This window comes from Rana temporaria, chromosome 8, assembly GCF_905171775.1.
Source record: "Rana temporaria chromosome 8, aRanTem1.1, whole genome shotgun sequence".
Classification (NCBI taxonomy): domain Eukaryota; kingdom Metazoa; phylum Chordata; class Amphibia; order Anura; family Ranidae; genus Rana; species Rana temporaria.
Genome location: NC_053496.1, coordinates 20,843,171 through 21,419,886, shown reverse-complemented (window position 1 = coordinate 21,419,886; position 576,716 = coordinate 20,843,171). Strand labels below are relative to the sequence as shown.

Genomic DNA, 576,716 nt, shown 5'->3' with positions numbered 1-576,716 from the left:
CGTTTTCATCGGACATGTTCGATGGTCTGTACGAGGCCTTAGAAGCAAGAGAATACATTTCCAATGCTTAGATGTGATGGCTGCACTATATTTATTTTTTAACCACTTCCCGCCCGGCCTATAGCCGATTTACGTCCGGGAAGTGGTCTGGGAAGGATTTCATGCTGCGCGCCCGTGGGGGCGCGCAGCGCGGCGATCGGTGATGTGGGGTGTCAGTCTGACACCCTGCATCTCCGATCTCGGTAAAGAGCCTCCGGCGGAGACTCTTTACCAAGTGATCAGCCGTGTCCAATCACAGCTGATCACGATGTAAACAGGAAGAGCCGTTGATGGCTCTTCCTCACTCACGTCTGACAGACGCGAGTAGAGGAGAGACGATCGGCGGCTCTCCTGACAGTGGGGGTTCGCGCTGATTGTTTATCAGCGCAGCCCCCCCTCGGATCGCCACACTGGACCACCAGGAAAGCCCACCCTGGACCACCAGGGTGGGCCAAAAAAAAAAAAAGCATGCACAAAAAAAAAAAAAAGATGCCAATCAGTGCCCACAAATGGGCACTGACTGGCAACATTGGTAGATCAGTGCTGCCCCACAATGTCCATCAGTGCCACCCCAAGTGTCCATCAGTGCCACCCCACAGTGTCCATCAGTGCCACCCCACAGTGCCCATCCATGCCCAGTGCCCACCTATCAGTGCCCATCTGTGCCACCCATAAATATCCATCAGTTCCACCCATAAGTGCCGCCCATGAGTGCCCATCAGTGCCGTCTATGTGTGCCCATCAGTGCCGCCTATGTGTGCCCATCAGTGTCGCCTATGTGTGCCCATCAGTGCCACCTATGTGTGCCCATCAGTGCCGCCTATGTGTGCCCATCAGTGCCGCATACCAGCGCCGCCAATCAGTGCCGCCTCATCTGTGCCCGTCAGTACTACCTCATCCATGTCCATCAGTGCCATCTCATCGGTGCCCATCAGTGCGCCATATCAGTGCCCGTAATTGAAAGAGAAAACGTACTTATTTACAAAAAAATTTACAGAAAAAAATAAAAACTTATTTTTTTTTCAAAATTTTTAGTCTTTTTTTAGTTGTTGCGCAAAAAAAAAAAAAATCGCAGAGGTGATCAAATACCACCAAAAGAAAGCTCTATTTGTGGGGAAAAAAGGACGCCAATTTTGTTTGGGAGCCACGTCACACGACCGCGCAATTGTCATTCAAAGTGCGACAGTGCTGAAAGCTCAAAATTGGCATGGGCGGGGAGGTGCGTAAGTGCCTGGTATGGAAGTGGTTAAGCTGCTTTCTTTTATTTTCACTGATGATTGTCTAGCCGGTAAGTCTGTTGTTCTTTAACAGAACAAGCTCTCTTTCAGTTAGAGGATTGAGACAAGTCATTTACCACTCACAGGGATGTTAACATGATACGATTTTACTTATTTATATAAAACCCCTATTCCAAAAGGAGAAAAAAAATCTTGCTATAAATGCTTATAAAGTGTAAACTGGAGTTTGGCTTCAATTTGTTAGTGTATCTAAATTTTCTAATACATCTAACACTCCCCTTCCTCTAGAGTCTAGACCGAAAATGCTGCTGTCCAAAGAGGCTGCTGTGCTCTTTCATCCAGAATACAGGAGGTGCATTACTGGCCAGATCACCAGGTGAACACAGAGGGAAAAAAAATAAAACAAATGCAGTCACCACATCTATTGATTGGTAAGCTGCAATACATTAAAGTTTTGTTTTTGGGTTTAATACTGCTTTAACCTTCTAAGACTTGAACCACTTCCCGCCCGGCCTATAGCAGAATGACGGCCTGGGCGGTGGTTCAGTTATCCTGACTGGGCGTCATATGACGTCCAGCAGGAAAACACCCGCCGCGCATCCGTGGGGGGGCGCGCATCGCGGCAATCGGTGGTGTGGTGTTTCAGTCTGACACGCCGCTATACTATACGATCTCAGTCAAGAGCCTCTGAAGAAGGCTCTTTACCAAGTTATCAGCCATGTCCAATCACGGCTGATCACGATGTAAACAGGAAGTGCCACTGATCAGCTTGTCCTCACCTGCGTCTGACAGATGTGAGTAGAGGAGAGCCGTTCAGCTGCTCTCCTGACAGGGGGGGTCTGTGCTGATTGTTTATCAGCGCAGCCCCCCCCCCCTTGGATGCCTGCCCAGGATCACCAGGATGTTGCCAGGACCACCAGGGATCGCCACCACACTGGACCACCAGGTATGCACCCTAGAACACCAGGGAAATGTCAATTAGTGCCCATCTCCAATGCATGTCAGTGCCATCAGTGATGCCTATCAGTGCCATTTACCAGTTTCCATCAGTGCCATGTATCAGTGCCCATCAGTGCCGCCTATCAGTGTCCATCAGTGCCCAGCAGTGCCGCCTATCAGTGCCACTCATAACGACCCACCAGTGCAGCCTATCATTGTCGCATATCAGTGCCCATCGGTGCCACCCATGAGTGCCCATCAGTGCCACCTATCAATACCCATCAGTGCTGCATATCATTGCCACCCATCAGTGCCGTCTACCAGTGCCTATCGTCAGTGCTCATCAGTGCCACCTCATCGGTGTCACCTTATCAGTGCCCATCAGTGCTGCCTTATCAGTGCCCACCAGCAAAGGAGAAAACGTACTTATTTACAAAGTTTTTACAACAGAAACAAAAGAAAAACATATTTTTTTCAAAATGTTCAGTCTTTTTATTTTTTGTTTAGCAAAAAATAAAAATGATAGAAGTGATTAAATACCACCAAAAGAAATCTCTATTTGTGGGAACAAAGTGATAAAAATTCTGTTTGTGTACAGTGTAGCATGACCGCGCAATTGTCATTTAAACAGCGACAGCGCTGAAAGCTGAAAATTGACCTGGGCAGGAAGGGGGTGTAAGTGCCTGGTATTGAAGAGGTTAATGAATGACATTGTTGCCCATTATTAAAAAATGAATGAAATGAGTACAGAGGTGTGTTTTTTTCCCGGTAGCGTTATCTGCCACACATTTTCCTCCTTCATTGGTATAAATATATTTGTCTTTAACAAGCTTATTTACACATTGTCCCAATGTACTATGACAGGCTGGGAATACATTCAACTCTTATATTTACACATTGTCACATTATACTAAACCAGACTAGAAATACGATCGTCTCATACAAGCTTATTTGCACTTTGTCACAATATACGAGAACGAGCAAAACAAGAAAATATACTTTGTAAAGGGGATTATGCTTCCTTGAGTGCAAGAAAACATACTAACAGTTTGCAGGACTTTAAATATCCCTCCAATAGTAACTCTTAAGACAACACTCAAAATTAAAAACAATCACACATTTTATTACAAAATTTAAATAAAACCTGGCAACCAAGGCTTAAACACATACAATAGCAATAAACACATGTTCGTATTAGAGGCCAAAGTTACACTTTCTCAAGTACAGATATCCTAAATACTCAAATCGAAGACCAAAGTCTACGTGTTTCGTGGCATCCCCCACTTCTTCAGGACTCTTCCAATCTCATAGGCATATCACAAGATCTTGATTTTATTATTTCTCCAATCACAAGCAGGGGCGGGGACTGTGCTCCTCCAGGCATTCCCAGCCAGGACAAGTACTGTCAGTGCGTAAAGCAGTGATGTGGCAGCCTTTTTTGGCGGCATTAGTTTGGCTTGGGGGGTGGCTGTGTCAGTTTCATTCCGGGACACTGTATAGTCCTGGAATGAAGGTGCCCGGGACAGACCTGCAAAATGCGGGACTGTCCCGGGCAGTGGCGGCTGGTGCTCAAATTTTTTGGGGGGACGCCAACAAATGAAAAAAAAAAAACAATTGCAGCCTCGCTGTGCCCATCAAATGCAGCCACTGGGCCCATCAAACGCAGCCACTGTGCCATCAATTGTCACTACTGTGCCATGCCATCAAACGCAGCCACTATGCCCATCAATTGTCGCCACTGTGCCCTTTAATTGTCGCTACTGTGCCCTGTAATTGTCGCCACTGTGTCCTGTAATTGTCGCCACTGTGCCCTTTAATTGTCGCCACTGTGCCCTGTAATTGTCACCACTGTGCCAATTGTTGCCACTGTACCCTGTAATTATCGCCACTGTGCCAATTGTCACCACTGTGCCCTTTAATTGTTGCCACTGTGCCCTTTAATTGTCGCCACTGTGCCCTTTAATTGTCGCCACTGTGCCCTGCAATTGTCGCCACTGTGCCCTGTAATTGTCGCCACTGTGCCAATTGTCACCACTGTGCCCTGAATTGTCGCCAATGTGCCAATTGTCACCACTGTGCCCTTTTTATTGTCGCCACTGTGCCCTGTAATTGCCGCCCTGTAAAATGCTGCCCCCCCGCCCGGCACTTACCTTTCTGGGGTCGGCCATCCTCCTTTCACGGTCCCTCAATGTCTTCTCCCACCCTCGATGACGCTTCAGCCAATCAGGTTATCGGTAACCAGAACCGGTGAACCTGATTGGCTGAGACGCCTGTCAGTCTTATCCAAGGAACGCACCCCTGTGCGTCCCCTGAATAAGTATTAGGAAGCCTATTACACCCTGAGGGCTGTAATCGGAAAGTTGCTGCCGCTGGCTCTGATAGGCACTTCCACAGCCAACCAGCTGCCCTTATTCAGATGGCCGGCGCTCACCAGGGGGCCGGCCATCTGAATAGTCGGCGGCAGCAACAATACACTGATTCATGCAATGCATTAATCTATGTATTGTATTCAGTGGCGGTGCGGGAGCGAGAGGGGGCGGCGCTCCGGCGCCCTCTATGGACGCACCGCCACTGGTCCTGGGCAATCCGGGACGTGGTCACCCTACATAACTGGCATCCAGCTGATTGATGAATCAGATATTTGGGTAGTGGCAGAATGTTATGTGGTGTTTCTCTATATACTGTGTCACCTGCGGCGGGCCAGACGTTGGATGGGTTTGCTTCTTTCGTTTTTTTGTCTTTGCAGCGGTAATACAGGTAAATAGAAAATTCCCCAAGCTCCATTATCAGCCATGAATAAATCTTCTGACTTGACAAACAGTTCAGCAAATGTCAACAGATTGTGATGGTACAGCAGCAGCATAGAAAGCACCAATGGAAAACAAACTGTAAGTAACGGTAACCTCAGGACATCTCTTTATTAGACGTTTACACATCAAATTGCTTAATTACACTGCTATAAAATGTGTCTGGATTGTTTGTATCACACAAACAGCTGGGGAAGTATGGTTCTAGTATTGCAGGAGAAAACATTACATTCCGACAGTACTCTGCAAATACTGCCTTACATATGTCTCCTAGTGTAATGTGCCTGCAGATAACATTAGGATAATTGACTCCTATTATGTACAACATTCAGGGCCATATTTAACGTTCAATTAAATGGGCCGTAAGGTTTCTTAGAGCTCCATAATGTCTCTTGGCTTAGCAGTACTTTGCAGATATGGTTGTCAACCTTTTGCTAGGCCATTACGAGGCTCTGGAAAGGCAGCAGGAAGGAAGATGGTAATGACAACTATTGAATTTACAGGGAAAATGCTATTTTAAATCAAAGAGAAGGACTCGTGAGCGTTCCTAACTGTCCTCATTGCAGGTGATCTGAAGCTTGGCAGTTTTCAAATACAGTGTGTTTGATTTAAAGGGTAACTCTTTCGTGGAGAAAAAAAAATAGCGAATAAAGAAAAAATAATATGGCGCATATCAGTGGTGGTGCATCCATAAGGGGCGCATGGGTGTCTCCCCCTCTCTCCTGGCACCGCTCTATCACCATAGATAGATTTGTGCATTACATGAATCTATATATGGTCACCGCTGACACCCCATATTCAGGTGTCGGCTCCTTTTTGGGCGCCAGGCACCTGAATTACCACGGGTGGGTTGTTTTTTGGAAGCACCTGTGTCAGAGAACCAACCGTGGAAGATTTGGCAGACCTGTCTTGCACGGACCTACAAGGACAGTGCGCATGCGCGCGCATACGAGCACAATGCCTGCGCATACGAGCACAATGTCCGCGCATACGAGCACAATGCCGGCGGGACTACTGGCGTCAGTGCCCTATTTAAAGCTTGTTGCAGTAGTCACCAACTGCTGCATGATCTTCAGCCCTTGGTGTGATCCTGAATCCTTGTTCCTGTTCTCCTTGTATTCCTGTTGACGACCCGGCTTGCCTGACCAGACTTCTCCGTGTATGACCCCTGGCTTGTCTCTCGGCTTATCCTTGTCCTGTTCCTGTCTGCTGGATCTAGTGTATGACCTTGGCTTGCCTTCTGACCTGTTCCAGTCACTTCCTGCTTCCTGTGTATGACTACCGGCTCGGCTCCTGACTCCGCCCCTGGGTTTCCTGCCAGTCCGCCTCATCTACTACTTCCATGGTACCCCTGCCTGACTGTGTGTCCTGGTCTACAGCTGATCTCCAACATCTACTGAGCAAGTCGCAGCTGGCAACTCCTGCATCTCTGGGCATAGCTCCCCCTGTGTCACCTCCAGGGGGCGTTCTGCACTTAGTCGCAAGGGAAGCCCTCTCAGCACTTCAGCCTCTGGTAAGGTACGTGACAACCTGGTTACATACTGTAACGGAACGTCCCACACTCCGCTTGAGTGCTTCCGTCATATACCGATTCCTATCAATCTGGATATAGATATCAGATATTCCAGCTGCTCACAAGCACACAACGAGACGAGACTTGTTTGCCTGCTGAACATGGAGTGTTTAATAGAACCTATAATACAACCTTATATACAGTTTGAATGAATGAAAAACTTATATAGCGCGGCACATGCGAACTGAATCGCCTCTGGGGAGGAGGTAAGCGGAACATAAATTAACATGAGCTAATTAACTAATCATTTACCCAGACTAGGCGACTCATAGATATGACCTTTCAGGGTAGACGTCACGTCTCCTCGCTCACCTGCTATACAATACACATTATCATAAGTGTAAACACAGGACATCTGCACACAGTAGCAGGGCCAATTAGCACAGAGAACAGACAGGTGGCTGGTGAAAACATCATTCTTTGGGGGATGATTTTCTGCAAAGGGGACAGGACGACTGCTCCGTATTGAGGGGTGGATGGATTGGGCCATGTACTGCAAGATCTTGGTCAACGACCTCCTTCCCTCAGTAAGAGCATTGAAGATGGGTGTGGCTGGGTCTTCCAGCATGACAACGACCCTAAACACACAGTCAGGGAAAAGGAGTGGCTCCTTAAGAAGCATCTCAAGGTCCTGGAGTGGCCTAGCCAGTCTCCAGACCTGAACCCAATCAAAAATCTTTGGAGGGAGCTGAAAGTCTGTATTGCCCAGCAAAAGCCCTGAAACCTGAAGGATCTTGAGAAGCTCTGTATGGAGGAGTGGGCCAAAATCCCTGCTGCAGTATGTGCAAACCTGGTCAAGAACTACAGGAAACGTATGATCTCTGTAATTGCAAAAAAAGGCTTGTGCATCATATGTGTGTGCAGGGGGTGTGCCTGGGCACACCCTAATCACCATGTGCAGCGCAGATTCCACCTGTTGATATTTCACCAAAGCTTCTAATAATGAATATATATATATATATATATATAAAATTGTAAAAAAAAATACAAAAATAAAATAATAATAATAATAAAAAACTACTGACATCATCCACTATCCTACTACATTTTACATCACAATTGTAGAGTAAAACGTATGAAGCTTGAATCAATTTTGTTTTTAGTGCCCACATATAATGACATTAATTTCGTGTCCATAGGAGGCCCCTGACCACCCCACTTTCAGTAAGAACCATAGGCGTGTGCAGGGGGTATGCTGGATGTGCCTGGGCACACAGTAATCACCCTGTGCAGCGCAGATTCCCCCTGCTGATATTTCACCAAAGCTTCTAAGAATTAAAAAAAAATATATAAAAAAAATATAAATAAAATTGTAAAAAAAAAATACAAAAATAAAATAATAATAATAATAAAAAAACTACTGAGATCATCCACTATCCTACTACATTTTAAAATGTTTACATTTAGAGTGTGTGTGTGTGTGTATATATATATATATATATATATATATATATAAATATTGTGACAGGAAGTCAGGTAAATCTGTGGGTGTTGTCACAGACGAAACATACATTTCTGCCTTCTTTAGACAATACACCAATCATTATTGGGCGTCGGCTGCAGAAATAGCCAGGAAGGCTAAGGGCCGTTGGAAGACTCCAGCTGTTCAGAATGAGGCAATTAAAGGCCTCTATAAGAAGTCCAAAGGATTACCACTATTTGGCTGCAACATCCTGAGTCTGTGTGAGTAGGAGAGCAGTGCCAGAAAGCCTTGTGTGAAGGTGAGAAGAGGATTGATTTTTCTGTGTGATAAAAATCAAAAGACTATTGTTTTGTGCTGTATGACCAGCACTCTCTACCCAGCAGTAGGCTGTGTTAGACTTCATAGATAGGTTCCTGTGTGGAAGGTAGACGCCCAGAGTGGCTAGGATTTATTTTATGCTGTTTGGATGCTTGCAATTGTTTTCCAGCAAGATGGAAAAATAAACCAGAAACTTTGTTTTCAACCGTCTTCGACTGCCAGTCTGTAGAAATTCAGTGTGTGGTGAACCCATCCAAGGGGTCACACACCCCGCTACCGAGCTAGCCCCTCACAATATATATAAATATATATATATATATATATATATATATATATATATACTGTATGTGTGCACGCATGTGTGTTTGCATTTAGGGGTGCACACCCTAATGCAATAGGCTGCACACACCTATGTTGTGCACCAAATATTAAGTTCTGCTTTTCTGATGTATCAAATACTTATGTCATGCAATACAATGCAAATAAATAAATTAAAAATCATACAATGTGATTTTCTGGATTTTTGTTTTAGATTCTGTCTCTCAAAGTTGAAGAGTACCTACGATACAAATTACAGACCTCTACATGCTTTGTAAGTAGGAAAACTTGCAAAATTGGCGGTGTATCAAATACTTGTTCTCCCCAATGTAATTTTTATGTTTTAGGGGAAAAAACACCCTCGTTATCATTCTGTGTGCATTGATTCCATGTAGCGGCTTCAAATCAGATAGAGGAGTCGCTTGAAGCCATCCTGTAATGATATAGATCAAAGCATGCATCAGTGTAATAGAATGAACCAGCCAATCTACATAGGCATAATGCTTGGTGTAAGAAGTCTCCAATAATAAGATTGATGTATACTGTATGATATAAGAAATAAGTCAGGAAAATTTAAAAAATTTTAATAAGATGGAGAAAGACAGTTGTACTTTTTTTCCAATACTCCTTTGAATTTGTCATGTATCTTTTGACCAATCGAATGTACCCATTGGGCATATCCATGGCTACACAGACAATGAATACACTGAAATAGAAATTAATATAGCTCATGCTGTTCCGACCATATCTAGACCTCATCATTTGTTGCTGTGCCGCTATTATGATAAAATGATGTACCTAGGAGAGAAAACATCAGTGTTACTAGCATTAAAATCACAAACTCTCTGATGCATGGCAGAAATTATAGATTGCATGATTGGATATGTATTATATAAAGGGAACAATCATAGGGCTATTATGTGTCATATGTGACAATCCCTTTCTTTTTTTAAACTACAGTATTATATTGCCAGGCTTGGGATATTACAAGTACCGTATTTATCGCGGTATAACGCGCTCCCGCGTATACCGCGCACCCTTAAAGTTGCCCCGAATCCTGTGGAAAAAAAGTTTTTTTTGTACTTACAGTTTTGGTGTCTTGCGCGGCGTCCATCGGCGGCCTCGTCGGGTCCGGCGTCCGTCTGTGGCTTCGGGTGTCCTCTTCGTCGGGTCCGGCGTCCTTCTGCGGCTTCGGGTGTCCTTTTCGTCGGGTCCAGGGTCCGTCTGCGGCTTCGGGTGTCCTCTTCGTCGGGTCCGGCGTCCTTCTGCGGCGTCCTCGCGTCCTCCCCGCTCGTTTCCCGCGCCGAGTTTGAATACTGCGCCGACATATACCGAGCGCAGTACACTTGTGTATCGTCGGGCAGGCTCGGCAACTCTCGCGCTGACGTCCTGTACGCTCAGGACGTCAGCGCGAGAGGCGCCGAGACTGCCCGAAGATACACGAGTGTACTGCGCTCGGTATATGCCGGCGCAGTATTCAAACTCGTGGCGGGAAAGCGGGTATCGGCGTGAACCGCGCACCCGCGATTTTGCCCTGATTTTCAGGGCAAAATAGTGCGCGGTATACGCCGATAAATACGGTATTTATATTCAAAAGGTGCACTCAGCCCTTGAAGCCTCGTACACACACACGGTTTACTCGGCAAGAACCAATCACGAAAACTGCTGGCAGAGCTTTCTTGCCGATTACACCGAGCGTGTGTACGAGGCTTTCAGGTTTCTCGTCAAGAAAACTGCCCAGAATCACAACGAGAAAAATAGAGAACCTGCTCTCTATTTTCTCGTCGTGATTCTCCACAGTGTTTTCCTGCCGAGAAACCCGTGCGTCTGTATACTTACCTGTCGCCGTGGAAACCAGCGCATGCTCGAAATGACTTTGATGCATGCGCGGGAGCTTCCTTGGCTTAGGTAGGGTGCAGCAAGATGGCGGCGACATCATCGAATGTGACGAGCGCCTGCATGACGTACGCGATGACGTCACCGTGTTTTTGCCATTCAAAAGAACCGCGTTCTGTACACTTGGGTGGCAAGAGATTCTTGCCAAGAATCTCGTCAGGAAAAACAACGAGATTCTGGCCCGTGTGTACGGGGCTTCAGAGCGTAACTCCACTTTTGTGGGCGAAAAAAATAGCAAATAATAATAAAGCATATACAATTGCTACACAAGTCAAATTATAATTGAATGTTATTAACCACTTGCCAACCGGCTAACGCCGAAAATCATCAGCAGAATGGCACGACTCCGCAAAGCGACGTACATGTACGTCGCTTTGAACTTGCCTCCGTGCGGGTACGCACACGCCCGCCGTGTGCTCTGTGAGCGTGCCCGCGGGTCCCACGGACTCAATGTCTGCTGGGTGCCCGCGATCGTCTCACAGAGACGCAGAATGGGGAGATGCCTAAAGCCTCGTACACACGATCAGTCCATCCGATGAGAACAGTCTGAAGGACCGTTGTCTTAGGTTAACCGATGAAGCTGACTGATGGTCCGTCGCACCCACACACCATCGGTTAAATAACCGATCGTGTCAGAACGCGGTGACGTAAAACACAACGACGTGCTGAAAAAAACGAAGTTCAACGCTTCCAAGCATGCGTCGACTTGATTCTGAGCATGCGTGGATTTTTAACCGATGGTTGTGCCTACTAACGATCGGTTTTGACCTATCGGTTAGGAATCCATAGGTTAAATAAATATAAAGCAAGTTGGCTTTTTTTTAACTTATGGTTAAATAACCTATGGGGCCCACACACGTTCGGTTTTGACTGATGAAAACGGTCCATCAGACCGTTGTCCTCTGGTTAACCTATCGTGTGTACGGGGCCTTAGTAAACAAGGCATCTTCCTGTTCTGTCAAGTGACAGGACACTAATGTTCTGCTCCCTGTGATCGAAAGACAGTGATCTCTGTCATGTCACTTGAAGCCCACCCCCCCCCACAGTTAGAATCACTCCCTAGGAAACGCTTAACCCCTTCATCGCCCCCCTAGTAGTTAACCCTTTCCCTGCCAGTGTCATTTACACAGTTACCAGTGCATTTTTGTAGCAATGATCGCTGTATAAATGACAATGGTCCCAAAATAGCGTCAAAAGTGTCCGATGTGTCCGCCATAATGTCGCAGTCACAATAAAAATCGCAGATCGCCGCCATTACTAATAAAACAAATAATAAAAAATGCTATAATTCAATCCCCTATTTTGGAGACGCTATAACTTTTGCGCAAACCGATCAATAAACACTTATTGCGATTTTTTTTACCAAAAATATGTAGAAGAATACGTATTGGCCTAAACTGAGGAAAAAATATTTTTTTATATATATATATATATATATTTGGGGGGGGGGGGATTTATTATAGTAAAGGAAAAAATATTGCTTTTTTTTCAAAATTGTCGCTTCTTTTTTTGTTTATACAAAAAGGTGTGAGTTGGAAATTGAGCATTAAAGTGCCACATCCAATAGAAAATAGAGAAAGACAAAATCCCCTTGTAGTGGACTTTTAAAGCACAGATTTCTTAAAGCGTAGATAGAGTAATATGGGTTTATTAAATATTTTTCTTATAAAAAAAGAATTTATAAAACATGGCAATGCTAACATCAAGCATGTTCAAACATGTTTACAATATTATCAACTTCACCATAATACTTTAAATGTTTGTTTGCTTAAATAAATTCTTGAACCAACGCGTTTCAGAATATATCTTTCCTTTTTCCGGGTGTAGTTAAGCAAGAAATGTGTGTATTATATGTTGAGTTGATATAGCATTTTCGAATGCTATAGTACAAAAGATAAAAACCGCAGAGGTGATCAAATACCACCAAAAGAAAGCTCTATTTGTGGGGAAAAAAAGGACGTCAATTTTGTTTGGGAGCGCACGTCGCCCGACCGCGCAATTGTTTAAGCGACGCTGTGCCGAATAGCAAAAAGTGCTCTGGTCTTTGGGCAGCCAATTGATTGGGGCTGAAGTGGTTATATAGGGCCAGATTCACAGAGGAAATACGCCGGAGTATCTACTGATACTCCGGCGTATTTTCAAATTTGCCGCGTCGTATCTTTATTTGTAATTCACAAAAAAGATACGACGGCTTTTGGCTAAGATCCGACAGACTAAGATCGTACGCCTTCGGATCCTAGGTGTAATTTTCCGGCGGCCGCTGGGTGGAGTTTGCGTCGTTTTCCAGCGTCGGGTATGCAAATTAGCTGATTACGGCGATCCACGAAGATACGCGCGTTCGTCGCAATCTCTTACGTCGTCGCTAGTCGGTTTTTCCCGTCGCAAACTTAGGCCTGCTTTTTCATGGCTTATATTTAGAAGTATGGCCGTCGTTCCCGCGTCAAAATTAAATTTTTTTTTTTTTTGCGTAAGACGTCCGGGAATACGAAACAACGTAATTCAGCAACAGATAATCCTCGGAAAAGTTTATTTGAAGTCCGATCGTGTGTACGAGGCTTTACACTGTCCAATGTGACTCAGCACAAAAGAGATAAGCTGATTGGCTAAGATATTAAGTAATCACTCACTAACTACACTGCCCAGTTTTCGAAAGAACGATACAAGTACACAAATTTACGAACAGACAAAGAAACGGATTCACAAAACACACAAATGAAAATACGAACAAAAGAATGAAAATACGAACAGACAAAGGATTTAAAATACGGAATGCAAATCGTTCGTTATAGATGTCATTTTCGTTCTTTTGCTTTTTCGGTGTTTCGTACTTTAGTAAGATTGTCCAATCATACGTTCGTATTTTCGCTTGTTCGTTATTTTGCTTATTCGTAATTCCGTAATTTTCGTATTTTGGGTCTTTCAGCTTTTCGGATGTTCGAATTGATACGAATGTACGAAAACTAACAAATTTGTACGAAAATCCATTCGTTACGAACGGGAACGCACATGTCTAGGGTCTAGCACAACACTCCACACCAGGGAGAAAGCCTTGCATTACTGTGTGGAGTTACAGACAGAAGAACAGGAAGTGAGGATTTCTCAGAAGAAATAAGGACATTTAAAAGCAAAATGGAAGGATGAGGTAAGTGAAGGAGGACTGCACTAAGGTAAAGGAAGCTATTTAGGGGGAAAGAATTGTGGGCCAAATCCTCAAAAGGTATACGCAGGCGTAACTGCTGTTCCGCCTGCGTATCCCTGTGCCTATCTTTGGAACTGATCCTCAGAAGCAGTTTTCCAAAGATAGGCAGAAGATCCGACATCTGTAAGACACTAAGGCCCCATACACACGAGAGGATTTATCCGCAGATACGGTCCAGCGGACCGTTTCCGCGGATAAATCCTCTCGTGGATTTCGGCGGATTTTCATGCGATGGTGTGTACACACCATCGCATTGAAATCCGCGCCAAAATCCTCTTGCGATGACGTGTCGCGCCGTCGCCGCGATTATGACGCGGCGACGTGCGCGACGCTGTCATATAAGGAATTCCACGCATGCGTCAAATCATTACGACGCATGCGGGGGATCCCTTCGGACGGATGGATTCGGTGAGTCTGTACAGACCAGCGGATCCATCCATTCCAGCAGATGGATTTGTTGTGCATGTCAGCGAATATCCGATCTGCTGGAATCCATCCCAGAGGAGATATATCCGCGGATAAAGATCCGCTGGCGTGTACACACCATAGGATCTATCCGCAGAAACCCATTTGCTGGGATTTATCTGCGGATGGATTCTATGGTGTGTATGGGGCCTTACACTGTCGGATCTTAGGATGCAGTACCGCATCCGCCGCTGGGGGCATTTTGCATTGAAATGCCGCTTTGCGTATGCAAATGAGGACTTACGGAGATCCACAAAGCTTTTCAGCTTTGTTTTTTCTGCGTAAGTTTACGTTTGCATACGTAAAATTAGTTCTGCTTTTACAAGGTGTAAACTGTTTACACCTTGTAAAAACAGACCTTTTTTTCGATCGCCGCAATTTTTTTTAAATTTTATTTTTCGGCGCGTAACTTTTTTTTTACCCGACGCAACTTTATTGTCCCGTCGCAATCCACAAAGCCCGGCGTAACGTAATTTCGCGCGCTGCCCGTCGGGAAAATGACGTCACGAGCATGCGCAGTACGGCCGGCGCGGGAGCGCGCCTCATTTAAATTGTCATCGCCCCCTGCAGAAGAGGACCGCCTTGCGCCGGAGACATTTAAGTTACACGCCCGAAAATTTCTAGGTAAGTGCTTTGTGGATCGGGCACTTAGGTAGAAATTTTCCGCCAGTGTAACTTAAATGGTAAAAGTTAAGTTACGCCGCCTGGCTGAGGATTTGGCCCTGTACCTTTACAACCCCTTTAAAAAAAGGAAATTGATTAAAAACTGTTATAATTTCCTTTTGTTACGGGTTTTATATTCCCCGTTGTAGGCAGGTTCATCAGTCACTTTGCAGAGCTTCTGGCGCTAAACAGAATTTCCAACCCTCAGCCCTGCCAGTCAGAAAACGAGACCTAATTAAAACCTGCTTCCAACACATTAATAAAAAATGAGGCTTCAGTTGCATATATTTGCAAAAATATTTGAAAGCCGCACAACATTTACAAGGTGCCTTTCCTTTCCAGGGCTTCACGACAGACTACAACCTGTTGCATAACTGTGTGTCCCCTTCTCGGGAAACCCTGAGGATGACCTCATCAGTCTACTGCTGCTCCTTCATTTGTCTAAGCAGGCAGGAGGGGGGTTTTTACAAGGCAGCTGCAGAAAGAATCTGTAATCTGGTTCTTGTGTCAGGTCACAATTCCAGGATCACAAGACTTGCTGAAGACAATTACAAATGATCTGCGCTTTAAATACAGTTCCTTTAACCACTTGCCGACTGCCTCCTGTACATATACGTCGGCAGAATGGCTCGCTGTGCAAAGCAATGTACCTGTGCCTGCGGGTCCCGCGGACTCGATGTCTGACCGGGTGGTCACGATCGTCTCACAGAGAGGCAGAACAGGGAGATGCCAGTGTAAAAAAGGCATTTCCCTGTTCTGCCTTGTGACTGGACACTAATCTACTGCTCCCTGTCATCAGGAGCAGTGATCACTGTTGTGTCACTTGTAGCCGCCCAGCCCCTCCACAGTTAGAATCACTCCCTAGGATACACTTAACCCCCTTGCTAGCTCCCTTCCCTGCCAGTGTCATTTACACAGTAATCAGTGCTTTTTTATAGCACTCATCGCTGTATAAATGACAATGGTCCCAAAATAGTGTCAAAAGTGTCCAAAGAGTCCACCGCAATATAGCAGGCATGATAAAAATCGCAGATCGCCGACTTTACTAGTAAAAAAAAAAAAAAATCCACAGACATCTCCCCCACTGTAATCCACAGACATCTCCCCTCTGTAATATACACAGACATCTCCCCACTGTAATCCACAGTCACCTCCCCACTGTAATATCCACGATCACCCCCACTGTAATATCCACAGACATCTCCCCACTGTAATCCACAGTCATCTCCCCACTGTAATATCCACAGACATCTCCCCCACTGTAATATCCATAGACATCTCCCCCACTGTAATATCCACAGACATCTCCCCCCCCCACTGTAATATCCACAGACATCTCCTCCACTGTAATATCTACAGACATCTCCCCACTGTAATATCTACAGACATCTCCCCACTGTAATATCCACAGACATCTCCCACTGTAATCCACAGTCATCTCCCCACTGTAATCCACAGTCATCTCCCCACTGTAATATCCACAGACATCACCCCCACTGTAATATCCACAAACATCACCCCCACTGTAATATCCACAGACATCTCCCCCACTGTAATATCCACAGACATCTCCCCACTGTAATATCCACAGACATCTCCCCCACTGTAATATCCACAGACATCACCCCCACTGTAATATCCACAGACATCTCCCCCACTGTACTATCCACAGACATCTCCCCCACTGTACTATCCACAGACATCTACCCACTGTAATATCCACAGACATCTCCCCACTGTAATATCCACAGACATCTCCCCCACTGTAATATCCACAGAAATCTCCCCCACTGTAATATCCACAGACATCTCCCCACTGTAATATCCACAGACATCTCCCCCCACTGTAATATCCACAGACATCTCCCCCCACTGTAATATCCACAGACATCTCCCCACTGTAGTCCACAGACATCTCCCCCACTGTAATATCCACAGACATCTCCCCACTGTAATCCACAGACATCTCCCCACTGTAATATCCACAGACATCACCCCACTGTAATATCCACAGACATCTCCCCCCACTGTAATATCCACAGACATCACCCCACTGTAATATCCACAGACATCTCCCCCCACTGTAATATCCACAGACATCACCCCACTGTAATATCCACAGACATCTCCCCACTGTAATCCACAGACATCTCCCCTTCTGTAATATCCACAGACATCACCCCACTGTAATATCCACAGACATCTCCCCCACTGTAATATCCACAGACATCTCCCCCACTGTAATATCCACAGACATCTCCCCCACTGTAATATCCACAGACATCTCCCCCACTGTAATATCCACAGACATCTCCCCACTGTAATCCACAGTCATCTCCCCACTGTAATATCCACGATCACCCCTACTGTAATCCACAGACATCTCCCCACTGAAATCCACAGACATCTCCTCACTGTAATATGGTCCACATCTCCCCCACTGTATAGGAAGATTAGTGCTTGCTTAGTCTTACCAGAGAAGCCGGCTGGAACACAAGCAGTTGAGGCCGGGTGATGACGTCAGCGCGCCGTTTTAGGCTCACCTAGGACGCCGCCGGGTGGACCAGGATGGACTCTGCTCCGGGAGCTAGGCCGAAGGCGCGGCCTTTCCTATGGGCGAGGCAGCAGCGGAGCTCCGGGGATCACGTGGTGTGCCGATCCGCATATGGTGACCCGTTCGGATCACGGATCATTTACGATCCGTTGCACCACTAGTACCGATCAAAAGAATTTTGATCGATCAAAAAAATTAACAATTATTCGAGGAATTAATCTTTAATTTCCACAGCCCTACTAAAAAGTCATCATGTTGCTATATTGAAGTTGTAAACATCAAGCCATTATATCTTGGAGCCTGGCAGCCTGCATTAGTCTACTTTGGTATGATTCAGAGTCAAGGAGTGATTTCATATACTAAATTAGCAATTCTTTGTTTAGCACCATTTTTAAATGCCAAAGATTTTAGTTTCTAAAAAAAGCGAAGCTCTGAAAAGATTGAAGAACAACACACTTGAATAACACATAAGTCCTCATCAAGTGTAACATTAAAATTACATACAGATTAGGCACTGGCCATCCCAAAAGGGTTCAGATTATCTTGAGCTAATTAGCACATTGTGAACATTCAGAAATAATTACCCTTGATAGCCTGATATATCAATTTGCGATAACTGCTGATGAATGAACAATAATTTTCAATGGGATCGTTTACATTTAATTAAAGAAAATAATTGATTGGCTATGACAGCACAACAAGTCTTATCGCATCTGCTTAGATATTGAAGAACATTTATCCTTGGAAATATAGATAATTAAGTGTTGTCATCTCATATTATCAGCTGTAAGTACTTATTTCCACTTATGTGTGTGTAATGCCGCGTACACACGATAGGTCTGATGGACCGTTTTCATCAGACAAATCGATCGTGTGTGGGCCCCATCTGTTTTTCATCCATCCATCCAAAAATTAGGAACTTGTTTTAAAATTATCTGATGGTTAAAAAAAAACGATAGAAAAAAAACGATCGTCTGTGGGCACGTCCATCGGTTAAAAATTCACGCATGCTCAGAATCAAGTCGACGCATGCTCGGAAGCATTGAACTTCATTTTTCTCAGCACGTCCTTGTGTTTTTTTTTGTCACCGCGTTCTGACGCGGTCGGTTTTTTAACCAATGGTGTATAGGCACGACTGATGAAAGTCAGCTTCATCGGATATCCGATGAAAAAATCCAAAAGACCGTTTTCATCGGATGAACCGATCGCGTGTACAGGGCATAAGTGTGTGTGTTTGTATTGTTTACTTATGCAGCTTGTGCCCCTATGGGGTAGCAGATCTCAATGGCTGTATGGGGTTTCTCCTTATCTCCTTTGCCAGCGAATGCCTATAAATGAGAAAATTAGTCAAGGGATTGCAAATGGCACTAAACTAACTTAAAGCGGAGGTTCACCCTAAAACATCTATATACTGTACCATTAAATCCAGCATACTTCCGACATGTACAGTATGCTTTTTTATAGTTTTTTCTTTTCTCACTCCCGCGGGCAATAGGCGTTCCTATGAAGAGGCGTAGATGATTGACGTGCGGATAAGGCGCGTCACGCGTTCCGAAAATAGCCGAACTGGGACTCAGCTATATACGGCGCTATGCGGTGCCTGCGCACAGACTAGGAGCCGTGTAGAGCTGACTGCGCAGGCGCCGTATATAGCCGAGTCAGTCAGCTCTACACAGCTCCTAGTCTGTGCGCAGGCGCCGTATAGCGCCGTATAGAGCTGAGTCCCAGTCCGGCTATTTTCGGAACGCGTGACGCGCCTTATCCGCACGTCAATTATCTACGCCTCTTCATAGGAACGCCTATTCCCCGGCGGGAGTGAGAAAAGAAAAATAACTATAAAACGGTATGTACAGCGAAAAAAATAAATAAATACCAGCATACTGTAGCTGTCGGAAGTATGCTGCATGTAATGGTATATAGATGTTTTTTAGGGTGAACCTCCACTTTTAACAATAATAATAAAAAAAAAATAAAAAAATCCCATTAACTGTGAATTATATGGCTGCAGTACCTTACTGGTTAACCATAATAAATAGTATATATCATAAATAATATAATAATAATAATAATAAGAATACTATCATTTTTATAAATAATGAATTTGATATCACTAAACATTAACTACTTGCCGACCTGCCGCCGGCATTCTACGGTGGCAGGTTGGCTCTCCTGCGAGAGAGCCCGTAGCTCTACGTTGGCTCTCTCGCAGGCAACTAGGGGCGCGCGCCCCGCTCGCCCCCGACTCCCGAGCGCGTGCCCGATCACCGCCGGGCACACGCGATCGCTTGTTACAGAGCGGGGACTGGGAGCTGTGTGTGTAAACACACAGCTCCCGGTCCTGTCAGGGGGGAAAATGCTAATCCTCTGTTCATACATTGTATGAACAGAAGATCGGTCATTTCTCCTAGTGAGGCCACCCCCCCCCCCCACAGTAAGAACACACCCAGGGACATACTTAACCCCTTCCACGCCCCTAGTGTTAACCCCTTCACTGCCAGTGGCATTTTTATAGTAATCCAATGCATTTTTATAGCACTGATCGCTATAAAAATGCCAATGGTCCCAAAAATGTGTCAAAAGTGTCCGAAGTGTCCGCCATAATGTCGCAGTACCGAAAAAAATCGCTGATCGCCGCCATTACTAGTAAAAAAAAAATATTAATAAAAATGCCATAAAAATACCCCCTATTTTGTAAACGCTATAACTTTTGTGCAAACCAATCAATAAACGCTTATTGCGTTTTTTTTTTTACGAAAAATATGTAGAAGAATACGCATCGGCCTAAACTGAGGAAAAAAATAGTGTTTTTTATATATTTTTGGGGGATATTTATTACAGCAAAAAGTAAAAAATATAATTTTTTTTCAAAATTGTCGCTCTATTTTTGTTTATAGCGCAAAAACTAAAAACCGCAGAGGTGATCAAATACCACCAAAAGAAAGCTCCATTTGTGGGAAAAAAAGGACGCCAATTTTGTTTGGGAGCCACGTCGCACAACCGCGCAATTGTCAGTTAAAGCGACGCAGTGCCGAATCGCAAAAAGTACTCTGGTCTTTGACCAGCAATATGGTCCGGGGGTTAAGTGGTTAAAGAGGTTGTATATCCTCTTGTCATACTTGCACCTACAGGTAAGCCTACATTAAGGCTTACCTGTAGGTGCTTGCAATATCTCCTTAACCTACATGCATAGGTGTGCGGAGCCCATTGCATTAGGGTGTGCACTCCAAACCTCAAACACATATTCGCGTGTATGTGTATATATATATACTGACGGTGTCATTAGAGCAGTGGACGGTGTCAGTAGGGTAGTGGATGGTGTCAGTACTTTTTATTTTTATTATTTTGTATTCTTTTTTACAATTTTTTTTTTTTTTAACATTTTCCAAAAATAGGGGGAATTTTTCGCAGATGGGGTGATTAGGGTGTGCCCAGACAACGGTGCAGGTGCACTGAGCGCAGATGCTCTGATGGAAAGTGCTGGAAATGTGCGTCCCTGGCTCTGTGACTGCCGATCACGGGTACCAGGCGGACATTGTGGCTGCCAGGCACGCGCAATGGCATCTGAGTGACACGTCGGGCACTCGCGCCCCAGCGGCAGGAGGCCAGAGGCCGTATATTGACGGCCTCCTGGCATTGTAGAGCCACCTTGTGGCCGTTAATTGTCGATGGTCGGATAGGAAGTCGTTAAATTCAGAGGGAAAAAAAAACGTTTGCTTTGCATTTTATATAATGTTATCAAGATATTGTTTGAATTCCTTCTGAGACAACAAACAAAATGAGTAACATTATAGAATCAGATACAGGTCAGGTATTTTCCCTTTAGCAAAAAAAAAATGCTATTAACATAAGCAATATCAGCTACGCACATTTATGTAAATGACTAAGAATTTTAAATGACTTCTTATATTTATGTAATCATTTTTCAGTGATGTAAATATAATGATTTTGTCTATTTGAAACATCACTAAAAAAAAAAACAACATGATGAATAATGCATACTATTATTTGCATCAGATATAATTTGATTTTGACGACACCTCACTTTAAACAAGTTCCCATATTGGATTTCGCCATGCCGTATACCACCCCAGTGATGAGTGCATAACGTATTCACGGCCTACATTCATTGCATCAACACAAATCCTTCAGATTTCCCCAAGTCGTTCCTTGTGATTGATATAGAAAGAAAGAGTGATCCAATGTATTATTAATGGATTTATATCAACCAATAAGAATTATTTTATCGCTCACGGTATATACATTCAGAAGTCTTAGCGAGTCCTTATGGAAATATTAAAGTGGGTTATTGTAGTAATAATAAAAATACACATTTTGTAACCACTTCAATACCAGGCACTTATACACCTTCCTGCCCAAGCCAATATTCAGCTTTCAGCGCTGTCGCAATTGGAATGACAATTGTGCGGTCATACAACACTGTACCCAAACACATTTTTTATGATTTTCTTTCCACAAATAGAGGTTTCTTTTGGTGGTATTTGATCATCTCTGTGATTTTTATTTTTTGTGCAATAAATAAAAAAGGACCGAAAATTTTGAAAAAAGAATAAGGACCAGATTCTCGTAAATCGGCGTATTTTTGTGCGGGCGTAACGTATCCTATTTACGTTATGCCTCCACAACTTAGGCCCCATACACACGAGAGAATTTATCCGCGGATACGGTCCAGCGGACCGTTTCCACGGATAAATCCTCTCAAAGATTTCCGCAGATTTCTATGCGATGGAGTGTACTCACCATCGCATTGAAATCCGCGCGGAAATCCTCTGGCGATGACGTGTCGCGCCGCGATTATGACGCGGCGACGGGCACGACTCTGTCATATAAGGAATTCCACGCATGCGTTGAATCATTGCGACGCATGCGGGGGATCCCTTCGGACGGATGGATTCGGTGAGTCTATACAGACCAGCGGATCCATCCGTGGGATCCGATTCCAGCGGATAGATATTCTGTGCATGTCGACAAATATCTATCTGCTGGAATTCGGAAATATCCGCGGATAAATATCCGCCGGAGTGTACACACCATAGAATCTATCCGCTGAAACCCATTCGATGGGATTTATCTGCGGATAGATTCTATGGTGTGTATGGGGCCTTAGACTTAGTGCTGTATTCTCAAAGCACTTGCTCCGTAAGTTGCGGCGGCGTAGTGTAAATAGGCCGGCGTAAGCCCGCCTAATTCAAATTTGGAACAGGGGGGCGTGTTTTATGTAAATTACTTGTGACCCGACGTGATTGACGTTTTTCACGAACCGTGGAATATCCCAGTGTGCATTGCTCCAAAGTATGCCATAAGGACGTATTGGTTTCGACGTGAACGTAAATTACGTCCAGCCCCATTCACGGACGACTTACGCAAACAACGTAAAATATTCAACATTCGACGCGGGAACGACGTCCATACTTAACATTGGTACGCCGCATGTACGCCACCATATAGCAGGGGTAACTTTACACCGGGAAAAGCCTAACGTAAACGGCCGGGCGTACATTCGTGAATTCGCGTATCTAGCTGATTTACATATTTCTAGGCGTAAATCAGCGCACATGCCCCTAGCGGGCAGCGTAAATATGCAGTTAAGATCCAACGGCGTAACAGACTTACGCCGGTCGGATCTAATAGAAATCTATGCGTAAATGATTCTAAGAATCAAGCGCATAGATACGACTGCCCAGACTCAGAGATACGACGGCGTATCTGGAGATACGCCGTCGTATCTCCTTTGTGAATCTGGGCCTAAGTCTTTCTTTGTTTCTGTTAAACTTTTTTGTAAATAAGTACCTTTTCTTCTTCAATGACGGGCACTGATAAGGCAGCACTGATGGGCACTGATGATGGGCACTGATAGGCGGCATGGATGGGCACTGGTATGTGGCACTGATGGGCACCAATGAGGTTGCACTGATGAGGTGGCACTGATGGGCACTGATGATGGGCACTGATAGGCAGCACATATGTGCACTGATAGGTGGCACTGGTATGCGATGATCAATGGCCATATTGAAACAACCAGAGTACATATTAACCCTGTAATGCTCTGCGTTGTAATATTACAACATTAAATTTTAACTCTACTAAAAGTAACCAGTATTTTTTTTTTCACCTAAAGACCAAATTTACATAATTAGTAGATCCTACTGTTCAGCCTAGCATTGATATTGGATGGTAAAATGTGTAAATAGGACTGTTTACCTGGACATGAAGTCAGTCAACCTGTGAACTTGCCTTGAAGCACACAACTAGACTTGATAAAGGAAGATTAACTCTTTCATGACTAAGCCTACTGTATTTCTGACATTTGTTGCTTGCAAGTTAAAATCTGTATTTTTTGCTAGAAAATTACTTAGAACCTTTATTATTGTAATGTGTTAGCTGCTAACTTAAAATCAAGAGTCTACGTTTAGCTAGCACATATTAGCGCACACAATGTTGAGTGTTATTGTGAGTACAGTGACACAACACTAAGCATAAAGGGGGGGCTAAAATTAAAAGTGGAACTTCTGCTTATCTTCAGGTGACCAGATTTGTTTTATGAAATCCGGGGACATTTTTTTTTTACTAGTAATGGCGGCAATAAGCCGCCCGCCTCACAGCCTGTCAAGTCTTACTCTCCGGGCCCCAGCTACTACTGGGTGGGGAGCGGAGGAAGGTCACTCCACTGGGGAAGGCAAGGAGATAAGCAGGCAGGCAGCTGGCTGGGACTTGAGCCAAGGTAGAAGAACATGCGAGCGGAGCTGAATGAACATGCACCCAAAACTGAAGAAATATTCCCTCCGCTCCGACCAGCACATGATCATCAGAAAGGGGCACAGAAAATGGAAAAAAAATACACCCCCTAAGTTAGTAGGAGCGGTGGAGTGGGGGGGTGTAATTCAGATTTTTTTTTTTTATTCTGCACTGACTGTCTTTGAAATTGCCCCAGCTCCTGTTCAAATCCGGAGAAAAAACCGGAGACAGACTTGATCTGGGGACAGTGTCCTTAATCCGGGGATTGTCCCCGGAAACCAGGGATGTCTGGTCACCCTAGCTTATCTGCTCCCCACCCCCTCTGGTGCCACATTTGCAGAGGCGGCTCTAGGCTTTGTGAGGCCTTAGGCAAAACTTGGTATGGGGCCCCACTCAAGCCAATGATGGGAAAAATAATTCAAGGACAAGAGCCTTTTCCCCACAACCCTGGCCGGTGGCTGTGGGGGTCTACGGACATGGGGCTTATTGGAATCTGGGAGCCCCCTTTAACAAGGCAGTTCCCAGATCCTGCTCTTTAATAACTGACTGCCTGGGGCCACATGGTGATGTCACCTGGTGAACCTGCCCACTTGTGACATCATTGACTGAGGGCATGCCGAGTCATTGACGTCACAAGGGGTGGCGTCACCTATATTCACTGGTTGTTAAGGACATTGGTGGCCCCGCTCCTGAGTCAGGGCTCTTAACACTGCCTGAGCACAGCAGCGTTAAGGTCCTCTGTCCCTCAAAACTGGGGCAATGTATTGGGTAGGTTAGGCGGCCCCAAGGCCCCTGTGAGTGAGCGACCGCCTAATTTGCCTAATTAAAGAGCCGCCTCTGCACATTTGGCACCTTTCAGGGGGGAGGGGGTAACTAGTACCTGTTTTTTACAGGTCCCCTTCCCCACTTCCGGGAGACTGTGCTGCGGTGCCGTCCCTCGGATGTTCGTCCCCTCCTTCTTCCTCCGCCAGTTAGAAAGCACAGTGTGCTTCACGCATGCACAGTAGGGAATCGGCTGTGAAGCCAAAATGCTACACTTCCGGTTTCCCTTACGATGAATGGCGGCGGAGGCCCCCGACAGTGGTTTCGAAAATCCCCTGGGGTGCCAACATCGCGGGCTCCCTGGACAGATAAGTGTCTATATATATTAAAAGTCAGCAGCTACAGTATTTGTAGCTGCTGACCTTTACCATATTTTTTTCCCCCCAGGTGGAACTCCGCTTTAACTACTAGCCGACCTGCCACCGTCGTTTTACAACGGCAGGTTGACTCCCTGCGCGAGATCCCGTAGCTCTACGCCGGCTCTCTCGCAGGATACTCGCCCCCGAGTCCCGTGCGTGTGCCCGGTGGGCGCGATCGCCGCCGGGCACCCGCGATTGCTCATTACAGAGCGGGGACCGGGAGCTGTGTTTGTAAACACACAGCTCCCGGTCCTGTCAGGGGGGGAAATGCTGATCCTCTGTTCATACAACGTATGAACAGAAGATCAGTGATTTCCCCTAGTGAGGCCACCCCCCACAGTAAGAATACACCCAGGGAATATACTTAACCCCTTCCCTGCCCCCTAGTGTTAACCCCTTCACTGCCAGTGGCATTTTCATAGTAATCCAATGCATTTTTATAGCACTGATCGCTATAAAAATGCCAATGGTGCCAAAAATGTGTCAAAAGTGTCCGAAGTGTCCGCCATAATGTCGCAGGACCGGAAAGAAATCGCTGATCGCCGCCATTACTAGTAAAAAAAAAATATTAATAAAAATGCCATAAAAATACCCCCTATTTTGTAAACGCTATAACTTTTGCGCAAACCAATCAATAAACGCTTATTGCAATTTTTTTAATGAAAAATATGTAGAAGAATACGTATCGGCCTAAACTGAGGAAAAAAAATGTTTTTTGATATATTTTTGGGGGATATTTATTACAGCAAAAAGTAAAAAATATAATTTTTTTTCAAAATTGTCGCTCTATTTTTGTTTATAGCGCAAAAAATAAAAACCGCAGAGGTGATCAAATACCACCAAAAGAAAGCTCTATTTGTGGTAAAAAAAAGGACGCCAATTTTGTTTGGGAGCCACGTCGCACGACCGCGCAATTGTCAGTTAAAGCGACGCAGTCCCGAATCGCAAAGAGTGCTCTGGTCTTTGGGCAGCAATATGGTTCGGGGGTTAAGTGGTTAAATAGAAAAAAATGGATATACCATTGCTATACTATTCTTTAAATTTTAATTGAATTTTTTTTTTGTTTTATCATGGTTATAAGGCAATTACAAAGAAAGAAATGTAAGGTTTATACACATTATAACTCTCAGCATCCTCCAGTCTTCTCTTCATTTCACCATCAGTGCTGAGATGTGACAGATGTCATGTACACTCAGGCTCGGAGAAGCTGCTGAAAGGGATTTGAGACTTGTTGGCTTAATTCAAGCTTTTGTCTCTCCTTCCAGTGTTTTCTTTGTAGTTTCCTTTCCTTTTCCAGATCCTCAGAACACTACAGCCAGTCACACCTCACTCTCCCTCAGTAGAAGTTTTCTCTTTCTTTTCTGCCCTAGTGAAATAATCTCATAAAGTAAGTTAGGAATTCAAACATGTGAAGTATGCTCTTTGATTTTTATTGTAGAAGAGACAGAAAAATACCTTTAAATTCACTGGCTTGGATTTTTTTTGGACATGGTGGCTTCTTCTTAAAGCGGAAGTGAACTCCCCTAAGCAAAAATTTACCAGGAGGTAGTTTTTAAGCATTTAGATTTTTTTGTGTTTTCTGTACACTGCCTAATTACAAAGCATAACCTTACCGCACAATGCAACGGACATCAACATGCATGTGGTAACTTACCACCCAAGTCTAAATTGGGCAAAATTCTTCCCCAGGTACTAATACTTGGTGATAAAGACATTGGGCCAGATCCACAACCAGCGGACGCAACTTAAATATTCGGATTTTAGTTACACCGCCGCAAAATTTCTACCTAAGTGCCCGAACCACAAAGCACTTACCTAGAAATTTGCAGCTGTGTAACTTAAATCTGTCCGGCGCAAGGCGTGCCCAATCTAATGGGGCAAGTCCCATTTAAATTAGGCGTGCTCCCGCGCCGGACGTACTGTGCATGCTCCCGACGCAATTTTCCCGACGTGCTTTGCGCGAAGTTACGTTGCGCCGAGTTTTGAGAATCGCGACGGGTGTAAAAGAAAAAAAAGAGTTGCGGCGGGAAAAAAAAAAAAAAATCAAAAAATTTGACAGCGACGCGGGAAAGAAGGGTATACTTTTACATGGTGTACTAAGTTTACACTTTGTAAAAGCAGCCCTAATTTTGCGACGGCAAACTAACAAACACTTACGGAAAAAAAACGAAGGGAAAAAGCTTTGTGGATCTCCGTAAGTGCTAATTTGCATACCCGACGCGGAATTTGGACGAGAAATGCCCCCAGCGGCGGCCGAGGTATTGCATCCTCAGATCCGACAGTGTAAAACTATTACACCTGCCGGATCTTAGGAATATCTATGCGTAACTGATTCTATGAATCAGTCGCATAGATAGAAACAGGGATACGACGGCGTATCAGTAGATATGCCTGCGTATCCCTTTTGTGGATCTGACCCCAAGCTCCAAACTGCAGCCTGTGGCCCTTTGCTTGCCTTTTGTAACAAAAGTTTAAATTGAAGGGCCACACCACTACTATGACGTGCCGATAGAACTTTATTCTGATAAAAGCCAAGAGGAAAATCCAAAACCCAAAAATATTCAACACATTTTTGGGGGTCCAAGAGTGCCCTCTTCATAAGGGGTTTGGTTGACAACAGAGTAAATATACTAGATGTGAACTGGACCTTTAATAGTATTTTTCCAGTTTGATTATAAGTATAAACCTTGCCAGCGGGCTGGTTTGGCAGCCTACCCAACTGCTGAAAAGGCCTGTGCTTGTATGGAAAAAATATAATTAATGGTCCAGCCCACTTCTAGTCTATTCGCATTGTTGCCAGTCAAACCCTGATGAAGGGAGTATTCTTGGACCCCCAGAATGCAATTTATTACCTTCAACACCTATAATTTAAATTAGCAATACCAGTGATAGAACCTTAGGGATCCAGAGCTATTTTTCCACTTTCATCAACATTAATTAAATAATTAATATTTTGACAACATTTTCATTATTCGTAGATGTATCTGAATACCCAAGTTACAATATAAACTAATTTTACAGAATGATCCTCATAACGTAACAAAATTTGTCTAAATTTTGGAAATTCGGACTGAAATTCTAATTGAATTTTACATTGAGCTCCGGTCTAATTTTCACTACACATATTGCTGAAATCAAAGACTGTGTGTGTTATTAGAGTACCATTTCGAAATAATGCTATTTTTGTTAAAGTGATTTTAAAGGATTGTTTAAAAAAACAAACAAAAAAAAATGTCTTACTTACCTCCGCAGCTTGTTTTGCACAGAGTGGCCCTGATTCTCCTCTTCTGGGGTCCCTCGGCGGCTCTCGCGGCTCCTTCCCACATCAGATAACCCCCCTAAGAGAAGCGCTCTCTCTCGGGGGTTACCTTGCGGGTGCGTTTCCGAGTCCAGCATTTGCATCCACAGACACGAATGCCGGACTCGGCCCCTGCGCTTGCGTCATTGAATTTTATTGACAGCAGTGGGAGCCAATAGCTGTGCTGCTATAATCTATCCAATCAAGAGCCGGGACCCCGCAGAGAGAAGGATGGCGTGTCCCTGCCGAGGAGATGAAGGGGCTCAGGTAAGTAAAACGGGGGGGGGGGGACGGTAACTTCCAGATGTTTTTTCGCCTTAATGCATAGGATGCATTAAGGTGTAAAAGCACGAGCCTTTACAACCCCTTTAAGCCAAAGGTGATTTAAATAGTCATTGTAATCATTTGATGAATATTTTTCTTTTGTTTGTTCACTTTGCTGCATTTAAATTAAAATCAATATAACATTTTCGACAGATTTGAAAAATGTATCGATTTAAATTTTTTGAATCAAAATAAATTCCGCATATGAATTCCAAAAAATAATTTAACTAATTAACCAAATTTAACTGAACAAAATCACTAAATTACCAAATCAAGGCAAAACAAAACTATTTTTTTCATCATGCACGTGTCTGTAGCTTTTTTCTTCCCACTGATACCAACAATAAAACACAATCCCACCCAATGACACCAACGAGGGACACTATTCCTTCCACTGACACTAACAATGGAGCATTATTCCTTCCACCATTACCAATAGTGGGGCATTATTCCTCATTCTGAAGTTACAAACAATGAGGCACTTTTCCTCCCTCTCATACCAATGATAGAGCACTAGTCCTCCCTCTGATACCAACAAAGGACACTAGTCCTCCCAACATTACCAATGGTGGGACATTATTCCTCCTCCTACTTTCCTCTTTCATTTCATGAAAGTAACCACTGAAACCAATGTTTTTGTTGTAGTTGTCTGTAGACATGTGCACACTGAAATATTTTGTTTTGGAATTTCGTTTTCGTTCCAAAAATACATTTATTTAGTTACTCCCGAAAATGTATTTATTTTGTTTCATTAAAAAATGCATTCGTCTGAAAATCCGAATTAAGGTCAAATCTGTCATTGAAGGCTTACTGTGTCTGTCGAATGTTCTAAGAAGATTTGACGAAGCAGCTAAACTGTACGACGCCGCAATCGTACATTTCCAGTCGAATGTTCCGCCTACAAGCTATAGTAGAATTCTAATGTTGTATGACAAGTAATAATTATATTTATTAATTATTATTACTAGGTAACCAACATTAGAATTCTTCTATAGCCTATGGGCGGAGCATTTGACCATAAATGTCCGCTCACGGCGATCGTTTGTTTTTAGCTGCTTCGTCCAATCTTCATGTCTCTATAATGTCAAATCTTTTCTCTCTGTGTCGAATCTTTTCTCTCTATGTCGAATAATCTTGGACTAATAGAGTTAGGTTAGGCACATTCAACCACAGGTTCAGTAGACACAGATCGCTATTGTCACTGTCATGTCGAATCTTCTATCTATATCGAACTGTTGTCGCAACAAAACGAAAATAAAGCATTATTTATGTTGGATCTTTCGGATTTTGGATTCTGCGCATTCATTTTCGTTTGTTAAAAAAAAATTCGGAGAAAAATGCATTCAGACTTAAACGAATATACCTGTCTAGTTTTCTGTAGATGGAGCATTCCTTTTCCACTGACCACCAATGTAAGGGGCACGCTTTCAACAAATGACCAATGTAAGTGGGTCATTTTCCCACTGACCAGTTATGTGGGCATTGTCCTATACAATGTAATGATCTTTTTCCCCTCTGAGGCCGCGTACACACGATGAGAACCGTTTTCATCGGTTCACCACTGAAGCAGACTGATGGTCTGATGTGCGTACACACCATCATTCCAAAAACCGATTGGGTCAGAACGCGGTGACGTAAAACACACGACGTGCTGAAAAAAACGAAGTTCAATGCTTCCAAGCATGCGTCGACTTGATTCTGAGCATGCGTGGGTTTTGAACCGATGCTTTTGTGTACTAACCATCAGTTTGGACCTATCGGTCAGCGGTCCAGCGGTTCGATTTTAAAGCAAGTTCTCTAATTTTTGTCCGAAGGACAAAAGACCGATGGGGTGTACACACGGACGTTTGGACCTATGAAACTGAACTTCGGTCCGTTTTCATCGGTTTGGACCGATGGTGTGTACGCGGCCTTACCGTCAATATAAGGGGCATTCTTTTCAATTACCTATATTGTAAAGGGGTATTCTTCCCACTGATCACCAGTATAAAGATCAATCTACCCATTGAACCCCCCAATGTAAAGGAGACTTGTTTCCGTTTACCACCAATGTAAGGGAGTCCTTCTTCCACTGACTTCTAGCAGAGTTTAGAAAGTTTAAAACCTCTTATAAAGGTTTAGAACAGAAAATGAAGGATAATCTCCCAATATTCACAGCATGTAAAACCTTCCATGAAGAGAAAACCAGCTTTCTTCATGCACATTTTATATAAGATATCACTATTAGCTATCCACTCGGTAATGGTGGAGCAAGGGTCTGGTGTTGGAAGAATTGTCTTCAGAATTTAAAACCTGACAGGGGTTCTAACTCTACTAAAGCTCTATCAAAAACTACATATGAAGAAAAGAAGTGTGATTTAGAGTTGGCCTTTAATCATGTGCAATTTCATCTGGAAATAGATTTGATGGAACTGATGATCAGACAAGTAAAAGTAGAAAGTTATGTAGCGAAAGAGATTTTTCTACAAGGTGAAATGTTTTCTCTTTAGGCTGAAATGATATTTGGAAATGTACAATGTTTCTTTGTGAGAAATAAATTGCAGTGGTCAAAGACAAGTAGTATATTTCTGCTGTCAGAGTACAAGCATCCAAGTACCTATACAATTATAGTTCTGACATGCTTTATAACATGATGGTATCAGTGGTGGTAGCACTCGACCATTACCTCGCTTAATGTTGATGTCCTGCAGAGTTTGGATGTAGTCTGCAACCCTGAGTCTGACACAACCTCATCCATGTCACAGAGGTTAATGCAATAGAGATGGAAAAAAGGGCTTTTCATCAGATGTGTCAAATAGAAAGGTCTAAGAGTGTAATGAAATGCATCTAGCATCTTTAAGAATAGCAGGTCATTTTTATTATCAGTGCAATCTATAAAGTATGTAGCACTACCCCCGAAGGAGCCGCTGGTTTGATTTTTGGGCCTACTTTCTGACCTATCCACCCTTCTAATAGGCTCGAACCCTCCCTTGGCACACCATATGAATGCAAATGTATTGTAAGTCCCCTTCTTAGCTGGAACTACAATAACACCTGTGAAGTATACAGTAATATGCGATTGTATTGTTGCCTTCTGCTGGATGCAGTCTTCAGGAGCAAACACACCTCACACAAATAGTATAGTAAACCAAGGGTAACTTTACTTGGCATCAAAAGAGATAAAGGAATAAACAGCAGATTATACACACATAAACATATATATATAGCTGACTCCGCAGGCGTCCCTGCGAGGGTCAACAGAACAAACTAAAATGTTGATATTACTAAATCTAAAAGTAAATGTGGATAGTCTATGCTCGTGAGCTCCCCTAGTGGGCAGTTCTGTAAAACACAAATGCATGCAACCTTGGCAAGGCCTGGCTCAAATAGCTTCAGAATGTTTCCTCTGTGGTGGAGTCTATAAAGAAAACGTTGGTGCACTTAACTTATTTGTAATCCAAGGGGATTTAAACTCAGTCAAAGGGGTATGATAAACACAGGTGGCTGTAGACCGAACCCTTGGTCAGCATCAGTCAATTTCACTAGTGTGACTTTCGGATGTTATGCCTCTGAGCTAGATCAGTGAGCAATACGTGACTCCGGCATATGGAGTACTATTAGTCATAAGGCTGAGGTAATGTGGAATCTTGGGCAAGTGCCCTCTCACCCGAGCAGGCCCAGTCCACCTGAGTCTCTCACGAAAGACGCGCCGATCAGCCACTGCTCCGCAACACACAGTCTCCGGTATCCGGCTCTCCACTGTTACGATCGTCAGCTGGTGAGTTTCTCCGTTCTCTTGGAAGCACGAACTGGAGGCACTTGGTATTGTCTTTCTCCGGATGGCGGGTCTCCAGATGGATCCCTGCTCAGGCTTCAGGCCTAACTGCTTAGCTGTAGTTCTCTCCCCTGTCCTGCAAAGGGAAGAGCGCCGATCCCAAGAGAGCGAGTTTAGCTCCTCCCTGCCTTTAAGTAACCTCCCCCATAAAGCTGTGCGGGGGTGCAATGTTCTCTGGGAAGCCAATGCATTGTGGGTATCGTAGTCTATTTCTACTAATGTCAATGGAGTCTGTTTCTCCTAATCCTTCAAATCCCTCAATGCATTGCTTTAGGAAAAAGTAAACACATATGTACAACTTGACTGAAACTCCCGGGGGATTTAGGTATGCATAACTATCAATAGTCCCTGATAGTATGACCCCGCTACAAGTAATTCTAAGAAGCTTTGGCAAGGAGACAGGTGAGTAGTTGAGCACCATACACATGGTTTGCACTCATGGCCATCTTTTAGTCAGAACAAAAGGGGCAGCTGCCCTGGGCCCTGTCATTGTTGTGGGACCCAAATCAGCTGCCTCATACTTGCCAACTATTCCAGTTTAAATTCCCTTGTCCCTTGAAGTTTTAGTGCCGTGCTTTGTCCTGATATCTCAGTGTGAAGTGTTTCTACTAATGCTGCCCAGCTCTGCCCTATTGTTGTGTACAGATGACTCACCTGCAGACCCTGTGTTTACATGTAAATAACTGTCATTCATATGTAAATAGCATCAGCATTCATATGTAAATAGCCAAGGCCGGCAGCATTCATATGTAAATACATGTAAATGTAAATATCATGCCCCTCTGCAGTGAAGAGATGATGTGCTGTAACCTCTAGCAACCGAGCAGTATTACTGTACAGTAATCTCTAGCAACCAATCAACAAGAAGAAATCATGTGCTGTAACCTCTAACAACTAATCAGTGAGCCGTAATGTGTGCTGTAACCTCTAGCAACCAATCAGTAAGTGGTAATAATATGCTGTAACCTCTGGCAACCAATCGCAATCACTGCCTGATCTGATACAGTACACTGATTTTAAGTCTAGCTGATACTTATTGCATGTCTCAGAGCAGGTGGAGAGCAAAATTACATGTGAGGGCCACAAGAATTTTTTTGCCAAGGGTCCAATCAGGGCTCAAGTCCTGCGGGAACGCGTGGGAACGGAGTTCCTGCACTTTTTTCACAGCAGGAACTCAGTTCCCTTTGCAGGACTAGAGCAGCCGAGAGCAGCCTAGAGCAGCCGAGCCGCGTCCTTCACTAAGCGGCGATACCCAGCTCGAGTCACTGTCAGGGGCAGGCAAACCTTAGTAACTTGCTTCTTTATAAATCCTGGATAACTCGCGGCAGACCTCTACAATGTCTCCTGGGAACAATGACAAAAGCTCCCAGGAGACATTGCGGCATCGAGGAAGTGACGGAATACCCGCACACTACCCAATGAATCCATATACAGGAAGCGGCCAGTAAAATAAAGGATTATTTTCCCTGCTTCTTCAGGTGGTGAGCTGAAAAGGTAGAACATAATAGTTCAAGGTACAAAATACATAAACAAAATTGAAAATGTTATATTTTGAATTGTTATGTTCTACTAGTGCAGGGATCCTCAAACTACGGTCCTCCAGCTGTTGCGGAACTATACATCCCATGAGGCATTGTAAAACTCTGACATTCACAGACATAACTAGGCATGAATTGAAATGAACAACTGGAGGGCCATAGTTTGAAAACCCATGTACTAGTGTATGGTGAGGTAAAAGCTGGCCATATGCTGTTCAAATTTTAGCCCCTCCATCAGGAACCAGCCCTGGCTGGCCCCGCCTACTGCCTCAGTAACAACATCCTTTAAAGGGGTGGTTCCCCCGAAATTCATTTTTTTTTAAAAAATCCTTTCTCCCGCTGATTGAGTGTACAATAATGTACTCACCTGTCCCGATACTCTATGCGCCGTCACTCTGGAATCATCAAAAAGTAAACTTTGTGACATAGGGCGATGGACGTTTCCATCTTTACTCCTGGCAGTCTGAAGCCCTGGCAGTCTGAAGTCTGTGTCTTCCAGGATGCGACGAATGCTGTACAGCATTCACCGCTCTATCCCGCGCATGCGCAGTGTTGACGGCGGCCGCGCCGTCAACACTGCACAGTTACTATGACAACGGCGCAGCGTCCTGTAAAGGACTCGCCCCCTTCCAAGTACACAGAAGAGCGATCTTTTCTATGAGCTGCTCAGAAGGCACCGAGCAGCTGATAGAAAAGGTAAGTCAATGCCTGCATTCTTCTACTTGGTAGCATCCGATGTAGCACCTTCTCTGATGGTATCCAGGTAAGTAATGGCGATGTAGACACGTTGCCAGTAGTTAAAATGGCGCTATTGTAGCCGCCCTAGTCACAAGACTGGCTGCAATGGTCATGTGACATGAGGAAATAGCGCGAGATAGCAGAACATACTGCAGAGATTTCTCTGCAAGAAATCGTGACGCTGGGTGACGCCGCTTTCCCAGGAAGCATAGCGGCTATCCTGGAAGAAAATATACACGCCCACCGCCACTGAGACAGACACGGAAGTGCAGGCTTCTCAGAGCCGAAAGAAAGGTAATGAAACCTTTAAAAAAATTGTCGATGGCAAAGTGTTTTTAGAAGAAATGTGCACATGTGTTTAAGTTTAGGTTGCTAGATAGGTGGAACCACCCCTTTAAGTGAAAAATTGAAGGAGCCAGGTGTTGGCTGAACAGCCCGATGACGGGGCCGTTTGTCAAAAACACATTAGCTATACCGGAGATTCATCCATCTACGCTGTGCAGTCTGGATGGATAGAGGAATCTTTACGTTTTTCTTTTCTGTTCAGCCTAAAGGCGGAATGGAGAAAATCTGTATTTACTGACAACTAGAAGGGAAATCAGACAGTAACATAGCCTACTAAAAAGTGTGCTGGCTACTCAAGAAGAATGCAGTGAATGTTTGGTGTAATAAAAAAAGTTATTGTTTTTGGAGTTTTGTATTTAGTTTTTGACAGAGTCAGAACTTCCGTTGAGTTTTTATTGCCATTTGCATCCCAATTGGAGAGTGACAAGGGCAAGTAATGAGGGGGAATGGGTGCCATGGGCACAGGAAGACACAGAGAACACTAAAACTGACAGAACATCTAATCCCCGTCTACTCTAGTAAATATCTTTAACCACTAGCTGACGGCCGTACGACTTTGTACGGCCTCAGCGCGGCTCCCAATCTCTAACAGGCCGTCTTTTTACGGCCGCCCCTTTGCACGTTCCCCGCGCGCGCTCCCGGGGAACTGCTGTGCTGGCCGTGTCCCGTGAACGGCCAATCGGAGCGGCCGTTTCCTAGGCGATCTGTGCGGCCAATGAGAGATGATCTCATATGTTTACATATGAGATCATCTCTCATTCCCGGCTCTCGCAGACAGCGGTGCTGTCAGGGGAGAGAGGAGACGGATCTGTGTCTCTTGTACATAGAGACACAGATCGGTCACCCCCCCCAGTCACCCCCCTTCCCCCACAGTTAGAACACTAATTAGGCTACACATTTAACCCCTTCCTCACCCCCTAGTGTTAACCCCTTCCCTGTCAGTCACATTTATACAGTAATTAGTGCATATTTATAGCACTGATTGCAGTATAAATGTGAATGGCGCCAAAAATGTGTCAAAAGTGTCCGATGTGTCCGCCATAACGTCGCAGTCCCAATAAAAATCGCAGATCGCCGCCATTACTAGTAAAAAAAATAAAAAAATAATAATAATTCTGTCCCTTATTTTGTAGGCGCTCTAACTTTTGCGCAAACCAGTCGCTTATTGCGATTTTTTTTTTTTACTAAAAATATGTAGAATACGTATCGGCCTAGATTGAGGATAAAAAAAAAAAAAACGTAAAAAAAAAATTGAGCTATTTATTATAGCAACAAGTAAAAAAATGTTTTTTTTTTCAAAATTGTCGCTCTATTTTTGTTTATAGCGCAAAAAATAAAAACCGCAGAGGTGATCAAATACCACCAAAAGAAAGCTCTATTTGTGGGGAAAAAAAGACGTTAATTTTGTTTGGGAGCCACGTCGCACGACCGTGCAATTGTCAGTTAAAGCGACGCAGTGCCGAATCGCAAAAAGTCCTCTGGTCAGGAAGGGGTTTAAGTGCCCAGTAAGGAAGTGGATAAAAAGACCCAGTTTTGAGTTAAAAGCAAGGTCATATTTTCCTTGGATTTACACTAGTCAGCTGCTGATAAAGGAATGTATGTTCCCCAAGCATGTGAAACATCAAAATGCAGATGAGTACTTGTGCACAGAATTTGGATGAAATACAGAGTCTGCATCCGATTTTTGGAAGGGGATCTGAGCCCTGCAGTTATTGAACTAAGCAGCTGCTGTTTACCTGCATTGGAATGATTTGTGGTTTTATGGGATTTCGGTGTTTAAAATACTCAGATTTTTTTTTTGATAATACCAGGTATTGTTAAGAAAAAAATAAATAAAAATTATCTGTGTTTTAAATAAATATGAATTATTTGTAAAAACACTCAATTGTGAAACTTACATAAGTATACCACACAGAAAATCCAAGATACAACGGGCCAGATTCAGGTACCGCTGCGCACTTCTTAAGGAGGCGCAAAGTCCCGTTTTTGCCCTGCGCCCCCGCAAATTATCTGCGCTACGCTTCATTCACGAAGCAGTAGCCACGTAATTTGCGTGGGCGCTCCTCAAAAATGCCCGGCGTAAGGGCGCGTAATTTAAATGATCCCGTAGGGAGCGTGGATCATTTAAATTAGGCGCGTTCCCGCGCCGAACGTAGTACGCATGCTCCGTCGGGAAACCTTCCCGACGTGCATTGCGGCAAATGACGTCGCAAGGACGTCATTTGCTTCAAAGTGAACGTAAATGGCATCCAGCGCCATTCACGATTCACTTACGCAAACGACGTTAAATTTAAACTTCGCGACGCGGGAACGACGGGTATACGTAGCATTGGCTGCCCCTGCTAATAGCAGGAGCAGCCTTACGCGAAACCCGACAAACGGAAACAGCGTAGGGTAGTGAATCAGCGTTAGTATGCAATTTGCATACTATACGCTGACCACTACGGGAACGCCCCCTAGCGGCCATCGTAAGAATGCAGCCTACGATATGACTGGCATAAGAGCCTTATGCTAGTCATATCTTAGGCTGCAGTCGGCGTAACGAGGTTCCTGAATCAGGAGCATTCGAAACGCCGGCGCAAGTAAGCAATTGCACTGCCTAACTATGGTTACGCAGACGCAATTGCTACCTGAATCTGGGCCAACATGTGCAGTTCACATCATTCTAATTTGAAAACGATTCAAATTCGAATTTTGTCCAAAATTTTGTTTTGTTATTTCGTATATGTTTAAAGCGGTTGTATACCCGCTGACAGTTTTTTTTTTCGTTACACCTGTAAAGCCTCCTACACACGATCAGTCCATCCGATGAGAAGGGTCTGACGGACCGTTGTTATCGGTTGACCGATGAAGCTGACTGATGGTCCGTCGCGCTCACACACCATCGGTTAAATAACCGATCGTGTCAGAACGCGGTGACGTAAAACACAACGACGTGCTGAAAAAAACAAAGTTCAATGCTTCCAAGCATGCGTCAACTTGATTCTGAGCATGCGTGGATTTTTAACCGATGGTCGTGCCTACTAACGATCGGTTTTGACCTATCGGTTAGGAATCCATAGGTTAAATTTAAAGAAAGTTGGCTTTTTTTTAACCGATGTTTAAAAAACCTATGGGGCCCACACACGATCGGTTTTGACTGATGAAAATGGTCCATCAGACCGTTGTCCTCTGTTTAACCTATCGTGTGTACGAGGCCTTAGAAACAGGGGGCCAGATTCACAGAAAAAGTACGCCGGAGTATCTGCTGATACTCCGGGGGAAATTTCAAATTTGCCGCGTCGTATCTTTATTTTGAATTCTCAAACAAAGATACAACGGCATTTGGCTAAGATCCGACAGGCGTACGGCTTTGTACGCCTTCGGATCTTAGGATGCAATACTTCGACACCCGCTGGGTGGAGTTTGCGTCGTTTTCCGCGTCGGGTATGCTAATTACCTGTTTACGGCGATCCACAAAGGTACGCGCGGTCGTCGCATTCTCATACGTCGTCGCTAGTCGGCTTTTCCCATCGTAAAGTTGCGAGTGCTATTTCAATAGCTTATATTTAGACCAGCCATGTTAAAGTATAGCCGTCGTTCCCGTGTTGAATTTTTTTTTTTAATTTTTTTTTTGCGTAAGTCGTCCGGGAATAGGAAAGGACGTAACGCACGTCGCCGTTCAAAAAAATACGTCGGTGCGACGTCATTTCGCGCAAAGCTCGGCGGGAAATTTCAAAACGGAGCATGCGCAGTACATTCGGCGCGGAACGCGCCTAATTTAAATGATACACGCCATATTTGAATTAGGCGGGCTTGCGCCGGACGGCTTTACGTTACACCGCCGCAAGTTTACAGGCAAGTGCTTTGTGAATCAAGCACTTGGGCTGAAAACTTGCGGTGGTGTAACCTAAATGTAATACGTTACGCCGCCGCAGATGTACGTGAATCTGGCCCAGAGTTTTTTTTTTTCTTCTATAGAGTTTTTAGTTGTTTTTCTAGGATTGCTCATTATTTACCCCGTACAAACTTTGTATTACAGGAAAATAAATGCAAGCACTCCAGCTTTTATTTGGAAAGGAAGATGTGCTTTCTTATCATCCCATGTGCCTTGACTGAGGCTCGTAGGAAGCAATCAACTGTTTTCCGGTGACATACATGCTGGTGGAGCAGTCTCCGCACAAATTGCTTTTGTGGAACAACATGCAAAAGCCTTGATCTATTTCAGATATATTGAAATGCATGGGCTCCGCCACTTATCATTACACCCCAAGCACTCTTTCTGGACAATTTTCCAATGTAAGTTCATTGCTGTTTTCCACTTTTAAGGAGATAACCGGGTGCATCGTGGGAAAATGTCAGCTGCCTTTATTTGTCAGATAAGAGATTCCTTTGGACAGGTTACCTGTTTGATAGACAGAAGCAATATATTCTGGAACAGGCCTCCTTATGGCTCTAGGTCTTCATAACGCCATTACAGTAAAGTAAACCACTTCAAATGCCTAGAAATAAAACAGTCCTTAAAGTTCAACCCAGCAGGCGGAATGAAATCAAATTAAAGCGGTTGTAAACCTGCATATAATTTTTATTTATTTTTTTACACCTGCAAGGAAAAAGCCATAATGAGCTAATATGCACCGCATATTAGCTCATTATGAAATACTTACCTCGGAACAAGGTAGGTAACTTACCTGGTCCACTCTGAGCCTCAGCGTGTCTTCCGGATATCGCCGCTCCAGCGCTGTGATTGGCTGGAGCGGCAATGACACGCGCGGGAGATTTCCTTTCCGGCATGGGTCGACGGGGCCGGCCCTTCAGCCGAGGATCCCCCCTGCGCATGCGCCGCTGCAATCAGCGGCGCATTGCAAGGGGAATATCTCCTAAACCGTACAGGTTTAGGAGATATTCTTTATACCTACAGGTAAGCCTTATTATAGGCTTACCTGTAGGCAAAAGTGAAAAAAGTGGGTTTACAACCCCTTTAAGGAGCCTGCGGTATTAACTATGCAATGTTAGTACAGCTATCACTCCACTAAGCTATTGTATTCTGATAGGCGGACTCCCCCCCCCCCCTCACCAGAACACACAGATCCCCATGACTAAGCTCTGGAGGGCGGAGTAAAAAGGTGTTGAGGCGTGGCCTGGTCTGATAATAAAAATCACAGAGGTTATCAAATACCACCAAAAGAAATGTCTATTTGTGGGGAAAAAAAGGACATCAATTTTGTTTGGGTACAACGTCGCATGACCGCACAATTGTCAGTTAAAGCGATGCAGTGCCGTATCGCAAAAAATGGCCTGGTCATTAAGGGGGTAAATCCTTCCGGGGCTGAAGTGGTTAACTGACAATTGCGCAGTCATGCGATGCTGTACCCAAATATAATTCATGTCCTTTTTTCCCCACAAATAGAGCTTTCTTTTGGTGGTATTTGATCACCTCTGCGGTTTTAACTTTTTGCTCTATAAAAAAAAAAAGGAAAATATCTAATTTGTTCATCAATTTAGGCCAATATATATTCTGCTATATGTTTTTGGTAAAAAAAAAAAAATCCCAGTAAGCGTATATTGATTGGTTAGCGCAAAAGTTATAGCGTCTACAAACTATGGGTTAGATTTATGCATTTTTATTTTTTTTACTAGTAATTGCCGGAATAGGAGAGTTACTAGCCAGCAACATCTGTGTGACCATTTATCATGTAACAGAAGTTCTAATCCAGGGGTACCCAACCTTTTGAAGAGCGAGGGCCACCTAAGCGACTTGGTAACTGGTCGCGGGCCACAATGAGCAGAGCGAGTGGATGGCAGCCCACTCTACTCTATAGAGCCCACTCTACTTTTTTTTGCGGATCGGATTGGAGGTAGGCGTTTGCAAACGGACACAAGTCCATTTACATCTGCTACTCCTTAGAGGTGAATGGAGGGTCCAATTGGGTCGCTTTGACTGTGTCGAAGAGGCCTTTGGCTCAGTGCAGGTAACACGCAGGTGCACTGCTCTGCACCTGCAGATCAGTTTGAAAGCAGCTCAGTAATCACTGCAGAACAGATATGCCCAATTGCCCATATATACACACACTGGCCCGGATTCACAAAGCACTTACGCCGACGTATCTCGAGATACACCGCGTAAGTGTAAATATGCGCCGTCGTATCTATGCGCCGTGCCCATAAACTGAGATACGCCTGAAATAGGCTTCATCCGACCGACGTAACTTTCCTACGCCGGCGTATCGTGGGCGCATATTTACGCTGGCCGCAAGTGGCGCTCCCATTGATTTCCTATTCAAATATGGAAATGAGGGAGATACGTCGATTCACGAACGTACTTGCGCCAGGCGCATTATAGACGCGGTTTGCGTAAGTCATACGTCCGGCGTAAAGTTATTCCCCATATATGAGGCGCAACTCATGCAAAGGTATGGACCAGGGAACACAGCCGTCGTATTTTACGTCGTTTACGTAGTACATGAATAGGGCTGGGCGTAGGTTCCGTTCACGTCGTAGGCAGTGATCCGTCGTTTCTTAGGGAGTAGTTCCGATGTTATTCTGAGCATGCGCACTGGGATACGTCCACGGGGCGCCGTTCGTTTTAAGTACTTGTATGGCACTCGGCCCATCATTTGCATGGGGTCATGCCTCATTAGCATGGCTCACGCCCACTTCCACCTACGACGGCTTACGCCGAGGGAACCCAACGCAGTTTGGGAGGCAAGTGCTTTGTGAATTCGGTGCTTGCCTCTCTGCGCTACGTCGGCGTAGCGTATATTAGATACGCTACGCCGGCATAAATATGCACCAATGTATGTGAATCCCGACCACTGTGATTTTAGTAATAAACTGATCTTTAATAGTATTCTATTCTATTCCATGCGAGAGCAGGAGGTCACGGGCCACATCAGAGGGCTCCGCGGGCCACTGATTGGGCACCCCTGTTCTAATCCTTTCCAGTTCTATCCAAGGCTAGAAAATGTTTTAAAATGGATATTGCATTACAATGAAAGGACTGCCTATTGAGCAGTTCCCTACCCCCTCAAATAAAAAAATGCACGCTTCATTTAAAAAAAAGGTAGAAAAGGGCAACATTTTGCTTTTTTTTATTCCTTGCCAGTTCATCTAGGTGAGGGTGAGTAGCAGCTTCTCATACGAGGATTCCAAAATCCAAATAAGAGGCTCCTGTTTAGTGTTGGAGTATCTTCTTGAGAGATTTGGGATCCTCAACTATTCCTGAGTCCTTTACCTTACTGCAGTCCTGGTTTCATGTCCTCATTGTTCTTCTTTGATGTTGCTGTAATTCCTCTCTGTTTTGGACACTTCCTGGTTGTCTGTTTCCTGATCACCACAGTACTGGGAGATTTCTCACGGTGGTGACTAATCAAGGAGGTGTGATTACTGTGTGTCTGCACCAATCCAGTTTCATTTTACAATCCATCACTGCCCTCTATTGGCTCTTTGTCTCTGTACATCAGAGAACCAGGAAACAACAGCAAAAACGAAACTAAACTGCAGGTACATTACATGATTGTTTTTTATCTATTTTTAATCATTTTTAAAGGGAATCAGTTAACTATTATGTCTCTATACCCTGTAAACAGTCATTTCAGCAAAAAAAAAAAAATTTCCTTTAGTGACCCTTTAAGCTACTGTGAGGCCCCATACACACCATAGAATCTATCCGCAGATAAATCCCATCAAATGGGTTTCTGCGGATAGATCCTATGGTGTGTACACTCCGTCGGATATCTATCCGCAGATAAATCTCCCCTGGAATGGATTTCCAGCAGATAAATATTTGTCGACATGCACAGAATATCTATCTGCTGGAATCCATTCCAACGGATGGATCCGCTCGTCTGTACAGACTTACCGGATCCATCCGTCCAAAGGGATTCCCCGCACGCGCCGTAATGAATAGACGCATGCGTGGAATTCCTTATATGACAGCGTCGCGCCCGTCGCCGCGTCATAATAGCGGCGACGGCGCGACACGTCATCGCCAGAGGATTTCAGCGCGGATTTCAATGCGATGGTGTGTACACGCCATCGCATTGAAATCCTCTGAAATCTTAGAGAGGATTTATCCGCGGATACGGTCCGCTGAACCGTATCTGCGGATAAATTCTATCGTGTGTATGGGGCCTTAGTCAGGACTCCCTGGCAAAGTGGTGACACGGACATGCATTTTATTCTAGGCATGGAGCGGGTTGCATCATAAGTTGACCTACATTGTTTTTTCTATATCTTCTTGGCACCTCCAATGCCCAAATTTGATTTAGTTGGAATATCTAAAGAACCAATATAATAAAATGACTCCCTTTTGATCCCGTACAGACTAAAAGCTGATTTTTTTTTCAGGTTCCAGTTTGCACATCGAGCATTTCTTTGTTCACTTTAATTACAACAGTATAATTTAACAGTTGAATATGAAATATTCCGGCTGCTGAAGAACACCGAGCCAGCATGTAACTCGCTTACTCAATAAGAAACATGACTTTTAATGTCAGTTACCTCATGTGAAAACTTTTCATTTCCCAGCTATGGTAAGAAAAAAAAAAAGTATCATCTCAAAGGACATTACAATTCAGGAGTGACATCTTTGTGATCATAGTTGAAGGGAGGAAAGGCAAAATGTTTTTTTTTTTACTCCCTGCCAGTTCACCTAGGTGAGGGTGACTAGGACCTTCTCATACGAGCAACGCTGTATCCTGGCCTAGGCCAACAAGGCCCAAGCCTAGGGCAGCACTTTGCAGGGGGGCAGCACACAAAGAGTCCCCACCGGCTTAGGGGCAAGAGGAAAATTAGTCTAGCGCCCCCATAAAGCGGCCGCACTGCTTCCGGTATGTGGACTGATGGAATTCCACAACTGTGGGTTGCTGCTTCTAATTCCTCACTGTTCTATGTTTTCTGCTGCACCATTGGCATGGTTATATCTTCTTAGTCCTCTCCATAAAATTATCAGATATTTGTGCTTAAAGTAGAACTGTAGGCAACACTTTTTTTTTTCATTTTGGATAGAGTAAGGGAGGGTTATAGCCCCTGTCAGTTTATATTTTACCATCCCTGTCCCATTGCAGAGATTTCCCTTCACTTCCTGCCCCATAGCCAAACAGGAAGTGAGAGGAAATCCATTGCCACCCTTCCCCAGGCACTCAGAACACTCGAAAATTTCAGGCCTTTCTTAAAGACCACCTCTGGAGGGAGTCTATTCCACATGTTTACAGCTCTTATTATGAAGAAAGCTTTCTGTATTTGGAGGTGATTTTTTTTTCCTCTAGATGTAAAGAGTGCCCCCTTGTCCTCAGTGTTGACCGTAAAGTAAATAACTCAACACCAAGTTCACTATATGGACCCCTTATATATTTGTACATGTTGATCATATCCCCCCTAATTCTTCTCTTCTCAAGAGGGAAAAAATTCAGTTCCTCTAATCTTTCCTCATAGCTGAGCTCCTCCATGCCTCTTATCAGTTTGGTTGCCCTTCTCTGCACTTTCTCCAGTTCCCCGATATCCTTTTTGAGAACTGGAGCCCAAAACTGAACTGCATATTCCAGATGAGGTCTTACTAATGATTTGTACAGGGGGGCAAAATTATATCTCTGTCTCTGGAGTCCATACCTCTCTTAATACAAGAAAGGACTTTACTCGCTTTGGAAACCGCAGCTTGGCATTGCATGTTATTATTGAGCTTATGATCTACCAAAACCCCAAGATCCTTCTCCACTATGGATCCCACCAGTTGTACTCCCCCTAGTATGTATGATGCATATTTCTTTCTTAGCCCCCAAGTGCAGAACTTTACATTTATCAACATTAAACCTCATCTGCCACTTAGTCGCCCAATTAGACAGAGCATTGAGGTCGGCTTGTAAATTGTAGACATCCTGTAAGGACGTTATTCCACTGCATAGCTTGGTGTCATCTGCAAAGACAGAAATGTTATCCCAGACCCGATATCATTTATAAAGATATTAAAAAAAGTAAGGGTCCCAACACTGAACCTTGGGGTACACCACTGATAACCTTTGACCATTCAGAGTAAGAATCATTAACCACGACTCTCTGAATTCTGTCTTTTAGCCAGTTTTCTATCCATTTACAAACTGATATTTCCAATCCTGTAGACCTTACCTTACACATGAGCCGTGTGTGCGGAACTGTATCGAACGCTTTTGCAAATTCAAGTATACCACGTCCACAGCCACGCCTCTATCCAGGGTTTTACTTACCTCTTCATAAAAAGAAATCAGGTTTGTCTGACAACTTCTGTCTTTCATGAACCCATGCTGTCTGCTGCAAAATGATCAACTATTCCTGGATCCTAAGGTGAAGCTACTGTAAGTCAGGACTCCCTGGCCTTTGCAAAGTAGCGAGACGAACATGCATTTTATTCTAGGCATGAAGGGGGCTGCATGATAAGTTAAACTACTTTGTTTTTTCTATATCTTCTTGGCACCTGCAACGCTCAAATTTGATTTTCTGTATTTTCCGGCGTATAGGACCACCTTTTACACCTCAAAAAAACTGGCAAAAAGCGGGGGTCGTCTTATATGTCGGGTATAAAAAGGCAAAATTCTATAAGATGTCAGCCTGCCGGATGCCCGTTGGATGTGTGGTAATACTGTATGTAGCTTCAGCTACATACAGTATATACCCCTGAGCCAATCCCTGTGAGCGATGTTGTCACGTACCTGGAATGACGAGGTCGGCCTCCCTTGTATCTCCAACCCAAGCCCCACTGAAGGTGGAACAGATGGTGGCTAAGGTGAGGAGGAACATGAGTGCCTGTAGGTGTTGCGTGCAGAACTTGTTAGGTGGAGTTGCAGGCTTGGAGGTGCAGGCAGAGCATCCGGTAAGGAGCTGGGCCCAGGAAGGCTGATAGGATGGATAGCCAGCACAGGCACTCGGAGATAGCGTTGAGCCAAGCAGGAAACAGGAGCAGGGTCACAAGGATAGCCAAGTTCGGTAACAGGCGGGCAGCGAGGTAACAAGGCATAGGCAGGAGCAAGGTCAGATGGGAATCCAGGATCAGGAACCAGTAATCAGTGTAATCGGAGTCCAAAAGCAGGGTCAATGAAAGCCAAGGTTCAGCAACAGGAATCAAGGCAGGTTTCTCAGAGTTCAGATTATCAGGACACAGCTGAAGACCAGTGAGCACTTGTCAGAAGTCAGGACATCCTTTAAATAGGACGTCTGGCACCAATTGTGACTAGGGGCGCGCTTCTGCGCGTGTACGCCGAGCGATGCACACGTGCATGCACATTGGCGCGTATAAGAATCTGCCATTGCCCGCGCATGTGCGCGCCGGGTGCATTCTAACAGTCCTCTTACAGATGTATTCTATTAATGAATACAGAGCCTGCTCGGATTGGAGTAACCTCCTCTGCCAATCTGAGCAGGCTACATACTGTACAGTAGCCTGCTCGGATTAACTTTGAGAGGCGCGTGCTAATGATGTTACAGCCTCTGCCAATCCAAGCAGGCTATGTATTCATTAATAGAATACATTGCTTGCTGTGATTGGCTCAGTGCGGTATGGCTCCAGCTCCAGCAAGAAGAAAGTAATATGAAACCTCAGAAGGGGGGGTCGGCTTATACGGTGAGTATACGCAAAAGCTGTAAAAAAAAAAAAAAAAAATGAAGGGGTCGCCTCATATGCCCGGTCGCCTTATACACCGGAAAATACGGTAGTTGGAATTTCTAAAGAAGCAATATAACTACCGTATTTATTTGGGTATTGTGCGCTCCGGCGTATAGCGCGCACCCCTAAAGTGGACCCGCATTCCTGTAAAAAAAACATTTTAGCACTTACAGTTTTGGTGTCTTGCGCGGCGTCCATCGGCAGCCTCGTCGGGTCTGGTGTCCGTCTGCGGCTTCGGTGGTGTCCTCCTCGTCGGGTCCAGCGTCCTTCTGCGGTGTCCTCCCCGCTCGATCCCCGCTTCCCGCTCTGAGTTTGATACACTGCGCCGGCATATACCGAGCGCAGTACACTCGGGTTTAGTCGGGCAGCCTCAGCTCCTCTCGCGGTCACGTCCTGTGCGTCCTGTACGTCCAGGACGTGACCGCGAGAGGAGCTGAGCCTGCCCGACTATACCCGAGTGTACTGCGCTCGGCATATGCCGGCGCAGTGGTTCAAACTCGGCGCGGGAAGCGGGTATCGGCGTATATCGCGCACCCACGATTTTGCCCTGATTTTCAGGGCAAAAAAGTGCGCGGTATACGCCGATAAATACGGTAAATGACTCCCTTTTGATCCTGTACAGACTAAAAGCTGATTTTTTTTTCAGGTTCCAGTCTGCTCCCCGAACATTTCTTTGTTCACTTTAATTACAACAGGATAATTTAACAGTTGAATATGAAATATTCCGGCTGCTGAAGAACACCGAGCCAGCATATGACAGCATATGACTTGCTTACTTAATAAGAAACAAGACTTTGAATGTCAGTTACCTCATGTGCAAACTTTTCATTTCCCAGCTATGGTAAGAAAAAAAAATAAAAAGTATCATCTCAAAGGACATTAAAATTCAGGAGTGCCATCTTCGCGATCATAGTTGAAGGGAGAAAATAAGATGAGAAGCTGAGATTTAAAGCTTTTTTTTTGGAGGCCTGGTGTCAAAATTTTTGGAGCATGTGTAAATGGTATCATAGTTAATCATGGAAGGGTGTAATGCCGCTAATGCAGATCTAATCTCCCGTTGTTATCATCAATCATAAAACAAAATGGGAGTTGAAGCACCATAGGGAGGATTTTGTAATAGCAGTGTGAAAGCTGTGCTAGTAAATTCATGTTTCAAAGCATCAATTTGAGAACTGTGACAGGAAAATTTCTTTCCATTCTCTTCCCTTAGTAAAGTTTTTAAGATAATTTATTTAAATGTTAAATGCAATTCTAAAATGTATACAGCTCAATGGGTTTAACCGCTTCAGCCCCAGGAGATTTTATCCGCTTCCTGACCGGAGCACTTTTTACAATTTGGCACTGCGTCGCTTTAACTGACAATTGTGCGGTCGTGCGACGTTATACCCAAACAAAATTTGCATCCCTTTTTCCCACAAATAGAGCTTTTTTTGGTGGTATTTGATCACCTCTGCGGGTTTTTATAAACAAAAAACAGCGACAATTTTGAAAAAAAAACACAATGGCCCAGATTCACAGAGAGCAAGGCGCACATTACGCCGCCGTAGAGTAACCAATGTACGCTACGCCAACGCAGCGCAGAGAGGCAAGCATTGCATTCAGCAAGCTATTGCTCCCAAAGCTGCTTCAGCGTGGCATAGGTTTTGAGGGCGCAGGCCGGCGTAGCTGGAAGTGGGCGTGACCAGAGCTTTTTTTTTAAAGAAAATAGGTGCAGGAACTCAACCACGACCCCGTTCAGATTTCACAAACAGTAGAAGGGCATTAAAGGGTCATTAAATACAAGGATTGCATTACATACAGATTGCAGGGTTCAGGGGGGTTACACACAGAGTGCAGAGCTGTCACTTGTAAACACAGAAACCAGACTTCTGTGTTTACAAGTGATTGTGGTGAGCAGGCACCAAAGGGTCTGAGCCAAAGGTGGTGGAACTGAGTTCCCCCAAGTTCCCCCTGAAAAAACTCCCTGGGCGTGACCCATGCAAATGAGGCGTGACACCATGCAAATGATGGGCCGAGCGCCAGACAGATGCGTAGGACGAACTGCACATGCGCTGTGGCATGGACGCATACCCCTGTGCCTGCTCACAACCACGTTGGAACAATTGCCTAAACTACGCCGGATCACTGCGTACGGCGTGAACGTAACCTACGCCCAGCCAGACACATGTCCAATGTAAAATACGCCGTCTTGTGTTCCCTGGTGCAGACCTGTGCATGTCTGCTGCTGGGTTGCACCTCCTTTATGGGGAATAACTTTGCGCCGAACGTACAACTTACACGCACCACTCTTAGCCTGCGTCGGGCGCACGCAGGTTTGTGAATCGCCGTATTTCCCTCATTTGCATGTTTGAATGGCTAATCAATGGGAGCGGCAACATGCACCCAGCCTAAATGTGCGCCCACTCTACGCCGGCTTAAGCAAGATACGTCGGCGGGGTGTAGCCTGGTTTTAGGTGCATATCTGTTTGTGGGTCGGGTGCACAGATACGACGGCACACATTTGCACTTACGTCGGCGTAACTTGTTATACGTCGGCGTAAGTTCTTTGTGAATCTGGGCCAATATCTTTTTCTTTTTGCTATAATAAATATCCCAAGTTTTTTTTCAAAAAACAATTTTTTTCCCCAGTTTAGGCCGTTATGTATTCTTGGTAAAAAAAATTGGTTTGCCCAAAAGTTATAGCAACTACAAAATAGGGGATAGAATTATGACATTTTTATTATTATTATTTTTTTTTTTTTTACTAGTAATGGCGGCAATCTGCGATTTTTATCATGACTCTGACATTATGGCGGACACATCGGACACTTTTGACACATTTTTGGGACCATTGGCAATTTTACAGCGATCAGTGCTATAAAAAAAATTAAATGATTACTGTAAAGATGTCACTGGCAGGGAAGGGGTTAACACTAGGGGGCGATCAAGGGGTTACTTGTGTTCCCTCTCTATGTTCTAACTGAAGGGGGAGTGGGACTTACTAGGGGAAATGACAGATCGCTGTTCATACTTTGTATGAACACACAAAAGCTCATTTCTCCTTTAAAAGAACCCGGATCTGTGTTTTTACGCACACAGATGCCGATTCTCGCTGTTTCACGAGCGATCGTGGGTGTCCAGCGGTCATCACGCCCCCTGGGGCGTAGCAATAGGGAAACAGTCCTGCTCCCGTGCGTAACACTTCTCTGCGCCACTCCTGCCTGAGTAGGAATAGCATACCTGGACAGGCCTCTCTCACTGACCTGGCAGCCGGAGTATCACTTGAACCTTTTTGAGGAAAATTCTCTGCCACAGACCCTCCTTGGATGGACTTCAGGGAGACGCCTCTGCCGCAGGCCCTCTCTGATTTGTATTAAGGGGGCAATCCTCCTCGGATAAATTACGCCTGGATCTCCTTCTTAACGTCGCCCAGGTACCAACTGACAGGTGATCAATCCTTCAGTGTCTGGCTACCTTGATCCCCGGTGGTGTTTCGAAATCCTTTTGGATCGCCAGCCTCTCAATGTCGCTCCTCAGACGGACTCCCCACCGAACAGCTCTAGCGCTTGGGATCTTCAAAAGTGGGAACCCAGTCAATCACTGGGTCCCCGCCGCTGCTTAAATGTTCCGGACCAACGTGGTCCCGGAACCAGGAACACCGCGTAGCACGCACGCCCCTGTCAGGTAGGCCATAATGCTGGGGCGCCATGATGTGGCCACCCTGAAGGTGGGTGCCACACTGGACGAAGAAGACCCATAACCAATGGTGTCTGCCCCATAAATACCCTCCCCAGCATGCACAGCAAGGCTCAACCCTCCTGATTGGCTGCTGGAGAAGAGCCAGAACCAATGGCGTCTGCCCCATAAATACCTTGACTCCACTGCTGCCACCTACTGCACTGGGGTGGTAATTCCCACCCCAGCACAACAGAATGAGCCCACAGCACAGCCAATCTGAGACAGAGACCCTGTTTGAAACATAACAAATTGGATCAGAGTTTAACTACACTCTGATCTCCTTCTAAATTTAAATAGCACCGTTACTTCAAAGTAACCAGGCGCTACATGTATATAGGGACCTAAATTATGATTGGTTGATATTGCTAAGTGTACTTTGCACATAGCAGTTGCACTCTGCACTGTCCTTACATAGGCCTGAACTTTTATTATGCAAGCAGTTTATTTTCCCATTGGATGGTCTCTATGGACTTTGTTAACCACTTAAGGACCCCTTCACGCCTATATACGTTGGCAGAATGGCACGGCTGGGCACATCAACGTACCTGTATGTTGCCCTTTAAGCCCAGCCGTGGGGTCGCGTGCGCCGCTGGCACGTGCACGCGACCCGGTTCGGAGCTCTGTGACCGCTCCCGCGGGACTCGCGGACCTGATCGCCGCTGGAGTCCCGCAATCAGTCCCCGGAGCTGAAGAACGGGGAGAGCTGCGGCCTCATGTACATGATCTCCAGACGCTGTAACATGCGGTCTAGTCGGGGACCGTCCAGTGTAACAAAGCCCTGCCTTCTCCTGGTCCTCGTCCATGATAGGCGGAACACTGAACACTGACTCACTGCTGGGAAACAGAATCAGTGTTCCGTCATGGATGAGGACGAGGAGAGGGGGTGGGGCTTTGCTACACTGGATGGCCGCCGACTAGACTGCATGTCACAGCGCTGGGAGATCAGGTACAAGAGGCAGGGAGATGGGCACAGTGAGGCATACAAATGGGCACAGTGAGGCATGCAAATGGGCACAGTGAAGCTTCAAATGGGCACAGCGAGGCTGGAAATGGGCACAGTGAGGCTTGCAAATGGGCACAGTGAGGCATGCAAATAGGCACAGTGAGGCTGCAGATGGGCACAGTGAGGCAGCAAATGGGAACAGTGTGGCTGCAAATAGGCACAGTGAGGCATGCAAATGGGCCCAATGAAACTTCAAATGGGCACAGTAAGGCCTCATACACATGATAGGTTAACCTGAGGACAACGGTCTGATGGACCGTTTTTATCGGTCAAAACCGATCGTGTGTGGGCCCCATAGGTTATTTAACCATAGGTTAAAAAAAAGCCAACTTGCTTTAAAATTAACCTATGGATTCCTAACCGATAGGTCAAAACCGATCGTTAGTAGGCACGACTATCGGTTAAAAATCCATGCATGCTCAGAATCAAGTCGACGCATGCTTGGAAGCATTGAACTTCGTTTTCTTCTGCACGTCGTTGTGTTTTACGTCACCGCGTTCTGACACGATCGGTTATTTAACTGATGGTGTGTAGGCGTGACGGACCATCAGTCAGCTTCATCGGTTAACCTAAGACAACGGTCCTTCAGACCGTTCTCATCGGATGGACTGATCGCGTGTACGAGGCTTAAGGATGAACATGGACACAGTGAGGCTGCAAATGGACACCACAGTGAGGCTGCAGATGGGGCCGTGAGGCACAGCGAGGCTGCAAATGGGCACAGTGAGGCTGCAGATGGCCATTGTTCACCCTCTTTTCCACTTACAGTAGCTGCTGCATTTCTCACCCTAGGCTTACAGTATACTCGAGTCAATACGTTTTCCTATTTTTGGTAAAATTAGGTGCCTCGGCTTATATTCGGGTCGGCTTATACTCGAGTATATACGGTAATCTAAAAGTTCAGTATGGCTTTAAAGATCGCTTACCTGAATGCAAGCTCTTGTGTCACTACAAACTTTGAATAACACAAACAAACCCGGAAAAATGTATTCTGGCCTCAGGTCCTTCGCAGCACCTTCCTTTTCACCCCTGTGTCCACATCCCCTTTCCTTCTCATGAAAGGATACTTACTATGCATATCTCCCCCATTCATTTTACATCAGGCTAGAGAAATGTTTTATTTCGTCTAATTCCAAGACACGGCAGCATTGGCAGCAACACGACACGTTGTTTTCTATTCTCCTAGCGTGCGGCAGAATAAAGACATTTCCCCAGTTCTGATATATAATTGATTCTACCGAAGGCTGTGGAGCAAAGCAATAAAAAACAAAGAATTTTAGCCAAAACACAATGAAATTCATGGACAGATAAAGGATGGCGAATATCTCCTTTTACAATCCCCCTAAGAGAGGTAAGAGGTTATCACTACACCGTATTATTCACAGCGTCTTTCTTTTTTTGACGGATGGCGCAGTGATGTAGACGACTTTGTGTGATGTTTCTGAAGCCATATCTGACAATCCGGGCAGAGAGGCTTCCGTCTGCCGCTTTAATCAAGTTTCTTAAAAATCTGACATTTCAAACTAGTTTTCGCAAAAGGAAGGAATGCAGGGGGACGGAGGGTTAATAAAACATTGTTTTTACTTTTCAGGTGTTTCATTTCGAGGTGTATTGCATAAAGTATTATGGGCCAGATTCACAAACTGGTTACGACGGCGTATCTGCTGATACGCCGTCGTATCCCTGTTTCTAACTATGCGGCTGATTCATAGAATCAGTTACGCATAGCTAGTCCTAAGATCCGACAGGTGTAATGGACTTATACTGTCGGATCTTAGGATGCAGTACCGCGGCCGCCGCTGGGGGCATTTCTCGTCGAAATCCCGCGTCGGGTATGCAAATTAGCACTTAGGGCCCTTTCACACTGGTGCGTTTTTGCCGCGTTGTTCGCGGTAAAAATAGCTTTGTTAAAACGCTCCCCATTCCCCTCTCCATTGAAATGAATTAAAAATGCGGTAAAAACGTGGTAAAATCACGGTAAAACACGGTAAAATCGCGGTGTTTTACCGAGATTTTACCGCGATTTTAACGCTCAGTTTTTACCACGTTTTTACCGCATTTTTACCGCGTTTTTAAAGCGGTTTTTAATTCATTTCAATGGAGGGGGCATGGGGAGCGTTTTATGGGCGTTTTAATAGCGCTATTTTTACCGCAAAAACGCGAGAAAAATGCACCAGTGTGAAAGATACGGAGATCCACAAAGGTTTTTCCCTTCGTTAAGTCGCCGTAAGTGTTAGTTTGCCGTCGCAAAGATAGGGCTACTTTTACAAAGTGTAAAGTCAGTACACCATGTAAAAGTATACCTGTCTTTCCCGCGTCGCTGTCAATTTTTTTTTTAAATTTTTTTTTTTCCCGCCGCATCTCTGTTTTACCCGTCGCGATTCACAAAACCCTGGCGCAACGTAACTTCGCGCAAAGCACGTCGGGAAAATAGCGTCGGGAGCATGCGCAGTACGTCCGGCGCCTAATTTAAATGGGACTCGCCCCATTTGAATTGGCCCGCCTTGCGCCGGACTGATTTAGGATACACCGCCGCAAATTTCCAGGTAAGTGCTTTGTGGATCGGGCACTAACTTGTGTAATTTGCGGCGGTGTAACTTAAATCCCAAAAGTTACGTTGCGCACGGTGGTTGTGAATCTGGCCCTTTGTTTGCTGTGAACTCCACGGTGTGATCTGCTGTAAATCAAGAACAAATATTTGGCTGAATAGTCATAATGAACAATTGATAAAGTATATGAATGACAAACTATTTTTATTAATATTATTAATATTATTATTATTAATAATAATCTGGATAATAATAATCATCATCATCTATTTTATTTTAAAAACCATCACATAGTTCTGGGGACATGTATTGCAGGTAACAAGGTTAAGAATGTTTATCACTTTCTGTATAACAGTATAATAACCATAAGCAGTGAAAATGTATGTAATTGGAACAATGTGTTAATGCAAAGGTTGCTCATTCGTAGATTTTCACCCCCCAGAACATATTGTTTTCGTGAAGTTTTTCGCAGTCAAATAAAAGATGCTGTTTTGCATAGCACAGAGTTGGATTTCTGGGGCGTGTTGTTCTGCATAAAACTGAATCTAAACAGCCATCTGTTCTTTAACACAAATAGTGAGCAAACACTTTGGCGCGACTGGTAGAAATGATGTGCTCAGAATATAAATCTGCCCATACTATAGGAAGATAAGTCAGTGCTGGATGTTGTGTTTTGAAATGGCAGACAATTTAAATTGTAATAAATGTAAAGGGCAAAAGGCAGTGATAATCATTAAATGTCATATGACTCAGCAGTAGGACGTGAACAAGACCTGGGTGGACAGCATCATAATATTGTACACCTACACGGGTATATTAGCTTCTCCTACAGTCAATATGGTGCAATAATAAAATCATTTAAGCTGAATTCCAAGAGAATACAAAAGATATAAACTGTTGCTGTTATGTACTTACTAGTAAATCTCCACATATTTTTTCTTCTTTAACCACTTCAATACCAGGCACTTTTGCCCCTTCCCGCCCAGGCCAATTTTCAGCTTTCATTGCTGTCGCACTTTGAATGACAATTGCGCGGTCGTGCTACACTGTACCCAAACAAAATTTTTATAATTTTCTTCCCACAAATATTGCTTTCTTTTGGTGGTATTTGATCACCTCTGCAATTTTTATTTTTTGCTAAACAAACTTTGAAAACAATAGGGCAGATCCACAGAAGAATTACGCCAGCGTATCTATTGATACGCCGCGTAATTTCAAAGTTCCCGCGTTGTATCTTTGTTTTGTATCTACAAAACAAGATACAACTGCATCTGGGATCGATCCGACAGGCGTACGTCTTAGTACGCCGTCGGATCATAGGTGCATTTTTCCGCCGGCCGCTAGGTGGCGTTTCCGTCGAATTCCGCATTGAGTATGCAAATTAGCTAGATACGGCGATCCACGAACGTACGTCCGGCCGGCGCATTTTTTTACGTCGTTTGCGTTCGGCTTTTTCCGGCGTATAGTTACCCCTGCTATATTGAGGCGTATTCAATGTTAAGTATGGCCGTCGTTCCCGCATCGAATTTTGAATTTTTTACGTAATTTGCGTATGTCGTTCGCGAATAGGGATTTGTGTAGAATGACGTCATCGTCGTAAACATTGGCTTGTTTCGGTTTATTTTCGAGCATGCGCACTGGGATACCCCCACGGACGGCGCATGCGCCGTTCAGAAAAACGTCATTTACATCGGGTCACAACGTATTTACATAAAACACGCCCCCATCACATCCATTTGAATTGCGCGCCCTTACGCCGCCAAATTTACACTACGCCGCCTTAACTTACAGCGCAAATTCTTTGAGGATTAAAAAAAAAATGTAAGTTACGGCGGCGTAGTGTATCAGAGATACGCTACGCCTGCCTAAAGATAGGCAGATCTTTGTGGATCTGGCCCAATATGTTTTCTTAGTTTCTGTCATAAAATTTTGTTTTCCCCTTCAGTGATGGACACTGATGGGGCGGCACTGATGGGCACTGATGAGTTGGCACTTATATGTAAAAATGATGAGCACTGATAGGCGGCACTGATATGCAGCACTGATGGGCACCAATAGGCGGCAATGATATGCAGCACTGATGGGCACTAATATGTAGAATTGATGAGCACTGATAGGCGGCACTGATATGCAGCACAGATGGGCACCAATAGGTGATAGGTGGCACTGATAGGTGGCACTGATGGGCACTGACAAGCGGCACTGATGGGGACTGACAGGCGGCACTGATGGGGACTGGCAGGCAGCTGTGATGGGCACTGACAGGCGGCACTGATTGGCACTGATATGCAGTACTGATTGGTACTGATGGGTGGCACTGATGGGCAGCACTGATAATAGGTACTGATAAATTACTGACACATGATACTGCTGGGCACTGATTGGCACTGTCGTGGGCACTGATTGACACCGTGTTGGGCACTGGCAGTCTTTTATTATGGGGACACTGCTGGGCACTGATTGGCAGGTGATTTGCACATCTGAGGGGGCTGTGCTGATAATCAATGTGCTGATTATCAGCACAGACCCCTCTCTGACTGGGAGAGCCAATGATCAGCTCTGCTTGTCAACGTGAACCGAGGAATGCCGTTTACCGGCACTTTCTGGTTCACACAATGATCAGGCAGAGGCTCCTTATCACGATCGGAGATGCAGCATGTCTGACTGACTTCGTCGAATCTTTATCATTCGTGTCGAATGGTCTACCCCAACACTGTCTCTATAATGTCGAATCTTTTCTCTCTAAAATGTCAAATCTTTTCTCTCTATAATGTCGAATCTTTTCTCTCTATGTAGAATAATCTTAGGCTAATAGAGTTAAGGTTAGGCACATTTGACCTCAGGTTCGATAGACACAGATTGCTATTGTCAGCGTCATGTCTAATCTCCTATTTATATCGAACTGTTGTAGCAACGAAAACGAAAATAAAGCATTTTTTTTATGTCGGATCTTTCGGATTTCGGATTCTGCATGTTCGTTTTCATAGGCAAAAATGCATTTGGATGAAAACGAATGCACATGTCAAATTAAAAGATGTAGTAAAATATTTACAAAAATGTGGGGGGGGGGGGGTGTACTCACAGGGTGCAAGAACACAATACAAAGGGCCAGATTCACATACAAATAGATCGGCGCAGCGTATCAGGTATGCTACGCCGCCGTACCTTACCTGGCGTAATTTCGAATCCTTAAAGATTTTGCGCCGTAAGTTATGGCGGCGTAGTGTATCTCTGGCGGCGGAATTCAAATCGGCGATTAGGGGGCGTGTTTTATTTAAATGAAGTGCGTCCCCGCGCCGAATGAACTGCGCATGCTCCATTTCAAAATTTCCCGCCGTGCATTGCGCTAAATGTCGCAACAACGTCATTTTTTTTAACTTAGACGTGAATTACGTCCATCCCGATTCACGGACGACTTACGCAAAAAAAAAATCCAAATTTCGACGCGGGAACAGCGGCCATACTTAACATGGCAAGTCTAACTATACGCCGCAAAATACCAGCTTTAACTATACGCCAAAAAAAGCCGACTAGAGACGTCGTAACAAAATGCGCCGGCCACTCGTACGTTTGTGGATCGTCGGAAATAGCTAATTTGCATACCCGACGCGGAAAACCATGTGAACGCCACCCAGCGGACGCCGAAGTATTGCATCTTAGATCCGAAGGCGTACGAGGACGTACACCTGTCGGATCTAACCCAGATGCCGTCGTATCTTGGTTTGAGGATCCAAACTAAAGATACAACGCGGGTAATTTGAAAGTACGCCGGCGTATCAGTAGATACGCCGGCGTACTCTGTCTGTGGATCTGCCCCAAAAAATGTAAAAAAGAATAAAATATGTATTTTAATAATAAAATAATCAGAACATCATATCATCATATATACCTGAACGGTAGATGGAAAAGGTGCAGTCGATTCCAATTCTCTACATGTTTCACCATACAAGGGCTTTTTCAGGAGACATGTAATCAAGAAATGCATATAAGATCACTAAGAATTAAAAATAGTATATTTTAGTAAGACAATCAATTAACAGAGAAAACAATATAATTACAAAGGAACAATGCATGTATGCCAAAACAGTTTGTCATCTTTCTCAAATGTGTATGGGCCTATTTTCCAACTCCAAGTCTCAATTTACCTGAGTACTAATGAATTTCTTAAAATACAATATAGACTGGGCTCCAAAATCAGAGGGTAATTGGATAAGGACAAATGGTGAAATCATAGAGGAAGGCATAATGATGCCCATAAATGGCCTACCTAGAATGGAGGTTATGGTGTCGGTATTGTCAGCAAGTTGTGATGTAATCCTAATTGCTGGAAAAAAATTGTGCGTTCAGGGATTCACAAACTGAGCTTTAGCCCAAACTGGACACACTGTCCAAGTAAACCGTCAGAATCCTATGTGGAATACAGATAAAAATAGAAACTGGTTCAATGAACATATCACTACTTCTGACTTGGGGTAGGTTGTACCAAAAATCCAAGCTTCCTTACCTACGGTATTAGATAATATTCTACTAACACTAATATTCCTCCCTCTTTCAAATGAAGCTACAAAAAACTCCATGTGGCAGATCCACAGACATCTGCGCCGGGCGCAGCGTATCTCAGATACGCTACGCCGCTGTAACTTATCTTTTTTAATTTTAATCCTCAACGAATCCACGCCATAAGTTACGGCGGCGTATTGTATCTCTTGCGGCGTAAGGGCGCGGAATTCAAATGGATCTAATGGGGGCGTGTTTTATGTTAATACATCGTGACCCAACGTAAACAACGTTTTTTTGCAACTGCGCATGCGCCGTCCCTGGGGGTATCCCAGTGCGCACGCTCAAAATTAAACCGGAACCCGCCAATGCTTACGACGGTGACGTCATTCTACACAAATTCCTATTCGTGAACTACTTACGCAAACAACGTAAAAAATTCAAAATTGTACGCGGGAAGGACGGCCATACTTAACATTGAGTACGCCTCAGTATAGCAGCTTTAACTATACGCCGGAAAAAGCCGAACGCAAACGACGGAAAAAAATGTGCCGGCCGGACGTACGTTCGTGGATCGCCGTAAGTAGCTAATTTGCATACTCGACGCGGATTTCGACGGAAACGCCACCTAGCGGCCGCCAAAATGTTGCAGCTTAGATCCGACGGCGTAGGAAGACGTACGCCTGTTGGATCTAGCCGAGATGCCGTCGTATCTTGTTTTGAGGATTCAAAACAAAGATATGACGCAGGAATTTTGAAATTACGCCGGCGTATCAATAGATACGCCGGCGTAATTTCTTTGTGGATCTGCCCCCATGAGTTTTCGTCAATTTATGCCCCCTCCTCCACCTTTACCAGCAGCCCAAAATAGGCTAGTGCGCATGTGCAGGCTGCGCTGGGACTGATTTTATTTGCAGCGCAACGTAAAAAACGTCACGCGCCACGTGATGAAGCCGCAGCGTCATGACGGAAAATATTAAGTAATTAGTTAAAGCGGAGTTCCAAAAATGGAACTTCCACTTTTTGGATTCCCCCCCTCCCTCCCGTGTCACAATTGGCACCTTTCAGGGGGAGGGGGGAGCAGATACCTGTGTAATACAGGTGTTTTTCTCCCACTTCCGGGCATAGATACCCGAGCCACCCGCGGGTATCTACGCCACTTCAGGCGCCTTTTCCGCCCCCCCTTGCTGTCTTTCATCAGACGAATCGATCATGTGTGGGCCCCATCAGTTTTTTTCCCATCGGTGAAAAAACGTAGATCTTGTTTTAAAATGATCTGATGGTTAAAAAACCGATAGAAAAAGCCGATCGTCTGTGGGGAAATCCATCAGTTAAAAATCAACGCATGCTCAGAATCAAGTTGTCGCATGCTCGGAAGCATTGAACTTAATTTTTCTCAGCACGTTGTTGTGTTTTACGTCACAGCGTTCTGACACAATCGTTTTTTAACTGATGGTGTGTAGGCAAGACTGATGAAAGTCAGCTTCATCGGATATCTGATGAAAAAATCCATCAGACCGTTTTCATCGGATGAACCGATCGTGTGTACAGGGCATAAGGCTTCGCTTGAACCTGATTCCCTTACCAAAGATGGTGGCGGCAGCACCCGAGAGCCGAGGGATAGATCGGCTTCGGGTGCCGACATCGTGGGCGCCCTGGACAGGTATGTGTCCTTATTTTAAAAGTCAGCAGCTGCAGTATTTGTAGCTACTAACTTTAAAAAACAAAAATCGGCGGAGCTCCGCTTTAAGTAATTATATTGGTTTCTCTGTTTATTGATTGTCTGTCTAAAATATAGTATTTTTAATTCTTAGTGATCATATATGTATTTCTTGATTAAATGTCTCCTGAAGAAGCCATCGTATGGCGAAACATGTAGAGGATTGGAATCTACTGCACCCTTTCCATCTACCGTATGGATATATAGGATATATATGATGACAATTTTCTGATAATTTTAATGTTAAAATAACATTTTGATATTTTTTTACATTTGTTTGTATTGTGTTCTTGCACCCCAAAAATCCCAAATCTTCTTGCTTGAAATGGAAAGAGATTTGTATCAAATATGACATAGAAGGTATACAAAGTTAAACAAAGTTAACCCCCATCAAATCATTCCCTGCATCTATTACCTTTTGTACCCCCCCCCCCCCCCCGCCCTCCCTTTTGAATGTAAGCTCTTCGAGCAGAGCCCTCCTGTCCCTACGTATTGAACTGTATTGTAATTGTGCTGCCCTATACATTGTAAACTGTTTGCACTATATAAATTGTGTATAATAATAATAATGTGTTACTTGTAAAGCCACTAACGTAGTCTATTTGTTAGAATGTGATTATGGGTTGCAATACGTTGCATGAAATGGCATGAAAATATATGTGAAAATAGAGGAACACATAAGATCAATATAAAAAGGTTTCAAAGTAGCCATTAACCACAACTGAATGATATTTAAAGTAATTTCAAAGCACAGTGCATCATAACAATTGCCTTTTTCAAAATAAGGCAGGGCAGCTGCTGGCGAGAAGGAGAGGAAGGAAGCTGGCAGCACTGCAGAGGTAGGAGGGCACACAGTGGAGCCTAAGCAGCAGGGGAAAACATATGGTGTGCCGGGAGGGTGATCATGGTGGTGGTGGGGTCAATAAATGGAACTGATCCCCCTGTTTGGCTCTCTGCAGCAGCCAAAAGCCAATGGGAGGAAGGGGAGAAAAAGTCAGCTTTCAGCTGCAGCAGACAGAGCCATACAAGGGATTGGTTCAGTGACCCCCCTGCTGCACCGATTACCCTTCCTGCCCACATCTGATTCACCCTGCTGCCCGGGGCTGACCTGGATCGGGTCTCATAAAGGAGGACCGGTGGTACACCCCTATCCATGGCCCTGCATTTGGTAATGGTGTCATCACATTTTTCTTTCAATGGGCTTTGAGCATCATGATTGATGATGGATGTACAACGTGGGACTTTTTTTTGTCAAATAAATAAAGTAATTATCAAACTCTGGGGTTGAGTTACTAACCGGAGAGTGCAAAATCAAGTGCAGCTCTGCATATAAACCAATGAGCTGGTTTGCTACGGTGCACAGCTACACACCTTATTGTGCACTCGCCAGTTTTAGTAAATCAACCTGTGTTTGTGTGTGTACTTACACTTTACAATTTTTTTGTGGATGAGTAGGGCTATGTACTCATTCAAAATGAGTAGGGCTATGTACTCATTCAAAATGAGTAGGGCTATGTACTCATTCAAAATGGGGGGGGGGCGCTGTATCTGGTTGGCCCTTATTGTTAAAGGGGCCTTTCAGTTTCCAGATATCCCCCTGTCTGCTGACCCCCACAATCACTGGGCCAGGGTTGTGGGGAAGAGGCCTTAGGGTGTAACCACACTTTATACCCTAGTTCAGCCCTCAAAATTTCCACTCGCCTGCTAGCATTTGGCGAGTGGATTTAAGCTGGGGGGGGAGTGATAACAGTTCTGCATGACCAACAGTCCAATCTGTGCCTACACTTAGAGCCACGCTGCGATTGGCGGCCGAAGAGGAAAGGTGCGTGCCCAGGAAAAGTAGTCGGGTGAGCCACACACATGCAGAGCAGTACACAGGTGCTCTCCTTATAATTCTCGTTAAGCCATGGGACCTGATAGTATGACCTCTCTGAGCCTGGCTTCCCAACCTGACCAATGTAGCTGGAGAGCAGAGAGCAGGAAGGAACAAGTGAGCTGGAGGACTGCGATTATCACCACTCTGGGTGTCCCAGGTAGGCAGTGCAGCACAGCGCTCACCAAGAGTTGCCCTGACAAGAGAGCGGCAGTATGCTGTGCGGTGTCAGTGTGCGCTGTGTTGAGGTGTCAATGGCTATGCAGGTGTGTGAATCTCGGTGCTGGATTGTACTCCCTCCCGCTGTGCTGCAGCCCCTCTCCTCACTGCCCGACAATGAAAGGGGGAAGTGGGGACATGCAAGTGTGGAGCCGCACACAGGGGCTCCTGATTATGACAGTGGGTAGAATAGGAGAGGGAGAGAGAGAGGAGGATGGATGGAGGTTGCAGAGGAGACAGCAAGAGAATGGGGGAAAAGACCTGGTTCTAGAGAGAAGGCAGAGGAGGAGGAGGGAGTCTTGTACATAAGAAGAGGGAGAGCAATATTTGCAGAAGTAAAAAAGTATCCCTCTGGTTTGCCCCAGTGCCATATCCCTCTGGTTTGTCCCAGTGCCATGTCCCTCTGGTTTGCCCCAGTGCCATGTCCCTCTGGTTTGCCCCAGTGCCATGTCCCTCTGGTTTGCCCCAGTGCCATGTCCCTCTGGTTTGCCCCAGTGCCATGTCCCTCTGGTTTGCCCCAGTGCCCTGTCCCTCTGGTCTGTCTCGGTGCCCTGTCCCATTTTGTTAAAGTTGTTGTTGGTAATATTTAATTGTGTAACTTGATTCGGCATAAAACATTTAACAGTGTCATTCCAAGAGATAATCTACAAGAGCGTTTTTAGGGGCGGAATTAGGGGCGGGGCAGTGTATGGGTTAGGTGAGGCAACTGGTGGCGAGTAACACTTGAGGCCTGGCTAGAAGCTCAGGGCTTGAAATTTTGAGCCCTGCCCTAGTTGACACTTTTCTTGTAAAAAAGGAGCCAATGGATGTACAAGTATTTGTCATACTGCCCATGCAAGTATAGGCAGCTGTAAATTCAAATAAATAAAACAATAACCCCAGATAAACAGCATTTTATAATCAGTATGTTCAATCCCAGTATTCAATTCCCAGACCTGCATAACTTTTTGTAAGATAAGATTTAGTGTAAGATAATTACTGCATGGGGATATTTGCTAACAAGATCCAATTGCACTGTTAACAGAAGAGTAATTGCTCTGAAACTAGGTATTAAAAATCCGGTTTCAACTAATCCAGAAGAGGTCAATACACATAATATTATGAAAGTTTGAAAAACGACACTCAAACTACAAGAGCTCAACAGAGATTAAGATTTTTTTCATTATACATAATGTAAGATTAATCAGATTCTAACCATGGGGAAAATAAGAGATGATCGATTGAAATCCTTTTATTAAATATGTCAGCTCAAGAGGGAAATTAATATTTTTTTTTTTTGCTTCTGCATTTGTACCGTTAAAATTGTAAAACCACAACAAGTGAATCCCTTATAATCAGGGTAATGTATGAGTGTTGACAGAAAGTGGATATGTTGGCCTCGTCTACCAATTCAATTCTAACATCTAATTTTTTAGAGCAGTATAGAAAATGAAAGTCAACTTGTGCGTACAATTGTTTGTTGACCTGTATATTGAATTTATTTGAATCAATTTTCTTTACATCATTTCCAACTGTTTTTTACAACATAGGATGTATTGTGACATTTCATAGTACTCACCATTTGTATATTAGTGCAGCCCGGCCAAAGGTAGGGGAGGGCAAATAAAGGTAGGGATGAACCATTTTTTACACAGGGCCCATGGTTACTGTCAGTGGCGTCGCTAGGGGATGGTTTCTGGGGCTATAGCTCCAAGTCTCTTACCGGGTGCCGCGGCAGTCTCGATTCCTGCTTGCCACTGACTGACATTTCCCGGCATTCAGCGGAGAGTGGAACTTTCCTGGATTGCAGTCCTGATCTGGGCTGGCTGCTGCCATACCTCCCAGCTCACTGTCTCCTCAGTGGTTGGTTGCTTTCAACCAATCAACCACAGTTTGTCTAACTCCGATCTCTCCCAGTGTGGAACCTTCTCATTTAAACCTGGCTGCTGCCAGGGTCCCGCCTCACCCTTCACACGTTGTGAATTTAAAGAAGGTAAGAAACTTTAGGAGGCTAAAGCATTATATTTAATGCTAGAGGAGGAGCATCTCTAGATAGAAATAGACTAGAAAAAAATAGTCCGTGATAGCCGGAACAGTGAACACTGATTTACTGCTGGTAAACTGAATCAGTGTTCCGTCTATCATGGACGAGGACGAGGAGGGGCTTTTTTACACTGGACGGCCACCAACTGCAGTCAAGACTGCACGACACAGTGGACACAGTGCAAGATCAGGTACATGCATGCAGATGGGCACAGTGAGGCTGCATATGGGCACAGTGAGGCTGCATATGGGCACAGTGAAGCTGAAGATCGGCACAGTGAGGCTGAAGATGGGCATTGTTGACCCTCTTTTCCACTAAGACACCATGTACACGGGACGTTTTTACAACTGCTCCTAAATGATTAAACTTGACAGATAGTAACCCACATTTAAAACGTCCGTGTTGCCGAATCACAAAAAGGAATAGACTTTAAATATCACTTTAACTATACCTGTCCATACACAAGTAGCATCTTCACTTTAATCAAAATATTAAAACAGAAGAAACTATGAATGATATTATGAGATGAACAATGTTTGAAATGTTTGGTGTGATGCACGTAATTCCCCTTTACATACATGTCCTTCTCAGAGAGATGAATAAGGAATATAATGAGGTGCCCTTGATGTTAATATCTTGATATTCTCTTGTTGCCTATTTTTCTCCTTGTTATATTTCAATGAGAGGCAACCTATTTTGATGATACCCAGTCCACAGAGAACATCCCAGTATTGACATTTTCATACAGATTTATTAGATGGGAAGTCTACAGTGGAAGGAATTCTTTATTACTTGACACTGTTATGACATCCCGTCATAGATGTACCACAAATGAGTAAACCGGGAAATACCACCAAGTATAAAGTAAACACCAATCTATTATTTTTTCTATTACATGCATAGCTGGGGTCATCGAACCTCATTTACACGGACGACCTTCATGAAAACACAGCTGAGCAGGTAGGCAGAGTTTTTACTTCTCTGCATGCTTGTCATTACTAATGAACTGGATCCTCAAGGCACTCTAGAAGGAGCTCTGGTTGTCATAGTACGAGAGGGGTGAAAGACACTGGAAGAGACAGTGATGGCAAGGAAAAAATGCCTGTGTGTAAGCCAATGGTGCTAGGGCAGTGGTTGAAGTTAATATCCTATAGGTGGGTGTCTAGGCAAGAGCCGCTGTGCCAACCAGTGCAGTAGAGGAAGTTTTACTTCTACAGATACTTCTGCTGCTTTGTGCAGGATCACACATATATACAGTTGTGCTCATAAGTTTGCATACCCTGGCAGAATTTATTTTTTTTGGCTTTTTTTCAGAGAATAGGAATAATGACACAAAAACGTTTCTTTCACTCATACTTAGTGTTTGGCTGACGCCATTTATTATCAATCAACAGTTTTTACTCTTTTTAAATCATAAGGGCAACACAAACTACCCAAATGACCCTGATCAAAAGTGTACATACCCTGGTGATTTCGGCCTGATAACATGCACACAAGTTGATACAAAGGGGTTTTAATGGCTATTAAATGTAACCATCCTCATCTGTGATCTGTTTGCTTGTAATTATTGTGTGTGTATAAAAGGTCAATGAGTTTCTGGACTCCTGACAGACCCTTGCATCTTTCATCCAGTGCTGCACTGACATTTCTGGATTCTGAGTCATTGAGAAAGCAAAAGAATTGTCAAAGAATCTGCGGGAAAAGGTAGTTGAACTGTATAAAACAGGAAAGGGATATAAAAAGATATCCAAGGAATTCAGAATGCCAATCAGCAGTGTTCAAACTCTAAACAAGAAGTGGAAAACGAGGGATTCTGTTGAACCCAAACCACGGTCAGGTAGACCAACTAAAATTTCAGCCACAACTGCCAGGAAAATTGTTCAGGATGCAAAGAAATCCCAGAAATAACTTCATGTGAAACACAGGACTTGTACATTCATTGGCTCGTTTTTTACATGAAAATATGTGGTGTGGCTGTTTCAAGATGCACAATAAGAAAGCACTTTAAGAAAGATGGGCTGCATGGTCGAGTCACCAGAAGAAAGCCATTACTACACAAATGCCACAAAGTATTCCGCTTACAATACGCCAAACAGCACAGAGACAAGCCTCAAACCTTCTGGCACAAAGTCGATTGGAGTGATGGGACCAACATTGAGCTTTTTGCCGTCAACCGTAAAGGCTACATTTGGAGACGAGTCAAGCTCTAGGTTACCTGAGTTGAGGCTGAAATTTTGATGTGTCGAAAAGTTTTAGGAGAACTCTGACTGTGATAAACCTATTGCTTATTATTGTAAGCTGCAGTAATGGCTGCCAACATTGCCATAGTATACTATAGACTGTTTGAGGCAGCCAGTGGTAGCTGTAAACTGTCTGGTGGTGAGGTGACTGGCAGAATGTTTGTCTAAGGTAACCGGCCAAAGACTTGTCTGAGGTGACCAGCAGATATTATAGACCTTTCAAAATGCCTGGTAGTTCCACCTGAAGGAGCTGAAGACTCTCTATTCAGAGAGGTAGGCCACACTGAAGAACAGAATGTCCCCGCGAAGCTACAGGTTGGCCCGTCCTCTCCCTCCTCTTGTATCACTCTCCACTGGAAACCTTCTAGAGTCACTCTTTTCTTATTCTTTCCTCTGCCCATCCCCCGGCCGTAAAACCCTATGAGAGCTGTAGTTTCCTTTTGGGGGTTCAGCAGTGTGTCCATCAATCCCAGAACTGTACCTCTCATCCTCCTCACCCACCTCCCTTCTTCAGTGTCCCTCCCCACAATCTAATACCAGCCAATAAGGTTAGGTGACGTAAACAGTTCACAGAGGTTGAGCTAGTCTGAGACTTATTTTCCCACAAACATTTCTAGAAAGTTCAACTAGTGCCTAGCTATATATACATATAAATACTATCGACAGATAAATAGAGATATACACATATATAATGAAGGTTTTACATCTTTATTTACGGCATGGATATAGATAATTAATATACAGTATAATACAAATTCCCAGTACAACTGCAGACTATTATGACTAGACTAGGACAGGGATTCAGGTTCTCTGTCAACCACAAAAAGCCTGACTTTGGCCTCTAGTGCCCTGCATTTCTCCTTTCCTTGAGTGTGGATCCTATGAATGTGTATTTAACCACTTGGCGATCGCCTACCACACTTTTACTGCAGCAGGACGACTCTATTGTGCGAAAACAACGTACCTGTACGTAATTTAGTGTAACAGACACTGACGGGCGCGTGTGCGCACCATCGGAGGCGCAATCGTATGCTGATTGGCCACAGGGGATGCCAACCAGCATCCGCCAGTCACCTGCGTTCGTTCCTCAGAGAGGCTAAAACAAGGCAGATTGCTATTCTGACAGGGAAGAAGATGGAGATCTTGTGTTCCTGCTAAACAAAAGTTTCAGTTAGGTGTCCAATTTGTTTGCCTTAATATCGCAGTCCCGCTGGAAAAAGCTGATCGCCGTCATTACTAGTAAAACTAGAAAAATGCCATAAAAATATCCCATAGTTTGTAGACGTGATAACAATTGTGCAAACCGATCATTATACACTTATTGGGATTTTTTTACCAAAAATATGTAGCAGGATACATATTGACCTAAATTGATGAAGAAATTTGATTTTTGAATCTTTTTGATTGGGTATGTTTTATATCAGAAAGTAAAAAATATTTTAATTTTTTTTCAAAATTGTCGCTATTTTTTTGTTTGTAGCACAAAAAATAAAAACTGCAGAGGTGATCAAATACCACCAAAAGAAAGCTCTATTTGTGGGAAAAAAAGGACGCCAATTTTGTTTTGGTACAGCATAGCACATCCGCTCAATTGTAAGTTAAAGTAACACAGTGCCGTATTTCGCAAAAAATGGACTGATCATTTAGGTGTTAAAACCTTCCGGGGCTAAAGTGGTTAATGAAACCATAGGCTGTGTGCTCACTCAAAAATGCTCTCAGCTGGACTTTGGCTAGTGTGTATAGGTGGAGAGCAGGGAAGAGGACAGAAGGAAAAGTGGTAATTTTGCAGGCAGTTGGCAAGAGGATGGTGGGGAGGGGAACTCTGCACTTATAGTTCAACTAGCACCTATATATATATATATATATATATATATAAAACAAAGTATCAAAATCATAGAACAAACAAGTCCAATTGATAAACAGCGCTAAATATGTTGGATGAAGTCCAATTCCTCATAACAAGTCCAAAGAGAGAGGTAAGAGTTCTAGGGTAATAAGTGATCCTAGGACAGATAATGTAGTGCACCCTACATCAATTCCCAGTCTTCACCTCGAACGTGGGTCACACTCCCCCTCCGGGGTTCAAACTCACCACAAGATAGATAAGAAAGAGCCTTGAATAGCAATTCCTCTTACTCAGACCTTCATCATCTCTCCAAGGACAGCAGGGGTTAATTTCAATCAAGGCACATAAAAAAAAAAAAGGTACTGAAATAGTGTAATCCTGTTTTAATAGATGCCCCCCTAAAAAATACAATCCCGCTTCAAATGCACGTACAATGTAAACAGTTGTCATGAACATAAAAAGAAACAAAAGGGTTCACCGCTATCCTCCGGACACAGGGGCCGCATTTGTGCTAAACAGCACTGTGAAGATCGGACCTTTCCTGGTTGCAGTCTGGTCAGCGGTGGAACGCAATTCTCTTCCTGGTTACACCGTTATAGCCACGCCCTGACGCCTTTCGTCACTTCCGACTTCAACAGAGGGCATGACTACACGGCGCAATCACTTTCTATTTATACTCCCTCCACCATGGCTATTGGATGTGACAGTCCTGCCTTCCTAGTCCCGATTGGTGCAACCTGGGATGGAAGTGATACTGGACATCAGCCGTGTTAAGTCACTGGGAGATTAAGACACTGTGATATATAAACAAACTGCACTACAATACATCAAAAATGTATGTAAAAACATATGCCCGCACAGTGTGACCGATAGTTATAGATAAACCATGTCTGGCAGGCATATATATTATTTTAATAATAGGTTAAAACATGTAAAGGAAACGCCTTGTATTTAAAACGTTACACGAACGCGGTGACGTCATCGACTACGATGTAGAGAATGAAAAAGAGGGGGGGGAGAAAGGGGGAGAGAGAGGGGAAGGAAGAACAAAGAAAGAAAAGTAAATGGGGGAGGAAAGCAAGAGGAAAAAAAAAAGCAAAAGGGGGAGGGGGGAAAAAAGAAAAGAGAGGGGGGGCGGGGGGGAAAAATAAAGAGTGTGAGCAGAAGAAAAAGTGGGATCACGAACAGTGAGGGGAAGCACACCAGGAAAGGCATGGTGAGAGAATGGTGGGTGAAACAAGTGTGAATGTGATGAAGAGGTGATTGAAGCGAAATTAACACCTTAAAACCATGCAGATCCGTGACTTTGGTGAACCTATAAGTGGGAATATAGTATTACCTATGTGCCCGAACGGGCATAACAAGATAGGGAGAGTGGGGGTCCCAGGACACAAAGGTCCCGTTGAATGGGATTGCTCAAGTGGTATGGGTGATTGAACCTGAGTGACAGATGCATCCAGGTATGAAAAACATCATTGAATAAAATGCTTTCCATATTTTAATTTTGTGTTTGTACTGGAATATAAATGATCTAATGGTATGCAAAATGTTATATTCCGAGTGAACCCAAAACTCATTTAGATTATTACAGTTTTAGCTGTGCAAATGAATCTATGCACCTACATCACAAAATGTATTCTTGACGATGCCTCTTTATTTGCCAAGAAAATAATATATAGCGCATTCCTGAGCTTTCCTAAACCTCTTTGGAAGAGATAAATGGCTATGTAGCTGTTGGTGGAGCAAGAAGGGTGCATTTTCTTTCAGTTATTGCTTTTTTCCTGTTTTTTTTTTTTTGTAATACACACACACTTGTATTGCAGGAATAGTTTTCTCTGCTTTGCTGATGAGCTTTTTCTTTTTTTTTTATTTGGAAAGAAAATCTACTGTAACAGAAAGAACTTTTCATATAGACATTAGGAAGAGTGTCAAATGACCCAGTATATACATGCATATACAGTGCATTGAAAAAGTATTCATACCCCTTGAAATTTTCCACAATTTGTCATGTTACAACCAATACGCTACGCCGCCGTAACTTCGGGTGCATAATCTTTCTGAATACCATACTCGCCTCTCAGGCCCCATACACACGAGAGGATTTATCCGCAGATACGGTCCAGCGGACCGTATCCGCGGATAAATCCTCTCAAAGATTTCAGAGGATTTCTATGCGATGGCGTGTACACACCATCGCATTGAAATCCGCGCTGAAATCCTCTGCCGATGACGTGTCGCGCCGTCGCCGCTATTATGACGCGGCGACGGGCGCGACGCTGTCATATAAGGAATTCCACGCATGCGTCAAATCATTACGACGCGTGCGGGGAATCCCTTTGGACGGATGGATCCGGTAAGTCTGTACAGACGAGCGGATCCATCCGTTGGAATGGATTCCAGCAGATGGATTTGTTGAGCATGTCAGCAAATATCCATCTGCTGGAAATCCATCCCAGGGGAGATTTATCTGCGGATAAATATCCCACGGAGTGTACACACCATAGAATCTATCCGCTGAAACCCGTTTGCACGGATTTATCTGCGGATAGATTCTATGGTGTGTATGGGGCCTCACAGACGGGATACAATGCTGTCTTCCTTCTTCTCACTATACACTAGATTCCCTTCTCGCAACACATAATCTATCATTCACTTCCAACCATAACATGCACTGCATAAAATAATATCGGTCTGAGAGCCAGCAGAGAAAAATGGATGTCCATTTGAAAAATAGAGGACAGTATAGATCTGAGCATGGTGACAATACATGCAGGCTGATAACAGATCGTGCTGGAAAACCCATTTAAAAGTTGTCATTTTATTATATGAAATTTATTTAATACAAGATCTAGCTGTGCAGACTTTAAACATTTGGAACAAAACATGACATATTCAAAATTAAATCATAAAATACTATAATTTAAACAATTATTCTGCTTTGTGTTTATTTTAATGCAAACATCTTTGTTTTCTTATTTTCAAAAATTATTTATTCACACATGCTTTAAACAAAAGGAGTATGCAAAAAAACATGGAGCAGTTTTAAAATCAAAGGGCCAGATTCAGGTAGAATAGCGGCGGCGTAACGTATCGCATTTACGTTACACCTCCGCAAGTTTTACGGGCAAGTGCTTGATTCACAAAGCACTTGCCTGTAAAGTTGCGACGGCGTATCGTAAATCCCTCCAGCGCAAGCCCGCCTAACTCAAATGGGCGTGGATCATTTAAATTAGGCGCGTTCCCGCGCCGAACGTACTGCGCATGCTCCGTTTTGAAATTTCCCGCCGTGCTTTGCGCGAACGTCATTTTTTGAACGTCGACGTGAGTTACGTCCTTTCCTATTCACGGACGACTTACGCAAAAAAAAAAAAATTTGATGCGGGAACGACGGCCATACTTTAACATGGCAAGTCTAAAGATAGGCCAAGAAATAGCAGCTTTAACTATACGCCGGGAAAAGCCGACTAGCGACGACGTAAGAGAATGCGACGGCCGCACGTACCTTCGTGAATCGCCGTAAAAAGCTAATTAGCATACCCGACGCGGAAAACGACGCAAACTCCACCCAGCGGGCGCCAAAGTATTACACCTACGATCCGAAGGCGTACGAAGCCGTACGCCTGTCGGGTCGATGCCAAAAGCCGTCGTATCTTGGTTTGAGGATTCAAACTAAAGATACGACGCGGCAAATTTGAAAATACGCCGGAGTATCAGTAGATACTCCGGCGTATTTCTTCTGTGAATCTGGCCCAAATAACCTGTTGAATAATGATGTGTACAGTATAAATCAAAATGACCATAAACAAATAATCTAGTGAAATATATATATATGTATTTTAATTAAAGATATAAAAATATAATATATTTTAAGGAAAATCCCAACTTCTTGAAATTGAGTAGCAAGAGGCATGTCTCAAAAAAAGGAAAAAAGGAGCGGTCAGAAAGCGGTAAAAAAACATGCCATAGTTTAATAAGTGAGGCTTAATAAGGAACTTCAGTCCCTGTAATGGTGGCCCCACACCCCTTATCAGCGCCACAGTCTTTTAAAATCTGGTGCACGTGCAGATGTGTTGAGCAGTTTTAATTTCATCAACGAAAATATTTTAGTCGACAAAATTAACACTATTTTAGTGGGCTAATGTTACCTGTTTATTATATTTAAAGGGGCTGTAAAGGTAAACAAACAAAATTCCCTAAATAGCTTCCTTTACCTTAGTGCAGTCCTCCTTCACTTACCTCATCCTTCCATTTTGCTTTTAAATGTCCTTATTTCTTCTGAGAAATACTCACTTCCTGTTCTTCTGTCTGTAACTCCACACAGTAATGCAAGGCTTTCTCCCTGGTGTGGAGAAAGCCTCTTGAGGGGATAGGGGGCGAGCAGGAGGGTCAGGACGCTATCTACTTTGCAGATAGAGAAAGGAGCTGTGTGTTAGTGGGTGTCCTGACACTCCTGCTTGCCCCCCCCCCCCCTCAAAAGGCTTTCTCTACACCAGGGAGAAAGTGTTGCATTACTGTGTGGAGTTACAGACAGAAGAACAGGAAGTGAGGATTTCTCAGAAGAAATAAGGACATTTAAAAGCAAAATGGAAGGATGAGGCAAGTGAAGGAGGACTGCACTGAGGTAAAGGAAGCTATTTAGGGAATTTTTTTTTACCTTTACAACCCCTTTAAGTTTTAATATCTCAAAAATATGACGTGGGTTAAATGAGAGTTCTTTTTGACCAAGAGTGAACGTTTTAATACAATAACATTTATTAGGGAATAATTAAAAGTATCTATCTAATACAAAGAAATATATCTATAGTCTACAACAAGGGAGAAAATATTAGTTTAAAATAATAGAATTACATGAAGGAATACAGAGTATATTCCTTAAAACATTAATCTACAAACATATTCAGTTACAAGTAGACATGTGCATTCGTTTTCGTCCAAATGCATTTTCGTCCGAATTTCAGGTATTTTCATTATCGTTTTAACAAACGATAACGAAAGCACAGAAAACGAAAACCAAAAGATCCGACATAAACAAATGCTTTATTTTCGTTTTCGTTGCGGTTGAATGTGCCTAACCTTAACTTTATTAGTCCAATATTATTCTACATAGAGAGAAAAGATTCAACATAGAGAGAAAAGATTCAACATTATAGAGACATGAAGAAGATTCGACATAGAGAGAAACGATTCGACATAGAGAGACATGAAGATTCGACATAGAGAGACATGAAGATTCGACATAGAGAGACATGAAGATTCGACATAGAGAGACATGAAGATTCGACATAGAGAGACATGAAGATTTGACATAGAGAGACATGAAGATTCGACGAAGTAGCTAAAAACATACGATCGCAGTAAGCGGACATTTATGGTGAAATGCTCGGCCCATAGGCTATAGAAGAATTCTAATGTTGGTTGACTAGTAATAATAATTAATAAATATAATTATTATTAGTCATACAACATTAGAATTCTTCTATACTGTAGTTTGTAGGCGGAACATTCGATGCGGCATTGTACAGTTTCGTTGCTCCGTTTAATCTTTTTTTTTTCTTAGAACATTCGACAGACACCATAAGCCTTCAATGACAGATTCGACCTTAATTATTTTGGATTTTCGGACTAATGCATTTTTTTTTACGAAAAACAAAATAAATACAATTTCGGAGGTAGCTAAATAAATTTATTTTTCGGACGAGAACGAATTTACGAAACAAAATATTTCAGTGTGCACATGTCTAGTTACAAGTAAAGGCAGACCTTTCCCATATTTACCCTATGTTTTCATTCTGATGACTGCTTTCCCATAAAGTGAAAGATTTCCCTCCCATCCAGTCCATGTATATCATTACAGGCTGTAGCCTCATTGGTTGACATAGCATGGCTCTTGATTGGAGGGCTTACCTATTACTGGTTACTGACTGGCTAGATCTCCAATTCCTATACTTTGCATAAGTCAGCCCCCTTTAATGCAAATCCTTGTGACTATTCTGGGCTTCTGGGATTTAATTGAATTTTCCCAGGAAGTTAAGTATTGATTACGGGTTGGCCTCCCTTCATTGCATATCCCAGCATGGTATCCTTTGAAGTGAGTGTGTGTACAACATTGAGGTTTGGATCTTCATTGTTTGTATACACAAGCCTAGGCACCGTCTTGTCTGATTACCTAAACTTCTTCGACCCACTGTTACATAGATACCAAGCTAAATTAAATGTATTCATAATTATTATATTTTACAGCTATTAATGTAGATTTCACATAAACTCATAAGGCAATACTATAATACAACTAAAATTAAAACAATTAAGATGACTAAATACGACTAAAACTAAAATGCCATTTTAGTCAAAAGACAATAACTAAAACGAAATCGAAATAATTAAAAAATTAACACCCCATAAGAATAAATAGGGGTATCTACTAGGTGGTAATCAGGAGTGAGGTGGCACTAATGATGCAATCACGTGAACACAATAAATACAACAATGATATTTTGCACAATTATCAATTTCTAATGCAAAAATAAAGTGCAATGTGCTCAATATATGTTGTGGATAAAATTATAAGATAATCCAGTCCAATTAGTAGGTAGTGTCTTTAGACTTGCTTGAACATCAATAAAGATATCCGGAGACTTTCAGTTTAAATCCACCTCTCCTCCATAGAAGCCATCAAAAATAAGGAAAAAAAGGGTACTATAGTGTAAAATTGTTTATTAAGTTTAAAACCAAATAAGAAAATGCCTGCTTACATTCTTAAGTGCCTTCTCCCCGCACTGGGCATAATCCGCATAACCCACTAAACAGGAATCATCACTGCCCAGCTTGCATCGTAGGTCGGTGTGCGTTCCAATGTCGTGGCTTGAATAAAACCAGAAGTTTGGGACCCGGATGAGACGTGACCAGAATGCACCTCAACGTACGTTTCATCTTACAACGTCATCAGGAAGCTCCTGATGACGTTGTAAGACGAAACATAAACACGCTTCCTGATGACGTTGTAAGATAAAACGTAAGACTTCCTGATTACCACTTTGCAAGTTAGCACGTGTTGGAAGGCAACATGAATTAATATAATTTCTGGATTTTCTACATATCTGTTTCCATTCCCAATGGTCAGCCAGGCTTGCAGTTTCCTGGAGGGCAGGATGCCCCCCCCCCAGGTTGGAATGTAGCCAGCTAAGCCTCTAAATTTACATGATACTATCGGCTACAATCTCTCAGCGAGATTCCTTTGATTAGCCCCTCCGCAAACAAGCTTCAAAGGGAGGTGTAACTTTCAACATAAGTAATGGCAATGATCAAAGGCCAGCAAGCTACTGGAGATGATATGGGCATTACTGCCCCCAGAGGCCAAGTATGGCAGGATAGTCAGTAATATAATCTTTTGAGGAGGATTGTCCTGTGAACACTATGATTGGTCCAGAAGCAAAGGGGGTTGGCAATGGGGGGGGGGGGAGTTTGAATGAGTTACGATTGAGGTTCTTTAAATAGGACTCTTTGAAACAGAGAGCACTATTTTTCCATCTTGAGCTCAGCCAACACGGATTCTACCTAGAGGAGGTGATAAGTATATTTATTATTGTTATAGGCTACATAGATATCTGCTGTTTAGTTTGTCATATTCCTATTTTCTTGGGAAATAAATGTAACATTGTTTACTAAGCAAATGTGTCTGTCTTCATAACTAACATTATATCATTAGGCCTAGAATACTCTGATAGACTAGCTAATTATAGGGATTATACAATTGATACATATACGCAATAGCTATATAGGTTACAATAGAGTGTATTGTATTGTAAGTTTTTACTTCAGCACGTCTACACTCTAAGGGGAGCAGCTTCACTAGTATATTTTATTTATCAATGCACTTTGTTATTGGCACAAGGGTCTTTTGATATTTTGCATCTACTAAGGTGCTGAAAGAAAAAAAAATAGGAAAGAGGCTTTTTCTCTTAATATTTGATGTTGGCAATATATTCAGGTAATATGTGCAATGGCATTACAGCCATTAGAGGTTACAGTTTTTTTTTTGTTTTGTTTTTTAAAGTTGCACTTTTATTTGTCAAAAAGCAATATTTATGTTTGTTTGAAACTTGGTTTATTTTTTAAAGACCTTATATATCACAACGAATAAATCTGTGTCTGTAGTGCATGTTCAAACCTTAATACCATAAATAATAACATGTTATTCAATTTTTACTCCAGGAGTATAGAATGAGTTTGGAAATTCTAGAGAAATGCTTAACCACTAGAGTACCGGGCCATCGTCAAATGACGGCTCCACGGTTACTCTGAAAATTCAACAGGACGTCATTTGGCGTCCTGTATTCTTGCGGCCACTGGGGGGCGCGCGAGCGCGCCGGCGGCCGCGCGCGCGCGCCCGGCGCGTCCCCGAGATGCCGATGCGCGTGCCTGGCGGTCGCGATGTCCGCCAGGGACTCGCGATCGGCGGCTACAGGGACAAGACGTGGAGCTCTGTGTGTAAACACAGAGCTCCACGTCCTGTCAGGGGAGAGAGGAGACCGATCTGTGTCCCTTGTACATAGGGACACAGCATCGGTCACCTCCCCCAGTCACCCCCCTTTCCCCACAGTTAGAACACAATTTAGGGATACATATTAACCCCTCCCTCACCCCCTAGTGTTAACCCCTTCAATGCCAGTCACATTTATACAGTAATTAGTGCATATTTATCGCATTAATCGCTGTATAAATGTGAATGGCGCCAAAAACGTGTCAAAAGTGTCCGATGTGTTCGCCGCAATGACACGGTGACAGTAAAAAAATCGCAAATCGCCGCCAATACTAGTAAAAAAATTAATAAAATAAAAATGCCATAAATCTATCAGCTATTTTGTAAACGCTATAACTTTTGCGCAAACCAATCAATATATGATCATTGCGATTTTTTTTTACCAAAAATATGTAGAAGAATACATATCGGCCTAAACTGAGGAAAAAAAACGTTTTTTTTTTTTTAAATTGTGATATTTATTAAATAAAAAAGTAAAAAATAGTGTTTTTTTTTTAAATTGTCACTCTTCTTTTGTTTATAGCGCAAAAAATAAAAACCGCAGAGGTGATCAAATACCACCAAAAGAAAGCTCTATTTGTGGGAACAAAATGATAAAAAAATTGTTTGGGTACAGTGTAGCACGACCGCGCAATTGTCATTCAAAGTGCGACAGTGCTGAAAGCTGAAAATTGGCTTGGGCAGGAAGGGGCGTAAGTGCCCAGTATGGAAGTGGTTAAACAATGCCTTACAATTTACCTAAACCTATTCGATTTGAGTTGACTAAAATACTGGAGATTTTAGTTGACTAAAACGTACTGGAGATTTTAGTCAACTAAAATACGACTAAAACGATTCAGATGACTAAAATAGGACTAAAACTGAAATGGCATTTTGTCAAAACACTATGGGGCAGATCCTCAAAGATCTGCACCAGCGCAGAGTATCTGAGATACGCTACGCCGCCGTAACTTACCTGGCTTTGGTTTGAATCCAGAAAGAATTTGCGTCGTAAGTTACGGCGGCGTAGTGTATTTCTCGCGGCGTAAGGGCACGGAATTCGAATGCGGCGAGTAGGGGGAGTGTTTCATTTAAATGAAGCGCGTCCTCGCGCCGAACGAACTGTGCATGCCCCGTCCGTCAAAACTCCCAGGGTGCATTGCTCCAAATGACGTCGCAAGGACGTCATTGTTTTCGTCGTGAACGTAAATGGTGTCCAGTCCCATTCACGGACGACTTACGCAAACGACGTAAAATTTTCAAAATTAGATGCGGGAACGACGGCCATACTTAACATTGAGTACGCCACCAGATAGCAGCTTTAACTATACGCCGGAAAAAGGCGAATGGAAACGACGTAAAAGAATGCGACGGCCGCTCATACGTTCGTGGATCGTCGGAAAAAGCTAATTTGCATACTCGACGCGGATTACGACGTGAACGCCACCCAGCGGCCGCCGGAAAATTGCATCTTAGATCCGACGGCGTGCTAAGACGTACGCCTGTCGGATCTAACACAGATGCCGTCGTATCTTGTTTGGTGGATACCAAAACAAAGATACGACGCGCAAAATTTGAAATTACGCGGCGTATCAAGAGATATGCCGGCGTAATTTCTTTGAGGATCTGCCCCTATGACTAAAACTAAATCGAAATTTGACGTCAAAATTAACACTCGTGCAGAGAGGCCTTTCTTGCAACTCACTTTACTGCTGTTGCGTTACATAAGACCGCCCCCATGTTCTAAGAGATAGTTAGAGAATACTGCACAATGTACTAACACTGTGAAGGACAGCTGCCGTGTTTCAAATGGTCGTTATAAACACGGGACTGCTCATACTCCAAGAGGTAGAGAAAAAATTATACTTAGGAGCAAACCAATGTCCATCCATTGTAGAGACTTCAAAATGTAGATTTTATATGACATCTTTTGGTTGAACCAGATCAGGGGTCTCCAAACTGCAGCTCATGGGCTGGATGTGGCCCTTTGGGTACTATTCTTCCCACTGATGAATGAATTGTATAGCGCTACACATGCAAACTGAATCGTCTCAAGGCGCTTTTTGCAGCCAGTGTCTTCCTGGCTGGTGCGGTCCTTAACCCCGTAGGATCTCGACACGCTTGGGACACACAGTCGTACACACATATATACTGGGCCAATTTGGACAGTATCCAATTAACCTACCATCATGTCTTTGGAGTGTGGGAGGAAACCGGAGTACCCCGGAGGAAACCCACGCAGACACAGGGAGAACATGCAAACTCCAGGCAGGTGGTGTCGTGGTCGGGATTTGAACCAGCGTCTCTTTTGCTGCTAGGTGAAATTGATAACCACTACACCACTAGTGTTGAGCAGAATATGCCATATTCGATTTCGCGATATATCTCGAATATATATTCGAATATTCGAGATATATTCGCTAAATTCGAATATTCGTGATATTTTATCGAAATTAATTGAATGCGATTTTTCGCTATTGCGAATGCGAAAATAATTGCGATTTTTTTAATAACTGCGGTAGGAGCGCTCTGATTGGCTCAGAATATTCGTGATATTTTATCGAAATATCGCAACATGCGAATGCGATATTTATTGCGCAATTTCGAGATATGCTGGAGGAGCGCTCTGATTGGCTCAGAATATTCGTGATATTTTATCGAAATATCGCAACATGCGAATGCGATATTTATTGCGCAATTTCGAGATATGCTGGAGGAGCGCTCTGATTGGCTCAGAATATTCGTGATATTTTATCGAAATATCGCAACATGCGAATGCGATATTTATTGCGCAATTTCGAGATATGCTGGAGGAGCGCTCTGATTGGCTCAGAATATTCGTGATATTTTATCGAAATATAGCAACATGCGAATGCGATATTTATTGCGCAATTTCGAGATATGCTGGAGGAGCGCTCTGATTGGCTCAGAATATTCCTGATATTTTATCGAAATATCGCAACATGCGAATGCGAAATTTATTGCAGATATTTCGAAAACTGCTGTAGCAGCACTCTGAAATCGAATATGTATGATATTTTAACCAAAATACATATTGCGATTGCGATTTTTCGATCGCGCATGCGCAATTGCGCGAACAACACGCGACCATTTCCTGGAGCCTTGCCAGTTTCCAACTTATGATCGCAGCGCAATCACACAGCAACATGGTTGGAAGCAATTTCACTAAGTCTGAGGAAAAGTTGCTGATTTGTGTAAGTATTTTGACCACTGTTATTTCATCATCTTCAACTGCATTTTAGTCTAGTTTAAAAGTTAGTATATATGATCAGATATTAGTATTTCACAAAAAATGTGTCTCCTGCTTTTACAAAACTACAAGTCCCAGCATGCCTGGACAGCTGCAGACACCCTGGTTGGCAAATGTGTATTTAGGCACTTTTCCTTGTTATTTAGCATAATGAATTTAACATTTTATTGGACATAGGACGTATGCGAACGTCCTGACTTCAGTGTCCTCAAGGCCCAAGGACGTTCGAATACATATTGCCCTTTAGATGTTGCAGAACTACAACTTCCAGCATGCCTGGGAATGCTGGCACTTCTAGTATTGTAAGTTCTGCAGGCCCACATTTTTCAGGCCTTTATGCACGGGTCTCTAAACTGTGGCACCCTAGATGCAGCAAAAGTAAAATTCTTAGCATGCACTGACAGACCGTGGCTGATGGGAGTAGTAGTTTTGCAACAGCTGGAGGTGGACTGGTCTTGAAACCCAGAGTTAGGTACCAAACCCGTAGTGTTTTGCAACCATTCTGCCTCCAGCTGGTTATTTTCTGTTGAAAAGCCTGTGGCGTGCAAAACACAACCCAAAAACTCCACCCGGTGCAAGGAAAAATTTGCACACACCTAAAGAGTGACATCACAAAAAACTGCGACGGTTGCATACGTCAGTGGTCCTCCGAAAAGGTCCCGTCTCTGACCCCCCGGGGCGTTAGGCTCCTAGGCTCCTGACAGGGAAAAGAGTTACTGTGGTCCATACAGCCGAAGCCATATGGACCCATCTCGGTCCAAGCAGCGCAATCAACACGCGAACAACACGCGACCATTTCCTGGAGCCTTGCCAGTTTCCAACTTATGATCGCAGCGCAATCACACAGCAACATGGTTGGAAGCAATTTCACTAAGTCTGAGGAAAAGTTGCTGATTTGTGTAAGTATTTTGACCACTGTTATTTCATCATCTTCAACTGCATTTAAGTCTAGTTTAAAAGTTAGTATATATGATCAGATATTAGTATTTAACCAAAAATGTGTCTCCTGCTTTTACAAAACTACAAGTCCCAGCATGCCTGGACAGCTGCAGACACCCTGGTTGGCAAATGTGTATTTAGGCACTTTTCCTTGTTATTTAGCATAATGAATTTAACATTTTATTGGACATAGGACGTATGCGAACGTCCTGACTTCAGTGTCCTCAAGGCCCAAGGACGTTCGAATACATATTGCCCTTTAGATGTTGCAGAACTACAACTTCCAGCATGCCTGGGAATGCTGGCACTTCTAGTATTGTAAGTTCTGCAGGCCCACATTTTTCAGGCCTTTATGCACGGGTCTCTAAACTGTGGCACCCTAGATGCAGCAAAAGTAAAATTCTTAGCATGCACTGACAGACCGTGGCTGATGGGAGTAGTAGTTTTGCAACAGCTGGAGGTGGACTGGTCTTGAAACCCAGAGTTAAGTAACAAACACGTAGTGTTTTGCAACCATTCTGCCTCCAGCTGTTTTTTTCCTGTTGAAAAGCCTGTGGCGTGCAAAACACAACCCAAAAACTCCACCCGGATGCAGTGAAAAATGTGCACACACCTAAAGAGTGACATCACAAAAAACTGCGACGGGTACATACGTCAGTGGTCCTCCGAAAAAGGTCCCGTCTCTGACCCCCCGGGGCGTTAGGCTCCTGACAGGGAAAAGAGTTAGCAACGCATATCTCCCCTATACGTGTATCCTGTGTTGTTAATAATATATTCATAATTATGCAAATGATAATGGCTGCTATATTTATGCAAAAAAGGTGGCGACCGAAATGGCAGGATATAAAATCTTTCATGTTACCCCTGTCATTGATTAATAAGGCGAGAATGCTTCCAATTGTTGAATAGCATACATTTACGTCATATATCCATAAGGCTGTCAACAGAAGTATTACAATATACTTTGTTCTTCATCTTGCAGAAGTTCCTGGAAACAGGATACGATGAGCTGCGGAGGCAGCCAGAGAAAAGGGCTGTGGTCAGCGCCCTAATCGCTGACTTTGGCGGCCAACATGACCACAAGGCCATTGTTAAGAAGTGGTCTGACCTGAAGAGGCGCCAAATGGTTCATGTCAGACGTCTTCGGGCTAAATATCATCCAGGTAAGTTATTGTTGACAGTTATGTTTTTTTTTAAAAAAGTGTATTTTGTGCGTGAACTCGAAAGAGAGAGGAGCCGGCCTGCAGGAGTTGGGAGGCCTCCCCCAGAGGCAATCTGCCACCTTTCTCCATGCCCCGGTTGGCAATGGCGGGTGTGAGGGGGTCCTCCCAACCCAACCTCGCATAGCACACCCACCAGGGGCGGGGCTGAGACCACCAAACTCAATTCACAGGTAGCCGAGAGCGGGATCCGAACCCCTAGCTGCAGAGGTGAATCAGTTGTCAGTGCAGTGGCAATCGCGTGGAGCCACCGCAGCTCCTTTGGTGACAGTTATGTAAGGTCATATGTAATTCATGTAAGGTCAGATGTTGTTAACCAAGATGCCATGTTGTGCTAACATATATCACCACCGGCCAAGGTATTCATAGTACTGTTGAAAAAAGACATGGGGCAGCAGACAGGAACACAGAAGTTATGTGGGAACATAATTTTCCCATTGCTTTGCATGGGACTTTAAAGAAAAACCCCGACCATGGCAAGTGGGGGTGGGTAAGGTTTAAACCACCTATCCTATGTTTGTGGCTGACATATAAGTAACCTGTGTGCCAAGTTTCATATAAATATCTTTAGCCGTTTGTACGTGATGCTGGAACATACATACATACATACATACATACATACATACATTTATGCACACACACACGTTGAGTTTTATATATATAGATTACCACTAAATTCCTGTGTTAGGAGTGGGGTTGTTATAGTAATCCCGTGTGCTCCATCAGGCCCTTTTTTTAACATGAGATGGTCTGAACAAAACAAAGGAGACAAAAACAGCTCATTTTAACATGGTTGCATCCCAGCTCACGCTCAGTCCCCTGTAGTGCCCACAAGACCCTTTAATATAACATTGTCCCATTGGTTAACTGTCTATATAAATCAATTTGTATTCATATACAATACAGCAGAGTACACAGAATTTGCATACGTCATTAGAAAACATTTTTATAATATATGAACATTGTGTTATTATAGGAGCTCCAATGCCAGTTATCCGCGCCAAGCGCAGAAGGCGCCAGGCCGATGAGGAGGAGGAGGAGGATGCGGCAGAGGAGGATGCGGCAGAGGAGGAGATGGATGAAGAGGAGCAGCCAGGGCCCTCCCACTCCCCAACCCCAGCTCCTGCTGAGGAGCAAGCTGAGGAGATTCCCCCCCCCACCACCCCAACTTCTCAAGCAGAAGAGCAGGAGGAAGAGAGCGGTCCTGTGAGCCTCGCTCAGGAAGGTAAATATGTGCACAATGATTAATAACATTTCAACAACAAAATGTAGATATAAAAATGGACAACATATAAAGCGCACCTGTCAGATTGTAGAACCATAATATGGTATTGATGCTAGAAGTATACAGGTAGTGCATAATTATTAGGCAAGTTGTATTTTTTGAGGATTCATTTTATTATTGAACAACAACCATGTTCTCAATGAACCCCAAAAACTCATTAATATCAAAGCTGAATTTTTTTGGAAGTAGTTTTTAGTTTGTTTTTAGTGTTAGTTATTTTCGGGGGATATCTGTGTGTGCAGGTGACTACTATTACTGTGCAGAATTATTAGGCAACTTAACCAAAAAATAAATAGATACCCATTTCAATGATTTATTTTTAACAGTGAAACCAATATAACATCTCAACATTCACAAATACACATTTCTGACATTTAAAAACAAAACAAAAACAAATCAGTGACCAATATAGCCACCTTTCTTTGCAAGGACACTCAAAAGCCTGACATCCATGGATTCTGTCAGTGTTTTGATCTGTTCACCATCAACATTGCGTGCAGCAGCAACCACAGCCTCCCAGACACTGTTCAGAGAGGTGTACTGTTTTCCCTCCTTGTAAATCCCACATTTGATGATGGACCACAGGTTCTCAATGGGGTTCAGATCAGGTGAACAAGGAGGCCATGTCATTACTTTTTTTTATTTAATACCCTTTCTTGCCAGCCACGCTGTGGAGTACTTTGACACGTGTGATGGAGCATTGTCCTGCATGAAAATCATGTTTTTCTTGAAGGATGGTGACTTCTTCCTGTACCACTGCTTAAAGAAGGTCTCTTCCATAATCTGGCAGTAGGACTGGGAGTTGTGCTTGACTCCATCCTCAATCCGAAAAGGCCCCACAAGCTCATCTTTGATGATACCAGCCCAAACCAGTACTCCACCACCACCTTGCTGGCGTCTGAGTCGGACTGGAGCTCCCTGCCCTTTACCAATCCAGCCACGGGCTCTTCCATCTGGCCCATCAAGACTCACTCTCATTTCAGTAGTCCATAAAACCTTAGAAAAATCTTTCTTGAGATATTTATTGGCACAGTCTTGACGTTGCAGCTTGTGTGTCTTGTTCAGTGGTCGTCGTCTTTCAGCCTTTCTTACCTTGGCCATGTCTCTGGGTATTGCACACCTTGTGCTTTTGGGCACCCCAGTGATGTTGCAGCTCTGAAATATGGCCAATCTGGTGGCAAGTGGCATCTTGGCAGCTGCACGCTTAACCTTTCTCAGTTCATGGGCAGTTATTTTGCGCCTTTGTTTTTCCACACGTTTCTTTTGTTTGATGATCACGCTTCAGAAGCTTTGCAATTTTAAGAGTGCTGCATCCCTCTGCTAGATATCTCTCTATTTTGGACTTTTCAGAGTCTGTCAAGTCCTTCTTTTGGCCCATTTTGCCAAAGGAAAGGAAATTGACTAATAATTATGCACACCTGATATAGAGTGTTGATGTCATTAGACCACACACCTTCTCATTACAGAGATGTACATTACCTAATATGCCTAATCGGTAGTAGGCTTTCGAGCCTATACAGCTTGGAGTAAGACAACATGCATAAAGAGGATGATGTGGTCCAAATACTCATTTGCCTAATAATTCTGCACTCCCGGGATGTGTTAGACACATAACAAGTGTATACACATGATAATGATTGATTAATAAGCAAAAAAAATATTTTATTTATTTGGTAACGTTCTTTGAAATCCAAATGTTTTTTTATTATATCCTAACAGTAGCAAGAAAGATGATGCAGCAGCACGCGCTGCTAAAGAAGACACATCTGAGGATTAAGGGAAATCATCAACAAATTCGCTACCTGGTCCAGCAAAATACGCAGCTAGACCAGCAGCAATTAGAATATCTTGCTGAGCTGGAAAGGCTTCAGAAGCTCATGCTCAGCTATGTCTGAATTAATTTTTTGATTAAAAAATGTTATTTTTTGGAAATGTTTCATTTCTATTTGAGATCGATTGTTAGGTTTTTCAACACATCTAACTTCACATCGAACAAATCAACATCAACACATCTAACTTCATAATAAGCAAAAACATTTTATACTATCATTTTATTTAACACAAACCTAGGACAAACTAAAGCACACGGACACAGACACGACGAACACAAAATAAACTGTTGAAAAATGAACATAACAAAAGCAACAATATATATATATATATATATACAGAGAGAGAGAGAGAGCAAGAAAGAGAGAGAGAGTGCAGATTTGCTCTTGCAGACAGCCTAATGGTTGCAGTATAAAGGCCGCAAACCAGGGTTTAACATAAGGTTAATTGTTTTAGTTACACTTGCTGTTACGATCCGGTCTGGTAGCTTGAAGCGGAGGCTGTTGGTGAATCCGCTGTGCCAGAGAGGTCATGAAGCTTTACTCAGCATGGAGGCAGCAGCAGTAGTATTAAAATATAATGTAACTAGACAATGCATTTCCTGAGGAAAATGCGAGTGGGAATGCTGAATAGCTTAATTGCTGAGCCCCTTGCCAAAGACATTCACCATAACCACTACACTATCTTTAGGACACACAGCTTCTTTCTCTATCTGCAAAGTATAGAGTATGCTGACTTCCTGGTCGCCCCTCCCCCCTCAAGAGGTTTCCCCTCCCCCCCAGGTCAGTGAGGAGGAATATTGCACTGAGGTCAGGAAAGTTATTTATGGAAAGAAATAACATTACAAACGCTTTTAATTCACAGATCAAATACATGATTTAAGCCTCCAAACAAAGCTTAATAAATCCTCAACCGTACATGCGATCGATACAACGACTACACCGTTTGAAATACACGGCCCTTGTGAACGCATTGATATGAAATTTATGTTGATAAACTTAAAAATGTGGCCATGTCTGCGATTTAGAAAAGAGCGTCTTTGTGAGTTTTGCAGCAACATTTTTTAGATAATTTAACATGAGAGTCTATGAGACATAATTTCTGGCTGTTGCTCCAATAACTAAAACTAAAATACGTATCGCAGAATTGATCACATTGCCAGAAACCAGACAAGCATAGCTACGTTTTGATATAAAAATTGTGTATGAAAAGTAGATCTTGTGGGCGTGAGACCATTTTGTTTCCCCTTTTTGTAAAGATATTTTTAATTACAAAGATCTCCAATGTTAAGGTCACATGACAGACTCTAAATCCCCTCCATAGGATTACATTATAACCTATCGCATTTTTGTGAAAAATTCGCAAAACGTAAATTGCGTTTTCAACAAAAAATTGTAAACGATGACGATCTGAAAAGTCATAGCCGGATAGCTAAATATTTTGTGACCGCTTTACAGTTTTTTCAGTGTCTGTAAGTGAAAGTATGAAGTAGCTGAAACTTTTGGCAGGGCATGTGAATTCAAAGGGGAAAAGGATGTTCTCATTGACTTCAATGTTAAAAAAAGGGTCTAAAAGCTTAAAATTTATAAAAGTGTAAAAAGTAGAAAAAACTTGAAGAAGTCCCATCATTAGCTGAAAGAGACGAACATTTTTACAGTTGAATGGTCTCAATAGCTGAAAGTATGCCGAAGTTACGCAGAACCAAAAAACGTAAGGAATAATAAGATTACTAAATTTACGTATATCAATACTGGAAATGTTTATTAAAGCATTCACACTAATTAAGATTAATACATTTACGGGTATCCATACTGGGAATGCTTATTAAAGCATTCCCACTAAGTATCACACAGGCATGATTTACAAGCAGTAGTGGTAATAGTAATACATAGCATAAAAACACTTGGGGAATACTTTACAGCATCAGTAGTGGTCATAGTAGTCAATAGTGTACCAAAAAATTGGGACACAGGTGTCTTGACTGAGCTGTAATAGTAGTAGTAGACATTGACAATACAGTGTCAAATCACTCGGGCAAGAGGTGCCATGATGAACAGCAGTCTTAATAAGAGTATATAGGGTGTGAAATAACTGCTGACATAGGTGTATTGACTGGGCAGCAGCAGCAGAAGCAGCAGTAGTATTAACAGTAGTAGTTGATACAGAGTCATATCACATGGGCAGGAGGTGCCATGATGAACAGCAGTAGGAATAGGAGTATATAGAGTGTCAAATAACTGCTGACATAGGTGTCTTGACTGGGCAGCAGCAGCAGAAGCAGCAGTAGTATTAACAGTAGTAGTTGATACAGAGTCATATCACATGGCCAGGAGGTGCCATGATGAACAGCAGTAGGAATAGGAGTATATAGAGTGTCAAATAACTGCTGACATAGGTGTATTACTGGGCAGCAGCAGCAGAAGCAGCAGTAGTATTAACAGTAGTAGTTGATACAGAGTCATATCACATGGGCAGGAGGTGCCATGATGAACAGCAGTAGGAATAGGAGTATATAGAGTGTCAAATAACTGCTGACATAGGTGTATTGACTGGGCAGCAGCAGCAGAAGCAGCAGTAGTATTAACAGTAGTAGTTGATACAGAGTCATATCACATGGGCAGGAGGTGCCATGATGAACAGCAGTAGGAATAGGAGTATATAGAGTGTCAAATAACTGCTGACATAGGTGTATTGACTGGGCAGCAGCAGCAGAAGCAGCAGTAGTATTAACAGTAGTAGTTGATACAGAGTCATATCACATGGGCAGGAGGTGCCATGATGAACAGCAGTAGGAATAGGAGTATATAGAGTGTCAAATAACTGCTGACATAGGTGTCTTGACTGGGCAGCAGCAGCAGCAGAAGCAGCAGTAGTATTAACAGTAGTAGTTGATACAGAGTCATATCACATGGGCAGGAGGTGCCATGATGAACAGCAGTAGGAATAGGAGTATATAGAGTGTCAAATAACTGCTGACATAGGTGTATTGACTGGGCAGCAGCAGCAGAAGCAGCAGTAGTATTAACAGTAGTAGTTGATACAGAGTCATATCACATGGGCAGGAGGTGCCATGATGAACAGCAGTAGGAATAGGAGTATATAGAGTGTCAAATAACTGCTGACATAGGTGTCTTGACTGGGCAGCAGCAGCAGCAGAAGCAGCAGTAGTATTAACAGTAGTAGTTGATACAGAGTCATATCACATGGGCAGGAGGTGCCATGATGAACAGCAGTAGGAATAGGAGTATATAGAGTGTCAAATAACTGCTGACATAGGTGTCTTGACTGGGCAGCAGCAGCAGCAGAAGCAGCAGTAGTATTAACAGTAGTAGTTGATACAGAGTCATATCACATGGGCAGGAGGTGCCATCATGAACAGCAGTAGGAATAGGAGTATATAGAGTGTCAAATAACTGCTGACATAGGTGTATTGACTGGGCAGCAGCAGCAGAAGCAGCAGTAGTATTAACAGTAGTAGTTGATACAGAGTCATATCACATGGGCAGGAGGTGCCATGATGAACAGCAGTAGGAATAGGAGTATATAGAGTGTCAAATAACTGCTGACATAGGTGTCTTGACTGGGCAGCAGCAGCAGCAGAAGCAGCAGTAGTATTAACAGTAGTAGTTGATACAGAGTCATATCACATGGGCAGGAGGTGCCATGATGAACAGCAGTAGGAATAGGAGTATATAGAGTGTCAAATAACTGCTGACATAGGTGTCTTGACTGGGCAGCAGCAGCAGCAGAAGCAGCAGTAGTATTAACAGTAGTAGTTGATACAGAGTCATATCACATGGGCAGGAGGTGCCATCATGAACAGCAGTAGGAATAGGAGTATATAGAGTGTCAAATAACTGCTGACATAGGTGTATTGACTGGGCAGCAGCAGCAGAAGCAGCACTAGTATTAACAGTAGTAGTTGATACAGAGTCATATCACATGGGCAGGAGGTGCCATGATGAACAGCAGTAGGAATAAGAGTATATAGAGTGTTAAACAACTGCTGACATAGGTGTATTGACTGGGCGGCAGCAGCAGCTGAAGCAGCAGTAGTAGTATTAACAGTAGTAGTTGATACAGAGTCATATCACATGGGCAGGAGTTGCCATGATGTACAGCAGTCTTAATAAGAGTATATAGAGTGTGAAATAACTGCTGACATAGGTGTATTGACTGGGCGGCAGCAGCAGCAGAAGCAGCAGTAGTAGTATTAACAGTAGTAGTTGATACAGAGTCATATCACATGGGCAGGAGTTGCCATGATGTACAGCAGTCTTAATAAGAGTATATAGGGTGTGAAATAACTGCTAACATAATTGTCTTGACTGATCCAAAGGAGTCATGGGAGAAAATCATGTGGTCAGATGAGACTATAATATAATTTTTTGATCATAATTTCACTAACCGTGTTCGGAGGAAGAATAATGATGAGTACCATGCCAAGAACGCCATCCCTAATGTGAAGCATGGGGGTGGTAGCATCATGCTTTGGTGGTGTTTTTCTGCACATGGGACAGGGTGACTGCACTGTATTAAGGAGAGGATGACCGGGGCCATGTATTGCAAGATTTTGGGCAACAACCTCCTTCCCTGAGTTAGAGCTTTGAAGATGGGTCGAGGCTGGGTCTTCCAACATGAGAATGACCCAAAGCACACAGCCAGGATAACCAAGGATTGGCTCTGTAAGGAGCATATCAAGGTTCTGGCGTGGCCTAGCCAGTCTCCAGACCTAAACCCAATAGAGAATCTTTGGAGGGAGCTCAAACTCCGTGTTTCTCAGCGATAGCCCAGAAACATGACTGATGTAGAGAAGATCTGTGTGGAGGAGTGGGCCAAAATCCCTCCTCCAGTGTGTGCAAAGCTGGTGTAAAACTACAAGAAATGTTTGACCGCTGTAATTGCAAAGAAAGCCTACTGTACCAAATATTAACATTGATTTTCTCTGATGTTGAAATAGTTATATTCAGCACTGTAAATACATCAGGTCCGGGGCTTCATCAGGGAATGCATGGCAAGGGACCCTTCAGCGCCCTGAACCGACGACGGGTGCCAGAAAGTCACCGCCGATCCAGGACTCATTCATCTTTATGAATGTGAGTCTGTCCACGGAGTCTGTGGACAGACGGGTCCTCTTGTCCGTGACCACCCCACCTGCCGCGCTGAATGTCCGCTCAGATAGTACGCTGGAGGGGGGGCAAGACAATAACTCCAGCGCATACTGAGCGAGCTCGCGGCAGGTGTCCAATCTGGCAACCCAGTACTCCATGGGGTCGTCGGTGCTCATACTGTCAGAAGCACCGACGGACGCCATGTAGTCTGCCACCATGTGGGCCAGCCGCTGGTGGTGACTGCTGCTGCTGCTGCTGGTGGTGGTACTGGGTCGCTCGGTTTGGAAGAACATCCTCATCTCTTCCATTAGGTCCCCTGCTCGGCTGCAGCTGGGTGCAGCCACCTGCTGGGTGAGATGAGGGGGGACAACTGGAGGCCGGGGAGTTGCCTGCTCCAACCGTCTGACAATGGCTGCCTGCAGTTCCTCCATCCGGTGCTGCCTCCGGCTGGCTGGGATGAACTGCTCCAGTTTCCCCTTGCACCTGGGATCCAAAAGGGTGGCCATCCAGAAATCATCCCTCGTCTTGATGGTCTTAACCCGGGGGTCCCTCCTGAGGCATCTCAGCATGTGGGCAGCCATGGGGAAGAGCACAGCCCGCTGTGACTCCTCAATGCTGGCCAGGTGAATGAGGTGCGACTCTTCTTCCCTGAGGCGCTGCTGGTCAAACTCAGACATGCCCAACCCCCGGACTATCGGTGCCCCCAACACCGGCTCTCCCTCCTGACCAGGCCCTGACTCCGGGACGACACCAGCAACCACCTCCTCCTCCTCTTCATCATCATCCTCCTCCTCCTCCTCCTCCTCCTGGTCCTGGCCCTGGTCTCGGTGGAGCATTGCTGACTCCTCCTGCTCCACCAAGGCACTCTCCCCAGCCTCGAGCAGGCGATCTAGTGTCCTCTCCAGCATGAACAGTATTGGCAGCACGCTATTGAGGCCAATTTGCTCACTGCTGACCATCTTGGTCGCCTGCTCGAAGGAGGACAACACTTGGCAGACCTGGTTTATCTGCCCCCACTGCGCACAGGCGATGAAAGGGAGTTGTGGTGAAGCCCTCTCAGTGCCTAGTTCCATCAGGTACTCCCTCACCGCCCTTTGCTGCTCCCACAACCTCTTCAGCATGTGGAGGGTGGAGTTCCACCGCGTCACACTGTCCACAATCAGCCTGTGAAGGGGCAGATTGTACTTCCGCTGCAATTTGGACAGGGACGCGGTAGCGGTTGGGGAGCGCCTGAAGTGGCTGGCAATCCTACGCGCCTTTGCCACAATGTCACTCAACCCTGGATAAGTGCGCAGGAACTTCTGCACCACCAGGTTGAGGACATGTGCCAGACAGGGCACGTGCGTCAGACTGCCAGCATGGAGGGCGGCGAGTAGGTTGCTGCCGTTATCGCAGACAACCATACCTGGCTGGAGCCTTCGGGGTGTCAGCCACTTCTGGACCTGAGCTTGAAGTGCTTTCAGCACTTCTTCTGCAGTGTGTCTCCGGTCCCCTAAACTAACAAGCTGGAGCACGGCCTGACAGCGCACGTGCCCCACACTTGAGTAGCTACGGGGGCGCTTGCTGGGAGGCTCAGCAGCTGCGGAGACAGTGGCTTGAGGGAGACCAGCAGTTCTCCCCTGGACACCCCGGGGCGGCACCACAAGATCGGTTGCCGACGATCCCTCACCGACGCCTCGGAGGGAAACCCAATGGGCCGTGAAGCTGATGTAGCGTCCCTGCCCATGCCTGCTGGTCCAGCCATCCATTGTCAGATGAACCCTGTCGCTGACAGCGTGATCCAGCGACAGGGTTACATTCTGCACAATGTGCTGGTGTAGGGCAGGGACACCAGTCCTGGCAAAGAAATGGCGGCTGGGGACACGCCATTGGGGTTGGGCCTGCTCCAACATCTGCCTGAAGGGGTTGCTGTCAACTATGTTGAAGGGCAGCAGATGTTGGGCAATAACCCTTGCCAGGAGCCCATTGAGGGAACGCACACGTCGGTCTCCAGGGGGGAAGGGAGTGGTGCGGTCAAAGGCGTCTGAAATCGACGCCTGGCGCCGGACGGCAGTGCGGGACACAGACGTGGAGGGTGCTGTGGAAGTAGAGGTCTGGCTGCCGGTACCAGTACCTCTACTAGAGGGAGCGGGGGGGCATGACCTGCTGGAAACAGATGAAGATGTGGCAGGGGCTGCTGTACCCTGCTCACTTGTGGTGGTGGCGCTGCTACCACCACCACGCTTCATCTCGTCATACAACGCCCAGTGGTTTATCCTCAGGTGCTGGTTCAGGGCTGTGGTACCCACCCGAGCCAAACACTTCCCTCTCTTCACCCTCACTTTACAAATCCGGCAGATGGCCACGGTAGGGTTGTCTGCCACCAGGGTAAAGAAATTCCAGACAGGTGACTTCAGCACCGCCCTCCTGTCAGATGGGGTGACGCTTACTTGCACCTGCTGGGATTCGGTGCGCACAGGTGGAGCTGCCTGCTGCTGCTGCTGCTGCTCCTCCTCCTGACACCTCCTGCTGCCATCACCAGTGGAGACCCTGACGATGGTCTCCCTGGTGGTGACCTGGCGCACCGTTTCACCAGGGTGCCTACCTTCCCCGTCGTCACTGACATAGTGAGCCGACGCGTCAGATGGCAACCATGATGGGTCACCCTCTTCGCCCCCAGAGATGTCAGACCAAGGGCTGAGATGTGTTGGTCTGAGGGAACCACGTGACATGGAGCCTCTAGCCTGGCTCCGCTGTCCCCTCACCCACGCCTGGGTCTGACTAGGTGCTGCTGTTTCCTGCACCAAAACAGCAGCACCAGTTTGAAGGGATGTCTCTGGGATACTGCCAGCAGGTATCCCATCCTCCTCATCCATCCCTTCAAAAAGGTCCTGACCATCAGGACAGAGCTGGAGGTCTGCCTGATGCATGGCCTCCCCCAAGAGATCCCTCTCACTGTCGCTGTCGAACAGTAAGATGCTGGACTCTTGGGGGCTGGGGGGGGGGTAGTACAGGCAACGGTGTAATGGTGGTACTACTGTGAGTCGGGACCGACGACTCAGTGGCACTGCTGTGCCCCATGTAGTCCACCACTACTTGAGCCTGAGATGGCAATATCGGGCGGCTGCCCGATGGGAAGAACTCCCGGATCAGGCGTACTCCCCTTGCACCCGATCCTCTACCACTAGTAGGGGCACGAGAGGTACCCCGTGCTGGCAGCGATCCAGCACTGGGAGTAACTCCCCTACCCCTGCTGCCACGGCCACGGATGCCGCTCATAATTGCTGATATGTGTGTGGGGGGGTTAAACTTTATTGGGGGGGGAAAATGTGAACAAAATGTGTTTTTGTGTATTTTTTACAAGACAGGCACGCAGACAAAGACGTACACAGACAGCTACTAAACTATAAGAAAAGTAGTACACCAGACAAGGACTACAAAATTAAAGAAAAAAAAAAAAAGCACTAAACAAACACTAACTTTTTTTTTTTTTTTTTTAAACACAAAACACAGACACTAAACACACACTAAGCTAAGCTAGATGAAATAAATGTACACTAACAGTGTGTACACTTACTACACAAAATTTAACTAAACTGAACACAAAACTTAGCTTTTATAAAAGCTCTTTAGGGAAAACTAAACAAAATTTGAACTGAGATGCCTATCAAATATCACTGAACAGCGAACCTGCAAGATCTAACAGTAACACAAGATGAACAAAACTTAGCTTTTAGAAAAGCTCTTTTATAAAGCTCAGCAAAATGTGTTCTGAAATCTCTTGCAAATATAACTGAACAGGGAGGATTGCAGGATCAAACAGTAACACAAATGAAAAAAACAGCACAAAACAGCACAAAACGTAGCTTTGAAAAAAGCTCTTGGGTCTATTGCTTTGAAAAAAGCAGTTGATATACTGGAAAAGATCCACTGGAATCACTAAATAGCAATGCTGGTGATGATCTAAATCAATCAAGAACAAAGACACAGGAAACCAGGAAACCAGGAACACAGAAACAGCCTCCACACTCTATAGCAAGCTTCTGAATCTGCAATGAAATGGTGCTGGGAGTGAGCTTATATAATGTCCATGCAGGCAGGTTCCTATTGGTTGCTAACCTGTGACGAGTGTGGAAGGAGAACTCTGATTGGCTCTGATGCAAAAGGGCGGAGCAAATAATCGCGCAATATTCCTATTGCCGAATATTCGCATTGCGAATATTCGGCAATATAAAATGATCGCTTCAGCTACTCGGCCCAATGGCTCTAATCATACCAGCAATGCTTTCAGACGTCTATGGAGATCACTAGGATGTGATCTGTTTTAAAAATGAAACTGTAAAAATCGCTCTGATGCGGAAGATCGGGGCGAGGAAAATAATCGCGCGATATTGCGTTTGCCGAATAATCGCATTGCGATCTTTCTGGAAAATTCAATGAACGCTTCAGCTACTCGGCCCAGGGTCTCTAATGATACCAGCAATGCTTTTAGACGTCGATGGAGATATCTAGGATGTGATCTGATTAAAAAAAAAAAATTGTAAAAAATCGAATATTCGGAATTGCGAATATTCACCGCGAATTTCGAAATATAGCGCGATTTCTCGAATATGCTATATTCGAGTCGAATATTCGCAATGCGAATATTCGTGAGCAACACTATACACCACTTGGATTTGGCAAAAGCGTTCGATACAGTTCCCCACACACAGCTCATGTGTAAGGTAAGGTCTACAGGCTTGGAAATATCAGTTTGTAAATGGATAGAAAACTGTATAAAAGACGGAATTCAGAGAGTCGTGGTTAATGATTCTTACTCTGAATGGTCAAAGGTTATCAGTGGTGTACCCCAAGGTTCAGTGTTGGGACCCTTACTTTTTTATATCTTTATAAATGATATTGGGTCTGGGATCAAAAGTAACATTTCTGTCTTTGCAGATGACACCAAGCTATGCAGTGGAATTACGTCCTCACAGGATGTCTCCAATTTACAAGCCGACCTCAATGCTCTGTCTAATTGGGTGACTATGTGGCAGATGAGGTTTAATGTTGATAAATGTAAAGTTATGCACTTGGGGGCTAAGAATATGCATGCATCATACATAATAGGGGGAGTACAACTGGGGGGATCTGTAGTGGAGAAGGATCTGATTTTTTTTTAGTTGATCATAAGCTCAATAATGGCATGCAATGCCAAGCTGCGGTTTCCAAAGCGAGCAAAGTCCTTTCTTGTATTAAGAGAGGTATGGACTCCAGAGACAGAGATATCATTTTGCCCCCCCTGTACAAATCATTAGTAAGACCTCATCTGAAATATGCAGTTCAGTTTTGGGCTCCAGTTCTCAAAAAGGATATCGGAGAACTGGAGAAAGTGCAGAGAAGGGCAACCAAACTGTTAAGAGGCATGGAGGAGCTCAGCTATGAGTAAAGATTAGAGGAACTGAATCTATTCCCTTTTGAGAAGAGGAGAATAAGGGGGGATATGATCAACATGTATAAATATATAAGAGGTCCATACAGTGAACTTGGTGTTGAGTTATTCACTTTACGGTCATCACAGAGGACAAGGGGGCACTCTTTACATCTAGAGGAAAAGAGATTTCATCTCCAAATACGGAAAGTTTTCTTCACAGTAAGAGCTGTGAAAATGTGGAACAGACTCCCTCCAGAGGTGGTTCTGGCCAGCTCAGTAGATTGCTTTAAGAAAGGCCTGGATACTTTCCTAAATGTACAGAATATAACTGAGTACTAAGATTTGTAGGTAAAGTTGATCCAGGGAAAATTCTGTTGCCTCTCGTGGGATCAGTAAGGATTTTGTTTCCTCGGTTGTAACAAATTGGATCATGCTCTGCTGAGGTTTTTCGCCTTCTTCTGGATCAACTGTAGAATTGGGTATATAGGATTGTATGATATTTTTTATTTTATTTATTTTTATGGTTGAACTAGATGGACTTGTGTCTTTTTTCAACATGACAAACTATGGGCCAGATTCACAGAAGAGATACGACGGCGTTTCTCTGAAACGCCATCGTATCTCTCAGAGTATCTATGCGACTGATTCATAGAATCATTTACGCATAGATAGCCCTTAGATCCGACAGGTGTAATTGTCTTACACCGTCGGATCTTAGGATGCAGTACCTCGGCCGCCGCTGGGTGGAGTTCGCGTCGTATTCCAGCGTCGGGTATGCAAATTAGCAGTTACGGCGATCCACAAAGGTTTTTCCCGTCGTTACGTCGGCGCAAGTCTTAGTTTCCCGTCGCAAAGTTAAGCAATGTTTTTCATTGCTTAACTTTACACAAGCCATGTTAAAGTATGGCCGTCGTTCCCGCGTCGATTTTGATTTTTTTTTTCCCGGGGTAAGTACGTTACGGACGTCGCGATTCACAAACACGTCGCGCCGCCGTAATTTCGTGCAAAGCACGTCGGGAAAATTGCGAACGGAGCATGCGCAGAACGTCCGGCGCGGGAGCGCGCCTAATTTAAATGGTACACGCCCCATTTGAATTGGGGGGGCTTGCGCCGGACGTGTTTACGATACACCGCCGCAAGTTTACAGGTAAGTGCTTTGTGGATCGGGCACTAACACTGAAAACTTGCGGCGGTGTAACGTAAACGGGCTACGTTACACGGCCGCAATTGTACCTGAATCTGGCCCTATGTAACTATATATATATAACTATGACTCTCTATCACAGGCTTGCCACTTTCTTTTACCACAGAAAGAAGAAGCCAGCTTGAGGTCCAAATTGGTCTTTATGCTTTTTTTTTGCATTATCTGAATAGAATAGAAATGTCACGGAACCATGAACCAGACGTACAACAAGAGATAAGTGAAAATAAGAAGGCTTTATTGAAAATCAAGCTGTAAAGCAAAAGTCCAAACGGATGGTTAAACAGAGTCTTGCGAAGCCAGAGGTCAGGAACCAGAAGGGTAGTCGGACGAAGCCAGGATCAGGAACCAGCAGGGAAGTCAGACGAAGCCAGGATCGGAACCAGAAGCAGCAGCAGTCTTAGAAGCATGTGAACACAGGAGGACCAAGCAAGGAACTGAAGCCACAGACCTCCTAATATATGAGCCAGGCATCCAGCTCCTCCCAGTGGGAAGGAGCCGCAGGGTGGGAGGCTACAAGAGTCCCAGAAACCAAGATGGCCGCCAGCACATGTCAAACGAAGGAGACAGGAGAGAGGTAAGACCATGACAGTACCTCCCCCTCAAGGGCCCCTCCTCCGCGGTGCAAAAAACGGTTTCTGAGGGAAACGTGCGTGGAAGGCTCGGAGCAAGGCAGGAGCATGGACATCTGCGGAGGGAACCCAGGAACGCTCCTCTGGACCGTAACCACGCCAGTGGACCAAAAACTGCACCCGACCGCGGACCAGGCGTGAGTCCAGGATATTGCTCACCTCATACTCCTCATGATTGCCCACTTGGACCGGACGAGGCCGAGGAACCGAGGAAGTGAAGCGATTGCACACCAGTGGCTTCAACAGGGAGACATGAAACACGTTGGAGATCCGCATGCCAGGAGGAAGCGCAAGGGCATAGGCTACCGGGTTTACCCTGCGAAGCACTCGGAAGGGACCAACAAAGCGAGGAGCCAGCTTGGGAGTGGGCACTCGAAGGTTGAGGTTGCGAGTGGACAACCATACACGGTCTCCGACCTGGTAGGAAGGAGCAGGCGCTCGTCTGCGATCAGCCTGGAGTTTCTGGCGCTGCGCAGAGACCTCAAGGGACTTCTGGATCTGTACCCAAGAGGCGCGTAGGACGGAAAGGTGATCCTCCACAGCCGGAATATCCTGGGGAGAGAATGCCTCCGGTAACACGGCAGGTTGGAACCCATAATTGGCCATGAAGGGAGACGTCCCAGAGGAAGCGTTCACCGCCGTGTTCCTGGCAAACTCAGCCCAAGGCAGGAGGTCAACCCAATTGTCCTGGTGATCGGAGACATAGCAACGAAGGAATTGCTCCAAGGCCTGATTGGATCGTTCTGCGGCCCCATTGGACTGAGGGTGGTAGGCCGAGGAGAAGGAGAGATGAATCCCCAACTGGGAGCAAAAGGCGCGCCAGAACCTGGACACAAACTGACTCCCCCGATCCGACACTATCTCCTTGGGCAAACCGTGCAACCGGAAGACCTCCCAGGCAAAAATCGTGGCCAATTCTTGTGCAGAGGGTAACTTCTTGAGAGGAACACAGTGGCACATTTTGGAAAACCGATCCACAATCATGAGAATGACCGTATGGCCTCGGGATGCAGGGAGGTCCACAATGAAATCCATCCCCAGGTGTGACCATGGGTGCTCCCCGGTGGCTATGGGTTGCAGCAGGCCCAACGGAAGGTGCCGAGGGGACTTACTCTGGGCACAAACGGAGCATGCCGCTACATATGCGGCTATGTCGGAGCGTAGGGAAGGCCACCAGAACAGACGTGAAACAGCCCAGGACAGCTGATTCTTACCAGGATGCCCCGCGGTCTTGGAGTTATGGTAGGTTCGCAACAACCGAGTGCGCAACTCCTCAGGCACAAAACATCTGCCGTTGGGTCTCCCAGAGGGAGCACCAGATTGAGCCGCCAAAATCTGCTCACCAAGGGGAGAGGTCAGACTGGTGCGAATGGCGGCCAGGATCTGATTCGGAGGTATGACCGAAGTCGGTATAGATTCCTCCCTGGACAGCTCGGAGTACTGCCGTGATAAGGCATCCGCCCTGATGTTCTTGGAACCGGGTAGGTAGGAGACCACGTAATTAAAACGTGACAAGAACAGAGCCCATCTGGCCTGACGTGGTGTCAATCTCTTGGCCTCAGAAAGGTAGGTCAGATTCTTGTGGTCCGTCAGGATGAGAACCGGAACCACGGAGCCCTCGAGCAAGTGCCTCCACTCTTTGAGAGCCTGCACTATGGCCAATAACTCCCTGTCACCAATCTGATAGTTGCACTCCGCGGGTGACAGTTTCCGGGAGTAAAACCCACAAGGAAGCAGCGGACCCTCTGGTGTTCTACGCTGAGACAGAAGGGCGCCTACTCCCGTCTCAGATGCGTCCACCTCGAGGACAAAGGGCAACCCAGGGTTGGGATGAGACAGAATCGGGGCCGACACAAAGGCGGATTTTAGGGCCTCAAAAGCCCGGATGGCCTCGAGCGGCCAGACCTGGGAATTACTGCCCTTCCTGGTCAGATCCGTGAGAGGCTTGGCCAGCATGGAGAAGTCCCTGATGAACTTCCGATAATAATTGGCGAAGCCCAAAAAGCGCTGCAAGGAACGAAGACCACTGGGCTGAGGCCACTGTAAGACAGCCGAAACCTTCTCAGGGTCCATGGAGAACCCCTCAGCGGAAATGATGTAACCTAAGAAGGTTACCTGGGATCGGTGAAATTCGCATTTCTCAAGCTTACCGAACAGCTTGTTCTCTCGTAACCGTTGCAACACTCGCTTGACATCCAGAATGTGGGCCTCCATGGATTCAGAGTATACCAAGATGTCATCCAAATAGACCACCACACACTGCTGCAACAGGTCACGGAAAACATCGTTGATGAATTCCTGAAAGACTGCGGGCGCATTGCACAACCCAAAAGGCATAACCAAGGATTCATAATGACCGGTCCTGGTGTTAAACGCGGTCTTCCACTCATCGCCCGCCTTGATCCTTACCAGGTTATATGCCGCCCTCAAGTCGAGTTTGGTAAAGACCGTGGCCCCCTTAAGGCGATCGAACAGCTCGGAAATCAAGGGTATCGGGTAAGCGTTCTTGATCGTGATGCGATTAAGGCCCCTGTAATCGATGCAAGGCCTCAACTCACCGCCCTTCTTTTTCACAAAGAAAAATCCAGCCCCTGCCGGGGACGAGGATTTGCGAATGTGACCACGGGACAGCGCCTCCATCACGTACTCCTCCATAGCCTCATTCTCCGCAACCGACAGTGGATAGACCCTGCCGCGAGGAGGAACGGCACCAGGTTGTAACTCTATGGCACAATCGTATGGGCGGTGCGGAGGTAGGGCAACTGCGCGCACCTTATCGAATACATCCCGGTACTCCTCGTATTCAGGAGGCAACAGAGAGTCCGAGGAAGTACACAGCAACTTGACAGGCCCATGGATGCAACTAGCCCCACACTGTGGTGACCATGAGAGGATCTCGGCCGATCTCCAGTCAAAAGTCGGATTATGCTTCTGGAGCCAGGGGTACCCCAAGACCACCGAGTAGTGTGGAGACGAAATAACCTGGAAGCAGACCGACTCTCTGTGAACAGCACCAATGGCTATCCCCACTGGAAGGGTCTCATGGGTCACGTGTGGCGGCTGGAGGGGTCTGCCGTCTATCGCCTCTAGAGCCAGCGGGGAACCTCGAGCCTGCAGAGGAATGGAATTGGCGGCAGCGAACTCACTATCAATGAAAAAACCACCAGCACCAGAGTCCACCAACGCCTGGGTCGTCACCGAGCCCCCGACCCAGGAGAGGACAACAGTGATCAGTGGTTTATCAACACGGGAAACCGGGGACGAGGAGACTCCACCCAAGATCTGCCCCCGACAGGATCTCAGGTGCGAGCGTTTCCCGGACGGTTCGGACATGCCAACCGAAAATGCCCACCGAGACCACAGTACGTGCATCGGCCCTCGCGTCTCCGGAGTACCCTCTCCCCCTCGGACAGGCAAGCAAACCCCAGCTGCATGGGTTCACCCCCAGACAAGTCAACCCCAGGAGGCGTGGGAGGAGAGGGAGGCACGGGTGGGACAGCAAACGTAGGCGCCAAACTGTTAGGAGGCCTCCGCAGGCTCTCCTTAAAGGAAGGTCTCTCCCTGAGTCTGGTGTCAATCAAAATCAGGAAAGAAATAAGAGCCTCGAGCTCCACTGGTAGGTCCTTAGCTGCAACCTCATCCTTCAAGGCATCCGAGAGACCATGAGAGAAAGCAGCGACCAGAGCCTCATTATTCCAGCCCACCTCTGCTGCCAGGGTACGAAACTCAATGGCGTATTCGGCTACGGATCGTGAACCCTGTCTGACGGACATAAGGAGCTTCGCAGCAGAGGCGGCGCGAGCCGGCACATCGAATACCTTCCGAAGAGAAGCAACAAAACCGGAAAACTCGGCAACCACCGGATTGTTGTTCTCCCATAAAGGGCTGGCCCAGGCCAAGGCCTTGTCCGAGAGCAGCGAGATCAAGAAGCCCACCTTTGATCTCTCAGTGGGAAAGGCATGTGGCAGCAACTCGAAATAAATGCCCACTTGGTTAAGGAAACCTCGGCACTGAGTTGGCTCTCCCCCAAATCGCTGTGGAAGGGGGGCAGAACCGGTCATACCCCGAAACACCGCAGGCGCAACAACAGGTGTCGGGGTAGACTCTGGCGCAACAACCGGAGCGGCAGTAGGAGCGGGCCCAGGAGCGACAACCGACCCATCGGCAACGGGAGCGAAATGAGCCGTGCGTTCAAGCAGGGTTTGCAACGCCACGGCGAACTGACCCAACAAGTAATCCTGCTGATCAAGTCTGGCAACCAGCGTGGGTAGCGAGGATGGCCCTGTACCGTCAAAATTCATGGCTTGGTCCTAATGTCACGGAACCATGAACCAGACGTACAACAAGAGATAAGTGAAAATAAGAAGGCTTTATTGAAAATCAAGCTGTAAAGCAAAAGTCCAAACGGATGGTTAAACAGAGTCTTGCGAAGCCAGAGGTCAGGAACCAGAAGGGTAGTCGGACGAAGCCAGGATCAGGAACCAGCAGGGAAGTCAGACGAAGCCAGGATCGGAACCAGAAGCAGCAGCAGTCTTAGAAGCATGTGAACACAGGAGGACCAAGCAAGGAACTGAAGCCACAGACCTCCTAATATATGAGCCAGGCATCCAGCTCCTCCCAGTGGGAAGGAGGAGCCGCAGGGTGGGAGGCTACAAGAGTCCCAGAAACCAAGATGGCCGCCAGCACATGTCAAACGAAGGAGACAGGAGAGAGGTAAGACCATGACAAGAATACAGGATGTATGTTTCGTTATTTATCTTTTGCTGCTTTCTCTGTAGCTAAACAGATTTTTTTTTTTATATAAAACCTATCACAAACCCCTGTTATCACCTGTCTGCCCCCAAACATCCCAGGGTGGTAGGTAACCTTCGCCTTGAAGAAACATTACATGTTAGCAGTTCAAGTTGAAAGCATTAGGTTGTTATCACAGTAACCAGCAAAGAATAAATAGCCATTCATGCCTCAAAATGTAAGTCCGTTGTGTGATGAAAAGAATTGTTTGAGCCTGACCTAAGTAACCCGGTCTGCTATTCCAGCTCCCGCCATATAGGATTATGATAGTCTAGCATTAGTCTTTTTACGCAGTAGGACAGCGGCACGTGATCAGCATGAAGAGCTCCAGGCAGATCGGCAACAAATAGACGGAGCCACAGATAGGAAGCTTCCAAGATTTATTTTGTATTTGAACAACAAAGCATTTACTGTGAGCATATGGAAGCCTACCCCATGTTCCCTGATATACCAAGTCTAAAGCCACATCACATAGGCACATGCCCGCCCGGCTCTGAAGATCAATCCTCTTTTAATTATCCATCTGTCGCCTGTTCAATAAGTAATTAACATGATGATTGTCTTTACTAGTCTTCAGGTTTGTCTATTTTGTCCTTTATTGAAAGTCCAACACTGACAGATGAACTGATTCGAAGCAGGGCAGCTCAACAATCCAACCACGAAAAAATATTCATTTAATTTCGGTCCTCAATGGCTTATTATGGAAGACTTCGGAGAGTACATTGATCCATTCATATCAGTCCCAGAGATGCTCGCAGTCAGATGTCCCTAGTACAGTCAATCGAGTGTGAACACGCTGTGACGCTGGCAATACTATGCTTGTAACAGATGGCAAGGATTCTGTTTGTGGGTGTTTTCTAGATGCATTGCAGCTAGGGTTGCCACCTTTTCTTCAAGTCAAACCCGAATGCTTCAGCATCGCACAGCAATTTTATTTTCATAGTATGCATAGATGTTGCTATTAACCACTTGAGACCCGCGCTATTGACAAAAGACGTCAACACTGCGGCTCTCAGGTGCCAAGTGGACGTCTTTGGACGTCATTTGAAATGCATTACCTGCGCGCGCCACTGGGGGGCGCGCGGCGGGTAACCACTGTGCCGCTGCATCGCTGGGGAGCCGATGCATGTACCTGGCGGCTGCGATGTCCGCCGGGTACAAGCGATCGCCGGTAACAGCAGGGACGTGGAGCTCTGTGTTTACACCCCATTATTACACACAGAGCTCCACGTGCTGTCAGAGGAGAGGAGACCGATCTGTGTCTCTTGTACATAGAGACACAGCATCGGTCACCTCCCCCAGTCAGTCCCCTCCCCCCACACAGAACACACCCAGGCTACACATTTAACCCCTTCCTCACCCCCTAGTGTTAACCCCTTCACTGCCAGTCACATTTATACAGTAATTAGTGCACTTTTATAGCACTGATCGCTGTATAAATGTGAATGGTCCCAAATTTGTGTTGAAAGTGTCCGATACGTCCGCCGCAATATCGCAGTCCCAATAAAAATCGCAGATCGCCGCCATTACTAGTAAAAAAAAAAATATTGAAAAAAATCATAATTCTGTTCCCCATTTTGTAGGCGCTATAACTTTTGCGCAAACCAGTTGCTTATTGCAATTTTTTTTTTATTTTTTTTTACAAAAACACGTCCAAAAATACGTATCGGCCTTAACTGAGAAAAAAATTTTTTTTTTTTTTTAAAAAATTGGGATATTTATTATAGCAACAAGTAAAAAAAATATATTTTTTTTTAAAATTGTCGCTCTTTTTTTGTTTATAGCGCAAAAAATTAAAACCGCAGAGGTGATCAAATACCACCAAAATAAAGCTCTATTTGTGGGGAAAAAAGGACGTAAATTTTGTTTGGGAGCCACGTCGCACGACCGCGCAAATGTCAGTTAAAGCGACGCAGTGCCGGAAGCTGAAATTTCGCCTGGGAACGAAGGGGGTTTATGTGCCCAGTAAGCAAGTGGTTAAATAAAATTTCTCATCATATGAAGTTAATCACAAGAGTTCCCCTTTTACATCAGAGTCCACAGAGTTCCCCTTTTAACATCTTAGTCCGCAGAGTTCCCCTTTTACATCTGAAACCGCAGAGTTCCCCTTTTAAATCTGAATCTGCAGAGTTCCCCTTTTACATCTGAATCTGCAGAGTTCCCCTTTTAAATCTGAATCTGCAGAGTTCCCCTTTTACATCTGAAACCGTAGAGTTCCCCTTTTACATCTGAATCTGCAGAGTTCCCCTTTTACATCTGAATCTGCAGAGTTCCCCTTTTAAAACTGAATCTGCAGAGTTCCCCTTTTACATCTGAAACCGTAGAGTTCCCCTTTTACATCTGAATCTGCAGAGTTCCCCTTTTACATCTGAATCTGCAGAGTTCCACTTTTACATCTGAATCTGCAGAGTTCCCCTTTTACATCTGAATCTGCAGAGTTCCCCTTTTACATCTGAATTCATAGAGTTCCTATTTTACATCTGAATCCATAGAGTTCTCCTTTTACATCTGAACCCGTAGAGTTCCCCTTTTATATCTGAATCCACAGAGTTCCCCTTTTACATCTGAATCCGTAGAGTTCCCCTTTTATATCTGAATCCACAGAGTTCCCCTTTTACATCTGAATCCATAGAGTTCCCCTTTTACATCTGAATCCGTAGAGTTCCCCTTTTATATCTGAATCCACAGAGTTCCCCTTTTACATCTGAATCCGTAGAGTTCCACTTTTATATCTGAATCCACAGAGTTCCCCTTTTACATCTGAATCCATAGAGTTCCCCTTTTACATCTGAATCCGTAGAGTTCCCCTTTTACATCTGAATCCACAGAGTTCCCCTTTTACATCTGAATCCACAGAGTTCCCCTTTTACATCTGAATCTGCAGATTTCCCCTTTTTACATCTGAATCCATAGAGTTCCCCTTTTACATCTGAATCTGCAGAGTTCCCCTTTTACATCTGAATCTGCAGAGTTCCCCTTTTACATCTGAATCCATAGAGTTCCCCTTTTACATCTGAATCTGTAGAGTTCCCCTTTTACATCTGAATCTGCAGAGTTCCCCTTTTACATCTGAATCCATAGATTTCCCCTTTTACATCTGAATCCGCAGAGTTCCCCTTTTACATCTGAATCCACAGAGTTCCCCTTTTACATCTGAATCCGTAGAGTTCCCCTTTTACATCTGAATCCACAGAGTTCCCCTTTTACATCTGAATCCGTAGAGTTCCCCTTTTACATCTGAATCTGCAGAGTTCCCCTTTTACATCTGAATCTGCAGAGTTCGCTTTTACATCTGAATCTGCAGATTTCGCTTTTACATCTGAATCTGCAGATTTCGCTTTTACATCTGAATCCGTAGAGTTCCCCTTTTACATCTGAATCCATAGAGTTCCCCTTTTACATCTGAATTCGCAGAGTTCCCCTTTTACATCTGAACTCGCAGAGTTCCCTTTCACCCTTTCAATCTGTGATGTAAGGGAGAACTCTGAGGACTCGAACATAAGTGATGCTCTGGTGTACGGAGAGGTCTCTGATGTAAGGAGGAACACTGTAGCATAGACATAGCATAGCTCCCCTGGCATAGCTCCCAACAGTCCCTAATTTCGAGGGACTGTCCCTGATTTGGAGCAATGTCCCTCTGTCCCTCTTTCCTCCTCATTTGTCCCTCATTTTGGTCTGATCTATATGGATGTACTTTTTATCTATCAAAAAATGTTTCCAAGTGCTAAAGCTTTCATCTGATTTCTAAATCACTGCATTTGTAAATTCCAAAAGCCAATATAAAGGAATAGTAACAGTAAAAAAGCACTTGTGGGTTCAATCAATCTTGTTTTTTTTGTACAATTCTCCTTTAAGGGGGCGTGTCCTATGCCTGCATACTTTTGCTGATAGGTGTCCCTCATTCCCATCTCAAAATGTTGGGAGGCGTGGCCTCTGGTGTAAAGGGGAGCTCTGATATAATGAGTGCTCTGAGAACCCTGATTTACTTTAGCTTACTCACTTATGCCATGTACACACGATCGGTTCATCCAATGAAAACGGTCTGATGGATTTTTTCATCTGATATCCGATGAAGCTGACTTTCATCAGTCGCGCCTACACACCATCAGTTAAAAAAATTATCGCGTCAGAACGCGGTGACGTAAAACACAACGACGTGCTGAGAAAAATGAAGTTCAATGCTTCCAAGCATGCGTCGACTTGATTCTGAGCATGCGTGGATTTTTAACCGATGGACGCGCCTACAGACGATCGTTTTTTCTATCGGTTAGTTAACCAACAGATTATTTTAAAACAAGTTCCTAGTTTTTTCACCGATGGATAACAAACCGATGGGGCCCACACACGATCGCTTCGTCTGATGAAAACGGTCCATCAGACCGTTTTCATCAGACGAACCGATCGTGTGTATGCGGCATTAGTGGCAGGAGAGAGAAGGGGGGGGGGAAGTCTTAGTCCGGTCTGAATAATGCGTTCGAGTCCCAGATAGTCTGAAATCAGAACGCATGACTGTCCCGGTGAATCCTGAACAGGTGGCAACCCTAATTGCATAGCTTCCAACTGTCCCTGATTTCGAGGGACTGTCCCTGATTTCGAGGGACTGTCCCTGATTTGGAGCAATGTCCCTCTGTCCCTCATTCCTCCTCATTTGTCCCTCATTTTGGACTGATCTATATAAAGTTGTATATAAAATGCACTTTTTATCTATCAAAAAGTGTTTTCCAGCACAAAACCTTTCATCTAATTTCTAAATTGCTACATTTGCAAATTCCAAAAGCCAATATAAAGGAATAGTAGTGGTAAAAAAAAGCACTTGTGGGTTTAACCAATCTTGTTTTGGGAACGACGGCAATACTTAACATTGGTACGCCGCACTTACGCCACTAAATAGCAGGGGTAACTTTACGCCGGGAAAAGCCTAACGTAAATTGCGCAACTGTACTGCGTCGGCCGGGCGTACGTTTGTGAATTTGTGTATCTAGCTGATTTACATATTTTGACACGTAAATCAGCGTACACGCCCCTAGCGGCCAGCGTAAATATGCAGTTACGATCCGACGGCATAAGAGACTTACGCCTGTCGGATCTAAGGGAAATCTATGCGTAACTGATTCTAAGCATCAGGCGCATAGATACGACGGCGCAACTCAGAGATACGACGGCGTATCTGGAGATACGCCGTCATATCTCTTTTGAGAATCTGGCCCTAAAAGTGTAAGAAAACCCTCCATACACCCAGTGAAGGGAACAACCTCAGATGATACACAGAGATTAAAGCGGTGGTTCACCCTAAAAAAGACTTTCCCCTATTACACTGCCCCCCCACATTAGAATACGATTATGCCTATAATTTTTTTTTTGCTGCTGTACATACCTGGGTACAGCTATTCACCCGTGTCCTCCGGGTTGCGAGTCCCGCGGGAGTGGGCGTTCCTAACATGGCGGTGATTGACGTTTTGACAAAAAAACTAGCTCCCCCCGTCGCGTAAGCCACGTCACGATTGGCGAAAGGAGCCGAACGGCGAGTCGGCGCTATACTGCGCCTGCGCATCGCCGTTCGGCTCCTTTCGCCAATCGTGACGCGGCTTACGCGACGGGGGGGAGCTCGTTTTTTTGTCAAAACATCAATCACCGCCATGTTAGGAACGTCCACTCCCGCGGGACTCGCAACCCGGAGGACACGGGTGAATAGCTGTACCCAGGTATGTACAGCAGCAAAAAAAAAATTATAGGCATAATCGTATTCTAATGTGGGGGGGGCAGTGTAATAGGGGAAAGTCGTTTTTAGGGTGAACCACCGCTTTAACCAAATCTCCCTACATAGGTTTTACATGTATATCTGCTGTCTTCACATTTATATACTGTTTAGAAAGTTCAAATGGTGTTAGGAGATTTGTGTGATGTCTGGGCATACAGCCAAGATAACTAACATTGATGATTGGAGGAAAGGCACACACCCCCTCTCATCATAGGCAGAGACTCTCAAGCCCCATGCCCCATAAATTCTCTAACACGTTAGACAAAAGCAGCCTGAAATATCTGTCAGGGGAGGTTTCTAAAATAGATTAGCAGGGAGCTGGCCCTGTTATAAAACACCTCTGAAGCCCCATACACACTATCAGTTTTCCTGCAGGTTTTCTCTTCAGGTTTACCAAAACCATCTAATATGATCTAATACCTCAAGAGTTTCAATTTGTATGCAATCAGGCAGGCCCTTGCACTACATGGTTTTGGTAAACCTGAAGAGAAAACCTGCAGGAAAACTGATAGGCCCCGTACACACGACAGAGGAACTCGACGTGCTTGGCACGTCGAGTTCCTCGTCGAGTTTTGGGATGAAGCCGCCGAGGAGCTCGGCGGGCCGGCTTCTCCCATAGAAGAACGAGGACAACGAGAAAATAGAGAACATGTTCTCTATTTTCTCGTCGAGTTCCTCGGCGGCTCCATCGAGCCAAAACTGTACAGACGACAGAGATTCTCGGCAGAATCCGGGTTTTGACCGAGTTTCTCGGTGAATTCTGCCGAGAAACTCTGTCGTGTGTACGAGGCCATAGTGTGTATGGGGCTTCAGAGGTGTTTTATAACAGGGCCAGCTCCCTGCTAATCTATTTTAGAAACCTCCCCTGACAGATATTTCAGGCTGCTTTTGTCTAACGTGTTAGAGAATTTATCAGACGTTATCAAGCTGATAAAAGAGGAATGGGTCAAGAGAGAGCTATGGGACTTAGCTCATTGAAGAGAGATAACAAAATACTGCAGATATATGTGCCAAGCTCAAATTTCATGAATCAGGTTTACATCCACTTTAAGCAAGTGGCAGGGCTCTGCCTCCCTGCCCCATCACCATTCTGACCGGCTGCAGAGAGGCCGCGGCCCGGTGGTTGGGGACCCCTGCTCTAGAGAATAAAATGGTGGTACCTCCAATTATTTATGTTGCACGATATTAGCTCCACAGTTTAGAAAAGGCAAACTTTCACTGGAAGATACACTAAAGTTAAATTTTAGGGAATACAAATGCAATATATTTCCCAAGTTTTTATGTAAATAATTAAAGATGAGATTGCGCTGAGTAAATGGATACCCTACATGTAAAACCATAAAATTGGGTACACCCGTGAAGTGGCACCAATCCTCATTTTTTTTGTATAGGTGGCATTTTTAACAATCCCTACGCTTCATCAGTTTAGAGCTACCCTGGAGCTCTGGTGGTTGAAATATTACTCTCAGGCCTCGTACACACGACCGAGTTTCTTGGCAAAAACCAGCAAGAAGCTTGCTGGGAGATATTTTTTTGCAGAGGAAACCGGTCGTGTGTACACTTTTCGACGAGGAAACCGTCGAGGATCTCGTCAAGCCAAAAAGAGAGCATGTCTTCTTTTTCCTCGACGGGAATGGAGAAATTTGGCTCGCCGAGTTCCTCGACAGCCTAACAAGGAACTCGACGAGCAAAACGATGTGTTTCGCCCGTCGAGTTCCTCGGTCGTGTGTACGAGGCTTCACTCAGGCGTGCACAGTGATAAGTAACCTGTGTGGGGCAATCAAGGTTTTCATGCATAGGCATCCCTGACAATCCTTTTATATTCATATAGGGTGGGGGTGGGCCAAACATTTTTTTTAGGGGGGGGGTGATGTTAAATGCTTGGGTGTAACTTATATTTTTTACAATATTTGTAAATAAGGGGCCGGATTCAGATACATTGGTGTATCTGTCCGGCCCGCGTAACGTATCTCCGATACGTTACGCCGCTCTAACTTTGGGCGCGAGTTCTTTATTCACAAACAACTTGTGCCCTTAGTTATAGTGGCGTAGCGTATGTGTTGCGGCGTAAGGCCGCGTAGTTCAAATGGGGATGTAGGGGGCGTGTTTTATTTAAATTTCCCTTGACCACGCGTTTTTTACGTTTTACTAGAACGGCGCATGCGCCGTCCGTAAAATCTCCCAGTGTGCATTGCTCTAAATGACGTCGCAAGGACGTCATTGCTTTCGTCGTGAACGTAAATTACGTCCATCCTTATTCGCGAACGACTTACGCAAACAACGTAAACATTTCAAAACTCGGCGCGGGAACGAAGGCCATACTTAACATTAGCTACCCCTCATATAGCAGGGGTAACTATACGCCGGAAAAAGCCGAACGCAAACGACGTAAAAAAAGAGCGCCGGCGGTCGTTCGTTTCTAAATCGGCGTAACTCCTCATTTGCATATTCGTCGCGTAATAATACGGAAGCGCCACCTAGCGGCCGGCCTGGAATTGCAGCCTAAGATCCGACGGTGTAAGACACTTACACCTGTCGGATCTTAGGGATATCTATGCGTAACCTGATTCTATGAATCAGGCGCATAGATACGACGGTCGGAACTCAGAGATACGGCGGCGTATCTCTTTCTGAATCCGGCCCATGGTCTTTGTTTTTAATGCTTTGAAAAATGCTGACCTGGAACATGGATCAAAACCAAGAAAGTCAGAATGAAGTCCAAACTTTTATTCTGCATATTTTTTCTAAGTCCAATGCCGCGTACACACTACCGTTTTTTTTGTAAATTTTTTATTTATTTTTTATTTCATTAAAAACGATCGTATGTGGGCTCCAGAGCATTTTTCACGACGTAAAAAATGGGCATTAAAAATTTAGAACAACACGTTTTTAACGTTGTCGTTTTTAACGTCATAAAAAAATTGTCCTGTGTGGGCTTTAACGACGTGAAAAAAAAGCGCATGCTCAGAAGCAAGTTATGAGACGGGAGCGCTCGTTCTGGTAAAACTAGCGTTCGTAATGGAGTAAGCACATTCATCACGCTGTAACAGACTGAAAAGCGTGAATCGTCTTTTACTAACACGAAATCAGCAAAAGCAGCCCCAAGGGTGGCGCCATCCGAAAGAAACTTCCCCTTTATAGTGCCGTCGTACGTTTTGTACGTCACCGCGCTTTGCTAGAGCATTTTTTTTCACAAACGTGTGTAGGCAAGGCCGTTTTAACAATAATCGGGTGGAAAAAACTTAGTTTTTTCTAGACCATTAACCACTTCCGGACCGCCGCATGTACATTTACGTTGGCAGAATGGCACGGATAGGCCCATCAACGTACCTGTACGTGCCTGCCTAGACGTGGGTCGGGGGTCTGATCGGGACCCCCGTACATGCGGCGGTTCCCGTGGCTTCAGGAGCGATCCGGGACGACGGCGCGGCTATTCGTTTCTAGCCGCCCCCTCGCGATCGCTCCCCGGAGCTGAAGAACGGGGAGAGCCGTATGTAAACACGGCTTCCCTGTGCTTCACTGTGGCGGCTGCATCGATCGTGTCATCCCTTTTATAGGGAGACTCGATCGATGACATCAGACCTACAGCCACACCCCCCTACAGTTGTAAAAACACACACTAGGTGAACCCTAACTCCTACAGCGCCCCCTGTGGTTAACTCCAAAACTGCAACTGTAATTTTCACAATAAACAATGCAATTTAAATGCATTATTTGCTGTGAAAATGACAATGGTCCCAAAAATGTGTCAAAATTGTCCGAAGTGTCCGCCATAATGTCGCAGTCACGAAAAAAATTGCTGATCGCCGCCATTAGTAGTAAAAAAAAAAAAATAATAAAACTATCCCCTATTTTGTAAACGCTATACATTTTGCACAAACCAATCGATAAACGCTTATTGCGATTTTTTTTACCAAAAATAGGTAGAAGAATACGTATCGGCCTAAACTGAGGAAAAAAAATGTTATATATGTTTTTGGGGGATATTTATTATAGCAAAAAGTAAAAAATATTGATTTTTTTTCAAAATTGTCGCTCTATTTTTGTTTATAGCGCAAAAAATAAAAACCGCAGAGGTGATCAAATAGAACCAAAAGAAAGCTCTATTTGTGGGGAAAAAAGAACGCCAATTTTGTTTGGGAGCCACGTCGCACGACCGCGCAATTGTCTGTTAAAGCGACGCAGTGCCGAATTGTAAAAACCCCTTGGGTCATTTAGCAGCATATTGGTCCGGTCCTTAAGTGGTTAAAAATGGTCGTGTGTACGCGGCATAAGAATAGACTAAGGCCACTGGATGAACATGACATGACAGGTAACGTATACAATTTTTTTTAGAATAACAGGACGTTTCCTTTAAGCTACTGTCCAATGAATATTTACATAAACATTCTTTTTATTGTGCTGGGATTTTCCTGCCAGCAAGCACAATACATTATAATCTCTGCAGGTCAAAGTTGTAAAAAGCAAAGTAAACAATTTCGACAATTCATTTTCTCATTGCACCTATACAGTGCGTTTTGTCAAGCACTGATGGATTGCAAGGTTATGAACAAAGAGTATGGTTAATTGATGAAACGCTGCTGCTGATCCAGCCAACCTCAGGAACTCGTCTTGCATCGAGGAATGAAGATGGTGAAAACATGGAAACATGTTCAGTACTTGAAAAGGATTTTAAATTGATATTTATGTGCCTATTTTTTGTCCATTTGTTTTTTTTTTACACAATGCAAATCTATAAAATCCTCTAAAATCAAATTGTGTAGAACATTTTAATAAATCAGTTCCTTCTTTTCAGCTATAGTTATTGTCTTGATGTGGAAAAAAAAATTGAGGTGGAAAAAAGTCATTAATGGTTTTGACTGGCAAGCGTTCTTAACCACTTCAATACCGGGCACTTTCACCCACTTCCTACCTGAAAGGAATTACTGTATTTATCGGGGTATTCCGCGCCCCGGTGTATAACACGCACCCCAAGTTCTGCAAGATAAAATAGAAAAAAAAAAGAAAACTTACATTTTTGCCCTGCGTCCATGGGCGTCCTTCTCCGGCGTCCGTCTGCGGCCTCGTGGGTGCCCGTCTGCGGCTTCCTTGCGCGGGGTCCGTCTGCAGCTTTGGAGGTGTCCGTCTCGCGCGCCTCCATCCAGGTGAGCGTCTCCGGAGTTCGTTTTTCGATTTTGGCGTGAGCCGAGAGGAGCCGGACCAGTTTCAGCAGACATGTTCGGTCGTGTGTACGGGGCCTTAGTGAACGTAACGAATACGAATTTATCCAAAGTTACAAATTATCCAAAATAACGAATGCCGCATCTAAACAGATGGAATGGAACAAATTAACCACTTCATTACTGGGCACTTAAACCCCCTTCCTGCCCAGACCACTTTTCAGCTTTCAGCGCTGACGCATTTTGAATGACAATTGCGCAGTACCCAAATAAAATTTTTATCATTTTTTTCCCACAAATAGAGCTTTCTTTTGGTGGTATTTGATCACCTCTGCGGTTTTTATTTTTTGCGTTTTTTACAAAAAAAGACAGAAAATTTTGAAAAAAAACACAATTTTTTACTTTTTGTTATAATAATATCCCAATTAAAAAAAAAAAAAAACAATTTTTACCTTAGTTTAGGCCGATACGTATTCTTCTACATATTTTTTGTAAAAAAAATCGCAATAAGCATATATTAAATGGTTTGCGCAAAAGTTATAGCGCCTACAAAATAGGGGATAGATTTATGATTTATTTTTATTTTTTACTAGTAATGGCAGCAAACTGCGTTTTTTTTGTCAGGCCTGCGATATTGCGGCGGACATATCGGACACTTTTGACACTATTTTAGGGACCATTCGCATTTACACAGCGAACAGTGCCAAAAAATGCATCGATTACTGTATAATGTGACTGGCAGTGAAGGGGTTAACTCTAGGGGGCGAGGAAGGGGTTAAATGTGTAAACTGGGAGTGATTCCAACTGTGTGTGGAGGGGACTGACTGGGGGAGGTGACCGATGCTGTGTCCCTATGTACAAGGGACACAGATCGCTCTCCTCTCTCCCTGACAGGACGTGGAGCTCTGTGTTTACACACAGAGCTCCACGTTCCTGCTGTCACCGCCGATCGAGGGAATTTGGCGGACATCGCGGCCGCCAGGCACGCGCATCGTCTTCTCAGCGATGCGCCGCTGTGGACGTCTCAAGTGGTTAATAATAGATGATAATAAAACGTTTTTATTATTATTTATTATTATTAATTTGTTACATTTCATTTGTTTAGATACGGCATTCGTTATTTCAGTTAATTCGTAACTTTGCATAAATGTGTATTCGTTACGTTCACTAACAGAAAATTTGAAATGAAATTCCCATACCTATAAATTAATAGTTAGTAATAGTTAAGTTATTATTAGTTATTATTTCAGATTTTTCAAGTTTTCTAATTTTCTAATTTCTAATTTACGAATTTTTGAATTCACGGATTTTTGAATATTCAAATTTAAAAAAATGAAAAATGTGTTAAAAGGGTTTTCGTTAATTCGCATATTTCCAAATTAACAAAACGAATAGACATGTGCACTACAAAAAAAATCGTATTTTCTTGTTCCGTTTCGTCTCGTTCCGTAGATTCGTAAAGATTCGTAATTTCGTAAGACTCAAGTTTTCCTATTCGAACCCGTTCGTATTTCGTAAGACGCAAGTTTTCCTATTCGGACCCGTTTGTATTTTCGTAACAGTATTATTTTGGTTTATACTGAATGATTCGTAATTCTGTCTAATTTATTTTCGTCGATTCGAAATTCGTAATTTTGTTAGATAATAATTTTCGTTTAATGAATTCGTACTTTTGTACTTTCGTAAATACATAGCAACACGCGGCTAATCTGTATTAAGATAGACTTTATTTTAAGCCCTGTGTACACACGGTCTGACTTTTTGCCAACAAACGTCAAAATGAGCGTTTTCCAAAAAATCCTGGTAAGAGTATTGGTGGTGCTGCACCTAGACAAGCGATGACTGCCCCAAATGCAGAGTGCCGACAAGTTTCGCACTGACGCCAGCCTGAGTGAAGGGACACGTTACCCGTGGTGGACACGCACTGGATGCCTGGACCTGCCCTTGACAGAGCACTTCTGACGCCCCTTCCTAGTGCCATCTCTACAATACGATTAATTCAATGGGGGCAGTCATCTCTTGTCTAGGTGCAGCACCACCAATACTCTTACCAGGATACAATAACTATATTTAAGATCTTATCCTGGACCCCACTGGTGTTCCTAACATCCCATTACCCGCACTTGCTACAGCCAGTTGGATTTGGCGTCCACTGGTCAAAGCGCGGCGCTGTCTTGGTCCACCTCGCTGGGACTTATCGGTTAACTCTTAGGCAATATTTTGCCCTGGCTCAGTCTCTTAAACGGAATTGACCACCATATTCAAAAAATAATGAATTGCAAGCCCTGACGAAGCACAACAGTGCGAAACTAGTCGGCAGTCTGCATTTAATAATTCTCTCTTTTTCATTCCTTGTAATGTATTGTGGTCATATCATGTAATTTGTTTTATATGGATATATTTTTATATGATAATTAAATCTTTTTGATACTTTTCTAAAACCATTGTGTTTTGTGTGCTTACCTTAAATACCACGAACAGCACCTCACTTAATAAAATCCCTATATTTGGAGGAGAATTCCTCTCTTCCTTATATTTGTTTTTGTTTTAATGCAGAAGAAGAGACATGCCTTATTTTTTTGTGGCAATAAAGGTGTCCTGTTCATATGTTTGATCACAGGGGTTGATTTACTAAAGGCAAATATACTGTGCACTGCAAGTGCACTTGCTCCAGAACTTAGTAAATGGGGTAAAGCTTCAATTTTCAAGGAATACCCAAGCAGCAAGAAAAATAAAAAAAAACAGCAATTTTACTTGCACATGATTGGATGAAAGAAATTATCAGAGCCTCCCCTCAGATCTAAAGTAGCAGCATTTGCAGTGCACAGTATATTTGCCTTTAGTAAATAAACCTCTAGGTGTACTGGTGATTAGTGTTGGGTGAACGGTCTGGCCAAAACATGAGTTCAGGCCAAACATTGACCGTTCACCCTTTTCGGGGGAACCCCCAAATTAGCTGGTTGTTAAGGAGCAGGGTCAGGAAGCCAGACACAAAATCCTTAACAACTACTGAGCCATCAGCTGTCAATGGGCTTCCCTGCTGACAGCTGAATAAAAAAACACTGCAAATGTATTTTTAAATGCTGTGCCCCCCCCCACCAAATCCATAACAGACCATTATCCGAGCATGCAGCCTGACAGGGCAGGAAAGGGGGGATTAGCGAGCGCCCCCTCCTGAACCCTACCAGGCCACAAGTCCTCAACATGTTGATGGGGACAAGGGTCTCTTCCCCACAACCCTGGGCTGTGGTTGTGGGGGTCTGCGGTCAGGGGGCTTATCCGAATCTGAAAGCCCCTTTAACAATGGGGCCCCAAGGTCCCACCCCCCCCTATGTGGATGAGTTTGGGGTACATAGTACCTCTATCCATACACCAAAAAAAAGTGTCAAAAAGTATTACAAACACAGACACATTTTGAAAGATAAAGAAACAGTGTCAAGATGTAAATCCATCATCAATCACGCCGCCTGCCGCACCCGAAAAAGAATGCAAAAAAAAATGCTCTGCCTTCATTGACAGCCGACCGTCGAATGCCTCTTCTGCCATTTAACAGTTCTTAGATAGGGAAGGGCGAGGCCACCTGGCGACATCACCTGGTGGCACCGTCCTCTTGTGACGTCATCGACCCAGCAAGCACAAGTCCGTTTTTTTTCTTTACTTTTCTTTCAATAGTCAGGTGCCAGCAATTGCAACCATTTAGGAATGTAATTTTTGCTGCAACATGTTCTATGCATCCCACAGATGCGCCACTTTACAGGCAGACTAAAGGGACCCCCAGGCACTATCCAGTGCATCTGGAAAGTGTTCACAGTTTTCACATTTTGTTATGTTACAGCCTCATTCCAAAATGTATTAAATTCATTATTTTCCTCAAAATTCTACAAACAATAACCACATAATGACAAAGTGAAAGAAGTTTTTTTTTAAATCTGCAAATTTATTAAAATTTAAAAAAATAAAACAATCCCATGTACATAAGTATTTACAGCCTTTGCTCAATACTTTGTTGAAATACCTTTGGCACCAATTACAGCCTCTAGTCTGTTTGAGTATGATGCTACAAGCATGGCACACCTATTTTGTTGGCAGTTGTTCCCATTCTTCTTTGCAGGACCTTTCAAGCTCCATCAGGTTGGATGGTGAGTGTCATGCACAGCCATTTTCAGATCCCTCCAGAGATGTTTAATTGGGTTCAAACTGGAAAAGAATAAGAAAATTACTTAAAGCAACTTTGTTGCTAGGATAAAAACTTAAAGCAGAACGTTACCTGTTAAGAAAGTGCTAGAAGGCAGGCTTTTTATTGCAGAAGAGACATACTTTGTCTCTTCGCAATAAAAGCTTCTTACATTGCTGCTCGCAAACCTCTTTAAATGTACACTCAGCTGTGCCACACTTTGGTCTGCACATCTGTTGAGGCTATTATGAAAGGTTCTCAGATTTTCTATTAGATTATTTTTTATTTTATTTTTTATTTTGGAGAAAACAACAAGAGGAATTAGAACACATAGACAAGGGTGGGAACACCCAAAACTTTCAGGCAAACATTAACAGACTTTGGACTATTGGCAAGGAAATCTGACTGTTGGGGTATACAAGTGTTGAGCTACACCCATAGGAGCCATTGGTGAATGTTGGTTATCTCCCACCCTGCCCACCAGGCACATTCATTTTTCATACCCTCTGCAGTAAAGAAACAGTCCTTGCAGCTTTGTGTTTTTTTTTTTTATTAGGGAGATTTGAACTTGGATGGGGAAGGGCTAATATGGGATGCCCAAGTGGTCAGCAGAACTCTTCAAGGTCTCAACCTATATACATCCGGTATATACACACACTCCTTTCTTCTACCTCCATCACACACTTGCTTGTAGAACTACAATTCCCAGAACCAGCTAGCACTTTGGTTTTCATCCAACACGGACTCAGTCAGATCCTTGTAATTGCCGTTTGCAGGCAGGGACCGCTGATCCCTTTTGGTGTAGCAAAAATAGAGAGGTCTTTGGTGCTAGCTGTCCTTTTCGGTGGCTACTGCTCCCAGTACCACCTCTTTAGGCACTGCCAGCCCACCTGGCTGCAGCTGTCCCTTTCAGTAGCCCTCCTGATTACTTCTCCACAGTCCTCCCAGACTGACTCTGCATCCATCGCACACTGCTTGCACCCAGTCCATTCAGGCATGCCTCTCAGTCCTTTGACTGTATCACTCCTGGAGATTAGCCCGGCAGTGTTCTCCTGCTGTCCTCTCTTGCTCCCACGCTTCCTGGTCAGGATAACTCCCAAGCCCGAGTTCACCCCCCTCCCCAGAATGGGGAGCTACTCTCAAATGCCCCAACAGCCTAACACTCCATATTTATCTTCCAACCAATCTCTGCACTGCCCCTGCTGGGCTGACTCTGATTATTTGAGGGGGCCTGCCCCCTGCTAACCCTTCTGTTGGGGATTGGTCAGGGACCTCAGAACACTCCAACCAGCTCCTCCTAGACCCCTCCCAACTGCTTCTAGAATCTTCTCCCAGATATCATGGGGAGTTACCAGACCAGAGAAGCTACTTATGAGTCATCCAGCCTGCCTGAGTCACTTGCCCGACCCATTAAAACACACAGGCTTGGCTGCCAGCAAGCCTGAAAGTTGTATCTACACTAACACAAAAACTCTAGCACTCTAGCAACACAGCTACAAAAGACATATAAAAAAAAAAACAGGGGCTAACTTAGCCCATCATAAACTACCCACAACTAAAATATTGGTTTTGATGAATTGACGCTTTAAAGAGGACCTCGTCTGTTACTAACACTATAAAGAAAATTGCTTACCTACTCCTTTACTGTGTGGCTTCACACTAATGAATTGCTCTTTCTCCTCTTGTATCCCATGCCACCATTTTGATAAAAATACATCATCATTGACCGGCTTTATCTTCCTTGTTCTGTGCCTGCCCACCAATGACGTTGCTTCTGGTCTAGCGCATGCACTGTATGGGTTCGGGAAGCTTATCATTGAGCAATACCTAGCTGCGAATGTGTTGTAGGCAGTGGCGGCTGGTGCTCAAATTTTTTGGGGGGGCGCAAAGGAAAATAAAAATTGCAGTCTCACTGTGCCCAAACGCAGCCACTGTTCCATGCCATAAAACGCAGCCACTGCGCCATCAATTTGCACCACTGTGCCATGCCATCAAACGCAGCCACTGTGCCATCAATTTGCACCACTGTGCCATGCCATTAAACGCAGTCACTGTGCCATGCCATCAAATGCAGTCACTGTGCCATCAATTCGCACCACTGTGCCATGCCATTAAACACAGTCACTGTGCCATCCATTGTCACCACTGTGCCATGCCATTAAACGCAGCCACTGTGCCATCCATTGTCACCACTGTGCCAAGCCATTAAACGCAGCCACTGTGCCATCCATTGTCACCACTGTGTCATGCCATTTAAACGCAGCCACTGTGCCATCCATTGTCACCACTGTGCCATGCTATTAAATGCAGCCACTGTGCCATCCATTGTCACCACTGTGCCATGCCATTAAACGTAGCCACTGTGCCATCCATTGTCACCACTGTGCCATGCCATTAAACGCAGCCACTGTGCCATCAATTGTCACCACTGTGCCCTTTAATGGTCGCCGCTGTGCCAATGGTCGCTGCTGTGCCAATTGTCCCCACTGTGCCCTGTAAATTGCTTTCTCCCCCCCCGCCCGGCACTTACCTTTACTGGAATCAGGCATCCACGTCCCACGATGTCTTCTCCCGCCCTCGATGACTGACAGGCATCTCAGCCAATCAGGTTACCGGTAGCCAGAACCGGCCAACCTGATTGGCTGAGACGCCTGTCATCTTATCCAAGGGGCGTACAGTCTGTGCGCTCCGAGAATAAGCTTTCCCGGGACCCGAGGGCGGTATTAGGAAAGCCTATCAGAGCCTAGACATTTCCGTACAGCCAACCAGCTGGCGTTATTCAGATGGCCGGACATGAGCGCCGACCATCATAATAACAGCGGCAGCAGCGATAATAACATAGATTCGTTCGTGCAATGCATGAATCTATGTTATTTCAGTGGCGGTGAGAGCCAGAGGGGGTGGCGCTCCAGCGCCCTCTATGGACGAACCGCCACTGGTTGTAGGAGAACTAGTGCATGCATTATATGTGGTCTGACAAACTAGGTATTGCTTAGTAACAAGTCATCCAACCTCATACTGTGTATTTGCGAGATCAGACCAGATTTCCCTTGGGCACTGGTGAGATGACCTTTCTAGGGTGCACCGGGAGGCCCTAGGACATCAAAATATTTTCAAAGGGCCTGCACTCTTCCACTGTCATATGATCACTCTGAATAAAACCTTTGGACAATAATTGAAGATCCATGGTTTACTGGCAAATATGTACATTGATCTGTAAAGTTTCCAGTCTCCAGCTGGCTTTTGCTGCAGAACTCAATATCCCTTAGGCTGGGTTCACACTATTGCAAATTGGATGCGGGATCTCCGCATCAAATTTGCAATAGCAGGAGAATGTGGATCGCTCTCTATGGAGCCGGTTCACATATTTCCGATGTGGCTCTGCTGCAAATTTGTAAAGCAGCCCTGTGCGACTTTTGGTCCATTACAGGTCCGAATTCAGCCCAAAATTGAGCTGAAATCAGACCTGAAACAGTAAACCAGGACGCACAGGACCCCTGCTGGGAGCTGCATCGGTATCCAGTGTGAACCAAGCATTAATGTACTCCAGGAACATAAAGGGTGGGAACATTGACACACCTCAGGAAAACCTTAAAAAAAAAAGAAAATATAAGTTTGTCAAAAGTGTTTTATGTAATACCGTATATACTCGTGTATAAGCCAAGTTTTTCAGCACATTTTTTTGTGCTGAAAAAGCCCTCCTCGGTTTATACTCGAGTCTCACTGTGTCCGTCTGCAGCCTCATGTGCCTGATCTCCCGGCGCTGTGACTTACAGTCTAGTCGGGGGCCGTCCAGTGTAACAAAGTCTTGCTGCCTCCTCGTCCTTGTCTGTGATAGGTGGAACACTGACTCACTGCTGGGAAACTGAACCAGTGGTCCGTCATGTACGAGGACAAGAAGGAGGCGGGGCTTTGTTACACTGGATGGCCGCTGACTATACTGACTGCATGTCACAGCGCCGGTGTTCTGGGGATCAGGTACATGAGGCTGCAGATCGACACAGTTGTAGTGATAAAGATATATATCCAATAAATGTAGTGATAAGATATATATATATAGTGCCCAGTAGTCCGGTTAGATAATTAATATCTTAGATGTTAGCATGATGACTATAAATTACGTTGTTCCGCAGCAACTCACACCAAGTTCTCCAGAGAACGCAAATTTAATTAACTTCCAATAACATACAAAGTCCAAAGTCCACAGACGATACAAAGAATCCAACAGAGTATTTCAGAATCCCATCTTTTCCTAGACCTGTGCAATGTTCATCATAGAGTGACAAGACTACACTACTTGAATGCCAGCTTGAGTGTCTCAAATATTGGTCTCACACTCAAGGGAGTGGTTCTCTGAATGAATGGAAACTTCCCCAAGTCTAATTACCATCAATAAATACTTCCTTATGTAAGGAAGTACCAGGCCATCTCACACAACTAGTCTTAGATAAGATTAACACATCAAAGGATCTTCAGCTGTCCCTTTGATCTGTGTTTGACCACTAACCCTTTTGGTCTGCAAACACCTTTTCATGTGTAACCTTGAATGCCTGTATGTAAACCATGCCATATATAACCTTGAATGCCTGTATGTAAACCATATATATATATATATATATATATATATATAAAACATAATATTTTAAATACCTACACATCTATATTAATATTACAACAACAGTGAGGAAGGGAGATGGAAACAGTAAGGCAGGGAGATGGGCACAGTGAGACAGGGAGATGGACACAGTGAGGCAGGGAGATGGAAACAGTGAGGCAGGGAGATGGAAACAGTGAGGCAGGGAGATGGGCACAGTGAGGCTGCAGATGGGCACAGTGATGCTGCAGATGGACACAGTGTGGCTGCAGATGGACACAGTGTGGCTGCAGATGGACACAGTGAGGCAGGGAGATGGGCACAGTGAGGCTGCAGATGGACACAGTGAGGCATGCAGATGGACACAGTGAGGCATTAGGATGAGTACATTGAGGCATGCAGATGGGCACAGTGAGGCATGCAGATGAGCACAGTGAGACATGCAGATGGGCACAGTGAGACATGCATATGGGTACAGTGAGATATGCAGATCGGCACAGTGAGGATGCAGATGGGCACAGCGAGGCTGCAAATGGGCACAGTGAAGCTGCAAATGGACACAGTGAGCATGCAGATGGGCACAGTGAGGCTACAAAAGGGCACAGTGAGTATACAAATGGGCACAGTGAGGCTGCATATGGGCATTGTTGACCCTCTTTTCCAATTACAGAAGCTGCTGCATTTCTCACCCTAGGCTTATACTCGAGTCCCAGATTTTTGTGGTAAAAGTAGGTGCCTCTGCTTATATTGGGGTCGGCTTATACTCGAATATATACAGTAAATTCTTTTGTGTGGCATTTTTGGTTGGGCATGCAGTGCTGCATGCATCATGAATGTATCTGTGAGGTGGTTAAAGGACCATGAAAGGTCATAGAAAACTTGCTAAACAGACAGTAACTAATGTCAAGTGAATGGAAAAATGCCTCGGATTGTTCATCATTACAAATATTGTAAACATATCAGGAATGACTCCAGTGACCTATCAATAACACACATACTTTCCACTTTGCTTTGTACGCTAATGAAGATTAATTAGGAAATAAATATTTTGTCGTTGTCACTATTAATTTCCCTAGTGCCAGACAGTTCTACTGCCATCCGTAATAAGCAAATGAACATTAAGGACTGCAGCTCCAAGGTACATCAATACACGGGTGTCAGTGAGTAATATTTCAATATTATTCCTTCGCCGTACTGGAAGATCAGCTAATGAGGTTCTACAGATCAGAGTTTTGGAATAAACTTGCTGGGTAGTTCACAAAGGTTTGTCGGAAATGGGAATGGGAGAGGTACCAGAACTGCTTCTTTCCGAGGTCAAACACCTACAAAGTGAAGAAAAACAAAGCTGGGGCAGGCAGCAGTGAAAGTCTATAGTGTGCTTGCTGTGCTGCCTGCTGGGTTCTATGAGGATTTGGAGACTGAGGAATACATGCTTCTCATCTATAAAGCCTGAAACATGTACAGGGTCCTTTTTTTTAGATGAAGCCACAAACATCGATATTTTATGACCTATTATTTATTTATATTAAACATTTCCATATTCTTGAGTACAAAAGACATTCATGTAATTCTCTTTTCTCCAGGGAGCTTGGCCCATATTCTTAGTGAAGTTACGATGGAGTATCTAAGGATACTCCATCGTATCTCCCTTTTTTGGCCAGTGTATCTATGTGACTGATTCTTAGAATCATTTTCGCATAGATACACTTAAGATCCGCCATCTGTAAGTCACTTACACTGGCGGATCTTAAATGTAATGACGCCGGCCGCCGCTAGATGGCATTTACGTGAAGGACTCATTTGCTTATGCAAATGAGCCTTCTACGCTGATTCCCGAACGAGTTTGCGTCGCGTAACCGTCGCTAACGTCGTTTGCGTAAGCGGAAACTTACCCCTGCTATATGAGGGGTAAGTTTCCGCAAGTCCCACGTAGGCCATGTTACGGATGGCGTCGGGTCCGCGTCGTGTTTTTTCGTCGGGTACGTCGTTTACGTAAGTCGTTCTTGAATACGACTTTACGTCAATGACGCACACGTCAACGTCATTGACGTTTTCCGCCGAGAACTGGAGCATGCGCACTGGGCTTTTTGAAGCCCGGCGCATGCGCAGTTCATTAGAATCGGGGGCGCGCTTAATTTGAATACAAGCCGCCCCCTTGGAGATCCGCCAGGCTACGCCGGGGCATTTACACTCCACCGTCCCAACTTACGGAGCAAGTGTTTGGGGAATACAACACTTGCTCCTGTAAGTTGGGACAGCGGAGTGTAAGTGCCTTAAGCGCAGCCCGCGGATTTTTAGAGAGAATATGGGCCCTTGTGATTTAATGGCCCTACTGCAGTCATTCACAGATATACAAATACAAATGATGGCCAGTCCAATTGATACTGGGGCAGATTCAGGTAGCTTTTACGGCGGCGTATCTCCAGATACGCCGCCGTAATTTGAAATCTGCGCCGGCGTATCGTTACGCCGATTCTCAAAGGCAGATACGCTAAAAAAATAGGCTTCCTCCGCCGACGTAACTTGAATGTGGCGGCGTATAATTGTGTGCAATATTCCGTTGACCGCTAGGGGCGCTTCGGTTGTTTTCGGCGTAGAATATGCAAATTACCTAGTTACGTCGATTCACGAACGTACGTGCGCCCGGCGGTAGTTTTTTACGTCGTTTGCGTAAGGCTTTTTCGGCGTAACGTTGCTCCTGCTATTAGCATCGTTCCCGCTTCGAAATTTGAATTTTTTACGTAGTTTGCGTAAGTCGTTCGCGAATAGGGCTGGACGTAATTTACGTTCACGTCGAAACCAATACGTCATTGCGGCATACTTGAGAGCAATGCACACTGGGATATGTACACGGACGGCGCATGCGCCGTTCGTAAAATACGTCAATCATGTCAGGTCATAACACATTAGCATAAAACACGCCCCCCTTCCACATTTGAATTACGCGGGCTTACGCCGGCCCCATTTACGCTACGCCGCCGTAACTTACGGAGCAAGTGCTTTGTAAATACTGCACTTGCTCCTGTAAGTTGCGTCGGCGTAGCGTAAATACAATACGCTGCGCCGCCGTAACTAGGCGCGCAGGTACCTGAATCTGCCCCATTGTTGCTAGACATGTGCACACTGAAATATTTTGTTTCGTAATTTTGTTTTCGTCCGAAAAATACATTTATTTAGTTACTCCCGAAATTCCTTTTTTTTATTCATTTCGTTTTTTGCAAAAAAAAATGCATTCGTTAGAAAATCCAAATTAAGGTTGAATCTGTCATTGAAGGCTTATGGTGTCTGTTGAATGTTTTAAGAAGAAGAAGAAGAAGAAGAAGAAGAAGAAGAAGAAGAAAAAAAATTTAGACAAAATCTTAAAAAAAAAAAATTGACTCTTCATGTCTCTCTATGTCGAATCCTTATGTCTCTCTATGTCGAATCCTTATGTCTCTATGTCGAATCTTTTCTCTTTATGTAGAATAATATTGGACTAATAGAGTTAAGGTTAGGCACAATTAGGTCGAATCTGTCATTGAAGGCTTATGGTGTCTGTCGAATGTTCTAATAATAATAATAATAATAATAATAATCATAATAATAATAATAATAATAAGAAGAAGAAGAAGAAGAAGAAGAAGAAGAAGAAGAAGAAGAAGAAAAAAAAAAAAGAAGATTCTACAGAATAAAAAAAAAAAAAATTGACTCTTCATGTCTCTCTATGTCGAATCTTCATGTTTCTCTATGTCGAATCTTCATGTCTCTCTATGTCGAATCTTTTCTCTCTATGTCGACTCTTCTTCATGTGTCTCTATGTCGAATCTTTTCTCTCTATGTCGAATCTTTTCTCTTTATGTAGAATAATATTGGACTAATAGAGTTAAGATTAGGCACATTCTACCGCAACGAAAACGAAAATAAAGCATTTGTTTATGTCGGATCTTTCGGTTTTCGTTTTCTGTGATTTCGTTATCGTTTGTTAAAACGATAACGAAAACACCTGAAATTCGGACGAAAATGCATTCGGACGAAAATGAATGCACATGTCTAATTGTTTACCCCTAATTGTCTAATTGTCTTCCACTTTGCACCAAGCATGGGGGCGCCTGTCACACTCGGCTCCTCCATGCTGACAGCTGAGCTCATTTTTTTTGCAGGTGAAGCAGTGCTGTGCCGTGCCGCCACGGGGCTTGCGGGAGGCTGCCGCAGCCGTAAGGAGGACGGGTGGGAATCTTTTTAAAGGCAGGTGAGCTTTTTTTTCGGTGCCCCCCTACCCCCCATAGCGCCGATGGCACTTCCCATGGCTGAATGCCATAACATTGATTATCATACACAGACACTTTCTACGGCGGTGGCGGTGAAAAAAAAATAACTCAGTCAATTTTCCGCCCCGTTCCCGGGACCGGCGCTGGCGCCGTAAGGCAAGTGGCCGTGTTGCCTTGTGCTAGCGCCGTCCCTGTCCGCATGGAAGAAAACCATCGGGCCTTCCGGAAAAAACTTAAGACTCATCTCTTCTGAAGGATCAGGACGACACTGGATGGAAATAAGTGCCTTGAGGCGATTCAGTTTGCATTTGTAGCGCCATAAAAGTTATTCACTCGCTCACTCACACTGCTGAATTTTTCAAAGCACCTGAAGGAATTATGGAAGTCAAATGTTAACAATTATAAACAAGTTTATTGCAGTGCGTGGTCCCTGTAGCTTGGCATTATAATACACAGATATTGATATTTTGGCTTACGCATTTCTTGTAGACCTGCAGCTGAGAAATGTTTTTAATTCAGCACTTGTGTGTCTGAGCCGTAGACAGGACAAATTGCCCAGGCTGACTCTTAGAGAAATAAAAGGGTCCATTATTATGTAGTAACAAGCTCACAGCAATCCATACTGTACATCATGATACAGATCTGTTAGCCTCAGGCTGAATATTTCACTGGCTGTTAAGTAATTTCTTTTGTGCTAGGCTTATGTAGTGCTGGCATGACCCAGGGAAATTTGACTCATGAATCCAACATCTTCGGCTGGACTCTCTTCCAGGGGCTAAATCACAACACCTGCCAAAGAAAAGAAAGAAAAGAGAGAAAAAAAAAAAAAAAAAACGATCTTTTGTGTTATATATCCTAATTGGAATGTGCGGTGGATTTGGATATACTTTTTTTCTGCATTTATATTGACCAAGGCTAACAATTTATATATTTCATAGATGTCTTCTAGACCAGCGGCCCCCAACCTTTTTGACACTGGGGACCGGCTGCGTGGAATTCTAAGGCCGGGGGGGGGGGGGATGCGTTTTTTTTTTGCAGGCGATTTGTTGGGTAAATGGCTGGTGTCGGCGCTTCAATCATCACAGCACCATGATTGTTATGGTGTCAGGATGATTGAAACCAGGGCTCAAGTCCTGCGGGAACGCGTGGGAACGGAGTTCCTGCACTCTTTTCACAGCAGGAACGCAGTTCCCTTTGCAGGACAAGAGCAGTCGAGCTGCCCGAGCCGATCCTTCACTAAGCGGCGATGCCCAGCTTGAGTCACTGTCAGGGGCAGGCGAACCTTAGTAATCCTTTATGTTACTGGCCGTTTCCTGTATATGGATTCATCAGGTAGTGTGCAGGTATTCCGTCACTTCCTCGATGCCGCAATGTCTCCTGGGAGCTTTTGTCATTGTTCCCAAGAGACATTGTGGAGGTCTGCCGCGAGTTATCGTGGGATTTAGAAAGAACTTGCGGTTTAGTAGTTATGCATATCAGCGTATCATTTTTTTTTTTTTGGTGGGGGAGTGGATCTTGGGTGGGAGTTCCCACACTTTTTTCCCCAGGACTTGACCCCTGATTGAAACTCATAATTTCTATTATTACATTGTAATAAAAAAGAAATGGTTCAACTCACTGTAAAGCAGAATCAGTGGGAACCCTGAGTGTGTCACTTGCCACGTCACTTGCCATCAGATGTAGCTTGTCACTTGCCGAGTGGGGATTGGCACTTGCCAGATGTGGACTGTCACTTTCCAGATGGGGACTGTCACTTGTTAGGTGGGGATTTTCACATGCCAGATGTGGACTGTGACTTGTTAGGTGGGGATTGTCACTTGTTAGGTGGTGACTGTCACTTGCCAGATGGGGATTTTCACTAGCCAGGTGGGGACTGTCACTTGCTAGATGGGGATGGAGCTGCTATACTTAGGTAGAGTTCATTTAGGTATGGCTCTATCACTGGAGTGGATACATGTGAAAGTGGATGCAAAGTGACTGCAGGATATCCAAGATATCCAATGCCAAGATACAAGGATTGTAAAAAACATGCGGCAATGGGGGTCGGGCAGTGAGATATTTCATCTCTGGGCCGCCGCACCTTAGTGTAGTGATCGCGCCGGCTGTGAGGACTGGATGGTGGTGGGGCAGGGCGGTGAGAAATGACATCATCTCTCTGCTCTCACACACCTCAGAGATTGTTGCGTTCCCGGCCGGCTGTGTGGGCGGAACAGCTGTGATGCGGGGCGGGCCGCGAGAGGTGATATCATCTCTCCGCTCGCCCGCTCCTGCCGAACCTCTGAAAGTGCAGCCTTCATGGCCCGGCAGCAAATGGGCTACGGCCCGGTAGTTGGCCGGGGATCGGGGTTTGTCGACCCCTGTTTTAGACCCCAGACCCCTCTATAAAGAGTACTTGCCACATGCCTATTGCTGTCACAAAGGATGTTTATGTTCCTTAAGACAGCAAAAAAAGTGATAAAAATAAAATAAAAAAATTAAAGCAACAGTGAAAAAAAAAAAAATTAAAACAAAATTAAAGTGCCCCTATCCCCTGTGCTCATGTTCAAAGGCAAACGCTCGCGTTGGTCCAGCACTCACGTAAATAGTAATTGTCCCACCCATGTCAGGTATCACCACAAATGTCAGACCATGGGTAGTAATTCTAACATTTGACCTCCTCTGTAAATCTAAAGTGGTAATCTGTAAAGGCCTTTAACCACTTCAGCCCCGGAGGATTGGGCTGCCCAATGACCGGGCCACTTTTTGCGATTCGGCACTGCGTTGCTTTAACTGACAATTGGGCGGTCATGCGATGTGTCTCCCAAACAAAATTGACGTCCTTTTGTTCCCACAAATAGAGCTTTCTTTTGGTGGTATTTGATAACCTCTGCATTTTTTTTGCACTATAAACAAAAAAAGAGCGTCAATCTTGAAAAAAAAAAGGAATATTTTTTACCTTTTTAACTAATTTCTAGCAAAAAATACAGTTTGTTACAGTTTTTGTAAAAAAAAAGGCTTGAAGCTGAAGTAGATTTATTAATATAATGTATTATACTTTTCAACTAGCAGGTGGAGCTTTATGCCTAGTACACACGATCGGTTTTCCCGGCGGTCAAAAGTCAGCCGGGAAAACCGAGTACCTGCTCGGTAGCTTTTCCCCATGTACACACAGCCGGTTTTCCCGACAGGAAAACTACCATGACAGCTTTGGTCGGCAAAACCGGCCTTTTGTATGCTCCACTACAGTGTTTCCCATAGGAAAACTGGCGAGCAAAAAAACGCAGAGAATTCCTGTCGGGAAAACTGCTATGGAGCATACACACGGCCGGTTTTTTCCCAACCAAAAGCAAACATGGCAGTTTTTCCCGACGGGAAAAACAGTCCTGTGTACAAGGCATTAGGGCCTCTTTCGCATGTTGAACAGTTTCTCCTTACCTTCCTATTGTATTAAATGAAATCTATGGTCACTATAGTGAATGAAGAAGCAAAGATTCTCCTTCTGTCATTCTACTTGCTCCTCCTATCAGAATGTTGCTTGCACTACAGCATAACTGATTGGCTCCTCGTGCTCCTTCTTCCTCCCCTCTCTGAGCATTGCTATGCAAAGACTGCAAAAGGCTGATACCAGGTCCAATTTAGGTAATTACATACCTTAAAATTAAAAAACATATTTGAAGCATGACATGTTGGGTATCAATTTACTCAGTGTAACATTATCTTTCACAATAAAAAAATAAAAAAAAATAAAAAATGGGCTCATCTCTTATTTTTTTATTAAAAAAGTGTATTTTTTTCCCCCAAAAAAGTAAGACCGCTGCGCAAATACGGTGTGACAGAAAGTGTTGCGACGACCACCATTTTATTCGCTAGGGTGTTAGAAAAAATATATATAATGTTTGGGGGTTCTAAGTAATTTTCTAGCAAAAAAATGATTTTAACTTGTAAACAAGAGGCTTGGGACTGAAGTGGTTACATTTTGTAGAGGTATCTGTACAACTGTGCAAGACTGAAGGTAGGGATTTAAACACTGTGGCCCGGATTCACAAAGCACTTGCGCCGACGTATCTCCAGATACGCCGCGTAAGTGCAAATATGCGCCGTCGTATCTAAGCGCCTGACTCACAAACTAAGATACGCCTAAAAACAGGCTTCATCCCACCAACGTAAACTTGCCTACGCCGGCGTAGAGTGGACGCATACTTACGCTGGACGCATGTGGCGCTCTCATTGATTTTCTATTCAAATATGCAAATGAGGGAGATACGGGGATTCACGAACGTATGTGCGCCCGACGCAGTGTGCGTAAAGTCATACGTCCGGCGTAAAGTTATGCCCCAAAAAGGAGGTGTAACTCAGCAGCATCCATGCAAAGGGCTGCACCAGGGAACACAAGCCGGCGTATTTTACGTAGTTTACGTTGGACGTGAATATGGCTGGGCGTAGGTTACGTTCACGCCGTAGGCAGTGATCCGACGTATCTTAGGCAGTTGTTCCAACATGATTCTGAGCATGCGCACGTGGATGCGTCCACGGGACGGCGCATGCTCTGTTCGTTATAAGTATCTGTCTGACACTCAGCCCATCATTTGCATGGGGTCACGCCTCATTTGCATGGCTCACGCCCACTTCCACCTACGCCGGCCTACGCCTGAGAAACCCAGCGCAGTTTTGGGAGCACTGGCTTTGTGAATTCAGTGCTTGCCTCTCAGCGCTGCGTCGGCATAGCGTATATTATTTGCGCTATGGCGGCGTAATGTGCGCCCGCTCTCTGTGAATCCAGGCCACAATGTATAATAAATGCATTAATTGTGTATTTTACATCTCCCTGGGCTCGTTTCACACCGTGGTCATGTTAAATGGCCAGTTTAGAAATAAATATTGGTTAAAGTCATTCTTTTTAACAATATAAATTCCTAGTTCTCTCAGAGGTATTTTGTATTATTGACAACAACATAATAAAAGCTGGAATTTCACTTTAAACTGTAGGAACTGAAATGAATCATAAGCACTTCTAGTGAATATAGAACAGTGTGTGACCTACTAATGGCCACATAACTATGTACTGTATATACAGAATATGATTTTGAATTGCCATGGAAATGTGCACTTGGCCTTCCCATTACAAATAATTACACACATAATGATGGTTTAATGTTTTTCACTTGGAACTGTCTTTGCCGTGCGGAAGACCTTAATGATTCTGATTCTGCACACTCCAGAAACATGCGATATCTGATACATTTACATGATCTCCTACATCTAGGGATATCAGTCTAGGTATTGAAGGTCGCGTCGGAGCGAGACGCAGCGGAACAGATGCGTGCAAAATCGAAAAAGACAGAGGCTGTTTCATTGTTGGCCCGCTCTGCAGGCTGAAGGTCAAGTCACAACCCCTTAGTGAACCATAATGTGAGATCTATATCCTAGAGCAGGGAGGTTAAAAAAAATATTACAGTGCTTTTCATCATGAAGAGGTTATGGCCCATTCACTCTACTGCACTTTTTTTAAAATTGCATAGCAAAGGCCATTGGCCATACTATTTTCAGGGCTGGAGCTCTATGCAGCCAACAAAGGCTGTGGCCTAGATTGGAAGGGCTGCCAGGGGTGGCACACAGCCACCTATCACAAGTCTCTTTTATAAAACATTCTAAAATGTTTTAGGCTGACACCTTGCCTAATGCTTGCGTGCACACGGTCGGAATTTCCGTCAAACAAATGTTCGATGTGAGCTTGTTGTCGGAAAATCCGACTGTGTGTAGGCTCCATCGGACATGTGCTGTCGGAATTTCCGACAAAAATTGTTTGAGAGCTGGTTCTCATTTTTCCGACAACAAAAGTTCTTGTCGGAAATTCCAAACGTCTGTATGCAATTCCGACGCACAAAAATCCTGCGCATGCTCGGAATCAATTTGACGCATGCTCGGAATCATTGAACTTAAATTTTCTTGGCTCGTCGTAGTGTTGTACGTGACCGTGTTCTTGACGTTCGGAATTTCCGACAACATTTGTGTGACCGTGTGTATGCAACACAAGTTTGAGCCAATATTCCGTCGGAAAAGCATTCGCGGTTTTGTTGTCGGAATGTCCGATCGTGTGTATGAGACATACCAGTGCAATCTGGTTGGGTGCCCATTGTTGAAAATTAAAGAAGTCGCATCACCACCAAATCTTTTCCTTCTTTGATAAGCAATGCATAACAAGCAATGCCATCCACCAAACTCTTCTCCACTATTAGTTCCACCCAAAAGTTGAAGTTCCACTTTAACCACTTGCCTACTGTGCACATACACCCCCTTCCTGCCCAGACGAAATTTTAGCTTTCGGCACTGCGTCGCTTTAACTGACAATTGCGCAGTTGTGGGACGTGGCTCCCAAACAAAATTGACGTCCTTTTTTCCCCACAAATAGAGATTTCTTTTGGTGGTATTTGATCACCTCTGCGGTTTTAATTTTTTGGGCTATAAACAAAAAAAGAGCGAAATTTTGGAAAAAAAAAACACAATATTTTTACTTTTTGCTGTAATAAATATCCCATTTAAAAAATAAAAAAATTATCTCAGTTTTAGGCCGATACGTATTCTTCTACATATTTTTGGTAAAAAAAAAAAACGCAATAACCGTATAGTGACTGGTTTGCGCAAAAGTTATATTGCCTACAAAATAGGGGACATCATTTTTTTACTAGGAATGGCGGCGATCTGTGATTTTTTTCGGGACTGCGACATTATAGCGGACACATCGGACACTTTTGACACATTTTTGGGACCATTTACATTTATACAGCGATTAGTGCTATAAATATGCATTGATTACTGTATAAATGTGACTGGCAGGGAAGGGGTTAACCACTAGGGGGCGGGGAAGGGGTTAAATGTGTAGCCTAGTGAGTGTTCTAACTGTAGGGGGAGGGGGGTGACTGAGGGAGGTGACCGATCTGTGTCCCTATGTACAAGGGACACAGCATCGGTCTCCTCTCTCCCTGACAGGACGTGGATCTCTGTGTTTACAAGTGAATTTACCACGTTTCCGTAGCTTTTGCGACGCGTAAAGTTGCCCCTGCTATATGAGGGGCAACCAATGTTAAGTATGGCCGTCGTTCCCACGTCGAAATTTAAAAAAGTGCGTCGTTTGCGTAAGTCGTTCGTGAATGGCGCTGGACACCATTTACGTTAACGTCGAAACCAATGACGTCCTTGCGACGTCATTTAGCGCAATGCACGTCGGGAAATTTTGGGGACGGCGCATGCGCAGTACAATCGGCGCGGGAGCGCACCTAATTTAAATGATCCACGCCCCCTACCTGGATCATTTGAATTAGGCGGGCTTGCGCCGGAGAATTTACCCTACGCCGCCGCAACTTTACAGGCAAGTGCTTTGTGAATCAAGCACTTGCCCGTAAAACTTGCGGCCACGTAACGTAACGAGATTCGTTACGCCGCATAGTTTAACGCCGATCTACGAGAATCTGGCCCTAAATCTGAAACATAGGCAAGGTCCTTGAGTGGTTAAAATAGCTCCAAAAACTAGTTGCCTGTTCAGTGGAAAGGTGAAGATAAACCACAGAAAAAAATTAAAAATAAATAATAAAAAAAACACTCTTCAATAATTTCAAACTAATATTGATACATGGCAGGTTTACATGGAAAGCGGGTTACGACTGATGACAATCAATTTCCGGTATAATGAGTCAATGATGACTAATTTATGTGTCTTTCCAAATGTTTTATCATAAACATACAGCAATTAATATGGGATTATGCAAATTTTAATTACAATTGTAATGAGGCAAATGTTGATGCATTCAACCCCCTGCTATTAACCACAAACATCAAAATAACAGAGACGTAATTCTTTTTGAAGTAAATGATGAACAAATTGATCTTTGATCATCCTGCTTTGTGTTTATGGTATCGTTATGTACGTTTTCATCCAAAGTAAATGAAATCATTTGATAACTTGGTGAAAAACAACAAGAGCTTTAACTCATAAAAAACTATCTTGGTTTGATCTATGAAGACTTTTTTTTAATCAAATGTTATTTATGATCAAAAAGCTCTTTTTTGGAATAAGGGTCAAACAATACAGAAAGAAAATCTCCACAAAACGCAAAAAGTAGAAAGTACCGAAGACAAGAAAAAACAAATACAATCACAATCAAGGAGCAATCATATCCAAAAAAAAAAAAGAGTATAGAAGCTATTCATTACACGTAAGGCCCGTACACACGGGGCCAGATTCAGATACAATGGCGTATCTGTCCGGCCGGCGTAACGTATCTTAGATACGTTACGACGCTGTAACTTTGGGCGCAAGTTCCGTATTCAGAAGAACTTGCGCCCTAAGTTACGGCGGCGTAACGTATGTGGGCCGCCGTAAGCCCGCCTAATTCAAATGGGGATGTTGGGGGCGTGTTTTATTCAAATTTACCTTGACCCCGCGTATTTTATTTATTTTTTGAACGGCGCATGCGCCGTTCGTGAAACAATCCCAGTGCGCATGCTCGAAAATCCGCCGCAAAGCCTCATTGGTATCGACGTGAACGTAACTTACGCAAAGCCCTATTCGCAAACGACTTACGCAAACGACGTAAAATTTTCAAAATTCGACGCGGGAACGACGGCCATACATAACATAGGATACGCCGCACTTACCCCTCATATAGCAGGGGTAACTTTACGCCGGAAAACGCCGAATGCAAACGGGTGGTCGTTCGTTTCTGAATCGGCGTAAATACTAATTTGCATATTCCTCGCGTAACAATACGGAAGCGCCTCCTAGCAGCCAGTGAGAATATGCAGCCTAAGATACGACAGTGTAAGACACTTACACCAGTCGGATCTTAGGGATATCTATGCGTAAACTATCTTGGTTTGATCTATGAAGACTTTTTTTTTAATCAAATGTTATTTATGATCAAAAAGCTCTTTTTTGGAATAAGGGTCAAACAATACAGAAAGAAAATCTCCACAAAACGCAAAAAGTAGAAAGTACCGAAGACAAGAAAAAACAAAAACAATCACAATCAAGGAGCAATCATATCCAAAAAAAAAAGAGTATAGAAGCTATTCATTACACGTAAGGCCCGTACACACAGGGCCGGATTCAGATACAATGGCGTATCTGTCCGGCCGGCGTAACGTATCTTAATCAAGGAGCAATCATATCCAAAAAAAAAGAGTATAGAAGCTATTCATTACACGTAAGGCCTGTACACACGGGGCCGGATTCAGATTCCAAAAATGTCAAAATTCTTGGCACCCATAACTTAATATTTGGTTGCACACCCTTTGGAAAAAAATAAATGAAATCAGTCGCTTTCTATAACCATCAATAAGCTTCTTACACCTTTTACCCAGAATTTTGGACCACTTTTCCTTTGCAAACTGCTCCAGGTCTCTCTTATTGGAACAGCAATTTTAAGATCTCACCACAGGTGTTCAATGGGATTTAGATCTGGACCCATTGCTGGCCACTTTATAACTCTCCAGCGCTTTGTTGCCATCCATTTTTGGGTGCTTTTTGACCTATGTTTGGGGTCATTTTCCTGCTGGAAGACCCAAGATCTTGGACACAAACCCAGCTTTCTGACACTGGGCTCTACAGTACGACACAAAATGCTTTGGTAATCCTCAGATTTCATGATGCCTTGCACACATTAAAGGCACCCAGTGCCAGAGGCAGCAAAACATCATTGAACCGCCACCATATTACACTGTAGGTACCGTGTTCTTTTCTTTGTAGGCCTCATTCCGTTTTCGGTAAACAGTAGAATGATGTGCTTTACCAAAAAGCTCTATCTTGGTCTCATCTGTCCACAAGACGTTTTCCCAGAAGGATTTTGGCTTATTCAAGTACATTTTGGCAAACTGTAGTCTTGCTTTTTTATGTCTCTGTGTCAGCAGTGGGGTCCTCCTGGGTCTCCTGCCATAGCGTTTCATTTCATTTAAATGTCGATGGATAGTTGGCGCTGACACTGATGCTCCCTGAGCCATCCGGACTATCCTGCGTTGCAACCTTGCATCAATTTTTCTCTTCCGTCAATGCCCCGAGAGATTAGCTACAGTGCCATGGGTTGAAAACTTCTTGATAATGTTGCACACTGTGGACAAAGGCAAATCTAGATCTCTGGAGATGGACTCATAACCTTGAGAAGTGAACTTCTCTCCTTTTTATTTGCTTTCAGGTGTGATTTTTATATTAATATGGAAAACTAAAAAGGTTGGGACTTTACATGAGGCGCCGGGCATTAGCCAAGCACCTCCATCCCCGGCAACTTTAAGGCCTCATACACACGACCGAACATGTCTGCTGAAACTGGTCCGTCGGACCAGTTTCCGCGGACATGTTCGGTCGTGTGTACGGCCGACCGGACAATTTTCCGGCGGATCGGACAGGTTTCCAGCGGACAAATGTTTCTTAGCATGCTAAGAAACATGTCCGCTGGAAGCCTGTCCGTCGGACATGTTCGGTCGTCTGTACGACTCACCGGACATGTCCGCTCGGCCGAAAGCCCTCGCATGCGTCGAAGTGATTCGACGCATGCGTGGAAGCATTTAACTTCCTTGTTCACGCACGTCGCCGCGTCATCGTCGCCATCACGTCGCCTTCACATCGTCGTCACGTCACCGCGTATTCTGTCCGCGCAGATTTTGGTTTGATGGTGTGTACAACCATCAGACCAAAATCTCAGAGCGGACATGTCCGATGAAAACGGTCCGCGGAACGTTTTCATCGGACAGATCCGCTCGTGTGTACAAGGCCTTACAGAAAAAGACAAGGGTGGGACTTTGAATGAAACATGCATCCCAGGAGAAAACACGGAACAATAGAATATTGCAGATATCTAGTCAGATAGAACCAAAAACATTACATGAGAGCATTGCATGACAACAATTGCCAATCAGTTTTTTAATCGCATAAAAAAATATAACAAAAACAATAATGACATAACACACCTAGTATATTAGTCAGAAATTGAATAGTACATAATTCTATAACAATCAATGGTATTACAGTATAGTAACATCTTTGGTTCATATATAAAAAACAGTAAAAAAGAGGGAGGCCAATTCATTGAAACGTGTCTCCATGGTAAAAAATATAAAACTTACATAAGCTGGCACAGTCCACTTAGTATAGGGACTGGTTGGTAGTAATGGTATTACCATATATATGCAAAAGGGCATCTAATTGGCTCACAGTAAACTATTTGGTACATTTTGTAAACATTATTGAACAAAACCAGTTCCCTTAAAATAAATCTCCATAGTAATTATGACCGGGATTGGTTGATAAATTCCAATTGATGTATGAGGTAGTATATGATGCAGTAGCAGTATGTATGTGGGGAGGCATCTTATTGGCTCAAAGCGTTTCGTGGCTACTGCCACTCTTCAGGAGCAGATATGAAGTAGGAGAAAAAAATCTATCAAAGCAATAAGATTTAGGGTAGATAAGTAAACTGAATCTGTGTGTGGGGAAGGAGGGAGAAATAGAGTCGTAACAATTCCTAAAGTAACTTACAGGTATGCCTGTGGCTATAGGTGTAGAAGGTGGGGGGCCCGGTCGGAGGAACAACAGCCCACGGGAGCTGAGGTGGATTGCCCCACCATGCAGGCTGGAAATACGGTAAGAATTTGAGGTTCCCAAAAAGGGACCTCCATGGATAGAGATTGAGGATAGGTCTTCCAAAGGAGATTAGCTACAGTGCCATGGGTTGAAAACTTCTTGATAATGTTGCACACTGTGGACAAAGGCAAATCTAGAACTCTGGAGATGGACTCATAACCTTGAGATTGTTGACATTTTTCCACAATTTTGGTTCTCAAGTCCTCAGACAGTTCTCTTCTCCTCTTTCTGTTGTCCATGCTTAGTGTGGCACACACAGAAACACAATGCAAAGACTATGTGAACTTCTCTCCTTTTTATCTGCTTTCAGGTGTGATTTTTATATTGCCCACACCTGTTACTTGCCCCAGGTGAGTTGTAAAGGAGCATCACATGCTTGAAACAATCTTACTTATCCACAATTTTGAAAGGGTGCCAAGAATTTTGACCAGCCCATTTTTGGAGTTTTGGGTGACATTGTGTCCAATTTGCCTTTTTTTGTTTTGTTCCAATACACACAAAGGGAATACACATGTGTATAGCAAAACATTTGTTACTGCAATACTTTTCTGTGAGAAATACTTGATTTTCTGTAAAAATGTCTGGGGTGCCAAAAATTTTGGCCATGACTGTATATAAGAGAAATTCACAAAACATGGCCTGTTGGGGGTACTTGAGGACAGGATTGAGAACCACTGGTGCAGATGATGGTCCCAGCTATCACCAGGGCCGATCCTAGGCAGGGTGCACGTGGTGCTCCGCACCCAGGCGCTGCAGAGGTGGGGGCGCCGAAGCTCCAAAGTGCTCCCCTACCTCCTCTTTGTCTGTGTCCAGAGGCGGAGCGCATGTAGATGGTGCTGCGGTTCCCCATCCCGCTTGCTCTCTCCGCTGGCAACTGACAAGAGCGCATACCCGGAATCTGGGCTGGGTACCACAGCGGAGCCTAGTATCGGAACACGTTCCGGTACTAGGCTCCACTAATTTATTCTGTCCAGTGCGCATGGAGCAGTCTCCTGTCTGCCCCACCCCCTCTGTGTGTGTCGGCTCTTCTCCCATAGGCGGTGTGATGAGAGGCTTCTGGGTTGGCCGGAGCTGCTACCAATCATCCCATACACTCCCAGAAATGTTCTACAAGTGCCACCCTCCTAGTAACCAAAGATACCACATATGCCCCGCCCCCCTGTAATGTTCTTCTGCTCTCAGCGCGCCCGAGCTACAGGGATCTATTGGGCAAGTAGTCAAGTACTGATCTATGGGGACACCTGATATAGGGGGGCTCTGATGGGGGACACTAAGAGCCGGTTCACACTGGGGCGACCTGTCAGGCGACTCAGCTGCCTGACAAGTCGCGGTCCACAGTAGTCAATGGAACCATTCTAATAGGAGCGACGCAAGTCGCTCCGACTTAGAAAAAGGTTCCTGTACGACTTTGGGGGCGACTCGAGGCGACTTGCATTGACTTCAATACTGAAGTAATTTTGCAAGTTGCCTCTCAAGTCGCCTTGAGATCGCCTTGCCGAGTCGCCCCCAAAGTCGTGCCGCCTGTGTGTGAACCGGCTCTAATGAAGATTTCTTAGGGGAGCATCTCTGTGTTTGAGTCGTAGCCATAGAAACATTTGTAAAGGGCAGGAGTTAGTAAGATGACCATGCCCATGTGGGGGGCGCCAGAAATATTTCTGCACCCTGGCGTCTGTGACCCTAGGATCGGCCCTGGACATCACTACTGCTAATTTATCTTGGGGGGGGGGGGGGAAACAATATGCTGATGTTATCCAGAGTGGATACTTTCAGAGATTGCTTAGCCTGGTGCAGTTTGCTGGTAGCCATACATCGGAGGCGTATCTCAAATCTATCTCTGGCTTTGTGCGGTGTATGCCTTGTGTTATTATTCTTATTACTACAACAATGATTCATTAATAAACTATAAATACATTTAAAATGTGTTTCTTCTATCCCCAGTCCATTATTTCAAAGGCTGTCTGCGATCAGGTGTTAAACTCCCGGGGTAAACTTTTCTTTTATTCTTGTTCAATAGTACTGAGTTCTGTATTCACTCACAGCAGCTCCAGATCAATAAAACAACTTGACTGTGCATGACAATTTCAGAAATGGATTTCTGCAAAGCAAGTCAACATGATGCTGATTTCTTCCTTTTATCCAACTTTTTCTTTTACACATTGAATGTTTTTTTTATACAGTAATCCAGTTCTTGTAAATCGTGTTTCTTTATCAGCTCAAAACATGGGCTTTGATGCTACGTGCAAAAACACCTTTGTATTTGTGCTTACTAATTAATTAGATTCTAATTCCATATATTTCATGTCCCAGCTGTAGATGTGTGGTGTCACTATTAGAAGAAATGTGTATGAATATTTCATTTTCTAGGGCGTTTGGAAATGTGTTAAAGTGGATGTAAACCCGATTCATTAACCACTTAAGGACCCCTTCACGCCGATATACGTCGGCAGAATGGCACAATCACGTACCTGTACGTAACTCTTTAAGCCCAGCCGTGGGGTCGCGAGCGCGCGGCCGCCGGCGCGCTCGCGACCCGGTCCTAAGCTCCGTGACCGCGCCCGCGGGACCCGTGGACCCGATCGCTTCCGGTGTCCCGCGATCGGTCACCGGAGCTGAAGAACAGGGAGAGCTGTGTGTAAAACAACCTTCCCTGTTCTTCACTGTGGCCGTGTCATTGATCGTCTGTTCCCTGATATAGGGAAAGACGATCAATGACGTCACACGTCCATCTCCGTCCCCATACAGTTAAAAACACCTATGAGGTCACACTTAACCCCTACAGCGCCCCCTAGTGGTTAACTCCTAAATTGCAATTGTCATTTTCACAGTAAACAGTGCATTTTTATAGCACTTTTCGGTGTGAAAATGACAATGGTCCCAAAAATGTGTCAAAATTGTCCGAAGTAATAATGTCGCAGTCATGAAATAAATCGATGATCGCCGCCATTAGTAGTAAAAAAAAAATATTATTAAAACTGCAATAAAACTATCCCCTATTTTGTAAACGCTATAAATTTTGTGCAAACCAATCGATAAACGCTTTTTTTACCAAAAATATGTAGAAGAATACGTATCGGCCTAAACTGAGGGAAAAATACGTTTTTTATATATTTTTGGGGGATATTTATTATAGCAAAAAGTAAAAAATATAGATTTTTTTTCAAAATTGTCGCTCTATTTTTGTTTATAGCGCAAAAAATAAAAACCGCAGAGGTGATCAAATACCACCAAAAGAAAGCTCTATTTGTGGGGAAAAAAGGACGCCAATTTTGTTTGGGAGCCACGTCGTACGACCGCGCAATTGTCAGGTAAAGCGACGCAGTGCCAAATCGCAAAAAGGGGCAAGGTCCTTAACCTGCATAATGGGCCGGGTCTTCAGTGGTTAAATTTGAGTTGGGCACATATATCTGCAGTGTTTTGTTAACTCTCTTCAATGAGCTAAGTCCCTTAGATTTCTCTTGAAATGTTCCTCTGTTATCAGCCTGCTAACTCCTGACAAATTCTCTGACACGTTAGACAAAAGCAGCCTGAAATGTCTGTCAGGGGAGTTTGTTAAAATAGATTAGCAGGGAGCTGGCCCTATTACAAAACACCTCTGAGAGTCTCTGCCTATGATGAGAGGGGGTGTGTGCCTTTCCTCCAATCAGCAATGTTAGCATTCTTGGCTGTATGCCCAGACATCACACTCTGTGTTAACCAGAAAGAGAAAATCTCCTTACACAATCTCAACTTTCTAAACAGTATATAAAATGTGAAGACAGCAGATATACATGTAAAACCTATGTAGGGAGATTTGGTTCATCCCTGTGTATCATCTGAGGCTGTTCACTTCACTTGGTGTATGGAGGGTTTACATCCACTTTAACTCATAAACATCTCATTCACTAATTGATAGCCCATTGAGATTGAAGCGACACTAAAGAAATTAAATAAATAACAAACATATGATACTTACCTCCACTGTGTGGCTCCTTTTGCACACAGTGGCCCGATCCACGTCTTCTGGGGTCCCTCGGCGGCTGTCATGGCTCCCCCTCCCCTTCCGCAAGAGCTTTCCACCATTATGCGAGCGGGACCCGTGGACCCGATCACCGCTGGAGTCCCGCGATCGGTCCCCGGAGCTGAAGAACGGGGAGAGCTGTGTGTAAACACGGCTTCCCCGTTCTTCACTGTGGCGCCGTCATCGATCGTGTGTTCCCTTTTATAGGGAAACACAATCAATGATGTCACACCTACAGCCACACCCCCCTACAGTTAGAAACACAAATGAGGTCACACTTAACCCCTTCAGCGCCCCCTTGTGGTTAACTCCCAAACTGCAATTGTCATTTTCACAGTAAACAATGCATTTTTAATGCATTTTTTGCTGTGAAAATGACAATGGTCCCAAAAATGTGTCAAAATTGTCAGAAGTGTCCGCCATAATGTTGCAGTCATGAAAAAAATCGCTGATCGCCGCCATTAGTAGTAAAAAAAAAAATAATAATAAAAATGCAATAAAACTATCCCCAATTTTGTAAACTCTATAAATTTTGTGCAAACCAATCGATAAACGCTTATTGCGATTTTTTTTTACCAAAAATAGGTAGAAGAATACTGAGGAAAGAAAATTTTTTATATATATTTTTGGAAGATATTTATTATAGCAAAACGTAAAAAATATTGCATTTTTTTCAAAATTGACGCTTTATTTTTGTTTATAGCGCAAAAAATAAAATCCGTAGAGGTGATCAAATACCACCAAAAGAAAGCTCTATTTGTGGGAAAAAAAGGACGCCAATTTTGTTTGGGAGCCACGTCGCACAACCGCGCAATTGTCAGTTAAAGCGACACAGTGCCGAATCGCAAAAACTGGCCAGGTCCTTTAGCTGCCTAAAGGTCCGAGTCTTAAGTGGTTAAAGATGTTATAGTTGCGCTAAATATAACTGACTAAGTGTATGAAAAAATATTGAGAATACCCATAAGTAAACAGAATACAATATACCACTAGTGACAAATGACTCTGTTAATATAAGTAAAATTCACCATACATATGTGCAAAACTGCAAAGATAAATGTGAAATATAAATACATCAAAAATTGCTGAGAAAAAAATGGACTTATATCTCTAACAGGTTTGGAGAACCGTAGTAAGTGTCCGTGTTTGAAACAAACAGAAAGTGTCCAAAAAGAAAAAGAAAATAAGTGACCAAAAGTAAAAGGACAAAATCTTGTCCAAAAAGGAATAGTCCAATGCCACACGAATGGCGAATTAGGAGTGCAAGAACAGGAAGTGAGACTGCTGTACACCACCCCCACACTGAATTCTTCCTCAGATGTCACACAAAATAATAAGGGGGACCCTTACCAGATATGTTGGACCTCAGATGGCAAGGTCATATGCGCTTGTGCAGATATTAACCTCTGCAATGGTTAGAATGGTGAACCGGAATGTCCAAACCACCAAGCTCCTTAGGGTCTCCTCCTCTGAAGTTAGCAGTGGGGGTCCCGTGGTGACGCTCTCTCCGAAATGGACAAATCCGCAGACATCAAATTATCATACGATCATTTGGAAAGCTGTATTTTTCGTCCGATTTTCTGATCGTGTATATGGGGCTTAAGTCATCCGAATCCAAGTTAATAAAGTTCTGTTTGTGAATGAGGTCTTGGGGCTCAATTACATGAGAGCTGGGGACTGTACAGTGTGAGTTAGTGGTTTGTGTGTGTGGCTGGAGCTTCCTCGATGTAAAGTGTTTTCTATTTGAAATCTGAAGGCTTTCTATCTTCCACTGATATAGGACTGTAAAGTGATCCCCCTCTTCCAACTGGGAGCTTGCATGTCTTTTGGCTTTTTTTTTAATGGGTTTCCTTAAGGATATTTCTGTACATATACAGTTGTGCTCATAAGTTTACATACCCTGGCAGAATTTATGATTTCTTGGCCATTGTTCAGAGAATATAAATGATAACACAAGAACATTTTCTTTCACTCATGGTTAGTGTTTGGTTGAAGCCATTTATTATCAGTCAACCGTGTTTACTCTTTATAAATCATAATCACAACCAAAACTACCCAAATGACCCCGATCAAAAGTTTACATACCCCAGTTCTTAATACCATGTATCGCCCCCTTTAACATCAATGACAGCTCGAAGTCTTTTGTGGGATTTGTGGATGAGGCTCTTTATCTTCTCAGATGGTAAAGTTGCCCATTCCTTCTTTGCAAAAAGCCTCCGGTTCCTGTAAATTCTTGGGCTGTTTTGCATGAACGGCACGTTTGAGATCTTCCCAGAGTGGCTCAATGATATTGAGGTCAGGAGACTGAGATGGCCACTCCAGAACCTTCACTTTATTATGCTATAGCCAATGACGGGTCCACTTGGCCTTGTGTTTTGGATCATTGTCATGTTGGAATGTCCAAGTATATCCCATGCACAGCTTCCTGGCTAATGAATGCAAATGTTCCTCCGGTATTTTTGGATAACATACTGCATTCATTTTGCCAACAATTTTGACCAAATTTCCTTTGCCTTTGTTGCTCACACATCCCCAAAACATCAGCGATCCACCTCCGTGTTTCACAGTAGGAATGGTGGACCTTTCATCATAGGTCTTGTTGATTCCTCTCCAAATGAAACATTTATTCGCAAAGTAGTGGTTTTCTTCTGGCGACTTGACCATGCAGCTCTTCTTTCTTCAAGTGCCTCCTTATTGTGCATTTTGAAACAGCCACACCACATGTTTTCAGAGAGTCCCGTATTTCACCTGAAGTTTTTTGTGGGTGTTTTTTTTTTCCCGAACAATTTTCCTGGCAGTTGTGGCTGAAATTTTAGTTGGTCTACCTGACCGTGGTTTGGTTTCAACAGAAACCCTCATTTTCCACTACTTGATTAGAGTTTGAACACGGCTGATGAGCATTCTCAATTCATTGGTTTTCTTTTTATATCCCTTTCCTGTTTTATACAGTTCAACTACCTTTTCCTGCAGATCCTTTGACAATTCTTTTGCTTTCCCCATGACTCAGAATCCAAAAACGTCAGTGCAGCACTGGATGAAAGATGCAAGGGTCTGTCAGGAGTCAAGAAACTCATTGACCTTTTATACACACACACACACACACACACACACACACACACACACACACACACACTAATTACAAGCAAACAGATCACAGGTGAGGATGGTTACCTTTAATAACCATTCAAACCCCTTTGTGTTAACTTGTGTGCATGTTATCAGGTCAAAATCACCAGGGTATATAAACTTTTGATCAGGGTCAATTGGGTAGTTTCTGTTGTCATTATAATATAAAAAGAGTAAACACAGTTGATTGATAATAAATGGCTTCAGCCAAACACTAACCATGAGTGAAAGAAATGTTTTTGTGTTATCATTCATATTCTCTGAAAAATGGCCAAGAAATCATATATTCTGCCAGGGTATGTAAACGTATGTGCACAACTGTATATAGATATATCTATCTATGTATATATATATATATATATATATATATATATATATATATATATATATATACAGTACAGACCAAAAGTTTGGACACACCTTCTCATTCAAAGAGTTTTCTTTATTTTCATGACTATGAAAATTGTAGATTCACACTGAAGGCATCAAAACTATGAATGAACACATGTGGAATTATACATAACAAAAAAGTGTGAAACAACTGAAAATATATTTCATATTCTAGGTTCTTCAAAGTAGCCACCTTTTGCTTTGATTACTGCTTGGCACACTCTTGGCATTCTCTTGATGAGCTTCAAGAGGTTGTCACCATGAAGGCCTGATTCACACAGTCTCCTCTTAACAGTTCTAGAGATGTGTCTGCTGCAAAAGGCGGCTACTTTGAAGAACCTAGAATATGAAATATATTTTCAGTTGTTTCACACTTGTTTGTTATGTATAATTCCACATGTGTTCATTCATAGTTTTGATGCCTTCAGTGTGAATCTACAATTTTCATAGTCATGAAAATAAAGAAAACTCTTTGAATGAGAAGGTGTGTCCAAACGTTTGGTCTGTACTGTATAAATATATATTATATACACATGTATATATATATATATATATATATATATATATATATATATATACATACATATACACACATATATATATATATATATATATATATATATATATATATATATATATATATATATATATATATATATATATATATATATATATATATATATATATATATATATATATATATAGACAGATAGATATATCTATATGAAATGTCCCTTTTTAATTATTTATTTATTTCACCTATTTATTGCACAATGAAGCCTACATGTTGAGCACTTATCAATTAGCAACATTTATTGTATTATGTTGCATCATTTATTGTAACATAGGGTATAGCATTACAATTTTTTTGTTTGTAAAGAGTGGATGATGCCTGTGTTAGATGAGTACTTATGGTCTCCATGATGGGCCCATCTGAAAGAGTGACGATGCAGGAGCATAACTGTTAAACAGGAACATAATGTTGTCACATTCAACAGGAAATGCCTAAACAAAGGTCTTCATGGCAGAATCACTGGGTATTACAGTATATTAACAAAAGACACAGGTTCAAAATATTTTAGTTACTAAGTTGGCAAATACTTATATTAAATATTATAACATTTTTGGGCCAAAACCACTAGAGTTTCTCTTTAAGGGGTGAAACGGATTAGAAATGCAAGATCTTATTCCAAGGAAAAAAAATATTGGACACCTGGGAGAGAGCAGAGAAGATCTGAAATTACAGACAGGTAGACAAATAACAACAGTCTTTGCTTGGCTTCTTTTTTCCTGTTACAGTAGATACAAACTTTCTTAGAAACTTGCCTAACAACGACAGAGCCAAGATCTGTACTTGTAAGAGGCTGGAACAGAAAGAAGACACATTTCTCCGGGATCATACATATATTTAAACTTAAAGTCCGTATTTTCTTCAAAACCTTACGAGCAATCTGCCATCTTCATTAGATCTGGCATCTCTGACAAAGCAGCAGGGAAACTTACATACCATCATGAATTCCTGTAGCAGATTTTTGAAACATGCCACCTTTCTTACAATAAATTCATGGTTATTTTGCATATTTTTTAATCTAGTATGGCCAGAACTTTACTACGATCACCTTGAATACATACAGTACATAAATGGTCTATATAGTAAACTTGGTGCAAAAGTTATTTCAGGTCATTATAAATGATAATGGGACCCTCTGTGTACCTGCCTGAAATAAGGTTTAACCTCCACATAAGCAAAGGCATCTTTACATAGTTACATAGTTACATAGTTACATAGTTAGTCAGGTTGAAAAAAGACACAAGTCCATCCAGTTCAACCACAAAAAATAAAAAAACAAAATAAAAAACACAGTAAAATCCTATACACCCAACTCCATACCCACAGTTGATCCAGAGGAAGGCAAAAAACCCCAGCAGAGCATGATCCAATTTGCTACAGCAGGGGAAAAAATTCCTTCCTGATCCCCCGAGAGGCAATCGGATTTACCCTGGATCAACTTTACCTACAAATCTTAGTACTCAGTTATATTCTGTACATTTAGGAAAGAATCCAGGCCTTTCTTAAAGCAATCTACTGAGCTGGCCAGAACCACCTCTGGAGGGAGTCTGTTCCACATTTTCACAGCTCTTACTGTGAAAAAACCTTTCCGTATTTGGAGGTGAAATCTCTTTTCCTCTAGACGTAAAGAGTGCCCCCTTGTCCTCAGTGTTGACCGTAAAGTGAATAACTCAACACCAAGTTCACTGTATGGACCTCTTACATATTTGTACATGTTGATCATATCCCCCCTTATTCTCCTCTTCTCAAGAGTGAATAAATTCAGTTCCTCTAATCTTTCCTCATAGCTGAGCTCCTCCATGCCTCTTATCAGTTTGGTTGCCCTTCTCTGCACTTTCTCTGTCAAAAATGTGGACCTCTGCATGAGCTAGTCAACTTAGTAGGTTATTAAAAAGCGAAATGTGCTTCTATATGCCTACAGTATACCTAGTCATTATTATTTACAATAATTTATATTTTAGATTGTTGATCTGGGGGGTATTTGAATGCCTTAAGGCAGGGGTCTCCAAACTTTTCAAACAAAGGGCCAGTCTATTGTCCTTTAGACTTTAGGAGGGCCGGATTGTGGCCAGCAGAGGCAGAAAATGTCCCGGGCCTGGCATTAGTGAAAACAAATATGGCCTCAGGGTCGATGGTCAATAGGAGGAGGAGTAGTGCACCTATTAGTAGGAGGAATAGTATCCCCTTGGGGATATCGGTGAAAGATATAGTGCCCCATTGTTTGTGTCAGTGGGAGGAATAGTGCCCCAAGGGCCAGATAAAGGCTATCAAAGGGCCACATCTGGCCCTCGGGCCGCAGTTTGGAGACCCCTGCCTTAAGGGATCAGGAAGGATTGTTTCCCATTGGAGAAAGTTGTATGATGTTTTATAAGGTTTTTTGCCTTCCTGCTACGGGTTTATTATCTTGCTGAAGAGGACTTTTGTCACAATCAGGCACCGGGTTTGAAGACCAGTTGCTAAAGCAGTTGCAGGACTACTACCGACTAGTAGGATAGGTATACAGGCAGTTACTCTGGCAGATGACAGAGGCTCACCTAAAGTGCGGAGTCAAAGTACTAGATGGATTTAGCTGCATGCTAGTACCAGGTGGCAGTCCTCGGGTTTCCCCCACCAGGGTGTGAGCAAGCCGGGGTCCAGTAGCAGATGAGCAGATAAGGATTAAACTAAGGTCACCAGATTTTAAACATTTTTTTTTTACTAGCAATGGCGGCAATCAGTGATTCTCTGCCTGACGCTGCCCACCTCACAGCCTGTCAAGTCTCCTTCTCCAGGCCCCGGTTACTACTGGGTGGGGAGCGGAGGAAGATCACTCCGCCAGAAAAGGCAAGGAGATAAGCAGGCAGGTGGCTGGCTGGGACTTGAGCCAAGGCAGAAGGACATGAATTGGCATGCACCTGAAACTGAAGAAATATTCCCTCCGCTCCGACCAGCACATGATCATCAGAAAGGGGCACAGATAATGGAAAAAAATACACCCCCTAAGCTAGTAGGAGTGGCGGAGTGGGGGGGGGTGTAATTCAGATTTTTTTTATTCTGCACTGACTGGGGCAGATCCACAAAGAAAGTACGCCGGCGTATCTACTGATACGCCGGCGTACTTTCAAATTTCCTGCGTCGTATCTTTGTTTTGAATCCTCAAAACAAGATACGTCAGGCGTACATCTTAGATGCAATTCTTCGGCGTCCGCTGGGTGGCGTTCCTGTCGTATTCCGCGTTGAGTATGCGAATTAGCTATTTCCGACGATCCACGAACGTACGAGCGGCCGTCGCATTCTTTTACGTCGTTTCCGTTCGGCTTTTTACGGCGTACAGTTAAAGCTGCTATTTGATGGCGTAGGCAATGTTAAGTATGGCCGTCGTTCCCGCGTCAAATTTGAATTTTTTTTATTGTGTTTGCGTAAGTCTTCTGTGAATGGGGCTGGACGTAAGTTACGTCCACGTCAAAACCAATGACGTCCTTGCGACGTCATTTTGCGCAATGCACGGTGGGAAATTTTGGGACGGCGCATGCACAGTTTGTTCGGCGCGGGGACGCGCTTCATTTAAATGAAACACGCCCCCTACTCGCCGCATTTGAATTCCGCGCCCTTACGCCGCGAGAGATACACTACGCCGCCGTAACCTACGGCGCAAATTCTTTCAGGATTCAAACCAAAGCCAGGTAAGTTACGGCGGCGTTGCGTATCTCAGATACGCTGCACGGGTGCAGATCTTTGTGAATCTGCCCCACTGTCTTTGAAATTGCCCCAGCCCCTGTTCAAATCCAATCCGGAGACAAAACCAGGGACAGACTGGGTCTGGGGATAGTGTCCTCAATCCGGGAACCGTCCCCGGAAAACGGGGATGTCTGGTCACCCTAGATTAAACATCAGCATGGTCAGTAAACAAGCCAAAAGATTGGTAATGAGTAGTTGCAGGTTGGGATTAGGCAGTAGAGTAGTGAAAGAACAAGCCAAGGGTCAATCACGAGTGGTAGCAAAATACAGACGGCAGCAGGGAAGTCACAAGCAAGGCACTGGCTCAACAGGCACAATACCCTGGCAAAGAGGAAGTGCTAAGACAAGGCTTATATAGGAAGTTCATGGGAGGAGCAAGGAGTTCAAGGTTCAACAGCAATCAAGACAAGGCAGGGTGGTCCAATGGATCAGATAGGATTGTCCAATAGATCAGTCAGGGAGCTGTCCAGCATCCCAGATAGTTCAGTGGAAGGAGTCAATGCTGGACACAGAAGAGGTCCCAGGTTTGAGCCCAGGTCCTGACAGCTTTTCATGTATTTATTTGTATCTGTTGAATGAACTTGATGGGGTCATGTATTTTATTTTAATACAACTGTGTAATTATCAAATGTTCAGTTTGAATTGTTTAGGTTTATGAGGTTTACTTTCATACTAACCCCCCAAAAAAAACACAGGTCAGCAGATGTCTATGGCAGTACACACAGGACTGTGGTTTGACCTGGGGTTATTGCACTCAGCAAGTCCATTGACATCAGTCCAGTTTGTGTACTCTTTCATATTTAAAAGTTATTTTACTATTATGGGTAATTTGTTACCCACAATTTTATGTTATTACTTCTGAAAATGTTTCAGCAAAGAACATTAAAATACATTTATTTGCCTTGAGTAGCTCCATTCAATTATGTAACCTCTTGTATTAGATGTATTTATATATTTATACATATATATTAATACATTTTCGGCAAATTTGTGATTTCATTTGGTTATCCTGGGTCATTTTAGTAAAATAAAAAAGTCCCCTTCTTTAACCACTTAGTGACTGCCCTACGCACATGTACTTCCGCAGGGCGGCAACTCTGTGACAGATCAAGTACCTAGTATGTGACCCGACACTTCCGGGTAGGGTTGCACCGATTATCTTTTTGTTGTTTATATTTCAATTTTTGTATATTGTTTACACTTTATATATGCTGTATTTATAATGCTTTCTTTTTGGGTTGGGGGGGGGGGGGGGGTGGCCAGTGTCAGTGTTTTATTAATTTTTTTGTTCTTTTTACTTTAAAATATTTATTTATAACAATGTTTCCTTTTTTTATTTACATTTTTTTATTCAACCCTGTTAAAGGATAGGGGGCGTTGTTGAGATGTCAAACAGACCTCTCCTTTGAGACATGGAAAGGGACTTCAGGACACAGATTCCCCAGTCCCTTTCTCAGCAGCCTTGTCTGCACTGAACATGAATGGACAGGAGACTATTCATAAACTGAAGCATCGCAAACAACATTTACGATGCTATGATTGCACAGTCAGTGATCATTCAGAAAAGGAAGGAGCCGGTAAATTACATATTTACTAACTCCTTCTTCTGCTCTCCATCCTGAAAGAACAGGGACAGAGGGGGAGGGGGACCAGAGAAGCACAGGGGGACCGGAGGGGGACTGGAGGAGGACGCTGGGGACTGGAGGAGGACAGGGGGGACTGGAGGAGGACGGAGGACGGCGACCAGAGGAGGACACAGAGGGGGGTTGGAGGAGGACGGGGGGAACCAGAGGAGCCCATGGAAGAGAACAGATGAGGACACAGAGGGGAGCCAAAGGATGATACAGGGGACATGCAGGGATGATCGTTGCGGTGGCAGGGGAAGTTGTATTTACCGATCTCCCTGTGTGGCTTTCAATAAAGCAGCTGAAAGCCGTGGAGGGGAGAAGAGGAGAAGTGGCTGTCAGTCAGTTGCTTTATGGAAAGCCACACAGGGAGATCAGTGATTATAACTTCCCCTGCCTCTGCAACTATCATCCCTGAGTGTCCAGGTATTGGATTAGGCATTGGGAGAACTTGCATGAGTACAAGTACTCCTGCCAATACTCTGTATCAGCACCGATACTGATACTAGTATCGGTATCAGTGAAACCCTACTTCCGGGTCTAGGGCGCCCACCACCGGCAACCCACTCCCACTGTGGTTGAACATAACAGGAGCCAATCAGTGGGTCCGGAGGGTCCGCCAATCATTCCGGAGATTAGCAGAACAGCTAAAACAAGGCAGATCACCGTTCTTAGAGTAGGGAAAGTAGAGATCCTGGGCCAGATTCTCAAAAGAGTTACGACGGTGTATCTCAGCAAACACCGTTGTATCTCTGTTTTTGGCCCCGGGTATCTATGCGAGTGATTCCTAGAATCATTTTCGCATAGATACGGCCAAGATCCGACAGGTGTAAGTCACTTACACCGTCGGATCTTAGATGTAATTCGACGCTGGCCGCTAGGTGGCGTTTACGTTCAGTTCTCATTTGACTATGCAAATGAGTCTGATACGCCGATTCCCGAACGAATATGCGCCGCGTAGTCGTCGTTTACGTCGTTTCCGTAAGCGTAAGGTTACCCCTGCTATATGAGGGGTAACCTTATGCCAGTCTGCCGTATGCCATGTTAAGTATGGCGTCGGGTCAGCGTCGTCTTTTTCCGTTGGTTACGTCGTTTTACTAAGTCGTCCACGAATACGACTTTACGTCAATGCCGCTCACGCCGGCGTCATTGAAGTTTTCCATCGTGAGCTGGAGCAAGCACTGGGCTCTTTTTCCGCCCGGCGCATTCGCAGTTCGATCGGCGCGGGGGCGCGCTTAATTTGAATACAAGCCGCCTCCTTTGAATTACGCGGCCATACGCCGGGCCATTTACACTACGCCGCTGCAAATTACGGAGCAAGTGCTTGGAGAATACGACACTTGCTCCAGTAAGCTGCGGTGGCGTAGTGTAAATGGCTTACACTACGCCAACGCGGTATCTATGAGAATCCGGCCCCCTGTGTTTCTGCCTTCCCACAGTACAAGCACCCCCAGAAAGTTAGCAAGCACTCCCTAGGAACATATTTAACCCTTTGTTTGCCCCTGATAGTAACCTCTTCCCTGCCAGTGGCATTAGTACAGTGACACTGTATTAGTGTCACTGGTTCCCCAAAAAAATTCAAAAGTGTCACTTAGTGTCCAATTTGTCTGCCACAATGTCGCAGTCCTGCTATAAGTCACTGATTGCCGTCATTACCAGTAAAAAAAAAATACAGAATATCCCACAGTTTGTAGACGCTGTAACATTTGGGCAAACCAATCCATATACACTTCGCACCCCCCCCCCCCCCATTGTGCCCTTATTGGGTGGAGAAAGTCTGTGAAGATGCTGTTGCTTTGTCCATCAAAGGCCCTTGCTGGGTATAGAGCCAAAAGCGCTTGTGATGTTCCGTAATAGGAGATCCTAGGGAGTCGGTAAGATTAGAGGTGGAAGTCATCTTTCTGCACATCACTTTTCCTTTGGTGCACTGATATATATTGTCATGGTGGATGTCACTTCATTGGATGTCACTTCATTTAATGGACTTTATCTCTTGTTATAATTTATTCACATTTTGTCTGTAAGCGCAACATATTTTTGAATAGTGTTTGTTACTGTGCGTATCTCACAGGAAGTTGCTTCTCTTTTTCACGTGCTTTTAACCACTTGCCGACCAGCTGCCATCATTATACTGCGGCAGGTCGGCTCATTCCTGCGGACCGTCGTAGCTGTATGTCGGTCCCTTTAAGCAGATGCCAGATAGCACTAATCGCTGTATAAATGCCAATGGTCCCAAAAATGTGTCAAAAGTGTCTGATATCTTCGCCATAATGTTGCAGTACCGATAAAAATCGCATATCGCCGCCATTACTAGTAAAAAAAGAATAATAAAAATGCCATAAATCTATCCCCTATTTTGTAGACACTATGGGGCAGATCCACAAAGGTATTACGCCGGCGTATCTCTTGATACGCCGCATAATTTCAAATTTTGCGCGTTGTATAATTGTTTTGTATCCTCAAAACAAGATACGACGGCATCTCGGCTAGATCCGACAGGCGTACGTCTTAGTACGCTGTCGGATCTAAGCTGCAATTTTTCAGTGGCCGTTAGGTGGCGTTTTCGTTGAATTCCGCGTTGAGTATGCAAATTAGCTAGTTACGGCGATCCACGAACGTACGACTGTCCGGCGCATTTTTTTACGTCGTTTGCGTTCGGCTTTTTCCGGCGTTTCGTTAAAGCTGCTGTTATGAGGTGTACTCAATGTTAAGTATGGCCGTCCTTCCCGCGTAGAAATTTGAAATTTTTACGTCGTTTGCATAAGTCGTTCGCGAATAGGGATTTGCGTAGAATAACGTCACCTTCGTGAGCATTGGCTTGTTCCCGGGTTAATTTCGAGCATGCGCACTAGGATACCCCCACGGACGGCGCATTCGCAGTTAAAAAAAAACTTTGTTTACGTCGGGTCACGACGTATTAACATAAAACACGCCCCCATCACAGAGATTTGAATGGCGCGCCATTACGCCGCCAAAGATGCACTACGCCGTAACTTACGGCCCAAATTCTTTCAGGATTCGAAAAAAAAGAACAAAATTACGGCGGCGTAGTGTATCTTAGATACGCTGCGCCCGGCGCAGAGGTACGTGGATCTTCCCCTATAACTTTTGCGCAAACCAATCAATAAACGCTTTTTGCCATTTTCATTACCAAAAATATGTAGAAGAATACGTATTGGTCTAAACTGAGGAAAAAATTATATATTTTTTCAAAAATTGGGGATATTTATTACAGCAAAAAGAACAAAATATTGTGTTTTTTTTTTCAAAATTTACACTTTTTTGTTTATAGTGCAAAAATTAAAAACCACAAAGGTGATCAAATACCACCAAAAGAAAGCTCTATTAGTGGGGTGTCAATTTTGTTTGGGTACAACTTCGCTCGAGCGCGCAATTGTCAGTTAAAGCAACGCAGTGCCGAATTGCAAAAAATGCTCTGGTCACTGAGCAGCCAATTCTTCCGGGGCTGAAGTGGTTAAATTCATAACAGCGCAGTAATTAATATTTTCCTTTTCACTTTAAATTGCAATATGACTTGTCTATTAAATGTATGTGCTAGTCTTTGCTTTTTCCCCCCGCAAAAGTGGTTACCCCATAGAACCACAAAAATAGTCAATCTGTTGCCTCTCGGAAGAGAATTCCATGCACTGTCCTTGGTCCTGAAGCATGCACTCTTGAATCCTGTGTTGAGTGAGGCCTCGTACACACGACCGTTTTCCTTGACAGAATCCATGAAGAGACTTGGTGGCAGAGCTTTTTTGCAGAGGAAAAGGGTCGTGTGTATGTTTTTCATCGAGAAAACTGTCGTGGAACTCGATGAGAACAAAAGAGAACAAGTTCTCTTTTTCCTCGTCGGGAGTCTCAATTTCCTCGTCGTGTTCCTCGTCGGGCTGGTTTTCGACGAGAAACACGTTCGGGTGTATGCTTAGAAACCCGCACATGCTCAGAAGGGTGGCGCCAGTGGAATCAAACTTCCCCTTTATAGTGCCGTCGTACGTGTTGTACGTCACCGCGTTTGAGAACGACAAGATTTTGTCTTGACAGTGTGTACGCGAAGAAAGCTTGTTAAGATTCTCGACAAGCCTAACAAGGAACTCGTCGAGGAAAACGATGTTTCATATTTGACGATTTCCTCGGTCGTGTGTACGAGGCCTGAGAGTTTAAACAAGCTCTTAATTCACTCCCTGGTCATCTCTCGCCTTGATTACTGCAACTCCCTCCTCATTGGCTTACCTCTGCATACTCTAACCCCCCTTCAGTCCATCATGAATGCTGCGGCCAGACTCATCCACCTTACCAACCGCTCTGTCTCTGCTACTCCTCTCTGTCAATCCCTCCACTGGCTTCCGCTCACCCAACAAATTAAATTCAAGCTACTAACAATTACCTACAAAGCCATCCACAACTCTGCCCCCAGCTACATTACTGACCTAGTCTCTAAATACCAACCTAATCGTTCTCTTCTTTTTCTCAAGACCTCCTGCTCTCTAACTCTCTCATCACCTCCTCCCATGCTCGTCTCCAGGACTTTTCCAGAGCCTCTCCAAGCCTATGGAACTCCTTACCCCAATCTATCCACCTATCTCCTTCTCTATTAGCTTTTAGAGGATCCCTGAAAACCCTCCTCTTTAGAGAAGCCTACTCTTCCCACACCTAACAACTGTATTTTCATTTGAGTCCATCTGATCATCTCCCACAGCTACTACCCTTTGTTCCACTTGACCCTCCCTTCTAGATTGTAAGCTCTAACGAGCAGGGCCCTCAAATCCCTCCTGTATTGAATTGTATTGTGACTGTACTGTCTTTCCTGATGTAAAGCGCTGCGCAAACTGTTCACTCCGTCTTCTCCACAAAGAAGAGCAAAGTAAATGTAAAGAGAGCAGCGTCCATTTCAATATAGATCAGGAGCCTTATATAATGGCTGTAGTATGACTTCAAAGAGTATTGACTGCGAGCAGTACGATCAGAAGGAACGGTTATGTAAGCAGCTGGTGACCTTGGAAAATTATTGATTAATGTCACCATTGAGGCGACTGGTTTAAGTTAAAGAGTCAGCATGTCACATCGCCAAGTACACCATAGATGTCACCCAATGAAACCACCTCCGTTGTCGGCTACAAACATGTATTTCATTTAAAGAACATTTCTACTTAACTAGAAGGACGTTTCATGTTGTTTGCAGGAGTATTATTAAATGTGTTTTAGAAAAAAAGTTTGAAATCAAAAAGCAATACAGCTTACATTTTATGTTTTCAATTGGAACAAGTTACTGTGAACATCAACGCTTGATAGAAATGCTTCCAGAATACAAAAGTTACCGTGTTTCCCCGAGAATAAGCCCGGGTCTTATATTAATTTTGGTCACAAAAAACACACTAGGGCTTATTTTCAGGGTAGGGCTTATTTATATACGGTCTGTCTGGCTGGTTGTTGCTTTAAAAAAAAAATCCTGTTTCTTTAAAGCATGATAGACAACAGAGTGTTTGTGCAGTGTCCTCTATCCCTCTCAATTTTCCTCTTAAAATCTAAAAATTCTGTGTCCTCTGTCTTCCCCTCACCCCCTGGAACCCCCCCCCCCCACCCCAACACAACATTGTCAGGTCAGGAGTCCGTTTTATACTGTATAAAAGTACCTTTTTAACAACTTTTATGGTACCGTATACTGCTCTTCTGAGATGAGGAAAGAGAATGTGACGTCAGCGCGCTCTGTGCACTATGGTAAAGAGGGAGAGGGCGCAGACATCAGCGGGAGGAGAGGAGGAAAAAGAGCCACGATTGCCGCTGACGTCTGTGCTCTGAAGACAGAGGGGCCGCCGCCAAGTGGGTGGAGTGGAGGAAAGAGAACAGCCTGAGATATCGGCTGACGTCAGCCCGCTCCATGCGCAGAAGAGGAAGGGGCACAGACATCATACGGGAGGAGAGAAGAGGACCTGCGGCGGGTCAGTGGTGGGTGTAAACATGTTTTTTTAAATACATCGGCAAACGGAGACACTGGCCAATATTTACAAAAGCATTACAGGGTTTTAAAGGAGATTTACTAGGGCTTATTTTCAGGGTAGGGCTTATATTGCAGCCCACCCTGATAATCCAGATAGGTCTTATATTCGGGGGAGGGCTTACTTTCGGGGAAACAGGGTAGTAAGGGTAAAATACAAAATGTAAATAAATACAAAGAAGAGTTTTAAAGCTGTACTATATTTTTTGCATATTTACCTTGGTCTACAGTGCCTTAAAAAAAGTATTCATACCCCTTTTATGATTTTATGTGATAGACCAACACAAAGTGGCACATAATTGTGAAGTGGAAGGAAAATTATAAATGTTTTTTCAACATTTTTAATGCTTATGGAGAGGAGAGCAAAATTAGGGTGACCAGACATCCCTAGGTTCAGGGGACAGTCCCCTGATTGAGGACACTGTCCCAGGACCAAGTCTGTCCCTGGTTTTGTCCCCAGATTGGATTTAATAAGGGGCAGGGGCAATTTCAAAGACAGTCAGTGCAGAATTAAAATAAAATAAAATTACACCCCCCCCGCTCCGCCGTGCCTACTAGCGTAGGGGGGTTGTATTTTTCCCATTATCTGTGCCCCTTTCTGATGATCATGTGCTGGTCGGAGCGGAGGGAATATTTCTTCAGTTTCGGGGTGCATGCCCATTCAGCTTCACTCGCATGTTCTTCTGCCTTGGCTCAAATCCTGGCAAGCCAACTGCTTATCTCCTTGCCTTCCCTGGCGGAGTGATCTTCCTCCGCTCCCCATCCAGTAGTAGGCCCAAGAGTAAGACTTGAGAGGCTGTGAGGCGGGCGGCGACGGGCAGAGAGTCGCTGATTGTCCCCGGATTTCATTTTAAAAATCTGGTCACCTTACCTAACAAGAAACATTACATCTAATGGCAGGCCCACTTTAAAGGGTTAGTTCACCTGTTCAGTTAAAACTAAAAGATTACCGAACATCCTACAGCCTCCCCGCATTACCCACCCCTTCAGTGATCTTACCTCCATGGATAATGCGCTGTCAGGGTATCAGTCCAAGGATTTGAAATTCCTGCTCTTCTCCCTCCCGGGATGGATCAGCGTGATGAGGCCAGTCGCTACAAGGTAGGCAAAACAAGCAATTGCTTGGGGCCCCCAGCTGGCCTGGGGCCCCAAATAGGCCCCTTGCTTGCCGTCCTTCCTACAACCGCCTGAGTGCTCTATAGAGAGCCTGAGCCTGAGTGCTGCCTCGAGTCGTCACTTCCCCTTCTCTGTGTAGCGTGGCCGAGCCGCTCCTCTTCCTTCCTCTTGTCAGTCCGAACTCCACCACACTGAGTGCTCACTTCCTGTCAGTCCGTCCGGGAACAGGAAACTGCATCTCCTGCCGCGCTGTATGGACCCGGTAGGGAGGGGGGAGTAAAAAGAACATAGGGAGGGGGGGCGGGGTGGGAGTAAAAAGAACATAGCGAGGGAGGCCCGGGGGGAGTAAAAAGAACATGGGGGGAGTAAAAAAAAACGTAGTGAGGGGGGATTAAAAAAAAACATGGGGGGGGGGGGAGTAAAAAGAACATAGGGATGGGGAGGGGGAGTAAAAATATGTTCTTTTTATTCCCCCCTCCCCATGTTTTTTTTTACTCCCCCTCTCTATGTTTTTTTTTTTATTCCCCCCCATGTTCTTTTTACTCCCCCTCCCTGTGTCCTTTTTACTCCCCCCTACCTGTGTTCTTTTTACTCCCCCCTCCACATTTTTTTCCCTCCCCCTCCCCATGTTTTTTTTTTACTCCCCCCATGTTCTTTTTACTCCCCCCTCCCTGTGTCCTTCTTACTCCCCCTTCTCCCCCCTCCCTGTGTTCTTTTTACTCCCCCCTCCACATGTTTTTTTTACTCCCCCCCTCCACCTCCCTATGTTTTTTTTACTCCCCATGTTTTTTTACTCCCCCCTCCCTGTGTCCTTCTTACTCCCCCCCCTCCCCTCCCTGTGTCCTTCTTACTCCCCTCCCCATGTTTTTTTACTCCCCCCTCCCTATGTTTTTTTGTTCTCCCCCCATGTTTTACTCCCCCCCTTGCTCCCCCCCTGTGTCACACAGGGAGGGAGGGAGGAGGCGATGTAAAAAGAACATGGGGGGGACATAGGGAGAGGGAGGGGGGAGTAAAAAAACATGGGGAGGGGGGAGAAAAAGAACATAGGAGATGTGAGGAGGGGAGTAAGAAGGACACAGTAAGGGGGAGGTGGGAGTAAGAAGGACACAGGGAGGGGGAGGGGAGTAAGAAGGACAATGTTTTATTTATATAAAGTGTGGGCGAACTTAAACTGTATCGCAATGCTGTGGTTCCTGTAGCCATGATTAGGCACTAGCAAGAGTGCGAAACTAGTCGGCTGTCCTGGTTTATGGTTGTGGTGATTATGCATGTTCCTGCTTGAAAAATAAAAGACAACTTTTTGAAAAGTTATTTCGGAGTGCGGCTGTCCATCTCCTTCCTCCTATTGCTACTTCCTGTAGTCTTTGCGTGCGTGTGTGTGTGGGGGGGGGGGGGGGGGGGTTGGGGGGCCTCCATGTCCATTTTGCTTGGGGCCCCCAAATTCCTTCAAACGGCCCTGAGCGTGATCCTGATTGGAGCACCTATAGCTCATAGTCCTTAGAGGTAAGTACAGTTGGGATTGGGGGGGTGGACAGGTTCACATGTACATTTAGATACATGTACCTTCTATCTGTTACACATGAATGTATAAGTTTGAATCATGCCCTTTATATTTCTGTGATGAGGAACGAATTGTTGCATAGAATGTATAAGAAAAATAAAACTCTGTCTGCACCCCAAACAGGAGTAAATAGATGCCAAGGCCAGTGGCGGACAATAATTTTCATCACACTTGTATCTCTCCGTTTAGAAAGCCATAGACCATTTAAATGGGGTTTGTATTATCTCACCCTGTGGTCTTATGTTCATCATTATTATTTGATTTCTATCCATATGTTTTATTCAATGTTATTTATTTATTTTTTTATTTAATATTACTATGCATTATGACTCTGTATTTGATTGTCATGTATTTTGTATATCTCATATGTATATGTTTTTTCCTTGTAGTCAATATCTGCCTCGCAGCTCCTGAAGAAGCACTATAGAGAAACATGTAGAGCCCCATAGGCATTTATACAGCTATATATAGCTTTATATGCATTATTGTTTCCATCAATCTGTGATGATGTTATATGTATGTCGGCAGTTCCGAGAGTGAACATGAACGGTAGTTTTACCAGAATGAGCGCTCCCGTCTCATAACTTGCTTCTGTGCATGTGCGGGTTTTTCACGTCGTTAAAGCCCACACACGATCATTTTTTACAACCCGAAAAACGAAAAAATAGAGCATGTTCGAATTTATTTTTGCCCGTTTTTCAGAACCCGAAAAATGCTCTGGAGCCCACACACAATCGTTTTTAATGACATAAAAAAAAACGTCATTTTTTACAACCTGAAAAATGATCGCGTGGGACATTTAAAGGAGTTGTAAAGGAAAAAAAAAATTGTTTTGCTGAAATGACTGTTTACAGGGTATAGAGACATAATAGTTAACTGATTCTTTTTAAAAAATGATTAAAAATAGATAAAAATCAATCATATAATGTACCTACAGTTTTAGTTTCGTTTTCGTATGTTGTTTCCTGCTTCTGTGATGTACAAAGCCACAGAGCCAATACAGAGCAGTGATGGTTTGAAAACGAAACTGATTGGTGCTGAGGGGTTTTAGACAAACAGTAATCACACCTCCTTGATTAGTGACCACAGAGAGAAAGCTCCCAGTACTGTGGTTATCAGGAAACAGACAACAGGAAGTGTGGAGATCAGAGAAGAATTACAGCAACTTGAGAGCAAAAAACGAACAATGAGGACATGAAAACAGCAACTGCATTAAGGTAAAGGAAGCTATTAAGATACAATTTTTTTTTTCCTTACAAACCCTTTAAGGAATAAATAGGAACAGTCATATTTGGTTTCAGTTAGTTGGACAAATGTAGCAAGAATATTAAGATGTTACTTAACCACTTGCCGCCCGCCAATGACAGATTGACGTCGGCAAAGTGGTTGTAGAATCCTGACCGGACGTCATATGACGTCCTCAGGATTCTGAGCCGCTGCGCGCCCCCGGGGGCGCGCAATCGCGGCGATCGTTGTTGCGGGGTGTCAGTCTGACACCCCGCAACACCGATCTCGGTAAAGAGTCTCTCACGGAGACTCTTTACCACGTGATCAGCCGTGTCAAATCACGGCTGATCACGATGTAAACAGGAAGAGCCGTCGATGGCTCTTCCTCACTCACGTCTGACAGACGCGAGTAGAGGAGAGCCGATCGGCGGCTCTCCTTACAGGGGGGGTTCGCGCTGATTGTTTATCAGCGCAGCCCCCCCCCTCGGATCGCCACATGGACCACCAGGGATGCCCACCCTGGACCACCAGGGAAGGGCAGATGAAAAAAAAAAAGCTGAAAAAAAAAAAAAAAAGCTGAAAAAAAAAAAGGCTGTAAAAAAAAAAAAAAAAAAGCATTTAAAAAAAAAAAGATGCCAATCAGTGCCCACAAATGGGCACTGACTGGCAACATAGGTAAATCGGTGTCGCCCCAGTGTCCATCAGTGCCACCCCACATTGTCCATCAGTGCCACTCTACAGTGTCCATCAGTGTCACCCCACAGTGCCCATCCATGCCCAGATGCCCACCTATCAGTGCCATCCTGTGCCACCCATAAGTAGCCATCAGTGCCACCCATAAGTGCCGCCCATGAGTGCCCATCTGTGCCGCCTATGAGTGCCCAGTGCCGCTCATGAGTGCCCATCAGTGCCGCCCATGAGTGCCCATCAGTGCCGCCAATGAGTGCCCATCAGTGCCGCCTATGTGTGCCATCAGTGCCGCCTATGTGTTGCCCATCATGTGCCGCATACAAGCCGCCGCCAATCAGTGCCACCTCATCTGTGCCCAGTCAGTACTACCTCATCGAATGTCCATCAGTGCCATCTCATCGGTGCCATCAGTGCCGCCATATCAGTGCCGCTAATTGAAAGAGAAAACTACTTATTTGCAAAAATATTAACAGAAAAAAATAAAAACGTATTTTTTTTTCAAATTTTCAGTCTTTTTTTAGTTGTTGCGCAAAAAAAAAAAAATCGCGAGAGAGGTGATCAAATACCACCCAAAGAAAGCATCTATTTGAGGGGAAAAAAAGGACGCCAACTTTGTTTGGGTACAAGTGTAGCATGGACCGCGCATTTGCCATTCAAAGTGCGACAGCACTGAAAGCTGAAGAAATTGGGTTGGGCGGAAAGGTGTATAGTGCCCTGTATGGAAGAGGTTAAACAGCACAAAATGAAGACACGGCAAGATAACAAGCTCCTTTAGAGGACCTGTTAGCGGTGCTCCTGCCATCTGCTGAATGTGCTCTTTAAAGGACAGATAAAGCACAGCATGCCCCTTGGATCTTTTCCATAACCGTATTCCGCAGCCTTGGCTCCTGTGATTGCTTTTTAGTCAGAATTGATGGATATGTGCTACAGACTCATCATTTATATGGTGTTTCTCCCTTCAACAAAAACAAAAAATCGAGCAAAAAGAAAAAAAAAGAAAACCTTTATCTGAAACGAGGTGACCAGTGTTTGCTTAAAGTGGAGCTAAACTCAAATTTTAGGTTGGCTTCGGAAAATGACTTAGCTATTATACTGACCATACACTTAGCAATTTTGGAGCCTTCCGTCAGTCAATCAAAGATGCTTTCCAACAGCCTGTTACAGTGGTTAAAGTTGGTTTTGATTGCTAGGAAACTAAAGAAAAAAAGCGAAAGTGACAGATGGATATGGCTGAAGGATGATGGTATAGTTAGCAGTAGTAAGTCACATTAAACGCACTTCAGCCCTGGAGGATTTGGCTGCCAAATGTCGGGGCCACTTTTTTGCGATTCGGCACTGCGCGCTTACTGACAATTGCGCGGTTGTGGCGATGTGGCTCCCAAACAAAAAAATGTACGTCCTTTTTTTTCCTCACAGATAGATCTTTCTTTTGGTGGTATTTGATCACCTCTGCGGTTTTTATTTTTTGCGCTATAAACAAAAAAAGAGACAATTTTGAAAAAATAGCAACATTTTTTACTTTTTGCTATAATAAATATCCCCCAAAAATATATATATATAAAAAAAAAACTTTTTTTCGTCAGTTTAGGCCGATATGTATTCTTCTACATATTTATAGTAAAAAAGAATTGCAATAAGCGTTTATTTATTGGTATGCGCAAAAGTTATAGGGCCAGATTCACAGAGCAATTACGCCGGCATATCTACTGATACGCCGGCGTACTTTCAAATTTCCCGCGTCGTATCTTTAGTTTGAATCCTCAAACCAAGATACAACGGCATTTGGGTAAGATCCAACAGGCGTACGGCTTCGTACGCCTTCGGATCTTAGATGCAATACTTCGGCGCCTGCTGGGTGGAGTTTGCGTCGTTTTCCACGTCGGGTATGCAAATTAGCGATTTACGACGATCCACGAACGTACGCGTGGCCGTCGCATTTTCTAACGTCGTCTGTAGTCGGCTTTTTCGGCGTATAGTTAAAGCTGGTATTTTGCTGCGTATAGATAGACTTGCCATGTTAAGTATGGCCGTCGTTCCCGCGTCAAAATTTGAATTTTTTTTTTGCGTAAGTCGTCCGTGAATAGGGATGGACATTACTCACGTCTAAGTTCAAAAAATGACGTTGTTGCGACGTCATTTCACGCAAAGCACGGCGGGAAATTTCTGGACGACGCATGCGCAGTTCATTCGGCGCGGGGACGCGCTTCATTTAAATGAAACCCGCCCCCTGATCGCCGATTTGAATTCCGCCGCCAAAAATACACTACGCCGCCGTAACTTACGGCGCAAAATCGTTGAGGATTTGAAACTCCGCCAGGTAAGGTACGGCGGCGTAGCGTATCTCTGATACGCTGCGCGGATCCAATTCTCTCTGGATCTACAAAAAAGGGATGGTTTTGTGGCATTTTTATTATTATTATTATTATATTTTTTTTTTACTAGTAATAAGACAATCTGCGATTTTTATCATGACTGTGACATTATGGCGGAAACATCGGACACTTTTGATGCTATTTTGCGACCATTGTCATTTATACAGCAATCAGTGCTATAAAAATGCACTGATTACTGTGTAAATGACGCTGTCAGGGAAGGACTACCACTAGGGGCGCAGAAGGGGTTAATTGTGTCCTAGGGAGTGATTCTAACTGTGTGGGGGATGGGCTTGTCTGTGACATGATAGTGATCACTGCTCCCGATGACAGGGAGAAGACGATCACTGTCCTGTTACTAGGCAGAACAGGGAGATGCCTTGTTTACATAGGCATCCCCCCGTTCTGCCGCTCCGTGACACGATCGCGGGGACACCGGCGGACATCGAGGCCGCGGGTCCCACGGGCACGGTCATGGAGCTTGCGTTTTGCGCACACCAGTCATTCTGCCGACGTATATTTGTACTTGGAGTCTCCACATGGACTGAGGATGCGAACATGGAAAGATAACCTAAACAAGACCTGAGAGTGTGCCGAATGGTCACGTGGTCAGTATGCCTAAAAGGGGGCATACCCAAGTATGAAATGAATAAATGAAAGAAATAAAAAAGGGGAAGGGAGGGTGGGGAAAACGAGAAGGTCCGGCCGTGGGGAAGGAGAAAGGAGGGCGGGTTTATGAACCCCCCGACTCCTCCTACAAATTCAGGCCCGCCTACGGCCGGCCTTCCCATTTGTACTTGGAGTCTCCACATGGACTGAGGATGCGAATATGGAAAGATAACCTGAACAAGACCTGAGAGTGTGCCGAATGGTCACGTGGTCAGTATGCCTAAAAGGGGCCAAAAAAGCAAAGGACACAGGGGTACATGATGAAAATGTTTAATGCAAGAAAAGACAACCTAATCAGTAAGGTGCATAAAGCCCGAGCCATCTCAACCTGCGGATCTGGAATATATCTGGCATAGCAACCCGAATTCCACCTCCCCAACTTCCTGATGATGTGGGCCGGGATTCCTTGACGGGATGCTGCCGAGGCTGCCCCAATCCTGAATGAATGACCCGACCAGTTTGCTGGGTTCAACCCCAACCTAGCCCACAACGTGCGGCAATGGCTGGTGAACTGGGCCGTCGTGAGGGAGCCACCGGGAAAGGGAGCAAGGGACTGTCCATGGGTTTGTTGCCAATCAACCCTGAGCTGATCTAGCACCATCACGGGCACCACGACCCGCCAGTCTCGAAGTACGTCACGTTGGTGCCAGCCCCCACCTGCTGGGTCTTGCAGCTGTCAAAGTAAATTATAACAGTGTGGATGTCTGCCAACTGACCGATCGTGAGGACCCGGGAACCAGGACCGGAACGGCAAAATTCGCCTGGCCTGAGGAACCCAAAAAAGGCTAAGTAAATGGCCGCTTTGAGTACCCCACTGAGGAACCTCCCGAACGGTAGCCCATCCAGCAACCCGGACATGCCACGGAAAATGTGCCCTGTGACTGGGAGACGGCAAGTGGTAACTGGAGGCACCTCCTCTGACACCCCTTAACGCAGCCTTGATGATGTGGGCTGAAAAAGGAGAAGACGATTGGGATCCTGCAGGGACAGGTGGTGCTGCACCCCGGCGAGGTATGTCCTGATGGTGCCATGAGACAACCTCAGCCGAGTGTGGCAGTGAGTGACAAATGCCAACAAAAACTGACATCGATGCTGTTGCCACAGGGGTGCAAAGACTGAAAGACCAGGAAGGCCTTCCAGGCCGTGGCGTAAGCCTTCCTGGTGTTGCGCCAGAGACGCCCCAACTAAATCTGCCGCTTCGCGCAAGAGGGTGTCTAGTCCAGCATCAGCAGAGAAGCCCGCGGGGATGGTGTGGCCTGTGCATCGGCCTGCGGGACCTGTAGGAAAAAAGAGGGAAATTGAGCCGAGAAAGGGCATCAGCCGCACCATTCTCCCCCCACTGATGAACCTGCATAGGAAATGGAACTTGTGACGCAGGGACAACCAATTAACCTGCGTACCAAGGACATAATGACCAAGGACCGGGACCTCCCTTGGTGATGATCTCACGGCCGCCTGGTTGTCCGTGGAGAACACCACTGTCTGCCCTGCCCATGAACGCCCCACACCCAGGCTGCGGCCACTATGGGGTAGATCTCAAACAAGGCAGATGATTCCGTGAACCCCGGAATGGCCAAAACCTCCTCCGGCCAGGACCTGCCAACCAATGGTGCCAAAAATAGCAGCGTAACCCACCGTGGCCGCCGCGTCAGTTCCTACCTGGGGAGAGGAGCAAGACTCCCCAGGAATAAACATGGCGACCCCATTCCAATGTCGGAGGAAATCGTCCCACATGCGGAGGTCAGCCAACGCGGCTGCGTCTAGTTTGACCCGTGAGTCGAATCTGGTGCTGACGGCAGCAAGGCTAACAACCTGGAAATGAAAGATCTACCCTGCGGGATGACGCGCATGGCGAAGTTTAACATGCCCAGAAGAGACAACAACTCCACCCTGGTACAAACCGAGAGATCGAGAAGGTGTGAATACACTCTGATCCTGGCGAGTTTGTCAGCCGGGAGCCTGGCTTGCATGGCTTTAGTGTCCAAGATGACCCCCAAAAAGGTGAGAGTCCACGCGGGCCCTCAAGTTTTTTGGTAGCCAGGGGCATTCAGCGCAGAGAAAAAAAAAAACCAGCCAGTAGTTTCTGCAAATCAATGGGGCGCGCTGGGGGACTCTCGATGAGGAGGAAGTCATCCAGGTTAATGGATGACCGCATGACATCGCTCCTTGTGTACGAAGAATCCACTCAAGCGCTTGGGCAAACACATCGAAAAAGCCACAAGGACTACTTTTGGAACCGAAGGTGAGTCTGGTGGCAAAATAATACAACTCTCTCCACTTGATCCCGTGCCACTGCCAGAGTGACGCGTGATCGGGAGAGTTTGAAGGGCGTCCGCTATGTCCTGCCTTGGACAGCCAGGCGCCCTGCCCACTCTCGATGACTCGCTGGATGGCCTATCTATCGACGCATATTTAAGGGAAAACTCCTCTGATGAAATTAATGAATTGAGGCTGGAACAGCGGAGCAATGAGGGGCGGACAAGTCATAAATTAATCGTTGTTTATTTGAGAATTTTCCCTGACCAACCCAACGGGTTTGACCCTCCAAGCCTGGAAAGGAGACACAGCGAAAGGGCCGATGACAAAACCCTTGTCTAGTCGACTGCAGTAAGGTGTCCACCGCCCTCAAGTCCCGCAACATGACCTGAGATTGGGACATTCGAAGGTCTGCAGTGGCAATGTAATGAACCCGGTGTGAAAGCCCATGAGTAAAACCCGTCACCAAAAAAGGGGGGCCTAGCTCTGCGGATGGGTGGGGAGGACAGCCAGTCCTGCAGCATACCCAACGTTGATGTGGCTTAGTCAACTATTTTGTCAACCTCAGTGAACAGGTAGACTTCGGATGGGCCCTGAAGCATCCTGAACAGATGTGTAGCAACCGGCACTGACCGTAGTTTGCAGACCCCATGGTTAAAATTGTTGCAAATAGGGGATTTCCCCCAAATACTGATAGGCCGGCCCAATTTGTCAACAGTGGGTGCCCTGCGCAGGGTGCTGGGAGAGACCCGGGAAAGCTCTGGAAGTGCCCGGAAGGGCCGAAGCTTCCGAGTTGGGGCACCAATAGGCCGTGTGGGAAGACGACTGGCAGGTGGCGCAAACTGTGACCTCAACCCCCGCAAAATGGCGGCAGAACAGTTCCGTATCTACACGGCTCCAAACTGCCACCACCTGGTGCTGGGCCCACAAAGCGGCCGCTTTGGCGGAAAATGAACGGTGGTAGTCATAGAACGCCGAGCCTCCGAATTTGTGACCCAACTCCACAACAGCGTAAAGATAGTGGTCCAACTCTTCTCTTCTGAGGGGGCTCGCAGAGCAGACTACATCCCTAAACAAGCTGAACGCCAGCACGAACTCGGGGATGGAAAGCTTCCGGTTCAGTCTATGATCCCTGGCTTTGATAATCACAGAAACGTCCCCACAGGCGTAGGACTTGTTGTCAGCCATGTCATGAGTGGCTATCAACAAGGACGCCAGGTTGACGTCCTTCCCATCAAGGATGTCCTTCCTGATGCCTGCCGGGATGAAATGCGCTGGGGTGACAGAAGGGACACCGGGACTGGTACCTGATAGCGGAGGCCCAGGAATCATGGGAGCCTCAGGGACTACCAAGACCTCCGGAACAGCCGGGACCACTGGGGCAGGAACTGGGCTGGCCTCCAGCACTTTCACCCTGGCCCTCAGGTCCTGAAAAGAGCCCGCTAGGGAGTTGAGGGTGGAATGGATTTGCGTCAGGGATGCGGCCATGGCCCGCAGAGTGACCTGTTCCGCGCTGTCTGTACTAGCCGGGGAGGGGAACAAAAGTCTGAACAGCTCAGCTTTGCGTGCCGAAGCCGGGTGGGAAATGCCCCTGCGCCGTAACTCTGCAATCAATCTTGGCACGGTCCAGGCTCTCAAGGTAGGCGTGGAGCCCCGATCTGACCCCCTCGCCGACCCCCTAGCTGAAGCAGGGGAACCCGAGACGAACTCCTCGATATCCGCCGCTTGCGACATGCCCTGAAAATTGATGGAAAACAAACACCGGGATAGAGCCTTTCACAGACCAATAAAGAAAAACACCGCCTAATCCCCCCCCCCCCCCACTCTTGAACCCACCTAACCTGGATCGGAACAAACCTAAACTCCCCCCCCCCCCCACTGGGAGGGCCGAGCCATCTGCCGACGCAGACAAATTAAAAACGAAACACTCAGGCCCCCCCCCTCCGACCTTGAAACGAGACAGGTCCCACGCTTTAGGAGCTGCTGAGTAACTATATGGGTGATGAAAAAGGATCCGAACGGGTGAGTAGACTTGCCACTGCTCAAGTCAATTAAAAACGAAGCAACTCAACCCGTTACAACCTAAACGATTTAGGCGACCCTCAGTGGCAGGCAAACCCTTGATGACCGGGGACAGATCGGGTTAGGTTCCCGGAACCCGGCTTACCTTTACCGGAAGTCCTACCCCTAACAGGAAACCTTGCGTCTGGTACCTGAAACAATAGATGTAAAGGACTGAAGTGCGTCAGTCCCCCCTGGACGAACCAGGTACAACGAGTGTACTACGAAAGTGCAACATGAAGCATGAAAAGATGGAGAAGGTGACCCATACCAGCCGGTTGAGGAGAACTTGCCACCGACCAAGTCAATTAAGAACGAAACATCTCAAACCGTACCAGCCCACCGTTGTGGAAGATGACTCCCCAGTGGAACCACGACCCCCCCCTTTGCAAAAGGTCCGTGCGACTCCCCCCCCCCCCCAAACCTGCGGAAACCCACCCCACCTTCTGCTGGTGACACCTGCGTGACCGCTGAGTGACGTGGAACCCGCACCCTGCGTGTGAACAATTGCAAAATGAAACGATATGCCTGACACTCACTGCAACAGTTTTGACACGAAACCCTGTACTTTACGTGAAACGAGACTGCACGAAACAGTCCTGGAACAGAGAAAGAGAAAAAAAAAAAAAAAAAAAAACGAAAGCCATGAAGGAAAACGATAGACATGTATCAACATGAAAATATTTACTGAGAGAGATAACAAACGAAATGGAGATTGTGCCACGACTGGCGTATCAAAAGCGTACGAACGCATGCGCTCGGCTGGCTTACCTGGAAAGGTACTTCGTTCACCTGGAGTGGTTCACCCCAGGGAGACCAGGACCTCAGAGTGACACCCTATAGGGCTCTGTCCCAGCAAAACACTTTTACCAGCTGCAGCTTGGAGGGATGCGGAGGATCAAGAGATATCTCCTAACTGGGACACATGTATGAAATATTTTAAACCACATGGAGTACTTTAACAGAAACATCCTGCGCAGGGAATGAAAGGCATGAATTATAGATGAAATGGTCTCTTCAAGTAAGAAAAAACACTGCAGAAATCCCTGGTTGCCCTGAGCACAGCAGCGCCCCCCCCCACAGGTCTCCTCACCAACCAAGCAGTCAGAGAGCCAGAGAGCCACAGGACCCCCCCCCCTCCCTCCCACCCAAGGTCTCCTCACCTGCCATGCCGCCGGAGAGCCACAGAAACCCCCCCCTTTCCGATTGATGTGACACTGCGCTGCCAGAAATGCACCTCCCCTCGATACCTGAATGTAGCTGCCGACCGAGGAGAAGGAATCAGACCTGAGAACCTGCCGTTGGAGTCGATGGGGCCGTGGGACCGCGAGCGCCGAAGAGCCGAGGAGCCGTGAAGCCTCGGAGCCGTGCGAGCCGCCTCTCCGCCGCGTGGAGCCGATACGTCGCCTGCTGATGACGTCACGTCGAAAACGAGAAGGTCCGGCCGTGGGGAAGGAGAAAGGAGGGCGGGTTTATGAACCCCCCGACTCCTCCTACAAATTCAGGCCAGCCTACGGCCGGCCTTCCCATTTACTGACAGCGGTCGGCAAGTGGTTAACTTGACTGGTTCTGTAATGTTGAAGACATTTTACTACTTCTCCACATGGCTTCCTGAGCAGTAATGTACATAGAATAGAAATATCCCATACTACCCAACTTTTTGACTCCCAACATTTACAATGCCCCCTTAACCACTTAAGATCCGCCTCCTGCACATTTACGTCGGCAGAATGGCACTGCTGGGCACAGGCACGTACCTGTACGTTGCCTTTAAGAGCCCAGCCGTGGGTCGCACGCGCGTGACCCAGTCCGAAGCTCCGTGACCACGCCCGCGGGACCTGCGGACCCGATCGCCGCCGGTGTAGCGCAATCGGTCACAGGAGCTGGGGAAAGGTGTGTGTATACACACCTTCCCCGTTCTTCACTGTGGCAGTGTCACTGATATAGGGAACGACGATCAGTGACATCACGCCTACAGCCACACCCCGCTACAGTAAGAATCACTCCCTTAGGGCACACTTAACCCCTTAGCGCCACCTAGTGGTTAACCCCTTTACCGCCTTTGTCATTATCACAGTAATCAGTGCATTTTTATAGCACTTTTCGCTGTGAAAATGACAATGGTCTAAAAAATGTGTCAAAAGTGTCCGATGTGTCCGCCATAATGTCGCAGTCATGAAAAAAATCGCTGATCGCCGCCATTAGTAGTAAAAAAAAATGTATTAATAAAAATTCCATAAAACTATCCCCTATTTTGTAAACACTATAAATGTTGCGCTAACCAATCGATAAACGCTTATTGCAATTTTTTTTACCAGAAATAGGTAGAACAATTCGTATCGGCCTAAACTGAGGAAAAAAATGTTTTTTTATATCTTTTTTGGGGATATTTATTCATCGGTGCATTGTTTTCTGCAAATATCTCCTTAACCGTGTAGGTTCTTATCTTGAAAACAGCAATAAAGACTTTTTGTAAAACCATACCAGGTATAGTCAGGCTCTCTGGGTTCTGGCTGCCCAGGGAAAAAGGACGCACTGGAATATTGGTATGAATATAAACATTTACTGAAGACTACAGACTATAAATTGAATGCACATCAACCAAAGCTAAATGCCTTGTACACACGATGGGATTTTCCATTGGGATAAACTCCGACGGATTTCTCTGACGGAATTCCGTTCAAGCTGTCTTGCATACACACTGTCACACCAAATTCCGACCGTAAAGAACGCGGTGACGTACAACACTACGACGAGCCGAGAAAAATGAAGTTCAATGCTTCCGAGCATGCGTCGACTTGATTCTGATTCTTGATCAGATTCTGATTCTGCATGGTTTTTTTTTCTCCATCAGAGTTCCCTACATACGAACGTAATTTCCCATAAAAAACGGAACGGAAATTCCGGCGGAAAAAAGTCAGATGGGGCACACACACGGTCGGGGATATCCGATGAAAAAATTCCGTCTGACTTTTTTCATCGGATATTCTGATCGTGTGTACAAGGCATAACAGGCTCTAACAACACAACAGCAATTTAAAAATGGGTGTGTATTGGCTCTTGTTCATACCAGAGCAGCTTCTTCCATAATTTAAAGCGGAGTTCCACCCAAAAATTGAACTTCAGTTTTTCGCAAACCCCCTCCGGTGTCACATTTGGCACCTTTCAGGGGGGAGGGGGTGCAGATACCCGTCTAAGGCCTCATACACACGATCAGTCCATCCGATGAGAACGGTCTGAAGAACTGTTGTCATTGGCTAACCGATGAAGCTGACTGATGGTCCGTCGTGCCCACACACCATCGGTTAATCAACCGATCGTGTCAGAAGGCGGACACGTAAACCACGTACGACGGCACTATAAAGGGGAAGTTCAAATCCAATGGCACCACCCTTGGGGCTGCTTTAGCTGATTTTGTGTTAGTAAAAGACGATTCACGCTTTTCTGTCTGTTACAGCGTGATGAATGTGCTATCTCCAAAACGAACGCTAGTTATACAAGAACGAGCGCTCCCGCCCCCTCATTTAGTCTGAGCATGCGTGGATTTTTAACCGATGGTCGTGCGTACTAACGATCGGTTTTGACCCATCGGTTAAAAATTAACCACTTCCATACAGGGCACTTACGCACCTTCCCGCCCAAGCCAATTTTCAGCTTTCAGCACTGTCGCACTTTGAATGGCAATTGCGCGGTCGTGCTACACTGTACCCAAACAAAATTGGCGTCCTTTTTTCCCCACAAATAGAGCTTTCTTTTGTTGGTATTTGATCACCTCTGCGTTTTTTTTGCGCAACAACTAAAAAAAGACTGAAATTTTTTTTTTTTCTGTAAATTTTTTTGAAAATAAGTAAGTTTTCTCTTTCAATTACGGGCACTGATATGGCGGCACTGATGGGCACCGATGAGATGGCACTGATGGACATCGATGTGGTAGTACTGACGGGCACAGATGAGGTGGCACTGATTGGCGGCACTGGTATGCGGCCCTGATGGGCACACATAGGCGGCACTGATGGGCACACATAGGCGGCACTGATGGGCACACATAGGCGGCACTGATGGGCACTCATGGGTGGCACTGATGGGCACTCATGGGTGGCACTGATGGGCACTCATGGGCGGCACTGATGGGCACTCATAGGCGGCACAGATGGGCACTCATGGGTGGCACTTATGGGTGGCACTGATGGATACTTATGGGTGGCACAGATGGGCACTGATAGGTGGGCACTGGGCATGGATGGGCACTGTGGGGTGGCACTAATGGACACTGTGGGGTGGCACTGATGGACACTGTGGGGTGGCACTAATGGACACTGTGGGGTGGCACTGATTTACCCATGTTGCCAATCAGTGCCCATTTGTGGGCACTGATTGGCATCTTTTTTTTTTCCAATGCTTTTTTTCGGCTCTCCTGTACACGCGTCTGTCAGACGCGAGTGAGGAAGAGCCATCTACGGCTCTTCCTGTTTACATCGTGATCAGCCGTGATTGGACACGGCTGATCACGTGGTAAAGAGTCTCCGTGAGAGACTCTTTACCGAGATCGGTGTTGTGGGGTGTCAGACTGACACCCTGCAACAACGATCGCCGCGATTCGCGCCCCCGGGGGCGCGCAGCGGCTCAGAATCCTGAGGACGTCATATGACATCCAGTCAGGATTCTACAACCACTTTGCCGCCGTCAATATGTCATTGGCGGGCGGCAAGTGGTTAAAGCAAGTTCCTATTTTTTGAACCGAAGATTTTTACCGTTGAAAACGGTCCCATCAGACCGTTATCCTCTGGCGATCCTATCGTGTGTACGTGGCCTAAGACAGGTATTTGCACCCACTTCCGGGAATACACTACTGCGGCAGCCACGCCCCTACCTGCAGCCCCGGCTGTCTTCCGGGAAACACACTGTTCCCAGGAGAGGGCGGGGACCAGTGATGGGCAGTACGGAACCGGGCAGTGAAGCCGCAACGCTTCACTTCCCGATTCCCTCACCAAGGATGGCGGCGGGTGTAGCTGAGGGACGAGCGATTGCTCATCCTTGGCTGCCGACATTGCGGGCGTGCTGGACAGGTAAGTGTCCTTATTTTAAAAGTCAGCAGCTGCAGTATTTGTAGCTGCTGGCTTTTAAAAAAAAAAATTGCAGTAACCTCCGCTTTAAGTTAATGGTAACACAGAAGCAGCTTATAAAAACAGCAAATGCAAGCCAGAAGGAGGTCAACTGCTGAGTGAGTGAGTGAGTGAGTAACTTGTATAGCGCAGCAAATGCGAACTTAATCGCCTCAAGGCGCTTGTCATCCAGAGTGGTCAAATGCACCACAAAGCACCACTTGCCCATCGATAGATGTTCCAGACCAGACAACCCAAATCTTCTTTAGTATAGTATTAGTGTCTGATTGGTTGGCATTTAAAAAAATTTATTTACTGGCTGCAATTGTCATAAAAAAAGAAATAAAAATTCACGCCATATTTTTGCTCGGAGAAATTATCTTATTACGGCTCTTCTTGGAGATGCATTTCATTATCTTGTACTTCTCAGGGCATATATTTGATTTTACTTTGTGATTGCGTAAGATGGGATCTCTTGCTGTTTGCTAGAATTCTGTACTGTTTTCATAAAGATTGTGTACTTATGCATCTCTTTCATGCCGATTTTCTGAAATAATGAAGAGCTGTTCAGCAGTCAGGGAGTGAGTCCAAGCTATGTAATCACCCCTGTGCATCACAAAAAAGACAGGTAAACTTTAGCACTATTTTTAATTGGAGGTTATTTTTCCTCTATTTAACCACTTAAGACCCGGACATTTAGGCAGCTAAAGGACCTGGCCAGTTTTTGCGATTCGGCACTGCGTCGCTTTAACTGACAATTGCGCGGTCGTGCGATGTGGCTCCCAAACAAAATTGTTGTCCTTTTTTTCCCACAAATAAAAAAATAGTCAATCCCATAAGGATGCACATTGACTATTTGCGACGTGATTTCCAGCATGCGTACTGGGATACCCCTACGGACGGCGCATGCGCCATTAAAAAAAAACGTAATTTACGTGGGGTCAAGATGCATTAACATAAAACACGCCCACATCTTAGTCATTTGAATTCCGCGCCCTTACGCCGACACATTTACACTACGCCGCCATAACTTACGGCGCAAATTCTTTCTGGATACGGAAAATACCCTGTAAGTTACGGCGGCGTAGTGTATCTGAGATACGCTACGCCTGCCTTAAAGATAGGCAGATCTTTGTGGATCTGGCCCATTCTCTTTATATTCATGTGGTTTATCTTGCTAAGAAAATTCTAAATGTTTCCCTTTAACCACTTACCGACCGCCGCATGTATATGTACGTCCACAGAATGGCACGTACAGGCATATGGGCGTACATGTACGTCCCTGCCTTTCCACGGGTTGGGGGTCCGATCGGGACCCCCCCGCTACATGCGGCGGTCGGATACCCGCGGAGAGCGATCCAGGACGACGGCGCGGCTATTCGTTTATAGCCGCTCCGTCACGATCGCTCCCAGGAGCTGAAGAACGGGGAGAGCCGTATGTAAACACGGCTTCCCTGTGCTTCACTGTGGCGGCTGCATCGATCGTGTGATCCCTTTTATAGGGAGACTCGATCGATAACGTCATTCCTACAGCCACACCCCCCTACAGTTGTAAACACACACTAGGTGAACCCTAACTCCTACAGCGCCCCCTGTGGTTAACTCCCAAACTGCAACTGTAATTTCCACAATAAAGAATGCAATTTAAATGCATTTTTTGCTGTGAAAATGACAATGGTCCCAAAAATGTGTCAAAATTGTCCGAAGGGTCCGCCATAATGTCGCAGTCACGAAAAAAATCGCTAATTTAGTAGTAAAAAAAAAAATTAATAAAAATGCAATACAACTATCCCCTATTTTGTAAACGCTATAAATTTTGCGCAAACCAATCGATAAACGCTTATTGCGATTTTTTTTTACCAAAAATAGGTAGAAGAATACGTATCGGCCTAAACTGAGGAAAACATTTTTTTTTTATATATGTTTTTGGGGGATATTTATTATAGCAAAAAGTAAAAAATATTGCATTTTTTTCAAAGTTGTCACTCTATTTTTGTTTATAGCGCAAAAAATAAAAACCGCAGAGGGGATCAAATACCACCAAAATAAAGCTCTATTTGTGGGGAAAAAAGGACGCCAATTTTGTTTGGGAGCCACGTCGCACGACCGCGCAATTGTCTGTTAAAGCGACGCAGTGCCGAATCGCAAAACCTGGCCTGGGCATTTAGCAACAAAATGGTTCGGGGCTTAAGTGGTTAAAGCTGTGAAATCAGGCTTGTTTTCATGCAGTCTGGTTATCTGTAGGAACTCAGCTGTGCGTCCGCCTTTAAAACTTGAATCTCTGCAGTTCCCAGAGGACAGAAGCAGGGCAATCATTCCTGGATGTCTGGTGAATCTACAGCAGAGCTGTCCAGCTGGTCATCACAGTGACAGATGTACTCAGTAATAACTAGAGAATTTTCTACACAAGTAAACTGTTTAGGTGAAATATTGCAAGAAAAGTTTGCATTGTTTGAAAATAGAAAACTAGGAAGCTTTATGGATGCCATAAATCAATATAACAAACCCATCCTGTCTATATGATACTATCAAGAAGAGGAAAGGAACTCCGGAGTTCACTAACCTTGTTCCTAGTGTAATGTTATACACATCAGGGGATAAAAAGAACATTACTGGTCAATAGAGGGTTGGAGCAAAGGGCTCTCCATAGTGGACATGCACTCAAAGGTTATTCAACAAATTCAATCCTTTACATTTTAGAGGATCAGTAAGAAACCTTTGTAAGAATCTGAAACTCTACTATTAAAGAGGAACTACATCCATCAATTTAACACAAAAAACAAAAAAACTGTTACATTGATTGTGCTCTCAATCAAACTGCCAAAACATCAAATAGCTGGTGTCATAACTGATCACATGTGCAGTAGACATGTGCAGAACAGAAAACATTTTTTTAGTTCCGTTTCGAAATAGATTAGTTATGTTACTAATTTTGCTTCATTATGGAATTTGTTTAGTAGACATGTGCACGTTTCGTAATTTCGTTTTCGTCCGAAAAATACATTTATTTAGTTACTCCCGAAATTCGTTTTTATTTTGTTTTTTCGTTAAAATGCATTTGTCCGAAAATCCAAATTAAGGTTGAATCTGTCATTGAAGGCTTATGGTGTCTGTCGAATGTTCTAAGAAAAACAAAAAAGAAGATTCGACAGAATCTTTGAAAAAAAAAAAAATTGACTTTTCATGTCTCTCTATGTCGAATCTTCATGTCTCTCTATGTCAAATCTTCACGTCTCTCTATGTCAAATCTGTCATTGAAGGCTTATGGTGTCTGTCGAATGTTCTAAGAAAAAAAAAAAGAAGATAACGACAGAACCTTTAACAAAAAAAAAATAATAATAATAATTTCGACTCTTCATGTCTCTCAATGTCAAATCTTTTCTCTCTATGTCGAATCTTTTCTCTCTATGTCAACTCTTCTTCATGTCTCTATAATGTCGAATCTTTTCTCTCTATGTCTATGGTTAAGCAGCGGGTCGGGAAGCCGGTCAAAAAGAGCTTTGCCCCTAAGAGGTGGTGGCACCGTCCCCCTTCAGGTAATGTCATGTGATGTCAAAACTGGGGCGGTGCCCCTGGGTGACGTAACCAGCTGGCCCTGCCCCTTGCCTATATAAGATCTGTCAAAGCCAAAAAGAGGACAGACGGTGGATAGCCTCTTAGAAGGCAAAGCGTTTTTTTGAAATGTTTCTATTTTTTGGGTCGGCAGGTATCATGATAGACATCGAGGGACACTATTTTTTTTTTCCTTTTAATAAAGGACTTGTCAAAAACAGTTTCCCGTACTTACTTTTTGACACTTTTTTTTGGTAGACGGGTAAGGGTACTCGATACCCATTCAGATAGGGGGGTCAGGATCTGGGGGTCCCTGTGTTAAAGGGGGCTTCCACATACTGATAAGCCCCCCAGACCCGACAACCATAGCGCAGTGTTGTCAGGACGAGGCCCATGTCCCCATCAAGTTGAGGGCATGTGGCCTGGTATTGTTCAGGAGAGGGGCACTCGCTCGCCCCCCCTCTTTCAGACCCTCCAGGCTGCATGCTCGGATAAGGGTCTGGTATGGATTTTGGGGGGACCCCACGTCATTCTTTTTTACATTTTGGCATGGAGTTCCCCTTAAAATCCATACCAGACCTGAAGGGCCTTGAAGGTGCTACGTTGATGTTGGGCCTCTCTATATGGCTAGGCTGTGAAAAAGTCTCACACATGTGGTTTCCCCATACTCAGGAGAAGTAGCAGAATGTGTTTTAGGATGTAATTGCAAGTATGCTTATGTCGTGTGTTAGAAATAAGTTGTTAATAAGACAATGTTATGCAAAAAAATAAAATACAAAATCAATTTAACTTCATTTTTCAAAGAATTGTGGGGAAAAAATACAACTGAAAAAAACTCATCAGGCCTCTTACTAAATACCTTGGACTGTCTACTTTCCAATAAGGGGTAATGGGGGGAGATATTTTTACTTTCCTGGCGTGTTAGTGTGCCTTGTCTGTGGACTATTAGTGAACATCTCTAGAGTGCTGGGCTGTCCCCTTCCTTTTAACCTCCCCAACGTATTCCACCTCTAGGCCCCATACACTCGATTGAATCCATCCGCTGAAAAATCCCAGTGAATGGGTTTCAGCGGATAGATCCTATGGTGTGTACACTCCAGAGGAGCTGTTTCCGCGGATATTTATCCCCTGGGATGGATTCCATCAGATCAGATATTTGCTGACATGCTAAACAAATCTATCTGCTGGAATCCATCCCAACGGATGGATCCGCTGGTCTGTATAGACTCACCGGATCCATCCGTCCGAAGGGATCCCCCGCATGCGTCGTAATGATTCGACGCATGCGTGGAATTCCTTATATGACAGCGTCGCACACGTCGCCGCGTCATAATCGCGGCGACGGCGCGACACGTCATCGCCAGAGGATTTCGGCGCGGATTTCAATGCGATGGTGAGTACACTCCATCGCATGGAAATCCGCTGAAATCCTCGAGAGGATTTATCCGCGGAAACGGTCCGCTGGACCGTATTCGCGGATAAATCCTCTTGTATGTATGGGGCCTAAGCTATCATCTAACACAGCAGACGAGCCTCATTTCAATCTTCTCCTGTTGAGTGTCAATTACAGTGAACTACATTATTTGTATTGAGAATTGAGTAATGACTTCATAGCTTTTTGCAGAATAAAAGAATCAACTAAATTATGTTTTTATTCATTTGTCTGAAGGTATTAAAATATTTCTCTTCATCTTTTAGTTAAAGAATATTAGAGATCATAAAACCGAATTGGATACAATCTTGGCGAAATGTCATCAAATAGTGTCATTAAACTATGCAAAGCTAAGCAATAAAGATAATGGAGAGATCATTGGCACCTGCAAAATAGGTTTATTTTCTGAATTGGAACATTTTATTGTCACCACTTTGGGTCTGAGCATGCGCAGTATCATAATGTTTTTTGACAAAGAACTAGTAGCTCCTCAGTGATGTTACTTCATTACCGTTATTGTAGTGCTTACTTAGGAGCTGATCAGAAATGCTGGAAATGTATAAATAGTTGTATGATCATGTTTGTAGCTCTCTCATTTCTGCTCCCATTTGCAAATGGGGCATCATGGCTTAAAACAATGCATGTGACAAATTGGTTTGCCAAGCACCTTCTGCATTACAGTGGACAATCATTATGTTGAATTCATAAATACAGCTGAAGTATCTTACAAAAAATGTGCTACACTGAATGTCAATGGCACCTCTGGAGTGCACGGGAAATTGCAAGGCTCTATAATTTGAAATTCCCGAAGGACAGATATACTGTAATACAGTACAGTCTTATGGTGGGCATTATGGTGGGCATTATGGCTACATGGAAAGTAAAGCTCTATGGCATGGGTCTCTAAACTTTCTAAACAAAGGGGCAGTTTACTGTCCTTCAGGCTTTAGGGTAGCTGGACTGTGGTCAGTGTAAGTAGAACATATCCTAGTGAGGGAGCAAACAATACCTCATCATTGGTGTCAGTGGGAGGAATAGCGCCCCATCACTGGTGTCAGTGGGAGGAATAGTGTACCATCACTGGTGTCAGTGGGAGGAATAGTGTACCATCATTGGTGTCAGTGGAAGGAATAGCACCTCATCACTGGTGTCAGTGGGAGGAATAGTGTTCCATCATTGGTGCCAGTGGGAGGAATCGTGTCCAATCATTGGTGTCAATGGGAGAAATAGTGCCCTGCCACTGGTGTCAGTGGCAAGAATTTTGCCTCATTATTGGTGTCAGTGGGAGGAATAGTGCCCCATCCCTGGTGTCAGTGGGAGGAATACCGCCCCATCATTGGTGTCAGTGGGAGGAATCGTGCCCTGCCACTGGTGTCAGTGGCAAGAATTATGCCTCATTATTGGTGTCAGTGAGAGGAATAGTGCCCTATCATTGCTGTTAGTGGGAGGAATAGTGCCCCATCATTGATATCAGTGGGAGGCATAATGCCCCATTATTGGTATCAGTGAGATGATAGTGCCCCATCATTGGTGTCAGTGGGAGGAATAGTGCCCCATCATTGGTATCAATGAGAGGAATAGTGCCCCATCACTAGTATCAGTGAGATGAATAGTACCCCATCATTGGTGTAAGTGGGAGGAACAATGCCCCATCGTTGGTGTCAGTGGGAGGAACAATGCCCCATCATTGGTGTCAGTGGGAGGAATAGTGCCCCATCACTGGTGTCAGCGGGAGATTATCATGGAGATTATTACACACGTGCAGGATTTCCGACGGGAAAAGTTCCCGTTGGAAATCCCGAGGGGAAAGCCGAGGACCTGCTTAGTTTAGACTTTCCCCTACACACGGACGGTTTTCCCGACAGGAAAACTGTGATGGAGCTTTGGCCTGGGAATCCCGGCCGTATATATGCTCCATTGCAGTTTTTCCAATAGGAAAACTGCCAAAAAACGCCGGCAAAAGTTCTCTTTTTTCCCGGAAAACCGGCGGACTTTTGCCGGTGTTTTTTGGCAGTTTTCCCATCGGAAAAACTGCGAGGAGCATACACACGGAAGGGATTCCCGGCCAAAAGCTCTCCTCACAGTTTTCCCATATGGAAAACTGATCGTGTGTACGGGGCATTAGAAGCTTTAAAGATGGATCTGATTGGGTGACTGACACCCATAGTCAACAGGACTACTTCCTACCAGTTCTACAATCATTTCCCAGCTGAGAAGAATATTAACCACTTGGGATCCACGCTATGGACGAAAGACGTCCACAGCGCGGCTCTCAAGTGCTGGGTGGACGTCCCTGGACGTCCTGTTGTTGTTGTTCCCCATGCGCGCCGATGGGGGCGCGCAGCGGGGAAACAACGTGCCCGGCGCATCGCTCGGGAGCCGATGCGTGTGCCTGGTGGGCGCGATGTCCGCCAGACACCCGCGATCCTCGGTGACAGCAGGGACGTGGAGCTCTGTGTGTAAACACAGAGCTCCACGTCCTGTCAGGGAGAGAGGAGACCGATCTGTGTCCCTTGTACATAGGGACACAGCCATGGTCACCTCCCCCAGTCAGTCCCCTCCCCCCACACGGTAAGAACACACCCAGGGAATACATTTAACCCCTTCCTCACCCCCTAGTGTTAACCCCTTCACTGCCAGTCACATTTATACAGTAATTAGTGCATTTTTATAGCACTGCTCGCTGTATAAATGTGAATGGTCCCAAAATTGTGTCAAAAGTGTTCGATACGTCCGCCGCAATATCGCAGGCCTGACAAAAAAATCGCAAATCGCCGCCATTACTAGTAAAAAAAAAAAAAATCATAAATCTATCCCCTATTTTGTAGGCACTATAACTTTTGCGCAAACCAATCAATATACGCTTATTGCGATTTTTTTTTACAAAAATATGTAGAAGAATTTGTATCGGCCTAAACCGAGGGAAATTTTTATTTAAAAAAAAAAAAAATTGGGATATTATTATAACAAAAAGTAAAAAAAAAATTTTTTTTCAAAATTTACAGTTTTTTTATGTTTATAGCGCAAAAAATAAAAATCGCAGAGGTGATTAAATACCACCAAAAGAAATCTCTATTTGTGGGGAAAAAATGATAAAAATATCATTTGGATACAGTGTTGTATGACCGCGCAATTGTCATTCAAAATGCGTCAGCGCTGAAAGCTGAAAATTGGTCTGGGCACGAAGGGGGTTTAAGTGCCCAGTAATGAAGTGGTTAATAATGGGATCTACTCCACCAAAGAACAGACTTTCCATGTTTCTCTCATATCTAGCAGGGACAGCCTGGAAAATTAGGGACATCTGGTCTCCTCAGTTTACGACCCAAATCAGTCAAATGCAGCGAACAATGACTGTGTGCTGATTTCTGCAGAGGGAACTATTTTGTGCATACGCTAGAAGAAACTCTTCGATATTTTGTAATACTTAATTATATCAGTGAAGTGAAACAGGTCATAAAGACAAGCTCCCTTGAATGATAATTACAGGAGGCGGCAGACCAAAGTCAACACAACCAGAATGATCTGAAACACAATGATAAAGGATTATTAAACTTCAGGAGAGAATCGTAATCTTGTTTCTTAGCCTTTCAGCACTTCTACTTTAGTTGTGTGGAAATTAAAACGCTGACATCTTGGCTGTAGGTGATTTGTTTTCTTGTGTTCTATTGCTCACTTCAGTGGTCAAAAAAGATAAAGTCAAAGGGCCAGATCCTCAAAAGAGATACTCCGACTTAAGTGCTGTTCAGTCTGTGTGTAACTTTGGAAACGATCCTCAAAAGGCTTTTTCCAAAGTTACACAGAAGATCCGGCATGTGTAATTGATTTACACTGCCTAATTTTAGGATGCAGTACCGCATCCGCCGCTGGGGGCATTTCGAGTCGAAATGCCGTTGCTAGTATGCAAATTAGCACTTAAGGCGATCCACAAAGCTTTCTAGCTTCTTTTTTGCGCCGTAAGTGTTATTTTGCAAGTGTAAAATTAGGGCTCGTTTTACAAAGTGTAAAGTTAGTCACACCTTGTAAAGGCCCATTGCAGCGACGGCATTTGGTATGCTTTCCCGAGGGAGAACTCCACGTCAATTTGTAAAAAACAAAACCGGCATGGGTTCCCCCCCAGGAGCATACCAGGCCCTTAGGTCTGGTATGGGTTGTAAGGGGACCCCCCCTACGCCGAAAAATTGACGTAGGGGGTCCCCCTACAATCCATACCAGACCCGTATCCAAAGCACGCTACCCGGCCGGCCAGGAAGGGAGTGGGGACGAGCGAGCGCCCCCCCCCCCTCCTGAGCCGTGCCAGGCCGCGTGCCCTCAACATGGGGTGGTTGGGTGCTCTGGGGCAGGGGGGCGCACTGCGGGCCCCCCCACCTCAGAGCACCCTGTCCCCATGTTGATGAGGACAGGACCTCTTCCCGACAACCCTTGCCATTGGTTGTCGGGGTCTGCGGGCGGAGGCTTATCGGAATCTGGGAGTCCCCTTTAATAAGGGGGCCCCCAGATACCGGCCCCCCACCCTAAGTGAATGGATATGGGGTACATCGTACCCCTATCCATTCACCTGGAGGCAAAAAGTAAAAGTTAATAAACACACAACACAAGGCTTTTTAAAATAGTTTATTATTCTGCTCCGGACGCCCCCCCTGTCTTCGTTATTAGCTCAATTACCAGGGGGGGCTTCTTCTTCCGCTCTCCGGGGGTCTTCTTCCACTCTCCGGGGGTCTTCCGCTCTCCGGGGGGGCTTCTCCGGACTCCGGGGGGGCTTCTCCGGACTCCGGGGGGCTTCTTCCATCTTCTCCCCTCTTCCGCTCTTGACTCGGCGAACCCCGGTTCTTCTTCAGCTCTCCGGTGCCTTCTTCTTCAGCGCTGGCTGCCTGCTATGTTTGTGTGTTAGCTCGATTTCAAACAGGCAGCCGGCGCGGTCTTCTGTGACGTCAGGGTCTTCTGGTCTTCTGTTCTTCCGATGTTGCCTCGTCGCCTGTTGTCGCTGTAATGATGGAAGCGCGCCTTGCATCACATTTATATAGGCATCACCGTCCCATCATGCTCCGGCAGGTACCCACGTGGTGGGTGCACGTGGGTAGGCACCCACCACGTGGGTACCTACCGGAGCATGATGGGACGGTGATGCCTATATAAATGGGATGCAAGGCGCGCTTCCATCATTACAGCGACAACAGGCGACGAGACAACATCGGAAGAACAGAAGACCAGAAGACCCTGACGCCACAGAAGACCGCGCCGGCTGCCTGTTTGAAATCGAGCTAACACACAAACATAGCAGGCAGCCAGCGCTGAAGAAGAAGGCACCGGAGAGCTGCAGAAGAACCGGGGTTCGCCGAGTCAAGAGCGGAAGAGGGGAGAAGATGGAAGAAGCCCCCCGGAGTCCGGAGAAGCCCCCCCGGAGTCCGGAGAAGCCCCCCCGGAGAGCGGAAGACCCCCGGAGAGTGGAAGAAGACCCCCGGAGAGCGGAAGAAGAAGCCCCCCCTGGTAATTGAGCTAATAACGAAGACAGGGGGGGCGTCCGGAGCAGAATAATAAACTATTTTAAAAAGCCTTGTGTTGTGTGTTTATTAACTTTTACTTTTTGCCTCCAGGTGAATGGATAGGGGTACGATGTACCCCATATCCATTCACTTAGGGTGGGGGGCCGGTATCTGGGGGCCCCCTTATTAAAGGGGACTCCCAGATTCCGATAAGCCTCCGCCCGCAGACCCCGACAACCAATGGCAAGGGTTGTCGGGAAGAGGTCCTGTCCTCATCAACATGGGGACAGGGTGCTCTGGGGTGGGGGGGCCCGCAGTGCGCCCCCCTGCCCCAGAGCACCCAACCCCCCCATGTTGAGGGCACGCGGCCTGGCACGGCTCAGGAGGGGGGGCGCTCGCTCGTCCCCACTCCCTTCCTGACCGGCCGGGTAGCGTGCTTTGGATACGGGTCTGGTATGGATTGTAGAGGGACCCCCTACGTCAATTTTTCGGCGTGGGGGGGTCTCCTTACAACCCATGCCAGACCTAAGGACCTGGTATGCTCCTGGGGGGGGAACCCATGCCGGTTTTTTCTTTGAAAATTGGCATGGAGTTCTCCCTCAGGAATGCATGCCGCTGTCATTTTTTTTTTCCCCGACGCAACTTTAAGCCGTCGCGATCCTCAAAACTCGGCGTAACGTAACTTCGCGCATGCGCAGTACGGCCGACGCGCATGCGCAGTACGGCCGCCGCGGGAGCGCGCCTCATTTAAATGGGACTCGCCCCATTTGAATAGGAACGCCTTGCGCCGGCGGAATTTTAGTTACACAGCCTGAAATTTCTAGATAAGTGCTTTGTGGATCAGGCACTTAGGTAGAAACTTTAAGCCAGTGTAACTTAAATTGGATTTTTTAAGTTACGTCAGGTTTTTGTGGATCTGGCCCAAAAAGTCTAAATCCAGGTCTTAAAAAAAAGTTTTTAAAACTATTTCCCTGAAGTCCAACTCCGGGCACCATACAAATTCATCCCACCATGCAAGGGCTAAATGCTAGACATTGTTTGTTTAGTTTCGTCTCATTCTGTAGATTCGTAAAGATTTGTATTTCTTAAGACGCAAGTTTTCCTATTCGGACCCGTTCGTATTTTCGTAACAGTTTTATTTTTGTTTATACTGAATGATTCGTAATTCTGTCTAATTTATTTTCGTTGATTCGAAATTCGGGATTTTCCTAGTTAACATGACGGAAAATCTGAGTTATATGATGACAGGAGGCGAGTATCTTGCATTAAACTTTCTTTTTAATGCTCATAGCAGAAACATAAAACATTTATTTCTTTAATACAGAGAAAAAAATCTTCATAGGACTACAATACCCAGCAGCCCCTGGGGTCCCTCCCCCCTGACACAGTCTCTATATAAAGGGCTGTCTGGGTCTACTCCTCCTCTTTCTTTATGCGATCCTGGGTAGTCACGGAACATCACGTAAGTCTATCCTTGTGGATCTCGGTCAGTTGGTATCGAGGAAGCTCCATCGACTTTGGAAAACCGGGCCAACCGGGCCGTAGTAGCGAACATCACCTGGGTGATGGATATGCGGTCTGAACTGTGTTCAACTGGAACAAAAAATAGAAAACCGTCATACGTGAACTTCGGAGTGTTGTCCTAGCGTCCGCACAGGCGTAGACTCCACCCATCAGTAGCCTGAAAGAGAAAACATATTATGATAGGGTGGGAAGGGTGGGAAGATACTCGCCTCCTGTCATCATATAACTCAGATTTTCCGTCATGTTAACTAGGAAAATCCCGAATTATATATCAGACAGGAGGCTTCATATCTTGCATGTTTAAAGCTAATTACCAACATCTAATACATGCAATATAACTAAAGTATTGAGGAAGAGACATGGTTAGAAGGTCTGAAATAATACTGTCTAAACGTCGTTTCTGATGACCAGTCCGCCGCTAGTAGGAGGTCCGAGAGGGAACCCCCCGAAGTGACTACTTTGGTAGCCATGGCACCCCTGGTGGAGTGAGCTCCGAAAAGCGAGGTGTCGATTCCGGCCATATCCATGGCCGATCTCACCCACCTGGCCAGGGAAGCCGGAGAAACTGGGAGATGTGGTTTCACATATGAAACCAGAAGTTGATTCAGGTTTGGTGACCTTAGGTTCGCAGTTCGAGATTCATATTGCTGCAAACACCGAACCACGCAGATGTGTGGGTGGTCCGGGAAAAAGGGGTAGAACACCGTATGGATCCCTGTTTTCGTACGGCGAACCACAGAGAACCGTACACCCTCCGGCGAAAATTGACGCCGGGAGATGTCCAGTGCCCTAACATCTGAGACCCGTTTTATGGATATGAGGCATAAAAGGGTAGAAAGCTTGATAGAGAGGTTCTTCAATGAGAGGGTATCATTTTCCCCCCAAGATGTGAAGAGCCGCAGCACCTGGGAGACATCCCATGTGGATTGATATCTAGGTCGGGGGGGTCGGTTATATTTTACCCCCCGTAGAAGTCTGCAGATCAGCGGGTGTTTACCCACCGGTGCAGCTTCCACCTGGCAGTGGTAGGCCGAGATGGCAGATCTGTAAACGTTCAGTGAGCTATAAGCCTTGCCCGCTTCATACGCGTCTGCTAAATAATTCACTATATCTGGTACAGGTGCATGAACGGCATCAATTTGCCGTTGATCACACCAACGCACCCACAGGGTCCAGGCCGATCTGTACGCCGACCTAGTCCCTGGGGCCCAGGCCAAGGCGAGGAGGTCTCTAGCTGACTGTGAAAATGTGTTATCAGGGATTCCGAACCTGAGATCAACCACGCTAGAAGGGTAAGGTTGCCGTCTCTCAACAGAGGATGACAGCCTAAGGTCTCGTTCGAAAGGAGATGAGGTGTGAACGGGAGTAATCGGGGAAAGTCGATCGACATCCCTAGAAGGAGGGGAAACCACGGTTGTGTCGGCCACCATGGTGTGATCAGCACAACCGTCGCCACCTGGGTCGCTACCTGAAGAAGCGTTCTGGTGAGCATGTTGAACGGGGGAAACGCATAGTGTGTCCCCCGCGTCCAAAGTTGTCGGAACGCATCGGTTGCCAATGCCTCTGGGTCCGGTCTCCAGCTGTAAAAGCGGGGTAGTTGCCGGTTGAGGCGAGAGGCAAAGAGGTCCGTCTGCAGAGGGCCCCACAGAGACTGCAGTGTCCGGAAAACCGCACGATCCAACGTCCAGTCGCTGGAATCCGTAAGGTAGCGTGAATTCCAGTCTGCCACGGTGTTGGAGATCCCAGGCAGGTATTCTGCCATAGGGGTGGTATTGATGGAGAGGCAGAACTGCCAAAAGTCGGATGCAATATCCGCCAGGATTTTGGATTTTGTGCCTCCCAAGCGATTGACATATTGCACTGCTGCAATATTGTCCATGCGTAAGAGTACGCATTTGTTGGAAGTATGAGGGAGAAAACTTTTGACCGCGAAGTATGCTGCCAAAAGTTCCAAGGCATTGATGTGGAGTTGTGTTTCTTCCACGGACCATTTCCCTCCGGTGGTGATCTGGCCGCACCGGGCACCCCAGCCCTGGCGACTCGCGTCTGATTCTATGATCACCTCCGGGTAGGAGTTGAAAATAGTCCTGCCGTTCCACTCGATGGCATGGCGAAGCCACCATTGTAATTCCTCTATGGCATCCGGGCTTAACGGGATTTCGTCCGCGTATCGTAGCCCTTGTTGTAAATGGAGAGTTTTTAGCCTTTGTAAAGCACGATAGTGTAAAGGTGCCGGGAAAATGGCCTGGATAGAGGCCGAAAGGAGGCCTACTATGCGAGCCAGCAAACGAAGGGAGACCCGACCTTTGCGCAACGTGGCCCTGATTTCTTTGCGAATCAGAGCCAGTTTCGCTTTCGGTAACAGGAGAAGGGCTTGTTTGGTGTCCACCAGAAACCCCAGGAATTCCATCTCTTGAGATGGTTCCAGGACTGATTTCTTGAAGTTGATGAGGAAACCGAGTTCCTCCAACAGGGACACCGCCCATTGGCTGTGTAGATAGGCTAGCGTTCTGGATCGAGCCATGATCAACATGTCGTCCAGGTAGATTATTAGGCGCACACCTCTGCTCCTCAGAGCGGCTATTACCGGTTTGAGGAGTTTGGTGAAACACCATGGGGCTGATGACAAGCCGAATGGGAGGCAGGTGAACTGCCACATCCGGTCCCGCCACAGAAATTTTAGGAATGATTGAGATTCGCCGTGCATAGGAACCGTGAGGTACGCGTCTTTCAAATCTATTTTTATCAACCAGTCTCCTGGCCCCAGGAGATCGCGTAACAGGTGGATACCCTCCATCTTGAAATGGCGGTATGCCACATGTTGGTTGAGGTCTCTGAGATTTATGACGGGGCGGTGGCCGCCGTCTTTCTTCTTCACCAGGAAGATGTTGCTGATGAAACCGGGGGAGAGAGGGTCTACCTCCTGAACCGCCCCCTTGGACAGGAGCTCTCTGATTTCCTCGTCTATCAGTTCCAAGTTTTGGGCCGAAAAATGGATAGGTTGGGGCATTACGTTTAATGTCGGGAGAGATAAAAACTCTATCCGATAACCCGTTACCGTAGAGAGGATCCAAGTATCCGTTGAGATCTTGGACCAGGCGTGGGAAAAATACTTCAGTCTGCCCCCCACCTGTGTGTGTGGAATGAAAGAAGGAATTAAACTCACCGGTCGGTGGCCTAGATCTTGGAAATCCACGTCCTCCGCGTCCCCTCCAGGGGCGTCCCCGTGGGGGGAAAAAGGGTGCGGGTTGAGCCATCGGCAAGGTGTACGGCTGTGGAGCAGGAGTGTACTGCTGATTGGGTGGTCTTGAGTAGGGCCTGTACTGAGCCGTGCGGCCGGTAGATCGCCCTCTGCCTCTACCGGCCTTCCCAAAAACCCGGCCGGGTTGGGATTTTCTCAATGATGATTGTGCCTTGTCTAGGCTTGAAAATAGGCTCACGAATTTGTTTATATTTTTAATGAGGTCATCTCCGAAGAGAAGACCGCCTGCAGAAGGTCCCGGTTCATTTTCTGCCAGGTGGCTGAGTTGTGGGTCCAACTTCATCAGGATGGAGCGGCGGCGCTCCACCGAGCAAGTTGTATTAGCAGTGCCCAGCAGGCATATAGCGCGCTGGGCCCAGCCCCTGAGCTGTGTTAAATCTACAGGTTGGGCTGATGAGGCCGCCTGTTCCCCCAAATTTAGAATTTTCGTGAGGGGACCCAAGATATCCAGTATACGGTCCTGGATAATCTTAAAGGACCTCTCAATCCCTTTCTTCGCATATTTTCCGGATCTTGTCAAATATTTGAGCAAGACCGGATCTATCTCGGGGGTGATAGCCACTTTGTTTGCCACATGTGGTCTGGGGCATTCTGACCGCAGTTTATTGCGGTTCACCCTATCCAAGGACCGTCTGGTCCATAATTCCAAATATTGCGCCACATGGGGAAGTGGAGCCCAATCCCCCGAACGCGGGTGAGAAATCTCGTCCGGGTTGAATAATGCCTGGCCTTGAGAGTCTACAATGGCGTTTTGTGACATCTCATCATTGGCGTCATGGTGGATCGCCGTAGGCCCCGCATCCTCCTCGTCGTCTATGGGTGAGTCAGAGGAATCGGCTCCGTCAGACACTTCAGACTCGTCATTGGATGTGTCATATGAGTCTGGTTTAATCCGCCTAGCGGATCTATGCCCTCTGCTTATCTCCTTGGGGCCCAAGGGTCGGATGTGGTCTGAATTGTGCGGGGTGTGGCAGGTCGAATTGGATCCTGCTTGGGGCACATTGTAAACTTCCCCTGCCGGGGAGTCGAATTGCACTGACAAGTGCTTGAGCTTTTGGGCCACCTTACCCTTAGTCGGGGGGTACCCTGAAGTGGATGGGACTGAGGTTGATCCATTTGTACTGGCCGACAAAGCAGCTTGAATGGATTTGGCAATGAGCTCCTGAATCAAGTTCGTGGATAATAGCTGCGATGCATCCATTTCCACTACCTCATTGCCCAGGGCCGCGCCATTACCCTCTGAAGCCATTATGTATAGAGTATCTGAATTATTCAATGACCTAATAGAGATTATTTGTCAGGGATAAATCACTGACAAACTCTAGTGACAGTTCTATGTCTATAAAAGTTAAGGGACTGCAAACTGCAGCAGTAATGTCACTGCAGCAGTAAGAATGAAACCTGCCCTGTCCGGGTGATAGGATCCCCCAATCTGCCAACCTGCCCTGGTACCTGACCGTGATAGAGGTCTTGGGTCCGAGATTGTGGCAGCCGAGGGAGAAAAAACTTGGGCAGTAGTAGCGGCGCGCTCCTGCTCCTTCCGACCGTTGCTGAGGTGAACGGAGTTGCAGGGAAGCGCGTCTCGTTCCTACGGCCGTAATCTCGCGAGATTACGGCCGTACGTCTGATAGGATGCCCAATGGAGGGAGGCGTGCCGAGGAGCAGCGTCTCTCGGCCGCGCCCCTCCACAATCCAAAGCCCGCGAATTGCGGCGAGAGGGAGAGGGAGGGAAGTTGTGAAGAGAGGGAGAAATGGCGCCTGACAGGGGACACCAAGAACAGTGAGAGAGAGAGAGTGTGATACAGGAGCTGGACTAACAGCGCCAGCGCGATAGTCCAGCCAGAAAATTTTCCTCAGACAGTACTAGTAATACTGATATACACAATAACAATAATAATGAAATAGATAAAGTTTCAGAAAATAAAACAGCAAACGATGTACTTATCTTAGCCATGAGCAGAAAGAAAGAGGAGGAGTAGACCCAGACAGCCCTTTATATAGAGACTGTGTCAGGGGGGAGGGACCCCAGGGGCTGCTGGGTATTGTAGTCCTATGAAGATTTTTTTCTCTGTATTAAAGAAATAAATGTTTTATGTTTCTGCTATGAGCATTAAAAAGAAAGTTTAATGCAAGATATGAAGCCTCCTGTCTGATATATAATTCGTAATTTTGTTAGATAATAATTTTCATTTAATTGATTTGTAATTTTGTACTTTCGTAAATACATTGCGGCACGGTCATTCGCAATCTCGTATTTCAGTTTCATTTTTAACACGCGGCTAATCCATATTAACCACTTGAGACCCGTGCTATAGACGAAAGACGTCCACAGCGTGGCTCTCAAGTTCCGGGTGGACGTCCCTGGACGTCCTGTTATTTACATTCCCCGCACGTGCCGCTGGAGGTGCGCAGCGGGGGAAACACTGTGCCCGGTGCATCGCTGGGAAGCCGCAAAAAATAAAAACCACAGAGGTGATCAAATACCACCAAAAGAAAGCTCTATTTGTGGGGAAAAAAGGACGCCAATTTTGTTTGGGAGCCACGTTGCACGACCGCGCAATTGTCAGTTAAAGCGATGCAGTGCCGAATCGCAAAAACTGGCCGGGTCCTTAACCTGCATAATGGTCCGGGCCTTAAGTGGTTAAAGAAGGTGCTCCTCTAAGGCCTCATACACACGGCCGAGTTTCTCGGCAAAAACCAGCAAGAAGCTTGCTGTTTTTTTTTTTTGCCGAGGAAACCGGTCGTGTGTACACTCTTCGACGAGGAAATCGATGAGGATCTCGTCGGGCCAAAAAGAGAACATGTTCTCTATTTCCTTGACGGGAATGGGAAAATTTGGCTCGCCGAGATCCTCGGCGGCTTCACAAGGAACTCGACGAGCCAAACGATGTGTTTTGCCCGTCGAGTTTCTCGGCCGTGTGTACGAGGCCTTACATTGCCCTGGAGCACATTCTTATGTGATTTTGTGAGGCACACTGGTGTCACTGGAAGGGAAGCAACCACAAGTCACTGCCCAAAGTATTTTATATTTTTTCTTCTAGCAAAAATTCAAAGTATCAGAAATAGAGAACATCCAAGTTGAGCTAAAAAAAAAGCTTTTCACAAAAAGATCTGTGTATTTCTTAAGAGGGTATTGGTAAAAGAAACACAGCAATAGAAGTCTTCCATGCCAAATTGATCAGAAAGAACACCCCCTGGATTATAGGAACTAGAGGAATACCCCCGCTAAGCTATGCCTATGAAATTCTATCTAATGTTGTAGCAAAAAAATAACACCACATATAGAAAATAAACTTGGTGAAAACTAATCAAAAATAGGTCTGAAAACTCAGCAACAGCAAGTATAGAGTAAAGACACAAAGGGGGTAATTTCCGAAAGGAAAATCCACTTTGCACTACAAGTGCAAACTACCAGTGCAAAGTGCACTTGAAATTGCACTGGAAGGGCAGTCGCTGTAAATCTAAGGGGTAAATCTGAAACGAGGGGAAGTTCTGCTGATTTTATTATCCAATTATGTGCAAGCTAAAATGCTGCTTTTTATTTTCCTTGCATGTCCCCCTCCGATCTACAGCGACTGCACTTCCAAGTTCACTTTCAGTGCAATTTCATGAGCCTCCCGTAGAGGATTGCTGGGACCAGCAGTCCGCCCTGAAGATACCAACCCTGGACACTGCCACTTTGGACTTTGCCAAAAATGTACTCTTTTCTGTGCAGGTACACTGGGGCAGACACAAGCCTGAGTTACTGTAAGTATGTGGCTCCTTTCACACTACCGTGTCTTCAAAGTTGCACGATTTTGACGTGATTTCAGGGAATGCCTATGTAACTAGTATCAAAGTGGGACCAAAGTAGTGCAGGGACTTGAAGTCGTACTGATATGAATGGTTGCCATTGGAAATCATGGGGAACGACTTGTCCTACGACTTTGCAGTCCCAAATCATAGGACAAGTTGTACAAGTGTGAAAGGAGCCTTAGTTGAGGGAAAGACTGTTGTGTTTGTTTGACTAAAGCTTTTGAAACTTTGTCTTTGACTGGTCTGAAGTTAATAAAGGGTGCAATGCAAGTAACCGATCACAAACAGAGGCGGCTCTTTAATTAGGCAAATTAGGTGGTCGCCTAAGGCCTCGCACTCACAGGGGCCTCACGGCCATTTAAATTGCCTGTGATTAATCACCAGGATGCCGTGCCACCACCTCTGGTGCTGCCCTGTGTTTTATGTTCCCTGCTGTCACCTTGCTGGGTCCCAGATCCTATATTGGCTGCATATATCTGATGGGTGAGGAGGGTGCTGATCGATCGCCTGTGTGCTAGATCTGTGCATCTTTCTGCAGCCAATTTTCTTGCTTGAAATTTTTGTTCCCCATTTTGGGGATGTGATTGGGGCCTCATATCTAAATTTTGCCTAAGGCCTCACAAAGCCTAGAGCTGCCCCTGATCACAAATAGTCTGCAGCTTGGGTCAGTTAAAAAACATTGAGGTATGAAGACAGCTTTGTAGGAATTAACACAGTATGGAGTACAAGCAAGTGGTTACCAAGAGTAACAGAAGTATCACACAAAGCCTGTTATAAGTATGTGCCTGTGACAGGTAGGATAGCCTCTTGCATGAGGGGGTTGTAATTGGCACTCTTATTGTGAGCAGTCCATCTCTCATAGCAACAGAAGCAGATCAGCATGACAGAGGTCCTCAGCCTGTGCATAGGTATGGAAGAGGAAGTGAGTGGATGCATGGAGTCCACACTACATGCACGCCTGGAACTCATTCCAATAATGGGAGTGAGGTAGGGGAGATACGCTGGATAGGTGGATAAGGCATCGACTTTACATGTCCCTCCTAAATTTAACAGTGACCATAGTGGTGTATGTTAACATGAAGAATGTTAACTAGAGTTCAGTTGTCTGCTCAAGAAAAGGTACGCCATGTGCAGTGACCCTGTCGAAAGCTCTTAGCATAGCCCAGAATAACCCATCCCTGAGTAGGTCTCTCTGTGACTCCCACCTGGCACCCAACACCGAGGGGAACATGGAGGAAGTACCTTCCACCTGCCCTACAAATTAAATATACTTGGACATACAGTGGTATACGTGTAGCGTTCACCTCCGGCGGGGGGGGGGGCTGGGTAAAAATAGACAGGTTCTCCCTAGTAGTACAGAGGCAGTCAGTCACACAAGCCCAGTCCCATGCACACCAACAATTCAGGCTCAATCTAGGGGATGCCTTTTTAGTAGAGTAGAGGAGTTAGAGGTCAAAGGATACTCCAAAGGGATCAGTAGAAATCATAGGAGGACAAACTTCTCTCTGTAATCTAATCTTACAATAACAGCACTTTTGGAGGTAACAGGGAATGGTGAGTATATCTAGAACCTTACAGCAGCAATCCTTATAGCAATCTCTGGCACTTAGTTCCCCTCTGGCACTTGCAACTGTTCGTCTCCATCCAGATTTTGACTCATAGTGTCCCAGGAGCTGTCTGCCACCCAGCATTCACAGGTAGATCCTTAGTGAGGGAGATAACAAGATCCTTCTCAAAACCAGGCCTTCAGTGCATTGTCCTCCAGGACATTTAACCCTCTGGCAATCCTACAGTCCACCAACTGTTGAGGCCTAGACTATAGGTTCTTGTCTTGGTGGGACTGTCTCCAGGGGCAGCAGTCCTTAGAAAACCAAAACCCTCCATGGAGGGAAAGAACACTCTGGCAAAGGCTGCCTAAAAATGTATCACTTCTTTCTGAATGCTTCCTTCCAAGGATTGGCTTTCGGCTTAATAAATATTCACACTGATCATTTGAATCTCCCTCAGGTGGGAACAATGAAACTCTTAGGCCCCGTACACACGTCCGAGAAACTCGACGAGCAAAACACATCGTTTTGCTCGTCGAGTTCCTTGTGAAGCTGCCGAGGATCTCGGCGAGCCAAGTTTCCTCATTGACTAACGAGGAAATAGAGAACATGTTCTCTATTTGGCCCGACGAGATCCTCATCGGTTTCCTCGGCCGAAAGTGTACACATGACCGGGTTTCTCGGCAGAATATGGCTCCGATCGAGTTTCTGGCTGAATTCTGCCGAGAAACTCGGTCTTGTGTACGGGGCCTTAGTTCAGGAAACCCTATGCAGACCAGAACAATCAATTACTGCTTTACTCACTACAGTGTACCCACAAAAATGAAATTTACCTAGCAGTCTAACTAGAGGGGGTTATCAAACATATGGGGAACTGGGGAAGGGAAGCGCACGTTAACCACTAATATATAGGTAATCAATATGGATGCCTATAATTGATCATATACCCTGTTGGGTTTTGTTGCTGTAACCAATAGTCATAGCTATAAAAAAAGGGGGGGGGGATAGCCTAAGGAAAGGCTTGTTGAAAAGAGGTTACTAGTAGCAACAAATAATGATCTAAACAAAAATATGATACAAAATGATTTATTGTAGTATCAGTCCTACAGTCCACCAACTGTTGAGGCCTAGACTATAGGTGCTTGTCTTGTTGGGACTGTCTCCAGGGGCAGAAGTCCTTAGAAAACCAAAACCCTCCATGGAGGGAAAGAACACTCTGGCAAAGGCTACCTAAAAATGTATGACCTCCTTGGCCACCTTCTGAATGCTTCCTTCCAGGGATTGGCTTTGGGCATAATAAATATTCACACTGATCATTTGAATCTCCCTCAGGTGGGTAAAACGAAACTCTTAGTTCAGGAAACCCTATGCAGACCAGAACAATCAATTACTGCTTTACTCACTACAGTGTACCCCCAAAAACGAAATTTACCTAGCAGTCTAACTAGAGGGGGGTCATTACATCCACAGATGCAGATCTCGAAAAGGGTGGCTCGACACAACATTTTATTTAAAGGGTAACGCCACTTTTGTTGATTAAAAAAACAGTCTCCTCTGGGTGATCAATGTACATTTAATAAATTCTGTTGCAGATTCATACCTGTTTCTGCCCTGAAGAAAAAGCTGTTTGTCAATGTCGATGTGCATCTGAATGAGAGTGTTTTATTTAATTATTATTCAGCTGATGCACTTGCTGTTCTCTAATGAGGATACTAGCAGTATCTGCATCCCTTTAACCCCTTGGGAATATCTCACTAAAACATATTTTTTTGTTGGGGGTGCCTAAAATTTGTCTAGCATCTTAGTGCAGCCCTCAAAATTTCCACTCGCCTGCTAGCATTTGGCGAGTGGATTTAAGCTGGGGGCAAGTGATAACAGTTCTGCATGACCAACAGTCCAATCTGTGCCTACACTTAGAGCCACGCTGCGATTGGCGGCCGAAGAGGAAAGGTGCGTGCCCAGGAAAAGTAGTCGGGTGAGCCGCACACATGCAGAGCAGTACACAGGTGCTCTCCTTACAATTCTTGTTAAGCCATGGGACCTGATAGTATGACCTCTCTGAGACTGGCTTCCCAACCTGACCAATGTAGCTGGAGAGCACAGAGCAGGAAGGAACAAGTGAGCAGGAGGACTGCGATTATCACCACTCTGGGTGTCCCAGGTATGCAGTGCAGCACAGCGCTAGAGAGAAGGCAGAGGAGGAGGAGGGAGTCTTGTACATAAGGAGAGGGAGAGCAATATTTGCAAAAGTAAAAAAGTCCACGTCCCTCTGGTTTGTGCCATGTCCCTCTGGTTTGCCCCAGTGCCATGTCCCTCTGGTTTGCCCCAGTGCCATGTCCCTCTGGTTTGCCCCAGTGCCCTGTCCCTCTGGTCTGCCCCAGTGCCCTGTCCCTCTGGTCTGCCCCAGTGCCCTGTCCCTCTGGTCTGCCTCAGTGCCCTGTCCCATTTTGTTAAAGTTGTTGTTGGTAATATTTAATTGTGTAACTTGATTCGGCATAAAACATTTAACAGTGTCATTCCAAGAGATAATCTACAAGGGCGTTTTTAGGGGCGGAATTAGGGGCGGGGCAGTGTATGGGTTAGGTGAGGCAACTGGTGGCGAGTAACACTTGAGGCCTGGCTAGAAGCTCAGGGCTTGAAATTTTGAGCCCTGTCTTAGTGCATACTAAGACCCTTCAGGTCTGGTATGCATTTTAAGGGGAACCCTGCACCAAAATAAAAAATAAATGGTGTAGGGTTCCCCCCAAAAATCCATACCAGACCCTTATCTGAGCATGCAACCTGGTAGGCCGCAGGAAAAGAGGGGGCGAGCAAGCTGACTAATCCCCAGCCAGAACAGCTCGAATGATGGGGGCAAGCTTACTGAGGAGGAACAGGAAGTGAGAAATTCAGACAAAAAAAAACATTTAGAAGGGAAATCTAAGGAAAAGGTTAGTGAACCAACAATGCACTAGCTTAAAGAAACCTATTTAGAAAATAAAAAATTAACCTTTGCAACCCCTTTAAGTAAGAAAAAGTTTTGGCTGGTCTTAGGCATTTAGTATAATGGGAAAACCAAGTACATGTTTATATATAGAAGAGATAGGAAGGAAAAACAAACCCCCTCAATTCTAAAGGGTACGGCCATGTGAATTAGCACCGGAGAAATCTTTTTGTGATACTGATATAAAGCTAAATTCATAGAAGGATAATACTGAAGATTTTAAACCACGTAGAAAGAGGCAGCAGATGTTAATATTCCCAATGAAAAAAAGTTTAATTCCCCTCTTCTGTAGAGGACAATAAAGGTTCTGTTATATAACACTCTTGCAATCTGTAATGAATGGTGCTGAATGTTGGACACTGTTACAGACAGATAAGAAACGGCTTGGTGTATTTGAAAGGAAAGTGCTTAAAGGAATATATGGAAGGGTTCTTGAAAAGGGATTGTAGAAATACGGTTATAATAGTGAACTTTATGTAAGATATAAGGATACTAGATTATCAGCAATAATACAGTATGCCTTGCTTGTATAAAGTAGACTGATAATATTACAGATAAAAGATTGTATGCCAAAGAAGATCCAGAGAGCAAAATAATGTGGAAAGAGATATATTAGCCAACCCAGAGAATGATGGAGCGATTACATTAACCACTTGACCTCCGAAAGATTTACCCCCTTAATGACCAGGCCAATTTTTGCGGTACGGACCTTGTAACAGCACTGGTGAACGAAGTGAACCACAACTGCAGTCAGCAAGGATTTCAATGCAATTCTCTATGCGACAACTCAGTACTAGGCCCCAGGCGTCGCAACAGGAGTTTGGGGGATCTATACATCATCTCTGTGTCACATAAAGAAAGGCGTTGAGCTTCTGAGGCCTCGTACACACGACCGAGGAACTCGTTAGGCGAAACACATTGTTTTCCTCGACGAGTTCCTTGTTAGGCTTGTCGAGGAACGCGACAAGCTTGCTTTGCGTACACACTGTCAAGACAAAATCTCCTTGTTCTCAAACCCGGTGACGTACAACACATACAATGGCAGGGGAAGTTCGATTCCACTGGCACAACCCTTGGGGCTGCCTTTGCTAATCTCATGTTACTGCGTGTTAAGTAAAAGTTTGGTCGGAGACAACTTGCACTTTTCAGTCTGTTACAGCGTGAAAAATGTGTTATCTCCATTACAAATGCTACTTTTACTCCCGTCTCATACTTTATTCTGAGCATGCGCGGGTTCCTTAGCATACACACGCTCGAGTTTCTCATCGAAAACCAGCCCGACGAGGAACTCGACGAGCAACTTCAGACTCCTGTCGAGGAAAAAGAGAACTTGCTCTCTTTTTTTCTCGTCTAGTTCTTTGACAGTTGCCTCGATGAAAAACGTACACACGACCGGTTTCCTCGGCAAAAAAGCTCTCCCACCAAGTTTCTTGATGGATTCTGCTGAGGAAACCGGTCGTGTGTACGAGGCCTAAGCTTGAAAGCATTACAACATGCGACCAGAGCTTAAAACTATAGTTCAAAGGTCAATATTCCAATACACCTCTATATGCAGGTGATTATTATCAGTAAGGGACCCCAGGCTTCACTCCTCGTAACAGCAGTTTGGGGGTTCTCTACATCATATCACCATAAGCATATAGGGATGTATTAGGCCACTAGGGGAGATGCTATGAAATAGCATCAACCCCTAGCATAGAAAAGTTAGAGTGAACATGTTCAAACAGTTAGGACAAGGCCTATAAGTATTTTATACTTCTGTCAAGCACGTAGTAAATATTAGTTGTAGTAAAAAGTAATAGTTACGTATGAGAGGCAATATAGCTCAGGTTCTTTGAGTGTTCACGTAGTATTACACAAGTTGTACTGGCAACTAATAGTAAGGTATGAGAAGCAATATAGCTCAGGTACTTCGGGAGTACATATAGGCCCGGATTCACAAAGACTTACGCCAACGTATCTACTGCAAATGAGCGCCGTCGTATCTATGCGCTGATTCTTTAAATGAGATACGCCTGAATTTTGCCAAGGTACCACCGACGTAAGTCTCCTACGTCGTCGTATCTTGGGTGCATATTTACACTGGCCGCTAGGGGCAATTCCGTTGATTTACGCGTCATAATTTACGCGTACATAATGAGCAAGATACGCCGATTCACGAACGTACTTGCGCCCGTCGCTGTAATCTACGTAGTTTACGTAAGGCGTTTTTCCGGCGTAAAGTTAAACCACCAAAAAGCCGAATTTTACGTTGTGTACATAAGTCGTACGTGAATGGGGCTGGGCATAAGTTACGTTCACGTCGTACGTATTGAGCCGTCGGATCTTAGGGAGTATTTACGACGTGATTCTGAGCAGGCGCCGTTCGTTCGGCCATGCATTTACATGGGTCACGCTTCATTATAATACTACACGCCCACTGCCTTGCTACTTTGAATTAGGCGGGCTTACGCCGGACATTTTACGTTACGCCGGCGCAAGAAAGGGAGCAAGTGCTTTGTGAATACAGTACGAGCCTCTCTGTGTTAGTTCGACGTAGAGCATATCAAATGCGCTACGCCGCTTTAAAGATACGCCGATCTCTCTGAATATGGCCCATAATAGTTAGGAGCTGTAGTATTAACTATGAGAGGTGAATATAGCTCAGGGTATTTGAGTACATGTGATAATTAGGAGCTGTAGTAACAACTATGAGAGGTGAATATAGCTCAGGGTATTTGAGTACAGATGTGCCTTTAACATATCCCTTAGCAGACAGTCCTATAACACAACAGTATCCTAGATGTTGAGGAGTAGAATATATGATAGACAATAGCAATTGTATAGCTGGTATTTGAGTAGCAGGTATTGCTATAGCACTACAAGTAACAGAAATGTAACTTATCCGTTTTGCAGGCTTCAGTATAGGTACTAGAGATCCTGTGGTGAAGGATGATAGATCAGTCTATAAAGTAGTCCACAGCAAGGCTCCACATAGCAGTAGCTGTAGATGGTATTTAAAGTAGTAGTTGAGGCTGGAGCGGTGTTCCGGCATGGGGAGTAAAGGCATTCATGCCTGTAGCATAGGCCGTGCTACGGCTGACAATAATAGAACTAAGTAGCTTTGTATTATGAATGCCTTTATTGGCTGTGAGCAGCTGAATTCAAACAAAGCACTGTGTGTGGCGCACTTCCACGTTCCAAGCTGGAACACAGCACGGCGCCGGGCGATGACGTCATCGCGCATGCACCATATGCGTTCCAGCATGGAACGCAATACGGCGCTGAAAGCACCTGTTTCACAAAGGAGAGGTGGCGCGACGGCGCCTGTTACAGACCTGCGTAACTTTAACTGAAAATTGTGCGGTTGTGCGACAGTGTACCCAAACAAAAGTTGTCATTTTTACCCCCACAAATAGAGCTTTCTTTTGATGGTATGTGATCACCACTTAATTTTTTATTTTTTGCGCTATAAACAAAAAAAGATAAAACAAAAAAATATATATATTTTCTGCTATAAAACACATCCAATAAAAAAAATCTTCATAAAAGACAATATGTATTATGCTATATGTTTTTGGTAAAATAAATCCCAATAAGCGTATATTGATTGGTATACAAGAACGTTATAGCGTCTACAAACTATGTGATATATTTATGGATTTGTTATTTATTTTTATATTTTTTATACTACTAATGGCAGCGATCAGCAACTTCTAGTGGGACTGCGATAATGCGGCGGACAATCGGACACTTTTGACACTTTGCGGGAACCAGTGACACTAATACAGTGATCGGTGCTAAATATATGCACTGTCGGGAACCCACGAGCACTATGGTTCCTGTATCCTGACACCGTCATATCTCAGTCACAGTATGATCCCACTAGGGGTGATGGGGAAATCACAATCAACCACCACCAGTGGGGAAACAGAGCCATAACCTCTCCAAGACATGTTATACCTTCAAAATGTCATATGTATATGCAACAGTTCCTAACCATAATATAGAGGTCTGTATGTAGAACATATGCATGTGATTTCTGCCTTTTCTCTGCTGTATTTGAATGTAAACTCCAACAAACATATTTGAAAGAAAAATATGCACTGTCACTGTACTAATGCCACTGACTGGGAAGCCACCTAGGGCACACTGCTTCCTAGGGAGCGTAGCCACGGCTGCTGGCTTCCCTTCTAGCCTGGCTGGGGAATACAAAGGACTGAAGAATGTCCGGCGGGTACAGCTGAGGAGGCGGAGGAGGACAGTGGGGAGGCGGATGAGTTTGGCGCAGCTGAGGAGACGGAGGAGGACAGTGGGGAGGCGGATGAGTTTGGCACAGCTGAGGAGGCGGAGGTGGACAGTGGGGAGACAGATGAGTTTGGCAGAACTGAGGAGGCAGAGGAGGACAGTGGGGAGGTGGATGAGGCGGACACAGTTGAGGAGGCGGAGGAGGACAGTGGGGAGGCAGATGAGGCAGACACAGCTGAGGAGGACAGTGGGGAGGTGGATAAGGCGGACACAGCTGAGGAGGCAGAGGAGGACAGTGGGGAGGCAGATGAGGCAGACAGAGCTGAGGAGGCAGAGGAGGACAGTGGGGAGGTGGATAAGGCGGACACAGCTGAGGAGGCAGAGGAGGACAGTGGGGAGGCAGATGAGGCAGACAGAGCTGAGGAGGCAGAGGAGGACAGTGGGAAAGCAGATGAGGCGGACACAGCTGAGGAGGACAGTGGGGAGTCGGATGAGGCAGGAACAGCTGAGGAGGCCGAGGAGGACAATGAGGAGGCGGATGAGGCAGACACAGCTGAGGTGGTGGAGGAAGACAATGGGGAGGCGGATGAGGCAGACACAGCTGAGATGGTGGAGGAAGACAATGGGGAGGCGGATGAGGCAGACACAGCTGAGGAGGTGGAGGAGGACAATGGGGAGGCAGATGAGGCGGACACAGCTGAGGAGGTGGAGGAGGACAATGGCGAGGCGGATGAGGAAGACACAGCTGAGGAGGTGGAGGAGGACAGTGGGGAGGTGGATGTGGCAGGAACAGCTGAGGAGGCCGAGGAGGACAATGGGGAGGCGGATGTGGCAGGAACAGCTGAGGAGGCAGAGGAGGACAATGGGGAGGCGGATGAGGCAGACAGAGCTGAGGTGGTGGAGGAGGACAGTGGGGAGGCAGATGAGGCGGACACAGCTGAGGAGGTGGAGGAGGACAATGGGGAGGCGGATGAGGAAGACACAGCTGAGATGGTGGAGGAAGACAATGGGGAGGCGGATGAGGCAGACACAGCTGAGGAGGTGGAGGAGGACAATGGGGAGGCAGATGAGGCGGACACAGCTGAGGAGGTGGAGGAGTACAATGGGGAGGCGGATGAGGAAGACACAGCTGAGGAGGTGGAGGAGGACAGTGGGGAGGCGGATGTGGCAGGAACAGCTGAGGAGGCAGAGGAGGACAATGGGGAGGCGGATGAGGCAGACAGAGCTGAGGTGGTGGAGGAGGACAGTGGGGAAGCAGATGAGGCAGGAACAGCTGAGGAGGCCGAGGAGGACAATAGGGAGGCGAATGAGGGAGACACAGCTGAGGAGGTGGAGGAGGACAATGGGGAGGCGGATGAGGCAGACACAGCTGAGGAGGTGGAGGAGGACAGTGGGGAGGTGGACAGGGAGGGTACAGCTGAGGAGGCGGGCCCCATCAGGTCTCCAGTCATAGGCAAAACTATCCTGCCCGGTAAGTCTGCTCTGTCTGAGCTCTGCTCTGTCTGACCCTGTTTCCTGTTGTAGTCACCCACGGAGGGGGAGAGGAGGAGTCGCCTAGGTGGCGCGGGTCGGAAGTGGGAGCTGGGTACCAGTCAAAACTAGGTTGGGCACCAGGGAGTTAGAGTTCACCGTCACTTTACACATGGTAAATAAAACTGAGGAAAATAAAATAAAAATGAGGAATAATAATGCTCAATGCTTTCACTGGTTACACATTTTAGACTCCAGTTCTGCTTATGAAACACACAAACAAGGAAAGCAAGGCGGAAGGAAAGGTAGTTTATTGGAAATTATTTTTACAGCCTGCTGAAGAATTGTCACTTTCCATCAGGCGTATACTCAGTTCTTACCGTATGGACATCTCTAAGCTAATGTAGATGTATTTGTGACCACAGAAACACTCTCCGCTACGAATGTGTGTTTAGAAAGCACAACATGAATATTTTACAGGAAAATTACTTATATTGGGATAAAAAATACATATCCTTTTTATCTTGTTTACATGTTTAGCTTAATGTTCTCATACGGCTGTTGCACCGGCTCCTTCCACCCACCTCCTACAATGAAAAGACCCCACACTGTGCAGCCAAAACACTTTTATTTGAAATCTGTGATCTCCCAGTGACGAGTTGTTTTATTGCTGAATTGCCAGCTTATTGGCTGCAGATGTAAATTCGATTTATATTTAAGCCTGGAGATTCGGCACAGAACACATTTGATTTGATTGTTTTTGTTTTTTAAAATCAGCTTCACAGATGCTTTGGCCGATATGTCCCCACAATGCAGTTCATGGCATAAATATCTGCTGTTATTCATACATTACACACCATGAGCTAAGGTTTAAATTGTTCTTAGGATGGAAAAAGAAGAGTTTTCACGTATACTGTATATACTCGAGTATAAGCCGAGTTTTTCAGCCCTTTTTTTTAGACTGAAAATGCCCCCCTCGGCTTATACTCAAGTCAGTGTCCCCACTTACTGTTCCGGGGCCGCTCCGGTGTGTGTGGGTGTTTTTCTGTCTCTCCGGGGGCGCTGTGTGTTTTTACTGCGACTGGTGTGAGCTACAACAAAATGGTGTCGACTTTATTCCGAGCCTGCATGTTTTTTTGTGCGTAGGAATTGCATACAGACGATCGGAATTTTCTTGTCGGAAAAATTGAGAACCAGCTCTCAAATTTTTGTTGTCGGAAATTCCGACAGAAAAAGTCAGATTGGGGCCTACACACGGTTGGAATTTCTGATCAAAAGCTCACATCAAACTTTTCTTGTCGGAAATTCCGACTGTGTGTATAAGGCTTTACAGCCACTTTAATTCCCATTTGTTTAGGATCTGAACTATGAATTAGCAGGAAAGGAAGTTGTACCCAAAAAGCAGTTGAAGGTCTACAACTTGACCTCTTAGTGCCTGTTCACACTACCGCGACTTGGGATCAGACTTGTGTCGCCCCCCAAGTCGCCACAAGTCGCGCAACATGAGAAATTCAATTGAAGTGAATGGAGCCGTCTTAATGTACACTACTGAAGTCGCTCCGACTTCAGAAAAGGTTCCTGTACTATTTCAAGGTGACTTGTACCCATCGATTTCAATGGAAGTTGCCTCCAAGTTGGATCTCTGTCTTAACTGAAGCAACATTATAGGAAGAGAGAATAGTTTACTCAGGCAAACCCCTCCCTCCCACAGAGCTGATTATTCTGTGATTGACCACAGCCAAAGTCGCCTGTAAGTTGCTCCAAGTCGCGCTTAAGTCGCACTGAAGTCACGCTGAAGTTGCCTTGCAAAGTAGCACTGTAAGTCAGGTTGCCCCTTTGTGAGCTGGCACTTACTGTCTGCTAGCAATGGACACAGAGAGACAACTGATGCAGGTTAGGCAGTTATTCAGTCCAGGCAATCTATCTATCTATCTATCTATCTATCTATCTATCTATCTATCTATCTATCTATCTATCTATCTATCTATCTATCTATCTATCTATCTATCAGGCTGGCCATACATTATACAATTTTCTTCTACAACTTTCCTTTAGATTTACCAAAACCATATAGTATGAAGCCTCGTACACACGACCGAGGAACTCGACGGGCGAAACACATCATTTTCCTCGTCGAGTTCCTTGTTAGGCTGTCAAAGAACTCGACAAGGCAAGTTTCTCCATTCCCGACGAGGAAAAAGAAGACATGCTCTCTTTTTGGCTCGACGGGATCCTCGACAGTTTCCTCGTCGAAAAATGTACACACGACCGGTTTCCTCGGCAAAAAAAAAAGTTCCTTGCTGTTTTTTGCCGAGAAACTCGGTCGTGTGTACGATGCCTGAGGTCAAACATAAATTGAACAAGAAAATTGGATAATGTGTGGCCATCTTAATTCAGAATTCATTTGTGCTTAAAGCGGGAGTTCACCCGAATTTTTTTTTTTTAATTAGATTGAGGCTAATTTTAGTAAGCAGAATTGGGTGTTCTTTTTAAAATGAATGCAGTACTTACCGTTTTAGAGATCGATGTTCTCCCGCCGCTTCCGGGTATGGTCTTCGGGACTGGGCATTCCTATTTGATTGACAGCCTTCCGACAGTCGCATACGGCGCGTCACCAGTTGCCGAAAGAAGCCGAACGTCGGTGCGGCTCTATACGGCGCCTGCGCACCGACGTTCGGCTACTTTCGGGAACTCGTGACGCGATGTATGCGACCGTCGGAAGTCTGTCAATCAAATAGGAACGCCCAGTCCCGCAGCCCATACCCGGAAGCGGCGGGAGAACATCGATCTCTAAAACGGTAAGTACGGCATTCATTTTAAAAAAAAACACCCGATTCTGCTTACTAAAATTAGCCTCAATCTAATGTTAAAAATTGATATTTTGGGTGAACCTCCACTTTAATAGGAGGAGGGTGAGGGTCCAATTATTTTTCTTGCACGAATCCCCTGGAGGACTCGGTCCTTCTTCGTAGGAACTCACTTTACAATATAAAAAATATGCCCCATTTAATAAATACCGAATAAGTAATATATCATCCATAATGTATGCACAATGTGTAGGGCTGTGCAAGGCTGATGTACTGTTTGTTTCAAAGCAATAATAATAAAAAAATATGTACTGTTGTGAAAGCATACCATTTTTTGCATGCATTATAAATTAGCATGGAAGACTTTTTTCAAATGATCAAGGAAAACATTATAAAATATTAAAGAAAAATACCCAGCAGAATTTCTGAAAACACAACACCTACGTCTGACAGGCTCATTGCCATAACGTTAAAATTGAATATGTAAAGTAGACAACATTTTGTTTACCTCTGCAGGGTTCTATTTACTAACCTAGAAAACTTTTCAAGTAGAGTTGGACTGATTTATAGAAGAAAGGAAGTGTCTCTATAGGAACAATTCAGATTTTCATTATTTTTAGTTTGTTGTAGAACAAAATGTATGAATTAAATGTATGCGCATTACTGTTGTGGAAAAAAACTATTCGTGGGCTAGATTCACATAGATCAGCGGATCTTTAGATCTGCGTAATCTATCTGATTTACCATCCGCCGGCGCAAATTTGAGAGGCTAGTGCAGTATTCAGAAAGCACTTACCTCAAAACTTGCGCCGGCGGATCGTAACTCCCCCGGTGGAATTCAAATTCCGCGGCTAGGGGGAGTGTAGTATTTAAATCGCATGCGCCGTCCGTGAATTTTTCCGGCGTGCATTGCTCCCAATGACGTCGCTAGGACGTCATTGGTTTCGGCATGAACGTAAATTACGTCCATCCGTATTCGCGACCGACTTACGCAAACAACGTAAAAATTCAAAGCTCGGCGCGGGAACGACGGCCATACTTAACATTGGATACGCCGCATATAGCAGGGGTAAGTATACGCCGGAAAAAGCCGAACGCAAACAACGTAAAAAAAAAGCGACGGGCGGGCGTTTGTTTCTGAATCGGCGGAAATCGGAATTCGCACATTCGTCGCGTAAAAAACCGAAGCGCCACCTAGCGGCCGGCGGGAGATTGCAGCCTAAGATCCGACGGTGTAAGTCACTTACACCTGTCGGATCTAAGGGAGATATATGCGTAACTGATTCTTATGAATCAGTCGCATAGATCCGACCGTCGGATCTCAGAGATACGACGGCGTATCAGGAGATACGCCGTCGTATCTCTTTCTGAATCTCCCCCCGTGTGTATAGCGCATCGGTCTGTTTTCCTTCGGTCCAAAATTTTAAAACATGCTTCAAAACCGAACCGATGGACGGCTGCCCGATCGGTCCAAACCGATGGTTAGTACAGAAAAGCATCGGTTCAAAACCCGCGCATGCTCAGAATCAAGTCGATGCATGCTTGGAAGCATTGAACTTTGTTTTATTCAGCACGTCGGTGTGTTTGACGTCCCCGCGTTCTGACCCGCTCGGTTTTTGGAACGATGGTGTGTACGCACATCAGACCATCAGGCCACTTCAGCGGTGAACCGATGAAAACGGTCCGCGGGCCATTCTCATCGGTTTGGAACGACCGTGTGTACGAGGCCTCAGAAGGGAAATCGAAGGAAAAGGTAAGTGAACCAACAATGCACTAGCTTAAAGGAACCTATTTAGAAAATAAAAAAACAAACCTTTACAACCCCTTTAACTCATGAGAAATATGGTTCCAAGTGGGTTAAGAAGCTTCCCCCACTTGGATGGACAGCTTGGGATTATTTCCAAAACCATAGGCCCAAGCCAGCATAGCTGGGCCTACCCGATAGGAATACAGCCTCAGACCAACGTGGTCCCGAGGCTGGAATTACACACACGCACCTCGCGCCAGGAGGGCCACGAGGCGAAGGACCCCCAAAAACTGCATTTTCCCCTTAAGTATCCCCTCCCAGCATGCACAGAGTGGCACCACTCCCACTGGGCTGCTGCCGAGAAGGGTCACTCAACACACCATGGTTCGCCCGAGTTCCAACACGGGCCTGAGGTGGTAACGCCACCTACAGGCAACAAGGGAAAACTTCTATCAAGCACAACCATAGCCAGAACAGAGGCTAATTTCCATGAAATTAGTAAAGTCTGAGCCCAACTATTGGCTCAGACACCCCCTAAATTGATAGTAGCGCCCCAGTCATTGGGAGCCCCGTGCTACATATATATATATATATATATATATATATATATATATTATATATTTATGGTCGTTACCCTCTGACCAAGAGAGATGTGGAACACATAAACACGCGACAAGACTTACAACATAAATAGACCTGAAGTGTGCCTTGGTGGTCTGGTCAGTATGCCAAGAAAAGGGGGCATACCCAAGGTAAGTAATGGGTAGTTAATTGAAGAAGGACATGCTGAGAAGTGCCCTGAAAAAGGGAAGGGCGGGAGGGTGTCGAATGCGCAGACTCACGGACATGAGGTAAGCTGGGAAGAGTCGGCCCAGTGACGTGTAGTACTGCACACTGAACCGACAAAGAGCATGTGTGAGTGGGCTGCTTAAATACCCTCCGGGCTCCTCCCATAAACTCAGGCCACCATACTGGCCTTCTTATTTATGGTCGTTACCCTCTGACCAAGAGAGATGTGGAACACATAAACACGCGACAAGACTTACAACATAAATAGACCTGAAGTGTGCCTTGGTGGTCTGGTCAGTATGCCAAGAAAAGGGGGCAAAAGACTCATAGGGAAATAGTTTATATTGATTTCTTGTATTTATTGAGCCAGCTTGGTAAAGGCTTGTGCCATTCCTTCATGAGGATTTGGGATGTATGTGGCAAAACAAGGAGACTTCCATCAGCCTGGTATCTTGATTACGTAGTCTGGTACTCCCTGTTGGGAGGCAACTGAGACTGCTCCAATTCGGAAAGAATGTCCAGAGAACTGACTGGGGTTTGAAGCCCAAGTTACTTAGGAGGATTCTGACATGCTTGACACACTGGCTGACACTCAGGGAGCTGGTATAGAAAGGGTAGCAACGAGCTACCATCAGATTGGCTGGGTAGATGGAGCAGTAGTGGGACGAGCACCGTCACTGGGCGTCAGGCGTTGTCAGTTTGAAACAGGTTGATGTCAACCCCAGGGGCCTGTTTGTTGCGTTTGCAGACTGTGAGAGTGTAGTGGTTCGAAAGCGAGTCAGGTGGCGTCGGAGCAGTGTGTGACTGCCGGAGCCGCTGACTAAATTCACTAGGTTGTAGGGAACCGTAGAAGGCCTGGTAGATGGCTGTTGGGTGACTAGACTGGGCAAAGCCCTAAACAGGGAACGAGTAAGGATTTTAGACATGTCCCTAAAGAGGGGACTCTTGAAAGGTAGGCGCTTGCCACTGACTACAGGTTGGTGCTTCTGTATGCCCTGTAGGAGGGACTTGACTGCATGGGCTCGAGAATACTGACGGTTTACTGGGGTCCTGCAGGGACAGGAAATGCTGGATGCCATCTAGATATGGCGTGATAGTATTGAGAAATGGTCAGCTGCATGTGGCAATACGATATGAAGGCTAGGATGTGTCCAACGTTGCATATTGCTGCTCCGGGGCAAGGGGCCAAAAATTTGCGATTAGTGTTCCAAGCAGTGCGATAGGCCTTCAGTGTGTTGCGTGCCAAGGAGTGGTTAATAAGTTGGATTGCGTTGGCGAGATGCGACTTCAGTCCATCGTCAGCAATGTCCATGGTGGGACAGGGATAGTTGTTGGGTCGGCTCCAGGCTCTTGCTGGAAAAAACATCCATTCCAAGGTTGGAATAGGAAAGTGCATCAGCTGCTTTTTGCATTTGCCTGGAAAAGGTCTACATAAGATATTAACTGGTGACGGAGTGACAGCTGCACGAGCCTGCGCAGGAAGTGATGGGGAGTGACTTAGATCTATCTTAATTGATGATGTCGGCTGTGGCCTGATTGTCTGTGGTGAAGAACAGTGTCTGTCCTGTTCAAGTGTGGTCCCAGACCTGGGCAGCTGCCACGATGGGGTGCAGCACGAGGCGTGATGAAGACTGGGTGAAGCAAAAATTTAAGAGAATTTCTGGGGGCCAAGTTATGGAGAACCAGTGGCGGCCTAAAAATGGCTGCAAAAGCCTTTGGTGGCTCGGCTGACACTGCCGGGATGAAGATTGAAATGATGTTCTATCAGGTGGGGAAGTTGTCCCACATAGCCAAGTCTGCTACTGATGCTTGGTCTAGTTTGAGAACTTGGACTGGATCTTGCATTGGTGTGAGAAAATCAAGACAATACACAGGTGCTCAACAAGACGATATACATGCACTCGCAGGCCAACGTGCACTCGCAGGCCAACATGCACTCGCTGGTGCTGGATGAAAACCTGAACTAACCGCAGGGAAAAAACACAGAGAAAAGATGAGTGGCCCGCGTGCCACTGAAGATGAATGGCCAACTGGGTGCCACTGTGTGTTTGTGTGGCTGATTGTTTGTCACTGAGGTGTGTTTGCAAGTTTAGTTTGTATTCGGGTTTGCACGTAGGTGCGTGCCGCCAAGTGTTTTATACTACTGCAGACAATATTGTGCGGTTGCAAGGGTGTCAGTGAGTGTCAGGTTGCTGGGACGATATTGTGTGGTGGCAGGGGCCTTGAGTATGAAGGTTTGATGGTATTGGTGGTTGCAAGGGTCTCAGTCTGGTTTGCTGAGACGATATTGCATGGTTGCAAAGGTGTCGATGATTATGAGGTTTGTTTTGAGATGGCATGGTGTGGTTGCACAGGTCTCAACAAGTGAGGGGTTGCTGAGACGATGTTGCGTTTTGCAATGGTCTCAAATGAGTGTCGGCCGCTGAGACAACTTTGTATGGCTGCAAGGGTCTACATGGGTGTCAGGTTGCTGAGACGATATTGCATTTGCAATGGTCTCAAATGAGTGTCAGGTTGCTAAGATGACTTTGTATGGATGCAAGGGTCTACATGGGTGTCAGGTTGCTGAGATGAGATTGTGTGGTTGCAAAGGTCTAGAAGGGTGTGAGGTAGCTGAGATGATATTACATTTAGCAAGGGTCTCAAATGAGTGTCAAGTTGCTGAGACAATATTCCCCTTTATTTTATTTTTTTTATGAAAACGACTGTGAATGAAACGCTGGTAAACATGAGTTACCGCATCTGGCAGTGTTTACAAGCTGTTACAGGCATTGGCGTTTCAAATGCGTTTCGAATGCCTCTGAACATCCGTCTGAACCCATTTTTTTTTTTTTTTTACCAACAGCAGTGTACATGAGGCCAAAGATGATTTGTCTGGCTGCAAGGGTCTCAATGAATGCCAGGTTGCTGGGGCGAGACTGTATGGTCACAAAGGTCTTTGACGAGTGGGAGGTTGCTCAAGACAGTATTGCGTGGTTGCAAGAGTCTTGATGAGTGTGGGGCTGCTGAGACGGTATTGTGTTTGCAAGGGTCTGAACTATGGTGTGAGGCTGCTGAGACGGTATTCCGTGGTTGCAAGGGCCTTGATGAGTGTGGGGCTGCTGAGACGGTATTGCGTTTGCGAGGGTCTCAACAATGGTGTGAGGCTGCTGAGACGGTATTGCGTGGTTGCAAGGGACTTGATGAGTGTAGGGCTGCTGAGATGGTATTGCGTTTGCATGGGTCTCAACAATGGTGTGAGGCTACTGAGATGGTATTGTGTGGTTGCAAGAGTCTTGATGAGTGTAGGGCTGCTGAGACGGTATTGCGTTTGCAAGGATCTCAACAATGGTGTGAGGCTGCTGAGACGATTTTGCATGGTTGCAATGGTCTCAACATGTGTCAGGTTGCTGGGCCGAGATTGTTTGGTGACAATTTTTTTTTTTTTTTTTTTGCATATTTTTTTTTTTTTTGCGTTTTGTAAGGGTCATGTGTTGCAAGGGTCTTAACAAGGGTATCAGGCTGCTGAGACAATTTTGTGTGCTTGCAAGAGTCTCCATGAGTGTGGGGTTGCTGACACGGTATTGCGTTTGCAAGGGTCTCAACAAGGGTGTCAGGCTGCGGAGACAAATTTTGCGTGCTTGAAAGAGTCTCCATGAGTGTGGGGCTGCTGAGACGGTATTGCGTTTGCAAGGGTCTCAACAAGGGTGTCAGGCTGCGAAGACGAATTTTGCGTCGTTGCAACGGTCTTAACAGGTGTCAGGTTGCGGGGCTGAGATTGTGTGGTGGCAATTATTTTTTTTTCTGCACTTTTATATTTCTTTTTGCGTTTTTTTTTTTATTTTATTTTTATTTTTTTTTATTTTTTTGTTTGTTTTTGTTTTGTAAGGGTCATGTGTTGCAAGGGTCTTAACAAGGGTGTCAGGCTGCTGAGACGATTTTGTGTGGTTGCAAGAGTCTCGATGAGTGTGGGGCTGCTAAGACGGTATTGCGTTTGCAAGGGTCTTAACAAGGGTGTCAGGCCGTGGAGACGAATTTTGCATCGTTGCAATGGTCTCAACAGGTGTCAGGTTGCTGGGCTGAGATTACGTGGTGGCAATAGTTTTTTTTTTTTTTTTTTTTTGCGTTTTATATATTTTTTTCCTTTTTGCGTTTTTTCTTTGCATTTTGTAAGGGTCATGTGTTGCAAGGGTCTCAGCAAGGGTATCAGACTGCTGAGATGATTTGCATGGTTGCAAGGTCTCAATCAATAAGAATTGGGTTACTGAGAAAGGATAGAAACACCTGGTTTGTTTGTACCTTAAGCAAGCAGTAGAAGGTAGAAGGACAACGCCTGTTTGGATCGTAGGTTCCATAGGGGCCACTAATGAACAATATGGGAGACAACGAATGGTAGCAAATTGATAGAACATAAAGAATGTAATAACAAATCTTACTTGCGACAGTGGGCCATGCGAGTGAGTTTGCGGCGGACTGTGGCTGGAGTGAAACATGTCGGGAACGTGTAGCGTGATGCCGTGCATGGGGCAAAACAAGGAGGTTTGGTGTAGAAAATAGAACACGAGAAGTACGTATCAATGCTTTGTAAGCTCCGCTGCGGGAACCAAACATATGGTACAGGTGACACCATGAGTGGCCACGAATTTCACATGACAAACAAGCTAACGAATCCTACCTGGGACAGTGAACGTGCGACTGGGTTTGCTTTGGACTGGAGTGGATGTGCAACACATCCCAAGAGTGTGGTGTGGCGCCATGCATGACGCACAGGCAATAACTTTGGTAAATAAATGAGAGGGAAGAGCCGTGAACAAACAATTCGTAAGTTCCGCTGCGGGAACTAAAACACACGACATGGGGGAAACAATGAATGACAACGGTAGAAAGTATGCAATGTATCTGATACAAAATGGTTGTAAAATGCATGAAATGAATCCGATACGAATTGATAGTAAGGAGTATTGAACGAATCTGATACAAATTGGTTGTAGAGTGTATGCTACCCCTTGCTTTGAAACCGAACACCTACCAACCACCCATCCCCCCAGGCTAATCAAGTGCAGAGAAGGCACCATGTGAGTCCAATTACCACCTCAATCTGCCAAAGAACCCATACAAACACATGTCAATCTCCAAATGGATTTACAAATGAATCGTATGTTTGGCAGAAGGAAGTTGCAAATGTATTATGCCTGAGCCGAACGATGTTGGAACATAAGCAAAAGTAACTCACAGGCAGATTTTTTCCCAAAAGGGATGCAGGATAGGAAGCATAACGAATTGTAAGATTGCACAAGATACGAAAAGGTTTGAATCCTACCTGCGACAGTAAGCGGGAACCGCCGGCGAAGACCATGAAGGGAGAAGCCGCAAAGCGCTTGCGATGTCGAATGCGCTTGAATGCGCAGACTCACGGACATGAGGTAAGCTGGGAAGAGTCGGCCCAGTGACGTGTAGTACTGCACACTGAACCGACAAAGAGCATGTGTGAGTGGGCTGCTTAAATACCCTCCGGGCTCCTCCCATAAACTCAGGCCACCATACTGGCCTTCTTATTTATATATATTTATGTTTAAAGCAAACAGCAACAGCAGTTTTGCACAGAGGAGCCGTGATTCTCCTCTTCTTGGGTCCCCGCTAGAACTCCTAGCCCCTCCCTCCTGCTGAGTGCCCCCCAGAGCAAGCAGCTTGCAATGGGGACACTCAAGCAGGTGCGTTCACGAGCTGCTGCTCTGCATGCCCATTCACACGCCCTGGCACCACCCCTCTCTCTCCTCATTGGCTCACTGGCTGTAAAATACAGTAGTGGGAGACAATGGCTGTCTCGGGCATGAAGGTGGGAGAGTCCCCAGAGAGCAGAGGCTCTTGTGCACATTGCTGGATCGTGATGGGCTTAGGTAATTATTAGGGGGACCTGCTGCATAGAGAAGGTTTTTTACCCTCATGCATAGAACCTTTACAGACCACTTTTTGCTACAGGTAAGCCTATAATAAGGCTTATCTGTAGCTACCTTGGATATCTCCTAAACCTGAACAGTTTAGGAGATATCTCCCAAAACCCACCAGGGTTTTACTTTCTCTTTAAATCCTTTTGCTACCACTGACTTCGGTTTTACCCAAGCTTTTAAAACATCCCAAGCAGAATTTTTTTTGATGCCCATTCCCCATACATGCACAAACATTAATGCATGCGTCAGGGATACCTACGCATGAAAATGTTAATTGTGCTTCACATGTTACATATCAGCGCACATGCCAGAGTGAGAGCAATAATTCTAGGTCCATTATTAACTACTTGCCGACCTGCCGCTGTCGTTTTACGGCGGCAGGTCGGCTCCCCTGCGCGAGAGCCCCTAGCTCTACATCGGCTCTCTCGCAGGCCGCTAGGGGCGCACGATCGCCGCCGGGCACACGCGATCACTCGTTACAGAGCGGGGACCGGGAGCTGTGTGTGTAAACACACAGCTCCCGGTCCTGTCAGGGGGGGGAAATGCTGATCCTCTGTTCATACAATGTATGAACAGAGGATCAGTGATTTCACCTAGTGAGGCCACCCCCCCTACAGTTAGAACACACCCAGGGAACATACGTAACCCCTTCCCCGCCCCCTAGTGTTAACCCCTTCACTGCCAGTGGCATTTTTATAGTAATCCAATTCATTTTTATAGCACTGATCGCTATAAAAATGCCAGTGGTCCCAAAAATGTGTCAAAAGTGTCCGAAGTGTCCGCCATAATGTTGCAGTACCGAAAAAAAATCGCTGATCGCCGCCATTACTAGTAAAAAAAAATATTAATAAAAATACCCCCTATTTTGTAAACGCTGTAACTTTTGCGCAAACAAATCAATAAACGCTTATTGCGATTTTTTTTACGAAAAATATGTAGAAGAATGCGTATCGGCCTAAACTGAGGAACATTTTTTTTTTATATATATATATATATTTTTGGGGGAGATTTATTACAACAAAAAGTAAAAAATATAATTTTTTTTCAAAATTGTCGCTCTATTTTTGTTTATAGCGCAAAAACTAAAAACCGCAGAGGTGATCAAATACCACCAAAAGAAAGCTCTATTTGTGGGAAAAAAGGACGCCAATTTTGTTTGGGAGCCACGTCGCACGACCGCACAATTGTCAGTTAAAGCGTCGCAGTGCCGAATCGCAAAAAGTGCTCTGGTCTTTGACCAGTAATATGGTCCGGGGGTTAAGTGGTTAATGGGGTTTTAAAGCATTACCAATGAAAAATATAAGGCACTAAAGTTTGTCGCCATTTTACAGGTGCATGTAATTTTAACATTTTAGCTTGACATGTTGGGTATCTATTGACATGCATCCTTCTCTTTTATACTTTACCAAAAATATTTTTTTTATTGTATTTGTGTTCCCAAAAATTAACTTTAGAATATTCTGTACAGAAATTTTACATTTCACAAACCACTGTATTAATATCTTGAGACATAACAAATTTTTTTTTTTTTTTTTTACCCTACCCCCCCCCCTCCCCCTCCTAGGTCAATCCTTCCCCTTCCCAAACCCTGAATACAGGTACAAAACTAAAGGATGAATTGGTTTGAATATACCAATACATCAAGCAAACTTCAGTTTATTTCATATGCATAATGTCTACACCATTCCTTTTATCTTGCTCATACCTGTAAAAATTCTGTGTTCTGAACTGTTGAACATTTTATGTGCTCAAAATTTATCTTCTTGTTGTCTTTTGCACTATTATATACTCAATAAAGACTTATGGAATAAAAAAAAAAAAGAAAATTGGGAAGAAAAAAAAAACAAATTGGAACTGCCATTATTTTATTCTATAACAAGTATGTTTGCATTTGTCAGCCCATAATAAAAATAAAACCGTTTTTTTTTTACTTAAACAATATACCAAATATAAATGTACCAAATATAAGCCTATATATATAGTTTAAAAAATAATAATAGGCATGCAATTGACTCTAGCTAACCTTTTACATTTTTATTGTATTTCATTTAATTTGGCCTAGACATCAAGGCCCAGATTCACAGAGAGCAAGGCACACATTCCCCCGCCGTAGAGTAACCTCCATGCGCTACGCCAACGCAAAAGCATTGAATTCAGCAAGTCAGTGCTCCCAACTAGTGTTGAGCGGAATACGCCATATTCGATTTCGCGATATATCACGAATATATAGACGAATATTTGTGAAATATTCGCTAAAATCGAATATTCGTGATATTTTATCAAAAAAAAATGTTTGCGAAATTTCGCTAATGCGAATGCGAAATTGATTGCGAAATTCTGAAACATTCAATTTCACCTGCCCTTTGGAAAAAGTGTGGTTTTACGTAATAGACCCTGCAACTAACAACAAGGTATTAATAAAATAAATACATTATTATATAGATTTGAGGGTTTACTTTGACCAATTTGTATATTGATTAGTTTAATAAATATTGAATAACCATAGATTTGGAAAATACAGATCTCTCCTCTAGACTGACCTGTATTGAGTTAGGTAAAGATCAATCGCACACTGGGGCCCCTGATTCTGTTGAGTTAAAAAAAAGCCAAGTAAACCGTTTACGTTGACATCTCTTAAATGTCTTTATGTTAAACAGTTATTATTCTCATTAAAGAGGTGAAATGCAAATGATGACACGGGACAAAAGATGGAAAATTCTTTGAAGATGTGATACACTGGAAAAACGCACAGAAACACTCCACTCTCTCTAGCCACCTTGTGAATCTGCACTGAAATACTGCTGGGAGTGATCTTATATACTGGTCGTGCAGGCAGGTTCCTATTGGTTGCTATGGAGGTTGCTAACCTCTGACAACTGTGGTAGGAGAACTCTGATTGGCTCTGATGCAAAAGAAGGGCGGAGAAAGTATTCGCGAATAATCGTAATACGAATATTCGCGATAGCGAATATTCGTCAACATAAAAGGATCGCCTCAGCTTAGCTACTCGGCCCGGGGTCTCTAATCATACCAGCAATGCTTTTAGACGTCGATGGAGATCACTAGGATGTGATCTGTTTTAAAAATAAATTTGAAAAAATGTGAATATTCGTAATAGCGAATTTTGGCCGCGATATTCGAGTTATTCGCGAATAATCGAATATGCAATATTCGTAACGAATATTCGCAATACGAATATTCGTGAGCAACACTACTCCCAACGCTGCGCCAGCGTGGCGTGGGTTTCGTAGGCGTACGCCGGCGTAGGTGGAAGTGGGCGTGACCCATGCAAATGAGGCGTGACCCCATGCAAATGATGGGCTGAGCGCCAGACAGGTACGTATCACGAACTGCACATGCGCACACCCCCCTGCGCCTGCCCTCGCGCCTGCTCACAACCACGCCGGCACAACTGCCTAAGCTACGCCGGATCACGTAAAATACGCCGGCTTGTGTTCCCTGGTGCAGACCTTTGCATGTCTGCTGCTGGGTTGCACCTCCTTTATGGGGAATAACTTTACGCCGGACGTACAACTAACGCGCACCTCGCGTAGCCTGCGTCGGGCGCACGTAGGTTCGTGAATCGCCGTATTTCCCTCATTTGCATGTTTGAATGGCTAATCAATGGGAGCGGCACCATGCACCCAGCCTAAATGTGCGCCCACCCTACGCCGGCGTAAGCAAGCTACGTCGGCAGGGTGTAGCCTGTTTTTAGGCGCATATCTGTTCGTGGGTCTGGTGCACAGATACGACATTTGCACTTACGTCAGCGTAACTTGTTATATGCCGGTGTAAGTGCTTTGTGAATCTGGGCCCTATGCTTTACTGGCCTCCAGTCACAAAAGGGTTAATATACATTGTATGACAGTATTTATTACAGCTCTTTAAAAGCCATGCTTTAAAATATTATAGGATTTTTCCTTTAATAACATTTGAACTGTGCATCCTTCTTGACACAAAAATAGCTAATCAATAGTCTAATCCCCCCACTTTATCGTTAGGCTAGGAGTAAATGCTGGTATTAGGCTATGCTTACACTGGGATTGTCAACTCATACATTGTCAGTTGAAAACTATCACAGCATAGATAAACAACAAATAATTATTTGGATGACATCTTGAATGCTATGCTCATAGTTTATATTCAGCTGGCATCGCGCACCTCGCCTATTAGGTTATTGGCCACAATAATACTCACAAATCCATTTTCTGATTCCTCTTGGCTTGACATATGGTTGTTTTTCAGCTGAATTGTTGTGCACAATAAGATAAATATTATTTGACCTGCCCTTTTCTTTTAACCTGTCCATTATTGGAAATGTGTCACTGCTCATAGTTTTTAAGTCTTGTTTTTTATTTTTATTTAATCTGTGCCATCCAATTCTGAAATGGGTCCAATCTGCAGCTTGTTACAGCCAATGTATAAAAGATGTGGCAATTGAAGATGGCCTTTCCACCACGTTACATTTATTACCAGTAAAGTCAAAATTTAGCAATGCTTCAAGTAGTTGCCTCTGGATTCCATCCCATCTACCTCCACCAAATCTGTATTTTGTTTAAGGGATCTTACCTGAATCCTCTGTCATGTACCATATTTATCAGGGTATTGCGCGCTCCGGCGTATAGCGCGCACCCCTAATGTGGACCCGCAATTCCTGTAAAAAAAACATTTTAGTACTTACAGTTTTGGTGTCTTGCATTGGCGGCCTCGTCGGGTCCGGCGTCCATCGGCGGCTTCGTGGGGTCCGGCGTCCGTCTGTGGCTTCGGTGGTGTCCTCCCGGCTTCTCCCACGCTGTCTCCCCGTCGAATCGCCGCTTCCCGCGCTCAGTTTGAATGCCTGCGCCGACATATACCGAGTGCAGTACACTCGTCTACATTCGGCCAGGCTCGGCTTCGCTCGTGCTCACGCTCTGTGACGTTTATGCATGAGCACGAGCGAAGCCGAGCCTGGCTGAATGTAGACGAGTGTACTGCACTAGGTATATGTCGGCGCAGGCATTCAAACTGAGCGCGGTAAGCGGGTATCGGCGTATATCGCGCACCCACGATTTTCCCCTTATTTTAAGGGGAAAAAAGTGCGCGGTATACGCCAATAAATACGGTAATTCCCCATTTTCTGCCATCACTGACCAGAAATGGGAAGTTCCTCTCTTTGCTCTCTGATGCCTAGAACACACGACCGGATTCCCGAGGGGGAAAAAAACCAGTCGGAAATCCCGAGGGTAAAACCGAGAATCTGCTCTCTACTTTTCCCCCGTACAGACGATCAGTTTTCCCATCGGGAAAACTCTGATGAGAGCTTTTCCTCAGGAATCCCGACCGTGTTTATGCTCCACCTGAAGAAGTCACGAGTTACAAGACGTAACGCCGTAGGGATAGGCGAGGCTGACACAGACTGGAATTAATTGTTAATTTTTATCAAAACACAGAACACATACATTTTAGATTTGAGGAAAACTAGTCAACTGTAAGGTGCCCGTATGAGGTAGAGTCCGAAGTGGAGCTTAGGCTGAGGGTTGAGGCGTAAGCGTAGTCAGGCAAGCCGGGTCAGCAACAAATCTGTCAGAAAGGCACAAAATCAGTATCCAGAAGAATAGTCAAGGGCAGGAAGAGGTCATACACAGTCTGACTGAGGAAAGCAGATTCATTGGGTGGAACATTGGTCGAGTAATCAGGCAGAAGTCCAAAACCAGTAGTTTAGTAGTTCACACAGGAAGGCAGACACCAAGGGAACAAATCCACCCACACGGTTACAGAGCACAGGAAGTCTTGCTATTTAAAAGCTGAGCTGATTGCAGATTGACTGCAGCTGGAAGGCAAGTAGATCTATTCTAAAGAGTCCAAGGGGCAGAACACTTGCTCCAAAGACTCATATCTTCCTGTGGTAGAGTCAATCGAGTTGCAGCATCAAAACCAGAATGATCTATGTTCAGAGACACCCAAAGACACATGACGGCAACATGAATTAAAAAAAACTTGAACTAGGACTAATCGAGAACTGAAATGCTGTATTCTGTGTTGAGAAGAAAGACAGATTTTTTTTATGGTAATTATTAGACATGTCCATTCGGACATTTACGTCCCAATACATTTTCGTCCAAATTTCATGTATTTTCATTATCGTTTTAACAAACGATAGCGCAGAATCCGAAATCCGATTGATCAGACATAAAAAAAATGCTTTATTTTCGTTTTCGTTGCTACAACAGGTCAATATAGATAGAAATTCGACATGACTCTGACAATAACAATCTGTGTCTATCGAACCTCTGGTCAAATGTGCCTAACCTTAACTCTATTAGTCCAAGATTATTCTACATAGAGAGGAAAAATTCGACATTATAGAGACAGTGTTGGGGTAGACCATTCAACAAGAACGACGAAGATTTGACGAAGCAGCGAAAAGCATACAAACATTGAATCTGTCATTGAAGGATTATGGTGTCTGTCGAAAGATCTAAGAAGATTTGACAAGCAGCTAAACTGTATGACACCGCAATCGTACATTTCCGGTCAAATGCCCGGCCCATAGGCTATAGAAGAATTCAAATGTTGGTTGACTAGTAATAATAATTTATAAATATAATTATTACTAGTGTCATAAAACATTGGAATTCATTGGTGGCCGGTAAAAGACAGAATCTCCTTCAAGGCACTCTGCCTAATGCATAATGCCGCGTACAGACGGTCATTTTTTGTGATGAAAAAAAAATGACGTTTGAAGTGATGAAAAAAAACGACATTTTTGAAACTTCATTTTCAAAAACGATGTAGCATACAAACCATCATTTTGAAAAATGATGAACAAAGTGACGGCACTCTAAAGGGGAAGTTCTATTCGCCTTGAGGCTGCTTTTAGCTGGTTACTTGTTAGTAAAAGATGATTCGTGCTTTTTTGTCTGTTACAGCGTGATGAATGTGCTTACTCCATTATGAATGGTAGTTTTACCTCCCGTCTCAAAACTTGCTTCTGGGCATGTGCGGGTTTAAAAACGTCGTTTTGCCCACACACTATCATTTTCATTGACACAAAAAATGACATTTTGAAAAACGACACAAAAAATTCGAGCATGTTCGAATTTTTTTTTGGTCGTTTTTCTGAAGACATAAAACGACATTTTCCCCACACACTATCATTTTAAATGACGTTTTCAAAAACGTCATTTTTTTTCATCACAAAAAATGACCGTCTGTATGGGGCATCAGTGTATTCAAGGAAACGTCCCCCAATATCTATGCGAAATAATAAAAGCTCATAGCCCCAATCGTATTCTGCGATCCACCAATCAAAACCTTGTCCAGATACCCAAAGCCAGATAAAGTCCAAAGGAGATCGAAGGTTTGCAGTCCAGGGACCACGACTGTGGAACGCACTACCAACCACCATCCGTTTGGAGGTGGACCACAACTGTGGAACGCTCTACCAACCACCATCCGTTTGGAGGTGGACCACCTGGCCTTCAGGAGAAAGATTAAAACCCATCTTTTCTGATGTCAATGGGTTTCCACCCACGGAAAGGATACAGCGCCCCGAGGCGATTCAGTTCGCATGTGTTGCGCTATATACGTTTTTTCACTCATTCACTCACTCACTTACTATAGCTTGTAGGCGGAACATTCGACCGGAAATGTACAATTGCGCCGTCGTACAGTTTAGCTGCTTCGTCAAATCTTCTTAGAACATTCAACAGACACCATAAGTCTTCAATGACAGATTGGACCTTAATTAATTCGGATTTTCGGACAAATGCATTTTTTAACGAAATAAAATAAATAAAAACAAATTTCGGGAGTAACTAAATACATTTATTTTTCGGACAAAAACGAAATTCCCAAACGAAATATTTCAGTGTGCACATGTCTAGTAATTATATAAGAGGGTTACACTGGGCTTCAAGAAGACCCCATGACAGGCCTCTTAGGTCTGTTAATTTTATATCTACAGGGCTCCAACTAGTGCCTGCCTTTCCAATACACACAGGGCCAGATTCACAGAAAAAGTACACCGGAGTATCTGCTGATACTCCGGCGTACTTTCAAATTTGCCGCGTCGTATCTTTATTTGTAATTCACAAACAAGATACGACGGCATTTGGCTAAGATCCCACAGGCGTACGGCTTTGTACGCCTTCGGATCTTAGGATGCAATACTTCGGCCGCCGCTGGTTGGAGATTGCGTCGTTTTCCGCGTCGGGTATGCTAATTAGCTGTTTACGGCGATCCACGAAGGTACGCGCGTTCGTTACGCCGTCGCTAGTCGTCTTTTCGCGTTGCAAAGTTACGGCTGCTATTGAGGTGGTGTAACAATAGACAGCCCATGTTAAAGTATGGCCGTCGTTCCCGCGTCGAATTTCAATAATTTTTTTTTGCGTAAGTCGTCCGGGAATATGAAAGTACGTTACAAACGTCGCCATCCAAAACATTATGTCGGGGCGACGTCATTTCGCGCAAAGCACGGCGGGAAATTTCAAAACTGAGCATGCGCAGTACGTTCTCCGCTGGTTGGAGATTGCGTCGTTTTCCGCATCGGGTATGCTAATTAGCTGTTTACGGCGATCCACGAAGGTACGCGCGTTCGTTATGCCGTCGCTAGTCGTCTTTTCGCGTTGCAAAGTTACGGCTGCTATTGAGGTGGTGTAACAATAGACAGCCCATGTTAAAGTATGGCCTTCGTTCCCGCGTCGAATTTCAATAATTTTTTTTTTGCGTAAGTCGTCCGGGAATATGAAAGTACGTTACGAACGTCGCCATCCAAAACATTATGTCGGGGCGACGTCATTTCGCGCAAAGCACGGCGGGAAATTTCAAAACTGAGCATGCGCAGTACGTTCGGCGCGGGGACGCGCCTAATTTATGGTACACGCCCCATTTGAATTAGGCGGGCTTGCGCCGGACGGCTTTACGTTACACCGCCGTAAGTTTACACGCAAGTGCTTTGTGAATCAGGCACTTGCGCTGAAAACGTGCGGTGGTGTAACGTAAAGACGATACGTTACGCCGCCGCAATTCTTTATGAATCTGGCCCACAGTGCTTTATCTATACTAAAAGTGTTAAATGTATAAACTGCATAGTTCACAATGACCTACCTGTCATGTCTTATCTTGAACCACTCATAACATTTTTGGAACAGATAATATTTTATAAGGTTTCCACAGAAATACATGTGCCTGCAATCAAAGCCCTGCCAGCTAAGCAAATAGCACATAAATATATAAACTGTCCTTTTATCCTTTGATGTGTAATAGGACGAGGCCATGAGGCTATTGCGGACATCTGTAAAGCGTACTTCAACAGGCCCACATTGTTATCGTAGGCTGGAACTCCGTGAATAGCATTTTCCTGCAGAAGCTTTAACAATTATATTGTCCAGGAAGATTGCTGTTTTACACAGGTTGCTGGGAATGGCTCGGCAATCAATTTCTGTAACACTCACAATGATCTTTTCAACTTCTGCTGTGTTAGATTTATGAGGCAAGTTAATGTGTTGCTACTTCACTGTCTATAGCTGAGAGTCTGCAATACCATATGCACCAGTGCCGATTTCAGACAAAAGAGGAAACGTGTATTATTTTATGTCCCAGCTTATAAAACTTTAAAATGATTTGTGTCTTACCGTTTTTCATGGCTGGGTAAAATAAAATATAAAAATGAATACAGTTCAACTGTAAACTTTAAGAGTGTCAACCAGATTCTATACTCTAAGTAAAACTTTTCCTAAGCAATTTATGCATTTAATGGCTTCATAAGCTATTTTTTGGGCATGGAGTTCACCAGAGCTTCACAGGTTGCCACTGGAGTTCTCTTCCACTCCTCCATGACGACATAATGGAGCTGGTGGATGTTAGAAACCTTATGCTCCTCCACCTTCCGTTTGAGGACGTCCAACAGATGATCAATAGGGTTTAGGTCTGGAGACATTCTTGGCCAGTCCATCACCTTTACCCTCAGCTTCTTTAGCCAGGCAGTGGTTGTCTTGGAGGTGTGTTTGGGGTCGTTATCATGTTGGAACACTGCCCTGTGGCCCATACTCTGAAGGGAGGGGATCATGCTCTGCTTCAGTATGTCACAGTACATGTTGGTATTCATGTTTCCCTCAATGATCTGTAGCTCCCCATTGCCGGCAACACTCATGCAGCTCCAGACCATGACACTCCCACCACCATGCTCGACTGTAGGCAAGACACACTTGTCTTTGTACTCCTCACCTGGTTGCCACCACACACGCTTGACACCATCTGAACCAAATAAATGTATCTTGGTCTCATCAGACCACAGGACATGGTTCCAGTAATCCATGTCCTTAGTCTGCTTGTCTTCAGCAAACTGCTTGTGGGCTTTCGTGTGCATCATCTTTAGAAGAGGCTTCCTTCTAGAACGACAGCCATGCAGACCAATTTGATGCAGTGCGTGGAGTATGGTCTGATCACTGACAGGCTTACCCCCCACCCCTTCAACCTATGCAGCAATGTTGGCAGCACTCATATGTCTATTTCCCAAAGACAACCTCTGGATATGACGCTGAGCACGTGCCCTCAACTTGACCATGGCAAGGCCTGTTCTGAGTGGAACCTGTCCTGTTAAATTGCTATATGGTCTTGGCCAGTGTGCTGCAGCAAATTTCCAAGGTCTTGGCAATTTTCTTATAGCCTAGGCCAGGGATCTTCAAACTCTCCAGTTGTTCAGGAACTACAATTCCCATCATGCCTAGTCATGTCTATGAATGTCAGAGGTTTACAATGCCTCATAGGATGTGTAGTTCCGCAACAGCTGGAGGGCCGTAGTTTGAGGATCCCTGGCCTAGGCCATATTTATGTAGAGCAACAATTCTTCTTTTTAGATCCCTAGAGAGTTCTTTGCCATGAGGTGCCATGTTGAACTTCCAGTGACCAGTATGAGAAAGTGAGAGCGATAACACCAAATTTAGCACACCTGCTCCCCATTCACACCTGAGACCTTGTAACACTAACAAGTCACATGACATCGGGGATGGAAAATGGCTAATTGGGCCCAATTTGAAAATTTTCACTTAGGGGTGTACTCACTTTTGTTGCCAGCGGTTTAGACATTAATGGCTGTGTGTTGAGTTATTTTCAGGGGACATCAAATGTACACTGTTATACAAGCTGTACACTTACTACTTTATATTGTAGGGGTGTACTCACTTTTGTGAGATATTGTATAACTTGTGTCTTGGAATGAAGGTCCACTTTAATGCTCCATTTCGTTCTGTGGTTGTTATGATTATCTAAAATTGGCAAAAAAATGTAAATGCCCCTTTCTAGCAAAAAGACATACTGGGATATTCTGTACATCATGGACCTTTTTTTACTAAAGGCTTTTGTGAGTGGCAGTTCATTGATCATGGGTGAACAAGCAAATCGTATGCTTTCAGAATTTACTATGCACCAGCAATGCACGTAGATCCATGTCAACAGGCAAAAGAGTACCGTATATACTCGAGTATAAGCCAAGTTTTTCAGCACATTTTTTGTGCTGAAAATGCCCCCCTCGGCTTATACTTGAGTCACCTTTTTGTGCCTGATCTCCCAGACTTTGGGGACCCGGTACTGGCACACATGTAGCCCCATTCCTCCTCTACAAGTGTGTAAAGTTTTTGTCTGGGGGACCTACTGCTGGGGAGCACCAATTTTTCAAATCCGGGCACCCCTTCCATAGACTCCCATGTTAAACATTAGTCTAGTCATGAACACAGTGAGGCATGGGCATAGTGACACATGGGCACAGCGAGGCATGGGCACAGTGAGGCATGGGCACAGTAAGGCATGGACACAGTGAGGCATGGACACAGTGAGACAAAGTGAGGCAAAGTGAGGCATGCAGATGGACACCCTAGGCTTATACTCGAGTCAATACGTTTTCCCATTTTTTTGTGGTAAAATTAGGTGCCTCGGCTTATATTCGGGTCGGCTTATACACGAGTATATACGGTATATGTGCAAATTTATTAAAAAAATAGATTTTGCTATAGAATATATTCTTCAGAGTCTGAATGAACACCATACTAGGAATGCCTTAATTTTTAAATAAATGGGTTATTCTAACCTCTGTAGAAATAAAACCGCATCAAGGGAACATAGCTTTCATTAAAGGATGCTGTATCTACCTTAATTTGTAAAAAGCCTCAGTGAATAATACCACAATTTGTATCATAATCATAATTTTTTTTTTATGTCAATGTGCAGTAGCTCATGCATTAGTCACTGTACAACTTACTAAACAGTGGTGCTTGAATTAGAGATTTCAGTGATAAAAATACGTACAGTAAAACCTTGGTTTGCGAGCATAATTCGTTCCAGAAACATGCTTGTAATCCAAAGCACTTGTATATCAAAGCATTTTTTTTACAGAGTATAAAAAGAGGAGAGAGGCACCTCTAAGGCCACATGACCGAACATGTCTGCTGAAACTGGTCCGCAGACCAGTTTCAGCGGACAGATCCGACCGTGTGTACAGCCTAGCAGACAGGTTTCCAGCAGACAAAAGTTTTAAAGCATGCTTTAAAACTTGTCTGCTGGAAACCTGTCCGTCCGACATGTCCGCTGGTTAGTACACCTAACCAAGTATTTTACTTCCTGGTTTGGTGACGTGGCGGCGTCAACGTCACCGCCACGTAACCGCGCTGTCTGTCCGCGGGGATTTCGGTTTGATGGTGTGTACAGCCATCAGACCAAAATCTCCCAGCGGACATGTTCTATCGTGTGTACAGGGCCTCAGTGTAGCAATAAGTTGCTAAATGTTGTACCTTCATTAAATGTAACCATATTGCTACACTAAGAGCCCATTCACACAGGGGCAACACGACTTCTAGCACGACTTTGGGAGGCAACTTGGACACGACTTGAGTATGAATCAACAGGCAACTTACAAGGCAACTTCAAGTCGCCTCCAGGACAGGAGGCTTTCCAGTGGCCAATCAAACAACAATCAGCTCTGTGGGAGGGAGGGGGAGGGAGGGGTTTGCCTGAGAAATGTATGTTATCTTCCTGTATTGTTGCTTCAGTTAAAACAGTGATCCGACTTCTGAGTCGGATTGAAGTAGTACAGGAACCTTTTCTGAAGTTGGCTTGGTGTACTCTATTTCTGGTTTCAGAAACTCGAAACGTAGCTGTTTTCCAAGCTTTGGAGATGGTTTGCTTTGCGGCTGTGGTGATTTGTAGGAACAGTTTTAATTGAGCATAGGAAATACAATCCGGTTTTAAATTTTGGAGTGTGGTAGTCGGATCAGGAATAAAGCCCTGTACACACGATCGGTCCATCCAATGAAAATGGTCTGATGGACCGTTTTCATCGGTTAACCGGTTAATCGGTTAACCGATGAAGCTGACTGAAGGTCCGTCGCGCCTACACATCATGAGTTAAAAAAACAATTGTGTCAGAATGCGGTGCTGTAAAACACAACGACGTGCTGAAAAAAACGAAGTTCAATGCTTCCAAGCATGCGTCGACTTGATTCTGAGCATGCGTGGATTTTTAACCGATGGACGCGCCTACAAACGATCGTTTTTTTTCTATCGGTTAGGAATCCATCGGTTAAATTTAAAACAAGATTGCTTTTTTTTAACCGATGGATAAATAACCCATGGGGCCCACACACGATCGGTTTGGTCCGATGAAAACGGTCCATCAGACCGTTCTCATCGGTTTGACCGTTTCTTGAAAACTACTGAAATCATGAGGAATATTTCTCTCCAGTAATTTTTTCACTCCCAGAAAATATGTAAATGTGTTCCTGGATCACCACAGCCGCGAAAACAAAGCGGGGAATAATGGGGAGCAAATTTTGCTATTCTAACAGGAACCAAATACCAGTACATGAGAACTTTATAATTTGTTTCCATAGCAAGTATATTTTGGGAGGACGTTTTAGTATTTGACCATCCTCTCTTCTTTTTTATACTCAGTTGTGACATGACGCTACTCTTATATCAAGACATCGCTTGTATATCAAGGCAAAATGTATTAAAACATTTTGCTTGTCTTGCAAAACGCTCTTAAATCAAGTTACTCTCAAACTAAGGTTTTACTGTACATAAGTTACCTTTATTTCTTTGATAACATTGCATACAGAACTTTCTGTCATGAAGGCTGTGGACTGACAACTCATGGGGCCCCCGGATAATAGAAGATTATGGGGCCCCCGGACTTACAGACGGCCACCACGCCAGGAGGCAGGGCATCTAAAATCTCAGGATTTTCACATCAAAAGCATGTCGGTTTTAAAAAAAACACTGGGCCAGATTCACAGAAAAAGTACGCCGGAGTATCTGCTGATACTCCGGCGTACTTTCAAATTTGCCGCGTTGTATCTTAATTTGTAATTCACAAACAAGATACGACGGCATTTGGCTAAGATCCGACAGGCGTACGGCTTTGTACGCCTTCGGATCTTAGGATGCAATACTTTGGCCGCCGCTGGGTGGAGATCGCGTAGTTTTCTGCGTCGGGTATGCTAATTAGCTGTTTACGGCGATCCACAAAGGTACGCGCATTCGTCGCATTCTCTTACGACGCCACTAGTCGGCTTTTCGCGTCGCAAAGTTACAGCTGCTATTTAGGTGGTGTATTAAAGTATGGCCGTCGTTCCAGCGTCGAATTTCAATTTTTTTTTTTTTTGCGTAAGTCGTCCGGGAATACAAAAGTACATTACGCACGTCGCCATTCAAAACATTACGTCGGGACGACGTCATTTCGCGCAAAGCACGGCAGGAAATTTCAAAACGGAGCATGCGCAGTACGTTCGGCACGGGAACGCGCCTAATTTAAATGGTCCCCGCCCCATTTGAATTAAGCGGGCTTGCGCCGGACGGCTTTACGCTACGCCGCCGCAAGTTTACACGCAAGTGCTTTGTGAATCAAGCACTTACGATGAAAACTTGCGGCGGAGTAACGTAAAGGACATACGTTACGCCGCCGCAATTCTTTATGAATCTGGCCCACAGATTTTTACATACTGTCCCTGGTTTTATTGAGCCTGGCAACCCTGATGGGGCCCCTAGTGGCATGGGGCCCTCAGGCAGTGCCCGAGAGTCCCAATGGTCAGTCCGCCCCTGCTGTCATGCCAATACCATATATACTTTGGTGAAAAAACATGTCATTGTTTAGAGCGCCAATCACATTACTTTGGTTTGTTTTACTTAATTTTTCAGAAAAATGTTGAAGTGTGCATTCTGTAGTTATAGGAACCTTATAGGAACAGATGGCAGAAAAGCAGCATTTTGTGTGTTTTGATAGATTCAGCAATCAAGATCTCTAGGGGCCAGATTCACGTAGGAGAGCGCATCTTAGTGCGGGCGTAACGTATCCTATTTATGTTATGCCTCCGCAACTTTGACAGGCAAGTGCAGTATTCACAAAGCAAAGTTGCGGCGGCGTAGCGTAAATAGGCCGGCGTAAGCCGCCTAATTCAAATGTGGAAGATGTGGGCGTGTGTTATGTAAATTTATTGTGACCCAACGTTAATGGCGCTTTTTACGAACGGCGCACTGGGGTGCGCATTCTCCAAATTAACCCACAAAAAGCCAATGCTTTCGACGTGAACATAAATGACGCTCAGCCCTATTCGCGAACGACTTACGCAAACGACGTAAAACGTGAAAAATGTTACGCTGTTCCGACGTCCATACCTAACATTGGTACGCCTCATCTACGCCTCATAGAGCAGGGGTAACTTTACACCGGAAAAAGCCTAACGTAAACGGCGTATCTGTACTGCATCGGCCGGGCGTACGTTCGTGAATAGGCGTATCTAGCTGACTTACATATTTCTAGGCGTAAATCAGCGTACACGCCCCTAGCGGCCAGCGTAAATATGCAGTTAAGATACGACGGCGTAGGAGACTTACGCTGGTCGTATCTTAGAGAAATTTTGGCGTATCTGATTCTTTGAATCAGGCGCCAAGATACGACGCCTCAAACTCAGAGATACGACGGCGTATCTGGAGATACGCCGTCGTATCTCCTACGTGAATCTGGGCTTCAGTGTTCAGATATGCACACACATATGTGTAAAAATGTATCCCTGCTCTAATTCCTTTGCCTTAATAAATCAAGGTCTTCCTCAAAAATCTAATTTTCTGCTTGTGTGGTCAGCTCAGAGCTTTTTCCAGAAGTCTGTATAGGGCTATAAGTCAAATTAAAGCCATCCTCTGCAACAGAAATTTCATTTTTGATGAGATATTTTAAAGTCTCATCTAGGCTCACGTTATCGGTCACTAGAGTCTTAATATAATCCAATATTAAGTAGATCCTCAAAATCAAGGACCCTGTCCTCTAGGCAAACTATGATTTTTTTTTCTAAATTGTGCCTGCTGGGTGAAGCAATGCTCTTATCTTTCCTACTGGCCTCAGCTAACATCTCCATTATGGACAGAGGAGAACCAGCGCAATAATGCCTGATCTATTCACTGCTAAGTTTTATAAGGACTAGTTACTGGTCCTGTATATGGCTTGTTCTATCACCTAGGGCAGAGGTGCTCAACCAGTGGCCTGGGGGGCACATGTGGCCCGCGGAGCCCTCTGATGTGGCCCACGACCTCCTGCTCTGAGATGGCTCATATAGGCATATCTGTTCTGAAGGGGTTACTGGGCTGCTTTCAAACTGATCTGCAGGTGCACCGCCTAAGGCCCCGTACACACGAGAGGATCTATCCGCTGGAATTGATCTGCGGATCAGTTCCAGCGGATAGATCCGCTGGTGTGTACAACCCAGCGGATATTTTTCCGCTGATTTTTTTCGGGCCGGCCGATTTCCAGCGGATAAAAATTTCTTAGCATGCTAAGAAATCTATCCGCTGGAATTGGCTCCAGCGGATCGATCCGGTGGTCTGTACAGACTCACCGGATAGATCCGTCGGAACCCATCCCTCGCATGCGTCGTAATGATTCGACGCATGCGTGGATATCCTTATATGACAGCGTCGCGCACGTCGCCGCGTCATCATCGCGGCGACGGCGCGACACGTCACCGTGGACAGAATTCCGCGGGGATTTTGATCTCCTGGTTAGTACAACCAGGAGATCAAAATCCGCCACAGGATTTATCCGCGGATACGGTCCGGAGGACCGTTTCCACGGATAAATCCTCTCGTGTGTACCCGGCATAACACAAATCCGACTGAATCGAAGGGTCCATAGAGTGGATTGGGCTATGTCTGTGCCTACTTTCGATATGCAGAGTGTATCTTGTATTAAGAATCCGGCGCATAGATACGACGGCGCATCTGTGCACTTAGGCGGCGTATCTACACATACGTCGGCGTAAGTGCTACGAGAATCCGGCCTATTGTTTGTTTTTTTTCTAAATTAAAGCGGGGGTTCACCCTATAAACCCCAAAAAAAAAAAAATATTTTCTTCTACCATAAAATCAGGCATTGTAGCGCGAGCTACAGTATGCCTGTCCCGATTTTTTTATCCCCGTACTCACCGTGTCCTCGTACATCGAAGATACCGATTCCCCTCAGGGAATGGGCGTGCCTATGGAGACGGAGGATGATTGACGGCCGGCTCTGGCGCGTCACGCTTCTCCGGAAATAGCCGAAATAGGCTTGGTTCTTCACGGCGCCTGCGCATAGCCTGTGCGCAGGCGCCGTGAAGAGCCGAGACCTACTCCGGCTGTCTTCGGGGAGAGTGACGTGCCAGGGCCGGCCGTCAATCATCCTCCCTCTCCATAGGCACGCCCATTCCCCGCGGGAGCCGAAATCTATAATGTACGAGTACACAGTGAGTACGGGGGTAAAAAAATCGGGACAGGCATACTGTAGCTCGCGCTACAATGCCTGTCTCGATGGTAAAATCGTGTCACTGAGGGTGAACCACCGCTTTAAGACCCATACCCTGCATGAGACTGTCTCCATATTGCAGTGATGCAACATGATGAGCCTATGAATTATTATTATCATTAGAGAACAGCTAATTAAGGAATATGACACAATTCAAGAAGCAAGCCACAACAGACTTCAGAAAATGATCTGTTCCGATAATGAAGAAATGCATAGAGCAGAACATTACATTGATGTAGCTGTGTTATATGTATGCAAAACACGCCGAAGCTGTTTTACTATGTTTATAAACCATGGCATTAGGGTATACTTCTGTAATACAGTAAAACAAGCACATTCCTAGACAGTCTCCCTCCAGTATTCTTCTCTATCATCTATATTGTCTCTGGCTGTGAGACTTTACTGAGAAAATGCACTACATGAATAGAAGACATCCGGAGGCTGAACCATCTTTACAGAATGTACTGGCTGCTTCTACTTGTTTAGGCAACAAAACAATACAGTACTTTCATTAATTGCTAAACTACACTGACTAGACAGAAAATTATGACTGCCTTCATTTAAAGGGGTTGTAAAGGTTTGTTTTTTATTTTCTAAATAGGTTCCTTTAAGCTAGTGCATTGTTGGTTCACTTACCTTTTCCTTCCATTTCCCTTCTAAATGTTTGTTTTCTTTGTCTGAGTTTCTCACTTCCTGTTCCCCCTCGGTAAGCTTTCCCCCATCATCTGAGCCGTTTTGGCTGGGGGTTAGTCAGCCAAAACAGCTTACTGAGGAGGAACAGGAAGTGAGAAATTCAGACAAAGAAAACAAAGAAAAAAAAAACATTTAGGGCCAGATTCTCAAAGGAGATACGACGGCGTATCTCCAGATATGCCGTCGTATCTCTGAGTCTGAGCCGTCGTATCTATGCGCCTGATTCTTAGAATCAGTTACGCATAGATTTCTATTAGATCCGACCGGCGTAAGTCTCTCATGCCGTCGGATCTTAACTGCATAGTTACGCTGGCCGCTAGGGGCGTGTACGCTGATTTACGCCTAGAAATATGTAAATCAGCTAGATACGGGAATTCACGAAAAAAACAAACTAAACTTGGTTTTTAAAGCGGAGGTCCAGCTGTGTAAAAAAATAAATAAAAGTCAGCAGCTACAAACACTGTAGCTGTTCACTTTTAATAAGCACACTTACCTGTCCAGGGTGCCTGCGATGTTGGTCGCCCAAGGCTGATCCATCCTTCGGATCATGTGCCGGCGCCGCCATTCTCACTAAGGGAAACAGGCAGTGAGGCCGCATGCACGTGTAGGAGCCCCCGAAGGAGCTGCTGGTTTAGATTTTGGGTGGCACGTTACCTCTATTCTCGCTGTCCAAGGTGAAAGGAGAGTCCAAAGAATTTTAATGTCCACACACAATGCACCTCTTTTCTCTTTGGGTTTATTTTGGAGAACTTTAGTAGAAAAAAGGAGTGAGGGGTGGAAAGGGTAGGTAGGTTCAGATGCACAGTCACAAGTAGGAAACACTCCTGTTTCCAGCAAACAGTTCTCGTCGCCACTCTAGCCAGAGTGGGTATTGCTCACCCGGATAGGTCCCTCTCACTGGCCTAGCAGCCGGGATGACGCACAAAATAAAGTACAGTCCCTGCCACAGACCTTCATTTATCGGTGAGATACTTTGGTCCAGAATCCTCTGCCACAGGATTCAGCACCCGGATCTCTTTAGCTTTTCTGACTAGAACCTTTAGACCCGACAGGCGACACTGTCAAGCCTCTCAGTGTACGGTGCATCCTTGGATGAAGCTTCCAGGCCTTCTCCTAAGGTACCAGCCTCTTGCATGGTCCTTACCAGGATAGGTCCTCCCCTATCCCCTCCCCAGACATGTTACAGGAGGTGGTCAGGGCAAGTGGGCATTGCTACAGGAGACAACATAATACAGACTGGAACAGGCAACAGGAGACTGTCAAGGATTGTAAACACGTTTCAAGAGACTGCTAGAAATCACTGCCATTATAGCCCCTACACACACTACAGACCAGCGGTTGGTGTTTTTTTTGGGGGGGCAGCAGACAGCCACCCCCTGCGGCACCTAAAACCCCCCTCCCTGTCTGCCGGTACACCAGCAATTACCCTATCTAGGCGGTGGGCGTCAGAATGCACATCGGGCAGCGGTGGGGACTGGGCATCGGCAGGCACATCTGGCAGCGGTGGGGATTGGGCATTGGCAGGCACCTTGGGGGGGGGGGGGTCGAGCAACTTTCCTATGGGCGAGGCAGTGGCAGTTTCCTGGTGAGATAACTCATGGAATGGAAAGGGGTAAATTCTGCGCTAATGGTACAATTTTTTTTTGATAAAGTGAATTGAGTAAGAAAAGCTGCAACACAAAAAACATGTGATAATCATGTAACATGTGGGTAAAAAATATTATAGTTGCGCTAAATAATAATTTTGACTAAATGCATAGACAAAGATGTTAGTAGATACCAAACAAGGTGAAAAACCAAGAGCTACTAGTGCCGTGCATCAGGCTATGGCAGGCATCGGACAGTGTCTCCTGTGTCTTCTCCTCCTTGCTTCTGCCATGTGTTGCTTCCCCTCCCCCTATGCGTCCAATAGGATTGCCTGTCCACTCCTTTCAGCCATTCGGGTGACAGGTAAAAGACCCACTTCCCGATTGGCCAGGAGGAGGATCAGTGTTGCAACAGATAATATTTGTTCGCTGTAGCAACACAACTGGTTGGGTACCAGTCGCAGTGCTCTGCGCCCCGAGCCCACCATATTTTGAAGCTTATTCGAGCCTCTGGCTCTAATCAGGTGCTTCAAAAAATACAAACCTCGCCCATATCCTGCCATATGAATTAATTAGAGCGTCTGGCCCCTTTCAGCACGCTGGGCGCATTAATTCCTGTGGCGGGAGATGGGCGGGGTTTTGTGTGGATAGAGAGGGTGGCACCAGTGGATAGGGGAGGCGGCGCCCGTGCAACCATAAATGGATGGGCTGCCCCTGGTACACACCCCTTAAAACATACTATATTTCTAATTATTCTCTGAAAGATTCTTTTTAAAGGTCAGAAAAAAAATGCTAAATTTGTGAAAAAAATGGCAGTACATAAAAAGTTAAAATGTGTGAAAGAAATAAACCAAATCATCTAACAAGCAGAAAATAGTTAAATTAGTATGTTCCTTCCTTTAATTAACATTTTCCTTCCTTTAATGAATATTTTTTCCTGAGTAAGTACCTAGGCAGAGAAAACACTAAATACTGGCTGCTTGGGGCCCTAGGGCCACACAGTAAGCACCACAGGGCTTTATGCACCAGTCTGCTCTATGCAAAAGCCTTAATTACAGGCATTTTTTATGCTAAATTTCACATATACTTTACCGTCTACTAATAAAAATTTGCTGTTTCCCATAACTATGCTGATTTCCAAACTAGTTTACAGTCGTGGAAATGTTTTACTTTCTAATATCGTTGTATTAAAGAATGGGAAATAAGTGAATATAGTTCATGCTAATGAAAAAGAATGGCGCCCAGAGCTAATTAAAAAACATTTGTTTGGATCACTTTACATAGAAGTTCAGTCAGTGACATCGTATATCCGGGATAAATAGGAAAAAAGAACAAAAGCAAATTTGTTCCCATTAGTGTCTTCTTAAACTATGTAATATGTTTTGCAGCTCATGTATGATTATGGTATAATAATATCCCCCAAAAAACACAACCATTTATTAAGAATTGTGACATTTCAGGGAAAGACTCCAGGCACTTAGTGCTTTTGGACATGAAATGTAAATTGCTTGCATATTTCTGCACCCTTAAGACACTGCTGCTTGCAATGTACAACAGCCTATAGTAAAAAAACGGCTGTAGGCTAAGGCCCAGATTCTCAAAGGCGTTACGACGGCGCAACACCATTTGCGCCGTCGTAAGTCCTAATCTGGCCCCGGGTATCTATGCGACTGATTCTTAGAATCAGTTACACATAGATACCCATTAGATCTGACAGGCGTAAGGCTCTTACGCTGTCAGATCTTAAATGCAATTTTTTTTCCTGCTGCTAGGTGTCGCCGACGTCGTTTTCCCCGTCGCTTATGTAAATTAGCAATTTACGACGATTCCCGAACGTACACGCGCTCGACGCAGAGAATTTACGTCGTTTCCGTAGCCTTTGCAACGCGTAAAGTTGCCCCTGGGTCTATGGAGGCGCAGCCAATGTTAAGTATGGCCGTCGTTCCCGCGTTGAAATGTAAAAAATCTACGTCGTTTGCGTAAGACGTCCGTGAATGACGCTGGACGCCATTTACGTTAACGTCTAAGCAAATGACGTTGGTGCGACGTCATTTAGCGCAATGCACGTCGGGTAATTTACCCGACGGAGCATGCGCAGTACGCTCGGCGCGGGAACGCGCCTAATTTAAATGGTGCCCGCTCCATTTGAATTGGGCGGGCTTGCGCCGAGCGCTTTTACGATACACCGCCGCAAGTTTACAGGTAAGTGTTCTGAGAATCAGGCACTAACGCTGTAAACCTGCGGCGGTGTAACGTAAATCACATACGTTACGCTGCCCAGGAGCAACGTAATTGTATGTGAATCTGGGCCTAACTGTACACATATATACACTAGGGTTGCCACCAGGGCCAATCCTAGGCAGGGTGCACAGGGTGCTTTGCACCCGGGCGCCTGCAGAGGTGGGGGCGCCGAAGTGCCAGAGTTCTTCTCTCCCTCCTCCTCTCTCCTTGTTTGTGTCCGTCCAGAACTGGTGTGTGAGCATAGGGCAGCCTGTCGAGCCTGGCAGTGCTCAGGGGAAGGGCCGCTCCTCTTCCTGACACGAGGTTTGCAGGCATTGCCCTTTAATTTCAACAGGCAAGGGCGCTTTAGGAGCGGTGTATACACCGCTCCTTAAGCGCCTCAAAGAAGCTACTTGTAGGAATTTTTTGGACGTCTTGCCAGCGCAGCGCCCCAGTGTGAAAGCATTCAGGCTCTAACACTGGGATTGCAAATGAGGCTTTTTTCACTTTGTGGGGGGAGCATCTCTGTGGTTGAGTAGTTGCCATAGGAACATTTGTAAAGGGAAGGAGTTATTAAAATGACCACGCCTGTGTGGGGGCTCCAGAAATATTTCTGCACCCAGGTGCCTGTGACCCTAGGATCGGCCCTGGTTGCCACCCTTTCTTCAAGCCAAACCCGAACACTTTAGTGGTGCACGGCATGGCCCCCCCAACTGCGGTGCGATTATGCTATGATTGTCACCCGACAAATCGCATGAAGAACAGAATTGCGGGATGCCTGTCACCCAAAATAAGATTTGCTTTGTGACTGGGGTGCCATTATGCCCATCGCCTCCTATTACAAATCTTCTTCCCCTACCAGCACAAACCCCCCCCCCCCCCCCACAGTGTCAGACCAGTACTTGAGAGGACATTCAAGCTGGCATTCATTCAGTCTATTCATTCTCCATGAATATGAAGGCACAGGTCTAGAAATTGTCTAGGAAAAATGGGATCTCTGAAGGCTACTATTCTTTGTCATATTAATGCGCTTTATGTGTAAATATCAGCAAATCCAGCAGTAGTAGAGACATCACAGAGAAACCAATAGGTCATCCCAGGTCATGTAATAAACAAATGCCAAAAAATAGTGCTCTCCGTTTGGATAAACGATTTAATCGTAATAAAGGTAAAAAAACACTCACAAGGGAGGTTTGTGGCGTCACCCGCGGCTATCACTGTGCTCAATATACACGCTGTATACATCGGCACCGATCGTGGTGCCTTCATTGTGAGTGTTTTTTTACCTTTTATTATGATTAAATCGTTTATCCAAATGGAGAGAACTATGTTTTGGCATTTGTTTATTACATGACCTGGGATGACCTATTGGTTTCTCTGTGACGTCTCTACTACTGCTGGATTTGCTGATATTTACACATAAAGCACATTTGACCCTCCATAATCAAAGGGTCCAGGTGGTGAGGTGAGAGGCCATTTCATGTTTTCTCCAAGATAATGGAGAAAGACGTTGTACAACAGTTACAACTGCATTTAGAAACCCAAAAATTACTTGATACGTTTCAATCAGGCTTCCGGCCAGGGCACGGAACTGAAACTGCTCTGGTAAAAATATGGGATGACGTCCTAGAGGCCGCAGATGAAGTAGAATCCTCTCTCCTGATCCTGTTGGACCTTAGTGCGGCCTTTGACACGGTAGACCGTGGACTACTACTCACTAGGCTAGCTGAAGTAGCCAAAGTTGCAGAAGCAGATTTACCATGGTTCTGCTCCTTCTTGAAAAACCGATCACAAACAGTGAAATTGGGATCTTTCACATCAGGAAAGCATACGGTATCATGCAGAGTCCCTTAGGGATCTCCCTTATCACCTGTACTGTTTAATATCTATCTCCGTCCCCTCTTTGAAATCATCAGGAACCAGAAGCTACTTTACCATTCCTATGCAGACGACACTCAACTATATCTCCTCGTCAGCAACGAAAAGAATCATTCTCTTGGATTAGAGAGATCCCTCACTCTAATAGATAACTGAAAAGGGGTAGAGAAAGGAAGCGCCACCTAAGTGCAGTATTAAAGAGGTTCTTTTAATGACACATTGTAAAAAACACACTTACAAGAAGGTAAGGAAAGAAGGCTCATCTGTAACATCCTGTAGTCCTCATCCCGGATCCATGGGCTGCTTTAGAAGTGAAGAAAGCAGATTGTGTGGAGTCTTCAGGCCTGTCCTGTGGCCTTCAGGATGTAGTCTGTTCCAGCCTCACAGGTCACGTGACAGGTCACGTGATTACTTCCCAGGAACACTTCCGGGAGGAGGGTCAAACAGGGAGAACAAAGGCTGATTGGGCCCAATCAGCCTTTGTTCTCCCTGTTTGACCCTCCTCCCGGAAGTGTTCCTGGGAAGTAATCACGTGACCTGTGAGGCTGGAACAGACTACATCCTGAAGGCCACAGGACAGGCCTGAAGACTCCACACAATCTGCTTTCTTCACTTCTAAAGCAGCCCATGGATCCGGGATGAGGACTACAGGATGTTACAGATGAGCCTTCTTTCCTTACCTTCTTGTAAGTGTGTTTTTTACAATGTGTCATTAAAAGAACCTCTTTAATACTGCACTTAGGTGGCGCTTCCTTTCTCTACCCCTTTTTTGTTTACCACAGAGTCAGCTCTCTGAGGACAGCAGCCGCCATTGAACAGCCACATCACCTGCATTTTTAACCATTGAACTGCCTGTTACTACTATTTCCAATGGACTAATCACCATACTCCTACCCATATATGTACTTTGTATCTGCGCTGACAGTTACCTCTCCTATCTAATAGATAACTGGATGACATCCAGTTATCTTAAACTTAATGGTTCGAAAACAGAGCTTCTCCTGTTTCACGCAAACCGGAAAAGTCACTCCACCCCAACTTGGACCCTCCCGCCCATTCTGGGCAAAAATATCTCCCCTAGCACCAAAGTCAAAAGTCTCGGAGTCATCTTCGACTCCTACATGACAATGGATGCACAAATAGGGTCAGAAGTCAGCGGATCCCATCATCTGCTGCGCCTACTACGCCGACTTACCCCCTTTATCCCTAAAAAGGACATTGCAGTCGTGGTGGGAACAATCATCAATTCCAGACTGGACTACGCTAATGCCCTTTATTTAGGACTTCCCAAATACCAAATCACTCGTCTGCAAGTCGTTCAAAATACGGCCGCTCGATTAGTGACTGGGAAAAAAACATGGGAGTCGATCCTCTTTTCGCTTAGATCTCTTCACTGGTTACCAGAGAAAGACAGAATCACTTTTAAGGCACTCTGCCTAACACACAAGTGTATTCAAGGAAATGCTCCCCAATATCTATGCAAAAAAATAAATACCTATAACCCAAATCGCATTATGCGATCAACAAATCTAAACCTACTGGAAATACCCAAAGCAAGATACAAATCCAAAGGAGATTGGAGATTTGCTGTCCAAGGACCTCGACTGTGGAATGCACTACCAACCACCATCTGACTGGAGTCGGACCACTTGGCCTTCAGGAGAATGATTAAAACCCATCTCTTCTGAGGTAAAGGGTTTCCTTACAGAAGTAATGGAAACAGCGCCCAGAGGCGATTCAGTTCGCAAGTGTTGCGCTCTATACGTTTTTCACTCACTCACTCACTCATGTGGTGGTGGATGTGTGTCTAGCACGTGTGAAGTTACCTACACAGTCATCTGTCTGTCTACATTGGCACTCACTGGAGGTGTACTGCGATTTTATGGACTTTCTATTCATATTTTATTATTTTATTTGAGCGCTGCACCATCTGTATTTGTTTCTCTACAGGGATTTTGTGATTATTGACCCTGGTGTTCAGCTGCTATACAGGGGTTCATTTGTCATTTTTTCACTTATTTATTTTCTTTTTAACATGTATACAATAGTTTATATGAACAATTCCTATTTATATGTAATATACTCTTGTACCACCAATTGTTCCTCTAAATAAAAAAGTTTGTAAACAAACAAAAAAAAAAAAAATTGGTACAATTTAAAAAAAAAGAAATGTAATTAATGTAGTTTACTATGCTCTTTCTAACCGATTAAATTTAGGATACATTCCTACATTACAGAATTTGTTTTAGGCCTTGGCATCTGATGACTTGTCATTAATTTACCTGTCACTCCATAAACCATTATTAGATCTCTCATTAAGGTCGAGCAGATGAGATATTACATGTACAGTACATAAAGAGTTTAAGTCGAGAAACCGTGTTAATGCATAAATATTTGATCAAAAACAAATTGGTAGGGAGCCATTATCAAAGCAGTGCTGGCTCTTGCTTGGGGCATGCTCTGGAAGACAAATGATCAAAATTACTAAGAGATGAACTACTTGAGTTGTGAAGCTGCAACAGGTTTGTAACATCCCATAGATGATACCAAATGAAGGCTGCTATATTGTAGATGAAGTCATAACTAACTATTAGACCCATAGCAATTCATAATTCTGCTACTGGGCCCAGTCGTACAGAAGAACAATAAACAGAAATCAGAGCGAGGGCTCAAAGTCCTGGGGCCGGATTCAGATACATAGCAGTATCTGTCGGCGCGGCGTAACTTATCTCACATACGGTACGCCGCCGTAACTTAGGGCGCAAGTTCCGTATGCAGAAAGAACTTGCGCCCTTAGTTACGGCGGCATAACGTATGTTTATCGAATATTAATATATATCGAATTTAAATTGATTAATTTTTTTGCGTAAGATGTCCGGGAATAGGAAAGGACGTAACGCACGTCGCCGTTCAAAAAATTACGTCGGTGCGACGTCATTTCGCGCAAAGCACGGCGGGAAATTTAAAAATGGAGCATGCGCAGTACGTTCGGCGCGGGAACGCGCCTAATTTAAAAGATACACGCCCCATTTGAATTAGGCGGGCTTCGCCGGACGGCTTTACGCTACGGCGCCGCAAGTTCACAGGCAAGTGCTTTGTGAATCAAGCACTTGCGCTAAAAACTTGCGGCGGTGTAACGTAAATGGCATACGTTACGCCGCCGCATTTGTACCTGAATCTGGCCCAATATTTTTAACTTTTTGCTATAATAAATATCCATTTTTTTTTTAAACAATTTCTTCCTCAGTTTAGGCCGATATGTATTCTTCAACATAATTTTGGTTAAAAAAAATCACAATAAGCGTATATTGATTGGTTTGCGCAAAAGTTATAGGGCCAGATCCACAAAGAGCTGCCGTAACTTAAATATTCTGATTTAAGTTACACTGCCGCAAAATTTCTACCTATGTGCCCGATCCACAAAGCACTTAACTAGAAATTTTCGGCTGTGTAACTTAAATCCGGCCGGCGCAAGGCGTTCCCAATTCAAATGGGGCGAGTCCCATTTAAATTAGGCGCGCTCCCGCGCCGGACATACTGCGCATGCTCGTGACGTCATTTTCCCGACGGGCATAGCGCAAAATTACGTTACGCCGTGTTTTGTGAATCGCGCCGGGTAAAAAAAGTTGCGTCGGGAAAAAAAAAAGATACGGCGGGAAAAAAAAAATAAAAAAAAATAAAATAACAGCGTCGCGGGTAAGAAGGGTCTACTTTTACAAGGTGTAAACAGTTTACACTTTGTAAAAGCAGCCCTAATTTTACGATTGCAACGTAAGTATTTACGGAGATTTCACGAAGCTAAACCGCTTCGTGGATCTCCGTAAGTGCTCATTTGCATACGCGAAGCGGCATTTCGACTCGAAATGCCCCCAGCGGCGGATGCGGTACTGCATCCTAAGATCCGGCAGTGTAAGTCCCTTACACATGTCGGATCTTCTGTCTATCTCTTGGAAACTGATTCTGTGGATCAGTTCCAAAGATAGAAACAGGGATACGACGGCGTATCAGTAGATACGCCGGCGTATCTCTTTTGAGGATCTGGCCCATAGGGTCTACAAAGTAGGGGATAGATTTTTTTTTTTTTTACTAGTAATGGCGGCGTTTAGCGTTTTTTATCGTGACTGCGATATTGCGGCAGACACATCAGACACTTTTGACACATTTTTGGGACTTTTCACATTTATACAGAGATCCCTCTTATAAAAATGCATTGATTATTGTATAAATGTGACTGGCAGGGAAGGGCTCAATCACTAGGGGGCGATCAGGGGGTTAATGTATTCCCTAGCAAGTGATTCTTACTGTGGGGGGAGGGGAGTGACTGGGGGAGGCGACCAATGGTTGTTCCTATGTACAAGGGACACACCATCGGTCCCCTCTCCCTGACAGGACGTGGATCTGTGTGTCCTGCTCAGTTACTGGGCAATCGCAGGTGCCCAGCGGCGATGGCGGCCGCCGGGCATGCGCACCCGTTCCTCAGTGACACGCGTGCGCCCCCCTAGTAGATTAAAAGGGCACAACGTCATATGACGTCCACCCAGAACAACAGGGTCTGCCTCCCGCCATCATTTGACGGCGGGCGGTGGATAAGAGGTTAAACTACCCATTCCAGTCCCTAGCCATGGGATATTTTGGGACCTCTAGGAAAGGAGAGGGGGAAGCTGGCCGTGCCTGTATTCAATACTACACCAGTAGAATCTGAGGGTTTGAAAGGATACTTTTTCTTTCTTTGTTTTATTGCAGAGCTGTGAAATGAATTCAAGGTCACGTCACGTAATCAAAGTACAACAAATGTTATTTGTATCTGATTACAGCAGAAGCTGATGTGCTTCATAATACAATGCGCACCTAACAAGCTTTGTTTACCCACATGAATAACCAAACTATGTTAAAAGACACAAAGTGTGAGATTGTAGAGCAGTAGGCTATTGATTCGGTTCATATTTCAGTTAAAGCTGTCACAATATAATAGAGGCTCTGCACATAATTCCCATCTAATCATGATTCATGGCGTAAGTGTCTCAAAAGTCATATACATTTTATCACCGTGCTTGAAGGAAATACATTTAAATGAATTACCGGTATACAGTGAATGGATACTTTTGTTACCGCATATCTAAATTCAAAACTTTTTTTCTCCGTGGGTTAGGGGAAGGTAAAAACACTTTCATAATTTTTCCTAAAGCTCCGATATGAGGAGGCAAAACTCTTAGGTAGATTCACGTACCTTGGCCTAAATTTAGGGCGGCCTAGCCTAGCCTTTTTAGGCTACACCGCCATAAATTATTTAGGCTAGTAGTGATTCACAAACCATTTACCTGCTAATCTACGGCGGTGTAGCCTAAAACGAGCGGGCGTAAGCGCGCCTAATTCAAATAACTTGGAGGGGGGCGTGTTGTATGGAAATGAGGCTTGACCTCACGTTTTTTGACGTTTTTTGACACTGCGCATGCGCCGGGCGACTACATTTCCCAGTGCGCATTGCGGCTAAGTAGGCCGTACTTGCCTATTGATTTCGACGTGTATGTAAACTATGTAAATCCCGATTCGCGGACGACTTGCGCAAACGACGTTAAAAATTGGAACCTCGTGGCGGGAACGGCGGCCATACTTAACATTGTTATTCCACCTCATAGGTGGAATAACTTTAGGCGGCCTATCGCGTACGGAAACAACGTTAATCGACTGCGGCGGGCTCGCGTTCTTTCGGGAATCGTCGTAAATTCTCATTTACATAATCTAGGCCGGCCGCAATGTAAGCGCCACCTAGCGGTAAGCCAAAACATTGCAATCTAAGATAGGACGGCGCAAGCCGTCCTATCTTAGATATGTTTAAGTGTATCTCTGTTAGAGAATACACTTAAACATAGGTCGGCTTAGATTCAGAGTTAGGTCGGCTTATTTGTAGATAAGCTGGCCTAACACTTTGTGAATCTACCTAATTGTGGACATTGCGGGCTTCGTTTGCAGATAAGTGCAATGCATACTAGCCCATTATGCTTTTACTTTGCAGGGGAATTAAGAGGACGTAAAATCTATCAGGGTTTACTTTCTCTTTAAAGTGAGCCTGGGCTTTGCCCATGCTGGACAAAATAAAGGGAACATTTAAAATAGCCCTTACTAGTAACATATGCTTACCTTACTTTTGCACCCCTGCTTTGGCTCTAGAAAGAAAGCCAAACCCTCTGCCAATTAGAGTTGCTGCTTACACAGGGCTATAGACTCCCTGTATGACAGTGCTTATTGGCCTGGCATTGATACATGGAGTGAATTACATGCTCTTCTATGTTTGGAAGTGCCAGTTATTTCATTTGACTCCTGGTGCTAATCAAAGGGCCTTTGGCTGCTGGTGCTAATCAAAGGGCCTTTGGCTCCTGGTGCTATTTCTGATTGGCTGAGATAGAGAGGTGGACTGATGATATCATGATCTCCACCCCAGCCATTCAAAGGAAGTTCTGTATTGACAAAATACAAGGCTGAGCGGCACTCCACCCGTTTTGATTTTTTTTCCAGGAACAGGAAGTTTCTGTGCCACTGCTAGAATTCACCACTGTATACTGTATGTAGCTGATGGTACATACAATGTTTTCAGTGACAGCTGGTGGGTTCTTCTTTTGAGGGGCGGCAAACAAACATTCCCCCCCCGGCAGCATGGCACCGCAATGAAACAGCACCCCCCCTGCCGTGGGCGGTCCGGCACGTACGTGTGGTGAGGCTGTGGTGTCCGTGTATCTCCTCTTCCTAAAAAACGCTAGGCATTCAATAGGATTGCCTGATGCTTTGGCCAATCGGGAAACATGTCTCACAGACCTGCCTCCTGATTGATGGGAAGGAACTTTAGTGTGATATTAGTGAAAATTAATTCGCTATGGTCACACAACTGGGTGAGCTCGGAGCGCAATGCTCTGTGTTCCGAAGCCACCGTTTTTGAAGCCAATTAGAGCCTCCGGCTCTAAGCAGGTGCTTCAAAAAGACACCCACCCGCATTGGAAACCATGGTCAGGCACCACTGATATGTAGATCAGGGGCCGGACGCATGGATAGGGGAGGCGGTGCACATGTGTCCTCTATGGACGGGCTGCCACTGGTGCCGACTGAGACCACAAGTATTAGAAAAGGAAATAGTTTGGGTCAAATATAAACAAAATTATCCACAGCACATAAGAGGGAAAATGCTTTCTCATGAAAGCATTTTGAGCGGCTTATGAGCCACTGGAATGCTTTCAGAAGCTGAGGGAGAGGACATCCCCCCTCTGCCACTCACGGGTATTTCTTGGACTTACCGTTTCTGCATTTTCGCCCGAGAAATGATCCAACGGCACTGCCGGTTGGTCACACAGTCGATCGTAGAGTAATTTTTTTTACATTTAGCAGAAAACTGTGAATAGCAAAAAATGGATTTGCATCTTCTCAACACGACCATGGAGCAAATTCTAGCTATTACACTTCTTTCATAGTTTATAGACATGTGCAATTTGTTTAGTTTTTTAACAAATTTCAAACAAATTCACAAATATCCAATTTAATGAAAACCTGTTTAACAAATTTTCGTAAATTAGTAAATTAGTAAATTTCGTAAATTAGTAAATTTGTGAATTCGTAAATTTGTAAATTTGAAAATTCGGAAATCAAATAATAACTACTGTAACTTATAATAACATTATTATTACCAACTATTAAATTATAGATATTGGAATTTCCTTTAAAATTTGGTTGTTAGTGAATGTAACGAATACGAATTTATCCAAAGTTACACATTTTCCTGAAATAACGAATACCCTATCTGAACAAAAATGGAACGTAACAAATTAACAATAAAAAAAAACGTATTATTATTTATTATTAATTTGTTCCATTCCATTTGTTTAGATGCGGCATTCGTTATTTTGGATAATTCGGAACTTTGGATAAATTTGTATTTGTCACACTCACTAACAGCCAAATTTGAATGGTAATTCCAATACCTATAATTTAATAGAGTATCATTAGCTAGTTAGTTATTCTTTTGATTTTTCGGATTTTCTTTCTTATTTTTGGATTTTTAGAATTTACGAATTTATGAATTGCGTCATAATGAATAACCTGAAAAACAAAAAACAAAAGCGAATACAAATTTTTCAGCAGTGAACATGTCCAATGCTGCGTACACACGATAATTTTTCGTCATGAAAAAAAAAACGTGGTTTTTCAGCATGTCCAAAAAACTATGTTTTTCCAACTTCAAAAATGATGAACAAAGCGCGGTGACGTACAACACGTACGACGGCACTCTAAAGGGGAAGTTCTATTCGCCTTTGGGCTGCTTTAGCTTATTCCATGTTAGTAAAAGACGATTCGTGCTTTTCTGTCTGTTACAGCGCGATGAATGTGCTTACTCCTTTACAAACGGTAGTTTTACCAGAACGAGCGCTCCCGTCTCATAACTTGCTTCTGAGCATGCGCGGGTTTAAAACGTCGTTTTAGCCCACACGCGATCACTTTTTACAACCCGAAAAACAACATTTTTCAAAACGACGTTAAAAAATGCAGCATGTTCGAATTATTTTTTTGTCGTTTTTCAGAAGCCGAAAAATGATGTGTAGCCCACACACGATCATTTTAAATGACGTTTTTAAAAACGTTGTTTTTTTTCACGCCGAAAAATTATCGTGTGTAGGCGGCATAATAGTTTATAGTAGAATATAGACATTTGATTGGTCATATTATTTTGCCATTCTTCTTTATATTGTTATTTTCTAAAAAAGATATTTAGAATTTTTTTTTTTTTGCTGTCCCCCCAGCTTTCTACATTATTATTATTACTATTATTATTATTATTATTATTATTATTATTATTATTATTATTATAAGCTCCCACCAGTTTGGATCCTGGCTCAGCACAATGGGCCAGATTCACAGAAGAAGTACCTACTGATCTACTGATACGCCGGCGTACTTTCAAATTTGCCGCGTCGTATCTTTGGTTTGAATCCTCAACCCAAGATACGACGGCTTCTGGCTTCGATCCGACAGGCGTACAGCTTCGTACGCCTTCGGATCGTAGGTGCAATACTTCGGTGCCCGCTGGGTGGAGTTTGCGTCGTTTTCCGCGTCGGGTATGCAAATTAGCTTTTTCCGGCGATCCACGAAGGTACGCGCGGCTGTCGCATTCTCTTACGTCATCGCTAGTCGGCTTTTCCAGGCGTATAGTTAAAGCTGCTATTATGTGGCGTATAGATAGACTTGCCATGTTAGTCGTCCGTGAATAGGAAAGGACGTAACTCACGTCGAAGTTCAAAACATGACGTCGGTGCGACGTCATTTCGCGCAAAGCACAACGGGAAATTTCAAAACGGAGCATGCGCAGTACGTTTGGCCCGGGAACGCGCCTAATTTAAATGATCCATGCCCCCTACCCGGATCATTTGAATTAGGCGGGCTTGCACCGGAGGGATTTACGCTACACCGCCACAACTTTACAGGCAAGTGCTTTGGGAATCAAGCACTTGCTTGTAAAACTTGCGGCAGAGTAACGTAAATGCGATATGTTACGCCGCTGCAGATCTCTCTGAATCTGGCCCAATATTTCTCCAACTCCTCCGTAAAGACTTAACAATACTTGGAAAAAGTTTAACCTCATTACTGTCCAACATGTACAAGCTGCAGCCCTGAATATTTTAAAAGATCTGTCTGCTGGATTCACTCTGTGGGAGCGGAGGACAAGAAAACACTAAAACTGGTAATATTCTGTGCCAATCCTAACAATGAAAATTGCAAACGCCCAACATAATTATAAAGCCAACATTAAAAGTGTTTTCTTGTTCGTCTGAGAGCATAATTCATTTATCAGGCCGACAACTCATTATGCAGAGTGTATGGCGCTTGATGGCCCAAAGTGACACAACATTTTTGTCTTGCCCCCAGACTGTGCTGCTGGATGGCCAAGGATGTTGTGTATGATGATTGTACATCACGCTCTGCCTGCAATATGTAACTATTAGTGCAGAATGAAACACAGTCAGTTTCTGTATAAAGCGCTCTCTTGTGTCTCTCCTAATACACATCATTTCTTTCTTGCTAGCAGGCTTCCGAAAAACCGGGCCCACAAGAGACTCGTTTCCTCAAGGGCACGCTGGACGTTTTTGCTCGTTATCCTTCAGTTACATTCACTAGAGTCTTGGGATGTAATGAGACTTTCACAACTTTAAGAGACTTCAGCTAAGTGTTTACATGGCTGAAGAAACACAGATTTTAAAGCTGAACTCTAGGAAGACGTAAACAGAAATTAATGAAGCTCTGTAATTCATCATTAAAGCGGGGGTTCCGCGGTCCTAAAGTTTTTTTGTTTTTTTTGGTTCCCTAAACTCTTGTGATGTTAAAAAAATATTACTCACTTCTTTTATGTCTCTACTGCCCTGCAATCTCCGTCGGCATAAAATCTGACTTTATAAAATGTTCTTCATGCCGTTTCCATTTTGCTTGTGGGCAGCGTGAAGCCCACAAGCAAATGCTTCCGGGAATTCGATCTGCCATCATCACGTGACCTGCTTCATGGATCACGTGATGACTAAAATCCCGCAATATTTTGTGAATTTGTCTTATCACTTGTCTCCTGGGAAGCGTGACGCTGTGCTCCCAGGAGACATTGGGGCGCTTGGAAATGTAATGACACGCCCACTCGAGGGATACCCGGAAGTGCCTGGAATTGTCTCCCGAATCAAGGTATTTGAATCATTTAAAAAATTATTGATAGCGGACTTTACATGTATTTATTGTGCCGGTCTTAATAAGCTGCAGTTTCTATTGAGGATGAACCTGCACTTTAAATGTATTTTCCTAAATACAACTAATGTATTTACTAGACATAGTTACATAGGGCCAGATTCAGGTAGAAGTGCGGCGGCGTAACGTATTCCCGGACGGCTTACGCAAACGGCGTGAATTTTTCAATTTTGACGCGGGAACGACGGCCATACTTTATACAGCAATACGATTGCTGTGTAAAGTTAAGGCACCAAAAACGACGACTAACTTTGCGACGGGAAACTAGACTAGCGGCGACGTAGCGAAAATCCGTCGTGGATCGCCGTAACTCCTAATTTGCATACTCGGCGCTGGTTTACGACGCAAACTCCCCCCAGCGGCGGCCGCGGTACTGCATCCTAAGATCCGACAGTGTAAAACAATTACACCTGTCGGATCTTAGGGATATCTATGCGTAACTGATTCTATGAATCAGTCGCATAGATACTCTGAGAGATACGACGGAGTATCTGAGATACTCCGTCGTATCTCCTTTGTGAATCTGGCCCATAGTACACAAGGTTGAAAAAAGTCTATCACGTCCAACCCATGTGTGTTCCGAATCAGTTTTTTTAACAAATTTTGACAAATCCGTTAATTCGGATATTCGAAAATTCGTAAATTCGAAAGTTTGTAAATTCGTAATTTCATAAATTCACAAACTGTGAAATTCGAAAATCTGAAAACCCTAAAATTCAAAAATCTGAAATAATAACTTACTAATAATAACTTAACTATTACTAAACCCGTTTTTTTTTCCCGAATATTGGTACATTTGAATTTTCGAAAATTCGTAAATTCAAAATCCGAAAACCCGAAAGTTTGAAAATCTGAAATAATAACTTAAACCATTACTAACTATTAAATTATAGGTACTGGAATTTCCTTTCAAATTTGGCTGTTAGTGAACGTAACGAAAACATCCAAAGTTACGAATTTTCCTGAAAAAACGAATGCCGTATTTTAAAACCAAAGGAATGTAACGAATTAATAATAATAAATAACAATAATAATATTTATTTTTTGTTATTATTTATTATTAATTTGTTCCGTTCTACTTGTTTAGATGCGGCATTCGTTATTTTGGATAACTTGTAACTTCGGATAAATTTGTATTCGTTACGTTCACTAACAGCCAACTTTGAAAGGAAATTCCAATAACTATAATTTAATAGTTAGTTATTATTAGTTAGTTCAAATTTGCAGATTTTCTTATTTTCGGATATTCTAATTTACGGATTTACGAGTTTTCGGATTTACAAATTTATGAATTTACGAATTTACAAATTGCGATCATAATAAATGACTCGAAAAACAAAAACAAATGAAACAAAGAGGAACAGGTTTTTTGGCAGTGCTACTAGACATGTGCACAGTGAAATATTTTGTTTCGGAATTTAGTTTTCGCCTGAAAAATAAATTTATTTAGTTACTCCCAAAATTTGTTTTTATTTATTTTGTTTTTCGTTAAAAATTGCATTTGTCCGAAAAGCCAAATTAATTTTGGTAGACTCTGTCATTGAAGGCTTATGGTGTCTGTCGAATGTTCAAAGAAGATTCGACGAAGCAGCTAAACTGTTCGGCGCGGCAATCGTACATTTCCCATTTAATGTTCCGCCTACAAGCTGTAGCTGTATGACTAGTAATAATTATATTTATTAATTATTATAACTAGTCAACCAACATTATAATTTTTCTATAGCCGGATGCATTTGACCAGAAATGTACGATTGCGGCGTCGTACAGTTTAGCTGCTTGTCGAATCTCCTTAGAACTTTCGACAGACACCATAAGCCTTCAATGACAGATTCAACATTTGGATGTTTTTCGCTGCTTTGTCGAATCTTCGTCGTTCATGTTGAATTGTCTACCACAACAGTCAGCCGACTTTCACATTCGTTTCTCCAAGTGAAAAGCTATTTTACTGCTCCTCCTCTTTGGTTACAATCAGCCAATAACATTCATCATCATTATTATTTTTATTTTACTTCCCCCGCCCAATTCCAGCAGCGATCTTTTTGCTCTATGTCAAATCGTTTCTCTCTATGTCGTATCTTTTCTCTCTATAATGTCGAATCTTTTCTCTCTATGTAGAATAATCTCGGACTAATAGAGTTAAAGTTGATGTCACGATGTAGAGAATAAGATTTCCTATCATCTGTGCCCAGTCTTGCCACACAGAGTTAATCCAGCTCTGAGCAATCCTCTTTTATTTTTCAGTGACAATAAAAAGACTTGCAGAGAAAGTCCTTTCCGCCCCCATACTTCGAGTGACAGGTTATTTACATATCTCTTGCACTAGCTTGGACACATGCACAGCCTGTGTAAAAAGTTCACAAATCACATCCCCCTCCCCTCCTCTCCCCTCCCCTCTAGCTCTCCCAGGATTGGCTGCCTTTCCTGTGTTTTGCCTGGATGTTTATCATAATATGGGGTGTGATCCACAGTTCAGTGTGATGAGGAATTGTTCTATTGCAATGTGGTGTGTCTGAGGTCGCCTGATCACATATGCAACATTCCTATATTACCAGGATGTGTTATGTGGGGGAGGGGTGGATTTCTCACTTTTTATACTTACACCCAGTAAGGCTGAATAAACTTAGGGCTGGTTCACATTAGTGCGCTGTGTGAGATCGCAAGTGAATTGCACCGCACTGCTGTTCAGATCACATGCGATGTCTGTTTGATGCGATTTCAGCCATACAAACTGTATGGCTGAAATCGCATCTCATTTGGACCAAACACACACAGGACCCTTTTTTTGGTCCACACCAGAATCGAATGGGTGTTGCCACACAGAGTTAATCCAGCTCGGAGCAATCCTCTTTTATTGTTCAGTGAAAATAAAAAGACGTGCAGAGAAAAACTGAAGTCCTTTCCGCCCCCTTGCTTCGAGTGACAGGTTATTTACATATCTCGTGCACTAGCTTACAGACATGCACAGGCTGTGTAAAAAGTTCACAATTCACCCCCCCCTCCCCTCCTCTCCTCTCCCCTCCCCTCCAGCTCTCCCAGGATTGGCTGCCTTTCTTGTGTTTTGACTAGATGTTTATCATAATATGGGGTATGATCCACAGTTCAGTGTGATGAGGAAATGTATGCTGCAGTAAACAGCCATCAGAATATACATAGACAAGTGATTAGGGGAGATGTATTTAGTCAGAGCTGGGCAGAGTAGAAACTTGAGTGATCTTCTTCTTATTACTGTTATACTGCAGTGTGTGTGTCTGGGGTCACCTGATCACATACGCGGACCCTTTTTTTGGTCCACACCAGAATCGCATGGGTGTTCACACCTATGCGATCCGATTCTTGTCCAAACTGTCAGTTCGCAGTGCGATATGTGAGCTGAAATGGGGGTGTCATTACCATTGTATGACACTCCCCAGCAGTTTGCATATGGCAGTGTGAACTGCCGTGCGAGTCGGGTGCGATGTGGGAACCCGCAGTGGATTCGCAGGGTTCCCAAATCGCACCAGTGTGAACCAAGCCTCAAAGCATACAGCCTGAAAATGTCACCTGATACTTTTTTTCAAGTACTCGCCGATACCGAATACCGATACTTTTTTTTAATGTCATGTGACGTTTTTTTTTTTTTACAGTGATATATTTTATTTTTCAGTGGATTGTCCATGTGTTTTTTATTTACATTTTATTTTTTTAATTATTTATTGCAATTTTTTTTTTTAATCAGCCCTGTTGGGGGGGCTTTGGTGAGATATCAGGGGTCTTAACAGACTTCTGACATCTCCCCTCTGAGACAGGGAAAGGGACTAGGGACACCGATTCCCCAGTCCCTTTCTCTGCAGCCTCAGCTACGCTGAAAATGAATGGAGAGAAGACAGCCACTTCTCTTCATCCATAAACTGAAACATTTGTAAACACAATTTATGATGTTTCAGTTATGTGAATGGACAGAGTCAGTGATCACTGACTCTCCCCATTTGGAACAGTAAGGAGCTGGATTTACTGGCTCCTACCTCCGCTCTCCATCCTGACAGTTACAGGGGGTGGAGGAGGAGTACGGAGGGAGATAGAAACACGGAGGGGGACACGGTGGGAGATGGAAACACGGAGGGGGACACTGAGGGAGACAGAAACACGGAGGGGGACACTGAGGGAGACAGAAACACGGAGGGGGACACTGAGGGAGAGAGCAGCACGGAGGGGGGCACATGGATGGAGATGGCAGCACGGAGGGGGACACATGGATGGAGATGGCAGCACGGAGGGGGACACATGGATGGAGATGGCAGCACGGAGGGGGACACGAAGGGATGGAGACTGCAGCAAAACGGAGGGGGGCTGGAGGAGGACACAGGACAGTCATCGTGATCGTGTGTGGGGGAGTTACAAGCACCGATCACCGCTGATTTTAAAGCAGCTGAAAGCCACAGGGGGGGGGGGTGAAGAGAGAAGCAGAGAAATTACTTTTAAATCTATACAGCGGTGATCGGTGCTTGTAACTTCCCCACGCACTGATCACCGCTGACTGCACAAGTATCGGGTGAAGCATCGGGAGCATTTGCCCGAGTACAAGTACTAGGGCAAATGCTAGGTATCGGTTCCGATACCGATACTAGTATCGGTATCGGGACAACCCTACTTTGGAAGATTGAGATTTATACGTCTGCAGCGGAATGATTTGCCCCTCCAGAAGTTTTATAATTGATATATGTAATGTATAGGTAGAACACGACATCGTTATATTTGACTTCAGATTTTCATATTTCCATTGATTGTAACTGAGCAGAGTTCCTTTAATAAATCAGATATGGTGCTGGGAGCGTGTTGTAGAGCTTCAGATATACAGTACAGTGCTGGCAGTGCAGGAAGCGAATAACAGCAAAAAAAAAAGAAAAAGAAATGGATGTAAAAAGAGTTTCTCAAATCTTCGGTGACGTTGAATGTCAAGGCCAAGCTTACAATGTTTTTCTTGTTTTTAGAAGCAAAAGCCTATGCACGGTATAAGGTGTTATTAGCTTGTCACGTTACATAAATCCTGGAGCACGCAAACATATGGCTGAGCTGAATTTAGAGGCTGCCGTCTAGCAGAATATAAAAAATACTAACAGAAAGAGCACAAGAATACACACTAAATATTATACACAAAGGAACATTGGTATTCAAGGTGCTATGCCAAGAGAGCTCTTCCAGGCAGTACATCTGTATTATAGATAATGTGTAGGCTGTGTGTTATTTTTTATAAATAATTTACATAAAAGTCTATTCTGATTTTGTTATTTTCATTCAAATTATAGGGATCGTTTTACATTCTTGACCCGATCATGCTTGGATACCGAAAAGAAAATATGTTCTTATATCAGATTATAAATCACGCTATATTCATGCAATTCTCTCATATTGGAAGAGTATATAAACAGTGTAAAGGCTAAGCATAAAAATTATTCACGGTTATTTTATTGTGCAGTCGTGGGATTTTTCTTGGTGGAGTGAATAAAAACAAATCACCAATACAGTTTAACACCTTTATAATGATCTGTCTGAGGATCCAGAGATCTTTAGAGAGATGTTATTATCATTCGTGTCAATGGGAAAAGCAGAATTAACCACTTAACCGCTTGCCGACCGCCTCCTGTAGATATACGTCGGCAGAATGGCACGGCTGCGCAAAGCAGCGTACCTGTATGTTGCTTTGAATTTGACGCATGCTCCGTCACCATGCCCGCAGGACTCGCAGACTCGATGTCCGCCGGTATCCCGCGACCCGTGTCACGGAGCTGCAGAACTGGGAGATGCCTATGTAAACAAGATCTTATGTAACCGTTGAGGTGTGAGATAAACTCTATGAAGAACCTTAAATTGGATTAATCTGTCTCTGGATGATACCAAGCTTTGCTAAGGTTAGTCCCAAACATCCTTCCAGTCTTGGGAATCTAACTCAAGGACTTCCTGCCGCCAGCGTGACAATAGTTTGTCGAGGCCTATGTTAACCACTTAAGCCCCGGACCGTATTGCTGGTCTAAGACCAGAGCACTTTTTGCGATTCGACACTGCGTCGCTTTAACTGACAATTGCGCGGTGGTGCGACGTGGCTCCCAAACAAAATTGGCGTCCTTTTTTCCCCACAAATAGAGCTTTCTTTTGGTGGTATTTGATCACCTCTGCGGTTTTTAGTTTTTGCGCTATAAACAAAAATATAGCGACAATTTTGAAAAAAAAAATCTTTTTTACTTTTTACCATAATAAATATCCCCAAAATTATACACCCCCCCACATTTGACCTCAGGTTCGATAGACACAGATTGCTATTGTCAGCGTCATGTTGAATCTCCTATCTATATCGAACTGTTGTAGCAAGTCTAGGGTTGTCCTGATACCACTTTTTTAGGACCGAGTACAAGTACCGATACTTTTTTTCAAGTAGTCGCCGATACCGAATACCGATACTTTTTTTAAATGTGTCCCCAAATGCAGCCATGTCCCCCCCATATGCAGCCATGTCCCTCTAGCCATGTCCCTCACATATGCAGCCATGTCCCTCTAGCCATGTCCCTCACATATGCAGCCATGTCCCTCTAGCCATGTCCCTCACATATGCAGCCATGTCCCTCTAGCCATGTCCCTCACATATGCAGCCATGTCCCTCTAGCCATGTCCCTCACATATGCAGCAATGTCCCTCTAGCCATGTCCCTCACATATGCAGCAATGTCCAGGGCCGGACTGGCCTACCGGGAGACCGGGAAAATTCCCGGTAGGCTGCCTGCTGCCAATCAAAAATGTGTCAGCTCAGCTGCCTGTGGGCCACGGCGGCGGCCGCCATTGCGGCCGCGGCCGCACTTTCAATTATACGCCTGCCCTCTCCAGTGTTACTCACTGTCATGTTAATGCGTCACACATTAATGATGTATGTTAAAAGCAGCGGCGGGCCGGCCGCCGGCGGGTTGCGGCCGCCATGCTCGCCGCTGCACTTTCCTTCCCGCGCTGACTGGAGCGATCATGTCACGTGTCGACGAGGGAGGGGAGGAGCCGAGCAGGAAGACCCGAACGTCAGATCTTGCTCCATCTTCCCGTGCGGCGCCAGCACCGCCCATGTCACATGTGAAGGCAGAGGAGAAGAAGTGAACGCCCGGCCACCCTGGAGCACAAGGTAAAGAACACATAGATTTCACATCCTGTATACTGACTGTCTCGAATCTCTCTCTCACCATATAACGGTGCACCCCCCGGGCCCCCCCTCCTCTCTCTGTCACCTACCTTTGCTGCCCCTGGAAATTGTAAACTGTCTGTATAATAATCTCAGAGAGAGGAGGGGGGGGGGGAGGGAGTGCACCGTGCAATGGTGGTGTGAGAGAGAGATTATACAGTTTACAATTTGCAGAAAAGGTAGGTGCAGAGAGAGGGGGGGGGGGGGGTTGCATGGTGCACCCCCCTTTCTCTGTCACCTACCTTTTCTGCAAATTGTAAACTGTATAATCTCTCTCTCCCACCACCATTGCAGCCCCCTCTCTCCCTCCCACCATTGCAGCCCCCTCTCTCCCTCCCACCATTGCAGCCCCCTCTCTCCCTCCCACCATTGCAGGCCCCCTCTTTCCCCCCACCATTGCAGCCCCCCTCTCTCCCCCGACCATTGCAGCCCCCCCTCTCTCTCTCCCACCACCATTGCAGCCCCCCTCTCTCCCCCGACCATTGCAGCCCCCCTCTCTCCCCCGACCATTGCAGCCCCCCCTCTCTCTCTCCCACCACCATTGCAGCCCCTCTCTCTCTCTCCCACCACCATTGCAGCCCCTCTCTCTCACCACCATTGCAGCCCCCCTCTCTCTCCCACCACCATTGCAGCCCCCCTCTCTCCCCCGACCATTGCAGCCCCCCTCTCTCCCCCGACCATTGCAGCCCCCCCTCTCTCTCCCACCACCATTGCAGCCCCCCTCTCTCCCCCGACCATTGCAGCCCCCCTCTCTCCCCCGACCATTGCAGCCCCCCTCTCTCCCCCGACCATTGCAGCCCCCCTCTCTCCCCCGACCATTGCAGCCCCCCTCTCTCCCCCGACCATTGCAGCCCCCTCTCTCCCCTGACCATTGCAGCCCCCTCTCTCCCCTGACCATTACAGCCCCCTTATCTCCCCCGACCATTGCAGCCCCCTCTCTCCCTCCCACCATTGCAGCCCCCTCTCTCCCTCCCACCATTGCAGCCCCCCTCTCTCCCCCGACCATTGCAGCCCCCCCTCTCTCTCTCCCACCACCATTGCAGCCCCCCTCTCTCCCCCGACCATTGCAGCCCCCCTCTCTCCCCCGACCATTGCAGCCCCCTCTCTCCCCTGACCATTACAGCCCCCTTATCTCCCCCGACCATTGCAGCCCCCTTCTCTCCCCCGACCATTGCAGCCCCCTTATCTCCCCCGACCATTGCAGCCCCCTTCTCTCCCCCGACCATTGCAGCCCCCTTCTCTCCCCCGACCATTGCAGCCCCCCCTTTCTCTCTCCCATCACCATTGCAGCCCCCCTCTCTCCCCCCACCATTGCAGCCCCCTCTCTCCCCTCACCATTGCAGCCCCCTCTCTCCCACCACCATTGCAGCCCCCCTCTCTCCCACCACCATTGCAGCCCCCCTCTCTCTCTCTCCCCCGACCATTGCAGCCCCCTCTCTCCCCCGACCATTGCAGCAGCCCCCTCCCTCTCCCCCGACCATTGCAGGCCCCCTCTCACCATTACAGCCCCCCTCTCTCCCTCTCACCATTACAGCCCCCCTCTCTCCCTCTCACCATTACAGCCCCCCTCTCACTCTCCCACCATTGCAGCCCCCTCTCACTCTCCCACCATTGCAGCCCCCCTCTCCCCCACCATTTCAGCCCCCCTCTCTCTCTCTCCCCCCACCATTGCAGTACCCCTCTCTCTCTCTCCCCCCACCATTGCAGCCCCCTCTCTCCCCCACCATTGCAGCTCACCTCTCTCTCCCCCACCATTGCAGCCCCTCTCTCCCCCCCCACCATTGCAGCCCCCCTCTCTCCCCCCACCATTGCAGCCCCCCTCTCTCCCCCCACCATTGCAGCTCCCCCTCTCTCTCCCCCCACCATTGCAGCCCCCCTCCCCCCCACCATTGCAGCCCCCTCTCTCCCCCACCATTGCAGCCCCTCTCTCTCTCCCCCCCACCATTGTAGTCCCCCCTCTCTCCCCCCACCATTGCAGCCCCCCCTCTCTCTCCCCCCACCATTGCAGCCCCCCCTCTCTCTCCCCCCCACCATTGCAGTCCCCCTCTCTCCCTCCCACCATTTCAGCCCCCTTCTCTCCCTCCCACCATTTCAGCCCCCTCTCTCCCTCCCACCATTTCAGCCCCCTCTCTCCCTCCCACCATTTCAGCCCCCTCTCTCCCTCCCACCATTTCAGCCCCCCCTCTCTCTCCCACCATTTCAGCCCCCCCTCTCTCCCACCATTGCAGCCCCCTCTCTCCCACCATTGCAGCCCCCCTCTCTCTCCCTCCCACCATTGCAGCCCCCCCCTCTCTCCCTCCCACCATTGCAGCCCCCCTCTCTCTCCCTCCCACCATTGCAGCCCCCCCTCTCTCCCTCCCACCATTGCAGCCCCCCCCCCTCTCTCCCTCCCACCATTGCAGCCCCCCCCCTCTCTCTCTCTCACTATTGCAGCCCATTTCTCTCACCATTGCAGCCCTCTCTCTCCCCCTCTCTTACTATTTCAGCTCCCCTCTCTCCCACCATTGCAGCCCCTCTCTCTCCCACCATTTCAGCCCCCTCTCTCCCTCCCACCATTTCAGCCCCCCCTCTCTCTCCCACCATTTCAGCCCCCCCTCTCTCCCACCATTGCAGCCCCTCTCTCTCCCACCATTGCAGCCCCCCTCTCTCTCCCTCCCACCATTGCAGCCCCCCCTCTCTCTCTCACTATTGCAGCCCATTTCTCTCACCATTGCAGCCCTCTCTCTCCCCCTCTCTTACTATTTCAGCTCCCCTCTCTCCCACCATTGTAGCCCCTCTCTCTCCCACCATTGCAGCCCCCTCTCTCTCTCTCGCCCACCAATGCAGCCCCCCTCTCTCCCACCATTAAAGCCCCCTCTCTCTTACACACTATAGCAGCACTTCTATCTCTCTCACCATTGCAGCCCCTCTCTCTCTCTATTGCAGCCCCCTCTCTCTCTACTGCAGCTCCTGTCTCTCACTATTGCAGTCTCTCTCTCTATTGCAGCCCCTTTCTCTGTCTCACCACTGCAGCCCCTCTCTCACCACTGCAGCCCCTCTATCTCTCATCATTGCAGCCCCTTTCTCTCTCACACCATTGCAGCCCCTCTCTCTCTCTCTCTCTCTCTCTCTCTCTCTCTATTGCAGCTCCTATCTCCCACCATTGCAGCCCCTCTCTCTCTCCCACCATTGCAGCCTCTTTCTCTCTCTCTATTGCAGTTCCTCTCTCCCTCCAACCATTGCAGCCCCTCTCTCTTTCTATTGCTGCTCCTCTCACTATTGCAGCCCCTCTCTCTCTCACTATTGCAGCCCCTCTCTCTCTCACTATTGCAGCCCCTCTCTCTCTCTCACTATTGCAGCCCCTATATCTCTCTCTATTGCAGCCCCTCTCTCTCTCTCTCTATTGCAGCCCCTCTCGTTCTCTCTATTGCAGCCCCTCTCTCTCTCTATTGCAGCCCCTCTCGTTCTCTCTATTGCAGCCCTTCTCTCTCTCTATTGCAGCCCTTCTCTCTCTCTCTATTGCAGCCCCTCTCTCTCATACTATTGCAGCCCCTTTCTCTCTCACCATTGCAACCCCTTTCTCTCTCTCGCCATTGTAGCCACTCTCTCATGGAGTTAACTTATGTATTATAATAAAATAATAATATACTGTAAATAATAATAAAATGTGAATGTATTAATTATAATAATAAATACAAAAAATTTTCAGGTAAAAAAATGTGCATTTATATATATTTTTTTGCCTGTTCTCTCTGCATTGGTCTCTTGTATCATGTCTGCAGTCTCTGACCATCTCCTGTATCATGTGAAGTCTGCAGTCTCTGAGGGAGTTTGGAGAGGAGTCAAGAGTGGGAGTGTCGCTGGGATGGGGGTCACGGGAGAAGTCAGAGGTGAGTGGACTGTGGAAAGGAGACTATAGGAAAACCAGAGCCACCAAGCTGGAGCCGCCTGACTGATCCCTGCAAGGTGCACCTAAAAGGAGGTCAGTGACAGCGCCGCAAGGCCAGCCTAAGGGGGGGGGGTCATTGATGTAAGGGGGAGTTAATACAATAATGTAAAGGGACACTGATATAAAGGTTTCCCCCTTATTTCAGTAACCCCCCCCCCCCCTTACCATAGGCTGCTTTCACATTGAGGCGTTGGGGGCGTCGGCGGTAAAGCGATGCAATTTTTAGCGGTGCTTTACTAACTTTTTTGCAGTGCTTTTCGGGGGGCAGTGGGCACTTTTAACCCCCGCTAGTGTCCGAAATTTTTTAAAACTATGGGGCTGGTATGACATTTTTCCAGGGCTGGTTTTTATTCCCAGTCCGGCCCTGGCAATGTCCCTCTAGCCATGTCCCTCACATATGCAGCCATGTCCCTCTAGCCATGTCCCTCACATATGCAGCCATGTCCCTCACATATGCAGCAATGTCCCTCTAGCCATGTCCCTCACATATGCAGCAATGTCCCTCTAGCCATGTCCCTCGATGCGGCGGCGCGATGCGGCGGCAGCGGCGGGGGGGGGGGAAAGGGGGGGGGAAGTATTCTATTTAGGTATCGGGGGTATTTGCGCGAGTACGAGTACTCCCGCAAATACTCGGTATCGGTCCCGATACCGATACTGGTATCGGTATCTGGACAACCCTAGTAGCAACCAAAATGAAAATAAAGCATTTTTTTATGTCGTATCTTTCGGATTTCGGATTCTGCGCGTTTGTTTTCGTTTGTTAAAACGATAACGAAAATACCCAGAAATTCGGACGAAAATGCATTCGGACGAAAACGGATGCACATGTCTAGCACCTACCCATAAGCAGCAACTGAGCTCCTTGTTTTTTGAGCTTCGTGCTGGAGAGGAGGACGTGTATATACCTTCTGCCATAAGAAGACAATGCTGTAGCTCAGGTTTACGAATGGTAAGCAATTTTTCAGCAAAGCGATGTTCATTGAGCCTGATTTATGGCTCAAGTTACGGCCATTTGATTTTCACAGCTGTTTGTAAGTTGCTTTTCATAGCAGTTAAAACAAATACTAGCACTGCAAATTAGACCTACAAAAAAAAAAATGCTGCTTTGTAATTAATCCAATTTATTAAAACAAACAGAGGTGTTTCACGGCCCCTCCGCTCCAAGAAGTAATGAACATTAAACCAAATTCTTTTAAAATGTTTCCTTTTTCTCCCTCCTCAGCTTCCGCTAGTTCACTTCGACGTCCCCTGAGTGTTTTATACCGCCGAACAGACAAATTGTTTTGTAATAATTGCAGATCTTGCTATCAAGAACGAATGCATTAATCCATACGTTATTCTAAATGGCACATTAAAAGTCTACAAAATGTACTTAGAAAGTAATTTACTGTACTGGGTGAATTGTTTTTAAAGTGAGTACGGTGTGATTCTGAAACAAAGACTCGTAGATTACAATGAATGTTTTCTTTTTTTATATATATATATATAAATGTGAAAATCTTAAAGGGGATATGTATTTTTTTCTATATTTATTATTTATTTATTTTTCAGCTATACATGTGTTAGGCCGCGTACACACGATCAGTCCATCCGATGAGAACGGTCCGAAGGGCCGTTGTCATCGGTTAACCGATGAAGCTGACTGATGGTCTGATGTGCCTACACACCATCTGTTAAATAACCGATCGCAGTGACGTAAAACACAACAACGTGCTGAAAAAAAACGAAGTTCAATGCTTCCAAGCATGGGTTGACTTGATTCTGAGCATACGCGGGTTTTTAACCGATGCTTTTGCATACTAGCGATCGGTTTTGACCTATCGGTTAGGCGTCCATCGGTTCAATTTTAAAGCAAGTTCTAATTTTTTGGACCGAAGGATAACTGACCGATGGGGTCCACACACGATCGGTTTGGACCGATGAAAACGGACCTTCAGTCCGTTTTCATCGGTTTTGACCGATCGTGTGTACGCGGCCTGAGAGTTATAAAAGAGATAGTGCAGCGCTAATCAAAGTCCATAAATCAAGAAATCATCCAAGTGATCTTCAAACGTGACTTAGGCCTCGTACACACGACCGGATCTATCCGCTGGAATTGATCCGCGGATCAGTTCCAGCGGACAAATCCGGTCGTCTGTACGGCCTAGCGGATATTTATCCGCGGAGATTCCTCGGCCCGATCCATTTCAAGCGGATATAAATTTCTTAGCATGCTAAGAAATGTATCCGCTTGAATCGGGTCCAGCGAATTGATCCGGTGGTCTGTACAGACTCACCGGATCAATCCGTCCGCTCCCCTCCCTCGCATGCGTCGTAATGATTTGACGCATGCGTGGAAGTACTTACCCTACAGCGTCGCGCACGTCGCCGCGTCATCATCGCGGCGACAGCGCGACACGTCACCGCGGATGAATTCCGCGCCGATTTTGATCCGATGGTGAGTACAAGCCATCGGATCCAAATCCGGAGGAGGAATCTCCGCTGGAAACGGTCCGGCGGACCGTTTCCAGCGGAGATCCCCTCGTGTTTACGGGGCCTTATAGTTGGTACATGCAGGTGGTAAACGTGGAATGTAGTGAGAGACCTCCACCAGTATTGAAAATGGCCGCTCACCTCACAAAATGGACCCTCAGATAAGAAAAAGGGTCAAAAGCACTTTCCCATATGGGTAAAATCCAGGCTTGTATTCCAATATAAGGAGTCACAGGACAGACAGGCAAACTCACAGGTGGATCCAATGAGAAATGTGTCATATCATGTAAAAAGAATAACAGACCATAGTGCTCTCCGCAAAAATAGTACAAATATTTAATTAAAAAAAACGAAGAATAGCACTTACAAACAAAGGCACTATATCCAGTGCCAGGTAAATAGCGTGACAGTAGGCTGCTGGTGACGTCACGTCCTTCCAATGCGAACGTTACGTCCCTAAGGGCGGGACTTCTTCAGCATGTACCAACTATAAGTCACGTTTGAAGATCACTTGGATGATTTCTTGATTTATGGACTTTGATTAGCGCTGCACTATCTCTTTTATATTTACTATAGGAATTTTTTTGAAATTGACAAATAGGGCCAGATTCACAGTCAGCGGCTTAAATGTAGGCGGGCGTAGCGTATCGTAATTACGCTATGCCGCCGCAACTTAGAGAGGCAAGTGCTGTATTCACAAAGCACTTGCGTCGAAAGTTACGGCGGCGTAGCGTAATTTTGCCGGCGTAAGCGCGCCTAAATCAAATGAGGAACAGGGGGGCGTGTTTTATATAAACTAATCATGACCCCACGTAAATGACCATTTTTTGGAACGGCGCATGCTCAGTATCACGCAGAATTTTCAAATTAAATTACGCCCGCTCAATGCCTAGTCGACGTGAACGTAACTTACATTCAGCCCCATTCACGGACGACTTACGCAAACGACGTAAAACACAACGCTGTTCCGACGTTTCCGACGTCCATACCTAACATGACTTACCCCTGCTATATGAGGGGTAACTTTACGCCGGCGTATGTCTTACGTAAACGACGTATCTTGCTACGCCGGGCGCACGTACGTTTGTGAATCGGCTTATCTAGCTCATTAGCATATTCGATGCGGAAATATACGGAAGCGCCACCTAGCGGCAGGCGTAAATATGCACCCTAAGATACAACGGTGTAAGAGACTTACACCTCTTGTATCTTAGCCAAATTTATGCGTAACTGATTCTAAGAATCAGCCGCATAGATACGTCGGCTCTCATTCGGACTTACGACGGCGTACATGGCGCTACGCCGTCGTAAGTCCTTTGAGAATCTGGGCCCTAGTGTTCAGCAGCTTAGTAGGGTTTTTATTGCGCTGATATGTCTTCTGTTTTAGATGTGTAAAAGATAGGCTTAATTTACATACTTCTTACTACGTATATGATTCAGAAACTTTGCTTCTAGGTACAATTTGTATGTATATATGGATGGGGATTCTTGGTTGCTCGTTGCTTTTGCTTCTTAGTTTGTGCCTTGCTAATGGTTGCGTCTCCCTTCAAATCTACTCTCTAGGCTCAGACTGATTGAAAACAAAAGATGCTCTGACATCTATAATGAGGAAAAACACCCATAATTCTCAAGAGGCAATCCAGACTGCCTTATTTTTTAGCTAGGAGGGAGTTTAGGAGCAGCACTTTGAAATTATGTCAAGAAAGAAGTATGATTGTACTCAAAATAATAAAGCAATTTGGAAATGTTGCCACTTCAATAAATGGGCATTTTCACCCCCTTCCAGCCCAGGCCAATTTAAAATTTTCAGTGCTGTCGTACTTTGAATGACAATATATGCAGTCTTCAATACACATGCTATGGAGATGCCCTAAACTCCATCGCTATTGATCTGGGGTGGTATCTATGATTAATAGTGTATTTGAGAGTGGGAGGCTTATTGAGCCAGGGGGGATGTCTTCTGGGTATACTGGATGAATCAAGAATCCCGGTGGAATATATTGTTTCAATAAATCAAAGTCTATTCCAGGCTCGTAAGCTCATTGCACACAAGTGGTTATCACCACATCCACCTACTGTAGCAGAATGGAAAATACAAGTAAGGGAGACTTTAAAGCGGTGGTTCACCCTAATGAAACATTTTTTTTTATATAGCATTAAATTAGGCATAGTAGCGCGAGCTACAGTATGCCTGTATTGATTTTTTTAGCCCGGTACTCACTGTGCAATCCTCTATAGAAGATTCCGACTCCCCGCGGGGAATGGGCGTTCCTATCAAGAGGGAGGATGATTGACGGCCGGCTATGGCACGTCACGCTTCTCCGGAAATAGCCGAAATAGGACTTGACGCTTCGCGGCGCCTGCGCATAGTTTGTGCGCAGGCGCCGTATAGTGCCGTGAAGAGCCAAAACCTGTTCAGGCTATCTTCGGGGAGCGTGACGTGCCATAGCCGGCCGTCAATCATCCTCCCTCTTGATTGGAAAATTTATAATTTTGTTTTTAAAAAACTGTCATACTCGGGATGCCTATTAGAATCTTGTTTGGTCAGATTTAAGTGAGTTATTCATAAGAATCACAGGCCTACAGTATAAAACACCAAATTTCCTTGCAAATAATGGTACCGCTTTCAGCACCTTTTTTCTGAAAGAATCATACTGCTAGGGAGGTTAAAAGCAAAATGGAAGGATGAGGTAAGTGAAGGAGGACTGCACTAAGGTAAAGGAAGCTATTTAGGATTTTTTTTTTACCTTTACCCTTTAAAGTAGGCGTGCAAGACACAGAGATGACTTGAGGGACACACAGCTTCCTCATATGCTTGCAAACGTATGCAACTGAGCAACATGTTTTTGTTCTATATTGGAAGCAAGTTCAAGAGGTCCTTTTTTTCTGGGGGAATTTCCTACCGTTTGGAAGACTCCAACCACTAAGTCAAACAAACTGCAGTGCATTGGCTGCGCAGATGTTGTTATGTGAACCCATTTCTGACAAGAATCTGAGTTATGATAGAACAAGCACACTTATACCCATGGGAAAGTACACAGTGGATTGATGTTTACTAAGAAAAAAATCGTATCAAGCATGAAGATACTGCAGGGCACAACAGACTATAAGTCTGAAATACACGCAGACATTTTCCAAACAGCTCACTGAATATTAAAGATGGCATTTCACAATTGTGGGCTTTCATGAAACTCACCTTAACATCCCAGAAAAGAAGAGAAAAGAAGAACGATGAGTTCCATGTGCTCCTGCTTCTTTTTTGTAATTTTAATTGAAATGTATGGCCTTTTTTACGAGTGGGGCAAAAAATAAAATTGACTTCAGATTTCCTAGCATGCCCTGCTTTATTTAACAATTACAGATATTTAGATAACCCTGACAACTGTTACGCATCACTTTACACATTGTACATGTGTATTTATTTATTTGATTTTTTGGGGGGGTTTTTTTCACACCACTAATTTTGAGCACTAAAGAGGAGGAAATAATTAATTAAGTTAACATAGGAGGATAAGTATAGAGGCTCCCCTTAAGGAATTTTATTTGGGAGTCATAAAAATGGGAACGGGGGTTTTAAAGGAAGGTCACAGTCACCAAAGAAAGATCACTAATAAGGAAAAGGATAAGGACACACCTAATTTTTGTACTTTTTTTATTCTTTTTTTTTTTAGGTGGTTATGAAGCTTCGCCCCTTTGCATGGTAGGGGGGAGATAGGGGGATGGGGTGTCGCTTTTGCCCCCTCTCTCTCTTTTCCCTTTTTTTTTTCTTCCCCCTGTTCCCGCCTTCTATCCTATTAAGGATTTGGGTGGAGGGGGGTTAAGAGAAGGGGAGGGGGGGTTTTAAGATTCACTAAAGTTAAGAAATTAAGAAATATTAAGCTTTGCACAAGATCCCTTTATTTATTTTTTATCTCATTATCTTAGGGTGATATTGAGCTCCTCCTTTTTGTGCTGTAGGGAGGTCATAGGGTGGTGGGGTTTAGGAGGTCACGGGGGAGGGGGGGGGGTTGCGGGTTTTTTTTTCCTTTCTCCTCCTTCTCTTCCTCTCTCTCCCTGGCGTCCCTCCCCGCCTCTTGTAGGTGGGGAGCGGGACGGGGGGATTGGAAAGAGAGGGGGAAGCCGATGGTGCCCGGGGGGGGGGGGGGTAATGTAAAGGTATTTTCATTTAAATATGTACGGAGATGTCTTTTTGTATTTGTTATTGTTTTTGTCATTTGTTTTTATGTATGTGATGCAAGTTGGAAAAAATAAAGAAAAGAAGTGATTATAAAAAAAAACATCCCAGAAAAGAAGAGAAAAGAAGAACGATGAGTTCCATGTGCTCCTGCTTCTTTTTTGTAATTTTAATTGAAATGTATGGCCTTTTTTTACGAGTAGGGCAACAAATGTAATTGACTTCAGATTTCCTAGCATGCCCTGCTTTATTTAATAATTACAGATATTTAGATAACCCTGACAACTGTTACGCATCACTTTACACATTGTACATTCACATCAAGGAGCTTACAATCTAAGTTGCCTATTTCACATGCAAAGCAAATATTGCAAGCACACCATTGATCTTCACAAATTATATTATTATTATAGATAACCAAATTATTTATTATAGAAACTCATTAGTTTAGACACACTGCACTTTTATGCAATAATACTATTATTAATAATAATAGTTATTAATACATTGTTTTATTATTATAGTATAAACTGAGAAAATGACAAAGTGTTTTATTTAACTTTTAACCTCTATATGAGATTTGGTGTTTACAAGTTAAAAACATATTTTTTTGCTAGAAAATTACTTAGAGCCCCCAAACATTATATATATTTTTTCTAACACCCTAGAGAATAAAATGGTGGTCGTTGAAATACTTTCTGTCACACCGTATTTGTGCAGCGGTCTTACAAGCGCACTTTTTTGGGTAAAAATACACTCTTTTGAATAAAAAAAATAAGACAACAGTAAAGAGCCCAATTTTGTTGAAAGATAATGTTATGCGGAGTAAATTGATACCCAAGATTTCATGCTTCAAAATTGCACTTACTCGTGGAATGGCGACAAACATTTACCCTTAAAAATCGCGATAGGTGACGGTTAAAAAATTCTACAGGTTGCATGTTTTGAGTTACAGAGGAGGTCCATCATCCTAAAATGTAAAGAGTATGGCACAACTGCAAACCTACCAAGACATGGCCGTCCACCTAAACTGACAGGCAAAGAGAGTATTCATCAGAGAAGCAGCCAAGAGGCCCATGGTAACTGGAGGAGCTGCAGAGATCAGGTGAGAGAATCTGTCCACAGGACAACAATTGGTTGTATACTTTACAAATATGGCCTTTATGGAAGAGAGGCAATAAGAAAGACATTGCTGAAAGAAAGTCATAAGAAGTCCCTTTTGCAGTTTGCGAAAAGCCTAGTCGGGGACACAGCAAACATGTGGAAGAAGGTGCTCTGGTCAGATGAGACCAAAATTGTACTTTTTGGCCTAATAGCAAAACGCTGTGTGGTGGAAAGCTAACACTGCACATCGCCCTGAACACACCATCCCCACCGTGAAACATGGTGGTGACAGCATAATGTTGTGGGAATGCTTTTCTTTAGCAGGGACACGGAAACTGGTCAGAGTTGATGGGAAGATGGATGGAGCCAAATACAGGACAATCTTAGAAGAAAACCTGTAAGGCCTTGTACACACGATAGGTTAACCAGATGACAACGGTCTGAAGGACTGTTTTCATCAGTCCAAACCGATCGTGTGTAGGCCCCATAGGTCATTTAACCTTAGGTAAAGAAAATGAGAACTTGCGTTAAAATTTTACCTATGGATGGTAACCGATAGGTCAAAACCGATCGTTAGTATGCAAAACCATCGGTTAAAAACCTGGGCATGCTCAGAATCAAGTCGACGCATGCTTGGAAGCATTGAACTTTGTTTTTTTCAGCACGTCGTTGTGTTTCACGTCACCGCATTCTGACGCGATTGGTTATTAAACCTATGGTGTGTACACACGACGGACCATCAGTCAGCTTCATAGGTTAACCTGAGGCCTAGTACACACGAGAGGATTTATCCGCGGATACGGTCCAACGGACCGTTTCCGCGGATAAATCCTCTCGAGGATTTCCGCGGATTTGGATCCGATGGAGTGTACTCACCATAGGATCGAAATCCGCGCCGAAATCCCATCGCGATGACGTGTCGCGCCGTCGCCGCGATGATGACGCGGCGACATGCGCGACACGGTCATATAAGGAATTCCACGCATGCGTCGAATCATTACGACGCATGCGGGGGATCCATTCGGACGGATTGATCCGGTGAGTCTGTACAGACCAGCGGATCAATCCGTTGGGATGGATTCAAGCGGATAGATTTCAAAGCATGTCTCCAAATTTTTATCCGCTTGAAATCCATCCCAGGGGATAAAAATCCGCGGAAACAGATCCGCTGGGTTGTACACACCAGCGGATCTATCCGCTGGAATTGATCCGCAGATCAATTCCAGCGGATAGATCCTCTCGTGTGTACGGGGCCTGAGACAACGGTCCTTCAGACTGTTGTCCTCTGGTTAACCTATCGTGTGTACGCGGCCTTAGTGTCTGCAAAAGCCTTAAGACTGGAGCGGAGGTTCACCTTCCAGCAGGACAACGACCCTAAACATACAGCCAGAGCTACAATGGAATGGTTTAGATCAAATCATATTCATTTCTTAGAATGGCCCAGTCAAAGTCCAGACCTAAATCCAATTGAGAATCTGTGGTAAGACTTGAAAATTGCTGTTCACAGACGCTCTCCATCCAATCTGACAGAGATTGAGATATTTTGCAAAGAAGAATGGGCAAAAATGTCCCTCTCTAGATGTGCAAAGCTGGTAGAGACATCCCCAAAAAGACTTGCAGCTGTAATTGCAGAGAAAGGAGGTTCTACAAAGTATTGACACTTTTCACATATTAATTTGTAAAAAAAAAATGAAAACCATTTATCATTTTCCTTCCACTTCACAATTATGTGCCACTTTGTGTTGGTCCATCACATACAATCTCAATAAAATACATTTACGTTTTTGGTTGTAACGTGACAAAATGGGGAACATTTCAGGGGGTATGAATACTTTTTCAAGGCACTGTAGGTAAAGTTGATCCAGAAAAGATCCAATTACCTCTCGGGGGATCAGGAATGATTTTTTTCCCCTGCTGGAGCAAATCGGATGATGCTTTGCTGGGATTTTAGCTTTCTTCTGGATGAACTGTGGGTATAGGATTGTGTATATGGGATTGTATTTTTTCTTTTTATTGGTTGAACTAGATGGACTTGTGTATTTTTTCAACCAGACTGTAATATTATTCACTGTTCAAAAAAGACACTTAAAACATAATATAAATAAATCACTAGAACCAGATGGCTAATGCCGCGTACACACGGTCGTTTTTCGGCATGAAAAAAAATGTTGTTTTTAAAAACGTCATTTAAAATGATCGTGTGTGGCCTTCACATCGTTTTTCGGCTTCTGAAAAACGACAAAAAAAAATTCGAACATGCTGCATTTTTTAACGTCGTTTTTAAAATGTTGTTTTTCGTGTTGTAAAAAATGATTGTGTGTGGGCTAAAACGACGTTTTAAACCCGCGCATGCCCAGAAGCGAGTTTTGAGACGGGAGCGCTCGTTCTGGTAAAACTACCGTTCATAATGGAGTAAGCACATTCATCACGCTGTAACAGACAAAAAAGCGTGAATCGTCTTTTCCTAACACGGAATCAGCTAAAGCAGCCCAAAAGCGAATAGAACTTCCCCTTCAGAGTGCCGTCGTACGTGTTGTACGTCACCGCGCTTTGTTCATCATTTTTCAAAAACGATGGTGTGTGGGCAACATAGTTTTTAATGATAAAGTTGGAAAAATTTTGTTTTTTTGGACATGCTGAAAAACAAAAAAAATTGGCATGCGGAAAAACGACCGTGTGTGCATTACACCTGAGAGTCATCAAATAACTTAGTCATATTATAGCCAGACCATTGTTCCTAATTTTTTATGTGATACTTTAAGCTGCCGACACTTCTAGCTCCTCCCCTTGACCAGTGCCTCCAATAGCAAGCCGCTTGCTATGGGGGCACTGCTGCATGCCCACTCCTGAGCACCAATCTTTACATTCATAAGACACATAGAGCCACGGCTCAGCCTGTAGTAGGAAATGAGTGCATTAGGTCATGAATCCCAGCCTTACAGGTGATTTATGATAGCCAACAAGAGATACAATTTGAATCCTCCTTTAGTTTACGTTAACCACTTGCCGACCAGCAGCCGTCATTATACTGTGGCAGATCGGCTTGTTCCCGCAAATCGCTTTAGGTCTACCTCCACATCTTTAAGTGCGACAGCAGGCGCACGGCGGGGGACCCGTTACACATTGGCCGGTGGGGATCTGTCAATGTAAACAAACAGATCCCCGTTCTGACAGTGAACGAGATACAGATTTGCTTTTCCTAGTGATTAGGAACAGCAATCTCTCTCCTCATCCAGTCAGTCCTATCCCGCCACAGTTGGAAACACCTCCCAGGGAACACAGTTAACCCTTTGATCGCCCCCTAGTGTTAACCCCTTCCCTGTCAATGACATTTACACAGTAATCAGTGTATTTTTATAGCACTGATCGCTGTATAAATGTCAATGGTGCCAAAAAAGTATCAAAAGTATCCGAACTGAACGACGCATTGTCGCAGTCCCGCTAAAAACCACAGATCGCCGCCATTACTAGTAAAAAAATTATAATAAAAATGCCATAAATCTATCCCTCTATTTTGTAGACACTATGGGCCAGATTCAGGTAGAGCGGTGTACATTTGAGCGGGCGTAGCGCAGCTCATTTGCGCTACACTGACGTAAAATAGAGAGGCAAGGCCAGTATTCACAAAGCACTTGCTCCCTAAGTTACGTCGGCGTAGCGTAAATGGGCCGGCATAAGCCCGCCTAATTCAAATTAGGAAGGTAGAGGGCGTGTTGTATTAAAATTAGCCATGACCCCATGTAAATGACTTCCCGAATGAACGGCGCATTTGTGTGCGCATGCTCAGAATCACGTCGCATATACTCCCTAAGATACGTCGGCTCAATGCTTTCGACGTGAACGTAACCTACACCCAGCCCCATTCACGTACGACTTACGCAAACGACGTAAAATCTGACGGCAGTTCCGACGTCCATACCCTACACGACTTAGACCAGCTATTTGGTGGTTTATCTTTACGCCAGACGTACGCCTTACGTAAATGGCGTAGCTTACTGCGACGGGTGCAAGTACGTTTGTGAATCGGCGTATCTCGCTCATTTACATATTCGACGCGTAAATCAATGGAAGCGCCCCTAACGGCCAGCGTAAATATGCACCCAAGATACGACTGCGTAGGAGACTTACCTTGGTCGTAGGAAGCCAAAATTCAGGCGTATCTTGTACTGTGAATACAGCGCATAGATACGACGGCGCATCCGTGGACTTATGCAGCGTATCATTTCTAAATCTGGCCCTATAACCTTTGCGCAAACCAATCAATATACGCTTATTGCGATTTTTTTACCAACAATTTGTAGAAGTATACTGTATATATATCACCCTAGACTGATTTAAGAATTTGTTTTCTTTTTTCGGATATTTATTATAGCAAAAAGTTAAAAAATATTGTTTTGTGGTAAATATTTTAGTACACCATTTGGTCCAGAATATTTTTTTGTTGTTTTCCTCCTCTAAAACCTAGGTGTGTCTTATGGTCAGGTGCGTCTTATGGAGCGAAAAAATACGGTATTTGTCTCCCGGTTAGTTAGCAGTGTGCCTGATGATCTGTTGTGTCTACAAGATAGATGTTGTAGGCTCTGCAACTTTTCTTTTATATCCCTGAATCTAGGCACTAAGAAAAGGATCATATATTATCGATTAGATTATACATTTTCTATCTATGCTTCAGAAGTCTTTTCATCCAACAATGTTTAACAAGATCAGTATGGCTGAAAGGGCAAAAACATCCATGTGTAATAAAATAGATATAGTGAACAAATTCCTGAGAAGCAATTTGTTATTCTTAAGCTATTTATCGATGTAATACACAAGGAATCAATACTTAAGTGTTGTCTGATGATCCTATAAACTTCATATCATAACAAAGACTTATTCTTATAGAGCATTGCACCAGGTTTACAATACACTTGTAGATAACTTCCAGATTTCTAAAACAAAACTCCATATAAAATAGGTTTCCGATTTCCCGGGTGCACCTTTTCTGTTATGAACGGAACTGAGCATTTCTGGCAGTTGGTAGAGGCTACAGAAGGCGACTTCAAAAATACATTGCTTACATACCTTACATACCTTACTGCTGCACCTAGAGTAACGGAGAATCAGCGGGGGTGAGTCGCGATACCAGAGACGCGAGTATTTCCCGAGTCCCGGTTCCAGATTCTCGGTCCCGGTATCCGTGAATCGGTGGGGCCATCATCATCATCGTTGATATCCTTCTTCTTGTTCCCACGATTCGGGACATGCAGAAGAGGACAGCTGGCAACAAATTTAGTCAAGGGAGGTCCTCCCGTTCCTGTGCCTCGCGCCAGCAGCCGACTCCTCAAACCAAGATGGCGCCGAAGAGAAACAAAACCAATGACGCCTCTCTGACGCAGCAGATGACTCATCAGCAGTTAAAGGCATACGACACTATTCCTTCACCTCATGCTAAAGGTGACAATTCTATTCATTCTGCCTCAAATTCTAACATTATCCTAAACTGTGAGGCAAATATTGATATTTCCAGTGAGAACTCACAACATATGACTTCTCAGATAATGATGGATAATAATCCCATTATCAATAACGGAACAAATACTATGCAAACCAATCGACAAGCTGTGAATGACAATGTCCTAGTGCATGCTTTGATACACCGTGATCCCTTTTCTTCACAATCTCAGGATGACTTAAATTCATCACAGGGTAATAATTCACAGTCTCCCTTGTCAATCACTCCTGATAGGGAATTGTTAATGGCGATGTCTCCTACCCACTTAAATGGCGGCCGTATGTCTGACGGAACAGGACTCAAAATGATCAACCCCTACCTTATGACTACACCATTATCCACTGACTCCACCTTTTATCCGGGAGACTCATTGCTCCTGAGTAAATTTTCCGCACTTTTGCAACAGGAATTATCAAAAACTTGCACGATGATTACAACAAACATAAAGAAAGATTTTATGGATATTGGTGATAGATTGGACAATATAGAATCCAAGATGGATGGGACAGTGAAAAAGGTCAATCATAATTCCGGAATGATCTCATCCTTACAGAATCAACTAGACCAAGCGAACGCCAAAATAGAGGACTTAGAGAATAGATCTAGGAGATATAACTTTCGTGTAAGAGGTCTACCCGAGACTGTCCTGAATCTGGAAGAATCCATTCATTCCTTAATGTCATATTTGATTCCGGATATTTCCCCCATTCATTTGGAATTAGATAGAGTTCATCGTGCTCTAACAGCTCCTAGATCTGACGGACTTCCGCGAGATATAATAGTTAAACCACATTTCTACAAAATAAAAGAGAAGGTGATAATGGAGGCTAGACTTCGTGAAACCATTTTCATTAAAGACCATAAGGTGCAGATCTTTGCAGATATTTCTCAATCCACAATTCAAAAAAGAAGAGAAATTAAGCCTCTCTTAAATTGTCTAATTGATCGAAATATAAAATATCGCTGGTCGTTTCCATTTAGACTGTCATTCACGTATAGAGGAAAATCTCATTCATTTCACACCTATCAGTCCGGCGAAAGACTGCTTCTTGATTTGGGCCTACTCTCCACCGATTCAAGAGAAAAACAAAAATCGGATATGGCTAGAATGGAAGAACGTCCTATATCTCCTTTGTGGCTGCAACAGGGAAAGTCTGCAGTCAAGAAAAATCACTCGAATACCTGAACATAGATTGTTTGTTTTTTCTTTATCTCACTTTATGTGTTTTAATGCTTTGTTTTAAATGTTGAACATTACTCGGGTACTTCAGAGTGTGTTGGTGATATTCTGAAATATTTTACTATACCATGCCTTTTCTTTTTATTCCCTTTTTTTTTTAACTCGTCTATATAGTTTATTATATAGTGATGACGGTCCTACTCATATTGTTTCAGAAAAGGACCGAGATGGTGATATATGCCACTTAGGGTGAACTTGTCTCTAACATGGGTATTGAGACAACTTCATATTGGGTGACAGGGAAGTGGTTCCCTGTAAATTACACTGAAAAAAAGTGTAATGACATTTTTAGTTATTATCACATAATATTGATGGTGGTTTATACCATTGATATTTTGGTTGTTAATTGTTCTTATTTGTTCTTTAATTTGTTTACCTTGTTTCCTTCTTCCTTTTCCCGGCTCATCTCCTCTTTGAGTGCTCTCTACTATACATTGATAATTTGTCCAAGATATCCAGAAACATTACTGAAGAATTTTATGCAACATCTAAAAAGTGAGTACATTATACCGAACCAATATGTCCGTTAACTCACACTCTAAATACACGATATTAACACATAATGTACAAGGTCTAAATTCCCCTTGTAAAAGAACCAAGGCTTTTCAAAATTACAACAGATTGGGAATAGACATTTTGCTTCTACAAGAAACGCATTTTTCCCGATCATCGTCTCCGAAATTCTTACATTCCAAATATCCTTCAGTATATTTATCCAATGGTGAAGATAAAAAAAGAGGAGTTGCTGTCTGTTTAGCCAAATGGATCCCCTTCACTGCCACTAACGTCATAAAAGATGATGAGGGCCGCTATATTATGGTGGTGGGAAAAATTAATGACAACATAGTTACCTTCCTGTCCTATTATGCCCCCAATGTTGGTCAGATTGCCTTCTTTCGTAAAATGCTAGAGACAATAATGCCTCATATATTGGGACATGTGATCTTTGGCGGGGATAGTAATACCTCTTTAGATAGGATTTTGGATAAATCTAATCCCGACAAGGCTGTTCTTAAACACATCTCTAGGCAGAGTAATGTATTAGCGAATTTACTGCATATGTATGACCTAATAGATATCTGGAGAGATACTCACCCTAATATTAAAGATTACACATTCTATTCCCATGCCCATAAGACTTATTCTAGGATAGATCATATGCTTACTTTGTCCCCTTTACTTCCATACATATCGTCATCTAAGATTCTCCCTATGTCATGGTCGGATCACTCTTCTGTACAAGTTACTTTGATGGGTCTTTGGTCCAAGACGTGCCCTAAGTCTTGGAGATTAAATGAATACTTGTTAAATGATGTAACCATAAATAAGGAAATTGAATCGACCATTCTAGAATATTTCCAGTTTAATTCCTCGTCATCCTCTTCCCCTACGATAATATGGGCAGCTCATAAGGCGACTGTCCGTGGTAAATTAATTCAATGTGCTTCCAAAATTAAAAGGGAACGTGATCATAAGATACGCGGACAACAGAATGAGCTACTCCATCTCATTCAGGAACAAAAGAATAACACACGCCTTGACCTTAGATCCAAAATTGACGCAGCCAGACTAGCATTGAATATGAGTTTAACCACTATAGCGGAAAAATATATTACACACACTAAACATAAATATTACACTATGGCTGATAAACCAAACAAATTATTGGCAAGAAAACTCACTCCTACATCGTTTAATCCAGCACCTCCTAAACTATGCATGCAAAATGGCCAAAACACCCAAAATCCACAACTTATTGTACAAGAATTCTTTGATTTTTACTCTAAATTATATAAGGCCCCCAAATCATTTGATACTACTAAAGCTGAAAGTTTTCTAAACAACTTACATCTCCCTACCATATCTAGTGAACACTCAGATTTAATGGAAGAAGAGTTCACGATATTTGAGGTATTGACAGCTATTAAATCTATAAATCCGTCCAAATCCCCGGGACCTGATGGATTCTCAGGACATTATTACCGTAAATATGCAGACATTTTAGCCCCGCATCTTTGTAAATTTTATAATGACTTGAGGAAAGGTGCACATATCCCGAAACAGGAAAATTTGGCTTACATCCATGTAATTCCTAAACCGAACAAAGACCACAGTGATTGCGCAAATTACCGCCCAATATCATTAATCAATGTTGACCTTAAACTGCTAACGAAAATACTGGCCACTCGCATGAATTTATTCATATCGCATTATATTCACCCTGATCAGGCAGGATTTATACCCAATCGACAAGCCCCAGACCAAACTAGGCGTATCATTGATATTATCTCAGTGTTGAACTCGGGCTGGGATGGAAGGGGACAAAGGGGAGCCTTATTGATGTCTCTAGACCTTCATAAGGCATTTGACTCCCTGACTTGGGATTTTTTATTTTTTATGTTGAATCGTTATGGTTTTGGTGTAAACTTTATTACGACACTTAAAATGATATATAACAATCCTACTGCAAAACTAATAGTGAAAGGTTACAAATCTCAAGACATAAGTATTGAAAGAGGTACGCGCCAGGGATGCCCCCTTTCTCCTTTACTATTTGTTTTGGCAATTGAACCGTTAGCCATAAAAATAAGGGAACACCCTGATATTTTAGGAGTTGTCTGTGGTGCTCGGGAACACAAATGCGCTTTATTCGCAGACGACATTCTTTTACTTCTATCATCCCCAATCACGTCAATTCCAAATCTTTATGTGATATTAAACCATTTTGCATCCTTTTCAGGGTTACATGTTAACCATTCTAAGTCACAAGTTCTTAACATATCTCTACATCCCTCTATATTACAATCTTTAAGTGCTTCCTTCTCCTTTAAATTCAATATGGAATCATTACCCTACCTAGGAATTAATCTAACGTCTACTATTACCACTTTATACAAATATAATTATCCTCCCCTTTACGATAGAATACTGAAGAATCTTCAAAATTGGTATACTAATCCCCCTTCATGGTTCGGAAGACTGTACTCAATTAAAATGATAATTTTACCAAAAATATTGTACTTATTTAGATGCCTTCCGATTTCAATAATTAATAGTGATTTGAAGAAATTCCAAGCAAAATTACTAAATTATATATGGAATGGTAAAAAATCTAGAGTGAATAAACAAACGCTATATACTCCTAAAAATGGAGGTGGTTTGGGTATGCCCAATCTACTAAAATATTTTCAAGCAACACTACTATCTCAATTGATACGCTTTCATACTAGACAGGCTAGGCCTGTGTGGATGAATCTTGAATCCTTCCTATATCCTGATATTAGTCATTTAATGTGGATGAAATGTAAAGATAGACCAGTAATTTTATGCCCGTCTTTATCTTTTTCCCTTCATTTATGGGACAGACTCTCCAATATTCACAAACTTAAGTCCCCTCATACTCCCTTGGCTCCAATACTTCATAATTCCTCCTTTCTCCCTGGATTGCGTCCGCAAGACTTTTCATGGTGGACCAATAAAGGATTAATAAGGATTGCAGATCTGTGTGATCGCAATGGCGTATTAACGGAAACGGTTCTGAGAGATAAATATAATCTACCTGACTCAGAAATTCACCGTTATACCCTTATTAAACAATTCTTGTTGAAATTACAGCACGTCTCTAATTTATCTATACTCACTCCCATAGAGTATCTTTGTAAATCTTTTGATAAACAATCTGGCCATATATCCTCAATATATAACGTATTGTCCTTGAATTCTAACAAGTTATTTTATATGAAACAATGGGAACAAGATATTGGTTCTTCTATGGAATTTATTGAATGGAACAAATTAGCCTTGAATGCTTCTAAATCTCTTATTAATACTTCAATGATTGAAGCAAATTATGAAGTGTTATTAAGATGGTACATGGTTCCAGCTCGTTTAGCTGCATTTGTCCAAGATGCTTCACCTAAATGTTATAGAGGTTGTGACGCAGAAGGGACTATGTATCACATATGGTGGACCTGTCAAAAAGTAAGGAGATTTTGGATTCGTACATATAACTTTATTTTTTCCTTAACTAATGTGAATCTCAGGAAATCACCATGGAACGCATTATTGGGATTACAAGTACGAGGTGCATCAAAGCAAATGGTAAAATTTATAACATTCATATTTATTGCTGCTAGAATTTCTATAGCTAAATCCTGGAAGACATCTACGATACCGTTTAGTTTATTAAAAAGTAAACTATCGTGGATTATGATTAATGAAAGGATATCTGCTCTAAAGGAGGATAAAATTGATTGGTTTGAAACTGTATGGGAACCCTGGATTAATTATAATATAAATATATAAATATATAAATACTTAAATTCATCTGTGATCTTTTGGAGTTTATGATATATACTAAACTGGAGAGCACTCTTACCTTTTTCCTGACCCACCCTCCCTTCCCTTTCTTGCTTCCCTTTTTCCTTTCCTTCTCCTTCTTTTTCTCTGTTCTATGCTAATAATATATGTTGTTTCTTTCTTAAAGTTTATTAGGAATGTTCTATTTCTTACATTGGTCTATATGGCCAAAATACTTTATAATACATATATCCTCATTCGTACTCACTTAATGTTTAAAAATATGTTTGTTTTTTTGTTTTTGTCTCTCATTTTTCTTTTCATGATTAATAAGCAATAATTATTAATATCTGTATATCTGTATTATTACAACATTAATTGTTAGTGCTATGTTTTCTAAAATTCTCAATAAAAACATATTGAAACGTAAGAAAAAAAAAAAAAAAAAAAAAAAAAAAAAAAAAATACATTGCTCATATGTCAGAGGCAGGTGGAGGAGCATCAGTAGCAGTGGGAGGAGGAGGAGTAAGAGGAGCAGCAAGGGAAGTGGGATGAGGAGCAGAAGGGGCAGTGGGAGAAGATGCAGCAGGGTTAGTTTGAGGAGGCATAGCAATGGCAGAGGAAAGAGGTACGGAAGGGGCAGTAGGAGGAGGAACAACAGGCACAGTGAGAGGATTAGTAGTTGGGGCAGTGGAAGGAGGTACAGCAGGGGCAGGTTTAGGAGCATCAGTAGCAGTGGGAGGAGGAGCAGTAGGAGTAAGAGGAGCAGAAAGGGAAGTAAGAGGAGGAGCAGCAGGAGAAGTGGGAGGAGGAACAGTAGGGGCAGGTGGAGGAGAATCATTAGCAGTGGGAGGAGGAGAAGGAGGGGCAGTGGGTGAAGATGTAGCAGGGTTAGTTTGAGGAGGCACAGCAGGGGCAGAGGAAAGAGGTACGGAAGGGGTAGGAGGAGGAGGAACAACAGGCACAGTGAGAGGATTAGTAGCTGGGGCAGTGGAAGGAGGTACAGCAGGGGCAGGTTTAGGAGCATCAGTAGCAGTGGGAGGAGGAGCAGTAGGAGTAAGAGGAGCAGAAAGGGAAGTAAGAGGAGGAGCAGCAGGAGAAGTGGGAGGAGGAACAGTAGGGGCAGGTGGAGGAGAATCATTAGCAGTGGGAGGAGGAGAAGGAGGGGCAGTGGGTGAAGATGTAGCAGGGTTAGTTTGAGGAGGCACAGCAGGGGCAGAGGAAAGAGGTACAGAAGGGGCAGTAGAAGGGGCATTGTTTGTTGTTTTTCCTTCACAGGGCTCATTTAAGGTGTTCTGTCATTGGCCCCACTATCACGGTGGGAGTGACACACATTTCAGAGGAGTAATATTTGCTCCTGACTACTTACACCATTATATATTTATATTTTTGGTTGTTATGTAAATTCCTGCCATTCAGGGGGGCGTAGTTTGGAGATCCCTGCAGTAGAGGAAGAACATTGGCTGTAGGAGAAAGAACAGCAGTGTGAGAAGTGCAAGGGATAGGGGGAGGAGCAGTAGGGCCAGAAGAGGGAGGAGCAGCTTAGGCAGGAGGGGCAACAGTCATAAGAAGCAGCAGGAGCAGGAGTAAGAATAATTTTAGGAGCAGGAGCCGAAGATGAAATAACAACATTATAATAAAATAAACTCTGGAGCCTGGAATTGACTTTTCTTAAAATGTTTATTTAAAAAAAAGTTCAAATATTTTGTGTATACAAAGTTGATGAGAAAAATCCCATGCATACTGTAGGTATACAATAAAAAAAAAAAGTAACTTTACATTTTAATGGCTTTACAAAATAAGTGTGTCAGAGCAAGTACAGAGTGACAGTTGTGTCTACTTCCTTGTGCTAATGACAGTTTAACATGGTGACACTTTCACAACAAGATTAATCATCATTTCATCACTCAGACAATGACATTATAACATCAATACAGCATTTTACTTGTCAAGAAATACAGTTTACATGGGTTGTTAACCGGGAATGTGCTTTACAAAAATAAACATAAAATGATAAAAAATAAAGGGATTAACTTTTACAAAAAAAAAAGTCGTTCTTACAGAATAACATAATAGGCTTATAATTGTCACTTTATACATTGTGCATCATAACAGTAATTTGCATAATAATCAAAAGCAACTAAAAACATACAGCAACTAACTTACATCATAATGGCAAATAGAGAGACACTGACCATGATGTTATAAAAAATAGCTTCAATATGAAACAATATTTTGTGTAGAATTTTCATTTATTTATTTTCAGAGATACCCTTTATAAAGTAGGCAGGTTAGGTCACCCGAAAATGTACGGTCCGCTTGACATTTTCTCCATCTGATAAATGATAAAGAAAATACTTCCCTTTTGTCTGCAATGTACAGTGTCGTATGGCGGGCATTCTATCTCATTTTTCTTAGGCGCAGTCTATTTTCTTTGTCCCTTTTTTTCAGCAAATTTATAAACTGGTTGAAAAAAAGTTCCTGGTCTTTCGTTTTCTGAACCACACGGAAGCGTTGGTCTCTTCCATATTTCTCTGCAAATTCTTTAAAGGTGGTTCTAAAAAAAAAAAAAAAGAAGAAAAACAAATGGATAAATAATTCAAAGTAAGTCCACTGGGAAAGGCTGCAGTCTATGTGTGATGCTGGTCATGTATTCAATGACTTTAACACGGAAACTGCGCAGATATAAAAGGCACAAAATAATGCAGTATTCCAAGACTGCTGTATTCATTATTGCATCAATACGTATATATTGCATATATTATATAATATTTGACTTGGTATGAGCCTCTTGCAATCCCCAAAACGCATAGAATGCATTAAGGTGAAAAAAAAATTACCTTTACAACCCCTTTAAGGACCGGGCCTGTATTCAGACTCGGTGTTTACAAGTTAAAAACTATTTTTTTTGCTAGAAAATTATTTAGAACCCCCAAACATTATATATATTTTTTTCTAACACCATAGACAATAAAATGGAGGTTATTGCAATACTTTTTGTCACACCCTATTTGCGCAGCGGTCTTACAAGCACACTTTTTTTGGAAAGAATTCACATTTTGAATAAAAAAATAAGACAACAGTAAAGTTAGCCCAATTTTTTTTAAATTGTGAAAGATAATGTTACGCCGATACTGCTGATACCCAACATGTCACGCTTCAAAATTGCGCCCGCTCGTGGAATGGCGTCAAACTTTTACCCTTTTAAATCTCCATAGGCAACGTTTAAAAAATTCTACAGGTTGCATGTTTTAAGTTACAGAGGAGGTCTAAGGCTAAAATGATTGCTCTTGCTCTAACGATCATGGCGATACCTCATATGTGTGGTTTGAACACCGTTTTCATATGCGAGCGCTGCTCATGTATTCGCTCGCTTCTGCACGCAAGCTCATCGGGACGAGGCGCTTTAAAAAAAAATGTTTTTTCTTATTTATTTTACTTTATTTTATTTATTTTTACACTGTTTAAAAAAAAAAAAATTGGGTCACTTTTATTCCTATTACAAGGAATGTAAACAGGTCCTCTTAAATATGAGATCTGGGGTCAAAAATACCTCAGATCTCATATTTACACTAAAATGCAATAATAAAAAATAAAAATCGTCATTTGAAAAAATGACAAAAATAAAATGGTCCTTTAATGCCCTGTACACACGATCGGTTCATCCGATGAAAACGGGCCGATGGATTTTTTCATCAGATATCCGATGAAGCTGACTTTCATCAGTCTTGCCTACACACCATCAGTTAAAAATCCGTTCGTGTCCAATGCGGTGACGTAAAACACGACGTGCTGAGAAAAATGAAGTTCCATTCTTCAGAGAATGCATTGACTTGATGGACTTGCACACAGACGATCGTTTTTTTCTATCGGTTTTTTAACCACCAGATAATTTTAAAACAGGTTCTAAGTTTTTTCACTGATGGGAAAAAAACGATGGGGCCCACACACGATCGGTTCGTCCGATGAAAACGTCTGATGAAAATGGTCCGTTTTCATCGGACGAACCGATCGTGTGTACGCGGCATAAGAGCTATGGGTGGAAGTGACATTTGACCTCGCTTCCGCCCTGCTATGGTATGGAGATGGGTGGGGGCCATCTTTCCCTCACTCGACCTATGACTCCAGTAAGCGGCAGAGGGTGTGGGAGAGTGACGGGAGGGGGGCCCTTCTCCCGCCGCCGAGAACGGTGATCTTGCGGCGAATCCGCCGCAGAGACCACCATTATTGTAAACTGGACCGACTGCCTGAAGAGATGAATACCTGGGTTATGGCATCAGCTGCTGCCATTATCGAGATATCCCTCTTCAAAATATATCCGACGTATATAGTCGCGCGCCGGTCCGAAAGTGGTTAAACTCATTTTTTTTTCTATCCTTTCACATTTTACCAAGATTTTAGCTATTATTTCAAATACAGATATTTGTTGATTCACCACAAGTGGGGGCTCCATACGTTTTACTTGTACTTTTACCATGTACTGTAAGGAAATGCTGTAAAGTAGAACACTGCACAGCAGCAGTGGAAAGCAGGAAACAAAGCATGCATATTTAATGAGCAGATATGGCTACCGCTATGTACATACAGTATATAATTACAAACTATATACCGAAGTACAGGCTTTAACCACTTAAGGACCCCCTACTGACGATATACGTCGGCAGAATGGCACAGCTGGGCACAATCACGTACCTGTACGTATCTCTTTAAGGCCCAGCCGTGGGGTCACGTGCGCCCCTCCGGCAGCGCGCTCGCGACCCGTTTCCAAGCTCTGTGACCACGCGCACGGACCCGATCGCCACCGGTGTCCCGCGATCGGTTTACCGGAGCTGAAGAATGGGGAGAGGTGAGTGTAAACACACCTTCCCCGTTCTTCATTGTGGCAGTGTCAGTTATCGTCTGTTCCCTGATATAGGGAAAGACGATCACTGACGTCACACGTCCAACCCCGCCCCCCTACAGAAACACATATGTCATATGAGGTCACACTTAACCTCTACAGTGCCCCCTAGTGGTTAACTCCTAAACTTCAATTGTCATTTTCACAGTAATCAGTGCATTTTTATATCACTTTTTGATGTGAAAATGACAATGGTCCCAAAAATGTGTCAAAATTGTCCGAAGAGTCCGCCATAATGTCGCAGTCATGAAAAAAATCGCTGATCACCGCCATTAGTAGTAAAAAAATAAATATTAATAAAAATGCAATAAAACTATCCCCTATTTTGTAAACGCTATAAATTTTGCGCAAATTAATCGATAAACGCTTATTGCCAAAAATAAGTATAATATGTATCGGCATAAACTGAGGAAAACATTTTTTTTTATATCTTTTTGGGGGATATTTATTATAGCAAAAAGTAAAAAATATTGCATTTTTTTTCAAAATTGTCGCTCTATCTTTGTTTATAGCGCAAAAAATAAAAACCGCAGAGGTGATCAAATACCACCAAAAGAAAGCTCCATTTGTGGGGAAAAAAAGGACGTCACTTTTGTTTGGGAGCCACATCGCAATTGTCAGTTAAAGCGACGCAGTGCCGAATCGCAAAAAGGGGCCAGGTCCTTAACCTGCATAATGGTCCGGGTCTTAAGTGGTTAAATCATTAGCACACACAAATAATATAAGATGTATTTTACACATTTATGTAAAAATAATGTTGAAAGAATATATAGTCTTTTTAGAAACTTAAACCTCCCACCCCCCAAAAATCCCCTAGAATAATATATGTACATATATTTAGCATTTTAACTTTTACCTGCTTCTTTCTTTCTTTTTTTTTTTTTTTTTTTGCATTTTAACTTTTACCTGCTTCTTTCTTATTTTTTCTTTTATTTTCCTTTACAGTGGAACCATTTCCCCTACCTAGCAATAATTTTAAAATATGTTAAATAAAAATGACATAAAAGTAACAGAACATAACTACGGTAAAGTTGTCAGGAAAGCAATACATTCGTTGAGTGCTGATTATAATACCTTGGGGACAGCTTGGATTCTTCAAGAAGCTTTTTAAATTCTTCTTTGGCAAGCATTAATTTACTCCTTTTTTCTTTCGATTCTTCCTTGATTCGAGTCTTTACAAACTGCTCAAAGACCTGCAAGGGAATCATACCATGAAATGAATATCCATCTTGTACTGGTTTGACCTGAGCGGAGTAAAATTTGATTGGTTCCTGCATTTCATACTAAGTAATTAATGGCAAACTATAACCATTTTCTTTTAAGTTTTATACATCTTTAAATTGATGTTTTTGGTTTATTATAACAGTTGAAATAAGCTACAGTGGAACCTTGGATTACGAGCATAATCCGTTCCAGGAGAAGGCTCATAATCCAAAACACTCGCACATCAAAGCGAGTTTCCCCATAGAAGTCAACTGAAAACGAAAATAATTTGTTCCGCATTGACTTCTATGGTATGCAATAACGCATGTAGCCAGAAGTGTGTGTGGGGGGTTGTTTTTGCACACTGCACCCCGGGCTCGACAAAAAACGAACAAACCTGAGTACAAGGTGAGTTTTGTAGTATGTGAAGTCTGAAAGAAGTCTCCACTCGCACCTTGAAAAAGGGGGTGCCTGCCGTCCCTGACGTCCCTGACTTTCTCAGAATTGATAGCCTGTAGCTTTACACAAACATCAATGACAGACCCTTCATCATTGCCACTCCAGTAGGTACAAAACTCTTTCCTGATTACACTAGACATGTGCACACTAAATTTATTTAGTTTTATTTATTTTGTTTCGTTAAAAAAAAGCATTCGCCCGAAAATCCGAATTAATTAAGGTCGAATCTATCATTGAAGGCTTATGATGTCCGTCGAATGTTCTAAGAAGATTCAACGAAGCAGCTACGGTAAATTGTACGACGCCGCAATCATACATTTCCGGTCGAATGCTCCGCCCACAAGCTATAGAAGAATTCTCATGTTGTATGACACTAGTAATAATTATATTTATAAATTATTATTACTAGTCAACCAACATTAGAATTCTTCTATAGCCTATGGGCGGAGAATTTGCCCATAAATGTCCGCTCGCGGCAATCGTATATTTTTAGCTGCTTCGTCGAATCTTCATGTCTCTATAATGTCGAATCTTTTCTCCCTAAGTAGAATAATCTTTGACTAATAAAGTTAGGTTAGGCACATTCAACCACAGATTCGATAGACACAGATCGCTATTGTCACCGTCATGTCGAATCTTCTATCTATATCAAACTGTTGTCACATCGAAATAAAAAAAAATGATGTCTGATCTTTTGGATTTTGAATTCTGCACATTCGTTTAACCACATAAGGACCGCCGATATACGTCGGCAGAATGGCACGGCTGGGCACAGGCACGTACCAATACGCCGCCTTTAAGAGCCCAGCCATTGGTCACGACCCAGTCGGAAGCACTGTGACCGTGCCCGCGGGACTCGTGGACCCAATCACCGCCTGTGTCCCGCGATCGGGTCACAGGAGCTGAAGAACGGGGAGAGGTGATTGTAAACACACCTTCCTCGTTCTTCCCTGTGGCAATGTCACTGATTGTCTGTTCCCTGTTATAGAGAACGATGATCAGTGACGTCACACCTACAGCTACGACCCCCTACAGTAAGAATCACTCCCTTAGGGTACACTTAACCCCTTAGCGCCCCCTAGTGGTTAACTCCTTTACTGCGATTGTCATTTTCACAGTAATCAGTGCATTTTTATAGCACTTTTCGCTGTGAAAATGACAATGGTCCCAAAAAATGTGTCAAAAGTGTCCGATGTGTCCGCCATAATGTCACAGTCACGAAAAAAAATCGCTGATCATCGCCATTACTAGTAGAAAAAAAATATTAATAAAAATGCCACAAAACTATCCCCTATTTTGTAAACGCTATAACTTTTGCGCAAACCAATCGATAAATGCTTATTGCGATTTTTCTACCAAAAATATGTAGAAGAATCTGTATTGGCCTAAACTAAGGAAAAAATATGTTTTTTTTATATATTTTTTGGGGATATTTATTATAGCAAAAAGTAAAAAAATATTGAATTTGTTTCAAAATTGTCGGTCTATTTCTATTTAGAGCGCAAAAAGCAAAACACGCAGAGGTGATCAAATACCACCAAAAGAAAGCTATTTTTGTGAAAAAAAAAAAAGGACGCCAGTTTTGTTTGGGAGCCATGTCGCACGACCGCGCAATTGTCAGTTAAAGAGACGCAGTGCCGAATCGCAAAAAGGGGCCACGTCCTTAACCTGCATAATGGTCCAGGGCTTAAGTGGTTAGACAAACGCGGAAATCCCAGAAATTCAGACGAAAATGCATTGGGATGAAAATGAATGCACATGTCTAGATTACACTAACCAGGGCCTAGTCATTGAAAGGTCTGCCTAAATGTTATCTGATAAGTAGAGATAATGGGGCAGATTCTGGTAGATCCTGCGGCGGCGGCGCGTAAGCCATTTACACTGCACCGCCACAACTTACAGGAGCAAGTGCCGTATTCCCCAAACACTTGCTCCGTAATTTGCGGCGGCGTAGTGTAATTGGCCCGGCGTATCCCACGCGTAATTCAAAGGGGGCGGCTTGTATTTAAATTAAGCGCGCCCCCGTGCCGATCGAACTGCGCATGCGCGGGGCTTAAAATAGTGGGCGTCATTGACGTAAAGTCGTATTCGCGGACGACTTAGGAAAACGACGGAACAAGCCGACGCGGACCCGACGCCATACTTAACATGGCATACGACGGACCTACGTAAACTTGCTCCTCATTATAGCAGGGGCAAGTTTAAGCTTACGGAAACGTCGTAAAATCACTGCGTCGTCCGCGCGTACGTTCCGGAATCTCGCGTAACTAGCTAATTTGCATAGACGACGGGGAAAACGACGATGCGACACCTAGCGGCGGAAAAAAAAATTGCATTTAAGATCTGACAGCGTAAGAGCCTTACGCCTGTCAGATCTAATGGGAATCTATGCGTAACTGATTCTAAGAATCAGTCGCATAGATACCCTGGGCCAGATTAGGACTTACGACGGCGCAAATGGTGTTGCACCGTCGTAACGCCTTTGAGAATCTGGCCCTTAAGGAAGCAGAGGTTGGTAACTACTGGAAGAATCATACTGAAGTCAGCAATGGCAGCACCAATATTTCAGTCATAATGGGTTCTCTTTAAAGCTGTACATTATCTAGAACTTAGTGCAGGCAAATTTATGATATTCTTTGCAAAAATGTTTAAATACATAAAATCAATATATATATATGTTATGCTATGAAAACACACCTGTTTCCGTTCCTCAGAGTTTAGCAAGAGATACCGAGGATCAAACACGATTTTGTGAAGCTCTTTTTCCCATGTGGAGAATGCCGACACCTGTGGAGCATTGCCAACAGTTAGAATGCTTAAACCCCCCTATTCTCATAACAAGAATATACAAATCTCATCCTGCTCTTATTTTTCAACACTTTCATGAAGTTGAAAACTATTTAATTAAAACATTCCTTGCTGAGGATCCCTTTGAGTTTCTCATATGACTTTGTTGCAGAAACATTAATATTTTAGAACAAAGCAACCAGACTGCATTCTGAACCATTTTCAAAACTGTTCTGTTTAAAGCAAACCTGTATGCTTATTTTGTCAACTTAAAGGGATCCTCCATATTTATTGACACAGTGGGAGGTCACTTTAACCTGGGAGCCATTCAGTTTGGAGTCTTGAGGTCCTCAGGGCTAGACAAATGGACATTTTCCCAGAAGCAAAAAAAATATACACTGGTAGGGGTTTGAACTCTTCCCTACTCCATCCAAAACGAAAAATGCATTATACTATACGCCTAAAATTCATCTTTAAATCTGAAACTTAAAATGTAAGATGACCATTGTGGTGTGGTCATATAATGGTGTCTCTGGTTCGCTTACCCCTCTTTCTAGAAGCATGTTCCTGAAACATGTTATCCTTTCATCTAAAGATGGGACTGCTTTAGGAGATGGGGGCTGCTCACTTCCCTCCTCAGTGCTGGCCTGCTCAGTTGTATTAGAATCGTCAGTCCTTAAAAATAAAAACAGATTTCTTTTATAAGGCTTTTGTATAATATAAATATATACTGTAAATGGCATGAGGACAAAGCAATACAAATTTTAGAAAACACATTTAAAGATATCTTGTTGCTAGACCGTTCCTCTCCCACAGAAAAATTACACATATGATTATATGTGAAGCCTCGTACACACGACCGAGGAACTCGACGGGCGAAACACATCGTTTTCCTCGTCGAGTTCCTTGTTAGGCTGTCGAGGAACTCGACAAGGCAAGTTTCTCCATTCCCGTCGAGGAAATAGAGAACTTGCTCTCTTTTTGGCTCGTCGAGTTTCTCGACAGTTTACTCGACGAAAATGTACACACGACCGGTTTAAAAATATCTCCCAGCAAGTTTCTTGCTGGTTTTTGCCGAGAAACTCAGTCGTGTGTACAAGGCTTGAGACTGCTGCTTGGCACCTGTCAGGAAAGAGGTTCCTGTCGTACGCGCATGCGCACTAGCACGTTGGCTAATCAGTGTACGCACATGCGCACACGCGCATCAGCACATCGGGCTATATAAACTGAGCTTCTGCATGGACTTTGTGTTCTGACCTATTACCAGCTTCTGTGTGTTCTGATCTGTTACCTGTGCTGACCTCTGATCTTGATCCGGCTTGTTCTCACTAACGCTGTCTGCTTGATACCCTGACCCCGGCTTGTTTTGGACTCCTCTTCTGCCTGCTGCTCTGTTTATCTGCCTGAACATTACCGACCTGGCTTGCCTAACCCTGCATCTGCTCATCCAGCCTGCCACGGCTCTGCTCTGCAATCCACATCTGGATTCTGCTCCAGCTGCAATCCCAGCCTGCCATGGCCTTGGTCTGCCTAACCACCACCAGCCTGCCTGCTGCACATTTGTCCATTGACAACCAGCCATACATACTACAGGACTAATCTCAGCCACGCCTACACCACTGTGCTTATGTGGCTGCTGTCTCACCTTCAGTGACCCACAAGGCAGTGTGGTACGAGAGGCCCTCCTCTACGCGTCAGGCTCACGAACCAGATACGTGACAGCACCAACATCACAGCTCTTTTCCCAGAAGCTACATAAAACTCTATGTAGGGAATAGAAGAGGGGGTTGGGAGGTGAGCCAGCACAGACAGGACTTGGGACTCATACATCTCTGAAGAGGACAGGGCTATGGGGGGAATGGGCTGTGCTGGGATATTGCTCTTCTTGAACTCTGTCCAAAAAAGAAAGAAAGCAGAGCAGGATTTTTTCGAAGGTGCAACCTCTCAAGGAGTAACACAAACACATATACTGTATATGCTCTGTTAAAACCACTTATGTGTTCACATAACTGTCCATACTGGGCCCCTCCAGGAATTCTCTTTCCATTAGGGAATTCCCCTATTGGTCCCTCATCTTCTCTGGATTGCATTAAGCCTCCTTAGATGTGTTTTAATGGTTAATGTAAGTAATTTTAGCTTTTTTTTTATTGGGGTTTTATATAGCCATTGGGGTTATACATATATATTTAATATAATGCTATTAATTTAATCTAACAGCACCCTCCCCCTCCTGATGACGCTAAATGTGAAACGCGTAGAGTTACAACCACTCCCATTTTCAACACAACTGCTTATCGTTATGAAAACGACATGCCGATACCATCATTATGACATATATGGGCCGTACACACGACCGAACATGTCTGCTGAAAGTGGTCCACTGGACATGTTCGGTCGTGTGTAGGCCCGAGCGGGCAGGATTCCAGCAAACATTTGCCCGCCGGGCCTTTTCCCAGCGGGCAAATATTTCTGGACTTGTTTTAAAACAGCCCGCTGAAATCCTGCCCGCTCGGACATGTTCGGTCGTCTGTACAGACCTACCGTACATGTCCGAGCGCCCGCCATCCCTCGCATGCGTCGAATGACTTTGACGCATGCGTGGAAGCATTGAACTGGCAGGGCCGCCCACGTCGCCGCATCATCGTCGCAGCGACGGCGCAGACACCCCCCCCCGTATTGTTTACACGCGGATTTCTGTATGATGGTGAGTACAGCCACCATACAGAAATCCCCGGGCAGACATGTACGGTGAAAACGGTCCGACGGACCGGTTTCATCGTACATGTTTGCTCGTCTGTACCCGGCCATAGATGTAATTATGTATATGCAGTTGTTTTGACCTATGTGTTTATCATCTATGGGCGGATCATATGAGGAACAGAAATATATTATTGCTGCATCAATGTTGATCTGCAACTATATATATATGTCTCCATTTTTGGATTTTGATTTTGAATTAAATAGAAATGTATGTGAATACATACATGCTTTTAACCGAGCATATACTATTTGGTATATATGTTTGTATTCCTCCTTAAAAGGTTTCAACTTTGAACAATTCTGCTCTGTTTTCTTCCTTTTTTATATATGCTTATAGTGTTAAGCATTTGACATTGGAATGATCTATCCTGACACTCACTCAAAGTATATTAGTCAAATTTTCTAGCAAGTTTAAAGACACATTGCAAATACATGAAAAATGTTCCTCCCATGGTCTTTTGGTTCTATATATTTATTGGTGGCCTGTAATCCCCTGAGGAAGCCATTCTTGGCGAAACATGTTAGGAAAACACACCATCTTGTCACCCTTACTCACCTGAAAAATACCATCTTGTAATTACTAACTAATTGGAATCCTTCCAGTGAGATCACCACAAATGGAGATATATAAGGATACCTAATGGTTTTATTTTTGATTAAGTTTTAATCATATTTGAAATAAATTTCATGTTTTAAATATTTCATGTTCTCATTCTTTGTTGGCACCCCTACAATCGCACTTCAAGTCTTTTTTTCCATATTTATGGGATGAGGTGCCTGAAATGACGTGTTCCCCTAGGTCGGACCAAACATAAAAATATATATTCTTGAAGCAGTGAGATTTTCTAGCAAGTTTAAATACACATTGCAAATTAATGAAAAATATTTAAAGAAAGAAAAAATCTGCAAGTAAGCATTGGAAATACTTAAAGGGGTTGTAAAGGTGCAATGTTTTTTCCTAAATAGACAGGAGAGTCAGGACGCCCACTAACACACAGCTCCTTTCTCTATCTGCAACGTAGAGAGCGTCCTGACGTAGTCCAAAGGAGGGGGCGAGCACGACACTCGACACTCCACACCAGGGAGAAAGCCTTGCATTACTGTGTGGAGTTACAGACAGAAGAACAGGAAGTGAGGATTTCTCAGAAGAAATAAGGACATTTAAAAGCACAATGGAAGGATGAGGTAAGTGAAAGAGGACTGCACTAAGGTAAAGGAAGATATTTAGGAAAAAACATTTTTACCTTTACAACCCCTTTAATTTTTCTGTGCTTATACTTGCAAATTTTAAGTTGAGGTCAAGGTCTCCTTAAGAGTAGACACAACTAAATACATATATGTGAATCTCAGTCCCTGTCCTATTCTTTATTTCATGCTGGTCAAGAAATTAAAGGATTGCATTAGGACTGACTCAAGTTTTTATGCTAGCTCTATGTAAAATGTATTTAATTGTCTATAATTGCTTTTCTTCCCCATTCACTTTATACATTGCTTTAAGAAAAAACAGTTCCATGGACATCTAATAATACCTGGCATTTATGTTGTGGTGCGCTGCAATGTGTTGCCCAGTTCATTGGGGTTGTCCCAGTTCAATTACTGCAATGCATTGCAAAGTACTGTGAAAATTGTAGAAATGTGTAATGTGCATTTTAATGCGCGTTACCACAATTCAAACATCCGAATGTGCCCTGATACAGATTTACAGGACACTAATTGTGTGCTTGCAAAAAATACTGAGCCATCACTAATTTTAACTCCTATAACTGTTGAATATTTATATATTATTAATATTTATTAATCTTCGCTAAATCAGATTAAAATTTAAGCGGGTGAATAATTGCCTGTCTTTAATTATTGTTCCTGTTAAACACAATGCCCCAGTTTTTGAATGTGGAAAATTAGACAATATGGGGGTAGATTCAGAAAGAAGTTACGCTGGCGTATCTATTGATACGCCGCGTAACTTCTAGGATGCTCCGGCGTATCTTTTTTCTGTGTTCAGAAAACAAGATACGCCGGAATTTGGCTAAGATCCGACTGGCGTAAGTCTCTTACGCCGTCGTATCTTAGTTGCATATTTACGCTGGCCGCTAGGTGGCGCTTCCATCGATTTACGCAAGGAATATGCAAATTAGGTAGATACGCTGATTCAGAAATGGACGTCCGCCCGGCGCATTTTTTTACGTTGTTTACGTTCGGCTTTTTCTGGCGTAAAGTTACCCCTGCTATATGAGGCATATCCTATGTTAAATATGGACGTCGGGCCAGCGTCAAATTTTCCATCGATTACGTTGTTTGCGTAAGTCGTTCCCGAATAGGGCTGTGCGTAATTTATGTTCACGTCGAAAGCATTGGCTTTTTGCGGGTTAATTTGGAGCATGCGCACTGGGTTACGTTCACGGACGGCGCATGCGCCGTTAGTCAAAAACGTCATTTACGTGGGGTCATGTTTTATTTACATAAAACACGCCCACCTCTTCACAATTTTAATTAGGCGCGCTTACGCCGGCAAATTTACGCTACACCGCCGTAACTTAGGGCGCAGGTTCTTGGTGAATACAGAACCTGCCTCACTAAGTTACGGCGGCGTAGCGTATCTGAGATACGCTACGCCCGCACAAAGTTACGGCGGGCTATCTGAATCTAGCCCATGGTGTATTTACAAAGAGTAGACATTTTAGTAATTACAGTAGTTTACAAAGTTTATAGAAGACTAGATAGATAGATAGATAGATAGATAGATAGATAGATAGATAGATAGATAGATAGATAGATAGATAGATAGATAGATTGAGAGAGATAGAGTGACGTTGTGTAAGTTGGTTTAAAATTAATATAATTGAAGGACTTTAACAATCGTTAAGACTCCTCTCTTTATATGTTGAATTATAAAGTGGCCCCCATTATCCTTTCTTTTGGCTTCCCACCTCCCTCTTAAGATTAGGAACAATCCCTATTGATAGTATGGTCCCAATGGGGTTGATAGGGTTTATTTCTCCTACTATTGAGTTGTAACTCATTAACAGAGTTTAATTGCAGATTTGATTGCTAACTCCTTTGTTTATTTATCCAGTTTATGTGCCTTTTTTTATTTTTTTGTTTGTTTTTCTCTGTATCTATCTGTAAAGCCTCATACACACGATCAGACTTCCAACGGACAAATCCGTGGATTTTTGTTCGAATGGCGTTGGCCGTGAACTTGTCCATAAGGAGCACCTCTCCCTCTCGCTCCTGCACCGCCACTGAAAACAATACATAGATTCATGCATTGCATGAATCTATGTATTGTCGCCGGCGCTGCCCACTCACTATTCAGATGGCCGGCCCCCTGGTGAGCACCGGCCATCTGAATAACGGCAGCTGGTTGGCTGTGCCAGTGACTCTGATAGGCTTTCCGATTACAGCCTGTGGGCTCTAATCAGCTTCCAAATAGTTAACCAAGGAACACACGGGGTGTGCGTTCCTTGGTTAACACTGACACGCATCTCAGCCAATCAGGTTCACCGGATCTGCTTACTGGTAACCTGATTGGCTGAAGCGACATCGAGGGCGGGAGAGGACATCAAGGGATCGTGAAGGAGGATGGCTGAGAAAGGTAATTGCCGGGCGGCGGGGGGGGGGGGGGGGTGGGGCGGCAATCTGGCAGCATTTTATGGGGCAAATTTGTGGCAATTGATGGGCACAGTGGCGACAATGGCATGGCACAGTGGCTGCGTTTGACATGGCACAGTGTTGATAATGACATGGCATAGTGGCGATAATTGATGGGCACAGTGGCGACAATGACATGGCACAGTGGCTGCGTTTGGCATGGCACAGTGGTGACAATTGATGGGCACAGTGGCGACAATGGCATGGCTCAGTGGCTGCGTTTGGAATTGCACAGTGGCGACAATAGATGGGCACAGTGGCGACAATCTTATGGCACAGTGGCGACAATTTTATGGCACAGTGGCGACAATTTTATGGCACAGTGGCTGCGTTTGATGGGCACAGTGGCTGCGTTTGATGGGCACAGTGGCTGCATTTGATGGGCACAGGGTGGCTGCAATTAATGCTTTTTTTGTTTGTTTGTTTGTTTGCGCCCCCCAACAAATTGTGAGCACCAGCCAACACTGCTTGTTCTGCATACAAATGGCAGAACTTTTTCAGCCAAAATTCACAAAACCAAGTGGTTTTTCTGCTCTTTAGCGCCACCCTTTAGGCAACTTCTGCTAATGTTGTCTTATGAGTGAGTGAAAAACTTATATAGCGCAACACTTGCGAACTGAATCGCCTCTGGGCGCTGGTTAGCATTATGGTTAGCATTAGTTCGGAGCATGCGTGTTTGTACTTTGGATTTTAGTCCGAGGGACTTGTGTACACACGATCGGATAATCCGACTGAACACATTTGTTGTCGGACAATTTGAGAGCATGACCATCCAACATTTGTTGTCGGAAATTCCAACAACAATTGTCCAATGGAGCGTACAGGCGGTCGGATTATCCGACAAGACACGTCCATCGAACAATTCTTGTCTGAATATCCGATCTTGTGTACGGGCCTTAAGTGTACCGAGAAGCACTTGTAATATATTTTATTGACTAATAAAAATTTGTTAATAGAAAATAAATAAATATAATAATCATTCTGCCGCATCAAGTGAAGAGACAGGATAATCTGACAGATCCTATTCAGGCAATGCATAAAATGTAAATTACGCTCTTTGCGTTTCTATGATACATATTGTAGCAAACTATCTCTGACTTATGAAAGGATCGGTATAAAATGCCTGGTCTAGCAATGTGCACAATTAAACTATTATGCACCTGAGGATTTATATGGCTTTATAAATGTTTTACATCAGCTATAAAAAAGCAGCAAATAGATAGGAGTAAATTATTCACTGGTTTAAAGGAAGCGCGGAATGAAAAATCCACCATACACAGGAAGGGACCCACAGAGGGCCCATAACACACAGGTTTAAATTATATACTTACTTGAACACAGCTGGAAATGTCAAAATGACAAATATTCTGCTTGTCATTCATAGGCTGCTCGAGAACCGAGGATTACTGTATGTCGAGAGAAGCACTTGACTTCCTATTTAAAAGCTCTGACTATAGCACACTGTTGTAGCTATAGCAGATCGACCCGGTACAAATCTCTGCCTATGTAATTTCAAGAACAGCTCCAGATCAGCACATGTAAAAAAAATAAAAATAACCTTTTAGGTAATGTATTTATTCATTCTAAAGCCTTGAAAGTATTTTATTTCTGACCAGGAAAAGTGAGCAGCTCAAACTTGTCTTATACTCAGGGCCGTCTTTAAAGCAGGGCAAAAGTGGCATCTGCCCTGGGCCCTGTCATTGTTGTGGGGCCCAAAGAAGCTGACTAATACTTGCCAATTATCCCAGTTTAAATTCCCTCATCCCTTGGGGTTTTAGTCATGTGCTGTGTCCTGATATCTCAGTGTGAAGTTCTGTTAATAATGCTGCCCAGCTCTGCTCTTTTGTTGTGTACAGATGACTCTCCTGCAGACCCTGGGCTAGATTCACGTAGAATCGCGTAACTTTGTGCGGGCGTAACGTATCCTATTTACGTTACGCCTCCGCAACTTTTACAGGCAAGTGCCGTATTCTCAAAAAAAAAGTTGCGGCGGCGTAGCGTTAATAGGCCGGCGTAAGCCCGCCTAATTTAAATTGTGAAGAGGTGGGCGTGTGTTATGTAAAACAGGCTTGACCCGACGTGATTGATGTTTTTCCCGAACGGTGCATGCGCCGTCCGTGGAATTTTCCAGTGTGCATTGCTCCAAAGTACGCCGCAAGGACGTCATTGGTTTCGACGTGAACGTAAATGACGTCCAGCCCCATTCACGGACGACTTACGCAAACGGCGTAACTTTTTCAAATTTTGACGCCGGAACGACAGCCATACTTAACATTGGTACACCGCACTTACGCCACCATATAGCAGGGGTAATTATACGCCGGGAAAAAACTAACGTAAACGGCGTATCTGTACTGCGTCGGTCGGGCGTACGTTCGTGAATTCGCGTATCTTGCTGATTTACATATTTCGACGCGTAAATCAGCGCACACGCCCCTAGCGGCCAGCGTAAAAATGCAGTTACGATCCGACGGCGTAAGAGACTTACGCCTGTCGGATCTAATAGATATCTATGCGTAACTGATTCTAAAAATCAGGCGCATAGATACGACCGGCCGGACTCAGAGATACAACGACATATCTGGAGATACACCGTCGTATCTCCTCTAAGAATCTGGCCCCCTGTGTTTACATGTAAATACCGGCATTGCTATGCAAATAGCGGCGGCTTTCATATGTAAATAGAGGCGGTATTCATATGTTTATCATTCCCCCCCCCCCCCCCGAGGTCATATTCACCATCACCTATACTGAATGCTGCCCACTGGGGAGATAAAGGGGCATGTTTAACCACTTAAGGACCCCTTCACGCTGATATACGTCGGCAGAATGGCACGGCTGGGCACATCAACGTATATGTACGTTGCCCTTTAAGCCCAGCACGCGACCCGGTCCGAAGCTCCGTGACCGCGGCCGCAGGACTCGCGGACCCGATCGACGCTGGAGCTGAAGAACGGGGAGAGCTGTGTGTAAACACAGCTTCCCCGTTCTTCACTGTGGCGCCATCATCAATCGTGTGTTCCCTTATATAGGGAATCACAATCGATGACGTCACACCTACAGCCACACCCCCCTACAGTTAGAAACACATATGGGTAAAACTCCGAAATGCCCCAATTTTTCCACAAATGTGGCCATTTCGGTGGAATACATTGGCGTGAAAGGAGCAGGCGAAATCACGGGTCTCCAAACTTTCTAACCAAAGGGGCAGTTTACTATTCCTCAGACTTCTGGACTGAACAATGTCATTTAGGAGTAGAGAACATCCTGGCATCAGTGGGATTAATTATGCCCTATAGTTGATATTAGGGGGGGAATAGTGTCCCATCACACTATACCCAAACAAAATTGGCGTCCTTTTTTCCCCCACAAATAGAGCTTTCTTTTGGTGGTATTTGATTATCTCTGTGGATTTAATTTTTGCGCTATAAACAAAAAAATAGGAAAAATTTTGAAAAAAAAAAAACAATGGGCCAGATCCTCGTAGCACGCCGCATTGTTGCGGCCGGCGTAGCGTATCTCTGATACACTACGCCGCCGTAACTTACAGCGTATTTTCCTTATCCTCAAAGAAGTTGCGCCGTAAGTTACAGCGGCGTAGTGTAATTTTGGGGGCGTAAGGGAGCGCAATTCAAATCGATGTGATGGGGGCGTGTTTTATGTAAATACGTCGTGAATCCCATGAATAAGTCTTACATGACGAAACATGTCGGGGCGTGGCTACACAGCGAACATTTGACCCTCTGAACCAATGTGATATGATTCTGCAAGTTACATCACGCTAGTGACCAGCGAGTGAGAGAGATTTTTTTCCAAACAGGAGAGCGCCAGCACAACGGAGGGGAAGTGGTGAGAAGCATCTGGTTTTTGCACAGGTCCGCCGTGACCATAGTTCATCAGCCAAAAGGAATATTGAGGAAGTTTGCTTTGATTTGATTCACGCTTGTTTTTGAGTTTACTTTTGTGAGTGTAACCTTTGCAGATTTGATGTGGTGTTTCATTAAACTGAGTTTAGCAGTATTACACTATCACACGTTTTTTTCATTATTTATGTGGATCTCACTTATCACTTTGTTGGAATTGGCATCCATCCATCTGATTTGAGGAATGCGTAACATGCTTGTTTTGCCATAACACGAGAGTGTGAGGCAAGTAGTTCTGGTGAGTGGCCAATCTTATTGGTGGAGGAATCACTACACACGTCAGGTGTGGTGGAAGATTACTTTGAAGATCACAGAAGTTTCATTTTCTTCAATCACTTATGAACTTTGTTTTACCACTTTTTTAATCACGGGTTCAATCATTTGTTTTTATTTTTGTATTTGTTAGTTCATCGGTGTGGGTCAACCACACTATAGCGCTGTTTATATATTTTGAATAAAAATCACTTTGTTTGAATACACTTTATACACTTTTTTCCATTTCACATTTATTTAAAGCAGCAGCTGCGGACTTTTGTTTTGTTTTATATTCCTTAGCGCAGCGGAGGGAACCACTGGGGCGCTTTTTGTGGTTACCAATTTTTTTTCCAATAAAAGAGGATTGCTCAGAGCTGGATTAACTCTGTGTGGCAAGACTGGGCACAGATGGTAGTAAATCTTATACTCTACATTGTGACATCAAAAATAAATAAAAAATTGGGGTGTTCATCCACTTTAATGGATGAGTAAGGCCGGGTCCACATATCTCAGGCCACGGTTCCCAGCATGGGATCCGGTGCCTCCCTGTTCACTGGTTTAGGTGCAATTCAGGTCCGCATTGAATTCGCACATGAACTGGACCCAAAGGCGCACAGGACCCTTCTGAAATCTGGACCACGGCCGCCCCGGACATATATGAGCCGGTCACACTCACCTGTTATGCGAATTGGATGTGGGGGGAAACCCACATCCAATTTGCATATATGTGAAGCCTAAAGGAGCTACCAGTCTTGTCCCTGTGTTAAGTACACCCCTACTGCCACCCTCCACCCCCTGTTATAGAGCATTAGCTTTGTGGTCTAGGGCAATTTCTTCTCTTGATAAAGGGTTTTATTTTCTCCTATAACAAGAGGTTCCCAGTCACGGCTGTTACATTGTATTGGAAAAATAAAGGGCCAGATTCATAAAGAAGATACGGCGGCGTATCTCCTGATACGCCGTCGTATCTTCGAATCCGGCCGGTCGTATCTATGCGCCCGATTCATAGAATCAGGTTACGCATAGATCTCCCTAAGATCCGACAGGTGTAACTGTGTTACACCGTCGGATCTTAGGCTGCAATTCTAGGCCGGCCACTAGGTGGCGATTCCATTGCGGTTTTCGTAGAATATGCAAATGACTCGTTACGCCGATTCACGAACATCCGCTTTGCCCGTCGCTGTAAATTTACGTCGTTTCTGTAGAGATACGCGTCGTAAAGATAAAGCTGGGCCCTAGGTGGTCTAGCCAATGTTAAGTATGGCCGTCGTTCCCACGTTGAAATTTCACGTCGTTTGCGTAAGTCGTCCGTGAATGGCGCTGGACGCCATTTACGTTAACGTTAAAACCAATGACGTCCTTGCAACGTCATTTAGCGCAATGCACTTCAGGAAATTTTAGGGACGGCGCATGCGCAGTACGTTCGGCGCGGGAACGCGCCTAATTTAAATGGTCCCCGCCCCATTTGAATTAGGCGGGCTTGCACCGAACGGCTTTACGCTACGCCACCGCAAGTTTACAGGCAAGTGCTTTGTGAATCAAGCACTTGTGCTGAAAACTTGCGGCGGTGTAACGTAAATGAGATACGTTACGCCGCCGCGCAGCTACGTGAATCTGGCCCAAAATTTTTACCAGTCAGTTCTAAAAGACAAACAAGTACCTCTGCACGGGCTGTGTTTATAAGATACGTGTGATTTTATGCAGTTTACATCAGTGAGCTTTCTAAACCAGTTTTACTATTCCAAGCAATGTGCAGCTTTAACTGCTGCTGGAGGTTTGTGAAGTGGAAAGGCTCCAGTCTTTTTTTTTTTACGTAATCCATAAAATGTGGTATAAAAAGGGTTTAGTGGGCTCTCGAGGTCCAGAGCTGGCTCCCCATTCGGTTTTCCGGAATAGCAATGAGGAATCACGCCAGCTTTGCTCTCCATATTTTATTCATAGATGTGCAGCCATGAAAGAATGATACAGTCTATGATATACCGAGCCGAGATGCTGGAAACAAGCATTGTTCAACCACGGAGCCATTTATCAAAATACCGCCGTCACCAGAGCTCCTTACACTAAAATTTATGTCCATAAGAATTGGCAAATCAATAATTCTATTTCCCTTGCTATTATTTACAATTGCTGATAGACAAGGAATTCCCCAGGAAATATAAATAAAACGGAATTCTGACAGGCAAGTACCAAAGCACAAAAAAAGCACAAGGGTTCTTTTATTTCCTAATATTGTTCCAGATCTTCATGATTAACCACTTCCATACCAGGCACTTTCCCCCCTTCCTGCCTAGGACAATTTTTAGCTTTCAGCGCTCTCGCACTTTGAATGACAATTGCGCGGTCATGCTACACTGTCCCCAAACTAAATTTTATAATTTCCCCCCCCACAAATAGAGCTTTCTTTTGGTGGTATTTGATCACCTCTGCATGTTTTAGTTTTTGTGATATAAACGAAAAAAGACAGACAATTTAAAGAAAATAAATGATGGGCACTGATAGGTGGCACTGATAGGCAGCACTGACGGCACCGATAGGCGGCACTGATGGGTACTTATAGGTGACACTGGCTAGGCAGCATTGATGAGGAGCTACTGACAGGCATTACTGAGTGGCACTGATTGGCCCTTTGATGGGGCACTAACAGTCATTACTGATAGGGCACTAATTGGCACTTTTTTGGGCACTGATCGGCACTGATGGGAATTTATTAGGGGACAGGCTGGCAGGGGTTGGGCACTGATTGGCACCTTTTGATGAGGGCTGTGCTGATTATCAATGTGCTGATTATCAGCACAGACCCCCCCCTCTGACAGGGAGAGCCGCCAATTGTTTACCGGCACTTCCTGGTTCACGCGATGATCAGCTGTGATTGGTCACAGCTGATCACATGGTAAGAAGCCTCTGACAGAGGCTTCATACCACGATGGGAGTTGCTGTGTGTAAGACTAAAGCCCTGTACACACGATCAGTCCATCCGATGAGAACGGTCCGAAGGACCGTTCTCATTGGTTAACCGATGAAGCTGACTGATGGTCTGATGTGCCTACACACCATCAGTTAAAAAAACGATCGAGTCCAACGCGGTGACGTAAAACACAACGACGTGCAGAGAAAAATGAAGTTAAATGCTTCCAAGCATGCGTCGACTTGATTCTGAGCATGGGTGGGGTTTTAACCGATGCTTTTGCGTACTAACCATCGGTTTTGACCTATCAGGTAGGCGTCCATCGGTTCAATTTTAAAGCAAGTTCTAAAATTTTTGACTGAAGGATAATTGACCGATGGGGTCCACACACGATCAGTTTGGACCGATGAAAAGGTCCTTTAGTCCGTTTTCATCGGTTTGGACCGACCGTGTGTACGCGGCCTAACACAACACTTCCGATCACCACGGGCGCGTGATATCTTGATCACATCATATGCCGCCGTCATTCTGCTATATGGCGGGTGGCAAGTGGCTAAGGAGACCCTGTCGCCAGACTGTTAATTTGAACAAAAAAATGTGTCCCATAAGAATATCTGGGCACTGAATGTATTTTATGTATAGTTTTACCTGTAAAGGATTCTTTTGTGTACACATTCAAAAATGCCCTGATGCCTTGTACTGTACACATGAGCGGAATTTCCGATGGAAAAAGTCAGACGGAAGCTTTTCATCGGATTTTTACATCCGTGTGTATGCCTCATCTGACTTTTTCCGTCGGACAGTCAGACAAAATTAGATTGAGAACATTTTCTCAATTTTTCCGATGAAAAAATATTCTTACGAAACTTCCGTTAATCTGGATGCAATTCCGACAGACTAAAAACCATGCATGCTCATAATCAAGTCGACGCATGCTCGGAAGCATTGAACTTCATTTTTCTCAGCTCGTCGTAGTATTGTACGTCAACGCGTTCTTGACCGTCGGAATTTGGTGTGACCGTGTGTATGCAAGACAGCTTGAGCGGAATTCCGTCGGAAAAAAAGTTTTATTCAGACGGGAAAACCGGTCGTGTGTACAGGGCATGAGACTGCTGCTGGGTGCCACCATCTTGAAAGAAGCAGCCCCAACAGACTCTGCACTATCACTCAAGTGTACAAAAACCTTTCACTCCTCTCTGACAGCTACATAAAAGCTTATGTAGGGAGGGGAGGGAAGGATGGAGGAGCTGGGCCAGCCTACACAGTAATTAGACACTCCCAGAGAAGAGGGCTATGATGTTCAAGGATTACAGAATACGTAATCCCAGCAAATCATATTTGTCAGTCACAGCGCCGGAGCAGCGATATGTTTACATACGGCTCTCCCCATTCGCGAGGGGGCGCCCTCGTCCCGGATCTCTCGGGGGGGGGGGGTCCCGATCGGACCCCCGACCCACGTCTAGGCAGGGACTTACAGGTATGCCAATGTGCCTGTCCGTGCCATTCTGCCGGCGTAAATGTACATGCGGCGGTCCGGAAGTGGTTAAAGATATACCATGCAAGAAAAGCTTGTAAGGATGTGAACAATATGGTTCTAGGTAACCCTGTTTTATACATTTACAGGCTATACAAATCAAGTCTTCATTTATTTGTTCACGACATCTAATTAAGAAGTCCATTAGAACATTAGTGTCACATAGATGCTTGATTTAATGCCAGTGAGATTAATTACTTGCTTCTGCTTGAATGATAAATGACAACGCTAGAAAAATGGAGAGAAGTGCAGGTTTAATGAAGTAACAGTTTACTGATGCAAGAATCTTTATAACTTGAAGAGTGATGTATATTGGCTATAGGATGTAGATGCAGGTCTGGGTGAGAAAATCTCTGTTCATTTCAAAAAATATTTTATACTGTCATCCAAGAAATGTCTAACTTATTAAAGGGGTTTGTGTATATATATATATATATATATATATATATATATATATATATATATATATATATATATATATATATATATATATATATATATATATATATATATATATATATATATATATATATATATATATATATATATATACACTCCAGTGTCACCTTTGATTCACCATGTTTCCATCTGGAAATATTGAGAAGAGTTAGAACATTCAGTCATTTCTCTCTAGTACAATGAGATCGGATTGGCTGATATAGGTTAGTGCGCACTTTAGCACATCATACTGTATGTTGTACTACCATGCAGACGGCTCTGCTATTTTACCCGACAGGAATCGCTTTAAGCTGGGATCGGCGGCAGTATGCTTTGGAGCCTTATTCAAAAGGCACCAGGTGACTTTTGAACTCTCTGAAATTGCTGTCTCATCATTTGTATTTAAATTGACCAGTCCTTTGAATTATAGTTATTGCAACCTTTGGTGCAGGACATATAAATACAAAGGGCTTGCCCTGGTCGGGCTCCTGATTCTTCCACTGCACGTCCTTCCTCTTCTCGGTATGGCTGCTCGCCCCTCCCCCCCTCCTCCCATTATACGGAATAGATATTCCATGCTCTCTGTTCTAACCTTGTGCCAATTAAAGCGGGAGTTCACCCATTTATTAAATTTTTTTTTTCTCCCCTTAGATTCCTGCTCGTTCGGTCTAGGGGAATCGGCTATTTGTATTAAAATATGAGCAGTACTTACCCGTTTTCGAGATGCATCTTCTTCCGTCGCTTCCGGGTATGGGTCTTCGGGAGCGGGCGTTCCTTCTTGATTGACAGTCTTCCGAGAGGCTTCCGACGGTCGCATCCATCGCGTCACTCGTAGCCGAAAGAAGCCGAACGTCGGTGCGGCTCTATACTGCGCCTGCGCACCGACGTTCGGCTTCTTTCGGAAAATCGTGACGCGATGGATGCGACCGTCGGAAGCCTCTCGGAAGACTGTCAATCAAGAAGGAACGCCCATTCCCGCAGCCCATACCCGGAAGCGACGGAGAGGATGCATCTCGTAAACGAGTAAGTACTGCACATATTTTAAAACAAATAGCCGATTCCCCTAGAGAAAACGAGCAGGAATCTAAGGGGAAAAAGTGCCCTCTAAGGGTGAACCCCGCTTTAAGTTTCCCTGAAGAAGCTGTTGGCTAAACGCGTAGTGATCCATTTGGTAATACCACAATGCCCTCGCATGTGTCCCTCATCTATGGATAACCACCATACAGATGCATATGACTCATGTTTGTACTGTGGACCATTTTGCTTAGGCTATGTTTTATAAACCACTTACCGTATATACTCGAGTATAAGCCAAGTTTTTCAGCACATTTTTTTGTGCTGAAAATGCCCCCCTTGGTATATACTCGAGTCACCTTTTTGCGCCTGATCTTCTGGACTTTGGGGACCCGGTACCGGCTGGCCATAGGTCCCCTGGACCCCAAACATGGCACACATGTAGCCCCACTCTTTCTCTATAAGTGTGCAAAGTTTGCTGTCCAAGAGCACAGATTTTTCAAAGCCGGCTCCCCTTCCATAGTAATTTCTCTGGTGAATTTGGGGCCCTGGTACCGGCCAGTCATAGGTCCCCTGGACCCGGAACTTGGCACACATGTAGCCCCATTTCTTCTCTACAAGTGTGCAAAGTTTGTTGTCTAGGGGACCTACGGCTGGGGAGCACTGATTTTTCAAAGACGGGAACCCCCTCCATCGACTCCCATGTTAAACATCACTCTACGGTAGTCATGGACACAGTGAGGCATGGGCACAGTCAGGCATGGGCACAGTGAGGCATGGACACAGTGAGGCATGGACACAGTGAGGCATGCAAATGGACACAGTGAGGCAAAGTGAGGCACAGTGAGGCATGCAGATGGACACCCTAGGCTTATACTCGAGTCAATACGTTTTCCCTGTTCTTTGTGGTTAAATTAGGCGCCTCGGCTTATATTCGGGTCAGCTTATACTCGAGTATATACGGTACACTATTACTTAGCATATATGGGAGAGAGAATGTTGTGTTAGCACATATTATATGATGCTTACAGTTTCTCATCAATTTAAATATTTTCTAATAAAATTTAAAATTGTTATTCTTGTATATTGTTGAGCATTTCTTTCAACTTGGGAAACTAGTGGCTACCTTAAAAGTCCTGTTTTTCCCCCTTTTTTCATGTTGTACTACCTTACTGATTATAAAGGAAAACAATTATTATACAGTATGTTCACAATGTGCTTGTAGCACCCTCTACCATAGGTAGGTGCTAGAGGTAAGAATTTGTGTGTGATAAGCTGCCAGGCAGGTACATTTAGGCAGGCCTATGCTTCCAGCTTGGCCTGCTTGTTTTGATCTGGGGGCAGGGAGTGGTTAGTATAGCAGTGGGTGTGACCACTTCAGTTCTTGGGCACCCCCCTGCTTCCAGGGAGAATGTTCTGGAAGAGAGGCAGGGCTGGCAGCTGGAGTGACAGGGAGCTCACGTGAGGAGCCCTGACCAATCCCCAACTGGAATTGGCAGGGGGAAGGCCTCCTTCATAAGCTCAGGTCCAGCCCACTGGAGGGGAGTTGTTGGCTGAGAGACGTGAAGAATGGAGTGCTAGATTGTAGCAGGAGGCCCATCCCCATCTAGGGGGGAGTGCGCGCCTTGGCTGAGGAGCCCGGGAGCTGGGAGGGAGCCTTGTCCTTACACTGTCATGGAAGAGGTGTCCTGGAACAAAGGGGCTGGAGAAGCTATTGGAACGCATGTCCGGTTAAGTTCTTCACCATGGACTCAGGGCTGGAGAAGGTCGGTGAGTGAGGCGCAGTGGATACCTGGAGGAGGCATGCCAGGGGAGCTGGGTGCAAGGCCAGAGGAGAGACTGTAGGGTTTTGTGCCAAACTTATGTGGCCTGCAGGCACAGGATTTGCAAGTCGGCTAGCTGGGATCAGTAGTCCACTAACTCAAGCTGCTAAAAACATCTAGGCTGCCAATAAGGGCCAATAAGGGGTACCGGAGTACTAGAGACCATTCAGAGTAATCCCTGGGGTAAAGGAAGATGATGAGGCGTAAAGACTAATGTCGCATACACACGATCAGAATTTTCGATGGAAAAAGTCAGATGGACTTTATTTCATAGGAAATTCCGACCGTGTGTATGCCCCATTGGAGAAATTCCATCTGAGTTTAAATATAGAACATGTTTTATTTTACTCCAATGGAAGTCGTCGGAATTCCGATGAGCTTTTGGTCAGGCAAAAGCCCGATCGTGTGTACGCGGCATTATATTTCACAGTAAAGTTTTGTGCAGGAGGAGAGGAGTCCACACGGCCGGGAATCTCGTCTGGAAAAAAACTTAGTTTTTCCCGACGAGATTCCTGGCAAGCTACGAGGCTTAACAGTCTGCAGGAGTTGATGCAGAGGAGGAGCAACGGTCTGCAGGAGTTTATGCAGGGGAAGTGATTGTGAATATTAGAGTCTATCAGTTCTTCAAAAGCTCAATTCATTTAACCAATTCTGTAACCATGATGGCAAAGTGATCTGTTCTATGGGCATCCCATAACCCCTTTACCCAACCAAGTTATATCCCCCAAATAAACAAAAACAAAACAAAGCAAATGACTGTTCATTGTCTCTGAGGCCGCGTACACACGGTCGAACATGTCCGCTGAAACTGGTCCGCGGACCAGTTTCCGCGGACATGTCCGACCGTGTGTACGGCCTAGCGGACAGGTTTCCAGCAAGCTAAGAAACTTGTCCGCTGGAAACATGTCCGTCGGATGGTTAGTACACCTAATTGGACATGTCCGCTGGTTATGACGTGTAACCAGCGTCCCGAAATACCGCGCATTGATTCGACGCATGCGTGGAAGCATTGCACTTCTGTGTTTGAGAACTTCGGTGTCTTCTACGTCACCGCGTTCTCTGTCCGCGGGGATTTTGGGCTGATGGTGTGTACACACATCAGACCAAAAGCTCCGCGGACCGTTTTCATCGGACATGTCTCCTCGTGTGTACGGGGGCCTGAGAGTGATAGATGGAGGTCTGGCAGCAGGGTGATATGGTGGATGATAGTAACTGGTAGCATCCAAACTCTACATACTAATAGCTAAATAATACTATAAAGTGCTTATATGCTAATGTTAAAGGGGTTGTAAAGGTAAAACAAAATTCCCCTAAATAGCTTCCCTTACCTTAGTGCAGTCCTCCTTCACTTACCTCATCCTTCGATTTTGCTTTTAAATGTTCTTATTTCTTCGGAGAAATCCTCACTTCCTGTTCTTCTGTCTGTAACTACACACCGTAATGCAAGGCTTTCTCCCTGGTGTGGAGAAAGCCTCTTAAAGGGGGTAGGGGGCGAGCAGGAGTGTCACACAGCTCCTTTCTCTATCTGCAAAGTAGAGAGTGTCCTGACACTCCTGCTTGCCCCCTCCCCCCTCAAGAGGCTTTCTCCACACCAGGGAGAAAGCCTTGCATTACTGTGTGGAGTTACAGACAGAAGAACAGGAAGTGAGGATTTCTCAGAATGAATAAGGACATTTAAAAGCAAAATTGAAGGATGAGGTAAGTGAAAGAGGACTGCACTAAGGTAAGTGAAGCTATTTAGGGAAAAAATGTTTTACCTTTACAAACCCTTTAATTTCTTTATATCGCAGGATCACTTTCTAGAAGCTACTTTGCAAAATGATTTTGTTGGACCAATGTCCCTGGAATGTGTTGTTGTGCAGTCTGTGGATAAACAATTACAGACAATTAGTTTCCGTGCCGGTTCACACTACAGCGACTTGGGATCCGACTTGTGTCGCCCCAAGTCGCGCGACATGAGAAATTCCATTGAAGTGAATGAGAGCCGTCTAATTGTACACTACTGAAGTCGCTCCGACTTCAGAAAAGCTTCCTGTACTACTTCAAGGCAACTTCTAGGCAACTTGTACCCATTGATTATAATGGAAGTTGCCTCCAAAGTCGGATCTCCATCTTAACTGAAGCAACTTTACAGGAAGAGAAAATAGTTTTCTCAGGCAAACCCCTCCCTCCCACAGGGCTGATTATTGTTTGATTGGCCACTGGCAAAGTCGCCTGTCCTGGAGGCAACTTGAAGTCGCGTTGTAAGTTGCTTCAAGTCGTGCTGAAGTCGTGTTGCTCCCGTGTGAACCAGCACTAATATTGTACAGTGAGACATTTCAAAGTACGTTTCATAGTAAAGACTAGAGTTGAGCGGACACCTGGATGTTTGGGTTCGACAGGTTCGGCCAAACTTCGGAAAAAAGTCCGGGTTCGGGACCCGAACTTGACCCGAACCCCATTGAAGTCAATGGGGACCCGAACTTTTCAGTACTAAAATGTCTCTAAAACACTAATGGAAAGGGCTAGAGGGCTACAAATGGCAGCAACATGTTGGTAAGAGCATGGCAAGTACTCTGCAAATAAATCTGGATAGGGAAATAACTTAAAATAACATAAAAAAAATATATACAGATATGGGGGAACAAATGCAAACACTGGAGGAAACACTGCAAAATATTTTTTTTTGTCCTAAATGGGTGTTTGTTGAATAGAACAATAGAAGAACACCAGCTAAAGTGTTTATCTCACACGTACAGATATGGAGGAAAAACTGCAAACACTGGAGGAAACACTGCAATTTTTTTTTTTTTTGCCCTAAATGGATGTTTTTTGAATAGCACAATAGAAGAAATATATCTAAAGGGTGTATCTCACAGTAACATATGCAGTGCTGGTGTAATTTGATTTCTGAAGCAGGACTGACTCCTATATATTTCTGTCCCTATAAGCACAATCAGGAACCTTTCCCTAAAGTATCTAATGCAGAGTATCTCACAGGAACATATGCAGTGCTGGTGTAATTTGATTTCTGAAGCAGGACTTACTCCTATATATTTCTCTCCCTACAAGCAGCAGCAGCAGCCTTTCCCTACCCTAACTAAAGCAGAGTGACAAGCTGTGCTATGTGCCTCTAGCTTATATAGGGGCTGGGTCACATGCTGGGTCACATGCTGCACTGGCCATTCACAGCCATGCCATTAGTAGGCATGGCTGTGATGGCTTCTAGGTCACACAATTAAAACAAATGGTGATTGGTTGCCCTGCAGCGCGCCATTACATTGCCGAACACCGTACCCGAACCCAAACTTACATCAAATTGTTCGGGTTTGGGTGCGAGTACCAAAAACCCAAAAGTCCGGTACGAACCCGAACTTTAAAGTTCGGGTTCGCTCAACCCTAGTAAAGACGTTTCATAAATACACAAATTGATGTTTCTTGTAGCTAAGTTATGTGTGGTCTGGACAAATTCTTAAAGAGTTAACGTAAGACGTTTTAGGAGATACTGCATGGCAAGTATCCAAGATTGGTGTTTATAAAAGCTCCCGGTGATGAAGACATCCGATCTGATCTCTGCATGTTAATTTCTCTGCTTCCTAATATTTGCTTTGTAATTGTTCTCTTCTAAACAAACTTTCAAAATCATTCACCGTGAGACGAGGTTGTTGATTTTCCTTATCGGGGAATAAGCTTCACATTGGGAGGAAAGAAAGGTACCACCGTCATGGGCTCTCTACTCACTTGTTTCTCTTAATCTTTGCGCTATGTTCGTCATTCAGATCTTCTGGGATAAGTCCGTCTTTTTTAGTAGCTGGTAGACAAAAAAAAATAAAAAAAAAAGTTCCTTAATCCAGAATGAACATAACGTTTAAATGCCCAAATGAACACCCTTAATGACAATTTTATGTTCCTATTTGGAAGCCAAGTATCTCAATCCCGATAGAGAGCACCAATTCCCATCTCAGAGCCACATACAAAATACCTAATGAACTCATAAGTTTTAGGAATACAAAGCCTTGGTTCAGTCTGAGATACTGAAGAATATCCCTGTGCCAAATTGATTTAGACTTCTGGCAGGGAATTTCCTTTTCGATCAGATCTGCAGCTACACTTCAAATGCTTTTAAATATTTCTAAATGTTTTTTTTTCCACATCAGACTAGCTACTTAAGGGGGTAGGAGCAATGCAATTAAAGTCACAAAGAAATGGAATCAAAGCTGTTAATGATCAGAGTACATATTGTTGTGCTCATTGGGTACATCAATTAGTGCATTACCAAAATATTCCCCCCATCTAAATTTGTATGCCAGAAAAGTGCACAAAAGTGTCACAAAACCCTAAAGTGGAACTTCTGCTCATCTGATTACCCCCCCCCCCTCCGGTGCCACAATTGGCACCTTTCGGGGGGAGGGGGACAGGTATTCTTTCCCACTTCTGGGAGTCCGGACCAGGGCCCGTGACGTCACCGCAGGGTTCCCTCCTCTTCCCCCGGCCGCCGGGCAAATAGGAATGAGGAGCGGGGCCTCACGCATGCGGCGGCAGCACGCGACAGCTGATGGAAACATCAGCTGCAATGCCGACACTGAGGTACTCTTCTAATTATTTATTTTTTTGCCGGGAACACTTTTTGAGTCACAGATTTTGAACACATACACAGACCAGGAAGTTTGGGTTGAAGTCAAAGCTTTTAATCTGCTTACTTATGTTACAGGTCAGTGACTCAAAGCTTTAAAGCGTAAGGATCAACATGGCCTCCAGGTAGCATTTTCAGGAGAGGTCGGCTTCAGTATTATGTCTTTCATATTTTCTCAATATGGGTTTCTTTGACGCGTTTCACGGGAACCCCCGCTTCATCGGGGCCTTGAAAATAGCACAAAAAAAATCATATAGCATCATGATGTTTATTTGTGCTATTTTCAAGGCCCTGAAGAAGCGGGGGTTCCCCGCAAAATGCGTAGGCCATATCTCTTGACACCTCCAGGGCCTGCACATCCTGAATTCAAGCAATAGTAGACTGTATCTTGTCCTAAACTGTAATAGACTTTTAAAGAAGCTTCTGCCTATGGTAGGCAAATAAAACTTTTCAATTTTTTCATAATTGTGGTATATATATATATCTTTTTGTCCATCCATCACAAGGCACAATCAAAGTCCCATTAAACCCCACCTTTTGAATTATAGTCACATAATTTATATAACACATCACTTTATGAAAAGGTAATGTAGGACTCACCAGCCATGAGGACCCTTTGTATAGCTTTTGAGCTGTCATGTTTTGGCAAAAAATACAAACTTACGTTTCATGATTTTTACATAGTTTGGTCTGAGAGCTTTACAGGATTGCTAGTGAGATGTTTAATTATAGTAAATAACATAAGAGGCTGTATCTGAGCTTTGTATGTAATATGCCTTTTACTGTTCACAGAGAACATAACCTGCATGTCACTCAGTCAGTCTTCTACCAGTATAGTAGACCACATCTAAGATGTTACTTAGTGGGCCCTACTCCAGTATAGTAGACCACATCTAAGATGTTACTTAGTGGGCCCTGCTCCAGTATAGTAGACCACATCCTAGACCTTATGGTACCAATAGCTATTAGAATAACAATTATCCCAAATAAGGAGTTTTTCTAAGAATCAGTCGCATAGATACGACGGCCACAAATTAGGATTTACGACGGCGTACATTGTGTTGCGCCGTCGTAAGCCCTTTGAGAATCTGGGCTGTTGTTTTTAGTTGGCTGGACTGTTTTGAATACAACTGTGTGCACCAGTTCCTTTCTTCTTAAAGTTTGAACAGGAAGGGGCCATCCTCAAACTGTTCCCACAATGTTGGGAGCATGAAATTGTCCAAAATGTCTTGGTATGCTGACACCTTAAGAGTTCCCTTCCCTAGAACTAAAGGGCCAAGGCCAAGCCCTAAAAAACAACCCCACACCATAATCCCCCTCCACCAAATGATTTGGACCAGTGCAAAAAAGCAAGGTCCATAAAGACATGGTTGAGTGAGTTTGGGGTGGAGGAACTTGTTTGGTCTGCACAGAGTCCTGAACTTAACCCGACAGAACACCTTTGGGATGAATTGGTATGGAGACTGTGAGCCAGGCCTTCTTGTCCAGCATCAGTGCCTGAACTCACAAATGCGCTTCTGGAAGAATGGTCAAACCTTCCCATAGACACACTCCTAAACCTTGTGGACGGCCTTCCCAGAAGAGTTACGGCTGCAAAGGGTGGGCCAACTTACTATTGAACCCTACAGAATAAGGCTGGGATGTCATTAAATTTCATGTGCGTGTAAAGCCAGGCGTCCCAATATTTTTGGTAATATAGTGTATATGTGATTCCGCCATGCCCTAAGATGAGCAATTCCAAATGATCCCCTTTCATGTAAAGTGCCAAAGCTGTTAGATGCTCCTGTCATTTTTCACTTCTAGCTACTTGCTTCGCTGCCTAGGCAGTCAGTGACCTGGAAATAAAATTGCATCCAGTGAAGTGAATCCCCAGAGCCTGCACCAATCAAACTAAACCAGTGATGGCTGCCCCAGTACCTTTATTCCCACAAGCTCATATTCAATTCTGCAGCATCTATTGTATTCAATAAGGATTGCAGTAAGAGAAGAGGATCGTCACGGATCAGAAAAACGGACTAACAAACAGAGCCTGCGTAATTAGGCTTAATGTACACGGGACATTTTTACAACCTCACCTGAACGATTTAACTGGACAGATAGTATCCCACGATTTTTTTTAAATGGCCAGAAACGAAAAACGCCTGTAAACGAAACACGGCTAAACATGGGTTACCATGTTTAACCGCGTTTTGGAGGGTTTGTCGTTTGAAATGCCTTTAAACTTAGGCCTCATGTACTGGGGGCAGTTGAAAACCTCTTCTGAACGCTGGAAACTGACAGCTGATGAACGACAGTGAAAAACCTCTTAAAAAAAAAAAAAGCCTCTAAACTCAACTGCCTAGAAAGTACTATAACACCCCTGTGTACATGTACTGATAAGATAACAGAAGAGAGTTCAGGAACAGCTGAAAAAAATGCCCAACTGCTCCTAAACGTCCATTTACCAGCAGTAGTGTACATGAAGCCTAATGCCGCGTACACACGATCGGACGTTCCGACTACAAAACCATGGATTTTTCTCCAACGGAATGTTGGCTAAAGCTTGTCTTGCATACACACGTTCACACAGATGTTGTCGGAAATTTAGATCGCCAAGAACGCGGTCACGTACAACACAACGACGAGCCGAGAAAAATTAAGTTCAATGATTCCGAGCATGCGTCAAATTGATTCCAAGCATGCGTAGTATTTTTGCATACAGACGATCGGAATTTCCGACAAGAACTTTTGTTGTCGGAAAACTTGAGAACCAGCTCTCAAACATTTGTTGTCGGAAATTCCGACAGCAAATGTCCGATGAAGCCTACAGTGGGTGACTGCGATATTGTGTTTTTAGCACGACGGCATCGCGCTGATTCTCGGCGACATGGTGCCGAAATCTCGCACTCGCTGGAATAGACAAAGCACATCCCAGCGTGCGCGTCATAGAAGCGACGGGAGATCCGACTTGGATTCCCGCCAATTCTAGCGTCGGCATTTGGTATGCATTCCTGAGAGGGAGAACTCCACGCCAATTTTTTAATTAAAAATTGGCATGGGTTCCCCCCCCCAGGAGCATACCAGGCCCTTAGGTCTGTTATGGGTTGTAGGGAGACCCCCCCCTACGCCAAAAAACCGACGTAGAGGGTCCCCCTACAATCCATACCAGACCCGTATCCAAAGCACGCTACCCGGCCGGCCAGAAAGGGAGTGGGGACGAGCGAGCGCCCCCCCCTCCTGAGCCGTACCAGGCTGCATGCCCTTAAAATGGGGAGGTTAGGTGCTCTGGGGCAGGGGGGCGCACTGCGGCCCCCCCACCCCAGAGCACACTGTCCCCATGTTGATGAGGACAGGGCCCCTTCCCGACAACCCTGGCCGTTGGTTGTTGGGGTATGCGGGCGGGAGGCTTATCGGAATCTGAGAGCCCCCTTTAATAAGGGGGGCCCAGATACCGCCCCCCCACCCTAAGTGAATGAGTATGGGGTACACTGTACCCCTACCCATTCACCTGCAAGTAAAGTGTTAACACAAATAAACAACACAGGGTATTAAAATATTTTATTAGTCTGCTCCGGAGGCCCCCCCCTGTCTTCTTTAGCTCTTTCAGCAGGGGGGGCTTCTTCTTTCGCTCTCCGGGGGGGTCTTCTGCTCTCCGGGGGGTCTTCTCCGCTCACGGGGGTCTTCTCCACTCTCCGGGGGGTCTTCTTCTATGTTCGCCGATCTCCGCTGTTGACTCGGCGCACCCCGGTTCTTCCTCCCGCTGTCCGGTGCCTTCTCCTTCAGGGCTGGCCGCCGCTATACTAGCGGTGGCCAGTCCGCTCTTCTGTGACGTCATCTTCTTCACTTCTCTTCTTCTGCCTTCTCCCGATGTTGACATGACGCTTCTTCTCGCTGCAATGACGGGTGCGCGGCTTGCATCTGACTTATATAGGCCTCACAGTCCCATCATGCTCCGGTACCTACCCACGTGGGTAGGTACCACGTGGGTAGGTACCGGAGCATGATGGGACTGTGAGGCCTATATAAGTCAGATGCAAGCCGCGCACCCGTCATTGCAGCGAGGAGAGGCGTTGTGTCAACATCGGGAGAAGGCAGAAGAAGAGAAGTGAAGAAGATGACGTCACAGAAGAGCGGACTGGCCACCGCTAGTATAGCGGCGGCCAGCCCTGAAGGAGAAGGCACCGGACAGCGGGAGGAAGAACCGGGGTGCGCCGAGTCAACAGCGGAGAGCGGCGAACATAGAAGAAGACCCCCCCGGAGAGCGGAGAAGACCCCCGAGAGCGGAGAAGACCCCCCGGAGAGCGAAAGAAGAAGCCCCCCCTGCTGAAAGAGCTAAAGAAGACAGGGGGGCCTCCGGAGCAGACTAATAAAATATTTTAATACCCTGTGTTGTTTATTTGTGTTAACACTTTACTTGCAGGTGAATGCGTAGGGGTACGGTGTACCCCATACTCATTCACTTAGGGTGGGGGGCCGGTATCTGGGGCCCCCTTATTAAAGGGGGCTCCCAGATTTCGATAAGCCTCCCGCCCGCATACCCCGACAACCAACGGCCAGGGTTGTCGGGAAGGGGCCCTGTCCTCATCAACATGGGGACAGGGTGCTCTGGGGTGGGGGGGGCGCAGTGCGCCCCCTGCCCCAGAGCACCTAACCCCCCCATGTTGAGGGCATGCAGCCTGGTACGGCTCAGGAGGGGGGGCGTTAGCTCGTCCCCACTCCCTTCCTGGCCGGCCGGGTAGCGTGCTTTGGATACGGGTCTGGTATGGATTGTAGGGGGACCCCCTACGTCGTTTTTTCGGCGTAGGGGGGGTCTCCCTACAACCCATAACAGACCTAAGGGCCTGGTATGCTCCTGGGGGGGGGACCCATGCCGGTTTTTTATTTAAAAATTGGCGTGGAGTTCTCCCTTTCAGGAATGCATACCAAATGCTGACGCTAGAATTGGCGGGAATCCAAGTCGGATCTCCCGTCGCTTCTATGACGGCTTTGTCTCCATCACGGCTGGCCAGCATGGCGCTGGCTCCTGCGATGGGGCTCGTAGGTGGTCAATCTCGCCGAGAAAGGGAGCGAGATTGACACAATATCGCGGTCACCCACTGTACACACGGTCGGAATATCCGACCAAAAGCTCCCATCAAACATTTGTTGTCGGAAATTCCGACCGTGTATACGAGAGAAAATGGCCTCTCCATGTACACTGAAACTACACAAATACACAAGACACAAGTTTTTAAATATTATTATTATTAGATTATTATTATTTCATATGTACATCTAAAAGCATTAAAAAGGCTATTGGTTCTCTTCAAATACCAGATATAAGGGAAATCCTCATGTGGAAAAGTAACGCCTTATCAATCCATAGCTCAACTGGAAGGCAAGGGACTTCTTCAACATTATTAACTATTTATCCCACTATAGATATCATTACAACATGTCATGTGTACAGAATAAAATAGTAAATGGTAACCGCAGAGTTTAATTACTTGGAGGAGATTCCAATTTGCGCTTATGCGGCGGGTCCTCGATAATTCGGTTTATATCCACCCGATTCTTCAAATCGATTGGCTTGTCCCACACTGACAACTGGATTGTTGGGTTGAAGAAAAAGACTTTGTCATCTCTGGTCCATACGACACACCTGGCAAACGCAATGAAAAAAAAAAAAAAGTAAGCACATTTAAATTAAGGGAACAGATGACATCTGCTGTAATTTTCAATAAGTACATCATATTCCATATGGTGCAAATCACTAAAAGTAATAAAACTGCGTACTTGTAAATTAAAATACACTACAGGAAGGATATTCTGTGACCAAATGACAGTTGGCTTTAGATGAATGGATGTGAAACCAAATAGAAGTTAAAGGAACACTAAAGGTTCGTTTTTTATTGCCTAAATTGCTTGCTGTAAGCTAGTGCATTACAATATCACTTACCCCGTCCTTCCATTTCCCCTCCAAATTAGAGAAATCCAGCTTTTAAAATGCCGTTTCCTGTCTCTTTTCTTCTTGCTTTCCATCAGCATCTGAACCGTTTTGCATGGTGGAAAGCAGAACGTGCTCACCCCCCTCCCTATGACTACAGCCCTGCGTGACCTGCGTGAAGACGCTGTCTATCATTCACAGGCACGGAAGCAGGACATAAGTGGGCGTCTCTACAACGCTGTAGCTCTGCCTCTTGTGCATTGTTTTTTTCGTGTAGGCAGGGGACCTGGGAATGGGTGGATACTAGGGGCGGAGTGTGGCGGCGTTCTCGTTCAGCGATTTTAAAAAAAAAAGGCTCTGCGCATGCGCGATGCCGCTAAGCCTAATGGGAAATGTAGTTCCCATTAGGCCGTGAATTAGCATTAATGCACGCGCACAGCAAACCAGGAAGTGAGTGGTACTAATGATTCAGGAATGACGGAGGTTGATAAACAAGCTAGATTTTAACAGGTATAAAAGTATTTTTAATGGCAATCATTACTTTTTTCTTTATCAGCAACTGTCAGATCAGTGCCGGCCCAAGACATTGTGCTGCCTGGTACCAAGAATGAAATGCTGCCCCCCCCCCCCAAAAAAAAATTACGCCCACCAAAATGCCCCCACATCCATTATTTTATATCATGATAACTAAAGTGGACCTATCATGGCTCTATACATGTATAAAGGAGTATATAGAGGACCTGTTATGGTTGTTTACATGTATAGGAGTATAAAAAGGACCTGTTATGGCTCTATTCATGCAATTAACCCCACAGTGGAACGGAGAGCAAAACGGGAGGAGCGGTCGGGTGGCAATTAGCCCCACAGTGGAGTGGAGAGCGGAGCTGGCGGAATGGGATGGCGTGCGGGCGGCAATTTGCCGCCCCCCTGAAAGTGCTGCCTGGTACAATGGTACCATCGGGTCCCATGGTAGGGCCGGCCCTGTGTCAGATGTTAATTTAAGTGGAAAATATTTTTATCTTTACAACCCCTTTAACTCTCATTTGAGTCTTGAGTTTTTTTTTACTTTCGGTACATTTAGCTTTAGTCCCCAAAGTAAAGTCTGAGAGTAAAATATGTTCCTGTAATTTAAAACATTCATACCTTCCAACTTTTTGAGATGGTGAATGAGGGACACCTATCAGCAAAAGTATGCAGGAATAGGACTCATCCCTTGCCACACCCCCTTAAAGGAGAATTATACAAAAAACAAGATTGGTTAAACCCACAAGTGCTTTTTTTCCCCCACTACTATTCCTGTATATTGGCTTTTGGAATTTTCAAATGCAGAAAAGTTTAGCACTTGGAAACACTTTTTGATATATAACAAGTACATTTTATATACATCTATATAGATGAGACCAAAATGAGGGACAAATGAGGAGGACTGAGGGACAGAGGGACATTGCTCCAAATCAGGGACAGTCCCCCGAAATCAGAGACAGTTGGAAGCTATGAAACCTTAAGACCCCTTTCAAACTGGGGCGTTTTTTAACCACTTCCCGACCGCCGCATGTATATGTACGTCCACAGAATGGCACGTACAGGCAAATGGGCATACAGGTACGTCCTTTCCTTCTAGCGGGTGGGGGGTCCGATCGCGACCCCCCCGCGCTACATGCGGCGGTCGGATTCCCGCGGGGAGCGATCCGGGACGACGGCGCGGCTATTTGTTTATAGCCGCTCTGTCGCGGCTTCCCCGTGCTTCACTATGGCGCTGCATCGATCGAGTGATCCCTTATATAGGGAGACTCGATCGATGACGTCAGTCCTACAGCCACACCCCCCTACAGTTGTAAACACACACACAGTGATCCCTAAAAGTTACAGCGCCCCCTGTGTTTAACTCCCAAACTGCAACTGTCATGTTCACAATAAACAATGCAATTTAAATGCATTTTTTGCTGTGAAAATGACAATGGTCCCAAAAATGTGTCAAAATTGTCCGAAGTTTTCACCATAATGTCGCAGTCACGAAAAAAATCGCTGATCGCCGCCATTAGTAGTAAAAAAATTTTTTTTTATAAAAATGCAATAAAACTATCCCCTATTTTGTAAACGCTATAAATTTTGCGCAAACCAATCGATAAATGCCTATTGCGATTTTTTTTTACCAAAAATAGGTAGAAGAATACGTATCAGCCTAAACTGAGGAAAAAAAAATGTATATATGTTTGTGGGGGATATTTATTATAGCAAAAAGTAAAAAATATTGAATTTTTTTCAAAATTGTCGCTCTATTTTTGTTTATAGCGCAAAAAAATAAAAACCGCAGAGGTGATCAAATACCACCAAAAGAAATCTCTATTTGTGGGGAAAAAAGGACGCCAATTTTGTTTGGGAGCCACGTCGCACGACCGCGCAATTGTCTGTTAAAGCGACGCAGTGCCGAATCGCAAAACCTGGCCTGGGCATTTAGCTGCCTAAAGGTTCGGGGCTTAAGTGGTTAAGGCACTTTAGCGTTAAAAAAGCACATGTAAAGTGCCTGAAAGAAGCTGCATCTGCAATCCCAATGTGAAACCCCGAATGCTTTCACACTAAAGTGCCTGAAAAACACTCCAGTGTGAAAGGGGTCTTATTCCTTATTCAAAAGCAGACGTATAATGATGGTAGGCGGTCCGTAAGTGGATAAAATCACCAAAGAACTATTGTCCTCTCCCAGCAAATAAGGGGGGTCGGACACATACACATTATAAAACATAGTATGTGGTTAGTACATTATACAAGGTTTGAACCGATTAATCTGCCAGTTTGGTGAATTCCATGCTACCATGTGCATTTGTACAGGGAAACCCCACGCATGTGCAGATGCACTGCAGGACTATCAGGACCATAGGCGTGCCGCCGAAGGCCACCGAACATCAGAATTTATGATCAGCTGTAGACGGCGCCTGCGCACAATAGCACTGCTTAACCAGACTAAGCACCTGATGGAGTAAATATACGTGTCTGTGCCAGGAAGCAGCCGGGTGTGAGCTGTGTTATTAAACAAAGCAGAACGCAATTAAGATGCATTGTAAATTATGCAGATCTCAGTTAGCACCCATAATGCTATCTACAAGCGCACATCAGCACCGTATTTCTTGAACTCAGCAGGTTTATAAGGCTCTTTAATGCTGGGTGATCGGTATCTCTGCAAGAGAATAATTCGCTGCAAGAATTCCTGCTGCCAATCTCTCTATAAATCCTTGGTGAAATGGAATTGTTTCTTAAATAAGCATTGACTGCTTTGCTATTGTAACGGGAATTGTTCTTTACAAGCTAGCAATCCGATTAGCAACTGTAGAGAAATTCACTACACAGCGCCAACTCAAGGAAGACCCTTGTGTGTGACGATTGGCGGATTACAACTCCTTCCCATTTGGTAATCATTTGATCTATCAAATCAAATGATTAGTTCAACTTCACCCAAATCTATTAATATTGTGGATGGAGTGTAATAGATTATCAGGAGTGCAGTGAAAAAAAAACACACCAGATACTGATATGGCAGAGGCACCCATTGTGGTAGATCGATGATGATGTCAATTAAGGTGATCAGCGTTGTGATGTACATGAAGAGCGATCAGATTTATTTACACCCAAGAAAAATGTGTTTCAAGCCTAAATCCACCACTTTGTCAGTTGTATGGAGTTAACATAAGTCTGCAATAAATACATAGAATGCAGCAAAGAACTATAGTAAAATAACATTGAATAAGTTCATAGGGTAATTTTCCTTAATACGTATTATAAGAAATTGGCATATACCCATCTTAAGTTTGTTGTAACATTCATCTATTTACACATTAACACATGTCGCTTTGGTAAAGTGTGTAGGTAAAGCAGGGCTTTATTTTTCAGAAAGTAGGTGCAGGAACTCTGCCCTTCTGAGTCACCCTTCATCTCCACCACCTACCCACCTCCAAGCATGTTCCTTGGTTCCACCCAAAAGCCTGTCCCTTGGTTCCACCCCTAGACACCCCAAGCATGTCCCTTGGTTCCTTCCACTACCCACCCCCAAGCATGTCCCTTGGTTCCAGCCCCAAGCATGTCCCTTGGTTCCCCCCCTACCCACCCCAGGCATGTCCCTTGGTTCCTCCCCTACCCACAACCAAGCATGTCCCTTGGTTCCAGCCCCAAGCATGTCCCTTGGTTCCTCCCCCTACCCACCCCCAAGCATGTCCCTTAGTTCCAAACCCAAGCATGTCCCTTGGTTCCAACACACATGTCCCTTGCTTCCTTCCCCTACCCACAACCAAGCATGTCCTTTGGTTCCAGCCCAAAGCATGTCCCTTGGTTCCTCCCCCTACCCTCGTATCGTGGGCGCCTATTTACGCTGGGTGCATTTCCATTAATTTTCCATGCACATATGTAAATGAGGGAGATACGCCGATTCACGAACGTAGTTGCGCCCGGCGCATAATATACGTGGTTTGCGTAAGTCGTACGTCCGACGTAAAGTTATTCCCCATATAGGAGGCGCAACTGATGCAAAGGTATGGACCAGGGAACACAAGCCATCGTATCTTTTGTAGTTTACGTTGTACGTGAATATGACTAGGCGTAGGTTACGTTCCCGTCGTAGGCAGTGATTCGACATATCTTTAGGGAGTAGTTTCGACATGATTCTAAGCATGCACACTGGGATGCGCCCACTGGACGGCGCATGCGCCGTTCATTTTAAGTACTTCTATGGCGCTTGGCCCATCATTTGCATGGGGTCACGCCTCATTAGCATGGCTCACGCCCACTTCCACCTACGCTGGCTTACGCCGAGGAAACCCAGCGTATCTTTAACAGCGAGTGGGAGCAAGTGCTTTGTGAATCCAGTGCTTGCCTCTGTGCGCTGCACCGGCGTAGCGTAAAAGAGATACGCTACGGCGGCATAAATATGCGCCGATGTATGTGAATCCGGGCCATAGTGTTTGGGGGTTCTATGTAATTTTCTAGCAAAAAAAAAAATAAGGGGCCAGATTCACAGTGAGAGTACGCCGGTGTATCTCCTGGTACGCCGGCGTACTTTAAAATTTGCCGCGTCGTATCTTTAGTTTAAATCCTCAAACCAAGATACGACGGCATCTGGGTTCGATCCGACAGGCGTACGGCTTCGTACGCCTTCGGATCGTAGGTGCAATACTTCGGCGCCCGCTGGGTGGAGTTTGCTTCGTTTTCCGCGTCCGGTATGCAAATTAGCTTTTTCCGTCGATCCACGAAGGTACGCGTAGCCGTCGCATTCTCTTACGTCGTCGCTAGTCGGCTTTTCCCTGCGTACAGTTAAAGCTGCTATTTTGCGGTGTATAGATAGACTTGCCATGTTAAGTATGGCCGTCGTTCCCGCGTCGAAATTTCAATTATTTTTTTCTTGCGTAAGTCGTCCGTGAATAGGAAAGGACGTAGCTCACGTCTAAGTTCAAAAAATGATGTCACTGCGACGTCATTTCGCACAAAGCACGGCGGGAATTTTCGAAACGGTGCATGCGCAGTTCAATCGGCGCGGGGACGCGCTTCATTTAAATTAATCACGCCCCCTACCCGCCGTTTTGAATTCCGCCGCCAGAAATACACTACGCCGCCGTAACTTACGGCGCGAAATCTTTGAGGATTTCAAAATATGCCAGGTAAGGTACGGTGGCGTAGCGTATCTATGATACGCGGCGCAAGTGCAATTCTCTGTGAATCTGGCCCATGATTTTTACATGTAGGAGCGAAGTGTCAGAATTGGCCTTGATGCAAAGTGGTTAAAAAACGAATTTGGAACGAGACAAAGTGCACATGTCTAGCGGAGAACTATTGTGTACCTTGTATAGGAATATTTATGTGGTTTTGTCACTGTAGAGCCTTGCCTTTCCATAGTTCTCCTTCCAAAAGCAATGCTAAGCACTTAGCGTCTTGTCATTGAAATGTTCCATACTTCTGAAGAGCAGCTCTAAATTTTAGGCCCCGTACACACGACCGAGTTTCTCGGCAGAACTCAGCCAGAAACTCGATCGGAGCCGTATTCTGCCGAGAAACCCGGGCGTCTGTACACTTTTGGCTGAGGAAACCGACGAGGATCTCGTCGGGCTAAATAGAGAACATGTTCTCTATTTCCTCGTTAGTCAATGAGGAAACTTGGCTCGCCGAGATCCTCGGCGGCTTCACAAGGAACTCGACGAGCAAAACTATGGGGTAGATTCAGGTACGAATTGCGCATTTTTTACGGAGGCGCAGCGTACCTTTTTAACACTGCGCCTCCGTAAATTAACTGCGCTACGCTTCATTCATGAAGTAGTAGCTACGTAATTTGCGTGGGCGCTCCTTAAAAATGCCCGGCGTAAGGGCGCGTAATTTAAATGATCCCGTAGGGGGCGTGGATCATTTAAATTAGGCGTGTTCCCGCGCCGAACGTAGTGCGCATGCTCCGTCGGGAAACTTTCCAGACGTGCATTGCGGCAAATGACGTCGCAAGGACCTCATTTGCTTTAACGTGAACGTAAATGGCGTCCAGCGCCATTCACGATTCACTTACGCAAACGACGTAATTTTTTTAAATCGCGACGGGGGAACGACGGGTATACTTAGCATTGGCTGCCCGTGCTAATAGCAAGAGCAGCCTTACGCGGAACCCGACGAACGCAAACGACGTAAAATGCGTACGCAGGGCGCGCGTAGGGTTGTGAATCGGCGTTAGTATGCAATTTGCATACTCTATGCTGACCACTACGGGAACGCCACCTAGCGGCCATCGTAAGAATGCAGCCTACGATATGACTGGCAAAAGAGCCTTATGCTAGTCATATCTTAGGCTGCAGTCGGCGTATCGAGCTTCCTGAATCAGGAGCAGTCGATACGCCGGCGCAACTAAGCAATTGCGCTGCGTAACTATGGTTACGCAGACGCAATTGCTTGTTGAATCTACCCCTATGTGTTTTGCCCGTCGAGTTTCTCAGACGTGTGTACGGGGCCTAACAAAATCAGTAACTTAGTAAAGTCAGGTAGTTCTGAGAGACAGCGCTTATGATTCTTGTCAGAGGAGCGTTTATTATCCCAGCTGTACAACATGTTTTTATGATGTCTCCGCAGGGACGTTTTTTACTTCATCATAAATTCAGCTACAAAATTCACAGGCACATTAAATTTAAATGCAAATCCAACTTTATTATCAGACCCGTCATAAAAAATTACTTTAGTAGTTTTCAAGTTGACAAAAAAATACAGACTTTTTGTTAAATATAGGCATAGTTTGTTGCGATTGCATTTCGATAAATATGTGTCATGCTAGCGGGACGGTCAGGATGTTTCCTTACTCAACATAATGTGACAGACAATCCACTTTATATAATAGAAATCAATAATGCTTCTTTGCAAAATTATTTTCCGGTAATCAGGTCAATAAACCTTCATCACGACCTGGCAGGATGCCACGCAGTTTCCAAAATGTGGAGGTGAGGTTAACGACTCTTTAGAACTGTTAGCATCTTTAAAAACACTTCCATACCGGGCACTTTTACACCCTTCCTGCCCAGGCCAATTTTCAGCTGTCAGGCCCCGTACACACGACCGAGAAACTCGACGGGCAAAACACATCGTTTTGCTCATCAAGTTCCTTGTTCGGCTGTCAGAAAACTCGTTGAGCTAAATGTTCCCATTGCCCAACGAGGAAATAGAGAACATGCTCTCTATTTGGCTCGACGAGTTTCCCGAAGGGTTTCTCGGCAAAAAGTGTACACACGACCGGTTTTCTCGGCAGAATACGTCTCCCATCGAGTTTCTTGCTGGATTCTGACGAGAAAACCGGTCGTGTGTACGCGGCCTCACACTTTGTATGACAATTACGTGGTCATACAACGCTGTATCCAAGCTAACTTTTATATAATTTTCTTCCCACAAATAGAGCTTTCTTTTGGTGGTATTTTGATCACCTCTGTGTTTTTTATTTTTTGCTAAACAAATGAAAAAATGCCGACATTTTTGAAAAAAATATGTTTTTCTTTGTTTCTGTTATAAAATGTTGTTTTCTCCTTCACCGACGCGCACTGATGAGATGGCACTGATGAGGTGGCACTGATAAGGTGGCACTGATGGGCACCGATGAGGTGGCACTGATGAGGAGGCACACATTTGCAGCACTAATATGCAGCACTAATAGGCACTAATAAGCAGCAATATTGGCACTGATGTGCAATGATAAGGGGCACTGATAGGCAATCGAGGAGGCACTAATATGCAGCACTGATAGGCACTAATAAACAACACTGATGGGCACTGATATGCAGCACTGATAAGCGGCACTAATGGGTACTAATAAGTGGTACCGATAGGCGGCACTGATGGGCAACACTGATGAGGAGGCACCAACAGCAATTACTGAAGAGCACTGATTGGCATCTGTGATGGGCACCGACAGGAGTTACTGATGGGCACTGATTGGCATTTTGATGGGCACTGATTGGCATTTTGATGGGCACTAATTAGAATGTGTGATTGGCACCTCTGATGGGGGCTGTGCTGATAATCAATGCACTGATTATCAGCACAGACCCCTTTATCAGAAGAGCCACCGATCAGCGGTTCTCACAGCTCCCGGTGAGGAGAGCTGCTGACTGTCAATCAGCAGCTCTCCGGCTCTGCTCCTCCATTCTCACCGAAGCGCTGAACTGTGGAGGGCGTGGCAGGGGGTGTGTCCTATGCCTGCATACTTTTGCTGATAGGTGTCCCTCATTCCCATCTCAAAAAGTTGGGAGGTATGAGAACAGGGAAATGCCTTGTTCGTGGGGCAAGCTCATGGAGTACGCGGCGGGCGTGCGCGCGCCTGCTACACGGCAAATTAAAGGGGACGTGAAGGTACGCCCATCTGCCCACCGTTGCCATTGTGCCGCCGTATATCGGTCGGCAAGTGATTAAAGTGGTTGTAAACCCAAACAAAAAAAACCTCTAAGACAAAGGCATAATGAGCTGTGATGCTCATAAGCTCTATGGGCCAGATTCACAAAAGGGATACGACGGCGTATCTCCTGATACGCTGTCGTATCCCTGTTTCTATCTATGCGACTGATTCATAGAACCAGTTACGCATAGATATCCCTAAGATCCGACAGGTGTAATTGTTTTACACTGTCGGATCTTAGGTTTGCAGTACCGCGGCCGCCGCTGGGGGGAGTTTGCGTCATAAACCAGCGTCGGGTATGCAAATTAGGAGTTACGGCGGATCCCCGACGGATTTTCGCGTCCGCTACGTCGCCGCTAGTCTAATTTCCTGTCGCAAAGTTAGTCGTCGTTTTAGGTGCCCTAACTTTAGTCTGCAAACGTATTGCTGTCTAAAGTATGGCCGTCGTTCCCGCGTCGAAATTTAAAATTTAACGTCGTTTGCGTAACACGTCCGGGAATACGGAAGTACGCTACGCGCGTCGCCGTTCGAAAAAATGACGTCATGGCGCACAAAGCACGGCGGGAGTTAGGAAACGGAGCATGCGCAGTAGGTCCGGCGCGGGAGCGCGCCTAATTTAAATGGCACACGCCCATTTGAATTGGCCCGCCTTGCGCCGGAGGCCGCAGGCGTAGTTTTCATCGCAAGTGCTTTGTGAATCAGGCACTTGTGATGAAAACTTGCGGCGGTGCGCCACCGCGATTCTACGTGAATCTGGCCCTATGAACCTGCAACAGGCATGGCTAGGTTAACACTAGCAAATGAGCTGGAGATATAGGAAGGAAGCGCTTGTATGTGGACCTTTGAACTGCCCCTACAGCTCACTACTGATCGATAACTGTGATAAGCATCCATAGAAGGCATAAAAGGATAAATTATGTTAATAATTAACCCCCTGTTGACTGCTCACAGTAAATATACTGCAAGTGGGCGGCAGGCATGATCACTTGTATGTAATCAGCCTTCTTCTGGGTTTGGGGCACGCATGCGTATGTCCCCTGCTCACCAGTGCTGTGATTGGGCACAGCACAAGTTTGGCATCTGTATTCAGCCAATGATTTTGGCTGAAATCAGCTTATTGTCTGTGCCCAATCACACACAGAGTTCTGTGTTTAAAAAGCAGGGAGAAAAAACAGCCAGATAGTAAAATTAAAGCAGCACACATTACACTTGTTAGGCACACAGTTAACCCCTTGATTACCCCTAGATATTAACCCTTTCTCAGCCAGTGCACTGCCGAAAAAAAATTTGTTTTAGCTTTCGTTTTATTAGTTTTTTCATTTTTTTTGGAAATTAAAAAATTCAGAATTCGGAAATTTGAAAATTCGGAATTTGGACATTTTTGAATTACCGAATTTCCGAATTCCGAATCCGGAAGTCGGAATTTCGGTAATTAGAAAATTTGGTAATTCGAAAATTCAGAATTTGGAAATTTGAAAATGTTATTTAATTTCTAATTGTTTTGAATTTTCTGAAATTTCAAATTTTCAAATTTCTGAACTTCCGAAATTCTGAATTTCCAAAATGTCCAAAATTCGGAAATTAAAAAATTTAGAAATTAAAAAAATTGGAAATTAAAAAGTTCGGAAATTAAAAAATTTGGAAATTCTAAATTTCGTAAATTCAATAATTCGTAATTCGAAATTAACTAATTTGTCAAAATTAGTTAAACTAATTTGGAACTAAATGAATTGCACATGTCTACTGATCACTGTATTAGTGTCACTAGTGACATAAGTGTCGGTTAGTGTCCCAGATAGTGTCTGTTAGCATCAGATTGCCCACCACCCTATCACAGTCCCACTATAGGTTGCTGATCACCGCCATTACAGTTTAACCTCTATAGCTGCATAAATTCCAGTATATACAGTATCTCACAAAAGTGAGTACATCCCTCACATTTTTGTAAATATTTGATGTCATTTCATGTGACAACACTGAAGAAATTATACTTTGCTACAATGTTGTGTAGTGAGTGTACAGCTTGTATAACAGTGTAAATTTGCTGCCCCCTCAAAATAACTCAACACACAGCCATTAATGTCTAAACAGCGGGCAACAAAACTGAGTACACCCCTGAGTGAAAATGTCCAAATTGGGCCCAAAGTGTCAATATTTTTTGTGGCCACCATTATTTCCCAGCACTGCCTTAACCATATTGGGCATGGAGTTCACAGAACTTTACAGGTTGCCACTGGAGTCCTCTTCCACTCCTCCATGATGTCATCACGGATCTGGTCGATGTTAGAGACCTTGCTCTCCTTCACTTTCCATTTAAGGAGCCCCACAGATGCTCGATAGGCGTTGGGTCTGGAGACATGCTTGGCCAGTCCATCACCTTTACCTTCTTTAGCAAGGCAGTGGTTGTCTTGGAGGTATGTTTGGAGTCGTTACCAATTTAGACATTTTAACTTAGGGGTGTACTCACTTTTGTTGCCAGCAGTTTAGACATTAATGGCTGTGTGTTGAGTTATTTTGAGGGGACAGCAAATTTCCACTGTTATACAAGCTGTACACTCACTACTTTACATTGTAGCAAAGTGTCATTTCTTCAGTGTTGTCACATGAAAAGATAGAATAAAATATTTACAAAAAATGTGAGGGGTGTACTCACTTTTGTGAGATACTGTACACCATAGTCTGTAGACGCTATAACTTTTGCACAAACCAATTAATTACCAAAGACATGTGGCAGAATACATTTTGGCCTACATTTATGAAGACTGGGGCAGATTCAGGTACCTGCGCGCCTAGTTACGGCAGCGCAGCGTACTGTATTTACGCTACGCCGACGCAACTTACAGGAGCAAGTGCAGTATAAGTTGCGGCGGCGTAGCGTAAATGGGGCCAGCGTAAGCCCGTGGAATTAAAAATGTGGAAGGGGGCGTGTTTTATGCTAATGTGTGATGACCTGACATGTTTTACGAACGGCGCATGCGCTGTCCGTGTACATATCCCAGTGTGCATTGCTCTCAAGTACGCCGCAACGACGTATTGGTTTCGTCGTGAACGTAAATTATGTCCAGCCCTATTCGCGAACGAAATTTCGAAGCGGGAACGACGTCCATACTTAACATTGGCTATGCCTCCTAATAGCAGGAGCAACGTTACGCCGAAAAAGCCTCACGCAAACAACGTAAAAAACTACCGTCGGGCGCACGTACGTTCGTGAATCGACGTAACTAGGTAATTTGCATATTCTACGCCGAAAACAATGGAAGAGCCCCTAGCCGTCAACGTAATATTGCACACAATTATGAATCTGCCCCACTTATTTTATTTTTTATTGGAGATGTTTTATAGGAAAAAGAAGGTGGCTGCACTTCTAGGCATAAAAAAAAGTATCTTTATTGTAAATCCATTAAAAACGAGGACATGTCATGACATGCAGCTATGAAATGTTCAGCAGACGCGTTTCACACAACTGTGCCTAGTCATTTCTTTATAACAGAAAGTAGAAAATATCTTTTTTTTTCAAAATTCTCTGTCTTTTTTTGTTTGTATGATAAAAAATAAAAAACCCAGTGGTGACCGGATACCCCCAAAAGAAAACTCTATTTGTGTGCAAAAAAATATTATACATTTTATTTGCATACAGTGTTGTATGACCGTGCAATAGTAAGTTAAAATGGTCATGAAGGGGGTAAAACCTTCCAAAGGTAGAGTGGTCAAAAGACGGCCTCACGGTGGCTCTGTAAATCCAGGAGGACGTCATATGACGTGTCGTTTTAACTGACAATTGCGCGGTCTTAAAATTTCCTCCTTTTTTTCCCCACAAATAGAACTTTCTTTTGATGGTATTTGATCATCTCTGCGTTTTTTATTCTTTGCGCTATAAACAAAATAAGAGCGACAACTTAGAAAAAAAACAATATTTTGTACTTTTGCTATAATAAATATCCCCATTTTTTTTTAAAGTGAATTTTTTCTCAGTCTAGGCCGATATGTATTCTATTCTTCTACATATTTTTGCTAATAAAAATCACAATAAACGTATATTGATTGGTTTGCGCAAATGTTATAGTGTCTACAAAATAGGGGATAGATTTCTAAAATGTTTACTATTATTATTTTTTTTACTAGTAATGGCGGCGATCTGCGATTTTTATCAGGACTTTTGACATAATGGCAGACACATCGGACACTTTTGACACATTTTTGGGACCATTGGCATTTATACAGCGAACAGTGCTATAAAAATGCACGGATTACTGTGTAAATGTCACTGGCAGGGAAGGGGTTAACACTAGGGGGCAATCAAGGGGTTAATTGTGTTCCCTAATATGTGTTCTAACTGTGGGCGATGAGAGTGACCTAGAGAAAATGACAGATCGTGGTTACTAGCTATTAGGAGCTCACAATCTGTCTTTCCTCAGCTCACAGAACAAGGATGTCCTGTTCTGCCTCTCGTGCCCGGAGATCGCCGGTCACGAGCATCAGTACCTCCACAATGCAGCGCACATGCGCCTGATATTCTGCTTAAAGCGATCGACATACAGCTATGACAGTTTGCGCAGCAGAGCCAACCTGCCGCGGTATAACTGCGGCGGCTGGCCTGCAAGCGGTTAATAAGCCAGCGGGTTGAACGAAAAACCTGACTCAATTCTTCAACCACACACTCTGTTGATGGAGGAATCCTCCCTGAGATGTTTTATTTATGTATTATGACAGCAGGGAGACACTGATGGGTATAGTCTGCAGTGCTGATCGAGCAGGAAAAATCCAAGAGGGCGGTTGTACAGGTCAATCCATAGATTACGTCCCCGCTGGACCAGCCAAATTTCGATCTTTGTATGACTGGTTTTACATTTGCTATCACTTTGCATATATTCATTGTATTTACCAAAGGCATAACTAGAATCTTAAGGGCAGGAAAGCATGAATGGCCTCCCTGGCCCCCAGCCAGGGGTCCTTTTCCCTGATCCTGGGTCCCTTTCCACTGATCCCGGGGACCCTTTACTCCCATTGTGGGACACTTTATTACGATACTGCTGCGTGCCGTCTTGGGGTCCTCGTAAGTGCGACCTTTGCAAACCCAGTAGTTCAGCCACTATTGTCAGTAGTGGTTTTTTTTGTTATTGTTTTATTATTATTTTAAAACCATTTTATGTTATTCATTTAGTTTACAATTTAATTGAATTTTTTTAGAAGTCAATGGACCCGCATCCAAAACGCAAGTACCGCGTTTTTAATGTCGTTTTGCCGCGATTTGCATTTTTTTTTACCTGTTTATAGCTGGTTGTTAAATGAAATGTAAAACAATTTAAATTGATGTAAAAAAATATTAAAACGCAAAAAGCAAATCGTGGCAAAATCGCGGTAAAACGTGGTAAAATTGCAAGTCAAAAAACGCAGCAAGCACCGCAAAAAGCATTGCAAAAACGCTCAAAAGCAACATGCATAGGTGTGAATCGAGCCTAATACCCTACTTCTTAGGCCCCGTACACACGACCAAACATGTATGCTGAAACTGGTCCGTGGGTCAGTTTCAGCATACATGTTCGGTCGTGTGTGGGCGCGAGCGGGCCGAATTCCAGCAAACATTTGCCCGCCGGGCCTTTTCCCAGCAGACAAATATTCCTGGACGTGTTTTAAAACCGTCCGCTGGAATCCTGCCCGCTCGGACATGTACGGTCGTCAGTACAGACCTACCGTACATGTCCAGGCGCCCGCCGTCCCTCGCATGCGTCGAATGACTTAGACGCATGCGTGGAAGCATTTTAAAGGCGGGCCGCCCACGTCGCTGCGTCATTGTCGCGGCGACACCGCGTCATCGACGCGGCGACACCGCGGACACGCCCCGCGTATTGTTTACGCGCGGACTTCTGTACGATGGTGTGTACAACCATCGTACAGAAGCCCTCTGGCAGACATGTATGGTGAAAACGGTCTGACGGACCGCTTTCACCATACATGTTTGTTCGTGTGTACCCGGCCTTAGGGATGCAAGTTATTGAGCATTACATACAATGTGATTTCATCTGGCATAAAACTGTCCGCCAACAAAAAACAGAAATTTTATTGCAACTGAACTTAAATTTATAATATGCCACTTTTAGAAGAGACAACTATAACCTCTAGCAATTACTCTTCTCACACACTGAAAAGCGTTTGACCCAAACGAACCTGACTGGATGCATAATGATTAATCCTTACAGGGAATTCATTTTTCAAATAATTAAAAAGGAAAATATAATCTTTCATTTTTTTGGAAATAAATGTAAAAAGATCAGCCCAATGTAAGTAAAAACAGACAGAAATAAATACCCAACAGGGTTTCCAACCCTTTCGGTCCAAAGTGTGTGTGCGTGTATATATATATATATATATATATATATATACACTGTATATACACTGTATATACATATAGATATAGATAGATATATACAGTAATATATATATGTATTTTTAACATACAGTAATAAAGATGGGATGAGAGATAAGAATGGTAGTAGGTTGGGAGGGGGAGTAGGGAAATTTTAGCTGTTGAATTGAAAAGTACTTTCTGCTGTATATTTTGAGAATGAATTTCTCCACAGTTCCCAGAGCAACAGAGAACACGTTTTAAAGCCTATGTACAGTGTGTTAGGAATTTTCAAATAGCTGAATGTCCATAACAAAAACTTTAATTTACATTTAAAGATTACATTACCCCAACATTTCATATTCCAGATATGTTTCTGTTGTAACATGTACTTGTGTTAAAAAGTTTCCTGTTCTCTTTGTACTCCTTAATTTGTGTTAAATACCTGGTGATCCTGTCAGTCCCCCGCTTTCCAATTTCAAACTAACCACGCTAGGCAAAGAGTTCAGCCTGTTTGTCCTCCAATGGTCTGAATTCTGCTGACATGTTTCCCCTGCACAGCCATTCACTTGGAAGATTTGTGTCCTGCTGTTTCTCCACCCCCACCTCTCCAAGCCCATTATGCAGCTGAGAACAGGGATTAAAAGATCACTTATCTTGGCAATAGCTGTGGGAGGGACCCAGCATTAATCTTACGGCATTACAGATTGCCTGCAGAAAATTACAGGGGGTGGGGCAGAAACAAGACCAGTCACCCTGCATAGGAAGATAGAGCAGCAGTGAGCTATAAATAGCCGGATTCTTGTAGCACTTTGCCGACGTATCTCTAGATACGCCGCTTAAGTGCACAGATGCGCCGTCGTATCTATGCGCCGGACTCTTAATGCAAGATACGCCTGAAATTTGGCTTCCTCCGACCGACTTAAGTTTCCTACGCCGTCGTATCCTGGGCGCATATTTACGCTGGCCGCAAGGGGCGCTCCCATTGATTTACGCGTAGAATATGCAAATGACTGAGATACGCCGATTCACGAACGTACTTGCGCCCATCGCAGTAATATACGGCATTTACGTAAGGCGTACGTCGGTCGTAAAGTTATTCCACCTATAGGAAGTGCATCCCATGCAAAGGTATGGACGACGAAACAGCCGTCGTATTTTACGTTGTTTACGTAGTACTACGTGAATAGGGCTGGGCGTAGGTTACGTTCAGTGATTCGACGTATCTTAGGCGTTCGTTCCGAAGTGATTCTGAGCATGCGCACTGGGAGCGTCCACGGGGTGGCGCATGCGCCGTTCGTTCGGCCATTCATTTGCATGGGGTCACGCTTCATTTACATGTATCACGCCCACCTTCCACCTACATTGAATTAGGCGAGTTTACGCCGACTAGTTTACGTTACGCCGGCGCAACGTAGGGAGCGAGTGCTTTGTGAATACTGTTCTTGCCTGTCTGTGTTACGTCGGTGTAGCACATATGAGATGTGCTACGCCGGCATAAAGATGCGCTCAGCTAGCTGAGTATAATTCTCCTTTAAGGGAGTGCGACACTGGGTGTGTCCTATGTCTACATACTTTTGCTAATAGGTGTCCCTTGTTCCCATCTCATAACGTTGGGAGGTATGCTCACTGTGTTTTGGGAAGCTGTGTTTTTGTTAGGTGAATTTAGCTTGTCTCACTGTAGTCGGCATTGGCTGGAATTGCTGCGTTGGGTAAATGTTGTTGCTCGCTGTATTCAGTGTAGCTGCCTTTGACTAGTTGGGTCTGCTCAGTGTTTTCAGCTGCTGCTAATCTGTTTATGCCCTCTGCTTTCCAGAAAGCTATGAGAACTTTCTGGATCATAGGTGTGGAGCTAGGTTTTAGAGCTATGCTGATAGCAGCATTAATATTTAAACAGCCCTGGCCAAACCCTGGGAACTTGACCCTGAAGGCATGCTGGGAGACTTTATATATTCTCTGAGCACACTGAACCCAATGTCTTTCTGGAAAGGATCAGTCCAGCTTGGAGGGCAATACTGCCATGTGCTTGCTGTCTGAGGCCTTAGGTGGGCGACCCGAGAGCCTAGTTGCTGACACCTCAGAAAGTTGACTAAGGGGCTGTCTGCTGAAGATCTGGCCTGGTATCATTGGAGAAAGGTGTTGCTTGGAAGTTGGGAGGAGGCAACCAGCTGTCCTTGGGCCTTGTATGAGAACAGTTCTAAGCATCCATAGAGTAGGGTGACCAGACATCCCCATTTTCAGGGGACAGTGCCCGGATTGAGGACACTGTCCCTGGGCCAAGTCTGTCCCCGGTTTTGTCCCCGGATTGGATTTGAACAGGGACTGGGGCAATTTCAAAGACAGTCAGTGCAGATTAAAAAAAAATACAATTCTGAATAATAACTGCTCCTACTAACTTAGGGGGTGTATTTTTTTCCATTATCTGTGCCCCTTTCTGATGATCATGTGCTGGTCGGAGCGGAGGGAATATTTCTTCAGTTTTGGGTGCATGCCCATTCAGCTCCGTTCGCATGTTATTCTGCCTTGGCTCAAGTCCCGGCCAGCCGCCTGCCTGCTTATCTCCTTGCCTTCCCTGGCGGAGTGATCTACCTCCGCTCCCCACCCAGTAGTAGCCAGGGCCCAGAGAGTGAGACTTGAGAGGCTGCGAGGCGGGCGGTGGTGGCGACGGGCAGAGAGTCGCTGATTGCCTCCATTACTAGTAAAAAAAAAATATGTCCCAGGATTTCATTTTAAAAATCTGGTCACCTTACCATAGAGACTTCTCAGGTGCGGCCACCCCTCTGAAGCTAGAGAGAGTCAGCTGTGGGTCTGTTAAACGGAACACCAGCTGGTGTACTGAAGAGTTTAGTCCACCTAGTTCTGTGTAAAGGGACTCTGCTCTTGTGGCTCTAAAGAAAAGAGTTTACATTTAACTGTTTCTACCTCAAAAAGGGTTGCCACCTTTTCTTCAAGTCAAACCCCGAACACTTTTGCGGCACACTGCATTTTTTTAATAGTATAAACTATACATACATTTTGCAATTAAATAACATTTCTAATCATATGAAGTTGATCACAAGAGTACCCCTTTACATCAGAGTCCACAGAGTTCCCTTACATTGTAAGGGGGGACTCTGCAGACTCTGATGTAAAGGAGAACTCTGGGGCCACCAACATAAGGTGATGCTCTGGGAACCCTGATTTAAGGGGGAACACTGATGTACGGAGCGGATTCTGATGCAAGGGGGAACACCGTTGCCTCTGGTGTAAAGGAGAACTCTGATGTAAGGGGTTCTCTGAGAACCCTGATTTACCTTAGTGTATGTCACGTACCTCAGAGGGTGAGCCCGACGTGCAGGAAGTGGCAGCCGTTACTCCTCTGATTCCGGGACCCCTGATAGAGTAGACAGGAGGAACGGAAATGCAGAGTCGCACAAGCGCCTGGAGAGACGCTGATGCAGGGGCTGTTGGTCGCTTCTGCAGGATCTGATGGAGTCTCTGGAAGGCAGGTGCAGCCTGGCAAGTAGCAGACCGGTGGGAAGAGGTCTGGAAGATCAAGCAGCAACAAGTCCCAGAAGACAGTGCAAGTCCCAGAAGCCGGAGAGAAGCTGGACCAGCCGATCAGGCGCAGGAAGGTCAGGATGGTAGAGGGGTCGTCAAGCCGGGTCAGTAACAGGCGGGCGGCAGAGTACCAGGGATGAGGCAGAGGGATGGTCGGAGCAAGCCAAAAGGTCAGGGCAGGCGGAAGACAGGATCAACAGGAACAAGCCGGGTATCAGGATCAGGATTCAAGCAGGGGTAACAGGTACTGGCAGGTTCAGGAGACACTTCAGACCGGACAGCAAGGGGCCAGACTCCCAGGACGCCTTAAGTACCTTGTTTTGGCGCCGAATTGCCGTTTGCACGTGCCCGTGCGCCGTTGCCGCCGGTGCGCGTGCCCGTGCGCGCCGTTGCCGCCGGTGCGCGTGCCCGTGCGCGCCGTTGCCGCGATTGCGCGTGCCCCGCGCGCGCCGATGCGCCGCTAGCGCCATCTGGTGGCTGAGGTATTTCATGACAGTGTATTCAGAGAAGGGGGGAGACTTCAGTCACAGACAGGGATGAATAGTGAGCTCACTCACCCCTTGGCACGCAGCACCTCTCATCCAGATGTATCTGAGGCTGCTGGACCTCAAATTTCCGGCCACAACTTTCCTTTTCTGAGGCACAGCCCTGGGGATTGGAGTGTGGGCAGACACAGAGGGGTAGGAGGAAGAGGTGCAGATCGAGCCCTCTCTCCTCTCCAGTCTGTGTGTGTTGGGGGGAGGGGGGATTGTTAGTGTTGGCTTTGGGCAGTGTGAAAGAGAATGTAACAGACACTCTCGGCTTAGACAACTGCAGACAGCAACCCTGCTGGGAAACCATATTACAGTCTGAATAATGTGTCCGGGTTTCTGGCAGCTTTCATGTGGCTAGGGAGTGAGGTGTAATTTATCCAATGATGTCATGGCAGCAATTCAAATGTCACAGTAATTACGCTTTCCAAGCCTTTGTTCAAAACTAAGAGCAAGTTTTAGCTAGAGCTTTTACATGACAATAGAGGGAGAATCGACAACAATAATCAAAATGTGGTACAAGAGAAGCATGTAAATACTTTGCAAACAGTCACTGTAATAGTTATTATAAGGTTATAATTACAGTAATAACTCTAATTATATACACAGTGGAAAGAAAATAAACAAATGTTGCATTCCTATAATGGCTGTAGTAGCAGCTACTAAGAGTTACTGTATTTATCGGCGTATAACACACACTTTTCCCCCCTGAAAATAGAGGGCAAACGGTGCCTGCTATAGGCCGATCATTTTTTTTACCAACGGGGGGCGGGGTCTGGCGGTCTGCCCCGGGTGCCACACATTGGCGGGGCGTCAGGCCGGTCACCCCGCCTCTCCTGGCCCAGGGGACAGCACTGCCAGCATAGTCTAAAGTTAGGAAAACATTGTTGCAGCCCCTTCTCATACACCGTTCCTCCTGTGTCAGTGTCATTGTAAAACAAAGCCTCTAAATACCTCATTAGCTCTGTTCTTTATGGCCGCTCTACTCCTCCAGCTCCTCATCCTTGTGTTGCTTTAGATTGGAGGAGGAGAGCAGTCACATGACCATCCACGAAACGTCAGAGGAGAGCAGTCATATGACCGGGTAGGATGAAAGAACGGAGCTAATGAGGTATTGAGAGGCTTTGATTTACAATGAGAGTGACACAGGAGGGAGGTGTATACGAAGGGGCTGTTAGTGATTTTTTCTTAGAGTATGCTGGCAATGCTGTGCCAGGAGACTGGGGGTCTCCTGAGAGTGCAAGGGTTGTGTATTGTGCAGAGGTGTGGGGCTGTGTATTGTGCAGAGATGGAACTGCTGTGTATTGTGCAGAGATGGAACTGCTGTGTATTGTGAAGAGATGGGGGGATGTGTATTGTTCAGAGGTGGGGAGGATGTGTATTGTGCAGAGGTGGGGAGGCTGTGTATTGTGCAGAGATGGAACTGCTGTGTATTGTGCAGAGATGGGGAGGCTGTGTATTGTGCAGAGGTGTTGAGGCTGTGTATTGTAGAGAGGTGGGGAGGCTGTGTATTGTTCAGAGGTGGGGAGGCTGTGTATTGTTCAGAGGTGGGGAGGCTGTGTATTGTGCAGAGGTGGGGAGGCTGTGTAATGTGCAGAGATGGAACTGCTGTGTATTGTGCAGAGATGGGGAGGCTGTGTATTGTGCAGAGGTGGGGAGGCTGTGTATTGTGCAGAGGTGGGGAGGCTGTGTATTGTGCAGAGGTGGGGATGTTGTGTACTGTGCAGAGGTGGGGGCTGTGTATTGTGCAGAGGTGGGGGGCTGTTTATTGTGCAGAGGTGGGGGGTTGTTTATTGTGCAGAGGTGGGGGGGCTGTGTACTGTACAGAGGTGGGGGGGGGCTGTGTAATGTAAAGGGGGCTGTGGAAAGTTTTTTTCCTGAAATTACCTAAAATTATGGTAGGTGTTATACGCCTGTGCGTGTTATAGGCCAATAAATATGGTATATATTACTTATCTACTGTTTGATATTTCTTAATTATTGATCCAGAAGGTTTTCTGCCCTCTGTCTGTGAATAATGGCTATTTTGCTGTTCAGAACCTACAAAAGCAGAATCTACCTGTTCCTGATCGAAAAAAGCTATGGACCATTACCTTTCTGCTGAACAGTATATAAAGAATAAACAGCTTTTTACTTTGTGCATATTCATGGCTGAATGTTTGTGTGTTGCCTGCAGGTTTCCTTTAATGAATATCTTTAGTATTGAAAACTCTACACTTTAGTTAGAAAGACATCTGTCAGAGTCATTTCTCTGTTGATTTATGCCAGGAGAAGCACTAATGAATGTGATTGTGGGGAAAAGACTGGTGCAAACTGAGCAACAAAAATGTAATTTTTGGTAAAATACTCCCAATCGGAAATCACGTCTAAAGGGGATGCAGGCCCAGCAGCTTTCCTCTTTAGTGCCCTGCAGGTGCTGTGCATTTGGGGACACGGCTGCATTTGGGGACACAAGGCTGCATTTGGGGACATGGCTGCATTTGGGGACACAAGGCTGCATTTGAGGACACGGCTGCATTTGGGGACACAAGGCTGCATTTGGGGACACGGCTGCATTTGGGGACACGGCTGCATTTGGGGACACGGCTGCATTTAGGGACACAAGGCTGCATTTGGGGACATGGCTGCATTTGGGGACACAAGGCTGCATTTGAGGACACGGCTGCATTTGGGGACACAAGGCTGCATTTGGGGACACAAGGCTGCATTTGGGGACACCGCTGCATTTGGGGACATGGCTGCATTTGGGGAAACAAGGCTGCATTTGGGGACACAAGGCTGCATTTGGGGACACGGCTGCATTTGGGGACACAAGGCTGCATTTGGGGACACGGCTGCATTTGGGGACACGGCTGCATTTGGGGACACAAGGCTGCATTTGGGGACACGGCTGCATTTGGGGACACAAGGCTGCATTTGGGGACACGGCTGCATTTGGGGACACAAGGCTGCATTTGGGGACCCATGGACACATTTTTAAAAAATTATCGGTAATCGGTATCGGGGAGTACATGAAAAAAAGTATCAGTACTTGTACTCGGTCCTAAAAAAGTGGTATCGGGACAACCCTAATATTTAATGTAATATTCTTACCATGGTGATCCTGGAACTGGCGTTGATGCCACTGGCTTGTTGCCTTTAGTCGTATAATCCTCACTACTTGATACCTTAATACCAACATCCTGTAATCCAAGACATGAAAAAGTTTAGTAAAGGCCACAAACCAATATTTCAACGTTTCAAGTATTATTATCTAATAAACTTGGAAATGTAACTTACATGAAATAAATACCAAGCATTTTTTATTATACACAATATAGTTCATAATATACTGTTCACTGAGTTCACATTAAAACACTGGTTTCTGGGAAATAAAAAAAGAATTAGACTAGTAAGCCTCTAATTGCTGATGATGGATTCGTTCGGTACATTTCCTATCATAATAATTATGGGGCAGACATTTTCAATTAAGTGAAATAAATAACTAGGTAACTTGGCTCCTGTCTTTGACAGGCTAATAAAAGTTTCTTAGTACTTGAAGACTGGAGAAGACAAACCTTTTCATCTGCCTTGGCAGTTTTATTTTTCCTCTCAGAATGTAAAATGAAGGTGGCTGAGCAAGGCGCTCTGTTTGCTTCTTTGTTTTTATCTGTAATTGTAAAAAAAAAAAAGAAAAAAGAAAAATAGATTTAGATTTAAACAACCCTGTATATGAATTTAGCAGTGCATTCTTTTTTCCTGCAGATTTATTTTCAAGCTTATTTATACCCAAAAACAAATATTAAATATATTGCAGCTTACCATTCCTTATATTTTTGACTGCATTAGTTTACTTTTTTAAGCTTTATTTTTCATTTATTTATGCCTAGCGATCCAGCCAACAACTCACGTCCTGTCCTAGAAGGGTAGTACTTACTCAACCTATGGTATCTATTGAGGAGCATTTTTATTTTTTTAAGAGGGTGGTGGACTTTTAGGTTACCATAATAATATTTAAACAGAATATAAAAAAATATATCCATTTTATTGATAAACATAGTTTCTTTAAAACAACATTACATGTTCATAAGAAACATAGGGCCAGATTCAGAAAGAACTGCGGCGGCGTAACGTATCGTCTTTAAGTTACACAGCCGCAAGTTTTCCTCGTAAGTGCCTGATTCACAAAGCACTTGAGTATAAACTTGCGGTGGAGTAACGTAAAGACGTCCGGCGCAAGCCCGCCTAATTCAAATGGGGCGTGTATTTCATGCTCCGTTTTGAAATTACCGCTGTGCTTTGCGCGAAGTGACGTAATTTTTTTGAACGGCGACGTGCATAACGTACGTTCGTATTCCCGGACGTCTTACGCAAAAAAATAATAATTTGAAATTCGATCCGGGAACGACGGCTCGTCTAAAGTTAAGCCATGTAAAAGCAGGCTTAACTTTGCGACGGGAAAAAATTACTAGCGACGACGTAACGAACGTGAAAACCGTCGTGGATCGCTGTAAAAGCTCATTTGCATACCCGACGCAGGAAAACGACGCGAACTCCACCCAGCGGCGGCCAAAGTATTGCAGCCTAAGATCCAAAGGCATACGAAGCCGTAAGCCTGTCGGATCTTAGCCAAAGGCCGTCGTATCTTGTTTGTGAATCACAACTTAAGATACGACGCGGCAAATTTGAAAATACGCCGGAGTATCAGCAGATACTCCGGCGTATCTCGTCTGTGAATCTGGCCCATACTGTCTGTGTGACAGGTGCAACCACTTCTTACTCTACATGTTTCGCTCAAAGAGCTTCCTCAGGAGATTTTGACAGTGCTGCAAGGAGTTTTTAAATACTATAAAAGAAAAGAGTTTAAAAACTCCTTGCAACACTACCAAATTCTCCTGAGGAAGCTCTTTGAGCGAAACATGTAGAATAAGAAGTGGTTGCACGTGTCACACATACAGTATGTTTTTTTTATGAACATGAAATGTTGTTTTAAAGAAACTATGTTTATCAATAACATTTTCATTTTTTTTATATTCTGTTTAAATATTATTTTGGTACCTTTAAAGTCCCATCACCCTCATAAAAAAATAATTTTCTATAGGGATGTGGTACCTTCCAAAGACTTCTCATTTGCCCAGTTTCTAAATGAATATTGAGGTGAGTTGTCACCGTATGATGGGATAGAATACCTCACCCTTATTTCTTCTACCATCTCTCCGTAATAAGAATGCAGCACAGGAAGTTATTAGCTCATTAAGCCCTTTTAGTGGTATATTTAACAGACCAAAAGACAGCAAGAAAGAGAATTTAATTCTCAAGGTTTACATACACTTTAAAACTCTCCTGAACCTTTTAATAAAGTAAAACCTTTGGTCAAGTCTATTCATTAACCTTGCACTATGACTTTAATTAACACAGCTTGTGCAAATTTGTAAAGTACTGTCTGAAAAACAGAATCTTTATGAAAATGCAAATAAAAGACCTTCTTTTTTTTTTAAGTTTAAAAGTTTTAAAGATATTTCAGAAAAACGTTAATGCAAAAAAAGAGAAAAATAATGATATCGACCAAAAAACATCTATAAATACAGACTTTTACAACAAGAGTTATTAAATGTACAGATTAATAGAGACATCCCTAAACCAAGCAGACTAGAGCCTAGTAATAGTGAATAGGTGAAACTACCTTCTACCCCAGACACCTCAATTGGGAACATACTATCTCATGGAGCAGCTAGTGAGACCCCCAACAATCACCCGTCCTTAGGAAGCTTTGGGCTACCTTCATCTGGGACATGTCTTGATACTCTAGAAAGTAGTTAACAACTGGGACGGCTAGTCTGTTAAGATAACGATTACATAATTTTTAATTGAGAACCACTTGATTTAAGCAAACCTACTGTACAACCGGTGGGTTCCTGGTTTTGTCATACAATAAGGAACTCAAAACTACATTGTCAAAGTCATGGGGCCTTGAAATTTTGTTGAGGAATAGATGTATAGAAAAGGAAGAAAGAAACAAGAGAGATTAGAGAAGAGTGGATAGATACTTTCCGGCCTCCAAGGTGTCCCCTCCCTAGCCTATGTATTTCTGGTGCTAGGTAATAATGAGATACCCACATGTTGAACCCATGGATCCCATATCACTTCAAATTTGTTAGTTGTATCTAGGATAGTGTTAACTATTCTTTCCTGGGCCATTGTCCAAGAGATCTTTTTCTTAGTTGTTAAGATGGAGTCCATGGGTTGCTTCCAATCCTTGGCTATGGAGAGAACTTCTTCTAAGTGACTAATTGAACCTTCCACATTTTCCATCCAACAGTTCCCCCCATTGGGTCACATTGCAGTATTCACTACCCCAGGCAGATTGGAATAGACTATAAGAATTTCTGCATTCGGTCTTTTGTGGTGAACACTGGGCATTCAGTGTTCTCCCATAAGAGACAAGCAGAGATCTTCCCTAGCTTTTTATGTGGTTCAATGGAGATTATTTGGTGCACATTTCAACTCGATGCTACCTTCTATGTGCAATTGCTTATCTTAATTTATATTGACCCATAAGCATCTTCAAGTGGTTGTAAACCCTAACATATACCAAGTGAAGTAACTAGCCTCAGGTGATACAGAGAGGTGAAACACATCCTCCATCATAAGTTGTACCTTCTACAACACACAGATCAAAGGATTTTTCTCAGCTCCAAAAGGCAAGGGTGGGGATCTGACATCACACATTGCAGTAAAGTACAGAGCTCAGTAGACATGTGCAATTTTTTTCAGTTTCCAAATTTGTTTTGTAACAAAATTTCGATAAATCGGTTAATTCGGAAATTTGAAAAATTTGAAAATCCGTAAACCCGAAAATTAAAAAAATCTGAAATAATAACTAATAATAACGTAACTATTACTTAGGGAGTGGTGCCCGCTAATGGTGGCTTCAGTGGCCTGGCTCCCATGCCAGCAATGCTCAGATACCCTGTAAGTACCAGCTGGGGCTCTGACCCTGTGCTCACTGTCCCCAAAACGTGTGAATGCCCTGGACCAATTTTGAAATTTTACTTTTGTCATTGCAGAGACACAATACACATTTGCTCCTGACGAGCGACAATGAGTCACGAAACGTGTAGAACCTACAAATACCGTGTGTCAACTATGTGTCATAACCAGCATCTTCTTAATGCATTACTAATATATTTTATGCTTGTGTATTGCTGTTTATTCTTGTCTATTACTGTATGGACCCCTGTGTACCATACACTCATTTTATTTGTATATAGCTGTTAAATTTTAATTCTGTATACTCTCTTACATAGAGCAGTATAATAACATCTAATCTAGTAGGTACTTATGCTTTTGTATATTTATGAACTGAACCATAGAATATGTCAGTCATGTATGAATTAATTATGTGATATTATGATCTACAGTGTATAATAGATATATTTACCACTATATAAAAATAACTAGACCCTTATCCCACACATACTTCATTTAACGTCCCGCCCTTTTTGCTCTCTTTTTCTAATTAACTATTACTAACTTTTAAATTATAGGTATTAGAATTTCCTTTCAAATTTGGCTGTTAGTGAACGTAAGGAATACAAATTTATCCAAAGTTACGAACTATCCAAAATAACAAATGCTGTATCTAAACGAATAGAATATAACAAATGAATAATAATAAATAACATTATTAATAATAATAAAACCTTTTTTATTATTATTTGTTATTATTCATTTTTTTCATTCTATTTGTTTAGATGCGGCATTCGTTATTTTGGATAATTCGTAACTTGGGATACATTTTAATTTTCTTACGTTCACGAACAGCCAAATTTGAAAGGAAAGTCCAATACCTATAATATAATAGTTAGTTATTATTAGTTAGTTAGTTATTATTTCAAATTTTAGGATTTTCGTTCTTTAACTGCTTGCCGACCAGCCGCCATTATACGGCGGCAGGTCGGCTCTGCTGGACGAGATCACGTAGCTATACGTCATCTCGCCGAGCAGCCAATAGGGGCGCGCTCGCCCCCGACTCCCGTGCACGTGCCCAACGGGCGCGATCGCCGCCGGGCACTCACGATCGCTCGTTACAGAGCGAGGACTGGTCCTGTTAGGGGAGAAATGCCTGACCGTGTACAATGCATACAATGTATGAACAGAGATCAGTCATTTCCCCTAGTGAGTCCACCCCCCTACAGTTAGAACACCCAGGGAACATACTTAACCCCTTCCCCGCCCCCTAGTGTTAACCCCTTCCCTGCCAGTGGCATTTTTATAGTAATCCAATGCATTTTTATAGCACTGATCGCTATAAAAATGCCAATGGTCCCAAAAATGTGTCAAAAGTGTCCGCCATACTGTCGCAGTACTGAAAAAAAATCGATTATCGCTGCCATTACTAGTAAAAAAAAATATTAATAAAAATGCCATAAAACTACCCCCTATTTTGTAATCGCTATAACTTTTGCACAAACCAATCAATAAACGGTTATTGCGATTTTCTTTTTTACGAAAAATATGTAGAAGAATACGTATCGGCCTAAACTGAGGTAAAAATGTATTTTTATATATTTTTGGGGGATATTTATTATAGCAAAAAGTTAAAAATATTATATTTTTTTCAAAATTGTCGCTCTATTTTTGTTTATAGCGCAAAAACTAAAAACCGCAGGGGTGACCAAATACCACCAAAAGAAAGCTCTATTTGTGGGGAAAAAAAGGACGCCAATTTTGTTTGGGAGCCACGTCGCACGACCGCACAATTGTCAGAGCGACGCAGTGCCGAATCGCAAAAAGTGCTCTGACACATCACTGATCGCTGTTCCCGATGACAGATCAGTGAGGCCCCGTACGCACGAGGAGACATGTCCGATGAAAACGGTCCGCGGACCGTTTTCATCGGACATGTCTCCTGGGAGCTTTTGGTTTGATGTGTGTACACACCATCAGACCAAAATCCCCGCAGACAGAGAATGCGGTGATGTAGAAGACACCAACGTTCTCAAACACGGAAGTGCAATGCTTCCAGGCATGCGTCAAATCAATTCGACGCATGCGCGGGATTTCGGGATGCTGGTTACACGTCATAACCAGCGGACATGTCCGATTAGGTGTACTAACCATCGGACATGTCCGACGGACATGTTTCCAGCGGACAAGTTTCTTAGCTTGCTAAGAAACTTTTGTCCGCTGGAAACCTGTCCGCTAGGCCGTACACACGGTCGGACATGTCCGCGGAAACTGGTCCACGGACCAGTTTCCGCGGACATGTCTCCTCGTGTGTACGGGGCCTGAGAGTGTCACTAGGCAGAACGGGGAGATGTTGTGTTTACACTAACATCTCCCCATGTATATCGTCGTGCACTGGTCGGCAAGCAGTTAATATAAAAAATAATATTTAATACATATAAAATGACATACAAAAATCAATCAATAAAATTTAATCGCAGACAAATACTAAGGGGCTCCCCTGAAAGAAATCTGTTGATATGGGGTATAGACAGAATTTTCTTCTACTAGTTTTGAGGAATGGAACCGCTTCTTCAGGAGGAACTTCCCCCTGAAGAAGCGATTCCATTCAGCAAAACTAGTAGAAGAATAATCTGTTTATACCCCAATATCAACAGATTTCTTTAAGGGGAACCCGTTAGTATTTGTCTGTGATTAAATTTTATTAATTGATTTTTGTATGTCATTTTATATGTATTAAATATATTTTTGTTTATATTAAAGTACTTGTTTGTATATCAGTACTGAGATAGTCCATTACAATCTAATTGACACGTATACTGTATGTCTATGATCAGCCTCAGCAACTGCCCTTTCAACCCCATCTTGCTCTGTTTCTCTAAGTTCTCTTTTGAAAGAATTTCTATCCGATACCATTGGTCTTTCACTTTTTTATATACCGGTACATTCTTTGCTCCTGTCACAGCATCCCGATGGTAATAAAAAGGTAACATATTGGTCTTACACAAAGTGTAACCTGCACAGTGAATCAAAGGCTTTGAAGCAGAACACTTATGTTCCCCCGCCCAGATGGAACATTACAGGCCACTAATCACCCTGCTGTAACAATTACAAAATACAATAACTGAAACCTTAACCTCAATTGTATACGGGGAGAGATTGGCCCCGCACCATAAACTTCATGACTGCAATCATTTTATTGTAAGCGTGCAGAATGGGCGACAGATTTCTTAAGATCACAAATATCACAAAAAAAGCCCTTTTTATTTCTCCAATGATCATAATGGATATAAATGGGCTTTGCTATATGCAAGTTACTGTACTTTTTGGACAGTTAAAGACATATAATAGTAACGTTTTAGAATAAAAGACATACTGCCATTTTATATCATTTAAACCAATCAACTTTCACTGAAAGAAATTATAAAACATTATGACATATACTGTATAAACATATGCCGACTAAATTGTAAGCTGCAGTAATGTTTATAATGAAAAGAACATAAAATGTTCTGGTAGCTGTGGGAGAATAAATTAAAGTGTATCTGAAATCAAAGCTTTTTTTTGATATTTTGGAGCGGTGAGGGGTTATATAGGTGATCGGAGCTCGGGGGAACTGTCATTTGGCTAGCTTGGTCTTTTTCTTTTTTTTTTTTTAAGTGAGTCGGTGGATGACAAGCATTGTAATTAACGGTGGATTTACAAGGAGGCACACTTTCTATGTACATCACAGAGATTCACACCTTCATAGGCAGAATTAGGACACCCCATCCGGCATGTTATTTAGCCATTTGCCTACCACTTGCCTGGTTGTCATGGTCATTCTTTGACTTCAGTACTTTCAAAGTAATCAGAACACATCTGGGAAATATGATAATTTTTAGATACACATGTTCTGGTTTGTGACTCTTAAATACTAAGGTAGCCACATCAAGGCAAATGAAGAGAAAGGGAAGCAGAAAGAAGAAGACAGCAATCATAGACACCATATTGTTCAGTTGTAACTTGAAGAAACATACTGAAGTATTGTATACACAAGATTCTACATGACAATGGATGCACAAATAGGGTCAGTAGTCAGCGGATCTCACCATCTGTTGCGTCTACTACGCAGACTTATTCCATTTATCCCCAAAGAAGACATAGCAGTCGTGGTGGGAACAATTGTGAACTCCAGACTGGACTATGTAAATGCCCTTTACCTCGGACTCCCAAAGTACCAAATCTCCCGTCTGCGAGTCGTTCAGAATACGGCCGCCAGACTTGTGACTGGGAAAAAAACATGGGAATCAATCTCACCTTCGTTGAGAACCCTTCACTGGTTGCCAGTTAAGGACAGAATTGCTTTTAAAGCACTCAGTCTGACCCATAAGTGCATCCATGGGAAGGCTCCGCAATATTTTTGCGACAAGATAGAAGCCCACAATTCCAATCGCGTTCTGCGATGCACCGACCAAAATCTGGTCAAGGTACCCATAGCCAGATACAAGTCCAAAGGAGAAAGAAGGTTTGCTTTCCAAAGTCCCAGACTATGGAACGCTTTACCAACCAGCATTTGGTTGGAGGCTGACCTTCAGAAGACAGATTAAAACTCTGCTCTTTTGATGTCAAGAGAGACAGGAACAACGAGCGCCCAGAGGCGATTTAGTTTGCATGTGCCGCGCTATGTAAGTTTTTCATTCATTCATTCATTCTCAACTGGTCTGATTGGTGTGGTCATCTACCTGATACTGAAAAAAAAAAACATAACAACGCTGGTCTGATGTGTTGAAAGCTCACTGCTGTGAGAGTAAATCAAAAAGGGTAGTCCAAGGATCTATTCAGAGGATATCAACCAGATAAAGCATACTACTACTATATTTTGAGTGTACTATCTACCTATCTACTTTTTCCAAACCTAATGCCCTGTAGACACGATCAGAAATTCCGACAGCAAAAGTCCGATGTGAGCTTTTCATCAGAAATTCCGACCGTGTGTATGCTCCATCAGACTTTTGCTGTCGGTTCTCAATTTTTCAGACGGAAAAAATTCTGATCGTCTGTAGCAATTCCGACGCATGCTCGGAAGCATTGAACTTAATTTTCTTGGCTTGTCGTAGTGTTGTACATCACTGCGTTCTTGACGGTCGAAAGTTCAGAGAACTTTTGTGTGACCCTCTATATGCAAGCCAAGCTTGAGTGGAATACGGTCGGAAAAACCATCCTTTCCTGTGTACGTGGCATAAGTGAATGTGTCGGAATGAGGAAAACATATCTCAACTAAGAACGCTACTTTCAAACACAAGGCCCAATTGAATGGAAGAAGTGCCATAGGAGTGGTACAATAAAATTCCAATCTCCCACCCAAGCAGAAGATCACCCATCAGTTGCCATACAGCTGCATAAAAATTTTGTAATCTTGAGAAACAAAAAATATCTCCATTTAGCTAGCACCATGTCTGTGGTATTTTTTTGCACGATGCAATTTATGGAATTCCACTATACTTAACTTGCCCAGATGACAGTTTTTAGGGCTTGGTACTTTCTATACCAGTTGATCTGACATTCCTCCTGCATATTTCCACATATCCTCATCTCTCTTTCTTATTAATCCCCTCATCCCTTCCAGGAAACCTACTTCTGCCCTGATACAAGGCTTCATGTACTAAACAGTGCCCTGCAGTTGAGTTGCTCAGAAGTTAAGTTAAAGGATAAGTACAGCCAAAGCTTGTTTGGCTGTACTTCTCCTGTGGATCACAGGAGTGCAGTTCGTTCTGCACTCCTGTGACCCATTTTCAGCAGACAGTGGGCCGAAGCCTGCTGTCGGCTGGCATCACAGAGCCGGTCCAGGATGGGACAAGATCAATAAAGTCGGGATCCACCCACAACCCTGCACAGGCACCTGGCTTAGCCACTTAGCTAGCCGCTGAGAGCCTGAGCCAGCTGCTCCCACCCCCTCCACAGCCCAGCACTCCAGTGAGCTTGGGGGGAGAGCAGAGAGCTGGTGATTGACAGTCGCCGGCTCTCTGCTCATTGAGCTCTGAGAACAGAGTGATCAGCAGTCTTTAATCGCTTGGTTCCCAGTCTTAGAGCCGGCGGGGGACGTTCTGCACTCTCGTGACCCATTTTCAACAGACAGCGGGCTGAATCACGCTGCTGGCTGACATCACAGAGCCGGTCCGGGATGGGGCAAGATTGCAACAATAAAGTCGGGATCCACCCACAACCCTGGACCGCCACCTGGCTCAGCTACTTAGCGAGCAGCTGAGAGCCTGAGCCAGCCGCTCCCACCCTCTCCACAGCCCAGCGTTCCAGTGAGCGTGGGGGGGGAGAGCAGAGAACCTGAGCCAGCCACTCCCACCCCCACGCTCCCACCCCCTGAACAGCTCAGCACTCCAGTGAGCGTGGGGGGGGGGGGAGAGCAGAGAGCTGGTGACTGACAGTCACCGAGCAATCTGCAGTCTTTGATCACTCAGTTCCCAGTCTGAGAGCCAGTGGGAAACAGATGCAACATCGAACCAAACTTCTCTTTTAAGCTTAGCGATTGTATAAGGAATTTCAAAAATCATAGGTGATCCTAAAGTAAACAACAAATGGTTGGTTTATTGGTTAAACTCGATGGACTTGTGTCTTTTTTAACCAGATTATGTAACTATGTAACAGTGGACAACTTGACAAAGAAATTTTCAGTTCAGTGCTACAAATATCTTGATTCATATCATCCTTCTAATTAATCACGGATGTCTTTGATTTGGTGACTATGACTCAGCTACTGCCAAACCAAAAAACGCTTTCATTAACAAGCTGTGTGTAAAAGTCACCTCAGCAGAAAGAATAATGTTCCAGTACTCTTGGCCCTGAAGGGCGAATGGAATCAAGGGGAAAAACCATGCTGTGCCATCAGTCTGAGCAATGACTACAGAAGCAGAAAGTTTATTATCTCCATCCAGTCTCTGTACCAAACAATCTCTCAGTTTATCTATAGTAATGCATATGTTGATTCCTCTCTACATAGCATCAAGCATTATGCTTTAAAAACATAAAACAATAGTTGACCAAGGCATGAATAATCTGTGGTTTGGCCAACTGCATAATTTGTGGTAATAGAAGAAGCAAAGTTTGAGAACTAATGCATCCAGTGTAACATTCCAGTCATTCCAGGCGCCTGGTCACGCACTTCTGGTCCCGCTGGCTCTCTGGATCCAAGAGGTGGAAAGCACGCTATATGCCAGCTTCCCCAGCGTGGAACCGTCTCTCCATTATTTACAATGCTGAACAGCCTCAGTGCCGGGGACAGGCACCAACAAGAGTAAGGCCCTGTACATACGACCGGTTTTCTCGGCAGAATTCAGCAAGAAACTCGATGGGAGACGTATTCTGCCGAGAAAACCGGTCGTGTGTACACTTTTCGCCAAGGAAACCGACGAGGATCTCGTCGGGCCAAAAAGAGAACATGTTCTCTATTTCCTCGTTGGGCAATGGGAAAATTTGGCTCGCCGAGATACTCGGCGGCTTCACAAGGAACTCGACAAACAAAACGATGTGTTTTGCCCGTCGAGTTTCTCGGACGTGTGTACGGGGCCTAAGGGGCCATTTGGCGCTGTATGTTTTTATAGCTTTTTATTAAAAATGTTATTATACTATGGCGGTCCTCTCTTTTCTCTGTTTTGCTTCATGGTAATGGAGTCTGGCTGAATCAAGGGACTAAGAGCCGCGCATGAAGGAAATTTTGGATAACTTTTATGAGGCTTGTACATCACTAGTGTTTCTCACAAATATTCGTATTGCGAATATTCGGCTCGAATATGGCATATTCGAGTATTCGCAATATATTTCGAATTTCGCAATGAATATTCGCAATTCCGAATATTCGCATTTTTTCAATTTTATTTTTAAAACAGATCACATCCTATCAACGTCTAAAAGCATTGCTGGTATGATTAGAGACCCTGGGCCGAGTAGCTAAGCTGAGGCGATCCTTTTATGTTGCCGAATATAAAAAAATAAAATTGTGAATTTTCGCTAATGCGAATGCGAAAATGATTGCGAATTTTCGATAACTGTGGTAGGAGAACTCTGATTGTCTCTGATGCAAAGGGGGGGGGGGCTTTGTGTATGTTTCTGTTATGAATATTTGTATGTTTGATATTATTTTTTTTTGTAAGAAGGAAAAAATTGCGCATACCTTAAAAAAAGGGGAGAATACAGCAGCAACTCAAAAATTTTATACAACATAAATTAATACAAGACAGAAAATGGAGTCGCTCTACAAGAATAAAAAATATGTCTAGTGACAAGACATGTGGGCAAATTATAAAATAAGCAAGCGCAAATAACTTGTGAAATACACAGTGAAACAAATATATAAAGAAATATAGTCCCAATAATAGAAAAATAATCTTTCATAAAAATGTCTTTGATATGTGAAGTGAAAAAAAGTCCAAAGCATGCAGCATGAACGTGTTCAATCTTCAAGGTGTTTGATTGACAAACGGCTGTGACAGATGGATAGAGTAAAGAATCACCACCAATGCAAAACACTTTTTATTTTCTATTGTAAAATATCAAGAATATTCTGAGCCAATCAGAGTGCTCCTTCCGCATTTGCCGAATATTCGCAATTATTTTGTATTGTAAAATATCAAGAATATTCTGAGCCAATCAGAGTGCTCCTTCCGCATTTGCCGAATATTCGCAATTATTTTGTATTGTAAAATATCAAGAATATTCTGAGCCAATCAGAGTGCTCCTTCCGCATTTGCCGAATATTCGCAATTATTTTGTATTGTAAAATATCACGAATATTCTGAGCCAATCAGAGTGCTCCTACCGCAGTTATCGAAAATTCGCAATTATTTTCGCATTCGCAATAGCGAAAATTCGCAATCATTTCATTTCGATAAAATATCACGAATATTCGAATTTAGCGAATATATCTCGAATATTCGACTATATATTCGAGATATATCGCGAAATCGAATATGGCGTATTCTGCTCAACACTATACATCACATAGTATCTGGATTTGATACTTGTGTAGACTGTCATACATAATTCTTTAGTTGTACTTTAATGTTGATTTAATGTTTGATTAAATGAACCCCTGTGCCTGAGTGCTGAAATTTAAAGCATTTGTAAACTCAATCACTAAAATCTCATATGAGGTTAAACGTGTTAATATAACAAAAAAAATAAAATCAATCATTTTAATCAAGCATAAGAGGTAAGACAAGTATTTCATTAAAAAGGGAATTCTATGATGCACAGTGACTTAGTAAAAAAAAATGTCATTCAGTAAGGGTTTACTTCTATATTAAACAAAGTTTCAAAATAATGGACAGGTGCGGACTGTTTCAGAATTTTTTATTTATTTCTTATTAGTTCAATGAAACTAACAAGATCTGTAATTTAATAACAAATCACATCCTTTAACCACTTAAGGACCGAGCCTATTTTTGGGGTTTGTTGTTTACAAGTTAAAAACAAGTTTGTTTGCTAGAAAATTACTTAGAACCCCCAAACATTATAATTTTTTTTATAACACTCTAGAGAATAAAATGGCGGTCGTTGCAAAACTTTCTGTCACACCGTATTTGCGCAGCTTTTTTTTTTAGAAAATATACACTTTTTTTTAATTAAAAAATGATTCAACAGTAAAGTTAGCCCAATTTTTTTTTATATTGTGAAAGATAATGTTACGCTGAGTAAATTAATACTCAACGTGTAACCGCAGCCGCCTGAGAATCTGCCGCAGAAACCACTTTTATATGAAAGAGGACCGCCCACTGAAGAGGAGAATACTGATAGCTAGCTTCTGCCATAACAAAGATATCCCTCTTCAAAGTGCCAACGTATATTAGCGTGAGCTAGTCCGTAAGTGGTTTTAAAGCAGAACCCCCCCACCACCACCCCATTAAAAAGTCACTATGGAGTAGTGAATCTCTACCATGTTCGAGAAGATGGTTGGCAGCGTGTGTCTCAAGATGATGTGGCCGATTTACATGCAAAATACAAAGGACTGACTGAGTGAATACACTGTAGAGTAGGAGCATTAAATACCTAAAGAGAACTGTACTGAGGGAAACCTAGCATTGCTTACCTCCTTAAAATGCTAACATCCTGCTATTTTTGATCTACTTGTTGTTGATCTGTGAATCTGTGTTAAAATCACTGGATCAGCCTTACAAGTCGGGCAACTAGCATTTTGAAGAGGAGCAATTAATTGGCTTTGGTTTGCAAAATTTTTCTTTTGCTACAGGTTTCCTTTAAATCTTTCTAAACCATGCAGGTACAAAAAATTTGCCTAGTTCTCTCCAAACTGTTTTTTTGGATGTTTTAGGAAAAAATAAAATCTGAAGTTTTTTACTTAAAAAAAAAAAAAAAAAGTCACTATGAATGATATTAGAAAATACATTTTGGGCCGGATTCACAAAGCACTTACACCGACGTATCTCGAGATACGCCGCGTAAGTGTAAATATGCGCCGTCGTATCTATGCGCCGTGCCCACAAAACTAGATACCCTTGAAAATAGGCTTCATCCGACCGGCGTAACTTGTCTACGCCGGCGTATATTTACGCTGGATGCATGTGGCGCTCCAATTGATTTTCTATTCAAATATGCAAATGAGGGAGATACGGCGATTCACGAACGTACGTGCGCCCGGCGCAGGCTACGCGCAGTGCGCATAAGTTCAACGTCCGGCCTAAAGTTATTCCCCATAAAGCAGGTATAACTCAGCACCAGACGTGCACAGGTCAGCTGGACAGCAGCTGCAGCAGCACCGTTACGGACGAGCTGAGCAACCACACTTGCAGGACAACACATCTGTATGCCAACATGCCAGGCAGGGCCGCCATCAGGAATTATGGGGCCCCTTACACAGCTTCAGGCATGGGCCTGGGGGGGGGGGGGATGCTGCTGCCGCGAATTGAGAAATACGAAATAAAGAAAAATATATATAAAAAAAGGAACTAAAAAGAAAAAAAAATTCCTTCTCTCTCCCCCTCTTTTATCTTTTTTTTTCTCTTCTTTTTTTTTTTTCTCTCGTCTTTTGAGGGGGGGGGGAGCTGGGAAAGGGCAGATGCATCACTTGTCTCTCTGTGAGAGAGAGTGATGACTAAGAAAAGGGTTAGAGTGGGAAGATTTAGTGAGGGAGTTTATGGGAGGGTCCAGAGCGAATATGTATGTATTTTTTTTTGTCAAGAGGATTGTATTCATGTTTGTTTTTGTCAGAGTATTTGCCCTGTGCCTTTCCATATGCTGTTTTATGTAAAGAAAAGAAAAAAACAAATAAACATATAAAGTACAAAAAAAAAAAGAAAAAACATTTTTTTTGTTTTTCTATGCGCTATGAGGAAAGATTAGAGGAATTGAATTTATTTTCTCTTGAGAAGAGGAGAATAAGGGGGGGGGGATATGATCAACATGTACAAATATATAAGGGGTCCATATAGTGAACTTGGTGTTGAGTTATTCACTTTACGGTCATGACAGAGGACAAGGGGGCACTCTTTATGTCTAGAGGAAAAAATATATAATCTCCAAATACGGAAAGGTTTCTTCACAGTAAGAGCTGTGAGAATGTGGAATAGACTCCCTCCAGAGGTGGTTCTGGCCAGCTCAGTAGATTGCTTTAAAAAAGGCCTGGATACTTTCCTAAATGTACATAATATAACTGGGTACTGACATTTATAGGTAAAGTTGATCTCAGGGGATCAGGAAGGAATTTTTTCCCCTGCTGTAGCAAATTGGATCATGCTCTGCTGGGGTTTTTCGCATTCCTCTGGATCAACTTTGGGTGAAGGATTGTGTATATGGGATTGTATGATATTCTTTTTTTTTTGGTTGAACTAGATGGACTTTTGTCTTTTTTCAATCTGACTAACTATGTAACTATGTATATCAGTTCCAGAACTACCAGGGTCTCAAAGGTCATATTTGTGACCGGGCCTTGGAGTTCCACCACTGTAGGGGGGACCGCCACCCACTGCTTGCCGAATGCACCCCAAAGGTTATTTTACGAATATAAGATGGGAGATAGTACACTGTGCACTTACAGATACTCACAGGCACACAGTATACACATCGGTCCGCCATGCCTATCCTCTCCACCCACCCATTGTGTTCAGGCCAGGCCAGTAGAGTGAAGGGGGAGGAGCTCTCCACCATGTGAGGACACCGTGTGTCAGGATAGGAGTTACTGGAGACACGTGACGGAAGCTGGAGATACACTGAGACTGAGCAAGAAGGGGGAACCGAATGATTTGCAAGTAACACTGATCCCATCCCCCATATCAGCAATGCCACTGATCCCATCCCCCCAACACCATCATCGCTGCCACTCATCCCACCCCCTCCACCACCACCCCAGCTACTCACCCCATCCCCCCACCACCAACCCTGCCACTCATCCCATCCCCCCACCACCACTGCTGCCACTCATACCATCCCCCCAACAATGCTGCCACTTTTTCCATTTGATCCGTCCTCCACCACCACCACACCTGCCACTCATCCTATCCCCTCACCAACGATGACACTCTTCCCAAACCCTCCCCCACCACCACCGCTGCCACTCATCCCAAACCCCCCACTACCACCGGTGCCACTCAACCCAAACCCCCCACCACCACCTCTGCCACTCACCCCATCCCCTAAGCAATCGGCAGGCCTAGCGCGACTCGCGCATGCGCCGTAGGGAACCGGGCAGTAAAGCCGGAGCGCTTCACTTCCTGGTTCCCTCACCGAGGATGGGGGGGGGGGGGGGGGGGAACCAGAGTGATGAGCGATCGCTCGTCCTCTGCTGCGGACGGTGCTGGACTCCAGGACAGGTAAGTGTCCTAGTATTAAAAGTCAGCAGCTGCAGTATTTGTAGCTGCTGGCTTTTAATATTTTTTTTTCAGCGGAGCTTCGCTTTGAGTTTTCCCTGCTGCTGCTACTTGTTGTCAATTTAGCCTGTAAAGCTACATGCACTTGGTTATGAGAGAAAGGCATGCAAAAATGCATCCTGGCAAAGTCATCCTGGCATGTAAACACTGCACTGGCCACATACAGGTCAGGCAGTTAAAATCCAAATTTCGAATTTTAACCATATATAACTCCCTGCTACAACACTGTGTTTTGACAGAAACACACACCTATTTATTAGGGCCTAGTTTACACTTTACGCGGTTGAGGGGTGATAAAAACAGGAAGTTGAAACGCATTTTTACCACTCCCCAACCATCCTCCCTGTAGCTGTACAAAGGCAGCTGTACAAAGGTATATATATGCCACAGCAGCGATGCAAAGCAAGAATTAAGATCATGAAGGGGGGTGCTTCTATTAATATATTGATTCCATTCAAGTCTATGGAGTAATTCATTGCCAATATTACTTGTGATCGGCTTAAATTTCTACACCATGGGATTTTAGTAGACTGGTCATGCAAGATTGATCTGGATTGTTCTCTGCTCCAAGTTCCACAGAAACCAATGTGATTGATCTCGAGAGATCTAACAGTTTCTGTTGTACTGCTAAATATCTTATGTACCTGTGCCCTAAAAAACTGCCTCGCTTTCAGTCTCGAAGTACCTATGCCTAAGCAAACCTACAGCAGCTGAAAACTCCAGCTGGATGACATTTAGCTTACTAAGGTACTGTGTATCATTGTGTGTCATTTTTATCCTTTTTCTGCTTTGTTGTCAATGCAGCCTTTGCAGTCATGTCCTGTCTACATACACTCCAGCGATGATTGCATGGCATTGTGCAAGGGTGGATTAGGTAGATATGCTTAAAAGGCTCCTTTTAATTTTTTTTTTTAATAACAAACATATCATACTTACCTCCACCGTGCAGCTCGTTTTGCACAGAGTGGCCCCGAACATCCTCTTCTGAGGTCCCTCGGTGGCTCTCGCGGCTCCTCCCCGCATTAGATAACCCCCTTGGAGAAGAGCTCTCCCTAGGGGGTTACCTTGCAGGCGTGCTCCCGAGTCATACACTTGGCGTGCATAGACGCTGAGTGCTGCACCCCCTGCCATCCTCGGTGAGGGAACCAGGAAGTGTAGCGCTCCGGCTTCACTGCCCGGTTCCCTATGGCGAATGCGCGAGTCGCGCTACGCTTGCTGATTGGCTCCCGCTGTGTACTGGGAGCCGAGTGTTCCCAGAACACAATGGGGGTTTCCATCGGTTAACCGATGAAGCTGACTGATGGTCCGTCGTGCCTACACACCATCAGTTAAAAAAACGATCGTGTCAGAACGCGGTGATGTAAAACACAACGACGTGTTGAAAAAAATGAAGTTCAATGCTTCCAAGCATGCGTCGACTTGATTCTGAGCATGCGTGGATTTTTAAACGATAGACGTGCCTAGAAACGATCGTTTTTTTTCTATTGGTTAGGTATCCATCGGTTAAATTTAAAACAAGATTGCTTTTTTTTAACCTATGGATTAATAACCGATGGGGTCCACACACGATCGGTTTGGCCTGATGAAAACGGTCCATCAGACCGTTCTCATCGGATGGACTAATTGTGTGTACGTCGCATTAGTGGTTATGTAACACTCGCTGAATAAATTGAAACACTGAAAAGAGAAGGCCAGAAAACCCGATCTGATTCATCAGTGGCAGTCCAGCTAAAAGGCCCATTCTGCATGGTTTAATAGTGCAAACAAGGCTAATGTAACACTAATTATAAGCTTATTTTGTAAAATTTAGCATTGAGACATTGCTGACCTGCTAATGGGCCATTAAGTGTTACCAGCAGTTGGTTAAAATTTTTGTGTCAGCTTTAGAATGGATAATTAAGAGAGAGGGAAAGAGTGATTGAGATACCATTATGCAGGCGGTGTGTGGGAAATGTGTGTCATAGGTTTGCCTCGATACCAGGTGGAATAGATGAAGGCATAAATGCACATTTTATTGCAGATGAGTTAGCAGATAAGTCGTGACACCTAACAATGCACAGGCTGTACTGAAGTCTTAATGAAGTAGAAAATGTCATTTAATAAACCAGTGAGTCAAGTGAGGCTGCCTTTTACTCTTAAAGGAATCTCTGTGCAAAAGTGCATTTTTTTTTCTGCAAACTCTTCAAGACAGAGAGGTTTTTGACTCAAGAAGCTTTTTCACTGACTAGAAGATTTGATATCCATTTGTAGTGAGAGAAAAAAATAATGAAAGTGTAATTTCACCAAAGGTGTAATTGCATTTATAGCCATTTATAGCCATAACAATAGCCATAACAGCCCACATGGTTGCTTTGAGGTGTGTGGGTGGAAAAGGACCCCATTAAAGGGTTAGTAAAGGAAAACATGTTTTTCTTTTAAAATAACAAACATGTTATACTTACCTCCACTGTGCAGTTCGTTTTGCACAGAGTGGCCCCCGATCCACGTCTTCTGGGGTCCCTCGGCGGCTGTATCTGATCCTCCCCGCAAGTACTGACCACAGTCATGCGAGAGCTCGCATGGTGGTGAGTAATTGCGGGCGCGCTCCCGTGATACAGCGAGCGGCCATAGCCGCTCACTGTATCACTCGGCCCCACCCCTTGGCGCGCCGCGTCACTGGAAGTGATTAACAGCAGCGCCAGCCAATGGCTGCGCTGCTCTCAATCCATCCGCTCTAGCCAATCAGTGGCCAGGCTGAGCGGCAAAGAGGATCTCGGGACCGCGCGCAGGACTTTCGAGGGGTCAGGTAAGTATAACGGGGGCTCGGGGGGACGGGGATGGCAGCATCAGATGTTTTTTCACCTTAATGCATAGATTGCATTAAGGTGACATTTTTGTTTTACTTTACAACTCCTTTAAGAGGCCCGTTGAGGCAGTTTAATTAGAAAATGCATACAGTTGCCAGAAAAAGTATGTGAATCCCTTTGAAATTATATGTATTTCTGCACAAATTGGTCATAAAATGTGATCTGATCTTTATCTAAGTCACAACAATAGACAATCGCAGTCTGCTTAAACTAATAACACACACAGAATTAAATGTTACCATGTTTTTATTGAACACACCATGTAAACATTCACAGTGCAGGTGTAAAAAGTATGTGAACCCTTGGATTTAGTAACTGGTTGAACCTCCTTTGACAGCAATAACTTCAACCAAACGTTTCCTGTAGTTGCAGATCAGACGTGCACAATGGTCAGGAGTAATTCTTGAGCATTCCTCTTTACAGAACTGTTTCAATATTCTTGGGATGTTTGGTGTGAGTAGCTTTCTTGAGGTCATGCCACAGCATCTCGATTTGGTTGAGGTCAGGACTCTGACTGGGCCACGCCAGAAGGTGTAGTTTCTTCTGTTTAAGCCATTCTGTAGTTGATTTACTTCTATGCTTTGGGTTGTTGTCCTGTTACAACACCCATCTTCTGTTGAGCTTCAGCTGGTGGACCTTAAGTTCTCCTGCAAAATGTCTTGAGAAACTTGGGAATTCATTTTTCCTTCGATGATAGCAATCCGTCCAGGCCCTGATGCAGCAAAGCAGCCCCAAACCATGATGCCCTCACCACCACCATACTTCATAGTTGGGATAAGGTTTTGATGTTGGTGTGCTGTGCCTCTTTTTCTCCACACATAGTGTTGTGTGTTTCTTCCAAACAACTCAACTTTGGTTTCATCTGTCCACAGAATATTTTGCCAGTACTGCTGTGGAACATCCAGGTGCTCTTGTGCAAACTGTAGACGTGCAGAAATGTATTTTTTGGACAGCAGTGGCTTCCTCTGTGGTATCCTTCCATGAAATCCATTCTTGTTTAGTGTTTTACGTATTGTAGATTTGCTAACAGGGATGTTAGCATATGCCAGAGACTTTTGTAAGTCTTTAGCTGACACTCTAGGATTCTTCTTCATCTCATTGAGCCGTCTGCGCTGTGCTCTTGCAGTCATCTTTACAGGACGGCCACTCCTAGGGAGAGTAGCAGCAGTGCTGAACTTTCTCCATTTATAGACAATTTGTCTTACCGTGGACTGATGAACAGTAAGGCTTTTGAAGATACTTTTATAACCCTTTCCAGCTTTATGCAAGTCAACAATTCTTAATAGTAGAAAAGCAAAGTGCTTTTCTGTGTTTAATTAGTACTTCCGGGTACGATTTTTTTCTGCAGCTCTGGACTCTCTTATGCACACTCTTCACGGAGATATTGGTAACCTCCTGAAATATTAATTATTCTTTTTTATACTAACATTTTTTAGCACCAATGTTCTCGTTGTTTTTTTAATTCTTAATAGTAGGTCTTCTGAGAGCTCTTTTGTGTGAGGCATCATTCATATCAGGCAATGCTTCTTGTGAAAAGCAAACCCAGAACTGGTGTGTGTGTGTTTTTTTAGGGCAGGGCAGCTGTAACCAACACCTCCAATCTCATCTCATTGATTGGACTCCAGTTGGCTGACACCTCACTCCAATTAGCTCTTGGAGATGTCATTAGTCTAGGGGTTCACATACTTTTTCCACCTGCACTGTGAATGTTTACATGGTGTGTGCAATAAAAACATGGTAACATTTAATTTTATGTGTTTTATTAATTTAAGCAGACTGTGATTGTCTATTGTTGTCACTTAGATGAAGATCAGATCGCATTTTATGACCAATTTGTTGTGCAGAAATCCATATCATTCCAAAAGGGTTCACATACTTTTTGTAGCAACTGTATGTGTGTGAAGAAAACATACTGTATATCATGTATAATTAAGGATGGCAGAGTGTCTTGAATGTCACCTCTACCCCAATGCAGGTAGCTGGCTACTGTGCGCTTCACCTATAGCAGCCCCCCTTCCCTTAAGACAAGAAGGCCTACCTGTACTTGCTTGCTCCCAAGACTTTATACACAATGCTATAGTGTCTGGCCACAACGCCCAGGCAGATGCGAACTGAGCAAAGCAAACAGGTACTTGCCGTTTAACAGATAGCGTGGTTAAAAGACAGTTTAGGCTGAGTTCAGGGGATAATCCAGTATCTGTTCCAGGTAAAAAGGCAGGCTGAGTTCAGGGAATAATCCAGTTCAATCCGGGTCATACACAGGGGATCCAACAGCAAGCAAGGCAGACTAACAAGAGGCTTGATCTAGAACAATGCAGGTAAGTCTGTCTCTATCAGAGAAAAGAGATAGAGTGTTTGGTTTGCAGGTGACTGAGAAGATCAATCATCTAACAGGTGAACACAGAAAGGGAGGAAAGCAACAGCAAAAAAATTATGATTTTTACATGTAGGAAAGGGAACTTTTGCATTGTATAAGTACATTGCCTGTTACAAGACAAGGGTATGGTTATTTGTGCAAATGGTTTTAATTGTGTTTAGGCTGTATTAACAATGATTGGGGATTTTAAAATGTTTGATTTTATCTCTTTTTGGTAAAATACAATTTTAGGGCTGGGTTCACACATATGCGGTGCAAATTTGAGCTTTGTTTTCACAGCTAATTGACACGGTAGTTGTTCAGCGTTTTCATGTCAGTTTTTGATCAGGATCAGGTCAGGATTGCATCAGTATCAGGTCAGGATTTTATACTGTTCACAAATGAATGACATGTTTGATTCAGAAGCGTTCCCATAGAAGTCAATGGACCTGTATTAGCACGTAAGCCGGACCGCACTGCCTAGAAAACGCACACTTTTTTGGGTGGAGTGCGAATGCAACGCAGGTGTGTGAACCAGCCTCATTCAAGGAAGTTATGTATTCCAGGCGCTACGCCAGAGGAATTGTAGTTGGTAAAAAAAAAAAAGAACTAAAGGTTTGTGTAATCCTATGCAGTAGGGAAACATATGAGAGATATGGAAAAATAAATAAATAAATAAAAAACAAATGGTAAAGGTGTTTAAAAGCTGTTCAAAAGGCAAATATGGAAAACATTTCTAAATGAAGAATGAATGGAGTGGCCAAATGGATGTGAATAAAAGGAGAAAGTGGTTGTATTGTGTTTAATGAATGCACAAGGTATTATTTGATTAGTAAAGTATCTTAAGTGTTTGTTTAAAATGTACACAAAGAGTTGTCTCATATTGTGTATTCTTTTTCTGGGAGTAGAGGTTTTTAGGCCCATGTTCCTGATAGTATATATTTCCCTAAAAGTTTGGGTTAATTAAGGCAATGTACACGGGACATTGTTCAAATCTCTCCTGAACGATTTAACTTGACAGCTAGAAACCGGCATCTAAAAAATCGGACGTTTGGCTGCGTTTGCGTCTAGAAGCGTTTGAAAAACATCTGTAGACGCAACGCTGCTAAACGTGAGTTACCGTGTTTAGCCGTGATTGGGCTTGTTTGAAAAAAAAAAAAATGCCTCTAGACTCAGCTTCTGAATGTATTTTTTTGGGGTTCCAGAAAAAGCCTCTAAACTCAACTGCCTAGAAATGACTATAAAACATGGACAGATAAGATAACATGCCCAACTGCTCCTAAACATTCCGTTTACCAGCAGCAATGTACATGAGGCTTTACCAGGATATACAAAATAAATTGCTGCATATATTGAGTTCATGAGTTACTAAAATATGATGGGAAAGTTTGTTTGAATAACAGTCAGAGTGACTATTCTGGATATATTTACCTTTTCAATTCCCAGAGTTTCAATCGTAAAGTGTTAATGATGTAATATTGTTTATCCATCAATGTTTTGTTTGTTGCTGATGATCAGATATATTTAAAAAGTTGGGAGGCGGACTTTTGAGTCAGAATATGTGTTTGGGTAAAATGTTCTGTTCTGAGTTCCTCGGGTCCACTTGGGTCCCGGGATAGAAGAAACAAAAGTTGTTTACGTTCTATTGAAGTCCTGCAGTAATACTGGATTTGAATCTATATAATGAAGACTGTTGCTGAGAAACATTTTATATTCCTACATGCTTAACTTATGTTTGAGTTAATGAGGAATATTGTGTTTAAATACCTCCAATGGTTAAGGCCTTAAATGATCAGTTAGATTCTGTGATTTTCATGTTGGATGAGGAATATCCACCCCAGCCAACCAGAATTCACCCCTAGCCCCCTGCACATGAAGAAATGCCCATCCCATTCCTACCCTATACCCCATTCATACCCTGCCCAATACCCTATCCGGATGAAGAGATGACTACAGCTTTTACATTGAAATCTTCGTGGTTCATCTTTGTTGTTTACATGCCATGGGAAGTGCTGAGATGAGTAATGGCGGACTCCTGCTGGAAAATATTCCTGGAATGACACATTGAGGGTTAGCCATGACGCACGCCCAAGGTCTACGAAATTCCAGTGAGCATCACAAGGGAGAGATCAAGATACGCCAGCCCGAAGACCCAAGTCTAGCCCAATGCATCTGTCTGTGGATATTGAGTTCTATCCTTACAAAGAGGCAGGGTTTTGGGGTAGAAGGATCTCTGTAAAATATGGATAAACACAGAATCGAAACTAAAAGTTTTGGGAAAAGTTTCGGCGAATGAGAATTATAATGTGGACATTTCCTTCCCTTTCATGAACTTATTGGATATTCAGAAGTTTTTTCTTTGGGACTATTTTTTATTTTGGCATAAAGGCTATCATGCCCCTCCCACTTGCTATTAAGGACTGTCACGCCCCTCCCCCCTTTGTATTTCATGGACAATTGCTATGAAGCTAAGATTATCTGCTTATTGTTCTATATTTTGACATGCTTAGGATAATGATACATTTATGGGAAGTAGCCCAGGTGAATGTCGGGGGTTTCAGGGTTTCTGATTATCACGTTTGTGATAAAAGAGAGGATTGTAATAGAATGTATAAATAACTGACTTTATTTTTAAGTAGAAATTAACTTTTCAATATGTGTTTTGACATACTTAGCTTAGCTAACAGTTTGCATAGAAACACACCCTGCTACTGCTAGTCATTGTGGTTAAGCCTATTCATGGAACAGCCTGATTGTATAAGCAAAGTCATCTTTTAGCCATTGTTAAAACTAAATTCAGCAAGTTTAAATCATGATAAGAATATACTGAGTTTGTAAAATATTTAGAGACATATGCATTAACACACAGCCCCTCCTATCTTTCTTTTGCATATAAGCCACTCTGGGAGTGAATAAACCTTAGAGATCTAATGAACACTCAAATGCTTCCTTGTGTTTCATTTTGATTTCTCACGGAATTCCGGGGGTTACTGAAATTTATCCTGCATTTACCTGAATTACACCTGGGTGGCGGTATTACCTGCTTCAGTAAGGAGACTATATTTCTCCCGTGGAGGGTGGGGGGGGGGGGGTGTTGTTTGCTCTGTGGTGTGATGTTGTTTTCCTCACAATTATCTTCAGGGGGGAGGAGTTGTTTTTTTCCACACCCTCCCCCGAATTTCCGAGCACCGACCACCTGTACTATATACGTTACTGTATATGTTACACCTTTGTTATTTCTTCTTTTGTGAGTATTTTGGTATATATTATTTATCCAATAAATAGTTAAACGGTAATGCACTAGGCTGGTGCACCAGATTTCCCTGAATTGAAGAGGGCAGCAAGGCTCCAGTGGTGTCACACATTGGTGGTTCCAGTGGGTGGATACTTACAGTGTTCCATTTTGGGTTCTTCCCGGTCTTTCCCAGTGACGTACGAGGGTGCGTCAGAGGGGGCGGGGTCACGTGATGGGTGGCCGCTTCCCCTATATAAGAAATGTCACAGCTCCAGCGCGTCATTCCGCTGGGCTGTGTCCAGCGGAGAGTGGAGCTCGCCTGCTGCGCTCTGGAAGGATGGATCTTCTCATCGCTGGACCGGACCGCTGATCATCCATCGCTGGAGAGATCATCCATCGCTGGATAGAAGACCACGTTGGAGCGGGGGACCGGGCCGAGAGTGGATTTACATAGCTGGATGATTTTTTTTTTAATTATTAATAAAGGATTTTTTTCTACGGTGTCTGTGTGTTTTTTTAAACTATTTACACTTCCTTCGTGAAATGGTAGAGGTACAGTGTACCCCATTACCAATTCACATAGGGGGGGCAGGATCTGGGAGTCCCCTTTGTTAAAGGGGTCTTCCAGATTCTGATAAGCCCCCCGCCCGCAGACCCCCACAACCACTGGGCAAGGGTTGTGGGAATGAGGCCCTTGTCCCCATCAACATGGGGACATCCTCCCCATGTTGAGGGCATGTGGCCTGGTGCGGTTCAGGAGAGGGGGGGCCGCACTCTGTCCCCCCTTTTCTGCGGCTGGCCAGGTTAACGTGCTCGGATAAGGGTCTGGTGTGGATTTTTGAGGGAACTCCACGCCATATTTTTTTTAAATTTGGGGTGGAGTTCCACTTAAAATCCACACCAGACCTGAAGGGTCTGGTATGGATATTTGGGGGGAACCCCACGTAATTTTTTTTTTAATTGACGGCGGGGTTCCCCTTAATATCCATATAAGACCTGAAGGGCCTGTTAATGGAATTTGGGGGGACCCCCAGCTTTTTTATTTTTATTTGTTATGAATGAATCATCTCTGAATTGCCAGAGCCGACAATTCATTAGAGCCGCAAAGCCGGTTTTAAATGCCTTTTTTTCTTTCAGAAATGACACTTTGTGCAGGGACAGTTCTATGTACGGGAAACATGCGCTTTTTCACATGCTGACTTTACACCCCCCCTAGGTACGAAATTTAAAGTAATATTACACTTTTATTGTTTCACTTTTAGCATTATTAAATTCACTGCTCCTGAAAAAACGGCCGTTTCTAAAACTTTTTTTTGAATTGACACATGTTTCCTGGGACAGGACCCAGGTCCCCAAACACTTTTTAGGACAATAAATTGCATATTAGCCTTTAAAATTAACACTTTAGATTTCTCCCATAGACTTTAACAGGGTGTTCCGCGGCTTTTCGAATTTGCCGCGAACACCCCTAATTGTTCGTTGTTCGCCGAACAGGCAATGTTCGAGTCGAACATGAGTTCGACTCGAACTCGAAGCTCATCCCTACTGGTTAGTAACAGACTTCCTTAAATAGGGTGGCTCATCCGTCTATGGAGGTGGGGGGAAACAGTGTCACCCTTGGAATCTGCAGGGTTTGGTAGAGTTGGATGGATTCGATTTAGATGGACTTTAAATAAAGAAAAAACAAATTAAATCCCAACAAACAAAGCCTGATCTGTTAATGTCGAAGTATATATTATGTCATATTTTTTATTTTTTTGCCTTTAATACAACTTTAAAGGTAGACTTGGCCCACCTAGCGGATCGCACCATCTTCTACGGCTCCTACGGAGAGTGGTTCCCCTCATCCCTAAAGAAGACACAGCGGTAGTGGTAGGGTCAATCATTAACTCCAGATTGGATTATGCAAATGCCCTTTACCTTGGACTCCCAAAGTACCAGCTCGCCCGGCTCCAAATCATCCAAAACATGGCAGCTCGACTGGTAACAGGGAAAAAACCCTGGGAACCAATCACCCCGTCCCTGAGATCCCTCCATTGGCTGCCCATAAAGGACTGAGTCGCTTTCAAGGCCTTATGCCTAACGCACAAATGTGTACACGGAAGCGCGCCCTTATATTTAAGTGAGAAAATAAAACAACAAAACTCAAATCGAGTTCTTAGATCAACTAACCAAAAATTATTACAAATTCCCAAAGCCCGATATAAAACCAAAGGAGAACGTTGTTTTTCAGTTCAAGGACCTCGACTATGGAACGCTTTACCAACCAATATCCGAATGGAAGATGATCACCTGGCCTTCAGAAAAAAACTAAAGACCGATCTATTCTGAGGGTCAAACTGAAGGAAAATGGTTGCCAAGCGCCTTGAGGCGATTCAGTTCGCATTTCTAGCGCTATATAAGTAATTCACTCACTCACTCACTTAGTTTAGTTCATAGATACAACTGGTCTATCTTTACTGGAAGCAGTAGCACAGGCCAATTGTGATTGTAAGCTACGCTGTAGGAGGATATCATTGTAAATCTTTAAAGATATCATCCTCTAAAGACATTTCTTTTTACACTACCCTTTAAATGTAATCGACGCTGAATGATAGGATTACATTGGCGTTCTGTCACACCTCCTTTATAAAGCAAAGAATGATGTGCAGTAACTTTAAGTGCCCAATTAGAAGTAATCTTTACTGATCTATTTACCATACATTTAAGTCTAAATGGTCACTATAGGTTAGAGCACTATGTATATAATCATTGATGCTTGCACTGGGGTCTTACTCACTATAAACTCCAGGACCTGCAGAGCTTGAAGAGACACTCTGACCAGGTTTTGCTATTTTTTTGGCAGTGTAACCTACTGGAATTGGAAATGTAAGTCAGTGGAGCTGCAAGATTCAAGATATCAGCATCATTCCAGGCAGTGGAATGCTTTGTTGAGTATAGAAGAGCACTACATTGCTTGGCTCTGTATACCCTTTCAGCCAGAAAATGAGGGGGCCTCAGTGGGCATCATGAATATATGTCTGATATGAATATATTGCTGGGCATTGTGAATCGCCTATGTGTACAGGCCACCCTCCCTGTGTAGTGTACAAATATGTCCTCTATGTGTTTTGTACTGAGAAATATATGGACTGTGTTATGCAGTGTACAGAGAAGCTTTTGGACTGTCCTCCCTATGCACTGAACATTTTTTCTCATGTGATGCATACAAAGAAGTTTAAGAACTGTCCTTCTCATGATTCTCATGTACTGTAGTGCACAGAGAAGTTTATCGATTGTTGTTTCGATTTACTGTATGAAGAAGTTTATGGGTCATCTTCCCTGTAAAATATACAGAGGAGTTTAGGAAAAGCTTGCCTGTGTAGTATACAGAGAATTTTAAGGACTGTATTTGTCATGTGGTCATATAGAGAATAAAAGATAGTTTTCCTCATGTGGTTAACAGAGGAGTTTATGCACCATCCTTTCATTTACAAAGAAACAAATAAATTTCCGGACTGTCTTCCCCATGTAGTATACAAAGAAGGTTATAGACTACCTTCCCTATGGGATTTTCCCATGTAGTGTACAGAGAAGCTCATAGACTGGTTCTCATGTGTGGTGTACAGAGAAGCTCAGACTGGTTTCTCCATGTGGTGTACAGAGAAGCCCATAGACTGATTTCCCCATGTAGTGTACAGAGAAACTCTGAGGCGTCGTACACACGACGTACACACGACCGAGAAACTCGACGGGCGAAACACATCGTTTTGCTTGTCGAGTTCCTTGTGAAGCCGTCGAGAAACTCGACAGGCCAATTTTCTCCATTCCCGTCAAGAAAATAGAGAACATGCTTTCTTTTTGGCTCATCGAGTTTCTCGACAGTTTCCTCGACGAAAATGTACACAGGACCGGTTTCCTCGGCCAAAAAATATCTCCCAGCAAGGTTCTTGCTGGTTTTTGCCGAGAAACTCGGTCGTGTGTACGAGGCCATAGACATGGTTTCTCCATGTAGTGAACAGAGGAACTCATAGACTGGTTTCTCCATGTAGTGTACCGAGAAGCTCATAGACTGGTTTCCCCATGTAGTATACAGAGAATCTGATAGACTGGTTTCTCCATGAAGTGTACAGAGAACCTCATAGACTAGTTTCTCCATGTAGTGTAAAGAGAAGCTCATAGACTGGTTTCTCCATGTGGTGTACAGAGAAGCTCATAGACTGGTTTTTCCATGTTGTGTACAGAGAAGCTCGTAGACTGGTTTCTCCATGTAGTGTAAAGAGAAGCTCATAGGCCGGTTTCCCCATGTAGTGTACAGAGAAGCCCATAGACTGGTTTCTCCATGTGGTGTACAGAGAAGCTCATAGACTGGTTTTTCCATGTTGTGTACAGAGAAGCTCATAGACTGGTTTCTCCATGTAGTGTAAAGAGAAGCTCATAGACCGGTTTCCCCATGTAATATACAGAGAAGCTCATAGACCGGTTTCCCCATGTAATATAAAGAGAAGCTCATAGACTGGTTTTGCCATGTAGTTTACAGAGAATCTGATAGACTGGTTTCTCCATGTAGTAGACAGAGAAGCCCATAGACTGGTTTCCCCATGTAGTGTAAAGAGAAGCTCATAGACTGGTTTCCCTGTGTTGTGTACAGAGAAGCTCATAGACTTGTTCGCCATGTATTGTAGCATTAAATTCTCATTGGTAGAGATCCTGAAGTTAAAAGGTATTCTGCAGTGACAACAGGTGTGTGTCACAAAATATCAGAATTTTGGCTTTTGAATCTCCATAAAGGTAATCATTTTAAATTACCTTCAACAGACAGCAAGTGATCAGTGTCTATGGTCATAGGATGAAGTGCACACCCTTATGCCGCATACACACGATCGGAAATCTCGCCAAAAAAAGTCCGATGTGAGCTTTTGGTCCGAAATTCCGACCATGTGTACGCTCCATCGGATTTTTGCTGTCGGAATTTCCGCCAACAAAATATTGAGAGCTGGTTCTCAAATTTTCAGACGGAAAAAATTCCTATCGGAATTCCGTTCGTCTGTAGCAATTCCAACACGCAAAATTCCGACGCATGCTCGGAAACAATTCGACTCATGCTCGGAAACCTTGAACTTAATTTTCTCGGCTTGTCGTAGTGTTGTACGTCACCTCGTTCTTGGTGGTCGAAAGCTCTGAGAACTTTTGTGTGACCGTGTGTATGCAAGCCAAGCTTGAGCGGAATTAGAAAATCTGGTCATGTGTGCGCGGTATCACCAGCGTTGCATTACAAGAAATCACAGTTTGTGATCCACCACAGTCAAAGCATCGCCTGAAAGAGCTACTTTTCTATGTTTTTATTTGAAGTATAAATTTTTTACATCATTTACTAACATACCCAGCATGCTTAACCAAAATTGCTTTGATTTTCTGTTCAATTTTTAAACAAAACACTCTCAAAAGAACGTACATTACCATGATGAAAAGCTTGATTCCTCCTAGTAATTAAAGGTCATCGCATCTTTCATATACCTCCTTTTAGCAGCTTGTGTTCTGTTAATATCATTTTATCCTCCCTGCTCCGCTATTGACCAAACGTCAAAAAGGCTAAATCCTTATTGATAATTATCATCTAATGCCGTTATCTAGACCAATCCGTGATTGGTTTAAAGTGGGCTCATTAGTGGCATAATTGAGACCAAAAAAATTCACCCATTTTGTCAGCATATTTTCAACTTCTATATGCATTAAGCATGTAAATTGACTTTTCTATTTGACCTAGATGAGTGAGTTAGCTCCTTTGCATCAACGTAAATTGCGAATTAAATTATCATTAGTGCAGAGGAAAACTGAAAATTTGGAAGAAAATAACAAAAATGCAAATTTTAGAGGGAGTCTTACATAACTGGTCCAAACAAGGTGACCGCCAGAGTCATTTGTAACCATATTCACAGCTAATGAGATAAAATGTTTCTCCACAGGCTTCATTCTGTATCAGTTGTAACAATAATGGGGAATAAATGTACAGTTCTCTAGCCTAGCATGTAATATACAATATCGCATAGAATATTTGATGTGCAGCTTGTTTAATATGACAGGCCATTACCAAGATAAAATGGAATGCGGAAAGACCATTTTATCAGCTAAATACTGATTAGAAAACTTTAAATTATTGGTGACAACGATTTACTGTAAAAGCCCTCTACACCAGCATTAAAGTATCAGAAACCTATATTTAAAGTATAGAAATTGAAAATCAAAAATGTAATTTTCAGGTTTCCTTTCCATTATTTTCACCTGGCGATTCTCAATATAACACACTTCCTGTCCTTTTGTGATTACAATAACTCGCCCAATGTTATTTATTGAAGAAGTCATTGCTGTCAGATAATTAATGGCACCAAAAAGCGTGACTAGTTGAATTTAGGTGTACAATGGAGGCCATACATTATCCTTTAAGCCGGTCATACATGGATCCAAATTTTGCCGTTTCAGCAGGGGCCACACAAATTTTGATCCATGTATCGGCTTGCTGATTGTACACAAGTTGGTCTACCGGTCAACTGGGGTTCAACCAGCCCGTAGTTTTTTTTCCCCAAATGCAGTGGTGGCCCGCCCATTAGGGGTGCCCCGGGTGCTGCCCACTCTATCCTCATCACCCCCTATATGCATAATCGATAGACACCAGGCGCATGAATTACATTGGCCAGGTTTTTTTTTTTAAGCACCTAATTAGAGCCAGAAGCCTTGTACACACGCACAGAAAAAGCAAGAAAACTGCTGGCAGAGCTTTCTTTCCGAGTAAGCCGTGCATGAGGCTTTGAGGTTTCTCGTCGAGAAAACTGCCCAGAATCTAGACGAGAAAAATAGAGAACCTGCTCTCTTTTTTTCTCATAGGGATTCTCTGCATTTTCCTGCCAAGAAACCCGAGCGTGTGTATACTTACCTGCTTCCATGGAAACCCATGCATGCTCGAAATGACTTTGACGCATGCGCGGTAGCTTCCAAGGCATAGGTAGGGTGAAGCAAGATGGTGGCGACGGCATGGAATGTGACGAGCGCATGCTTGTCGTAGTCAATGATGTCACTGTGTTCATGCCATTTAAAAGAACGGCGGTTCTTTTGAATCGTACGTGTGTACACTCGGCCGGCAAGAAAATCTTGCCAGGAATCTTCTCAGGAAAAACAAAGTTTTTTTCCTGAAGAGAATCCCGGCCGCGTGTACAGGGCTAGAGGCTCAAAATAGGATGGGCTTGAGTGGGTCGCAGAGACTGCGTGCCGATCCCGTCCAGATGTGTTACAACAGTGAATGACAAATGCCATAAATCTATCCCCTATTTTGTAGACACTATAACTTTTGCGCAAATCAATCAATATAGGATTATTGCAATTTTTTTACCAAAAATATGCAGAAGAATATATATCGGCCTAAACTAAGAAAGAATTTTTTTTTTATATATATATATATTTTTAGGGGATATTTATTATAGCAAAAAAGTAAAAAATATTGCAAAATTGTCACTGTTTTTTTGCAAAATTAAAACCGCAGAGGTGATCAAATACCACCGAAAGAAAGCTCTATTTGTGGGGAAAAAAAGGACATACATTTTGTTTGGGTACAGCGTCTCACAACCGCGCAATTGTCAGTTAAAGCGACACAGTGCCATATCACAAAAAAATGGCCTGCTCATTAAGGGGGTAAAACCTTCCGGTCCTTAAGTGGTTATGGACAAAAAATTACTATATACAGACATGAAAGTGATATTGACCATGTCAGATGACTAAGTGAAATCAGACTAAAGCTCAGGAACAGAAAAATGGAAGTAGTCAGAAAAAAATGGTACATTTATCATTAGACTATGACATTTAACAACAATATCTACTGACAACATCTAGCTGTACATAATGAGGGAATATGAAAAAAGATTGCTAAAGATTGTTAGCTTGGCCAAGAGTACTTCTTGTACCAAGAAGAAGGGAACTCCCCAAAAGCTTGTCCTGAAAGTGTAAATGTCAGTGTAAATAAAAAAGCATCACAGAGTTTAATCAGTTGTTTCATTAGCTGAGCTATAGAGAGCTATGGAGAGACAAAAAAAACTGCTGATCTTTAGTATATGGTTATACTGACCAATAAGTATCTAAATATTACGAGCCAGATTCACCAAAGAGATACGACAGCGTATCTCCTGATACGCCGTCGTATCTCTGTGTTAGGGCTGTCCTAACTATGCGACTGATTCATAGAATCAGTTACGCATAGCTAGCCCTAAGATCCGACAGGTGTAATTGAATTACACTGTCGGATCTTAAGGATGCAATTCTAGGCCAGCCGCTACGTGGCGAGGCCATTGCGGTCGGCGTAGAATATGCAAATGAATACTTACGGCGATCCCCGAACGTCCGAACGGCCCGTCAATCTAACTGTATGTCGTTTCCGTCGAGTTGTGCCACGTAAAATTAGGGCTTAGCCCTAGTTGTTCTAAGCCATGTTAAGTATGGCCGTCGTTCCGCGTCGAAATTTAAAAAACAACGTAGTTTGCGTAAGACGTCCGTGAATGGCGCTGGACGCCATTTACGTTAACGTCTAAGCAAATGACGTTGGTGCGACGTCATTTAGCGCAATGCACGTCAGGTAATCTACCCGACGGAGCATGCGCAGTACGCTCGGCGTGGGAATGCGTCTAATTTAAATGGTGCCCGCCCCATTTGAATTGGGCGGGCTTGCGCCGAGCGCATTTACGATACACCGCCGCAAGTTTACAGGTAAGTGTTCTGAGAATCAGGCACTTACGCTGTAAACCTGCGGCGGTGTAACGTAAATCACATACGTTACGCTGCCCAGGAGCAACGTAATTATATGTGAATCTGGCCCTACATGTGCAAGAAGGTGAAATCAGGAACTATACTGCTTTTGCTTAAGGGCTTAAATCTACCATGGTCCTTGCAATTTTTTTTCCTGGGTCTACCTTCAATTACACAGAATTGCCCAGGATGCATGTGTAGTTTAATGCGATTTAATTATCTTAATGGAAAACTGCACTAAGTGGATTACAAAGGCTGCCATTACAGACCACCTTCTATAAAAAGACTAAAGATCAGAGCAGAACGCAATTAATAAATGGTGTTTAATTTTAAAAAGTTGCCTCAATTTACCTTAATCTGGAGTTCTACGTAAAACATATTTGAGACCAATTTGGGCAAACCGTAATCATGTGTTCTTCTAGATTGGGAGACAACCTGTTATAATTTAATTGTGTGCTTTGCTGGTCCTCTCTCCCCTGGCAGGACAGTAACAATATAATGGGTGGCATTAGAAAAAGCACATTACAAGATTCAGCATAGTGTTCCAAGAACATTCAATTCGCAGCAATGTGTGGTATAATGCATTACAGGAAAGACTATATAAAGAACAAAAAAAAACAGGCCAGGTAGATTATTCCCTTTCCATGGCTATACTGTATCTTCAGTTTTGACAGCAGTGTACTTAATGAACTTACCGTTTGATGCGTGATCTGCCAAACTAGTCACAAAAGTAACTGCTGGCGACTTGGCAAATCTGGCCATTTGAGCTGGTAGCAGTGGTTTGACTTGAGCTTCAAATCTTGAATTGCCTCCTGGGAAAAGATTTAAAAAAATGACCATCATTCAAAACTTTTTTAAACTGCACTTAGTTCGTTCACCATACCCTTTTGAACAGATAGAGAAAGTTGAGTACTGTCCGTGATACTTTTTTTATTTGCACTAACATGCAATTTTTCAGAACAAGCTTTTGGGGTATGTACCCTTATTCAAGGTCCAAGCAGTACAGACAAAAAAGTCAAAGAAAGACAAGAAGAAACACTTTCAATGTCAGGACATAAAATGTTGCCTTTGTTTGGGTTCCAACATCTTTAGTTTTATTTTTTTTTTTTTTACATAGGTCTTTATTGAATTTTGATAAAAAACATGAACAGATAAGAAAATCCTTCCAAAAATGATGGGGGTACAAACCTAAACGATGGGGTTGATATAACAATACAAAGGTCATTCAGTTTAGTCAAAACAGAGTATCAATCATGAAAAGTGAGGCGGTAAGCATCAGAAACCACTGGGTACCATAGAAGGAATGATAAGGTGTTGTGACAGAAAGAAAAGATAGAATGCTATACAACTATTGTTCTGTGTTTCAATACCCCAAGGTTCAGTGCTGGGACCCTTACTTTTTAATATCTTTATAAATGATATTGGGTCTGGGATCAAAAGTACCATTTCTGTCTTTGCAGATGACACCAAGCTATGCAGTAGAATAACGTCCTTACAGGATGTCTCCAATTTACAAGCCAAATTCAATGCTCTGTCTGATTGGGTGACTATGTGGCAGATGAGGTTTAATGTTGATAAATGTAAAGTTATGCACTTGGGGGCTAAGAATATACATTATACATACTAGGGGGGTACAACTGGGGGGGAATCCGTAGTGGAGATAGATCTGGGGGTTTTAGTAGATCATAAGCTCAATAATGGCATGCACTGCCAAGCTGCGGTTTCCAAAGCGAGCAAAGTCCTTTCTTGTATGAGGCCCCGTACACACGTCCGAGAAACTTGACAAGCAAAACACATTGTTTTGCTCGTCGAGTTCCTTGTGAAGCCGCTGAGGATCTCGGCGAGCCAAGTTTCCCCATTGACTAACGAGGAAATAGAGAACATGTTCCTCGTCGGTTTCCTCTGCCAAAAGTGTACACACGACCGGTTTCCTCGGCAGAATACGGCTCCCATCGAGTTTCTGGCTGAATTCTGCCGAGAAACTTGGTCGTGTGTACGGGGCCTAAGAGAGGTATGGATTCCAGAGAGAGAGATATACATTTGCCCCCCTGTACAAATCATTAGTAAGACCTCATCTGGAATATGCAGTTCAGTTTTGGGCCCCAGTTCTCAAAAAGGATATTGGGGAACTGGAGAAAGTGCAGAGAAGGGCAACCAAACTGATAAGAGGCATGGAGGAGCTAGGCTATGAGGAAAGATTAGAGGAACTGAATTTATTCACTCTTGAGAAGAGGAAAATAAGGGGGGATATGATCCACATGTACAAATATATGAGGGGTCAATATAGTGAACTTGGTGTTGAGTTATTCACTTTACGGTCAACACTGAGGACAAGAGGGCACTCTTTACATCTAGAGGAAAAGAGATTTCATCTCCAAATACGGAAAGGTTTCCTCTCAGTAAGAGCTGTGAAAATGTGGAATAGACTCCCTCCAGAGGTGGTTCTGGCCAGCTCAGTAGATTGCTTTAAGAAAGGCCTGGATACTTTCCTGAATGTACATAATATAACTGAGTACTGACATTTATAGGTAAAGTTGATCCACATAAAATCTGATTGCCTCTCGGGTGATCAGGAAGGATTTTTTCCCCCTGCTTTAGCAAATTGGAGCATGCTCTTTTTTGCCTTCCTCTGGATCAACTGTGGGTATAGAATTGGGTATATGGGATTGTACGATATTTTTATTTTATTTATTTTTTATACCAATAAATACAATATATTTAATACTATTGTGCCTGACCTTTGCACATTCCTTGAGCCCAAAAAGTCCCAACTTTTCTGAGGGGCGATTTCTTTCTCTAATGACTTGGAGAGGATCTGCAAAGAGAAGTGGGACAACATCCTCCTGAGATGTGGTAGCCAACTACAAGAAATGTCTGACCTCTGTGATTGCCAACTAGGATTTTGCTACCAAGTACTAAGTCATGTTTTGCGGAGAGATCAAACACTTATTTCACTCATTAAAATGCAAATCAATTGATAACTTTTTTTCTGGATTTTGTTGTTGTTATTCTGTCTCTCACTGTTAAAATAGACCAACCATTGATGATCATTTCTTTGTCAGTGGGCAACCATCGAAAATCAACAGGGGATCAAATACTTTTTCCCTCACTGTATATATATATATATATATATATATATATATATATATATATATATATATATATATATATATATATATATATATATATATACACTCTTTGTATGCTAGAGAATTGTAGGAACCTTTAAAAACTGGATATTTGATGAAGCCGTCTGTAGAATGACATGTATGACCTCAGATAAACTCCTTTCTGTATCCTACACAGGAAAACCATCTTTCAGCTTGAAAAGAATTGCTGTGTAAATTATAGCTGGTATATTGGAATTTTTTTTTTTTTTTTTTAAATGAATCTCTTTAAACACAAAAGTTTCTGGTTCCTTTCACTCCTTACACAAAGCAGAAATCTCGTATTATTAATTACTATAACTTTCCAACTAAAGAACATTTATCATCTGTGACATATATATCAATGTTTTAAAGTAAATTGCCTCTAAAAAGTTTCTAAGGTGGCCATTAATCATGTTCAGTAATTGCAAAAAAATTCAGAACGGCTAACTGCTCCACCCCAAATGAATGGTACCTGAACAAATACTGAAGCAGATACAAAGAAGTGTTCTGTTTTGGTACACAATCGTGCTAGGAATTTGTTGAACCTTTAAAATTGACTGATTTTCATTCTGTTCATCACTAGAAGTTAAATTGTCTATTAACCACTTAAGCCCCGGACCATATTGCTGCCTAAAGACCCAAGGGGTTTTTACAGTTCGGGACTGCGTCGCTTTAACAGACAATTGCGCGGTCGTGCGACGTGGCTCCCAAACAAAATTGGCGTCCTTTTTTCCCCACAAATAGAGCTTTCTTTTGGTGGTATTTGATCACCTCTGCGGTTTTTATTTTTTGCGCTATAAACAAAAATAGAGCGACAATTTTGAAAAAAATGCAATATTTTTTACTTTTTGCTGTAATAAATATCCCCCAAAAACATATATAAAAATATTTTTTTTCCTCAGTTTAGGCCGATACGTATTCTTCTACCTATTTTTGGTAAAAAAAATCGCAATAATCGTTTATCGGTTGGTTTGCGCAAAATTTATAGCGTTTACAAAATAGGGGATAGTTTTTTTTTATTTTTATTTTTTTTATTTTTTTTACTACTAATGGCGGCGATCAGCGATTTTTTTCGTGACTGCGACATTATGGCGGACACTTCGGACAATTTTGACACATTTTTGGGACAATTGTAATTTTCACGGCAAAAAATGCATTTAAATTGCATTGTTTATTGTGAAAATGACAGTTGCAGTTTGGGAGTTAACCACAGGGGGCGCTGTAGGAGTTAGGGTTTACTTTGTGTGTGTTTACTAGTGTAGGGGGGTGTGGCTGTAGGAATGACGTCATCGATCGTGTCTTCCCTATAAAGGGAATGACGTGATCGATGCGCCGGCACAGTGAAGCACGGGGAAGCCGTGTTTACACACGGCTCTCCCCGTTCTTCAGCTCCGGGGAGCGATCGCGACGGAGCGGCTATAAACAAATAGCCGCGCCGTCGTCCCGGATCGCTCCCCGAGCGGACCCGACCTCCGCATGTACCGGGGGGGTCCCGATCGGACCCCCCACCCACGTCTAGCAGAGGACGTACAGGTACGGTACGTACATGTGCCTGTCCGTGCCATTCTGCTGACGTATATGTACATGAGGAGGTCGGGAAGTGGTTAAAGGAGTTGTAAAGGTAAAAAAAAAAAAAAAATCCTAAATAGCTTCCTTTACCTTAGCGCAGTCCTCCTTCACTTACCTCATCCTTCCTTTTTGCGTTTAAATGTCCTTATTTCTTCTGAGAAATCCTCACTTCCTGTTCTTCTGTCTGTAACTCCACACAGTAATGGGAGGCTTTCTCCCTGGTGTGGAGTGTCATGCTCGCCCCCTCCCTTGGACTATTGGAGAGTTCCTTTCTCTATCTGCAACGTAGAGAGCATCCTGACTCTCCCGTAGTCCAAGGGAGGGGGCGAGCACGACACTCCACACCAGGGAGAAAGCCTCCCATTACTGTGTGGAGTTACAGACAGAAGAACAGGAAGTGAGGATTTCTCAGAAGAAATAAGGACATTTAAAAGCAAAATGGAAGGATGAGGTAAGTGAAGGAGGACTCCACTAAGGTAAAGGAAGCTATTTAGGGAAACATTTTTTTTCCCTTTACAACCCCTTTAAGCCTAACAATGAACTTTTATTTGCTGCCTTTTGGAATGTTAAGTATACTATTAAAAATGTTTGTTATTTATATTTTATCATTGAAAAGGTACCCGCTGATCCTACAAAATCCAATAGGCTTCCGAGTTCCCGCATGGTCTGTTTTGTTTTTGCAATAAGTGTTATCAGTTCTGCCCAGGTCACCTTTGTTAACTACAGTCCACAATCCCTTATGTCCCCCTATGAAAGATGGAGCAGTTTTGTGGTCCTAACACATTTACTCTCCTAGGACAACAACTCTGCTCCTTAATTGACGCCTTATGATAGTAAGAGTGTGTAATGGTCAGGGGTTAACGCCGTTTACGCTATTCCATACCACCAACCCACGACAGCTTATCGACACTCCACAATCTGGCAGACGAACATGGCCCATACAGATTCCCCAGAAACGAGACACACACAGCTCTGTTCTCTGGTTCGAAACGAATAGATCCTTTAATGGTAAACTCAGGCTCTTTATATACAGTCAGCAACTAAATAACAATGGCTTAACTCCACCCACAACATGACACAAGGAGCCCAATACACATCTTTAGTCAGACTTTCTGGCACCGATATAATCCACACAAGGTAATTAGCTACAGCTGACAAGTCAGACATCAAGACTCCAGCTTTTCTCACCTGCTATACAATACACATTTATCATCAATAGAAATTCACACAAAACAGTGTTAATTAGCATCACACAATGAAAATGTCTTTAGAAGCCAGACTAAGGCTAGTTTACATGACAGTAGCAGACTAAATTACCCCCTTAACAGTCTATGTTTCACATTGAATGAGTCACTCTCCTATTGACCTGTTTGGTTCAGAATCAACCACCTGTAATATTTCAAGATATCCTGCAATACATTGTGAATTATCATTACTGTCCCATCTCATGTAATCCGAGATATCATTTCTCAGTCATCCTATTCCCCTAGTGGACATAGGATGACCCTAGACACAAGAGTCATTGGTGAAGCTGAAACAGGAGTACCCCACACCCTTCAAGAGCCTCTGGGTCCTAGGGGCCATTCCGTTACAGAGGGTTTCTAGCAGGATCAAGTTAAAAGAAAAAAAAAACACATAATGCATCCATTGCATTTACAGTATCATGTCAAATGCTCAAAGTATTGACAAAGAATGGGGAAGAAAATTGACAAAGTATTTAACAATCTCCTACTTCTATGCAAAACTTATAACGGTTTTGGCTTTAAGCCCAGGTTCACACTGGGTACGATTTGCTTCGATTTGAGATGCGATTTCACTTGTGAAATCGCATCTCAAATCGGCGGCATTTGCCGGCAATTGTCGGCAATGACACTGTCCTAATCGGTGCGATGCCGCATCTGCGGCGCTGCACCGATTTCAAAAAGTAGTTCCTGTACTACTTTTTGCGATTTGGGGCCGCAATTTACATAGACATCTGTGCAGAAACCTGCACAGATGTCTTTTAAATCGCGGCCGAAATCGGGACTGCCAGCGGGAGTGAAATCGTGCGAGTTCAGCTGAACTCGCACAGCTTCACTCCCGCAGCCCAGTGTGAACCAGGGCTAAAGCTGAATTCCAACTTTCTTTTCACTAGAACTGAATGGAATGAATAATCCCAGCATATATCATGCCTCTGTACCATGCTGCGATGTTGTCTGCAGATCCACTGATCTGCTGGGTTTAGTTGTGGCTTTGTATCACGTGACACGCTTTATATCCCGCTGATAAACTCTGTCCCTTCAACAGACACTTCCTTACAGACTCTGCAAATGGTGTAACTTCCATCACAGCTCTGATGGTAGGTGGGATTGAATACATCCTTATTAGCATTAAATCCTGCTCAGTCACACCTACAGAACAAGTCCAAACCTCCTAAGTCCCACCTCTAAGATCAAAGCTTTATTTAAGAAGGAAACATCTTCATACACAGCCTGTTCTGAAAGCTAGATGTGCTGCTGCTGGGCAGGATTGAATGGATCACAATTAGAAGTCAATCCTGCCTGGTTAAATATGCCGACCAGAGAGTCCCACCCCACAGATCCTACCCTCTTGGAGCCTTGCTCTCAGTGAAGGGATTCATTTACATATGAAGGAAATACCTCTATAATAGCCTCTAATAGCCCTTCCTCTGTAGTCTTGCAGTAAGCCATTGCTATAATGACACAGAAGGAGGTATGACACATTTACACCTTTTACCACCCACATGAAGGCCCAGAAACACCCACAGTAACCCACCAACATCAACTCTGAAACTACGGAGGCTCAAAGGATCATGTGACATGTAGTATCAGGGCTGGAAAAGGAAGGAAACAGGAAGTCAGAAAACTTTGAAATTCAGGATTAGTGACATCACAGACACAGAAACCTGCAGTATACAGATACAGGAGAGGTAAGTTACACACAAACTGATAGTGTGGTTGTGATTAATTTACATGCACAATGCACCTGTTGTTTTGGGGAGGAAAAGCTGGAGTTCTTCTTTAATCACTTCTCGTCCGGCCTTTACTAGAATGACGGCCAGGCGGTGGTTCCGCTATCCTGACTGGACGTCATATGACGTCTTTCAGGATAACAACAACATCTCTGACACATTACATCTCCGATCGTGGTAAAGAGCCTAAGATGGAGGGTCTTTACCACGTGATCAGATGTGACCCATCACAGCGTGAACCAGGAAGTGCGCTAATCAGTTTTTCCTCAGTTTGCCGATCGGCGGCTCTCCTGTCAGAGTGGGGGGTGTGCGCTGATAATCAGCACATTGATTATCAGCGCAGCCCCCATCAGAGGTGCCCACCGTAGCTGCAAATCAGTGCCCATCTGCTGCCAGTCAGTGCCCATCCAAATCGTCAATCAGTGCCTGTAAAAGTGCCAATCAGTGCCCCATCAGTAATGCCTGTCAGTGCCTGTTAGATGCCCATCAGTAATGCCTGTCAGTACCTCCTCATCAGTGCTGCCTATCAGTGCCCATTAGTGATGCCTATCAGTGCCACCCATCAGTACCACCTATCAGTGCCACCTATTAGTGCCCATCAGTGCCGCCCATCAGTGCCACCTATCAGTGCCCATCAGTGTCACCTATCAGTGATGCCTATTAGTATCCATCAGTGCTGCATATCAGTGTAGCCTATCAGTGCCCATCAGTGCTGCATATCAGTGCCGCCCTATCAGTCCCCATCAATTCTAAATATTAGTGCCTCCTCATCAGTGCCCATCAGTGCCACCTCCTCAGTGCCCATTAGTGCAGCCTCAGCAGTGCCCATCAGTGAAGGAGAAAGTTTGTTTAGCAAAAAAAACGTTGTATGACCGTGCAGTTGTCATACAAAATGTGACAGCGCTGAAAGTTGATAATTGTCCTGGGCAGTAAGGGGGCAAAGTGCCTGGTATTGAAGTGGTTAAATATGTTTTTTTTTTTTTTTTTCAATAAAAAAAGTAAAAAAATGGCAATTGATGGGCACAGTAGCTGCTTTTGATGGGCACAGTGGCTGCAATTGATGTTTTTTTTTTTTCAGTTTGTTTGTGCCCCCCAATTTTTTTTTTTAGCACCAGCGCCACTGCTGTGTACAATTTGTTAGATTGGTTCAGTGATCGCACATGCTATGCCTGTTTACATCTATGTGTCCATGCAAGCCCGCAATGGAAAGTATAGTGTAGCAATTTGTCCTTGTTCTTGCTCTTTTCCTTTAATAAATCATTATATTCAAATGAGGGAAGGAGTGAGAAAAGAAAGCATGGTCAACCTGCCATTTAACTTTGGAATTTTTCTATAACATGTTGAGTTGACTTCAGAATAGCAGCTTTGTAACTGATAAAGGCTGATTTATGTACTGAAATCAAGTTTTTGTTGCGCTGACATTGCCATCAATGGAGGACATAAAGGTTTTAAGATTTTATGTGCCAGATTCACACTCGGGGAAAATATGCAAATAAAACCCGTTATGCATCCAAAATAAATATGGGCCCATATGTTTCTCCAAGAAAATAAATCTAATCAGAAAATGATGTGAGATGCTGTAGCATTCATCGCTGTGCTCCCTTTACTGCCAGGCAGCTGCGATTTTACACCCGGCAATGAGAGATTATGACGGCACTTTGAAGACAAGATGTAGATCTGCGCTGACTATGAAAAGGCACAGCGGCATGTTTTTCCTTCATCAGATCTTATTTCTAGAGGTTTGTTTTCCTATTCCGCGGATGCTGTTGAATTTTAAAATTGCACCATCAGCCATAATTGTCAAGTTAGAGGATGTAGTGGTTATGAAATGGATTAAACTCTTGCACTTAGAAGAAATGATTGAACCAGACGCTGATACAGGAAATCATTAACAAAATAAAAAAATGGTTCACTGCTAGCCAGGGCTTTTTTTCAGCGGGAACGCGGGGGAACGCAGTTCCGACACCTCCAGCACTGAATGTATATAATGGCAAGTGGTGCTGGGGTGTGTCAGAAGGTCTATCAAAGCTGGCTGCTGTGGCATCTAATGTCGTTGGGGGAGATCTCTTGTTGCTGGAAGGTCTATTGCTGCTGAGGGGGATCGATTGTTGCTGGTGAGATATATTGTTGAGTGGAGGGACCTACTGTTGAGGGAGGGGTCTGTTGTTGCTGGTGAGTCTATCAATGCTGGCTACTGGGAGATCTAGTGTTGCTGGTGGGGGTCTATTATTGCTGGGGTGCATCTACTGTTTGTCATGAACATGCAATAATGTCTGGCAGCTTACCTTCTCCTCCATGTGTCCATTAGAGGCCTGACTCTCTTTCGTTCAAACTGTCAGGTCACCTGTGGCCAGGTGACAAATGCACCCCGTTGGAGACAGGGATGAACCGCAAGGTAGTGAACCCAATAGCGGACTGCTGCAGATAGACAGGAAACGTGAGCCCAAGATTTCCCAGGGCGTGGAGTCTAAGGTCCAGCAGGTGTTCACCAGAGTCTCTAGTGGTGAGGATGGCCTTCGCTGCAACTTAACCCAGGTCGCGGCCCCTGGAGTCCCCCAGGTCACGCTCCGTAGGGAGAGAGGGGAAGCAGCCACTCAGGACACAAGGGATAGTGATGGGTAACCAAGGGACAGGCCAAAGGTCAGGGTAACAGGCAAACAGGAGTAGTCAGAGACAAGCCAAAATTGGTACACAGAAAGGTTAACGTAGCACACGGCAAACAGGAACACAAGCTAACAAACAAAGTTGAACAGCAAAGCAGACCTGAAATGCACTAGTTAATATAGAGTTCCTGTGATGGCCTGGGGTGGAGCCATACAGGGAGGGGAGGTGAAAAAAAAAAGGCAGCCAGAAAGAGAGTCAGGCCTCTAATGGACACATGGAGGAGAAGGTAAGCTGCCAGACATTATTGCATGTCCATGACACTGTTGCTGGGGGGTATGTTGCTGCTTAGGTGGATCAATTGTTTCTGGGAGGATCTATTATTGCTGATGGGGTCTATTGTTGCCAGGAATAGGTCTATTGTTGCTGGCTGCAGGGGACTTATGTAACCGCCTTTAATTAGCAAATAAAAAAAATGATAATTGGTCCTGTATTCTCTAAAAGTGGCAGTACTAGGTGGTGGGTAGGGGGTGGAAACAAGGGACGGTGCTCAGAGATTCGTAGGGGGCAGAGACGAGGGATCACTTGGAATTGGGGAGATCCTATACCTATTCACTGAGAAAAAAAGCCATGCTGCTAGCAATGAGCTTTTCTGATAAACCTGATTTTGCTGTAAAATTAGTGGTTTTACATTATCCATGAATTTCAAACATTTTATTTAGGCTTTTTAGACAGTAGTCCAAGTAGAAACTTGCAACTTTTAAATTAAATTTTAAAGAGAGAGTACACCTTTTTTGCATATTTATTTATTTATTTATTATATATATATATATATATATAAAAAAAAGTAAATAATTAAATACCTAAAATAAAAAATGTTAAGTATGGCCGTCGTTCCCGCGCCGAGTTTTGAAAATTTCAAAAGTCATTCGCGAATAGGGCTGGACGTCATTTACGTTCACGATGAATCCAATACGTCCTTGCGGCGTACTTTGTAAACACACACTAGGTGAAGCATAACTCCTTCAGCGCCCCCTGTGGTTAACTCCCAAACTGCAACTGTCATTTTCACAATAAACAATGCAATTTAAATGCATTTTTTGCGGTGAGAATGACAATGGTCCCAAAAATGTGTCAAAATTGTCCGAAGTGTCCGCCATAATGTCGCAGTCACAAAAAAAGTCGCTCATCGCCGCCATTAGTAGTAAAAAAATAAAATAAAAATGCAATAAAAAGATACCCTATTTTGTAAACGCTATAAATTTTGCGCAAACCAATCGATAAATGCTTATTGCGATTTTTTTTTTACCAAAAATAGGTAGAAGAATACGTATCGGCCTAAACTGAGGAAAAAAAAATGATATATGTTTTTGGAGGATATTTATTATAGCAAAAAGTAAAAAATATTGCATTTTTTTTTAAATTGTCGCTCTATTTTTGTTTATAGCGCAAAAAATAAAAACCGCAGAGGTGATCAAATAGGACCAAAAGAAAGCTCTATTTGTGGGGAAAAAAAGGACGCCAATTTTGTTTGGGAGCCACGTCGCACAACCGCGCAATTGTCTGTTAAAGCGACGCAGTGCCGAATCGCAAAACCTGGCCTGGAAATTTAGCTGCCTAAAGGTCCGGGGCTTAAGTGGTTAATTGTACTTCGTATTACCTATGCAAAATCAATAAAATAATTGAAGAAAAAAATAACTAAAGAAAATTAAAGCATGCTAAAATAAAATAGAAGTTTATTTTGATTTTCTATTCTGAATTTTTTGAGCTCTAAGTATACTGACAATTTATTTCAGAGTTGTGCAGCAAAATAAAATTCATTTCATACAGCAGGATATAGAACGTTCTATTTCCTTAGCAAGCCACAGGACATGACTGAGAGAGGATCCTGAGAGACGGGACTCTGATTTGCAGTAACTCTGGGTATCCTGTGTACTCACTGCTTATTTCAACAAGCCAAAACACAATAGAAGAATAGACCTAGAGAATATTCATAGCGAAGAAAATCTAGTTTCTATCTATAAAGATGTAAAATATTTAATTCTAGCACAAGTCCATGTAAACTACTGAATCAAACAGATATCTCTGCATCCAAAACACATTGAAACAACACATCAATGTAATTCGCCACTTAGACAAGGCAGGATGGTGCGATGGTATCCGGGCTTTACTGCTACGGGCTGGGAGACAACGTAATTAAGCAGGAAAACAAATCTGGCAGCTTGTACGGGCGGAAAAAACTACCAGAGCTGGGTATATCAAGGTTCGAAAAACACAGCCTGTAGAAGGTCTCCACATAGGAAGCTGGCTAATAGTACTCAAGGGAGAAGTCTCTGTAAAACCTCTCGTGTTTTGGTTTAATCCCTTTTTTTTATTGAGTATTCATAGAAAACATAAGGTTATAATACAAATACCGGTTGTCCGAATTCGGACATTCATAACATGGTAAGCTACAAGCAATGTAGAACAGAATATATGTAAAAAAAAAGGAATTTTAAAGCGGATGTGCCATGGGAAAATAATATTAAAAGCCAGCAGCTACAAATACTGCAGCTGCTGACTTTTAATATTAGGACACTTACCTGTCCTGGAGTCCAGCGCCGATCGCAGCAGAGCACGAGCGATCACTCGTCTCTCTGCTGCTCCCTCCGCCATCCACGCTGAGGGAACCAGGAAGTGAAGCGCTGCGGCTTCGCTGCCCGGTTCCCTACGGCGCATGCACGAGTCGCGCCGCGCCCGCCAATTGGCTCCCGCTGTGTGCTGGGAGCCGAGTGTTCCCAGCACACAATGGGGGACAGACGGGATGTGACGGAATGCCCGTCTTTTGCCCGTGAATGCCGGGCCGGAAGTGGGTGCAAATACCTGTCTTTAGACAGGTATCTGCACCCCCCTCCCCCTGAAAGGTGTCAAATGTGACACCGGAGGGGTCCGATCAGCGGGACTCCACTTTAGGGTGGAGAACCGCTTTAACCACTTCAGCCTCGGAGGTTTTGGCTGCCAAATGACCAGAGCAGTTTTGCGATTCGGCACTGAGTTGCTTTAACTGACAATTGCGCGGCCATGCGACGTGGCTCCCAAACAAAATTGACATACTTTTTTTCCCACAAATAGAGCTTTCTTTTGGTGGTATTTGATCACCTCTTTGATCAGACACTGCAAGGTGTGTTTTCACCTTAATAGATAGGATACATTAAGGTGAAAAAACACAAGGGTTTAAAGGAGTTGTAAAGGAAACATTTTTTTTGCCTAAAATTAATGTCTGCAAGGTAGACAGACAGAATAGTGTAATGATTCTGTTAAAAAACGAGTAAATACCTATTAAATTCCTTCATCTATATCACCTCCGGCATTCTAGTTTCTGTTCTCTCATTCACTTCCTGGTTTGCGGCGCTCTTTCATGTAAGAACTACATTTCCCAGTATGAATTGCGGCACGCCCAGTAATTCACACCTCCTTGAAGTCTCTAACACGTAGAGAGCGTCCTGCCGCACACATGTAGTTCCCAGGAGGGGGCGAGCACATCACTGACCACCGCAGTAACCCTCCCGTCACGGTGGTGAGTAACAATCAGACAAGCAGGAAGTGAACAGAACAGAGAAGAAATAGAGCAACTTCTGAGCAAAAACGAACAATGAGGAAGTGAAAAGAGGAATGTCTGCAGGTAAAGGATGCTTATTATGAAAGAAAAAAAATTCCTTTACAACCCCTTTAAATGTGAAAATGTGGAATAGACTCCCTCCAGAGGTGGTTCTGGCCAGCTCAGTAGATTGCTTTAAGAAAGGCCTGGATACTTTCCTAAATGTACAGAATATAACTGAGTACTAAGATTTGTAGGTAAAGTTGATCCAGGGTAAATCTGATTGCCTCTCGGGGGATCAGGAAGGATTTTTTTCCCCTGCCGTAGCAAATTGGATCATGCTCTGCTGTTTTTTTTTTTTGCCTTCCTCTGGATCAACTGTGGGTATGGAGTTGGGTGTATGGGATTGTACTATGTTTTTTATTTTGTTTGTTTATTTTTTATTTTTTTTTGTGGTTGGACTGGATGGACTTGTGTCTTTTTTCAACCTGACTAGCTATGTAACTATGTAACCCTTTTAACCACTTAAGGACCCCTTCACGCCGATTTTACAGCAGAATGGCACGGCTGGGCACATCAACGTATATGTACGTTGCCCTTTAAGCCCAGCCGTGGGGTCGCGCGCGCCGGCGCGTGCAAGCGACCAGGTCCGAAGCTCTGTGACCTCGGCCGCGGGACTCGCAGACCCAATCGCCGCTGGAGTCCCACGAACGGTCCCCGGAGCTGAAGAACGGGGAGAGCTGTGTGTAAACACAGCTTCCCCGTTCTTCACTGTGGCGCCGTGATCGATCGTGTGTTCCCTTATATAGGGAATCACAATCGATGATGTCACACCTACAGCCACACCCCCTACAGTTAGAAACACATATGAGGTCACACATAACCCTATCAGCGCCCCCTTGTGGTTAACTCCCAAACTGCAACTGTCATTTTCACAATAAACAATTCATTTTAAATGCATTTTTTGCTGTAAAAATGACAATGTCCCAAAAATTTGTCAAAATTGTCCGAACTGTCCGCCATAATGTTGCAGTCACGAAAAAAAACGCTGATCACCGCCATTGGTAGTAAAAAAAATAAATAATAAAAATGCAATAAACTATCCCCTATTTTGTAAACGCTATAAATTTTGCGCAAACCAACCGATAAAAAACGCTTATTGCAATTTTTTAACCAAAAATAGGTAGAAGAATACGTATCGGCCTAAACTGAGGAAAAAATATTTTTTTTATGTATTTTTGGGGGATATTTATTATAGCAAAAAGTAAAAAATATTGAATTTTTTTCAAAAATGTCGCTCTATTATTGTTTATAGCGCAAAAAATAAAAAACGCAGAGGTGATCAAATACCACCAAAAGAAAGCTCTATTTGTGGGAAAAAAGGACGCCAATTTTGTTTGGGAGCCACGTCGCACGATCGCGCAATTGTCAGTTAAAGCGACGCAGTGCCGAATCGCAAAAACTGTCCGGGTCCTTTAGCTGCCTAAAGATCCGGGTCTTAAGTGGTTAACTTAAACTTAATTATTTATACTATTTTAGGTTCACAGGGATAATAAGATTGGAATATTATAGGTGGGACGTGGGTGGGGGTTATTTTTTTTTTTTTTTTTTTTTGTTCCCCCTCTTTTAGACCTCTTTCACACTGTGGTGGTTTTCAGGCGTGTTAGCGCTAAAAATAGGTCCTAAATACCGCCTGAAAACTCCTGCCCTGGAGTTTCGGTGTGATAGCCCGAGTGCTTTCACACTGAGGCAATGCGCTGGCGGGACCGCTCCAAAAGTCCTGCTAGCAGCATCTTTGGAGCAGTGAGAGGAGCGGTGTGTTTACCGCTCTTCCACTGCTCCTTCCCATTGAAAACAATGGGGCACCGCGGCTATTCCGTCGGCAATGAGCCTCTGCAGAGGCGTATTGCCGGCGGTATTAACCCTTTTTCGGCCGCTTAAACTAACGGTGCCGCTAAAACCGCACAGCTAGCGGCCAAATACCGCCGCAATTACGCTGCAATACCAACGGTATAGAGCCGCTAAAAATTGCGGCGCTATACCGCCACCGCACCTCCCGCCCCAGTGTGAAAGGGGCCTTATTCACCTCTTAAAAGTTGAATATATGGAAGGGGGAACCTTAGAATAAGAATTATGGGGCAGATCCACAGAGCAAGTACGCCGGCGTATCTACTGATACGCCGGCGTACTTTCAAATTTCCCGCGTCGTATCTTTAGTTTGAATCCTCAAACCAAGATACGACGGCATCTGGGTTCGATCCGACAGGCTTACGGCTTCGTTGCCTTCGGATCGCAGAGGCAATACTTCGGCGTCCGATGGGTGGAGTTTGCGTCGTTTTCTGCATCGTGCAAATTCGCTTTTTCCGACGATCCACGAACGTACGCGCGGCCGTCGCATTCTCTTACGTCGTCTCTAGTCAGCTTTTTCCGGCGTATAGTTAAAGCTGCCATTTTGCGGAGTATAGATAGACTTGCCATGTTAAAGTATGGCCGTCGTTCGCGCGTCGAAATTAGAATTGTTTTTTTGCGTAAGTCGTCCGTGAATAGGGATGGACTTAAGTCACGTCTAAGTTCAAAAAATTACGTCGTTGCGACATCATTTAGCGCAATGCACGGTGGGAAATTTAGGAACGACGCATGCGCATTTCATTTGGCGCGGGGACGTGCTTCATTTAAATGAAACCCGCCCCCAACCCGCCCAATTTCAAATCCGCCGACAGAAATAAACTACGCCGCCGTAACTTACGGCGCAAACTCGCTGAGGATTCGAAAATGTGCCAGGTAAGGTACGGCGGCGTAGTGTATCTCTGATACGCTGCGCCGTTCTACATCTATGTGGATCTGGCCCTATATGCTCATTGATAGGAAATGGCAATACTGTATGATTTATATACTTTAGGAATGTTATGTATTATGTTTATTTTGATGTAAATGGTTTGTATTTTTGTATGTTGAGATTCTTGATTGTTATGTACTGTTGTCCTCTTTTTTTATGTAGAAAAAATAATCAAACATAAAACAAAGAGCATTGATGAATAATGCAAGTAGAAGGTACAGATTTGAAGTCCTATTGTACCATAAAGGATGATATCTGAATTTAGTTGTATTTGTTTTGCTTTATTTTGTTGTAGGTTATCGCCCTATCTTCACAATCTCATTGTATATTATTAAAGATAAAAAAAAAAAAGACTTTTGAAAAGCAATATGCCATAGATTGCTTTATAGAGACTGCTGCTGGTATAAATGAGCCCTAAAACAATAGATTTAGCGATTTCAGGTGCTGATCCTGAAAACATATCCTGCTTTTTCATTACATTGGGGCTCCTTTTTTGATTTATAAGCTGTAGCAGCTGTCAGCCACAAATCCATATGTTAATTAAAATGATCATCAGTAACTTCAAAGGGCAACTAGTTCCTAGGTTACCATTAATTATGATGATTAAACTAGTTAACAAAAAACAGACTTGATTACAGTTGTCTCCACACTTCACACTTTGGACAGCTGCTATTTAAAGCACATCTTGCTTGTATAAGTAGGGTGTATAGATTGTGTATAGATTGTGTGTGTGTGTCATGGTCATCCTTGCGTGTATATTCTGGGTTTAAATCATCACAAGAAAATCCATCATCTCTATAAAAAGAACAAAGGGTTGCTTATACTTAAAATGTATCTAAACCCAATAGCAAAAATGTGCATTTTACCAGTTCTTAGATCAGGTTAATTTTATTGTTTTTTTCCTTTATTTTCAATTGGTGATCTGGGCACTAAGGGCCAGATTCTCATAGAATGGCGTATCTATGTGGCGGCGTAACGTATCCGATTTACGTTACGCCGCCGCAAGTTTTTCAGGCAAGTGCTTTATTCACAAAGCACTTGCCTGTAAAGTTACGGCGGCGTAGCGTAAATCATGCGGCGGAATTCAAATTCGGCGGGTAGGGGGCGTGTATCATTTAAATGAAGCGCGTCCCCGCGCCGAACGAACTGCGCATGCGCTGTCCCTAAAATATCCCAGTGTGCATTGCTCCAAATGACGTCGCAAGGACGTCATTGGTTTCAACGTGAACGTAAATTACGTCCAGCCCCATTCACGGACGACTTACGCAAACGACGTAACTGTTTAAAATTTTGACGCGGGAACGACGGCCATACTTAACATTGTTGCGCTGCACTTAGGCCACTATATAGCAGGGGTAACATTACGCCGGGAAAAGCCTAACGTAAACGTCGTAACTTTACTGCGTCGGCCGCGCGTACGTTCGGGAATTCGCATATCTAGCTAATTTGCATACTCAACGCGGAAATCGACGGAAGCGCCACCTAGCGGGCAACAAAAAAAATTACAGTTACGATCCGTCAAGGTAAGAGACTTACGCCTGTCGGATCTAATGGATATCTATGCGTAACTGATTCTAGGAATCAGTCGCATAGATACGACGGGCCAGATTAGGACTTACGACGGCGTACATGGCGCTGCGCCGTCGTAAGTCCTTTAAGAATAGCCTTAGTCTATTATTTTTAAATTTCTTTTAAGAGAAGAAGCTGTCCAGTAAAAGTGGCAATTGGAGGTTTGAGACAAACCATTTACCACTGACAGGGGAGCTTTCAATGCTCAGCTTTTATTAATTTATGCAAAACCTTTACCGGGGGTCCCTGAGTTACGAACATCCGAATTGCGAATGACTCCTACTTATGAACGGGGTGTTAGTGAGGAGCTCCAAGAATCCTGCACTCCATCCTTAGCCATCCTTGTACATAAACGCTGAAAAACAACCCAATTACCTGCCTGCCTGTTCCACTCCATACCCTGCTGTGTCCTGTGCCTGTATTGCGGCGATCCCGCACACCCGCGGCCGCCACCATCTTCCTGGCCTGTGCCTTGCTGGAGTGAGCCGTTCCTGGCCTGGCTGCGAGTTAAGGGCCCCCCTCGTCATCCTGCCTGCCCATCCACAGGCCTGGCATGCCGGGGCACTAAAACTGCCCGTCGCGGCCATGGCCTGGTCCGGCCTAGTACGGCCTAGTGAAGCCTGCAGATCACCGCTCTTTCCTGCGCCGCTGTTCCGACTTAAAAACAAATTCGACTTAAGAACAAACCTACAGTCCCCATCTTGTTCGTAACCCGGGGACCCCCTGTATCCCAAAAGGAAAAAATAACTGTTGCTGTAACTAACTGAAAAGTGTTAATTGGAGTTCAAGTTTAATTTGTTGGTCAAGTCCATCTAAATGTGCCAGTGCATCCAATACTACCCTCTACCCAAACTGACAATTCTGCTGTCAGAAGGTATCTCTGTTACTCTGACTCTGCCTCTGTCTCTGTTACACCTTAAAAGATATGTAAAAGTTCCTAAAAAAATAAAAAACAAACAAACAAAATAAAAACATGTCATACTTACCTCCTCTGTGCAGTTGGTTTTACACAGAGTGGCCCCGATCCTCCTCTTCTGGGGTCCCTCAGCGGCGCTCCTGGCTCCTCCTCTTCTCTTTGCAGAGCCACTCTCCCTCGAGGCATTCATGCGGGCATGCTTCTCTTTTTTTCTCGTCGAGATCCACAACAGTTTTCTTGACGGAAAACATACATGCGACCGTTTTCCTCTGCAAAAATGCTCTGCCGGCATTTTTCTTGATGGATTTTGCAGAGGAAAACGGTCGTGTGTACGAGGCCTAAGTGAAAACACTTATCATCTTGACCCCACTAACAATGGGAAAATCGCATGAATGTTTAACCACTTCCCGACGGCCCTACGACTATATACGGCCGCAGGGTGGTTCTACTTCTCTGGGGCGCCGTGTTTTTACGGTCGCCCCTTTCTGCGTTCCCCGCGCGCGTTCCCCGCGCGCGCTCCCGAGCGCGCAGCGGGGGAACTTCTGTGCTGGCCGTGTCCCTTGGACACAGCCAATCACAGATCGCCGTGAACGGCCAATCGGAGTGGCCGTTTGCTAGGCGATCTGTGCGGCCAATGAGAGATGATCTCATATGTTTACATATGAGATCATTTTTAATTGCCGGCTCTCACAGAGACAGCGGTGCTGTCAGGGAGAGAGAGACCGATCGATCTGTGTCTCTTGTACATAGAGATACAGATCGGTCACCTCCCCCAGGCACCCCCCTTCCCCCACAGTTAGAACACTATATAGGACACGCATTTAACCCCTTCCTCACCCCCTAGTGTTAACCCCTTCCCTGCCAGTCACATTTATACAGTAATTAGTGCATATTTATAGCACTGATCGCAGAATAAATGTGAATGGTGCCAAAAATGTGTCAAAAGTGTCCGATGTGTCCGCCATAATGTCGCAGTGGCAATAGAAATCGCAGATCGCCGCCATTACTAGTAAAAAAAAAATAATAAAAAATAATAATTCTGTCCCTTATTTTGTAGGCGCTATAACTTTTGCGCAAACCAGTCGCTTATTGCGATTTTTTTTTTTACTAAAAATATGTAGAATACGTATCGGCCTAGACTGAGGATAAAAAAAAAATGTAAAAAAAAATTGAGCTATTTATTACAGCAACAAGTAAAAAATATATATATTTTTTTCAAAATTGTCGCTCTATTTTTGTTTATAGCGCAAAAAATAAAAACTGCAGAGGTGATCAAATACCACCAAAAGAAAGCTCTATTTGTGGGGAAAAAAGAGCGTCAATTTTGTTTGGGAGCCACGTCGCACGACCGCGCAATTGTCAGTTAAAGCGATGCAGTGCCGAATCGCAAAAAGTCCTCTGGGCAGGAAGGGGGTTTAAGTGCCCAGTAAGGAAGTGGTTAATTTAAAGAAAAAAGAATTCAACTGGTGTCGAGTCAGCTTTACTGCTTCCTTTTACCTTCGCTTTGCTTTGCAACCAAATTTACAAATGTCCCCCATTCAGTACAAAAAAACAAGACTATCCAACGCTAACAATGTGGCATTTGTTTCCATGAAAAATTAAAACGAAAACATCTACAAAGATAAATCTCAGTGATCTCCAAATACATATATCAGGCTAAAATTAGACATTGTTACAAATATCTGCGTAGACAAAAACTGCTGCGGTGTATCTTAAAAGCAAATACACATCAGCTAACTACAAAGTACTGATTGGGGTTATTATATATCACCAGGCATAACAGATTATACAGAAATTCAATTATCAGTGAAAATGAAAAGGACAGCAAAGCAAAGTCCAAACCTAATTAAGGATGGATTTATCTACCTAGGTGTAAATTAGAAGTCTGTTACTAATCTTAGTTGCAGAGGGAACATCTTCTTTTTCCTATTATTATTTAAAAATATATATAATAATTATATGTGAAGTGTGAGTCCATGTGAAACCAATAGATGCTGGAGAATTCATTCTCAGTATTATTTTCTCTTTCAATTACTCTTGTGTTGATATGTCTGTGCTAGTTTTCTAGGTCATGCTGGATAAGTCTTGACAGACAGATAGAGAAATGGGGCCAGATTCACATAGAACTGCATCGGCGTAACGTATCGTAAGTTTTCATCGCAAATGCCTGATTCACAAAGCACTTGCGATGAAAACTACGCTGGCAGCCTCCGGCGCAAGGCGGGCCTATTCAAATGGGGGTGTGCCATTTAAATTAGGTGCACTCCCACGCCGGACCTACTGCGCATGCTCAGTTTCGAAATTCCCGTCGTGCTTTGCGCGCCGTGACGTCATTTTTTCGAACGGCGACGCGCGTAGCGTACTTCCGTATTCCCGGACGTGTTACGCAAACGACGTTAAATTTTAAATTTAGACGCGGGAACGACGGCCATACTTTAAACAGCAATACGATTGCTGAGTAAAGTTAGGGCAGGTCAAACGACGACTAACTTTGCAACGGGAAACTAGACTAGCAGCGACGTAGCGAACGTGAAAATCCGTCGGGAATCGCCGTAACTACTAATTTGCATACCCGACGCTGGTTTACGACGCAAACTCCCCCCAGCGGCGGCCGCGGTACTGCATCCTAAGATCCGACAGTGTAAAACAATTACACCTGTCGGATCTTATGGATATCTATGCGTAACTGATTCTATGAATCAGTCGCATAGATAGAAACAGAGATACGACGGCGTATCAGGAGATCTGGCCCAAAGAGCTTCCAATCCCTTGTACAGAATGGACATCCCAATTTTACAATAGGTCTTGAGTACAACGGCTGTGGTTGGGGCCTTAAAGGAGTTGTAAAGGAATATTTATTTTTTTGCTGAAATGACTGTTTACAGGGTATAGAGACATAAGGGCAGATCCACGAAGAAGTTACGATGGCGTATCTATTGATACGCCGCGTAACTTCTAGTTTGCTCCGGCGTATCTTTGTTTTGTATCCACAAATCAAGATACGCCTGAAGCTGGGCTAGATCCGACTGGCATATGTCTTAGTACGCCGTCGGATCTAAGGTGCATATTTACGCTGGCCGCTGGGTATCTGCATATGACTGCTGTTGTGTGCTGGGAGGACATAGTGCCAAAGTGCTGATCGATCACTTTCAAATAGTACTGAATGACACCTTGAACTGACATGATGGGAAAAAAGCAAGTCATCTTGTCTTTTGCATTGGGACTGCACTGAACAAAACATCCCAACACAAAAGCTGTGAATGGGCCCTAAAGGTCGACACTACCAGAAACGCGAGAGAAGAAAGGCGTAAATGACTCTATAGGTTGATATCTGCAATCTGAATAGGTTGCTGATAATAGTGTAGGCTTCATTCAGGTTATGATGGAAGCTAGCTCTCTGTGGGAAGAACCTTTTCCATGTCAGATAGTGGTCCTTTTTGAGATTAGAATTGATGAGCAATATGAAAGCAGTACGTGTGGAATGACTATTAGGTATCATTTTCCTGCTAAATACGATTTGGTGAGCAGAAAGATTATGAGATGAGGTTGTTAGGGTCAAAATCATCTCCGGTGGGATTGAAGGCCAAAAGAAATCAGAATAGAAAAATGTCAGATGCTGATGGCAAAGCTGAGAATTGTACTGCATCGTGATGTATTTGTTGATTAGGCAAGACAACCTGATGATAAAGTGAACGGAAAAGCTCTTAAATTAAATATTTAAAGTGGATGTGTGTATTGTACAAGTCACTGAATAAGAAGGGGATGTGTAACAAGTCAAATGAATTAGTGCAAACATTGGACAGATGTGAGAGAGAGGAATGGATAATAGGTGTAGAAATGTAATGAATGATGGAGGTGATGACAGGGTGATGATGAGCAAGATGAGATCTCAGACAGGTGTTTGTAGGGCACAGAGGAAAGCGAGAGATAGGAGAAGCCAAAGACAAGTGCAACATCTAATGCCGCGTACACACGACCGTTTTTCATGACAAGAAAAATGCAATTTTTTAAATTGGTCGTGAAAAACGATCATGTGAAGGCTCCAGAGCATTTTTCTCGATGAAAAAAATGGCCGTTAAAAATGTAGAACCTGCTCTATTTTTTCTCGTTGTTTTCCACGTCGTACTTTTTCACGTCGTTAAAAACGGTCGTGTGTAGGCTTTAACGAGGGGGAAAGAAATGCTCATGCTCAGAAGCAAGTTATGAGACGATGAAATTGGCAAAAGCAGCCCAAAGGGTGGTGCCATTCGAATGGAACTTCCCCTTTATAGTGCCGTTGTACGTGTTGTACATCACCACGCTTTGCTCAAGCATTTTTTTTTACGAATATGTGTATGCAAGGCAGGCTTGAGAGGAATCACGACAAATCACGCAGAGAAAAACTTTTTTTTTCATGACATGAATAACGGTCGTGTGTACGTGGCATAACACTTTATTCAAAACTCAAACTGTTTGGGTAAATCCCAGACAGGTGTCAACCCTAGTACAACGTCACAGGACGCAATTGTCAGTTAAAGCGAAGAGGTGGCGTTTAGGAAAAAAATGGCCTGGTCAGGAAGAGGGCAAATCCTTCTGGGGCTGAAGTGATTAAAAAGGAGGTCGGGCTTGAGTTAAAGCGGAGTCCCACCCAAAAATGTAACTTCCGCTTTTCGGATTACCCCCCCTCTCCAGTGTCACATTTGGCCCCTTTACATAGTAACATAGTTAGTCAGGTTGAAAAAAGACACAAGTTCATCCAGTTCAACCACAAAAAAATAAAAAATAAAATAAACAAACAAAATAAAAAACACAATACAATCCCATACACCCAACTCCATACCCACAGTTGATCCAGAGGAAGGCAAAAAAAACAGCAGAGCATGAGATCCAATTTGCTACAGCAGGGGAAAAAATTCCTTCCTGATCCCCCGAGAGGCAATCGGATTTACCCTGGATCAACTTTAATGGGGAGGAGGGAGCAGATACCTGTGTAATCCAGGTATTTTCTCCCACTTCCGGGCATAGGTTGCCACGGCGACCTATGTCACGTCCAACGCCTCCTCTGTTCCCCCAGCTGTCTTCTGGGAGACACACAGGTCCAGGAGACAGGGCGACTCGCATATGCGCAGTAGAGAACCAGGAAGCGAAGCTGCAAGGTGATTCTCTTACCAAAGATGGTGGCGCCTCCACCCGAGAGCCGAGGGAGAGATCGGCTTCGGGTGCTGACATCGCGGGCGCCCTGGACAGGTAAGTGTCCTTATTTTAAAGGTCAGCAGCTGCAGTATTTGTAGCTGCTGACTTTTATTTATTTATTTTCGATGGAACTCCGCTTTAAGAGCCCATTATTTATTGTGGTAAGGTGCAGCAACACAGATTACACAAATTGCAATGCCATAATACACTAAGGCAACACACATGTTGCAGAATACTGCAATGCACTCTAGTGCATTACAGTGCCCTGTCTTCCAAAATTAGTGGCATGTCTGAGTTTCGCGACATTTTGGTACGTTGGAAGCCCAACAATTTCAATGGTCTGCTTTAACCACTTCAGCCCCGGAAGATTTGGCTGCCAAATGACCGGGCCATTTTTTTTTCGGCACTGCGTCCCCAATTGCGCAGTCGTGACACCATACGCCTTCAATGACAGATTCAACGTTTGTATGTTTTTCGCTGCTTCGTCGAATCTTCGTCATACATGTCGAATGGTCTACCCCAACACTGTCTCTATAATGTTGAATCTTTCCTCTCTATGTAGAATAATCTTGGACTAATAGGGTTAAGGTTAGGCACATTCAAGCCCAGGTTTGATAGACACAGATTGCTATTGTCGAATCTCCTATCTATATCGAACTGTTGTAGCAACGAAAATGAAAATAAAGCATTTGTTTATGTCGGATCTTTCGGATTCGGCGCGTTCGTTTTTATTTGTTAAAACGATAACGGAAATACCCGAAATTCGGACGAACGTGCATTTGGACAAAAATGAATTCACATGTCTAATGATTAACGCACTATAAAAATGTAAATAGGCCCTAATGCCGCGTACACATGACCGTTTTTCATGATGAGAAAAACTCAATTTTTTTTAATTGGTCATTAACAACGATCGTCTGTAGGCTCCAGTGCATTTTTCTCGATGAGAAAAATGGGCATTAAAAATTTAGAACCTTCTCTATTTTTTCTCGTCGTTTTTCACGACGTTGTTTTTCTCGTCGTGAAAAACAGTCGTGTGTGGGCTTTAACGACGGGGAAAAAAACGTGCATGCTCAGAAGCAAGTTATGAGAAGGGAAACTTGCATAATCAGCCCGAAGGGTGGCGCCATTCGAATGGCACTTCCCTCTTATAGTGCCGTTGTACGTCACCGCGCTTTGCTCGAGCATTTTTTTCACGACTGTGTGTGTATGCAAGGCAAGCTTGACAAGAATCACGTCGAGAAAAACATTGTTTTTTTTCAATGACATTAAAAACGGTTGTGTGTACGCGGCATAAGGCTTCAATAAACGTTAACCTTTTATTGTCCATCGGCATGCTTGGTTTCGTCAACTTCCACAGAACCAGCAACAGCAGGCCAGTTTCTTTATCTCATGAGAGGTACTTTTTAAATAACCCTGAAAGTATCTCTTTATTTACAGTATATTTAAACTTTGCTGTCTTCCTTGGGTCAGCTCAGCGGAGGCTGCTGTGATTTTCCCTCGTGATTCATCCACAGATATTCATGTTCTTTTATAAAGTGTTAACACCACATGGAGACAGCGGGCAGTAATACCGAGAAACAAACTTTACAAACAGAACACGTCCAGCACCATCTTATTCCTGAAGTCACAGAAATCAGAAGATTGCAGAGGGAAATATCAGCAGAGGCATTTGCATCAATTTTCCCACTTCTTACCTTCTCTAAATAAAATGCGTGTCCCGATACTGAGCTTGCATAAAAATAGCAACCGCAGCAGAGAAAAAAAAAAAAAGTGGGAAGTCTCTTGTGTACACAGTAAAATGAATCACACAAAGCAACATAAAAAAATCTCATATTGAAACGGTTGGCGTCACAATTGGTCCTCAGCCAAAGCATCATATACACAAAGTGCACTGTTTCTACGAATTGCACTCAAGAGCATGACTCGAAAATACTCTGCAGTGTTACCAGTGTGGAAGGCAGCTCTGTGTGATACTTCAAAATGTTGCTAGCACATTATAACAGGCCAACAATGGGGAAAAGTAACATAAAGAGAGACGCGGCATTAGTTTAACAAAATATTGATAAAAAAAAAAAAACAAGCACAATGTAATCATAATGATTTACGAAAAGAGCAAATTGTCACAAAATAGTGTTAAAGCGGAGTTCCACCTAAAAATGGAACTTCCGCTTAATCCACTCCTTCCCCCCTTACATGCCACATTTATAAAAAAAAAATTGGGGGGGGGGAGTGGGGGGGGTCAGGAGGCGTGGGACCTCCTGTCCACTTCCTCCTTCCGTCGAGGGGCTGGTAAGGCGAATAGCTTAATCGCCTTATTGCAGCCCCTTCCTGTAGGCGAGCGCCTGTCCAATCGGACAGAGCCGCTCGCGCATGCGCAGTGCCGCTCGCGCATGCACAGTGCCGCTCGCGCATGCGCAGTGGGTGCCCGGCCATGAAACCGAAAGCTGCCACTGCCAGGTGCCCACACTAGGAATGAAGAGGGGGGGCGAGGAGCGGAGCCCTGGCCGGCACGTCACTGGAACCGTGGAGCGGGTAAGTGTCTGTTTATTAAAGGCCAGCAGCTTTTGTAGCTGCTGACTTTTAATAAACTTAAAAAAAGGCTGGAACACCCCTTTAAAGGGACATTAGTACAAGTACAACTTTTTATTTTGGACTTAGAAACAATTTTATAAAAAATGAATGTATGCTAAGATATCTGTGTGCTAATAGAATGTACAGGCATAGGTGTGCACAGCCTATTGCATTATGGTGTGCACACCAAAGCTCAAACACACATGAACACCACCTGCTGTCATAGGGAGGAGGCTCTGAAGGTGGGAGACAGTTGATTGGGAGCATATTACCTTACATCCTAAGTATAGATGTAATGTGTTCCTACAGTTGAACCTAGCCTTTAATATAATGAGGGAATTTACACTGGCCACTGGCACCCCAACCGCCCACCTGTACGTGAGCCTTAGTGCTTAGTCATAGCTCACCATATCTGTGTGCCCATTTTATTCTGCTGGTATTGGTTCTCATCTACTGGACCACCCTCCCTCCTTCCAGGCCTCCAATCAGCTGCAGATCCACTAACCTCCCACAGTCCCTTCCAGCTCCCATAGTGTCCCCAACCTCCCATAGTGGCCTGCAGTGCCTCTTAACCTCCCAAAGTGCCCCCAAATGCCCTGAGAACTCTCAGTATCCATAGTGCCCCCAAACATCCCACAGTGCCCCTAAATGTCCTGAGAACTCTAATCGCCTATAGTGTCCTCAAACCTCCCACAGTACCCCCAAAATGTCCTTAGCGCATTCTGTGCCCATAGTGCCCCCAAACCTCCCACAGTGCCACTCAGCAACCTGCAGTGCCCCCCAGCTTGCTGCAGAGGCTCCTGCTCCTCCATAGTTCTCTCAACCTTCAACAGTGTCCTCCTGCTGTCACAGTAGCCTACAGTCTCCCAGAACTACCCTACAAATATCCCAGCCTCCTGGAGTGATGCTATCCACCACAGTTTCCCTTAGGTCCCTACAGGAACCTTATCCCTACATGACCATCAGGTCTGCTGTGCTGCAGACACACAGACAGACACACACAGTGACACCCAGACGATGGTTGCCACTTTTTCTTCAAGCCAAACCTGAACACTTTAGCGGCACACATATTTTTTTTTTTTACGGGGGAACACAGTGGACTGTGGTATATACTGGAACTCTGATGTAAGGGGGTTTCTGTTTAACAAAGCCCCCCATTAGATCAGAATTCCGACCATTCCCCATTAAATCAGAGTTCCCAAAACTCCCCCTCAGAGTCCACAGAGCACCCCTTACATCTGAGTCCCCCTTACCTTAGTGTACTTACTTGCTCAGGGGCAGGGCATAGGAGAGAGGGAGGGACCTATGCACTGTGTGGTTGTGGTACTTGGTTAATGGGGAGCATAGGTGGATGCAACCATGGGGAATTTGCGCTGCACTGGGTGAATAGGGTGTGCCCTGGCACGCCTAAGTTGTAGGGGGGTTGCAGTCCCGTCTGAATAATATGTCCAGGTTTCAGATAGTTTTGGACAGTTGGTAACCCTAACCCCATAGCTCCCAACTGTCCCTGATTTCGAGGGACTGTCCCTGATTTGGAACAATGTCCCTCATTCCTCCTCATTTGTCCCTCATTTTGGTCTGATCTATATAGTTGTATATAAAATGCACTTATGTCTTTTAAAATGTGTTTCCCAGTGCTAAACCTTTCATCCAATTTCTAAATTGCTGCATTTGTAAATCTTAAAAGACAATATAAAGGAATAGTAGTGGTAAAAAAAAAGCCCTTGTGGATTTAATTAACCTTTTTTAGGGTTAATTCTCCTTTAAGGGGGCGTGGCAGGGGCGTGTCCCATACCTATATACGTTTGCTGGTAGGTGTCCCTCATTCCCATCTCAAAATGTTGGGAGGTGTGCCTAACCCAGACCCATCCGGGCCTCTTGTAGCATTTCAATCCATTTTATCTTATTTTATTTTCCAAATTGGGACATAGAATAATATCCCAAGCCCTGATCTCAATAAGGTTGAGAAACACTGACCTAAATAACCCCAAATCCCAGTTTCGACCTTCTTTCATGAAAATACATTTTACTTCCAGGCCCCTGTAAAACAAGAAAGTGACCACCCTGCTGTTGGCTGGATTGAGTTACCAGTATTTAAACAGACTGATGTTCTTCCCACCGGCAGCTATGTCTCTGGTGTTGTAATGGCAGGGGAGGGAAGCCACCGTACATGGAGACGCAGGCCTCTGGCACACCTGGATACTAAAAGATTATCCTGTCACTTCTAACTCCGCGAGGGAGCAAAGATCAGCTTCAACGGAGGCAGAACTGGCAGGTATTATAAATGCATTTTACTATACGGTATTCATTTTCTTTTTTAGGTCAGGACAGGAGACTTTTCAAAGCTAAACCCCAGGCAAACAGCTCAATACTCGAAATACTTATGGGAAAGCAGTTTTACCTGCCAAAGGATTTGTATTTCTGTACATCTATTCCTGCCATTAACACAGATTTGTCACATAGCAGATCTCTGTCTAGTAGGGGGAAAAGGCCTAATCTTGCCCTGCTGCAGTTTCACTTTCATTTATCAGTCTCCTCCCCAACCCCATCCATAGCTTGTGGCTGAGCAATGCATGGAGAAACAGCACTCTTTCCTCTCTGTCACTCAGCTCCTATCAGCATGCTGCTACTGCAGCACACCTGAATGGCTCCTTGTGCAACTTCTACTTTCCCCTCTCTAAGCTCTGCTGTACAGCATACCTCCCAACTATCTCTGATTTCCAGGGACAGTCCCTGATTTGGAGCAATGTCCCTCTGTCCCTCATTCCTCCTCATTTGTCCCTCATTTTGGTCTGATCTATATAGTTGTATATAAAATCCAATTGTTATTTATCAAAAGGTGTTTCCCAGTGCTAAACCTTTCATCTGATTTCTAAATTGTTGCATTTGTAAATTTTAAAAGCAAATATAAAGTAATAGTAGAGGTAAAATAAGCACTTGTGGGTTTAACCAATCATATTTTTTTTTTAGATAATTCTCCTTTAAGGGGGCGTGGCAAGGGGTGTGTCCTATGGCTGCATACTTTTGCTGATAGTTGTCCCTCATTCCCATCTCAGAAAGTTGAGAGGTATGTGTACAGACATACAGGAAACTGCAAGAGGCTTATATTAAAGCGGACCATCACATAGCTCCCAAATGTCCCTGATTTGGAACGAAGTCCCTCTGTCCCTCTGTCTCTCATTTTGGTCTGATCTATACAGTTGTATATAAAATGCACTATTTCTTTCAAAAAGTGTTTCCCAGAACTAAACCTTTCATCCAATTTCTTAATTGCTGCGTTTGTAAATTTCAAAAGCCAATATAAATGAATAGTAGTGGTGAAATAGCGCTTGTGGATTTCACCAATCTTTTTTTTTTGTACACGTCTCCTTTAACCCCCCTGGCGGTATGATTGTTTCAGATTTTAGGCGATGAAAGCGCTACCATTATTTTGCAAGGAAATTTGGCGTTTTACATTGTAGGCCTGTAATTCTTAGGAATAACTCACTTAAATCTGTCCAAACAAGAGTCTAGTAGACATCTCAGGTATGAAAAAGTTTGAAAAACAAAATCATAAATTATAATATAATAAATAATTATAACAAATAATAATGTAATTATAATAAAAATTATTCAATAATATAATCAACTCAAAATCACTGAAATTTGCTCAGTTGCAGAATTGTCGCTGTCATTACTTTTATTTTTTTATGACGAATTTCCCCACAAATCGCTATCGCTCAATTCTACAAGTGATTATAATTTATGTCTGGTGAGTGTGAACCCCAGAGGGGAAGTGTGCCTGGTTGCGTGGTTAAGATTGGAAGTCGGTGGAGGGTTTATTACCATTCCTTGAAGCACTTCTCACACTACTCTTAGGCCCCGTACACACGACCGAGTTTCTCGGCAGAATTCAGCCAGAAACTCGATCGGAGCCGCATTCTGCCGAGAAACCCGGCCGTGTCTACACTTTCGGCCGAGGAAACTGACGAGGATCTCGTCGGGCCAAATAGAGAACATGTTCTCTATTTCCTCGTTAGTAAACGGGGAAACTTGGCTCGCCGAGATCCTCGGCGGCTTCACAAGGAACTCGACAAGCAAAACGATGTGTGCCTTATTCATTTACCTGTGGACTTTTCCAACATTTATTATCTACACTGGATTTTATCCATCTTAGCGCTGTTTTATCATTTTATAACCATTTTAGGCTATATGTTTTTGATACTATTTTATATTCTTGAATAGATGAATCCTCATCTATTTTAAACAGCTGCTGTAATATATATACAATTTTTTTCTTATATCATACTGTTTGGTATTTTCTGATATTGATATATATATTTTTTATTGTATTTTTATTATCTATATTTTTTTCCTCTACTTAACAGTACCTCATTAATAAGTAAATATTTTCCTTTGGCGCCAGGAAGTGCACTGTGTTTTTCCCCCCTTGTTGCTGCATTTTTTTGTGTACTCTTTTTAGATATAATTTATTATCGCTGTTTTTTTCTAGCTGGTCTAAAACCACTTTTAACATAAAGGGACACTTTTGGTTGCTATGGACAATCTACAGTTTGCAGGCAGAAAGAACAGTTTTTATTATATAAAAGTACATGTAGGACGCTGGGCAGACCACTAGGGACAAAGGGGGTGTGTATTTTTTACATACAGTACTGTAATCTGTAAGATTACAGTATACTGTATGTATTGTGTTTATTTACTTTTTTGAATTTGGCGCCGTTCTCCGCCCCCCGTGCGTCCTAACGTAACGGAGCTCGGCGGACCACAGGGACACTGTGAATCAAGCGAGGAGACCCTGCTTGATCGCACAGTGGAGAGGCATCGCAGGATCCAGGGACACCATGCCTGTGGCTGCTGCGAGGCGATCCCGAGTCTGGCTCGGGGTTACCGCTTTTGGTAATGAAATACCACCCCGAGCCAGACTCGGGAATACCACCAGGGGGGTTAAGTGGGGCGTGGCAGAGGGCGTGTCCTATGCCTACATACTTTTGCTAATAGGTGTGACTCATTCCCATCTTAGAAAGTTGGGACGTATGCCATCGCCCTAAATTTCATATGCCCCTGTAGATGTCCATGAGGACGAAACACATAGAGAAAGGTTCATCGCCACATAGCTTTATTTACGTGATCACTTTTATTCTATGTATGTCAGTTTTAAATAAACCCACTTGTCTCTGATTTACACTATTGGAGCCCCCCTTCGTTTTTCCACATACAATGTTGGGATTAAAGTTAGTGTGGTGGTGCAATCCAGTCGTCTGCCCTTCCAGTTCGGTTGAAGTGCCACAAGGTTCTTTGGAGGTTCCACTGAAGATCTCGGGTCCTTTCCACTGTCTGGGTTTTCATCGATCTGGCTATCCATGCTTGTATGATCCGCTGTTGCTGACGGATTACTGAAACGTACGTCGAGGCGACACGCAGATCACGCACAGATTCCTGTCCAGCTGGTTCTCAGCTCCTGCGAGGTGGAACGCACGCTGTAGAACACCCCAGCGCGGACATCACTCTCTACGGAACATGTCCTCAGGATCGTAATTTTTGATTCAAGCCCAAAGCCTCAGTGCCGGGATGTGGGCACTTTTAAAGTAAGCCTCCACTCGTCACTTGTTTTGTTTTAAACTTTTAATAAATGATAATATGCTATGGCGGTATCTCTCTGCTTTATATTTTTTCCATGATGTCCTACTAAGCTGACCCACAGGAACCTCAGACCATCCACAATCTGTCCAGGGTGACAGCAAAGCTTTATTTGATCTTTTTTTAGTTAAAAAGGTCAACTACATGCGGTAAGGGGCCATCCTTTATGCACGTTTGGGTGATAGGATTGGTGAAGGTGTAATTCCTGCTCCTCTGCAACTTACCACACATGTAGTAAAGATTAAGGAATTTATGGACATTTACATCCTGAGATTATGGACTTTTCTTTGTGATTTCTCACTGGTTTACAGTTTGCGAATCTTTCACATTTGAAATATTTTTTTTTTTTTTTTTTTTTTTACGCAATCTCCCCTTTTTTGGCACTCCGTGCACACATATTTTAATTTATTCACTGTATAGTTCACATATGATCAGGTTTTCTGTGATTTATATACAGGTCTCATGCACCAATTTCTCTTGTTTGTTTATATTGCACATGCACTTTATTTATTTGCTGTTTGGCACACATATGGCAAATTTTGCGATCCCCATTAGGATCTTTATTTATTGATAGTTCACGGCTCCACCTTTTTGCATTGTTTGCACAGGCGTTTTATTGCCACTTCCTATTGGATTTTTGTATTATCAGCGCCCTCTACCCACAATTTTTTCCTAAAGCCACGTACACACAACCTTTTTTCATGACGAGAAAAATGCCATTTTTTAAATTGGTCATTAAAAACAATCGTGTGTAGGCTCCAGAGCATGTTTCTCGTCGAGAAAAATTGGCATTAAAAATGTAGAACATGCTCTATTTTTTCTCGTCGTTTTTCACGTTGCCATTTTTTTCGATGTGAAAAATGGTCGTGTGTACGCTTTAACAACGGGGGAAAAAACGTGCATGCTCAGAAGCAAGTTATGAGATGGGAAATTAGCATAATTAGCCCAAAGGGTGGCGCCATTCAAATGGAACTTCCCCTTTATAGTGCCATCGTACATTGTACGTCACCGCGCTTTGCTCAAGCATTTTTTTCACGATCATGTGTATGCAAGGCAGGCTTGACAAGAATCACGTAGAGAAAAACGTTGTTTTTTTCCAGGACATTAAAAACGGTCGTGTGTATGATGCATAACACTCTAGAGAAGATGTATTCCCACTTTGGATGCCCTGCTTATCAGCCTTTATATCTGAGGAGCACCATCTCATCATTGTGGACTTAGGCCTCGTACACACAACCGTTTTCCCTCGACGGAATCCATCAAGATACTTGGTGGCAGAGCTTTTTTGCCGAGGAAAACGGTAGTGTGTATGTTTTTCGTTGAGAAAACTGTCGTGGAACTTGACAAGAAAAAAAGAGAACATGTTCTCTTTTTCCTCGTCGGGAGTTTCAATTTCCTCATTGTGTTTCTCGTCGGGCTGGTTTACGATGAGAAACACGTTTGTGTGTATGCTTAGCAAACCGCGCATGCTCAGAATAAAGTATGAGACGGGAGCGCGCCTGCAGTAAAAGTAGGGTTTCCAATGGAGATAGCACATTCCTCACGCTGTAACAGACTGAAAAGCGCGAGTCGTCTCTCACCAAACTTTTACTTAACACGCAGTAACATGAGATTAGCAAAAGCAGCCCCAAGGGTAGCGCCAGTGGAATCAAACTTCCCCTTTATAGTGCCGTCGAACGTGATGTACGTCACCGCGTTTGAGAACAACAAGATTTTGTCTTGACAGTGTGTACGCATAGAAAGCTTGTTAAGATTCTCGACAAGCCTAACAAGGAACTCGGCGAGGAAAACGATGTTTAATTTACGACGAGTTCCTCGGTTGTGTGTACGAGGCCTCACCATTCATTTTTTCTTTACAGGACTTGATTGGGGTTATTGGACTAGATTTGGTTCTACCCTTCACACTGTGGTGGACTTTCATATTTATTTTTTTATTGAATGCTTACTAGAATGTTCATTCTTTTCATGTGCACCTACATTTCAAAAAAGGTTTTGCCACATTTATATGTAGCAGCTTTTAGCTAATAGTCACTTTACACTCTCATTGTTTGCGCAATATTTTCCTATTCTGCCCTAAATCTTATGTCATCTTGTCTCCCTCTTCGTCCCCTCTCTCACTCTTACAATTGGACATTATTAATTTTTTAAACTAATGTAATTTAGTTGTGCTGCAAAGCCGAACTTGGGGGCAGAGCAGAGAGCTGCTGACTTTCATTCAGCAGCTCTCTGATCAGAGAGTTGTGAGAACTGAGCGATCAGTGGTGTTCGATCACTCAGTTCTCAATGTGAAGCCCTGTACACAGAGGCCAGAATCTCGTCAGGAAAAAAAAAATTCACGACGAGATTCTTGGCAAGAATCTCTTGCCACCCGAGTGTACAGTCTTTCTGAATCTGGCTATATAACGTTTGTGCAAACCAATCTCTATACGCTTATTGCAATTTTTTTTTACCAAAAATATGTAGAAGAATACATATCGGCCTAAACTGATGAATAAATTTGTTTTAAAAAAAAATGTTTTTGGGATATTTATTATAGCAAAAAGTAAAAAATATATATATTTTTTTAAAATTCCCCTTTTTGTTGTTTATGGCGCACAATTTAAACCGCAGAGGTGATCAAATACCACCAAAGGAAAGCTCTATTTGTGGGAAAAAAGGACATCAATTTGGTTTGGGTACAATAGTCGCACAACCGCGCAATTGTCAGTTAAAGCGACGCAGTGCCGTATCACAAAAAATGGCCCGGTCATTAAGGGGGTAAACCCTTTCGGGGCTGTAGTGGTTAATGTGTGTCATTTATAGTTCAGCTTTAAGCAGCAGAAATCTAGACTGTGAAGATTTGACATACAAAATAATATTCGATGAATCGTTTCCCTTTTCTGTATTTAGGAATTTAGAGTTTATTAGATGAAATTTCTCCAGTGCAGCTACCAGCGAAGGGCAATCACCATATGTCAGTGACAAATCTGTGAGAGTAATATTACATGACATATATAGTTCTGCGAACTAAGCATACCCTTTAAGCAGGGTGCTGGGAATTGCACTACATTTGCTGGATTTATGTGAAACCTGAGAGAGAAAATGTTTCATCTGGTTGACAGGATGGTGCTCACAGGCAGATAAGGTCATGCCAAATACGGGCTACTGAGGAACATGCAGAAGCTGTAGATGAAGCTAAAATTCAAGCACGGACCCAGCGGGGCTAATGTGTGACAAATGAAGCGAATGAATGGGAACAAAACTGCAGCTGTTACTGATAACCATATTTCTTCTCGAATCTGAAAGATGATTGATTGCCGTGGACAACGCTCCACGTCAATTTTACAGATTTTGTTAATAAGCTTCAGAATTTTTGGCTGATATATACAAACTGTAAAAAAAATGTAAGAGGGGGTTGCTGCCTTTTCTTTTTAACTACCCATGGGAATGGATCTAAAAGTGGGCACGGGGGAGGTTGAAAGCAGAGGAAGTCGTGAGATGTAAAGGTGAGAGCTTAGATGCAGAGCCAGGAAGGGTGTTGATCACTTTGGAGGGGCACACATGGCAAGGCCTATGGCCTGGAAGACACCCAGACCATTAGTTTGGAACAGTATGGCACACAGCAACCTTCTCTCTGCCCCAACCCTTGGGTGGGACCATTTATGAAATGTATGTTCTTTTTCCATGTTTATAGACTCTATCCATGTGTTTGGGACTAATACTACAATTGATTTGGGACAGGAAGTTATTGCTCTGAGGTCATGTCATGTTTTGCTATTATGAAGAATTCTGTCCAGTAAAAGAGTTGAAAACAAAAAAAACACCTTGGCACTGTCTGTACCCTGGCAGTGGCTCAGTCTTTCTTTCTCTGGTGGCGCTAGGTTGCGTGGCTCTCTCTCTGGTGATGTTGGGCAGCGTGGCTCTCTCTCTGGTGATGTTGGGCAGCGTGGCTCTCTCTCTGGTGGCGCTGGGCAGTGTAGCGCTCTCTCTGGCTTCCGCCCAGCACACACCCCTTTCTTTGTCCTGTAGCACTCACTCCCTCACCTTTTTTCCAGGCTGCAGTCTATCAATCTCTCTCTCTCTTGATCGAGCTGTAGCCTCCTTCCTGTGGAAAATGGGGCCGCCAATCTTCGGGACTACATTTCCCATAATGCTCTTCTTTGATTGGCCCTCACTTATGACCAATGGGGAATGAACGGAGCGTGCAGGAAGCTGGGCGGGGAACCTGGTGAGAGCCGTTGTCTCCTCTCCCTGACAGGAGAAAGGGTGGGTGAGCGGGGGAAACCTCTGACAACCCACAGCTTGACTTTCTCCTGACACAGCACCACTGAGTTCTCTGCTGGACTGAGCAGGGAAAAGAGCCCGCAGTCACACTACACTGATGGGGGGGTTGACAGAACATTGATTGTGTCACCCAGCTGGCTGCCCGCACCCCCATAGCGATGCTACTGTGCTGAATGTGCCGATCTGATCCCTGATTCCAGGGGAAGCACTTGACCCCCTTGCCCCTACCTGCGGATGCCATGTCCTCAAGTACACCCCAACAGGTCATGTTTTCAGAATTTCCTTCACCTTGCAGAAACGATTCAATGTCATTGACTTGGTATTTTATTTAAGGGGAATTCCCCAAGCATGACCTGCTGAGGGCACTTGAGCACTGAGGTTGCAAAGCATTGCTCTAAAGGTAGCCAAACAAAAAATTCAAAAGGTTCCTCCATCTATATTGAACAGCGTCGATGCTGAAAACCGCTGCAGGCAGTCACAGCATCTGCCCCCACCTCCATTTTTGTCTAAACAAGATTGACATGTCCCTGCTCTTGGTGCCTCAAGGGGTGTGCACATCACATATCCTAAGAGATTTTAGAGCTTCTACACAATGCTGAAGGAGGACATACATGGCGCCCGAGGAGGGTGAACCTAGTATGCATCATCAGGGGGCAGCTGCTTGAACCTGGATAAGACAGCTGGCCGCAAATGACATCAGAAAAGAATATGGTGGCACAGAACCCAAAATTTAACAGCAGAGCAGTTGATCACAACAGGACAATGCTGGATTCACTGGGAGTGTAGGTATGTGGATTGAGGTTAGCCGAACAAGCTAGGTAAAAGTTGATACAAAAATATATCACAGAGGAATGTGGGGGGGGGGGGGGTCGGGTACAAAGTTCCTCTTCAACTCTACCAAACTCTAACCAAAACTAGGAATGAGCAAAGTGATTTCAGCTACAGTATATTAAGTCCAAATCAGACTGAAGTTCACTCCAGTGTATTCTGCCAAAATGTCAACGAAAATTAAGACTTTAAATTTCTCTCAAGCCTTGTACACGCAGCCGGTTTTCCCGATGGGAAAACTGCGAGGAGAGCTTTTGGCCAGGGATCCCGGGTGTGTGTATGCGACAGGAAAACTGACCAAAAAGTGCCGGACAAAAATAGAGAACCAGCTCTCTTTTTTCCTGCCAGGAAAACTGGCAGACTTTTGCCCGGTGGTTTTTAGCAGTTTTCTTATGGGAAAAACTGTGATGGAGCATACACACGGCTGGGATAACCGACCAAAGCTCTATCGCAGTTTTCCAGTCAGGAAAACCTATTGGGGCAGATCCACGTAGATCGGCGCTTCTCTCCGCCAGGTGTAGCGTATCTAAGATACACTACGCCGCCGTAACTTATTTTATTTTTTTAAAATCCTCAAAGAATTTGCGCCTTAAGTTACGGCAGCGTAGTGTATCTTTGGCGGTGTAAGGGCGCGGAATTCAAATGGCTGTGATGGGGGCGTGTTTTATGTAAATACGTTGTGACCCAACGTAAACAACGTTTTTTTTGAACGGCGCATGCGCCGTCCGTGGGGGTATCCCAGTGCGCATGCTCGAAATTAAACCGGAAAAAGCCAATGCTTCCGACGGTGACGTCATTCTACGCAAATCCTTATTTGCGAACGACTTACGCAAACGACGTAAAAAAATTAAAAATTCGACGCGGGAACGACGGCATACTTAACATTGAGTACGCCTAATAATAGCAGGGGTAACTATACGCTGGAAAAAGCCGAATGCAAACGACGTAAAAAAATGCGCCGGCCGGACGTACGTTCGTGGATCGCCGTAACTAGCTAATTTGCATACTCGACGCGGAATTCGACGAAAATGCCACCTAGCGGCCGGCGGAAAAAATGCACCTAAGATCCGACGGCGTACTAAGACGTATGCCTGTCGGATCGATCCCAGATGCCGTCGTATCTTGTTTTGTAGATACAAAACAAAGATACAATGCGGGAACTTAAAACATGGCGCGGCGTATCAATAGATACGCCGACGTAATTCTTTTGTGGATCTGCCCCATTGTTTGTAGGGGGGGGAAACTGACCGGGCAGGTTCTCTGCTTTCCCGTCGGGATTTCCGACAGGAAATTTTCCCGTCGGAAATCCTGCATTTGTGTACAGGGCATCATACTTAGTACAGATGGGTGAAATGAGTTTTCACTTTGGCGAGACAATCAGAAGTTGATTTTGACAAAGGCAAAATTGTTTTCTTTTTTTGAAAAGTCTGTTTCACCAAAATCCCTAAAAAATTTTTTTTTGCCAGATATAGACTTTAAAAAAAAAACACACATCTTGGGCAGAACGGCCTGTACAATAACATCTGTCCGTCTGCCAGTATAATTAGATGACTATTAGCATCTGATATAAGACATATTGCCATTTCTGCAATTTCTACAGTCGCATCTTTAACAAAATATTCAAATACAAGCAATTACTGAACCCAGACTTCTGTTTATGAAAAAAAAAATACACTTCTGTTGACTCATACATTTACAGCATAGTTCTTGTAAACCAGATGTGCCTTAGAAGATAAAGCTTAGTAATTAGATGTACTGGAAGGGAACCATTACTAAGCAGTGTTTCCCCATGCATATATTCAGCATTATATGTGAGATGGTTTTATGGAGGGTTTGCCTTATAGCCCTGTAGTGGTTCATAAAGAAGGGTTCCAAATACAAAGTGGTCATAAATAAGATATCAGCTTTGTACATTATTAAGGTGTGGTCAGACCCATTGTTTGTAGTATGGGGAACTGCACATTATGCTTTGGGAATCCTACAGAGATAATTAGGGATCTTAAAGGGGGGGGGGTAGAGTACTGTATTGCTAGTGATGTTGTATACACTGGAGAAAGTTAGTCTAGGGATATAATCTATGTAGTGTAGTGTATAATCTAATATAGTATTATCTACCTTTAAAGAGGTTGTAAACCCTTGTGTTTTTTCACCTTAAAGCGGAGCTCCACCCTAAAGTGGAACTCCCGCTGATCGGAACCCTCCCCCCCTCCGGTGTCACATTTGACACCTTTCAGGGGGAGGGGGGAGCAGATACCTGTCTAAAGACAGGTATTTGCACCCACTTCCGGCCACACAGTCTCGGGCAGACTGCGGGCAGGACGTCACCTCCCGTCCTCCCCCCGTTGTGCTCTGGGAACACTCGGCTCCCAGAGCACAGCAGGAGCCAATCAGCAGGCGCAGTGCAACTCGCGCATGCGCCGTAGGGAACCGGGTAGTGAAGCCAGAGCGCTTCACTTCCTGGTTCCCTCACTGAGGATGGCGGGGGGCAGCAGAGTGACGAGTGATCACTCGTCCTCTGCTGCGGACGGCACTGGACTCCAGGACAGGCAAGTGTCCTAATATTAAAAGTCAACAGCTGCAGTATTTGTAGCTGCTGGCTTTTAATTATTAATTTTTTCATGGCACATCCGCTTTAATGCATCCTATGCATTAAGGTGAAAAAACACCTGGCAGTGACCGGCCCCCCAGCCCCCCCATTTTACTTACCTGAGCCTTGGAATTTCCCACAGCAGAGATGGGCTCTTACTCTGCCCGGGGTTCTCAGCTCTTGATTGGATAGATGGATAGCAGTGCAGCCATTTGTCTCCAGCTACTATCCATCAAATCCAATGACACAGGCGCCAGGGAGCGGGGACAGTCCAAATCCTACATTCGTTGTCTATGGACGCCGAATGATGGACTCAGGAGCATGCCCGCAAGGTAACCCCCCAGGAGGCTCCTAGGGGGTTATATGATGTGGGGAGGAGACGCGAGAGCCACTGAGGGACCCCAGAAGATGGTGTTCGGGGCCACTCTGTGCAAAACGAACTGTACAGTGGAGGTAAGTATGACATTCGTTTGTTATTTTTTTTTAAAACTCGAAGCTTTACAATCACTTTAACTCTTTACTCTGTCCTCCACTGCCTTCACCCACTAACTCACTCACTGCCCGGGAGATTGCCAATTACTTTAAAAATAAGATTGATACAATTTGTGAGGACATCTCCTTAGTGCAGAAACCTTCCCCACTTAACACTCCCTGTCCACAGGTACAATAATTTCTTCCCACATTCAACCTTGCTACTATTAACAAGGTTACTAAACTTTTTTCTAATGCCCATCTAACCACCTGCCCCCTGGATCCTGCTCCCTTGCAAATGCTATGCTCATCCCCTGGCTATTTTCTGCACTCTTTAACTCATATATTCAACCTCTCCCTCTCTTATCTGGCATCTTCTCCAACTCTCTAAAACATGCACTAGTCCCATCCATCCTTAAAAAGCCCTTACTGGATCCCACCAATCTTAATAACCTACGCCCCATCTTCTTCCTCCCCTTCTCCTCCAAACTCCTTGAACGACTAGTCTACAACCGACAGAGCGACCATCTGACAAAAAACAAACTTCTTGATCCCCTTCAGTCCGGATTGCACCCTCAACGCTCCACAGAAACTGCTCTCCTTAAACTCAAAAATTATATATCTGTGGGATGTTGGTACTCCCCTGAGAGGGGAGATATAATTATTAGCCCTATCTTACAATATAACTGTAAGGCCCCGTACACACTAGAGGATATCCGCTGCAAACGGTAGGGCCGGACCGTTCCCAGCGGATAAATCCTCTGGCGGATTTGGATCTGATGGCTGTACTCACCATCAGATCGAAATCCGCGCGGAATACATCCGCGGTGACGTGTCGCTCCGTCGCCGCGATGATGACGCGGCGACGTGTGTGACGCTGGAAGGCAACTACTTCCACGCATGTGTCGAATCATTACAACGCATGCGAGGGAGGGGAGCGGACGGACTGATCCGGTGAGTCTGTACAGACGACCGGATCAGTCCGCTGGACTGGATTCCAGCGGATAGATTTCTTAGCATGCTAAGAAATTTTTATCCGCTGGAAATCCGTCGGCTGGAGAAATCTCCGCCGAAAAATGTCCGCTCGGGCCTACACACGACCGGATTTGTCTGCTGGAACTGATCCGCGGATCAATCCCAGCGGATAGATCCGGTCGTGTGTACGAGGCCTTAAGGGATCAACAGAAAATATTGCAGCCAGTTGGCAGCATAAACACCAAGCAATTTTCATTTTCATAAAGAAATCAGTAATGTCACCCCCTGTTCTGACAGGTTCACTTTAAACAGCAATAATTGTGCTATATAAAAGCCTTGGTAAAATTTAACTAGCTCTGTATACATCCTCAGCAGAATGCGACCATAGGACATCTGCATTTATAGTGATAGAAAGCCAGCAAGCTCTTCTTTACATTCATTCCTGGCAGGCACTGCATGCTGACACCCTCTGCTTCTCATGAATATATGTATGTGAGCAAAGCATGAGAGGAAACATTAAACATTGGATCTACCTTGGACAGATGTTTAATCACTGTCAAACTTAAAAGAAAAGTTTCACTAAAGCCCAGATTAGCCACAAGGCAGACAAGGTGAGCGCCTAAGGCCTAAAATGTTTATGTATGGAGGTATTTGTTGGTTCTTTTGTATGAGCTCTCACATCATTTCTGTCTTCTATTACCCTTATTTATTTTCTGCAACTTCAAATACTCCAAATAAACTATATGCATTGGCACGCAGAGCCCTCTGATGTAGCCTGCAACCTCAAACCAGGGAAGGGCATGGGTATGCTCTGGGGTGGCTGGTCGGCAAGGCCAGATCGTGATCAATGGATTGCCGACCCATACCCCCCAACTTTTTTGAGATGGGAATGAGGGACACCTATCAGAAAAAGTATGCAGGCATAGGAGACACCCCTTGCCACGCCCCCTTAAATTAGAATTGTACAAAAAAAATAAGATTGGTTAAAACCACAAGTGTTTTTTTACCACTACTATTCCTTTATATTGGCTTTTGAAAATTTACAAATGCAGCAATTTAGAAATCAGATGAAAGGTTTAGCACTGGAAAACACTTTTTGATAGATAACAAGTGAATTTTATATACATCAATATAGATCAGACCAAAATGAGGGACAAATGAGGAGGAATGAGAAAGAGAGGGACATTGCTCCAAATCAGGAACAGTTGGGGGCTATGCCGACCTGCCATCCCAAAGCATCAGAGTGCGAGGAGCCGGCAGTGGAGGAAGCAGGCGGCCATGGAGGGAGCAGGAGCCGCATAAGCCGATGCTTCCTCCTGTCCCAGGCAGAGCGATACCAAGTGCACTTCAACTGGGACATTTCTAACAGCCTTGAGATCAATGCCTAAAGAACAAAGAGCAGCCCCAATCTAAGTGTAGCATTTTAAAAGGCAAGATTTAATCCAAAAATAATAACTCACTAGACAGTGGTGATAACACTCACATCGATATCAGCAACCAATAGGTTCCAGATGTCCAGGATGGCTTCAGTGCATCGCGGTCTCATCACACTCGGTGGCGCCGGTGGCTTTCCAGGGTCCCGGGCTGGATGTGGAGGGTGCAGGAGGAAGTCGCCAGGACGTCTCTGGTTTCAGGTGGTCACTGGTGGGGGGCTACAGAATCATGCATGCATTCAGAGCAATGCTTCAAACGTGTGCATGATTCTGTAGTGGCCCAACAGTGACAACCTGACACCAGAGACGTCCTGCTGACGACTTCCTCCTGCACCCTCCACATCCAGCCTGGGACCCTGGAAAGCCACCGGTGCCACCGAGTGTGATGAGACCGCGCTGCACTGAAGCCACCCTGGACATCTGTAACCTATTGGTCACTGATATTGATGTGCCTGTTAGCCACCACTGTCTAGTGAGTGCATTACTTCTGGATTAAATCTTTCCTTTTAAATTGCTACATTTAGATTGTGTTCTTTATGTTCCTATACCCAGAGTTACTTCTGCTCTACAGCATGCTGCCTCTCCAGTGTTAACCTCCAGTTTCTGACTTTCCCTGTCCAAGTCACCTAACATGTTCTAAAGCTGGCAACCAGAATAGAAATCAAATCAATTTATCTTTATTTTAATTTGATTATCCATTAAAATAGAAAGGAGAATAAAACAAATACACTTTTTTTAATCAACCAGCTGTCGATTGAGTCAGTGAATGAAAAAGCCAAAAAAATGAACATGCCTTAGCCTTCCTCACACAGGAGATCTAGCATAGTGTGTGGTTGTATTTCTGGGAGGCACAGTTTCTGTGTGCAGTAGCTTATAGTAACAAATTGATGTACGTGTCTTTACGCCAGAGAGTCTGAGTTGGTTATACAGTCTCTTCCTCTACACTTTAGACATAATTAGCATTTAACACTTGCAGTGAATGGGGAGGGCAGGGGGTCTCACTGCAAGAGTACATTTTGGCGAATTCATGGAAATGGGCTTTATCCTTACTCCCCAGCTTCTGGCAATGTCTCCTAGATGATGGTAACATCACTCAGGACACCACGGGATCCTGGAAAGCCTGAAGGTCCCATATTTCATGGGAAGGCACTTAAGCCTCCCCTAACTAAGTGACCCAAAATTGGAGTGTAAAGTAAGCATCCTTTACTTGTTACTAGTGATATTTAGTTTTTGCATTTATACCTGTGACATAATTGTTATTCACAGGTATGGGAAACATGTGACCCCTTGGGTCACATGTTTCCCATACCTGTGAATAACTGGGGACCTGTGAATAACTTGGGGACTGGCTGCTGGTGCCGTGTAAGTTCCAAATCACAACCTGGAACTTAAAACAGAGCTTGCACTCTTTATTCCCAGTGGGCCAATAGAACAATGGAGAGGAGAGGGGGCAGAGAGGGCAGAAATTAAAGTCCAATTCCAGACAAATGAAATTTAAATAGTGCATTGTGCATCAATTAGCTTCCTCCTCGGTGATGATTCCATACCCATCATCCTGCAGTGTGATGGCTTTATGATCCAAGGTAATATCCTGCCATGGGGAACAGACATTTGTAATTTTGCCTCTGGATCCTATGAAAGAGGGCCAGGCCACTAGAAGTGTTGCCTTCACAAATAAATGGTGTCCACATCATGCAGCCAATGACGTGGACACCTGAAAGAGAGCCCGAAGAAGTAAACAGAAGAAGAGAGAAGGATTGTCATGTGGCCACAGTTTCAGGGAAGTTTGCATAGTAATTTTTTTTATATACCAGTGTGCTATGGAAGGAAGATGTGGGAGAATGGGTTGCTAATATGCTGAAGTTGAGCTTTAAAAGAGAAGTATGGCCAAAGCTTTTTTGGTCATGCTTCCGTTTTTGGTTCACAGAAGTGCCATTGTGCTCTCATGTGGCCCACAGTTAGCTTTAGCCTAGAGTAGCTCCAGGCTCTGGAAGGGTCCTTAGCATATTGTTGGGATCCACCCAGATGACTGATCGGCAGCTGTAACAGCCTCTCAGTGCACAGTGAGCGCTGGAGGAGGAGGTGGTTGTCAATCACTTCTCTCTGCCCTGCTAGAGCAGACTGAGAACTGACAAATCAGCAGCCATGTGATCACTTAATTCTCTTGCTAAGAGCCAGCAGGAGGCAACTGCAGCAGTAAACCAATGCTGCAGTATGGAGGTGAGTATGTATGTTTATTTTTTACATACTCCAAACCTTACCTTCACCCTTTCAAGCACAGGTTAAATCATGCAAAATTCTTGACATGAGATTAACCAGTTACTTAAAAATCAGCAGAAGGCACATTTCTTATCAATTCAATGTGTTGCTGTCTCCCCCCTTTAGAAGAAATATTCCTCTTCCAATTTCCTTCCACCCTTGGCACCTTAATCTTCTGGTGTGGCAGGCGTTCATGAAGCCATTGGACGTGATAAGCTCTTGTCAAGTGTGCCTGACTATGCCCACCCTTTCTGCCCACTTTCTCTATTCATAGAAAACCATCCTGCAGCTTTTATGAATGAAACAAGGAGGTTGATTTCACTAAAACCTGAGAGCTGGCAGCCTAATACACCATACACACGATCGGAAACTCCGACAGCAAAAGTCCGATGTGAGCTTTTGAATGGAAATTCCGACCATGTGTATGCTCCATTGGACTTTTGCTGTCGAAATTTCCGCCAGCAAAAGATTGAAAGCTGGTTCTCAAAAATCGGAACAGAAAGATTTCTAAAAAAGTAGGAGACAGCAGAATAAGGGACAAATAGCATCAATTTTCATTAATGTCCCTTTTGCCGATTTTTTTTTTTTTTATAAATTTCAAAGTTTAAAGTAATTGGTTAATCTCATGTCAAGCTTTTGCATGCCAAGTGATGAACATTTCATATGCAGAAGTTTATGTCAGTGTAAAGGGCAACTTTGAAATGCAAAAAGCTGTTACGACACGCACCAGCTAGCCGTGTGCAGATTATCAGGGACGGTGCAGGCAGAGCAAACTATTCAACCATGAGCATGAAACAGGATTAAATTGCAGAAAGTTGTTTGACATGTATTCCTCGAAGACTCTGATTTGACTAACAAATGGATTCTGCGATCCTACCTACATTACATAGAAAAACTTTAGCTTTGATTTCATGCTTTAATATATAATGGGTTTGCTCAGAGTGATTTAGACAATGGACAATTTCTTCCTTTAAATATTGGTTCTGGAGGACATAACAACTAGGCAAAAAAGCTGAACTTATGGCATTAATTTACTGAAGATACGTTTTGTTGCCAGGTTTCAGTTAGTTAGTTTTTTTTATGCTTGCTTTAGAAAGGATTTTTTGGTTATTAGAAGTCCAACAAATGTGCTACAAAAAAAAAGAATCCTTTATTTGACCGTCGCAAGAATCCCTTCTCACAGTCCCACTGTTCCTGACTGCTTGGCAGGCTGGTGTCAAAGAAGTTCTTATGCCGCATTAAAGGTGCATTTGTAATGAGATGAAAATCTAAATGGTTAAAATAAACATTTACATTTTCTAATTTTCAAGATCCAAACCGCCAGGAGATGACTTCTTCTATGAGGCCTATGGATAAAAGATGTAGGTGTGCAGTATGCTGCTGCCCATCAACTAAAACAAGATGACCAGAGTTCTATTAGAGCTGGTGGAGGACATGGCCAGTGAAGGAGGCTGCTAGCTGGCCTGCAACCTGCAGTGGGTGATATAGGAGGCAGGGGAAGAGAGATGGCACAATAAAAAAATAATAATATATATATATATATATAGATAGAGATATATATATATATATATATATATATATATATATATATATATATATATATATATATATATATATATATATCTTTAAAAAATAAATTTGAGAGCTAACACAACAATAGCCATTTGCTGCTTTTAACCACGGTAGTTGCAATATTCCTTATATGAGTAGATTTCACTTTACTAAGCAATTGCTAGCAGGTTCTTGTTGGTTGCTCCACCCAACATGTCACCTATGGAATATTGGATTGGAAAAGGTTTATTTTTTATTTTTTCCAGAGACAGGTAGACCTATCCGTTGATATTATTATTGTTAGGCCGCGTACACACGATCAGTCTAAACCGATGAAAACGGACTGAAGGACCGTTTCATCGGTCCAAACCGACCGTGTGTGGGCCCCATCGGTCAGTAATCTTTCGGTCCAAAAATTTAGAACTTGCTTTAAAATTCAACAGATGGACGCCTAACCGATAGGTCAAAACCGATGGTTAGTACGCAAAAGCATCGGTTCCAAACCCGCACATGCTCAGAATCAAGTCAACGCATGCTTGGAAGCATTGAACTTCATTTTTCTCTGCACGTCTTTGTGTTTTACGTCACCGCGTTGGACTCGATCGTTTTTTTAACTGATGGTGTGTAGGCACATCAGACCGATGAGAACGGTACTTAGATACACCAAATGCTGCTTCCACTCCTGAAGGTAGTACTAATGTTTACTATGTCGTTTTGTTTTGAAATTCTATGCCATATTATTGTTTGCGGGTAAATATGCTTCCCTTGTCACCTTCCCTTTTTCCCCTCCCCCACCCAAGTTCCCCTTCCCTTATCCATGTTTTTTGTTCAAGCTTGCATCAGGGCTATTAAGCTCTATGTTATGTACATGCACCTCTTATTGTACTGTAAAAATCTCAATATATATATATATATATATATATATATATATATATATACAGTATATAAAAATAAATAGGAGGTCCAGCCTAGGTGAAAAAAAATAAAAGTTAGCAGCTTCAATTACTGTAGCTGCTGACTTTTAGTATTAGGGCACTTACCCACGATGTCAGCACCCCAACTGATCTTTGGATCAAATCATGGGTGCTGCCATTCCTGGTAAGGGAGCCCGGTAGTGAAGCCTTTCGGCTTCACAACATGTTCCCTACTGCACATGCGAGAAGCGCGCTGCGCTTTCTAATTCGCCCGGCGGCAGGGGAAGGAGGAGGGGGGGCTAAACTTCCGGGAGATCGGGCTGCGTCCCATCTCTGAAAGTGGGGAAGGGGACCTGTCAAAAACAGGTCCCCGCGTATAAGCAAGAGATCCACTTTTGGGTGGAATTTCACTTTAAGACACTTTAACACCAGAAGCACGATGGTTGGAACTCTTCACCAAAGACTACTTATTTATGTTTCATTTTTCTTTTGGATTGTTGAGTTTTTTGCAATCTTTTGTTTTTCATATGATTATTGGATTGGTATTTACATATTGTTTACATGCATATTACAGATGTGTGCTAGCGCTATACCTTTTAACAAATAGAGTGAGACTTAACAAAAACATTTCTTTTTTTTAAGATATACTAATTTTCTCATCACTTCTGCTCCAGATATAGTGATGAAAATTCTAAAAGTTCCAATTGATTGAAAAATGAATTCTATGGGATCAGCAGGAGAAGCCGTCATCATGATTTGATACATTGGAATACCCAGACCCAACATCCCAGTGTTATTAATAAAGTATATAAGCCAGAAAAGAAAATCATTTAACTCTTGAAAGCACCATCTGTCACTGTTCCCCCGGCTTGGGTAAATTCCTGCATTCTACGTTCACACTTTATCAAACATGTCCCCTATTTCCCTTTTATACAATCAATATTCTTCTAGCCTGGGGTTACATTATTTGCTGCACAGTTTGACTTTGCTTTTTACACAGAGGGCTTTAAAGATAAATTTCCTAGGGCTACATTGATAAAAAACGCAAAATGAGCAAAATGCACATGAAAAGCCATTTTGGAGAATCCACCCGGGAATTGTCAAAGGAACTAGATTTTAAATTATAAGAACAACAAAGAATAAAACATAATAGATAATCCAAAAGAAGAGGCAAGGCTGGACTGAAGTCGCATATCCTGGTTTGACCACTTTGTGCTGAAAGTACACCTGCCACAACGCAAGTCATTTTAGACTATGTGCAACTTATACATCAAAAAGGTCAGCTTCACCCGTCTGGACCGTCATCGCCATAAAATATCTGACATATATAAACCTCTGCTCTCCCGCTTCTCAAAACCTCATGCCTGCTCAACTGCCTCCTGGAATAAAGGCTAAAGCCTCGTGCACACGATCAGATTGTTGGAAGGGGATTGTCTGATGACAGACTGTTGGTCTAAAATCCGACCGTTAGTACGCTCCTTCAGACAATTGTTGGCCAACTTTTGGCCAAGAAATGTTGGATGGCAGGCTAGTAAATTTTCTGCGGACAACGATCTGTTGTCAGATTTTCGTATTGTCTGTACACAAGTCTTTCACACAAAAGTCGAAAGTGCAAACACGCATGATCGGAATCAATTCGGAACACAACATTCGCAAAAGGTGCCCAAAGGGTGGCGCTCAAGAGCTGAAATTCCACGTAGTATGTCACTACGTTTGTGTTTGTTAGGTGACAATTGTGTGCCGTTAGAATGCAAGACAAAATCCAGGCACACGCCCTTCGGACAAAAGTCTGACGCTTTGTTGGCCAACAATCTGATCGGGTGTACGAGGCTTTACACTCTTCTGAAGCATTGACACAAATAATGGCCAGTTTTAATTCTACTTGAATTTTCATCAAGAATGAGTTCTGGCCAGAACAACAATTCAAAATTGTGCACCGGGCTTATATCTCCTACCTAACTTCTAAAGATATACCAGATCGCCAAAACTGCTCACTATGTGGGGATTAAAGGCCTTCCCTACTCTACACAGGTTCTGGTACTGTCCATGTGTTTCATGCTGTCATGGACCTTGGAATGCTGAAGGGTATCTCTTTGAAATCTGTTACACAGTGGGGGGTCTTCTGCTCTATCTTAAGGCCAGACGGCTCCATTGTTCTGTGTCTGGCTATTGTGTACATTGATTGCCCCCTGGGGCTTCCGTCTCAATACACATAACAGTCCCTCCATTCAAGCTATTGGACCAATCCCTGCTGACTCATGTTCAAGTCCTCATTTGCATGCCTAAGAGGACCTGAAGGAGAACTCAATGTACTTTACAATTGACCAATAGGAAAGCAATTGTTGGGGGCTGGATGTTCCAAATTCTGTTTAAAAAGAGTGTTGTGTACTTCCAATAAAGGTCTTCCTGTTTGAACTTACATACAGCCTGCCTGGTGTTTGTTCTAATGGATCCCGAACGGCACATAGCTGTAGTTCGGATCCTGGAGCCTTGGATGACCGAACCATCAGCTGTTGCAATCTGCAAGCTGACTCACTAGTAGCAGAGGAGTGTCGGGAGAGCGGAAGCGAGCGAGCCAGGGTCTCGTTTCACATGCTTCTGGGACCAAGTTGATCTTTTTGTTGCATCAGTGACAAGCCTTCAACCTTGCAAAGACCTCTATTCCCTGTTGTTTGAATATCTGGAGGCTCCCTCCCCCAGTACACCAAAACCACTGATTAAAGCCATCCAGTAAAACAAGGAATGGTTATCCACCTGCTACATGGCTGCCAGAAGAGCCATCCTCAAACAGTGGACATCCTCCTCTCCTCCCACCATCAGGGACGTTATATCTGATCAACTTGGGCTCCTAAATAAGGACTTGATCCTGTCGCATCACCACCAGTTGCCTCGCTTCCACCGCTATGAGACGTATTTGTTAATAGAGTGTTACCGGCCCCAGCTCAAGCTTCACATCATATCCCCTCCGGTCTGACACAACTAACTCACCGACCCACCTGCTATTTTGCACTCATCTTGCCTTAAAGGAGTTGTAAAGGAAAACATTTTTTTGCTGAAATGACTGTTTACAGGGTATAGAGACATAATAGTTAACTGATTCCTTTTAAAATAGATTAAAAATAGATAAAAATCAATCATATAATGTACCTCTAGTTTCGTTTTTGCATCTAGTTTCGTTTTTGCATATAGTTTTGTTTTTGCATGTTATCCTGCCTCTGTGCATGTACAGAGCCATAGAGCAGTGATGGTTTGGAAAATGAAACTAGAATCTCCCAGTACTGTGGTCCTCAGAAAACAGACAACCAGGAAGTGTCCAGAACAGAGAAGGATTACAGCAACATCAGAGCAAAAATGAACAATGAGGACATGAAACCAGGACTACAGTAAGGTAAAGGAAGCTATTTAGCTAAAAAAAAAATCCTTTAGTGACCCTTTAACTATCACATGACTGGTCCTTTTGTTCTATGGTCACATGTGTTTTATTCTTCCAACCGGTACATGTTGGTTGGTATCTGCCTACACTATGGTTTATCATTGTATGTTTGCTTGATCTATCCGAGGTCTATGCTCAGTTTTTGCAAAGTCAAGCTTGGGTTCATCCCCTCCTTCCTACCCATTTCCTTCCCTCTCCCTCCTCCCTCAGACAATACCACCTTTGACATGTAGTCTGTTCCATGATAGTGTTATCCATATGTTAATTTGCTACATTGTCCTCGGTACTGTTTGTTCACAAGAAAAAACAATAAAGTTTCTTATATAAAAAAAAGTCAGCCGCGTTGAATTTCAATTTTTTTTTTCCTATGACGTCCGGGAATACGTTACGCACGTCGCCGTTCAAACAATACGTCGGGGCGCCGTAATTTCACGCAAAGCACGTCGGGAAATTTCCTAACAGAGCATGTGCAGAACGTTCGGCGTGGGAGCGCGCCTAATTTAAATGGTACACCCCCATTTGAATTAGGTGGGCTTGCGCCAGACGGCTTTACGTTACACCGCCATAAGTTTACACGCAAGTGCTTGGTGAATCAGGCACTTGCGCTGAATACTTGCGGCGGTGTAACGTAAAGACGATACGTTACGCCGCCGTGATTATTTATGAATCTGGCCCGATAACTTTTGCTCAAACTAATCAATATACGCCTATTGCAATTTTTTTACCAAAAATATGAAGAATATGTAGAAGAATACATATCGGCCTAAACTGATGAATACATTTGTTTTTATATATATTGTATTTTTTATATGTATTATAGCAGAAAGTAAATACATTTTTTTCAAAATTGTCGGTCTTTGTTTATAGTGCATAAAATAAAAAGCTGCAGAGGTGATCAAATACCACCAAAAGAAAGCTCTATTTGTGGGAACAAAAGGTTGACAATTTCGTTTGGGTACAGCGGTGCATGACCAGGCAATTGTCAGTTAAAGCGACGCAGTCCCGCATTGGAAAAAAATGGACTGGTTTTTAACCACTTGAGAGCCGCGCTATAGACGAAAGACGTCCACAGCGCGGCTCTCAAGTGCCGGGTGGACGTCCCTGAACGTCCTTTTATGTGCATTCCCTGCGCGCGCCGCAGCGGGTAAACACTGTGCCCGGCGCATCGCTGAGAAACCGATGCGTGCGCCTGGCGGCCACAATGTCCGCCAGGTACCCGCGATCGGCTGGTGACAGCAGGGACGTGGAGCTCTGTGTGTAAATACAGAGCTCCACGTCCTGTCAGGGAGAGAGGAGACCGATCTGTGTCCCTTGTACATAGGGACACAGCATCGGTCACCTCCCCCAGTCACCCCCCACACAGTTAGAACACACCCAGGGAATACATTTAACCCCTTCCTCACCCCCTAGTGTTAACCCCTTCACTGCCAGTCACATTTATACAGTAATTAGTGCATTTTTATAGCACTGATCGCTGTATAAATGTGAATGGTCCCAAAATTGTGTCAAAGTGTCCGTTATGTGCGTCGCAATATCGCAGGCCTGACAAAAGAAATCGCAGATCGCTGCCATTACTAGTAAAAAATAAAAAATAAATCATAAATCTATCCCCTATTTTGTAGGCGCTATAACTTTTGCGCAAACCAATCAATAAATGCTTATTGTGATTTTTTTTAACAAAAATATGTAGAAGAATACGTATCGGCCTAAACCAAGGAAAAAAATATAAAAAAAAAAAATTGGGATATTATTATAACAAAAAGTAAAAAATATTGTTTTTTTTCAAAATGTTCTGTCTTTTTTGTTTATAGCACAAAAAATAAAAATCGCAGATATGATCAAATACCACCAAAAGAAAGCTCTATGTGTGCGAAAAAAAATGATAAAAATATAATTTGGGTACAGTGTTGTATGACCGTGCAATTGTTATTCAAAATGCGTCAGCGCTGAAAGCTGAAAATTGGTCTGGACACGAAGGGGGTTTAAGTGCCCAGTAATGAAGTGGTTAAGGGGGCAAATCCTTCCGGGGGTGAAGTGGTTAAATAAAAAGATATATAAGATGATTGCATTATGTTGCAGCATGTTGAGTATATTCAGGTACATCAGAAGGGGGCATGTAGTAAACATCCATCATCATGATCATCATCATCATATTTTAAAATTAATGCTGACCATGAGTACACTACCTTACTCTGGGACACCTAAATCAGAATGACATATGAACTGCGGAAAGAACATTCAACTTCTGGGGGGTGAAAGTTATCACTTTTCAAGTGAAGTTGCACATTGCAGGGAATTTTCAGGGATAGTCTAGTTGCATTTACTTAATCAACCCCATTGTGTGGATGAGATTTTACAGCATGGCGATATTGGGAATCTTGTAAATATCGAGATATTTGAAAGAGGGAGAAGGAAGCTATGAGGCAAATAAAGCATTTATGTTTTAAGAAGAAATATCATTTAATTAGGCATCAATCAAGGTGCCAAGTATCTTAACCCTTGGGAACCATTTATAAAAATTCATCCCATCAATGGGGTGGATTCAGGTAGGAGCGCGCAAAACTGCGTTGGCGTAACATAAGAAATTTACGTTACGCCTCCGCAAGTTTTACTGGCAAGTGCTTGATTCACAAAGCACTTGCCGGTAAAGTTGCGGAGGCGTAGCGTAAAAGGGGCCGGCGTAAGCGCGCGCAGTTTAAATGATCCCGTAGGGGGCGTGGATCATTAAAATTAGGCGCGTTCCCGCGTCGAACGTACCGCGCATGCGCCGCCCCTAAAATTTCCCGACGTGCATTGCGGCAAATGACGTCGCAAGGACGTCATTTGCTTCGACGTGAATGTAAATGGCGTCCAGCGCCATTCACGAACGAGTTACGCAAACGACGCAAAATTTTAAAGTTGCGACGCGGGAACGACGTCCATACTTAACATTGGCTGTGCCTCCTAATAGCAGGAGCAGCCTTACGACGAAACCGACTCACGCGAACGACGTAAAAAACTAACGTCGGGCGCGCGTACGTTTGTGAATCAGCGTAAGTATGCAATTTGCATACTCTACGCTGAAAACTACCGGAGCGCGACCTAGCGGCCACCGTAAGAATGCAGCCTAAGATACGACGGCATAAGAGCCTTATGCCAGTCGTATCTTAGGCTACAGTCGGCGTATCAAGTTTTCTGAATACAGAAAGTCGATACGCCCGGCGCTACTTAGCAATTACGCTGCGTATCTATGGATACGCAGGCGTAATTGCTTGCTGAATCCACACCAATGTGTTTAAGCCCTGGTTCACACTGGTGTGATTTGACATGCAATGTCAAATCGGTGGCTTTCGCCGGCAATGGCACCGTCCTAATTGATGTGATGCCGCATCTGCGGTGCTGCACTGATTTCAAAAAGTTTCTGTCTCTGTAATCGCGGCCGAAATCGGGACTGACAGGCGGGAGTGAAATCGTGCAAGTTCAGCTGAACTCGCACAGCTTCATTCCTGCAGCCCAGTGTGAACCTGGGCTAAAGCTAGGATAATTGCTATGTGTTGCTACATGCAATGTTCTTTGCTTTGTAGTTATAGGAAAAAATGCACACATTTTTCAGCATTTTCATCAATACCTTCTACATATTTTCACAGCTTGTCTCATTTACTGATAAAAAGGCATACTCTAGTGTTCAGTCTTGAAAGCAAGAACAACCAAATCTGACCAATTTCTTGCACAAAGACCTTCCCTTATCCCCTGGAATTAAAGGCAATCTATGGATGCAGGGTGGGCAGATTCATGAAACATCCACCTCCTTCATTCATTTTATTTCTTGAAAGCTTTAGTACAACTTCCATGAATGAGAACAAGAGACTCTTCACATCACATGGAAATAACCTCCTTTTTGCTGATTTAAAAAAAATTAAAACAATTACCTACACACGACCGTTTTTCGGGTTCTAAAAAATTAAGTTTTTAAGGGTCTAGAAAAAAAACAACGTTATCAATCATTAAAACGGCCTTGCCTACACACGATCGTGAAAAGAAAAATGCTCTAGCAAAGCGCGGTGACGTACAACACGTATGACGGCACTATAAAGGGGAAGTTCCATTCGGATGGCGCCACCCTTTGGGCTGCTTTAGCTGATTTCGTGTTAGTAAAAGATGATTCGCGCTTTTCTGTCTGTTAGGCCCCATACACACGATAGAATTTATCCGCAGATACGGTTCAGCGGACCGTATCCGCGGATAAATCCTCTCTAAGATTTCAGAGGATTTCAATGCGATGGCGTGTACACACCATCGCATTGAAATCCGCGCTGAAATCCTCTGCCGATGACGTGTCGCGCCGTCGCCGCTATTATGACGCGGCGACGGGCGCGACACTGTCATATAAGGAATTCCACGCATGCGTCTATTCATTACGGCGCGTGCGGGGAATCCCTTTGGACGGATGGATCCGGTAAGTCTGTACAGACGAGCGGATCCATCCGTTGGAATGGATTCCAGCAGATAGATATTCTGTGCATGTCGACAAATATTTATCTGCTGGAAATCCATTCCAGGGGAGATTTATCTGCGGATAGATATCCGACGGAGTGTACACACCATAGGATCTATCCGCAGAAACCCATTTGATGGGATTTATCTGCGGATAGATTCTATGGTGTGTATGGGGCCTTACAGTGTGATGAATGTGCTTACTCCATTACGAAAGGTAGTTTTACCAGAACGAATGCTCCCATCTCATAACTTGCTTCTGAGCATGCGTGTTCTTTTCACGTCGTTAAAGCCCACACAAGACCTATTTTTACAACCATAAAAACGACAACGTTAAAAATGTGAAAAATTAGAGCATGTTCGAAATTTTTAATGCCCATTTTTTAGATTGTGAAAAATGCTCTGAAGCCCACACACGATCGTTTTTAATGACATAAAAAAAAACTTAATTTTTTAGAACCTGAAAAACGGTTGTGTGTATGCGGCATTAGGCTATGGCGATGGAGGCGTTTTCTCCAACAAAATGGCCATTTATCCACTTCCTGTTGTCCACTATAAGAATAGGCATCTGAGAGCCAAGCTGGTTCCCCAGACAAAGTCACGTGACGTAACGCGTAGGGAGTGGCCGGGCAGATCAAAGCAACCGGAAGTGACGTAAGAGGCATCTACAATGCCATTCATTGCGCTCTGTAGCACCTTATTTGCTGATTTGTCCTGTTTTAAATGTAAAAGAACATTTAGCTTTCCTAATAAACCTATGGAGGATTTTTCTTTACCCCTATATGTGTTTTAAAAACCGGGAGACTGACAGTTAATCCAAAGTTCTGGAAACCTTCATCACCATTGAAAATACTTAATTGGCTTCCTCCTCATTGTACACCAAGAGGTCCTGTGAGATTAGGAGTTTGAATTATTGGATTCGATTCAAAAGGCTCATTTATTCCTTCTTTGAGGTAAGCGCTCTGTGAGCATTAAAGCGGAGGTTCACCCAAATAACATGTATATAAGATTGTATTCTTTATACTTCCACCATGTACAGTATGCCCTTTTTTTTTTATTTTGGCTCTACATAACTTATAATGGCTATTTTCCACCCGGTTTCCGGGTACTGATTCCCGCGGGAGTAGGCGTTTCTATGCAGAGGCGCAATGTCTCCTGGGACTTCACCCAGATGATTGAGGTCCTTGAGAAAAAGTTCCCCCCTGCGCCCGCCTATTGCGCGTCACGAGAGTCATAGAGTTTCTGAAAGTAGCTGAACTGCGAATCAGCTCTACACGGCGCACCGACTAGGAGCCTTGTAGAGCTGACTCCGCAGGTGCCGTATAGAGCCGACTCGCAGTCCGGCTACTTTTGGAAACTCTGGGACTCTCGCTCAGCCTGGCCGATGATTGGCTAGAGCAGATGGATTGAGAGCAGCGCAGCCATTGGCTGGCGCTGCTGTCAATCACATCCAGTGACGCGGCGCGCAGAGGGGTGGGGCCGAGTGATACAGCGAGCGGATATGGCCGCTCGCTGTATCACGGGAGCACGCCCGCAAGGACTCATCACCATGCAAGCTCTCTTGCATGAATGTGGTGAGTTCTTGCGGAAAGGACCAGAGACAGCCGCCGAGGGACCCCAGAAGACGTGGATCGGGGGCCACTCTGTGCAAAACGAACTGCACAGTGGAGGTAAGTATAACATGTTTGTTATTTTAAAGTACATTTTTTTTTCCTTTATTAACCCTTTAATGAGGAGGAACAGGAAGTAAGAGATTCAGACAAAGAAAAAAAAACATTTAGAAGGGAAATGGAAGGAAAAGGTAAGTGAACCAACAATGCACTAGCTTAAAGGAACCTATTTAGAAGAAACCTTTACAACCCCTTTAACCACTTGAGATCTGCGCTATGGTCGAAAGACGTCCACAGCGCGGCTCTCAAGTGCCGGGTGGACGTCCATAGACGTCCTGCTGTTGTTGTTCCCCGTGCGCGCTGCTGGGGGTGCGCAGCGGGGAAACAACGTGCCCGGCGCATCGCTCGGGAGCCGATGCGAGTGCCTGGCGGCTGCGATGTCCGCCAGACACTCGCGATCGTCGGTAACACAGCAGGACGTGGAGCTCTGTGTGTAAACACAGAGCTCCACGTGCTGTGAGGGAGAGAGGACACCGATCTGTGTCCCTTTACATAGGGACACAGCATCGGTCACCTTCCCCAGTCAGTCCCCTCCCCCCACACAGTTAGAACACACCCAGGGAATACATTTAACCCCTTCCTCACCCCCTAGTGTTAACCCCTTCACTGCCAGTCACATTTATACAGTAATTAGTGCATTTTTATAGCACTGATCGCTGTATAAATGTGAATGGTCCCAAAATTGTGTCAAAAGTGTCCAATACGTCCGTCGCAATATCGCAGCCCTGACAAAAAAATCGCAAATCGCCGCCATTACTAGTAAAAAAAAAAAAAACACATAAATCTATCCCCCATTTCATAGGCACTATAACTTTTGCGCGAACCAGTCGCTTATTGCGATTTTTTTTTTCTTACAAAAATACGTTGAAAAATACGTATCGGCCTTAACTGAGAAGAAAAATAGTTTTTTAAAAAAAAAATTGGGATATTTATTATAGCAACAAGTAAAAAAATATATATATATTTTTTTAAATTGTCGCTCTTTTTTTGTTTATAGCACAAAAAAATAAAAACCGCAGAGGTGATCAAATACCACCAAAATAAAGCTCTATTTGTGGGGAAAAAAGGACGCCAATTTTGTTTGGGAGCCACGTCGCACGACCGCGCAATTGCCAGTTAAAGCGACGCAGTGCCGGAAGCTGAAATTTCGCCTGGGAACGAAGGGGGTTTATGTGCCCAGTAAGCAAGTGGTTAAATACCTAGCAGATATTGTACGCCTTCCCTACTCTTTTGTAAACTAATTAAAACATTTTGGTCAGGAACACACTGTAACTTTTATCAACTGGAACTGGTAGAGTAATGCCAACAGATGGGTTGTTTAGTCTTTTCTAAAAGTCAATGCAAGCCAGGTATGTAGCGAAACGCATTACCTTTCCTCAGTTCTACTTTTTTTTTTTATGGCGCTCTCAACCATCACACAGCTGCTGAACAAAGAGCACCAAAACATAACTGAGATCTCGATTTGTTTGCTATCAACAAACCTCTCTAATGAGGTAAACTGATAGAACAAGAAAGGCCATAGAACAGAATTGTTTTTGCAATGTAGCAGGAGCGCTTGGCTGTTGTACAGCAGACAAATAGAAGGCTCGGGCACATCCCAGCTGTTCCACACCAGAAAGGAAAATTACACTGAAAACACTAAATCATTTCGGGAGCCAATGAACAGGTGGCAATGCGTTGCCTAAACAGATGGTGCTTTCTGTTTCATATTTCTATGTACTCACTTCAAATTTTCCAATCTATAGTCTATAACTTTTTTTTACCTTTGTTATTATGCCGTTTGCCACTCAATTTGATGAAGGAAAGGAAGTAGCTGCAAGGTTAATGAAATCTTTCTGTCTGCTACACTGCTGCAATTCGAACAGTCGCATTTTACACCGCTTTGTTTTATTTGAGTTGGGAAATAGAATAAAGAAAATAATAAGGCTTTCCTATCGGTAGTGTCGGTTGCTGTTCAATATGTAGACCACACTCTGCCAAAGTGCGATGTGACAGTTCATCTTAATTTTATCTGACAGATACAATTGAACTTGGGTACAACTTGGGAGATTTAAAGAGCCTTTTTGTCTAAAAGGATCTAAATGGAAAATAAGAAACATCTGGAATTGTCAAAGTTTGAACAATTGATCTCAGTTTTGAAATGGTCTCAGTGGGTAGACAGAGGTGCGGAACCCACTGTATATGCTAACGGAAGCAAGCCTTGAGCTATTCTTCACATCTGCTGACATCTGCCCTCTAATTCTTAAATAGGAACGGCAGTCTGCTCACATAACTTGTAATGAAAACATCTTTGCCAATTCTGCTCGGATGTGTATACCAGTCCATTGGCGTTCTTCATCCCCCGCCCTCCATGGCTGAATGGGTTACTGAAATTAATCGGGTTGCTGAGATGGAGGAACTGATTTATACTGCTGCAGATAACATTGCCAAATTCACTTCGCCATATGGGAAGCCTGGACAACCTTTAAAAGCTCTCAACCATACCGAGACCTTCTAGAAAGTGCAAAATAATATTCAGAGTGGAGCCATTTTGCCCCAGATCTGAAATGCAGATTCATGCATTGTACACACACGGTATAAAGTCCACCGGGAAAACCAAGGGGAAAACCGAGAACCTGCTCGGTAGCTTTTTCCCTCTACACACAGCCGGGTTTCCCGAAAGGAAGACTGCCATGAGAGCTTTGGTCGGGAAACCAGGCCGTGTGTATGCTCCACCACAGGTTTTTCCCATAGGGAAACTGCCGTGTTCTCTTTTTTCCCGCCGGGATTTCCAGTGGTTTTCCTGATGGTAAAACTGCAATGGAGATCACACACGGCTGGGATTCCCGGCCAAAAGCTCTCATGGCAGAATTCCTGCCAGGAAAACCGGTCGTGTGTATGCTACATTACGCTAATGGCGTGAAGTACCTAAGGGCCAGATTCACGTAGAATCGCGGCGGCATAATGTATGGTAGATACGTTACACCGCCGCAAGTTTTCATCGCAAGTGCCTGATTCACAAAGCACTTGCATGAAAACTTACGCCGGCGTAAGCCCGCGGAATTCAAAGGGGCGTGTGCCATTTAAATTAGGCGCGCTCCCGCGCATGCTCCGTTTTGAAATTCCCGCCGTGCTTTGCGCGAAGTGACCTCATTTTTTCGAACGTCGACGTGCGTAGCGTACTTTCGTATTCCCGGACGTCTTACGCAAGACGATTTTTTTTTTTTCAATTTCGACGCGGGAACAACGGCCATACTTTATACAGCACATATGTGTGCTGTGTAAAGTTAGGGCAGCTAAAACGACGACTAACTTTGCAACGGGAAACTAGACTAGCAGCGACGTAGCGAACACGAAAAACCGTCGTGGATCGCCGTAAGTACTAATTTGCATACCCGACGCTGGTTTACGACGCAAACTCCCCCCAGCGGCGGCCGAGGTATTGCATCCTAAGATCCGACAGTGTAATTCAATTACACCTGTCGGATCTTAGGGCTAACTATGCGTAACTGATTCTATGAATCAGCCGCATAGTTAGGAAGACCCTAAAACAGAGATACACCGTCGTATCTCTTTTGTGAATCTGGGCCTTAGTGTTTAGACCAGTGGATGCTGGAAAGGGTAGTTGGTGACTTCTGCACCCCCTCTCCTCATTAAGTTCTGTCCTCTTCCTCACCCTTCCCTTCTCCCCTCACTATTCTCCCATCCTTATGTGCATGATGTCATAAGCCTAGGCTTTTTACCAGACAGGAAACAGGAAGTGGAAATGTTTTACTATCCAAAGTTAAAAAACAACAAGGGAAGAAGATTTAATAGATGGAAAGTTGAATAAATTACAGAAGGTCCTCTTTAAAGCCAAAATAAAGTCATAGCAGAAACAGATATTCAGGCAGACATTGTAATAACCTCTACTTTCTAAGTCTTAGTTCCACTTTTCTGTTATAGTTGCTGCACAGTACATCTAAATATCACTGCATAGTTTACTATGCTTCAGTTAAGAATGAACACAGAAGCGATTAGTACAGATCACTCACTGTGTTCATTAATTCATCTATCCCAAATCATCCCCCGCAGCAGCGGGCAGGGAGGAGAGGGGAGAAGCGGAGCGGGCAGCATTGCAGTGGGAAATAGGCATGGCACAGGGTGATTTGGGTATGCCCAGGCACATCTGGCACACCCTGTGCACATGCCTATGATTACTAATAACAGGAAAAGACCAGCTGTTCTCATTGGGTACTAAATAGAGGGGTTTTCACAAAATAATAAAATAACTGTTATGCCTTGTACACACGACAGGTTTTCCCAACGGGAAAACTGTCATGTTTTCTTTTGGTCGGGAAAACCTGCCGTGTGTACAGTATGCTCCCCAGCAGTTTTCCCGACAAAAAAACTGTGGGAAAATTAGAACTTATTCTCTTTTTTCTTTTCGTGAATCGTGGAGTTTTTTCCCCCGCAGTTTTCCTATGGGGAAACACTGCTCTGGAGCATACACATGGCCGGTTTTCCCGACCAAAAGAAAACCGGCCATGTGTACACGGGAAAAACTGACCGAGCCGGTTCTCGGTTTTTCGGTATCTTGGTGGTCTTTTGACCGCCGAGAAACCCGATCGTGTGTATGCGATCATTAGGGTCAATTCCCTGACCATGAAGATTTTCATGTGGAGCTGCTTTTTTAACATGAACCTGTTTTTTTGCCAAAGAATCTTCCATTTACTGCCCTGCCCCTCCATTTATCTCTAGGAGCGAAAAGAAATACCTGGTACTTCCAGGTGTGGTGATCTAGTCAATAACCATAGCTCCCAACTGTCCCTGATTTCGAGGGACTGTCCCTAATTTGGAGCAATGTCCTGCTGTCCTGCTTTCCTCCTCATTTGTCCCTCATTTTGGTCTGATCTACTGTATATAGTTGTATATAAAATACACTTTTTATCCATCAAAAAGTGATTTCCAGCACTAAACCTTTCATCTGATTTCTAAATTGCTGCATTTGAAAATTCTAAAAGCCAATATAAAGGATAAATAGTGCTAAAAAAAAGCACTTATGGGTCTAACCAATCTTGTTTTCCTGGTGCCTCCATGGCAGCATACCAATGGTCATTGGTATGCTGCCATGGGTAGGCACCAAGAAAGGAAAATTACAGAAAGGTGAGTATTAAATGCTCCTTTTTTTTTGTACAATTCTCCTTTAAGGGGGCGTGGCAAGGGGTGTGTCCTATGCCTGCATACTTTTGTTGATTGGTGTCTCTCATTCCCATCTCAAAAATTTGGGAGGTCTGAATAACTACCCTTCCTTCCTCTTACATGACAGGCCTACATGGTGCTTTCTCTCCTCTCCAGGCAATACACAGAGCAAAATGAATGAGAAAGGATGATAACAAATGATCCTGCAAAGGCCAGCTCTTATGCCGCGTACACACGATCGGATTTTCCGATGAAAAAAGTCAGATGGACTTGTTTCATCGGAAATTCTAATCGTGTGTGGGCCCCATCTGACTTTTTTCCATCGGAGTAAAAAAATAGAACATGTTTTACATTTTCCCAATGGAAATTCCTATCGCCTGTGTGCAACTCCGACGGAGAGAAAACCCACGCATGCTCAGAATCAAGACGACGCATGCTCGGAAGCATTGAACTTCATTTTTCTCGGCTCGTTGTGGTTTACGTCACCGTGTTTTGGACAATCAGAATTTGTCTGACAATGGCCGGGATTCAGAGAGCAATTGCGCCTGCGTAACCATAGTTATGCAGCGCAATTGCTTACTTGCTCCGGCGTAACGAATGCTCCTGATTCAGGAACCTCGTTACGCCGACTGCAGCCTAAGATATGCGTGGCATAAGGCTCTTATGCCCGCATATCTTAGGCTGCATTCTTGCGATGGCCGCTAGGTGGCCTTCCCGTTGTGCTCAGCGTATAGTATGCAAATTGCATACTAACGCCGATTCACAACGTTACGCGAGCCCTGCGTATGCAGTTTACGTCGTTTGCGTACGGCGGTTTTCGCGTAAGGCTGCCCCTGCTATTAGCAGGGGCAGCCAATGTTACGTATTCCCGTCGTTCCCGCGTCGCAAAATTTGAACTTTACGTAGTTTGCGTAAGTGATTCGTAAATGGCGCTGGACGCCATTCACGTTCACTTTGAAGCAAATGACGTCCTTGCGACGTCATTTGCCGCAATGCACGTCGGGAAAGTTTCCCGACGGAGAATGCGCTCTACGATCGGCGCGGGAACGCGCCTAATTTAAATGATTCCCGCCCCCTACGGGATCATTTAAATTGTGCGCGCTTACGCCGGGCAATTTTAAAGAGCCCACACGCAATTTACGGAGCTACTGCTCCGTGAATCGCGGGTAGCGCAGTAAATTTGCGGGGGCGCAGGGCAAAAACGGTGCCCTGCGCCTACGTAAAAAATGCATAATTGTTACTGAATCTACCCCAGTGTGTTTGCAAGACTGATGGAAGTCAGCTTCATCGGAATTCCGATGGAAAATTAAATCGGATTTAATTCCACCGGAAATTCCGATCGTGTGTACGCGGCATAAAGAGAACCTGTCACTTTGTCCTTTATAACTCCAGTATAGACACACTTTAAGCAGAAACACTATATAAATATTAAAAACACAGGATCAGGTTTTCTTTTATCTACTACAACGACATTAACATAACAGAAAAAATATGTTGAGTTGACAATAGAGAGATGCAGCTCGTTGTGCTGAAGATTAAAAACTAAGACCATCTGGTGCTTACACAATGGGAACTAGGAAATGCTGCTTGCAGAATTTTTACATTTTTCTCAGATTTGTTTTTTTTATGTTGGCTAATTTGGTTTTCCGATGAAAGTTTGTACAGTCATCTCCTTACCAGCTCTGGGGAGATGTTATGTTTTCCCATTGGAAATGTTCTTCTGTGGATCTGAGATTTCTACTGGATTTTGTTATATCATAGGAAAAGGAGAATAAATAGAAATACTGGATAGAAGGAAGAGCAGGTGTTGCCTATATCATCCTTTCTCACCAGTAACAAATGACTCCAAATACTCCCTTGGTGATTATTAGCTTCTCTTACAACCGTTAATGACTGGCTCCTGCACGTACGTTGGCAGAATGGCAAGAATATTTACATTACTTTAAAATTCCCGCGGTGCGGTAGCATGTGCGCCGCCCCCTGCCGCGAACTCTGTGACCGTGCCCACGGGACCCGTGGACTCAATGTCCACCAGTGTACTGCAATCGGGTAACGGAGCTTCAAAACGGGGAGAGGCAAGTGTAAACAAGCATCTCCCCGTTCTGCCTAGTGACACTGTCACTGATAGTCTGTTCCCTCTCATCGGGAACAACGATCAGTCACGTGTCACTCATAGCCACACCCCCTAACGGTTAGAATCACTCCCTTTTTTTTGGGTGAGGGCGGGAAGGGTGGGGTATGTAAGGAAGGGGAAATCAAGAGGTAAGGGTGAAATATGGAAATAAAAATAAAAGTAAATTTAGAGGTGGGGGTAAGGTGGATTAACCACTTGATCACTGGGCACGTAAACCCCCTTAATAACCAGACCAATTTTCAGCTTTCGGTGCTCTCACAATTTGAATGACAATTACTCAGTCATACAACATTGTACCCAAATGAAATTTCCGTCCTTTTTTTCACACAAATAGAGCTTTCTTTTGGTGGTATTTAATCACCGTTGGGTTTTTTATTGTTTGCGCTATAAGAGAAAAAATTCTGTAAAAAAAATGAATTTTTCTCTGTTTCTGTTATAAAATTTAGCAAATTTTGTATTTTTCCTTCATTCTTTTGCATAAATGTGAAAGATGAAGTTACGCCGAGTAAATAGATACCCAACATGTCACCCTTCAAAATTGCACACACTCGTGGAATGGCGCCAAACTTCGCTACTTAAAAATCCCCATAGGCGATGTTGCAGGGTATTGTGGGGTATTGCAGAGTATTGTGGGGTATTGCAGAGTAGTGAGGGGTATTGCAGAGTATTGCACAGTATAGGTGTGTAGTATTGCACAGTATGGGGCAGGGATACCTGAGCAGGGATGGATGGCTGGATCTGTGACTGCATGTGTCACAGATCCAGCCCACAGCACTCGTGCTGCATCTGCTCTCTCCCCCCCTCTCCTCTCACACTGTACCGTTCGGTACAGAGAGGGGAGGGAGGAACCCCTTTGTTCACAAGTTTACAAGTGATCGCTCCGTCATTGGACGGAGCGATCACGTGGTAAACCGCCGCTATCAGCGGCGATTTACAGTGGTCAGTGATGTGCCGGGTCCGTGATGTGCGGGAGCGCAATTCTGGGAGGACGTCCATGGACGTCCTCCCAGAGTTAAGCAACCGCCTTGTAGATGTATATCGTCTATAGGGCGGTTGTTAACTGGTTAAGGTATTATTTTTAGTATAACTATTAAAGGGGAAGATAGATATAGATACGTTCTTTGGGTTGTAATAAGATTATGATTATGTACTCCCTCTTTTTCTTGATAATTACTCTTTTCTTGGATATAAAAAATAAAAATAAAAGATAATAATAAAAAAAAGAATCACTCCCTAGGACACACTTAACCCCTTCAGCGCCATCTAGTGGCTAACCCCTTCACTGCGAGTGTCATTTTCACAGTAATCAGTGCATTTTTATAGCACTGATCGCTGTAAAAATTACAATGGTCGCAAAAATGTGTCAAAAGTGTCAGATGTGTCTGCCATAAAGTCGCAGTCATGATAAAAATCGCTGATCGCCGTCATTACTAGTAAAAAAAAAAAATATAAAAAATGCCATAAGCTACCCATATTTTGTAGATCTATAACTTTTGCGCAAACCATTCATTATACGCTTTTTGCGTTTTTTTTTTACCAAAAATATATAGAAGAATACGTATCGGCCTAAACTGTGGAAAATGTTTGTTTTTTTATAGATTTTTTGGGGGAATATTTATTATAGCAAAAAGTAAAATATATTACATTTTTTTTCAAAATTGTCGCTCTATTTTTGTTTATAGCGCAAAAAATAACTGCAGAGGTGATCAAATACCACCAAAAGAAAGCTCTATTTGTTGGAAAAAAAGGACGTCAATTTTGTTTGGGAGCCACGTCGCACGACCGCGCAATTGTCAGTTTAAGATATATAAATAGATTGATAGATAAATAGGTAGATATACAAATAGATAGATATATAGATAGATAGATAGATAGATAGATACAGTCAACTAGATAGATAAATAAATAGACACAGTCAACTAGATAGATAGATAGATAGATAGATAGATAGACACAGTTAACTAGATAGATCGATATATAGAGATAGATAGATAGATAGATAGATAGATAGATAGATAGATAGATAGATAGATAGATAGATAGATAGATAGATAGATAGATAGATAGGGCCAGATTCTCAAAGAGTTACGCCGGCGTATCAGCAGATACGCCGACGTAACTCCGAATCTAAGCCCGTCATATTTTTAAGTGTATTCTCAAACTGAGATACACTTAAACATGCCTAAGATACGATGGCCTGCGCCGTCGTATCTTAGGGTGCAATATTTACGCTGGCCGCTAGGTGGCACTTCCATTGAGGTCGGCGTAGAATATGCAAATGAGTCGTTACGCCGATTCACGAACGTACGCTTGCCCGTCTCAGTAAATTTACGCCGTTTCCGTAAGAGATACGCGGCGTAAAGATAAAGCTGCCCCCTAGGTGGCGTAGCCGATGTTAAGTATGGCCGTTGTTCCCGCGTCGAAATTTGAAAATTTTACGTTGTTTGCGTAACTTGTCCGTGAATGGGGCTGGACGCCATTTACGTTCACGTCTAAACCAATGCACGTCGGGAAAGCACGGTAACATGCTTAATTTAAATGATCCACGCCCCCTACCCGGATCATTTGAATTAGGCGGGCTTGCGCCGGGGGGATTTACGCTACGCCGCCGCAACTTTACAGGCAAGTGCTTTGTGAATCAAGCACTTGCCCGTAAAACTTGCGGTGGCGTAACGTAAATGTGATACGTTACGCCGCCGCAGATCTACGTGAATCTGCCCCATAGACTCAGACAACTAGATAGATAGGTAGATAGATAGATATTTTTGTTCATAGCGCAAAAAATATAAACCGCAGAGGTGATCAAATACCACCAAAAGAAAGCTCTATTTGTGGGGGGGGGGAAAAGACAATTTTGTTTGGGAGCCACGTCGCACGACCACACAATTGTCAGTTAAAGCGACGCAGTGCCGAAACGCAAAAAGGGCCAGGTCTTTTACCTGCATAATGGTTCGGGTCTTAAGTGGTTAAAGCATCCACACGACCGTTTTTCGCGACGAGAAAAACGACGACGTGAAAAAAATAGAGCATGTTCTAAATTTTAAATGCCCATTTTTCTCGATAAGAAAAATGCTCGGGAGCCTACACACGAACGTTTTTAATGACCATTTTAGAAAATGTAATTTTTCTCGTCATGAAAAACGGTCGTGTGTACGCTTTATTAGAGTTACATAAACCCTCCATAATGAAAGGAGCCTGTCTTCATAAAAAGCCTAAATTGAATCCTAAAAATCTCTTAAAAGTGATTCACCTAAAAGCATTACCTAGCCTACCTTGATCCAGTGCCACTATCATCACTAGAGAAAGAAAACTGGGAAAAAAGCGTTAACTCTTCCCCACTCTATTCAAACCTAAAAAATGAAATGTAGGCACTAGTTAGACTTTAGGAGCTATTTTCTTCCAGGAGTCTTTAATCTATACAAGAGATTAGAAGAAAGCAGTTCAGAGTTTACACCACTTATTACATTTAAAGTCTTTACGTGGAAGGTGAAAAAATGCGCTATTGATTTTTTGTAAATTGCTCTTCTGTGAAAAGAAGTGTGCAGTAGAACTTTCACCACCAAACAATAAGCCAGGATGAGAGATGGAGAGCGGATCTTTCAGAGCACATCAAGAATACCTCTCTACTTCACATCCACACCTGAGGATAGCGTGAAAGAACAGTTCCTGCCAGAAGGCAACGACACAAGGGAAACGTATCCTAGCTGGCAATGGTTACATGTACTGAACATTCAGATACCAAAAAAAATAATTGTTGCCTACCTGTCACTGCAATAAAAAAAGATCATTTCTGGTGGGAGAGACCAGGAACATGTAAGCAGGGGAGTCAGGATTAGTTTAGAAAAAACATGGCGTGGAGTGTTTTTCCCTTGATCAGACCCTGCAGGTCTGGCATGAATTATAAGGTTGGATCCTATTGATTTTTGTGTGGGGTTTGCCCTTATAAGGATACTATCGTTTTTTATGTTTTTGTTTTTTTAAACAAACATGTCATACTTAGCTCCACTGTGCAGTTCGTTTTGCACAGAGTGTCCCCGAACATCCTCTTCTGGAGTCCTACGGCGGCTCCTCCCCGCAAGAGCTAACCGCCACTGGGAAGCTCTCTCCTGAAGGGGTTACCTTGCGGGCGCGCTCCCGTGTGATACACTCGGTGGCCATAGCCGCCAAGTGTATGACTCGGCCCCGCCCCCCGGCCCACCATGACATTGATTTGATTGACAGCAGCGGGAGCCAATGGCTATCATCCAATGAAGATCCGACTAGAGCTCGGGGGAAGCAACGCAGGATCGTGCCCAAGGAGATTCAGGGCTCAGGTAAGTAAAACAGGGGCTCGGGGGGGGCCAGTGACTGCAAGGTGTTTTTTCACTTTAATGCATCCTATGCTAACACAAAGCTTTACAACCCCTTTAAAATCCATACCAAACATGAAGGGCCTGGGATGAATTAGGAGAAACCCATTCTGTTACTTTTTTTTATATATATATATGCATCTATATGAGGTCCTCATCTAGGATAAGGGTCTGGTATAGATAAAGGGAATCCCCACCAATTTTCTTCTTATGAAGTGACTGGGAGCTGTCATTTACTGTCAATTTAACCACTTCCCACCCATAGGCCGTCATATGACGCCTTGGATTTGCGTGGTGATATCTGAATCATGGGTGCAGCTACAGGCATCATCCAGATATCATCGTTTTCAGCTGGTGATTCCCTGCGCCATAAGAACAATCATATCGTCAGTTCAGCCACTTGATCGTTCTTACAGGAGGAGGGAGGGGACATCCCCCTCCCGCTGCCCTCTGGTGCTTCTCCCGGCTCGTCCCTGTGATCGGCGAGCCGGAGAACAAATTGGTCATCGCCGGAAGTTGAACATAGAGATTGCCGGTGATCAGATGGTCCGCAGTCATCTCTATGGCCCTCGGAGGCCCGAGCGCGATGGTATGATGTCACGTCCAGGCCGGTGGAAGTAAACAAGGCCGGGGATGTGACTGGAAAGGCAGCGAGAGTGTTTTATTTTTTATCTCAGCCTTTCCAGCCTGAAGGAGAGATGTGGTGGTCTACGCACTATTCCTATTACAAGGGACATTTACATTTCTTGTAATAGGAATAAAAGTGATAAAAAAAAAATCTTTAAAGAGAAAGTGTAAAAAAATTTAAATAAAAGTAAGATAAAGAATAAAAAAAAAAAGCGTGCTCACGCACAGAAGCAAACGTCACGGCCACATATGTAAACATCGTTCAAATCACAAATTTGAGGTATTGCAGGTGCGTTATAGCGAGGGCAACAATTCAATCCCAAGGTCTCCTCTGTAACTCTAAACAGGTAACCTGTAAAAATGTTAAAACATCACCTATGGAGATTAAGTACCAAAGTTTGGCGGCATTCCACGAGTGTGGGCAATTTTAAAGCGTGACATGTTAGGTATCTAAATACTCGGCGTAACATCATCTTTCACATTATACAAAAAAATTGAGCTAACTTTACTATCTCCCCCCCCCCCAAAAAAAAAAGCGTTTAAAAAAAACTTTGTACAAATACCGTGTGACATAAAAAGTTGCCGACCGCCATTTTATTCCCTAGCATCTCTGCTGAAAAAAAAACATATATAATGTTTGGGAGTAATTTTCTAGACGAAAAAAATATGATTCTTACATGTAGGAGAGGAGTGCCAGAATTGGCCCGGATGGGCACACCCTGTTCTTTGTAGTTGTCAGTTTTGCTGAAGTAAGTTGTATATATGGTACAGAGGTGCCACTTCACAGGCAGAGTCAGGTCATTTTTCTGCTGAAGCCTGCTGTCAGCTGATATCATAGAGTCAGTCCAAAACTGGGCAAGATTGCAACAATGAAGTCAGGGTCCGTTCACATGCCTGGACCTGCACCAAGCTAAGCCTCTTAGCAAGCCACCGAGAGCCTGAGCTGGTTGCCCCCTCCACAGCCTAGTGTTCCAGTGAGTAAGGAGGGGGCAGAGCAGAGAGCCGATGACTGACAGTCACCAGCTCTCTGCTCAGGAAGCTCTGAGAACCGAGCGATCTGTGGTGTTAGATCGCTCAGTTCTCAGTGTTAGAGCTGGCAGGGGACAGATGCAGCATCAGACCAATCCTGCATCCACCCAAGTAAGTATGATTCTAATTTTTTTTTTAAAAAGTCCATACTTCTCTTTTAAGCATTACTAAAATCACTGCTCCCTGCCAAACTGAGCTTTTAACGTTTTTGCATTAGTAACCTTACCCACAGGGCAGTTCTCAGCCCCAAGCCATTTGTTTGACCAACTGTTACCTATTAGCCTAGAAAATGCCATTACTGTTTTTTAACATTCATCTCTCATTGGGTTCAGATTCGGCACATGAAATTCAGCAATGCTCGCCAACCCAACCTTGAACCAAACCCAGGTTAATTTGGCTCATCTCTAGTAATCAGTTACACTGTTTTATTAATTATGTCAAGGACTTTTTAGAGCGCCGTCAATTTAACCACTTGCCGACCGCCCACCGTAGTTTTACAGCGGCAGGTCGGCTGCGCAAAATCACATAATATTATGTGATTTTGCATTTGATTCACTAGTGGCTCGCCCCTGGTGCCGACGTGCGTGCCTGGTGGGCGCGATCACCATTGGGCACCCGCGATCGCTCTTTACAGAACGAGAACCGGGAGCTCCCGGTCCTTTCAGGGGGAGAAATGACTGATTGCATGTTCATACAATGTATGAACAGCGATCTGTCATTTCCCCTAGTCAGTCCAACCCTCTCTTCAGTTAGAACACACCTAGGGAACATAATTAACCCCTTCCTCGCCCCCTAGTGTTAACCCCTTCCCTGCCAGTGAAATTTTTACAGTAATCAATGCATTTTTATATCGCCATAAAAATGCCAATGGTCCCAAAAATGTGCCAAAAGTGTCCGAAGTGTCCGCAGGTTGCAGTACCGATAATAATCGCAGGTCGCCGCCATTACTAGTTAAAACATTTTTTTTATAAAAATGCCATAAAACTATCCCCTATTTTGTAGACGCTATAACTTTTGCGGAAACCAATCAATAAACGCTTATTGCAATTTTTTTTTACGAAAAATATGTAGAAGAATACGTATCGCCTAAACTGAGGAAAAAAAAATTTTAATATATTTTTGGGGGATATTTATCACAGCAAAAAGTAAAAAATATTTTTATTTTTTTAAATTGTCGATCTATTTTTGTTTATAGTGCAAAAAATAAAAACCGCAGAGGTGATCAAATACCACCAAAAGAAAGCTATCATTGTGGGGAAAAAAGGACGCCAATTTTGTTTGGGAGCCATGTCACATGACCGCGCAATCGTCAGTTAAAGCGACGCAGTGCCGAATCGCAAAAAGTGGCCCGGTCATTGACCAGCAAAATGGTCCGGGGCTGAAGCGGTTAAGCAGCGCTTTACATGTACAATTACATCAGTCCCTGCCCTTAAGGAGTTTACAATTGAAGGCCCCTTGCTCACATTCATACATACTATTGCCAATGCTCAGGGTTCAAAGTGGCAACCCTAGTGCTGCTAGACCGAAATGCTAACCACATAACCACTGTGCTGTTTTTAGCTACTGTGTTCCCCGAAAGTAAGACCTACCCTGAAAATAAGACCTAGCCTTATTTTCCAGGAGGGCTGCAATATAAGCCCTAGTTTAAAATGCTTGTAAAATTCTATATTACAGTTGTATATAATGTACAATGTGTGTGTTTCTGTAATATAATTGCGGGGAAGAGAGCTCTGGCAGGTCACAGAAGCGCAGAGCGGCGCTGTAACAAAGGTATTTGTCACAATTATATTACAGAAACACACACATTGTACATTTATATAATACTGTAATGCCGCATACACACCATCACTTTATGTGATGAAAAAAACGACATTTTCTGTGAAGTAAAAAACGACGTTTTTGAAACTTCAATTTTCAAAGACGAAGTTGCCTACACACCATCGTTTTCTCACAATGTTCTAGCAAAGCGAGGTTACGTTCCACCACGTTTTTCCATTGAAGCTTGCTTCATAAGTAGCTTCTGGGCATGCGCGGATGAAAAAACGTCGTTTTTAAATTTCTGTGAAGTAAAAAGTGCACTTTTGAAAAACGACACATAAAATTGAAGCATGCTTCAATTTTTTTTGGTCGTTTTTTAGAAGACATAAAACAACGTTTTCCCCCACACACGGTCAATTAAAGTGAAAAGTTTTTAAAAACTTCATTTTTTTTCATCACATAAAACGACCGTGTGTACGCGGCATAAGAGTGGATTATAGGATTTTACAAGCATTTTAACTCAGTTCACACTGGGGATTCCTGTTAGACAGGGAGGGAGAGGGGGAGAGAAGACAGCACATTACATGGTAAGACCTACCCCAAAAATAAACCCTACTGTGTCTTTTGTTGCCCAAATTAATATAAGACTGAGGCCGCGTACACACGATCAGTCCATTGGTTAACTGATGAAGCTGACTGATGGTCTGATGTGCCTACACACCATAGGTTAAATAACCGATCATGTCAGAATGCGGTGACGTAAAACACAACGACGTGCTGAAAAAAATGAAGTTCAATGCTTTCAAGCATGCGTCGACTTGATTCTGAGCATGTGCAGGTTTTTAACCGATGCTTTTGCATACTAATGATCGGTTTTGACCTATCGGTTAGGCGTCCATCCGTTCAATTTTAAAGCAAGTTCTCTTTTTTTTGACCGAAGGATAACTGACCGATGGGGCCCACACACAATTGGTTTGGACCGATGAAACGGCCCTTCAGTCCGTTTTCATTGGTTTTGACCGATCGTGTCTACGCGGACTCAGGCTTATTTTCAGGGGAACACGGTATCTCTGAATACTACATAAATATATACCGGTAAATCCGAAAATATATTATCATGAGATCAGTGTCACATTCATCATTTACAATTGTTTGGAATTTCCAAATGGTATATTTTTCATTATATCATTGATTTCACATGGAGAATCACCACACTTGCTAGTCTAAGCCTACCTTTGTATGTATTTGCCACAATAAGAATGAAGATGTTATCCTAATGTGCGTTTGCATAAGCAAGCATTCACTTAGCTTGACCACTTCTGAAAAAAAATACCATGGATACTCAAGTAGTACATCAATAGAGTTCCTAAGTACTATTAGGATGATTTAGCTCTCCATGCTTCAACTGATATATTCTTTTTGGGTTAACTGCCACTTTAGGGTTTCTTTTACACAGGCAGTGGAATTCACCGCTACCCCTTGAAAAGAAATCCACCATGGATCACATTCCAGAGGTGACTGACTGGTGGCTTGCAGGTGCTCAGGGGGCTTCTGAATGCCTGTTTCTTTTTTTTGGTACCAGTGGAGATTTTACATTGAAATACCATGTCACATCTGTTTGGTGCTTGGCATGCTGTTGCGGTGAGGTCCCAAAGAGCACAATTGACAACCAAAATATTTGCCAAACACAGCATGGTGCCATGCAGTAGGCAGTGGGGGGCTTTGGAAATCATGGATCAACAGTTTATTTTTACTGTCCCAAATGCCAACAAGGCCCAGGCCTAGGGCGGCACTTTGCATTGGGGGCAGCACTGAAAGAGTCTCCACCGGCTTGCGCTACACTATTAGTGTAGCCAGTCTTATTGGGCAGACTGGGCCAAGAGGCAAATTAGTCTAGGGCCCCCATACAGTGGCCGCACTGCTTCCGATATGCGGGAGGCCAGCATTTTGCAACTGTGGGGGGAGGGGGGGTACTGCTTATAATTTTGACAGTCCTATCATCCTGGACCACAAACCTTCCTCACTGTGCTATATGTTTTCTGCTGCACCATTAGCATGGTTATATCTTCTTAGTCCTCTCCATAAAATGATCAGAAATTTGTGCTTAAAGTAGAACTATAGGCAACACTTTTTTATTTATTTTGGGAGGCCCCTGTCAGTTTATTTTTTACCATCCCTGTCCCATTGCAGAGATTTCCCTTCACTTCCTGCCCCATAGCCAAACAGGAAGTGAGAGGAAATCTATGCAAATTAAGGGAATCCATTGCCCCCCTCCAGGCCCTCAGAATTAGTATCCCCACACAAAAATGTCAGGGCAGGTCTTAAACAGAAAGGGGTGTGGCCTTTACGGGATGGGGTGGGGCATATTTAAATTAGTGGGTGCACGAGTTTAGTCAGGCCTAGGGCAGCACAAAACCTAAATACACTACTGGCTGTCCCATTGCCACCTGTGAATGAGGCCTGACACATTTAAGACCCAACTCCACATTTATAAAAAAAATGAAGGACATGTGAAATCAAAAGGACTATAGGGAAAAAGGATGCATAATTGGGGGGGGGCTTCAATGAGGGAGGGCAAAGGTGGGGTGAAGAGCGGAGTTGTGCTTCAATTTTTTTTGGTGTGTTACGCTTTACTGTTAGGCCGCGTACACACGATCGGTTAAACCAATGAGAATGGTCTGATGGACCGTTCATCGGTCCAAACCGATCGTGTGTGGGCGCCATCGGTTATTTAACCATCGGTTAAAAAAAATCCAACTTGTTTTAAATTTAACCGATGGATTCCTAACCGATGGGAATAAACCGATCGTTAGTTGGCACAACCATTGGTTAAAAATCCATGCATGCTCAGAATCAAGTCGACGCATGCTTGGAAGCATCGAACTTCGTTTTTTTTCAGCACGTCGTTGTGTTTTACGTCACCACGTTCTGACACAATCGTTTTTTTAACCAATGGTGTGTAGGCGTGACAGACCATCAGTCAGCTTCATCGGTTAACCTAGGACAGCGGTCCATCGGTCCGCTCTCATCGGATGGACTGATCGTGTGTACAGGGCTTTACTTTTTGCCATGCTGTATTAAATCGAATGCATCTGTGAGTATGAAGAAATGTGAAAACATGTACTCATAACTTGAGGGCCCACATTGAGCACCATTAAAAACAAGAAGAGTATTGTAAATTCTTTGTATGACAGTTCCAACAACTGATTGCTTCCTGATAATCAACCAAATGTACCCTTGCATCTGCAGACTGGCACCAAGGCCATTGATGTTTGACATATCTGTCTGGAAAAAAACATCCGTTCACTTTGGAATTGTTGTTTGTGTAAGTGGCCTCATCTCAGTATAATGCTATTAGAACTTACCAGGCAGTTGAGAGGTTAGAAATGGTATCTTGATTGGAGAGAGGGTCAGCATATGATATGGAGGAGCTCTGTGTGTAGTAAGGCTCGGTGATGACTCGGCATCCAATCCTATTAATGCTGCAGGGGGTCCACTTACTGCACCCACAAATGCGATGGACTGATTGCTGCTGGCTGGCTTCATAATATTCTGACAGCTGCCTGTAAGTAAAGAATATATCATTTTGTAAATATAGGCAGATAGTACTGGGGATGTCACAAGTATAATTTTTCCATCAAACAAGTATGGATATATACAGTATATACCATATATATATATATATCGATCTATCTATCTATCTATCTATCTATCTATCTATCTATCTATACATAGATGTAGATATATATATATATATATATATATATATATATATATATATATATATATATATATATACACAGAGATATATCTATATCTATATCTATCTATATATATATATATATATATATATATATATATATATATATATATATGTTTAGGAGTGTGTCTATGGGAATGTTTGACCATTCTTCCAGAAGTGCATTTGTGAGATCAAACACTGATATTGGAGGAGAAGGCCTGGCTCACAGTCTCTGTTCTAATTTATCCTAAAGGTGTTCTACCGGGTTGAGGTCAGGACTCTGTGTAGGCCAGTCAAGTTCCTCCACCCCAAACTCGCTCATCTATGTCTTAACCACTTGCCGACCTGCCGCCGTCATTATACTGCGGCAGGTCAACACAATCCCGCGATCCGTCTTAGCTGTACGTCGGTTCCTTTAAGCGGAATAGCACTGCAGGGGTGCCGATGCTCGTGGCCGACGGTCGCAATGACCGCCGACCACACGCGATCACGGGCACAAGAGGCAGAACAGGGACGTGTGTGAAAACACACACATCTAAGTTCTATGAGGAGGGGAAAGGCAGATTGTGAGTTCCTACAAGCTAGGAACCATGATCTGTCAATTCCTCCAGTCACTTCCATCCCCCATACAGTTACACTAGGGAACACATTTAATCCCTTGATCTACCCCTACTGTTAACCCCTTCCCTGCCAGTGACAGTTAGGCCCCTTTTACACCGGGGCCTTTTTTGAGCGTTATTGGAGCGTTTGAGCGTTATTCGAGCGTTATTCGAGAGAAGCCTCATCTGCAATCCCAATGTGAAAGCCGAGTGCTTTCAGAACCCTTTCACACTGCCAGCGCCCGAAAAACGCTGGTAAAGCACCGATAAGACCCTAACATTTTAGGGTGTTTTTGCAGTGCCTTAGTGTGAAAGGGTAAGGCGTTTTTACAGCGCTTTCAATTAATTTCAATGGAGAGGGGCATTATTGAAGCGTTTTTTTTGCGCCCAAAAGCTGCTCCAAAGATGTTGCTTTCAGGACTTTTCTCAACGCCAGCCAGTGCAACACCTCAGTGTGAAAGGGTAAGGCGTTTTTACAGCGCTTTCAATTAATTTCAATGGAAAGGGGCGTTTTTGGAGGGTTTTCTTTAGCGCCCAAAAGCTGCTCCAAAGATGCTGCTTGCAGGACTCAGTGTGAAAGGGTCCATTGAGATGCATGGAGAGCGTTTTATGAGCGTTTTACTAGCAGTTGTGTTTTTTTCAAAATAGTCGTCATTCTTTTGTTTATAGCGCAAAAAAATAATTTAAACACAGAGATGACCAAATGCCACCAAATGCCACCAAAAGAAAGCTCAATTTCTGTGAATTTTTTTTGCTTGAGTACAATGTTGTATGAGCGCGCTATTGTCAGTTAAAGTGACACAGTGCCGTATCCCAAAAAATGGCAGCCAATTCTTCAGGGGCTAAAGTGGTTAATAGGCCTTTCATTTGGTGGAGGGGGGATTATGGTGTGGGGTTGTTTTGCAGGGGTTTGGCTTGGCCCCTTAGTTCCAGTGAAGGGAACTCTTCAGGTGGTTTTAAAGGCTCAAGGTTTGCATTAAGGTTTGCATTAAGGTTTGCATTAAGGCTCAAGGTTTTTCACCTTAATGCATTCTATGGGGGAGAGTATTTATGGGACAGACGCCATTGGTCTGGGTCTTCTTCGAGTGCGACGCCCACCTTCAGGGTAGCCATACCACGGCACCCTGGCGAAATGGCCTTCCAGGCCGGGGTGTGTGTGCCACGCGGTGTTCCTGGCTCCGGGACCACGTTGGCCCGGAGCATCTGAACTGTGGCTGGGCCCCAGTGATCGACTGGGTCCCCAAACCTAAAGAGGTCCCAAGCGTTAGTCCTGATTGAGGAAGCTGTTCGGTGGAAAGTCTGCCTGAGGAGTGCCAAGAGAAGCTGGAGATCCAAAAGGGTTTTGACCATCCACCGGGGATCAAGGTAACCGGGTGCTGAGAGGCTGGACGTTGGCTACCTATCAGTCGGTAACCTGACTAAAACTACCTGAAGGAGATCCAGGTGTCAAGTCTGCTAAGGAGGATTATCTCCGCTGTTTCAACAATAGGGAGGGTCTGTGGCAGAGACTTCTTTTCCCAAGTTCCGAGTGACATTCTGGCTGCCAGGCTGGTGAGAGAGGCCTGTCCAGGTGCACTACACCCACTCAGGCTGGAGTGGTGATCAAGAAAGTATTGTTGGAAGCAGGACTGTTCCCCTATTGCTCACACCTGAATCTGCTATCTCCACTTTCGCTAAATCTCTATTCTTCACCAAGTTTTATTGTTTTTACCCGGCTGGGTAATAAAGGGCACATTCCGTTACTGCAACTTTCACCAAATAGATGGTGGAGGAACACGAGGTAACATGCCACCCGAAACAAACCAGCAGCTCCTTCGGGGGTAGTGATATATATATATATACACACATATATATATATATATATATATATATATATATATATATATATATATATATATATATATATATATATATATATATGTGTGTGTGTGTGTGTGTGTGTGTGTATAACTAAACATATTAAACAAATGGATGTTTTTAAAGATTTTATAACAGTATTTATTGGAATTTATTTGATATGTGGAGTTCATCCATCATTTTATTCTCTCCCTTTGACGCTGACGCGCTTGTCCTGAAAGTTGGCGGTAAGCCCCCACAGAGGCTGTCTTATTTCCTGCCTGATGACACCCTCTCCAGGCTTCTGCAGCAGAAGGATTGTTCATAAAAACGTCAAATAATAAGGATGCTTTCAGTATTACAGGGAGGAAATCTGAAGGTTCAGCTGTTTGACAGTTTTATGAACGCTCCCCTGGCTGCAGTAACCTAGCAGCATGGCTCAGATCACACATTGTGCATTGGCCAGCACGGAGTGCCTTATATACCGGAGCAACATAAATATTGGAAGCAAACAAACAAGTCACCTGTGGATTACAAACTAATGTCTGAACATCATCATCCTCAATATTTATCAGACACACAAAATCTGAAAGTTAGGAATTTGTTTCTCTATTGCTTTGTCTGTAAGACAGTTTGTAAAGAGACACATCAATCTACTGTTTCTAATATTAACGTGAATCGTGTTTCAGCTATTTGTTTATGCGGCAGGATTTTTGTTTTCTTCTTTTTTTTTGTTATACTGAATAAAACCCAAAGAGACTAGATTAAGATTTGTATCAGTTTGGCACAATCACAATATTGTTTCTGTCTCCAGCTTTTATTTCAACAAAAAAACAAGCTCTTGAAGAACTTTTAACCACTTTAGCTCCAGAAGATATTTCCCCCCATTCATGGGGCCATTCATGGGGCCAGGCCAGGACCAGGCCATTTTTTGATATTCAGCACTGCGCTACTTTAACTGATCACTGAGCGGTCCGCTTTACGTAAACAAAATTTACATAATTTTATTCTCAAAAATACAGCTAAATCTTTACAAGTAGTCTCTGCATTGCACTCTGTGTAATGCTCTGGAATGGCGGGCTAGCAAGCCCAGACCGCAATCTACCAGTCACCTGTCCACGATCTATTGGTAGATTGCAATCTATAGGTTGCTGAGCCCCCCCCCTTCCCGGTTTAAGCTACCAGTACTGAAACACATAACCTTGCTCATATGTCATTTTATGAGAATTTTTGGCATGTGAAACACACTCAAAAACTTCACCCGGTGAAAAAAAATGTGCACAACATAAAGAGGTGACACAAAAATGTGCAACAGATGTACACAAGCCCTCTACAATCAGAGGGCCTTTCCCTGAACCCCCCGGGGCTTTAGGCTCCAGATGGTGACAAGGGTACTTAAACTTGGTCCATCTGGCGGAAACCAGACAGACCCCTTTCTCTGGAAGGTCTGCCGAAACAGACCAACCCAAGTACTAGGTGGGGCTCCGCCAAAGGAAGATACCATGAGAGAGGGCGAACTAAGCCAGAAGGCCATGTCCACCGCCTCCCAAGACTTTCAGGGCAGGACCTACACCCTACCAGTCACACAGTGCAACAGACCGTGTACAAACAAAAAAAAATACAAAAATGTGACAAACAAAGGGAATGAATAAAAAGAAAGTGGGGGAGAAGGTCCCCCAGCCAGGATTAAAAAAAATTCCTCCTGTCCCAGCCAAAAGGCCCGGCCCAGGGGGCAGGTGCTAAAAAAGCGTGCACTGGTGCAGTGACCGTGGTGCCCCAATTTAAATTTTATGGGAAATGGATTGTGCTGCTCACCATTGCAGGAGATAAGACGGACCCAAGAAGTCACTGGGCCATCAAGAAGAACCTTTGTACAATGGCACACATGTACACACTTATTGTAAAATAAGGGGGGGGGGAAGTCTGTAGTTCGAGGAAACTATCATGGCTATTTTTTATATTTACATACGTGTAAATTAAAGGTTTATAACAACGTTCAAATATTTATATGAGATCTTATACAACATATAAACATTTACGACTGGGTCCTAAGGTGAAACACGGTTTGCAATGCATGCTGGGCTTTCGTAATAAGCTTATCACTGCCTGCATACTTTTCCCCTGGTCTAATTATGACTTAGGTGTATCCTTTGCCTGACTCGTCCAGGTCTATTTTTAGCAATACAGCCAGTGGTGTATTTTGGTTTTGTGCTGCCTAAAATCAGACACCCCCCATCTAAATGTGTCCCACCCCTTCCTGTTTAAGACCCACCCATTTATCTGTAAATTCTACCCATTTATCTGTAAATTCCACCCATTTATCTGTAAACTCCACCCATGTATCTGTAAACTCCACCCCTTCATCTTTAGGCTACACCTCTTCTTATTCGAGCTCAACCTCTTCAGATGTGGGGGGAGAGAGAGAGGGGGGTGAGAAAGAGGGGGCTCACTTATCCCCCCATACTACACCAGGAGGCTCTCCCTCCCCTAAAAAAATGATACCGGACTCTCACCTTCCCGCAGCCTGAGGCCCATAAGGCAATGCATAATACAAAAATGGGTAGGTGTCAAAAAGATGAGAAGCTAATGGTAGGGTAAATTTCAATAAAGCAGGTAGTATTGTAGAAGGGTAGGTGATCATAGAGCAATAGGTAGTATAGAGAAGGGTAGGTGCCCATAGAGCAGCAGGTAGTATAGAAAAGGGTAGGTGCTCATAGAGAAGCAGGTAGTATAAAGAATGGTAGGTGTCCATGGTGCAGTAGGTAATATAGAAAAGGGTCGTAGCTGATAGGGCAGTAGAGCCAACAGCTGTCCAGGGACTGTAGGTATGTGGACACATGGTCAGGTAGGTGTTCCTAGGATTCTAGTGCGCTGTCCAGATATTGTAGGTAGGTGTCCCTATAATGGAGGTGACACCAGCTGGTCGGTCTGCATTCTCCAGGACTTGGATGAGATACTACACCTGCAGCAGGAGGCAGAACAGTGCCAGTCCCAGGCAGTCCCTCTTCTTCCCCATTGTACTGTAAGTCCCATAAAAAGTCCTGAGCGATGTGACGCCCCCTCCGCTCTCCCTTTCTCCTCGCTTCTGAGCGAGACAATCTCACCTGAGGCACCTATAAAGGGGTGGGGTCCATGTAAAGAGGTGGCTGCTTGGTCCCTGGGAGAGGAGCTTAAAAATGGGACTGTCAGAGGGTCAGTGTGAAGTGCGGTCCACACCCCCTGCATCACCGTCGTGACGCCACTGCTGGTAGTGTCCCTTCTGCCTGGGGGGTGGTGCTGTCCCCATGAAAAATGCCGTCCAATGCAAACGCCGTGTTTGCCTCGTGGTAAATACACCCCTGTATACAGCTGTAAATTGGAGCCTTCAGAGAGAATAGACATTCCATGGAATACTCACTCATTTGAAAAGTTTGTATTTTTATGTTATTTTTAGTGCTTTACATAGTAAGTCAAAATAAAAAATAAAATAAAAGAAATGATATTATATTTTTTCTTTCATTTTCTAAAATGTGAAGTAAAGAATCATAAAGATTTGAAGGTTAAACTTTTATCTATGGCACTTGAGTCGAAAATGTACTTAAAGTATATAGTGCTTTCAGTTCATTGTTAAGTGTTTATTCAGCTAGTCTTTTCTAACCTTGGCAGTAACTGACCTCGGGCATGCGGATGTTTTTGATATGTGTCTGTGATTTGTTCCCATACATAGCGGAATCATTATCATTCTAAATGGTGCCATAATATATGTCAGTGGAGCATATGTGAAGTTATACCGGCTCCCATTGTTTTCCCCATGACCCTGGCAGTTCCTGGATGCTCTACGGAATGCTCAGCACAGTATGAAATCGCTACTCCGCTCAAAGTGTGCTAAGTATAATGTAGGTCAATGGTGGCACCATCATTTCAGGTGACATTACTGCTCTTGGTAATTTGGCAGGCTAGCTAAAGCACAAATGAACCTGACAAAAGATCTAATGAGTTTACTTTGATTTCTGCTGGCTACATTTCCTACATGAGTTCCGTTCTAGTAAATTTAAGGTATTTAATTTCCAATTTTTAGAGCTTAAAGTATATGATAAAAAATAAATAAAAAATGTAGTAGATCTCTCTCTCTCTTTTAAACTTCTGTCCTCTCCCTATTACTGCACTGATCAACTCCTGCTAATTCTGAACCCACATGCTAGTAAAACCTCCAGGACACTGGGGCATGTCCCTTCATTTAAATCACACTCCCATATTACCTCCTTTACCCTTCTGCTTCTCATAACTCCTGAAGATATATGCATAAACTCTTGGCTTCCATCATTTATCTTTAGACAACACATTTATCATCCCCCAGTCTCTACCAGCAGCCACAATTAATACAATTTAGTTTCTATTCCTCTTCTTCCTAAAACCAACCTCCCCTTCTTACGCACCCTTTGGAATGCCTGCTCTGTCTATAACAACTCATCTTGCTCCAGGAACTTTTATTCTACTTGCTGTTACTGAGACCTGGGTTCAAGAATCTGACATTGCCTTTCCTGCTGCCCTTTGCCATGGTGATCTTCTCTGGACTCAGTCTCCCAGACCCAGTGGATGGAAGGGAGGTGGAGTTGGAATCCTTCTATCCTCACAAATCACTTTTCAGGGACTTTACTCTCCTCCCCTTTTGTCCCTCTACTTATTTGACACACATTGTATTTGATTATTTTCTCCAGTTTATTTCAGAAATGCTGATCTATTGGCCTTTAGGATTAGTATCAATCCTTCTTGATGACATTTCTGCCTGGCTGCCCTACTTTCTCTCCTCAGAAATTCCCACAATCATTCTCTGTGACTTCAACATCCCAGTTAGAGGAAAAGTCCAGCCTGAGCTTTTTAGGCTGGGCTTCTCATAAGGGTCACAGGAGTGAAATTCGTTTTGCACTCCTGTGACCCGTTTTCAGCGGAGATCGGTCTGAAGTCTGCTCTCCGCTGACGCCACTGCCATCAGTCAGGGCAGCGCATCATCACAACTTCCAAGTCGGAATTCGCCAGCTGCCCGGATTGATTTCAATCTCAGCGGGGTGCTGAGACGCAGAGACAGCCTATACCCGCCCCCCCCCCCACGGCTCAGGGTTCCAATGAGCGTGGAGAAGCAGAGAGGAAGGACGCTGACTGACAGGCAGCAGCCCTCCTCTCGGGGATCTGTGAGAACCGGTGGCTCGGCTCTCAGTGCAGAGACGCCAGGGGACAGATGGAGCATCGGTCTGATGCTCCATCCACTGAGGTAAGTATGATTAGAAAAAAAAATTGAAACCCATACTTCTCTTTTAATACTAATACTCCTGCTACTTCACAACTTCTCAGTTTAACCACCTCTTTTGACCTAAAACAATGGACACATGCTTTAACTCACTCTTATTGCAACATCCTTGACATTGTATTCTCCTATATATGGACTCCTTTAAACCTCTCACTAATTACTACCTTATTAGTTTCATTGTCTCCCAGTCTTCCACCTTCTCTCCATCCAACTGCCTAACAGTTACCTTTAGTAACCTTTGCCACTTTCACCCTTTGCTTCTCTATTCTGCTACTGACTACCTCTATGACAAAATCTCACCCCTGTCCTGCCCCAACTTAACCACTTCTGTCTACAACAGTTAACTGTAATCTTCCCTTGACACACTCGACCCCCTCTCACTACACACAGAATCAGGCCCGACTGTTACATCTTTGGAAAATAGAGGGCACCTGAAGTGTTGATCATCTGTGGCATAAGAAAAAGGCTCAGCAAGACATCAACCAATGTAAATCTGCCCTCCAAAAATACAATTCCTGCCTCCACATTGCCAAATAGACCTATTATTTTACTCTTATTAACTCCTTCTCATGTAGTCCCCATCAACTCTTTTCTACTTTTAATTCTCCACTTCGTCTTCCACTGCCTTCCCCCACTCACTCACTGCCAAGGAGATCCCTAATCACTTCAAAAATAAGATTTATACAATTTGTGATGAGATCTCCATTTTACATATATCTCCTCCAGTTAACATTCCATGTTCACAGTTTGTCACGATCAGGGGTCAGGCTCAAAGACCAGTTGATATATTGGTAGAGTGACTGACCAGCAGGATAGGTATACAAGCGGGTCCCCCTGGTGAATGACGCAGGCTCATCTGAGGTTTAGGATCTAAGTACTAACGGGTGTTCATCAGAGCTCCTGATGATGGAGATGGCATTAGTTGCATGTTAGTACCAGGTTGTGGTCCTCAGGATGACCCAACAGAAGGTGAGCAAGTCGGGGGCCAGTAGTGGATATAGCAGGTAAGGATCAAACATAAGCATAATCAGTAAACAGGTCAAAGGTAATGAGTAGTTGCAGGCAGAAGCGTAGTTCAGGAACAAGTCAAGGATTGGTAACAAGTGATAGCAAAAATATGAATGGCAGCAGAGAAAATATTAACTGGAGAGATTACAATAATCTGGCAAACAGGAAGTGCAGAGACATGGTTTAAATCAGGAAGTTCAAGGTTCAAGACAAATAAGGTTCAAGGTAAGATCATTCAAAGAATTGCTTAATGAACTGTCCAGCATTCAGGATTGCTCAGCAAGAAGAGGCATTGCCTGACACAGCAGAGGTTCCAGGTTGAAATCCAGGCCCTGGCACATGTACACTCAAAACTTTCCTCATTTAGAGTTGAAAATATATTTATTGGTAGTTTAACATAACGAACAAAAAACAACATGGGGTGTCACCATCTGCGAACAGTCACAAGTATGCTTGGGGAAAGAGTCCGCCAAATCGCTATCGCCCACAGCGGGACTCTTACCAACATGTAACCAACATGTAAAACATTATGAGCAGCAATGACTGCAACTATAAACAATAATTAGATACGACCGCAAGGGCCTCTTCGTTCTTGGCAGAATTGTAACTGGAAAGTATGGCAAAGAAATAATAAAACCAAAGAGGAATAAAAAAGAAAAAATTACAGACAGGGTAAAAAAGAAAATTAAAATTAAAATGGGAAACGAGAGATCAGAAGACTAGAATATGAAAAGGTGGAAAAAGAAGGGTGAGAGAGAAAAGAGAAAGGGGGGGAAGAAGAAAGGGAAAGGAGAAACAGGCAAGAGAGAGTAAGAAAGAAGAACGTGGGTCGCTGACAAGACAGTCGGGGGAAAGGCATAGTAGGGCAGGCGTAAAAAGGAAGACCCTGGAGTAGGAACCCAGCTCGTCCCAGGGCAGTACAATATATAGGGACGATCAAGTCAAGGGTGACAACATGTTCGCCAGAGTGTCAGAGGAAGAGAAGTGGAGCCAGATGAGCCAGAGCTGTTTATATTTGTCAAAAGTGTTGTTGTCAAGAGCCAACATCTCCTCCATTCTCATAGTGTCATTCATAATTAAAACCCAGTGTGACAAGGGAGGAGTGGTGGTTGACTTCCAATAGGAGGGTATGAGCTGTCTCGCTGAGGACATAAAGAAACAGAGGAGATTCCGCTTCTGTGATACAACTGATCCCGGTAGTATAGAAAGGAGAGCAATCTTAGGAGAGGGAACCAATAATTCATCATACGTTTTATTGTAACACTCAAATACCTGAGTCCAGAAGGGGCGGATCCTCTCACATTCCCACCAGACATGTAGGTAGGTCCCCATGGCTGAAGAGCATCGCCAGCAGGATGCCGGGGTGGACGGAAATATTTTGTGCAACGCGGAGGGGACCCTGTACCATCTTGATAGAATCTTGTAGTTTTTTTCCTGTGAGTAGCAGGAAATCGTGGACTTGTGAGTAAAATGAAATGAAGTCTGCCAATCCGGTCGCGGGATATCCTCACCCAAGTCTGCGAACCACATCCTGGTGTAAGAGGGTAGCTCGGTGTGTGTGAGAGTCTGTAGGAGGCCATATATGGCCGAGAGAAGGTGTCTGGGAGTCTCAGAGAGGGAGCACAGCCGTTCAAACTCAGTACTGGGAGGGTGTATTTGGGAAGAAGAATGTAAGTGCTTTGTGAATGTAGATAAATGTAGAGCAGTTAGCCAATTGTGAGATCCTGCCGACGTCACCGATGACCCTAGTGTCGGATGTACAAACGAGCGCGCCTGTGGCCACTCAGTCCTTTTGAAGGATGATACACAGATACCCTAAGGGAAGAAAGGATTGTCAAATAGGGAGGTCAACGGGGAAGGATCGGAGGATAGGAGGGAACACAACCCCCTGTTATACCAAATCCTGAGAGAGGCCATCGTTAGCGGGGAGGGAGGGGGCATGAGCGCCAGGTCAGACCTATATCCCCATAGCAGAGCTCGAAGGTCCACATGAGCCAGGTCCTGCTCTATGGCAACAGAAGCTTTTAAGAAAGGACGCGGGAACCATTCCAAGACACGCGCTACATGGGTGGCTTTGTAATATGTCTCGAAGTCAGGGAGACCAGCTCCACCTTGCAATTTTGGGCGGGTGAGCAAGTTATACTTCACCCTAGGTAACCCCCGGCTCCATAAGAATCTAATGGCGAGAGAACGTAGGGAAATGTAGAAGGATTTGGGGACTATAATGGGGGACCATTTGAAGAAGATACAGAAGCTTTGGGAGAGTGTCCATTTTCAGGGTGTTGATCCGACCGAACCACGGCAGAGAAGACCCAGAAGAAGCATTGGAACATAATTGAGGGAAAAAAGATTGGCGAGATTGGAGGGAATAATGACCCCAACTTTCCCTATTTAACCCTGTTACCATAGACTAGGTTGCAAAAAATTGTTTCCTAATACCCTCCTAACCACCTGGACCCTGTTCTCTCATATACGAGGTGTGTCTATTAAATAACAAGACTGATTAAATAACTCACGTTTAATTAAATGTATTACAATGCTTGTCCCCTTCAATATATTCCTCATTTGCACTAATATATTGCTGTGGGCTTGTTTTCCACTGGTCGAAGGCATGAAGAAAATCTATTTCTGTCAGCTTTTTCAACACATCTGCCGTTTTCTTCTTTACAGCATCAACTGACTCAAAACATGTCCCTTTAAGCATTGATTTAACGTTTGGGAATTCATTCTCACGTCCCTCGCTAAATCTTTTGTGCCACCCAAACACATGTGCATGAGACGGGCTGTCATTCCCATTAGCTATACTAAGCATTTAAAATCATTCAGTTTTTTTGTGCAATTTAAAAAAAAAAAAAAAAAATCGGCACGTTGTTCAACTTTTAAACTTAGCATTTTTTCTGCACTCTACAGAAAACACAACCAAACTACATGGCGACTCACAAACAACTGAACGTCATAGAGTATTGCTGCTTCAAACATGTTCAAGGTCACCACGCATGCAGTTATAACTGGTTCTGACTGCTTTGTTTAACAGGCGGGATCACAGGCTACTTATTCCATAGAGATGCCTTGTATACTAAGGTCACCCTCTGGCTTTATCCCACACTCTAATGTACATCTTCAATCTCTCCCTCATTTCTGGCATCTTCTTCAACAACTCTCTAAAACACAGGTGTCAAACACAAGACCCGTGGGCCGAATCCAGCCCTCCAGGACATTTCATGTGGCTCAGTCTGACACCCCGCAACACCAATCTCGGTAAAGAGTCTCTCACGGAGACTCTTTACCACGTGATCAGCCGTGTCCAACCACGGCTGATCATGGTGTAAACAGGAAGAGCCGTCGATGGCTCTTCCTCACTCGCGTCAGACAGACGCGAGTAGAGGAGAGACGATCGGCGGCTCTCCTGACAGGGGGGGTTCGCGCTGATTGTTTATCAGCGCAGCCCCCCCTCGGATCGCCACATGGACCACCAGGGATGCCCACCAGGGAAGGGCAAAACAAAAAAAAACGGGGAAAAAAAAAGTAAAAAAAAAAAAAAAAAAGATGCCAATCAGTGCCCACAAATGGGCACTGACTGGCAACAAGTAAATCAGTGCCGCCCCACAGTGTCCATCAGTGCCGCCCCACAGTGTCCATCAGTGCCGCCCCACAGTGTCCATCAGTGTCACCCCACAGTGCCCATCAGTGCCACCCCACAGTGCCCATCTGTGCCACCCCACAGTGCCCATCTGTGCCGCCCATGAGTGCCCATCAGTGCCCATGAGTGCCCATCAGTGCCGCATACCAGCGCCGCCAATCAGTGCCACCTCATCTGTGCCCGTGAGTACTACCTCGTCGATGTCCATCAGTGCCATCTCATCTGTGCCCATCAGTGCCACCATATCAGTGCCCGTAATTGAAAGAGAAAACTTACTTATTTACAAAAAAGTTACAGAAAAAAATAAAAACGTAATTTTTTTCAAAATTTTCGGTCTTTTTTTAGTTGTTGCGCAAAAAAAAAAAAAAATCGCAGAGGTGATCAAATACCACCAAAAGAAAGCTCTATTTGTGGGTAAAAAAGGACGCCAATTTTGTTTGGGTACAGTGTAGCATGACCGCGCAATTGCCATTCAAAGTGCGACAGTGCTGAAAGCTGAAAATTGGCTTGGGCAGGAACGTACGTAAGTGCCTGGTATGGAAGTGGTTAAGTACAGTATATACAACAACGTCCCTGCTTTCCCTATTTTTATTTTTTCCCACATCTCACTTCATGTAGTTACTCTTCCCTCTGTACTGTGACCTTTATCCCTTTCCCTGTTTGTCATATGTTTTTTTTTTGCAAGGCACTTTTATGTTCCTTCCTTTCTCTTTTCCAATTTCTGAAAGCTTTGCCATTCTCCTCTCCTCCCTAGAGTCCATCTCTATCATACAGTTGCTTACGGGAGAAAAAACAACTTTAATGCAGTATGGTGGTATGCAGGTCACATTTGTCTGTTCCCTTTACCTGCTCATCTTCCAGGGCTAGCAACTACCTACATCGCTACACGGATGGAATGCTACAGAAAGGAACAAGATATCATATATGTCGTACATTACCAATACCAACAACACTTATCAACTCAAATCAGATGTTTCAGTCCATATACACAGGGGAGGGTGTCTGCAAAGAACGTTTTTTTCCCAAAGTAAGTCAAAACAGCATCTCTACACTACACAGAAGATCGAAACATCCAGCCACCAAAATATGAGGTCTATCTTATGAGAGGTTCAATGTTATAAATTTTTCATGGGGAGTGGTATTCAGTCTGTATGTTTTAGGCCCCGTACACACGACCGAACATGTCTGCTGAAACTGGTCCGCGGACCAGTTTCAGCGGACATGTTCAGTCGTGTGTACGGCCGACCGGACAGGTTTCCAGCGGACATTTGTCCAGCCGACCGTTTTCCAGCGGACAAATGTTTCTTAGCATGCTAAGAAACATGTCCGCTGGAAGCCTGTCCGTCGGACATGTTTGGTCGTCTGTACAGACTCACCGGACATGTCCGCTCGGCCGCCATCCCCCGCATGCGTCAAAGTGATTCGACGCATGCGTGGAAGCATTGACCTTCCAGGGCCGCGCACGTCGCCACGTAATCGTCGCGACGACGGCGCGGCCACGTCACCGCGTATCGTGTACGTGCGGATTTCTGTCTGATGGTGTGTACAACCATCAGACAGAAATCTCTGGGCGGACATGTCCGCTGAAAACGGTCCGGCGGACCGATTTCAGCGGACAGTCCGTCCGTGTGTACGAGGCCATATTTATAGAACCTGTTCTGGACAATTCCAAACTCGTTTTAAAACTATATTTTGCCAACATAACTTGGATCTATTACATCAGATCCCACAGTCATACCACTTCAGCCCCAGGAGGATTTGGCTGCCAAATGACCGGGATACTTTTTGCGATTCGGCACTGTGTGTCGATTTAACTGACAATTGCTCAGTTGTGCGACGTGGCTCCCAAACAAAAATTGACGTCCCTTTTTTCCCTACAAATAGATCTTTCTTCTGGTGGTATTTGATCACCTCTGCGGTTTTTATTTTTTGTGCTATAAACAAAAATTCAATATTTTTTACTTTTTTTACTTTTTGATATAATAAATATCCCCCAAAAATCCATTAAAAAAATAAATGTTTCCGCAGTTTAGGCCAATACGTATTTTCCTACATATTTTTGGTAAAAAGAAAAATCGCAATAAGCGTTTATTGATTGGTTTACGCAAAAGTTATAGCGTCTACAAAATAGGGGTAGTTTTATGGCATTTTTATTATAATTTTTCTTCTACTTGTTATGGTGGCAATCTGCGATTTTTATCATGACTGCGACATTATGACAGACACTTTTGTCGCTATTTTGGGATCATTCACATTTATACAGCGATCAGTGCTATGAATATGCACAGATTCCTGTATAAATGTGACGGGCAGTGAAGGGGTTAACCACTAGGGGGCTAGGAAGGGGTTAAGTGTGTCCTAGGGAGTGATTCTAACTGTTATGGGGCGTGGCTACGAGTGACACGTCACTGATCACTGCTCCCGATGAGAGGGAGCAGACGATCAGTGACAGTGTCACTAGGCAGAATGGGGAGATGCTTGTTTACACTGGCCTCTCCCCCTTCTGCAGCTCTGTGACCCGATCGCAGGACACCGGTGGACATCGAGTCGCGGGTCCCACTGGCACGGTCACGGAGCAAGCGGAAGGGGCGCACTCGCCCACACGGCGTGAATTTTAAAGTGACGTAAATATACATTACTCTGCTCAGCTGTGCCATTTTGCCAACATATATGTGCAGGAGCCGGTCGTTGACCGGTTAACTATAAAAAATATAGCTCATGAATATGTTTTCCAAAATTGTTTGCTTGAAAACCAAACACATTTGCTGAAAAGTAACAGGCATTCAGGAGTTGCCTCCTGAATGCCCTGGTAGTAGCTGCTATACCACTCTTCAAAAAACAAGCCATCGCAGATCACTTTACAATGAGACATTAGTAAATGATCCTTGTAGAGCTCAATCTGAAAGTTACACACAGATAATTGGGAGCAGTGGCTCCTCTCCATCCTGCCTGCTCTGTTCAGATGGCTCCTCATGAAGTTTCATAGAGAGTTTGAAGAAAAACAGCTTCTGCTGTTCTTCCACTGTAGACAGTCAGTGTTCCTCTGTCGATCCTGTCTCATGCCTACATTAAGATATGTAAAGCATTTTTTTTTTACTTTCAATAGATTTTTATTGAGGTATAAGTAAGAATATTATAACACTGTACAGCATAGATACATAGTTAGTCAGGTTGAAAAAAGTCCATCCCGTTCAACCATAAAAAATAAATATAAAATAAATATAAAATAATATCATACAATCCAATATACCCAACTCTATACCCACAGTTGATCAAGAGGAAGGCGAAAAACCCCAGCAGAGCATTATCCAATTTGCTACAGCAGGGAAAAAATGCCTTCCTGATCCCCAGAGAGGCAATCAGATTTTCCCCAAATTAAATTTACCTATAAATGTTAGTACCCATTTAAACTTCCAGTGAAAAACATTACTGTATATTTAAGTGCATATTTTGCCCTTATTGTGGCCTTCACCAGTATATAAAGAAGGCGAGGACTCCTCAATTCCAGCACCCCTAACGGGATCTAACTGTGTTGGGAATTGAGGGATGTTACCTTCCCAATAGCGGATCGCTCGTCTGTTGCTCGTGTTCTTACTAGCCAGCAAGGTACGATAGTATGGGGAAGACCAGAGCTATGAGTCCAGTGCAAGATAAAGTCAACTGCAGGGTGTCTTTTAGAGCTCTGTTGCACCTAAAGCCTGCGACCAAACTAGGTCAAAGCTGTACCTGTGGATCAAGCGAATGATAGAGGGGACAGAAAAGACTATGGGAAGAAGAAGAGAAAGAGAAAGAGAGACAATGGCCCAGATCCACAAAGAAATTACGCCGGCGTATCTATTGATACGCCGCGTAATTTCTAAGATGCCCCCTCGTATCTTTGTTTTGTATCCACAAAACAAGATACGACTGAATGTGGGCTCGATCCAACTGGCGTACGTCTTAGTACGCCGTCGGATCTTAGGTGCATATTTACGCTAGCCGTTAGGTGGCGCTTCCGTAGATTTCCGCGTTAAGTATGCAAATTAGCTAGATATGCCAATCCACAAACGTACGTCCGCCCGGTGCTTTTTTTACGTCGTTTACGTAAGGCTTTTTTCGGCGTAACGTTACCACTGCTCTATTAGGCGTACGCAATGTTAAGTATGGATGTCGGACCAGCGTAGAATTTTCCGTTGTGTACGTCATTTGAGTAAAACGTTCGCGAATAGGGCTTTGCGTAGAATTACATTCACGTCAAAAGCATTGGCTTGTTGCGGGTTAATTTCGAGCATGCGCACTGGGATACCCCCACGGACTGCGCATGCGCCATTAAAAAAAAATGTCGATTACGTGGGGTCAATAGGAATTACCATAAAACACACCCCCATCTCATCCATTTGAATTGCGCGCCCTTACGCTGACACAGTTATACTACGCCGCCGTAACTTACGGCGCAAATTCTTTGAGGATACGGAAAATACGCTGTAAGTTACGGCAGCGTAGTGTATCTCAGATACGCTACGCCGGACGTATAGATGCGCCAAGGTACGTGGATCTGGCCCGATGGCGAAGCGTTGGAAGACGGTGTGGTGCTCGCTCCTCCACACCTAACCAGATGGAGCAGTAGGGGCAGGTGACCAGGAAATGCAATTGGCCCAGGGTTCCCAGACGGCATCATTTCTGTCGGTAAAGTATTTTTTTAAGTAGAGAAGAAGTAACATCCCTATTATGCCATTTGTTTGCTGCCTGTGTCTTTTTTACTTCCTTTCCTAGAGCTGTCCAATGCTATCCATTCTCAAACTGAGACTGTAATCAACGGAAAAGGACCTAGTTTTTAATTTGCTAATTTTTGGTTATGAAAACTATGAAGCTACAAGTATAGCAATATTTTTATCCTTTGGCGAAAGAAAAAAAAGAAAACATCTTACAAATGAGTTACTCCTTTTTTAAACTTTCCCCTCAAAGAAACATCCATGTGTAACTATATCCCATGACTCTCCATGACAAGATTGCTACGCTCTTTTGATCCCATCCACTAAGCTGGCAACGTTTGCATGCATGTTGAGCCCAAGATACTTTTAAGAAAAAGAACACTCAGGAGCAATATCATCATCCATCTTCACAGAGGGATCAGTTGTTTCCTAAATCTGTGATCTTTCCATTAGAATGTACAGTGTGTATAAATATAACTTCTGCATGGCAAAGGTGAGAAAAAGACCAGTTTCCTTTTCAAGTAGGAAAATACGAAAGCCAGCATGTATGTCCCAACTGCTTGTTAGCTGTGGTATAACACAGAATACGAGATAACAGCAAAATTGGGCATACTGTGTGTCAGGGACGTGCGGGGAGGTCAGTGGCTGGTGAGGCACTGGCTAGTATCAGAGCCAGATACACACAGGTTACATACACCGCGATCGTTAGAACGAGATCAATAATTCTACCACTAGACCTCCTCTGTAGCGCTAAATATGTAACCCGTAAAAACTTTAAAGCCTCGTACACACAATAGGTTAACCAGAGGACAACGGTCTGAAGGACTATTGTCTTAGGTTAACTGATGAAGCTGACTGATGGTCCGTCACGCCTACACACCATAGGTTAAATAACCGATCGTGTCAGAATGCGGTGACGTAAAACACAACGACGTGCTGAAAAAAACGAAGTTCAATGCTTCAAAGCATGCGTCAACTTGATTCTGAGCATGCGCGGGTTTTTAGCCGATGGTTTTGCCTACTAACGATCGGTTTTGACCTATCGGTTATCAATCCATCGGTTAAATTTTAAAGCAAGTTGTCTTTTTTTTTAACCTAAGGTTAAATAACCTATGGGGCCCACACACGATCAGTTTTGACCGATGAAAACGGTCCTTCAGACCCTTGTCCTCTGGGTAACCTATCGTGTGTACGAGGCTTAAGGGTCGCCTATGGAGATTCTTCAGTACTGAAGTTTGGCGCCATTCCACAAGTGTGCGCAATTTTAAAGTATCTCTTTACTCGCGTAACATTATCTTTCCCATTATACAGAAATATCGGCTAACTTTAGTGTTTTTTTTTTTATTCATGAAACAAACACGTTTAAAAAATTGCTCTGCAAATATCATTTAACATAAAAAGTTAAACGACTGCCATTTTATTTTCTAGGATGTCTGCTAAAACAATATATATAATGTTTTGGGGTTCTGAGTTATTTTCTAGCAAAAAAAAAATATGATTTTTACATGTAGGGGAGAAGTGTCAGAATTGTCTGGGTGGTAAGGGGTTATTACTATAAGTAAATAATACACAAATATTATTATATATTATTAAGGTAATTTACTATATTTAAAAAATCTGTGCTCAAGCAGTTGGCTTAATGGACAAATTACTGACGTTTGAAATTATAACTTCCAACCAGTAATTTCACAGTAAATAGATACATAATAAATGATTATCTTATAAAATATAGCATAATAATATATGATTTAACTTGTACCTTTTCAGCAGCAGCATATTCTCATTCACCGTCTTAACTGTGTGAGAAAAACATGGGATTGTGGGTAAATCTTATACACATAAACCCATGTATTTCCTTGTAGTTAAGAGGGCTGGACTGGAAGGGAGCAGTTGTCTTTTAGACACATGCCCCTTCTATGACACAGCAATGAGAGGCGTGCCTCTACTGCAGCATTTTTGGACAGCTTGGGCAAATGGTGCTTTACCAAGGCTCCAAGTTATCCATTGAGCTCAATGCCTCTGACAAGAAGTGAGAGGCACTGTGAGCTCATCCTTGTTTGTTTTTAAACTGGCCGCTCTGTATGTATGTAGAGGCTTTTGGAATGCCTCCTAAATGTGGAAAACTGAAATAAGGCTGCTTAGTCTTGAATTTTTGTAGCATTTCGCCAGTTAAATTGAACTGATGGCTAGTGGCTCTATAATGAGAGAAATACCATCCTGACCACTGCGACTCAGCAGCCTGTAGTGCGAAATGACTGCAGGTGGGCAATGCTAAGGACTGGACAGGACTGTACCTTTCCTGTAACCCATCATATATAATTAAGTTAAATAATTTTTTATTTTATTTTTCCCCTTTGTACTACATTGAGAGGCTTAAATTGTGTATATATAATGGGTTTTCTTGGGTCACTACAAATTAATTTTTAAAGCACTACAATTGGAGTTCCCATTGAGATCCAATCTTTGAATTAATATTTAAAAATGTTGGGACTATTTATCTAAGGGCCATAGGATCAAGCTCAAACACTGAAGCCTCGTACACAGGATCAGTCCATCCGATGACAACGGTCTGAAGGACCGTTGTTATCGGTTAGCCGATGAAGCTGACTGATGGTCCGTCGCGCCTACACACCATTGGTTAAAAAAACTATCGTGTCAGAATACAGTGATGTAAAACACAACGACGTGCTGAAAAAAAGTTCAATGCTTCCAAGCATGCGTCGACTTGATTCTGAGCATGCGTGGATTTTTAACCGATGGTTGTGCCTACTAACGATTGGTTTTGACCTATCGGTTAGGAATCCATCGGTTAAATTTAAAGCAAGTTGGCCTTTTTTTAACCGATGGTTAAATAACCTATGGGGCCCACACATGATCGGTTTTGATCGATAAAAACGGTCCATCAGACCGTTGTCCTCTGGTTAACCTATCGTGTGTACGAGGCCTAAGTCTAGGTTCACATCTATGCGGCTGTGCTTGATGCGTTTTTCAAGCACGTTTTGCAGTGCGTTTTGCATGCTTAAACCCTTGTTTGTTTTGTGTATTTGCATGCAGTTTTCATGCATTTCGCACTGTAAATCACATTGTATATAGCTGGTTGCTAAGGAGGGGGCCAGGAAGCCGACCGCCGCGTTCTTAACAATCGATGAGTCATTAGTTGTCAGCGGGGCCAGCTCTCTCCTCAGCATCTCTGCATCTTCACCACCCTCTCTCCCTGTAACGTCTGTAGTCCGTGTGTGAGATAATCTCCTCTCCTCTCCTTTGTAATTTTATCCCCTGCAGCTGCTCCAGTGCTTGTAAAGTAAAGAAACATGTACTGTATTAATTACTTTGCTCCTCTCTGTTTTAGGTCCCTGTTCAGAACAATGTGTGTTTTTTTTTCTAAAATTACAATGCTAAGTACCTTCTTTGCAAAGCCCTGCTGTGCAGACATGTAACCTCCCTCTGTCAGCTTGCATTCATCATAGGGAATCTCAGCCCCTCCCACTGAACTCACATCGGGGAGAAAAATAGTGGGAGGTCACATGATAACACAGCAGGGCTCTGCAAAGAAGGTATTTAGCATTATAATTTTAGGAAAACACACTCACACTGTACTGAACAGGGACCTAGAACAGCGATAATCAAAGCAATTAATACATGCGACTTTACAACCACTTTAATACTCAGTAAAATGGCCCAGGAAAGATGGTGAATTGACTTGACTGCACTATCTACTGTATGCAGATGGTAAACACGAAACATAGATTTGCCCTTCCATTATTTCTCCATTCCTTTATTTTTTATCCATTCCTCCCTTTTTCTTCCGATTCAGAATTATTTTCCCCACTTCCATCGGATATAATTTAATGCACTTCTAAATCGTGCTCCACCCCAAGCTCTGAGGCCGCGTACACATGATCGGTCAAAACCGATGAAAACGGACTGAATGCATCGGTCCAAACCGATCGCGTGTGGGCCCCATCGGTCAGTTAACCTTCGGTCAAAAAATTTAGAACTTGCTTTAAAATTTAACCGATGGACTGATAACCGATAGGTCAAAACCGATGGTTAGTATGCAAAAGCATCAAGTCGACGCATGCTTGGAAGCATTGAACTTAGTTTTTTTCAGCACGTCGTTGTGTTTTACGTCACCGCATTCTGACACGATAGTTTTTTTAACTGATGGTGTACGCGGCCTTAATCTACTTGTTTTAAGCGAGTATCTTATTTTTATTTCATACCCTCCCATTACAGTACATTATTGAGAACACCTTGATACCCTGCTGTGATCTTGGTGCTAAAATCCTCCCAAGTAGAAATTTCATATTTACCCATGCCTTATACTTCCCTGTATCCCTTTGTTCATCTTCTAGCCTGGTCACTGTGTGCCCTCTGTGGCCGCACAGAGCTCTATGATCCTGGGTTGGTTGGTCTCTTCCCCTAATTGGCAGTGATCATTTCTGGGAATCCTGGTGTGGTAAGCTTTCCTCCCATTGGGGCATTCTTTGGCAAACTATGTGTACATTCTCTGGCTGTTTACAATGTTATATGTATTTCCTTAATATTTTGTACTCATATTATTTTTCGGTGGGATTTTTGTACAGTCTTGCACATTCCCTGATTGATTCGTATATCCCCTGATGAAGCTATTAGGCGAAACATGTCGGGCTAATATACGAATATAAAATCTCTGCCTATATCGAACATTTGTTTTTTGAGCACCATTACCATGAAATGTTGAATATCTTCAAACAAACCGGATCTGTTGTATTTTTTAACGCTATTCTCATTAAAATGATATACGTTTTAATAATTGGTTTCCATTATTTTCTGTAAGCATCGTGACAATCCCCTTTCTCTTACCCATTTCACATATTTGACTATCTGGGATGAAGTGTTAATTAATTGGGTGTTCTACCACCAGCCGGACATATTTAATATAAATAGATTTGCAATATTTTATAATTACTTAAAAATGTATTTTCTTTTTATGATTACATTTTTAGGTCCTGTTTATGTGAAGCCAGTTGACAAGCTGCTAATGATATCCTGCAAGAACTGTAACCATGCTAACCAAGAATATCAGAAAGTCATAATCTGATTTCCATTTAATCTATTACAGCCAAATTGCAAAGAATTTACTTGTGGAGTGATGGGTAAGTTTGCTTTCTGGAATTTGTGATTTGTTATTCCCTGGCTCTCTCTGTTACCTGCTATATCACCAGTTAGATTCAGACTCCTAAGGCAAGTTTGAATTTGATTAGTGCCTAAGAGAATATCTTACTAGTGGGCAATCTTTGTTTGGGAACATATCTGATGCATTACAAACAGGTAAGCAAAACATTTTTCTAGATTACCAAATCAATGACAAAACTGGCTGGTGCACCACTGCTGTGTCTTGATGGATAAAGAAGCCTGGGGTGCATTTCAAGGCCATTTTTTTTTTTACTTTAACCACTTCAGCCCTGGAAGGTTTGACCAGTAATTTTGTTAGTGATACGGCACTGTGTTACTATAACTGACAATTGCGCGGTCCTGCGACGCTGTACCCAAATATAGAGAGCTTTCTTTTGGTGGCATTTAAAGCGGTTGTAAACCGTGCGCGCGGGAGATCTAAAATCGGCAAGGTCCGGTGGCTGCCGGATCTTTCGCCGTGGATTCCCCCTGCGCATGCGCCGCTGCAATCAGCGGCGCATTGCGAGGGGAATATCTCCTAAACCGTACAGGTTTAGGAGATATTATTTATACCTACAGGTAAGCCTTATTATAGGCTTACCTGTAGGTAAAAGTGAAAAATAAGGGTTTACAACCGCTTTAATCACCTCTGCAGTTTTTATTTTGTTTTATAAACACAAAGAATGCCGATTTAAAAAAAACAACAACAATATTACCCCTTTAGAAATACAGAGGAGGTCTAGAATTATTGCTCTCATTCTAACGTTCGCAGGGAAACCTCACATGTGTGGTTTGAACGCTGTTTACATATGCTGGCACAACCTACTAATGCATTCGCTTATGCGCACTGGGGCGCTTTAAAAAAAAATTAATTTTACTTTTTTTCTATTTTGATGCTTTCTTTTTTTATCAATTTTATTCCTATGACAAGGAATGTAAACATCCCTTGTAATAGGAATATGGCATGACAGGTCCTTTTTACAGTGAGATCTGGGGTCTATAAGTCCCCAGATAATACTTCATATTCCCATCTAGGGATGAGCTTCGAGTTCGAGTCGTACTCATGTTCGACTCGAACATCGCCTGTTCACCGAACAGCGAGAAATTTGGGGTGTTCGTGGCAAATTCGAAAAGCAGCAGAACACTGTGGAAAAGTCTATGGGAGAAATCTAAACTGCTAATTTTAAAGGCTTATATGCAAGTTATTGTCATAAAAAGTGTTTGGGGACCCGGGTCCTGCCCCAGGGGACATGTATCAATGCAAAACAAGTTTTAAAAAATGGCCGTTTTTTCGGGAACAGTGATTTTAATAATGCTTAAAGTGAAACAATAAAAGTGAAATATTCCTTTAAAGTTCATACCTAGGGGGTGTGTAAAGTATGCCTGTAAAGCAGCGCTTGTTTCCCATGCTTAGAACTGTCCCTGCACAAAGTGTAATTTCTGAAGAATAAAAAGTCATTTAAAATCACTGCTCCCGAAAAAAATGCAGTTTTTAAAAAAAAAATTTGCATTGATACATGTTCCCAGGAGCAGGATCCAGGTCCCCAAACACTTTTTAGGACAATAACTTGCATATTAGCCTTTAAAATTAGCACTTTAGATTTCAAACGTTCAAGTCCCATAGACTTCAATGGGGTTTTAAAGTTCACACAAACTTTTGGTCTGTTCGCAGGTTTTGGTGCAAACCGAACAAGGGGGGGGGGGGTGTTCAGCTCTTCCCCATCACAAACATTCCTGGATGAGCCCTTCAAATTTCGGTGCTGCAGCAACAACCAGCTGGATACTGGATGACATGCCTAACGAAGGGGTCCTGCGTGATTCCGAAACGTTGCACTCTCCTTATGTTGTGATCATGCAATAAACTATCCGTTTGGACACTATTTATGTCGTTCCATGGTGTGCTGGCAAATATCTTCGTTATAAGTCCCCAGATCTCACCTCTAGGCTAGGATACCTGAAAAAAAAAAAAAAAGATCTCAGCTTCCCAGCCAAGGCAGCTGAGTTTTTTTCAAATGTAGAGGCTGGATGTGACGTTATAACATCGTGCCCAGCATTTGAACGATCATAGAGACTTCGGGGACCATCTGGCCCACCATAAATCTCTATTGGGAACTGGTCGGTTTCTTCTCCGGTTTACCGACCGCACAGGTGAGTCGGTAGAAGCACCGGAGGGCGGCGGGAGAGGGGGGACTTTCCATTCCCGCCACCTGTAAGTATGATAAAGTGGCTGAACAGCCACTATGATCATTCTTATGGTGCAGGGAATTACTGGCTCTAAAAGAAGATATCTGAATGATGCCTGTAACTGCACCCATCATGCAGATATGTATACAGTCAAAAACAACCATACAAAAAAGCGGTATTTGGGCCGGTCTTGTGCGGACAAATAAACAGGCGAAAATCAATATGGAGAACCATTTATCGAATTATTGTTGCCATGGATTGATTTGTTTAAAAAACAATAACATTTTCCTTTGCATAAATGGTAAACAGTCAGCTTGCTCAGCACTATAGTGATACCTTGTAGAGGCGGCCAATAGACTGACTGGTTGGAGGGTTTGCTGCAGCGATGGAATCCTCATGTGCCCCCTGTGAAGTCCACACAGGCAAGGAGGTGAGAGAGGAAAACCTAAATTCTGTATGGACCGGGAGACGATGTCTAGCCTAAACCAAGTCCCTGTTATACAGTAATAGGTGATAACCCAGCCGGCCGGCCGTAGATGGAAAATGGAGCTAGGCAATCAAGGCAAGGCACACCTGTTTACACTGACGTGGAACTCCCGTGCGTGACGTCAAAAGCGCTCAGGGAGACCAAATACGAAGCAAGGCTTGGAGCTCAAGGTGGTGAAGAGCAAGCCGAAGGAGGCAAGGAAAGAACGTACGTGGCTGTAGTCTTAACAACGTGTATCGAGGTGTGGCCCTTCCTCAGGTCATGTGACTTGATCAGCCAATGGAGATTAAAGCGGATCTCCACCCTCAATTCCACTGCAGCTCCATATTCATACTGCTCCTAAACAATGATGAATCGGCTATTTTAATTACATTTGGTATTCGTCTACCTTATTAATCAGGCAGGCTTCCGGTCTGCCCCCCCCCCCTCAGGTTTCCGACGGGTTTTCTCCTGTTTCCTGTGCCGCGCTGTGTCTGCTGGGAGCCTGTCTCAGAGCTCCCTAATTATAATATTTGGCTCTGTTAGAGAACATCGTGCGACTTACAACGGGGCGGGAACTTTTGATTCATACGCCTGCCGTTGCGATGACAACAGAGACGCTCACGCCGCCGGTCAAGATAGCCAGTGCGCATGCGCGAGATCGAGGAAGTGCCTGCCTATGGGAATCGAACGCCCATAGCTAAGATGGCAACGGCAGGAAAAGACAGAATATAACTATTTATTGGGGACAACATTACAGCGGAGCCACGGGGGGACACCGGAAATGTGAGTTTAGCACAGCAGTGCTATTACACATTTAAAAAGAGCATTTAAAAAAAAACTCTTTTGCGTGGGAGATCCGCTTTAAGTATGAAATGGTTGCAAGACGCTGAACATTATTAAAAGGAACCATACCATGTTCACCCATATAGCGTCTTACTGGGCACATGTAGGACAGAAAGAAGAATTATTCCCATCATCACAAATATCCTGGGTTTCCTGGCGCCAGACTTGTTTTGCTGTTTTTTTCATTCAGATATCCCCACTCAAAGTCTGCAACGTTATATGACGTTGGGCGGGAAATGGTTAAAATAGTCTTTCAAGTAACCCAAATAATCATGCATTTTTTTGAACACTGCCAGGCTAATCAGGCCAAGGAGAATGAAAAACATTTTGTGAATATAATTGGTTGTTTGGACCAGAGGTATACCAGGCTGGAAGAACACGATTTCGTTAGTAAATCAAAACTTTATTAGCTTCTTAGGCTTACTGCGGATTGCCGGCTTGCCTATGATCTACACTATATGGTCATAAAATACATCATGGCTTAACCTAGCAGGCAGTGAGGCAACATGACCTCCTGCTAATCAACTACTCACCCTTTACCATGCCATAAAAATGGATCACATTTCATACAGGGCCCCTTACAATGCACGTTATACATAAGAGGCTAGCTTGGTTGTTATTACTATTACGTGGCATATCCCTTTATGTACAAATAACTCAAAACAAATTGCCACCAGAGGAAATAACAAATACATTGACACAGCACACAGGGCTGTAGAAAACAAATTAAAACTATTTATTGTGCCTGGCTTTTATTTAAGCCACCTGCAGCACAAAGAATAGGGGTTACACCAGGCAACATAAAACAAGAGAATTGTCTCACAAAACTCAGAGGAAGAAGCTAATAGACACAACATGCCAATCAATAAGCTTTTGTGACACAAATCGAATACGGCTTCTCGTGCAATATTACCAGATCTATTCCACAACCAATGCTCCATAAACGTAAGGAATGGAGGAATGCTCAAGGAAATATCACCGTACAAGTCAAAATAAAAAAGTCACGGCTTTAATAAACTTGCATCTTGCCAAAGCTCTTAGGGGAGATATTTGAATATGGATTTTACGCTCTAGGTCAGGGGTCTCCAAACTTTTTACTTCGAGGGCCACATTCTATATTTTACCCATATTCGCGGGCCGGAAAAATAATTTATAAATAAATCCACAGTAGAACAAGTATAGAATAGAATTTGACTTACTGCTGACAGCAGGACTGGATGGTGCTCCTATATTCTTTGCTGGCACCTAAACGCTGGAGCATCATGCAGCAGGGCTAAACTTCCAGCGTGCATGAGGCTTTACACCCATGTCCCCATCAGTCTCCCCATTCATCTGTGTCCCCATCAGTCTCCCCATTCATCTGTGTCCCCATACATCTGTGTCCCCATCAGTCTCCCCATTCATCTGTGTCCCCATACATCTTTGTCCTCATACATCTGTGTCCCCACCCATCTGTGTCCCCACCCATCTGTGTCCCCATCAGTCTCCCCATCTGTGTCCCCATCAGTCTCCCCATCCATCTCCCCATTCATCTGTATCCCCATTCATCTGTGTCCCCATCATCTGTGTCCCCATCATCTGTGTCCCCATCCATCTGTGTCCCCATCAGTCTCCCCATCTGTGTCCCCACCCATCTGTGTCCCCATCCATCTGTGTCCCCATCCATCTGTGTCCCCATCAGTCTCCCCATCTGTGTCCCCATCCATCTGTGTCCCCATCAGTCTCCCCATCCATCTCCCCATTCATCTGTGTCCCCATCCATCTGTGTCCCCATCAGTCTCCCCATCTGTGTCCCCATCCATCTGTGTCCCCATCAGTCTCCCCATCCATCTCCCCATTCATCTGTGTCCCCATCCATCTGTGTCCCCATCAGTCTCCCCATCTGTGTCCCCACCCATCTGTGTCCCCATCATCTGTGTCCCCATCCATCTGTGTCCCCATCAGTCTCCCCATCTGTGTCCCCACCCATCTGTGTCCCCATCCATCTGTGTCCCCATCCATCTGTGTCCCCATCAGTCTCCCCATCTGTGTCCCCATCCATCTGTGTCCCCATCAGTCTCCCCATCCATCTCCCCATTCATCTGTGTCCCCATCCATCTGTGTCCCCATCAGTCTCCCCATCTGTGTCCCCATCCATCTGTGTCCCCATCAGTCTCCCCATCCATCTCCCCATTCATCTGTGTCCCCATCCATCTGTGTCCCCATCAGTCTCCCCATCTGTGTCCCCACCCATCTGTGTCCCCATCCATCTGTGTCCCCATCAGTCTCCCCATTCATTTGTGTCCCCATCCATCTGTGTCCCCATCAGTCTCCCCATCTGTGTCCCCATCCATCTGTGTCCCCATCAGTCTCCCCATCCATCTCCCCATTCATCTGTGTCCCCATCCATCTGTGTCCCCATCAGTCTCCCCATCCATCTCCCCATTCATCTGTGTCCCCATCCATCTGTGTCCCCATCAGTCTCCCCATCTGTGTCCCCATCCATCTGTGTCCCTATCAGTCTCCCCATTCATCTGTGTCCCCATCCATCTGTTTCCCCATCAGTCTCCCCATCTGTGTCCCCATCCATCTGTGTCCCCATCAGTCTCCCCATCCATCTCCCCATTCATCTGTGTCCCCATCAGTCTCCCCATTCATCTCTGTCCCCATTCATCTGTGTCCCCATCCATCATCTGTGTCCCCATCAGTCTCCCCATTCGTCTGTGTCCCCATTCATCTGTGTCCCCATTCGTCTGTGTCCCCATTCATCTGTGTCCCCATTCATCTGTGTCCCCATTCATCTGTGTCCCCATTCATCTGTGTCCCCATCCATCTGTGTCCCCATCCATCTGTGTCCCCATCAGTCTCCCCATCTGTGTCCCCATCCATCTCCCCATTCATCTGTGTCCCCATTCATCTGTGTCCCCATCCATCTGTGTCCCCATTAGTCTCCCCATCTGTGTCCCCATCTGTCTCCCCATCTGTGTCCCCATCCATCTCCCCATTCATCTGTGTCCCCATCATCTGTGTCCCCATCCATCTGTGTCCCCATCCATCTGTGTCCCCATCAGTTTGTTTCCCCATCCATCTGTGTCCCCATCAGTCTCCCCATTCATCTTTGTCCCCATCATCTGTGTCCCCATCCATCTGTTTCCCCATACATCTGTGTCCCCATCACTCATCAGGCTATCCCCACAAATTGGTGTCCCCATTAGAGCCCCCCCATCATTCATCCGAGTCTCCCTGCACATTTGTGTCCCCATCACAGCCCACCCCCACCTGCATATTTGTGTCCCCTTCAGAGCCATCACCTCCCCTTCCGCATATTTGTGTCACCATTAGAGCCATCAGACCCCCTCCTCACGTGTTTGTGTCCCCATAAGAGCCACCAGCACCCCCACATTTGTGTCCCCATCAGACCCCACATATATTTGTGTCCCCATCAGAGTCATCACCCTCCCCCCCCACATTTGTGTCCCTATCAGAGTCTCATCAGCCCCCCAAAATGTGTGTCCCCATCAGTCTACAACCCCCCCACCAGGGTGTCCCCATCAGAGTCATCAGCCCCCACATATTTGTGTCCCCATAAGAGTTATCAACCCCCCCCACATTTGTGTCCCCATAAGTGTCAGCCCCCCCACATTTGTGTCCCCATCAGAGCCATTTAACCCACCGTCACACAAGTGTATCAGCCCCCCTCCTTGCATGTGTCCAGCGCGTCTCCATCACTGGCTTTGCAGACCTGCTGCACCTCCCGACTCCCGCCCCGCTTGTATTACACACTCGTTACTGGTTAACAGCGAGGCGGGAGGCGGGAGCAGGGAGGCGGCTACGGGTCTGCACTACACCTCATTGGCTGCTGGGATGCCGTGGTCCCAGCAGCCAACAACACAGTGAGACGCCGGAAGGGATTGCGGGACCTGCGCTGCCTATTGCCTGGGGCGAATATGCAGCGCAGGTTCCACAGCTAACAGGTGGATAGGATTGAAGCTGCGGGCCGGAAGAAATGGCCTGGCGGGCCGGATGTGGCCCGCGGGCCGTAGTTTGGAGACCCCTGCTCTAGGTAATGGGGAAAAAAACGCATATAAGTGAAAAATGGTTCCAATGGTGGGGAAATATGAGGACACAGGAAAGCAAAAAAAATCCAAAGCTGCTCAAAATTCATATTTCAGTTATGGGGATGCACTAGTGGGTTAAATCACTTTATAGCTTCTTGTACCTTATGGAGACTCCTTTGACAAGATCCCCTCTGGTTATTTTTGTTTCCCGATCATGGTCGAAATTGCTCCCTCTCCTTGGTAAAAAGTCACACCAGTGCACTAATTTCCTCATGCCCCGTACATACGATCGGATTTTCCATCTGAAAAACCTTGGATACTTGACAGGTAAGGATACATGCAGGGGGCATGTATATCCTTATAGATCTGTGTTATAAGGGAAAAACTTGCATGCTACTATGTTTTAATTTTTAAGCAAATATAAACCCTCAGCCTCCAGTGAATATAGTGAAAATAGGGATCTCTTCCCTGAGAAAGTCACTTGACTAGTGGGGTGGAGCCTTGTGACGTCAGTTCCGGTGGTGTTTTACAGAAGTACGGTGAGGAGGCGAGTGTGTCACTACTCCCATTGCTTTTTACTACAGTTGTTACCCTTACTTGATGTAAGCAGTTTCTTTTACTAAATACATTTACTTTTCATTTGGCAATATTGCACTATGGCTGTTCTTTGTTTCCTTTAAGCGTCATTTATACAAGAAGTTTCATTCCTTGGAGCGAGCTGTTTCCTCTATATATGGAATTACCCAAGATGTTTTGATGCCAAGTTTTTGGACGTAGTTCTTCGTCTTTGCCTGGGACCTGGATGCCTTAAGGCTCGGTTCAGACCTATGCAAATTGAATGCGCATTTTTCCGCATCCAATTCGCATAGCAGGAGCATGGCTTTTTATGGAGCCGGTTCACATATCTCTGCAGAAGGTCCGGTGCGGTGTGCAGGAAAAACGTGTGCCTTTTGGGCTGAAATCGGACCTGAAGCGGTGAACCAGAACGCGCCTGACCCCTGCTGTGCGACGGATGCGGCGATAGTGTGAACCGAGCCTTACAGATCCATCAGCAAAATTCCTTATCTGACTATCTGATGAGCCTTGTTTGATCCTTGGGTCATTGTTGGAGGTGAGCAGGCAATTCATAAATTTAACAGTCGATGTTTGGATTGATGTTTTATCTGTTTTTTCTTCTATCAAGTTTTCTCTATGATATTTTTACCTTTATATGAACTGACTCCTACCATTGGGCTTTAGTTGGACTTGTATTCACATTTATTTATTTGTATGTTTGGATACTCATCATAATTATTCTTTTGCCTCGTACACACAACTGTTTTTCCCCATCGGGAAAACTGCCATGACAGCATTTGGCTGGGAAAACCGGCCGTGTGTATGCCCCATCACAGTTTTCCCGACAGGAAAACTGCTGGGAATCCCGCCAGGAAAAATTAGAACATGTTTTCATTTTTCCTGACGGGATTGCCGGCGGTCTTTTTCCCGGCAGTTTTTCTATGGGAAACACTGAGATGGAGCATACACATGGCCGGGATTCCCGACCAAAGCTCTCATGGCAGTTTTCCTGGCAGGAAAACCGGCCATGTGTAGGGGGAAAAAGCTACCGAGGCATAAGAGTATATTACTTTAAAGCACATTATTGAATAAGCGCACCATTCTCATCTTTTTCTTATCCTTATATATCAGCACTATGCAAGCAATTTAGAAATGATGAGATGATGAGAGTGGGTTTACATCCACTTTAAAATGTTTGCGAACAATTAATGTATGCAATTTTCAATGTAATAATTTCCAAACACAGATTTTAAATCAGAACTAGTAACGCTGAATTCAGCAGAAAGTATTTTAGCACATCTAACTCCAAGGCAGCTGTTCTCAGAAAAGTTCCTGGCTCCAAAATCTAGGCTAACTTGTACAAAATATGAACATCTACACATTGACAACAGCAACAAGTAATGATGAAAGCCTAGCCGATTTGCTGCAGGCAGCCAACAGCGTCAATGCACCTTTACATCAATGCTCATCCATGCACCTGTTATTCACAAAGAACACCAAAGCATTTCCACAAACCTGTTACTCGCTGAGGTGTTAATATGACGGTACGAAGTGGCCTGGCAGTAGTCGGCCTGGATAGAGCCATGGTGACTTGGCTTGCCCTGAGACTTGGCTTCTCTAGTCCCTGAAACAATGTCAGCTCCTCGGCGGGGTGTATCCAGGAAGTGTCCAGAGCGAATGAGTTGTTGAATAGAATCTGCAGAAATAAAAACAACTGTCAACTTATCAGATGTGAAATACAAATCACAGAACCTAAATGGCAGAAGCCTCAGCTTTGCACACAGTTATAGATGACATTGCAGGGAGCATGGAGCTGAAATAGTTGAGAAGCCCTCTATGACATCTAAGCAAACACATTTCCGGATCCAATGAAACAAGGAATCTAAGTAATGTTTGCATCAAAACTGTTCACATAACATAACACTGTTGTAATAAAAAAATAAATAAATAAAAAATAAACTAGAGGCCAGTGTATGGGTTGGAAAGCTGCTGCATATATGAGTATTATTAATCCCCAGACGACGTCCTATCGTGACGAACCGCGTAGGATGGAGCCTACGATGGTCACATCATTAAGTTTTTTCCTCTCAGGAGGTGGATGGGCAAACAAACAAACATAGGAAGTGAACCGTAGCCGATGCAGACACTGCGGCCTCGTTGTATGATATACCTTATCGCCATTGATTGATTTCTACTCTGTAAGTGCGATTCTTCTGTTTTATTGAATTCACTTTTAATCAACATACTGCACTATGGAAGTTTTTCATTTTATGTTTCCAAGCTCCACCACAATTTAAAGCTTAAGTTTAGTTAAACTTTTTTTTATATCAGCACAGGGGCCAAACTTACTTTTAGATACGGCATTCGTTATTTCGGATAGTTCGTAACTTCAGATAAATTTGTATTCGTTACGTTCACTAACAGACAAATTTGAAAGGAAATTCCAAAACTTATAATTTAATAGTTAGTAATAATAAAGTTATTATTATTAGTTAGTTATTATTTCAGATTTTTGAATTTTCAAGTTTTTGCATTTTCAACTTTCTAATTTTCAAAATTCTGAATTTTAGGAATTTGCGAATTTTAGAATATTCATACAATTTGTTAAACAGACTTGTGTTCATTCAGATATTTCCAAATTAACAAATTTGTCGAAATTTGTTAAGAAACAAATTCAAAACTAAACACAGCACATACGTACTTTATTTATCATACTGGCTTTTGATAGTTTTAAGATATTGATAACAGAAGATTCAGCACCTTGAACTCACACATTCTGGATTTTTAGAGTGCCAACCTCCACACTGTGATCTGTGTGTTGTAGTAATTTGCAATTAAAAAGCACATTGCTGTAACATATATATCTGAAAGGGCACTAATTATAATAGGAGTGACCCTTAAAATGACTTGGCTGCTTTAGAAGTGATATTTTAGAACAATTAGCTATCTATTAGCAGCATGGTCCAATTATACTTTTGAAAACTGTGCTAGTGAGAATAATGAAGGGGGGGAAAAAAGCTTAATCAGCGAAATATTGACAACATTTCCGAAAGATCTCGTAATCCATAAGCTTGTTTATATTGGTGGTTTTATCTGTTTAGCAAAGCAGTTTAGAGATTTGACCTTCACAGCCTAACAAGGTCAATAAATGGAGAGACATTTCCCAAACGGTTGCTTCATTTTTTTTCCTTTTGCTTACATGGAACAAATCTATATAAAATCCCAGATGCAGCTGACTGGTGTGTTGTATTTAAATAGCACAGACAACAATTTTCTGCTAATTACATACAGATCAATGGCTTCATAATATGCACATACCAAACTCTATTTAAAAGATTATGTAGACTTTTTATTACTTTTTTTTTGTGAGTCTGACTAGTTTAAAGGTAAATGGGAAATGTAGCGCTAAAAAGTTGAATAAGCAATATTCAAATAATTAAATGTTATACACATGAAGGTAGCTCACAAAGTGTGAAAATATATATGGAAGAGTATGGGAAATGTCCAAATGAATGAACCAATCCGTATAGTGAACACATAAAGTCCAGTATAAAATAGTTGTTCCTCAGGAGTGAAGCACAGTGATAAAGTGAACACGTGGAAACATTGAGGTGTTGTATCTTCAATCAAAATAATGGGGTATGTACTTTTACCAGAGATGGTGGACTCGAATGTCGATGACAACGAGTAAATCGAGCAGAGAGGGCCAAGATGGGCAGTCTTCCACAACGATCATGAGGACCCAGGCGTTTCCATGAGCAGCTTCCAGGGGTCTTGTAGGTGACCATAAGGTTGAGAAATCAAGTTGAAACAGCCGGATAGAAGGGCCACAAAAAAAAACTCTTATCGAGGAAGATGTAAAGAGAAAAAAAAAGGGCTCCACATGCTATAGATCAAAAATGATAGGTTTTATTGAATGAAAACTGATTGGCATCCGTAGTAATAAAAATGTGTGATCACAAAAGAAAAAAGGAGAGCAAAACGCCAAACCCAACGCATTTCATCTAAGTAGACTTCAACAGGGGCGTATGTCAGCCTAAACCCCTCAACAGGGTTTAACTGATTTACCAAAAGAGGTTGAAAATTAAAACTTAAAAAGGTACCAAGTCATAATGGACATGGGTGGACATGGACATATTAGAAAGGGACATGAAATGAATAAAGTGCATCTAAAGTCCCCCAAAAAATTGTAATTGTAGATTTAGACTAGGGGTTTGTCAGTTTTTTTTGCTCTTTGTGTACATGCCAGGAAAAGTCCATTATTATGAACTGACAAGTGACACATTAAAACGTTGTATATAACACATTAATGTGTTATATACAACGTTTTAATGTGTGCGGCAATGCACTGCAAAGATCTGAATCGAAATACCAATAAACCAAATAAACCGTTTATTTGATTTATGTAAAACCATTAAAATAGTAATATGAAAAATTCAACATGGCTTATTTACTATATTCCAAAATCACGTAACAACATGATAAAAAAAAAGAAGTATTCATACCCCTTGAAAGTTTACACATTTGTCATGTTACAACCAAAAATGTAAATGTATTTTATTGTGATTTTATGTGATAGACCAACACAAAGTGACACATAATTGTGACGTGGAAGGACAATGATAAATATGTATATATATATATATATATATATATATATATATATATATATATATATATATATATATATATATATTTTTTTTTTACTTATAAATATCTGAAAAGTGTGGTGTACATTTGTATTCAGACCCCCTGAGTCAATAATTTGTAGAACCTCCTTTCGCTGCAATTACAGCTGCAAATCTTTTTGGGGATGTCTCTACCAGCTTTGCGCAATGCCTAGAGTGATATTTTTGCCCATTCTTCTTTGTAATATAGCTCAAGCTCTGTCAGATTGGATGGAAAATGTCTGAACAGCAATTTTCAAGTCTTATCGCAGATTCTCAATTAGATTTACTGTAGGTCTGGACTTTGGCTGGGCCATTCTAACACATGAATATGCTTTGATGTAAACCATTCCATTGTAGCTCTGGCTGTATGTTTAGGCTCATTGTCCTGCTGAGAGGTGAACCTCCGCCCCAGTCTCAAGTCTTTTCAAGACTAACAGGTTTTCCTCTAAGATTCCCTGTGACGACGTCTTTGTGAGACTAAACTATCGTCGGGAGGTTGACGCGCTGACGTCTTCGCCCATAGGACAGGTGTCCGCTTGCCGGCGGGCTCTTTGTTTTTAATCGTGATTTTATTCAGATGCTTTTGTAAGTATATCGGTCTCCTTTTTATATTAAATTCTGTGCATACAATATTATTTCTTCGAGTATTTCTTCCCTCGGTACTGTATGAGACATCTGCTGTGATTGAGGTGATCGTTTCCACTCACTCGGATTACTTCCATTCACCCTCCAGCCACTGAGATCGAGGTGACCGGTCTACATCCGTCCGGATTACCAGTGTCCATCTCCCTGTCGTACAACCAATACCAGCCGAGAGTGGGGTTGAGTTCCAGGCTTATATAGCCTGTGTTCTGGTAAGCAGGCTTGTACATCTGGTGTAGGTGCACGTTTGATATTGTTGTCATAATAGGCTTCTTTTCACGTTTTCACTATTATGGACTCATTTTGGTTTGACACTTATTAGGACTTTTTGCTGCAATTTCCATTGTTGGCAATTGGACTTCTATGTTATAAATTATATGGTTTATATTTCCACTTATGCACTTAGTGTGACATTCATATGTTTTCATTTAAGATACTTTCCACAGTTTGTTTTTCACATGTTGGTTTATAGCGCAGTTTTCGTATTTTCTTTTGTCTAATTATTTGTGTTTTCGCACATTTTTTTCACTGCTGCTTTACATTTCTTTTATTGCACTTTCTGGTATGCCAGATGCATTTTCAATATTATACATTTATCATCAATTTTTTTATTGTGTTTAGTCACCACTAGGGAGCGCGGTATTTTTCCTTTTTTCTGTTTTTCCTCTAAGATTGCCCTGTATTTGACTCCATCCATCTTCCTATCAACTCTGACCAGCTTCCCTGTCCCTGATGAAGAAAAGCATCCCCACAACATGATGCTGCCACCACCATGTTTCACTGTTCAGGGTGATGTGCAGTGTTAGTTTTCCGCCACACATAGCGTTTTGCTTTAGGCCAAAAATAAACATTTTCATCTGACCAGAGCACCTTCTTCCACATGTTTGTTGTGTCCTCCACATGGCTTCTTGCAAACTGCAAATGGGACTTCTTATGGCTTTCTTTCAGCAATGGCTTTCTTCTTGCCACTCTTCCATAAAGGACAGATTTGTGGAGTGCACAACTAATAGTTGTCCTGAGGACGGATTCTCCCACCTGAGCTGTGGATTACCATGGACCTCTTACCATGTTATTATGGGCCTCTTGGCTGCCTCTCTGATGAATGCTCTCCTTGCTCAACCGGTCAGTTTAGGTGGACGGCCATGTCTTGGTAGGTTTGCAGTTGTGTCATACTCTTTACATTTTCAGATGATTGATTGAACAGAGCTCTGTGAGATGTACAAAGCTTAAGATATTTTTTTTATAACCTAACCCTGCTTTAAACTTCTCCACAACTTTATCCCTGACCTGTCTGGTGTGTCCCTTGGCCTTCAAGAAGCTGTTTGTTCACTAAGGTTCTCTAACAAACCTATGAGGACTTCACAGAACAGCTGTATGTATACTGAGATTAAATTACACACAGGTGGATTTTATTTACTAATTAGCTGATTTCTGAAGGCAATTGGTTCCACTCGATTTTAATTAGGGGTATCAGAGTAAAGGGGGCTGAATACAAATGCACACCACACTGTTTCGATATTTATTTGCAAAAAATGTTGAAAACCATTTATCATTTTCCTTCCACCTCACAGTTATGTGCCACTTTGTATTGGTCTATGACATAAAATTCCAATAAAATACAATTACGTTTTTGGTTGTAACATGAAAAAATTCAGAAAATTTTAAGGGGTATGAATACTTTTTCAAGGCCCTGTATATTTTTTATATATGTGTTTCACAGCTTGATTTTCCCACCCTTAATATGACCACTTGGCTCCTTTGTTATTCTTGAAGCTGAATAACCTGTGGATTCTAGATGGCTTTGTTAGGGGGGATTTACAACTATCTTAGCACGTTACATTTCGTGGGTCCCAAATGGCCCATTTCTTTAGGTTCTGTGAAATTTTATTGTATTGACTAACTCCTAAAATCAGGAATCTGGGGACCACTAGACATGTGCACACTGAAATATTTTGTTTCAGAATTTTGTTTTCGTCAGAAAAATACATTTATTTAGTTACTCCCGTTTTCGTTGCGGTCGAATGTGCCTAACCTTAACTCTATTAGTCCAATATTATTCTACATAAAGAGAAAAGATTTGACATAGAGAGAAAATATTCAACATTATAGAGACATGAAGAAGAGTCAACATAGAGAGACATGAAGATTCGACATAGAGAGACATGAAGAGTCAAAACAATTTTTTTAATATATATATTTTTTTTTCTTAGAACATTCGACAGACACCATAAGCCTTTAATGACAGATTCGACCTTAATTTGGATTTTCGGACAAATGAATTTTTTTAACGAAAAACTAAATAAATAAAAACGAATTTCGGACGAAAACTAAATTATGAAACAAAATATTTCAGTGTGCAAATGTCTACTAATCAATATGAGGATAGGAGTTGCCTATCTATAAAATATCCAGAACACTATGCAATGAATGTATGGTAGGCTCAACACCACTGCAGTAGTCACCGAAAGAGTGGTTTTATACAGCTGGAAAATCTGTGCAAGTGATGCAGCACACCAAAGAGCTCATTATTCATTCTCTGCTAAACCTTGCAATACCCAATTAGCCCAAAAATTGGTAGTATATGGATAGCATTACTGAAAAACCCTATCCTTTGTTAATCTTATAGCCAAATATAAACAATATTAGGGCTCCTTGGTACATATTCTGCCAAATAGGGAAGCTGGGAGATCGGTCCCCAACCGGTCGCCACTGTTTTGGGTGACCCGTTGGCGACCGATTTCCCAGCTCCCCAATTTCTCCTATATTGGGCGATGGTACTTCCCCTCCCATTTCATACCTAGTTTAAGCTTGTAGAGGCTGCAACCTTTTCACATATTCTGCCAAGTCAGTTTCCTTAAAAACACAAATTCATTTTGTTGTTCCCATTTTCTATTTAGAGAAGAAATAGGTGAGGTCGATTCTAAGCTGCCATAAAATGAGATTACATAGTGATGCCGCAAATAATCAATATATGCTAGAAACAATGCTCTACTCAATGAATCTCGTTACTATGCCAAAAAAAGAGACTTTACAAATCTTTGGAGACATATTTAGGAGCAAATAACCTATCTTTGCTGTTTAAGAATTGTTTCTGTTAAACAGAGAAAGAATAGAAAGATAGCTAAAATGGAACACCTTCTGACAGCCTTTGAAAATAACTTTTTGGGTCCTCGCACTCTTCATGGTATGCTACAACTTCGGAATGTGGGTGGGTGCATAATGGCTTCACATACACTGCAGGACATCTGCCAAGTAGTCCCATGCTTTACATTGCCAACAGTAAACTAGCATTAAGCCCTGTACACACGGCCCAGATTCCCGTGTGTACAGGGCTTAAAAACGTTGTTTTTCCTGATGAGATTCCTGGCAAGAATCTCTTGCCCGCTGTGTGTACAGACACACCATTCAAAAGAACCGCCGTTCACTTGAATAGCACAAACGTCGACTACGACAAGCATGCGCTCGTCACATTTGATGCCGTTACCGCCATCTTGCTTCACCCTACCTATGCCTTGGAAGCTACCGCACATGCGTCAAAGTCATTTTGAGCATGCACGGGTTTCCGCGGAAAGGTAAGTATACACACGCTCGGGTTTCTCGGCAGGAAAACACTGCCGAGAATCTCACAATGAGAATATAGAGAACAGGTTCACTATTTTTCTCGTCTAAATTCTGGGAAGTTTTCTTGACGAGAAACCTCAAAGCCTCGTACACACGCACGGTTTACTGTGTATACAAGGCTTAAGCCTTTGACTACCCCAATTTTTAATGGCTCACTGGAGTTCAGCTTCAACTAAATCAATTAGTCCCTTTTTCTAAGATTATGTCAATAAACATCCATGTCATTTGCTGCACCCCTATTTTCTTTGTGTGGTTGAAGTCCTAATGTAAAATAACTAATTAGGGGCTGTTTTTTGCATGACAACAGATTTAGCATAGTTTAGAAACTACAATCTATACAAACAATTAAAATCAGCAGCTACCATAGGCGTGCGCACAGGGGGTTCCAGGTGTGCCTGGGCACACCCTAATCACCCTGTACTGTGAAAATTCCTCCTGCTGCTTGGCTGCAGAGAAAGAGACTGGGGAATCTCTGTCCTCAGTCCTTTTCTCTATCTCAAAAGTGAGACAGGGGTCTGTTTAGAGCCTGATTTCTCACCAAAGCCCCCCAACGGGGCGCCTAAAAAATAGTAAACATGTTTTTGTAAAAGAGCAAAAAATAAAAAAGAATTCAAATAAACTACTGACACCAATCCCTGCCCTACTGATATATATATATATATGCACACACACATGTGTGTTTGAGCTACAGTATGGGGTGCACACCTTAATACAATAGGCTGCGCAAACCTATGGCAACTGATGTTGCAGCTGCTGACTTTTAATAAATGTTAATTTACCAGTTCAAAGGGCCAGTGCTATCACCACCTGGGCCAGTTGTTTTCTGGTCTTTAAGTCCCCAGTGCCACCATCTTGCTTGTGAGAAGTAGGCTGTGGCTTTCTGCTGTTTCACAGCCAGTTACCCACTGCAGATTCACAAGATGCACCATGCTTTCAAATTGGTCCCACAGCCCGCCGGGTTGTGTGAAGTGTCTCAGGTGGTTGCTAGTGGAGGGGACTTCTGCTCTTCTCGCCTAAGAATGAAGAGCGGATGTGGGAGCAGGTACCTGTCAGAAATAATTACCCATTCCCAGAAAAAAAGGGGGGGGGTGGGTTTGATGAGCTTAACTTCCTGTTTTAGGTGAAGTTCTACTTTAAATTAAGTTACATAGTTAGGTTGAAAAAAGACACAAGTCCATCTAGTACAACCAGCAAAATTAATAAATACAATCCCATATACACAATCCTTAACCCACAGTTGATCCAGAGGAGGGCGAAAACCCCCAGCAGAGCATGATCCAATTTGCTACAGCAAGGGAAAAAATTCCTTCCTGATCCCCCGAGAGGCAATTGGACTTTCTCTGGATCAACCTTACCTATAAATGTCAGTATCCAGTTATATTATGTACATTTAGGAAATCCAGGCCTTTTCTAAAGCAATCTACTGAGCTGGTCAGAACCACCACTGGAGGGAGTCTGTTCCACATTTTCACAGCTCTAAAGCCGTGTACACACGACCATTTTTAATGTCCTAGAAAAAACAAAGAGCCAAATTCTCAAAAGAGATACGCAGACTCCATTTTTCTAAATTTACACGGCGCGTATATTTGCGCACGATCGTCAAAACGACTTAAGCAAACATTTCCGTATTTTCAGCCGTACTTAAATTAGTTACACCTGCGCATTCCCGGGCGCAAATTACGCTAGGCTCGCCGCTGTTTTTGATAGGCAAAGATGCAAATGAAGGAGTTAGGGCGATTCTCAGAATTAAGTGTGTGTGCCGTATTTTCCGCCCTGTGCGCACCTGTTAGTTTTTCTGACTAAATTTCCACATTATAAAACCAGACCTAATTTTACACATGCTGTGGAAGGGTTTGCTGTAGGTAGTGACTAGAGGTTAGAGCTCTAGTTGTGAAGGTTATTTTTGGAAAAATGCCAGGACCAGCTATGATTCTGACGGCACTTGCTGCCTTACAGGCACAAAGGAGGAGGAGGGCACAGAGGAGGAGGATGAGGGCACAGGTTTATCGTCCACGGCGTGATATTTGGCAAATGCCAGATTATGAGGTGATTGGCAACTACCGTTTTGATAGGGAGGCCATCCTGGAGATCACCCAACTTCTTCATGAGGATCTTATCACCCCAACCCTACGTTCCCATGCCCTGACACCTCTCGAAAAAGTGATGGCAACCCTCCATTTTTTAGCGAGTGGCTCATTCCAGCGTGCATCTGGAGGTGTGGCTGGGATGGTGCACGGGCACGGGCACGGCCACGGGGACAGCCACGGTCGACTGGGGGATCTTCACGGGGGGGGGGTCTGTGCAGGGGAGGGACTATTTTCAGGGGGGGGTCTGTGCAGGGGAGGGAGTATTTTCAGGGGGGGGGGTCTGTGCAGGGGAAGAAGCAGCCTCCCCTGGTGTCTGTCCTCCTGCTGGCCTTCCCTCCAAGGCAACGGCTATCCTTGTCAGACAGGAAGTAATGTCAGCCGTATTGGCCTGCACAGCCCGGGTATTGGCCTGCACAGCCTGGGTGAGGGCAGTCACCTCCTGGGCCACACCTGTTGTGGCGTTCCTCAGGTCCCACAAACAGGTGATGACCCCCACGGAGTTGGTGGCCACGTCACCCAGTGACTCCCTCATTGCACCCAGGCTGCGCTCCACCTTGGTCATTGTTTTTTGGATCGCAGACAGACTGCGGGTCTGCCGGACATTGTCCCTCAACAAACTGACCGGCAGACGCACCAACCCCCCCCTGTTTTCCGGGGTCGGCCTCCTACTTGCCCCTGAGGCTTGTGGCCTTGGAGGAGGAGTTGGAGTGAGCCATGGGTGCTGCTGCATGTTGGAGGAGGGTTGGAAGGGGCGACCCATGATGGTGGCCTGACTGCTGGGTGCCTGTGGGGTTCCCTCAGGGGATGACTCAAAGGTCATATCTTGGCCCATCATTATTTCCTGCCCAATCACAATATTGTCATCTTCCTCCCCCTCATCCTCCTCCCACTCAACATCCAAATTAGGGGAGTTGTGGGCACTCCCCTCCCATGGCGAATCCTGCCCTTCTTGGGACTCTGCATCAGCCTGTCTTGGGGGTGGTGCAGCAGCCTGCCCTGATGGGCCAGCAACCTCCTGACCTGATGGGCCAGCAACCTCCTGGGCTGATGGGGCTGCCACCTCCTGGGCTGATGGGGCTGCCACCTCCTGGGCTGATGGGGCTGCCACCTCCTGGGCTGATGGGGCTGCCACCTCCTGGGCTGATGGGGCTGCCACCTCCTGGGCTGATGGGGCTGCAACCTCCTGGCCATCTGGGGAGGACACAAAACAATCACAGGTTGTTGGATCCACACACTTGGCACATCTTCCCTTCCCCCACCCACACATGCTAATCACCAGATAGAAATTCTAAAAAATTACCTGTCCTCATAAGAGGATCATTGTCAAAGCCAGGCAGGCCCACCACCTGCTGTGGGTGGAAACACTGGGCCACTGCCCATTCCTCCTCACTCATCCTGACTGGGCAGGGTCCCCCTCCTCCAGTGCCCCTGGTATGGGCATGCAGCGTTGCCAGCTTGTTCCGGGACACGCTCCTCAAGTCATTAATTTTTTTTTTAACTCCAGCGATGGTCCTGGTCTCCCCCCCCCCCGCCGCATTGATCCGATCGGTGATCTTTTGAAGGATCTCCTTCCTCCTGGCCGGGGTGGTGTTGTGGCTCTCAGGGCCATGGAGAAATCGCCCAAATTTAATGACGCCCTGAGCAAGTATATGCTTCTCTGCCAGGGTAAAATTAAGCTTCCTGCGCTTGGGAGCCATGACAGACAACACCCAGCAACAGGGAACTCACCCAAAAAACAAACAACAATACACACACACAACAAAGAAAATACAAACAAGCAAAAATAAAAAATATACAGACAGCTACTATAAATTCAAAAACAAACTGGCAAAAAAGGAAAACAAAAAACAATCACATACCAAAAAACAAACACTTATCAAAAACAAACAGGCAAAAAAGGAAAACAAAAAACAATCACATACCAAAAAACAAACACTTATCAAAAACAAACAGGCAAAAAAGGAAAACAAAAAACAATCACACACCAAAAAACAAACACTTATCAAAAACAAACGGGCAAAAAAGGAAAACAAAAAACAAATGATCAAAAACAAACACCAACTATACCCTCCAACTCCACAAACACTTTTCTCACAAACAAATCTTACCAACAAACACTGACAAACGTTCAAAGCAGAAGCAACTTGCTTTAGGAAGGGAACACAGGGAAATACTTTTGCAATTGAAGTCTGTTTGACTGGGGCTATTTAGACACAGGGCGATCTTCAAACTAAGTACGCTTGGCCTTTTACCTATCTCACTGATTGCGCTGACCAAAGTTCTGCACATGCGCAGTGAGGTCCAGATTCATGCGCGCATGCGCAGTACGGCCGGCACTTCATTTGCATGGGGTCACGGCTCATTACAATGAAGCACGCCCATTTCATTCCCACTTGCCATAACCATGCAAATGCACTGAGAATACGGTACTTACGACACCAACTTAGGGCGCCGTAACTTAAATGACATAAGTTAGATAATCCTAAATTTACACAGGTTTTTGAGAATTTGGCCCAAAGTTTTTTTCGACGTGATTTTTGTCAAGCCTGCCTTGCATACACACAATCATGAAAAAAAAAAAGCTTGAGCAAAGCGCGGTGACGTACAACACGTACAATGGCACTATAAAGGGGAAGTTCCATTCAGATGGCGTCACCCTTGGGGCTGCTTTTGCTGATTTCGTGTTAGTAAAAGTTTGGTGAGAGACGATTTGCGCTTTTCAGTCTTCATGCTTTTCAGTCTGTTACAGCGTGACGAATGTGCTATCTCCATTACAAATGCTAGTTTTACCAGAATGAGTGCCCCAGTCTCATAACGTGCTTCTGAGCATGCACGTTTTTTTTCAAGTCGTTAAAGCCTACACACGACCGTATTTCACTATGTGAAAAACGACGCGAAAATTTAGAGCATGTTCTAAATATATAATGCCCATTTTTCACGTCGTTAAAAATGCTCTGGAGCCTACACACGATCGCTTTTAATGACCATTTTAAAAAATTGCATTTTTTCACGTCATAAAAAACGGTCGTGTGTACGCAGAATTACTGTGAAGAAACCTTTCCATATTTGGAGATGACATATTTTTTCCTCTAGACCTAGAGTGCCCCCTGAGTGACCTTAAAGTGAATAACTCAACACCAAGTTCACTATATGGACCCCTTATATATTTGTACATGTTGATCATATCCCCCCTTATTCTCCTCTTCTCAAGAGGGAAAAAATTCAGTTCCTCTAATCTTTCCTCATAGCTGAGCTCCTCCATGCCTCTTATCAGTTTGATTGCCCTTCTCTGCGCTTTCTCCAGTTTCCCGATATCCTTTTTGAGAACTGGAGCCCAAAATGTAACTGCATATTTCAGATGAGGTCTTACTAATGATTTGTACAGGGGGGCAAAATGATATCTCTCTTTCTGGAGTCCATACCTCTCCTAATACAATAAAAGGACTTTTCTGCTCACTTTGGATACTGCAGCTTGGCATTACATGCCATTATTGAGTATATGATCTACCAAGACCCCCAGACCCTTCTCCACTATGGATTCCCCCAGTTGTACTCCCCCAGGTTTAGGAGATATTTCCAGTACCTACAGGTAAGCTTTATTATAGCCTAACCTGTAGATAAAAGTGGTGTAAACTGTTCCCTGTTATGCATTTGTTCAGCATGTATAACTTACTTTATTATGGTCGTGTACAGCGCGGCCGCCTGCAGCGTGGGCATCTAAAGCCACAGTGTCCCTTTTCCGGCTTCCCCCTCCCAATCTTGTGCATGTGTAGTCTGTTGCAAAAATGCCAATTAGTTTTTAGCATACACACAAGTGTTGCATGGTGGCAAGTCCACTGGCTAAACTTGGAAGGAGTGTGCTTGATTGCCACTGAAGTATCTTTTTAAATGAATCTTTGAATCATACAGATTTATTCATGATTGTGACTAAGTAGGGTATTTTATGTTGTATCTCTGCCACTACTGGTCTATGAATTGAGTTATTTATACTCAAGGTTAGTGCTGACTGATTCATTGTTATTGTTTTTTTATACCAGATTATGTATGGATTGGTTCAGTTCAGTTAAACTGCTGCCAGATAGATTATTTTTATCTCCTACAGTGCACTGAACTAACCGCTTTGTCTATTTCTTGACCCTCTCACAATGTTTCATTTAACTTATATAGTGTTCCTGTCATTTCATTCTACGTTGTCTGCCAAGTACCAATATATAACACTAACAAGCGTAAACTGTGGTACATGTAGTATGAATAAATGGCAGAAGAAAGCCAACACTGAGCTATAAATGAGATTTTTAACTGAAGACAAGCGGCAGCATAGCCTCCCTGGTGGTATTGGCAGTGGGGGGGAGAGCATGGGGGAGCTGGGAAACAGTGGGGAGACTGGACAGCACAGTGGAGGGGGGGGGGGGGTGCTGGGAAACAGTGGGGAGACTGGACAGCACAGTGGAGGGGGGGTGCTGGGGAGCAGTGGGGAGACTGGACAACACAGTGGAGGGGAGGGGAGGGAGCAGTGGGGAGACTGGACAGCACAGTGGAAGGTGGGGGTGCTGGGGAGCAGTGGGGAGACTGGACAGCACAGTGTAGGGGGGAGCTGGGGAGCAGTGGGAAGACTGGACAGCACAGTGGAGGGGGGGGGGGTGCTGGGAAACAGTGGGGAGACTGGACAGCACAGTGGAGGAGGGGGGTGCTGGGAAACAGTGGGGAGACTGGACAGCACAGTGGAGGGGGGTGCTGGGGAGCAGTGGGGGGACTGGACAGCATAGGGGGGCATGGGAGGAGCTGGGGAGCAGTGGAGGGGGGTACTGGACAGCACAGTGGGGGAGCCAGGGAGCACGGGGATCAGAGAGCACTGGGGGGAGAACCAGGAAACAGAGGGGGTATGCAGGGAGAATTGGGAGGAACCAGAAAGCACGGAGTCAGTAAAAGAAGTTGGATAGGAGGAGCTCCAGTGGATGGATCCCATCCCAGCGCCTGCTGCAGCCTGGCCGACCCCCCAGAAAGATGCGGAGATGCCAGGCGAGCAGCGCGGGCTGAAGGAGCAGCTCAGCTGCTTTGTGTGCCCGACGGCTGCCCGCACGGCTTTTACAGATGGCCCCTGGTTCTGCCTGTTGGTCTGTCCATTAATCCAGCAGAGACAAATGAGGCGGCCGTGAGGCCCCTGTGAGTGCGAGGCCTTAGGCAGCCGCCTCATTTGCCTAATTAGAGAGCCGCCTCTGTACTCTTCTCCTGATGGATACTTTTTAACAATGAGATCCCTCTGATGCTTTGAAAGCTCTCTGCGGACTATGACTTTTGCTGTAGGATATGACTAAGAAAATGCCAGGAAAGACCTACTAGAACAGCTGAACTTTATTTGGGGTAATCAGAGGCACTTTACATGATGGTAGGTGTGTACTGACTCCTATTTAACATACATTTGAATGTGATTGCTTAGTTTTGAACACAGTTACATCCCCAGTTATAAGAGGGCGTGCACACTTATGCAACCACATTATTTTATTTTTACTTCCCCCCCCTAAAAGATCTCAGTTTGTTTTTTCAACCGAGTTGTACAGTTTATAGGTAATTTTAAAGGTGGAAAAAGTTTTGCAATTATTTATCTTTGTCTCATTTTGTTGCATAACAGAAACTTGACATTTTAACAGGGGTGTGTAGCTGTGGTGTATCTAGATTTTGTGCTGCCCTAGGCCTGACTAAACTAGTGCACCCCCTAAATTAAATATGACCCTCCCCTTCCTGGCAAGACCACACTCCTTCCTGTTTAAGACCCACCCTGAAATTTTCCAGACAGGGATGGCAAAAAATAGACTGACAAGGGCTATAATCCTCCCTTACTCTATCCAAATATAAAAAAAAAGTGTGGTCTATAGTTCTACAAAAAGCACCAATTTCTGATAAATTTATTAAGAGGATTAAGAGGATATAACCATGCCAGTGGTGCAGCAGAAAACATATAGCATGGCGATGAAGGTATGTGGTCCAGGCATTGAGCAAAGGAAAGATTGGGGTCAGGAACAAATAAATCCATCTGTTTTATTTTTCTCATCAGCAATCAACAGAATTTAAATTAAGATTCCTTAACTGGTTGCCGACCAGCCGCTGTCGTTTTACGGCGACAGGTCAGCTCCCCTGCGCGAGAGCCCGTAGCTATACGTTGGCTCTTGCACAGGCCACTAGGGGTTCCCCCCGCTCTCCCCCAACTCCCGTGCGTGCATGGGCGTCCGCTGAACTTTTTTCAGGGTCGGCATCATTTTAAGGTCATCCATGCTCGGTCCCTTTTTGACAATGTCATGAAGGGGAGGGGCTTAGTCATTGGTGCGGGTACAGCGTGGCTCTCTGGTTGGTGCGAGTACATCGTGGCTCTCTGGTTGGTGCAGGTACAGCGTGGCTCTCTCTGTGGCTTCCCCTAGCATGAGCTCAGTATTCTTTTTTTTCCTCTTGTAACCCCCCCCCCCAGCAGAGTGCTTGCATGCTGGGGACTTTAGCATGGTGTCTGTGGACACGTTGGGGCCGCCACTCTTAAAGGACTACATTTCCCATGATGCCCACAGTCCCCATAATCTTCTGATTGGCCCTCTGCTGTGGCCAATCATGGCAAGGAAAGCAGGAAGCAAGGCAGCGGCACGGCAAATCCAATTAGAGCCGCTCTCTCTTCTAGCTCCAGCTGACAGAGAGGGGAGGGGGGCAATCGGGGGAGATATACAGTACAGCCAGCCCGCGGCTCTCCTCTCCCTGTCACTGCTCCATTTACCAGAGAACTCGGCAGCAGAGCTGTGACAAGGAGAGGAGAGCCGCGGGCTGGCTGTACTGTATATCTCCCCCGATCGTCCCCCTCTCTGTCAGCTGGAGCTAGAAGAGAGAGAGCAGCTCTAATTGGATTTGCCGTGCCGCCGCCTTGCTTCCTGCCTGCTGTTTTTCTCCCCGAGGATCATGGCACTGGTTTCTAGGGGGGGGGGCAAGCGCCCTCCCTTGCCCTATGGAGCGGACGCCCATGCGTGCGTGTGCCCGGCCCGGTCCTGTCAGGGAGAGAAATGCTGATTTTCTGTTCATACAATGTATGAACAGAAGATCAGTCATTTCCCCTAGTGAGGCCACCCACCTACAGTTAGAACACACCCAGGGAACATACTTAACCCCTTCCCCGCCCCCTAGTGTTAACCCCTTCACTGCCAGTGGCATTTTTATAGTACTCCAATGCATTTTTATAGCACTGACCGCTATAAAAATGCCAATGGTCCCAAAAATGTGTCAAAAGTGTCCGAAGTGTCCGCCATAATGTCGCAGTACCGAAAAAAATCGCTGATCGCCGCCATTACTAGTAAAAAAAATAAATAAAAATGCCATAAAAAATACCCCCTATTTTGTAAACGCTATAGCTTTTGCGCAAACCAATCAATAAAGGCCTATTGCAATTTTTTTTACGAAAAATATGTAGAAGAATATGTATTGGCCTATATATATATATATATATATATATATATATATATATATATATATATATTTTGGGGGGATATTTATTATAGCAAAAAGTAAAAAATATTCATTTTTTTCAAAATTGTCGCTCTATTTTTGTTTAAAGCGCAAAAACTAAAAACCACCAAAAGAAAGCTCTATTTGTGGGGAAAAAAGGACGCCAATTTTGTTTGGGAGCCACGTTGCACGACCGCGCAATTGTCAGTTAAAGCGACGCAGTGCCGAATCGCAAAAAGTGCTCTGGTCTTTGACCAGCAATATGGTCTGGGGGTTAAGTGGTTAATAGGTACAACTGACAAAAGAAAAGGATTGTAGGAGAGTCTTACTACCTACCTGCCAGGTATAGGTGACCATGTCAGTGTCCCTTGTGTCTGCACCATCCCTAGATTAGAAGCCCTTTGGCAGCTAGGTAAGTGCCATGCAAGTTTTACCCAAATAGTGTAGCTTTCCTTCTACCCTGGGTACCCCACACTATATAATCTATATACTGTACTGTACAGCTACTGTATAAACATTAAAACCTACCTCCTATATAGATTACCAGTAGCTTATATCTATGGTAAGTCACTATGATATATAGCAACTCCTCTGCCAAAGTCAAATAAATAAGAAGAAGATTTCCTAATATTTGCCTGCCATATGCATCATTGCAAGCTCGAAAGCCCTTAGGGATTTCTAGTATATATATATATATATATATATATATATATATATATATATATGATTGGAATCAAGCAAAGATTTGCAGGAATGTCTTACTACCTACCTCCTAAGTGTAGCCGACCATCTCCATCTCCCTTGAATCTGCACCATGCCTACTAATTAGGAGCCCCGTGGCAGGTAGGTCACATGTCTCCACTGCACCTTTCCCGACATGGCATCTCCTCACACAGTGCAGAGCCCCTCCCCCTCCACTCTATTGGCCCGCGCCTGTCAGATGATAGGCAGTCAACACTAGAAGCAACGCCCCCACAGTTGCAGAACGCTGGTCGCAAACAACAAAAATGTATTGGTTGAGGTCCGCCGTCCGGGCCCCATACATAGGTATGAGCTGCCCCCCCCCCCCTAATCGCAGCCCTTCCAATATTATTATACTGGCAGAAGAGCAGCCGCTTTATGGGGGAGCCAGACCGAATTTGTCTCCTGGCCCATTCTGCCCTATAAGACTGGCGCTACATAAAACTTGTAGCGCAAGCCACCGGGGACTCTTTCCATGCTACCTCCCGGCCCCCCTGCAAAGGCCTAGACCAAGATACAGCATTGGTGTGTAGACTTCTTATATCCACTGCATATATACATACATAGGCGTATATACAGGGTGTATCAGATATGCCTGGGCACACCCTAATCACCTCATGTGGTGCATATGTTTAGACCCCTAATATTTCTCCAAATAAAAAAGAAATTCTTCCTTTTCCTGCTAAAAAAATAAATAAGTATATTTAAAAAAAAAAAAAAAAAAAAACTACTGACACCATCCACTACCCTACTGACACCAATCTGTGCCCTTATGACACTATCCACTGCTCTACTGACACGTCCGCTGCTCTACTGATACCATCAGTATATGCACACATGCACAAACACATATATATCTTTTAGCTTTGGGGTGTACACCCTAATTCAATAGGCTTTGAACACCTATGTATATATATTTTTGATACACTCATCACAAGTGTAACGGTATGGCCCGTGGGACCCAGAGACTATTGGAGGATGTGGGATACTCCTGTGTCAGCTTCACCAATGACTCTTGTGTCTAGGGTCATCCTATGTCCACTAGGGGCATAGGATGACTGAGAACTGAAATCATGGATTACATGAGATGGGACAGTAATGATAATTCATGTATTGCAGGATATCTTGAAATATTACAAGTTGTTCATTCTGAACACAACAGGTTAATAGAGTGTCTCCTTCAATGTGGAACATAGACTGTTGAGATGTTAATTGATGTTAATCACCTCCAGCTACCTGTCTGTAGTGATGAAAGCTTGCTGTCATTGCATTCTATTGTCTATTGTGTTAATTAAGCCTGGCTAACTAACCCTGTATTGTGCGAAAGTTCTATTGATGATAATATGTGTTGTGAGTTAACACACTCTAAAGGTCAGACGTCTGACTTATGTTCACTAAAGGAATGTGTATTGTGTAGAAGGTGAGAATAGCTTATCACGGAGTCAGAAAGTCTGTCTAATATGTGGATTGAGGGGGACTCGTTAGCACCCATTGTGTGATGTTGTGGGTGGAGTGTGTCATTGTCCCTTTGATTCCTGCAGCATACTTTCTAAATGTATATAAGAAACCTGAGTTTACCATTAAAGTGTCAATCTGTTTGGAACCAGAGAACAGAGCTGTGTCTCATTATTCTGGGGGAAAATCCAATGGGTCCTGTCTGCTGGATTGTGGAGTGTCGGAAGCTGTCTTGGGTTGGTGGAATGGAATATTGTAACGGCGTTAACCCCTGACCGTTACAACAAGTACAGTTCATATCTCAGTAATACTTACTTTGCAGTTTGGTATTTTCTTTTCCAGCCAACATTTTCTTGCATGTGGAGGAATGGTGGAAGTGTAAACATGTGGAAACAGAGGAATGATTTCTATACTGGAAGATGGAGAAAATCCAAATGCAGAAGGATGACCGCCAACCCACTGTAAAAGAAAAGAAACAATATAATAAACATGCATACAATAAATACATTAAATAACACATTACACGTCAGTTTTTGTGATTAAACTCCTAGGCCCCGTACACACGGTCGGACCGAACCGATGAGAATGAACCGAAGTTCAGTTTCATCGGACCAAACCGACCGTGTGTATAGACCATCGGTCTGTTTTCCTTCAGTCCAAAATTTTAAAACATGCTTCAAAACCGAACCGATGGACCGCTGCCTGACCAAACCGATGGTTAGTACAGAAAAGCATCGGTTCAAAACCTGCGCATGCTCAGAATCAAGTCGACGCATGCTTGGAAGCATTGAATTTCGTTTTATTCAGCATGTCGTGTGTTTGACGTCACCGCGTTCTGACCCGATCGGTTTTTGGAACGATGGTGTGTACGCATATCAGACCATCAGGCCACTTCAGCGGTGAACCGATGAAAACGGTCCGTCGGACCATTCTCATCGGTTTTGTCCGACCGTGTGTACAGGGCCTTAGATGTAGTACAAGATTTTCCCTTTCCTGACATTCTTCCAGATAAAATGGAGACTTGAGACAGGCCTGTGCGTTGCTGCCCTTGGCATAAACAATATGTATAATAATGTCCCTTTATGCAGACTCTGAGCTTCTTATCACAAACCAGTGAATTTTATTGTAGAGGGTTTGTGGGAAGAGTACTCTCCAAGAAGCGCTCTCATTGGACTGTAACTCAATTTCACTAAACTGCAGTTTAAGAAAGTCTTGTGACTACCCCTTTTGCTGAATATACTTACAAATGTAAAGCAGTAACCATTGTAGTAAACTAAAAAGAGTTATCTCAAATTATAAATGTAATATTAATGTGTTTCCGCACTTAACCTGCGACTGCAGGCATTGGGCCTCAAGTACATTACATACCACAACGGGCCAGAAATCTGAAGTGGGGCCTAACAGAGTTTTACCAAGAGTGGTGAATATTTAGAATAGATCTTTTAAGTATTTATGGTTAGCAAATACCAACTAGTTTACAGGTTTTAAAATTACTTTCAAAAGGTTTATTTTTCATGAAACAAAGAAAAGCTCTTTTACAGAGAAGAGAACATCATTGGTACTATAAGGATAATCGGATTACAAGTCATGGTAACACCAAGCATAAACAAGAGGTAGATATATATGTGTAAACCCAAGAGCAAACTATTTTAATTACCAGTTTCTTAAGATCTGTAATAGACTTGTAGATTACCTGCCTCCAGCAGAAGCTGTTGCTACAGGTTAGAAGGTCTTAAAGTTAGAGGCATAGAAGTAGGAGTGAGGAAGGAGTGAAGGGGCATCCGCCCCCCCCCCCCCGGCGGCCCTATTGGGAACTTACTGTGCTGGGTGTTGGGACACCTGCTTCCCCTGGTCCCCCCCAGGGAGGGTCTCCTCACAAAACGTTTGATTGCTAGGAAAGAGGCCTCTGATCGGCTCTCCTCTACTTGCATCTGTCAGTGATTGGACACGGCTGATCACGTGGTAAAGAGCCTCTTTATCAAGATCGGAGATTCAGGGTGTCAGACTGACACCCCGCATCACCGATCGCCGCTCTACGCGCCCCCACGGGCGCGCGCCGGCATGTTATCCTGCTGGACGTCAATAGACGTCCAGTCAGGATAACAAAACCACTTACCGGACGTCAATTGTCTGTTGACCAGGCGGGAAGTGGTTAAAGATCCACCTATCCATCTTTATGAGTGAACGAGAGGTGCCCTGTGGACAGGTGTACGTTTACACTGGGAGAAAAGACCCAGGCTGGGTTTAAACCAAACACGCTGTTTGATCCCCTGTAACGGGGGATCATTTGGAGCTGGTAAGAAGCAAACCATATTATTTGGTGGCGGGTTCTACACACAGGGTCATAGTTGGTGGTTCATTCCATCAGAAACTTCAAAAAGCTCCTAGTTACAAGCACTGGTGGACTTTTATATGAACTTTTTATCTATAAATCTGAAAGATCCATTTGTGGAATACAGATTTAGAGCGATTCTATTTTTATTTTATTACCTTTTATTACCTTGCTACCTACCTTATAATATTGAGATACCCCTGAAAGATATCCTGTCTCAATGTTGAGGGATAAGGGCCTCTGCCTCATATCATGTCTCCAAGAAGATGTTAGAGGTTTATGGGGGAGAACTATAGAAATCTGGAAGTCCCGTTTAGAATGAGGGGGGCCTCCAGATATTGTGCCCCCCCCCCCCCCAGAGGTTTGAGTACAAGGTACATTAGTGGGGATTATGAAGAAAATGACTGATTAGTGGCTTAACATCTGAGAAAAGTAATTGTTTTTGCTTTTTTGAAATGAGTTCTATGGACCCTCTACTCATTACCTTGCAGGATTAAATGATCTTGGGGCCCCCATATTATAGTTTTTTTTAGATTCCTATTAGTCCCCCTCAACTGACCCTCCACATCCCTTTAGTGGGTCAGGGTGTGTGAAAGAGGCCCTTGTCCCTCAACATTGTGCCTTGCAAGGTGGGGGAGGCTTTACTGCCAACCTTCTAAAGTACCCATCCATAGTTGAAAAGCATGTGGCCTGGTATGGTACAGGAACGGGATGCACACACTTGCTGCCTTCTATTTCTTGGTCACCCAGGCTGCAATCTTGGATATGGTCTGGTATGAATTTGGGGGGGAACCCCACACCAGTTTTTACATTTGTTTTTAAAGGAACAGTACACATAAAAAGGGGGAAAGGATGCAGGTCAGTCACCAGCTGCTCTAATTACTTTGAACAGGGAATAGGCTGGATTTGGGTTGAACTCACATTTGACATGAAGCACATTCCTAATCAAGAACAATTACCATATTTTAACAATACTGCTCTTAGCATTTTATTTTTTTATATTTTTTTTGCATCTCAGAGTTTCTGATCTCTTACAGCTGCTTCCAGTCTATATGCAAGACTTCCAGCAACAGCTACACATCATTGCTCTTGAATAGCATCCTAAAGCCTGGTACACACGTTCAGATTTCCATCGGACAAATTGTAGGACTTTTGTCCGAAGAGCGTTGGCCGTGAACTTGTATTGCATACAAACGGCAAATACTTGTCGGCCAACAAACACGAAATAACATGTTTTTCAGCTCTTTAGCGCCACCCTTTGGGCAACTTCTGCTAATGTTGTGCTATGGTTAGCATTGCCTCTGAGCATGCGTGTTTGTACTTTGGATTTTTTTTCCAATGCACTTGTGTACACACGATCGGATAATCCGACATCACACATTTGTTGTCGGAAAATTTTAAAGCATGCTATCCCACATTTGTTGTCGGGAATTCTGACAATTGTCTGCTGGAGCATACAAATGGTCGGATTATCCGACAGCATCCTGCCATTACACAATTCCCATCGTAAAATCCGATCGTGTGTACGAGGCTCAAGAGGGACAATGGTGGACCATACCTGTAGAATATGTCAACGCTTGTACCATCAAACAAGAGCACATGTTACAATGCAGGAGCACAACTGTCACCTCTTAATGAGAAGTGTCTAAACAAGGACCTTTATGACTGGTTCACCAGGGATTTTGTATTATTTATGTTATTTTAATAAAAGCTACAGATTTACAATGATTCAAAAACAACTTTTTGGAATCACATTATATGATAAGGTGGTTCATGAGGTGATTGGGTTTAGATCTAATTTAACGTACTGTTGACCTTTACAGAATATAACTGTTAACGGTTAACTCCCAAACTGCAATTGGTATTTTCACAGTAAACAATGCATTTTAAATGCATTTTTTGCTGTGAAAATGACAATGGTCCCAAAAATGTGTCAAAATTGTCCGAAGTGTCCGCCATAATGTCGCAGTCACGAAAAAAATCGATGATCGCCGCCATTAGTAGTAAAAAAAAATTTTTTTATAAAAATGCAATAAAACTATCCCCTATTTTGTAAACGCTATAAATTTTGCGCAAACCAACCGATAAACGCTTATTGCGATTTTTTTTACCAAAAATAGGTAGAAGAATACATATCGGCCTAAACTGAGGAAAAAGTATGTTTTTTTATATATTTTTTGGGGATATGTATTGTAGCAAAAAGTAAAAAATATTGCATTTTTTTTCAAAATTGTCGCTCTATTTTTGTTTATAGCGCAAAAAATAAAAACCGCAGAGGTGCTCAAATACCACCAAAAGAAAGCTCTATTTGTGGGAAAAAAAGGACGCCACTTTTGTTTGGGAGCCACGTCGCACGACCGCGCAATTGTCTGTTAAAGCGACGCAGTGCCGAATCGCAAAACCTGGCTGGGTCCTTTAGCTGCCTAAAGGTCCGGGTCTTAAGTGGTTAAGGCAAGTTGGCTTTTTTTTTAACCTATGGGGTCCACACACAATCGGTTTTGACCGATGAAAACGATCCTTCAGACCGTGGTCCTCTGGTTAACCTATCGTGTGTACGAGGTCTAAGGTGTTAAAAAATAGGGTTCAAAGTAATTTTCTAGCAAAAAAAAAGGTTTTTAAGCGGTGGTAAAACATAACAAGCAATCAGAATCTATCTTGTACCATTGAGATTTCGGGGAACTTACTATTGATTGGTCATTATGGGTCAGTGTGATTTGCACATGTAGATATATGAACATATGGAGGATATACTGTACATCCGTTCTAGCCGGGTTAGAAAACAAAATCAGACCTCTTCCAAAAACCAGAATTTGCTATTGTTTTCAATGTTGACAAGTTTCATGAATAAATTACTATTCTAAATTCTGAAAACACTCCCTCCCTAAAAACAGACAGCTGGAGAAATCCACACATTTTCCAGCAATCCTTTAGTCAGACAGAACACAAATATGTGCTCATTATTTTTCAATTACAATGTGAATAGACAAGGCTCAGCAAAGAATTCTGAATAATTCAAGAAAATAGGTAGAACTGGAAGCAAAAAAAAACAATAACAAATAATGTTTATGTGAGTGACAAAGTCAATTCCCTCATGATAGTCTATCATTTCTAAAAATACAAAAGGTACGCCTACACTCACACACTATTGGGATCTATATACTTTTGGTGGAATGATGGACTGGATTGCACAGTTAGGGATATAGGCCCGGATTCACAAAGACTTACGCCGATGTATCTAATGATACGCTGCGTAAGTCCACGGATGCGCCGTCGTATCTATGCGCTTCTGCAAAGGAGATACGCCTGAATTTCAGTTCCATCCGACCGACGTAAGTCTCCTACGCCGTCGTATCTTGGGCGCATATTTACGCTGGCCGCTAGGGGCGCTTCCATTGCTTTACGCGTTGAATATGTAAATGATCTAGATACGCCGATTCACGAACGTACTTGCACCCGTCGCAGTAAACTACGCCGTTTACGTAAGGCATACGTCCGGCGTCAAGTTAAACCATCAAAAAGTTGGTCTAAGTCATGTAGGGTATGGACGTCGGAACTGCTGTCGGATTTTACGTCGTTTACGTAAGTCGTACGTGAATGGGGCTGGGGGTAGGTTACGTTCACGTCGTAGGCATTGAGCTGGCGTATCTTAGGGAGTAAATTCAACGTGATTCTGAGCATGCGCGCACTTCATTTACATGGGGTCACGATTATTTTAATACAACACGCCCACTACCTGCCTACTTTGAATTAGGCGGGCTTACGGCGGCCCATTTACGCTACGCCGCCGTAACTTAGGGAGCAAGTGCTTTGTGAATACTGGTCTTGCCTCTCTATGTTACGTCGGCATAGCGCATATGAGCTGCGCTACGCCCGCTCAAATATACGCCACTCTACCTGAATCTGGCCCATAGTTCATGAGCTGCTGATGTAATTTGTAAACTGATAGTATTCCATGTGATATATGCCAGACTGATAATGGTAATCCATACCCTAGTATAGAGACAGAATTCAAATGCATATGGAGCACCAAAAATGCCCATTCATCTCCCAGCACAGAGGTCTACATGAGATTGCATGAGCTTCACTTAAAATGCCCATTTACCTCTCAATACAGAGGCCAGAATGAGAATTTATACTACTTCCTAGTATAAAGGCCAAAGTGAGAATGCCGTGTTTCTCAACCTTGTTTCAGTCAAAGCACCCTTTAAAATTTCACACAATCTCGAGGCACCCCATCCTAAAATAAAATAAATAAATAAACTAATAGTTGTGAATAATGTAGCAACATCTACCTGCGTAGGACACCCAACATTAGCCGTGATTTATTCGTCCAAAGCAAATATATTTGCTTAAATCTTTGCACATTGGTACTGATTATGTTTCTCTCCTCCCTCATTTATCTTCCTCACCCAACTAATGTGACCCTGGTGCTGAAGGAGAGGTGCAGGAGCCCGACGTCCTCCTTATCAACTGATGCCATCATTGATTGTTAGGACACTGGTGGCTGAAAGGCTGTAATGCTGCACAATGAAAACCTGTGGCTTTGTGTAAAATATAGGCAGGCTTGATCCACCCGCTGGCCTAATAAAAGTTTTTAGGGCAATTTATCGGTATTTTGCCAAGGCACCTCTTAACCGCTTCCAGACCGCCGCATGTACATATACGTCGGCAGAATGGCACGTACAGGCACATTGGCGTACCTGTGGACGGGACGACGGCGCGGCTATTCGTTTATAGCCGCTCCGTCGCGATCGCTCCACGGAGCTGAACAACGGGGAGAGCCGTATGTAAACACGGCTTCCCCGTGCTTCACTGTGTCGATCGAGTGATCCCTTTTATAGGGAGACTCGATCAATGACGTCAGTCCTACAGCCACACCCCCCTACAGTTGTAAACACACACTAGGTGAACCCTAACTCCTACAGCACCCCCTGTGGTTAACTCCCAAACTGCAACTGTAATTTTCACAATAAACAATGCAATTTAAATGCATTTTTTGCTGTGAAAATGACAATAGTCCCAAAAATGTGTCAAAATTGTCCGAAGTGTCCGCCATAATGTCGCAGTCACGAAAAAAAACGCTGATCGCCGCCATTAGTAGTAAACAAAAATTTTTTTTTATAAAAATGCAATAAAACTATCCCCTATTTTGTAAATGTTATAAATTTTGCGCAAACCAATCGATAAACGCTTATTGCGATTTTTTTTACCAAAAATAGGTAGGAGAATGCGTATTGGCCTAAACTGAGGAAACATTTTTTTTTATATATATGTTTTTGGGGATATTTATTATAGCAAAAAGTAAAAAATATTGCATTTTTTTCAAAATTGTCGCTCTATTTTTGTTCATAGCGCAAAAAATAAAAACCGCAGAGGTGATCAAATACCACCAAAAGAAAGCTCTATTTGTGGGGAAAAAAGGACGCCAATTTTGTTTGGGAGCCACGTCGCACGACCGCGCAATTGTCTGTTAAAGCGACGCAGTGCCGAATTGTAAAAACCCCTTGGGTCATTTAGCAGCATATTGGTCCGGTCCTTAAGTGGTTAAAGAGGAACAGGTAATATAACCACCCAGGTGTACTCTTAGGTAATGCCGGATAATTGTCAGTGACCCATCAGATCTGAGAGACATTCAATGATTACACATGAACCTTTGTTGAGTGTTATCAGAAAGTGACTAGTTTAATGAACAAAGATAGAGGGTATTTATGCAATTCTAAAGGAAAAACGTGGGGGCTTAAGGGGGGGTTTAGTATAATACATACTTGTAGTCAGAGTCTTTGAGTATGAACTGTGATGACCCTAACACCCAAGGCCTGAGGTGTGCCTTGGCCTAGCTGGTCGGTATGCCTGAGAAGAGGGCATACCCTGAATGTGAGAATAAGAAAAAGTAGAAAGAGGAAAAAGTGTATATGAAGCTGGGGGAACGGGTGGGTGGGGAACCTGAAATGGCGCCAACACAGGACCCGGCGTGGGAGGAGTCTTAAGTACTCAGCAGACTCCTCCCACAAATACAGGCTAGCCTTCGGCCAGCCTTTACACTTGTAGTCAGAGTCTTTGAGTATGAACTGTGATGACCCTAACACCCAAGGCCTGAGGTGTGCCTTGGCCTAGCTGGTCGGTATGCCTGAGAAGAGGGCAAAAAGACACATGTTTAGGTATAGAAGGGTAGAGAACAAATGGTCCAGTGGCTTAGCGTGTACCTGGAAGGCAACCGTATACGTATCCACTATGACAGGAGAACCCACCGACCCATGACTTTGTGACAGAAGGAACCCCCTATAGAACCTGCGAAACCGCTCAGAACTCAATGACCCAAGAAGATGGATCAAGCCTGATGCCCGAGACAACCCCACCACAAGAATTAACTGCTTGTGACAAGAGGATGCATGGGGGGAAATGGAGCAAGGCCAAGCGGATTGAAATCGTTCAACCGGGCACCGGTGAAGTGGCTCTGTGAAAATCTCCCAACCCCTGGCCTACCCGTGCTGATATGGGGAAGTGAGAGGGTAAGAGCCAAAAAGAACGACTGACAGGAGAGTAAGTGTCAGCTACCTGGAGAAGGCATATAAGGCCAATGCCCTAGGCAATAGCATCATGGCACATGGGAACCAAGCCAAACTCACAGACTTAGGAACATAAACCAGCAAACAAGACAACAGACATGCAACAACAACCACCCCGTCTGCACCTACCTAAGTACGAGAACATGAGCAGACACGTCAAGACCACTGCGCGTGAATGAACCTGAAGACAGCCCCCCCCCCACCCTGGTGTGAGTGGTAAATGAGCCCGAGTAACCTGCAGCGCAGACACAGGCAATTAACTGAACACTCAGGGCTAGTGTACCCACGGAGCGTGGTGGGTAGTCGTATAGGTGTAAGAATGAACGTGCACGTATGACGTATGGTATACAGGCGAGAAGATTGTGGCCAACAATCATTAAAAACGAAACCTCAGCCCGTATGGATCTGTAGACGTGACAGATCCTGAGATGCGAGTACTAACTAACCCAGGATGCAACATGACAGAGTACAATGACATGACGACCAACGAAACAACCACACCATGACAGACAACGCTATGACTGTCACACTGGGGCAGAAACGACAGAAACATAGAGACTGGGGCAGAAATGACAGAAACGCAGAGACTGGGGCAGAAATGACAGAAACGCAGAGACTGGGGCAGAAATGACAGAAACGCAGAGACTGCCAGGAATGACAGAAACGCAGAGACTGCCAGGAATGACAGAAACGCAGAGACTGCCAGGAATGACAGAAACGCAGAGACTGCCAGGAATGACAGAAACGCAGAGCCAGAAATGCTAAGTATGAGAATATAACCAAACGTTGAGACCACTGTACGTGAATGAACATGCTAACAGGCCCCCCCCCCCCTAATGTGTTTAAGAAACGAAACCTCCGCCCGTACGTATCTGTAGACGTGACAGATGCTGAGATGTGAGCACTAGCTAACCAACCCAGGTGCAACGTGGACAAGTACAATGAGACATGGTAACCACAAAGAAGACAACGCTATGACAGACCAACACTGACAGACCTCCTGGGGCAGAAACACTATGACAGAAATCGTGGGCCAGAAACGCTATGAAAGAAATCGTGGGCCAGAAACGCTATGAAAGAAATCGTGGGCCAGAAACGCTATGACAGAAATCGTGGGCCAGAAACGCTATGACAGAAATCGTGGGCCAGAAACGCTATGACAGAAATCGTGGGCCAGAAACGCTATGACAGAAATCGTGGGCCAGAAACGCTATACCAGAAATCGTGGGCCAGAAACGCTATAACAGAAATCGTGGGCCAGAAACGCTATAACAGAAATCGTGGGCCAGAAACGCTATAACAGAAATCGTGGGCCAGAAACGCTATAACAGAAATCGTGGGCCAGAAACGCTATAACAGAAATCGTGGGCCAGAAACGCTATAACAGAAATCGTGGGCCAGAAACGCTATAACAGAAATCGTGGGCCAGAAACGCTATAACAGAAATCGTGGGCCAGAAACGCTATAACAGAAATCGTGGGCCAGAAACGCTATGACAGAAATCGTGGCCCAGAAACGCTATGACAGAAACCGTGGGGCAGAAACGCTATGACAGAAATCATGGGGCAAAAACGCTATGACAGAAATCGTGGGCCAGAAATGGTATGCCAGATAACGTGGGCAGAAATGGTATGCCAGATAACGTGGGCAGAAATGGTATGAGAGAAAAATGCTGAGCCTGACACATTGCGGCAAAACTCCTGAGCCTGTAATGCTGAGGCGGAAATACGATGACAGAACCCTGGGGCAGAACGCTAAGGGATAAACGCTGCGCCTGAACGCTGAATACGCTGATGAGAACATGACTCGCACGAGAAACGCAACCCAAGAGGACCTAACTCGCATGAGAAACATTGTCGCATGACACGCAATCGCATGAGGACACGAGCACGAAAAACGTAATGTATGGAACAACATAATACATGAGAAACGTGGTCGCATGAGAACGCAATTGCATGAAAACGTAATCGCATGAGGACATGAGCATGAAAAACGTAATGCATGAGACAACAAAATGCTTGAGAAACGTGGTCGCATGAGAACGTAACACATGAGAAACATAATCGCATGAGAAACTACCCTGGGAAACATAATCGCATGTGAACTACCATGTGAACTGTAATCGCATAAGAACGTAATCGCGTGAGAACTACCATGTGAACGTAACCGCCTGAGAAGCGTAAACACATGACATGACTCATGAGAAACGTGATCGCATGAGAACTACCATGCGAAATGTAGCCGCATGAGAACTACCATGCAAACCGTAATCGCATGAGAAACGTGAACCCACAAGGACATGACTCGTAAGAGAAACGTGATAGCATGAAACTTGATCGGATGAGAACTACCATGTGAAACGTAATCTCATGAGAAATGTAATCGCATGAGTAACGTAAACACATGAGGACATGCCTCATGAGAAACGTGATCGCATGAAAACTACCATGCGAAATGTAGTCGCATGAGAACCACCATGCGAACCGTAACCGCATGAGCAACGTAAACACAAGGACACGACTCGTGAAACCAAGATCGCATAAGAACGTGATCGTATGTGAACGTAATTGCACGAGAACCACCATGTGAACGTAATCGCATGAGAACGTAATCGCATGAGAAATGTAAACACATGAGGACATGACTCACGAGACACGTAATCGCATGAGAACTACCATGCGAAATGTGGTCGCATGAGAACTACCACGCGAAACGTGATCGCATGAGAAACGTGATCGCATGAGAAGATCGCATGGGAAACGTGATCGCATGAGAAAATTGCATGAGAAACGTGATCGCCTGAGAAGATCGCATGGGAAACGTGGTCGCCTGGGAACGTCACCGCATGGGAAACGTCACCGCATGGGAAACACCATGAGAAACGTCATCGCATGAGAAACGTCATCGCATGAGAACGTCGTCGCATGAGAACGTCGTCGCCTGAGAAACGTAAATACTTGGAAACATGACTAAGCCTGAGAAACGCGACATGAATGCATAAACACGCAGGGACAGAACGCTATGACAGAACCGCAGGGACAGAACGCTATGACAGAAACGCAGGGACAGAACGCTATGTCTACCAATCACTTAACCACAAAACCTCAGCCTGTACGGGTCTGAAGACGTGACCGACCCTGTAATGTACTAAACTGAGCACCCGTGGAAGGAAACGGCGCACATGAGAACTACCATGCGAACTGTAGTCACATGAGAAACGTGAAACACACAAGGACACGACTCGTATGAGAAATGTGACTGCATGGGAAACGTACACGCATGGGAAACATACACGCATGGGAAACGTGATCGCATGCGAAGATTGCATGGAAAACGTGCCCGCAGCAGACACATGTTGGGAATAAAATGTTGTGGTAACATATTCTTGAGATTGGACACGTTTATGTCTGGCAACTTCAACTTATGTTTAACCATCGCCTAGCAACGGGCGGCTCCCTTCATGCTGGAGGGAGTAATGCAGTGAGCGGGCAGAGGTCCCCCCCCCCTCCCCCCGGCGTGAACACCGGAGGAAGCGGCTCCCTGTATGCTGGAGGGAGTAATGCAGTGAGCGGGCAGAGGTCCCCCCCCTCCCCCCGGCGTGAACACCGGAGGAAGCGGCTCCCTGTATGCTGGAGGGAGTAATGCAGTGAGCGGGCAGAGGTCCCCCCCCCTCCCCCCGGCGTGAACACCGGAGGAAGCGGCTCCCTGTATGCTGGAGGGAGTAATGCAGTGAGCGGGCAGAGGTCCCCCCCCCCCCCCCCGGCGTGAACACCGGAGGAAGCGGCTCCCTGTATGCTGGAGGGAGTAATGCAGTGAGCGGGCAGAGGTCCCCCCCCCTCCCCCCGGCGTGAACACCGGAGGAAGCGGCGGGCGGCTTCCTGTATGCTGGGGGAAAACAACGGGCGGAGGTCCTCCCCTCCCCCCGATGCAGCCACAGGAGGAAGCGGAGGGCGCAACACACACGCCGGAGGGAGAGACACAGCGACGGAGGTCCCCTCCCCTGGCGTGAACCGATACGCTGGATGGCCAGACGACCTCCTCCCTCTCCAGCGGCGGCACCGTGGGAAGCGGCTCCCTGATGCACTGGAGAGAGAGGGTGGACGGACGGATGGCCCTCCCGCTCCCCCCGCATGAGCGCCGGGAGAAGCAGGCGGGCGGCGGCGGCCCCCACGATGCAGGAGAACCCAGGGAAGAAGGGGGGCGGGCAGGGGGTCCCGCTCTGTCTGGAAAGGGTGGATGGATGGACAGACCTCCAGCTGCAGCACCGTGGGAAGCGGGTGGGAGGTTCCCTGATACACTGGAGAGGGTGGTGGAGGATAACTAGACGGGCTTCCCGCAGCCCCCCGGCATGAGCGCCGGGAGAAGCGGGCGGGCAGCCCCCACGATGCTGGTGAAACCCGGGGGTGGGGTGGGCAGGAGGTCCCCCATCGTGCCCAGGAGGGGAACACCTTGCTGCGGCCAAAACCACCGCTGTCTCCACTCCAATGAAGCCCACGAGGCTTCTGCTGCCGCTGCTCTGCCCCTGAAACCTGAAATGGCGCCAACACAGGACCCGGCGTGGGAGGAGTCTTAAGTACTCAGCAGACTCCTCCCACAAATACAGGCTAGCCTTCGGCCAGCCTTTACACTTCACGTACTGTTGACCTTTACAGAATATAACTGTTTGTGACAGTATTCCTGTTATTACTTTCACAAAATTAGATTTAAGGTGTTTATTTTAGGATGGCATCATTCGTCTGAGACAAACATCCAAACGAGGCACAGCATTCCAAAGATCCAATATGTGATTAAAGAGAACAATGTTTTTGGGTGGCCAGCAAAGTAATGTTAAAATAATCTTTTAGGCCTCGTACACACGATAGGTTAACCAGAGGACAACGGTCTGATGGACCCGTTTTTATCGGTCAAAACCGATCATGTGTGGGTCCCATAGGTTATTTAACCGATGGTGTATAGGCGTGACGGACCATCAGTCAGCTTCATCGGTTAACCTATGGCAACGGTTCTTCAGACCGTTCTCATTGGATGGACTGATCGTGTGTACGAAGCTTCAGAGCCACAGTACAAGTGATGAGCATGGATGAATGACAGACAATGACTGATCTGGGATGAGCGATGAAGAAAGCATGGTGAGTGACAAGTAACGAAGAATGACCACTAAGGAACAAGTGATTAGAAGGGAGGAAATACAAAGAGAAATGTACATTGAGTGATGACCAACGCTGGATGAGTGAAGTAGGGATGAATGGGAACCAAGGGCGGCAAGTCACAAAGGATAAACAAGGGGATTCCGGTTAACAGATACATAATCTCAGACTACCGATGTCATTATTCACAAAGGAGTGCCTAAATTTAACAAAAAAGATTGTCAACCACTTCAATATTGGGCACTTTCACCCCCTTTCCTTCCCAGGCTCATTTTCAACTTTCAGCGCTCTCGCACTTTTAATGACAATTGCGCGGTCATGCAACGCTGTACCCAAATACATTTTTCATCATTTTGCTTTCTTTTGGTGATATTTATTCACGACTCCTTTTTTGTTTTTTTTGCGATATAAGCTAAAAACACAACAGAAATTAAAAAAAAGAAACAATATTTACCTTCTTTCTATTTTAAAAGAAATCCCACAAATGCTTTTGTCATAAATGTAAGACAAAATGTATTCTGCTACATGTCTTTGGTAAAAAAAAATCCTGTGTATACCGTGTTTCCCCGAAAATAAGACTGGGTCTTATATAAATTTTGGCTAAAAAAAACACACTAGGGCTTATTTACAGGGGATGTCCTATTTATTTACATTATATACAATGACAATCTTAAAGTGGTTGTTCCCCACTCCGAATACTGCAGAGGGAGGGGCCGAGAACCCTACTGACTTCAGCTCCGCTCTGAACACTGCAGAGGGAGGGGCGGGATCCCTACTGACTTCAGACCCGCTCTGAGCACTGCAGAGGGAAGGGGCCGTTGACGTAGCCGGGAGGAGAGGAGAAGATCTCTGGCGGGTCATGTGAGCAGCCAGCGGCGCTGTAAATATGGTATTTATCACAATAAAGTTACATAAGGAGACATTGCACATTATAATAATCTTTTTACAGAATGAATTACATGTTTTTACAAGGACTTAAACTAGGGTTTATTTTCAGTGTAGGGCTTATATTGCAGCCATCCCCGAAAATCATGCTAGGTCTTATTTTTGGGGTAGCGCTTATTTTCAGAGAAACAGGTAATAATTGGTTCGTGTGATCACGGACAGATGTAGGCAGATGATCATGTACAGATGTGCGCAGATGCTCATTGGGACATGTGATTTTACAGTTACATATGTGGGGGACAGGTGTTTTTACTGTGTGGGGACAATGTTTTGGGGACACTATTTTGGGGACTTTGTGTGTTTACATTGTGTGTGGACACTAGGCTGGTGATCAGTGTGTAAAAAGCTGTAAAAAAACAGCTCATACTCACTGATCACCGGCCGGCTGCAGAGATCCGCTCTCCTCTCCTCACTGACAACTTCCGTGTGAGGAGAGGAGAGCCGATCGCCTAGCAACCAGCTCTTTATTTACATCACATGATGGCTGTGATTGGACACAACCATCATGTGATCAGGAGGGTTAATCACAGAGCCCTCCTGCCGATTAGAGATGCGCCGTGTCCGTGTGACACGAGCGCATCGGGTTCACTCAGAAGGAGGAAGCGCCCACCCGGCCGTATATGTGCAGTGAGTGATAATATGATGATAAAATAGATTAGCAAAGCTTTTTTAAATAAAAAAAAATAATTAGTAGTACAATCCTCCACTTTTTACATGAGAAGCCAGTTTAATCATTTAATTAAAAGCTGTCCCCTCAACTACCTCTTTTTGGCCACAAATTGGCCCTAAGTCTTGTGGGTTGAATGATGCCCAGTGTCACTCTGGCTGGAGAACTAAGGCATCCGATGTGAATGTGGGGTGTCATGACCCCCAGTGGCGGCTGGTGGTCAAAATTTTGATAGGCCGCGATCCTCTCGCACTACCACCACCACCCTGCCCTTCCCCCATTTGCATGATACATTGCCTTCCCATGCAGAAGGGGTACAGGAGGAGGACGAGGTGGCAATGCTGTGCTGAATCTGGGGTAGGACTCCTAGGAAAGACTGCTGCTACCAGGGCCCTTGCTTCTCATCCAGGCCAAACATGGGCCAGGCACATGATTAGGGGGGGCAGCAGAGGCCACACTGGGAGCTGAAGTGGGGGTGGACACGGGGACATTGGTGGGAGGTGGAGCAGATCCAGTCTCCCTTCTCTTCCATTTGTGTGGATTGTAGGGTGGGCAGGCATGCAGGAGGGGGGCTGGGGAATGTGAATGTAAAAAATCCCAGTAGATCAGCAGTTTTTGAAATACTCAGACCAGCCCGTCTGGCACCAACAACCATGCCACATTCAAAGTCACTTAAATCCCCTTTCTTCCCCATTCTGATGCTCAGTTTGAACTTCAGCAAGTCATCTTCACCATCTTCACCACGTCTAGATGCCTGAATGCATTGAGTTTCTGCAATGTGATTGGCTGATTTAGCCATTTTTGTTACAAAGCAATTGAACAGGTGTATCTAAGTGTCTGGTGACTGTATATAGGAGAGAGGCATGTCCAGACTATTATTTATTCAGTCATTAAATGACTCTCTCTCTCTTTACCGCACAATGTAAAGAACGGCAGAAAATGTGCAGTCAGTCACCACATGTGAATCACCACCTACTGGCTAAAGGTGGGAAATATGAAAACTGAATATGTAACACACTGTATTTTATTTGCCCCACTTACAAGGAAATCTAATTCAGATTTTTTTGTCTTGACTCTAATAAATAAATAATGAGAATATATACTCAAACACTGTACATTCCCTTTAATCATTTGTTTATGTTGTATGCAGTGACAGCATCTCACTTGCTCTCCTAAACCTAATATAAATGTTATAACCATTACAAAAGAGATGAAAGAGAGATGAGATGAGAGAGGCAGAGAAAGAAGAGACAGAGATGAAAGAGAGAGACAGATTATAAGGGTGAAAAGCAGAGATAGACATATTAGAACTGATGGCACTGCATAGAGTTCGGAAACATTGAGACTTTATATTAAAGAGGAACTCAAGTCAAAACATTCTTTTTTGGCTTAGACAGGGCGAGGAGGGGTTAGAACCATATATATATATATATATATATATATATATATATATATATATATATAGTGACAGGAAGTCAGGTAAATCTGTGGGTGTTGTCACAGACGGGACATACATTTCTGCCTTGTTTAGACAATACACCAATTGTTATTAGGCGTCGGCTGCAACAGTAGCCAGAAAAGGCTAAAGGCTGTTGAAAAACATCAGCTATTCAGAATGAGGCAATTAAGGCCTCTATAAGTAGTCCAGAGGATTACCACTGAATTGCTGCATCCTGAGGCTTTGTGAGTGAGGAGAGCAGCGTACTGAAAGTCTTCTGAGGAGGTGAGGAGAGGATTGATTTTTTTGTGTGATAAAAATCAAAAGACTATTGTTTTTCTGCTGTATGTTCAGCAGTGTCTGCCCAGCACTAGGCTGTGCCAGACCCCATAGATAGGTTCCTGTGTGGTGAAGATAGACGCCCTAAGTGGCCAGGGTTTATTTTATGTTTGATTTTGTTTATGCTGTTTGGATGCTTGCACTTGTTTCCAGCAAGATGGAAGAATAAACCAAAATCTTTGTTTTCAACCGTCTTCGACTGCCTGTCTGTATAAATTCAGTGTGTAGTGAACCCATCCAAGGGGTCACACACCCCGCTACCGAGCTAACCCCTTACAATATGAATAAGAAAAGTCCTGCTAGATCACTTCAGGCTGGCCCCTTTTGCAGGTATAGTTATGTAAAACATTAAAAATAAGTGTCTATACTGTTTAAAATCCAGAACCTTGGATTACGAGCATAATCCCTTCCAGAATGCTTGTAATTTAAAGCACTCGCATATCAAAGCGAGTTTCCCCATAGAAGTCAATGGAAACAAAGATAATTTGTTCCGCCTTGACTTCTTTTGCATGCAATACCACATGTGACCAGAGGTGAGGGGGCGCCAGAGAGACTCGAAAATACTCAGAGACAGTTTGGCTGAACTCGGAAACCTTCGGAAAGGCTTGAAAACACTCAGGAACTGAGTATTTCCGAGTGTTTCCAAACCCTTCCGAGTGGCACAGGCGCCCCTGCACCTCTGGCCAAATGTGGTACTGCAAACTGCAGAGGCTTGAATCCTGCTCTTTTTGCGAGACAACACTTGCAAGCAGAGTCAGGATTTTTCATTTTAAAGTTGCTCGTCTTTCAAAACGTTTATTAACCGCGTTACTCATAAACCAAGGTTCCACTGTACACTGTTTTCCCTGCTTTACACATGCTCAGTCGAATCTCAACTTTAAGGCACTGTTGAGTTTGTAGAGGCCGATCTGCTGACAACCTTAAAGTGGTATCAGGAAGGAAATTTTCCCCTGCTTTTTTAAATTGGATCATGCTCTGCTGTTTTTTTTATTTTTTTGCCTTCCTCTGGATCAACTGTGGGTTGATTAACCCCTTAACGCCCGCCGCACGACTATATACGTCCGCAAAATGGCACGGACAGGCAGATGGGCGTATATATACGTCCCCGCCTTCTAGCGGGTGGGGGGCCCGAACGGGACCCCCCCCACCCGCTGCGTGCGGCGGGCGGATTCCCTCGGGGAGCGATCCGGGACGACGCTGCGGCTATTCGTTTATAGCCTTTCCGTCGCGATCGCTCCCCGAGGCTGAAGAACGGGGAGAGCCGTATGTAAACACGGCTTCCCCGTGCTTCACTGTGGCGGCGTATCGATCGAGTGATCCCTTTTATAAGGGAGACTCGATCGATGACGTCAGTCCTACAGCCACACCCCCCTACTGTTGTAAACACACACTAGGTGAACCCTAACTCCTACAGTGCCCCCTGTGGTTAACTCCCAAACTGCAACTGTCATTTTCACAATAAACAATGCAATTTAAATGCATTTTTTGCTGTGAAAATGACAATGGTCCCAAAAATGTGTAAAAATTGTCCGAAGTGTCCGCCATAATGTCGCAGTCACGAAAAAAATCGCTGATCACCGCCAATAGTAGTAAAAAAAAAAAAAATTAATAAAAAAGCAATAAAACTTTCCCCTATTTTGTAAACGCTATAAATTTTGCGCAAACCAATCGATAAACGCTTATTGCGATTTTTTTTACCAAAAATAGGTAGAAGAATACGTATCGGCCTAAACTGAGGGGGAAAAAAAAATGTATATATGTTTTTGGGGGATATTTATTATAGCAAAAAGTAAAAAATATTGAATTTTTCTCAAAATTGTCGCTCTATTTTTGTTTATAGCGCAAAAAATAAAAACCGCAGAGGTGATCAAATACCACCAAAAGAAAGCTCTATTTGTGGGGAAAAAAGGACGCCAATTTTGTTTGGGAGCCACGTCGCACGACCGCGCAATTGTCAGTAAAAGCAACGCAGTGCCGAATCGCAAAAACTGGCCGTGTCCTTTACCTACATTTTGGTCCGGGGTCTTAAGTGGTTAAAAAAAATTGTTTCAATCATCTGTGTATGTCACATTCACACACAGTACATTGGAATTGATGTACATAGAATCTTATACAATTGAACAGCATGAGGTATTAATAGCATTTAATTTATGCAAATTGCTTGAATCTTATTGTTTCAGGCCATGCATGGATAACCTTAGATTATACAGATTGAAAATAGTTAATGAACTATAATAATCAAAGAAATAAAACTAAAAATGTTATTAGACCATTTTAAAGCAGAACTCCAGCTTTAAGCCTAGGTTCACACTGCTGCGAATTCAAAATCGCGGTAAAATGCGCGATTTTACCGCGATTTCGCGGCCGCGATTTGCCGCGATTTTGCCGCGATTTCGGCCGCAATTTAATGTAAATCGCGGCCCGAAATCGCAAAAAGTAGTACAGGAACTACTTTTTGAAATCGCAGATGCGGCGTCGCACTGATTAGGACAGTGCCATTGCCGACAATTGCCGCCGATTTGAGATGCGATTTGACATGTCAAATCGCATCTCAAATCGTTCCAAATCGTACCCAGTGTGAACCAGGGCTGAAAATACTTTACATAGTTTGTTTGGGCCAAGTTGGCCCAAACGATGTCCCTCACTAACATGTGAGGCCGCTGAATGTGCTGCGTTGACTGTATGTAGCTGTGGAAATAAACGTTTGTTCTTTTGCATTTACCAGCCAGTCTCTATTGTGACCAACACCTTTCCATTTAATCCTGCAAGGATTTTCCTTTTACATATACTGTACAAATCCACCTAGGGCACTGAACGTTGTCTTTCCCTGTTTGTTTAACCACTTCAGCCCCGGGCCATATTGCTGCTCAATGACCGGGCCCCTTTTTGCAAATTGGCACTGCGTCGCTTTAACTGACAATTGCGCGGTCGTGTGACGTGGCTCCCAAACAAAATTGGCGTCCTTTTTTGTCCCACAAATAGAGCTTTCTTTTGGTGGTATTTGATCACCTCTGCGTTTTTTATTTTTTGCGCTATAAACAAAAATAGAGCGACAAATTTGAAAAAAAATGCAATATTTTTTACTTTTTGCTATAATAAATAACCCCAAAAACATATATACATTTGTTTTTCCCTCAGTTTAGGCCGATACGTATTCTTCGACAAATTTTTCGTAAAAAGGGTTAGGGTTTAGGGTTAGAGTTTGGGTTAGGGGCAGGGTTAGGGTCAGGGTTAGGGTTTGGGGTTAGGGGTTGGGGTTTGGGTTTCCCATTGAAGAATATGGCTGTCAGGTTACCTGTGGCCCGGTGACAAGTGCACCCTGTAGGGGTCAGGGATGCACCACAGGGAAGTGAACCCTATGGCCGACTACTGCTGGCAGGGAGGAAGCGTAACCCAAGATCACCCAGGACGCGGAGTCTAAGACCCAGTTTTGTATTCACCAGAGCCCTTGATGGTAGGGATGGTCTTGGCCGCAACTGGGTCCAGGTCGCGTTCCCGGGATTCCTTAAGTCACACTCCGCAGGGAGAAGGGGGAAGCAGCCAGCAGGACAAACAGTGGTGATGGACAGGCCGAGGTCAGGGCAACAGGCAGACAAGGATAACCGTGGAACATGCAAATAGTCAGGAGCACAGGCAGACAAGGAAGTCGGGGACAAGCCAAAACGGTACACGGAGAGATGATCGTAGCACTCTGCAAACAGGAACCAGCAATTACACTGCAGACAGGAACTAAGCATAGGAACACTGTTGAACAGCACTGCAGACCTGTAGAGCAAAGGTTAATATAGGCTTCCTGGGATGGACTAGGGTGGAGCCATACAGGAAGAGGAAGTGATAAAAAGGGAAACCAGAACAGGATCTGCCTTTAATGAACACATGGAGATCAGGTAGGCAGACAGACTTGATGCATATTCATGACAATGGCTAGGACTCAGGAATTGGAACAGGGACCTCCCCCAAAGGTCAAAGGTCAGAAGGTGGGTTCTCAGAGGTAAAAGGTCACAGGGCGTGGCTGACCCACCCCCACCAAAGTGTACCGCCTACCCCAACTAAGTCGGGGAATGAACAAGTCGGGGAATGAACAAGTCGGGGAAAGCGTCTTGCTTGTAATGGCGGCAATCAGTGATTTTTTTCGGTACTGCGACCTTATGGCGGACACTTCGGACACTTTTGACACATTTTTGGGACCATTGGCATTTTTAATGCGATCAGTGCTATAAAAATGCATTGATTACTATAAAAATGTCACTGGCAGGGAAGGGGTTAACACTAGGGGCGGGGAAGGGGTTAAGTATGTTCCCTGGGTGTGTTCTAACTGTAGGGGAGGTGGACTCACTAGGGGAAATGACTGATCGCTGTTCATACATTGTATGAACAGACAATCAGGCATTTCTCCCCTGGCAGGACCGGGTCCTCACTCTGTAACGAGCGATCGCGGGTGCCCGGCGGCGATCGCTCCCGCCGGGCACGCGTGCGGGATTTAGGGGCGGGTGGGGGCGTGCGCGCCTCCGGCGGCGCGCACGTGCCCCTATTGGCTGCTCGGCGAGATGATATATAGCTACGTGATCTCGACCAGCAGAGCCGACCTGCCGCCGTATAACTGGCGGCGGCTGGTCGGCAAGCAGTTAAACACTTTAACCCCAGAAGAATTGGCTGCCCAATGACTGGGCCTTTTTTTTGCGAATCAGGACTGCATAGTTTTAACTGACAATTGCGCAGTCGTGTGACGTGGCTCACAGACAAAATTGACGTCCTTTTTTTTTTTTGCCACAAATAGAGTTTTTTTTTGGTGGTATTTGATCACCTCTGCGGTTTTATATTTTGTGCTATAAACAAAAATAGAGTGACAATTTTGAAAAAAAAAGCAATGTTTTTTACTTTTTGCTATAATAAATATCCCCAAATATATATATATATATATATATATATATATATATATATATATATATATATATATATATATATATATATATATATATATATATATATATATATATATATATATTGTGAGGGATTAGCTCGTGGGGATCACCTTTTCTGAAATCATAGTCTGTAAGCAGGCACTTTCTTTTAAGTCTGGCGGATGCCAGATTTTATTTATAAACGGTTTGCAGATTAAAATAAACAAAACAATAAATTAAATCCTTGCCGTCCGGCGCTAAACTAAACAAACAGGATCTCCTCTCTATATAGTGTGGGGCTAGTCCCTGACACCCACAAAACATGTAGTAAAGCAAACCTTTTCAGTCCAGCACTCAGCGCTCCCCTCACTCAGGTCCCTTCCTGAGTTTCAAGCCAGAGCCCTGTTGTGCTCTCTTCCTGGACATTTAAAGTCCAGCTGATTGTGGACTCCAGTGGACCCAAACATCCGAACCGGAACCCTAGCCAGGCCCAGAGGCTGTAAAACCCGGAATGGATTCCAGTTCAGTCTCTCATGATAGAACGTATGCGAGGTGAAATGTACCTATGATCATGTATCGCACCTCGCATAGCGTCACATATCCTCCCCCTCTGCTCAAGCCCCTGCGGCTGAGCACTTGACCCAACCATACAGTGCACACGGAAGAGGGCATCTGCATTATTTTGGAGCTTCCCTGGCCTGTGCTCCACCGTAAATTTAAAAGGCTGTAGAGCCAGGAACCACATTGTCACACGAGCATTTTTCTCCCTGTTATCACACATCCACTTCAGGGGAGCATGGTCTGTGACCAGCTTAAATGACCTCCCCAGTAGGTAATACCTCAGGGAGTCTAAGGCCCACTTAATGGCGAGACACTCCTTTTCTACGATGGCATAATTTTTCTCGTGCTTGTTCAGCTTCCTGCTCAGGTATACCACTGGGTGCTCCTCACCATCCCTGATCTGTGACAGTACGGCCCCTAGTCCCACCTCAGAGGCGTCCGTCTGTATAACAAACTCCTGGATAAAATCCGGGGTTACTAGTACGGGTACCATACAAAGAGCCTGTCTGAAATGCCCCCTCGGCTTCGGGGTTCCATTTGACCATGACCGACCCCTTACCCTTCGTTAGATCGGTCAAGGGGGTGGCAAAATTGGGTATGAAACGCCTGTAATACCCCGTAATGCCCAGGAAGGCCCTCACTTGTTTTTTATTGACTGGTTGGGGCCATTTTTGAATTGCCTCAATCTTATTGGTCTGCGGCTTGACCATCCCCCGGCCAATAACGTACCCAAGGTATTTGGCCTCCTCCAGGCCTATGGCACATTTCTTTGGATTGGCCGTGAGACGTGCTTCCCTAAGGGAATCTACCACCGCTTGTACACGGAGCAGGTGCGATTCCCAATCTGGGCTGTGGATGACCACATCGTCCAAGTACGCCGCTGCATACAAACGATGTGGTCTCAAAATTTTGTCCATCATTCGCTGGAATGATGCAGGGGCTCCGTGCAGACCAAACGGCATCCGCTTATACTGAAACGAGCCCTCAGGTGTGGAAAAGGCAGTCTTCTCCTTGGCCGATTCAGTAAGCGGTATCTGCCAATAACCTTTCGTTAGGTCTAGGGTCGTTATGTAGCGAGCCTGTCCCAACCTGTCCACAAGTTCGTCGACCCGGGGCATCGGGTAGGCGTCAAATTTGGACACACTGTTAAGTTTTCTAAAATCATTACAAAACCTAATACTGCCATCAGGTTTTGGGACCAGCACTATGGGACTTGACCACTCACTGTGAGACTCCTCGATCACATCCAACTCTAACATATTTTTTATTTCTTCCGCAACTGCCTCTCGCCGGGCCTCTGGAATTCTATATGGTTTTACATTTACCCGAACCCCTGGTTCCGTCACTATGTCATGTTGGATCGTGTTGGTCAGTCCGGGTAAGGGGGAGAAAAAGTCTCTATTTTTCTGCACGAATGCCCTAACGTCACTTTGCTGTGCTACGGACAGGGAATCTGTGATGGGAACGTCAGGTATCACGAGTATCCGGTCTGTTGGAGGCGGGGACGTGGCCAGTAAAGTCTCTCGGTCCTTCCAGGGCTTTAAGAGATGTACATGGTAAATTTGGTGTGGTTTCCTTTTCCCTGGTTGGTAGACTTTGTAGTTTACCTCCCCCACCCTTTGAACAACCTCAAAGGGACCCTGCCACTTAGCTAAAAACTTACTTTCTACCGTGGGAACCAGTACCAACACTCTGTCCCCCGGGCTGAAAGTACGGACCTTGGCACCCCGGTTATAGACCCTCCTTTGGGCCTCCTGGGCTCGCTCCATATGTTCCCGTACTAGGGGCAGAATGGTTGCGATTCGGTCCTGCATCAAGGAGACATGCTCTATGATGCTCCTATATGGGCTGACCTCTCCTTCCCACGTTTCTTTAGCAATATCTAGCAGGCCCCTGGGATGCCTACCATACAAGAGCTCAAAGGGGGAATAGCCTGTGGAGGCCTGTGGAACCTCTCGTATGGCAAACATGAGATATGGTAGCAAAAAATACCAGTCTCTCCCATCCTTGTCGACCACCTTTTTCAACATACTCTTCAACGTTTTATTAAACCTTTCGACCAGACCATCTGTCTGGGGGTGGTAGACAGAAGTACGGAGATGGGAGATGTTGTACAATCTACACAATTCCTTGGTAACCCTTGACATAAAAGGGGTGCCTTGATCGGTCAAGATCTCTTTTGGGATCCCCACTCGACTAAACACCTGGACTAATTCCTTGGCAATAACCTTGGCGGAGGTGTTACGCAAGGGTATGGCCTCAGGATAGCGAGTCGCATAGTCCAGGATCACCAGAATATGCTGGTGACCCCGGGCAGATTTCATGACCGGCCCCACCAGGTCCATGCCAATCCTTTCAAAGGGGACCTCAATTATTGGTAGAGGAACAAGGGGGCTGCGAAAATGGGGCGATGGTGCTGACATTTGGCATTCGGGGCACGATTCGCAGTACTCCTTGACCTCTGCATGCAAACCGGGCCAGAAGAATCTTTGGGTGATTCTCTCCCTGGGTTTTTCGACCCCGAGATGTCCCCCCATAACATGACCATGAGCCAGGTCTAGCACCACCCTGCGAAAGGGTTTGGGAACCAGTAGCTGTTCTACCTCTTCCTCTCCATGTTTTATCACTCGATATAACAAATTGTTTTTAATTGCCATGTAGGGAAAGGACACCACCCAATTAGGATCCACCGGTTCCCCATCCAACACCTTAACATTTTCCCTGGCATTCGTGAGGGTGGGCTCTCGCAGCTGCTCGGTACAGAAATCCTCCCTCCTGACCTCCAAGTCGGGTACCACATTTTGGCTACTCTCCATGTCAGGGTCAGGCGAGGTTTCCTGTTCGTTACCCTCAGGCTGGGTGCTAGCTTCTAAGTCATCTGGTTCCCCAGCCATGGCAGGGAATGGTGGAGGATCTCTGGCCTCCTCGATCCCACCAACAGCATGCCCTTCCCTTTGGCAAAACGGGTTTGGTGAGAGTTCTCGAGTTTCGCCAGTAGGGGGAGCGCTATCTACGGGCCTCCCTTCACTCTCCCATAACTTCCAAAAATGAGGAAAGTCTCTCCCCACTAAGGCTTCATGGAGCAGTGAAGGTACCACCCCCACTGAATGTGTTACACAGCCCCAGGGGGTATCAACCTCAACCACCGCTGTCTGGTAGTCCCGAGTGTCCCCATGGATGCATATTACCCCAATACTACTGGGGTGTAGTTTTGCGGGGTCTACACACGCACTCCTGACTAAGGTCACCACACTACCAGAGTCTAGCAGGGCTGTAAGAGGCTTTCCATCTATTGAAATAACGCACATTTGTTTTTCAAGGCGACTCTGACCTATCGCAACACATGCGACCTGTGCAAACAGAGAAATGCGTCTTACCCTATCAACATAATCACATTGCATAGGTTCATCATTTAGAGGGCAATCTGCAGCAATATGGCCTAATGCATGGCAACGAAAACACCGTATTTGCCCTACCCCCAGTCCTTTTAACGGTCCCAAAAACCTTCCTGACTTCTTTGGCCAGTAACAACAGTCTTATCCACTCTCCCCAAACTCTTGAACCCCGGAACAGTCTTACCCAAACCGTTGGGAGATCTTGCACCCCGAGACACTCCGAAGTGGGGCGTGGGTGGGTTTATTAAGTCCTCGGTAGCACTGTACCTCTCCACTAGGTCCACCATTTGGGCTGCAGTGTTGGGGTCCCACTGTCCTACCCACCTTCTCAGGGCAGCAGGGAGCGCACGCAGGTATCGGTCCATTACCACACGCTCCACAATCTGAGGGCTGGTCAGAGTCTCTGGCTGCAACCACTTCCTGGTGAGGTGGACCAGGTCAAACATTTGTGGCCGGGGTGGCTTGCTGCTGGAGTAGGACCACTGATGCACGCGCTGGGATCGGACTGCCATGGTGACACCCAAGCGTGCGAGTATTTCTGTCTTTAGAGTCTCATAGTCCTGGGCCTTATCTGCTTCTAGGTCAAAATAGGCCTTTTGGGGTTCTCCTGTTAGGAATGGGGCCAATAGTCCCGCCCACTGCTCTTTTGGCCATCCTTCGCGGTCAGCGACTCTCTCGAAAGTCGCCATGTACGCCTCAACATCATCCGCCAGTGTCATCTTTTGCAGGTGGTAGGAGGCACGTACAATCTTTGGTTCCGCTAACACCGGAGGTGCGGACCCCTTTTTCAGTTCCACGAGAGCTTCGGCGAACTGTCGGTTCATCTCCTGCTGGGCAGCGTGTTGTGCTGCAACGGCCTCTGCGACTTGGCGGTGTTGTGCTGCAGCGGCCTCTGCGACTTGGCGGTTTATCTCCTGCTGGGCAGCCTGTTGTGCTGTAGCAGCCTCTGCGACTTGGCGGTTGGTTTCCCGCTGGGCTGCATTGGCCTGTAGTAGGGCCTTTAACATTTCTTCCATTTTCAGAAAAGTGCCCGCTGAATCCACCACGTGTGAGGGATTAGCTCGTGGGGATCACCTTTTCTGAAATCATAGTCTGTAAGCAGGCACTTTCTTTTAAGTCTGGCGGATGCCAGATTTTATTTATAAACGGTTTGCAGATTAAAATAAACAAAACAATAAATTAAATCCTTGCCGTCCGGTGCTAAACTAAACAAACAGGATCTCCTCTCTATATAGTGTGGGGCTAGTCCCTGACACCCACAAAACATGTAGTAAAGCAAACCTTTTCAGTCCAGCACTCAGCGCTCCCCTCACTCAGGTCCCTTCCTGAGTTTCAAGCCAGAGCCCTGTTGTGCTCTCTTCCTGGACATTTAAAGTCCAGCTGATTGTGGACTCCAGTGGACCCAAACATCCGGACCGGAACCCTAGCCAGGCCCAGAGGCTGTAAAACCCGGAATGGATTCCGGTTCAGTCTCTCATGATAGAACGTATGCGAGGTGAAATGTACCTATGATCATGTATCGCACCTCGCATAGCGTCACAATATATATATATATATATATATAATCCTCAGTTTAGGCCAATATGTATTCTTGTACATATTTTTGGTAAATAAATCGCAATAAGCCTTTATTGATTGGTTTGCACAAAAGTTATATCGTCTACAAAATAGGGGATAGTTTTATGGCATTTTTATTATAATTTTTTTTTTTTTACTATCTGCAATTTTTATCATGACTGCGATATTGCGGCGGACACATCGGACACTTTTGTCACCATTTTGGGACCATTGTCATTTATACAGTGATCAGTGCTATAAAAATGCACTGATTACCATGTAAATGACACTGGCAGGGAAGGGGGTTAAACACTAGGGGGCGAGGAAGGGGTTAAGTGTGTCCTAGGGAGTGATTCTAACTGTGTGGGGGCTGGGCTACAAGTGACATGACAGTGATCACTGCTTTCGAGGAGCAGTAGATCACTGTTCTGTCACTAGGCAGAACAGGGAAATGCCTTGTTTACAAAGGCATCTTCCCGTTCTGCCTCTCCATGACATGATTGTGGAACACTGGCAGACATAGAGGCACGGTCACAGAGCTTGCGGCGGGCGCACGGCTCCAGCAATGCGCGTGCGCCCGCTAGGCGGCAGATTCAAAGCAACGTACCTGTACGTTGCTTTGCCTACCTGTGCCATTCTGCCGACGTATATCTACGTTAGGCAGTCGGCAAGAGGTTAAACTTATTTTTTATATACTTATTTTCATTGGTGAATATTTGCATAATATAGCTTTAGATAAGACATTGGTTACATCCATTTTTTTATGTTTATAGCTCTAAAGAAGGGGGATATTTACAACCCCTTAAAACATGAAGAATTTTTCTTGGCAATTTCAAGTGAAATATCATTCTGGACTTTTAAACATGGAGCTGCTCTTCTAAAATGTACAGTGCCTTGAAAAAGTATTCATACCCCTTGCAATTTTTAGCTGGATTCAAGTAGCCCGCCGCATCTTTGCGGCGGCGTAGCGTATCGTATTTACACTACGCCGCCGTAAGTTAGCTAGGAAAGTACTGTATTCACAAAGTACTACTAAGTTACGGCGGCATAGCGTAAATGCGGCGGGCGTAAGCGCGCCTAATTCAAATTAGGCTGAGGGGGCGTGTTTTATGTAAATGGGGGGTGACCTGACCTGATTGACTTTTTTTACGAACGGCGCATTCGCCGTCCGTGTACATATCCCAGTGTGCATTGCGGCAAAGTACGCTGCAAGGACCTATTGGTTTTGACGTGGACGTAAATTACATCCAGCCCTATTCACGGACGACTTACGCAAACAACGTAACATTTTTAAATTTCGACGCGGGAACGACGGCCATACTTAACATTACTAGTCCAGCTATTTGATGGAATAACTTTACGCCTGAAAATGGTAATATGGTAATATGTAAACATGATGATAGTAGTAGGAAATTCATTATGATACATTTTTTATCATTATCAATTTCCCACTACTGTCTTCATGTTTACTTTTGGTTCAGATGATGCACTCAGGAGATACAGATCATTGAGGGAACCATAAATGCCAACATGTACTGTGACATACTGAAGCAGAGCATGATCCCCTCCCTTCAGAGACTGGACCGCAGGGCAGTATTCCAACATGATAACGACCCCAAAGACACCACCAAGAAGACCACTGCCTTGCTAAAGAAGCTGAGGATAAAGGTGATGGACTGGCCAAGCATGTCTCCTGAGCTAAACCCTATTGAGCATCTGTGGGGCATCCTCAAATGGAAGGTGGAGGAGCACAAGGTCTCCAACATCCACCAGCTCCGTGATGTCGTTATGGAGGAGTGGAAGAGGACTCCAGTGGCAACCTGTGAAGCTCTGGTGAACTCCATGCCCAAGAGGGTTAAGGCAGTGCTGGAAAAGAATGGTGGCCACACAAAATATTGACACTTTGGGCCAAATTTGGAAATTTTCACGTATGGGGTGTACTTACCTTTGTTGCCAGTGGTTTAGACATTAATGACTGTGTGTTGAGTTATTTTTGAGGGGACAGCAAATTTACACTGTTATACAAGCTGTACAATCACTACTTTACATTAGTAGTAGTAGTGTAGCAGGCACTTTTCCAGACGGATCTAATTTATTGGGGGACAGCTGTCTGCTGCAGTAGCTTGGGCTTTTTCACCCCCCCCCCCCTTTCTCTCTTCACACACAGACTCTCAGAACTGCTTGTTTGTAAACTCCCTATTGGAGGTTGTCTGTAAACTCCCTTCTGGAAGAGTCTGAGCCAATCATCAGACAGCAGCAAAGGGCTGTGGGGGAGGAGATAAAAAGCCAGAGGAACTAGGCCAGAGCCTCTTTTTGTCTGCACCCAATCAGAGAGCATCTCCTGCACTCTATGTATGTGTGGAATCGCGGCCTACCAAGGGGCACACAGCCTGCAACTCCAGCCCAGAGGAACAGATTGTTCATACAGCTCCAGCCCAGAGGAACAGACTGTCTATGCTAAAGAAAGACACCCTGCAACAGCTCAAGGACTGAATGCCACTGCGACACACCTGCATCTAAGATCGATCTATCGCTCAGGGGAGGACGGCTGACTGTGTACAGGATTTGGTGAGGGGGCTTTTCCCAAAAACCTTTAATGCTTTTCATAGAATACCACATCCAAATATTGTCCACAGAGCTCCTACATTGCCGGTGAAGATAATAAAATGCAAAGCTTTGCCTCCAGGACATTACCGTGGTTACTCTTAAAGGGGACACACCACGGGTATTGAGATCATTTCACTGGGTGTGTACTAGAAGCATTGTAGGCCGGCCTGGGGTTCCCCTTTAGCCACAGCATCCCACACACACCAAAAGTTATTGGGGAGTCTATTTAATCTGTACATATTGTTACCTATTGCTTCCTTTGTTTGCATAATGTTCCTGACTGTTTTCTTTAACCACTTAAGACCCGGACCAAAATGCAGGTAATGGACCCGGACAGTTTTTGCGATTCGGCACTGCGTCGCTTTTTGCTATAATAAATATTCCCCAAAAATATATTAAAAAAAACATTTTTTTTCCTCAGTTTAGGCCGATACGTATTCTCCTACATATTTTTGGTAAAAAAAATTGCAATTAGCGTTTATCGATAGTTTTATTGTATTTGTATTAATATTTTTTTTTTACTACTAATGGCAATTGCAGTTTGGGAGTTAACCACTAGGTGGCACTGAAGGGGTTAAGTGTGACCTCATATGTGTTTCTAACTGTAGGGGGTGGGGCTGGATGTGTGACGTCATTGATCATGCTTCCCTATATCAGGGAACACACGCTCAATGACAGCGCCACAGTGAAAAATGGGGAAGCTGTGTTTACACACAGCTCTGCTCGTTCTTCAGCTCCGGGGGTCTATCGCGGGACTCCAGCGGCAATCGGGTCCGCGAGTCCCGCGGCCGCTTTCACGGAGCTTTGGACTGGGTCGCGGGCGCGCGCCGTGGGTGTGCGCCCGTGACCCACGGCTGGGCACTTAAAGAGGACGTACAAGTACGTGCTTGTGCCCAGCCGTGCCCTTCTGCCGACATATATGTGCAGGAGGCGGTCCTTAAAGCGGAGGTTCACCCAAAAATCCACTTTTTGACATTAGCTGTAGCATACTGCTAACATCTGCAGTATGCTGGTTTTTTTTTTTCTTTACTTGTACTTATCGTTATATGAGCCCTTGTTTTCCGGCTCCGAGCGGGGAATCCTGCGGGGAATGGGCGTTTCTAAGCGAAGAGGAGTTGATTGACGGCTGCTAAGGCGTGTCTTGGCCTCTGTTTAATCTTCAACTGCCATGATGCTGCACATGTGATCAGTTATGACACCAGCCATTGGATGGTTTGACAGTTTGGTTGAGAGCACAACCAATGTGACAGTTAGCATTCCCGGCATGCCAGGAATGTAACTACTTTTTTAAACTGTTAAATTGATGGGTGAACCCCCGCTTTAAGTGGTTAAACTGTTTCAGGCAAATCCTGGGTACTTACACAGGTCCTGACTGACTAATGTTAACCTGAATTTTACTTTTCTTCAAGTAAACTACAAGAAGAACTGTGTTGTGTATTCCTGCTGAGTTATTCCATTAATCACATTGCTAGGTGTGCCAGAGGGGTTGAAAGGCAGCGTAACGGACTGAACAAACAAAAGCAGCTCCCTCTGGGGTTTGCTACAGTAGCAAAGTGTCATTTCTTCAGTGTTGTCACATGAAAAGATAGAATAAAATATTTACAAAAATGTGATGGGGTGCACTTACTTTTTTGAGTTACTGTATGTACACAGCTCATTCAGAAAGGTTACAAGTAATGTGCAAAGTATAGCAAGACACAGCAACCAATCAAAACAAATCTTTCACTGAGTTGGGGTGTGTAAACTGGATCTAAATGGATTACTATGGGGTTATAGCAGATCATACATTATAATTTTTATGTAAAAAAAAGAAGGTTTGAGATGTAGCAGCAGAGATAAAAGCAATAACAAGGGATCAATATAGACAAAATCTGCTGTTTACAATATGGAGTCTCACAGGTATTGGTATGCATTCTAATGATTTCCCTACCACATCCAGACTAAAAGCTTATTTCTTGCAGATAAAAAAAAATCCTTACTGCTTGTATGTATGGGCTTTAAAAATAGGAATTCCAAAAACATAATAAAAGTGCAGAATAAGAAAAAGTACAAAGTGTAAAAAAATACCAGTTGGGTGAAAGGTAGTTAAAGACTACCAGGATAAAGCCATTCTCATGCCAACATGCAGTCTAAATGAGTTCTTATTCTCCACCAGAGCCCTGATGGTGGTTTATGACACTTGTAAGGCTGTCAGTCTCAGGGCATGGTCCCTGGGGTGGCCAAAAGCTTGGGAGGTGAATTCAGTGCCAGAAGAGTGTCAAGTCATTGCTGGAGTTGACCATAGCTGAATGTCCAAACCAAAACGGAGCAAACAAGTAGTCAGGTAACAAAGCAGGTGTCATGGTATGGTCAATCCAAAATAAAAAAACACATTAACCACTTCAAAACCAGACACTTACCCCCCTTCCTGCCCAAGCCAATTTTCAACTTTCAGCGTTGTTCAGCACTGATGGGCATTGATAGGCACTCATGGGTGGCACTGGTGGGCACTGATAGGCAACACTGATGGGCACTAAAATGCTGCACTGATGTGTACTTATGAGTGACACTGATAGGCGGCACTGCTGGGCACTGATAGGCGGCACTGATGGGCACTGATATGCGTCACTGATAGATGGCAGTGATTGGTATCCCTGGTGGCTCTGGCACTGGCAGGCATTGTGGGTGGGCACTAATTGACAGCTGCCTGGGCATTGATTGGCAGCTGCCTGGGCACAAACTGGCATTTCCCTGGTGGTCTAGGTGGTCCAGTGTGGATGGCCATCCCTGGTGGTCCTGGCGGCATGCTGGTAGTCCTGGGCGGGCAATCCGTGGGGGGCCTGCACTGATAATCGATCAGCACAGACCCCGCCCCTGTCACCTGTCAGGAGAGCAGCCGATCAGCTCTCCTCTACTCGCGTCTGTCAGACACGAGTGAGGAAAAGCCTATCAACGGCTCTTCCTGTTTACATCATGATCAGCCGTGATTGGACATGGCTGATCAAGTGGTAAAGAGCCTCCGGCATCATATGACGTCCAGTCAGGATAACGCAAAACACCGCCCCACCGTCATTTTGCTATAGGCCGGGTGGTAAGTGGTTAAAGTGTCAGACCCTTGAGCTAACAAAGCCTACAACAGCCAACAAACTGGTAAGAATAGTCCAGTGAGGCCCCGTACACACGACCGAACATGTCCGCTGAAACTGGTCCGACGGACCAGTTTCAGCAGACATGTTCGGTCGTGTGTATGGCCGACCGGACAATTGTCCGGCGGATCGGACAGGTTTCCAGCGGACAAATGTTTCTTAGCATGCTAAGAAACATGTCCGCTGGAAGCCTGTCCGTCGGACATGTTCGGTCTCCTGTACAGACTCACCGGACATGTCTGATCGGCCGAAAGCCCTCGCATGCGTCGAAGTGATTCGACGCATGCGTGGAAGCATTGACCTTCCAGTGCCGCGCACGTCGCTGCGTCATCGTCGGGGCAACGGCACGGCCACGTCACCGCGTATCGTGTCCGTGCGGATTTCTGTCTGATGGTGTGTACAACCATCAGACAGAAATCCGGCAGCGGACGCAGCGGACATGTCCGCTGAAAACGGTCCGGCAGACCGTTTTCAGCGGACAGATCCGCTGGTGTGTACGAGGCCTGAGTTTTGGAAGACTATTGCGTGCTTTGAGTATTAGAATACACAATAAAAAATTGTAGTGCACGCTAAGCAGCTGACATGCAGGCATACCTGGCCATGATGAAGTCACTCATTGTCGATTGGCCCTATACAGAGTAAAAACGATTTTTTTTTTGCATATGACTATTTATTACACTTTGATAGCAACAAATGCCCCGTACACACAAGTGTTTTTCCCGTAAGGAAAAAAAAAAACAATGATTTTCCCTACGGAATGCCTTGCATACACACGGTCACACAAAAGTTTGGAGAAATTTTGACTGACAAGTACGCAGTGACGTAAAAGACTACTACGAGCCAAGAAAATAAGTTCAATGCTTCCAAGCATGCGTCAAATCGTTTCCGAGCATACAGACAAACGGTTTTCCTGCTAGGATTTTTTCCTGACAGGAAAATAGAGATCCTGCTCTCTTTTTTTTTCCCGGCAGCTTTCCTGTGGGAAAAAGTCAGATGGAGTATACACACAGGCCCAGATTCACAGAGATACGACGGCGTATCTCCAGATACGCAGTCGTATCTCTGAGTCTGATCCGTCGTATCTATGCGCCTGATTCATAGAATCAGTTACGCATAGATTTCTATTAGATCCGACCGGCGTAAGTCTCTTACGCCGTCGGATCTTAACTGCATATTTACGCTGGCCGCTAAGGGCGTGTACGCTGATTTACACCTAGAAATATGTAAATCAGCTACATACGCGAATTCACGAACGTACGCCCGGCCGACGCAGTACAGATACGCCGTTTACGTTAGGCTTTTCCCGGCGTAAATTTACCCCTGCTATATGAGGCGTACATGTGGCGTACCAATGTTAAGTATGGACGTCGTTCCCGCGTCAAATTTTGAATATTTTACGTCGTTTGCGTAAGTCGTCCGTGAATGGGGCTGGACGTCATTTACGTTCGCGTCGAAAAACCAATACGTCCTTGCGGCGTACTATGGAGCAATGCACACTGGGATATTCCACGGACGGCGCATGCGCCGTTCGTGAAAAACGTCAATCACGTCGGGTCACAAGTTATTTACATAAAACACGCCCCCCTGTTCCGAATTCGAATTAGGCGGGCTTACGCCGACCTATTTACGCTACGCCACCGCAACTTACGGAGCAAGTGCTTTGAGAATACAGCACTTGCCCGTCTAAGTTGCGGAGGCGTAACGTAAATAGGATACGTTACGCCCGCACAAAATTACGCCGAACTACGAGAATCTGGCCCACAGTCGGGATTCCCGACGAAAAGCTCTCATCGTAGTTTTTTCCGATGGGAAAACCGATCGTGTGTACGGGGCAAATAGCTGACCATGCATTTCATTTTAGAGCATTCTCACTGGTGTTGAATGACAATTCCTTTATTACCATGGAAAATTTCAGAAAATTGCTTTTAACTCACATTGATCAAACATCAGCCATTAGCCCAGTATTGTCATCATAACCTATTAATCCCAAGATCAATTTATCCTCCAGCCTTTTGAGAATTAGTTTAGGACACACTGACTTACGAATCTATTTTTTAATCAGATTCTGGCGTGCCACATCTCTTTGTTGTTCCTATGTAGTTCACTGGCTACCGTATAGCAAACAAAAAATGGCCAGCATGCTTTAAAAATGATAAGTGAAATTGTGAATTTTATTAAATTAGCACAGTAGTGATTTGAAGAAATCTCTTGAATAGGGATGAGCTGAATTATTTGGATAAAATGTACTTTTGCTGTTAAATTGATGATTTTGTCAAACTCTCAATTCCAGTTCTTACTTACAATACATTTGCTGGAACCATCTATCCATTTTTGTGGTGGGGTGAACTCAGGTAGATATGTGCATTCCCGTTTGTATGGATGTTATTTTCGTACGAAAATGTTAATTTTCGTACCCGCAGAATAATGTGTACATACGAAAAAATTAAAGCACCAAAATACGAAAACAACGGGATTACGAATGAGCCGCATAACGAACAACCGCAAATACGAACGAACGATTCGACGAAAATACGACAAAACGAAAACGGCAAAAGAACGAAAATGACATCTATAACAAAAGACTTGCATTCTGTATTGTGTTTGAATCCTTGTTCTGTTCGTATTTTGATTTTCAGTCGTATGTTCATATGACATCTAACAAAAGATTTGCATTCTGTATTTTGTTTGAATCCTTGTTCTGTTCGTATTTTGATTTTCAGTCGTATGTTCATATGACATCTAACAAAAGATTTTCATTCTGTATTTTGTTTGAATCCTTTTTCTGTTTGTATGTTCATATGACATCTTATAACAAAAGATTTGTATTCTGTATTCTGAATTCCTTTTTTCTGTTCGTAATTTGGTTTCAAAATACAGAATGCAAATCTTTTGTTATATGATGTAATTTTCGTTTTTTTGAATGGGCAGTGAGTGTAGTTAGTTAGTGAAGCAGCTTCTCTTTTGTGCTGAGTACAGTAGTACAGTAAAGCCAAATAAACTTTTCTGTGGATTTTCGTCTGAAGGGAGAGATCAGTTGGCCAGACTTTTGAACCTGGAACCCAAAAATGGTTTTCTGATGGAGTTTAAAAACGAACGAACGTTCGGAAAAACAATCGTTTTTATATTTGTTGTTAAAAAAGTCTGACCAAGTGTATGGGGCTTAACAATAGTTAATATGGGTGTTGAAAGTGCCGCGAATCCCGCGATATATTTACGAAAGTACAAAATGACGAGAATTCACGAAAATTATTGTCTAACAAGTAACGAACATGAATTAAACAGAATAACGAACCATCCCGCATGTACGAAAATAAAACGGTAACCAAAATACGAAACGATCGGAATACAAAAAAATCGCGTTGTACGAATAACGAACGGGAACGAACAGGAAAACGGGCGTCTTATGAAAAACGAACGGGAACGAACCTACGGAACGATACGAAACGGAACAAAAAAAACAAATTTTTTTTCTGTGCACATGTCTAAACTCAGGATAATTTTTTTTTATTATTATTTATTGTTCTTTGTATTTTCATTTATTCCCATGTTTTGTGTACCATTTGCTCTTACTTTTATTTTATGATTTTTTTTTTACTGAAAAAAAATCCAAATTGTATAGATAATTAGGAGACATTTCTTGGCATAACAGCAAGTCCAGGATAACTGAAAGGTGTTTGTATAACCCATCAGAAGCCATTCAAAGCACATTTTACCCTTGAAAATCTCCAAAAACACCTTAACGACCACCCAACACATACTGGCCCAGATTCACAGAGAGCAAGGCGCACATTACGCCGCCGTAGAGTAACCGTCGTACGCTACGCCAATGCAGCGCAGAGAGGTAAGCATTAAATTCAGCAAGCCAGTGCTCCCAACGCTGCACCAGCGTGGCGTGGGTTTCGTTGGCGTACGCCAGCGTAGGTGGAAGTGGGTGTGACCCATGCAAATGAGGCGTGACCCCATGCAAATGATGGGCCAAGCGCCAGACAGGTACGTATCACGAACTGCGCATGCGCACACCCCCCCGCGCCTGCTCACAACCACGCCGGCACAACTGCCTAAGCTACGCCGGATCACTGCGTACGCCGTGAACGTAACCTACGCCCAGCCAGACACACGTCCAACGCACAATACGCCGGCTTGTGTTCCCTGGTGCAAACCTGAGCATGTCTGTTGCTGGGTTGCACCTCCTTTATGGGGAATAACGTCACGCCGGACGTACAACTTACGCGCATCTAGCGTAGCATGTGCCGGGCACACGCACGTTCGTGAATCGCCGTATTTCCCTCATTTGCATGTTTGAATGGCTAATCAGCCTAAATGTGCGCCCACTCTACGCCGGCGTAAGCAAGATACGTTGGCGGGTGTAGCCTGTTTTTAGGCGCATATTAGTTTGTGGGTCTGGCGCACAGATACGACGGCGCACATTTGCACTTATGTCGGCGTAACTTGTTATACTTCGGGGTAAGTGCTTTGTGAATCTGGGCCAAAGTATGTGCAAGAGAAAAAGGTTGGGCTTTAATGCCCATATGGCACACATATGCATTGCTGGGTGGCTGATGTTTATGTGCTGAGAGCACACTCACTGCATGTTCCCAGCGCAAGGACAAAGCTGTCAAAAGGTGGGCTAAAGGTCGGTAGACAGCTGGACTGGCCTCTGGATCATGTGACCACTGTGACCACCGATCCTTTTAACCCCCCAGATGTTCCTAACTGTTATAAGAGACCCCTGGTTGGGCGAGAAAGGCGTAATGTCACATTCCCCCTAGACTTCAATGCACCATGTCAAAATGAAGGTTCCACTAAATGTCCCAATTGTGCTGAAATTTTGAGAACAACATGTAATAGACAGGGGGACCGATCCTCCAATGTGTCCAAAATCTTGATGGGAGTATTTCCTTAATTGGAGTATTAAACCATGATATTTGTCCTTCACCAGTCTCACAGAACTCTCACCTGACAGATATATGGTAAATTACTACACTATTGGAGTTTCCTCTCCTCTTTGCTGGGCACAGGGTGGAGTCCCCCCTCCCTGTCATTTCCTTCAGGACAGTGAGATCGTAGGGAATAGAGGAGAGAAGTAGCAATATTACCATAACAACCTGAGTATTGAATAACAGAGAAGAGTGGGAAAAAGTCGATGTGCCTGTTACCATATACAGTATCTGTCAGGTGAGAGTTCTGGGAGACTTGTGAAGGGCAGATATCATGGTTCAATACTCCAATTAAGGAAATACTCCCATCAAGATTTTGGACACATTGGAGGATCGGTCCCCCTGTCTATTACATGGGACATTTTAGAATTTTATTCTCACCTATTTCATTTATATTGCAATATTGAACCATCTATCACATTCAGCACTCATTGTGTGCATTGTTGCGTCATTTTTGCACCTTTTGCATTTTTTACACTTTTTGCTCATTTGCACAGTGACACTTTATTTATTGAACATCCTTTGATGTTGTATTATGATGTATTTGTGGATTAGTAGGTGTATACATATTATACACTATATATGAGCTTCTTTGGCATTTATCATATAGCACTTTACCACTTTCTTGCAGTTTGCACGTACTGGTTTATGTATTTCTTTAGCGCAAGATCACTTTAAGAGTTAATACACACGTATCACTCTCTATCACAAGTATGAGACTACATGCTTGGCCAGCTTATAACAGATTTGGTCACCACCCAGAGACTGACCAAATTAATCACCTTGCAGATGGACAGACAGACAAGGAGAATGCCATAGTCAAAACCAGGATGTTGTAACCAGCAGCTATGATGGAGCAGGAGCGTAAACGCTCCTGACACTCCTTTGCAGCGTGTTGGCAAACAGTATTGCCTGCTGAATATGACATGCCCTACTTTTTTGCCACACCTCAATGCGATAATATGTATTGGACAATCTGGTGGCCTTTTCTGGGTTTTGACAGATAACTGAGATGCATTAAAAGTAAGCCTAAACCGTTCAGATTTACCATACTGACAATGACCAAGTGAAAGGACCCAGGGCCGGACTGGGAATGAAAACCAGCCCTGGAAATAATTTCATACCAGCCCCACAGCATTAATATACCAGCCCAAAAAAAGAGAGAAATCCATGAGAGAGCCAGAGAGGGGCCGGGCTGCAACGGCGAGAGAGAGAGGTGGTGCAACGTTGAGAGAGAGGGGGTGCAACGGCGAGAGAGAGGGGGTGCAACGGCGAGAGAGAGGGGGTGCAACGGCGAGAGAGAGGGGGTGCAACGGCGAGAGAGAGGGGGTGCAACGGTGAGAGAGAGGGGGTGCAACGGTGAGAGAGAAGGGGTGCAACGGCAAGAGAGAGAGAGAGGGGGTGCAACGGCGAGAGAGAGAGGGGGTGCAACGGCAAGAGAGAGAGAGGGGGTGCAACGGCGAGAGAGAGAGAGGGGGTGCAACAGCGAGAGAGAGAGGGTGCAACGGCGAGAGCAGAGGCGCTTCTAGTGAAAATGGCGCCCATGGCAAGCACTGAAACTGCACCCCTGTCAAATCATTTGAAACCCATCTTTCAGATAACCATAACAAAAAAAAACACCCAAAATATCAGCACCCAAGATTGCAGTAATATCATCACCCATAAATATGGCCTTACCAGCACCCTTAAATGCAGCAATATCAGCACCCATAAATGTGGTAATATCAGCACCCATAAATGTGGTAATATCAGCACCCATAAATGTGGTAATATCAGCACCCATAAATGTGGTAATATCAGCACCCATAAATGTGGTAATATCAGCACCCATAAATGCGGTAATATCAGCACCCATAAATGTGGTAATATCAGCACCCATAAATGTGGTAATATCAGCACCCATAAATGCGGTAATATCAGCACCCATAAATGCGGTAATATCAGCACCCATAAATGCGGTAATATCAGCACCCATAAATGCGGTAATATCAGCACCCATAAATGTGGTAATATCAGCACCCATAAATGTGGTAATATCAGCACCCATAAATGCGGTAATATCAGCACCCATAAATGCAGAGGAATCGTGCGGTGTATCATGGGCACAGCACTGGGCAGAAAGGCAGAGTGGAATGGAACATCAGACAGTGGTACACATACAGGTCCCACTCACTGGCAGTGACACTGTGATGGTCAGGGACACGCAGCAGTGCAGGGGGTGTTTCCTTGTAATGGATACAGTCCTCTGCCAATGCTGCGCCAGTGCCTCTGACACTGTACAGGGGGAGAGAGGGAGTAGGATAACCAGCGGCCCTGTCTGCTTAGCACACACGCACAATCACACATGATGATGACTTTAAGGCCTCTTTCACACTGGGGCGGTGGGGGCATTGGCAGTAAAGCGCCGCTATTTTTAGCGGCACTATTCAGCCGATAGCGCGGTGCTTTTAATGGCCGCAAAGCGCCGCTTTGATTTCCATTTGGCAGGGGCACTTTAGGAGCCGCTCCTATTGGGCCTCAAAGATGCTGCTTGCAGGAAAATTTTGAATGTCCTGCCAGCGCACCGCTCCAGTGTGAAAGCACTTGGGCTTTCACACTGGAGTGAATGGAACCACTCTTTCAGGGCACTCTGCAGACGCTATTTTTTGCGTTATAGCGCCTGCAAAGCGCCTTAGTGTGAAAGGGGTCTCAGACTACTTTCACACTAAGGTACTTCGCAGGCGCTACAAAATAGCACCTGCAAAATGCCCTGAAAGAGCCTCTTTTCTCACTCCAATGCGAAAGCTTTCACACTGGAGCAGTGCGCTGGCAGGATGCTCAAAAAAGTCCTGCTAGCCGCATCTTTGAGGCCCTGTAGGAACGGTGTACACACTGCTTCTAAAGCACCCCTGCCCATTGAAATCAATGGGCAGCGGCGCTGAACCGACAGCAAAGCGGGGGGGGGGAGTACGGGGGGACACTGGGATGGGGGAGGGGAGTACAGGGGGGACACTGGAATAGGGGAGGGGAGTACGGGGGGGACACTGGAATAGGGGAGGGGAGTACGGGGGGGACACTGGAATAGGGGAGGGGAGTACGGGGGGGACACTGGGATAGGGGAGGGGAGTACGGGGGGGACACTGGGATAGGGGAGGGGAGTACGGGGGGGACACTGGGATAGGGGAGGGGAGTACGGGGGGGACACTGGGATAGGGGAGGGGAGTACGGGGGGGACACTGGGATAGGGGAGGGTAGTACGGGGGGGACGCTGGGATAGGGGAGGGTAGTACGGGGAGAGGGAAACTGGGATGGGATCACAGGGGGGACACTGGGATGAGGGAGGGGAGTACAGGGGGGGACACTGGGATGAGGGAAGGGAGTACTGGGGGGGGGGACACTGGGATGAGGGAGGGGAGCACAGGGGGGACACTGGGATGAGGGAGGAGTTCACAGGGGGGACACTGGGATGAGGAAGGGGAGTACGGGGGGGACACTGGGATAGGGTAGGGGAGTACGGGGGGGACACTGGGATAGGGGAGGGTAGTACAGGGGGGAGGACACTGGGATGGGAGCACAGGGGGGACACTGGGATGGGGGGGGGTACGGGGGGGACACTGGAATGAGGGAGGGGAGTACAGGGGGGGGGGGGGCACTGGGATCAGGTGATGAAGAACTTTTCATACAGAAACATTACTCCCCTCCCCCATCCGATCACCCCCCCCTCCCCCCGATACTGCAATTGTCCTATCCTGTCCCCTCTATTATAAGAAAATAGAGAATGTCTGACCCCACCAATAATGCAGCACACAGACCAGTTTTGTCTGGCTATTTTGATCCCAGCCTCTGATCCCTTAAGCAAGCAGCCAGACACAGGGTATTTTCAGCCAGATTAACTAAATCTCACTCAGTCCTGGGATTGGAGAAAAGCTTTAAGATGCCCAGAACTAAATACCTCGAATTCGAACCAGTGTCCTCAATCTCTCTCACGAGGCATTGCACGGTGCACCCCCCCCCCCCTCCTCTCTGAGAGGGGGGGGCGGAGGGGTGCCGATATGGTGAGAGAGAGATTCATTATATAAATTGCATTAAGATCGATTTCTTTACCTTGTGCTCCAAGGCAGGGTGGCGACGCCTTCTCCTCTGCGGCTCTCCCCATAGTCGTGACCCTGCAGAGACATCAGACGTTGTGGGCGGTGCTGGCACCGCACGGGACGATGGAACTAGTCCCGACGTCTGTTTCTCCTGCTCGGCTCCTCCCCTTAGACACATGATCAGTGATGCTGCTCACTGATTGGCTAGGTTACCTAGCTAATCAGTGAGCAGCATCACTGATCATGATTAGCTAGGTAAGAAGGGAAGTGCGGCGGCGAGCATTGCGGCCGCAACCCGCCGGCCCACGGCTGCTTTTTTCTACCGCAGACGCAGCGTTCAGCTATGCTAAAGCAGCCCCAGGGAACTCAGTGCAGCCGTCACCCCTGCACAATTAAAAAGAGCGGCGGCGATGGCGGCCCGCCGCTGATTGTATATGACTGACAGGCAGAGACAGCAGGCAAAAGCAAGCGGCCTACCGGGAATTTTCCCGCTATCCCGGTAGGCCAGTCCGGCCCTGAAAGGACCCTTGAAGTTATTAAATATTGTAATTAAGAGGAAAAGGTAGGTGTGTGATTGGCTCCTTTAACCAGATGTAACAGGTCTGCATTTGCAGTGGAGTCTAGTGGTGACAACATCACAGCGGAGCAAGCAGGGTGGTGGTTTGTTTGAAACGGGTATACCACACTGTCTTGTGAGTAGTTTTACATTGCTTTTAAAATAAAGGAGGCACAACGTTCGCTACACTATGGAGTTTCCATGTGTTTTCTTTACTGAGTGCTGCTGATTCCTTTTGGTGCTGCAAACTATTGTTTGCGCTGAGCGCATAGAAGGTTGCATTTATCCACTGGAGTTGGCTGAGGAATGTTGAGCTTGCTTAGACCTCCATGGTGTTGGGGTCTAGGAGTCCAGTAAGGCCTCGTACAGACGGATGGACTGTCCGCTGAAAACGGTCCGCCGGACCGTTTTCATCGGACATGTCCGCCCGGAGATTTCTGTCTGATGGTTGTACCCACCATCAGACAGAAATCCGCGCGTACACGATACTCAGTGACGTGGCCGCGACGATGACGCAGCGACCTGCGCGGCCCTGGAAGTTCAATGCTTCCATGCATGCGTCGAATCACTTCGACGCATGCGAGGGATGGCGGCCGATCGGACATGTACGGTGAGTCTGTACAGATGACCGAACATGTCCGACAGACAGGCTTCCAGCGGACATGTTTCTTAGCATGCTAAGAAACATTTGTCCGCCGGAAAATGGTCGGCTGGACAAATGTCCGCTGGAAACCTGTCCGGTCGACCGTACACACGACCGAACATGTCTGCTGAAACTGGTCCAGGGACCAGTTTCAGCAGACATGTTCGGTCATGTGTACGGGGCCTAAGAGGTCATATTACGTTTTTGGTGGAAGCACACTGGATTTACTATTAACAGCACAGAAGACCTACATGATTGCACATCTATGGGACATTATTTTGTGTGATTATTTATTCACTTGTGGGACTTGATTACATCTGTTGGATTTTCTGTTTTAAATATTTGATTCACCATGAAATATTAATGTTTTTGCGAGCACTATTTATGGCATGATAATGTGATCCTAAAGAGATAGGATCATTTTTGTAATACATTGAGGCAGCACAAAACAGTTTATTTTATTCCTTAGGTCGGCATCTGAACTTTACAGTAGCAGTTCCCAAGTATTTTTTTTAGCACTATTTGTAATATCCCCAGCTTTGTCTTTTCAACAACACACAAAAAACCTATAATATAATATTTATATGTAGCGCCCCCCTTGCTTTCAGCATGGGCGCCACGCTAAAGTTAGTGGTAATGGGAGAGTTACTTTGCTCCCATTCGTGTTTTGTCTAAATTTGGGACTTCTGTCATCCCAGAAATGTCCACTGGGTCAGTCTGTGGTCAAGGGGTGCAATACCACCCCTTGCCGGCAGTTGGCGCCAGAGGGGTTCTGGCCAAGCAAGTTTTCCCCAGCAGCCAATTGGAGGAGTTTTCCCTCGCGGGGCATGCTGGGGGAGAGTATATCTGTGACAGGGGTCATGTGTTAAAAAATCTTCGCAGGGTCCCCGTTCCAGGTGCAGTATCCACCTTCAGGGTACGCGCATCCATGGATCCCGCCAGCGCGGCCCACCTGGCCAAAGCTGACAGCTGCATCAAACCTCATCCTGAGGAAAAAAGGGATCCCAGTGTTCCACTGGGTCCCATGACTTGTTGAGAGGATCCCAGTCTGGGATCGGACGTCCGGACCACTAACAGGTATGCTCGCTGTCATCTGGGGCCCTATATAGAAAAAGTCAACTGGGAGGATTCGCTCTCTTTATTCACCTAAGTCCTTTATTGAAACTGGCCTGTGGCAGAGGCCCTAGAGCCGGGTCTGTGAGAGAGACCCGTTCCTCCCAGCTAGTTCAGAGTGACGCTTCGGCTGTCAGGCGTATTATAGGAGTCTGTCCGGGGGCACTTAACCCACTCCGAGTAGAGTGGCGACGAGTTACAAAAATTGGTACTATACAGAGCAGTATTGATTGCTCCATCCAACATCCAGGCCTGATACCGCAAGGTTCTCTTCTCTTTCCTTCATCAACCTTGACCTTCCCAATACGTGTTGATGTTGGCCGTGTTTGACCTGGACAATAAAGCATTGAAAATCCTTTTATTGGCTGTCTGGATCTTCGCTCACTACCACTGTTCTCACAATTGCACCCCTAGACACCGCCAGGGTAACTTAGCAGGCCGATCCCAAAATCAACCAGCGGCTCCTTCTGGGGTGAGCGCTATATATATATATATATATAGGTTGTATAATCTGTGTCTGTGTATACAGATTTGGCAAATTGTTCTTGATCTATCTGACCTTGGCTTGGTATGAAAAAGAGCCCCTAATTTTCAACTTCTTAATAAGTGATTAAACAGTACTAACTGGCATATTCAAGGCTTTGGATATCTTTTTTATATCCTTTTCCATCTTTATAAATTTCCATTACCTTGTTACGCAGGTCTTTTGGCTGTTCTTTTCTACCTCCTCGTGGCTCAGTGTCTAGCCTGCTTAGTGCATCCATGTGAGAGCCAACAAACTCATTGACTATTTATACACAGACACTAATTGTGATTTAACCACTTAAGCCCCGGACCAATATGTTGCCTAAAGACCCAAGGGGTTTTTACAGTTCGGGACTGCGTCGCTTTAACAGACAATTGGTCGTGCGACGTGGCTCCCAAACAAAATTGGCGTCCTTTTTTCCCCACAAATAGAGCTTTCTTTTGGTGGTATTTGATGACCTCTGCGGTTTTAATTTTTTGCGCTATAATCAAAAATAGAGCGACAATTTTGAAAAAAATGCAACATTTTTTACTTTTTGCTATAATAAATATCCCCCAAAAACATATATAATTTTTTTTCCCTCAGTTTAGGCCGATACGTATTCTTCTACCTATTTTTGGTAAAAAAAAATCGCAATAAACGTTTATCGGTTGGTTTGCGCAAAATTTCTAGCGTTTACAAAATAGGGGATAGTTTTATTGCATTTTTATTTTTTTTATTTCTTTTACTACTAATGGCGGCGATCAGCGATTTTTTTCGTGACTGCGACATTATGGCAGACACTTCGGACAATTTTGACACATTTTTGGGACCATTGTCATTTTCACAGCAAAAAATGCATTTAAATTGCATTCTTTATTGTGAAAATGACAGTTGCAGTTTGGGAGTTAAACACAGGGGGCGCTGTAACATTTAGTGTTCACTTAGTGTGTGTTTACTACTGTAGGGGGGTGTGGCTGTAGGACTGACATCATCAATCGAGTCTCCCCTATAAAAGGGATCACTCGATCGATGCGCCGCCATAGTGAAGCACGGGGAAGCCGTGTTTACACACGGCTCTCCCCGTTCTTCAGCTCCGGGGAGCGATCGCGACGGGGCGGCTATAAACGAATAGCCGTGCCGTCGTCCCGGATCGCTCCCCGAGGCTTACCGACCGCCGCATGTAGCGGGGGGGGTCCCGATCGGACCCCCCACCCACGTCAAGCAGAGCACGTACAGGTACGTTGATGTGCCTGTCCGTGCCATTCTGCTGACGTATATCTACATGAGGAGGTCGGCAAGTGGTTAAAAAGCCACAAATGTGGGAAATTAACCTTTAATTGCCATTTTAACCTGTGTGTTCCACCTTCTGTGTCTGTACCAAGGCCAAACATTTCAGGGTATGTAAACTTTTTTTATCAGGGCCATTTGGGTGATTTCTGTTATCATTATGATTCAAAAAGGATCCAAAGAACTATGTAATAGTAAATGGCTTCATGTGAATGCTATCCTTAAATAAAAGATAGTTTTTTGGCATGATCAGTCATATTTTCAATATTAATGGCAAAATTCAAATTTGTTTTGCCAGGGTATGCAAACTTTTGAGAACAACTACATATATATATAGAAATGTGAGCACACCCAAAATTCCCAGGTAGATGGGAAGGAAGTCAGAAATGATGGCATGGAGACTGCTTATTCAAATCCAATAGATATAATCAGTCAGAGAACACACCTCCCAACATTTTGAGATGGGAATGAGGGACACCTACTAACAAACGTATGCAGGCATAGGACACGCCCCCTGTCACACCCCCTTAAAGGAGAATAACCCCCCCAAAAAAAGGTTAATTAAATTCACAAGGACTTTTTTTTACCACTACTATTCCTTTATACTGGCTTTTAAAATGTACACATGCAGCAATTAAAGTAGTGGTTCACCCAAAAAACTCATTTTTAACATTAGCTTGAGGCATATTATGGGAAGCACAATCGGGTGTTTTTTTTTTTAAATCAATGCAGTACATACCTTTTTAGAGATCGATGTTCTTCGCGGCTTCCGGGTATGCACTGCGGGACTGGGCGTTCCTATTTGATTGACAGGCTTCCGACCGTCGCATACAGCGCATCACGCGTTGCTGAAAGTAGCCGAACGTCGGTGCGCAGGCGCCGCATAGAGCCGCACCGACGTTCGGCTTCTTTCGGCAACGCGCGACGCGCTGTATGCGACGGTCGGAAGGCTGTCAATCAAATAGGAACGCCCAGTCCCAAAGATCATACCCAGAAGCTGCGGAACCCCCGCTTTAAGAATTAGGATGAAAGGTTTAGCACTGAGAAACATTTTTTTAAAGATAAAAAGTGCATTTTATATACTACTATATAGATCAGACCCAAATAAGGGATCAAATGAGGGGGAAAGAGGGACAGAGGGACTTTGCTCCAAATCAGGGACAATCCCTCAAAATCAGGGACAGTCCCTCAAAATCAGGTTGGGAGCTATGCAGAGACTGACTAAACCAACCTCGCTTTTCATATAACTAAAATGTCAATTACATACAGTCTTATTTCTCCTGCTGCAGCAGGATTATTCTGAACCTTCCTGTTTCATTCACAATACAAGTAAATTAATGCAAACTCCCACCAGCAGAGTGGGACCCTTAGACCTGCTGGCATCCACACAAAACTGAAGCGTCAATAAATGTCTTTGGTGACTCGGGTTCCAAAAGTGTACAATGCAGCATGAAATCAGGCAGCAGATTTTTCAAAGCCGAAAACCTTCTGGGAAAAACTAAAGGGGGGGGATTCACAATTATTATAGGAGCCTTTGTTTAAGTGACCATGGATCTGTATTAAATACATTTCATGCAAATATTAACTTTAAATGTGTAAAAATAATAGAAGAATTTGACTTTGCAAATCAAGAGAATGATGGGTTTAGCTTATTGAAATAATCTTGTATTTTTCATCCCCAATAAGTATCTTGTTAGAGGAAACAAAACAAGCTGCAGCCCTCCCAACCCTCGTATTAAATTGCATTGTAAGTGTACTGTCTCCTTTACTTTGTAAAGCGTAAACTGTTGGCGCTATATTTGCGGTGGTCTCAGCGGGGGGCATCGATGCTTTCAAGAAACTATTAGATAAGCACCTGAACGACCGCAACATACAGGGATATACAATGTAATACTGACGTATGATCACACACATAGGTTGGACTTGTGTCTTTTTTCAACCTCACCTACTATGTAACTACCGTATGTAACTATGTAATATGAATCATGTATAATAACAATAATAATACTTTGTTTATGTGACGATAACTTGTGGTAAATGTACAATAGGATTATTTGGCAATGGGAACCCCTAGTGGTACCTTTCCAGTATAACACCCTTTTCTATAAGCAGTAAGAAGAAATATGTACCAACAAAAATACAGGGGGTTCCAAAGCAGGCAGTACATCTGGTTGTCATGCTGATCCAATGGCTTCTATACTTTCTGAGTCACCGGCCCGGAACAAACACGCCAGAAGCCAGAACTTTGGAATATGAAATGCCAACCCTCATTTTTCTCAGTACAGGTTTCGTTTAAATATTTGAGAGCGCCGGGAAAAAAAAAGGCAGAGAATTGCAGCATACAGATATTTCTCTAAAATGTATGTCTCAATTGCAAAAAAGACATTAAGCAGGGAGGCTTCATATTTTATCAAAGCGTAGTATCTAGACCTTAAATCAAAAATGTATTATATATGGCAGCTTAGTCCTAAAATGTGGTGGCTGCATTTGTTTTCATTTTTAAGACTGTTTCTACTTTTTTTTTTTTACCCAGAGATCCTAATAGTAACACACTTTGTGTCCTAGGGTGACACTGCTGTCCTAGGGTGACAATGCTGTCCTAGGGCGACACTGCTGTCCTAGGGTGACAACGCTGTCCTAGGGTGACACTGCTGTCCTAGGGCGACACTGCTGTCTTAGGGTGACAACGCTGTCCTAGGGTGACAATGCTGTCCTAGGGTGACACTGCTGTCCTAGTGTGACAACGCTGTCCTAGGGTGACAATGCTGTCCTAGGGTGAAAATGCTATCTTAGGGTGACAATGCTATCCTAGGGTGACACTGCTGTCTTAGGGTGACACTGCTGTCCTAGGGCGACACTGCTGTCCTAGGGTGACAACGCTGTCCTAGGGTGACAATGCTGTCCTAGTGTGACAACGCTGTCCTAGGGTGACAACGCTGTCCTAGGGTGACAACGCTGTCCTAGGGTGACAACGCTGTCCTAGGCTGACAACCCTGTCCTAGTGTGAAAACGCTGTCCTAGGGTGACAATGCTGTCCTAGGGTGACAATGCTGTCCTAGTGTGAAAATGCCGTCCTAGGGTGACAACGCTGTCCTAAGGTGAAAATGCTGTCCTAGGGTGACAATGCTGTCCTAAGGTGAAAATGCTGTCCTAGGGTGACAATGCTGTCCTAGGGTGACACTGCTGTCTTAGTGTGAAAACGCTGTCCTAGGGTGACAATGCTGTCCTAGGGTGACAATGCTGTCCTAGTGTGAAAATGCCGTCCTAGGGTGACAACGCTGTCCTAAGGTGAAAATGCTGTCCTAGGGTGACAATGCTGTCCTAGTGTGAAAACGCTGTCCTAGGGTGACAATGCTGTCCTAGGGTGACACTGCTGTCCTAGGGTGACAACGCTGTCCTAGGGTGACAACGCTGTCCTAAGGTGACAATGCTGTCCTAGGGTGACACTGCTGTCCTAGGGTGACAACGCTGTCCAATGCTCACTCACTTGAAGAACAGCATTGTCCCTCATGACTGCTCTCCTGACTTGGACAGCAAACATGTTCCCCTCTCCTCATCTCCTTTACACCAGGAGGAGGTGTTTTATAGTTTACAGAGAAGAACTGGTGAGAGATGATATTTCCTTATTTACTGTGCAGTGCATAGTAAGTCACAGGGACACTGCATTTATAGCAGGATCAATGGGAATTTTCTGTACATCGCTGAAAAAGTTCTTAACCTTACCACAACATCTAACGGCTGGTAAGCTGCAATATATTACATTGGGTCCATGTTTCCTTTATATAGCCGCCGGTGGACTATAGAAAGAATAGTGGTTTAAGTAATAGATAGATAGATAGATAGATAGATAGATAGATAGATAGATAGATAGATAGATAGATAGATAGATAGAATATATATATATATTGTAAAATTATAATATTATGATATAAGTATAAATGATGGGGAACAAAAGTGTGTGTGTGTGTGTGTATATATATATATATATATATATATATATATATATATATATATATATATATATATATGCTCTATCAATCAAATCATAAATATAGCTACAATGAATGACACTCACAAAGGCAATGGGATTAATTAAATGAGAACAATGATATGCAGCACACTGTGCTTTGCCTTGACTATTCATTACATTGATTATTGGCTTAAAATTACTTTGGTGAATCGATGTACTCATTATTAAGCTTATATCGCAATTAAGTATTTTTACAAATGTCATTATTCTTATAAAATTGTAAAACTGTTTTTATCTTTTCTCTTGCAATAAAAAATGTTACTGATAAAAAATAAATATAAAAAATGAAGGACTATATTACAACAGTAAAGAGTTTCAATTTGCAGTAGTGATGATTCACTAAACGCTTTTACACCCTATGGTGAACTTTGGCTGCTCCATACATTCAATCACCTTTAAAAAATAAATAAAATAAAAATAAAACTTTAAACCGATTGGCTGTCTAAAGGCAGAGAAAACTGGCAAAAAAATAATGCCCTTTGGCAAGTGACCCAAAACGGTGCTCAATATGTACCCACAATCAGTTAAGGTCATAAATAGCAAAGCTTTTATTCCCCTGTAGTCAATGAACGCAGACGCATGCCAAACGCATCTCAAATGTCCGTGTGCACCAGTTGACTGATACACCGATAAATTATATATATATATATATATATATATATATATATATATATATATATATATATAAATAATATATTTTATTTTTAATATTGACATTCATCTCAACTTGCAATGGCACTATATGAATGATACTCTTACATTTTTAGAAATACCTTTTCATGCATCATCTTTGCAGCACATTGCAAATGATTCAAGATCAAATAGAAGAGAATCAGCTAAGAGTTTCCATCCTTATGAGGAGAAAGCCACCCACATTTTAACATCATTTGAATGCAAGCAAAAAGTTACATATTTTTTTTTTTTAAATCCCCCACTTATAAAAAATAATGCTAAGATTTTTCTTTTTAGTGTTTTTTTTTCCCCTTAATTTTAATGTGGTTTTCTGTTTTTTCTGTTCAGTGTTTTGTCTGCAAAGCATGCACATGAAGACGGAAAGGGGTTTACCTGCCCATTCGTTTACCTGCCCATTAAATTTCCCAGTTATAAAAAATAATGCTAAGATTTTTCTTTTTAGTGGTTTTTTTTCCCCCCTTAATTTTAATGTGGTTTTCTGTTTTTTCTGTTCAGTGTTTTGCCTGCAAAGCATGCACATGAAGACGGAAAGGGGTTTACCTGCCCATTCGCCAACGGGAACTGGTGCACAGCCGGCTCTGGTGCAGTGGGCACCGACATCAAAGGTAGGAAGCGGTCACAGGGGACTTGCCAGGCAGGCACCCCCTGCAGCAAAGGTGATGGGTGGGGGCAGGACAGGATAAACGGAGGGGGTACGGCACCTATCCGGAAGATGCCAGGTGTATCTGGGATCATACACATCCAGGGAGCTGGTTCAGTGTTCACCGGCCAGAGAAAAGGCTGCCGCTTGATTCTTGAAATGGGAAGCATCCTACATCTTATATATCCAGCTGCACTAGGATTTTGCCTCCCGCAGAACGGGGTTGGACCAGGGATGCCGGTAAGCTTCCCTCTATCCTGCAACAGAATCCTCCAATAGTGGCTGAGCCTCTAACATCCAAATTCCAGGGAGAGCAGCGCGAGTCCTGCATGCCTCTCTGCTGTGTAGAGGAGAACTGTGTAATAAGACTTCACTGCTCACTAGCCAGGCAGCCAGTCCCCTCCCTCCCCATCTCACTTAGCACAGCTCTCACCCTCCCTGCTATCCTGCATGCACATCATACCTACTGATTCAGTGTCTGGCATCATCCCGTACTGGAAGACAACAAAATGCAGCAGGAAGGGAATGAGCGAGATCCAGAATTTTCATTGCAAAGAAAATGAAGAGAAAGTCAGGAATTCTGCAAAATGTTGGCGTCAGTAGGGTTACATAGTAGGTGAGGTTGAAAAAAAGACACAAGTCCATCAAGTCCAACTTATGTGTGTGATTACAGGTCAGTTATAGGGTTCAATTACTAGGGTTCAATTACAAAATAGGGGATACATTTATGGCATTTTTATTATTTTTCTATTTTTTTTGCTAGGGATGAGCTTCGAGTTCGAGTCAAACTCATGTTCGACTCGAACATTGCCTGTTTGCCTATTCGGCGAACAACGAACAATTAGGGGTGTTCGCGGCAAATTCGAAAAGCCGCAGATCACCCTGTTAAAGTCTATGGAAGAAATCTAAAGTGCTAATTTTAAAGGCTAATATGCAATGTATTGTCCTAAAAAGTGTTTGGGGACCTGGGTCCTGTCCCAGGGGACATGTATCAATGCAAAAAAAAGTTTTAAAAACTGCAGTTTTTTCGGGAGCAGTGAATTTAATAATGCTAAAAGTGAAACAATAAAAGTGAAATATTCCTTTAAATTTCGTAGCTGGGGGGGGTGTAAAGTTAGCATGTGAAATATCGCATGTTTCCCGTACATAGAACTGTCTCTGCACAAAGTGTCATTTCTGAAAGGAAAAAAGGTATGTTAAAACCGGACTTGCGGCTCTAATGAATTGTCGGCTCTGGCAATTCAGAGATGATTCATTCATAAAAAAAAAAAAAAAATAGCATGGGGGTCCCCCCAAATTCAATTACCAGGCCCTTCAGGTCTGGAATGGATATTAAGGGGAACCCTGCCGTCAATTAAAAAAAATATGATGTGGGGTTCCCCCCAAATATCTATTCCAGACCCTTCAGGTCTGGTGTGTTTTTTCCAACTATTTACACTTCCTTCGTGAAATGGTAGGGGTACAATGTACCCCATTACCAATTCACATATGGGGGGCAGGATCTGGGGGACCCCTTTGTTAAAGGGGTCTTCCAGATTCTGATAAGCCCCCCGCCCGCAGACCCCCACAACCACCGGGCAAGGGCTATGGGGATGAGGCCCTTGTCCCCATCAACATGGGGACATCCTCCCCATGTTGAGGGCATGTGGCCTGGTACGGTTCAGGAGAGGGGGGCGGCACTCTGTCCCCCCCCCCTCTTTTCTGCGGCCGACCAGGTTAACGTGCTCGGATAAGGGGTCTGGTGTGAATTTTTGGGGGAACTCCACGCCATTTTTTTTTCAATTTGGGGTGGAGTTCCCCTTAAAATCCAAATCAGACCTGAAGGTTCTGGAATGGATATTTGGGGGGACCCCACGTCATTTTTTTTTTAAATTGACGGCGGGGTTCACCTTAATATCCATTCCAGACCTGAAGGGCCTGCCCTCCCCTATATAAGAAATGTCAAAGCTACAGCGCGTCATTCGGTTGGCTGTGTCCAGCGGAGAGAGGAGGTTGGTGTGGCTGCGCTCTGGATGGATGGAACTTCTCATCGCTGGATAAGCACTGAAAGCTAAAAATTGGTCTGGGCGGGAAGGTGTATAAGTGCCCAGTATGGAAGTGGTTAAAGGTGACCATACCCTAGTAAACTTTCGAACAATCAATCTTTTAAAAAATGCATCAGTACATTCGATACCTTGATAAATGCCATTCACAGCACTGTTAGAAATTAGTTTTGAGAAAAAAAAAAAATGTTCACCCCGCTTCTTCTCATTTTCTCATCACTGGGGTAGATTCAGAGAGCAATTGCGTCTGCGTAACCATAGTTACGCAGCGTAATTGGTTACTTGCCCCGGCGTATCGAATGCTCCTGATTCAGGAACCTCGATACGCCGACTGCAGCCTAAGATATGACTGGCATAAGGCTCCTTATGCCGTCATATCTTAGGCTGCATTCTTACGCAGGCCGCTAGGTGGCGTTCCCGTTGTGGTCAGCGTAGAGTATGCAAATTGCATACTAACGCCGATTCACAACCCTACGCGAGCCCTGCGTACGCAGTTTACGTCGTTTGCGTACGTCGGTTTTTGCGTAAGGCTGCCCCTGCTATTAGCAGGGGCAGCCAATGCTACGTATACCCGTCGTTCCCGCGTCACGTTTTTGAAAAATTACGTTGTTTGCGTAAGTGAATTGTGAATGGCGCTGGACGCCATTCACATTCACTTTGAAGCAAATGTCGTCCTTGCGACGTCATTTACCGCAATGCACGTCGGGAAAGTTTCCCGACGGAGCATGCGCACTACGTTCGGTCGCGGGAACGCGCCTAATTTAAATGATCCACGCCCCCTACGGGATCATTTAAATTGCGCGCTCTTACGCCGGGCATTTTTCAGGTGCGCCCACGCAATTTACGTAGCTACTGCTCCGTGAATCAAGCGTAGCGCAGGAAATTTACGGAGGCGCAGCGTCAAAACGGTGCGCTGCGCCTCCGTAAAAAAAACAAATGCCAACGTGACTTTGCTACCAATTTGAAAATATAACGAATGTTCTTAAAAAGAGAATTCTCAAATGAAATTCTACTAGCATTTGGTCAGCTTTAGAGATCAATTTCATCCGATAAAATATCGATTCCACACATGAGCCAAAATAATGTTGGTGAATTAAACACATTGATGAAAAAATTAGGGTGGATCGAAGCTTGTTCACACCACATCAGTAGAGCTGTATTAATCTGCACAGGTCAATGCAGGCTTCATGCCACGGCACACACAAAGCAATTGTTTTCCATTTGCTCTAATCACACCACAATGCGGTTTGGAGGTGGGGTGCAATGCGATGTGTAAGAATACAGACATGCTGCATTTTCTTTGCACCGGACTTCATGTCAGCGCATCTCACTGTGCCACAGCTGTTGCCTAGAAGTGACTGAAATGTTAATTTGTGACATTTTAAAAAGGTAAAACATGGGGTAAGTAGTGCCTTGTGATGCAAGGTACCACCACTCCACAATGGACACCAGCCTGTGCACATACATGGCCCATTTTAGCAAGCTGGTGTGAACAAGCCCTAAAATAACAAATACAGTCCTCCCCTTTTAGGGGAAGAAAGACCCTATGGGATGAAAGGCCCTAGGGAAAGAAAGACCATAGGGGAAGAAAGACCCTAGGGGAAGAAAGGCCCTAGGGAAAGAAAGACCCTAGGGGAAGAAAGGCCATAGGGAAAGAAAGACCCTAGAGGAAGAAAGGGCTTAAGGAAAGAAAGACCCGAGAGGAAAAAGGGTCCTAGGGAAATAAGGGCCCATGGGGAAGAAAGACCCTACGGGAAGAAAGGCCCTAGGGAAAGAAAGACCCTAGGGCAGGGGTGCCCAACCTTTTGAAGAGCGAGGGCCACTTAAGTGACTTGGTAACCGGTCGCGGGCCACAATGAGCAGAGCGGGTAGATGGCATGTCCGTGTCTGTTCTGCATATGCAGAGCGGACATGGACACAGCCCACGATACTTTTTAGCGGATCGTATTGGAGGTAGAACACAAGTCGGTTTATGTCTGTCACTACTTAGAGGAGAATGGAGGGTCTAATTGGTCGGACTGGCCATGTAAAAGGGGCCCAAGGTTGCTTTCACACTGATGCGCTGCAGTTTACCCGCACCACGGGTGCAAAGCAGTGTACCTTTGGCTTTCCTGCACTTTGTAATAGACATCTATTATATTCCGCAGGTTTGGTGCACTTTCAGAAAGCTCACCAAACTCGCAGGTAATAACAGAAGTCTATGGCTCAGTGCAGGTAATCCGCAGGTAAACTGCTCTGCACCTGTGGTTCAGTTTGAAAGCAGCCCAGTAACCACTACAGAAAAGATATGCCCATATATACACTGTGATTTTAGTAATAAACTGACCTTTAATAACAGTATTCTATTCTATTCCATCCCAGAGCAGGAGGTTGCGGGCCACATCAGAGGGCTCCGCGGGTCACATGTGGACCCCGGGCCACTGGTTGGGCACCCCTGCCCTAGGGAAAGAAAGACCCTAGGGGGAGAAAGACCCTAGGGGAAGAAAGGCCCTAGGGGAAGAAAGACCCTAGGGGAAGAAAGGCCCTAGCATAAGAAAGACCCTTGGGGGAGAAAGGCCCTAGGGGGAAAAAAGCACAGTGGGCCGATACTGAGCACCACAATCCACGGTCACAGATTATGCCGCTTAGCATCCCAGTGCACATGAGCGGGGCCACGTACGGGTACATTGCTGTGCTTGCTCAAGCTACCGGTCAGCTGTAATATTCAGCAAGTGGTTAATAAAGCAGGCGGTGTGGGTCTAAGAAGGGTGCACTCCCAAGTCCAGAATTCGGCGTCCATAGGAACCAGAATGTAGGACACAGCCCCGCCCTCCGGCACCCACGTCATTGAATTTGATTGACAGCAGTGGGAGCCAATGGCTGCTATGCTATCAATCTATCCAATCAAGAGCCAAAAACACTGGCCAGAGGAAGGTAAGTAAAACGGGGGCTGGGGTAGGATGCATTAAGGTGAAAAAACATAAGTGTTTACAACCCATTTAAGCCTAGGTTCACACTGCTGCGAATTCAAAATTTCGATTTCGCGGCTGCGATTTTGCCGCGATTTCGGCCGCAATTTAATGTAAATCGCGGCCCGAAATCGCAAAAAGTAGTACAGGAACTACTTTTTGAAATCGCAGATGCGGCGTCGCACTGATTAGGACAGTGCCATTGCCGACAATTGCCGCCGATTTCAGATGCGATTTGACATGTCTAATCGCATCTCAAATCGTTCCAAATCGTACCCAGTGTGAACCAGGGCTAAATGAGCAAGCTGAAGTTAGAAACTGATTGGCTACCATGCACAGCTGCACCAGAGTTTGCACTCTCCAGTTTTAATAAATCAACCCTCATGTTTATTAGAAAAAAATGCACCTTTAAAATACATCAGTTAAAAGAACCAGTAATTGTCACAGTTTGACAAGATCATATTATTGCACTACAAGTGTTATGTGCAGATGTCTTCTGTTGATAGGAAGCTGACATTTGGAGTATTTGCTTCTGCGTGTTTCATCATATAGGCTTCATAAGGAAGATTAGTACTCCTAAAGATTAACCCAATAGACCATCTCACCCAACTGAAGCCAGCGATCACATCGTCTTCCCCTGAATTGTGGGGGCTTCTACGGTCACACCTCAAGGGAAAACAGTAAACCCATCCACCCCCACCACCCGTTTTTTTTCTTTTCTTTTGACAGCTGAGTGAGTAGAGAACTCTCTACACTTGTTACATGAATGAATCGGGAAATTCTACATAGAGATCGTGATGGGAGTTGAATCGAGATCACGATTTTTTAACAATTAACTGTGCAGCTCTAACTATTACTATGTGCTAATTACTGAGATCACTGGATGTGACTACTTGCTGCCTGTGCTATAGCCAAAAGACGGCTACAGTGTGGGCCTTAAATCCCGGGAGGGCGTCCATGGACGTCCTCCCAAGCAAGCGATGTCTGTGCGTCCCTGTGGGTCTATGAGACTCGGGCGATCACAGATCCGAGTAAGGGGTCGATCCTGTCCCCTTCCCACGTGATCAGCTGCCAGCCAATGACAGCTGGTCACGTGATGTAAACAGAAGCTCGGTAATCTGTATTTCTTTAAAAAAAGCCGATCACCGGCTTCTGTCAGAGGGACATCGGTCCCTCACACAGAAAGTCACAGATGCATTTTCTGTGCCCACCAGTGTCATCTGCCAGTGCCCACTGTGTCACCTACCAGTGCTCACAGTGCCACCTACCAGTGCCCACAGTTCCACCCAATCAATGCCCACCAGTGATGTCTCATAATCAGTGCCACAGATCAGTGCTGCCTATCAGTGTCACCTACCAGTGCCACCCATCAGTGATCATCAGTGCCACCTGTCAGTGATCATCAGTACAGTCTATCAGTCTATCAGCGAAGGAGAAAAATTACCTTCTTTGTTTAATTTAGTGTAGCATTACCCCCGGAGGAGCTGCTGAATTTTTGAGCGGCGTGTTACCTTGTGGCTCCTCCGAAATTTCTAGGGGTGAATGATGCGTATTGCATGTAGTAGAAGTAAAGGAATGTCCAGACAGGTGCTCTTTGCTGTGCTCTTTATTACCCAGCCGGGTAAAATCAGTAAACTTGTGGTGAGGAAAGTAAAGTTGAAGAAGAAGGGAGAACAGCAGATTCAGGCATAATGATAGGAAACAGTCCTGCTCCCAAACGTAACACTTCTCTTCACCACTGCCGCCGGAGTGGGTTTAGTGTACCCGGACAGGCCTCTCTCACTGACCTGGCAGCCGGAGTATCACTTGGACAATTTTAGGAATAAGTCTCTGCCACAGACCCTCCTTGGTGAACTAGAACTTGGGAGAAAGTCTCTGCCACAGACCCCTCTCAATGAGCCTCAAAAGATACCTCTGCCACAGGTCCCCTCCTGGGTTGACTTATTGGAGATATGCCTCCTTACTTGAGTTACGCCTGGATCTCCTTCAACTTGCCGCCCAGGTACCGACCGACAGGTGATCAATCCCTCGGTGTCTGGCTACCTCAATCCCCGGTGGTTTGTCCAGGCCCTTTTGGACTGCCAGCCTCTCAATGGCGCTCCTCAGACTGACTCCCCACCGAACAGCAGTACAGCTTGGGATCTTCAGATTGGGAACCCAGTCACTCACTTGGTCCCCACAACTGTTCAGATGCTCCGGGTCAGCATGGCCCCGGAACCAGGAACACCACATGGCACGCACTCCCCAGCCAGGTAGGCCATAACCCCGAAAGGTGGGTGTCACACTGGACGAAAAAGATCAAGAACCAATGGCGTCTGTCCCATGCATACCCCTCCCCAGCATGCACAGGCTGCTGAGAAGAGTACCCAAACCTTGACTCCACTGCACCCCAATACAGCAAAATGGACTCACAGCACAGCCAAGCTGAGACAGAGACCGCAATTTGCTACTAACAATCTGGATCAGAGTTTAACTACACTCTGATCTGCCCTTAAATTTCACTAGCACCAGTACTGTAAGGTACATAGGCGCTACATTTGCAAAAAAATTAAAACCCAGCAGCAATTAAATACCACCAAAAGAAAGTTCAATTTGTGTGAAAAAATGAAAACAAATTAATTTGGGTGCAGTGTAGCATGACCGTGCAATTGTCATTCAAAGAGTGACAGCGCTGAAAGCTGAAAGTTGGTCTGGGCAGGAAGGGGGTTTAAGTGCCCAGTAAGCAAGTTCCTTTTGGACAGCACCCTATTTGTGTACACTGAGCCATACATGTGCAACTCAGTACACATTTACAGCATGGCTCTCTGCTTTGGCATTGTAACTCTCATGCGCATTTGCATGAGTGATGTCATCACAGCCCGTAAATGCTGAAATCGCTGACACAGCAGTAAGGGATTGCTTAAAGTGCATACTAGTACATTAACCCCCCCTGGCGGTATTCCCGAGCGTGACTCGGGGTGGATTTTTTGTGCTAAAATCGGTATCCCCGAGTCACGCTCGGGGTAGCTATGCAGAGCCTGCAGCGCGCGCTGGCTTACCTTGTTCCTGGATCCAGTGATGCCACCGCTCTGTGTGAGCGAGCGGGACCTCGCTCGATTCACACAGTGTCCCCGTGTCCTGTTGATCTCCGTTTCCTGCGACGTTACGACGCACGGGGCGGAGATCGGCTCCAAATTCAAAAAAGTAAACAAACACATTACATACAGTATACTGTAATCTTATAGATTACAGTACTGTATGTAAAAAATACACACCCCCCTTGTCCCTAGTGGTCTGCCGTGTGTCCTACATGTACTTTTATATAATAAAAACTGTTCTTTCTGCCTGCAAACTGTAGATTGTCCATAGCAACCAAAAGTGTCCCCTTATGTCAAAAATGGTTTTAGATCAGCTAGAAAACAGCGATAAAAAATTATAATCACTTGCAGAATTGAGCGATGGCGATTTGTGGGGAAATTCGTCACAAAAAAAATAATAATAATGACAGCGACAATTCTGCAACTGAGCAAATTTCAGTGATTTTGAGTTGATTACATTATTGAATAATTTTTATTAGAATTATATTATTATTTGTTATAATTATTTATAATTATTTATTATATTATAATTTATAATTTTGTTTTTAAAAAAATTTCATACCCGGGATGTCTACTAGACTCTGGTTTGGTCAGATTTAAGTGAGTTATTCCTAAGAATTGCAGGCCTACAAAATAAAACGCCAAATTTCCTTGCAAATAATGGTACCGCTTTCAGCACCTTTTTTCTGAAATAAGGCCCCTTTCACACGTGCGGACCGTATGTCCGCTTTTCCATCCATCTGTTTGCGGATGAAAAAGGGACATACATTGGTCCCTATGAGACTTGCGGGTGTCATTGGATAAACATCCGCTGACACCCGATCTCGTCCGCCTCCGCAATGATCTGATTCTGCAGACGGAAGAAAACCCTATTTTTCCTTTCGTCTGCAGATCGGATGAACACGGATATACGGTCCGTGTTCATCCGATCCCCCCATAGGGGAGAGCGGAGAAAAGACAGGGTGGTCCCTGCACAGTGTGCAGGGACCGCCCTGTCATCCGACGGCTCATCGGGGATCAACGGAGCGATCCCCGCTGAGCATACGGAGGCGGATCATTACTGATCCGCCTTGTGTGGAAGGGGCCTTAGGCATAGAGCTCCTGAGTGCCATTTGTTTTGTTTTGTTTTTTGTGGAGGTTTAATTCCATATAAAATAAACAAAACTGTCTTTTCTGTAAGGCAAAGTAATGTACATGGTTTAGTGACCCATGTTTACGTTTCAACCTTCTGCCATCAATAACTCTGGTTGGTTGTTATCAGTACAGTGCATCGTTTCCAGTCTTTGCCGCGCTTTTGAGGAAGCCTGATAGCGCACAGCGTGAATCGTATGTTTCCCAGGTTAGCACTGACATCACAGTAATAAGATGAAGGATCTGCAGAGCAGGGTTCATTGTGACAGTGTACATTGAGTTCATCATGTCTGTTCTCCCTGGATAGCAGTTCCTGGAGCTCTTCCATTCATCTAGGAGTATATTCCGAGCATGCAGACTGCAGTATCAGTACCAGAAAACAGCAGAGCATCCTGTATCCGATCAAACTGCATTCTAAACAATCTCAGCTGATTCTACACTGGTGAAGGATATTCTCACATCGATGTCCTCCATAATCTTACCTGATTATTGGAATTAATGTTTCTTGGCTGTAGATTGGTACTCGGGTATGCTTCATGCCGTGGAAGTACTCTGAAAGATCTGAGTATAAAGAAACAGATTGCCTTGACTGCCAGGTTCTGATGTTCAGCTGTGTTCTGTTCTGTTCAGGGCTCAGATGAAAATATTCTCAGGCAGAGACAGGCAGGTGCAAGCTTTTTATATATACATATATATGTAAATATACTGTACAGTAAATTGCAAAGAAAAGAAGAAAACATCCAAGTCGTACTTGGTAGACTATATACAGGACATTCCCCAAGGGAACAGACAGCCCTAAAGCAGAACTAATGTGACAAAATTAAAAACCGTGAGCAGGCAGGCTTCTTATTACAGAAGAGATATGCAATAAAATGAACTTAGCTGCCTGCTCTCAGTCTTCTTTCGATCGTACACTTAGTTATTGCAAGAGTAGCTTAGTGTACATTCTCTGCACACCTATGTGCAAGAATGAACAACCTCCTGTGTGCATACTGTACATGGAAGTTAAGTCATTCCTCCAGTGGTCATTTGAGGTGCCTGAAGACCCTGCATCCAGAAAATGATGGGGAGCTAGGGGCGTACTGACCATTCGGGCTCTTGGGCACTGCCTGAGGGCCCCATGCCACTAGGGGGCCCCATCAGGGTTGCCAGCCTCAGTAAAACCAGGGACAGTATGAAAAAATCTGTGTTTTTTTACATCTGTCCCTGAAATGTCCCTTACCGACATTCTTTTGGTCTAAAAATCCCAAGATTATAGCTGCTCCTCCTGTCCAGTGCCTTCTAAGTGTGTGTATGTATTCTGTGTGTGTGTGTGTGTATACAGTACTGTGTGGCCCCATAATATATTGCCTGGGGGCCCCATAATCTTCTTTTGCCGGGGGGCCCCATAATCTTCTTTTGCCGGGGGGCCCCATAATCTCCTATTGCCTGGGGGCCCCATAATCTCCTGTTGCCGGGGGGCCCCATAATCTCCTATTGCCTGGGAGCCCCATAATCTTCTATTGCCCGAGGGCCCCATGAGTTGTCATTTCCCCCCTGCGAGGAGCAGATTTCAGTGACCAGGAAGGAGATTGCAGACTTTAGTTCCACTTTAATCAATAAAGAGTACTTATTATTAGGGCTCCATTCATGATCTCCCAGCCCACTTCCCACACCTCAGCTGTCTAGGTCTTTTTTAGCACATGTGCAGCCGATCTCACTGTTGCAATTTGCAATCTCTGCCGCAAGTACATCAAGTGTGGCAAAAACACCGGTCATTTGGGTACCACATGCTTGACTAGGAATTTAACCTTCCATCAATCAGCGGTTGGCAAAACCACCTGAAAGCCACACACAAGAGACACAATTCTTCTCCTCTTCACGCCTCACCTTTCATGTCTACCACCGATATATCTCAGCAGCCTCCACTGACAGGGATGATGGTATAGCAAAGGGTGTCACAGGTCCTTGCAACATGCAAGACAAAGCTCAGTGCTGCAGCTTGTTGTGCCACCATGTCTCCACACAGCTAGTGATCATAATGTGGGATTTGTCCTCTCTACCCACTCCTCCTCCATGCCCTCCTCTGCTGATCTGTCCCATGAACCACAATCAGGGCTTTTTTTAAGCAGGAACGCGGGGGAACGCAGATCCGCCACCTCCAGATCTGAATGTATGTAATGGTGCTCGGAGGTGGGTAGAGGGTGGAACCAAGGAATGGTGCTCTGGGTTGGTTAAGGAGTGAAACCAAGGAATGGTGCTCAGAAGTGGGTAGGGGGGTGGGTAGGGGGTGAAACCAATGAATGGTGCTTGGAGGTGAGTAGTGGGTGGAATCAAGGAATAGTGCTTGGAGGTGGGTGGGGGTGGAACCAAGGAATAGTGCTCGGAGGTGGGTGGGGGTGGAACCAAGGAATAGTGCTCCGAGATGGGTAGGGAGTGGAACCAAGGAATGGTGCTCGGAGGAGGGTAGGGGCGGAGAAAAGGAATGGTGCTCGGAGGTGGGGAGGTCTGGAACCAAAGAATGGTGCTCAGAGGTGGGTAGGGGGTGACACCAAGAAATGGTGCTCAGAGGTGGGTAGGGGGTGAAACCAAGAAATGGTGCTCAGAGGTGGGTAGGGAATGAAACCAAGAAATGGTGCTCAGAGGTGGGTAGGGGGTGAAACCAATGAATGGTGCTCAGGGGTGGGTAGGGGGTGGAGCCAAGGAATAGTGCTGGGAGGTGGGTAGGGGGTGGAACCAAGGAATAGTGCTCGGAGGTGGGTAGGGAGTGGAACCAATGAATGGTGCTTGGAGGTGAGTAGGGGGTGGACACAAGAGGTGACAGAAGGAGGGAGTTCCTGCACCTATTCTCTGAGAAAAAAAGTCCTGACCACAAGTATCCCTAAGTGTTCAAGGGGCCATTCAACGAGTCAGGCTAAAAGATGCCATGCAGTGCTTCAGCTGGTCTGTCTAGGGGACAAGAGCCACACCGGAGCAGAGATTCTTTAAACTCTGCAGGGGTAGGCCCAGAGGTGGTTCACACCACAAAAGCTTGAGCCAGGAATGCTAGAAGATACAAATTGTGATAAAATCTTAGAAACAAAGAACACAGAGGATAAATGGGTATGCTTTAAGAGCATATTAAATAAGGGCATTAGCCAGTGCATCCCAACGGGAAATACATTTAAACGAGCTAATTAAAGTCCTCCTGCGTGGCGTAACTCCAATGTAAAAATGCATAAAAACACAAAGGAGAAGGCCTTCAAAAATTACAAGGCTTAAGGAATCATCATCAGCATTCCAACTTTACAAAGAATACAACAAGAAATGTAAGGGTGCAATCAGGGTGGCTAAGACAGAACACAAAAGGCACATAGCGGAGGAGAGTAAGAAAAATCCAAAGACATTCTTTAAGTACATAAATAGTAAGAGAGGTCAGATAATATTGGTCCCATAAAGAATGATGAAGGGAATCTGGTTACTAAGGATGCTGTCAATCAAATCCAATGACGCAGCCGCCAGGGGGCGGGGGCGAGTCATACACTCGGCGTCTATGGACGCCGAGTGTATGACACAGGAGCGCGCCCACAAGGTAACCCCCTCGGGAGAGAGCTTCCCAGAGGAGGTTATCTAATGCGGGGAGGAGCCGAGAGAGCCGCCGTGGGACCCCAGAAGAGGACGATCAGGGCCACTCTGTGCAAAACGAACTGCACAGTGGAGGTAAGTATGACATGTTTGTTATTTTAAAAACAAAAAACTTGAACCTTTAATATCACTTTAAGTGGTTAAAGTGCTAACTGTCATGCAGGCACGTATCATTATGGCGTTGGGCTTGAATACTCACATTCCTTCAGAGTAAGAACATCAAACACATAGGGCCAGATTCAGATAGGTTAGCGGATCTTTAGATCCGCGTAACCTATCTAATTTACGATCCGCCGCCGCAAGTTTTGGAGGCTAGTGCTGTATTCACAAAGCACTTACCTCAAAACTTGCGGCGGCGTATCGTAAATCCCCCGGCGGAATTCAAATTCCGCGGCTAGGGGGAGTGTACTATTCAAATCAGGCGCGTCCCCGCGCCGATCGAACAGCGCATGCGCCGTCCGGAAATTTTCCCAGCGTGCATTGCTCCAATTGACGTCACAAGGACGTCATTGGTTTCGACGTTTACGTTAATTATGTCCATCCGTTTTTGCGAACGACGTAAAAAAATTAAAATTTCATCGCGGGAACAACGGCCATACTTAACATTGGCTGCGCCTCATAGACCCAGGGGTAACTATACGCCGGAAAAAGCAGAACGCAAACGACGTAAAAAAAAAAACGCCGGGCGGTCGTTCGTTTCTGAATCGGCGTAAATGCTCATTAGACACAGAAGCGCCACCTAGCGGCCGGCCTGGAATTGCAGCCTAAGATCCGACGGTGTAAGTCACTTACACCTGTTGGATCTTAGGCATATCTATGCGTAACTGATTCTATGAATCAGTCACATAAATACAACCGACGGAACTCAGAGATACGACGGCGTATCAGGAGATACACCGTCGTATCTCTTTGTGAATCTGGCCCAGTCAGTAGTGTTCCAAGGTATCATTATTGAGGCACAACATGTCTTAACCCTCCTGGCGGTATCCCCAAGCATGACTCGAGGTGGATTTTTTCTGCTATAATCGGTATCCCCGAGTCACGCTCGGGGTAGATATGCAGAGCCTGCAGCGTGCGCTGGCTTACCTTGTCCTGGATCCAGCGATGCCACCGCGCTGTGTGAGCGAGCGGGACCTCGCTCGATTCACACAGCGTCCTCCTGTGCCGCCGATCTCCGTTCCCTGCGACGTTTAGACGATCGGCGCCAAATTCAAAAACGTAAACAAACACTATACATACAGTATACTGTAATCTTATAGATTACAGTACTGTATGTAAAAAATACACACCCCCCTTGTCCCTAGTGGTCTGCCCAGTGTCCTGCATGTACTTTTATATAATAAAAACGGTTCTTTCTTTCTGCAAACTGTAGATTGTCCATAGCAACCAAAAGTGTCCCTTTATGTCAAAAATGGTTTTAGATCAGCTAGAAAACAGCGATAATAAATTATAATCACTTGCAGAATTGTGCGATAGCGATTTGTGGGGAAATTCGTCATAAAAAAAATAATAATGACAGCGACAATTCTGCAACTGAGCAAATTTCAGTGATTTTGAGTTGATTACATTATTGAATAATTTTTATTAGAATTATATTATTATTTGTTATAATTATTTATAATTATTTATTATATTATAATTTATAATTTTGTTTTTAAAAAACTGTCATACCCGGGATGCCTACTAGACTCTTGTTTGGTCAGATTTAAGTGAGTTATTCATAAGAATTACAGGCCTACAGTATAAAATGCCAAATTTCCTTGCAAATAATTGTACCGCTTTTGGTACGTAATTCCAGACAGAATCATACCGCCAGGGAGGTTAATAATGATACCTTGGAGCACCATGCATGTGTTTGGTTTTCTCAGCGGCTAAAGGAAGGAAGCATTCAAGCACTTCAGAATAATGATGGGTCTTGAATCCTTTCCATTCCAACCGAAGTAAAGAAACATCTACCAATATTGAACACAAGCAGATTAGGTGATAGCTATGATTTTTGAGTTCTGCTAATTGGCTTGCTCTGGGTTGAGCGTTGAACCTAGCCAGTAGAACTGCTTCCGTCTACTTTAGAGTAACGCTAACATAGGTAACCTGCTGATGAAGTTATATTTATCCAAGGCTGCTGGAGAACCTACAGACTATCTTCAAAGCAATTGAAGAGCTTGTAGAATTCACTCTGCGCCTCGTGTCAAAGGGGGTTGCGATGACAATAGTAACTTGTGATTCTATCTGACAGTGAGGGTCACCAGTAATGAATAGGGAATATAAACAGCCTCTTTCAGAAGCATAGCATGATTTTTAAATGGCTTTCCTCCATTTATGTTAGGCTGGGTTCACACTACGGTTTTCCCGTCCGTCAGCCGCATACGATTTCAGTATTGAAAACGTACGGGCCCGGACAGGAAAACGTATAGATAGACAATGCATTGCAAATCATATGCACTCAGATGCATCCGGGTGCGTACGATTTGCTGGCAAAACGTTTTTTAAACGTACGCAAAACCGTGTTCAACCACGGTTTTGTGGCCGTTTTTAAAACAGTATGGCAAACGCATACGTTTTCCTTTAACATTAACGTCAATGGAAAACGCACATATGTGCGGTTCCATACGTTCCCGTCCGTTTCAGCCACATACGGTTTTTCATATAAATCGTATGAAGCTGACAGACGGGAAAACCGTAGTGTGAACCCTGCCTAAGAGGGGTTGTGGAAGTCCCCTGTCAACAAATCCGATCCTAAAGCACTTTTCTTCTTGCCCCCTTTTTGTGACTCTTTTCTCTCCATAGACTGCAGTTCCTAAGCCTTCCTCTTCTCTCGCTGAGACTGGGTTCCAATGTATAATTGCCGGATTAAAGGCTAACAGGATGTGAGTCCCGGAGATTGACAGGTGTGGAGAACGGTGTAAACAATTTAAAAATGGGTGCCGGACTAATAAGAGGAACTCACAGCTCTTGCCATAATGCACACACTTAGAAATTCACAACGCCATTTAGACTTTCTATCACAGAGTTGCTGACCTGAAACTTTTTACAGTAAGGCATTGGAATACTTAAGTTTCACCCACACGCTACTCAAAAAACATTTAGTCAAAACCATGCTCAACTTAATGAGCTCATTGCTTTCAATCGCTGACTGCCTAAAAAAAAGAAAAAGAGAGAGAGAGAGAAAGAGAGAGAAAGAGAGAGAGAGAGAGAGAGAGAGAGAGAGAGAGAGAGAGAGAGAGAGAGAGAGAGAGAGAAATATGCATATACATTTTAACCTGTTATAACGTACAGATAAAAAAATATTAAAAGTGAAGAATTAATTTCATATTAGCCTACGGAGGTTTTATTAATGTCCAATAGGAGCTGCACGATTCTGGCCAAAATGAGAATTCAGATTTTTTTGCTTAAAATAAAGATCATGATTCTTTCACGATTCTCGCGGCGTAACGCAACGTAATGTTTCACGTTATACAAAAAAATTGGGCTAATTTGACTGTTTAGCTATTTTTTTTACTTAATTGAAGTGCATTTTTTCCCCAAAAATTGCATTTGAAAGATCGCTGCGCAAATACAGTGGCCCAGATTCAGGTAGAATGGAGCAATATTTGCGTGGGCAAAGAGCAAAGATTTTTCTCTGCGCCCACGCAAATATTTCCATTTGCCCAGCGATTCACGGAGCAGTAGCTCCGTAAATTGCGCAGGCGCTATGCTAATTAGCCCTGCGTAAGGGCGCCTAATGTAAATGATCCCGCCGGGGGCGGGAATCATTTAAATTAGGCGCGCTATCGCGCCGAGCTAACAGCGCATGCTCCGTCTGGAAACTTTCCCGACGTGCATTGCGGCAAATGACGTCGCAAGGACGTCATTTGCTTCTAAGTGAACGTGAATGGCGTCCAGCGCCATTCACGGTTCACTTACGTAAACGACGTGAAATTTAAATTAAATTTCACGGGCGGGAGGTGCAGCTATACTTTAGCATTGGCTGCGCCTGCTATTAGCAGGAGCAGCCTTATGCTAAAGGCGCCGTACGGAAACTCCGTACCTTGCGTACACAGGGCCCGCGCAACTTTTGTGAATCGGTGGTAGTATGCAATTTGCATACTATACGCCGATCACAATGGCCGCGCCCCCTAGCGGCCAACGCAAGAATGCAGCCTGGGATGTGAAGGCATAAGGAGGCTTATGTTTGTCACATCCTAGGCTGCATTCGGTGTAACGAGGTTCCTGAATCAGGAGCACTCGTTACACCGGAGCAAGTAAGCACTTGCGCCGTGCAACTATGGTTGCGCGGGCGCAAGTGCTTCTTGAATCTGGGCCACTGATTTTAACTTGAAACCAACAAGTGTCAGAAAAAAGGTTTAGGGCTAGATTCAGGTAGCCCTGCGTAACATTGTGCGGGCGTAACGTATCTCCGTAAATTAGGGTGCAAGTTACGTATTCATAAAGAACTTGCGCCCTAAGTTACGGCGGCATAACGTATGTGGGCCGGCGTAAGCCTGCCTAATTCAAATGGGGATGATGTGGGCGTGTTTTATTTAAATTACTGTTGACCCCGCGTATTTTACATTTGTGAAAGAATCCCAGTGCGCATGCTCGAAATTCCACCGCAAAATCGGCATTGCTTTCGACGTGAACGTAAATTACGTCCAGCCCTATTCGCGAACGACTTACGCAAACGACGTAAAAAATTCAAAATTAGACGCGGGAACGGCGTCCATACTTAACATTGCGTACGCCTCATAGAAGCAAGAGCAACGTTACGCCGGAAAAGCCTTACGCAAACGACGTAAAAAATTTCGCCGGGCGCACGTTCGTTTGTAAATCGGCGTATCTAGGTCATTTGCATATTCTATGCCGAAAACTACGGAAGCGCCACCTAGCGGCCAGCGTAAATATGCACCCTAAGATACGACGGCGTAAGAGACTTACGCCAGTCGGATCTTAGCATAATTTTGGCATATCTTGCTTTCTGAATACAGAAAGAAGATACGCCGGCGCAGCTTTGAATTTACGCGGCGTATCTATAGATACGCCGGCGTAAATTCTTGCTGAATCTAGCCCTTAGTCTTTAAGTGAGAGGGGGGGGGGGGGAATTTGGGGACTTTGAATGAGGCACAATGAATGTGACTCCATCCCTGATTCAGGTAAACAAGAAAGAAATGTCATTTAAAGTGGAGTTCCACCCTATTTTTTCCCCCCTAAAATCCACAAAAAAAAATGTTTTATTTTTTTTATACTCACCAGAAAGGGCTGTTGCTATGCGGACATAGCTCTTCTGCTTCCCCCACCATGGTCATCTTCTTTATCGTCCACCATCGCGGTGTCTTCTGGTGAATGGGGCGCGCTGCCCTCTGGGAACTGTGTGTATACCAGGAGGCAGCCGCCCATTCACAAAGCACCGTGCGAGTCGTGCATGCGCAGTAAGAAACGGGCAGTGAAGCCGTAAGGCTTCACTGCCTGTTCCCCTTAGTCAGGATGGAGGCGCCAGGACCGAGCAATCGCCGTCGGGGGGCCCATCATCACTGGCGCTTAGGACAGGTGACCTAGATATTGCTTTTGATGTAATATAATACAAGACAAACTCTTTTTATAATAACAATAAAATAATATATATTTTTACAAAAACAAATAGTTATTTATTTGCAAGCTGCGTATAGGCCCTTGGGAGTATTTTTTCTTTTTCCATATATGTTATTTGGGCTAGCAGCATTCTGTCCACAACCAGGGGAGGTGGGTCCCAATCCACATTCAACCTACATGGCGGCACTGATGGGCACCAATGAGGTGGCACTGATGTGGTGGCATTGATGGGCACTAATATGCGGCACTGAGGGGCGGCACGGATGGGCACTGATAGGCGGCACGGATAGGCGGCTTGGATAGGTGGCACGCATGGGCACGGATAGGTGGCACAGATGGGCACAGATAGGCGGCACAGCTGGGCACGGATAGGCAGCACGGACGGGCACGGATAGGCAGCACGGATGGGCACTGATAGGCGGCATGGATGGGCACTGATAGGCGGCATGGATGGGCACTGATAGGTGGCACGGATGGGCATAGATGGGCACTATTGTATGTGTTGTACTAATGGATGCCAATCAGTGCCAAACAATGCCTGCCAATCAGTGATGCCCATTGTGGGCACTGATTGGCATCCATTGCAGCACTGATTGGCATCCATTTTTTGTGTCCTCCTCATCCCCGGTGGTCTAGGGTGGCATACTTTTTTTAAATTTTTGTTTTATTTCTGTGGTCTATATGGTACAGTGGGCATCCCTGGCATCCCTGGTGGTCCAGTGGGTATCCTCGGGGGGGGGGGGCTGTGCTGATGATCGATCAGCACAAACCCCCCCCCCCCTGTCACAGGAACAGCCGATCGGCTCTCCTCTACTCGCGTCTGACAGACGCGAGTGAGGAAAAGCCGATTACCGGCATTTCCTATTTACATCGTGAACAGCCGTGATTGGACACAGCTGATCACGTGGTAAAGAGTCTCCGTGAGAGACACTTTACCTTGATCGGTGTTGCGGGGTGTCATACTGACACCCCGCAACAGGGGCGCGCTGCGGCTCAGAATCCTGAGGACGTCATATGACGTCCAGTCAGGATTCTACAATCACTTTGCCGACGTCAATATGTCATTGGCGGGCGGAAAGTGGTTAAGATAAAAGTGGTCTCTGCGGCGGATTCACCCACAAGATCACTTTTATTGGCGGTGGGAGAGGGCCTCCTTCTCCTGACGCTCTCCGGAGCCGTCGGTAGTGGCGGAGGCGATCGGCTGCTGTAAAATGAGAGAGTATTCAGTGCAGACACATAAAAACCACAAAAAATAGTAACACAATTGCAAGCTAGCACTCAAGGTTAACTCAAATAATACCTCAAATGAACATAATAGTGCAGCGCAATTAGATCCTAACAAAGTCCATAAAATGAATCATAAAAAGTCCATATGATGAAAGTTAGTGCATGTGGAAAAAGTACAAATCAATTGGCGCAGTGATGAGCAGGACGATATAACAGGTGATAGTGCTCCCTCCACCACAGATAATTTGGCCTCTCATCTCATATACTTGACCTGAAACAGGTCATTCAGCAGTAAAACCCACACTCAGGGTATCGATCGCAATTCAGCACCTTTGATGAACTCCACAGCGTATGGACAGAAACAGAAGAAGACAATCTAGTGCTCTCCGTATGGATAGTTTATTGATAAAAGGTAAGAAATCTACTTGGCCCCCACCCGTCTCCATATCATTGCAAGACGGAAGCAAAGTCAAACCGTCACTTTCGCCCAATTAAAGGGACTTTTTTTTTTTTTTTTATGAAATTAACTTTTAGTTTTAGTTTTTTATTGAATTTTAGTGTTACTATGAGATCTGATGTCTTTTTGACCCCAGATCTCATATTTAAGAGGACCTGTCATGCTTTTTTCTATTACAAGGGATGTTTACATTCCTTGTAATAGGAATAAAAGTGACCCGATTTTTTTTTGTTAGAAGAACAGTATAAAAATAAAAAATAAAAGGTCAAATAAATAAGAAAAAAAATTAAATGTTTTCAACGTGTCGCGGCCCGACGAGTTCACGTGCAGAAGCAAACGCATACGCGACCAACGCCCGCATATGAAAACAGTGTTTAAACCACACATGTGAGGTATCACCGCGATTGTCAAAAGATGCAACCTGTAGAATGTATTAAACATCCTCTATGGAGATTTTTAAGGGTAAAAGTTTGTCGCCATTCCACGAGCAGGCGCACTTTTGAAGCGTGACATGTTGAGTATCAATTTACTCGGCATAACATTATCTTTCACAATATAAAAAAAAAATCGGGCTAAATTTACTGTCTTATTTTTTTATTTAAAAAAGTGTTTTTTTTTCCCAAAAAAAGTGCGCTTGTAAGACCGCTGCGCAAATATGGTGTGACAAAAAGCATTGCACCAACCGCCATTTTATTCTCTAGGGTTCTAAGTAATTTTCTAGCAAACAAAATATGTTTTTAACTTGTAAACACCAAATCTCAGAGAGAGGCATGGTCCTTAAGTGGTTAAGGGGCCTAAAGCTATTTAAAAACAAAAAACAAACATGTTATACTTACCTGCTCTGTGCAATAGTTTTGCACAGAACAGCCCTGATCAACCTCTTCTAGGGTCCCCTGCCGATGCTCCAGACTCCACTTCTTGGAGTGCCACCATAAGAAGCCACTTCCTATCCTTGGTTCACCTGCAGGCTCATCCTGAGCTGCACTGTCTGTGTCCATTGACCTAGACAGTTCGGCTCACACTGCCCTTTGCTTCCTTGTCACAGGATATGACTGACAACAAATTATCATTCTGCCTTATGAGGAAAGAGCACATTGCTTGATCAAGATCAGGCTCAGGTAAGTATATGGGGGGGTGGGAGGGGAGCTACATACAGAAGTATTTTTTTACCAGAATGCATAAAATATGCATATCTCCCTTTGTGCTGGAAGCACGCCACTCAGCGAAGGCCCCGTACTAACGATCGGGACCCGAAACTCCCGATTCTGGGTCACCTGATTGCTGCCATAGCCTGTGATTGGCTACCACAGTGATCAGTCACTGTGACACTCACCCCTCTGTTTCTCTCTCTCTCTGAATAGAGGAGAGAGATACACTGTATGGCCCAGATCCACATACCTCGGCGCATCTGTAAGTCCGGCGTAGCGTAGCTCAGATACACTACGTCGCCGTAACTTACAGCGTATTTTCCGTATCCACAAAGAATTTGCGCCGTAAGTTACAGCGGCGTAGTGTAATTGTGTCAGGGTAAGGGCACGCAATTCAAATGGATAAGATGGGGGCGTGTTTTATGGTAATTCCTATTGACCCCACGTAATTGACGTTTTTTTTTTAACGGCGCATGCGCCGTCCGTGGGGGTATCCCAGTGCGCATGCTCGAAATTAACCCGCAACAAGCCAATGCTTTCGACGTGAACGTAATTCTACGCAAAGCCCTATTCGTGAACGTTTTATGCAAACGACGTACACAACGGAAAATTCTACGCTGGCCCGACGTCCATACTTAACATTGCGTATGCCTCATAGAGCAGGGGTAACGTTACGCCGAAAAAAGCCTTACGTAAACAAATGTAAAAAAATGCGCCGGGCGGATGTACGTTTGTGGATTGGCGTATCTAGCTCATTTGCATACTCTACACGGTAATCAACGGAAGCGCCACCTAGCGACCAGCGTAAATATGCACCTAAGATCCGACGGCGTACTAAGACGTACGCCGGTCGGATCGTGCCCGCATTCAGTCGTATCTTGATTTGTGGATACAAAACAAAGATACGACGGGGGATCGTAGAAATTACGCGGCGTATCAATAGATACGCCGGCGTAATTTTTTTGTGGATCTGGGCCTATCTCTCTATCTCTCGCTGCAGAGAGAAAAAAAGTGTGCGCAAAAAAATAAAGAAATGGAAAAAAATAAAGAAAAAATACCAAGCTCATAGGTTTGTGCCAGGGTTAGTGATTGGTTCAAAGGTCAGGATCAGGGTCAAAGGTCAGGTCTGTATATTTTGGGCAGGATTTTTAATTTGTTTTTTAATTGGTAGTAGTGTCAGTTAGTCAGTTAGGTAGGACAAAAAACAAAATGCGCTTTTATTGTTTCTGGGCTGTACTATGGGTACAAGCAACAAATAATATACACATATGTGGTATCGCTGCGATCATCAAGAGCAGAAGAATATATTTTTGGTTGTTGTTACTTGGTGAAAGGTTTTGGTAGTAGCAAAAAATATTCAGTTACATAAAAAAAAATGTTTTTTTTAGTATATTATGGATGTATAATGCATATTTTTATATTTTCTAGATTATGACTAAAACTGAATC

General features: G+C 44.3%; 2 protein-coding genes and 1 long non-coding RNA gene across 3 annotated transcripts; 2 read left to right on the top strand and 1 right to left on the bottom strand.

The window, feature by feature from the left end:
• Nucleotides 1–83,851: 83,851 nt before the first annotated feature.
• Nucleotides 83,852–85,886, top strand: LOC120910335. The gene is made up of 2 exons (XR_005741525.1): nt 83,852–83,894; nt 85,674–85,886. It is a non-coding gene; the product is annotated as an uncharacterized LOC120910335 (long non-coding RNA).
• Nucleotides 85,887–194,848: 108,962 nt separating this feature from the next.
• On the top strand, nt 194,849–204,231 carry LOC120910376 (sodium/potassium/calcium exchanger 1-like). Its single transcript, XM_040322136.1, has 2 exons — nt 194,849–194,890; nt 202,675–204,231. Exons 1-2 carry the CDS (start codon nt 194,849–194,851, stop codon nt 204,229–204,231), a joined length of 1,599 nt encoding a protein of 532 aa, XP_040178070.1.
• Nucleotides 204,232–281,966: 77,735 nt separating this feature from the next.
• On the bottom strand, nt 281,967–554,440 carry TCERG1L (transcription elongation regulator 1 like). The gene is made up of 13 exons (XM_040361370.1): nt 553,971–554,440; nt 502,329–502,472; nt 482,840–483,020; nt 450,645–450,842; nt 375,490–375,606; nt 341,332–341,423; nt 340,868–340,956; nt 318,035–318,189; nt 311,678–311,747; nt 290,200–290,329; nt 289,565–289,654; nt 286,280–286,398; nt 281,967–282,862 (listed from the first exon to the last, which is right to left on the bottom strand). The coding sequence occupies exons 1-13, from the start codon at nt 554,238–554,240 to the stop codon at nt 282,706–282,708; spliced, it is 1,812 nt and encodes a 603-aa protein (XP_040217304.1). The 5' UTR covers nt 554,241–554,440; the 3' UTR covers nt 281,967–282,705.
• Between the last annotated feature and the right edge of the window lie 22,276 nt (nt 554,441–576,716).

Excerpts from the sequence above, each read along its gene's own strand:
- LOC120910376 (XM_040322136.1), top strand. The coding sequence starts at position 194,849 with ATGACAGAGGTCCTCAGCCTGTGCATAGGTATGGAAGAGGAA. Across the intron at positions 194,891-202,674 it reads GCATAGGTATGGAAGAGGAA|CCTGGCTGGGGAATACAAAG; the intron begins GTGAGTGGATGC and ends CTTCCCTTCTAG.
- TCERG1L (XM_040361370.1), bottom strand. The coding sequence starts at position 554,240 with ATGCTTCCCATTTCAAGAATCAAGCGGCAGCCTTTTCTCTGGCCGGTG. Across the intron at positions 375,607-450,644 it reads TCTAACCTCTCAACTGCCTG|GAGGCAATTCAAGATTTGAA; the intron begins GTAAGTTCTAAT and ends ATCTTTTCCCAG. Across the intron at positions 290,330-311,677 it reads GCAAAGATTAAGAGAAACAA|GACTGACGATTCTAATACAA; the intron begins GTGAGTAGAGAG and ends TTTATTTTTAAG.